Source organism: Oncorhynchus masou, chromosome 23 (assembly GCF_036934945.1).
Source record: "Oncorhynchus masou masou isolate Uvic2021 chromosome 23, UVic_Omas_1.1, whole genome shotgun sequence".
In the NCBI taxonomy this organism is placed as follows: Eukaryota; Metazoa; Chordata; class Actinopteri; order Salmoniformes; family Salmonidae; genus Oncorhynchus; species Oncorhynchus masou.
In genome coordinates this window covers 22,325,419-22,902,134 of record NC_088234.1, presented here as the reverse complement: position 1 = coordinate 22,902,134, position 576,716 = coordinate 22,325,419, and the positions used below count along the sequence as shown (strand labels likewise).

Below are 576,716 nucleotides of genomic sequence, written 5' to 3'. Positions count from 1 at the left end.
AGTGTTACGCGCTAGGCTAACAGAATAGGTCTCTGTTTATATCTAGTGTTCTCCAACTCTAGGCAACTAGCAGACTTCCTTTATTTCAGATGGTATAATTCCAATTGGGGACACATGTAGCCTAGCCAGGTGTTAGTTCTCCAGTGCTACTTTGAAATCTCAACCTACTGGATTGACCCGCAAACATCAGTCCCAGGTACGCCACATTTCAGGTTTAGCCCTACTCCTGCAGTGACGAGGTCTCCAGGTTAAATAGTTCCTCTTTAGTTCCTTTCTCTCCACCTACTCGCAGGAACAAGTGGTGACCTTGAAACTCCAACTTGAAAGCGGAGCTACGTCTCAGCCCAATCCCCACTTGGACCGTGTGTCACGTTTCCGTGCTAATTAAGACTGATTCTTTGTGATGTTTTCTATGAGAGAGAATAATTAATGTGCATGCCGTTTTTTCACACAGTTTATATAAAATGAGAAAGTCTTAATTAGCCAAAGTCGAGAGGTGACATTTTGTTCAGCGTTTTTTCTTTTTTTTACACAAATCAACTGTACTAGTTCGGGCTTGGACCATCTTGATTACTGTCCGGTAATATGGTCAAGTGCAGCAAAGAGAGACCTAGCAAAGCTGGAGCTGGCTCAAAACAGAGCAGCACGGCCTTAACTGCACATACACAACTAACCTACACAACCTACATGGTAGTCTTTCCTGGTTGAGGGCTGACGTGAGATGAACTGCTTCTCACGGGTATTACTGTACTAAAATTCCAGATTATCTGCGTAATCAAATAACATTCAGCTCAGACACCCATACATACCCCACAAGACATGCCACCAGGGTCTCTTCAGACACCCATACATACCCCACAAGACATGCCACCAGGAGTCTCTTCAAACACCCATACATACCCCACAAGACATGCCACCAGGGGTCTCTTCAGACACCCATACATACCCCACAAGACATGCCACCAGGGGTCTCTTCACAGACCCCAAGTCCAAAACAAATTTATGGCAACACAGAGTATCATACAGAGACATGGTCACATTTTTTATGTTTATTTAGTTTATTTGATTTAACCTTTAACCAGGCAAGGCAACTCCCGTCTTCAATTACTCAAGCAAACAGCAAAATGACCTTATTTGTTTTTGTTTGTAATATTATATTTATTTGTTGTGTTTGTTTGTTTATTGTTGTGCATTTAATGTGACTGTCCTCGTGCATCAGTGTTTTGTTACTTGTCGTGTTTTGTGGACCCCAGGAAGAAGAGCGGCTGCCTCTGAAAAAGCTCATGGGGACCCATATAAACAAATCAAATTATGTATTTATTTTCTCTCCATCCACACTGTAAACCATTCTAATGGAAGTTGTATGTGTCTACCTTTTGCTAACTGTAACATGTTTTGGTGGTTTGCAGCTGCAGAAAAGAGAGCGCTCATGTAGGATTTACGTGCAGGTATTTTGATTCTTGTCTTTCACCCAACATCCTCCTACCCAACCCATTGAAATGTTTCTGTTTTGGTGTAAGCATGATTGTGACTTGTTGTCGCACCCTAACGTCATGCTTTGTGCTTGTGATATTCCTGCCTGTGGAGGCATTTGTTGCTCAATGTTGGGTCTGCTTTGACCTCATGAAATTGTATTTAAAAAAATTGGAGCCACTTATAACACTTAGTTAGGCTATGTTTTGGTCGGGACGCAACTATTGCTATTTAACGTTTTTGATCCACAGGTCAAATTTTGGGGTCCTCACTTTCTTACCCACATCCTGATGCCCTAATTCTAACGACAACCCCCAGCCCTGCAACCAATTCAACACTCCTTCCCAGCATGCTTTGCCTCTTAATGCTGTTTTCATACCCCTGTGTTGGTGTTGTGATGGCTTTTGAAAGAAGAAACTATATACATATGTAATGCATATGATGTGATAATAACATTGATTGCTCGTGGATTTCACATGAACATTGGTTGGTCATGGATTTCACATGAACATTGGTTGGTCATGGATTTCACATGGACATTGGTTGCTCATGGATTTCACATTGACATTGGTTGGTCATGGATTTCACATGGACATTGGTTGCTCATGGATTTCACATGGACATTGGTTGGTCATGGATTTCACATGGACATTGGTTGGTCATGGATTTCACATAAACATTGGTTGGTCATGGATTTCACATGAACATTGGTTGCTCATGGATTTCACATGGACATTGGTTGGTCATGGATTTCACATGGACGTTGGTTGGTCATGGATTTCACATGGACATTGGTTGCACATGGATTTCACATGGACATTGGTTGCTCATGGATTTCACATGGACATTGGTTGCTCATGGATTTCACATGGACATTGGTTGGTCATGGATTTCACATAAACATTGGTTGGTCATGGATTTCACATGAACATTGGTTGCTCATGGATTTCACATGGACATTGGTTGGTCATGGATTTCACATGGATGTTGGTTGGTCATGGATTTCACATGGACATTGGTTGCGCATGGATTTCACATGGACATTGGTTGCTCATGGATTTCACATGGACATTGGTTGCTCATGGATTTCACATGGACATTGGTTGCTCATGGATTTCACATGGACATTGGTTGCTCATGGATTTCACATGGACATTGGTTGGTCATGGATTTCACATGGACATTGGTTGCTCATGGATTTCACATGGACATTGGTTGCTCATGGATTTCACATGGACATTGGTTGCTCATGGATTTCACATGGACATTGGTTGGTCATGGATTTCACATGGACATTGGTTGCTCATGGATTTCACATGGACATTGGTTGGTCATGGATTTCACATGGACATTGGTTGGTCATGGATTTCACATGGACATTGGTTGGTCATGGATTTCACATGGACATTGGTTGCTCATGGATTTCACATGGAAATTGGTTGGTCATGGTTGGGTAGGTTATGCTCTGGATATGCATGTTAAACAAGATATCATGTTTTTCCTTGATACCAACGACATCTACTCAACACATTTGAGTTTTTTCTTTATTTTGAAAAGGCTCCAAGAGGATATAAAATGAACCGTCTTTAATCATCTGTAGTCGTCTACAGCAATATTCTTGCTGATATCACCAGAGATGTGTGCCAACGATCACATGATGATGTAATGGTAGCATATATTCACAGCTGTGAAATGATTAGTACATTGTAATAACCTTCACTGGCTATGCAGTCGCTCAACACTACCATCAAGTAAGTTGACTCTTAAGATTTTCCATAGGACATCCAAGTATTTAAATCCCCCACCGACTTCCATGGTCAACAGCCGAAAGTGACCTCATTTAAACCTGTAGTCAAAACCCACCCTCCACCAGATCTTCCCTGACAGGCAATACTCATATAGGGGGGGGGGCTCTTCCTGATGCATTATGCATGTGTGTACCAATTTGTAGGGACTATTTCTTGAGCTCCAGTGTGGAGTTGATATCGAGGCTTGTCAGTAAAATGACATAAATATCGTCTCTACCTTGAAAAGAGCTGCTGAATGAGTTGGCATGCACGCACGCACGCTTCCCCCCCACAGATGGTTCCTATAGCTTCCAGATGTTCTACGTATCTGTGGTGGCGTCACATCTGTTAGGCGACATGCATTGGTTGTTTCAAATCCTCCGAGTTGTGTCTGAAGTCACTTCAATATGTAATGGCGGTTTTATTGTGCGTTTTCCACCAGATGAAGTGTGTGTGTGTGTGTGTGTGTGTGTGTGTGTGTGTGTGTGTGTGTGTGTGTGTGTGTGTGTGTGTGTGTGTGTGTGACACAGCGTATGGCTATGCATAAGTTATGTATAAGTTTGTGTGTACAGATTTGTATCAGTTGCCGTTTGCTTATTGTTTTACATGCACTGACTAGGAAATACATTCTTTATTGATGATACTGTGAGTGTGTGTGTGTGTGTGTGTGTGTGTGTGTGTGTGTGTGTGTGTGTGTATACACATGTTTATGTGCACACTCGTATCTACGTGTGTGTGTGTGTGTTTGAGCACACTGTTGAACCGTGTACATGGCGTCAACGTGCACCTGACCGTGTTGAACAAAAGGGGAAGGAATCTTGCTCGACGAACTGGAATAATGGAACATCTACCAGTCTTCCATATACACAGACTTTGATTGCGCGGCGCTATGGCTTTGAGGGATTTTCATTGATTGAGGAAATTGGGCGTTTTCTCCAACCAGAAGCCCTGGTTGTCATCATAAGGGGTATAGTGAAGGCATACAAAAGACACCAAGGTAGATGCCTCGCTCTGCAGCACCTGCCTGCACAGACAGAGATGTACTCATTCATAGACACACACACACACACTCCCTCTGTTTTGGAACCAGGCTGAGCACACCATGCGCAATGATCGTTTTCAATAAGGTAAAGACATAATGTTAAATGCTCAACCAGACTTCTCAGGGTGAGAAATAACTTTTTTTTAAATTAAACAAACAGATTATAGCAGTGCGAGGATGGGCTTGGGTGAATTGACTGCCAGTGCACGTCGCAGGGCGCGAATGTTATTGAGATTGGTGATCGGGTATGCACCCCCAACTGCTCGTTAGCCCCCACGCTAATGGGCGATTGGGAGAACGAAGCTGGTGTTTGCTCTCTAATGGAGATGAGACGAGCCCGGTTCACCATCTTGATTTAGGGAGTCCATCTTGTTTTATGTGGAGCGGATGACGGCACCATTCGCATGCCGCCGGGTCTATGCGGGACCATTACGGAATAACACCTTAGAAAGAGATTCAAGGGTGTCTGTCGTAGACCAATATTTATAGATACTGTAATTCAACATGTCACATTGTGGAGACGTCTTACTGGAAAGGGTTGAGGATATTGGATCCCAATTTAAGCAAAACGTATCTTTGAAAGCTTCATATTAATTTACTCTCTCGTTTAGTAGTTTGTGAGCAATTGCCTTTGCAGACTACGTCAATATAGTGTAGAGCACCATGGGTATTGTCAGTAGGTCTTCTTTGGTCCCTTTTTAAAATGATTTGTTAACTTGATTTACTACAAACATTCAGTGCAACCTCCCCCCATAAAGGACGATGTCCCTATCAGATACGTAAAAGGCTTCTACTCTTTTATTTCAAACAATCAAAATGGCTCCCAGCTTTATATCCTCTTTGGTGTATTAAATACTCTCTTGTTTAGTGGCTTAAACACCGTGGTTGTTACTGTGATGACATCCCCTTTGCTTCAAACTAAGGTAAAATGCCTTCTCTTTAAAATGGCCGCCGAGACATAACATTTCCAAAGGGAGACAAATTTCTGCTAAGTGTATGTGGAGCAAAGGGATTTATCACATGGTAGAACGTTCCTACGCCGTTAAAGAGGACAGTTGTATCTTGCGTGCGTGAGTGAAGATCATAGACCAAGAAATCCCGGGAATATTGTTCGGATATTGGGTACTGACCCCTTGTTCAACGTAACCCCTTCTCCCCTTCTTTCTCGTATATGTGGGGTAATCTAGTGAACGTGTCACTGCAGAAGATGACCTTAGAAAGGCCGGAAGTGAAGCGTTGCCTTGTCCATGAGATTCTACGATTTTTATTGCCGGACAATTTGTTAAAAGATGATGTTAGAATGACCACATAGTCATTAAGACCGTTTCCCCTCTACCCAACCCCCCAACCACCATTCTGTCCTGCAGTTTACTGTCTGCCGACTCGACCCTCGCTATGTTATATGGGCCGTGTCTGTTCACGGTCAGAGTCCGACAGGGATACGATGAGATCATGGCCATTGAGCGTAAAAGTACCTCTGTCTCAGAGTCGTAAATTCTTAGTTAATTTACCTATAGACCCTTGGACTGCTCATGAAGTGTCTTCCTGCTGTGTTCAGTTCATTTGCAGGGTGAATAGGCTTGACTTGGAGTCGTAGTTGACTTTGTGACGAGGTGCTGTTTGCACATTATTTGACAAGGGAGACAATGTTCATATTGACACTCACCTTTGGATGACCTTTCTTGAGTGTGTGCTTTCCTGTTAGTCTTTGTATTGTGATCTTAACTGTTATCTCATGTATTGTGCGTTTGAAAGCCCCACACATTCACTAGTATAACTGTCGATTGCGGATATAGTAGCAGTGACTTTCAACGTGGCACCGTCATATGATGCCACCTTTCCAACAAGTCAGTTCGTCAAATTTCTGCCTTGCTAGATCTGCCCCGGTCAACTGTAAGTGCTGTTATTGTGAAGTGGAAATGTCTAGGAGCAACAACGGCTCAGCTGCGAAGTGGTAGGCCACACAAGCTCACAGAATGGGGCCGCTGAGTGTTGTCCTCGTTGCAACCCTTACTACCGAGTTCCAAACTACTTCTGGAAACAACGTCAGCACAATAACTGTTCATCGGGAACTTCATGAAATGGGTTTCCATGGACGAGCAGTCGCACACAAGCCTAAGATCACCATGTGCAATGCCAAGCGTCGGCTGGGGTGGTGTAAAGCTCACTGCCATTGGACTCTGGAGCAGTGGAAACGTGTCCTCTGGAGTGTTGAATGACGCTTCACCATCTGGCAGTCAGACGGACGAATTTGGGTTTAGTGGATGCCAGGAAAACGCTACCTGCCCCAATGCATAGTGCCAACTGTAAAGTTTGGTGGAGGAGTAATAATTGTCTGGGGCTGTTTATCATGGTTTGTGCTCCTTAGTTCCAGTGAAGGGCAGTCTTAATGCTACAGCATACAATGACATTCTAGACGATTCTGTGCTTCCAACTTTGTGGCAACAGTTTGGGGAAAGCCCTTTCCTGTTTCAGGATGACAATGCTCCCATGCACAAAGCGAGGTCCATACAGAAATGGTTTGTCAGGATTGGTGTGGGACAACTTGACTGGCCTGCATAGAGCCCTGACCTCAACCCCATCAAACACCTTTGGGATGAATTGGAGCGCCGACTGCGAGCCATGCCTAATCGCCCAGCATCAATGCCTGACCTCACTAATGCTCTTGTGGCTGATTGGAAGCTTGTCCCTGCGGCAATGCTTCAACATCTAGTGGAAAGCCTTCCCAGAAGAGTGGAGCCCGTTATAGCAGCAAAGGGGTGACCAACTCCCTATTAATGCCCCTTATTTTGGAATGAGATGTTCATGCATTGTATGTTATGTTATTACCATACTATATTGTAGAGGGCGAGAAAGAGGGGTACATATGGAGAAGGACCAAATGAAAGACAGAACTCAGAAAGGAGGCAACCTCTCCTATATCTCAACTGAACATGTTGCAGAAAAAAGTCAACAAGATAGGGGGTGAGAGGAAAAGCGTGTGGAATAAGGAAGTGGAAAGTGAGAAAGTGAGGGCCACTAGTCTGACTCGCGCTCCATCCTTCTTCCATTCTGCTAAGCCGGTGACGGGAGTTTGAGCTCAGCCAGAATCAATTTCCCCGACCTCGAGTTCATTTCATCAATCAGCACACACACCACACGGGCTGAGTTGGACCAGTTCCAGGTCCCATACTAATACCCACCCCTTCCTTCCCCCTTCATTGGTATAAATGGTCGCAGCACGATACATTGGCCCTGTTCAAATCTAGATTGCATCATTCCTTCATCCCTTATTTGGAATTATCACTGGTCTGATATTGATCTGGATTGGTGAAAGCTATGTATTGGAACCTGTGCTTTAACCTAGTAGAATTAGATCAGTAACTACTCAAGGAAGGGAGAGGGGGATTAAGGAAGGATGTAATTCACAAGTATTGGAATGGGGCCTTTTTCTTGCCCAGACAACAGCTTGTCACAACCATAGCATTTGATGGCGGAGGCTAGCTAGTTGATGATTAGCCTTTCCAGACCAGCCAAGAACGAGAAATTTTTGGTTTCCCTGGGTGGCTTGGATCTTTCAAGAGAGCAGAGGAAACTGGGGGGCGGGGGGGGGGGCAGAAACCTAACAGTGGTTGAAAGTTTGGAGCTCTGTGAGCCGAACCAGTGCTTTTGACAGATGGTGAAGCAGCATGGCTGCAGTAAGGCATCAACACTCCTCTACCCCACTACACTGAGTGTGTTGTGCTGCTTGGGTGCATATCCCTCTCTCTCCTCTCCTTCACTCCCCTCCACTCTCCCCTTTGGGAATTAGAGGCTCTCGTGAAAAGGGTGTGGGAGTTTGTGTGTGTCATCCCCAGGGATATACCGTCGATCTCATTTGTCTCTGAAGGCTCCCGGCTGGACGGGTAAACTCACTGCTAAACGTAATTGCTCCAACTTAGTGCCTTCAGAAAGTATTCAGACCCCTTTACTTTTCCCACATTTTGTTGTGTTACAGCTTGTAATAAATATTTATTGAATGAATATTTTGTGTCACTGATCTAGACACCGTACTCCATAATGTCAGTGGAATTTTGTTTGTAGAACATTTTTGAAATTAATAAAAAATGAAAAGATTAAATATTTTCAGTCTCGTATTCAACCCCTAAATAAATCCAGGAGTTAAAATGTGCTTAACAAATTGCGTATTAAGCTGCATGGACTCATTCCATGTTCTATAATAGTGGTTAACATGATTTATGAACTTTTGCATTTTTTGTTTTTGTATTTATTTTTTTAAGAATAATGGGAAAATATTGTACAATCCAGGTGTGAAAAGCTCTTAGACTTACCCAAAAAGACTGTAATCTGTAAACTGTAATCACCATCAAAGGTCCTTCTACAAAGTACTGACTCTGGGGTGTGAATATATGTAAATGAGATGTTTCTGTATGTCATTTTCAATACATTTGCAAGATTTCTAAGAACATGTGATCACTTTGTCATTATGGGCTGTTGTGGCTTTATGGGTGAGGGGGAAAAAAATAAATATCTAATCCATTTTGAATTCAGGGTGTAACACAACAAAATGCAACATAAGTCAAGGGTTATGAATACTTTCTGAAGGCACTGTATATATTTATTCCCCAACGTCATTAAACTTACTTGAAACACTCTTCATGAAGTGTTATACACTGTTGACGTTGAATAATTATGACTCGTGATAACCGTCCAAGTAATCCAGATTTATATTCGTAATTGATTGATTCTCTATTATGTCCACAGATAAGCATCATAACCCCATATTAAGCAGCTAAGCCCTGTCAAAATGTGACTTCCTGATTCAAAATTAGGGGCTTTATACTTGAATCCGCACTCCAATCAATGCCCTATCATTTCTGAGTATCCCTATCCAAAACACGACTTTATGTCGCATTGACTTGCAAATGCTACCCTATTATGTGCCATACCCAAAGACTGCAACTAATTCAGTGGCTTAACACAAAATGATGAGTGTATCATGTTGTTGATGGATCCAGCATGTAATCTCTGGAAGGACAAATTGCATACTAGATAGACTTCATAACATCCTATGTCCCTATACTCCAAGCTTTCTACAGTCTTTCTTCTACGTGATTTTCATTCATCACTTGGCTTTCGTCGACTGTATGTACTGTACCTGAAACTGTCCATGCGACATTTTGTGGATGGCCCAACACTTCATTCTGCGCATCCACCCATCTAACACACAGCCACTGATGATTCATTCTTTCAATATTTAAACCAGACCTGGCGAAGGGGAAAATATGTCAGTGCCGCAGAGAAAGAGCTCCTTAATTGAGAGCGAATCAACCTCGCCGTCTCCGTTGATGTCAAAAGGTGCGATTGGCTGGAGATAATGAATAATTACATCAAAGTTGGGTGCCTGCCTGCCTTTAAAAAAAGCCTTTAAAAAATGACAGCATCTGTGCGCTGAGGAGTGTGGAAAAGCCAGATGCTTCTATTTGATATTCCCTTCATCACAGCCCGCTACGGAGTTGAATACGATCACCACTCTTCCTATTGCTCTTGTCTGTTCCAGAGATACTCTAGTCTAGCTGCCATTCAGTCCAAAACTGAGACAGTTTGAGGCCGATAACTCTTGTGTGTGTGGATTGTAATGCCTATCATGTTTATAGAATTACTTCATTGTAATCAGTTGAATTCTGCAGGGCAGCTCCCATGTGCTGTTATCGAATTGCATTGCCTGAGGTTTCGTCCCCCAGGTGCTCTGACATCATCTTCGAAAACTCCTATTCTCTTTCATAGTCCATTGATCAAAAACGGAACCTGCTGTGGCCGTGGGGATCACACCAAGGTATTGCCATATGCGGCGTTGGAGGAGATTGTTCTCCCCCCTCTTAAAGGGCTTAATGTTTCTCCCTCAGACTCTCGTGCATTTACGATCAAGCGCGGCTTCCATCTTTGCAAACGAGGACGAGTAAATTGGCCTTTGAAGTTGTGGGATATCAGAAGAGGCTGTGATGATTTCTTTAAAATTCGTATTTTGTTCCCACTCTTTTCGGTGCTTTTGTGAAAACCACTGTTCAATAGTCCTTGTCAATGTTGGATTATTATGTTTTGAGATGAAAGAGCAACTGTGAATGCTGTGCATTCATGGATAAGCGTTTTATTTTCAGTTATGATTATGCATTTTCTTCTGTTGCATCAGAGGGATAGAATGGTTCAGCTTGACCAATTAATATTCTATTCAAATGTCTTGCCATCGGCATTTCTACATCTTTAATTGCTCTAAATTGTTCATCTTCTCCGGAGAATGCTCTCTTTTCTTTCTCCCTGGTTTATTGGTTTCTGACTGTTAATTTATTGTGGGATTAGGGAAAACATAATTGAGGTTAAACAATATTAATAGACAATAGTGTTCCTCAGAGAGTGGTCGTCCTGAGGAGCCGAAAACAAAACAACCTGTACGCTATTGGCTGCCTGTACTGAAAAATATATTAGGATTATTTCAAAGTATTCTGTTTCATTGTAATTGTATGCATGTGATACTGTAGCATGGCGCAATATGGGGATTATTGGGGCTGAATACATTCATGGGACATTCATGGAAATGCATCAGCCACTGCCTGGCTTTCACCTGTTCAATTATTTAGATAATGTCATTGTTTCTCTTGGAAACATAAGATTTACCATTGCCTGTTTGTCTACACGTATTCACCTTAGCGCAATGTTGCTATGCCCTATTTGAGATGACTTTCTCGAAAATCTCTGGTAATATCTAACACCTCCCAAGATCCTGCAAACATCTGTGACTAACCTTCCGTAATATTTCTTCCTGTGAAAAGTCCTGGCATAACTAAATTGACGTCCCTAATAACCTGTTAGCTACCACATTTTTTTTTAAATGGCCCATTGTTAATATCACTGGTGATAGTAGAGTCTGAAGTGTTTCCATAACCCATTCTGATCCCTTCCCTTGCTACCTCCATACTGATGCTCTGGTTGCTTAGTCCCCTCCACTATCTACATGTCGCTAACTCTCCATGTTGTCTGGTGCAGGCCATGGTGGAGACCGTGAACAACCTGCTTCAGCCCCAGGCCCAGTCGGCGTGGAGGGACCTGAGCACCGGGGAGCAGCTGAGAGCAGCCACCATGCTGCTGGATACGGTGGAGCAGGGGGCCTTCATCCTGGCCGACAACCTGCTCAAGACGGACATCGTGCAGGAGAACACAAACAACATCCGTGAGTACAGACTTAAAGCTTTACACACCCACTAGCATGACACCAACATGAAATTAGATCTTCACACACAGACACACACACACATACATGCACACATACGCATTGCGATAGAACTGATTGGTGTGGTAAAAAGATCTTCAGGCACTTGTAAAAATCTTCAGGCACTTATATGTACACTGGTGAAGACAAGATGGTCTGTCAACCTGCCACAACATGATTACTAGGATGTGTAAGAAATACAATTGACTGAATGTTTTGCAAACCTTTTCATAGACATCGTAGGACAGTGTAATCGCAAATGTTGTCTCATCTCTTGATACCTAATATACTTCTGGAGTATATACTTCTGGAATATATACTTCTGGAATATATACTTCTGGAATATATAACATTGGTCCCATATGACTTGATTTACTTATTTTCAGCACAACAAAAATATTGAACCTTTATTTAACTAGGCAACTCATTTAAAGAAGTCAGTCTTATTTACAGTGACGGCCTACCAGAAGGCAAAAGGTCCTCTGTGGGGACGGGGGCTGGGATTAAAAACACAAATATAAGACAAAACACACATCACGACATGAGAGACAACACAACACTACATAAAGAGAGACCTAAGACAGCAACATAGCATGTCAGAAACACATGACAACACAGCATGGTAGCAACACCACACGACAACAGCATGGTAGTAACACAACATGGTAGCAGCACAAAACATGGTACATGCATTATTGAGCACAGACAACAGCACAAAGGGCAAGAAGGTAGAGACAACAATACATCACGCGAAGCAGCCACAACTGTCAGAGTGTCCATTATTGAGTCTTTGAATTAATCGGGAATAGCAAAGCGTATTTCGCAAAGCAAGATGGAGCGTGGCCCTTGCAACGCAGTGATTGTAGGTTTGATTCCGCTGGGGCCACCCATACCCACACCCACACTTTAGATAAAAGTGTCTGCTTAATGTCATGTATTATATTATAATGTTACAAGATATGCAAAGAGCTTTTTGATTATTTTAAATGATAAAAGATTCGACAATTGTTCAAGGCAAAGCCAGCAGGAAAAGTGTCTCGTCTCACAGAACAGTGGCTGTTGTCTCATCACATCTGGTTAAACAGACTACATTTTCAGCCTCGCCTCCAATTGCCATTAATATTAGCATTAGCCATCCTAATGTGATTATTCTGGTCGTCCAAGGGGAACCAGTTGGGACAAACTAAATTCCTGTATGATCGTGCTGCATCTTGGTAAACAGAGGGTAAGCGAGAGGGCTTTGCTAGTCCCGATATAGTGCACTTCTTTTGAACAGAGCCCTATGAGCCCTCTTCAAAAGTAGTGCACTACACAATGAATGCCATTGGAGATACAGCCACAGTATTAGTGATCATTATTTGAGCTTAGTTTAATGAGGGGGCCAATTCTAAGTGACTGTATTCAAGTTCATTCAGATCCTGATGGGATAATAGGAAATACTGTAGAATGACTTATCCACTGGTTGTTCCATACGCCTAACGGAGGCAAGATGGATATTGATGTAGTACTATTTAACTACTCTATATTGCTGTTGTATAGCTATTTAGAGGACCAAATGGCATGATGCATCAATTTTAACTATGAAACAGAAAGCGTATGTGTTGGAACACAATAACAGTTTATTTTGATAACGTCAAAATAAACAACACCCTACCCCGACCACCAAGATGCACGGTCAAGACGCGAGTCAAATTATGAGTACATCAGTAGCCTCAGTAGCCTAAACATCATTATTAGCGCCAAGTGGCCTTGATAAATAGTGAAACTCTGCAAAAAAAAGCAATAATTGCATTATAATGAATGTAAGGGCTCCATTTCCGGCTGGCGTTAAGGCGGCACTAGTGTCAAACACGTGTTAGTTTGACATTTTCCAGCCCATAACGCCACGTTTGACAAAGGTTCAACAAACTATCTGTCTTATATCAACTCGCTAGTGCTCAGATGGGCAGGGTTTAAATATTTCTGTGTGTGTGTGTGTGTGTGTGTGTGTGTGTGTGCGTGTGTGTGCGTGTGTGTGCGTGTGTGTGTGTGTGTGTGTGTGTGTGTGTGTGTGTGTGTGTGTGTGTGTGTGAGAGTGTCCTTAAATACATGATCCAAAGTGGTGATTTCAGGCAGCACTGAAATTTAGACCAACCGAAACATGGTTTTAGCTGCAACGCAGTGGGTTATGGCATGAATTTTGACAGCAGAAATGCGCACTGCCCATTTCAAATCAAGTCAAATCAAATTGTATTTGTCACATACACATGGTTAGCAGATGCGAGTGTAGCGAAATGCCGTGGGCATGGAACAAGAGTAACCTACTGTGCTTTTGGTGCCTGTATACTTTGTATTTAGAAAAATAAAAATAAATGTTTTGTTGTATTTTATTCAAAACCAAGCATATCCTCCTCTCAATTAAGTTTTCTTTCCCCTTCTGTTTTAAAAATCTGCCCAATGCAATTGCGAAGTAGTCAAGACTGACGATAAAGGGTTTTGCTCCTGAGACAGTTTGGAAATACATCTTAATCGCCAAAGCTTTATTAGAAGATCAAGTTTGAGAGAAGTAAAACAGGGAGCTTTGTATCTATGCATTGTCGGCAGGCCCACATTATTTTAGCCATGCAGGCCCTGTTCTGGACGTGCGTACAGCCTCCATGATGTAGGCTAAGTGCCAATCATGAAATGAAGAGAGGAGAGAACCTCCTGAATACCAGTGCACCTCGTGTTTACCTGTAAAAAAAACTTGCTTGCTTTCCGTTTCATATGTTAAAAACTCAATCCCTCCCTTTGGCCTACTATAACAAAGGCAGGTTCAACAGCAGTGTGTCTTTTTTGTATTTTTTATGATATCATTACATTTGGCATTATTTTTATTATTTTTCTTGTTTTACTGATTGCTTGTTTTTCGTTACATTTTATTACAACCGAACTTATTAGAATTATACACCTTCCTGGTTTTATGGCGACAACGCGCTTGCAATGCAACTTCTTGGAGATGTGTGAATGCCACCTGTAAGATGCATCCGTGTATGTTCATTAAACACAGGCCTATTTGGGAGCAGTATAACAGTGAGTGGACATTCTTCCTTTCTATTTCTATTGGATATTTGTCCAGCTACTGTGAAACGTTTGGATGTGTGTTAAACCCTCCATAGTCTGCGTTGTTTCAATAGTAACTGCCCACAGGGAGAAATGGTGTCATAGTGTGACACAGCCTATTTAAAACATGTTCATTGTGCTTATTTCTTCTCTTTTTAGGCTTTATGCATAATTTATTTAATCTTGTTTATTGACCATTTTTGGCCTGTCCATGCTCAGCCATAATGCAATTTACAGTAGGCCTAGCCCCTATATCATTTTGAATGCTATTGAAGCCATGCAAGTATTTGTAGACTGCAAATGGTTTCAAGTGAAGGTATTTGGCAAAGATGGGTCTACACTTTGTTATATCATTTCTGGAAGCCATTTAACGAACTGTAACGGACGAACATTGGAATTGGAGTTGATTCCAAGGCAGTACTGTACATGAAAGAACGTAAATACACAAGTTGAAGCAACCACATATTTAGCCATGGAGAATGTTCTGATTGGCCAGTGAGGGGCCTCGACACACCCACAACATGTTTATTCATCAAACCCAGCCCTTTGGTGCCAACGCCAGCAAGTTCTCGTATAATTGTAATAGTGAAAATTGCTCAAATATTTCAGACACATCCCTGGAACAGTAGAGCTACGGCCTGCGCTTAGATTTACCTTTGCATTAGGTTTGTTAAAATAGAGCACGAGATGTCGATATGACAGAAGTAAAAAGAAAAGTCAGTTATTGTCAGCTCGTGTTTATGTGCTTCTTCACACAATGGCATCAGGTGGATTTCAGTTAGCTGCTATCCCTTGTCCTAACAGTTGACACAATTTCCGTAGCTTTCACTTGCTTGACACACTTTGACATACCTTTGTTTGGTTGTAGTGTGTAATATTCTCTCATTCTCCGGTTCGCTCTTCACTGGGTCCCCTTCCTCTTGTCATTCTTCAGCACTGTTGTGGAGTACAACCGCTGTTCAGGTGTCTTATTTTGCACAGAGGGAGGGAGCTCCAGTCTGACTTTGTTCATGCAGGCTCGAGTGTTGGAGAATGTGGTGGTGAGGCTTGTGGAACCTTACGTTGGCAAGACGAGCAATGTCTCCATGGACTACTTCTGCACTTCACTGCCATTGGCGAACAAGTTACTTGCAAAAAAACAAACAAGTCTGGCCAAGGAGGCAAATGGGCAAAACCATTCAAAAAAATGACATGCCCTCCTTAAACTGGTTATATCTCCAGTTCTGTTTGTGATAATACGATTCTAACACCGACAGTGTGTTATATAGACATTTTTAGGAAAAGTCAAGGATGAATGGGGTCATATCTTAAAAAAATGTCTGTAATAAATTAAGTGGTTCTAGTGTTGGTTTTTAAAAATACTTGATTTAATTGTGTTGTTCTCCACAATATTTGATTAAGTTTGTCTTTCAATTAAGTATAGCTATATCAAGTGTCTCATGTCTGGTTCTGCTCTTTAGTTTGCGTACCAAACTGTACCCTATTCCCAATATAGTGCACTAGTTATGACTAGAACCCTATGGGCCCTGTTCAAAAGAAGTGCACAAAATTCGGAATGGGATACCATTTGGGACGCAACCATAGTTCAGGTTACTTCTTGCTATTGATCCTGGGTGCTCTAATAACTACCAATGGGCTCTTGAGAATTCCAAAAGAGATCAAACGTCAACCACTAAACATTCCCAGACTCTTAGGGGGCAAGCTCATCTCAGTTTGGAGTAGTTGACCTCCATTGGTTGTCACCTGTAAATGTACCTAATTATCTTAAATTACCCTATTTATATCTGTACGAATTCCTTAACTTGAGTTAACCCTGGTTCTATGCATCCTGGTCAAGGCCTGAGGATATTTTGGGGATTGAAATATACTAATAGCAGTTGAGTGAAAGTGGAATGTTGACACTTTTCTCCCACGATAAGCCCTTCACTGTGTGTTTTTGTGAGAAATGTTCTTCCCCGTGCCCCTAGGAGATGAAACAGGAAGATCTGTTGGATGACACAAACATTTTGAACAACTGGCTTCATCAGTTGTTGAATTGTGGACTAAACAAATCAGCAGTTCACATTTAAAACGGTTGCTGAAAACAGTTGTAAGGAACGGGGGAAGGGGAAGGAGGCGAGTAAATTAAACATGTTTGCGAGCTGAAGAAACGGCCAGTGTATTGAGCATTAAGGAAAGATGATATATCTCCCTTAGCTTAAAGGGATTTGGGATTTTTTTTAGTCTCTTGCTACCATGGCAACCTCAAAAATATAGGTCTGCCAAGTCGAAAGAAGCAGCCGGCATTGGGGAATTAAAAAAAATGGAATTTATTGTCTCTGGCACTCAATTTATCAGGATATTAAGGGATCTTAGCCCCGTTTGAAAGGAAACAAAACAATCCCTCACGGCAAACTACCTCCCCACCCCCTCGGCAGATGTGTTTTTATATCCTTCATGGAGGTAGTCAGGTTAATCATGCACAGTGACATATTTACTAGGCCTTGCTATGCCTAGTTTGCCAGCCAATAAGGTTTGTTTGTTACCCGCGGTCCCAGGTGACCACCCCTCCAAGTACATTAGTATTGAGAGACCCACAACATAGCAGTGTGTCCACTGCTTTGATGTTTGCTCTTTCAAAGGCAATTAATGCAGAATGTATAGTGCCTTCAGAAGGTATTCACACCTCTTGACTTTTTCCATACTTTGTTGTGTTACAGCCTCAATTTAAAATAGAAATGAACAAAAATATAAACGCAACATGTGAAGTGTTGGTGCTGTGTTTCATGAGCTGAAATAAAAGATCCCAAAAATGTTCCATATGCACAAAAAGCTTATTTCTCTCAAATGTTGTGCACAAATTTGTTTACATCCCTGTTAGTGAGCATTTCTTCTTGCCAAGATAATCAATACACCTGACAGGTGTGGCATATCAAGAAGCTGATTAAATAGCATGATCATTACACAGGTGCACCTTGTGCTGGAGACAATAAAAGGCCACTCTAAAAGGTGCAGTTTTGTCACACAACACAATGCCTCACATTTTAACAGGAGAGTGCAATTGGCATGCTTGACTGTAAGAATGTCCACCAGAATGTAATTTTAATTTTTCTACCAAAAGCAACCTCAGTCATTTAAAGAAATTGGCAGTACGTCCAAACGGCCTCACAAGTTGAGTGAGCGAGCGGTTTGCTGATGCCAACGTTATGAACGGAATGCCCCATGGTGGCAGTGGGGTTATGGTATTGGCAGGCATAAACCAAGGACAACAAACACAATTGCACTTTATCGTTGGCAATTTGAATGCACAGAGATACCGTGATAATGAACAGCCTCATGTCAAAATGATCTGTACACAATTCCTGGAAGCTGTAAATGTCCCAGTTCTTCCATGGCCTGCATACTCACTAGACAATGTTACCCATTGAGCATGTTTGGGATGCTCTGGATTGAAGTGTACGAACACATGTTCCAGTTCCCGCCAATATCCAGCAACTTCGTACAGCCAATGAAGAGGAGTGGGACAACATTCCACAGGCCACAATCAACAGCCTGATCAACTCTGCAAAGGAGATGTGTCGCGCTGCATGAGGCAAATGGTAGCCACACCAGATACTGACTGGTTTTCACGCCCTCACTTTTTTTTAAAGATATCTGTAACCAACAGATGCATATCTGCATTCCCAGTCAAGTGAAATCCATAGATTAGGGCCCAAGGAATGTATTTCAATTGCCTGATTTCATTATATGAGCTGTAACTCAGTAAAGTCTTTGAAATTGTTGCATGTTACATTTATATTTTAGTTTAGTATAGATTAAATTGAGATTTGTGGCCTACACACAATAACCCATAATGTCAAGTGGAATTATGTTTTTAGACATTTTTATGAGGATGGATCAACAACATTGCAGTTACTCAACAATAGTAATCTAATTGACAAAGTGAATAGGAAGCCTGTACATAATAAAACATATTCCAAAACATGCATCCTGTTCGCAATAAGCCCTTTATGTAAAACTGCAAGAATGTGGCTACAACATGAACTTATTGTCCTGAATACAACGTTACGTTTGGGGCAAATCCAACAACAACACATCACTGAGTACGACTGTTCATATTTCCAAGCATGGTGGTGTCTGCATCATGTTATGGGTATGTTTGTTATGGGCAATGAATAGGGAGTTTTTTTAGGATAAAAAGAAACAGAAGGGAGTTAAGCACAGGAAAATCCTAAAGGGAAACCTGGTTGTCTGCTTTCCAAAAGACACTGGGAGACAAATTCAACTTTTAGCAGGACAACAACCTAAAACACAAGGCCAAATATAAACTGGAGTTGCTTACCAAGACAACATTAAATGTTCCTGAGTGGCCTAGTTACAGCTTTGACTTAAATCTATGGCTTGAAAATGGCTGTCTAGCAATGATCAACAACCAACTTGACAGAGCTTGAATTTAAAAAAAATGTTAATGTGCAAATATTGTACAATCCAGATTTGCAAAGCTCTTAGACTTACCCACAACGACTCACTGCTGCTTATGTAAATGAGATTTCTGTATTTCATTTAAAATAAATTTCCAAAAATGTACAAAAAACATGCTTTCACTTTGTCATTATGGGGTATTGTGTGTAGATGGGTGAGAACAAAAGTATATTTAATCAATTTTGATTTCAGGGTACAACACAACAACATGTGTGGAATAAGGGGTGTGAATAGCTTCTGAAGGCACTGAATGTGTTACTTTCTACGCCACTCCTTTGTGTGAAAAATAGCCATTTTAATGTACTCACAAGCAATACAAAATCCAGGAGATGTTTCCTGTTTTCATGCTCTGGTTACTGGTAGTATGTACACCTCACTAAACGAGCTCCCAGTAACACTGTTAGTGTGTGTGTCTGTGTGCGCGCGCCTATGGATGGGGGTTGGTGGTGTGTGTGCGTGCCTGCATGCCAATACAGTGTGTTAAGCTTCTGTACACCTTTTGTGTGTTTGCGTGTGTGCATCACTCCCTCTCATCGTTAATCTTATGAGCAGATTTCTGCCGATTAGCATATTATTTAAATCAGCTTTGAATGCTACCCCGTGCACAACAGAATCTATTGCGGCTGTGTCCCATGCCTAAAGCCAGTCTTAAACCTTTTTTGTCATCGCTCATCCACCAGGATGAAAAACATTCCAACTGACTCAGTTCGCCCTGGAGTTTTGGGATTGTTACAGTAGGTATCTCTGCCATTGTATCTTTCCAATTGAATAGGAATACATGTTGCCATCTCCAAAGGAATCGGAATGTTAATGTTCATGTTCTTTTTAAAAGTGAAAGCATGGCATGAGAACAACTTGGTTTTTTTTAGGGTAACGACAATAGGAGGATTATGCCTTTCCTCTGTAGTTGTTTGGTGCGTTTGAGGTAACCTTGGCCTTCAAGCCAGAAGTTAAAAGAAGTTTGAGACCTTTTGATGGCGTCTCTCCCATCTCTGTCCAGGCCTGTGTTCAAATAGTATTGGTTTTCCTTCAAATACTTATAGCCGTTCGATTGGACCTGCCTGAAGTGACAGGTGGGCAGGGTTTGCACTTTTGGGAATATTCCATTGGTACCATTGTGCCCGACAAATTCAAGTGTAGTATTTGCAGGCCCAATGCAGCCATTTTTATACCAATATCAAACCATTTCTGAGTATCAATTAAGCACCTTACTAAAAATATTTTTAAAAAGGACAAAAATAGCTTTTTAGCAAAACAATATTTCAAGCAAGAATGTGGGGAGGGGAAAACTAGCTGTTATTGGCAGAGAGGTTTGGAACTCTTTTTCTTTTTTATTGGGCTAGTAGCTCTATACACTCGTGCTCGTATCATCCAACCTATAGTGTATCTAACTGAAATATGCAGACTGATGGATTAAAAGTACATTTACATTGTAATACTTCTGACAGCCAACTTTCTAGCTCCACCCATCTGGACATTCCCAGAAGGCATTGATTGAGTCATTGTTAGTTTTACACTTAAGACATGACTCTTCCATTGTGCTGTAGAATTTGTGAGTTTTGTCTATGTAATACAGTGCATTCTATAGATTAGTTGATACTGGATTAAGCGTAAATACCTTTTTAAAGAATGTCTTAAGTGGGGTAATGGGCATTATAAATACAAGTTTGTTATTAAGGCACATTTAAGTTCACATGTTCCAGAAGGCATTTAGATATATATTTTTAACACAATCAAATGCCTCTCCTGTGAAGTAGTGATGTGCAACATATGCCTATCTTCCTGAACCGGGTCACATTTGTGTAAATAGGGACGCTACTTTGTCCCAAAATGTTAAATAGAATTCTATGGGAAAACGATCCATTCCTGTTGTTTTTCTCCACGCGAATGTTTTAAGTGTCTAATATTTCTTCTCGGGTGATCTGATTTTAGGGATTGATTTATTTATGTCTGCTGATAGTTGCTTCAGTGTTGTTGAGTCTAAGAAGGCTGTAGGATCACCTTTTAAAATGATCACCGCTTTGATGTCGCACAATCAAGCCAAACATGTGCTTCACATTTCCATATCATAAGACTATTGTAATATACAGTGTCAACGTTGATGTTCACTAGGCTTGATGTGCAGTTACACGATGACTTGAAAGGACGCACATAACTCTGCAATGTTGGGTTGTATTGGAGAGAGTCAGTCTTAAATAATTTTCCACACAGTCTGTGCCTGTATTTAGTTTTCATGCTAGTGAGGGCCAAGAATCCACGCTCGCATAGGTACGTTGTTGCAAAGGGCATGAGTGTCTTAACAGCACGATTTGCCAAGGCAGGAAACTCTGAGCGCAGCCCTATCCAGAAATCTGGCAGTGGCTTCTGATTATATTCCATTTTCACAGAACTGTTTGTTGCGATTTCGATGAGGCTCTCTTGTTCAGATAAGTGGACTGGAGGCAGGGCATGAAAGGGATAACGAATCCAGTTGTTTGTGTCGTTTGTTTTGGGAAAGTCCCTGCGTAATTGCGCACCCAGATCACTCAGGTGCTTCGCTATATCACGTTTGACATTGTCCGCAAGCTAGCGTTCATTTGCACACAAAAAATCATACAATGATTGAAAGACCCGTGTGTTGTCCTTGTTAATGCAGACAGAAAGGAGCTCCAACTTCTTATTAATCATAGCTTAAATTTTGTCTCGCACATTGAATATTGTTGCGGAGAGTCCCTGTAATCTTAGATTGAGATAATTTCTGCAAGAAAAATATCACCCCGATAGGCCAATCATGTGAGAAACTCGTCATCATGGAAGCGGTCAGACAACATTTAAAAAAATATATATATTTTTAAATGTCAGTACTTTGCCTCTTGATAACCATGTCTCCCTGTCATGGATTTTGCGCCATCAGTACAGATACCAGCACATCTTGATCACCAAAGTCCATTTGATGTCACAAAGCTGTCCAGTACCTAAAAAATATCCTCTCCTGTTGTCCTGGTTTCAAGTGGTTTGCAGAAGAGGATGACCCCCCATAAACGTAACGGAGCTGTGCCAGGCCCGCCACATCTGTTTACTCATCCAGCTGCAACGCCAGTTAAGAACAAATACTAATTTTACAATGACGCCCTACCCCGATCAAACCCTCACCTAACCCGGATGATGCTGGGTCAATTGTGCGCCGCCCTATGGGACTCCCGATCATGGCCGGTTTTTGATACAGCCCGGGATCGAACCAGGGTCTCTAGTGATGCCTCTTGCACTGAGATGCAGTGCCTTAGACCGCTGTTCCACTCAGGAGAATAATTATACCAAATCGCACCAACGTAAAGGGTTAATAATTCATTTATCGCCTGGTGATGTGCATTAGGCTCGGTGAAACTCGCGCCTATGCAAACAAGCTGATTAGATGGTCCTTTGTAGATTGAACTCTCGACCAGCAACTATCAGGAAATAACACTGATCAAATGAATTTAAAATGTTAGTTTCATCAGCTGTTGTACAATATGATACAAAACACAGGACAAACATAATTGTCACTGCACTGGGCCTTTAAAAGAATAGAGGTGAGGTACCGTTGTTTTGATCGGTTTCTGTCAGTGTATTCTCAAACTGAATTCAAGCACGTGAAAAGTACGATATTGCTTATAACTGGAAACACTTATCTCCCTCACTAGCTTTAAGCACCAACTGTCAGAGCAGCTCACAGATTACTGCACCTGTACATAGCCCACCTATAATTTATCCCAAACAACTACCTCTTTCCCTACTGCATTTATTTTATTTATGTATTTATTTTGCTCCTTCGCACCCCATTATTTCTATCTCTACTTTGCACATTCTTCTACTGCAAATCTACCATTCCAGTGTTTTACTTGCTATATTGTATTTACTTTGCCATGGCATTTTTTTGCCTTTACCTCGCTTATCTCACCTCATTTGCTCACATTGTATATAGACTTGTTTATACTGTATTATTGACTGTATATTTGTTTTACTCCATGTGTAACTCTGTGTCGTTGTATGTGTCGAACTTTATCTTGGCCAGGTCGCAATTGTAAAACGTGTTCTCAACTTGCCTACCTGGTTAAATAAAGGTGAAAGAAAAAAAATAAAAGGATTGTTTGTTAATCTCCTATAAATGCTTCCTGTTCCGCTGCTATACGATGCCGCAGTCTTTGAACCACAAATTATGATCTTGCCTCAGACACAACAGCTGTTGAGCCAGTGCGCCAAAACCTGGCTGTCTTCACCATCCATCTCTATCTTGTCTACCCATCGCTTTCCACTCAGCTCACCCTGAAAAATTATAGCTTCCTTGAAGTGTGGGCCAAAGCGTTCCACGGCTTCAACTAATTCTTCAACCGTACAAAGCGAGGAAGTGTGCAACATGGCTCCCTGGATTACACCTGAACTCCTCCTCACTCGATGAAGAAAGTTTTGTGAGACGTGTATAACTCAGCCTTGATCAGAGGCTTCAGCGAGACGCTAGTCTTCAAAGCTTTCCAAAATCAGACGATATACTTCATTCAACACACCCAAGGAGTGGGGGGGGTGTGTTTCTAATTACTTTGTTGCTGTTACCCGCTTGTCTGCTTTGTTTCTGAACTGAAACAGCAGTGTTATGATGCACACAGTCAGAGCAGAACTGAGTTTCATATTACAATATAAAGCTATTGTTCAATGCTAACATGTTTTAGTAGGTTGACAGACCATAGTGATGGGTGCATGGATTATGACTCATAATGCTCATGTTATCCCAGATGGCATTCTCTTGCATCAACTGTCAACATTTGCACCCCTCATAATAAGGTTATTTAAATGGTCCTTTTCTTCTCATTTCCCTCTGTCCAGAGCTGGAGGTGGCCAGGATGAGTACGGAAGGAAATCTGCCCGACCTGAAATTCCCACAGAGCGGCCAAGGCAACTCCATCACCCTGTCGGCGAGCACTTTGAAACAGCATGGGAGAAATGGTAAATGGCTTTGCCTTAAATAAATGTTTACTGTACATCTCCAACTCCAGTCCTGAACAGCTTTTAGGTGTGCAGTATTTTGTTCCGTCACTTGGTGCTGGGCTGAAACGAAAGCCTGCATACTCTGTAGCTTATATAATTGTACATATAGCCCTCCGCCCCCACAAAGCATGCAACATAAACTGTTAATGGAGTATTTTAATTGTTTAAGAATAACACATTCTATAGGCCTTGCCAATGCATGTATATTCAAATTAATATTATATTCTAAAATATGTGAGAATAATGTGGACTTGCCTGACCAAATAAATGTAGATTTTTCTGTGGCCTATGCTGCCGACACAGTCACAAAAACCTGGTTCCTTTTGTAACGGAAGGATTTGTTGAAGCCATCATTAGATGTTGTCATCCTCATATTAACCACACCTGGTTTTACCGCAACAGAGTAGTGCAACACCCTACAATTGAAGCGACAGGAAACAAACGAAAGTGGCCATATCTCTCACAAAGCCGATCGAAAATGTAATCACTAATAATTATAAGGGAACAAGATAACTTATAATTTGGCTACAATAATTACACCAAATTGAGGAAATGTCAGATTTTCAAGGTAGACCTATCCCAGTACCTCCATTTCTGAGCTCCAAATTCAAATTCAAGTAGGCTACTTCAAGCCTCTTGTATTGTTATAAAATTGCAGGTGTAACATGGAAAACACAATGCATTTATGATTTTATTTCATTACCAGATCATGTTGTGGAGAACCCACTAGGCTGTCATTATGTCCAGAATAAATAATAGGAATAGCATTGGATGTTGCGCAGTAGACAAGACAAAGATGAGACAAAATTATCGCTGTGACTAAAATCTGACTACTAATCTCTTTTTGAAAGAGATTGAGAGCGTTTCAGTGACAATCACAATTAATATGTAACCGACTGGCGCAAATCAGTCTTATGTAGCAACATTTTAAATGTTTTTTTTTACATTTTACAATTTTCTACAAAATTGTATACAGTTGAGGAACAATGGGAAAGTAATTTTGCTTTAAAAGTTGATAAAGCCACAGAAAAACCCAGACATTTTCCAGCCAAAGAGAGGAGTCACAAAAAGCACAAATAGAGATAAAATTAATCACTAACCTTTGATGATCTTCATCAGATGACACTCATAAGACTTCATGTTACAGAATACCTGTATGTTTTGTTCGATAAAGTGCATTTTATATCCAAAAATCTAATTTTACATTGGTGTGTTATGTTCAGTAGTTCAAAAACATGCTGCGATTTTGCAGAGAGCCACATGAATTCACAGAAAGACTCATTATAAATGTTGATGAAAATTCAAGTGTTATGCATGGGACTTTAGATACAATTCTCCTTAATGCAACCGCTGTGTCAGATTATTATTTTTTTTAATGGAAAAAGCATAATCTGAGTCCGGCGCTCAGAGCCCAAACCAGCCAAAATAAATATCCGCCATGTTGCGCAGTCAACATTAGTCAGAAATAGCATTATAAATATTCACCTACCTTTGATGATCTTCATCAGAATGCACTCCCAGGAATCGCAGTTCTGCAATAAATGTTTGTTTTGTTTCAATAATGTCCATCGTTTATGTCCAAACAGCTTCTTTTGTTAGGGCGTTTGGTAAATCCAAACGTGCGTTCAGGTCCAGTTGGATGAAAAGTTCGAAAAGTTATATTACAGGTCGAAGAGACTTGTCAAACTAAGTATAGAATCAATCTTTAGGATGTTTTTATCATAACTGTTCAATAATGTTCCAACCGGAGAATTCCATTGTCTGTAGAAAAGCAATGGAACGAGAGATACCTCTCATGTGAAAGCGCGTGACTGAGAACGAGGCTGCTGCCAGACCCCTTAGTCAAACAGCTCTCATTCACTCCCACTTCAAAATAGAAGCCCGAAACAACGTTCTAAAGACGGTTGACATCTAGTGGAAGCAAAATAACCCATATCCCACTGTGTATTCGATAGGGGCTGAGTTCAAAAACGACAAACCTCAGATTACCCACTTCCTGCTTGGATTTTTTCTCAGGTTTTTGCCTGCCATATGAGTTCTGTTATACTCACAGACATCATTCAAACAGTTTTAGAAACTTCAGAGTGTTTTCTATCCAATACTAATAATAAAATGCATATATTAGCATCTGGGACTGAGTAGGAGGCAGTTTACTCTGGGCACGCTATTCATCCAAAAGTGAAAATGCTGCTCCCTATCCCAAAGAAGTTAAACATTATTATTGCATACAGCGTGAGGCCTTGCAACTTATTTTATGACTTGTTAAACACATGTTGTATTTTTTTAAACGTATTTAGGCTTGCCATAAATGTGTTGAATACTTATTGACTCAGGACATTTCAGCTTTGAATTAGTAATAGTTTTGAAAAATATAATTTCACTTTGACAGTATGGGATATTGTGTGTGTAGGCCAGTGACAAGAACATCTACATTTGAATCAATTCAGACTGTAACACAACCACATTGGAAAGAGTGAAGGGGTGTAAATAATTTCTGAAGGAAGTGTACATGTTTGTCATATTTCTGCTGTTGGGAAGATAATAGAATGTTATGCATAAAAATATGTTGGTAGGACAAGGCTATGTATGTTTGTGCACATGGAAGTCAGTGATATATGTTTACTATAGACTGAGGCAATGCGAATGTCATGTGGCAAAAATTAGAGGGCATTTAGTGGCCCACTGTAATTTTGACAATAACTAGACTAAATCATTATTCAAAGACAAAAATATGACTAAGACATAATTATATTTGAGTTAAAACGACTAAGACTGGTATCAAAATAAGGTGACTCTTTCGGTTAGAAGCATTCGATTTTACAATCGCTTACATTTTGTGGATTTGTGTACCCATGAACTGTTTCCACCCATGTAACATAAGGTGACACAACATGTTACGTGGGTACACTGCATTTCTGAGATCTCGACGCAAAAAAACTGTCCAACAGCTAGATCCAGGACTCTTACAGGGCTCAAGTTCAATGATTCATTTAGATGATTTACGATTCATATATGATAGAAAAACAATTTACACTGCCATAAATGCAAGGACAGAAAAGTCATGTTTTACAGTATGTGAAAAATCTGTCAACACACCAACTATGAGAGAGGTTTTAAAACAACCCGTGAATTGTATTGAATATAGCTACAGTATTGATCCCCTCTTATATCTTAATGACATGAAAATGAAAATTGTCAGATTATTATCAATCACTTATAAACAGCGAAAACATGTCATCTGGTGTAGGAAATACTTCCTGGTACCCTAGTTTCTAGAAAAACCCATGTCCGTGGCACTCCCCCAATGCACTGCTCTTACTGAAAAAGATTGAGTTGTTGCGTTTCTTACGCATCAGTTTGTCTGGTTTGAATCCACCCTTAGAAGTGGTATAAGTACCAGTGTAACCACTTGAATTTACATACCCGTTACACCGTAAGTTCATAGTTCCCCTTGAATAACATCAATATAATGGAAAGAGTGCCAAAATAGTGTTGGTTTCAGGCAGAGTTGACCAACCCTCCTTGAGAGCTACTGGGTCTACATTTTGATCCCACCATGTTATAACACACCTGATTCTGCCTGCTATCAAGGTCATGGAAAGCAGCTAATTAGTATAATCAGGTGTGTGAGATAAGGGCTGGAGAGAGAGCCTCGCAGATGGGTAGCCCTCCATGAGGGGGGTTTGCCACCCCTAACACAAGGTCTGATAAAGTATAGCGCCTTTTTACTGACTTCAAATGGGCAAAGGAGGGTCCCCGGTTGCGGAATTAGTTGTGTTCAAGAGCTGCTTCTAAGCTGTAATGAGGCTATTATACACAATATGGGGCTATCTATGGGAGCGGCGCTGACAATTTTTGGACTTTATTACTTGTTCATGCAAACGAACTAATCTCTTTCCGCGTGCTCACCACTCTCCACTCGATGAATAAGCTTATGTCCAGCAGTGCTTCATTATATGTGGAGATGTGTTTCTATTTCCCGTTCATCGAGAGGTAGCGCACGCACACAAATTGTTTTCCTTTCATCTGGAGTAAGTGATCCAAGTCGAGGAGGGAGGGGAGTGTGCTTTCATATCGGAAGCCTAAAGAAAGACGCCAGGAGGGAGATAAAGGGAGTGTGGAAGGAAATAGTGAAGAGTAACTGTTCCCTTTGTCAGTGTAGGCAATAATGACATTTCGTTGAAGTTGAATTAAAATGACCTCTCGTACATTACTGAGGTATTTCTTTCAGCCTCGACACCTTTATTGCCGTTGATAACATGCTCGGAGGCATTTATACAATTTTCCATATTAGTTGGCCTAAATAGTTTCAACTCTCCCTAATCCTGTGGAATCAAACATCTAAAAGGAATGAGTTACCGTACCTCAAAACATATTGATTCTGTTGAACCGCAACATTTGACGCCTGTCAGTTAAACTGTAGTGCATCCATTGCCGTTTCGCCCTTGAGCAAGGCACTTCCAAAACGGTTCCAAAGGTTGACTGGGTTTCTCATAGGCATATAAACCTTAGCAACGTCTAGGCTAGGTTTACAAACTATCCTTTTATTCACAAAAAAATACAAAACATTTTGACAATTTTTCACCTTTGGATTTATTTTTGTTTTCTGGCACTACTTTCCCTGCTACTTAAACCTCAACATAAACCTTTAACCCCTTTTCAGTCACATACTGTATACAATAGCATTCTATTCTATGGTAAAATATGATCAATACATTTCAATAACACACATTCAGGCTATGTCAGTGGTGGCAGGGGCTGTCTCAATTGCCTTAAAGATCTTCCTCGCCTTAATCGCTCTGATCTGAAAGAACTGAACAGGTGAAAGCCAGCCTAATGATGATCTTCCGCCATTCACCTGTCACTGCAAACAAAGGGGGGGGAGATTAGGAGAGGATTTTCAGGCCGTGATGTCATATTTTATTTCCTAGGAGAGATCCGGATGGCCTTCGTCCTGTATAAGCACATCGGAGCCTACCTGTCTACAGAGAATGCCAGCACGAAGCTGGGCAGGGAAGCCATGGCCACCAACTACTCTGTCATTGTCAATTCTCCCGTCATCACAGCAGCCATCAACAAAGAAAGCAACAAAGTCTACCTGTCCGAACCGGTCATATTCACCTTGAAACACCTGCAGGTACGACACACACACACACAGACGTGTGCAAGCGCACACAAAACACACACACTTTGGGATTATCATTAAATTCACTACTAAACACCTTGGTGGACACACCTTTTTCTTCTAAAAGGAGCAGTTTGGGAATTGTACATCCATTTTCGACTTGTAAATTAATGAAGGAAGTTACCCCTTCAATTTTTACCTCAATTTCTTTGACAAGAAGAAAGCATGAAGAACAAAGAGTAATCTATCATAACATATTGATGATGCACAACTTTGTTTTCATTAGTTTTCTCCCTATTAGTTTAAGAGCAGAACTGTCTAACCTGGAAGGCTAGGGTGATAGCAGCGTTCTATTGGTCGTCCCTGGAGGCTGGTTAGTCATTGCCAAAGCATTAACTTCCTCCCCGACTGCATTATCTTCCCCTTGCACGACTCCCAACAGCGCCCAGAGCCATTATTAGGCAGGTTGAAAGACCTTGAGAGTAACTTGCAGATGACTGTGTGTGTGCAGTGTGTGGGAGGGACAGTTTGTGAGGAGAAGGAGTTTGAGGAAAAAAAATAAAGATCAGAGAGCGAACGAGAGCGGTAAAGAGAGGGAGAGGAACACTAAAATAAAATATAAGAGAGAGAGAGAGAGAGAGAGAGAGAGCTTATGTTTTTTTCAAAATGAAACTGGAAAATGTCACACTCGGGGTCAATGCAGTTATTACCAGGGACCACCCGCCTTTCGCTTAATTCCTAGTTTTGTCAGAAGACAGTGCTAGAACTGTCTGAGGATAATGTAGGCCACTGCCGCGTTCCTACCTTTTTCTCGGCCCACTGGTCTAATCTCAATAAAACAGTGCTCTTATATAAGTGTATGTGGTTCCCTAGACTTGCACTTGTGACAGAACATGTGGTCTTCTGAACTGCTCTGTGCTGTGTCTTCTACACAGTAGACTTTTGTAAAAGGTCTTCTCAGTCTTCTAAAATAGTCTTCTCAGTCTTCTAAAATAGTCTTCTCAGTCTTCTAAAAGAGTATTCTCAGTCTTATAAAAGAGTCTTCTAAGTCTTCTAAAAAAGATGGACCAAATATATGAGGATGGTTCGTTATACTGCAGGTATGCACAGACTAGAGTGGCGCAGTGCTTCTCAGTGCAAGAGGCGACACTACCGTACCTGGTTCGAATACAGGCAGCATCACATCCGGCTGCGATTGGGAGCCCCATAGGGTGGCGCTCAGTTGGCTCAGCGTCGTCCGGGTTTGGCCGGGGGAGGCCAGCTTGCCTAGTTAAATAAAGGTTAAAAGTTAAATAAGAATTTGTTCTTAAACTGACTTGCCTGGTTAAATAAAATAATTAATAAAAAATGATATATAGGAGTATTTCTCATAGCCCGGTCCCAGATCTATTTGTGCTGTCTTGCCGACTCGTATGTTAAGTATGGCCTGGTCCCAAATCTATTTGTGCCGTTTTGCCGATTACTGTGGTCATTGTCATACCAAACACCCCTATAGTATTTGGCTATACAACACCAACAGATCTGGGACCAGGCTATACTACTCTTCGCTCTAGTATTTAGTTCCATCACTATACAATTAATAGCCCTTAGATCAGAGGTTCTGGATCACTTGTCCCAGAGGACTGTGGCTGTCCTCTAGTTATTGTTTCGCTTTCTTGCCTCCGCACTTAATGGACTAATTAAAGTGGTTAATGGGACAGAAGGTCACCTCGTCTGGTTTTTCCAGTCCATGCTGCACTATATCCAACTAGCCATTGGTTGGCTGTGTGGAGGAGAACTCAATCAGAAGGGAAATGTATGTCTGGAGAGGATCTGCTGATTATGGATGCTTCTCAAAGGGTATCCTGTTCCCTATACAGTATAGTGCACTACATAGGGAATATGGTGCCATTTGGGACACAGACTATGTTCCACAGTCACAGCTTTAGCAACATTGTGAGAAGCATATTGAGGATTGGGGTTACACACTTCTGCTATGGACAATCCCTTCAAACGCACATAGCTTTAAGGTGCAATTTGAAGTGGTCAGGCAATATCTAGCTGCAAGAGATGGCAGCTTTCCACATGAGTTCAACTTAAAACCAGACCTATTTCCAGCATTCATATAGGGCATTCATATAGGGCATTCATATAGGGCATTTGTATGCATTGACACATTTCTCCTCTCACCCCTTTATCTGCATTGAGCTCGAAAGTGACTGTTTTAAAACGGGCCAGCGAGATAGCGGGAGAAGCTAGTCGTTAAGGCTGCCGCCTGACAGAGAGCGGCGGTGGCGGCCATTAAACAGCGGGGCAGTCTATTGTCGCACAGTGAAGGTTAAAGCGAAAGGTCGAAAAACACAATGAAAGGCTGCTCCATCGGCGCTCACCGCCGCCATTAAACTAAAACCAACCGCCACAGTGGGGGGAAACCTGCACCGCCACCGGAAAAGGGAATCAAGGAGCTATTTCCAAGATATTTAGTCTTGAAATGGAGCGCTGTAGAGTTATGCTGTTGTGGCACGTCAAGGTTATGGGAGGCTCACCTGAAATGAGCTCCATGCGTTTCTGTTTAACCCAGCCAACACCCAGAGTGTTGGCTTTTTAGAATGGATCACTCAACCTTCAATCAATGTGTTTGTGTTTTTCCTCCCACTAGCGTCATTGTGCTGCTGGGGACCGTATGCTAATTGTTATGTGGTTTGTCCCCCACAGCAATCCAAGGAAAGCTTTAACCCCAACTGTTCTTTCTGGAGTTATTCCAAGAGGACCATGACGGGGTACTGGTCGACGCAGGATTGCCGGTTGCTAGGCACCAACCGGACTCACACCACATGCTCTTGTACCCACCTGACCAACTTTGCCGTCCTTATGGCACACGTGGAGGTCAAGGTAAGGCCTTTTCCATCATCTCATCCCAATCCATGCTCAGCCACTTTTTGTTTCAGCACAGATCCAGTACAAGCAATACAAATCCCATGAAACCATACGTTATAGCGTGGCCTTACAGATGGATAGCTCTATTTTGTGACCTTCACAGCAGCACATTCTACAAGAAAGGAAAGAGACACTATTGAGTGGCACTGAGTTAAGATCCAAATCTAAGAGCTTTTTATTGTGCCAAAAGCAGCCTTAGTGTTGAGTGTGTATTCGTTGTGGGGACCATTCCCTACTTGGCCTTGTGTGAAGTAGTTGGAGAGTGTGGCCCTTGCAGGAGGAAAATGCATTTGAGGTTTTAAGAGATCTTTGAGGCTTTCATTGAGTCGTCCGCGTACCTACTTCGCTTAAAATAATTTTCTATACCTGAATGCATGGTTAGATGTTCCAAACACCCCGATATTCGCAGGTTGATGGATTGAAGGAGAATCCACATCTTAATTTTTTTAAATTTTAACTAGGTAAGTCAGTTAAGATCAAATTCTTATTTTCAATGATGGCCTAGGAACAGTGGGTTAACTGCCATGTTCAGGGGCAGAACCTCAGATTTCTTTCCTTGTCAGCTTGGGGGTTACTGGCCCAACACTCTAACCACTAGGCTACCTGCCGCTCCTTTTTAACACTTTACACTCGTGGGAATTGGCCTATGTGGATAGGGCTAAATATGAAAAGCATAAACATGATACAAAAGGAAGAATTTGAACATTATGGGAAGATTTTAATTCATTACCATCTCATTACCGTGAGAGGCCACCCAGGGGTCACGGCATATTTCAGCTGATCCTAATTTTCAAATGTCTTCTCATTCCCAAACCTCAACCCTTGCAGTTTCCGGGGGGAACAAAGACTCTTATGAAAGAGAGATTTAGCGAAAGGTTGCATTTATTTTGAAAGCGTTAATTTACTTATTGCGTCTTACTGCTCTCTTACATGGGAGATAATATCTGTAAGTTCTGTCATTGCTCTGTGGTTGAAAGAGAGAGAGCTAGAGAGTCAAAATATAATAAAATATGTGTGGGACTGTTTGACAGAAGAAAAGAGGTGGGTAGGGAGAAAGGGAAAGGCGGCGGGAGAGAGAGTGAGAGGATATATAATGTGAGATGTGTAGGATTGTCACATGAAAGATTGGCCTGTAGTTTGCGCTGTGCGGCGGTGTTAAAGTGGCACTGTTACCGGCGATTCTCAAGGGAGAGAGAGATGGAAGGGATTGTTGGCAAGAAAAGAGAAAGATAACTTCTGTCACTGCAAGTTTGAGGGCCATGCCGCTGAAGGCCCCAAGACCCCCAAGGCTAGCTTTCGTCAGCGAGGAAAGAGGACTCTATAATGCCTGTCCCAGTTGGCCAAAGGCCATATAACCACAGGCCCTTGGACCTCCCTTAGCGACAGTCTGCCCCCACTCCCAGCCAACCAGCCACTCTGGTCCAGAGAGGTTTACCCCTAGTGAGCAGGAGTCACTGTTTGTCACTCAGCCACTTGGCTTGGGGGAGCTAGTGTGCTCTAGCCTCGGTCTCTAGCCGGGCCATGAATACAGAGGGAAGCTGTGAAGAATAGGAGTGAAGGAAGCGCTTTGTCATGTGATTCACTGTGTGGAAACCGCTGGATGCTGGTGTTGCATTCAGGGGGAAAGTAGATGGTTCTTACATCCCAATTCCAAAATGTCTGCATTTATCTACTCTATGTTTCTGCTCGGTCGGAAAGGCAGTGTCATCGGAAGACATTTCAAGGAAATGCAGGCATCTTTTGACAAACTGCCAAGGCATTTCAATCCGGAAGCTCCAAATGAATGGGGGGGGGGGGAGAAAACCGTTAAATGTCAGTTAACAACAAAAATTCCATCAATTGGGATGTCCGTATTTTGTCTCCATGGTAACAAAACAATCCTGTAGTCTTGTTTAGCACCATCGCCAGAAGAGATAGTCACGCTGCAATTGCCATCCTCACTTTGAGAAGGAAGAGGCCCACTATCACCGTCATCTTTCATGTTGCTGTAATTTAGCCAGACAGACTGGGTGTTCCAGCAGAAAATAGCAATAAGAAATTCGAAGTGCTTTTACGATAATGCACTGTTTGATACGTTGATGTGCATTGCTGAAAGCGTTGCAGTGTTATCTTATGCACACATTGGTAATCATTTGTAATATGTCTTTATCTTGGACTATGTTGTGGTGGTGCTGAGGCAGTAGTAGTGTTCATGAAGTATTTACAGGACGGAATGGAGTGGTATCAAACACAAGGAAACCATGTGTTTGATGTGTCAATATATTCTGTCCATTCCAGCCATTTCTATGAGCCTGTCCTTCCCAATTAAGGTGCCACCAGCTTGCCTGTGATGTATAGTAAATGGCATATAGTACTCCGGAGTTAATACACACTATGCAGTGGTTTCCCAACAGACCGGTTTTCAATCAGAACTCAACCTGTTGGACGTTCTGAAGCTGACCAAGAGTAAATAACCCATATCAGAAGCATGAACTTAGTGATTTTTCTCTGTGCTGTTTCAAGCCATTAATACAACATGGAACAGCTAATGAGGTGCCTTTCAACGATAACTGACCCCACCTTCTCATGATCATGTTCGCTCAGTACTGTAAATGTATGGATTCAGAATCCACAGGCTTTGGCTCTCTGAGGAATTATGTTTCTAGTCAATGGTCATCTTTGTGGTCAATTATCACCTTTCTGAACTGCCAAAGAAGAAGAACAAATATGCATCTTTGCTATTCAAAAGGGTTATGGGACCCAGCCCTATGGGGTTCCAGAATACTGCAGTATACCGTGAAATGTCAGTAAACAAAGTTCCACGTAGCTTTTTTTTGTTCTTTCTCAAACACGTCTAGTTCATCGTTCCAAGGTTCTTGGCACATGGTTTGACTCGTTGATACTCTGTGGACTGGCACTTATTGAAGGGTTGTGATGACAAAGTAATCTGTGCTTTGTACATTTTGTCAAGCATGTTTAATTTGTACTTTTATTTATCCTGGCTGAAGCATTGTCCTCTTTCAAAAAAAGCCAACAGTCCTGAGGGGAGTTGACAGTGTGACTCACTATCAAATCCAGTAGACAAACACCATGTCTGTCAACGACAGGGGATGAGGTAGCTACCATCCAAACAGTAAGGAAGAGATCGTGAACTTTTGTGCACCAACATGATCTAGCTTGATGGCGAAAGCCATCCGATTTGTCAGCTGTTCCTGCCTCCGCACTGAAGTACATCAGTCGGCCTCGTACACCAAAATAAACCAAACGGGCTGTAACCAGCCGTGTGTCAGTCAGAGATTATGTCGCTTTTGTGTCTCCTGGAAGGGAAGTGATGGCGAGGGAGTTTCGCGTGAGGATGAGAGTGATTGCTTAAGTGCTCTGTCAAAGTACAGCGTGACGCTGTCTCCTCTTCATACAACTCCCAACTGCTCTCTCATCAAGCATAGAAATAATATGTTAAAAATGTACAATAATACTTCCAGCTGGAAGTTACTCAGAGAAGATTTGGTTGTGATTTCAATGGAAGGTTCCAATGGCTTTTGAGAATTGCTTCAACCTGTCCTAGCAGGTTGTCATTCCTATCAATATCCAACTTTGATATTTTTTAATATGCGGTTGTCTGATACAACAGAGACATGGTGTCATCTATTTTGATGTTACCTACATGAAATATTTTGGATTCAAAGGCCTTTTTGTTTTCTACACGGTGATGTCATGTGTATTCCAGTTGCCATAGAAAAGATTCATCAAACAAAACAAAGGGATTGGAGTTTAATTTTTTTTTTTTTTAAGTACACCAGTGTTACTAAAGGACCATTTGGAAAGACCTGCTTTAGACGTTCTTCTTAAATACCTTAACTATCATGGCCCAAAATTACACCAAACACCCACCCAGCCAGCTACCCAAGGCAGCAACAGTCTACTCTTTATCGAACCACCCTCCTTTGAATTTAAGCTTCCATTTCCAAGACAGCCCCAGGGTTGTGGGGGCACTGTTTAAATAGCATCTGAAGACCCAGCCGAGACTTAGAAAGATAGACCTGTTGTCCCTCCACCTACAAGCCATTACTTAGGTGCTGAGTGTGTATGCCGCGATTGGCTGGGGGTAATATTGAGCCACCTGTAAGTGGCACCATTCCCTAGGGACCACCAGTGTATAAATCAATGGCCTCATACATCCGTGTCCTGGTGGGGTGTCTTTATCTGAAATCATGATACGTTCAGCCTGATACGTTCAGGCTTTGAAATGTATAGAGGCCACAGTTATAGTGTGCACAGTTCCCACTATATTAACTTATAACTTATTATAAACTGGGTGGTTCGATTCCTGAATGCTGATTTTGCTGAAAGCCGTTGTATATCAGACCTTATACCACAGGTATGACAAAACGTTCCTTTTTACTGTTCTAATTACGTTGGTAACCAGTTTAGAAGAGCAATAAGGCACCTCAGGGGTTTGTGATACACGGCCAATATACCACGGCTCAGCTAAGAACATCCCTTAACTGTGATATATGGCCAATATACCACGGCTCAGCTAAGAACATCCCTTAACTGTGATATATGGCCAATATACCACGGCTCAGCTAAGAACATCCCTTAACTGTGATATATGGCCAATATACCACGGCTCAGCTAAGAACATCCCTTAACTGTGATATATGGCCAATATACCACGGCTCAGCTAAGAACATCCCTTAACTGTGATATATGGCCAATATACCACGGCTCAGCTAAGAACATCCCTTAACTGTGGTATATTGGCCATATACCACGGCTCAGCTAAGAACATCCCTTAACTGTGATATATGGCCAATATACCACGGCTCAGCTAAGAACATCCCTTAACTGTGATATATGGCCAATATACCATGGCACAGCTAAGAACATCCCTTAACTGTGGTATATTGGCCATATACCCCTCCTCCTCGGGCCTTATTGCTTAATTCTAACTTATTTCTTCCATCTATCCATCCATCCACATATGTAGCTTTCCATCCATCTATATCATGACGTGGCAAGTCATCCATGGGCTTTTATTGTACGTTTATGAACTAAAAGTAAAGATGACGTTCCGACTGTTATCTGGACGCATTCCGCTTTAGAAGGCTCCATCACTGGCAGTACGGTATATTACGGTTATCGTCACTGTGAATATTGTACGGCTCTATTAGGCACATGCACTGAATGTAAACTCCCTCCTCCTGCCTCTTTAAGATCGTAAATGCTTGCCCGTACGTGAATACAACGCTCGACACCCCTCGGTAGGGCCTCTGCTACCCTTACCACAACATGTGCCCTGCCCTGACGTATTTGATGACTCAAAGCTCTCTCCAGCTCTCTCTCCTTCTCTTTTTCTCCCTGGGCGTCGTCCAGGCAGATTTGTTCAATTTAATTGGATTGGCTTCATGCTGCAAGTGGTTCTTTGAGGTATATCAAGGAATGAAGCTCATCTCCTCTCTCTCCCATTGGCCCAGTGGATCTGAGCACGACCAGAGCACAGTCGAGGCACCCCTGCTAGGATGAAGGGTGCAATGGTGATTCATTTGGTATCGTGTGATATCTGATTGGATTGACTTGATTGGAGTGGTCAGGGCATAGGGTGACAGGGAATGCAGTTGACATGTATACACCTCTGCTTTTGACTTCCCATCAACCTGAGGTCCTATTCTGTGCCTTGTGGTAACAGATCAGGGGCAAACCCAATCTCCCAAAGGCATCCAACCAGAATGAAATATATGTGTGTTTAAAGGGTGGAGGGAAGACAAATCGAATCTGCGCAAGGCTCGTACCGCCCCAGTAAGTAACATGTCCTGTGGTATGACTCCTTGGCCTCCCATGACAGACTGAATTTTGGAGCGAAATACGGTCCGCTGCTTTCGGGACCCTCGTTCCCATTCCCGCTGCGGACGCTCGGACGAGCCCCCAGAAAATGGCCTTCATCATAGTGATAAAGTTGTGGCCGTTGGCACCTTAGCGATCATCCACCCTCCCAGAACAAAGAGATGTCACTGTAGTAGATCGATCACACACGTGTGGATGCACCCTACGCCTCCACCTCGTTTTGACTCAGCACCCCCACCCCCCACCCCCCCCCCCACCCCCATCAATGTAAAGATTGTGATGGATAGAGCCTGAAGCCATGGCACAGCTCGCTAGCTCAACTCACCCTAGGCCCCCTTTTCAAAACAGTCTGCATCTGCCACCACCCAGCGCATGAGATACCTTTGTCGTACGGAGGACCAGAGACAGCCACACACGCAAACACACACACACACTGCTCTACGGCACACTGCTCCACAGTCGTGTCATCCCCCTGTCCCCCTGATGTATACACAACGGCTCATCAGGCAAGAAAATGTAAAGAGCGCCTCTCCCCAGACTCAGGGTAGCGCGTCGACTGTTATTGTAGAGCAGCCCCTTAATGATCAGCGTCTGTTCTCCCATATCTCTCCGCTAGTGTTAGCCCATGCGCCGCGCACCTGTTCAACAAGCCTTTGTGTAAAGCATCCCCTACTACAATGGAGGCTGTAGAAAATCCCAGCTGGATGCTTTAGCCTCTTACCCTGCCCCCCAGTGGAGATTAATACTGCTAACTCGGGTCGAAGTTTGATTCAGAGGAAGTGCTCATTTGTGTGAAAAAAATGTACGCTGTGTATAGCTGGGTGATGTCGCAACAATCTGACCCTTTTCTCGTAGATTAGGTTTTCAGGAGGTGCTAGAGTCATATTGTGATAAATGTAACTATTTTGCTTGATAACAACAGATGTTTTTTATGTTTTAATGGACAGTGACTAACATTACCGGCAGGGCTCTAGACATTTTTTTGAGATGGTAGCCTAAAATAAATAAATAAATTGTTTTAAACAAACAGCTATTTCATCTAACATATCCAGGAAATGCATGATTGATTAATATTTTGAAGTACAACCTGTCCAAATCCAGAATTATCCCATTATTGGGGGAGCTCTTCAGAGAATTTGCTGACATCTTCGTGGGTAGGCCTATTGTCCTAATAGGCTGTATTATTCACCACCTGAGAAAGTGGGAGCTCAAAACACTTAGCTAGATTGCTAACTCCAAATATGATAGTGTGGCTCGATAGCCATGTAGGCTAAGTGATTAATCTATCGGTAAATGCAGACTTGTCTCAATATTAAGAGGTGAGAAATGCTGTCTTTTCCCCCACAATAGCATTTTGACCTACACTATGCTTGAGCTTCTCAATGCGTTTCTCCCTCCTCCGTGTGCACACTGGGGAGACGGAGTGAGAGTCCACAACCGACTGCGAAATGGGAACAGACAGGTACTTCCGTAGCAGGAATCAATCTAATGCAAAGGCTATTGCTGTTGGCCAAATAATGGGTTTACAGCATTCTACGGGAACGTTGAGCAGCAAAATCACCGAAATGTACAGACGGAAGCACAATGCTTTGGTAAGAGGAAGGAAATGTCGGTGTCTGTATTTTGGGTCTTTTTGTCCCAGCTTTAATACTGTGTACTTCCAGTAAAAAGCAAACAGTGAGGAGTGCATTCTCTAACTGTGACTCACTGATATTGTCCTTGAGGACTATTGTGTAAGCACAGGCCTTTGAGATTAGATTACACACACACACACACACACACACACACACACACACACACACACACACACACACACACACACACACACACACACACACACACACACATTTTGAGTGATTGAATATCTGCTCTACAAAACTGACATCCTCAGGATCACTCCATGTAAATACAATTTGCTGTCATGTTCATCACAGCTGAAGGCTGTTGAGAAGAAAAACAGTCAATTTTTTTGCCCTTATTTTACCAGGTAAGTTGACTGAGAACACATTCTCATTTGCAGCAACAACCTGGAGAATAGTTACAGGGGAGAGGAAGAGGGATGAATGAGCCTATTGGAAGCTGGGGATGAATAGGTGGCCATGATGATATGTCAGACAGGGAATTTAGCTGGGACACTGGGGTAACACCCCTAATCTTACGAAATGTGCCATGGGATCTTTGGTAACCAGAGATTCAGGACACCCGTTTAACGTCCCATCCGAAAGACGGCACCCTACACTGGGCAATGTCCCCAATCGCTGCCCTGGGACATGCTATTATATTATTGAGTTGCACTCTCCACTCTCCACCCTTTTTTGCCCTCAGAACAGCTTTACAAGGTGTCGAAAGCATTCCACAGGGAAGCTGGCCCATGTTGACTCCAATGCTTCCAACAGATGTGTCAAGTTGACAGGATGTCTTCTTGATACACACGATAAACTGTTGAGCGTGAAAAACATAGCAGCGTTGCAGTTCTTGACACAATCCGATGTGTCTACCAAACCCCATTCAAAGGCACTTAAATATTTTGTCTTGCCCATTCACCCTCTGAATGGCACACATACACAATCCATGTCTCAAGGCAAAAAATCCTTCTTTAACCTGTCTCCTCCCCTTCATTTACACTGATTGAAGTGGATTTAACAAGTGACATCAATAAGGGATCATAGCTTTCACCTGGATTCACCTGGTCAGTCTGTCAAGGAAAGAGCAGGTGTTCTTTTTTGTATACTCAGTGAATATGCTGTACACAAAACAGTAAAATCTAGTTTTTGACTGCACTGGGCCTTTAATAGATTACCCATAGTGCCTTTCACAGCCACCTGTGGCCATTTCCGTAGCTCAATTTGTTAACGAGCCAGAACACACTGGTGACACATTTTCATGCCATTTCCACCTTACCACATGTGGTCCTATCTGTGAGAGCGAGGTCATTGTGTGGAGAGGTCGATGGTGACCATCTTGTTTTGAGTTTATTAGTGAATATACATTTGAGTGTAATTTTAGTTATCAATAACAAGAAAATACCTTTATTCTCAGATGTTAATCAGATTGTCAACACTGTGACAGTCATTTTGGCCAGTTATTTATTTGATTGATTCAATACACAATTTAGTGTAGTAATAATGTTACAACACAGATACTCTCAATAATTACACTACCGGTCAAAAGTTTTAGAACACCATTCAAGGGTCATATTTATTTTTTACTATTTTCTACATTGTAGAATAATAGTGAAGACATCAAAACTATGAAATAACACACATAGAATCATGTAAACTAAGCAACAACAAAAAAAGTCCTCTCACTGTCAACTGTATTTATTTTCAGCAAAATTAAACATGTGTAAATATTTGTATGAACATAACAAGATTCAACAACTGAGACATGAACTGAACAAGTTCCACAGACATATGACTAACAGAAATGTAATAATGTGTCCCTGAACAAAGGCGGGAGGGGTCAAAATCAAAAGTAATAGTCAGTATCTGGTGTGGTCACCAGCTGCATTAAGTACTGCAGTGCATCTTCTCCTCATGGTCTGCACCAGATTTGCCAGTTCTGACTATGAGATGTTACCCTCTTCCACCAAGGCACCTGCAAGTGCCCAGACATTTCTGGGGGGAATGGCCCTAGCTCTCACCCGCCGATCCAACAGATCCCAGACATGCTCAATGGGAATGAGATCTTCACTGGCCATGGCAGAACCCTGACATTCCTGTCTTGCAGGAAATCACGCACAGAACGAGCAGTATGGCTGGTGGCATTGTCATGCTGGAGGGTCATGTCAGGATGAGCCTGCAGGATGGGTACCACATGATGGAGGAGGATGTCTTCCCTCTAACGCACAGCGTTGAGATTGCCTGCAATGACAACAAGCTCAGTCCGATGATGCTGTGACACATGGCCCCAGACCATGACGGACCCTCCACCTCCAAATGGATGGCGCCAGAGTACATGCCTCGGTGTAACGCTTATTCCTTTGACGATAAACGCGAATCTGACCTTCACCCCTGGTGAGACAAAACCGAGACTCATCAGTGAAGAGTCCTTTCTGGTCCAGCGATGGTGGGTTTGTGCCCATAGGCGACGATGTTGACGGTGATGTCTGGTGAGGACCTGCCTTTTCAACAGGCCTACAAGCCCTCAGTCCAGCCTCTCTCAGCCTATTGTGGACAGTCTGAGCACTGATGGAGGGATTGTGCCTTCCTGGTGTAACTCAGGCAGTTGTTGTTGCCATCCTGTATCTGTCCCGCAGGTGTGATGTTCGGATGTACCGATCCCGTGCAGGTGTTGTTGCACGTGGTCTGCCACTACGAGGACGATCAGCTGTCCGTTCTGTCTCCCTGTAGCGTAGTCTCAGGCAATTCACAGTATGGACGTTTCAATTTATTGCCCTGGCCACGTCTGCAGTTAAACAAATCAAAATATATTTTAAATGTGAGATTCTTCAAATAGCCACCCTTTGCCTTGACAGCTTTGCACACTTGGCATTCTCTCAACCAGCTTCACCTGGAATGCTTATCTAACAGTCTTGAAGGAGTTCCCACATATGCTGAGCACTTGTTGGCTGGTTTTCCTGAGGCTGGTAACTCTAATGAACTTATCCTCTGCATCTGAGGTAACTATGGGTCTTCCTTTCCTGGGGCAGTCCTCATGAGAGCCAGTTTCATCATTGTGCTTGATGGTTTTTGCGACTGCACTTGAAGAAACGTTCTAAGTTCCTGGAATTTTCCGTGTTGACTAATCTTCATGTCTTAAAGTAATGATGGACTGTCGTTTCTCTTTGCATATTTTAGCTATTCTTGCCATAATATGGACTTGGTATTTTACCAAATAGGGCAATCTTCTGTACACCACCCCAACCTTGTTTCAGCCAACCTATTGGCTGAAACGCATTAAAAAAGGGAAGAAATTAACTTTTAAGAAGGCACACCTGTTAATTGAAATGCACTCCAGGTGACTACCTCAAGCTGGTTGAGAGTATGCCAAAGCTGTCCAGGCAAAGGGTTGCTTTTTGAAGAAACTCAAATATAAAATAGATGTTGATTTGTATGACACCTTTTTTGGTTACTATATGATCCCATATGTGTTATTTCCTAGTTTTGATGTCTTCACTATTATTCTAGAACGTAGAAAAAATAAAAAAAAATAAAGAAAGAAAACCTTGGATGAGTAGGTGTTCTAAAACTGTTGACGGGTAGAATATATTAAATTATGTTAATCTCATCTGTGGTTTTTGGTTGTGAGCGACAGTTGCGCCTATTCCTTCCTAATGTTCATCCTGTTTTTTGCTTGCGCCTCGTCTCATGTTGGTAGAGCGTCTTCTACTCCTATCCAGTAATCTCATGTTATGCATTTCCTTATTTGTACCCTTTCCCAGAATACAGACCCAGTCCATGACATGCTGTTGGACGTCATCACATGGGTTGGCATCCTGCTCTCTCTGGTCTGCCTGCTCATCAGCTTGTTCACCTTTTGCTTCTTCCGGGGCCTCCAGAGCGACCGCAACACCATCCACAAGAACCTCTGCATTAGCCTCTTCATAGCAGAGTCCCTCTTCCTGGTGGGGATCAACCGAGCTGACCAACCGGTAAGAACATTCCCAAGCCGGAAGATTGATGTGCAAAAGACACAGCCCACTCAATGGTTTTCAATGAGAGCAGTATGTTAGTGGAGCGCCTAGGGTTGTGTCTCTTTGTCTCTCTGAAAAGTTGGGGAGGGGGTCTGGGGGACTTCATCTCAATAGTCTAAAGTTGCTCCCAATCCTTGTCTGGTCTTCCTTTCCTGCACTAATCTGAAAATATAGTGAAAGCAACGAGTCAGAAGTCTGTTTGGGATATAAGTCTGATGTTTTATCTATCACCTGTCTCCCAAATCAGTTCTCTGATAAAGGAAAGGAGGAGAGGGAGCCAAATTAAACTATTGAAATGCATCCAGGGTGTCAGATCTAGTCCTTTTTGGGCCAGTGCCCATGTGTTTTCATTTCAACCTGCCACTTATTAGATCCATTAGTGTTACTGATCAGCTTGAGAGACTACACACCTGGTTCATCCGGTCTGAATCAGACATGGACTGTTCTCTGTATATACGCTCACCAGGTTATCATACCATCATTATCACCAAGGCCCACCTGCAGTAACTAAGGATTTGATCGAGTGGGTCCACAGGTAACAGCTAGATACAGGTCCAATGCAGCTGTTTTGATCACATAATCAAATCCAAATTTACTTACCTTACTGTGATTTGTTTCAATTAAAATGGTTGACAAACAGACAAAAAATACACTATGTTTACAAAGTGTATGTGGACACCCCATCATATGAGTTGGTTCGGATATTTCATCCACACCAGTTGTTGACAGGTGTATACAATTGAGCACACAGCCATGTGAGCTCCATAGACAAACATTGTCAGTAGAATGGCCTTACCGAAGAGCTCAGTGACTTTCAATGTGGCACAGTCATAGGATGCCACCTTTTCAACAAGTCAGTCTGTCACATTTCTGCCCTGCTAGAGCTCCCCTGGTCAACTGTTGTATGTGCTGTTATTGTGAAGTGGAAACATCTAGGAGCAACAACGTCACAGCCGCGGAGTGGTAGGCCACACAAGCTCACAGAACGGGACCACTGAGTGCTGAAGCACACAATGCATAAAAATTGCCTGTCCTCGTGTGCAACACTCACTATCGAGGTCCAAACTGCCTCTGGAAGCAACGTCAACACAAGAACTGTTTGTCAGGAGCTTCATGAAATGGGTTTCTGTGGCCGAGCAGCCGTACGCAAGCCTAAGATCACCATGCGCAATGCCAAGCGTCGGCTGGAGAGGTGTAAAGCTCACTGCAGTGGAAACGCTTTCTCTGGACTGATGAAGCGCACTTCACCATCTGGCAGTCCGACGTTTGAATCTGAGTTTGGCAGATGCCTGCCCCAATGCATAGTGCCAACTGTAAAGTTTGGTGGAGGAGGAATAATGGTCTGGGGCTGTTTTTCATGTTTCAGTCTAGGCCCCTTAGTTCCAGTGATGGGACATCTTAATGCTACAGCATACAATGACATTCTAGACAATTATGTGCTTCCAACTTTGTGGCAACAGTTTGGGGAAGGCCCTTTCCTGTTTCAGCATGACAATGCCCCTGTGCACAAAGCAAGGTCCATATAGAAAGGAAATGGTTTGTCGAGATCTGCGAGGAAGAAATTAACTGGCCTGCACAAAACCCTGACCTCAACCCCATCGAACACCTTTGGGATGAATTGGAACGCCTAATCGCCCAACATCAGTGCCCGACCTCACTAATGCTCTGGTGACCGAATGGAAGCAAGCCCCTGCAGCAATGTCCCAACATCTAGTGGAAAGCCTTCCCAGAAGAAGGCTTTCAAAGGGGGGACCAACTCCATATTAATGCCCTTAATTTTGGAATGAGACATTCGACAAGCATGTGTCCGCATACATTTGGTCATGTAGTGTAGCTTATTAGCAAAGAGCAATTTCTCAAGCAAGAATGTCTTGGAGGGGGAAACTGAAACTCACTGTTATTGGCAGAGAGGTTTGGAATTGTTTCTTATTGGTCTATTAACTCATTTTCCGCATAGTAATGTCACCTGGCAGGCCAAAACTGAAAGCGCATTATCATAATTCTCACACTTATTCCAACCTCATAGTGTGGTAATATATAAAACACTGGAAAATCATATTTCTGACTACACTGGACCTTTAACCAGGTTTCATTTTTCATTCCTTATAGTGAAAATTTTGCTTCAAAGTTATTCGGTTCACACAAAAATCCTGGTCAAACACTAAAAGGTTAGTACTCAACAAACATGGGCTAAGACAAGAATTTAGTAAATGAGAAAATCCATCAGACTTGAACCTTAACCCTATTGAATCGTTATGCGCACATCTTCCTATTACAGTATAATCTTATCAGTTAAATTGTTTTTATTTCGCTGTCCTGACTTTACGCAGTACTTTATGCCTGGATCTTGTTAAAAAAAAGATGTCTGGTACTTAAGCATTCAGTGTGAGCTTCACTACAGCTCTCATCTCTTGACGACCAGTTACACTCGAAAAGGCAATTCAGCAGTCCACTGGAACATCAAGGTTTTAGTGTACACTTACTAGGGCATCTGGATTTTTTTAAGGGCGAAAAGATGAAGAACAAGACATGTTGTACAATGGATATAAATTCTGTCTGCTATCTTAATTGGAATAAGTGAACGTTGCAAGCGGTTGAGTGTTTCCTCTAGAACAAATATAATGGCCGTTCTTAGTCTGTTCTAATTTAGACACCTCAAGTGAACATGAGAACATAGCCAAGGCTATATATTTGAAATTATTCTGTTTTGAAGCTGTATGTAACCATGGTTATGAGTAGCACAGTACATCATGTTCCTCAACTTGTTTTTGGAATTTATACAACAGGTGGGTCGAATCTTGAATGCTTATTTGGTTAAAACCGCATTCCAGACGGTGTCTATTCCACAAGTTACCACCGGCTGTGACATTGAAATGTTTGACGTGCAATCCACTGCAATCCACTGTCATCAGCCCAACCAGACAATTTATAAACTTGAAATCCAAGCATCTAGACATTATTTCCCATTTCTTTTAGACAAGCAGTTGGTTTTCGATAGCGTAGATTTGCACAGACCTTGCCGACTGTCTCTTTGACATTTGCAACATTGTTTCAGTATTGGAATTCGATCTCCAGTTGTACCATAGCAATGAACGTGTTGGGGTCAGGAGTCGGGATGAGACAGACACGCACGCACCTTTTCTCAGCGAGTCAATCATGAATCAGCATCATTTTTATGGATCTATACAAAGAAATGTCAATAGAACAGTTAAAATGAAACAAAGTGAAGCTTGTTTGCGGTCTTTCCAGCTTCAGTTTGAAGTGATTGTTTTAGCTGTGTTGTCGGCTAGCTCCTCTGAACAACAGTGTCCTGATGCGACAGCACATTTTCCATGCCAGCCGAAATCGTGCATCATTAGCTGATTGTTATGAATATACCCAAATAAATGTCACTAGAAAACAGCTTAAACAAACACAAAAGCAAACTACTTGCTGCACTGTTATTCTTGCTGCACTGTTTGGCGTGACTGTTTTTTTGCCGTAGTTTGCTAACTAGCAAGCAAAGGATAAGAACGTTGCCAACTTGTATGGCAATGGAACATTTAGAACGAACGACTGGGTCGCGTCCATAGATAGAGAACAAAAAGACTGAACGACTTGGTCACGTCTCTGGCAACCAAACCGATAGAACAAACGACCAGCCGGCGTGGGTGGCAACCACAGATTTGTGTCGGGAAACTATATATTGTGGAAAGATAACATAAAATGAAGACATTTGTAAAAATGTTTTTTTGAATGAAAATATGTAAATCATTATTTGAATAGGTTGGTAACCTGTTGCATAAAAGTGATAATGCCTTCGAAGCCGGTGTTAGGAGGATATACAGTGCCGTCGGAAAGCATTCCGACCTCGACTTTTTTCTCATTTTGTTACTTTACAGCCTTATTCTGAAATGGAGTAAATAAAAAGTTCCTCAGCAATCTACACACAATACCTCATAATGGCAAATTCACACATACCTTATCTGCATAAGTGTTCAGACCCTTTGCTATGAGACTCAAATTTGAGCACAGATGCATCCTGTGTCCATTGATCATCCTTGAGATGTTTCTACAACTTAATTGGAGTCCACCGTTGGAAATGCAATTGTTTGGACATGATATATACACTACCAGTCAAAATATTTATTTTATTTTGACTATTTTCTACATTAGAATAATAATGAAGACCTCAAAGCTATGAAATAACACATATGGAGTCATGTAATAACCAAAAAAGTGTTATGGAAAGCAAAATATATTTTATATTTGACAGTCTTCAAAGTAGACACCCTTTGCCTTGATGATTGGGCAGCGGCAGGGTAGCCTAGTGGTTAGAGCGTTAGACTAGTAACCAAAAGGTTGCAAGTTCAAATCCCCGAGTTGACAAGGTAGAAATCTGTCGTTCTGCCCCTGAACAGGCAGTTAGCCGTCATTGAAAATAAGAATTTGTTCTTAACTGACTTGCCTCGTTAAATAAAGGTAAAAAAAAATACATTTTAAAAATGATGGCTTTGCACTCTCTTGGCATTCTTTATGAGGTAGTCACCTGTAATGCATTTCAATTAACAGATGTGCCTTTTTTAATTTGTGGAATTTATTTCCATCTTACTGCTTTTGAGCCATTCAGTTGTGATGTGACAAGGTAGGGGTGGTATACAGAAGATATCCCTATTTGGTAAAAGACCAAGTCCATATTACGGCAATAACAGCTCAATTGAGCAAAGAGAAGTGACAGTCCATCAATAATTTAAGACATGAAGGTCAGTCAATCCGGAAAATTTCAAGAACTTTGAAAGTTTCTTCAAGTGCAGTCGCAAAAACCATCAAGTGCTATGATGAAACTGGCTCTCATGAGGACCGCCACAGGAGACCCAGAGTTACCTCTGCTGCAGAGGATACATTCATTAGAGTTAACTGCACCTCAGATTGCAGCCCAAATAAATGCTTCAGAGAATTCAAGTAACAGACACATCTCAACATCAACTATTCAGAGGAGACTGCATGAGTCAGGCTTTTATGGTTGAATTGCTGCAAAGAAACCACTACTAAAGGACACCAATAAGAAGAAGAGACTTGCTTAGGCCAAGAAACAGGAGCAATGGACATTAGACCGGTGGAAATCTGTCCTTTGGTCAATGAGTCTGTGAGATGCAGAGTAGGTGAACGGATGATCTCCGCATGTGTGGTTCCCACGGTGAAGCATGGAGGAGGATGTGTGATGGTGTGAGGTGCTTTGATGGTGACACTGTCAATGATTTATTTAGAATTCAAGGCACACTTAACCAGTATGGCTACCACAGCATTCTGCAGCGATACATCATCCCATCTGGTTTGCACTTAGTGGGACTATCATTTTTTTCCCCAACAGGACAATGACCCCACACACCTCCAGGTTGTGTAAGGGCTATTTGACCAAGAAGCAGAGTGATGGTGCTGCATCAGATGACCTGGCCTCCACAATCACCCGACCTCAACCCAATTGAGATGGTTTGGGATGAGTTGGACCGCAGAGAGGCGGAAGGCAGTGAATAAGTACTCAGCATATTTAGGAACTCCTTCAATACTGTTGAAAGAACATTCCAGGTGAAGCTGATTGAGAGAATGCCAAGAGTGTGCAAAATGTCATCAAGGCAAAGGGTGGCTACTTTGAAGAATCTAAAATATTTCTTGATTTGTTTAACACTTTTTTTGAGTGTTATTTCATAGTTTTGATGTCTTCACTATTATTCTACAATGTAGAAAGTAGTAAAAATAAAGAAAAACCCTTTAATGAGTAGGTGTCCAAACTTTTGACTGGTACTGTGTGTGTGTGTGTGTGTGTGTGTGTGTGTGTGTGTGTGTGTGTGTGTGTGTGTGTGTGTGTGTGTGTGTGTGTGTGTATGTATATATATATGTGTGTTTGTGTGTGTATATATATATATATATATATATGTGTGTGTGTGTATGTTTTTTATATATATTTATATATACATATATATATATATATATATATACACACGCAATGATAATTAACACCATGGGATATCTATAGCCAACACTGACTCTGCCCTCATCTAGACCTTTCTAAGCATCTCTCCCAAATACTCCTTCAGCCAGTTCCTCCCAAGTCCCCCTGGTTCTCCCAGTTCCACCCTGTTACTTCACCTGACACAGCTCAAGCTCCTGTGTTTCTATCAAATGACCACACACACACACGCTCCCCCTCACCCTCTCCCTTTCCCCCCTTCCCACCACCCGCCATTGCACTAAACCTCCTGTCATGATGTAGAGCAGTAGACTGATCTCGAAATGCTGCTGATAATCTGGATGAGGCCATCACTGTTTTTAATGACTGTCACTGGCTGTCGTAGGTATCTGGTAGAGTTCTGCACTAAGGGCAAAGTCATTATCAACAGGGTGCAGTAGGGAGGGTGGTGAGAGGAGTTAGAGGAGAAGTGAAAGGGGGTGTGTATGTGTGAGGTACGCAATGTAAAGTCTGTTCCACAATTAGTGCATTGACAGGCACAGAAAGACACACACCTGCTCTCATAAACGTGGACCCTGCTGAACGATGGACGTTTGCAGACTGTGCTTTTGCCCTCTACTCTTCCCTTTCATAAGATGTGATGGTCTTGATTCACTGGGCAATTTAAAGATCACTCCTCCTCACTGCGGTGATGGCCACTGAACCTGAGAGTCATTTAATTGAAACCAATTTCAATGACCGTTGAACAAATTACCTCACGTATGACCAATTGCTCCAATAATCGGATCAATTACAGTCGTTGCAAGTACACTGTGTGTGTGTGTGCGTGTGAGCGTGCGCACGCGGGTGTGCATGCACTGTGTTGGCGCTCCTGTCCATTCCAGTTGGTGATATCATGCCCTTTTTCATTTGAAGCATGGAGCAACTCTCGCCCATTTGAAAAGTCATTAGTTCCTTGTTTATTTATGTCTACTACCTTGTCAAATGCATGAGACGTTTCACGCCCTAAAGGGCTTTTGAATAATAGTAAATAAATGTTTTAATAATATGAATAATATTTAATAATATGAATAAAATCATGAGAGAGTAAAACCTGTCGTCCGTATTGTTCTTGGAATTCTTAGCTGCACATCGACACGTTTTCTGTCCGATTTTAAGCCTTTGACCTTTGACCTGTACTGTCTCCTCTCCCCTCCTCAGATTGCCTGTGCTGTGTTCGCTGCCCTGCTCCACTTCTTCTTCCTGGCTGCCTTCACCTGGATGTTCCTGGAGGGTGTGCAGCTCTACATTATGCTGGTGGAGGTGTTTGAGAGTGAGCACTCGCGCAAACGCTACTTCTACCTGGTGGGCTACGGCGTACCCGCGCTCGTTGTGGCTGTGTCGGCCGCCGTCGACTACCGGAGCTATGGCACGGATCGAGTGTGAGTATTTACCGGAACTCGAACCACTGCGTTAGAACCCCATCGTTAGAACCTTGCGATCTAGATTCTAAAGCAGTGTTGCTTAAACCTCTCAGCAAGTACCATGTGTTCCTCTATTTGATATTTTCCAGTACACCTCATTCAAACTAATCAGCAAGTCCTTGATTAGTCAAATCTGGTGTGCTAGGGTTCGAATTGAACAAATGTGTGAAACGACAGGGGTTCTTGGGACCTGTTTGGGAAACACTTCTAGCCAAGCTCTTACTTGGAGGCAAGGCTGCTGGTGGCATAGCCAATATGGTCCTGTGTGGCTCAATTGGTAGAGCATGGCGCTTGCAATGCAAAGGATTGTGGGTTTGGTTCCTGCTGGCACCAACCATATGAAAAACGTACGTTTCTTTGGATAATAGTGTCTACTAAGTGGCATGTATTATACTATAATAACATATACTTTTTTAATTAAAAAATTAAATAATGGCTTCTTCAAAGAAGTCATCTGTACGACCAGCATGACTGGTACACAATGCCAGGCTGTTGGCCATATCTGAACTATTCAATATGGTTGTGATAGGTTCAGTAAGGTTATTCTGGGCGTTTGTTGGTTTAACGGCTGTCGAGATGTAGTTCCATTCTGCTGTGCCATTCTGTTTTTCGTTTTTTTTAGAGAAATTGTTATTCATTTTAAGATCAGGGCCTGTATTCATAATGTGTCTCAGAGTAGGAGTGCTGGTCTAGGATGCATTGCTTGCTCTTTGGTGTTTTAGGCTGAGTTTCTGTATAAACACTTTGTGACGTCTACTGATGTAAAAATGGCTACTCTGAGACTCTTTATGAATATGTTCCCAGATGAGGGGTTTCCTGAACGTGTGACCTGAAATAGAAACATCTTGTAGACTATAACAAGGGCACAGAGTTGTTCCTCGTCACGTCACCTAGACAAGAAAAACTCCTGTCCTGACACTACATTTGATTTGCACATTTAGTTAGTCTTCTACTTCTCACACATTCCCACAGCCATACTGATTCGGCTGACTCATTTTGAGTAAAAACAATGTGTGGTTGTCGTTAGCCTCCAACGATATATATTTGGCATTGCTGCAATAACTAATGCTCCTCATCACCCCTTAATAATGAGTAGCGTTTTCTGCTCATTATAACCTGAGCGGTTATTCTCAAACAGGACTTCTGCTGACTTGACAAAATGTTTTAACAGTGGAAAATGCAAGCTCAAACGCTAGCCGTAGCCGTGTGAATGTCAAGCCGTTGTGGTTAGCGTCTTTAGCGTTCACATGACTCCCAATTATCTAAGGGAGCAATAGATGGAGAGATTGGGGAGAAGGGGGGGGAGAGAGCTAGACGGAGACGAAGAGAGAAAAGTAGACGGCGAGACGGCAGTCTTCATCGGTTCTTCTGTTTCCCCGCAGAAGATGCTCGAGATGCTCATTTTATTTGCTCTCGCGCTTCTCTCTGGAACATGAACCGGCCGCCCTAACAATGACACGGAGACACCGTTCCTCTTTCACTAAATCTGTAGCCGATCGAAAAAATATAAATCAGCATCAGCAGTTTGCTCATGAGATGTTTCATCAAAAACGTCATACTGGACATGTTCAAGTGCGCTTGTACACACCACATACACACACACACACACACACACACACACACACACACACACACACACACACACACACACACACACACACACACACACACACACACACACACACACACACGCACATATACCATGTTATACCATAAAAAGATGAACTCACTTCATATTTACAAATCACAACATTCCAACCAAAAAAGGCACCTAGCTCACATTGCACCATAAATCCTTTACTTGGTCATTTGTCTGACATTAATAATGACAGTTTGTTAAAACTTTAATGGCCACTCTATCCATTTTGCAATAGACAAACTGCATTTCAACAACTTGGCATACCTGGAGCCCATCATGAGAGAGAAGTCCTCACCCGTGACTTAGTCTCTTTCAGTTGTCTTGTCTCGGTAGCGCTTTTCTCTCCCCCCTCTACAGAGTGTCTCTTTGAGCTCAACTAATGTGTCAAGTTGCTGTGAATCAGTGTCACCGACGTGAGTACCCAACACTAGACGTTGGGAGAGAAAACGCTACTCTGTCTTATCGGGGAACCTAGGTCCCAGGTTTCTATACCCTTAGCTTCTTTACCAAGGGGATTCTGAGGAGATGGCCACCAATACAGCTTCAGCCTGACACAAGCGGAAATAGATAGACTCAAAAGGCAACAGAGAATTCTGTCATGACTGGAGAGGACAGGAGGCAGGGAGGCTTGCTGGTTCACGTACTAAGGCAGAAATTACAGCCATTGCCTTTTAAATAAATCTGCTTGTCTGTGATCAGACAATTTAGCGTTCAGCAGAATTTATATTGACTACTTGTGTGTGTTTACATCATCTCTTAACCAGGGGGAGAAGTATCAAGTCCCAGTAATACAAAATGAACACGCACTGGCACCCTGTTCCCTATATAGTGCACTACCTTTGACCAGGGCCCATAGGGCTCATAGGGTGCCATTTGGAATGCATGCATTGTTTTCTGTCTCGGTATATTCTGGTTATATATATTTTGACTTTTATCAAGGCATCGGGTTGTGATCGAGCATGTTAGTGTGTGAAGTATTAGTAAAAACCCGTCCAAGGCTTTTTAGCTTTTCACTTCAAGTCTAATAACGCTACCGACACTTTATATCGTTGAAAAATTCCATTAGGGCCATGCCGTGTGAAAATGTCCATGAAATGAATGTAAGAAAAATGAATCTCTTTTCAGTGTTTCTTGAACATTCACTATCGTAGTCTGGGATATGAGGTGACAAGTTATAATTAAATCTTGAGTTGCATTGTCGGGTTTCCTCCCTGTGTTCGAGTATGGCCTGCGCTGTCCGAAGCTAAGTGCGCACTCCTCTTCACACTTCAATCTGCCGTAAAATGCTATTGAATTACGGCTAATTCGCTGCCACTTCCATTTTGCCTCTTTGTCATCCAAATGACAACAGAGTAGGAAACTGTAATTTCCGATGGCCAAAAATGGAGGTCTATCGCGCGGCGCCGGAGATTAAACTATTAATAATTTAGCCGGAAGGTCATGAATCAACTTCATTTTTGTCGGTCGCCTTCCCAGTATCACCTTCATCCCACATCTGCTCCCATGCACTCTCATATCTGGGCCCGTTCGCTTTCAATCAACCAACTAGAGTCTAGTAACTGCCACGGAGAAGTCAAGCAAGCGCACGGTGTTGCATTGTTAATATGGTAATGTGACCGTGAGAGTGGTTCATTGGTTTACACGACGAGGCTGGACAGTTCATCTAAGTCTCTATGGCGCTTTTCACACTGCCGAGCTGAGGCGAGTTGTTCTGAGCTGGCCTGGTAAGACATCCACTTTAGTTGCTGGAACTGTGCTCGAAAGGAAAATGTGATAAGAAAATGTATCTGAGTTAGCAAAGTATGGTTTGGGTCGGCACAATAGTGTAAAAATGGTATTAGTGTCTGTATGGTTGAAGTCCATTAAATTTAAAGTCAGTCAAATCAGGAGGTGTGTTGGGAATGGAATTAAATTAAGAGGATGGAATTCCATTAAGAAGTTCAGAATTTCCTATTATTTTCTGTGCAAACGTTTCGAAGCATCAATTCTGTGCTACTATTCTATTCCTTATATGGAATGAACCTCTAACCCAATGAACATACCAGCTGCACACAGGATCATTTTTAGAGAAGTAGGGAGAAGTTGACGTTGATCCTGATGTAGTTGAGCTTTTTCCTCCACTAACGGTTAAGGTTAGGATTGGGTACCTTAGCAGACGGTCTTATCCAGGGTGACTTACAGGAGTAATTAGGGTTGAGTGCCTTGCTCAAGGGCACATCGGCAGATTTTTCACCTTGTCGGCTCTGGGGTTCAAACCAGTGAACCGTTGTTTACTGGCCCGGCACTCTTAACCGCAAGGCTACTTCGGGGAAACTTCAGCCCGGAACCACATTAGAGTTTTGTCCTTTTGATAACACTGTTGTGACCATCACAGCCAATAAGAAGTTATGACACTGAAACCACCCAAATCCTCCCTCCAAACCCTCATGTAACCCTCATGTAACGGTCATAACTCTCCTACCCCCTTGCGGGCACTGTGTTTGAAGTGCTCATTTCTCTTTGTCACTCCAGCCTCCATGTTGATGTATGTCCTGTGCGTTTCTCTCATCTCGCTCTTTTCTCTCCTCTCTCTTCTCTCGCCCTTTCTCTCTCCCTTTCTCTCTCTCTTCTGTCTCGTTCCTCCCCTCCAGGTGCTGGCTTCGATTGGACACCTACTTCATTTGGAGCTTCATAGGACCGGCAACCTTGATAATTATGGTAAGCGTCCCTGCTTTCCCACTACCATACTATCTCATTAACCCTACTTAGCACCTCAGGGCACCACTTAAATGGTCCAGAGAGAGCTTAACATCCACTTTCCACTGTAATATAAGCCACTGCTGGTCAGGTGTCATGGCGGGAAATGGATGAGGATGTGAATTGTGAATTATTCCGGTTAGACGCTTTTTCCGCACAACTGACAGAGATGTCTTTGGCGAGGGAGAGAGGAGAGACGAACACTGCTCAGTATTCAGTCTCAGAGTGATCCCGTTCCACGATAATGATTGATTTTCGCCCAGAACGTCCGCCTGGAATCATACGCCATCTATGCTGCTACCTTGTACCTTGAGGCACAGAGGTAGGACACAGACTCAGTAACATGCACACACAAGCAGACACTCATAAACCGCATAAGCATATACTGGGGAAAAATACAAGGACACCGTCTGGAAGCGTTGTCCCTCTAGGAGGTCGGGGGGGGGGGTTCAAACTGCGGCTCAGTTAGCTGGATGTCACTTCCCTAGCACAGTGCACAGGTTTTGAGGGGCAATACCATCTTGAGATAGCTGTGCCTCTGGTCCACAATGACATCTGAGCTTTTAGCTGATTCATGTTTGAGGCATGGAAAATGATAACAGCAACAATTCTAATGCTCCATACTGCTATTTGGTTCCTCTATTGGGCTATACTTGTTGTATTTCTACCGAACCTATATGTTCAGTTCTGTTTGACATTATTTCACTCCTGATAAGAGCAGTTTGGAGAACTGCAAACAGTCATAAATCTATCAGTCTCAAATGTAGTTTGCTTCCTATGGTTAACTGCATGTTTAGTACATTCATTTTGGACAGACTCCAGCCATTGCATTGATCAGGAGCCAACTAGTTCAACTTCATTGTCAAGTACAACATGGCACTTCTATATGTGGCAGTTATACTGTAATACAATTTTCATAATATTTTGTGCTCTACTTGGCAAAGTGGGAAACCACGTCGTGTTTCGGCACAACATACTCAACTGTAACAATGTCTCCCCGATTTAAAAAATGTATGAAAGCATCAACAACAACAAACACACAAACTCCATTTCAGCTGTGCTCCCTCCTCTCTTTCGTCCATCTCTCCCAGCTCAACGTGATATTCCTAGGCATCGCGCTGTACAAGATGTTCCACCACACCGCCATCCTCAAACCCGACTCGGGTTGCCTCGACAACATCAAGTAAGTCCCCTGTCCTCTCAGGCATTGAGACCTTCCAGACATGACATTAGTACATGGGAGTTAGTACATTGGTATATGACAGAACAGTTTCTAGTGGCTCGGTGTGTTAGAGGAGGGTTCCCCAAACTATGTCCTGGGGCCCCCCCTTGGTGCACGTTTGTTTTTTCCCCTAGCACTACACCACTGATCCCAATCATCAAAAATGGATGATGAGTTGGTTATTTGAATCAGCTGTGTAGACCTAGGGCAAAAAACCAAAATGTGCACCCGACATATTGAGAGAGTTCCCTCTCCGCTTCGTGCCATTCGCTTCCGTTTTAAGAACCATTTTGCAACCAAATCAGTTGGACGAATACACCACTGGGTTGTGGGTTTGATCCCTGCACGGGCCACAAATACTGAACAAATGTTAACTGTAAGTCACCTTTGCATAAATGCAGCCGAAACAGCAAAATGATATTGAACAATCAATGTTATGTACGTCATACTAAACCTAGACTTTGAGACGGAAGCTGTGTCGTTATACCATGTGTCGCTGCTTAGAATAACTTCTTCCGTTTTTTTTTACCTGTGAACCTCTCAAAACACATCTGAAGGGTGAGAAGGGCCATGCAGAGATGCAGGAAGCAGAGCCCTCCAGGTTCATAACTCATTATCACCAAAGGTTGTGTCATGGTGGGGAGGCGAGGGTTAAAACGGGACAGGTATTCCAGCAGGCGTACTTCATTATCGGAAGAGCACACTGGTCGGCTGAGGGAAAAGGCCACGAGACAATCTGGTAGAATGAACCTGGCCCGTCGGCATCCGCTAACACATGGATGAATATTCATAAATGGGAGTGTGTGTGGGTGGGTGTGTGCATCTGGGTGTGCGCTTGTGCGTGCACTCCCTGCCACTCGGGATATGGAACTCTGAAGGACATTATAAATCCCACAGTTTACTGGCGTTGCAGTTTGAGTGACAATGAAGGAATTAGTATGAATGTATTTAATATGCTCACTGTTTGGTGAAAACAAATTAACCACCTATTGTGATATTACCACAAAACAATCGGTCTCAATGGTGGGATTAGATAAAATGTTGAAGGTTTGGTCATTGATTTAAATTTGAATCATTTTTGTATTTTATGTCTAGCTATGATTGTGTTACACTATATATAAAAAGTATGTGGACAACCCTTAAAATAAGTGGATTCGGTTATTTCAGCCACACGCATTGCTAACAGGTGTATACAATCGAGCACACAGCCATGCAATCTCCAAAGACAAACATTGGCAGCAGAGAATGGCGCTACTGAAGAGCTCAGTGACTTTCAACGTGGTACTGTCATAGGATGGCACCTTTGCAACAAGTCAGTTTGTCAAATTTCTGCCCTGCTAGAGCTGCCCTGGTCAACTGTACGTGCTGTTATTGTGAAGTGGAAATGTCTAGGAGAAACAACGGCTCGGCCATGAAGTGGTAAGCCACACAGAAGTAAGTCCCTTCAGCAATGTTCCAACATATTGTGGAAAGCCTTCCCAGAAAAGTGGTGGCTGTTGTAGCTGCAAAGGGCGGACCAACTCCATATCAATGCCCATGGTTTTGGAATGAGATGGTCAATGAGCAGGTGTCCACATACTTTTGGTTATGATGTGTATCTGTTTGTTAAGTGATTAAATAGTAATTCAAGGTCATTTGGAACAAAGTGGAGTCGGTGGTATCTTGGAACACTACATTAGTTCACAATGACACCGTGAGGCCCTTTGCGCCTCTAGGAGACGAAAGGAATCAGCCAAAACGATGACACAGCATTTTTCTGGTTCACTTAGGGGTGTTAGTCCAACCAGGTGTCAGGGTAGACTTATTTTGCGGCCGGGCTTAAGTAGTTTTTTTTTGCCTCTGTCTACCATTCCTATATCCTACTGATGGATAAAGAGCTTCTGTGTTTTCCCTGTCCGGCAGTTCGAAGACACTCTAGAAGCATCACTGTGTTTAATGGCTGTAATGCTAGGCATCATCTCCAGCTGCCTGTCAATGCTTTTGTCAAAGTGGAGTGAGACCCTGCTGGCCTAGTTCTGTCAGCGAGTACACACACACACACACACACACACACACACTATACACCCCGCCACACACACCCACACAGTCACACTCATTCTCACATACAGTAGACACTCTTTCTTACTCACGCACGCAGGCACACACTCACATTGCCTGCAGTGCCGAGGCTCGTTTTCCAGAGGATGCCTGCTCTGTGTATCCCGTTCTGAATAAACAACAGAACACCCTACTAGACAGAGCCGTCTGTATCAGTGTCATCAGCACTCTTTTGGATAGTATCGATAGCAGTCTGAGACATGTTGGCTGTTGTGACATTTGTCCGTGACTCAATAACAACCAATTTTAAAATGAGGTTTGTGAATATGATGATATGTTATAATGGGCCGTGCGTACTGTTGCGTCTCTGTGGACTCTGATTGGAGCTAGGATGACCATGAGTTTAGCTTGGTTTTGTTTATTTGTGATTAGGGCTGTGGCGGTCACCATCACAATAAATCCGTTATTTATTTTAGTCAGGTCTAAAGAAACATTATGATAGGAAAGAAAATGTATCTCAGAAGAACAGAATATGAGTTGGTCTACTGTAAGCCTATGTTATCTGGCTATGCTCCATGCCATAAGCTGTAGGCTTGTTCATTTAGCTGACAAGATATGCTTATAAGCCCCGTGCCATTATTTTATTTGATCTGATTTTATAGTAAGAAGAATATAATTGAACTTAGCTGAATAAAATAGGAAGGATATTTTTTTACCATTACAGAGCGAGTGCGCGTATAAAGTGGCTATGTTGAGCATAAAAGTGATCACTTGAAACAGGTCCTAAATGCTCGATTTTGAATTATTTGGCAACTGTAGTTGTGAATTATACAAACCTTAGAATGTCTTAGAAATTACAACATAAAGTACATTCGGAAAGTATTCAGACCCCTTGTCTTTTTCCACATTTTGTTACGTTACAGCCTTATTCTAAAACGGATTAAATAGTTTGTTTTCCCTCATCAATCTACACACAATACCCCATAATGACAAAGCAAAAACAGGCTTAAAAAACAACAACAGGTCAATGTGTCTGAATAGTTTCCAAATGCAGTGTTTGTTGTAATTAAGACTTTCTAACGTTTGTTTAGTTGCATGGTGTGACTATAGGCTATTGACCATTTGAGAGAGTAGCAAAGAAAAGCTTGCGCTCTTTTCCTTGCCTCAAATTGCACAGCTGTTCTCTTATCAAGTGATCATATTTTCACCTGTCAGGCTATTCTCAATGTAATCTTGTGTAATATCTAGAATTAGGTTCATTTTAAAAATGGCCCGTTATCAAATGGGCAGGAACAAGGGGCAGGGGGACAAAGACATGTCATCTGTACGCACTCGAATAGTGAATGGAGGCGGCTAGTGTAGCTATCCCACCGGTCTGTACTGTACTTCGGTTTTATAGTGGAGGAGCAGGAGTTTAATATGAACAGCTGGGAAATACATTTAACAACACTTATTTCACTCATCTATTGTTTGAGGAGCATGTTCTCGCTGCCCCCGACAGGTGGTATTCAGCCCAAACTCTGTATGCCATGGCCTCTCCAACCTTGTTCCTGTAGCTACCCAGGGCTTAGTCTGGGAAACCCAGTGAAATCTGTTCAAGAACATCCATAGTGACATGTTTTCACAATAAACATGTTTCACGAAACTTTTGACAGCCTGTCTGCGCGCTGGAGAAAAGAATAAACGAGAGACTGTAGGCGATGGGTAACGCATGGTGGTGAGATATTCTCTATAGCTAAAGGTAAAGTGTCACCCAATTAATTATGACAATAGCTAACTGTAATCAGCCCTGCACAATCAATGAACCAACAGCATCGCCTCGGGCTGTACATTATCTCCCAGACACATTGATATACATTTTGGAGTGGAGCATAAGGTAACCAGTCCATCCAGCATGCATGATAATACAGTCCACACTCAATGGTGATTACTCTAATTTGTTTAATTTTGGAGTATACACTCGACCAATTATGTACCAAAGACATCTTAAATCTGTTTTGTTTTATGTTTTTTTTTCCTGACATGCCTTATATGCGTTAGGCTATGTATTGTATAGCACAATCCTAATTATTATTATTTGGGGGTTTATAAAGCCTATGCATAAGCTCTATGTGTATGGCTGTTTTGAATGAATCATCACCTTAGAAAGCGCTATTACATTGACTCAACGGTCACATGGAATTTTACTGTGGTCATGACTCATGACTGCCGGTGTGGCGGTAACAGGGGTCACCACAACAGCCCAGGTTGTGAGTGTCATCCGTGTTAGTGCTAACACTGTTGACACAGCTTTTGATATTGCGACCCGACTTTGAACGGGTTATTGAGTTGATAGTCACCAACTGAGTGGCTTTAAATGTAACTATGGAGAAATGTAAGCACACCATTTTTTATACTTGGATGATTTGATCACTCATTAGTAACAAATTGTTTACCTCTCAAAATATAGTAAGTACAGTTTTTGAACTTCCCCTTGCTATTTATCAAGGGAGATGTAATCTAAAAATACTGTGAATGAGCCATAGAGATAATTTCTTTGAGAATCATTGCCTTGTTTGTCTGTGGAGAGGATATATTTCTCTGTGGAGAGTTCTCTCTATCATATGATTTGTCACACATGCCTCCCTCGGCCGAATCAGAAGCCTCATCTCCGGCCTCTCTGTCTCTCAGGCCACAACATAAGGGTCATCACCCCTTCTCTCCCAGCTCTGGCGTCTGATAGACCGACCTCTAGATGTATGTACAATATCTCATTCCACATGGCTATGTCCAAAATGGCACCTGTGACAATGAAAACAAATATGATACAAAACAAATAGGCCTACTGCTATTTTAACAACACTATTAGTTGCTTTGAATGGACTGTATCAGTTTCAAATCTTAAAGTTGTAAATGATTTAGGCTACTGCTAACAATTTGGCCTGCTACTAATAATCAAATTGTTTGATGATGAAAATAATGGATTGTTTTTAAGTCTGACACAGTGAGCATTTTGATTTTGAAGAAAACATTCTACTGGATTGTAAGAATGTCCAGACTCCTGCTAGGTCATAATTTAGTAGGACATTTCTTCACTCTTTTTCTTATATTTGGTGGTGTTCATCATTTGATGTCTCACTTTATTTTCAAATGTCATCACGTTGCTTTTTTTTTAATCAATGTTCCATGTTTTTTTCTCTCTCTGCACATTGACTTCATTTCACTCAGTTTCTCTTCTTTTGAATAACACAGCATGCTATGCTTTGTCTTATTGAGGTTTTTGTTTTTTAACTCTTATCTTTTGTCTTTTATATTTTCTTCCTCATGTTAGCTATCGTTATTATGATGGAATTCTTATTGTGGAATGGCACTGGTAAGATGCCACATTGTTTTGGTCCCCATTGCCTTTCCCGGTAGACAAAGACTCTTTCCTGTGTCAATTCCTCATCCGATATGTGTTGTGAGTGCTGCGTTGGCGTAACCTGTTGTATTTGACCCCATAATCATTTGTGCTCTGTAGGATTTAGCTTCGTTGTTCCTTTGGCACAAATTGGACGTTGTTTTCCTCTCTTACGCAAACATTTACCAAACTTTGTCGAACCCTATATTTGGGAACTTGCTGAGCGTTAATGACTGCAGTCCACAAGGTGCTGAGAAACGTAGGAATGCGTACTGAAGATTGTCCATGACACGTCTCTTTTAATAACTTAAAAATCACTGTGAGTAGACGTGTCCTGTATCTGCTTCATGGTGAATAAAGTATCTACTTATTGAGAATTCCCCTGCAATAGACCCTGAAGGAATATGCGAATTAAGATGGTATGATCGATTCGAGATGTCATCGACATTTCTTTGTACACAAAACTTTAGTTAAACCACTGGCATCCTGCTGAGTAGATAACAGCATTTCCTATTTCCTTTCAACTAGTCAATGAGACTCCTTTATGCTGAGGTGAAAGGCGACTCAATTGACCAATTGCAATGAGCTATAATGCGATCTCAAGCCATTTGAAATGCATATCACCTCTCAGAATTGACTTAATTTGTCTCTTTTCAAAAAGAAAATTGGTGCCAGTTTAATGTGGTTGTTTTGGATTGGAACACTTTGCTCCTCAATTTATTTTCATTTTTGATATTTCTACCCGACTATTAACACAATCAGCACTTTCCCCTGGTTTTTTCCGGTGAAAGCGCACAAGTGCTGTTTTTGCTGCGGTGGAACCATTCAGCATGAAGCTGGAGTGGCATCATTGCGAGGGTATTCACCGGCTCTACGGGAGCCACTTCAGCTTTGGGAAATGGGCCCAGGTCTGTAGGACTGAAAGTGGTAGGGGGTTAATTAGGAGAGTTTCTCAACTTAGTAAAAAATCTATATATATAATTCTGATGCAGGAATATGCACTGAACAAAAATAGAAATGTAAAGTGTTGGTCCCATGTTTCATGAGCTGAAATAAAAGATCCCAGAAATGTTCCATATGCACAAAAGCTTATAGCAAATTTGAATGAACAAAAATACTTACTTAAAAAAAAAGGTATCTGTGTCCAACAGACGCATATCTATATTCCCATACGTATGAAATCCATAGATTAGGGTCTAATGTATTTATTTCAATTGACTGATTTCTTCATATGACCTGTAACTCAGTAAAATCTGTTGCATGTTTATATATTTCTGGAGTATATTGTGCATCTTTGACAGGCATTTAGAAATGACACGTATCCCTGTCCAGATTCTTCTCATACAGTGTTTTGAACATTTCCGGAGTGAGTGAGTGAGAACAGGAGGAAATGATGGTTGCTGAGGATATCTGCTACCTTGAACCAGATTGTTCCAAGATAGCCCTCACGGCAAAATAACTATCATCCTCAATTCTTAGTGAAAAGCAAAGGCGACCAGATACAAACCAAGGAAGATATGAAAAATAACCTCTTCATATCCTGACCTCCCTGATACTTCTATTATGTCCGAAGGCATCTCCACTTAACACCCCCCCCCCCCACACACACACACACACACTGTTTGTCGCCCATCCCTCTGCAGTATTGCCCTAGTTCCAGGTCAATATTTCCCTCTTATTTTTTCCCACCCTTGTTGGATCTACCTGAGGGGGCAATCAGCTTGATGAAGTGCCTCTCCCAACAGGTCATTAAGATAGATCTGGGAATATTATGTTTCATGGTTGGCCCCAATAATTCCATAAATCATTTATTTTTTGCTATATCGCACCTGGCTCATTTATTACAGACGATTGAGGCGAAATGCTAGACCCTCCCGTTTTTATTGAGGAGTGGAGACGATTGTGAATACGATAATTACGTTTTAGCATCTGTAACTGACCGCAAAATTCGAGTGAGTGAGTGAGAGTAAGAGGATTCTGGCTTCAAGACTATTGGATGTAATCAATATAGCACTTTATTTGATGAGACATTTTTTGGGGCGTATTATTTAATGTCTGTCTTTATGTCTGTGTGTCTGTCCCCCTCTCCTATTACTATATTGTGTCATTCAAAATCACATTATTGGAATATTTGCTTTGGAGTTTTGTTTGGTTATTGATTTCATTTTGTTTCTTTCCTGTCAGCTATGAGGATTACGAACCCGAGATCAAGTAAGAGTAAAATGGACAGGTCATCCATTCATGACACACTATCTTCATTATCCATACATTTCATCATAACAAAGTAATGAGTCATGTTTTTACCACCACATGCCTTTAGTAAATGTTTAGTGAAGCTCTCCGTCAAGTCGTAGGGAAGGAATACTCACCTACACCTCACATTTGTTCAATATTAGCTCAAATGGGTACGCTTCTGGTGAAGTCATCTCAGAACGCTGAAACAAGTCTCCCAGTTTGTCACGGGAGAAGTAGTCATGCACTGTGCAATTTAAGCTTTGAAAAAAGGTAATTGTTTTCATCATTTAATTGATTTGAAGTGCACTGGTATTTCTGTTTATACTAGCATAATCATTCAGAGCTTCGTTATTTGTCGAGGCTTTTGGGACAACCCTCGGGCAGCACATTCAAAATACTGTGTTTACATGTGTTCATATTCATTTGTCTTCCAGTGATTATGCCACACCTGCTAGGTGTGCCGAGGTCATACAAACTGTATCGCCTATTGTCTATGTATTAATTATACACCAAGTACTATTTTAATATTGGGGAGTTACCTTGAGTTTTCCACTGTTCCTGGTCCAGTAATAGTCTCTCTCTCCCATTTTCAAATTTGAAAGAGTACACTATCTGATGGTCTGTCATGTAATTGATGAATAATGTGTGCAACTCTTGAAAGAAGGCGAGCGAGAGTAAAATGATAGGTGTCCCCAAGGAGCAGGCGAACACACGATTCAATTTAATTCCACTCCTCCTGTCGATTTTCCGCTTCGTTTCTCTCCTCCCTCCTTCCCTTCATCTAGATTTGTACTTTTGTCTGTCTGGTGGACATTTATTTTTTACCTGCGTTTCTCTTCTCTTTTTGGTTCATCTGTATGTTCACAGATCAAGATAGTGAAACGTTTGTTTTTAAATGCCGTTTTTTTTGTTTTCTCTTCAGTGAACAGGTAGTCGTGATGCTCCTTCTGAGTTGTGCACTGCCGACAGAATGCTAAGTGGGAAGTCTGAGAACAGTCACCACTTCGGACCACCTCAGAGGCTTGGTTGACTTTGAAGTCACCTCTCCTGCATCTGGTCTCGAAACCAAACCAAGACCTTGTTTGTGCATTTTCAACTGTAGCTTCCTGGGACAATTACATATTTACATAGTTCGATTTTTACCATCAGCTACAGTATACAGTGGGGCAAAAAAGTATTTAGTCAGCCACCAATTGTGCAAGTTCTCCCACTTAAAAATATGAGAGAGGCCTTTTCATCATGGGTACACTTCAACTATAACAGACAAAATGAGAGAAAAAAATCCAGAAAATCACATTGTAGGATTTTTAATGAATTTATTTGCAAATGATGGTGGAAAATAAGTATTTGGTCACCTACAAACAAGCAAGATTTCTGGCTCTCACAGACCTGTAACTTCATCTGAGGCTTCTCTGTCCTCCACTTGTTACCTGTATTAATGGCACCTGTTTGAACTTGTTATCAGTATAAAAGACACCTGTCTTTTTTCTCATTTTGTCTCTCATCTTTTTAAGTGGGAGGACTTGCAAAATTGGTGGCTTACTAAATACTTTTTTTGCCCCACTGTATGTATGCACAGGGATCTGTCAGACAGAATGCGAGCCCTAGTCCACAATCATCACTGGTGATAGTTTGTGATAATTCACATACATTTCTTTAGGAAATTACAGACTACAAAAATCATAGATCTTTTCGCAAGTATTCAAGTTTTGTTGTTACTTCTCTAGCAGTTCTGAGAACGTCCAGAATGTTGACGTTGTCTCTTTCTGCTTTCAGATCGTGGGTGATTGGGGCCATAGCGCTGCTCTGTCTGCTGGGGCTGACATGGGCCTTCGGCCTGATGTATGTCAACGAGAGCACGGTCATCATGGCCTACCTCTTCACCATCTTCAACTCCCTGCAGGGCATGTTCATCTTCATCTTCCACTGCGTCCTCCAGAAGAAGGTGTGTGTTTTACTCTAACCTTGTGGTTCAGGGACTGTATTCACAAAGCGTCTCAGAGAAGGAGTACTGATCTAGGATCAGGTCCCGTCCTGTCCATGTAATCTTATTCTTTGTGATCTAAAGGCAAAGCTGATCCTAATTCAGCACTCTGACTCTGAGTAGCTTGATAAATATGCCCCTGTATTAGCTTGCTGTATGAGCTTTAGTCAGCTTCTCAAACCACACATGAAATGCAAGGTGGTTAGCTCAGAATTATACATGACATGGCTTATTACCATGTAGCAAGCTAGAAAGTAATGTAGTTATTAACTACAGTATTCATGTTCTTACTGTATCACCAACAAGTTGTTTGGTTTTCTGCGTCTGAATGGGAATGTGTGTGTGTGTGTGTGTGGTTCACAGGTGCGTAAAGAGTACGGAAAGTGTCTGCGTACCCACTGTTGCAGTGGCAAGAGTGTGGAGAGTTCCATTGGCTCTGGGAAGAGCTCAGCATCCCGCCCACCAGGGAGATATTCCACCGGTTCACAGGTAGGTAGCGCCTCTCCTCTCACCTCACCTCACATGGCAATGTATATGGTTGACTACGAGCATATCTGATATAGATTTTTACTTCATTCTATCTGCTGATGTTGACCGGAAAGTTCATTGTAGCCCATTTACTGTATTTACTTGGTCAATGTTCATTAATAGGTTGTTAACCATACATTTATGAATCATGCAAATAGTCTACGGCACACCATCAGCCTGTCACGACGGAAGCTGGTCTCAGCGTACATAATTAACCCTTTAATTACATATAGCAGCACATTGACACAACGGCTAACCGCTACGCCGAGTTTTCGCCATCAACCGCATGTGAACGGAAGCGGTCGTAAACACCCTGTAATTTATCGGCAACTCGGAGGCTTTTAAATGAACGTGTAATTAGCAAAGTACATCGTAAACCGGTGGGCTCTGGGTGGTTAGGGAGGTAGGGTTCTCTCTCTAAATGAAAGTTGGAAGTGAGACTTGGACAGAGAAAGAGACCTTTGAAATATGAACACTGATCAACCCAACTCCCACACAGCGCTGGGTTGAAATAGAATTATCATTTTTTTCTCTCAAAGACTTAAGCTGTGCTTGATTGAGCCTGCACCTCTCAATGGAACCAATGGAATAGTCCCAAAAGTGCAAAACCTGCCCATGCTTTTACTGCAGGCAGGCTCGATCAAACGATTAAAGCATCTGAATACTGTAAATACTATTGGAAGGCAAGTCTGCTCCCACAAGCACTTGTACACTTGAACATGGCCTTGACTTTTACAGCAGTGTAGAGTTATGCGAGGTAGCAATAACACCAGTGAAAATTAGCAATAACAGCAACAAGAGGTAGCAATAACAGCGACGATAGGTAGCAATAACAGTTGCAATGACTCAATTGTGATAACACTATTGTGAGATGTGGAAGTCAAACCTTTACAAAGCCTTACAGAAAAACACAGTAACAAAGAATACAGTAATGTACTGTGTACATCTTCTGCAACAAGAGGTCTGAATGAATATATCAGCACAGAGTTGAGGTGTGTTTTTATGGTGAATGTTGCTGCACACACCCAAGACAGACTGTATACATCCTAACTGGAAGCCACCTTTAAGCACTGATTCCATTACCGTTACAAAACCCCACTGATGTGTTAGTTGTAATGTTCCCCCTCTGCAGAGTCGGATCCGTCGGATGTGGAACGACACAGTCAGGAAACAGTCAGAGTCGTCTTTCATAACCGGCGACATCAACAGCTCGGCGTCGTTGAACAGAGGTAATATTCAGTCAATTTGCACCGCACATGCTTGAACGCGCCGCAACCCACTAGCCTCTCCTTTAGGTTTTCAACATTGTGTGATGTGGAGGAAGAAGGGAAAAAAATTGCCTTTGTGACAAAAGCGGAAGGATTTCGTGTTGGGTCCTGAAGAGCATTTGTTCCACTTCCGCACAAAGACACCTGTTTGGAATGATTGCCGAATAATGGTCGTCTGTCTGGACCGTGATTGTTTGAAGCAGGTGTGTTAGTGCTGGGCTGGACCAAAATCACAAACACAGTAGCTCGCTTGGACTGGAGTTGGAGATTCCTGCGTTATGCTCATCCAGTGTCCTGACTGTGAAATATGCGATCCTTCAAGTCAGGGTTGTTCTCACACTTGACAAAAGATGGTCCACTTTGTGACTTGTGACAGAACTAGAATAGGGGAAGAGTTGGATGAACCTGTTTTAGTTTCGTGTTTAAAGAGGAGTCATTCCTCTCCCCCTCACCTGCTCGTATAGAAAGTTGCCCTGTTGTTAATAAAAAAGTATTCATCCCTTTTACTTTATTCAAATAGCAACTCATCACAAATGACCTTGACTTTTGTAGAATAATGAAGCTTTTCAATGTGATAATGCAGTTAGTGTATGTGCTAATTTATGAAATTAAGAAACTTTTAATTTGTTTCAAAAGGGTGGATTTTGCACCTGATTGGACCAAGAACCAAAGTAAATGCCAATATGAATTGCACAAAGCATGAATACATTTGCCTAACCAAATGGCAGTTGGACAAGAGCAAAATATTTATTTGAGGCAGGACTATTTGTAAATGCTATACCCGTCTTCGTGACAGCTGTCAACCAACAAAGTGCGAAACCAAGAAAGTAATGGTAATTGCTTTGTTCTTTAAAAATACGTTGAACCATCCACAAATGCTTATATCCCAATTTCATTATATGATGACAATTATCTCCCAATTTCGTGATATGATGACAATTATCTCCCAAAACAATCATGGAAATACGCAGTAGCGCATTGGATAGCGGTCCAAATAAATACACAGTAGTGCATTGGATAGCGGTCCAAATAAATACACAGTAGCGCGTTGGATAGCGGTCCAAATAAATACACAGTAGCGCGTTGGATAGCGGTCCAAAAAAATACACAGTAGCGCATTGGATAGCGGTCCAAATAAATACACAGTAGCGCGTTGGATAGCGGTCCAAATAAATACACAGTAGCGCGTTGGATAGCGGTCCAAATAAATACACAGTAGCGTGTTGGATAGCGGTCCAAATAAATACACAGTAGCGCGTTGGATAGCGGTCCAAATAAATACACAGTAGCGCGTTGGATAGCGGTCCAAATAAATACACAGTAGCGTTGGATAGCGGTCCAAATAAATACACAGTAGCGTTGGATAGCGGTCCAAATAAATACACAGTAGCACGTTGGATAGCGGTCCAAATAAATACACAGTAGCGCGTTGGATAGCGGTCCAAATAAATACACAGTAGCGCGTTGGATAGCGGTCCAAATAAATACACAGTAGCGCGTTGGATAGCGGTCCAAATAAATACACAGTAGCGCGTTGGATAGCGGTCCAAATAAATACACAGTAGCACGTTGGATAGCGGTCCAAATAAATACACAGTAGCGCGTTGGATAGCGGTCCAAATAAATACACAGTAGCGCGTTGGATAGCGGTCCAAATAAATACACAGTAGCGCGTTGGATAGCGGTCCAAATAAATACACAGTAGCGCGTTGGATAGCGGTCCAAATGAATACACAGTAGCGCGTTGGATAGCGGTCCAAATAAATACACAGTAGCGCGTTGGATAGCGGTCCAAATAAATACACAGTAGCGCGTTGGATAGCGGTCCAAATAAATACACATGTCTAGTGCAGACTCTGAGGTCTGAGTGTCAGAGGCATTATATAATCCTCCTAGACCATATCTGCACTAGATGACGATGCCACCCCCCTGACATTTCTCAGGGACGACTCCTCTCCAGACATTGGGTCCCTTGACGGAGGGGTTGAGTCCCTGCCACTACCTCACTCTCTAAATCCGCTCGCCCTCTCCCTCTCAACCCGGACACTAATACGCAGTTTAGATGATGGATTGATGTTCGACGGTGAGAGGAAGTGTCGAGATCTCAATAATTAGGCACTCAGCGACGAGCGTCATCCCAAGATGTTGGCTCTTAGCTGGGGGAGGGATAGAGAGAAAGGAGTGGAGCTCAGTGGGGTGGGCAGGCCTAGAAGACACTGCCGTAGATATATCACTAAGGCCTGAAAGAGGGGAGTGAATTAATGAACACGTTTTCAGCTCAAGGCGTTGAAACGAGTCAGGTCTGATGTGTAAAGCGTGAGAATAAACACTACGTCTGCACAGATGCATTTTCAGTCTGGCGCAGGATAACACATCATGTTCCGAAGCGTCATAAACATCACAAACCTTCTCCTTGCTCTTCTCTGCAATGTTGTTATGGAATTACAGTATGTGTGGAAGAGAATACATCTCTCCCTGCTAGTCCTTCTTCAACTCAATATTCAGTACCTTGCCTCAGTCTCTGCATAACTGTTGCTGACTCCATACAATCATCTTGATAACCTCGACTTGTTTAATTTATCCCCGCATTCATGATTTGGAAAAGGTCCAATATATCAAACACAGACCCCATAAGTGGGGGAACCAACAGAGGGTGGGGAGGAGCTGTTTATAATTTAAAATTAGGCTGGTATTTTTGGAAGGCTTCAGAATAAGAGAAGCAACGGCAACAAGAAATGAGCACATAGTGATTATATCAAATGGAAATTATAACCTAATGTATACATACATCCATATTAATAGCCACATCAAACAATGTATGCAAATGAAGTCTAAAATAGGAGTTTAGTTGAGTAAATTGTGATATTGTGATTCTGTTCCGATGCATCGACGTGCAATGATATATTCATAAAATGATTTGCCTCTTAAAACACACTTGGTGAAGTTACTCAACTGGATAACTGATTGGAATTAAATATTTTTTGTTGTTGTCCTTTGGGCAATCATAATGTCGGCCATTTTGTTCATGCTTTGCTGTGTGGTCAGAGGAGTAGACAACCCAACAGGAAACTGTTTTTGGTTCAAATTCTAGTCAATAATACATGTTCTAAGACAATAGCACAGCTACAGAATATCGCCTGTAGTCACACACAACAGACGTTTCCCCTCTGTACCATTCCCATTATGCCCTTGCTGGCCAAATTACACATACTTTAACTGTTAGCCCATTCCCAACATGTTATCATTAGGTCAGTGCGTTATGCCCTTAGTACAGTATGCGTAACGGAGCTGTACACAATCTTCAAAGTTAGCTATCATAATTAGTCATACATCTTCCAACTCTTGCCATTTCCTTGAGTCCTCTACCTCTCCTTTCAGAATTGGTTCAGGCGTAGAATTGAGACACACAGACATTCCCTGGCACTGTATGTACAAGACCAGAGTTATCGGTCATTAGAGAACCGGTTTGTCTCCATTTCTTTCTTTCTTTCTTTCTCTCTCTCTCTCTCGCTCTCTCTCTCTCTCTCTCTCTCTCTCTCTCTCTCTCTCTCTCTCTCTCTCTCTCTCTCTCTCTCTCTCTCTCTCTCTCTCTCTCTCTCTCTCTCTCTCTCTCTCTCTCTCTCTCTCTCTCTTCCTGGCTCTCTCTTCCTGGCTCTGACAGATTCAGAGCACTGCGAGAGAACGGGGTCCCTCGTCGGCAGAACTAATTGGCATGCATTTCCGCCTCTGCTGAATTTTATTTTGGGGGGGGGAGATATTTATGCAGTCATTGGTACACACTGCACACTTGAATGGGTGTCATAGAGCGCATGTTAGGATCTCAATAATATCATATTATGTGCTCTGAATCTGGAGAGAAAACATACTCTTGGATGTTTCAGCAATTTGAACATAACATATAAACAGGAGCTTATTGCAGATACGTTCAACTGAATACCGTAACTCACAATATTTCAATATTTCGCAAAATGTTTCAATTTCCCCAAAAAGTCTGTCTGTTTTTTCTTCACTAACTGCTGTGCGGCATTCAACCCACATCCAAACTACCTGCTGTGCGGCATTCAACCCACATCCAAACTACCTGCTGTGCTGCATTCAACCCACATCCAAACTACCTGCTGTGCGGCATTCCACCCACATCCAAACTACCTGCTGTGCGGCATTCAACTCACATTCAAACTACCTGCTGTGCGGCATTCACCCCACATCCAAACTACCTGCTGTGCGGCATTCAACCCACATCCAAACTACCTGCTGTGCGGCATTCAACCCACATCCAAACTACCTGCTGTGCGGCATTCAACCCACATCCAAACTACCTGCTGTGCGGCATTCAACCCACATCCAAACTACCTGCTGTGCGGCATTCAACCCACATCCAAACTACCTGCTGTGCGGCATTCAACCCACATCCAAACTACCTTGTGTTATCTTCTAGTCTAGATACATTTAGTCACATTGCTCAAAGTTAAACGTTTATTTAGAACTGATCTGGGAACAGATGAGTCCCACAGGCAAAGGCATCTGTCACTGTCGCATAGTCCGGAGTGACGATTAGACAAGTAGAATCGGAGCCTCTATTTTCACAAACCTCCACTTTTGTTCAAACGAAGTCAAGTAGAAAGACGTGGTACAGGGAAAAGGGACTGCGAAGGGACAACAATTTAGCACTGTAATGGCACTTACCATCCATGAGGATGTTTTATTTGAGGGTGTTTCTGCCAGGGAATTGTCTATGGGAAAGATGAATGCCAAGAAGTGAAGGCAATATTTTACTGGACAAATTATATGGGAGATGTATACCATTTACACAACGTAATACAGTAACCCGGAAATGTTACCTGCCAAAAGCTTTCATAACATCCTTCTTCAAATCAAATGGAGTTAACATGTTCTATACTGTAGAGTGATAATTTGTCCATGTTATGTTCAGGTATGTTATTGAAGTGTTATGTCTTCGTTTTGTGTATGTCTATGCTTCAAAACAATGTCTATGTATGTACTGTTGCACACTGTCAGCGAGCATCTGTACCTTGTACATGGGGTGGAATTGGGAGGGGGGGGAACGACATTCAGCTCAAAAGCATTTGTAAAATGACATGGTCAATTTGGGACCCCCCCCCTACAATTCTACCTCTTGAATGTGAGCACACCAATCCCAACAATGCTAAATGGACGTTTATCCCATTGAACAAGCAGAGTCATCATTGACCCACCTCACTGCTGCCGTCGTGATAAACCATGATCATGTCTGTTTCAAGCTTTGCTACGACTGTAGCCCGACTGTTTAACAACTCGCCCTTAATGATCATGTGAATGTGTATTGCTGTCATTGCCTCGGCTGCGTCTGCCTGACTGATACATATGTTCTCTCTCTTTTTCTCTCCCTCTACTTCCCTCTCTCTCTCCCTCTGTCTCTGTCTGGCTGCTCCAGGGGCAATGGCTAACCATCTTATAACTAACGCTCTCCTCCGTCCCCATGGCACTAACAATCCCTATAACACATTGCTCGGGGAATCGGCCGTCTATAACAACCCGTCAGTGGGCATGTACAACATGCAAGGTGTGCCAGCCTTCTTTTCATTCCTTCATGAATGGCGCTGGAATGGCGCTAGACATGACTTATTTTGCTACACAAATCTGCGTTTGTCCCCAAAAGACCTGCTGGAGGCTTTTGGCGGGAGGGGGGTATATGGTGGCTTCCCATTGGGGCATGCCATTCCGTCACTAATCACTTTGTCACACTCCAAACTCATTCATGTGCCTCACTTGCCTGGCATGCATAATTCAGTGTGCGGAAATGGTGCAGCAAACCCAAACTATTGGGAAGGGACGTCAGCACGCCAATTGGGAGCTGAAAACACCACCAGTCGTTTGATGTTTTGCTGCACTGTTGACCGTGAAGCTTGCTGTGGTTGTCCGTGAAGCTTGCTGTGGTTGTACATGAAGCTTGCTGTTTGCACTGCGACTTCAAAGTGTTGCTGGTAGATTGTTGAAGGAACATCCTTGTTCTGTTAGTGCTCCCAATCAATGATTCTAATATAAAAAATAATGAAGTAGCCTAAACAAAACTTTTCTACTTCCGGGCTCCTTTCCAATAAGACAACATGATGTTGGCAATTTCTATGACACTAAGCCGCCTGAACCTTCCTAATTATGTAAAAGGCCAGTATCCCATTGGTAATTATGAACCTCAAAGTCTGTAAAGCAGTATGTTTGCCCAACCAGCAAAAAACAACATCAATGCACTACAATACTGTTGTTTTGCAGTTCATTAAAAATAATGCACAAAACGAGAGATTTTTCTACCAAAGCTGTTCAATATATTAAAAGTACATGTCAGGCAAATTGTGTCTGAAAATGTGACTGAAATGTATTTAGTCAGATGAATACTTCTGAAATGGTTGTTCGTCTTTCAAGACTAAACTGTCAAATAGGAGTTTTATGGAGTAACACCAGCAGAGCCAATGACTGTATCAATGATGAACAATGATGAAATCCATGATTTGGTTTTCTCTAAAAAGCCACTTCAAATGTCAGCTAACTTTAGCCACCGCTTACCAAAAACCGACGGGAGAGTGATAGGGGCATGTGCACAAGTGTTTGTTGGCAATGGAGATTACTAGCATGTAATGTAATAACAATATTTATAGTGCACGTCATATATGTAAACTCATCTTCCCCCCCTTGAATATACTCTGGTTATAGTTTCTAAGAAAGTGTTATCAAATACGCATGGTGACATCACAAACGGGAGGCCATTTCTGGAAACGCATCATCAAGCCTGTGTGAACGTCTCTTCTACCTGTTACTGTTATGCTTACTTGTGGTTTTTTCTTTTGTCTTTCCTTTTCCTCATGCTGTCAATAAGACCCCTACAGAGAGACAAGTATGGGAGTCAAACTAAACATTGCTTACCAAATGTAATTGACCTTAGCTTTACTTTCTTTTCACTCTATGCTGACAAAGGGGGAATGAGTAAACAGTCATCTTATTTGGAAGTAGAACTGAACTATTCAAAATGTCAGACCTCTCCTCTGAAATAATCACCCACTTCTGGAGAATGTCCATCAAATATATTCACAAAGGAGATGCCTTGAAAGAACTTGATGTCTTCTGCAAATTCGATCAGCCCCAAGGAGCATCCATTTGATATAATAGGATCCAGAGGGGGCTGGTGGGAGTAGCCATGAGAGGACAGGCTCATTGTAATGGCTGGAATGGAATTAATGGAACAAAGTCGAATGTGGTTTCCATATGTTTGATGTTTTTAATACAGTTCCATTTATTCCAGTCATTACAATGAGCCTTTCCTCCTATACCTCCCACCAGCCTCCTCTGATAAGATATTATCATCCTGTATAGCTGACATTGTAATCCATAATATAAGATTTAATTGGCCAAAGTAGCCAGCATGCTCCTGGTCCTAAGAGATTGAATTCATCTCAAATGTTGGCCAATCAAAATCCAATGCCAATCTTGGAACTTGGTCACCACCGGCATATGTTTCTGTGTTACATTAGAATTCAGCCGCACTCTGCAGAAAACAAAGGTCAAACTTACATACAGTTTTTGCAACAACAACAAAAAAAGAGGTGGAGAGGCTTTAACTTTAGACATTCCTCTTTCAAACACGTTTTAAATATCCTGATAACCTTGTGTGAGGCTAAATGCTGACATTTCCTACATTTGCATTGACACATCCCTATAAGACACCGTGGACATTTTAATATAAAACATCCATACTTTCTCTGCATGAGAGAACAGAAAGTATTTTCCTAATGTGTAACTGTAAAGTTGACCCCTTATCACCATGTCCTCTATGGCCTATATGTGTCATTGCGGAGTCATTAAGTTTACCATTAACTTTCTTTCAGCATTAGTCTATGGACAAATCCATTTAAAGATGACGCTTTCTTAAAGGTAGACTCAGCAGTATGACATCACCATGCTAACAGGCATAAAAAAACAACACAATTCAAATCTGCCAAGACTGCTACTTTTTGCTCATCCCTATTTATCCTCCCCCAATCCCCATTGCCCACATTGCGGCAGGTTTCAATGTTGTTTTTGTTGATGGCTGTAGGCAGGAAATTGCCCCCAGTGTATGAATATGGCGTATTGCTGAATGTACCTTTAAGTCGGGGATAATAGACCTGGTGGTCGAAATGTATAAACAGAGCTGTAGGTAGTATATCTCACTCTTAAAGGGAAATGCATGGCTGTGGTTTGTTGTTGTTGAGTGTATGTGCCTAAAGCTTACATGTTGTCAATTGTCACACGTATAAATGTTCTCATGTTTGGACAAAGTTATTCGCAACAACATCACAACACAAGCCAAACAGAGAGGATCACGATAGAAATGTAGATTGCATTACAAGTACTTGAGTACTTGTGTGTTGCTTGAGTAAAGGTAAGTGTATCTAGTATTGACTGACTACGTTGAATCATTGAGACAATCTTGCAGTTTGTGAACATACCATATGTACACAACACAAAAACCAAGTGAAAGAGTGTTGACCTATAGGCCAACATATCACAATCGGTGAGCCACCCTGAAGGTTGCACAACACATGGAAAGAAAGCAGATAGCTTTGGCGGGCCGAATATGTGCATGACCACGTCCAAGCGGCTGACATTTAGCCGTTCTAATGAGCGACCGCTACTTCCGTCCCTCTTATATGAGCTTCTCTCCTCTTTTCCTCTTTGTTCCCCAGAGGGAATCCTGAACAATGCCCGGGATACAAGTGTCATGGATACTCTACCACTGAATGGTAACCACGGCAACAGCTACAGCATCGCCAGTGCCGAGTACATCAGCGACTGTGTCCAGATCATCGACCGGGGCTACAACCACAAGGAGACCACGCTGGAGAAGAAGATCCTGAAAGAGCTGACCTCCAATTACATCCCTTCCTACCTGAACAACCACGAGCAAAACCGCAACCTCATGAACAAGCTGGTGAACAACGTGAGCAACGGAGGCAAGGATGTTAGTCTGGGGGGTATGGGGATGGGTGTAGGGATGGGGGGGATGGGGATGAATGTGGCGCTGGGTTTGGATGATCAGTCTTCCTTCCCTCCGCACCTCCACGATGAGGGTCTGGGCCTGGAGCTGATTCGGGAGGAGTCCAACGCCCCTCTTCTGCCCCAGAGACCACCGTTGCTGCCGCCTGTGGACAACCTCCACCACAACCACCTCCACAACCAGGGCCTGCCGCATCAGCCTCCGCTCCCCCACCACCACCACCCAGCATTCTCCTCGGCCACCACCACCTCGTCCTCGTCCCGCCGGCGGATCCCGCAGGAAAACAGTGAGAGCTTCTTCCCCCTGCTCACCAACGAGAACACCCAAGACGTGGAGCCCACTTTGCCCAGCTCCCAACCCCACCACCTGCACCACCACAGGGACTCCCTCTACACCAGCATGCCCGTGCTGGCAGGCCTACCAGATACCACAGCTAACGGCACCACCACTGCCCCCCTTGCTGATAAAGATGCAGGAGAGGGACTACCGGCAGGGGGCAGGAGCCCCGAGGCCAGCCAGGACGATGTCTACTACAAGAGCATGCCCAACCTGGGCTCACGTAACCACCTGCACCAGCTGCACTCCTACTACCAGCTAGGGAGGGGCAGCAGTGACGGGTTCATCGTGCCCCCCAACAAGGAGGATCTGCCCCCGAAGAGGCCCCCCAGGAGCCCTCGCACCTGGTCACCAGCCTATAGGCCCACAGACCCAACCCCCCCTGACCCATTTGCCCCAATTCCTTATTGCCGTGGTTCCCGCTTTTTTTCTGCCTCCCCTACGCGTTCCCCTGTTTGTTTTTTACTCCGTGTCCCGAATTTGAAAAGCGAAACTGATGCCTGTCTCAATACTGACAGCAAACAGAATATTGAAAGTGTTATGTTTTGTGGATAATACGACTCGACTTGGTTCGATGTTGGAGAAATCTATTGATGTGCATTTCACTTTTTTTGCGAGATGCCGAACCTTGTATGGATTGATGTGTTTTCTCTCAGTGGGAGGGGAGATGAACACACGGGACAGCTGGATCTCGAGCTCTGAAATGTATTTTGACAGTCCAAAGGAACTACAAACGGACCCAAAATACATTCTGCTACTAGTTGATGTGTAGAGTTAAAATCGGAACAAATCAAGAATAAGACTATTTTATTATACTTCTGTATCCATACTGGCTTTTTAAGGGGGGTTCTTCCTCTATGGTGATTTTGCAGTACATTTTGTGCTGACGTGTTCCTGCAAGTTCGACATTAACAGATTTTGAACAATGAAGGAATTGAAATCACGTGTGCTTTACAGCATATTTTAGTTTTTCTTGTTTTTTTTCCCTTTTACCGTAACATTAATAATCGTTGAAGAAGATGGAGGGAAAAAAACTAATAACAGAGAATTCTGAGGTATTTCTATGTAAATGTACAGATACTAGCATTGCACATAATAGTATAATTTTTGTTCCACTCAAACCTTTGTCTCTGTAAATGTAGTTGGTTCGGAGCATTTCCTTTTTGTTGTGCTGGTCTTGAGTATTATTTTGCCAAATTTTTTCCAAGAAACAATAAACAAAGCAACAAAACTAAATAACACCAAAAAAAAAAATCACAAAACACTTATTAGCGTACATATCGGTGTAACCACCAATGTTTTGCAAACCATTTTATTTTACAGTTTGGTTATTTCTTCACTGTGTGGATAGAAAGAGAATTCTGGTTCACCCACCATAGAAGGGGACGAAATCCCAAGTGTCAGAAAAGTTAGCCAAGAGTTGGCCTGCAGAGAGAGAGCTATTTTCTTTCCTCATCAGTTAAGAGACAGGTGCTTCTCGGAGAGAAAGTGAACAAATTGAATATCAATAAGTAACTGGGCACTGCAAAACCTTTCGAGTGAGGAAAAACAACTGGAAATATATTTATTTATTTGTTCAAATGACAAAGTACAGTGATAAATGGAGGTAAAGAATTCAGCAGCACAGAGTAGTTTTTATTATGAGTATGATTATGGCTTTTTATTTATTCATTTTTGTATGGGTTTCCAAGTTGAATGACCTCATAACTAATATTTGTTGTAACAGTGAAACTTGTTTGCCAACAAATAAATGACTGATTAAGATTTACCACGTAGTTATCGCAAAGCTCCTGTGTTTTTTTGTGGGGTTTTCATTGCTATTTCTCCAAAAGGCGAAGCAAAGGCCTTCCTTGTGAAGATAGTGTTGTTTGAGCTCTGTTTCGAAGAAATCTCAATACATTCAGCTATTTCATGAACACAATAAAGGAGAATGTGTCACTGCTGGTTTAATGTACTCTGTATATGTGCGAAAGCAACTGAGTGAACGTCAATCAATTTACCCCACGAAGAACGGTGGGTAAGTAATCGTTCATTTTCATATGAATTTTGGCCTTTATAACAATGGATGGGTCTAACCCTGGGGCGCTGATTGGTTACAATATTGACGTTGATTTTTACTTACAGATCTTTCATTACGGTGTTTTATCAGATTATTGACTTTCTCAACTGAGTGGGTATGGAGACCGTTAGGGGCCAGAGAATAGATTTCGGTCTTACCTTATCCGTAGATGTCTTATATGGTAAGGAAACCAATATGTCAAAATGTGGGTGAATTGTCCTTTGAACATTTAGCATTTTCCAAGTGGTTCCACTGTTCCAATACTTTGTGGCAGGATCATGGTCAGCTATGTGATAGTGGTAATGACCCAATATGACATGGCATCACGTTGTTCAACCGGTAGCTATGTCAAGATTCCTTTCGTGAGGTGAAATTTGATAGGACAATTATTGTTAAGCCAGCATTGTACTGAACATAAAATATTGTCTTTGTTGCATTTGACATATTTCAAACGAAAGCATCAACATTTCCCCCAATCAAATGTACAGTTTCTGAAAATCAGCACCTAATGGCTTTGCATACAAAGCAGTAGGAAAACTAGAATGTCCGCTTCCAATCCCATATTCATGTGGTCGCAGTTGTGATTGATGGCTGAGTCATAGCGAAAAATTACAAGGAGATGTGAGGCTCGTGTAAAGGGTGACCGGGCCCGATGCATCCTTCCTCTCTCATGGATATGCATGAGGCTGGATCTCCTCTTGGTTCTCTCGCCGGTAGCAGTGAAGAGCTATGGCCCTCGAGGCGTGTCAGTTTGACTGGCATTTGCAAAGCGGGTGAGTTAATAAAATGTCTTGAAAAAGTGACTCTGGCCTCCTTCCTCCTTATTAATGAGTCATTACGCTAAATCCTAAACGGCCCCGCAGGCCCTCGCCTCCGGCGTTTCCATGTACATGCTGACTCAACACAAAACTGCCCCGTCAGGAGTAAACACAGGTCTGGAATTGACACAACTGCACAACCTGTGTGTGTGTGTGTGTGTGTGTGTGTGTGTGTGTGTGTGCGCGCTACATGATCAATTGCTCGTGTGAAGGATGGTTTCACTAACTTTTTTTGGCCAGCAGATCATTCACTTGAAATGTGATAAAATGTCAAATTAGTCTTCATCTGTAGATTTGTGTTAGTTCTGTCAGGGGAAGGCTTTGATATATGTTTAGACTGTGGCATCTCAGTAAGGGCCTCATGTGTCAAAACAACTTCCCTTTTTATCCATGGGCGTTGAGATGAGGAGTTCCGTTTCTCTTTGGTTCACGTATTATTTATGAACACAATAACTTTCATACATTATCCATCAATTTGTTTTGAATGGTTTCCTAGGCTTTAAACAACTGTGTACAGGTGTTATAGTAGTAGGCTTAGATCTAGACTGCAGGGTTGACAAACCAAACTGCTATAGGCTTTCTCTTCAAGTCTTCACAAGTTGTAATTGATGGCGTGGGCCTAATGTGCTATGTATGGAACAGGTCACATGACGTTTGAAAGAAATAATCATCTGTTGTCTTTTGTAGCACACACTGTACATGGAAACTTGATCTGTACAAGCAAAAGTATACCAGGCATCCACCACCAAATGACATATTCAACTTAATTCTCATAAAAAGTCAATAAAATCTGAGGAAAGGGCAGTTCATCACAACTATCCTTTGGTATAAAAGCGTATTTTCCCCACATGGGTACACAGGGCACACATACACAATTATTCATTTCAACTTTCAAATTCCCCAAGAAAATCCTGTCTGACAACACATCCCCCAGTCATTCCGTGCAACCGGAGTTATCCTTGGTTCTGACAGGGAAGGACATTGTCTATCCCCTCGGCCCTCCTTCCTCTCCACCACCTGTCCATGCCATCCATCCTGTCGGCCATGAGAAAATAAACTCTCAACTTTAAAATCAAGAACAAGAATTTGAATGTTCACAAAGCATTCTGCGACAAAATTAACATACAGTTGTGTTTTTTCATCATTGCTTGGTCTGACAGCTCTGTCAGCAATTGAGACACATTCTTTAGGGAGTGGGACCCCTCTTTGTTATTGTGCATGCAGTTGCAATTTGTGGCTTGAAAGAAAGATGTCCTCTGTTGGTTTGAGAGAGAACATATAGAAGGCACTTCTACAGACAACAACATTTATCGACATTTGGAACTTTGTTGTATGTTTTTCAATATACCATTTGATCTTTCTGGTGGGTCCACCCAATGGGCAAAAACGGGTTGAATCAACGTTGTTTTCACCTCATTTCAACAACAACATTCAGTGTGATGACATTGAGTCAGCGCGGACAACCGATTGGATTTGCAAAAAAGTCATCAAAGTAAGGGCCTTTCCTCTTATTTTTAATACCTAACTTTTCACCTAAATCCACTGACATGGTGAATCTTTCTGTTGAAAACTCAAACAAATGTAAATCAAACCTAGATGTTTAAATGGCATCTGTGCCCAGTGGGTTGTTGTTAATATGGCTGTGAAGTTATTTATACTGAATGATGAGAAACAGAATTTTTTTTATTGGAAAACCGCCATGTGCGCGTGTGTGTGTGTGTGTGTTCAGGAACATTTGTATTGCATGTATGAATACCAGTGGAAGAGTAGGTCAGATAGGACCTCTATAAAATGGCTCATTTCATATCTGGCTCTCCCTGTAAAATCAATGGTTGAATGCCCCGCAGAATTCCACATGAAAGGTGAATCAATGTCATCTCATGGCTTTGTGTACTGGGACGACCTGACAGTCCTTGCAAATAAAAGAAACTGCCTCCCTATCCTTTTCTGTTGAGATAACATTGATTTAAGATAGAGGGGATTGTGTCAATGTTTGCTACCCTGGGGTCCATTGTGTAAAAGGCCATGGCCAAAGCTGTGGTTTATCGTGGAGAGCTTTCAAAAGTTGGGGATTTTGAGGAGTGCTGCTGATTGATTAATGTTCAAAATGTATTGGTCACATACACATGGTTAGCAGATGTTATTGCGAGGGTAGTGAAATAATTGTACTTCTAGTTCCGACAGTGCAGCAATGTCTAACATGTAATCTAACAAATCCACAACAACTACAACTACCTAATACTTACTTCCGAGTGGTGCAGTGGTCTAACACACTGCATCTCAGTACAAGAGGTGTCACTGCGGGACCTGATTTGATTCCAGGCTGCATCACATCTGGCCGTGATTTGGGATTCCCATAGGATGGCGCACAATTGGCCCAGCATCGTCCAGGTTTGGCCGGGGTAGGTCTTAAATAAGAATTTGTTCTTAACTGACTTGACTAGTTAATAAATAATATTTTTGGCCTTCCTGTGACATCGGGTGCTGTAGGTGTCCTGGAGGGCAGGTAGTTTGCCCCTGGTGATGCGTTGTGTAGACTGCACCACCCTCTGGAGAGCCTTGCGGTTGTGGGGGGTCAGTTGCCGTACCAGGCGGTGATGCAGTCCAACAGGATGCTCTCAATTGTGCATCTGTAAAAGTTTAAGGGTTTTAGGTGACGAGTCAAATTTCTTCAGCCACCTTCACTGCTGCCCCGGCGATTTCCATGGTTAAATGTGGTGGTTCACACGTTCAGTTTTGCGCGAATGCCGCCAACTAGCCACGGTTACTGGCTAGGGTAGGTTTTAGTAGTCACAGTGGGTAAAACATCTCCTATGCACTTCCTTATAAACTCAATCACCGAATTAGCGTATACGTCAATATTGTTCTCTGATGCTACCCGGAACATGTCCCAGTCCGTGTGATCAAAACAATCTTGAAGCGTGGATTTCGATTGGTCAGACCAGCGTTGAATAGTTCTTAACAAGGGTACATCCTGTTTGAGTTTCTTTGTTGGGGGCTCTACAAGCTTCAGTACGAGGTCCTAAACCTAGCATCTTTGTAGCTGTGTGGTATCATAACGTCAAAATGTTTGCCTTTGGGTAAGTTGAGCCAATGGCAAATTTAAGAGTTTTCTTCCCTGGCGTAATGCAAGGAACTATCGCTGGGCTATAAGCTAACAACAGAGCCTGGCCTACGTTAAAAGTGTTTTAAAAAGTACAAATTGTTTGTTAGCTGTTAAGTCTGTGTTAAAATATGACTAAAAGACAAAAAAGCTATTGTGTTTTGTAAATAAAGATAGACATTGTTTTAAAAAGGGAATGGTAATATGAGACTGACCGGCTCAAATCGGTCTTATGTAGCAAAATTTGAAATTGTGTTTTTTTTTTCATTTGATAAAAGTAGAGACTCAGAGCTACAAAATGGTACATCATACACTGCATTTTTGAGGAACAATGGGAAATTGATTCTGCTTGGAGTTGATAAACTTGTAACCTCACTTTTCAGAAAATGGCCTTTTGAATGTTTTGGTACCTAATGAAGAGCTCTTATTTGTCTGCACCCATTAAGCATTGTTCACACCCACTTAAGCTTTACAATTTTATTCATATTTAGAGATGGCATAGATGTTTGTTCCAGAAGATATTTAGATTATTTTTTTTAAAGTTAACGTTCAAATGCAGTGTAGTACTTTAAAGTACTACTTCAGTAGTTTGTTGGGGTATCTGTACTTTACGATTTATCTTTTTAAAACTTTTACATCACTACATTCCTAAAGAAATGATGTACTTTTTACTCCATACATTTTTTCTGACACCCAAAGATACTCATTACATTTTGAATGCTAAGCAGGACAGGAAAATGGTCCAATTCACTCACTTATCAAGAGAACATCCCTGGTCATCCCTACTGCCTCTGATCTGGCGGACTCACTAAACACATAATGTAAGCTTCGTTTGCAAATTATGTTTAAGTGTTGGAGTGTGCCCCTGGCTATACGTAAATTAACAAAAACAAACCATTTGTGCTTTTATGTTAATATAAGCAATTTTAAATAATTTAACATTTTACTTTGAAAACTTAAGTATATTTTCGCAATTGCATTTAAGAACGCGAAGCGAGGCGGCCATCTTTATCGGCGCCGGATGTTCATTTACTTTTGATACTTGAGTATATTTAGAAGCAAATACTTTTAGACTTTTACTCAAGTAGTATTTTACCGGATTACTCACTTTTACTTGAGTCATTTTCTGTTAATCTATCTTTACTTTTACTCAAGAATGACAATTGAGTACTTTTTCCACCACTGTTCAAATGGCTCTCCTTTGAAGTAGTGACCCGCGAGATACGCCTAGTTTCCTGAAACTAGTCACATATTTCATTCAGTATAGGAATTTGTAGGCAGGCTAACTTAACCTGTCCCGTGGCTCAACTTACCCCATACCCGGGTAAGTTGTTCCAAAGGACCACTTTTTTCAAAACTGTAGTCTTTACATGAATTCTGATTATTTCCAGCGATACACAACATCCTGAAATATATGTAGATATCTTTGTTAGAAAGAATACTATATTTCCCTTGACAGAGAAATGCTGAAAGTAAAATATTGCTCAGCTTACCTCACTCTCCCCTACTGTAGTCAGCTATTTTACACTAAACTGCTTTGAATTCTGAAAGTCTATCAAACACCTACTATATACCTCTGCATGTTTATATCGAACATTCAGAAAATCATCCATACATATCGTCAATTTCCGTTGCGAGTCCCTCTGTGTCTCATGCATCATCCTGTATCTTTGACTATTCCCCAAGCCACCCCAAAACATATCTCACTCATAAATATGCCTTAGAATATCAAATATGCCTTATCATGACAGACCTTTAAAAATATGCCGGTGTCGAGACACTAAGTCACTTGGGAGTTGGATTGCTCCGGATGCCACAAGCAAACAGGTCGTCTGACATTCGCATGAAGCCACAGCCAGTTTATTTGGATGTGGCTGCCTTATAGTAAACTGTTACCCATTCATGTTATTTTGTCTAGTCCAGTGCGATGATCAGAAGAATAGAGTGACATGGCGAGTCATGTTTCGCCTGATGGTATACAGCCTGTGTCTGGCCTTAAGTCAAGGTAATAGAAAACAAGATGTCCCTGAACACCTGAGCTTTGACAAGCAGATATACTCTTCACATTACAGCACTGGTTTAGGTTCCACCTCACTCTGTTTAAAGTGCCAATCAACACCGATAATCTTTGAATTAAAGTAAAAAGGGAGCGCTGACAAATGATAAGTAGGCTTTGTTGGGGCTTGCACCGGGCAATGGTATTTTAATTAAATATATGAGCACACATGGCCCTGCCCTAGATGTTGAAGTCTAAACAAAGATAGCATCATCTCATCAAAAGACGGCCCGGAGTGTTTCAAGGGCAGAATTATTTTCTATTAGAACCTTTCCCCTCAGGGATTTAGCCAATTTTCTTTATTATGATCGAATCAGCATATTGTAGATTGAATCGGTAGATAGTGTCACAGTGGGCGAGGTGCGATGGGTCCAGACACCACGCTAGCATTCTAAAACCTTGAAACATGGACCGTCTGTCTCTCATCCATGTCCTTTAAGTCCTCTAATGGACAGCGTGCAGACTGGCCACATTTTGTAGATGATCTGACGGATGTTTGGAAAAGGTTGTTCTCTCTGTGTTCTTTTTCAGACATCAATCGATCGCCTAGGCAATGGAAGTGCACACAGTTTAATAAGAACGTTGTAATTAAGACAAAACATTTAACTGATAAATTGATCTGCTGACCTTTTTTGATTATGATCAGCTTCCTGTAAATTAAATATAAAGGAATATTGAGAATATAGATCAGAACTGTAGCCAGGTGGCATTTGATGCGTCACTCCTGCACAGCACACATTTCTCAAAATATGCTTTTAAGTTTAGGGTTAAGTTGTGTGCACACAGTTTGCATCAAACTATGTGTTTTCGGTGGAAGTCCATTCTTTTCAATGGGATACAATCCGCACCGCTGCGACTCATATGATGAACATCTGCCTGTACGAAGGCTGTGGTGTGTGAAGGGAGTCACATGCATTGTATTTTTTGAACTTGTACTATGCTTTGCCACGCAGTCTCAGAAACTGATGTAGATCAAACACAGGAGAAAGTGCCAATGTGTAGCTTCCGTCTGTGTTTATGGGATAGAAACAAGATAGAAAAAAAGGGAAACATTGGACATCTGCATATGAAACCTGTCCAGTTTTAGGGTGTATTTCGGAGGAAAGTGTTTGTGCTATACAGTACAGTTGAAGTCCGAAGTTTACATAAACCTTAGCCAAATACATTTAAACTCAGTTTTTCACAATTCCTGACATTTTATCCAGTAACAATTCCCTGTGCTGGGTTAGTTAGGATCACCACTTTATTTTAAGAATGTGAAATGTCAGAATAATCGTAGAGAGAATGATTTAATTTCAGCTTTTATTTCTTTCATCACATTCTCAGTGGGTCAGAAGTTTACATACACTCAATTAATATGTAGTAGCATTGCCTTTAAATTATTTAACTTGGGTCAAAGGTTTCAGGTAGCCTTCCACAACCTTCCCACAATAAGTTGGGTGAATTTTGGTCCATTCCTCCTGACAGAGTCATGTTTGTAGGACTCCTTGCCCACACAAGCTTTTTCAGTTCTGCCCACACATTTTCTATAGGATTGAGGTCAGGGCTTTGTGATGGCCACTCCAAAACTTTGACTTTGTTGTCGTTAAGCCATTTAGCCACAACTTTGGAAATATGGATGGGGTCATTGTCCATTTGGAAGACCCATTTGCGACCAAGCTTTAACTTCCTGACTGATGTCTTGAGATGTTGCTTTAATATATCCACATAATTTTACTTACTCATGACGCCATCTATTTTGTGAAGAGCATCTACCCCTCCGCAGCAAAGCACCCCACAACATGATGCAGCCACCCCCGTGCTTCATGGTTGGGATTGTGTTCTTTGGCTTGTAAACCACCCCCTTTTTCCTCCAAACATAACGATGGTCATTATGGCCAAACAGTTCTATTTTTGTTTCATCAGACCAGAGGACATTTCTCCAAAAAAGTACGATCTTTGTCCTCATGTGCAGTTGCAAACCGTAGTCTGGCTTTTTTATGGAGGTTTTGGAGCAGTGGATTCTTCCATGCTGAGCGGTCTTTCAGGTTATGTAGATATAGGACTTGTTTTACTGTGGATATAGATACGTTTGAACCGGTTTCCTCCGGCATCTTCACAAGGTCCTTTGCTGTTGTTCTGGGATTGATTTGCACTTTTCGCACCAAAGTATGTTCATCTTGCTCACTTGTATGTTGGCTGTGTGGTCCCATCGTGTTTATACTTGCGTACTTTTGTTTGTACAGATGAACGTGGTACCTTCAGGTGTTTGAAAATTGCTCACAATGATGAACCAGAGTTGTGGAGGTCTACAATTATTTTTCTGAGGTCTTGGCTGATTTCTTTTGATTTTCTCATGATGTCATGCAAAGACGCACTGAGTTTGAAGGTAGGCCTTGAAATACATCCACAGGTACACCTCCAATTGACTCAAATGATGTCAATTAGCCTATCAGAAGCTTCAAAAGCCATGACATCATTTTCTGGAAATTTCCAAACTGTCTAAAGGCACAGTTAACTTAGTGTATGTAAACTTCTGACCCACTGGAATTGTGAAACAGTGAATTATAAGTGCAATAATCTGTCTGTAAACAATTGTTGTAAAAATGACTGTCATGCACAAAGTAGATGTCCTAACCGTCTTGCCAAAACTATAGTTTGTTAACAAGACATTTGTGGAGTGGTTGACAAACAAGTTTTAATGACTCCAACCTAAGTTTATGTAAACTTCCGACTTCAACTGTATATAGGCTAGTTCACTGAAAATGTTTCATGAATCTACTATAGTGAGACCGAAGTTGAGAAAGCTCTTGCTCTTTGCATTAATAGAGGACAGTGGTGCTCCAGGTTTTTCTGGGTCAACCCAGTGCAGCCCAGAAAGCAACACGGGGAGTACCATGTATACATAAAAAATGTAATTGGTAGCACATTATTTAAAGGTACAGAAATTAACAATGGACAAAATGGTAATCACAGAGTAATAATGCCTACAGTATATATACAGTACCATTCAAAAGTTTTGGGCACACCTACTCATTCCAGGGTTTTTCTTTATTTTTACTGTTTTCTACAATGTAGAAAATAGTGTAGACATCAAAACTATGAAATAAAACATGGGATCATATAGAAACCAAAAAAGTGTTATATTTATGTGTTAAAATGTTATATTTGAGATTCTTCAAAGTAGCCACCCTTTGCCTTGACAGCTTTGCACACTCTTGGCATTCCCTGAACCAGCTTCATGAGGTAGTCACCTGGAATGCATTTCAATTAGCAGGTGTGCCTTGTTAAAAGTTAATTTGTGGAATTTCTTTCCTTCTTATGTTTGAGACAATCAGTTGTGTTGTAGCAAGGTAGGGGTGGTATACAGAATTGTCATGACGTTGCCCTGTTGGTGAGGTATATGACCCCCATAAATACCTTTCCCAATTTTCTCTCTAATCTACAGAATGGACTCTTGGAAAGCCCTTTGTTAACATAGAGGATGGTAACATTAAAAGGTTGGGAACGGAACAATATTTCGGTATTCCAACCAGGTGAAAGCATCCGTTGGTACTTACAGAATATGATGTCAGATGAGTTGTCATCTGAGACATTATTGCTGATGATAGGACGATATAAATTGTATTTTGGAAAGTCTACACATTCTAGTTATCAGATTCACATGGAATTGTTGTGCAATTTAAATGTTTAAATATGAAACTATTTGTGAAAATATTAAATATAATTTTAACTTCTAAATGAGAGAATTGTTTTCATAAGTTAACTATGCTCACTCAGTGGCCCCGCCCAAGTGAACAGACATTGGTTGAGAACTATGAAACACGCCCTTCTCTCACCCACTACAAAAGCCCATTGACGAAAGTCAACCATGATGTCCATATGTTTAAAAGGGCTAATGTTAACTACAACCTAACGGAATTAACTTGTGTTCCTGACGACGTGAGGGCTGGCGTTCATATTTTTAAAAGGTCTAATTTCAACGTGGAGGAGATGATCGCCTCGCTGGAAGGATGAATTTTGACTACACCAGCCAGAATACAGCATGACCTTAGTAAGGCAGCTTGGTATGAACTTTGAACTCTTATTCACTAAAGAAGTGAAACATCCTAGACGTCAAGTTACCAGCAGCAGCTGTAAACGTACGTGCTCTTGGAAAGGACAGACAATCTCTTCAGAATGACAAGGTACTACAACGTATCCGTTCTACCACACGATGACAGACTACAACGTATCCACCCTATGACCAGAGCATTTTTCCAAGGACAAGGGCCATCTCTGCTGGGCAACCAGCCTTCCATCTTCGACCAATCTATCAAATCGCAGCTCAGAGTAAATATATTTCTTGCATTGTCCTTTTCCGAATGGGCGGTTATTTAGAATGTATCAGATTCTGTGTTTACGATAGCATAGCTTCTCAAGGTCAGATACAGACCCAATCCTTTTGTTCCTCAGTCTTCCTCCTCTTTCATTCAAACTCAACCCCCTTTCTTTGTGTAACCAGTCATTGTATCGGTTTTGTCCCCTAGGGACGTTTACTTTTGTGACATGATGAGTAATCAAAGGAATGATCCATCCTGTGTGTATGTAATTCTGTGTGATTATTTAGTAAATAAATAATTAAACCAAATGTTGTATTGCTGATTCAACTTGTTAGCCCGGGTTCGTGAAGATAACCAAGAATTTTACGACGTTCAGATGAGACTGAATAAGGTGACAATTAATAATTGACTGCTATTGATATAAAGGATTACCAGATCTTTAAGACTTTATTCGGAAGACAACAGCTCTATGAACATTCTTCCGTGGAGCCCCGATTTCCTAGGTAATTACATGTACGTTATTAGTTTAATCAGGTAATATTAATTACAGAGAATTGATTTGATAAAATAACATGTCACATATCATTTAATCCATAGCAAAGACACGACAGATGATAGCCCTATTTGGTAAAAGACCAAATACATATTATGTCAAGAACAGCTCAAATATGCAAAGAGAAATTACAGTCCATTACTTTAAGACATTAAACTGTCTAGCATGAGGACCGCCACAGGAAAGGAAGACCCATAGTTACCTCTGCTGCAGAGGATAAGTTCATTGGAGTTAATTGCACCTCAGATTGCAGTCCAAATAAATGCTTCACAGAGTTCAAGTAACAGACAAATCTCAACATCAACTATTCAGAAGAGTCTGTGTGAATCAGGCCTTTGTCATTCTGATGGCCTTGAGATAGAAGCTATTTTTCAGCCTCTCAGTCCCAGCTTTGATGCGCCTGTACTGACCACGCCTTCTGGATGGTAGCTGGGTGAACAGGCAGTGGCTCAGGTGGTTGTTGTCCTTGATGATCATTTTGGCATTCCTGTGACATCGGGTGCTCTAGGTGTCCGGGAGGGCAGGTAGTTTGTGGAAAGCCTTGCAGTTTTAGGTGACAAACCAAATTTATTCAGCCTCCTGAGGTTGAAAAGCCGCTGTTACGCCACCTTCACCACACTGTGTGTGTGGATGGACCATTTCAGTGTGTCTGTGATGTGTACGTAAAAATACACAAGATGCCATTTCACAATTTGCTTGTGCATCAACAGTTTTTCTCTTGTTTTTGTCAGTCACTGACAGTCATTCAATTAGCAATTTCTGCTAACAATATTTAGATTGGTAATCATTGCCGAATACTTACTGGGCACTCAGGGAACGTGCCCAGGGGCAAACACCTCAAGCGGACCCCATTGATTGTGTAAGTCACTTTCATTCAGACATCTTTAACATGGCATAAATCATAGTAAAATATGTAGAACTACAGAAAACTTGCTTTAAAGCTGCAATGGCAAAATATACTTTATAACTTACATTATTCTCTCCCCCAAAAGTTTAGAGCCAGCCCTGATGTCGAGGTCTGTGTTAAGGCTACCTGTATCCTCCACAACGTCCTCAGAACATCCCAGGGGTCCCTGCGGTTGACACATACAGAGGTGGGAGTTCCAAAAGGCGGATTGCTGGAACCAACAATGGCACCAGGGACGCTGATCAAGTGAGGGATACCCTGACCACCTACCTCTTCTCTCCAGCTGGTGCAGTACCATGACAGCACACGGTGGTGTGATCCATCCATGACCATCCTCTTCCTCCTCCACAGTGCCACCCAAATGGCTCTTTAAAGAGCCACCCACAGGTATCACAAAATGAGCAAAAATATTCCATTAAAGTTATACCTGTGATTGTCACTTATTCATCCTTTGCATGAATAGTGCACTTAATTCTAAAACATAAATTGGTTTAGCTAGTATTTGCTGTACCTACAATGCACTATACCATACGCTATGTGTATGCATTGATTTATTTACAAAGTAAAAATTATTCACCACATAAACTAATGACTTACAAAAACAGTGCAATGAAAGGAAATAGATATTACAATGTAGGGCAGTGCCTCCCAACCCTCTCCTGGGGGACCACCAGACATTAAACATATTTGCTGTAGCCCTGAACTGGCACACCTGATTCAATTAGTCAAGGGCTTGGCGATAGTTGACTAATTGAATCAGGCGTGCCACTTTAGGACTGCAACAAATATGTGAAAAGCCTGGTGATGCCCAAGAGGGTTTGGAAGCACTGCTAGAGGCTATATTTCCTGTCATTGAAGTGCTACTACACTGACAAAGGTATATAAGAGAGGCAGGGTATGAAATCCTACACCTATGATATGTGTTATGCAATTTCCATATAAGCACTTCATTACACAATTTGTTTATCACCTGTAATGGCTGAACCTTAATTATGTTGTAGCCCCATTTATACAGTGTTTTAATTTGAGAATACACAGAGTGACAATTTCACTGCAAATACCTGAGTGCTGACCTTGTTAATAATAACCATTCAAACAAAAACCAACAACGGTTAGTGATGACTTAGTGAGAGGACATTTATCTAGATCATACAAAACAAATGAGATAAAGTCATCAGTTTAATAGAGTAGAGAATTGAAGAAACAGTACACAATAGAGCCCCAGTGGAGGTGTCATAATATTTATATAAGCTAGCGGTCAAACAGGGAAATGGTTCCAATCTTTTTTCCATCATAAATTTTTCTCATATGGGATTTTAGAATCTCTTTAAGGGCTATGTTTTGTGTAGGCTTACCCTGAGGTGACGTTTTGATTACCATGTCAATCTCTCTCCGACAAAGAACTTTAATCAATATTTACGTTTAGATTTGAAAATGCTAATTAGCAAACATATTCCATTAAATCTATACCTGTGAGTGTCACTTATTCATCCTTTGCATGAATAGTGCACTTAACATCATGCAAGACTCAACCCAATATCACAGATTATTGTGAAATAGACACATTGTTTATTAGAAACTTGTGAAAGGCACATGAACATTTTTATTTTCTTAGTGTGCAGTACAAGATTTTGTATACAGTGTATTTCAATCCTGATAAAGACAGTAGGTTACTTAAGACAGAAACAATAGTCGAGTTGTGTGTTGAAGGCTCATCATGCATTGTTATTATATTTTTTATTTTACTGGGCCTGTGTAACTTTAGCATTTTCACTAATTAGCTACTTTGCAACTCCTTACTACTTTTGAGCTACTTTGCAACTAAATCAAATCAAATCAAATTTTATTTGTCACATACACATGGTTAGCAGATGTTAATGCGTGTGTAGCGAAATGCTTGTGCTTCTAGTTCCGACAATGCAGTAATAAACAACGAGTAATCTAGCTAACAATTCCAAAACTACTACCTTATACACACAAGTGTAAAGGGATAAAGAATATGTACATAAAGATATATGAATGAGTGATGGTACAGAGCGGCATAGGCAAGATGCAGTAGATGGTATCGAGTACAGTATATACATATGAGATGAGTATGTAAACAAAGTGGCATAGTTCAAAGTGGCTAGTGATACATGTATTACATAAAGATGCAGTAGATGATATAGAGTACAGTATATACGTATACATATGAGATAAATAATGTAGGGTATGTAAACATTATATTAAGTAGCATTGTTTAAAGTGGCTAGTGATATTTTACATCAATTCCCATCAATTCCCATTATTAAAGTAGCTGGAGTTGAGTCAGTGTGTTGGCAGCAGCCACTCAATGTTAGTGGTGGCTGTTTAACAGTCTGATGGCCTTGAGATAGAAGCTGTTTTTCAGTCTCTCGGTCCCAGCTTTGATGCACCTGTACTGACCTCGCCTTCTGGATGATAGCGGGGTGAACAGGCAGTGGCTCGGGTGGTTGTTGTCCTTGATGATCTTTATGGCCTTCCTGTGACATCGGGTGGTGTAGGTGTCCTGGAGGGCAGGTAGTTTGCCCCCGGTGATGCGTTGTGTAGACCTCACTACCCTTACAGTTGTGGGCGGAGCAGTTGCCGTACCAGGCGGTGATACAGCCCGCCAGGATGCTCTCGATTGTGCATCTGTAGAAGTTTGTGAGTGCTTTTGGTGACAAGCCGAATTTCTTCAGCCTCCTGAGGTTGAAGAGGCGCTGCTGTGCCTTCTTCACGATGCTGTCTGTGTGGGTGGACCAATTCAGTTTGTCTGTGATGTGTACGCCGAGGAACTTAAAACTTACTACCCTCTCCACTACTGTTCAATCGATGTGGATAGGGGGGTGTTCCCTCTGCAGTTTCCTGAAGTCCACAATGATCTCCTTAGTTTTGTTGACGTTGAGTGTGAGGTTATTTTCCTGACACCACACTCCGAGGGCCCTAACCTCCTCCCTGTAGGCCGTCTCGTCATTGTTGGTAATCAAGCCCACCACTGTTGTGTCGTCCGCAAACTTGATGATTGAGTTGGAGGCGTGCATGGCCACGCAGTCGTGGGTGAACAGGGAGTACAGGAGAGGGCTCAGAACGCACCCTTGTGGGTGCATTTGGAAAGTATTCAGACTCCTTCTCTTTTTTCACATTTTGTAACATTACTGCCTTATTCTAGAATGGATTAAATGTTTTTTACTCATCAATCTACTCACAATACCCCACAATGACAAAGGAAAATCAGGTTTGTAGAAATACCTTAAATACATAAGTATTCAGACCCTTTGCTCTGAGACTCGAAACTGAGCTCAGGTGCATCCTGTGTCCATTGATCATCCTTGATGTTTCAACAACTTGATTGGTGTCCCCTGTGGAAATGCAATTGTTTGGACATGATTTGGAAAGACAGACACCTGTCGATATAAAGTCCCACAGTTGGCAGTGCATGTCAGAGCAAAAACCAAGCCATGAGGTCAAAGGAAATGTCTGTACAGCTCAGACAGGATTGTGTTGAGGCACAGATCTGGGGAAGAGTACCAAAAAATTCTGCGCTCAGGACCTCAGACTGGGCCAAAGGTTCACCTTCCAACAGGACAACAACTCTAAGCACACAGCCAAGACAACGCAGGAGTGTCTTCGGGACAAGTCTCTGAATGTCCTTGAGTGACCAATTCAGAGCCTGGACTTGAACCCGATGGGACATCTCTGGAGAGACCTGAAAAAAGCGGTGCAGCGATGCTCCCCATCCAACCTAACAGAGCTTGAGAGGATCTGTAGAGAAGAATAGGAGAAAACTCCCCAAAAACATACAGTACCAGTCAAAAGTTTGGACACACCTACTTATTAAAGGGTTGTTCTTTATATTTACTGTAGTCTACATTGTAGAATGGTAGTTAAGGCATCAAAACTATGAAATAACACACATGGAATCAGGTAGTAACCAAAAAAGTGTACAACTAATCTAAATATATTTCAGATGATAGATTCTTCAACGTAGCCACTCTTTGCCTTGATGACAGCTTTGCACACTCTTGGCATTCTCTCAACCAGCTTCAACTGGAATGCTTTTCCAACAGTCTTGAAGGAGTTCCCACATATGCTGAGCACTTGTTGGTTGCTTTTCCTTCACTCTGCCGTCTAACTCATCCCATTCTCAATTGGGTTGAGGTCGGGTGATTGTGGAGGCCAGGTCATCACCACTCATCACTGAGTCAAATAGCCCTTGGTCAAATAGCCCTTACACAGCCTGGAGGTGTGTTGGGTCATTGTCCTGTTGAAAAACAAAACATAGTCCCACTAAGCGCAAACGAGATGGGATGCCGTACCGCTGCAGACTGCTGTGGTAGCCATACTGGTTAAGTGTGCCTTGAATTCGAAACAAATCACTGACAGTCTCACCAGCAAAGCACCATCACACCTCCTCCTCCATGTTTCACAGTGGGAACCACACATGAGGAGGTCATCTGTTCACCTACTCTGCGTCTCACAAAGACACGGCGGTTGGAACCAAATATCTCTAATTTGGACTCATCAGACCAAATTACAGATTTCCACCGGTCTAATGTCCAATGCTCGTGTTTCTTGGTCCAAGCAAGTCTCTTCTTATTATTTGTGTCTTTAGGTAGTGGTTTCTTTGCAGCAATTTGACCATGAAGGCCTGATTCACGCAGTCTCCTCTGAACAGTTGATGTTGAGATGTCTGTTACTTGAACTCTGTGAAGCATTTATTTGGGCTGCAATTTCTGAGGCTGGTAACTGTCATGAACTTATCTTCTGCAGCAGCGGTAACTCTGGGTCTTCCTTTCCTGTGCCGGTCCTCATGAGAGCCAGTTTCATCATAGCGCTTGATGGTTTTTGCAACTGCGTTTGAAGAAACTTCCAAAGTTTCCGGCAATGACTGGCCTTCATGTCTTAAAGTAATGATGGACTGTCATATCTCTTTGCTTATTTGAGCTGTTCTTGCCATAATATGGACTTGGTATTTTACCAAATAGAGCTACTTTCTGTATACCCCCCCCCGCTTGTAGCGTCATACCCAAGAAGATTCGAGGCTGTAATCACTGCCAGAGGTGCTTCAACAAAATACAGAGTAAAGGGTCAGAATAATTATGTAAATGATACTGCTGTTGTTGTTTTTTACTAATTAACTTGTTTTTGAATAAGGCTGTAACGTAACAAAATGTGGAACAAGTCGAGCGGCCTGAATACGTTCTGAATGCACTGTACATCAGAAGTTGAATCGAATATTGCAGGGTACCCAAACACGAACAAAATGTGGCCCTCCTCCATGTTTTTGCGTGATGTCGACTGTGAAAATGTGGAGCATGGATTTCGACAATAGCTTAACTTTCCTGCACGGCAACATAATGACACAAGCTGTGTGTAGGCATCATTGGTATTGTCTTTGACACTTCAAAGAGTTGCTTTTCACCCTTATTGGTACAATCTTACCTCAAGATCTATTGCCTCTACCAGTACAATCAAAGTGCCTAACACCCTCACCAAATGGTGAGTCATTCTTAAATCAAGAGAGCTACCCCCTACACTCGTAGTAAAAGGATTCCAAAAAGGTTCTGTGACTGTCCCCATAGGATAACCCTTTCTAGTTACAGGTAGAACTCTCTGCGGAAGGGGTTCTACATGGAACCCAAAAGGGTTTTAACTTGAACCAAAATTAGTTCTTCAAAAAGTTATCCTATGGGGACAGCCAGATACCCTATTTGGTTTTAGGGCGCACATTTTTTTCTAGGAGCGTACCCCAACAGCAAAGATATCCCTCTGTCATAATATAAATGGATACCACCCATGTGCCACTAAACATATCAACAAATGTTAATATTTACTCCAAACACACACAGACTGATAACAAAGATTATACATTTCATGTAACTCTCCACGGAGCACTGTTGATTGTCGACACCTGCGATCCCGGGACTTAATGAGATCTCCTGAAGAAATCATAATCGCTAAAAGGTTGCTGGTTTGATTTCCCGAGCCAAATAGGTGATAAATCTGTTGATGTGTCCTTGAGCCAGGCACTTTACCCTACTTGCTCCTGTAAATCGCTCTGGATAAGAGCGTCTGCTAAATGACTAAATGAAAATGTAAAATGTCTAACGCTACATCTGGTTTCGTGACAGGGGCTTGAGATGCCTGGATGCCAATGCTAGCATGCTGCAGTCTATTACAGAGGATGAAGTCATGCCGTGCCATGTCTTGTAATTGGATCACTCAGCAGCCTGCTTAAATCTGGATTTAATTTTCCTCTCGGAAAAGAGGAGAGTTGCACTCTGGGAAATCTGAGGCTCAAGTTGCATAATATCCCCCCGGGACCGCAAACTCGCATTTCCTCCTGTCAAAATATTTGACGTCTAAATCGGATATTGTACCGAAATGAACGGTGCCCCCTCAAAATGTTTGATAATCTCCTTTAATAGCCAGGGCAGAATGCATAGTTTAGCATAATGTTAAATAAAATGAGATCGTATGATATTGATTTGTCATACTGTGAGTATTTTTCATTTTCATCTAATCATCGCTAAGGCACTGGGGGATTTTCATCTTAATCCACGATGGATTGTGGAATTTTGTCAAACTTTCATTGCCATTCAACGTTCAATGAAGGGCATTCAAATATGATGTGTCCGGCGTGTAGGATATTAACTGTGCCATATTTTTCAGTTCAGGGTTTTGCGGAATGAGTAATCTGCAAGGAGGCGAAATATCAACGTTTGAACAGTGCAGTTCAATTATTCATTTATAGCGTGTCCTTGTCATTTTCACCTTAATTGTATTCATTTCAATTGGAAATCCTTTGGAGTGTGGTAGGAAATGTTGAAAATGTATCAATGAGTAGACTTATATCAGGCTGTGGTGTGAAATATTCATTATTAATGAATGTGGAAAGGATCTTGGATTGTGTCAGATATGCGACCGTAGGCTTGCATGTAGAGGAAGGAAGAAAGAAAGAAAATGGGAAAGCCTACTCTTTCTGTCATTTTGACCAACTACCTTGCTCTCCACTGCACATTAGGTATAGGTGAATATGTTTTCTGTAAGGTTATGTAGCCTGGTCAATTTGAGACAGGTTGTGCTATTCGGACCCTTGACATATAGAAAAAAAAGTATAATTATTTCTCTTTCCATCTCTCTAGTTTCCTCAAATCATTACTGCAGCTATGTGGTAATGCAAATGAAAAAACATGCAGCACGCCAAAAATGTGAAAAGGCTACACAAAGCTCTGTTACTTGACATAATACCAATCATCACACATATCAATATCAAGGTGTTCTTCAAGCCAACAGAGAGTAGTCAAAGATACGAGTGGGTCCTTGAAGTTATATGCATGTTAAACATGTAGATATTCTGTTTTTTAAGGAGCAGCACCATTTCATTAGGTAGAAACTGTGTTTATACAAAGAGGTGTATATTTAAGCAATAAGGCCCGAGGCGGTGTGGTATATGGCCAATATACCACGGAGTTGCCTTATTGCTGTTATAAACTGGTTATCAACGTAATTCGATCAGTAAAAATAAATGTTTTGTCAAACCAGTGGTATAAGGTCTGATATACAGAGGCTGTCAGACAATCATCATTCAGGGTTCGAACCTCCTAGTTTCTAATTACTTTTAAAATAGTATCCAGTTATTGAAGGATTCCCACTCAGTAGCTTATTATTTATTTATTTATTTATTTATTTATAAATGTACATTTTTTTATTATTATGCAATTACTTATGCTTGGCCTCTGTGCCTAGATGTGATAATGTGGTGAAATGAAATGTGTATAACCTCAAATATAAACCAAAAACAGAGGCAAACACAGCTGTAACTAGACAGCTTTGTCCACTGTCTGATTCCTACACATGCATTATGCAACCTGTCAACATGATATGCTTAATTGCCAAATGGACACACACTTTTTAGGAATAAGGTCAGGAAAGTGCCACTCGTTGGTAGTTGAAAAGCGATTCTTAAGGATACACTCATAGTGACTGTCTGAAAAGCATACTTTGTAGCATTTTCCTATTGATCTAAAAGCTAGGCTTTACTGTGACAGTCTTGCTCCTTGCACACTGAAAAGAAAGGGGGAATTTTGACACATAATGGCATAGGCTAGAAAAGCAAGCGATTTCTTTTGAATTCTGTTCGACTGAAAAGCCACTGGGTTTGTACCCGACTACCCGTTGAAGCACCACACATCCAGGCACAAAGGGACACACTTCCTGCACCTCATCAGTAATCACCTCACAGTGTCAGTTAGCTGGTGCACAGGAGAGGGTTTTGGCCCTCCCTGACAACCAGGATCTGTTCAATAACAGCTCTCTGTGAAGGAGATGCAGGCCATGTCTCCAATAAATATGAAGCCAGTATTGTCTCTTCGACTTGGGAGAAAGTAGAACTAAGGCTGAAACACACAAACAGTGAAATGAACTGATGCTCCTCATGCTTGTGTGCTGCCACTGACACACTTTTCTGTGTGGTGGTATTGCACCTTGAGGTAATGCAAATGTGTCAAATGTAAGCGTATGCAACACTATGAACACTTAGTTGCTAATTGTTTATGGCACATTCTGGCTTGAATTGTTGCTGCATTGTTCACACGTACTTTATATGATATATGAATCAACATTTTTTTAAATGAATGACTGGTACATTTTGTAAATGATCCGATTAATTATGCATACATCATTTTATCCAACAACAAATTGTCATTTTTTGCATTGACTTTTGCACACATAAAGAGCTTTACCTGTCGTTAAGTGTCAATCAAGTGTAAAATATGAATATTTGATGCTTGACAGTGTAATCAACAACCATTACAATATCTATTTTAGATCGATACGAAGTGCATATTGATGAATTGAGTATATACATTTATTTGACACTCCCTGAAATAATTACATTTCTAGATTCAGGGCAAGTTGTTCTCTCAAATATCTCTCTCTGGGGGTTCAACTTCAATCAATGTATTTATTTCAAATGAATGTATATACTCAATCAGCAATATGCACTTTGTATCAATCTATAATAGATATTGGATTGGTTGCTGATTTTGTCTTGGAAAACAACAACAGATTGATCATCTGTTTGTCTGTCACTTCCCTGGTTCTCCTACTTGGGCATCAAAATATAATCTGGGAGTCATTCATTCAAGCTGAATAACTCAGAAAGCAGTCAAAGTGTACTTCAGAAGCAAAGACCTGTCATAATTGAAAGAAATGTTGATAATATCTCACACCTCAAAATAGGACTACATATAGTTAGGTCCCTTACTTCCAAGGCAGTCATTGTCAATGATCATAACCTTGATGTAGTTGGCCTGACTGAAAAATGGCTCAAGCCTGATTAATTTACTGTGTTAAATGAGGCCTCTCCTCCTGGTTAGGCGGAGATGTTGCGAACATTCACGACAGAAAACAATTATTATGAAAAAATGCCAGCATTTTTTTTATTTTGAGTTTATAGTCATGCAGTTTTTATAGCTACTGTTTACAAACCTCTTGGGCCATATAAAGCGTTCCTCACTGAGTCCCCTGAATTCCTATTGGACCTTGTAGTCATGGCAGATAATATTCAAAATGTTGGTGACTTCAATATTGACATGGAAATGTCCACAGACCCACTCCAAAAGGTATTTTGAGCCATCATCAACTCAGTGGGTTTTGTCCAACATGTTTCGGGACGTATGCATTGCCACGGTCATACACTGGACCTAGTTTTGTCCAGTGGATTAAATATTGTGGAGGTAATAGTTTTCCTCATAATCCTGGACTATCAGACCACGATCTTATTACATTTGCAATCGCAACAAATAATCTTCTCAGACCCCAACCAAGGATTGGTATAAATTCTCTAACAACCCAAAGATTCCTCAATGCCCTTCCAGACTCCCTCCACCTACCCAAAGATGTTGGAGTAAAAAAATCAGTTCACCACCTGAGGATCTAAATGTAACGTTGCGTAATACCCTAAATGTAGTTGCACCCCTTAAAACTAAAAACATTTGTCACAAGAAATTAGCTCCCTGGTATACAGAAAATACCCAAGCCCTGAAGCAAGCTTCCAGAAAATTGGAATGGAAATGGTGCTCCACCAAACTGGAAGTCTTCCGACTAGCTTGGAAACACAGTTTCGTGCAATTTCGAAGATCCCTCACTGCTGCTCGATCAGCCTACTTTTCCAACCTAATTGATGAGAATAAGAACAATCCAACGTTTATTTTTTAATCTGTTGCTGTCTAAACAGCAGCATTCTCCAAGAGGATGGCCTTTACTTCAGCAGTGATGAATTGTCCGAACTTCTTCGACGAAAAGATCATGATTAGTAGAAAGCAAATTACAGACTCCTCTTTAAATCTGCGTATTTCTCCAAATCTCAGTTGTCCTGAGTCTGCTCAGAACTGCCAGGACCTAGGATCAATTGAGACACTCAAGTGTTTTAGTACTAGATCTCTTGACACAATGATAAAAATAATCATGGCCTCTAAACCTTCCAGCTGCCTACTGTACCCTATTCCAACTGAAAGAACTTCCTGAAGACAAATAATGTATACGAAACACTTCAGTCTGGTTTTAGACCCCATAGTACTGAGACTGCACTCGTGAAGGTGGTCAATTGCCTTTTAATGGTGTCAGACCAGGGCTCTGCATCTGTCCTCGTACTCCTTGACCTTAGTGCTGCTTTTGACACCATCAATCACCACATACTTTTGGAGAGATTGTAAACCCTAATTGGTCTACACGGACAAGTTCTTTTCTGGGTAAGATCTTATCTGTCGGAAATATATCAGTTCATCTATGTGGATGGTTTGACCTCTGCCAAATCAATTGTCAGTGTTGGTCTTCCTCAAGTTTCCGTTTTTAGACCACTATTGTTTTCATTATATATTCTACCTCTTGGTGATGTCATTCGGAAACCCAATATCAATTTTCAATGCAATGTGGACGACACACAGCTGTACATTCTGATGAAACATGGTGAAGCCCCAAAATTGCCTATCCTGGAAGCCTGTGTTTCAGATATAAGGAATAGATGGCGGCAAATGTTTCACTTTTAAACTCAGAGATGCTAAACAGAGACAAAACAGAGATGCTAGTTCTAGGTCCCAAGAAACAAAGAGATCTTCTGTTAGATCTGACAATTCATCTTGATGGTTGTACAGTCATCTCAAATATAACCAAGGCGTTACTCTGGACCCTGATCTCTCTTTTGACAAACATATCAAGAATATTTCAAATAATCATTTTCCCATCTGCATAGCATTGCAAAAATCAGAAACATTTTGTCCATAAATGATGCAGAAAAGCTCATCCATGCTTTTGTCACTTCTAGATTATACTAACGCAATGCTCTACTATCTGGCTTCCTGGATAAAACACTAAATAAACTTCAGTTAGTGCTAAATGTTGCTCCTAGAATCTTGACTAGAACCAGCTAATTTGATAATATTACTCCAGTGCTAGCCTCTACACTGGGTTCCTGTTAAAGATAGGGGTGATTTCAAGGTTTTAATTGCTAACCTAAAAAGCATTACATGGGCTTGTTCCTACCTATCTCTCTGATTTGGTCCTGCCGTACATAACTTCACGTACGCTACGTTCACAAGAACCAGGCCTCCTTATTGTCCCTAGAATTTCTAAGCAAACAGCTAGAGGCAGGGCTTTCTCCTATCGAGCTCAATTTTTATGGAATGGTGTGCCCATCCATGTGCGAGACACAGACTCGGTCTCGACCTTTAAGTCTTTATTGAAGACTCATCTCTTCAGTAGGTCCTATGATTGAGTGTAGTCTGGCCCAGGAGTGCGAAGGTGAACGCCAAGGCACTGGAATGAGGATCCGCTCTAGCTGTCTCTGCCTGGACGGTCCCCTCTCTCCAATGGGATTCTCTGCCTCTGACCCTGTTGCGGGGGCTGAGTCCCTGGCTTACTAGAGCTCTTCCATGCCATCCCAAGGAGGGGTGTGTCACATCATGGCAGGCTTTTTTTGTGCTATACTCGATTTGAGTGGGTTGAGTCACTAACGTGATCTTTCTGTCCGGTCTTGCGCCCCCTCGGCTCGTGCGGGAGAGGAGATATTTGTGGGCTATACTCGTCTATGAACGTTTGAACATCTTGAAGGACAATCTTTAAGGACAATCTGGTCTTAATGGCCATGGGCCATGGGCCACCCAGCATAGCCAGAAGAGGACTGGCCACCCCACATACCCTGGTTCCTCTCTAGGTTTCTTCCTCGGTTCCTGCCTTTCTAGGGAGTTTTTCCTAACCACCGTGCTTCTACATCTGCATTGCTTGCTGTTTGGGGTTTTAGGCTGAGTTTCTGTATAAGCACTTTGTGACATCTGCTGATGTAGAAAGGGCTTTATAAATACATTTCATAGAATTTGAACCACAACGGTTTATTTAGGAAGATGAACTGCCCTCTGCATTTATGATCATGATCATGATTAGTCTCCGTATTGCTACACACCTGTTTTGCTTTTGATATTGAATAAAAAGGGATATTTGAAGAGTCAATTTTCAAAATGCTATTTTCAAAATGCTATATCCACCAATTATTCATGTGTTTTTTTCGTCATAAATGATTGCTTATGGATACCTTCATGTGTGTGTAAAATATTACTGCTCTCAGATTTTTTTATTAATAGAATTTTGATGGGTGTGAAAATGTGTTTTACAAAACACCATATGTCCATTGTTTGGCAGGAATGGAATGTTTGTATCCTATATATTTTACTGCGATATGTGGTTGTCTCACCTAGCTATATTAAGATGAATGTACTTAATGCAAGTCCCTCTTGATGAGAGCATCTGATATGACTAAAATGTCAAATGTAAATGTACATGTATATATCATGTATATATCATATTGATGTTACAAATGTATAATTTATGCATTTCTTTATAAAATATGCAGTTATTTAAATTTTGACTGTACAACCTAGCAGTACTACATATTTCTCTGAGTGAGGTGGATAGATCGCTTTTACTCTGATATTAAACCATCAATTAATATATTTTAAACAAATACATCTCTGTCATTGAACAACTCCATCCAATGGTTAGATAGTGAAAAAACACATCAATCTCTTTCATAATTTCAATAAAAGCTAATTTACCAACATTTCTGAAGTGGATATATAGCATTTTGGAAGGAAACTCTTCATTTGTTCACCTTTTATATAACACTCTACAATCAATGTCTGTAGGAGGCATTGTTGGGAATTCAACACTATTTGATAACTAGGCATCTGAACAATGACAATAAGCTTTATTATAACATCACAGAGTAACAATTCTGAAAATCACCCTGTAATAGTCCTCTTATGTTCCATGTCCTCTACACAGAGCCATCCAGTGGCAGCAGCTGTCAACAGAATAGCAATTTAAATCAGTTTATACAACAAGACTGCTATTAGCAGGGTGGCAAGCTGGCTTCAGCATTGACTGCTTCAGTGAAATAGGTGTAGTGTAGATGGTTTTTGTAATGTATACGGTTAAGTGTTTGTGTACCTGCTCTCCTCTCCAGGCAAGCAGTCAATACAAGCTGCTCACTGGTCCCCCCCCCCTAACTTTTTGCCATAGAATGGAGGCAAAATGTTGGCCGTTTTTAATATGATAACTGATGATCAATGGACCCCACCCCAGTCAGTAATTTGACCATGCTTACTACAAGTTCAGATAGCTGGCCGCTAGACTAAATTACCAATCAAAAAACATTTTCTGACATAGACTAATTAAGTGACTGCTACCAAATTTCAAAATTGCACTTTGTGAATTCTATTATTGTAACTCTCAACAGGAAGTTGAGACCCTGACTGAGTTCCCAAAATCGAAATATCTATATATTTTTTTATTGCTCCACGGGCCTACAAAAGGGCCACCAGTTGCCCATCCCTGCTCTTGTGCCTAGTACAAGGACTGCAGGGGTATATATCATATAAGAATTACATTGCAGAATAATATCTACGTAGCAGGATGGCCCTTTCGTCCATGCACCGTTGGTGACTTTGCAAGATCTAAATGCTACATAGATAGAGTATGGTCCAAGTGAAAGCCTTGTTCAGGACATTTAACTGTCATGGAAAAGGGCGAGGGGGGGAGGAAAGACCCGTTTGTAATATAGTTGATTTTATTCACGACGTATCAACTTGAGCAAATGTCAATTGTAACAGCAGTTATACCAGTGCATTCATGGATGCAAAGGGAATCCAGACTTCCTGAATAAATAAAAAAATACATACTAATAATAATCATAATAATAATAAAATAGTTGATATTTCACCTCTGTGTTTCATAATGATCCTTCAATTCGCCAGTGGCTGAATGTACTCTATCTCATCAGTGAAAGCATCACAGAGAGCGAAACAGCACCAGTCTGTTTCAGTAGGTGTAGCCCATCCATATGATGCTGTCTGGTCAAAAAGAATATGACATTGTTGCCGCCCGTAAGATTGAATTCAATAGCAAGGGAAGCCAGCGAGCATTTGGCCTCCCTTAATGCAGCTCGTTGTGTCGTTGTCCTCCAGTGACTAGCTATTGCCACTGGTGGATAATTCCCTTGCTATTGAATTCAATCCTATGGGCGGCAACCATGTCTTTTTGATCACCTACTGAGACAGAGAGGCACTGTTTCGCTCACATATGTTTTTTTCCAGTGAGATACATTCAGCCACTTGCGAATTGAAGGACAATTATGAAATACAGAGTGGGAAAGTCTTTTTTATTGATACAATTTTTGGGAAAGCCTGGCTTCCCTTAGCAGTCATGAATGCACGCCAGTGACGCATACGTTGAAAAATATCTTTTTCCCCCTGGCTTGACATCCCCATTGATTTTACCCATGCTGCGCTACTGAATTATACTGAATATGTGAATTATACTGAATACTAGAACCTTTAGTATTATTAGTCTTAAGTGGTTCAAATAATAGTTGCAATCATCCGACTTTTGAACGTTGCTTTGCCTTACCTGGTTCAAAGGCACTTCATATTTTGTCTGAATGGCACACATGCACAATCCATGTCTCGAGGCTAAACAAGGATTCTTTTGAACCTGTTTCCTCCCCTTCCACTACACTGATTGAAGTGGATAGAACCGGTGGCATCAATAAGGGGATCATAGTTTTCACCTGGTCAGTCTACTGTATGTCATGGAAAGAGCAGGTGTTCCTAATGTTTATGTACTCGGTGCATGTCATACAAGTGCGAGAAAAAAATTCTGTAACCCTAATATAATAGATAAAAAGCCTTTACATAACACAAGTCAGATCAAAGCGTTTTATCTATCGCTGTACTTTATTTATCTTAAAGACACAGAACCACCCGACGCATAGAACACCAAAGTGCTTCATTTGAAGAATTTAGTGTGTTCACGCACAGAGTACGGGCCTTCAAACAATGATTTTACAATTGTTACTCTCTTGTGGCTGGGTTGTCAAGAGAAATAAAGTACCAATTTAGCTACGAGGCTTTCAGGAAACATAACCTGTTTAGTTTGTTTCACAATATGCACGTCTTGTTGAGTACAGTATGTGGATCCCAACATGCATTTGTGCAGTGCATGAGAATAGATGTTTTGGTTTATCATTGAAAGCCTGTTTCTGAGTTTGATTTAATAGGGATCCATGGGGCATTGGTTCACCTTACCTAGGCTATGAAAACTCCATAGACTCTCCATCATTGCAGTGCAATTCCTTTTGCTCTTCTCAACATTATTGGTGTCATCCCTCCGCCGGCGTTGTCTGAAAGTGTACACATGAGGTATGGTTCCCAGTCAGAGGTCTTTCGCCTCTTTAAACTCAATAGATCGCACTGAAGTTCACAGGGAGCCATTTTTTCAATTCAACATGCCTTGTATTCATTTAGAAACGATTTCCAGGATGGACGTGCTCTTCTCATTCCAGACTATACTAACCAAGACAAGTTTTTGAGCCTTTGACAACGTCCTATTCCTGTGACTTCATACATGGCTGAACCAAAATGGTCTGTCACGGTACTAATTCAATGCAACAAATCGACAATGGACGGGGGGGATCAACATCTCTCGGAAAGGTAACCTCGCAAAACATAGACATCAGAGGACAAAGTAGACCCGATGACTTCTAGTTCAGGATCCTCATTTACAAAATAACATCCTATCTTCACATCAAGAACATTACGTGGGCCCTCCATCCATTTAGAAGGAAATTGAATCTGATGTTTTCAACCTTTTGAAGCAAATCCACAGTCAGATTCTATGGCTCAGGGCCTTTTATCTGTCTGATGGCAGAACTCTGTCTCCATTAACCTGTATTAAGATGTACAGTACATGTACTGTACAAACCCCAGTGGGATGATCTGTGACTGTATTAAATCAAGTCCTCTGCTGCTATCGTATCATCTCGTCTATTAGTCTATCTAGTCTATTATCTGGCTAGTCTATAATTTTTTATATAGTTATGCCATGTCCCACTAAGTTTGTTTTAAAGAAAGAGTTTGCTGAAATTGCAAAATGACATATTGGTTTCCTTACACTGTACTCAATCTATGGACAAAGTATGACAGAGATCCATGATTTAGTTTAGTTTCCCTGGCACTGTCTCCAAATGCTAATATTTTAGCATTTGTGGATCAAATCCCATTCAAGTCATGGGACCGATATAATATATTTTTTTGCGTATCATGTCCAAATCATCTGAAAGTATTTCAAATATATTGTGAAGTTCACCAAAGTCACTTATTAAGGATTTGAACATGCTGCGCAAACAAATGCTAATATCAATCCCATGACTTGAATTTGTTTCACAAATGCTAAAATGTTAGCATAGAGAAACAGTGCCAGACTGCCAGAGAAATAAACCAAAGCTTGAATTTCTTTCATACCTTGCACATAAACTGCTTACAGGGTAAGAAAACCAATGTGTCATTTGGGTGAGCTATCCCTTTAATGGCAATTTATGCCACCTTTTTTAGTATTTGTACTCTATCATTTTCAATTAAATGGCCCTCCCCATAGACCACCTTAAAGGTAATTAAATTATTGTGGATTTGCTTTGTGGAATTTCTTTCATGAACTGCCAACAAAACTATATAACCTAGTTTTCTGCTTTGGCATCCAGCTATGTCGCATATCAGTGTAGTCTGGATGCATCCTGAGGAAGCTAGAAAATATAACTCCTTAATATTGGTTTGTTTACTTAATCATTTGGACTATCGAATGCTCTGGAGAGAGGATGTTGTCAATATTGTGCTAATGATAGTCTGTTTATTAGGTTATAGTGCTTTTCGTGGGGAATGATATTCTACCTAAAATATTTTTCTCAAGTCATTCAAGGGCTGCACATTTTTGTTTTAGCCAAGCACTAACATATCTGGATCAACTACTGTTATCAAGGCTAGAACACACATGAGTCCCCCGGGGGTCTTCCACCGGTTGACATGTAGCATAACAAAATGTGAATTGCATGGAATTAGCTTTAAAATTGCTCCGTTTTCTCTCAGCCTCATGGCAAAATTTGAACAAAAGCACGAGTTGAGCTATAAAACATTACCTGCCCCATGGCAAAAACATTGAATCAAATCAAATTCTTGGGTCACATACACATACAGTATTTAGGAAATGTTATTGCGGGTGTAACGAAATACTTGTGTTCCTAGTTCCAACAGTGCAGTGGTATCTAACAATACACACACATTTAAAAGTAAAATAATGGAGTTAAGAAATGTATAACTGTTAGGATGAGCAATGTCTGAGTGGCATTGACTAAAATACAGTAGAATACAGTATTAGTGTATGAAATGAGTAAAACATTATGTAAACATTATTAAAGTGACTAGTGTTCCATTTAAAGTGACCAGTGAGTCCATGTATATGGGGCAGCAGCCTCTAAGGTGCAGGGTTGAGTAACCAGGTGGTAGCCGGCTAGTGATGGCTATTTAACAGTCTGATGGCCTTGAGATTTCAGTCTCTTGGTCCGAGCTTTGATGCACCTGTACTGACCTCGCCTTCTGGATGATAGAGGGCTGAACAGGCTGTGGCTCGGGTGGTTGATGTACTTGATGATCTTTATGGCCTTCCTGTGACGTCAGGTGCTGTAGATGTCCTGGAGGGCAGGCAGTGTGCTCCTGGCGATGTGTTGGGCAGACCGCTCTACCCTCTAGAGAGCCCTGCGATTGCGGGTGGTGCAGTTGCTGTACCAGGCAGTGATACAGCTTGACAGGATGCTCTCAATTGTACATCTGTAAAAGTTTGTGATGGTCTTCGGGGCCAAGATTAATTTACTCAGCCTCCTGAGGTTGAAGAGGCGCTGCTGTGACGCCTTCACCACACTGTCTGTGTGGTTGGACTATTTTAGATTGTCAGTGATGTGTACGCTGAGGAACTAGAAGCTTTTCACCTTCTCCACTGCAGTCCCATCGATGTGTATAGGAGCGTGCTCTCTCTGTTGACTCCTGAAGTTATTTTCCTGGCACCACTCCGCCAGGGCCCTCACCTCCTCCCTGTAGGCTGTCTCATCATTGTTGGTAATCAGGCCTACTAGTAGTGTCATCTGCAAACTTGATGATTGAGTTGGAGGTGTGTGTGGCCACGCAGTCATGGGTGAACAGGGAGTAAGGGAGGGGGCTGAGCATGCACCCTTGTGGGGCCCCTATGTTGAGGATCAGCATAGTGGAGGTGTTGTTTCCTACCTTAACCACCTGGGCGCGGCCAGTCAGGTAGTCCAGGACCAAGTTGCACAGGGCTGAGTTCAGACCCCGAGCTTAATGAGGAGCTTGGAGGGTACTATGCTGTTGAAGGCTGAGCTGTAGTCAATGAACAGCATTCTTACGTAGGCATTCCTCTTGTCCAGATAGGATAGGGCACTGTGTAATGCAATGGTGCATCATCTGTGGATCTATTGGGACGGTATGCAAATTGAAGTGGGTCTAGGGTGTCCGATAAGCTGGAGGTGTAATGGGGTAAAAAAGTGTTGACTTACTAGAAATTAGCTTTAAAACAGCAACATTTTCTCTTAGCACCATGGCAAAATGTGTTGAAATGCAGGAAGATAGCTGATTGCATTAGAGTAATCTGTCTGATGACTTCAAATTGCAGTGAGTCATTGGTTTGTATATGAATGTATAGTGACAGAGGCATGAGGCATCATGCCCAGTGAGACTGAAATGGCACTCAATGTGGTCCATTTGGAGGCTACAAAATAATGTACTTGGCCATTAGCACTCAATCAAAAAATGTTGGGTGCATGCTCCATTAGCCATTACAGGATAGGTACTGTTTGGTGTAGCACGGACATTTTTAGACCAACCTTAACTAGGCGAAAAATGTATCTTCTAAAAAATTTCTAACAATACCTATCCTGTAATGGCTAATGGAGTGTCACATTAGCATGTTACAATCTAATAGTTAGTTTAGGTTTTATTCTTTCACTCGTCATGCTCTTCAGAGGTGGAGGCTTATCTGAGTCAGATTCCCAATGAATCGGTGTCAACAGGATGAATTAATTCGAACCCAACCTCTAAATCCTGCCTCATATCACACTACTGCGAAACAGAGAAGAAGCCTGATGATTTTTTTTTCTGGGATGTTTAGACGGCAGAGCCAGCTAGTCCACCTCTCAGGTATGGTTTGAGAAAGATGAAGCTCCTTTCTCTTCGATTTGATGTCCTTGAACTGGGTCCAGTCTGCCGGATACACATATAAAATCAAAGCTGTTTAATGCCAAGCTGAGCCAATAGAAGAAGAATGAATCCTTTTGGGCATTAGCAGGAAGTCATTTCTACTTCTTTTCCTTTGGTGAGCAGCTTAAAGTGGTATGATATAGCAATATGTGTACTTATACTGTATGAGTAACATATAAGTATTTAGAAATGTATATAAACATCCACATACTTGTTTTGTCATTAGTAGTGGATCTCAAGCTCATAGTGATGTTATGCTAATAGGCTAACACTGAATTAATGGTTAAGGCAGACATACTAAACATTCATTAGTCACTGCTGCCCTACCAAGCAAACAGGCAGTAACTGCTCATTTGGTCAAAAATGTGTTAATGTCATTTTTGCCCAATTAAAGACATGCTTAATAATGTGGACAAGGACCCTCCCTCTATTGTGTTTTGGAGAAAATGTTAGCAGTAACTGCATAAAGTCGCTGTGAAACCAAGGGAAATAAAAGCACTTTTTCTCAGTTCCACGCTATGATCAGCGCTGCCTTTTTGCTTGGTAGGGCAGACTGGTGATCAAGTGCCAAGGTAGCCTTCCACACCAGCATATTCCATTGTTATTTCAACTGTTTTCATGTGTGGCGCTCCCATTTTCTTGGACATTGGCGAAAACGCTACTCCTTTCCTTGCTTATGTAATTCAACAGGGTCTCATTTACTCATTTACATTTATTTCACTTTCCATTGAAACGCAATTAGACACAGGGAATCACATTAGGGAAGAATACTTAGTTTACAGCTGTCTAATTTAGATGCTGTCCGGTCACTTACTGTCCTTGGATCAGTTGAGACAAGGACCATAACAAACTCTGACATTAGGCTGAGCAATACATGTTTATTAGGCACCAAATGGAAGAAAAGGGATTTAAAAAAGGGAGGGACTACCTGGACTTGTCTAATGAGAAACTTTCATGTTCTGTTGCAAAATGTGTTCGAATGAACACGACCCAGTATAAGTCGCTCCATTTGCAGAGACTCATTTCTATGACGATTTCTATAATGAAGATAGCAGAACCGTCATTTGGAATGATGTGAGAGCTAGGATGAGGATGAGCACTGATTTAAATCTACGAGATTATTTTCTCTCCTTAAAGCTCTGGGATATTTTCAGGCAACAGAATTATGTAATGGTATGCCCGGCCAAGAAATCACAGTACACAACCCAACCATAGGACAGAATAGTTAGCCTTTTTTAAGCAGATGAGTCGAATCCCTTTCCTCTCAATTGCCAGGCAGTATCTATCCAAGTGGTTCCTTACCATATCAACAGTATTGGTGTTTGTCCAGCCATCTACAGTGTAAGGGTGTAGGTCTGCACCGATGATAGGTAGACTAATACAGGGGTGTGGTTGTGTGTGGTTGTGTGTGGTTGTGTGTGTGTGTGTGTGTGTGTGCGCGTGTGACTGTAATGTGTGTCAGGGTGCAGAAAATACAAATCTGTGTCTCAATAACATCCTAATATAAAACTAATAATGAAATGAAATGTCTTATTTTTCATTTGCTTTACATTACCACCTACAGTTTCAATCTTGACATGCAGATTATATAATTATTAGATTAGATTATGTATGTCCAGATTAGAAATAGAGTTCAAATAACATTGCTGTTGTGCAAAACAAAAAGCTGTGGCCAGCACAGTAAGTGACAGCCACTTTGGCAAAACAACAGTCACCATTCCCGCCTCAATATGACATTTCAAGGGGAGGAGCCAAACATTGACAGTGACAGGTCTGCCGTTGAGGTGATTCATTACTGACTCAGATAATGGTCACATACTGGGCCTTCCTTCCTGAGGCATTGCCCTCTGAATTCCCTGGGAAGACTGAGTGATAGGGAAAGATGATCGGCTAGTAGTCTGGCCAAGCCTCAGCGACTCATACTGTATGTTCAAATCTCACACCTACCTGACTCTTGGTGATGTTATCCACTAATGTGCAAAGAAAGTACAGTATTATTGGAGAACCCTTGAAGCCAGACTCCACTCCGCTTATTACTATGTTGTGCATGAGTAAATGTTGTATGATTAACCAATTAGATTAGATTTATAATTATTTAATCTTTATTTAACTAGGCAAGGCAGTTCAGAACAAATTCTTATTTACAATGATGGCCTACACCGGCCAATCCCGGACGACGCTGGGCCAATTGTGCGCCGCCCTACGAGACTCCCAATCACGGCCGGTTGTGGTACAGCCTGGATTCGAACCAGGGTGTCTGTAGTGACGCTGCTAGCACTGAGATGCAGTGCCTTAGACCGCTGCGCCACTCGGGTGCCCCCCAATGGTATGTGAAGGGAAGTCTGGATTAAAAACGAAAACAACTCCACTAAGATAGCTACCTCATACTGCATATCAATAAAAAATACTCAAATATCATAACTGAAACTTAAAGTAAAATCGAAACAATTCGATCCATTCAGACAGTCTTGATATGCCTGCCATCAAGCTACTGTATATGCTCACTTCCACAGCCTGCCTTGGTATTGATTTTACTGGATGACCAAAGGTGGAAATGTGCCAGATAGGTATGGATTGGGAGTCCAACTTCCTTGAACACTAGCAGAGTGCTACATTCAGACACTTGAGGTTATCACTGACAGATAAAAGAATTGTTTGTTTTGCTGAGAATAATGTTGCCAACAATGTTACAGCTCAAGGGTGGTCATTCACATGTTTCAGCATAGCCATGTTTCAGGATAAGGAAAGCATTCATCTCACTGGAAATTTAAGCTGGCTAGTTAACGATTCAACCCTGTATGGCTTTGTATGTTACAGCATTCAAGAAAGGCAAAATTGAAGACCCCGAGCAGTCATATCACAATGGAGAACTTAGTATTCATTCTCCTTTGAATTTCTTCAAGGGCCACTTGGTGAAACCTCCATGATTCCTTGCCCTCCAGGATCTGAAGTTGAGGAACATTGTTATACATAATGGGGGTGGGGGGGATTCCCCTCAGTAAACAGGTTTCCATCCAACCTTTTTATGCGAATAAAGTACATGTTGGATAAAACATGTAATTACAGGCCTGATGGAAACTTTCCATATGTCAACAAAATACAAGAGACAAAGTGTCTTCTTTTTTTGTCTGTAAAATTAATTAGAGAAATGTCCATGGAAACGGTTTTATGCACAAATATTGATTTAATAAACATCAATCCGAAGTAAATTTGAATTCACGCAATGACATGTGGTGTGGTCCTCCCTCTATATCTCGGTCGGGACAGCATGCAGTTTATTAGGCTACAGATGAAATCATTTATAATGAACTTCACAGGGTGGTGAAAGTGCAAGGTGATGAGCTTGATGCTTCATTCCAATAAATATTGAGGGTCTTATTCTGGTGACATGCTTGGCTGCCGTTTGACAAATAAAAACAATCTGGCTCTCTTGGTCCAGGATAATCTCCTCAAGGCTATACCCACACTGCATCTGTGAGCTGTTAGCTGGAGCGCATTTGCCAACACCAGAGTGGTCACACTCAAATCAAATCAAATATTATTTGTCACATGGTTCGTAAACAACAGACTAACAGTAAAATGCCTACTTACGGGCCCTTTCCAACAATGCAGAGAGAAGAAAATTGAAATAATAGAAACATAAAAAAAATAAAAAATAAGACGAGGAATAAATACGCAATGAGTAACGATAACTTGGCTATATTCACAGGGTCCCAGTATCGAGTTGATGTGCAGGGGTACGAGGTAATTTAGGGAGATACAGTATCTGGTGGAACCAGCTACAATTTAGCTTTCTGTGACATGCAAATCAACGCTTTTCATTGGCTGATACGCATTTTGTACGTGAGAACCTTTAAAACTTTAAATGCTGGCTGTTAGCAAGTATCGCCCCAAGTGCGTTTTATTTCAATGTTTCGAATTAAAATAAATGTACACAAACAATGTACAGCCTCAAAACATGGTTAAAATTATACATTTGATATCATGGATGGTCAGTACTTGCATCCATTGCTCTGTCTATGAATGTAACATTTACATTTCTCCTGCCTCATCCCTTAGCTTTTTATCAAAACAGGGGAGGGGAGGACACTTTGTTATTATTTCAATCTATATTTAAGTGGCAATAATACATGGGTTACTCCCAGCTAGAAACATTGTGAACAAAATAATCAGACATAGGGCTCAAAGTGCTACTTGAAACTGCTTGCATAATATTGTTTGCAAGTGGAACAATTGTGTGGTCAAATTGTAGGATGTAGTTTGTATCTTCTGGGATTCCAACTCTGAAATGTAGGATCAGGGTGTTAAAAACAAACTAAACTCAGCAACAACAACAAAAACGTCCCTTTTTCAGGACCCTGTCTTTCAAAGATAATTCGTAAAAATCTGTAACTTCGTAACTTCTCAGATCTTCATTGTTAAAGGGTTTAGACACTGTTTCCCATGCTTGTTAAATGAACCATAAATAATTAATGAACACGCACCTGTGGAACGGTCGTTAAGACACTAACAGCTTACAGACGTTAGGCAATTAAGGTCAAAGTAATGAAAACTTAGGACACTAAAGAGGCCTTTCTACTGACTCTAAAAAAACATCAAAAGAAAGATGCCCAGGGTCCCTGCTGCACAGTATGCGACCTCGCTGTGGCAGACCACGTGTAACAACACCTGCACAGGATCGGTACATCCAAATATCACACCTGCGGGACAGGTACAGGATGGCAACAACAACTGCCCGAGTTATACCAGGAACACAAAATCCCTCCATCAGTGCTCAGACTGTCCACAATAGGCTGAGAGAGGCTGGACTGAGGGCCTGTAGGCCTGTTGTAAGGCAGGTCCTCACCAGACATCACCAGCAACAACGTTGCCTATGGGCACAAACCCACCGTCGCTGGACCAGACAGGACTGGCAAAAAGTGCTCTTCATGACGAGTTGCGGTTTTGTCTCACCAGCGGTGTTAGTCAGTTTCCGCGTTTATCGTCGAAGGAATGAGCGTTGCACCGAGGCCTCTACTCTGGAGCGGGATCGATTTGGAGGTGCAGGGTCCGTCATGGTCCTAGGCGGTGTGTCACAGCATCAGTGGACTGAGCTTGTTGTCATTGCAGGCAATCTCAACGCTGTGCGTTACAGGGAGGATATCCTCCTCCCTCATGTGGTACCCTTCCTGCAAGCTCATCCTGACATGACCCTCCAGTAAGACAATGCCACCAGCCATACTGTTTGTTCTGTGCGTGATTTCCTGCAAGACAGGATTGTTAGTGTTCTGCCATGGCCAGCGAAGAGCCCGGATCTCAATCCCATTGAGCACGTATGGGACCTATTGGATCGGAGGGTGAGGAGTAGAGCCATTCCACCCCAGAAATGTCTGGGGACCTTCAGGTGCCTTGGTGGAAGAGTGGGATAACATCTCACAGCAAGAACTGGGAAATCTGGTGCAGCCCATGAGGAGTAGATGCACTGCAGAACTTAATGCAGCTGGTGGCCACACCAGATACTGACTGTTACTTTTGATTTTGACCCCCCCTTTGTTCAGGGACACATTATTCCATTTCTGTTATACGCGTGTCTGTTGAACTTGTTCAGTTTATGTCTGTTGTTGAATCTTATGTCCATACAAATATTTACACATATTAAGTTTGCTGAAAATAAACACTGTTGACAGTGAGGATGTTTCATTATGTACATTTCATTAAAGTTACACATTCCATCATGAAACGTTCAATATCGAACATTCAGAAGATCTAAATCAAAGACAGAATTTGGTGGTATTTTTTTGTTATTGACCTACAATATCCTAATGATGTATTTTTAATGAATATTTTTTTATTGGCATAGATTAAAAATACATTGGACAGATTTTATTTCCACTGGTTTTACTCATCTTTTTTTTGTATTTTCCTGAGGCCAAGTGAAGTCCTGAGGCCAAGTGAAGTCAACTTGTGTTTCTTACTGATGCTTTGGTGCAAAACAGTCAAAGAAGGTAGTTTTAAAGTTCATGTTTTGTTTTCCTGATAAACCATCAGACAGATTATGCAGATTACTCATCGCTGGACAACATTATGCAATGAACCATGCTGTCAAAGTACAAGACTAAAACCCTGAAAGAAATGAACATCCTGTCAGAAGGAATAACTTTATTTATTCAGCCTTTTTTTAACATAGTATTTTTTGTAGACACTCTTATCCAGAGCAATTAGGGTTAAGTGCCTTGCTCAAGAGCGCATCGACAGATTTTTTTCACCTATTTGGCTCGGGGATTCGAACCAGCGATATTTTGGTTACTGGCCCAACAGTCTTAACTGCTAGTCTACCTGCTGCCCCTATTCACTTGACTATTCACTTAGTTCCCTTGACAACAGGTATAACAAAATGAGTAGGGTGAATAATATCTCTACTAATGAAATCCACAGGTAACTGGTGCAGCACTATACAACTAAGATTTCACAAAGTAAAGCAATTGATAAAGGTGAGAATGAACATTTAATGAATTCTAGGGGAATGACTACAGCAGGAGTAGTCAACATCAAGAAAACCTGATTGAAGTCTATATTGAGGAAAACTAATGATATTGTTGATTAGCTGTAAGCAAACCGCCTGACGTCCTGCACCTCAGGCAACTGAAAAACAACAGTGTGATTGAACAACAAGCAGTGATCTGCCAGCCAAATCACAACTTAGGAATATCTCCTCTTCGTCACTGAGGTGCTAATTGTACACATCTGGCGATGATAATCACAACAATAATTGTTGTCATGGGTAACCATAGATCACAGGGGAGGACGGTGCTGCCCTTCGGCAGAGCTTAGGAAGCGGGAGACGCGTTCAAATCACTCCCTGGAGGTGCCTAGGGCTGCACCATGACTTGTGAAGAGACTGGAGTTCAAGTCCTTTGTGTAACTAATTGCTCATGAGAAAAGGGCGTTGATGTCTGCCTTATGGAGCTAGCCGTAGCCTGGCTGCACTTCAAAGTGGATCGAGCCACACACGGCACACCGTGGGGAGTGGAGGGTATGGTACCCAGGCTGCTGCACACTTACGCGCATACACACGTCACTCAGCGCAAGACGTCCAGAGGCCTTTTCTTTTTAAGAGTTACATCCACTTTGTGAATAATGTCCCGGAAAGCTGGGGAAGTCTAGAGCCACTGGGCTGGAGGAACAGCGACTGACAATTACCCCGTCGAGTGAGAGAGGCTCGCTGCAGTAGCCCCCATATCATCACCATTCAGGGTCACTCCCAGATATTCATTTATTTATTTCATTCCTTCTCTCACTTACATTCGCTAGGGCTGAGCTTCTCATATCTATCCGTGTGATGGAATGCGCCATTGTTCCCTAGAAGATGAAAGTCTATGAAACTTGAAATATAGATGAAGGATCTTAATTTGATCATCCTGTTGCAGAAATGTTAAACTTGTATTTGAGGTTTAAAAAGTCTTCTGAAGTTTGTAATTTCCACCTCGAAATTGCAGACTTAATTTTCCCTTACGAAAAATGTAGCAACCCCTACAAAAATCTCCATTCATTATAATCCACATTATAATTCACATTTCCTGTTGTTGCAGGATAATATTCCCGCTGTAGCAAACTGGCTCAAATTAACATCCTACGTCTGTAAACTGTGAAAAAAGGATTATATCCAATTACAGGCTATGGGAACTAAAAGGACTCACAGTCACACTCCAGAATTAGACGTTCATCCATGTTTCTCAAACATCAAATTTCAAAGTGTTTAAGGTTAAGTTTAGGCATTAACTCTGAATTTGTAAGGTTAGGGTTCAGTTTAGGCTTTCACTTAAAAATCTAAAGCTTAGGCATGAACTCAGAATGGTTAAGGTAAGGTGTTACATCTTTCTATCGCTGGATTTGAACTTGCAACCTTTGTTGCAATCGAAGCCTACTTAAAGCACTGTTGCCCCTAGTGGCCAGTTCCCAAATAATCTCCCAACATCCTCAGACATGGGTGGACATTGATTGCTGACTTATATCATGTGTGACCTGGCTGTTAGGAAATAGTGGCGTTGAGTTGTTTTATAAAAGGGGAGGGCATAGGTTTGGGGGGAGGAGAGGAAAAAGAGGGTGTTCACACGTCTCCAGATGTGCTCATTGGGCAGCCTGGGCAGGGGTAGTAGCAGAGAAGGAGAATCCAAGATCCCATTTATTTTTGTTGTTGTCTGTGCCTATCCCTCTGGTGAAGCAGTCATCCCAAAGGAAACTGTTTCATTCTGCCACATATTCTGCTTACGGTGGTTGAGGGGCCAACTACCATTACATTGTTAAGTGCCCTGAAAGCCTGGGCTAGAGGGTTAATGAACCTACCTATTCCATCAAGCCGGCGAACATTTTTATGGTACAGAAATTAATTACTTGTGACAAATACAACAGCGCTTGGACAGGTAGCAATTTATGTGGTGCGGCCTATGAACAAAAACATTTTTCCAATGTGGGTATATTACCCATGACCTCACCTGATCAACTCTCTAGACACACACACACACACACACACACACACACACACACACACACACACACACACACACACACACACACACACACACACACACACACACACACACCTTGAACTCCCCAAAAACTCCCCAAAAATATGCATAGTTAACAGGCCTTGACCCAACTCTGTGTTGGATATACAATTTAACATAATACTACTCTTGCCATTTCCCCTCCAATCTCTCCTGAAAACACCTCTGAGATGACAGATATTATTTTATTAATTTGCTCTCTCTCTCTCTCTCTCTCTCTCTCTCTCTCTCTCTCTCTCTCTCATCTGTGGCATCCATGCATTGGGAGGTCTGTCTGCAGCATAGCTGCAGGGCTTGAGGCGTTTTACGCAGTGCGGCTAGATTGTTCGAATGGTAATGAAATAATTTCCACCATCTCTCCCACAAGCGGTTGCCATGATTAACATGACATGTTTTAGTACCCCCCGTTAGCGCCATATCGACCCCATTAATCAAGCCACTATTTCCTTGTCTAGATCGGGCCACATGATGAACTGCTCATTGGTTCAATGTGTTGGAGAGAGAACCACCCTGCGAGGCTGTATGGTAGCGAGAATTATTATGGCTAATAAAGAATATGTGCTTTTTAATAATTAAGAGCATGCTGGTTTGTCATGATTGCATTCGTAGCTTCACAAAGACATGAGTAATACCTGGTAGAACATTCAAATGAGGTATTATATTCAATATATTTGCTCAAAAGCAAAGTGATGCATAAGAGTGCATGTTTAACAGACCTGGCCTGAAACTCATTACCTGAAAAAACTTGAAATTAATATAGAAATCACTCAATACATGTTTTTTCTATATATTTTTTTTTTTTACTTCAAATGAATGTAGAAATCACTCAATCGATTTGTCTCCAGTTTTTCAAATACTGACACAATAATCCAATATCCTTATAGTTTTGTTCTTGTAATGCCACACGAGACTTGTTATTCTATGCGTTTGCCATTTACTCCGTTTTTGTTTTATTCATGTGACTTACTTATTTGAACACAGTGCAAATGATCAAACATGCCAATTTACACATCAACACAAATGTAAGGTGTGATATTTACATCTGTGGTCCCTGGGTGGGTTAAAACGGGCGGTTTTATATAATACAATATGATGTTATATAACATCATCAATAATGCACCCTTTAAATAATACATGATTATACATTATGTTCTTCCCTGCTGTTTCCATCTGAATATTATATTATCTGAATATTTGATTGGCAAGTGGAGTCATTAGAAAAATAGGGACCTCCAAAAATGTCCACAAAACAGAAAACAAACATGCTAACAAACTGCTTCAACCGGTGTCCTTAGACAGGCTATTATGCTACTCACATTATTTATAGTTTCCTAAATATAATCCGAAGAGTTAGATAGAGAGAGAGAGCTTGACAAACCTGACGAATTCAATTTTTATGTCAAACTGAAATAACCTGGAGAGGAGGAAATCCAACAAGGCTTCAGCTAATACTGGCACTCCTGTCAGCTGGCTCAGTGAAGGATAGCCACAGCCAGACAATTAAATAGCTATCCATTTCTTCTAATGGTCACATTTGGTGGAGAAATGACAAATTAGGGTTCAATACGGCTTCACTTTAATGGCTGCATGCTTTCTTTTCTCTCTTTCGTCGGAACTCCCGGCCGAACTTAACAACAAATTACAGCCGCGGTGAATTAATTATTGTTATATACCGGATGACAGGGACCTGTGATTAGAACTTCTACCTTGAAGAGAAATAAAAGTATAAATATAGGAAGTGGACTGGTTGTTCTCTAGATGGGGGTTCACTGTATAAGGAAGGTTTCTCAATTAATTCCTAAAAGACCACAAAGGGTTGCACGTTTTTGTACTAACCCAGCACTAAAACACCTGAGTCCTCTCATCAGGGGATTTGTGATACATGTATTTATTGTTGAATTAGGGGATGTTGGTACTGGGCTAGGGTAAAACTGTGCCCACCTTGTGTGTGCCTCAGGAATGAATTGAGAAACCCTGGTAAAATGCTGTGATAATGGTCAGTAAAGCACAGTTGTTGAATGTGTATTATTGACTGCAGAAGCTTTATGAAACATCCACATTAGGGCCGCTGAGGTTATCCTGACCATGTGACACCCATGTGGTGCCAAGACTAATTCCTGGTTGGATCATTATATACAGTGCCTTCAGAATTAACAAAATAATAATTTTACAGCCTGAATTTAAAATTGATTCAATTGAGTTTTTGTTTTCACTGGCATCCACACAATACGGCATAATGTCAAAGTGGAATAATGTTTTTAGAAATGTTTACAAATGAATGAAAAATGAAAAGCTGAAATGTCTTCAGTCAGTAAGTATTCAACCCCTTTGCAAAAGCCTAAATGAGTTCAGGAGTAAAAATGTGCTTAACAAGTTACATACTAAGTTCCATGGACTCTGAGCAGTGAACACAGATTCAACCACAAAGACCAGGGAGGTTTTCAAATGCCTCGTGAAGAAGGGCACCTATTGGTAGATGGGTAAAAAAAGAAGACATTGAATATCCCTTTGAGCCTGGTAAAGTTATTAATTACATTTTGGATGGTGTATCAATACACCCAGTCACTACAAAGATACAGCCGTCCTTTCTAACTCAGTTTCTGGAGAGGAAGGAAACCGCTCAGGGATTTCACCATGAGGCCAATGGTGACTTTATAACATTTAGAGTTTAATGGCTGTGATAGGAGAAAACTGAGGATGGATCAACAACATTGACCTTACTCCACAATACTAACCTAAGTGACAGGGTAAAAAGAAGGAAGCCTGTATATAATATACTACCTGGTTAAATAAAGATATTCCAAAACATGCATCCTGTTTGCAATAAGGCACTACAGTAAAACTGCAAAAATGTGAGAAGGAAATTAACTTCATGTCCTGAATACAAAGCGTTATGTTTGGGTTAAATCCAACACAACACATCACTGAGTACCACTCTTCATATTTTCAAGAATGGTGGAGGCTGCATCATGTTATGGGTATGCTTGTCATTAGCAAGGACTAGGGAGTTTTTTTTAGGAATAAAATACATTGAATAGATCTATGCACAGGCAAAATCCTAGAAGAAAACCTGGTTCCGTCTGCTTTCCAAAAGACACTGGGAGACAAATTCACCATTCAGCTGGGCAATAACCTAAAACAGGCCAAATGTACATTGGAGTTGCTTACCACGACAACATTACATTGTCCTGAGTGGCCTAGGCACAGTTTTGACTTAATATCACTTGAAAATCTAAGGCAGACATAAAATGTCTGTCTAACAATGATCAACAACCAATATGACAGAGTTGAAGCATTATAAAAAGAATAATGTGCAAATATTGTAGATTCCGGGTATGCAAAGTTCTTAACGTACCCAGCAAGACTCACAGCTGTAATTATAGTGGTGTGAATACTTCTGTAAATGACATATTTCTGTATTTCATTTTCAATAAATTGGCTAACAATTTTCAAATTACATTTTCACTTTGTTATTATTGGGTATTGTGTGTAGATGACTAAGAAAAAATATATATTTAATCCATTTTGAATTCAGGCTGTAATAACAAAAGGTTGAATAAGTCAAATGTTATGAATACTTTTGTAGGCTCTGTATATGTGAGAATAGAACAAATATATTCTAGGTTGGAAATGTATTGTTTTGATAGCAATCAAAACGGAAGAGAAAAACACATTTACAGGCATGGCATGAATAAATACTTAAGTGCACAGAGAAGGGCACGCAATTAACCTTATGCATTCAAACAAATACATTTCAATATGTATCTTGTCCTTGGGAGAAAAGAATGGAAAATGGAATGGAGAAACAAGGACTTACCTGGGCCTTTGTTATGTTCAAAATGGATGCCAAACCTTGGGGTACATCCTTGGTAGTCTTTTGAAATGCAATCATTTTGTTAAATTCTCAATACAACGTTACACAGCAATAGTAACCACTTGTTTTAATCATGTCTTGGCCTAGTTGAATCTATCAGGTATTGTGCCGCGTACATGTGCTCCTGGATTTATCAGAAACCAAATACTGAGAATCAAATGGGTTTCGAACGTCAAAAAACATTCAGCTTTAGAAGAACTTTTCCAGATACACAGATTCTGCACAGATTGTCAGATCCCTACAATACCTGGAGTCAAATGATAGTGTACTATGAAAACTAAGAATAGTTCCAACTCAAATGGCACAAGAAAGAGGATTTTGACACCCCCACCATCTCAGCTTTTTCTGAAACGGTTTCTGTATTTAGAAACAGCTAAGATTAGCATTCCTGGAGCATTATTTTGTTGAAAGATCATTTGAACTCCGAGAAAATAACGATTGCACCCAATTTGGCAATATACAGGATTCATGTAATATTCAATAAATATCCAATTTGGACAAAACCTCTTCTTAACAATGATCCAAATAAATGGTCAGAAGCCACCCACAGACCCTCCAAATCCCACCCCAAGCCCACCCCAACGGCCCGTGTACTGTATCAGTTCTCTATGTTTGACAAGTAGCATGAAGCTTGGAGTATTGTTTATACCAGGGCTTCCCAAACTCAGTCCCCGGGAACCCAAGGGGGGCACGTTTTGGTATTTGATTCAAATAATCAACTTATCATCAAGCTTTGATGAACTTGAATCGTCTGTGGAGTGTTAGAGCCAAAACCAAAACGGTCCTCGAGGACCGAGTTTGGGAAATACTGGTTTAAACGTATTATGTAATCTCAGTGAATTGGGCTGGTGTTTTTTCCCCACATTCAGATAAATTAGCCATTGAAGTATTATTCATTTCACCACATAAATTAGTGTGACAGTTTTCCCAACAATTTTATACATTTTGTTGGTCTCTTGTGTTTCTTAAATGGACCACAACATTTTCTTTGCAACTTTAGTTAGAAAACAAAACACTTTTGCTCATGATGATACTGTGTTATCAAGCCAGTCCTCCATAAAAGCAAGTCAGTTTGTCATCTCTTAGCCACCTAATGTGTCATTCCAACTTTGTTTGAATAGCCCCACAAATGCCACCTCTCTGAGAGGGCTATCCCTATGGTGCAATTCTTCAGTGTCAGTTTGTTCACAATGTATGTAACGTACTGTATTCTTAATGTCATAAAGAAATTAAATTACATTCAAACAATTGTGTTTATCCTTTTGGGGCAAGTAGCAGTGCTTCAGCCATCCAACAAACAGACACAAAGATAATACATAGACAAGACCATAAGAGACAGTGTGCAATAAATAGGATAGTGAAAACGTGCAAAAAGGCAGGCAGGATAAGTTCATGTTGGACAGCAAAATTGCTTACACACAATTACTTATCTGTCACAGAATGTCCTTCACAGAAGATGGACATAGTGGCTCTTATTCCCGGGAGCCAAGATTGTCTTTTCTTAATCTGAAACACAGCCTTTCGAGCCACCGTATATTTACCCCTCTCAGTATTCCTCTCATGAACTGCTTCATCCATCGCAAAGCCATTGTGTGGTTCGTTGAACTGAAAATAACCATGGGCAAAATGAGTATGACAGTGGTCCATGGCACAAGCAATAGTGGGTGACATATCCAATATCGGAAGAGTGGCAGGGCTAAATATTTTTGTCAGGCCAGCGGCTTTACTGTGAAGCGAGGTAGATGAAGGGTTCATTTGAGGCAGGATTTGAACACAGCAATTTTTGGAGCCAGACTTATAGGTAATATGGTAGTTTTTTTGGCGGGGGGGGGGGGGGTCATTCCCTCTGTATTGTAAGTACATATAGAAGAGCATCTTAGAGATGAAGGACCATTGTTTTTGATTTAGTTAACATTTAATTAGGGATGTCAATTTATAGAACATTCATACTTACAATGACGGCCTACCAGAGCTCCATTTCCAGCTTTCGTTAAGGCGGCGATAGTGTCAAATACACGTTAGTTTGCAATTGCTTCATGCAAAGACTAAACAAATCACCTGTCTTATATCAGCTTGCTAGCACACAGATGGGCGGGGTGGAAATATTTGTGTTGTTAAAAATACGATCCCAAACTGCAATTTTCAGGAAGCACTGAAGGGCTATTTAAGAACAACCAAAAGCTGGTTTTAGTGGTAACGCAGCATGGATTTTGGGTGGAAACGGAGCCTATCCAACCATGACGCACACTGCCCATCTGCACATGGAACAAGATATGCTTTTAGTGCCTGTATACTTCCTATTTAGAAACATAAAACACCAATGTTTTTTCCACCATTTTGGTTTTATTTGATTAATAACCAAACATCCATTTGTCTCAATGAAGGCTGTTTTCTTTTTGTCCTGCTCCAATGTAATCAAGTAGGCTAGTCAAGACTCTTGATAAAGTAGTTGGCTTGTTAGACCGCTTGGAAATAAATCTTGATCCCCAAAGCTTCATTAAAAGATCAAGTTTGATAGGAACAAAACAGTGAGCTGACATTCCCTTTTTATCTATGTATTGTAGGCAGGCCTACATTATTTTAGCCATGCTTTGGACGTGCATAAAACCCCCTCCATGATGTAGGCTACAATTATCCATGGCCGTCATGAAAGAGATGAGAACCTTGGTATTTAGAAGTTATTTTGCTGTAACAAATGTTTGTTTTCTGTTTCATCCTTTTAAAACCGAAGACGTCCCTAGGCTACCCTTACCTACGCTAGGACGGCGACAACAAAGGCCCCAGCTAGCAATGAGGAATCGGCCCAGAAGCGGCCCTCTCCCGTTGGCCGGAACTGATTTAATCGGACCCGGAATCGGGTGCCGGGCTTAGCCCAGAATCAAAATGAATGACTGCCCAGTGTCAGCCCAAGTACATCAGGCCATTTCCATCTACCGTAATTCAGGCGACTTTTCCGGCATCTTACCAGAATCCCCCCAGAAGCGGCCCAAATGCAAATTTAAATAAACATCTACAACATTACCAGATTTAGTTGTTTTAAATATTACTATTATACATTTTATACATACAAAATGTACCCATCCACAAAAATTCATTTAATTTTTCATTCATTTGTTTTGCGTCAGAGGAAACACCCTACATCTGGTGACCGTGTCAGCGCCTGGCCTGCCACAGGAGTCGCTACAGTGCGATGGGAGGACATCCCGGCCGGCCTAACCCTCCCCTAACTTGGACGACGCTGGGCCAATTGTGCGTCTGTGGTAAATTCAACTGATGGGACATGATTTGAAAAAGCATATACCTGTCTATATAAGGTCACACAGTTGACAGTGCATGTCAGAGCAAAAAACAAGCCATGAGGTTGAAGGAATTGTCCATAGAGCTCCGAGACAGGATTGTGTTGAGGCACAGATCTGGGGAAGGGTACCATTGTAGATTCCCAAGACAGTGCCCTTCATAATTTTAAATGGAAGAAGTTTGTAACCACCAAGACTCTACCTAGAGCTGGCCGCCACGCCAAACTGAGCAATTAGGGGAGAAGGACCTTGGTCAGGGAGGTGACCAAGAAGCGATGGTCACTCTGACAGAGCTCTAGAGTTCCTCTGTTGAGATGGGAGAACCTTGCAGAAGGACTCCACCAATCAGGCCTTAATGATAGAGTGGCAGACGAAAGCCACTCTAAAGTAAGAGAGAGCACGCTTGGAGAATGCCAAAAGGCACTTAATGATTCTCTGGTCTGAATGCCAGGGGTCACGTCTGGAGGAAACCAGCCACCACTCATCACCTGCCAATACCATCCCTACAGTGAAGCATGGTAGTAGTAGCATCATGCTGTGGGGATGTTTTTCAGCGTCAGGGATTGGGATTCAGGATCGAGGGAAATATTAACGGAGCAAAGTACAGAGACCTAAGGACCTCTCACTGGGGAAAAGGTTCACCTTCCAACAGTATATCGACCCTAAGCACACATCCAAGACAATGCAGGAGTGGCTTCGCGACAAATCTCTGATTGTCCTTGAGTAGCCCAGCCAGAGCACAGACTTAAACCCGATCGAAAATCTCTGGAGAGACCTGAAAATTGCTGTGCTGTGACACTTCCCATCCAACCTGACAGAGCTTGAGAGGATCTGTGGTGAAGAATGGGAGAAACTCGCCAAATATAGGTGTGCCAAGCTTGTAGTGTCATACCCAAGAAGACTCAAGGCTGTAATCACTGCTAAAGGTACTTCAACAAAGTACTGAGTAAAGGGTTTGAATACTTATATAAATGTAATATTACATTTTTTTATAAATTTGCAAAAATATCTAAAACCTGTTTTTGCGTTGTCATTCTGGAATTTTGTGTGTAGATTGATGAGGGAAAAAAAAACAATTTAATACATATTAGAATAAGGCTGTAACGAAAAACAAAATGTGGATAAAATCAAGTGGTCTGAGTACTTTCCGAATGCACTGTATATAAATCCACAGGTACACCTTCAATTGACTCAAATGATGTCAAGAAGCTTCTAAAGCCATGACATAATTTTCTGGAATTTTCCAAGCTGTTTAAAAGCACAGTCAACTTAGTGTATGTAAACTTCTGACCCACTGGAATTGTGATACAGTGAATTATAAGTGAAATAATCTGTCTCTAAACAATTGTTGGAAAAATGACTTGTGTCATGCACAAAGTAGATGTCGTAACCGACTTGCCAAAACTATAGTGTTTTAACCAGAAATTTGTGGAGTGGTTGAGAAACAAATGTTAATGACTCCAACCTAAGTGTATGTAAACTTCAGACTTCAACTGTAGGTAACACAGTTGATGTTTTATGCTCGACCCACTCAATTGTCCATGAAAAAAAACAACAGAAAATGGCCAAAAAGATTAGAACCAGTCCCTTGCTTTACACTATGATTTGACTATTAAATGTTCAATGTTTCTATTGGAGAAACAATTATGGAAAAAAGTATGGTTTCACCATAATAAAGTGAGAGTTCAGCTCACATAAGATTGTTGACATTAAAACGAGGGACAGACATGCACACATCACATGAAACCAATAATAATCTTCGGAAATAACTAGGGCTTTACAATGATGGTAAACCTTGGATACATGTTTGGATGAAGTGGGTTGAAATGTTTCTGGAAGTGATACAGGGTTGACAGAGGTGCTGAATTGCAGAATCTTGGCACTTTAGAAAGCCTTTGTTCATAAAAAAACAACATCCGATTTACTGAATTATCCATGTGGTCTATATTGAAGGGCACTTATTTTAACATAACAGGCTTTTAAAAAGTAATATTGATGCACAATATCTACTTAAAATATGAAAGGGATGCAAAATGCCCTCTTTTCATGGAGCAACCCAATACAAAATATCATAAAATGTGTAATTCATGCACAAGACCTTGCCAGTGGCAGGGAGTCCACCCTGATACTTGACCGATTTTTAGCTTGTAAGTCAATTTGATATACCGATGTGACACATTCTAACAAAAGTCTGGTCGGCCTGAAAGCATATCCCACCACTTTATTCGTGGGGCTTCTTCATGCATACCTAACCTTTTCTACATCTCTCTGTCTGATCGAGACAGTGTACCGATACTGCTCAGACTGCAGACCTGAGGCTTTTTTGTAGCTAAAGCAGAGCTCGGATTCTCTGCTATGGGAAGATATCGCACTGTCATTACTCACTGCGAGATCCTCCTGTGTGTGATACAGCGCAAACAGAGACACTATGAATCAAGGATTCTATTTCACCTCCTTTAAGACAAAAGAACTAGACAGGAGACAGACAGCTTGGCTCAAATAGTACTGTTGTTAATGTGGTTGACATGTTAGCCAACTTGGTACTTTATTGTTAGACATTCATGCTAATCAATTATTTCAATGTATGAGATAATGTGCTTTAGAGTACGTTTTTTTTGTCCTTGATCTTGTGGTGTTCAGAATAGTCGTTGTAAACATCCCCAGGACACAAGGCAAACAGATACTGGCCAACAACCCAATACTTACAACCTATTCACTGTGTATTCACAATGTTTTGGTGTTATTCATATTTTATGTAACTCTCAGATGTGCAGTGTGTGTGTGTCTATCTCTGTGAGTGTGTGTTGGTATGCTTTGAACATGGTTCTACTGGGTCCTGGCTTTCAGCCATTACACAGTAGCATAGGTCGACTACCCGCTGGGAAAACGGGTCAGAGAGTGTGTCATGCTAGAGGAAAAAGCCTGGGCAAATCTGGACTGTTTTTGAAATGTCAATCACACTTTAAATCTGGAGCAATTTGGATCAGGCTGTGACGTCTCTACAGAGATGTCTGAGTGAAAAGCTCAACTTTTGAAAAGGGCCTGTCTTCATCCCTCACAAAAGTACTGATGTTAACTCAGTTGTGTGTTTGTGTCTTCTCTCTGGCTGAAGAAAGACAGTGCTGGATCTCCGGGGTGACGATCTCCATGGCTTGTGGCTTGACGTCATCATGTTGATGGGAATGATAATGAGCAGCCCAGTCCAGCGTCCCCACAATGTCACGCTCGGGAAGTAACATGGACCAGGACTTAAGACAAGTCCCCCTGGAGAGAGACCGAGAGAGTGAATACTCAGAGTTGGTCGACTGCCCTTTTTGGTGTGTAGTCCCTAATCCTTGTGACACTGAAGCTGTCCTACTATGGACACCGTACTCTCAGAGTACTCTGATTTGGATTGAATTCAGATTGCAAGACTTGAGTATTGGACTGTGCTATTGAGCGAGCTTAGAGCCTTAAGAAGTGTTCAAGACACTGACTTTATTCACCGTAATATTTTTGCCTTATTACTGTGGTTGTCTTTTTTCTTATTTTTACTGATAACTACCTCGACATAAATATTGTCGTTAGCGGCTTCGAACGTGCATCCATTTACCGACATCCGAAAGCAACTTGTGTGTGTTTGGTATTACACAGCAACACTGAGTGAATGTGTGACCTTTCAACTATCTTAATGAAGTGTCTAAAGATGTTCTTACTGTAAGGCCTGCACATTCCTCAACTCAGCAGACAAGTAGTTTAGAATATTCTGTAGTAATAGGAGTTAGAAAATTGACATCCAAACATACAATACATACGTTTCATTCAACAATGAATCACCCTGAGCAGTACTGGTACTGTTGAAATAATAAAAATGGAGGAGAAAAAAATGAATGTGTGCCCACTTCAGACATAGCTTGCGGGGGGGGCCCGCTGATATTAAGATGGAGTAGAGTTCATTCACTGTCTGTCACTTTCAGTCCTCAGTTCAATGGCAAAGAGCAAAGAAGAATGCAGCTCCCAGATCACATCCAGATATGTCAGCTCAATGAATCCAGCAGCCACAGGTGAAGAACAGTTCAGCTCGGTGACGCGGGCAGCAGCACGATATTACGCTCTGGGAGGGCGGCAATGTGCAAGGAACAAGGATGCAACTCTATGTTTCAGCAGCATGCCCAAAACACGTGCACAGCTCATTTGTATAACCTAGGACCTAGGTACATAACTATCAGTGGTCAGAGAGTGGGCGGAAGGATACGGACTGTACCTCTCAAAGCACCATGTTAACAAGGGTTACACATGTACAACAGTAAAGCAAGGCATGGATTTATCAGTGTTGCGTGGCTGATTGATGTAATATTAGCCCGCATTCATACTCACCTGAGAGAGCCAGGTAACTGCTGGAGCTCTCTTGGCAAGATATGTAAGAGTGGGCTTGGTTAGTGCTTTGATGGGAGGCCACCTGTTGAAATCAAAGTGCTTCCCAGGGTGGTATCGAAACGACTGCAGGGAGAACATACTAGTACATCTGGTTCTTACGGGTCCTTCCTTACACCTCACCGGTGAATCAATAGCATGCTATTATTCCATACAATCACTCACTGAGTGATAATAGCTCTATACCAGCCCACTGCCAAAGCAGTGGGCTCTATCGTATACTGTTGCTATTGTTCATTATAAGGGGAAGAGTGACTTCTGTCCAATACTTTTCCCATACAGACCAATGTGAAGAGAGAGTGAACTGTAACAGGGGATGGATTTATGGAACCTGCAGTGCAAAGGCGAGATCACTAATACCTGCACCACAAAAGCCCGGGACTTGTGCAGAGACAGTAGTCGTCTTGCATTATCATCAAGCCCCAAATTCCAAAAGGTACAAAGCCTACTCCTCCCCCCATAGAGATTTCAGCCATTATAATTAGCCAATAGCTCCTCACACCAGCCTCCTTTGGTGCGTGTGTGCCTACACACATTTCTGCATGTGTGTGTGCGTTGCCTTGAAAGACTATTGCAGATGACAGTAGATCTAATTGCCATGCTGTCACTGAGACATGTATCAAACTGACACACATTTCTCTTTTTGAAGGACCCCTATCACATGCAGTAGTCTCTTGGGGCCCCTGTAACATTAGTCTGATGGTGTGACAATCCTCAGTCGTCTCAACTCACTGTTCTTCTATAACGAAATGTAGTGCTATTTGCAGAGGTGGTGTGGGTTGATTCAGTCTAGGTCAGGGGTGTTCAACTGGGGGAATGCGGGCCAAATCCGGTCCACAAATTAATTTTATGTGCCGTGCAAAATATTTGTATAGTATATCTGTGGATACGTCATTGCATTCACTCAACCTTTGTTCTTAAGAAGCAAACAGTTGTCAGGAGACACCTCAGCAAAGAAACTATTCCTTAACCACTAATACACCTTTGGTTGAGTTGCCCTCGTTTCACCCAGCGAACGAGTCATAGCAGGTCAGGTGGTCAGACATAGCACTTGTGGTTACGTTGGATTGTTTGACAATGGGTGGGGATGTTCTATTAGAATTCTCATAGCGTTGAACATGCATCATTCTTCTGTTGTTTTACAGAAGAGAGAAGAGCCTTTTAGGTAACGACGTAATAGCTGTACTTTGTGTAGCCTGTTTATCCAGCGATTTGCTTAAGATGATTCAAAATGAAACCACAGGATATCCTTGTTGTCACCTTTCCTTTGCCTCTGTGTGTCCTGTTCAGCCTCAAAATGCCCGCTGCACCAGTAACACTTCTTATGGATACTCTCTTCATAGAGTATAATGCATTATAACACTTTGCTTCATAAGGCCTTATGGCGCCTGCTCATAATGTTTCATGCATATAGTTATAGCTATTTCTGAGCTGCTGGTATGTTATATGTTGTGCTTTATAGTACTTTATGTATAGCTCAAAAGGCCTTAAGATTGTGCTTATAATGCATTGCTAAGAGGGTATTCATGGGAAGGGATACGGTGCACCCTATAGATTTAATTTGGTTTAACTGGCCTTTAACCTTTCCAAGGAACTTATCATAACAAGTCAGGGGTTAGAGTGGTTGTTTTGGAAAAATACATGGTGTTCCATTGGAATAATTGTCATGTTCTTTGACAATCGTCATGTTCCTACGCTTTGAACATGCATTGTGGTTTTAGGTTTCACAGAGGAAATGACACGCAACGCATCTGCTTTGATCTTTGCCTCAAGTTCTCAATTTCTGCAGTTCACTCTGGATGATGTTCAACAATTTCTCTGAAACATGAACAGTTCTCCTTTAAATAAAGCAAAACAATTTAATGAATCAAGGGCCCCATCTAATCACCGTCCAATAAGCACTCGCCTTGGAAACGTGTGAGGACGTGGGCTAACAATTGATTAAGCAATTATTCTAATTGACATTAATCCGCTTCCATTTGTGTCTGAGTTCGCCAAGTGCCGACGTTGAGAACACAGACCCTCCATTAACACGCTGCCATTTCCTTTGATGTGTACCATAAACAAAGGGCACAGTACTGTACTCACCAAATTAAATCACCAACTCAGCCTGATAGCTTTACTGTACGATAAATCCATGTGTAGTACTGTATATTGGGAGAATACATATAGCACATGAAGCCACTTGACGTCAATGTAGCGTTTGCAAGGAACATTGCTGGATGAACCACATTTTGTTGCTTGTTTAATTTTGGGGTGGAATCCATTTGAAGATTCCCTTGTACAATAATTTGCATTAATTCTGAAAGGGTATAGAGATGTGGAAATACAATTCCTTAAATATTTGATATGATATGGGATGAGAAAGTACAATTATTTTGTTTCGAAACGTCAATCATGACAATCATACCTTTTTTTTTCTCTCAAGTCTTCAATGCCAAGTTCACTCCCCTCTTTTATCAGTGTAGGTAGCATAATTAGATATTGAGCCATGGCACTCACAACAAAATAGAAGGGTGTAAATAAGATAAAGAATTGAAAGAGAGAAAACACCTGAACGACTCGATTTGTGGCGTGTCCTTCACCAACAGAAGAGTGAGATTCCATTATCTGATTCCGTCTCCTAATGTGAACACTAGATATAGATTTGTAATTTCGAAGGTGACATTTTGCTCCTTTAGTCAGCATCCATCTCTCCCAACTCACCTTTGACCCATGATGATGTGTTTCCCATTGGCCAGTTTCCTCTTGATGGTCCATGGGATTTATTTGGGAGATGTGCTCGTTGATCAGAGTGAGACACCTGGTCTGGTTATTACTCAAGGCTTTCTTTCAGTGAGGCTCAAATATATGGGTCTATTAGTGACAAATTATTACTCCCCTCCCCGGGTGCAGTTTTGTGGCCAGGAGTTGTTGCAAATGTTAGCCATAGTCTACCCCTTTTAGGTTCATAATATCAATGTGTTGGATTGCGTCCATAATCATACAAATAAGCGCCAGCTCAGTATGATGGTTCTAATGTTTTGAGTTGTATTTCCAAAATATATTTCTATCATTTATCTATTAAACACGCGCACAGGCACACACACACACACACACACACACACACACACACACACACACACACACACACACACACACACACACACACACACACACACACACACACACACACACACGGGCACACACACACACACACACGGGCACACACACACACACACACACACACACACACACACACGGGCACACACACACACACACACACACACAGCTTCCAAGAGGATGAAGATGTGACAGCAAAAGCACTCACTGATAAAAACATAAACATGTATTATACTTGTAAACACATTATAAATTAATCAATCTCAACTTAAAGTCTGTTGGGTTCCGTCAAGTGTTGATCACAGTTTGATGGGCACCAATTGGAAAACAAGCAGCGGGGTAGTGAATTTGAGGTAATTAGGGAACTCAATTTAAGTGAGTTAGGTTGCATGACAACCGGGGGGTTGTTAAATTATATCTTTAAAACTGCATGGACAATGTGTCATCATGATTCTTTTAAGCAGATCCAGATATGTCTGCACCATCTCCCTTTGTCATCTACTATGGGACTATTAGATTTTACCTGCTGTGAGTAGACAGCTCACTAGGGGAAGACTGGATATGATTTGCCAAGAAAATTCAGAACCTTGGACAGCGCCTCCAAGACATTGTGTTAAGAGCATGAACAGAAAGTACATTGACCTGCTGTGTAGGCCAGTTGGTGTACAGTATTTGCACAAGGGCATATGATGTACTGGTCATTTGTTAAACATATGGTGTCCATATAAGGACATACTGTGTCTCTGCAGGGAAGGTGGCTGTCCTAATATGGACACCATAAACACAGGGTCGACGTTTGCATTCAAATGGTACTAAGGTTGATGGACAGGTAGACAATCTGCTTTTCAAATATAATGATAAGGACCTGTTGGTTTTGTGTCATGACAGTTCTTGTCATTGTATTGTAACCCTCACAAGCATAGTCAATTGCATAAATATTACGATGTATAATTACAATGACATGTAGTCTGGCAGGTTAGTTTATGTTCCTCTGTTAGATGAATGGCTTGTGTAATCTCTGAGTTCACAAATACAAGGTGTCGTATGTATCAATCATCTCAGAGTAGGGGTGCTGGTCAAGGATGAGGTCCTCATGGAATCCTATTCATTGTGATCGAAAAGCTCAAATGAATCCTCAGCCCTTGTACTCAGAGACAATTGATACATACGGCCTCTGATCTGTCTGTTCTGTAGTCGTACCGTATGTTGTATACAGTATCTCTGGGTATGTCAGTCATGCTGACATTAGACTATCCTAATTGAATGCTGATGTTTTTTTAGTTTTTTTTCTTCAAATAATCTAGATGTAGCGAAATGGCTAATTTACCATTGCGCAGTGATGGTCGCATTTGTGAGTCCTGCAGTCCGTTGGTTTTGTTGGGCTATTGGTTATGCCAATAGCTTCAAGAATGCATTGTGTTGTTGAGTTCGCAGGTTTGAATCTCAGCTCCACCAAGACAGTGATATTCCTTGTTATATACAGTGTCTTTGGAAAGTATTCACACCGATTAACTTTATTACTTTACAGCCGTATAATAAAATGGATTTAAAAAATAATCGTCAGCAATCTACACAAAATACTCCATAACAAAAAAATCAAAAACAGGTTTTTAGAAATGTTTGCAAATGTATTAAAATTACAGTATAGTCAACAGTTTGAATACACCTACTCATTCAAGGGATTTTAATAGTGAAGATGTCACAACTAAGAAATAACACACATTGAATCATGTTGTAACCAAAAAAGTGTTAAACAAATAAAAATATATTTGAGATTTGAGATTTTTTAAAGTAGCCACCCTTTGCCTTGACGAAAGCTTTGCACGCTTGGTATTCTCTCAACCAACGTCACCTTGAATGCTTTTCCAATAGTCTTGATGGAGTTCCCACATATGCTGGGCACTTGTTGGCTTCTTTTCCTTCACTCTGCGTTCCAAACCATTTCAATTGGGTTGAGGTCGGGTGATTGTGGAGGCCAGGTCATCTGATGCAGCACTCCATCACTCTACTTCTTGGTCAAATAGCCCTTACACAGCCTGGATGTGTGTTGGATCATTGTCCTATTTAAAAAGAAATCAAAGTCCCACTTAAGTGCAAATCAAATCAAATTTTATTAGTCCCATGCGCTGAATACAACAGGTTTAAAGTGTAAAGCTTTCTTACGAGACCCTAATCAACACTGCACTTTCAAATAATACAGATAAGAATAAGAGAAAAGTAACAAATAATTAAAGAGCAGCAGTAAAGAATAATATATACAGTTGAACTCTGAAGTTTACATACACCTTAGCCAAACACATTTAAACTCCGTTTTTCCTGACATTTAAACTCCGTTTTTCCTGACATTTAATCCAAATAAAAATTCCAAGTCTTACGTCAGTTAGAATCACCACTTGATTTTAAGAATGTGAAATGTCAGAATAATAGTAGAGAGTGATTTATTTCAGCTTTCATTTCTTTCATCACATTCCCAGTGGGTCAGAAGTTTATATACACTCAATTAGTGTTTGGTAGCGCTGCCTTTAAATTGTTAAACTTGGGTCAAATGTTTTGGGTAGAATTTAACAAGCTTCCCACAATAAGTTGGGTGAATATCGGCCCATTCCTCTTGACAGAGCTGGTGTAACTGAGTCAGGTTTGAAGGCCTACTTGCTCGCACATTCTTTTTCAGTTCTGTCCACAAATTTTCTATATGATTGAGGTCAGGGCTTTTTGATGGCCACTCCAATGCCTTGACTTTGTTTCCCTTTTAAGCCATTTTGCCACAACTTTGGAAGTGTGCTTGGGGTCATTGTCCATTTGGAAGACCCGTTTGCGACCAAGCTTTAACTTCCTGACTGATGTCTTGAGATGTTGCTTCAGTATATCCACATAATTTTCCATCCTCATGATGCCATCTATTTTGTGAAGAGCACCAGTCCCTCCTGCAGCAAAGCACCCCACAACATGATGCTGCGACTCCCGTGCTTCATGGTTGGGATGGTGTTCTTCGGCTTGCAAGCCTCCCCTTTTTTCCTCCAAACATGAAGATGGTCATTATGGCTAAACAGTTCTATTTTTGTTTCATCAGACCAGAGGACAAAAAGTACTATCTTTGTCCCCATGTGCAGTTGCAAACCGTAGTCTGGCTTTTTTATGGTGGTTTTGGAGCACTGGCTTCTTCTTTGCTGAGCGCCTTTCAGGTTATGTCAATATAGGACTAGTTTTACTGTGGATTTAGAAACTTTTGTACCTGTTTCCTCCAGCATCTTCACAAGGTCCTTTGCTGTTGTTCTGGGACTGATTTCCACTTTTCGCACCAAAGTTTGTTATTCTCTAGGAGACAGAACGTGTCTCCTTCCTGAGCGATATGACGGCTGTGTGGTCCCATGGTGTTTATCATGGCATACTATTGTTTGTACAGATGAACGTGGTACCTTCAGGTGTTTGGAAATGGCTCCCAAGGATGAACCAGACTGTAGTATGTACATGTAGGTAGAGTTAATTAAAGTGACTATGCATAGATAACAGAGAGGCAGTGATGTGGGGGGGGATTGTATATAGAAAATGTACTCAATGTTGAGGAGTCTTATGGCTTGGGGGTAGAAGCTGTTTAGGAGCCTTTTCTGATCTAGACTTGGAGCTCAACTACCGCTTGCCTTGTGGTAGAGGAGAGAACAGTCTGTGACCTTCTTCTGACACCACCTGGTATAGAGGTCCATGGCAGGAAGCTTGGCCCCAGTGATGGACAAGAGTGTGCAGAGCTGTCATCAAGGCAAAGGGTGGCTACTTTGATGAATCTCAAATATAAAATACATGTTTAACACTTTTTTAGGTTACTACATGATGTGTTATTTCATAGTTGTAATTTCTTCAATATTATTCTACAATGTAGAAAATAGTAAAAACAAAGAAAAACCTTGGAATGAGTATGTGTGTCCAAATTTTTGACTGACACACCTGTCTATATAAGGTCTCACAGTTGAAAGTGCATGTCAGAACAAAAACCAAGCCATGAGGTCGAAGGAATTGTACGTAGAGCTCTGAGACAGGATTGTGTTGAGGCACAGATCTGGGGAAGGATACCAAATATTTCTGCAGCATTGAAGATCCCCAAGAGCACAGTGTCCTCCGTTATTCTTAAATGGAAGAAGTTAGGAACCACCAAGACTCTTCCTAGAGCTGACTGCCCAGCCAAACTGAGCAATCGGGGGAGAAGGTTCTTGGTAAGGGAGGTGACGAGAACCCAATGTTTACTCTGACAGAGCTCTAGAGTTCTTCTGTGGAGATGGGATAACCTTCTAGAAGGACAACCATCTCTGCAGCACTCCACCAATCAGGCCTTTATGGTAGAGTGACCCGACGGAAGCCATTCCTCAGTAAAAGGCACATGACAGCCCGCTTGGAGTTTGCCAAAAGGCACCTAAAGACTCAAACCACAAGATTCTCTGGTCTGATTAAACAAAGATCAACTCTTTGGCCTGAATTCCAAGTGTCACGTCTGGAGGAATCCGAGAGATCGTTAATGAAAACCTGCTCCAGAGTGCTCAAGACATCAGACGGGAGTGAAGGTTCACCTTCCAACAGGAGAGCAACTCGAAGCACACAGCTAAGACAATGCAGGAGTGGCTTCGGGACAAGTCTCTGAATCTCATTGAGTAGCCCAGATAGAGACTGGACTTAATCTCGATCTAACATCTCTGGAGAGTCCTGAAAATAGCTGTGCAGCAATGCTCCCAATCCAACCTGAGAAAGCTTGAGAAGATCTGCAGAGAAGAATGAGAGAAACTCCCCAAACACAGGTGTACCAAGCTTGAAGCGTCATACCCAATAAGACTCCAGGTTTTAATCGCCCTCAAAGGTGTTTCAACAAAGTACTGAGTAAAGGGTCCGAATACTTTTGTAAATAAATTTGCAAAAAATTGTTTTTGCTTTGTATTTATCGGGTATTGTGTGTAGACTGATGGGGGGGGGGCATGATTTAATCCATTTTAGAATAAGGATGGAACCTAATAAAATGTGGAAAAAGTCAAGGGGTCTGAATTCTTTCCGAAGGCACTGTATACCACTTAGCGCCGTAATCACACAGCTCATCAAGGGTTTCTTTTTCTCTTGATTAAGCAAGGCTGTTTAAATATCATGCCACTGTATCGTACAGTGGCTAGGCTCTTGTAGTCACGCAACTACATTTCAGTAAATTGGTTAGCTATTTACATGAAAGTGAAGGCATCTCAAGTTTTCATCTTTGGGCCTGTTATCAAGGAAACAGATTGCGGACGACATTGTGCTTTGAAAGGGAGCTGCGTGATACCGCACTTTGGAGTAGATACTTTGAATCTGCGTCTTGGACTGATTGTATAGGTTAGTCTATTGTCTTTAATGTAGTCTTTCTGTTATCAGGAGCATGCATATGCCTCTGCCCTAGTAGTCAACCACTGGCTATGCCCCACAGCTTTTATTCTCAGTAGGAGTAAAAAATATATATAAGAAAATATATCCCGACTTCACGGAGTAGCTGTGTGTAGAACTAAAAACAAAATACATTGCTCTTGTTAAAGATTTTAGAATTTCTTTTTTTATTACTATAATGTTTTGGGACAATAGCATGTTTCTTTGTGGAAGTAAAGTTTTTCCACAGTTTGACAGGCTTCACGGAGCAGCTGTATTTTGTAGAAATTAAACAAAATACACTGCTCACGTTCAAGCTTTTGATATACATTTTTCCCCTCCATTTCTTTTAGGACAAAAGCATGTCTCTTCGTGGGAAGTAAATTTCTTTGCACTGTTTTCTGACTATCTTCACGGAGCCGCTGTGTTTTGTAGAAATAGCTATGTATTTACAGTATGTTGACCTTGTTTTAGCTATAGACCAAGTCAAAATGATCTGGAGAAAATGCACCCATTAAATAATGAATAGACCTATCTCATTGAACTTCATAGAGGTCCTCACTACAGAGTAGGGGTTTGAATAAAGACAGCATATGAATAAGTTCTGCCTGGCATTTTATTTCTGATTTATCTTCAACCAATACTGCTCTCAATAATTCTCCCAGATTTTCACACTCTATAGCATTTAATATCCTAGGAGACTTGTTAACCCCCCCCCCACACACACACACACACCTTTCAAACATGGACCCTCTCATATCAAAGAGGTTATTTTCGGATCAGCCAGGCTCCTGGAGCTGCTCCACCCGCTACAGATGGTGCAAGTGCCACAGTGATGTTGGCCCTGTCAATATCCTGGACAATGGCTGGATTTGGTTTTCATGTTCTGGGTGTTGCCCCCTGCCAGTCCATCAACAGCTGTCACTCCTGGCTCATGCCCTTGTGTACAGTTATCCACCTGGACAATATGGCGTGTGCGTGGGTCTGTGCAAATGCGTTTCAGAGTGTGATCATAATTGTTGGTTTGTTGAATGGACTTGCATGTATATTTCTGGTAGAGGTATAGTTTGTTTCTACAGACTATCTACAGACATTCATAATAATGTATAGATCACTCCTTGGTGATTCAATGGGATAACTCTTGGAGACTTCAGTGGCTTTTGTTTTTTAGCTTTCTTACCTTTTATTATGAATACGATACCCATCTACTCCCATAGTGTGCAACCGTGCTGCAGAGAAACGTATCACAATATGATCCAATAAGAAAAAGGCTGCTCTCTCCCCACACATATCAGGTTCACCACTGCTGTGGCAGAGAACATCTTCCAAAGGTCAGACAAATAACATTGTACCGCTGTTCAGCAGTCAAGAAAAGCACTGCAACCATTGGCAAGCTTTTGTAAGTTGTCTTCAACTTTTGTGTTCTGTCTTTGTTTCCCATCCCGGGAGAAAGACAGAACAGATACTGAAAGGTGAGGCGTAACCCAAAGCCTACTGCAGTCTCAATTTATGTCCTGCAGAGTGTCCATCAACTGTCCTCACTCCTCTTGTGGTTGAGTGCGGCTAACAAGCACCTGTGTGAAAGGCTCCTCACTCCATCAACACAGGAAGGAAGGAAACGGACAGCCTTGCTTTGACTCTCAAGGTCAGGCCCCTCAGGCATTCCATCCTAGCTCTCCTTATCCTGATTGGCGGCTATGGCTTCTGACATTTTGACACTCCTCACTCTTCACTCCTGCGTGTTGGTTAATTCCAGGCTTCTCTCTCACATCGCATATACTGCAGGTGGACCTGCCTGGAGGAAGGAGTTGTTCCCTACTGGTTATTAGACATGAGTTTTGCTAGGTGTGGGCACTGACAGTTGGACCTTTGAGGGTGAGGGGGAATGCGCTCTTGGAACATACAGAGAATATCATGTATAATTTGTATGTTTCTAGAATCGAGTTTGTCCTAATCTCGATTGAAGCAGAAGGTATAACTCAGGCCTTAGACTGCACTGTTTTACCACTGTAGTGTTATTAGTGTAATGGTGGCCCCCTGGCAGATTTTGAGGATGAATTCTAACCAGCGATTCCAATCTATTAAATAAGATTAAACAATATTAGACGGTACATTACCAATTCTGGCGCAAAATTCCACTTTTCATGACTCATTTAGTATACCTTTCTGTGATTGAGGGAGAGTGAACCAAACGTATAGGCGCTGTCTTGATCTCTGGTTAATTGGGTGTCCTACAGGTATAGCGGCAGGTGGGACTTCATTACCTCGTTAGCCGGTTGGTTTCGAGGACTCTGTTGAGAATCTATTGTGCACTCTCCTATTCCATAAAGGACGAGAGAACAAGTGTCAATCATCCTGTGCCAGTATCCTGAGAAAAGTTAATAATGGTAGTGCTAATGACTAGAACTAACCAACTGGGTGACGAGAGCGTTCATACTTGATGCTTGACTTCTTGATTGCTGCTTGCTCATTAATAGGAAAGTAAATCCTGAGGCATCTTAGCTATATTTTGATGCTGCATCAGTTTCATCCAGCACTGCTCTCCCCACCCACCTCCCATCTCCATTAAGGAGGTATGGGGAGGTCATTTACAAGGTCAAAGTGCAGACCTTTTTTTTTCAATTTTCAACTAAAATGACATACCCAAATCTGCCTGTAGCTCAGGACCTGAAGCAAGGATATGCATATTATTGATACCATTTGAAAGAAAACACTTTGAAGTTTGTGGAAATGTGAAGTTAATGTTGGAGAATATAACACATTAGATCTGGGAAAAGATGATAGAAACAAAAAAACATGCGTTTTCATTTATTTATTTTGTTGATCATTGTTTAAATGCAAGAGAAAGGCCACAATATAATATTGCAGTTGATGCGCAATTAACATTTTGGCCATATAGATGGTAGCACTGTGTGTGCAAAGTTTCAGATTGATCCAGTGCAGTGTTGCAATATTGGACAATATTTTGTATCAAGTCTGCCCAAATGTGCCAAATTGGTCAATTGATACATTTTCAAGTATATAACTACAGAAAACATACAAAAATGACATGGTAATACAACATTTTAGTTTACAATCTCCCAGGAATGTCACACATGATGGATCATTAACTTGTACACTAACTTTCACTCATCTAGATGGCCGGACGGGGTGGGTGTGGAGCCAGATACAGCAGGGGTTCAAACTGTTGAACCCAGTACCAACATTTGAATATAAAAATGATATTCAATGAATATAAAAACAAAACTATGCTACATTTTATCTCTGGGATCCACAGGATGACAAATCAGAGCAAGATTACTGAATGTAAGTACATTATTTACCTTCAGAGGTGAATGTATCAAACCAGTTGCCGTGCTATTTTTTTAATGTTGTGCACTCTCCTCAAACAATAGCATGGTATTTTTCCTAATAAACTGCAACTGTCCAGTAGGACATATAAGGTGAGTCAAAAGGAACACGCATCAATAATTCACAAGGGGGAACATGGTGAACATAACAAATACAATTGTTTATTATGGATTCTCATGACAACTAAGTTGTCACGTGCTCCGCTGTGTCTGAATTGACACTCTCTACTCTCGCACACACATGTTGCTGCCATTGACGGCGGCATCTCTCTGTGTGGTTTCAGCTTTGGTCTATTCATATTAGGTGCATGACTTTGAGCATGTGTTCGTTAGGCCTATGGATTTTTTTGTGGGAATCAGCATGAATTATATTGAGCAATAATTCACTTGTGGTCTTTTTAAATTACAATTGTTTTTGACAGTATGGAGCACAAATACCACGGAGGAGCATAGAAGGGAGGAATTCACGTTAATGCGCTATGTAGAAATCAATAATTTAAGTGGATTTTTTTTTTTAAGTACACTGATGTCCGTATCGCCAGTAGGCTACATCACTGATGTGGTGCTTACCTCCAAGCGTTTATTCAAGTTGGATAATCTTTGGATGCCGACAGCAGTCGCACCATTGGAAGACATAGCTTGGACTGTAGCCAACAAAAGCCTATTCCTGCTCTTGTCTAGCAATCCATCAAACACATTTAGTGTGTCATCATAGTGGTCTCTGACTTGTGGTCAGACTCGCTCAGGTGGAACAAACTTAAACTTGCACCTTTTATCAATGCTGATTTGAATGTCATTGAGAAAGCAGAAAGGTGTCAAAAACCGTTAGCAAACATTATTTCTGAATTTACAAGTAATCCTAGAAGAAGTAATCATCTAGTTTTTCCAAATTATCTGTATTCTGGCCAATGTGAATTTGATGCATTAGAATTGTACCTATTACCCAGGTTGTGTCCCAAATGGCCCCCTTTCCCTTCTTTTTTCTCTACTTTTGGCCCAATAGTTGTGCACTATAAAGAAAATAGGGTTTCATTTGGGACGCATGTCCAGTTTACGGCTGGGTTAACTGGCTTGGGATCGGCTGGGCCACAGTGTCTGCTGGTTGCCTGTGAGCCCCAACACTTAATTAAATGAAGCAATTACTTTGGGCAGCGGAGGTCTCACCTGGGTGGTATAGGTGTGAATATTTTTTTGATTGAGACTGCGCTCAAACACCACTAGGACGAGCCTCTGCAACCCCCTGAGCTAGCATATGGAATAGAAACATTTTGAAGTGCGCTCAAGAGATCGCAGAGTTGATAAACTTACCAGACCGAGGTCACTTTCCCTCATTTAGAGTTTAGTAATGGAGTTGGTCTTCTGTCATGAATATCCCCCTTTTATATGTTATCCATTAAATATTTAAAAAGTATTAAATGATGGATATCCAACATATGGGTGCTCTTGAAATTCTATGACATACTGTATGATTAGATGAACATTTGGGAATGTATTGAGATTGGTGTGAGGAGCGGAACTGAAGCACCTGATACATTATGAATACAAATATACATTTTAAAATCTACTTAATATAGATACGATTACGTAGAATCAACATAAATGTTAATGCAGGGTCTGAAATAAGCACCAGACTACCTGCCAAACACTGGTAAAAAAGTGTTAGTGGCTGGTGGGCCATTAGGCCATGCTTATCGAATACTAAACATTCTCATATGGCTGCAATGATGCGTTTCCTGTTTGTTTCCTGGCTGCTCCCATAGTAAACATCCTCCTAATATACATAATTATGTCCCCTCAATGCACCGTTGGTATTATAGTTTATCACTGAAAGCAGTAAACCCTTATCCTGTTGTTACCAAATTATATAGTTCCCATAAAACTCGACAGAAAATGCACTTAACCGGCTCTCTGTGATGCATCCACAAGTTGGTCATCAACAGCATCATCAATATCAACAACTTGGCTGTTTCTAAATATGCTCTGCTCGTTCCCATCTGTTCCCTTATAAAATCATATTTGAATAATAAATATAAAGTCAAATTTTGGGTTTGAATTTCTAATGCTTTGTTGAAGATCTGGTGACCGCGGGATGTAATTCAGTATGCAGCTAGTCTTGTAAGAGAATACTTTCGAAGTCCAGGGGCCGTCTGTATCGAGCGTCTCAGAGAAGGAATGCTGATACAGGATCAGTTCAGGCTTTTACATCCTGAATGAATCAGATTACAGACAGGGGAGACCAGGACCATTCTATAGTGACACATCATTTAACTTTATTTTCACACCTAGCCAACAATCCTCAGAAACGTAGTCAAATGATTTGTTTCTCTGTTTAGCTTAGACAATAAAAGATCTTCGGTAACGCTTGACCTAAAGCCTACAGGTATAATGTATTACGATGCGGTTACAAGACATTTTAAGACTTGAGTTATGAGAACGTATGATCTTCTCAAGGCCATGACATCCCTCCCCCTTGATTTTTTACCTCAGCCAATTAAGATAAGACTAGAGTCATCACGTGCTCCTGAGTCGAGCTAAAGGGAGTACGTTGTGTAAGGTATATCTGCACACTATGTACCTCATCACCTATTACCTGAGTACTGTTGCCATGGCAGTCCCTGTAGAGGTCATTTGCATACTGTATAGTGCTAGATAAAAGGGGATAGAGACAGGGAAGTAGAGAAGAGAGAGAGAGAGCAGCCTCAGAGGGAAGAGGGTGAGTACGTTTGGAGTTTACACAGGGTCAATTTCATCTGCGGACTCCAAAATATGTGCTGAGAATAATTATAGTCCAAAGAGCTAGGAGGTAAGTTGCTCATAAATAGATTTGTGGTAACACTTTACGATACAGACATGAACAGGTAGCCTGTTTACATAGAAAGTACATTATAACTATATAGTTGCACTGTAATATACTATAACATGCTTGTCTTTGGGATTCATGAAAACAAGTAACTCTAAGCGTCATTTGGTACCAGTTACCAAGTGTGTTTTTGTGTGTTTTTATGTACATTTTACACCTGAAGTAAGGTGTCATGCGATGCTGCGGGTTGTTAATGTCGCCTAGTGGTTAGAGCACTGGGCCAGTAACCGAAAGGTTGCTGGATCGAATCCCACAGCTGACAAGGTACACATCTGTGGTTCTGCCACTGAGCAAGGCAGTTAAGCCAATGTTCCAAGGACGTGGATGTCAATTATGGCAGCCCCCTGCACCTCTCTGATTCAGAGGTTTTGGGTTAAAAGCGGAAGACACATTTCAGTTGAACGCATTCAGTTGTACAACTGACTAGGTATCCCCCTTTCCCTTTGTTATAGGTGCTAGCTAGTTTCCTCATGGGGCTATGGCTGGGTCAGTATTTTGGCTGAGTCACTGTATTGTCATGTTTTCCATGGCTACATAATGTAATGATCATCATTAGTGGCTTCAATACCAGCGGCTTCGTGTGACTTTAAATGAGGTATCGGTCATTTCTTACAATTTTCTTCAGTAATTTCCTTGTCATGAGATCTATTGTTCACACTTTTTGAATGGCATGCACAAATTATGGATTGTGGCTTTAACAGGTGGGGAGGTAGATGGGTAAAAAAAAAGAAAGACCAAAGCGATCAGATTGGACTTCAGCCTTTTACGTAGTAGTGTCATAACGCTGAACGAAATGATTTAACAAAACCCTGTTGTATTGCTGGTGCGGAGATAAAGGCAATAGGATCCCTTGATAAGGATGTAATAAAATGACAGTCTCATGTCATGTGTTTACCCGAGCACGTGACGAGACAGGAAGAGTTCGAGTGAGTATTCTGTTGGGGTAAAGGTCAGGACAATATATAAGCACCTACTTTTGGCGATACCACATGCTTTGCTATGATCTATTTCCTTCGGACAAGCCGGTTGTCTACTTAATACTTAATGCTCACCTTCAGCAAAAGTGGTACTAAGTGAAGAACACAAACATTTAGATGCCAACGTCAGCTTGATTGACATGTATTAGCTTAAGGTCTTCTCTAATTTAGGTAAACATGCAAGAAGTTGCTTCTAATGTGGATAATTAGCAGCAAACGACTGCGTAATATGCACCAGATTAATATGACTCTACTGTCGTTGATTGATGCTAATAACATGCCGCTTTGAACATCTAAATAGCCTTAGTTCTTGAAGAGTTGCTCTCTTTGCAGTGGCCCATTTTCAACATTTCACAAACAGTTTTGTTACCATGTTTTCAAAACTTAACAGGGGCAGTCTGGGTGGTAGGGTGTGTAAGTAAGGTTTTTTTTTTTTAAGGGGGAAAAGTGGAATGTCATTGTTTATGATTTTATTGCCCTTGCAACCCAATGAAAAACAATTGTTCAGAAATGGGGCAATCTGGAACAACGAAGCAGCCATGTAACCATACTCCAAATCATACAGATCTGGATGGATATGGATGCAATAACTGCCCGTCCATGACATTCAAACGTTAGTTTTATCTATGTTTTCAAGCTATACAGAGTTTAGCATAGATATGTTTTTTTTTACAAAGAAGTAGGTAAAATAAGCTTATATTTAGGTTGTGATGGGGTGCACGTTATATTGTTCAAAAATCAATGACTTCTATATCATTCAATTCAAAGTCCAGACATGGATGTGCCACTTCCAGATTGCGTCTTTAACACACACATAACATGGAACCCAAACCGGCTGCGCGCTTGCACCATCGTGCGCTATCGTGCATACATTTATTTTGTCCCCATATACCAAACGTGATCACGACACGGAGGTTAAAATATCAAAACAAACTCTGAACCAATGACATTAATTTGGAGACAGGTCTAAAAGCATTAAACATGTATGGCAATTTAGCTAGTTAGCTTGCACTTGCTAGCTAATTTGTACTATTTAGTTAGCTTGCTGTTGCTAGCTAATTTGTCTTGAGATATAAACATTGAGTTGTTATTTTACCTGAAATGCACAAGGTCCTTTACTCCGGCAATTAATCAACACATAAAATGGACAACCAAATAGTTTCTAGTCATCTCTCCTCCTTCCGGGCTTTTTCATCTATGAACTTATATGGTGATTGGCATCTACACTTTCATAGTATTACCACGACAACCGGCAAAACATTTCATCTTTCAATCACCCACGTGGGTATAAACAATGGCACGTGGGTACCTGCTTCTATAAACCAATGAGGAGATGAGAGGCAGGATTTGCAGCGCGATCTGCGTCAGAAATAGGAATGACTTCTATTTTGGCCCTATGACAACGCAGACGCTTGTTGGAGAGCGCAAGCAGTCTGGGCGCAATAATGGAATAACATGGAGTTCTAAATTTATTTTGCGATGCTGGCGCACGTGACGTGTCCGGTCTGGTCAGCATGTAACACAATGGCTTTAATGCAGTTGGTTCAATTTTTCTGAATTCAATAACATGTTGAGTTAAAGCCATTGTACAGAATCAGTGGAGGAAGTATGAAACTAGTTGCAATAACGTCGTCATGACACTATTTACGACTTCAATATTACTTCAAGGTCATACTGGTTGTATAAAACAGTTGTGTTAACGTTAACTCATTCAAAACCAAAAAGTGACACACTAAATCTGTCCCCACTTGGTCAGAGAAGGAAGGCCAAGGTAGGCCAGGTAGTGTATGGCTGAAGTGTACACAAAGTTGATTGAACTAAAGGGATAGTTCATCCAAATTACAAAATGCCATATTGATTTCCCTACCCTGAAATCAGTCTATGTACAAGGTTAGACATCAATCCATATTTTATTTAGTTTACCTGGCCACTGTCTCCAAATGGAAGGAAACCAATGTAAATGTTGCAATTTGTGTGAACTATCCTTTTGTAATGGTTTTCTTGTGGGGAAAGAGAGGCGGACCAAAATGCAGCGTGGTTAGTTTTGTGCATCTTTAATAAAGATGAAAGTACTACAGTTTACAAAACAAAAAACGTGAAAAAAACAAAACAGTCCTATCTGGTGCCACAAACACAAAGACAGGAACAATTACCCACAAAACCCAACACAAAAACAGGCTACCTAAATATGGTTCCCAATCAGAGACAATGACTAACACCTGCCTCTGATTGAGAACCATATCAGGCCTAACATAGAAATGGACAAACCAGGCACACAACATAGAATGCCCACCCAGCTCACGTCCTGACCAACACTAAAACAAGAAAACACACACAAGGTGCGGACTCCGAACGCACAACCTAAACCTATAGGGGAGGGTTTGGGTGGGCATCTGTCCGCGGTGGCGGCTCTGGCACTGGACGTGGACCCCACTCCATAATTGTCTTAGTCCCCCTCCTTAGCGTCCCTTGAGTGGCGACCCTCGCCACTAACCTTGGCCTAGGAACCCTAACAACGGGCCACACTGGACTGAGGGGCAGCTCCGGACTGAGGGGAAGCTCAGGACTGAGAAGAAGCTCAGGACTGAGAAGAAGCTCAGGACTGAGAAGAAGCTCAGGACTGAGAAGAAGCTCAGGCAGGTTTATAAATCGAGCAGATCCTGGCTGGCTGGCGGTTCTGGCAGATCCTGGCTGGCTGGTGGTTCCGGCAGATCCTGGCTGAATGGTGGATCCTGGCTAAATGGCGGATCCTGGCTGACTGGCGGATCTGGAAGATCCTGGCTGACTGGCGGATCCTGGCTGACTGGCGGATCCTGGCAGTTCTGGCGGATCCTGGCTGAATGGTGGATCCTGGCTGAATATCAGTTCTGGCAGATCCTGGCTGAATGGCGGATCTGGAAGATCCTGGCTGACTAGTGGATCCTGGCTGACTGGCGGATCCTGGCTGACTGGCAGTTCTAGCAGATCCTGGCTGAATGGTGGATCCTGCCTGAATGGCGGATCCTGGGGGATCCTGGCTGACTGGCGGATCCGGCAGATCCTGGCTGAATGGCGGATTCTGGCTGAATGGCGGATCCTGGCTGACTGGCGGTTCCAGCAGATCCTGGCTGAATGGCGGATCCTGGCTGACTGGTGGATCCTGGCTGACTGGCGGATCCTGGCTGACTGGCGGATCCTGGCTGACTGGCAGTTCTGGCAGATCCTGTCTGAATGGCGGATCCTGGCTGAATGGCAGATCCTGGCTGAATGGCAGATCCCGGCTGAATGGCAGATCTGGTGGCGCTGGGCAGACTGGCGGTACTGACGGCGCTGGGCAGACTGGCGGCACTGACGGTGCTGGGCAGACTGGCGGTGCTGGGCAGACTGGCGGCACTGGGCAGACTGGCGGCGCTGGCGGTGCTGGGCAGACAGGTGGCTCAGGCGGCGCTGGGCAGACTGGCGGCACTGGCGGCGCTGGGCAGACTGGCAGTTCTGGCAGATCCTGGCTGAATGGCGGATCCTGGTTGAATGGCAGATCCTGGCTGAATGGCAGATCCTGGCTGACTGGCGGATCCTGGCTGACTGGCAGTTCTGGCAGATCCTGTCTGAATGGCGGATCTTGTGGCGCTGGGCAGACTGGCGGCACTGGCGGCGCTGGGCAGACTGGCGGCGCTGGTCAGACTGGCGGCACTGGCGGCGCTGGGCAGACTGGTGGCGCTGGGCAGACTGGCGGCACTGACGGTGCTGGGCAGACTGGCGGCGCTGGCGGTGCTGGGCAGACAGGTGGCTCAGGCGGCGCTGGGCAGACTGGCGGCGCTGGGCAGACTGGCAGTTCTGGCAGATCCTGGCTGAATGGCGGATCTTGTGGCGCTGGGCAGACTGGCGGCACTGGCGGCGCTGGGCAGACTGGCGGCGCTGGTCAGACTGGTGGCACTGGCGGCGCTGGGCAGACTGGTGGCGCTGGGCAGACTGGCGGCACTGACGGTGCTGGGCAGACTGGCGGCGCTGGGCAGACTGGCGGCGCTGGGCAGACAGGTGGCTCAGGCGGCGCTGGGCAGACTGGCAGTTCTGGCAGATCCTGGCTGAATGGCGGATCCTGGTTGAATGGCGGATCCTGGCTGACTGGCGGATCCTGGCTGACTTGCGGATCCTGGTTGACTGGCGGATCCTGGCTGACTGGCAGATCCTGGCTGACTGGCAGATCCTGGCTGACTGGCAGATCCTGGCTGACTGGCAGTTCTCGCAGATCCTGTCTGAATGGCGGATCTTGTGGCGCTGGGCAGACTGGCGGCACTGACGGTGCTGGGCAGACTGGCGGCGCTGGCGGTGCTGGGCAGACAGGTGGCTCAGGCGGCGCTGGGCAGACTGGCGGCGCTGGGCAGACTGGCAGTTCTGGCAGATCCTGGCTGAATGGCGGATCTTGTGGCGCTGGGCAGACTGGCGGCACTGGCGGCGCTGGGCAGACTGGCGGCGCTGGTCAGACTGGTGGCACTGGCGGCGCTGGGCAGCCTGGTGGCGCTGGGCAGACTGGCGGCACTGACGGTGCTGGGCAGACTGGCGGCGCTGGGCAGACTGGCGGCGCTGGGCAGACTGGCGGCGCTGTGCAGACAGGTGGCTCAGGCGGCGCTGGGCAGACTGGCAGTTCTGGCAGATCCTGGCTGAATGGCGGATCCTGGTTGAATGGCGGATCCTGGCTGACTGGCGGATCCTGGCTGACTGGCGGATCCTGGCTGACTGGCAGATCCTGGCTGACTGGCAGATCCTGGCTGACTGGCAGTTCTCGCAGATCCTGTCTGAATGGCGGATCTTGTGGCGCTGGGCAGACTGGCGGCACTGGCGGAGCTGGGCAGACTGGCGGCGCTGGTCAGACTGGCGGCACTGGCGGCGCTGGGCAGACTGGCGGCGTTGGGCAGACTGGCGGCGCTGGGCAGACTGGCGGCGCTGGGCAGACTGGCGGCGCTGGGCAGACGGGTGGCTCAGGCGGCGCTGGACAGAGAAGCTCTGGCGCCTCTGGACTGAGAGGCTCTGGCGCCTCTGGACTGAGAGGCTCTGGCGCCTCTGGACTGAGGGGCGGACACTCTGGTAGCGCCGGACAGGCGGGAGCACCTGTGTTGATGGAACGGAGAGACAGCCTGGTGCAGGGTGCCGGCACTGGTGGTACCGGGCTGGGGACACACACCTGAGGGCGAATGCCTTGCATACTACGCCAAATCAACTCCTCTCTCTCTTCACACTCCCCCAATTCTATTAACACCTCCTCGAGTGTCTCCTCATCTCCCATCCGTTCACTCTCCTCCATTCTGTCCAATAACTCCCCAATAACCCTCTCAGACTCAGCCCTCAGCTTCGCCGATAGCTCCGATAACATCCATGGCTCCTTACGGTTAACAGGGTAAGTTGGCTCAGGTCTGGCTCCTGCCTCTGCCACACTCTCCCTGTGTCCCCCCCCAAGAAATTTTTGGGGGTGCCTCTCGGGCTTCCAGCCGCTTTGCCGTGCTAGCTCCTCATAATGCCGCCTCTCTGCTTTCGCTGCCACCAGCTCGGCTTTGGGGCGCCAATATTCCCCTGGCTCTGCCCAGGGTCCTTTCCCGTCAAGGATCTCCTCCCAAGTCCATTCTTCCAAATAGTGCAGCCTCTCCCACTGCTGCTGCTGCTGTTGCTCCTGCTTCTGCTGCCTCTGTTTACCATGCCGCTTGGTCCTTGGTTGGCGGGTAATTCTGTAATGGTTTTCTTGTGGGGAAAGAGAGGCGGACCAAAATGCAGCGTGGTTAGTTTTGTGCATCTTTAATAAAGATGCAAGTACTACAATTTACAAAACAAGAAACATGAAAAAAACAAAACAGTCCTATCTGGTGCCACAAAGACAGGAACAATTACCCACAAAACCCAACACAAAACAGGCTACCTAAATATGGTTCCCAATCAGAGACAATGACTAACACCTGCCTCTGATTGAGAACCATATCAGGCCTAACATAGAAATGGACAAACCAGACACACAACATAGAATGCCCACCCAGCTCACGTCCTGACCAACACTAAAACAAGGAAAACACACACGAACGATGGTCAGAACGTGACACCTTTTAATATTAATGAGTGTCGAGATTCATTTTCTCCTATAAAATTCTCATTAGCTGAATACGTGAAAATGTAACACTGCATGCTTCAGAATACTTACTGTAAGACACTACCATTTACAGGGTCATGCCTCTTCAGAAGCGAGCAAATAACATTCCATTAAGCCAAATTGCATGTAATTGTTTCTACATGGAGAAATCAAACAGGCCGCACAGCATAACTGCTCCGGTGCAGAGGCAAACCTTTCAAGACGACCATTTGAGGCCCCATCTTGAGCGTGCATTTTATAAATAGGAAATTACCTTCTGCATTTTTTATAACAAAGGTTTCTGGTTATGTCAGAGCTTTTTTTTTTTACCCAATGATGTTGTCTGTGTAGAGCGTAATGAAATATTCAAGTAAAGCAGAGACAAATACATTACCTATTGCACACTGAGTTTCTGAAGGCTGTGGATGTCAGGAGCCTGAGCGAAATGTATTTATACAAAGTAAACACGTTGTACTTTGTGAGGGCCACACAATATGCAGCCTTTGTTATACAGTAGCTACAGCCTTTAATAACGTGAATGTAGATATTGAACGGCATTTAAGTTGCTGTTAATAAGAATGTTCTCAGTCAACTCACCAGTGGTGGAAAAAGAACCCAATTGTCATACTTGAGTAAATGAAAAGATAACTTAATAGAAAATGACTCAAGTAAAAGTGAAAGTCACCCAGTAAAAGTCAAAGTATTTGGTTTTAAATATACTTAAGTGTCAAAAGTAAAAGTGTAAATAATTTCAAAATCCTTATATTAACTAAACCAGATGCCACCATTTTCTTGATTTTTTAAAATATTTATTTACAGATAGCCAAGAGCCTACTCCAACACTCAGGAATCATTTACAAACAAAGGATGTGTGTTTAGTGAGTCCGCCAGATTTGAGGCAATAATTCATGTTGCAAAATTTAGTAATTGTTTCAACCTGGTCCTGAATAACCCTTGCCAGCTGTTCAGGAATAGCTTGGCCGAAATAGGGACGACAATACCTTGAAGGGACCATTCCATGGCCATGTTTTAAAGCACAGATGTTCTGGGGAATTAGTTTGGGTGTTTAAGAGTTATTCTGGAGGGAAGTAGCATCAAGGAGTGAACAGAAGGCCCTTGGCCCTCCGTCAATGCACTGTTGGTGGTATACTCTACTCTGGCTTTGTAAAGCTTTAGTTACCAAAATGTCTGTGACATTGCAGGTTTAAGTCCACTTTTAGGTTTTTACTATACAGTGCCTAGGCTTTTTTGGTTAGTGGTCTGGTGATTCTGGAATGTGCTGTATTATTATGCAGAGTTTACCTCCTGCAATGGCACATAAAATATGTTAAATGTGGTGGTTGTCTACAGTAACCCAGGCAACACTTATTTTTGTTACTATACACTACAGGTCAAAAGTTTTAGAACACTTACTCATTCAAGGATTTTTCTTTATTTTTACTATTTTCTATATTGTGGAATAATAGTGAAGACATTAAAACTATGAAATAACACATATGGAATCAAATAGCCATCCTTTGCCTTGATGACAGCTTTCCACACACTTGGCATTCTCTCAACCAGCTTCACCAGGAATGCTTTTTCAACAGTCCTGAAGGAGTTCCCACAAATGCTTAGCACTTGTTGGCTGCTTTTTCTTCACTCTGCGGTCCGACTCATCCCAAACCATTTCAATTTGGTTGAGGTCGGGGGGATTGTGGAGGCCAGGTCATCTGATGCAGCAGTCGATCACTCTCCTCCTTGGTCAAATAGCCCTTTCACAGACTGGAGGTGTGATGGGTAATTGTCCTGTTGAAAAACAAATGATAGTCCCACTAAGTGCTTACCAGATGGGATGGTATATCACTGCAGAATGTTGTGGTAGCCATGCAGGCGAAGTATGTCTCAAAAAGACACAGCGTTTGGAACCAAAAATCTCTAATTTGGACTCCAGACCAAGGGACAAATTTCCTCCAGTCTAATGTCCATTGCTCCTGTTTCTTGGCCCAAGCAAGGCTCTTCTTATTGATGTCCTTTATTAGTGGTTTCTTTGCAGCAATTCGACCTTGAAGGCCTGATTCACGCAGTCTCATCTGAACAGTTGATGTTGAGATGTGTCTGTTACTTGAACTCTGTGAAGCATTTATTTGGGCTGCAATTTCTGAGGCTGGTAACTCTTATGAACTTATCCTCTGCAGTAGAGGTAACTCTGGGTCTTCCATTCCTGTGGTGGTCCTCAAGGGAGACGGTTTCATCATAGCGCTTGATGGTTTTTGTGACAGTACTTGAAGAAACTTTAAAAGTTCTTGACATTTTCCGTATTGACTGACCTTCATGTCTTAAAGTAATGATGGGCTGTCGTTTCTCTTTGCTTATTTCAGCTGTTCTTGTCATAATATGGACTTGGTATTTTACCAAATAGGGCTATCTTCTGTATACCCCCTACCTTGTCACAACACTGATTGGCTCAAACGCATTTAGAAGGAAAGAAATTCCACATATCAAGACACACCTATTAATTGAAATGCGTTCAAGGTGACTACCTCGTGAAGCTGGTTGTGAGAATGCCAAGAGTGTGCAAAGCCGTCATCAAGGCAAAGGGTGGCTATTTGAAAAAAATAAAATACATTTGGATCTATTTAACACTTTTATGGTTACTACATGATTCTACATGTGTTATTTAATACTTCTGATGTCTTCACTATTATTCTACAATGTAGAAAATAGTCCAAATAAAGAAAAAGACCTTGAATGAAGTGTTCTTGTCACGCCTTGGTCTTAGTATTTTGTGTTTTAGTTAATTAGTTGGTTAGGCCAGGGTGTGACATGGGTTCATTGTTTGTTGTAATTCTTAGTGGGGTTTTTTAGTTATTGGGATTGTAGCTGATTAGGGGTGTGTGTTACATAGATTTGGCTGCCTGAGGCGGTTCTCAATCAGAGTCAGGTGATTCTCGTTGTCTCTGATTGGAAACCGTATTTAGGTAGCCTGGGTTTCACTTTGTATTTCGTGGGTGATTGTTCCTGTCTCTGTGTTAGTGTTCACCAGACAGGCTGTATAGGTTTTTCACGTTCCGTTTGTTGTTTTTTCATGTATCGTCGTTTGTTCAATTAATAAACATGAGTAACCAACACGCTGCATTTCGGTCCGACTCCCTTTCGACAAACGAAGAACGTTGTTACAGAATCACCCAACACACACGGACCGAGCAGCGTGTCAACAGGCAGGAGCAGCCCAAAAAGGAGCTGCGTATTAAGGATCCTTGACGGGAGAGGACCCTGGGCTAAACCAGGGGAGTGTAGCCGCCCAAAGGTGCAGCAGGCGAAGAGGAAACAGGAGCAGCCCAAAGAGGAGTACAGTATGGATTATACGACGTGGGAAGAAATAGACAGGTGGGCGGCCGACCCAGAGAGAGTGCCGGAGCCCGCCTGGGATTCGCTGGAGCAGTGCAAAGAGGGCTATAGGAGAATGGAGTCGGAAAAAAAGACACGGCGGCGCAGAGCGAAGCCCCAAAAATTTCTTGGGGCAGCTCAGAGGGGGAGTGGCTGAGTCAGGAGACAGACCTGAGCCAACTCTCCCTGTTTATCGTGAAGAGGCAAGGAGGAGACCAGAACCGGTGTTGGAGGTGAGCGAAGCAGAGACTGTGAAGGAGTTAATGGGGAAATTGGAGGAGAAAGTAATGAGGGAGTTGCTAGTTTGGTGCTTTAGGTACAATATTCGTCCGACGGAGCGTGTCAGGGATTTAATGGCACCTGGGTCAGCGCTCCATACTAGTCCTGAGGTGCGTGTTAGTCGGCTGGTGAAAAATGTGCCAGCCTCACGCACTAGGCCTCCTGTGTACCTACCTAGACTTGCACGTCCTGTGCCAGTCCTGCTCTCAGGCTCTCCAGTACATCTTCACGGTCCAGTCCATCCTGTGCCACCTTCACACACCAGTCCTCCGATGGTAGCTCCCCGCACCAGGCTTCCTGTGCGTGTCCTCTATCCAGTACCACCTCCACACCCCAGCCCTCCGGTAGCAGCTCCCCGCACTAGGCTTCCTGTGCGCGTCCTCGGCCCAATACCACCAGTGCCAGCACCACGCATCAGGCCTACAGTGCGCCTCGCCTGTTCAGCGCAGCCAGCGCTTTCTCCCTCTCCTGCGCTGTCGGAGTCTCCCGCCTGTTCAGCGTTTCTAGAGCCTTCCTCCTCTACAGCGCTGCCGGAGCCTCCTGCCTGTATGGAGCAGCTAGAGCTGCCAGTCTGCATGGAGCAGCCAGAGCTGCCAGTCTGCATAGAGCAGCTAGAGCTGCCAGTCTGCATGGGGCAGCCAGAGCTGTCAGTCTGCTTGGAGCAGCCAGAGCTGCCGGTCTGCTTGGAGCAGCCAGAGCTGCCGGTCTGCATGGAGCAGCCAGAGCTGCCAGTCTGCATGTAGCAGCTAGAGCTGCCAGTCTGCATGGGGCAGCCAGAGCTGTCAGTCTGCTTGGAGCTGCCAGAGCTGCCAGCCTGGATGGAGCAGCTAGAGCTGCCAGTCTGCATGGGGCAGCCAGAGCTGTCAGTCTGCTTGGAGCAGCCAGAGTTGCCAGTCTGCATGGAGTTGCCAGTCTGCATGGAGTTGCCAGTCTGCATGGAGCTGCCAGTCTGCAAGGAGCTGCCAAAGCTGTTAGTCTGCATGGAACAGTCAGAGCTGTCAGTCTGCAAGAAGCCGCCAGAGCTGTCAATCTGTAAGGAGCAGCCAGAGCCGCCAGTCAGCATGGAGCAGCCAGAGCCGCCAGTCAGCATGGAGCAGCCAGAGCCGCCAGTCAGCATGGAGCAGCCAGAGCCGCCAGTCAGCATGGAGCAGCCAGAGCCGCCAGTCAGCATGGAGCAGCCAGAGCCGCCAGTCAGCATGGAGCAGCCAGAGCCGCCAGTCAGCATGGAGCAGCCAGAGCCGCCAGTCAGCATGGAGCAGTCAGAGCCGCCAGTCAGCATGGAGCAGCCAGAGCCGTCAGTCAGCCAGACTCTTCCAGATCTGCCAGTCAGCCAGACTCTTCCAGATCTGCCAGTCAGCCAGGCACCGCCAGTCAGCCAGGATCTGTCAGATCTGCTAGTCAGCCAGGATCCGCCAGTCGGCCAGGATCTGCCAGTCAGCCAGGATCCGCCAGTCAGCCAGGATCTGCCAGATCCGCCAGTCGGCCAGGATCCGCCAGTCGGCCAGGATCCGCCAGTCGGCCAGGATCCGCCAGTCGGCCAGGATCCGCCAGTCAGCCAGGATCCGCCAGGATCCGCTAGTCAGCCAGGATCTGCCAGATCTGATAGTCAGCCAGGATCTGCCGGATTCAACTGCCTGGCTGGGCTTCATCTCAGTACTGGGCTTCATCTCAGTACTGGGCTTCTTCTCAGTACTGGGCTTCTTCTCAGTCCCGAGCTGCCCCTCAGTCCCGAGCTGCCCCTCAGTCCCGAGCTGCCCCTCAGTCCCGAGCTGCCCCTCAGTCACTAGCTGCTCCTCTGTTCAGTGGGGTTCTGGGTGAGGACTATTCGGCCATGGTCGGCGGCGAGGGTAGATTATCCCAGGACGCGAAGGGGAGGAACTATGACATTTATGGAGTGGGGTCCACGTCCCGAGCCGGAACCGCCACCATGGACAGACGTCCACCCGGACCCTCCCTATGGTTTTGAGGTGCGTTCGGGAGTCCGCACTTTAGGGGTGGGGTTCTGTCACGCCTTGGTCTTAGTATTTTGTGTTTTAGTTAATTAGTTGGTCAGGCCAGGGTGTGACATGGGTTTATTGTTTGTTGTAATTCTTAGTGGGGTTTTTTAGTTATTGGGATTGTGGCTGATTAGGGGTGTGTGTTACATAGGTTTGGCTGCCTGAGGCGGTTCTCAATCAGAGTCAGGTGATTCTCGTTGTCTCTGATTGGGAACCGTATTTAGGTAGCCTGGGTTTCACTTTGTATTTCGTGGGTGATTGTTCCTGTCTCTGTGTTAGTGTTCACCAGACAGGCTGTTTGTTCCATTTGTTGTTTTTGTTTTTTCATGTATCGTCGTTTGTTCAATTAATAAACATGAGTAACCAACACGCTGCATTTCGGTCCGACTCTCTTTCGACAAACGAAGAACGTCGTTACAGTTCTAAAACTTTTGACCGGTAGTGAATGTGTTTTTGTCTGCGTAGTTAATGTCATATGACTTTTTTCATGATGCAAACATTAAACAAATGCTGCAGTCATAGGCAGGCCTTGATGTTCAAGCTACATTCTCTGGACTCATTTCAAAAAAACATTTGGTTAGATGATTAATCAGAAGCACCTGCCAAATACTGCTGTGCTGATGTAATTTGTTTTATTGTTTTAATCTGATATACACTGAGTGTACAAAACATTAAGGACACCTCTTTCCATGGAATAGACTGACCAGGTGAATCTAGGTGAAAGCTACAGTATAATCCCTTATTGATGTCACTTGTTAAATCCACTTCAATCAGTGTAGAAGAATGGGGGAGACAGGTTAAAGAAGGGCTCGTGGTAATGGTAATGGTATCGAATAACGGAGCGGAATGAGTGGAATGGTATCAAATACATGGTTTCCACGTGTTTGATGTCATTCCTTTTGCTCTGTTCTGTTCTGCCATTTTGATGAGCCGTCCTGCCCTCAGCAGCCTCCACTGATCTATACCCATGTAAATCTACAGGGATATTACCTTGAGTGCGGACAATGTGTACATGTCAGCCTTCATCTTCCTGACGGATCGTGTTGAGTAGGATGTCCCGCTTCTATCACAATAATGATCACTTGTAAAATCAGTACTTCTGCCACTGACGAGATATGTAGGTTAATGAAGCTGACCTGAAAATACCTTTTACCAAGTTTAATTCACATTTGAATGCCGAGCTGTAGTTTCCCGTATTAATATAACTTAGTGACTGAAGACCTCATCAATGTCAACTCAAATACCACAATATTTAGAGAGGAATGTGTTGGATACTGATGTGTCTTACCAGGGAGTGATTTATTGGGAAAAGCTGGTAATGATACCAGTATACTTGCGTGACCCAGCAATTCACCTCTCCCCTTAGGCACTAATTGAAATTAACTTAGCCATAAGCCGTCCCCTTGAACCTGCCTCAGCGACTTTTACGATTCCCACTTATAAATAGAGCGTGTAATAGAGAGGGGGATAAAGAACAACAGGGATAGATGGAGGGCCAAGGAGAAGAGGAGAGGGAGTAGCAAGAAAGATGGAGAAGGGGGGAGGCATTTGCTCTTTGGAAGGGGTGGAACATTCTCTGCCCTCCGATCGGATGACAAAATATCTGTTTACACGTTCCATCATTGCGGGAGTTGAAATAATGCACTCTGATTTAGTAAGTCCCCAAATGCCAGGCATGCATCAGCACTTTATCTCATACTACATGCCTGTTATTTTCTTTTTCTCTCTCCTCTGCCTCGCTCTGTGCTCTGTTCTTGGCTCTTTGGAACTAATGACACCATTGAGACGTCTTGTGGCACAGCAACATATTTCAATTATTCAGAAGTGTTCCCTCTGTCACTAGGAGGAAATGTTTTTATGGAAAACCCGTAGTGAAGTGTGCGGCTGACTTTTTGTTTGGTCTGTATTGACATTTTTCTTTGGGTACAAAATCAAACATGTTATGGTAATATTTCAAAAGATTTATTAACCTCTGTGATCCACTTCCAGGTAGCTGTTGATGCCCCTCCTATTCCTATATTGCAACCATCTCTCCTACGTCTGTATATAGTATGGTATAAGATGTATGTATGCATTTCCTCATTTCTGCATAAACGGTAAGAGTTGTTAAAAAGTAGAACATAGTTCATAGTACCTTTGCAGATCAAATCCATAGAACTAACAAGACTCTTAAGAAGTTGGAGTTTACAGGTTTGGTTTTGTCTGTTACTTAGAGGAAACAGTAGTTTAACGCTAATGGATTTGGAAACATGGATATACAGTAACCTCAACTTCCCCATGACAGTAAATAAAAGATTTACGAAGTAGGCCTAGCGGTAAATAATGTAAACATACAGGGTGAAAATGGAAGGAAGAGGAAATGGATAGTTAAAAGCAAAATATTTGTCCTGGGCTCTGCCTCAGGCTAAAACGCAAATCCTCTATCCTAACCTTTTGCTCCTAAAGTCCTACAAGTCTTTATGTAGGACATGTTACAGTATCTCAAAGCAGCTTAAAACAGAATACTATACACATACTGTAGCTATCCTAGCTTAAGGTCAATCTATTTGGCCTATGATTTACATATACAGTGTCTGATGTCTGGTGAATTGTTAGCTCTGGTCCAGGGCATTAGTCTTTGTTCCTTTACGTTCACCAATGCCCTGGACCAGATCTTGTCTACCGTAGTGGTAGTACTACCAAAATGAAGTGAGAGTTGATTAGGTACATTATTGAGATGGTAAATCACCAGGTTATTATTTGGATTGGAAAAAGCAGTGGTGATGTCTAGTGTAACCGTAATAGAATGCAGAAAAAGGTAAGAGTGTCAATGATGGACCCAAAACCTAGTAAGGGTCTTCCTGTTGTGCAATTATTCAGTTTTTAATAAAGGTCACGATGAGTGTAAAATGCCATCGTATATCAATGTATGGTTATTATCTGTTTAATCAATGTGCCATGGCCACTAAAATGTTTCGTAAATCTTTTCAGTAATGCCTGAAATCGGGAAAAGAAAACAAACAGAAAAAAATGGTATCTATGTTGATTTGTTGGCAATCAATTATCATACAACTGGTTTGAGTGAGGTTGGAACCAGGTGCAGAGAACAGACCAGATGAGGAATCGGTGGTTAAGGATAAACATAATACTTTACTGAGAAATGGTAGCCGCCGCATCACCGTACACTTGAAAAACAACAGGCGATACGTCTCAAACTCAATCATGAAACGAACGCACACGGGGAACAGATTCAAGCTCCTGCAAAGGACAACAGAAAACACACCTCTTCAGGGAAATCATAATGAGTAAATATGACACACCTGAGTGTCTGTAATGTCTCTAGGGCGGTCTCTGCCGCCCTCTGGTGACAGGTAGAACCATGACAGTTTGTGCCTAGAATTCACATATTGTAACGGTACATTTTACATATGAGCAACCATCTGGGATTGCTCCGTTCTTTTTAGGCATTTTAAATAAATGCTATTATAATACAGGGATATTATAATATAATCCTCATGAGTTTAGTTCAACTGTCTTACCCCATCAGAACCCAAATTATAAGCAAGTTGCATCCCACTCTTTATACCAGTGCAATTCTAAACAAACACTCTATAGCTTCAAAACATGGCGAAAACGATCATTTTGACATGATGCACAGTATGGACTGTTCGTGCATCCGTAGCTCTGTCTATTAATTTGAGAGTGGTGTATCAAGCCCAGTCCCTCAGCTCTTTACCAATCCCAGATTGCCCCTTACAACAATGAATAAAACATACTCAGTAAATAATGACTATACTGTAAATACTACATATGAAATAAATAGCTGCCTCTTATCTTTAGACTGAATTATTTGGAATGTAATGCACATTTCATTCTTCATAATGACTTCCCTGTGGATGCATGTACAAGGAATATACCCTATAAGCAATGCATTTCTATCCTTTATTAAGTTGCTGGAGTGTTGCGATTGATTCTATGTTAGATCAGCTTTTATATTGCAGTTAGATTGTAAGGTTCTATAAGTCCACTAACCCCACTACCCCTTCCCTAATTGGAGTAAACTAATTGACAACAATATCTAGGCTTCTACTTTCTGTTTACACACACTATATACATTTTATGGACACCGTATATTTTATATTAGCTATCTTTTTTTGGTTTGTTTTTAGTCCCACCCTTCAGCTACCCTCAACCCCTCCCATCTATCACTGAAAACCATCCAGTTTCTATTTGCCATATATTTTTTACCTGGGTCCTGAACCTTTCTATTCTCATAGTATCTACAGATTGTAAATGAAAGATGAACATTTTTACTAGGAGTATTATTGTATTATTGATCAGTTGACCATGGCTTTTAAAGTCTCCCAGCAGTGCTATTTGCAGAGTTAGCTCCAGGTAAATGTTGCAATTCTTCTGCCTTTCCTGAACCTGCGACCAGAAACGAGCTACATATGGGTAGTACCAAAACAAGTGATTTAATGATCATAAACCATGTGCCATGGTATCAGCACATCGAAAGTCTCTTCCCAACTATTTTGCAACCTGTATGGTGCATCTGTCGATTTTTGGGTCCTTATTAAATTAAACTGGAATACTTTTTAATTTATCACAATTGTCTTTACTTAAACCATTTTGGTCTTTATGTAGGGCCGACAGACAAGTTCCTTACCTTCTTCCACTTGCCTCCATTTTTCCAGTAATGCTGCAATGAGTTGGTTGTCATTTTTGATTGAGCAGACATTTCCATAGATATTTGTTGTCTTTTCTGGTGGATTGAACTGAAATTGCAACCAGCTTTCTATGGCTTGTTTTAAAAATAGTTATTTAATTTTCAAATAACCAAAAGTGAGAGGTTGTCATCTCAATAAATGGAAAAAGGCTATTTTTGAACAAAGGGTGAGCCATTCTTACTAATCTGCTGGGAAACCTGTTTGGATTTATAGATAAACTGGGATTTGACTAAAGAATTAAATCAGGGAGATTTTTCCACACAAATAGACAGGTATTTACCTTTCAATGGTAGCAAGATCTTATCTATTTTTGCTAACTTTCAATTAGAATGTATCGTAGTGAGATCATCTCTTTCTTTCAGGATTTGAATACAGATTATGTCCACTTCACAGTCAGACCACTTTATTGGTAAACTACATGGTAATGTAAAAGTAGTATTTTTTAGCGATCCAATACATAATATGATACACTTATCATAGTTCATTGTAATCCTGAGAGGTTCGACTAATTATCTAGATCCTCTATGAGGTGTTGCTGGGATACAAATTGTGGATTAGTCAGTGTACAATGATACCTTTTGTTTTTAAGCCCTGTGATTTCTAGCCCTTGATATTATTGTTGGATCTAATTGTTGGATCTAATTTTAATAGCTACCATTTAGATAGCCATAATAAATAGATGTGCCAATAGTTTCACTCCTCTTGACAGTTGAATACTTTCTGAGAAGTAGCCATTATTTACTAGTTTACACCTCAGGCATAACTCTGACCCATTGTAGGCCCATGAGAGATTCTATAGTCCTGGTGTTTACATACAAATTCTAGTTGTATTTTATCAAAGGCTTTCTCAAAATGAGTTATTAATACCTGGCCTGATTTCCTAGATTTTTCATCATGTTTTATTGTTTCCAGTACTTGTCTTATATGATCTCCAATGTGTCGTCCATGTAGAATGCCTGTCTGATTTAGGATGAATAACATCAGACAGTACCTTTTTAATTCAATGTTCTATGCATTTTTGCTGTAATTTTTGCATCACAACACTGAATTGTAAGGGGCTTCCAGTTTTTAAGCTGGACTGGATATTTATATTTACCACCTGGGTCCCATTTCAGTAATAGTGCTGAGTATATGATAGTCTACCATTTTTATTGGTGTGGTTAAAACACGCTAATAACGGATCTCTGAGTACATCGAAAAAAGGTTTGATATACAGTACCTCAACTGGTATGCCATCCAGCCCTTGGACTTAAAGGCTTTACTTGCATCAATTAGTTCCTCCTCTGTAATTTGGCCTTCACATTAGTCTTTCTGTACAGCTGTTAGTTTTACACAGTTTTTTACACTATTAATAGAAAAAAATCCTTACAACAAACTTCAGTTGGTGGAGATGGAGACTAAAATTAAAACATTTGCTTAAGTACTTTGCTTCCATTTTCAAAATATGGTTTGGTGAATCTTGGGATGGCTCCAATTGTAACAAGTTTCTGTAAATTATTTTTGGTAGCATTTCTACGGTGAAGATTTAAAAAGAAGTGGGTGATTAGTGGCGTTCCCTTATGATACGCTTGTTCTCTGTATTAAAACAAAAACCTTGCTTTTATTCCATTTAGGGTCTATTAAGTGGGGGTTGCCATAACGACGCTTTGGCAGGATATTGCCTGGATAAGGCATAATGGGTCTCCTGACACAACTCGGTCTGCTCCTGTGGAAGAACTTCACTCTTCGGAAGAGACAAAAGGTAACTGCACACCCTCTGTATAAAATCAATCTATGTCTGCTAAGATCGGCCACATACGGGATATAGAAGGATATATGACCGTGTGCTCGTGTTACAATGGACAAAGACATCTAAGGTATTGTGATAGTGAAGAGTAGAGGGAATTGTCCTAAAACTGGTCCATATTAATGTGAGATGCTGCCTTAATTCCCTCGCTGGAGAACGAGTCATTCCCAGACACACAGTTGGAAGTGTCACCTTCCAAATGTTATGTCACTTGCAGCCTGTGTTTTAGCTTTTACAAAGTCAGCCTGATGGGAACAGAGGAGGCATTGGGAGTGAGTGGTATAAGGTTTGTATGAAAGCTAGACTATACCTTTACCCACCAAAACAACCCTCTATATAACGTGATACCTTAGGGTTAATGTGTATATGACACAATTTCAATTGTCTCGGTCCTACTGTAGCAAAATGGGCTCGTCATGCGCTTTGCTGATTTCCTGGTCAAAGTGAACTTTCTCCAAAGACTTTTATAAAATTAGCTAAATAAGCAAAAAACATCCAGTCATCATCCAGGTCTCTGTTGATGGTTGTTGACTCCTCATCTTAGGGCGGAGTGTGACATACCGAGTTTGATACCAACTGCCCTCCAATTTCACGAGAAAGCTTTGACTTTTCCTGGAATGTTGAAAACTATGTAACATTGATGATCCATCGTCGTCATCTCATCCAATACAGAAGGACATACATTAGAAGCAACATATGAGTCAGTGACATTCCAGTAAACAGTACATTCAGAAAGATTTCAGACCTCTTCTCCACATTTTGTTATGTCATAGGCTTATTATGAAATTGATTAAATTAATTGTTTTCCTCATCAATCTACACACACTACTCCATAATTACATAGCCAAAACAGGTTTTTAGAAATGTTTGCAAATTTATAAAAAAAAATATAAGTATTCAGACCCTTTGCTATGAGACTCAAAATTGAGCTCAGGTGCATACTGTTTCCATTGATCATCCTTGAGATGTTACTGCAACTTGATTGGAGTCCACCTTTGATAAATTCAATTGATTGGACATGATTTGGTAAGTCACACACATGTCTATATAAGGTCCCACTGCTGACACTGCATGTCAGAGCAAAAACCAAGCCATATAGGTAGAAGGAATTGTCTGTCGAGCTCTGAGACAGGGTTGTGTCGAGACCAACTTCAGTTTGCATACCGCCCCAACAGGTCCACAGATGATACAATCGCCATCGCACTGCACACTGTCCTATCCCATCTAGACAAGAGGAATACTTATGTAAGAATTATGTTCATTGACTACAGTTTAGCATGCAAATCTGTATAATAATCTCTCCCTTTCTCTTTCCTAAAGCACTGTAGTTCCTGAATTTCAGGACTTAGTCTCTTATTCAGGTTATTAAATGTTCAACTCCCAATATCACTTTGCTCCGGCCAATGTCCCCGATCGTAGACATTAGCTCCTCACCTCACTCTCTTTACACACACACCTCTCTCTCACACAAACCTAATGTAGCAGCTAATGAAGGTTGGGGAGTAACTGATTGCATGTAATCTGATTACAAAAAAATGTAAACACGTCAACAGCTACAATATTGTAATCAGATTACAGATACTTTAGAAAAACTAGATGATTACTTCTTGGATTACATTTAAATTCAGAAAGGATATTTGCGAAAAAAATATGTTATGACACCATTCTGTTTTCTCAATGACATTCAATTCTGAATTGAAAAAAGGCACAGGTTTAAGTTTGTTCCACCTGAGCAAGTCTGACCACAAGTCAGAGACCACTATGATGATGCATTTGATGGATCCTTTCTGTCTTCTTCTAATGCCTCTCAAGGGAATAGTTATCCAAAAGTAACTGAAAGTAATCAGATCACGTTCTGAGTTTGGGTAATCCAAGAGTTACGTTACCGATTAAAATTTTGGACGGGTAACTAGTAAGTGTAAAGGATTACATTTAAAAAGTAACATACAAAACCCTGCAGTTAATGGCATATGGGCCATATCATATTCTGTGATGTCACCAACCAGCGATACGGTCACAGACATTACTGACTTAAAGGAGATGTTGCCACAACAGCAACGCTTAGGTCAGAGCTTGTTGTCAGTGAAACTATACTGCCTCCAGGGATGCCATTGTTTGTTACACAGTAGATACAATAATGCCCTCCATTTTTTTCAGTCAATGTCAATCACATAGATTTTAAAAACTTTCTCATAGTTACAGTGATGAGAAAAACACCCACCAGTACACCTGGTTCCCTATGGATAAAGCACAGTAGGCTGCACCTCATTCCAGCATAAAACAGCAGATGTTGGAAAGTTGTCATGTCAGCTTTTTAATAAAGTTTTGACTTGATACTCTATACAGATGACCAGTGGCAATTTTAGCATGTAGATCTTAGGGGGAAAACTAAAACATTTTTGGGGAGATACATGCCAGCAAAGCCACTACACAATACAACACTAAACAATACATTAATGGTCCTACAATGGTGACTAACGGTGCCCACAAACTGCTAGGGCCTACATAAAGCTGTCCCAACAGCAGAGTTTACTGCCTTTAAAGCAATAGCTGATATGGCTGACTTGCTTAAACAAATGTGTTTTTTTTTACTGATAATTGAGATGTATAAACTATGGCATAAGGGGACGACAAGCGAATACAAGGCAATCTGCAAATTCGATTAAGAAATGAATGAGCGAGCTAGGACGGCCGTAGTCAGTTTAACTATTTGTTCAGCACCTTTGAAATGTACAGCGATGGAATTCAGATCATGGGCCGTTCTTACAGTGTTCTTTCTGTACACCAAGTCAGAACCGTAGGATAAATGAAGGGGGCGTAAAAGCAAACAATGAAAGCTCTTACAATATTAAATGATTGCATTTCTCTAAAACAGGTTACAGGCTACATGTGCACCACCAAGTCAGAACAGTACGTGAAATTCAGAGGGGTAAATAGACCAAATTATTAGGTGAGGCACATGGGCTACTAATAGTTTACTACACAAAATACAGTTAGTATTACTTTCTTAGCCACAGTATACATATCTCTCTGGCCGATTACATAATTTATGCAGCAGCATACAAGACATTTTTGGACTCAACTTGTTGTGCTGTGCTCACTTGAACATGAAGGTGGCACAGTGGTCCTTCGTGGGCAAATGTTGTCATCAAAGTCTAACATTCTTTGGATTTATGGTGCTTTCAAATCAACTGGGAACTCTGGAAAAAGAACAGGGTTGAATCATGATGACGTCAGTGATCTTCAGGTTGTAGCTTTAGAAAGAGGCCTGAGTTCCCGACTTACAAGAGCTATTTTTTCCCCCGAGTTCCCAGTTGTCTTGAACTCACTTAAGTCAGATTTCCCAGCTCTGCATTAACAGTTGTTTTGAGCATGGCAGAAATTAAGCTGGATTTACAGCAAGGCCAATGTTGAATGTTTATCATTTTAAGCTTGGAAAAGAGACTGATATGTGACACGTATTACTGGCAAAATATTTAAAAAACATTTAGTAAAAAATGTGGGGCTCAAAACAAGTGGGGCTCTGTTTTGAATTAGAACATGTCAGGGGAAAGAAACACGGGATATTGGCTTATGGAAACTGGATGGGAGTTAACAAGGAGAAAGGGTCTTTTAGAGGTTAATGACCAATTCAATTAATCACTGACCAAGCATTTTTGGGGATTTTATAAAAGGCATGAAACTGATTTTATGGTTCAACATTTCACATAATTTCATAGGGAGAGATTATCCATTCACAAAGACCACCGTGTCCAATGGCTAATGCCTAGAGAGCCCTGTATTGAGAGAGCCCCCATGATCCTTCTCTCCTCGCTCTTTCCTCTGGTACTCTGGAATACATTATAATAAATCCCATTCTCAGTGGTACCACAATTTCCCGGACACATGTAAGGCTGATGAAAATGGAAGATATGTGAAATGACCCAAGACATCCCTCAAAAACTGGGAGTTTCGTATTGATAATGTGCTTTGACTTTCGGATACATCCAGTATAACATTGTGGAGCAAGAAATAGCTGAGTGATTATGTACTGTATCAACCAAATCCACATCGTGTTGCTCATTTAAGTTATTTTATGATGGATTGTGGATCACTGGAGAAGCTACAACACTGAGTAACAACAGACAAAACACCTATATACAGTAGCATGTGGTTTGTCAACTTGTACAACTACTGTATTGGCAGATGAAGCATGCAAGTTTAGTGAGTCCACCAGATCAGAGGCAATATGGATGACTAGAGATGTTCTGTTTATAAGTGTGTGAATTTGGCTTACATTTTGCAGAGCAGGACGGAAAAGTCTAACGAGTACTTTTGGACGTCAAGGAAAATGTATGGAGTAAAAAATACATTATTTCCTTTATGAATTTAGTGAAGTAGAAGTAAAAGTTGTCAAATATATAAATAGTAAAGTACAGATAACCCACAAAACAAGTTAAGTGGTACTTAAGCATTTTACAAAGTTTTTTACAAAGTATTTTACACCACCGCAGACGACCATCTCACAATGCCGTCTCATTATGCCATTATGTATGGCATAATAATGGCATGACACATACCATAGAGACTCCATAAGTTGTTCACCTTTGAGAGGATTGACAACAATAGACCTGTCAGTAGAAGAGCAGCAGTGTTTTTTAAGGCTATGGACTGTTGCGAGAGCCGCATTGTGATCCAGGCTAGTGCTGCCTCTGATTTCTCTAAGCAGCTAGGTCACTCCACTAGAGATGATGGGGGGGATGAACACGCCCCTAGACAAGGTCGGCGGAGGGAGAGAGAGAAGGCGCCGAGGGACGCGTAAAAGCCTAAATGAGGGAGGGAGGTGAAGAGTTGAGGCGAGATGTAGCATTGTAATATCTTTCTCCCTAGTTGGCTCCCTGCAAAGCCTGTAGACAGCTCCCGCTGTTCGAGCACTTTGACTGTTGTTCTGAATTTCCCTCTCAAAGTGAACTCTAGTCAAGAGGGGAACGCAGGTACTCCTGCCTTGCCCCTTAGCTACACAAGTTGCCATGGCAGAAGTATTTCCAGGCTGCATATAGGAGTTGGTTCAACATTAGCAAGTTCACCGACTACACTCTTAGGGGGAAAAAAAGGAGTTATCTAGAATCTGAAAACCCCTTTTTGATTCCAGTTAGAACCCTTTTGGTTCAAAGTAGAACCCTTTTGGGTTCCATGAGGACCATTTCCACAGAATATCTACATGGAACCCAAAAGGGTTCTACATGGAACCAAAAAGGGTTATCCTATGGGGACAGCCGAAGAACCCTTTTGGAACCCTTTATTTAAGTGTGTGGCTAGTTGATGCATTTAAGTGAGATAGCATAGGGCAAGAGTCCCATTGAAATTCTGATTAGCTAGGAGGGGTGAAAAGCCTCCCATCTCCCATGCCACGGTGAAATTGTATTCACAGTGTTCCGAGCCATCTCTGCAAAGGGCAAATGAAGAGATAGACTAAGAGAAAAACTAAAAGAGAACACATCAAGCCTCCATTTGGTCCATCGTTTTTTCTCTCCATTCTTCATTCCCCGGGGTTATTTGGAATAAAAGGCTGAGATCTTTGATGTGGTAAGAAGGGATACGGGCGGGTGGTGAAGTGGACATATTAACGAAGGGAAGGGACCCATGGGTCCAGACACTCAGGTTTAGGTTCCATTTATAGCAGGATGGACAGTGCCTGTGTCCCAAATGATCGCCTATTCCCTATATAGTGCACTACTTTTGATCAGAGCCTTAATGGGCAGCCCAAAATAGGGAATATGGTGCCATTTGGGATGCAGAAAGCGTATGAGGAGACGAGGTGAGTTAGCTTTGGCCGGGCAGAGGAGTGGAGGATTCAGTGAAGCTTGCAGTCTCATCCTCTGTAAAAGCTCAAAGGTATAGGGATGTAGAAGCCGACCGACCTGACTGCAATGACTATGCCTTGACACACACACACACACACACACACACACACACACACACACACACACACACACACACACACACACACACACACACACACACACACACACACACACACACACACACACACACACACACACACACACAGGCGCCGATGTGCATACACACACATGCTCCAGTGAACTCTCATTCACGTCACTGAACCATACCCAATGATTTGAAAAAAGCACATTTGTACATAACAGGTGATTTTGCAGAGGTGATGCAATTTACTGAAACATCTGACGGCTCTGTGAGAGAGCTGCATTTTTGGTAATCATAGATGGGTTGCTATAGTTTTTGTTTCAAATTCCCTGGAATCATCAGGACCTTTACAGTTTTTCTCAATTGCGTGTTCTCAAGACAAGTAACTCTGTGGCCTTCTGCAAAACAGGAAATGCATTTTCAAAATGAAGTTGCCTTCTCAAAACGTAAATACATTCAACAAAATGATAGTATACCGTCACAATTGCTAATACATTCCTCAAAAGAACACGACTTCCTGCATAAAGGTTAACGCAAACAGGCAAAACGTCAGTACAGAGACAAAGTGGAATCGCAGTTCAGTGGTTCAGACACAAGATGTATGTTGCAGGGTCTACAGACAAAGGGAAAACTAGCCACGTCGTGAACACCGGCGTCTTGCTCCTGAACACCGGCGTCTTGCTCCTGAACACCAGCGTCTTGCTCCCGAACACCGGTGTCTTGCTCCCGAACACCGGCGTCTTGCTCCCGAACACCGGCGTCTTGCTCCCGAACACCGGCGTCCTGCTCCCGAACACCGGCGTCTTGCTCCCGAACACCGGCGTCTTGCTCCCGAACACCGGCGTCTTGCTCCCGAACACAGGCGTCTTGCTCCCAGACCAGCTAAACACCTTCGCCCGCTTTAAGAATAACACAGTACCACCGATGCGGTCCGCTCCCAAGGACTGTGGGCTCTTGTTCTCCATGGCCAACGTGAGTAAGACATTTAACTGTGTTAACCCTCACAAGGCTACGAGAACAGACGGCATCCCTAGCCGCCCCCTCAGCATGCGCTGACCAGCTGGCTGGGATGTTTTTATGGACATATTCAATCTCTCCCTATCCCAGTCTGCTGTCCCCACTTGCTTCAAGATGTCTACCATTGTTCCTGTACCCAAGAAAGCAAAGATAACTGAAATAAATGACTATCGCCCCGTAGCACTCACTTCTGTCATCATGCTTTGAGATACTAGTTCAGGATCATATCACCTCCACTTTACTTGACACCCTAGACCAACTTCAATACCTAAATAAGAATGCTGTTCATTGACTATAACTCAGCCTTCAACACCCTAGTACCCTCCAAACTCATCATTAAGCTTGGGTGGTGAAGGCAGGAAACAACACCTCCACTTCGCTGAAGCTCAACACAGGGGATCCACAAGGGTGCGGGCTCAGCCCCCTCCTGTACTCCCTGTTCACCTATGACTGAATGAGCTGATCATGGGCATCAGGAAACAGCAGAGGGAGTACGCCCCTATCCACATTGACGGGCGGAGTAGAGAAGGTGGAACGCTTCAAGTTCCTCGGCGGACACATCTCTGACAACCTGAAATGGTCCACCCACACAGACCGGCTACCACCCGGTTACTCAACCCTGCACCTTAGTGGCTGCTGCACTATATACATACACATGGAATCTCTGGTCTCTTTAATAATGGAACTCTAGTCACTGTAATAATGTTTACATACTGGTTTACTCATCTCATATGTATATACTGTATTCTATTCTACAGTATTTTAGTCAATGCCACTCCGACATTGCTCGTCCTAATATTTATGTGTTTCTAAATTCCATTCCTTTACTTTTAGATGTTTGTATATTGTTGTGAATTGTTAGATACTACTGGCCTGTTGGCACTAGGAACACAAGCATTTCGCTACACCCACAATAATGTCTGCTAAATATGTGTATGTGACCAATAAAATATGATTTGAATTGATTTGATCTTGAGTCAAATCTGACAAAACAAAGTTATTCTGTCATTTTAAAAATCCTAGTCATCAAATTGTTTTCTTTGAAGTCCCTAAATCATGATGATCAAAATTTGTAATACAACTATCAAAAGGTGCAGAATTATGCAAAATTACTATTTTTTATGTACAGTACCAGTCAAAAGTTTGGACACACCTACTCATATTTGAGTTTCTTCAAAGTAGCCACCCTTTGCTACGATGACGGCTTTGCACACTCTTGGCATTCTCTCAACCAGCTTCATGAGGTAGTCATCTGGAATGCATTTCAATTATCCGGTGTGCCTTGTTAAAAGTTAATTTGTGGAATTCCTTTCCACTGTCATTCATTAGTGTCATCACAATCCAAGTCCATGCATTCAAAACTGTACATAGGCTTGGACGTTCCGACGGCAAGCAGAAACACACTCCCCAGTAGAAACAAGGAAAGGTGAATACAGTGGAGGAACCACAACTGATATGAATGTATAGGACACAGTCAACACCAAAGCAAAGCTCTACAATGGAAAGTCACAGTGTTGGAGATGATAACTTAGGAGTAACTCCACTTTATTATCTTACCATCACTTCAGATCTTTCCCGATATTGTACCTGGTGTTCTACTGTTAAAGCCATATACAATGTTGTGTAGTAGTACTTACTGATAGCTGGAAATAGAGAACACATTTGCAAACCTTTTTTTCTCTTCTGATGAAAACTACCTGTTGATATTCTGTGAACAGAACACTTTACAGTGAATGTTGTACTCATTGATGACAATTGCATTTATGGTTTTGCAAAAGTGGGTCTAAAATATGCAATTGATGAACAAAGGCAAGGAAAATGATCAGCCATTCTGCGAATGTATTTAAGCATTTGATCATTAATGGTTTGTTATAGTCGTGTTTAAACACCGTTTCAAAACAATGCTGGTACGCATTTTTTAATTTATTGTGGACAGTAAATGTTATAACCTAACATGCATGGCATGTAATTCATATTAGATTATATGGCATTTGTTGCAGAAGTCTATGAGTTTGGCATGCCGATTTGAATAGACAAGGTATTTTATTGTGACGACAAACAATGTGACCCCATCTCCACTTCAGCAACACAGCAACAAGTGTCGACCCCTATCATTTAGGGCTAGAACACTGGCATTAGCAACACAAACACAGAGACTAGTATGGGATTCATGAGGTAATATACTGTACTATAATATAATATGATTTAACATGAGGTAATCTGTCTACTTAATCTTCAATTCAGGTGCGTCTGGTGGTGGAGCTGTTGTGGCCTCTCTTTCTGTTCTTCATCCTGGTCTGGGTGAGATCAACCACCCAACCCATTTACCAGGGCGAATGTAAGTAGAATGGTCCCAGTTTAAGCAAACTGCATAAAGTATTTACAATTTAAATAGATGCTTCACAGTATTTACAATTTAAATAGATGCTTCACAAATAAACTGTAGGCTCACAAATCGTATGCCAAATGTGACACAATATCAATTCCCCCAAAATGAAATCTATTGCACTACAATTACAATGTTTCTAATCGTGAAATGCAAGCGTGTCCCTTCCTTTCTCCAATTTCTGCTGTAACTTTGTCACCTGAAAAAAGTAGCAATGTCACCGTGGCCCAGCAAATGTCATACCTACGACTATGACACACTGTTCAGTATCACTCTTCCTACAAACTCTCATTAGTATAATGTACATTTTCGGACACCCCTACTCCCTACATAAAGTATGAGTAGGAAGTAGGGACGTTTGGTCAGGTGGAGAATGGGTGTCCTAAAATGTACACCATACTTGTTGTGAGTTCACCTGACATGTCAAATCCAAGGGTAATGGCTAGATGGGCTTATGTCAAAGTGCAGCTTATGTCAAAGTGACATCAAAATATACATATTTGAGTTGCGTCTGGGATAATTTTTGCATTTTAGATAAGCCTTAACCCTTCTCCTAACATGTTACGTTAATTATCCTAACTTTAAAGTTCTCCTAACCGGCTACAAAAAGTAACTTCTGACCATAGCTGTATACCATCTAGTCAAAACCCTATTAAAGTGGATAAGGGAATACGCAAGATGGCCGCCGAGTCAGCTGACACTGACACACAAGTCAGCTGACACAGAACATGAACACACACACTTGGCAATTCCCTAATTGAAGCCATCATCTGAGGACACTGCAGAAAGCTGCAGAAAGATGGTGGAGGATGAGGACCTTTAAGTGCTCATGTATGGATGGAAATCATAGCTTATTTTTTTGGGTTCAAGGTCATTATCCAAATAAAGCCATGCCTTCCGCCGGGGTGCTGCCTTGGCTTCAAGGCATGATGTGTAACATAGACAACCCATGTGTAAACCATTCCACACCGGGAGAAGCACCGGGACAAGTCAACAACTTCAACAATTCCATGTATGTAGAGGGGCAACCGTTTTCAAGCCATTTACCTACAGTGACAATTTCCAAATTTACTGTAAATGATCCTAGTTTGAGTTACATTATTTCACCTTGATAATGGCAGGTTTTGGTAGTCAGTTAGCCGTTGATGTTCCTTTAGAAAGTGATTTGCATCACATTTGAAGTAGGCCTATTAGCTATCTTTGATTTAGCCATGCAAAAGTCCAAGACTTTTTATATTCTTCCTCCGTCCAACTAGAATTGCTGGGATGTTGATCGAGTTACAGTCACTTCTGGCGAACAGATCCATCATAACCAAGATCCAGATGCTTTCCGATGATGTGGACCAGTGGGTTTTGATTCTACGGACATCTAACCGTGAAAAAGGTACCGAGTTTTAACCGTTTTCAAATTGTTCATACAGTTTTTTTTAGGGCCCTAGAAAATCATGAGCCCATTGCATTGATGATCTACTTTAGCACACCAACCTAACTGATCCTGTACTCACTGTTCAATACACTGAGGACCATATTAATGAACTAAGTTCTAAGCCAAACCTTGAATATCTCATGAATAATAAAGCTTTTACAGCCACTGACTAATGGCTCAGCAGTAATTGGAACAGTATAATACTTTACCAGACTGACAATCACTTTGCCATAGATTTGACCACGGTCCTTTATCAACTAGAGTAGCCCATTCACGAGGGTGACAGTTTGGAGGATTTGTTATTCTCTGAGATCACTCGAAAAAACAATGACAACTGATTATTTATGATCTAATTTGCCGTGTGGAGTGGCAGATCGTTTATCTTCATAAGTTGCTACTTTGCATTAGGCTCATTTAGCCTGATGATATTCAGATTTTCACAAGGCACCTAATTTGCAAATAGGGAAAAGTGGGCCCAGCCATTGTTGAGGCTCACACAAACATCGCACCCAAAACCGTATTTGCATTTTGGGGTCACAGGCTCATAATATACAAGATTAAATCCATCAGAGATCTAAGGCACGGCTTAATTAATGGGATACGCTGTCTGAAGCGACATGGCGAAAGGTCATACAGCACAAGGGAGAGGCAGAGGGATATCAAAGGGATATAAATGGCAAAGGTGATTGTGTTGTGCTTCTCACCGGAGATGTTGAAAAGTGTTGGGGTGGGGACTCCAATCTCGCCCGGTAACCAAGTTCAGACAGAGTCCAGAGCATGTTTTTCTTTCGACCTGTACAAGTGTCATGTTGTCCTACCTTATTGATGGTGTTGAAAATGATAATGACAGAGGTAGTAGTAGTTTTAGTAAGAGTATAAGGACAGGATGAGTATTCCTATAAGCATGAATTAAACGTACATACTATCATTTATTTTCTACCATATTACAATGCCATGCATGTGGCTCAAGTCAAAATGTTCTCTGCATATTCTCCGATATCGCTACTCATGAGTTTGTTTCAAAAGGAGATTTCTTGAGAATACTCAACGAACCATGTAGCCTAAGAGATAAACATTGTGGAGTGAAGTAGTAATGGGCTGTATTTGGCTTGTGATCTGCACCCAGACATTCTCACCAGCCTAAGCGGGGAGGATTACATTAAACAGTCGATTGGTTTTGATGTTGTCATTTCGACCAAGACTATCAGCGGGCATCTAATCAGTACAAAATGACTGCTTAACTGACTGATGCATGTTTAGCAACGATATGCCAGCTCCCACTAAAACAATTCCTCTGGTGACCCTCCCTCGCTCTTATCCACATTTTATTGCAAAATTCACCTGTGGAATACAATACAATTTCAACTCTGATTACGAGCAAATGCCTCTCAAAGTGATGTTAAACAAAAAAAACAAAGCAAATCAGTTTGGGAAATGCTACACTTAAATATATCAGTAGGATGCTGTCAATATCAACTGAGTAAGGAACATCACATTTTCCAAACCCATCTTTGATGTTCGCCACACCTATGGAGTATACTGTTTTACATGCATGTCTATTAAAAACAAACTGATACAACTCCCTCAAAAATAGTTTTCTTCCCAGATCCATTCGAATTCTGCCCGAGTGAAAGCACACTACTTGTTCTCGCTCTTCATGTTTAAGGTCAGCCCATTCCTCTGAGAAGTATCCTGAATGACAATGAAATGTTCACCACATATCTGAGGGAAAACTTGTCCATGCCATCGACGGTAGCCGACGGTCTGATTACCTCAAATATTCGCCTGAATGAGGTGAGTCAGCATAACTTTTTTCACAGCATAGTACTGCAGAGTGGTCTGGAAACAACAAGATATAACGTTTTGGGTGACCTGAACAAATGCACATTATAGATCTGTCATTCTCATTGAAAGCAAGTCTAAGAAACTGTAGATATCTTCTATGTGCACTATTTCTATGCTTCCTGTTCTTGAGGTTTGTTTTTGTGTCTTTTGCTTTCGGTTTTGTACACCATCTTCAAACAACAGAAAATACAATATTTGTTATGGAAAATATATTTCACAACTGTTTAGATGGTACAATAAACTGAAATTAGGTCAACTATTAGAATTTTAGCAACCAGGAAATGCCGGAGGGGATTTCTGTGTAGTGCATCTTTAACAAACACAACGCAAATCTTCAATCCAAAATGAATCTTCTGCTCTTCTGTCAACCCCCTCTCCCACATAAGACACAACCTTCTGGCTTCAGGTCTGCCTCTCCAACCTCTAGGCTACCTACCTACCCATATGATTGAAAATAATGCATTGCAAGGACATCATTTCTTGGCTGTTCCAATCGATTCAGGAGAGACATACTGTATGACTTTGCAGAGAATTTACAGTTTAAGAAGTCAATGTTTCTCAATCAATTCTTAGGGGTGCACATCTTTGTTATAGCCCAGCATTAACACACTTGGTTCAACTAATCAACCAATCCCCAAGCACTTGAATAATGAAATCGGATGTGTTAGCGCTGAGCTAAACCACAAATGTCACACATTGGGGGTACCCCAGGAGTTGATTGAGAAACACTGCTCTAGCTGGCACGTTTGTGTTCGGGTGAAATGCAGCTGTTGTAGCGATAAGTGTGATCTGTGAGTGGCCCCTTCAGATGTTCCACATCGATACCTTGCCATGTTCTAACTGATGTCAGACGAGGAGGAGGAAGACTATTATTTGTGCCAGGCTATACGCTCCTCTCTGACAAGGCTGCTTGGTGTGTGTGTGCTTGTGTGTGTGTGTGCAAAGTACACAAATAAAAGTCCAGGTAAGAAAGCTGAATCAGATGGGTTTCTATTTCACGGCTAACACTTCTGACGCTCATCCTGTCCTTTCACCAGATGATGGGCATTTCAAGGCAAGACGATCTGAGGATCACCCTTTGCAGTGGAACAGCTCTTGATAGATACGTGGAATTCAACCGCGCCTTTGACAAGGAGGCCTTTCAGAACGTCAGCTGCTCCCTCACAGCGCAGCAGTTGAGACAAACCAGAGAAGTGTTCCTACAAAACCTGGATCCAAGGAAAATGCTCACCAATGTAAGTTAAATCGAATTAGGTCGACCACTCAATTATGTAAATGTAACTTGATTGTGCTGTTTACTTCATTGTGTATTTTACTTGCTTCTTAATTGACCTTTTCTCTTTGTGGCTCTTAATCGTTTGAAATCTATGTTAGCTACTGCCAAATAGCTCTTTTTTTATGTCATCCAACAAATGTAAACGCTTAGAGTTTGCTAAACGGTATTGGCGATTAGTACCGTATGGTCAGATGACATGAACACCAGTGGTGGGTTTGGCATCGAAAATAGGAATCAAATGCAGAAAAGAACCCCATACCTACTGTAAAATATGGTGGTGGATCTTTAATGTTATTTGGTTATTTTGATGCTGTATTTTGCCCAGTACCAGGACCTTTGAACCTAAATCCTGGTTGCCTCTGCCAGGAGGCTGAAACTTGGCCACAAGTGGATATTGTAGCAAGACAATAACCCCAAGCACATCAAAATCCACAAAGAACAACATTTTGCAAAGGCCATATTGGTCTCTGGACTTGAACCTAATGGTTTTCAATGGAAGAGGGCATCCCATAAGTGCAGACGAAGGGTATCAAGGATCTGGAAAGATTATATATGTAGGAATGGTCTAAGAATGGTCTAAGATCCCAACGTGCTCTTCAATCTCATGAAACATTTTAGAAAAATGCTTAGTGCCATTATCCTCGTAAGGTGAGATATTGACAGGTATTGAAAAGAGTGTTGCCTATAATTTTGACCCCCTATCTTTTTGAGAGAAAAAAATATTACTTGTGTAACAAAATCTATTTGGTTTTAACTGTATTCGTTTCAAATAATATAGTAGTAAAACAAATCATGTGCATACTTTATAACTCAGTGTGTGTGTTATTTATTTCACTCTTTTTTTCCAATGGTGCCAATAATGATGGACCTGACAGCACTATACTGACAGCACTATATCTATAGATTTTGCCATGAGTGTGTGAAGTTGGCAACCATTTGGGTTTATGTTCTAGATTGCACTCTCTGGAGTACTTTCCTTACTGAATCTTGTGTCTTGTACCTCATTGACTCCAATGCATGAGTTCACTTTTTCAATCTTGCACCAAACAGAGCCTAATGAGGTCAAAACTGTCAAAGGCACTCACCATTTTAACCTGCTTGGTTTATTGCACCTTTGAAATATGTTAGTCTCAAGAATATTAGCTAATGAGCCAGCCAGCTAACATTAGATAGCGAACAGTACGCTGGAACTTGGAGTCTTTTGTTTAGACATGCAGCTAGCTAAACAATGAACCATAATCCCAATCCATAGAGTACTAGCAATACAAACAGATTGTCATAGCTAGCTAAAGCTAGCCAACTAGTTTCCAGTGTTAGTTAACTAGCTAACATTAGGCTATAACTAGCAATGCAAATTACTTTCTGTGATATTACTACACAGATCATACACCTAATGTTCTAGCGAGCCAGCCAGCTAACGTTAGCTATCTATCTAACGTTACGCTTTAACTTGCAATGACAACGACTTTCTGACAAAATTAGAAATGTATATATTACGTTGGCATGATGATATAACGGTCTGGATGGCTGTGGGGGCAAAGTAGGTTTGATTAAAACCCAAGGTGAGGGAGATTTGTCCTAAGCCTGAGAAGCTGAGTTTTGCGCTTCATTAAAGATGCTTTTGTGATGTTCAGTCACTTAACGCAAGAAACCACACAATCCTTTGTTTTTGGCTAACAATATGCTTTTGCTCATGGGCGTGGGTAGTTATATACCTTTTAGTCAAATTAGGTCATCTCTGGCCAATATCTGTCCATTTACAGGACCCCTTTTGGCTCAAGAGCACCAGAGGCCAGATGTCTGTACAACCTCTTTAATTCAATTTTGTTCTCTATGCTCCTCCTCTCTTGGTCTCCACTAACCGTTGTAAAGTAGAAACAATTAGATTTATTTAGCATTGATATTTGCTGGATTTCATTGAAACCTTACTTCCTGTAGAGGCGACAAAAGTGTCCACTTCCCTTCCCAGTTTATCTTTGAGAGAAAATTTGTGAGACAGCAAAAGCAATGAATAAGTGATGAGGCAAGAAGTTCATGGAGGGGAAAAAAAGCCATTTGAACAACTTAAGCTTGGAGGCATTTTCAGTCATCGAAGAAAATGCCAGACAAGATATGGCAAAAAAAATTCATCTGGCCCCCCTGAGCAAAATGGAGGGGGGAAAAAATACCCTTTCACACACTGAGAGCTTGGGGTTGAAGAAAAGTGGTGATAACAAATACATAAAGAAAGGGACTTTAGAAATAAAAAAAATGTAGTCTGGGTTTATCGAGACAGCATTGAGTGGTAGTGGGTGATTTAGTTGTGTTGAGACATAATATATATTTTTAAGGGAACACAGAGCACAATATCGTGAGGTTATAGGGATCATTGTACAGAAAGTAACCAGTGCTATCTTCTTGTCTTACAAGGGTCCAGGTGCACATTACAGTAGTTTAGAAATATTACTTTTGCAACGTGTATATTTTCTGGAAAACAAAGTGGTTGGTAGTGTGTTTTAAACATAGAATCATTTAATTGAATAAAAGTAATTTATCCCCAGAGCGGAAATTGGATTTGTCACCAGCATTGGGCACATAGCTACAGGGACAATAAAGACACACAGGAATACATAAGAACACAACGTCCTGATAATACTGATGGCTGGTGGAACTAGTGCAATATAAAGTGCATTTGGAAAGTATTCAGACCCCGTGACCTTTCACATATTTTGTTACGTTAAAACCTTATTCTAAAATTGATTAAATTGTTTATTTTCCTCATCAATCTACACATAATATCCCATAAAGACAAAGCAAAAGTGTTGCAATTACGGCCTCGAGTCTTCCTGGGTATGAAGACTCTCCATGATGATGGTGGCAGCATCATGCTGTTGGGAGGTTTTACAATGACAGGGACTGGGAGACTAGTCAGGATCGAGGGAAAGATGAACGGAGCAATGCACAGAAAGACCCTTGATAAAACCTGCTCCAGAGTGTTCAGACTGAGGCGAAGGTTCCCCTTCCAACAGGACAACAACCCTAAGCACACAGCCAGGACAACGCAGGAGTGGCTTCAGGACAAGTTTCTGAATGTCCTTGAGTGGCCAGCCAGAGCCCAGACTTGAACCCAATTGATCTCTGGAGAGACCTGAAAATAGCTGTGCAGCGACACTCCCCATCCAACCTCACAGAGCTTGAGAGGATCTGCAGAGAAGAATGGGAGAAACTCCCCAGATACAGGTGTGCCAAGCTTGTGGCATCTTACCTAAGAAGACTCGAGGCTGTAATCACTGCCAAAGGTGCTTCAACAAAGTACTGAGTAAAGGGTCTAAATTTATACACATTTCAAAAAACCAGTTTTTGCTTTGTCATTATGTGGTACTGTGTGTAGATTATTGAGGATTGTTTTTATTTAATCCATTTTCGAATAAGGCTGTCCACTTATCAAAATGTAAGACGTCAAGGGGTCTAAATGCTTTCCGAATAAACTGTGTGACGTCAATAGCATCAACAGAATCAACTACACATTCTGAAACAACATTAAGATATAGCCCCCATCACATTGTAAATGTATTGTAGTAACCAGTCATACTGTGTTGTGAAAGTACAGTAAATTACAGAGCTATTACATAAGGTCAAAGTAACATAAGTTTTTGTCCCAGACTCATTTTCAGTGACAAAGTAGGGTGCTTGGATGTTATGAACTCTGAAACAACAAAAATCTGAGGAGGTTCTTTTGGGGACATTCCTTCTGAAGTTACAGTATCCATTAAAGTTCCCATTACATCTAGTAAGGTCACTGTCTTGGTAACCTTTGTGGTTTCGGAGTCCACAATGAAATGAATGTTCTATTTTTGTAACACCATTCCATGCTCTAGCCTCCCTTGGAAACACAGCTAAGAAATGACAGATCATGCGGAGAATAAAGAGCGAAACATCATAGAGTTCACCCAATGGCTCTGAGAGATTGCCTTGTGCCATGGGTCTACTTATCAAGCCATTAATACGATACAGCCTAAGACCTCTCTTTCTGCCCATTGACTACTTAGCTGTGATTTCAAGCTGTTTCATCCCAAATTTCCTAAGTGAGATGCCCATGCTTTTCTAATCAGCACGTCTCGGCTTCCTTGTGTATTGCTGCCGACGGTAAAATTGAACCAAAATGAATATACTGAGAACTCAATGAGGGCTGCAGGATAAACGGGGATTCGAGTGACACCTCCTTGAATTTGTAAATGCTCTGTGGCTTAAACTTTTCATAAATACAACTGGGGGATTTAGGATTCATTTTCTCTCTTTAGCACTCTCCCTCTATGGATTTGAGCTATATTGTTTTTCTCAGTGAAGGTTCAATGGGGGACTCATGTTAGCATATTCCTGACACATGGAAATGATAGCGTTTCAAAGGACACGTGCAGTGGCTGGGCTGCCTTGGGCCATTGTGTTCTAAACATCAGATATGTGGTATGGCTATGAGTCATATTCCTGCCATTTTATAAAAATACATCCACAATAAACATTGTTGGGGAAGATATTGGTTTTGACATCGCTTAGACTAAAACTTACCACAGGCCTCATGCACCCAATGCTTTTGAAGGAGGGCACTGTTGGAAAAATGCTGCATCTTGGCTGTTTTCCCATTGTTACAGTAACAGCACTTTATAGAGTGCTGTATATCCTCAAGCAACCATTATTTTAAACTGAAGACATGCACCTGAAAAGGGAAATGCAGAACTACTCTCTGTCGGCCAGTTTTGTTGCAAACACTTGAGGTGTTTGAGGTAACATCTGAGGTGTTAGCTTGAAGGGGAAGTACAGTATTTTACAACATCATCTTAGAAGGTTTCTCACTGTGAAAGTAGTCTATGGGCTAGAATAAACTGTAATCCATCGTTGTTTTGTTTTTTATTAATAGCCACTACGAACATGAGCGAACTTTAACCAACGCTAGCTAAAAATCAGTGGGAGTGATAAGGGCAACTCATAAGTGCAATTCAGATTGAGGAACCATCTAACATTAAGTTGTAAAATACATAATTTAAAACACTGAGCCTGTTACAAACAAATACACATTGTATATTGAATAGAAATCAACAATGTTTGCTAAATCAACTTCTTATTCCCTCATTTAGCTACCTTCAGCTTTGGATTTGGCTCCGTCCGAGACCTTTGGATTAGTGAGAAAAACTACAGAGGATGCCTTAACCGTGATTGATGAGGTGGGTGTGGTAGTTATTTACCATCTGAAGGACAGTGGGCCTACATGGAAATCCAATAACATTCAGTATTAGTTTCTGTTGAGAACACCTGTGTCGCCTAGTGACCTGGGCTTGTATGACTCATTGTAATCAATAACAATAACGGAAATTTAAAGACAAGTCTATTGAGAAATTGCAAGATATTGGGTTGTAATCATATCAATTTGTTGTCTTGAAGTCAATAGATTAAGTACTATACTGTGATGTTCTGAAATGTAGTTGTGCATCTTCCTCCAATGACACCCCCACCAATACAGATAAACAAGTTGCAGAACTCAATGTTGTTCAAGGCCGCTGATAGGCTGGATTTCAGAGCAGATGCATTTGGCAGTCTGAACATCCTACTTTGCGGTAAAGTGTCAAACTCCAAGACCACCATGAATTTCCCTGCTTTTGGAGCGATGAGGAATGACACAGAAAACATGGCCAGGAGCAGCAATTCCAGTAAGTATTGTTAATAGTGCACTCTGCCTTGACCTATCCAAATACTGATTTCAATTGTTGAAGCTTTATTGTCATATTTACCACCTTGTCAGTCCAACATTGCATTTGAAAGAAATATGTGAATGGTTCAATTCGAGCCCCCTGAAACATTGACTTTTGTTGCATTTAAGGGAGCTCATATCTCAACCGTAATTCACACTGCATACAATATTTGTATTAGGGTGAACAGATAATTCCCTCAATGTTCTTACTTTGTTTGTGTAATTAGTTTGAGTTCACACAACAACAGCAAAAAATAATTTCTGCAAAAATGAAATTGCATTGACAAAAAAGAACAGACATAACACACGTGTGATCCCAAACACACAATGTTTTTTTTTACTCCTTTTCTCCCCAATTTGGGGATATTCAATTGGTAGTTACAGTCTTGTCCCTTCACTGCAACTCCCATCCGGACGCGGGAGAAGCGAAGGTCGAGTGCCATGCATCCTCTGAAACACGACCCTGTCAAGCCGTAATGCTTCTTGACACACTGCTCGCTTAACCAGGAAGCCAGCCGCACCAATGTGTCAGAGGAAACACTGTACAACTGGCGACATGAATCAGCACGCCCGGCCCGCCACAAGGAGTCGTTAGAGCGTGATGGGATAAGGACATGCCGGCCGACCAAACCCTCCCCTAACCCGAACGACGCTGGGCCATGGTCACGGGCTGGCTACGACACAGCCTGGGACTGAACCCGGGTCTGTAGTGATATCTCTTGCACTACGATACAGTGCCTTAGAATGCTGTGCCATTGTGTGGGAGGCCCAAACAATGTTATACATGGAGTACCTATCACCGTGGGGTAGGAAGAGAGACTGTGGAGAGAAAAGAAACCCCTACGTGAGCATTAAAACCAGACACTAAATAGAAGCATTCCAAAACATCTGGGACTAGTCTGCTGACAGCATCTAGTAATGCATGATCTTTTCCCCACCTCAAAGAATAAACACTAAGCCAATTCAAGGATAACAAACGAATACAATTCTCCTACCTTGGCCTTGATAAAAAAATATTTGGAGTTATACTGTACATGCAGCTCCAGCCCATGAAAAATCACAGAAGTAAAATACAATTGAATGTACAAGTTTGGCCAAGCCTCCCACCCATCTCCCACCAACAGCCCGTCGCAAACTTCTCAAATAGTAGAGATAGTCAAAAAGGAACAAAAAAAGGGGAAGAAAAGAGAGGTAAGTCATCCAACCAGTCGGTCTCTTAGGGCGGAGGATATCCCTGCCCATGCTGCACTGTGGACGGCATCGCCCTATTGTTTTGCTGTTGTGCATTCCAAATGGGCAATATTTTGGAAAACATATAGTCAATTTCCAGAGCCAACCCCCGAATTCCACCGTAACTGCACAATAGTTTTCTTTGCTGCTGTAAATCCAGCTAGTAGAATTCGATGTGGAATAAGTGTCAAAGATAAAGATGAATCATCATTCAGCAGGCACAGGTAAGGATCTGAGATAAGACTTACCATCATCAATCTTGACAGCACTGAGCATATGTCACTCCAAAATGTGTGTGTGACTAGACAATCCCAGGAACAGTACCAACAACATTGTTTGTACAGTGTGTGCAGTTTGGATTTATTATTTTATCAGAAAACATTTATATGGAATTGCATATTTTCTGTAAATCAATTTGAAGTGAATGAGCTGGCTAAGATTCATAGACCCCTCACTCAGATTTGACCATATCCTATCCCAATCAGGTTTTAATCCCATCCTCTCCAACTCTGTCTCCCATACCACCTCCATGGGTAATATTTTATAAGTCTTCCCTGCAAGTGTGTCATATATCTCTGCTACTAGTCCTCTAAAACTCCTATCTGGACCTATCCAGCCTGCCATTGGGTGGCAAGGGCAAATTCCAGGGTACACTATAAGCACTCATAGCTGACCTTAACTGCAGATGCAGGTAGTATGAGGATTCTGGCAGGGAATAGTTGTCTTTAATATCCTGAAATCTGTGCAAAGCCAATCTCAATATAAATATATCTGTTTCTACATCTGCATTGCTTGCTGTTTGGGGTTTTAGGCTGGGTTTCTGTATAAGCTCTTTGTGACATCTGCTGATACTACAAGGGCTTTATAAATACTTTGATTTGAAATGAATGTGATCCTTCAAAACATAAACACCCTTTGAAGACCAAGAGGCCTGTGTGAAAGGATGTCCAACTGCAATTATTTGAAATGGTTCCATATTGGAGATGACCTGACGAACTATTAACTTTTACACCCTCTTCCATATATTCACGGAGTTCAGAACTGTGCTACAACCCCAGCAAATACAAACTGTTTTAGTCGATGTGGTTTAACCAGATTCAACAGCTCTCCAAGGTACAAGTGATTGACGGTCCATTCACACTTGTAATGCTCTTATTTAAAAAGCCCAACGATATAAGTTGAGAACCTCCTGTGTATTTAGCATGCTGCAAAGTAGGGAGTTTGATCCTAGCCCCTTTTCCACTTCGTATAAAGTTAGAGATAAACGTTGGAGGTGGCGATAAAGGGATCATAAAGAATTAAAAGTTAACCCGGGGCAAGATATTCATTTTCACTGGGGTAACTCTGCCCTGTAACAATAGTTAGATTAGACCACCTCTGCAAATCCTAGTTAATGTTTTGCAACAGGCCATAGAAGTTGTCTCTAACAATTTTCTGCAAAGTAGGATGTATTTTAACCTCCAAATAAGTAAAGCTGGTGCTTATTGGTTCAAAAGAGGGTAACTGAGCATAGCTGCTTCATTTAGAGGAACACAGATTTGGTCCAGTTTATCTTGTATCCAGCCAACTCATCAAACAACTCCAGTACATGAGAGAGAGAGAGGACCCAACATTGAAGAGGAACAGAATGATGTCATCTGTATGACGTGAGATAAAGTTTGTAGACCCATGAATTGCAATTGGAGACATAGTCATACTTTCTCTGACAGCCTGTGCAAAGGGCTCTAGTGACAGAGCAAAGAGCAGTGGGGACATAGGACAATCTTTTCGAGATCGCTGTTGTACTAGAAATGGAGACGGTTGACAGGTACCAGTTGTCACTGACGCTGTTGAATAATGTTTTTATCATAGAGATGAAATTATGATTGAACGCAAACTGCTCCAAAACAATCCATAGATGTCCCCATTCTGCCTTTTCAACATCAAGTGACAAAGCAGAGTAGTCGTGACGTAAATTGTCAGCAATGTCAATAACATGCGTACATTATCTGCAGCCAATCTCCCTTTTAACAAAGCCAGTTTGGTCATGGTGTATTAACTTACACACCAAGAGATCAATACACATGGCCAATACTTTTGCATTTAACTTTGCATCCCACAAATCAGGGAGACTGTTCGGTAACAAGAACATTCAAGCGAGTCTTTTCCCTTCTTCAGTAGCAGAGTAATTCATGCAATGTCCTGGTCCCTATGGAGTGACCCAGTCTCAAGAGCATAATTAATGGAGTCCAAAATCAGGGGATCTACTTTATCCCATAGAACCAGATATAGTTCCATCAAGCGGCAGGGTAGCCTAGTGGTTAGAGTGTTGGACTAGTAACCGGAAAGTTGCAAGTTCAAACCCCCGAGCTGACAAGGTACGAATCTGTCGTTCTGCCCCTGAACAGGCAGTTAACCCACTGTTCCTAGGCCGTCATTGAAAATAAGAATTTGTTCTTAACTGACTTGCCTAGTTAAATAAAGGTAAAATAAAAAAAAGCAAGGGAGATTTCCCTTTTTGTAAAGCCCTGACCGCGTCCCCAGCTCTTCTAAGGTTACGGGTTGTTCCAGCAGCTCTGTCTAATCAATCCCATTTAGTTAAAGCCAAATTCTGCATAAATAACTTGCTCCTTTGCAAATCAAGTGTAGCTTCTGATGAGTAAAAGGCACTATAACAAATATTTAAAAATGTAATTTATTTATTCAGGATCTGTGACTACTTGGCCATAACTTAAGCGTATAGCATTAATTGATGTCTTAAATTCATTCTGCTTCTGCCACAGAGCAAGCAATCTACTAGGTCTGTCCCCATGAAAATATTTCTGTTTAGTTCAGTGCATAAAAAAATCAGCTTTGTGCAATGAGAGTGCGTTGAATTCCCCTCTCAATGCTAAGAGTTTATTTGACCTCTCCTCTGAGAATGCATCCGTCAGCTCTCTCTCCAAAGAGTCAACCTCAGCCTCAATCTCTGTGTAGCGCTTATTTCTGGCAGAGTTTAATGTCGAGGAAAATACTATGCAATTGCTTCTGATAAAACATTAAGCTGCCATCTCGTCGTTGTTGGTAATCAAGCCTACCACTGTTGTGTCGTCCGCAAACTTGATGTTTGAGTTGGAGGCGTGCGTTGCCGCGCAGTCGTGGGTGAACAGGGAGTACAGGAGAGGGCTCAGAACGCACCCTTGTGGGGCCCCAGTGTTGAGGATCAGCGTGGTGGAGATGTTGTTGCCTACCCTCACCACCTGGAGGCGGCCCGTCAGGAAGTCCAGTACCCAGTTGCACAGGGAGGCGGTCGAGACCCAGGGTCTCGAGCTTGATGACGAGCTTGGAGGGTACTATGGTGTAAAATGCCGAGCTGTAGTCGATGAACAGCATTCTCACATAGGTATTCCTCTTGTCCAGATGGGTTAGGGCAGTGTGAAGTGTGGTTGAGATTGCGTCGTCTGTGGACCTATTTGGGCGGTAAGCAAATTGGAGTGGGTCTAGGGTGTCAGGTAGGGTGGAGGTGATATTGTCCTTGACTAGTCTCTCAAAGCACTTCATGATGACGGAAGTGAGTGCTACGGGGCGGTAGTCGTTTAGCTCAGTTACCTTAGCTTTCTTGGGAACATGAACAATGGTGGCCCTCTTGAAGCATGTGGGAACAGCAGACTGGTAGAGGGATTGATTGAATATGTCCGTAAACACACCAGCCAGCTGGTCTGAGCATGCTCTGAGGGCGCGGCTGGGGATGCCGTCTGGGCCTGCAGCCTTGCGAGGGTTAACACGTTTAAATGTACTCACCTCGGCTGCAGTGAAGGAGAGACCGCATGTTTCCGTTGCAGGTCATGTCAGTGGCACTGTATTGTCCTCAAAGCAGGCAAAAAAGTTATTTAGTCTGCCTGGGAGCTAGACATCCTGGTCCGTGACTGAGCTGGATTTCTTCTTGTCGTCTGTGATTGACCCTGCCACATACCTCTTGTGTCTGAGCCGTTGAATTGAGATTCTACTTTGTCTCTATACTGACGCTTAGCTTTTTTGATAGCCTTATGGAGGGAATAGCTGCACTGTTTGTATTCGGTCATATTACCAGTGACCTTGCCCTGATTAAAAGCAGTGTTTGCGCTTTCAGTTTCACGCGAATGCTGCCATCAATCCATGGTTTCTGGTTAGGGAATGTTTTAATCGTTGCTATTGGAACGACATCTTCAACACACGTTCTAATGAACTCGCACACCGAATCAGCGTATTCGTCAATGTTGTTGCCTGACGCAATACGAAACATGTCCCAGTCCACGTGATGGAAGCAGTCTTGGAGTGTGGAATCAGCTTGGTCGGACCAGCATTGGACAGACCTCAGCGTGGGAGCTTCTTGTTTTAGTTTCTGTCTGTAGGCAGGGATCAGCAAAATGGAGTCGTGGTCAGCTTTTCCGAAAGGGGGGCGGGGCAGGGCCTTATATGCGTCGCGGAAGTTAGAATAACAGTGATCCAAGGTTTTGCCTGCCCTGGTGGCGCAATCGATATGCTGATACATTTTAGGGAGTCTTGTTTTCAGATTAGCCTTGTTAAAATCCCCAGCTACAATGAATGCAGCCTCAGGATGTATGGATTCCAGTTTGCAAAGAGTCAAATAAAGTTCGTTCAGAGCCATCGATGTGTCTGCTTGGGGGGGAATATATATGGCTGTGATTATAATCTAAGAGAATTCTCTTGGTAGATAATGCGGTCTACATTTGATTGTGAGGAATTCTAAATCAGGTGAACAGAAGGATTTGAGTTCCTGTATGTTTCTGTGATCACACCACGTCTCGTTAGCCATAAGGCATACGCCCCCGCCCCTCTTCTTACCAGAAAGGTGTTTGTTTCTGTCGGCGCGATGCGTGGAGAAACCCGCTGGCTGCACCGCCTCCGAAAGCGTCTCTCCAGTGAGCCATGTTTCCGTGAAGCAAAGAACGTTACAGTCTCTGATGTCCCTTCAATGTGTTCTTTCAGTTCGGAAGAAACGGTTCAGTAAAGTCCTCACAACAAAACTACTCGCCACGCCAGTTAATTCGTAAACTCGGTTCTGTGAAGCACAGAGCTGTAGCTAAGGTTAGTTTATGTCTACTAAAAATAGATAAACAATTCAAGGACCTAGCTAGATAGCAAGCTAGTCAGCCGCAACACAGTGGCTACCGCTTGATCCCGGGGTGAAGAGATGTCCATCTCCTGTGCCAATTTGTCTTCTCCGCGATCCAAGTCTGGATTGTCACTGCGGCCTGGGTTTGAAGTACCTTTTGCCTCGAAAGTTGATCAGAGGAAATCCTCTGCCTCCCTGAGTGAGTTGAAGATAATCCTGTTGCTCAGACCCGGTGCCTTTGGTGAATACGCGGTGCACCCTCTCGATGTGGATGTCCTGGCCTACCAATGAAGGGCTCCAAATTGACTGATTTATTTTTAGAAACCAATGGAGTCCGACCCTTCCTCTGAGTTGTCAAGTCCCACCATTTCAAATTTGACGTACGATTTATGTCCTCAATTTCTTTCACTTTTAACCTCTTGAAACTCTAGGGGCGCAATTTCATTTTTGGATGAAAAACGTTCCCGTTTTAAACAAGATATTTTGTCACAAAAAGATGCTCGACTATGCATATAATTGATAGCTTTGGAAAGAAAACACTCTGAATTTTCCAGAACTGCAAAGATATTGTCTGTGGGTGCCCTAGAACGGGAGCTACAGGCAAAACCAAGATGAAACGGCAACCAGGAAACCAACAGGATTTTTGAGGCTCCGTTTTCCATTGTCTCCTTATATGGCTGTGAATGCGAGAGGAATGAGCCTGCCCTTTCTGTCGTTTCCCCAAGGTGTCTGCAGCATTGTGACGTATTTGTAGGCATATCATTGGAAGATTGACCATAAGAGACTACATTTTCCAGGTGTCCGCCCGGTGTCCTCCGTCGAAATTGGTGCGTCTTTTTCAGCTGCTGGTATTTTTCCATGCGATTCTGAGTGGAAAGCAGGCTTCCACGAACTGCATATCAATGAAGAGATATGTGAAAAAACACCTTGAGGATTGATTCCAAACAACGTTTGCCATGTTTCGGTCGATATTATGGAGTTAATTCGGAAAAAGTTTGACGTTTTGGTGACTGAATTTTCGGTTCGTTTCGGTAGCCAAATGTGATGTACAAAACGGAGCGATTTCTCCTACACAAAGATTCTTTCAGGAAAAACTGCACATTTGGTATGTAACTGAGAGTCTCCTCATTGAAAACATCCGAAGCTCTTCAAAGGTAAATGATTTTATTTATTTGGTTATCTGGTTTTTGTGAAAATGTTGCGTGCTAAATGCTACTCAAAATGCTAAGCTAGCTTAGCATACTCTTACACAAATTAGTGATTTGCTATGGTTCAAAAGCATATTTTGAAAATCTGAGATGACAGTGTTGTTAAGAAAAGGCTAAGCTTGAGAGCAGGCGCATTATTTTCAATTTATTTGCGATTTTCAGAAATCGTTAACGTTGTGTTATGCTAATAAGCCTGAGGCTTTATTCACGATCCCGGATCCGGGATGGGGAGTATCAAGAGGTTTTAAGGCCATGTCCTTTTTTTCGTAGTCTGCATCTTTCATTTGTTCTCACGCACCTTGGAGTGAAGCTGGTCGTATTTCCTCTCGGTCGGTTTAAGAGACTTGCTCAAGCCTTCCACGGCCAAAGCATTTACTGAATTGTTGGCTTTAGTCACCAGGACCTGCAATCAATCAAATGTATTTATAAACCCCTTCTTACATCAGCTGATGTCACAAAGTACTGTACAGTAACCCAGCCTAAAACCCCAAACAGCAAGCAATGCAGGTGTAGAAGCACAGTGGCTAGGAAATACTCCCTAGAAATGCCAGAACCTAGAAAGCAACCTAGAGAAGAACCAGGCTATGAGGGGTGGCCAGTCCTCTTCTGGCTGTGCCGGGTGGAGATTATAACAGAACGTGACCAAGATGTTCAAATGTTCATAGATGACCAGCAAGGTCAAATAATAATAATCACAGTGGTTGTCGAGGGTGCAACAGGTCAGCACCTCAGGAGTAAATGTCAGTTGGCTTTTCATAGCCGATCATTCAGAGTATCTAAACCACTCCTGCTGTCTCTAGAGAGTTGAAGACAGCAGGTCTGGGACAAGTAGCACGCCCGGTGAACAGGTCAGGGCTCCATAGCCGCAGGCAGAACAGTTGAAACTGGAGCAGCAGCACAACCAGGTGGACTGGGGACAGCAAGGAGTCATCAGGCAAGGTAGTCCTGAGGCATGGTCCTAGGGCTCAGGTCCTCAGAGAGAGAGAGAGAGAGAGAGAGAGAAAGAAAGAAAGAAAGAAAGAAAGACGGAAAGACGGAAAGACGGAAAGAAAGAAAGAGAAAAAGACAGAAAGACGGAAAGAAATAGAAAAAGACAGAAAGACGGAAAGAAAGAGAAAAAGACAGAAAGACAGAAAGAGAGAATTAGAGAGAGCATACTTAAATTCAATTCACGCAGGACACTGGATAAGACGGGAGAAATACTCCAGATATAACAGACTGACCCTAGCCCCCCAAGACAAACTATTGCAGCATAAATACTCGACGCTGAGACAGGAGGCGTCGGGAGACACTGTGGCCCCGTCCGACGAAAAGCTGCAATCTTTGGTGTCAGAATGTTGTCCACAGCCTTTTCCACGGCTGAGGTAACAATAGCATCCAGGCTGCAATGTTGTTCCACCATAGCCTGTCTCGAGGCCTGCAAATGGTGTCGTGGAGCTCTTTACAGAGGTCCTCCGTTTCCCTAAATTTCTTCTTCACCATCTTTTCTTTTGACCCCACCTTTGTACATGTTACAAGGTTGTTAGTAATACTTCAATCTCAACACAACATAACACATTTCGAAGGAATTGGAGGTTAGCTGAGATATCAAGTTTGCCATCGCTCCCACTTTTTCTCCACAATTTCATGGTATCCATTTGGTAGTTACAGTTTTGTCTCATCGCTGCAACTCCCATAGACTCGGGAGAGGCGAAGGTCGAGAGCCATAAGTCCTCCGAAACACAACCCAACCAAGCCGCACTACTTCTTGACACAATGCCCACTTAATCCGGAAGCCAACCGCACCAATGTGTTGGAGGAAACATTGTACACCTGCCGACCATTTCAGTGTGCACTGCACCCGGCCCACCACAGGAGTCGCTAGTGCACGATGGGACAAGGACATCCCTGCCGGCCAAACCCTCCCGTTGCCCGGACGACGCTGTGCCAATTGTGCACCTCCCCATGGGTCTCCCGGTCGCAGCCGGCTGCGACAGAGCCTGGACTCGAACCCAGAATCTCTAGTGGCAAGCTAGCACTGTGCCACTTGGGAGGCCCCCCTCAATGTTCTTACAGTGTTAGTACTATGTTCCAAGAATGATAACATCAGTTTTGAACAGTCCAAGGAGGTTTCTTTAATGGGTCAATTTTGTCTTACTTTGTGTTTTTTGTTGTGTTGTACAACAGTTTCTGAAAATGTTAAATTATGATTGGAATAGCATATATATTATTATTATTATTGTGCAAAGGGCTTATTATATCTTGGATCCATTTAGCTGTCAAACAGCAATGTTGGGTAATGTATACACAGCTCAGACATGGCACTCTACCATGTTTAGAAATGACATTCATGAATGCTTCAAAGGTCACACTTGTCATGTGGGACCTGTATGATTCCCTGATCACTGAAGTATTGTTCTGGGAAATGGGCTTCAATATGCTTCCTCCAATGACAATACATCCATTTAGTATAACAGTAACCAGCTAGGCATACACATACCGTTGCTATTCCCAATGACATTTAATAAATATGTAGCCCGTTTTTTCTGCCTCTGTTTTCCAACAAATTGTCATGTTTTAAAATGCACCCGAGCCCTTGTCTGTTCAGCCTGACAAATAGTCGGCTGCTAAGATATTCATAGATTATTTACAGAGAGGAAAAGTTTTCTGAGGCCAGGAGACGCCAAAGTACAAAATGAGAGAATCTTAAAACTTACCAGGGATGTGACCTGTCAAGTCAACCTATTTATTTACAGTGCTGAGTTCCTCATTACACAAATGTGTTTTTCCCTCCGCTTACCACTGAGCACAATTTCTCAAGTGTAATGTCTTTCGGATTGTACTAATTAGGGGCTGCTCTATCCTGTTCCATTAATTGCCTGTTAGTTTGCGGATCCACAGGATGTTTATTTGAATCTGTTTGGTTTTTCCATGGAATAAAGTGTACACCCTAAAGTGGATTTGTGTTCTGGTGCCACTACAAATGAGTAAAACAATGCAGCAGCCATTTGAAATGAGTGCCAACACCTCTGTCTGCATGCTAATAGCTTAACTTGCTTCTTTTTAGTGCTCTGTACAGTACATGACTATGGGAATGCACGTCTATTTTACAATAACCAATATACAGTACGTCTCTTTTGCAAGACTCAAAGTGGACTCTGAGGAAAACTAAAATAGAAACAATAAACGGCTATCAAAGTTTCTTGGTAAAAAAATGTACCCCTCCCAAATGTATTTATGTTGGGATTAGGCAACATCCTATAGTGTCATTAAAGAAAAAACATGGTAGTAAACTGCTGTCTGTGGCAGTAAACACTTGCAAAACATTTTTTAAGATGTCCTCCCACAAAGGAGAAATGAGCCCTTTGGATCGATTGTTTACACTCCCAACTGTGCTGGGGAATCACATATAATAGAAAAAAATGGTGTGTATAGGGCATTGACATGTATGATGGATAGAGCCTATGGCAGTTCTTTCCAACCCTTTTCCGGTAGAACTACTGTACCTTCCTGTAGGTCTTCAATCCAACCCCAGTCGTAATTAACCTATTAGTAGAATCAGATGCACTAGATTAGGCTTAGAGTTAAATACAGTGCCTTGCGAAAGTATTCATCCCCCTTGAACTTTGCGACCTTTTGCGACATTTCAGGCTTCAAACATAAAGATATAAAACTGTATTTTTTGTGAAGAATCAACAACAAGTGGGACACAATCATGAAGTGGAACGACATTTATTGTATATTTCAAACTTTTTTAACAATTCAAAAACTGAAAAATTATTCAGCTCCTTTACTTTCAGTGCAGCAAACTCTCTCCAGAAGTTCAGTGAGGATCTCTGAATGATCTAATGTTGACCTAAATGACTAATGATGATGAATACAATCCACCTGTGTGTAATCAAGTCTCCGTATAAATGCACCTGCACTGTGATAGTCTCAGAGGTCCGTTAAAAGCGCAGAAAGCATCATGAAGAACAAGGAACACACCAGGCAGGTCCGAGATACTGTTGTGAAGAAGTTTAAAGCCGGATTTGGATACAACAAGATTTCCCAAGCTTTAAACATCCCAAGGAGCACTGTGCAAGCGTTAATATTGAAATGGAAGGAGTATCAGACCACTGCAAATCTACCAAGACCTGGCCGTCCCTCTAAACTTTCAGCTCATACAAGGAGAAGACTGATCAGAGATGCAGCCAAGAGGCCCAAGATCACTCTGGATGAACTGCAGAGATCTATAGCTGAGGTAGGAGACTCTGTCCATAGGACAACAATCAGTCGTATATTGCACAAATCTGGCCTTTATGGAAGAGTGGCAAGAAGAAAGCCATTTCTTAAAGATATCCATAAAAAGTGTTGTTTAAAGTTTGCCACAAGCCACCTGGGAGACACACCAAACATGTGGAAGAAGGTGCTCTGGTCAGATGAAACCAAAATTGAACTTTTTGGCAACAATGCAAACGTTATGTTTGGCGTAAAAGCAACACAGCTCATAACCCTGAACCTACCATCCCCACTGTCAAACACGGTGGTGGCAGCATCATGGTTTGGGCCTGCTTTTCTTCAGCAGGAACAGGGAAGATGGTTAAAATTGATGGGAAGATGGATGGAGCCAAATACAGGACCATTCTGGAAGAAAACCTGATGGAGTCTGCAAAAGACCTGAGACTGGGACGGAGATTTGTCTTCCAACAAGACAATGATCCAAAACATAAAGCAAAATCTACAATGGAATGGTTCAAAAATAAACATATCCAGGTGTTAGAATGGCCAAGTCAAAGTCCAGACCTGAATCCAATCGAGAATCTGTGGAAAGAACTGAAAACTGCTGTTCACAAATCCTCTCCATCCAACCTCACTGAGCTAGAGCTGTTTTGCAAGGAGGAATGGGAAAAAATGTCAGTCTCTCGATGTGCAAAACTGATAGAGACATACCCCAAGCGACTTACAGCTGTAATCGCAGCAAAAGGTGGCGCTACAAAGTATTAACTTAAGGGGGCTGAATAATTTTGCACGCCCAATTTTTCAGTTTTTGATTTGTTAAAAAAGTTTGAAATATCCAATAAATGTCGTTCCACTTCATGATTGTGTCCCACTTGTTGTTGATTCTTCACAAAAAATACAGTTGTATATCTTTATGTTTGAAGCCTGAAATGTGGCAAAAGGTCGCAAAGTTCAAGGGGGCCGAATACTTTCGCAAGGCGCTGTATCTTCAGGATTGTAGCTCTCCAGGAACAGGGTTTTAGAGTCCTGGGCCCGGTTTCCCAACATTTTCTTTAGGATAAGTTCATTGTTAGAACTATATGATACTATAGTTATTTACAGCATTAACAATTAACACTGTATTTCTGATCAATTTGATGTTATTTTAATGGACAAAAAAAGTGTTTTTCTTTCAAAAACAAGGACATTTCTAAGTGACGCCCGACTTTTTGAACGGTAGTGTATATATACAGTACCAGTCAAAAGTTTGGACACACCTACTCATTCCAAGTTTTTTTGTTGTATTTGTACTATTTTCTACATTGTATAATAATAGTGAAGACATCAACACTATTAAATAACACACATGGAATAGTCTAGTAACCAAAACAAATTGAAAAGAATTTGAGATACTTCAAAGTAGCCACCCTTTGCCTTAATGACAGCTTTGAACACTCTTGGCATTCTCTCAACCAGCTTCATGAGGTAGTCACCTGGAATGCATTTCAATTAACAGTTGTGCCTTGTTAGAAGTTCATTAGTTGAATTTCTTTCCTTCTTAATGTGCTTGAGGCAATCAGTTGTGTTATGACAAGATAGGGGTGAATTACAGAAAATAAAAGTAAAATACCAAGTCCATATTATGGCAAGAACAGCTCAAAAAAGCAACGAGAAATGACAATCCATCATATTTTTAAGACATGAATGTCAGTCAATCCAGAAAATGTCACGTTTTTTTCAACTGCAGTCGCAAAAACCATCAAGCGCTATGATGAAACTGTCTCTCATGAGGACCGCCACAGGAAAGGAAGACCCAGAGTTACCTCTGCTGCAGAGGACACGTTCATTAGACTTAACTGCACCTCAGATTGCAGCCCAAATGAATGCTTCACGGAGTTCAACAGACACATCTCAACATCAACTGTTCAGAAGAGACTGAGTGAAACAGGCCTTCATGGTCGAATTGCTGCAAAGAAACCACTACTAAAGGACACCAATAAGAAGAACAGACTGGCTTGGGCCAAGAAGCACGAGCAATGTACATTAGACCAGTGGAAATCTGTCCTTTGGTCTGATGAGTCCAAATTGGAGCTGTTTGGTTCCAACCTCCGTGTCTTTGTGAGGCGCAGAGTAAGTGAACGGATGATCTCCACATGTGTTGTTCCCACCGTGAAGCATGGAGGATGAGGTGTGGGGGTGCTTTTCTGGTAACACTGTCAGTGATTTATTTAGAAGTCAAGGCAACTTAACCAGCGTGGCTACCACAGCATTCTGCAGTGTTACGCCATCCTATCTGGTTTGTACTTAGTGGGACTATGTTTTGTTTTTCAACAGGACAACACCTCCAGGTTGTGTAAGGGCTATTTGACCAAGAAGGAGAGTAAAGGAGTGCTGCATCAGATGACCTGGCCTCCTCAATCCCCCAACCTCAACCCAATTGAGATGATTTGGGATGAGTTGGAACGCAGAGTGACGGAATAGCAGCCAACAAGTGCTCAGCATATGTGGGAACTCCTTCAAGACTGTTGGAAAAATATTCTTCATGGATTTGGTTGAGAGAATGCCAAGAGTTTGCAAAGCTGTCATCAAGGCAAAGGTTGGCTACTTTGAAGAATATAAAATATATTTTGATTTGTTTAACACTTTTTTGGTTACTACATGATTCCATATGTGTTATTTCATAGTTTTGATCTCTTCACTATTCTACGATGTAGAAAATAGTAAAAATAAATAAAAACCCTTGAATGAGTAGGTGTGTCCAAACTTTTGACTGGTACTGTATATATATATATATATTTATTTTTCTACAGGGAGGCTCCTACAGGGAGGCTCCTGTGAACTGACATGATTCTAAAGCACTCAAATCAAAGTTTATTTGTCACGTGCGCTGAATACAACAGGTGTAGACCTTACAGTGTATTGCTTACTTACAGGCTCTAACCAATAGTGCAAAAAAGGTATTAGGTGAACAATAGGTAGGAAAAGAAATAAAAACAACATTAAAAAGACAGGCTATATACAGTAGCGTGGCTATAAAAGTAGCGAGTCTACATACAGACACAGGTTAGTCAGGCTGATTGAGGTAGTATGTACATGTAGATATGCTTAAATTGACTATGCATCTATGATAAACAGAGAGTGGCAGTAGCATAAAAGAGGGGTTGGCAGGTGGTGGGTGAGACGCAATGCAAATAGCCCGGTTAGCCAATGTGCGGGAGCACTGGTTGGTCGGCCCAATTGACCATTGATTGCCCTTAGTTGGATGTAGAAGTTGCAGTAGTGCATTGTTTGTAGATGTTCATGTGAATTTGTGTGTGTATGTGTGTGTCTGCACAAATAGTATGTGTGTATCTGTGTGTGAGTGATGAAAGGAATATTGTATGCCGTTCACTTAAGAGAAAGTCCTGTTTGAATGACATTCTGGAGAGTTCTATTTGAATGTTGGAAGCGGTGCAGTCTAAGTGAGTGATGTGTGTGTTATCCACGATAGGTTGGCGTGTGACTGTGTGTGTGTACGTGTGCAGAGTAAAATGTATGCGTGTGTGTGAGAGAGTCTTATTTCTGCACTGTGCGGAACGCTAATGTATTAAATTTGCCAGGTATGATGAGGGGCTGACTAGAGGCTCCGAGCAATTACTTGGCTGCAGCTCCCTGTGTAAAATATGAATTCAGTTCCTCACTGCCACCATTGTGTGATAAATCAGACACCTTTGGTAAGAATATGTCACAGTTTTGGGGGAGATAAATATTCATACGAATAAGAATAGGTGGAAGAGATTCCTCCTGATATCAATATTTATTGAATGGAGAGCTCTAAGCCATGTGATGCTGTGTACTGCCTGTCGAAGCGATATGATTATAGGAAATGACGTGTGGTCAGTGGAAACAGCTGGCCGGAGTGAGGGCGGCCATTAGCACTCGACAGAGTTTCCCCGGAGCACCTTAGAAGGGATGGCCGCAAGGCAAAAGGCTAACATTTATCACACCTCCTGCACTCAAAATTTCCACAAATCTTTTACCGGGGATAGGTAGCCAGTGGTTAAGGGAGCACTGTGATAGAAGAGGTGGAAGAGGCTTCTGAGTCGAGATGAAGAGCTAAGTATAGACCTACGCACCTGAGCCCCGACAGACGGACCAAAAGACACGCACAAAAGTACAGACAGTTAGACAAAGACATAGCGACACATAGAGGCAGACAGAAACGGAGACACAGATATAGAGACATGTACAGTAGGCAGGCAGGCAGACAGAGAAGTATATGCAGGCAAGCAAGCAGACAGACATACCGATCAACTGAGACGCTTTGCAGGACAGTCAGACACATCCTCCCACCCAATAGAACACAAACAAGTGGTGGTTGCAGCATCTTTCACCCTGCTATTCCCTCAGATCTATCGTCCTGTGTAACCTATACAGCGCTCCAACCGACCTGGCAATATTCACATTGGCAGATTGGATAAATTAATAATGATCCCACTGCAGCTGAGCATATTGACTTGTTTTCTCCCTCAGTGTTGAGCACTCCTGGCTCCCAACTCCTACTGTGTGTATTCAGCTGTGCTGGACTGCTATATAAATATCTTGCTCCCTTCCGTCCTCTCTCCCCAGCCTTTGTGTTATTAGCTACACATTAATGGAGTCGTTCGACACAAAATAATTGAGTCTTTGAAGTGTCGGAATTGCAATAAATCCTCCACATAGTGAAAAGTGTCAACTTGACCGGTTGTCATATCGCCTGCTACTTCCATTATTAAGCATGTGAAGACTACCGTTTATTTTCTCAGCAGTGGCGTGAGGGTTTGATGTGATTTCAGGGAATCTATGGTCTCTATTTGTACTCATAGGGCTCTGGTCAAAAGTATTCCACTATAGGGAATAGGGTGCCATTTAGGATGTAGCCTAAATCTTCTGTTTCTAACCCTGAAACACAACAGATTAACAAACTTTTATTTTGATGGTAACTTTGATTGTAACATATGGATTAAATGTGGTCCAAAAATGTGATGCCAACATAACATGTTTTTCATTTTTTTAACGTCTATTATCATCAAGACATTATTCATTTATCTTATGTTATATTTTGGCGGTTCGCTCCATGTACTCATTCAGACAGATGTCTGTACAATTTTTATCTGTTGCTTTTCTCAATTTCTAAGTCGCTAACAGGTGTATTTACACAAGCTTTTGAAGGAACAATAGATGTTTCTCTCTCACCAGGTGCCTTCTGCAAAGTACTGATTGACACTCTTGAGGGAACCCCTGGCCTACGTATTGTTTGGAGAACATTTCGGCCCCTAATCCAAGGGAAGATCCTCTACACCCCTGACACACCTGCAACTAGACTAATGGTGAACGAGGTAAAACATAGGATAAACTCATATTGTATGCACATCACATGTCTGCCAGGGTTGGTGTCAATTTGAATTGAAGTCAGTCAAGTAGACTGAAAGAAAATGGATGTCTGCAAGAATGTGGACTCTGTGATCCCAACACTCATAACAGTGTTGGGGACATTGACTTTGGGTGCCGATGTAAATGGCTTGAATAATTCAAATGTTTGCGATTGTGTCTAATTGCATATTTTCACTTCACGAATCATACCAAGACGAGGCATTTAGATGAGCTGGTAAATCAAAACGTGATGATACACGCTATGAACCACTCTCCAGAAACCGCAAAGAAAGAGCCAGGGAGAGGAAATGGGGAACAGACTCAGGGGATATAATCTATTTTTCATGACGTTTCTCCCGTAATTAACATAATGTTGAAACTGCATAAACAAAACAAACCAATGGTGAGAAGCTGTAGGGAATTGGATGTGAAGAATATCTAGTAAGATAATGTCTTAGTAGATCCACCGACTTCACAGCAAGTGGCTCGGTTTTGCCATAGGGGCCCGTCTTCACACCCTTAGCAGCCCAATTGTTTACATCTCAGTGCTTGGGTGTAAATAACCCTGTTTACATTAGTTACAACGGGGGTAGAAATCAAATCAGTCTCCCCGGGGGATAGGTGAAAATACGAAGACGCAGTGTGTTCTCAAGGTCAGATTGGCTGCGAAATAAATTTGATAGCACAGTGTGAATGCCTTCAAATGGAGTAGGGTTAGAGATGGAATTTTCCATATTTTAATCACCACACTATCTCTCTTTCTTGTTTCAGGCAAATAGGACTTTAAACGCATTGGCCATGTTGAAAGAGTTGTTGGAAGCTTGGGAGAATTTTGGTTGGAACTACTTTCAAAATGGCCCCCAAGTCAGTGCACTGCGGGTAAGATTTATGACTCCTTCAACAGAAACATGGAAATCTGATGTACTACACCGTAGAGCTGATTTACATGTGACAGATGTTAGACAAGGATGAATGACTTGTCATACACGAGTATCACTGTCTTATCTATGGTGATTTATCTAATGTTAATATAGGTGAGAAAATGAAAATAACAGATGTTTTTATGTGTTAAATCTAGTTGAAAAGAGCTTTAATGTTAATAACCATCTGTGGAGGCTCCTCAGAGGAAGAAGGGGAAGACCATCCTCCTCAGTGAATTTCATATTTTTTTTAAAGTAGTGAAACATAAAAAAACTATACTACATATATTAAAGTCACCAAATAATTGGTTTAACCACTGTTTTGCAATGGTCTACAGTAGCCTCAACAGCACTCTGTAAGGTAGCACCATGGTGTAGCCGTAGCACAGCTAGTTTCTATCCTCCTCTGAGTAAATTGACTTACAAAATACAGTACAAAACCAAGGACGCTCGTAGTTCTCACCCCCTTCCATAGACTTACACAGTAATTATGAGGACATCCTCCACCCTACCAGAGCTCTTGCAGCATGAACTGACATGTTGTCCACCCAATCAAAGGATCAGAGAATTAATCTAATACTGAGAGCATAAGCTACAGCTTGCTAGTTTTACAGTGCATAACATGTGAGTACTTAACTAGCGGATGTTTAGCCTACTCAAATACCCGGCTCAAACAGAGAGTGATGCTATGTTAGCTAGCTGGCTATGGCTATCAAACACTGGAACTCTTCCAAGTCAAGGTAAACTTTTGGTTTCATTAATTTATTGCAACCGGTGCCTGCCGGTGTAACTGCTAAACTGCCTGCTGACTGTACTACATGATTGTAGCGGATTTACTAACACGTTAGTAATAGTAGCTACGTTGACTATGACGTTAGTTAATATGGTTACAACAATGTAGGCTGTGTTTAGCGGTTATGATATGAAGGATTGGCTTGGAAAGGTTTTTTTCACCTGGTCACAGGCAGCTGACGTGTTGTGCACTGAAGTCCACAAGTGAAGGGAAAAGGTGAGAGGAGGAGAGTGGGTAGATGCGAAAAATAATTATTCAATGATCAAAGGGATTTGTAAGTGGCTGCTATGAAATTTAACTGTGTTTACGTGTGATCAGGGGGGTATTCATTCCGCCAATTCTGTTGAAAACTGTTTCTTAAACGGAGGCAAATGGACCAAAATGGGAATAACATACCTGAATTTAACCAATGAAATCTTGTTTTCAACTGTTGGACTAATGATTACACTCTAGATCAGCTAGATGCAGGCATGTGTGTGCAAGGCAGTTTTGCATGTGTCAATGTCTGTTGTCTTGATTACTCAAATTTATCTCGACCTGTGCACCTACGTTGTAAACTTTCATTCAAAAGCTAGGTTCTAGCAACTTCATGATTGGGTATAGGGAAAATGTGAATATCATGTTGTAGCCTAGACCTATCGATGTTACATTGAGCTGCCTGAATGGAATATGAATGGCAGTCATCCAATATGCTGTAGTAAAAATAAGGGCATGCTCATTAAAAAAATGACCGTCCTCCCTCATCTTAAAACTTCTTCAGGATCGGTGGGTCCCCTGCGGGATGTTGAGCTAACGTAGGCTAATGCGATTAGCATGAGGTTGTAAGTGACAAGAACATTTCCCAGAACATAGACATATCTGATATTGGCAGAAAGCTTAAATTCTTATTAATCTTACTGCACTGTCCAATTTACAGTAGCTATTATAGTGAAATAATACCATGCTATTGTTTGAGGAGAGTGCACAGTTTTGAACATGAAACGTTATTAATAAACAAATTAGGCACATTTGGGTAGTCTTGATACAACATTTTGAGCAGAAATGCAATGGTTCAGTCTAAAACTTTGCACTATGCATATCCTTGCTTCAGGGACTGAGCTGCAAGCAGTTAGATTTGGGTATGTCATTTTAGGTGAAAATTTAAAAAAAGTAGTGGATCCTTGATTAAGAGGTTTTTAAACTGCACCAACCGCCACTGATATACAGTGTGTTCATAATGTATTCAGACCCCTTGACCTTTTCCACATTTTGTTATGTTACAGCCTTATTGTAAAATTTATTAAATTGTATTTGTACCCCATAATGACAAGCAAACACAGGTTTTTAGAAATGTTAGCAAATGTATAAAAAATACAAAACTGAATTATCACGTTTACATAAGTATTCAAACCCTTTGCTCAGTACTTTGTTAAAGCACCTTTGGCAGCGAGCTTGGCACCCCTGTTTTTGGGGGGTTTCTCCCATTCTTCTCGGCAGATCCTCTCAAGCTCTGTCAGGTTGGATGGGCAGCGTCGCTGCACAGCTATTTTCAGGTCTCTCCAGAGATTCTTGATCGGGTTCAAGTCTGGGCTCTGGCTGGGCCACTCAAGGACATTCAGAGACTTGTCCCGAAGCCACTCCTGTGTTGTCTTGGCTGTGTGCTTAGGGTCATTGTCCTGTTGGAAGGTGAACCTTCACTCCAGTCTGAGGTGCTGAGTGTTCTGGACCGTGTTATCATCAAAGATCTCCCTGTACTTTGCTCCATTTATCTTTCCCTCGATCCCGACTAGTCTCTGAGTCCCTCCAGCTGTAAAACATCCCCACAGCATGATGCGGCCACCACTGTGCTTCACCGTAGGGATGGTGCCATGTTTCTTCTAGAAGTGATGCTTGGCATTCAGGCTAAAGAGTTCAATCTTGGTTTCATCAGACCAGAGAATATTTTTTCTCATGGTCTGAGAGTCCTTTAGGTGCCTTTTAGCAAACTCCATGCAGGCTGTTATGTGCCTTTTATTGAAGAGTGGCTTCTGTCTGGCCACTGTACCATAAAGGCCTGATTGGTGCAGTGCTGCAGAGATGGTTGTCCTTCTGGAAGGTTCTCCAATCTCCACAGATGAACTCTGGACCTCGCTAACCAAGGCCCTTCTCCCCAGATTGTTCATTTCGGCTGGGAGGCCAGCTCTTGGAAGAGTCTTGGTGGTTCCGAACCTCTTCCACTGAGGCCACTGTGTTCTTGGGGACCTTCAATGCTGCAGAATTTTTTTTGTACACTTCCCCAAATCTGTTGCCTCAACACAATCCTGTCTCGGAGCTCTACGGACAATTCATTTGGTTTTAGCTCTGACATGCGCTGTTAACTGTGGAAAATTATATAAAGAGGTGTTTGCCTTTCCAAATCATGTCCAATCAATTGAATTTGCCACAGGTGGACACCAAACAAGTTGTAGAAACATCTTAAGGATATTCAATATAAACAGGGTGCACATTAACTCAATTTCGAGTCTTATGGAAAAGGGTCTGAATACTTTCACACCCTTAGATATTTCCTATGTATTTATTTTTTGCAAAACAATCAATATTTGCAAAACAAACGTGTTTTCTCTTTGTCAATTTATCGGGTATTGTGTGCAGATTGATGAAGATTATATATATATATATATATATATATATATATATATATATATATATATATATATATATATATATATATATATATATATATATTAATCATTTTTAGAATAAGGCTGTAATGTAACAAAATATGGAAAAAGGGAAGGGGTCTGAATACTTTAAACATGCACTGTACATCGGTCGGAATTATCCTTGTCCATTAGAATTTTGAATGACATACACAAGCCATTCCACTAGGCATATTTACCAACCTTTAGCTCTCAAAAGTAGAGTCCTACACTTCCTCCCACCAGAATATATCTAACATTTCTAACACAAATTCAGCTGAAAAATATAGCTACATATCAGGTTTATCGATATGGAAAAAAATAAAGTCATTATGGGTAAGTGCTGGATAATTTTCACCCCGGCAGTCAGGAAAGGGGATTAGCTTGGAATGGAGAGATGGAGAGCTCACACACCTTTCCCTTCCCAGAAACCCCCTCTCTCTCCTTCCCCTTCCCTAGAAGCAGACATTACTCCCGTGTCACCTGAAATGAGCTTATGGGCAGCTAGGGAAGAGCGTAGCCAAGCACTCCATGTAGCCAGGTTATTCATTACCCCAGCCCTAACCTTTACACAAATGGACCCTGCAATTCTCCTTTGTCTTCATTTTCTCCCTCTGAGCAGCAGGCCTCAGAACTGGTAGTTCCGTGGTGTCATCTTCTCCAGAGGTCTCTCAAGGTTTTAGCAACTTTCTACATTGATGGCGGCAATTACAGGACAGTTGAGTTATCAGCCGAGCTGAAGAGAGAAATCTCTTAAATCCCAAATAAACCCCTAGCCCCTACTGATTGGATCTAGGAGGATTGGATAGGCATAAGCAACATGGTGACAATTCCACCTCATAGACATAGATAGACAACTGCGGTGCCCAAAAGCCATTTTAGCATGGGCAGTGCTATTGAGGACTTGCCTCATTTTGAAGGCAGGTTTACGTTTATAGTCATGAATCTTGTCCTGGAGGCAGAACTGAGTGATTTCCGCTAATGGGCCAGCTGCAAGGTGAAAATTGGCTACATTGTAAAAAGTAATTTAATTTCAGGTTAGGCATTAGGGTTAGCAGTGTGGGTAAGTTTAATGTTAGGGTTAAGTTTAAAATCAGATTGTACGACTTTGTGGCTGTGCCATCTAGTGCTCACTCTGCAGAGCTGCCTCCAGGGTAAGATTAATGACAATAAATGACAATCTGCATGTTGAAATTGTCAACTAGGTGTGACTCCCTATGGGTTAAGGAAGGATCACTTGATTCCATCCAGGTTATCAGGATGGATCAGCCAATGAATTATACTCGTGAGCAAACATTCCACAACTGCAAGTGGTCTTTATACAGTGGGGCAAAAAAGTATTTAGTCAGCCACCAATTGTGCAAGTTCTCCCACTTAAAAAGATGATAGAGGCCTGTAATTTTCATCATTGGTACACTTCAACTATGACAGACAAAATTAGATTTATTTTTCTCCAGAAAATCACATTGTAGGATTTTTAATGAATTTATTTGCAAATGATGGTGGGAAATAAGTATTTGGTCACCTACAAACAAGCCAGATTTCTGGCTCTCACAGACCTGTAACTTCTTCTTTAAGAGGCTCATCTGTCCTCCACTCGTTACCTGTAGTAATGGCACCTGTTTGAACTTGTTATCATTAAAAAAGACACCTGTCCACAACCTCAAACAGTCACACACCAAACTCCACTATGGCCAAGACCAAAGAGCTGTCAAAGGACACCAGAAACAAAATTGTAGACCTGCACCAGGCTGGGAAAACTGAATCTGCAATAGGTAAGCAGCTTGGTTTGAAGAAATCAACTGTGGGAGCAATTATTAGGAAATGGAAGACATACAAGACCACTGATAATCTCCCTCGATCTGGGGCTCCACGCAAGATCTCACCCCGTGGTGTCAAAATGATCACAAGAACTGTGAGCAAAAATCCCAGAACCACACGGGGGGACCTAGTGAATGACCTGCAGAGAGCTGGGACCAAAGTAACAAAGCCTACCATCAGTAACACACTACGCCGCCAGGGACTCAAATCCTGCAGTGCCAGACGTGCCCCCCTCCTTAAGCCAGTACATGTCCAGGCCCGTCTGAAGTTTGCTAGAGAGCATTTGGATGATCCAGAAGAAGATTGGGAGAATGTAATATGGTCAGCTGAAACCAAAATATAACTTTTTGGTAAAAACTCAACTCGTCGTGTTTGGAGGACAAAGAATGCTGAGTTGCATCCAAATAACACCATACCTACTGTGAAGGGGGCTGTTTTTCTACAAAGGGACCAGGACGACTGATCCGTGTAAAGGAAAGAATGAATGGGGCCATGTATCGTGAGATTTTGAGTGAAAACCTCCTTCCATCAGCAAGGGCATTGAAGATGAAACGTGACTGGGTCTTTCAGCATGACAATGATCCCAAACACACCGCCCAGGCAATGAAGGAGTGGCTTCGTAAGAAGCATTTCAAGGACCTGGAGTGGCCTAGCCAGAGATCTGGAGATCTGCATGGAGGAATGGGCCAAAATACCAGCAACAGTGTGTGAAAACCTTGTGAAGACTTACCGAAAACGTTTGACCTCTTTCATTACCAACAAAGGGTATATAACAGTATTGAGATAAACTTTTGTTATTGACCAAATACTTATTTTCCACCATAATTTGCAAATAAATTCATAAAAAATCCTACAATGTGATTTTCTGGATTTTTTTTTTCATTTTGTCTGTCATAGTTGAAGTGTACCTATGATGAAAATTACAGGCCTCTCTCATCTTTTTAAGTGGGAGAACTTGCACAATTGGTGGCTGACTAAGTGCTTTTTTGCCCCACTGTACCTGTTCAAACAACACAGTATGCACCCTTTCAGCTTGTTAACCGACTCATAGAAGTTGTACAATAAGAAAATGGACTACTTAAAAATGGAGATTGTCTTATTGGTGCTACCCATGCACTCACAAAATGCCTTAGTGGAACAGATACAAAGACGAGTCCTCTCACGAGCTCTATATTCCACCTTGACTATCAGAGGGCAAGATGGATTTACTATCATTCTCCCTATACCCATTCAATCCTCTCAGATCTATGCTAGTGCATAGGGGAGAGAGGACAGCTCTGATTTTATGGAATGGCTCGAAGGACCCTGGAAGCAGTATTCTCAAGCACTACTCTGTGTAAAAATAATTACTAGTGTTGCCAACAGGTAATCGTATGGGTTTACATCTGTTTATATAACATTCTATTACAGTAAAAGAGTGACTGATAATTAATGGTTGGTTGCCATTTACTTGATGCTAAACCAGTGACCATCTAGGAAAATGTCGAGCAGGAATTATTATTAGAATGACCCTATGTTGGAAAATGGTAAGAGGGCTGGTTTGAGTTTTCATTGGCCGTCTGCCGCCGGGAGCCAACCATTTCCATCCTTTTGAAAGGCCAGGGAAAATATGGGAACGTCTTTTTTTTGCTCGAAGACCTCATGTCGGATAATGTCATTTGACACTTGGACGCCGGGGTTAAACGGCATATCTGCAACAATCCGCCCCAAATGCCACTGAACGTTAGGAGTAGTACAACATATATACCATGTTTAGCCACAGACACATTGGCATTCTGTATAATCAATTGAATTTCAGTGACCCTTTACAAATATTCTTAACTCTAAAGTAAAAACAGCATATTGTTTACAATATATTTCTGTATGTACATCTTGAAACTAAATGAATTATTCCACTCTTACTATCACAGATGTATGGTTAAACCTGATGCTTCTTAATGGTCAGGAGCAGCATAGACATCTGACACTTTGACCTCATGTTAAACATTCCAAAGTGTTTACTTACACTGAACACATTGGTCAGAATATGTTTGAGGCAGAGAGAGCGAGGCAGAGAGAATTTCAGCCTGTTTTGCCACACACTACATTATCAGCAGACCATGTTCAGTTATGCAATACAACACCACTATTATCGTGTTATTACAACGGTTGCAATTTCATGGTTGCGAGCATACTGTATGCACCCTACAGATCACACTGAGGGGAGCAGTCCCAGACAGATGGAAAGACTGCATCCCAAATGGCACCCTTTATAGTGCACTACTTTTGATCTGGGCCCATAGGGATCAGGTCAAAAGTAGTGCACTATATAAGGAATAGGGTGCAAGTAATGTATTTTCACCAAACCTGTACCAGGGAACGTACAGAACCTGAGTAGGAAGCTATTATGTAAGGCTCCCATTGTTCTACACTACAGGGATGGGTGGCCATTCATTTTTGAAACTGCACACATACTGTAGGGAGGCTGTAACAGCAACACCATTTGCATTTAGATTAGCATATCTCTTCCTTAACTCTTTGAGTGCCGAGTGAAATCATGGAATGAGGCTTAAGCCGAGCTGACAGTTAAGACACCTGGTGCTTATCACACTGGGGTGAGGGCTGGGGGAAGGAGGAAGGAGACAGTCATTGGAAGCACACCGTGTGTGTATGTGTGTGCGGGAATGTACACTTGTTTGTGCACATGCCTGAGTGTGTCTGTGTATGTGCCTGCGACTCTACATGTGTGAATGTGCATGGTCATGAAAAAGGTGGGTGTAAATTCCCAAGCCTGCAGTACAACAGTGCCATCTAGCTTAATGTTTCTAATTAATTCTCTCACAGGGGAAAACTAGGTCCTAAGGACCTGCAGTGCTGCAGGTCTCCAATTAGCTTCCACTGCATTCATTTCTCAGTGCATTGATTGTTTTATAATCTGATGAGTGTAAATTACCCTCACAACCCCTTTTCTCTGGTTTTCAAATCAGGCCTTTCTGGATAACCCGGTGTTTGCAGCCGCACTCAACCACAGACTCGAAGGCACAAGATGGACGGAAGAACTGCTCGCCAACTTCCTGTACAACGGGCCCCCTGAGGACCGCCCCGCGGGCATGCCGCCGAATGACTGGCGCGACGTGTTCAACGCCACCAGCCAAATCCTGGACCTCCTGAAGAAGTTCATTGGGGTTTGTTAATTCTCTCTCTTCACATTGTCAAATGTTATTTGATCAAATTTTTCCCCCTTTACAAAATACACTGACATTTTGGAGTGTGTTTATATATCCTCCCACTGGGCACAGACAGTCAATTCAACATTTATTCCACATTGGGTCAATGTAATTCCATTGAAATGAGGTGAAAACAACGTTGATTCTACCATTGTGTGCCCAAATGTCTAGCTCTAATATATGAGGAAAAACGTTCAACACCGTGTGTGCGTTCACAACTATAATAGTTAAATTCTTCACCCCCAACAGCACAAGCTGTCTTTTGATTGGGTGAATACAAAGCTAGAATGCCAATTGTTACGGTGAATACAAAGGTCCATATCAATTGACAACCTTGACAACATTCCGAAAAATGCCTAACTGTACTGCTGTGGTAATAACAAGGATTGTTATAAGCATCCATGGACAAACATTTCAGCTAACATAACACAAGACACAGCGCTGTCTTTACATATACTGTTGTGACATGCAGACAGTTGGGTGAACATTGACGTATTGATCCGTTTGGTGGTTTGCAGCGATACACTACTTTCCCTTGCGCTATGTGTCCACACGTGTAGACTACAGGCATCTTATCATCCCCCTCATTGCTAATACCTGGGAGATGACATCTAAGCCTCCTGGGGTTTAACCACATGGGGCAAAAAACATCCAAAAGTAATGCAATCCATTTTCGTTCCTGATGTAATTCCATATCTCAAAATGGACGCCGGGATGATGTTTACTCGTCAATCATTTACCTTTTTCTTGTCGCATAGGCTCAACGCATGCTGAGCGTGGACAGGGGGGAGAAAATGTGAAATGTGCTCTCTGTCTCGCTCTCTCTCTCTCTCTCTCTCTCTCCCCTTGCTCTCTCACATTCGCTCTCTTTCTCTCTCCCTCACTCTTTTCCTCTCTCGCTTCCTCTCTCTCTACCCCTTCCCCCTCTCTCCCCACTCTTTTATTTTTGCTCTCTCTCTCTTCCATTTGAATTTCTCTCAAGGTATAAAAAATGTAATCAGTATATTAATCAAAGGCTCATGTCGTCAATACATGTCAAGTTGAGGAAACATGGCCAAATGTAACTATAAATCAACATTTCTGGTCTTTCAGGTCCTTCAAATTCAAGAAGACATATGACTAGTAATACAACATTGATTCTTTAAACTTTTTGAAAATGAAATGTCAAATTGGTTGGACTCATTACATCCACAGAATTTACTAATCCAATATGAATTTGATGAATACACAAATTGCTAATCATTGACCAGAGGATATGTTTGGTTGTGAAAGATGTTGACTGGGTGCCTACATAAGCTACTTCCTGAAGTGGTCCATAGATAGATTAACTTAAGTGAGTAGATACACTTGATTTGTATTCTGTTATCATCTATAATGCAGATGGCTAGTCCTCCCCAGCAAATATGCTGGCACATGGCTAAAAACATATTATCATATACACTATATAAATGTACACTGAGTGTACAAAACATTGTGAACACCTGCTCTTTCCATGAAATACCGTGCCGTCTAAAAGTATTCACACCCCTTAACTTAGTCGACATTTGGTTGTGTTACAGTATGAATTCAAAATGGATTAAATCAATTGTTTTATCACCCATTTACAATGGGAAGACAATCCATAATGACGAAATGAAAAAAAAACATGTTTTTAGAAAATGTTGCAAGTTTATTGAAAATGAAATACAGAGATATCTAATTCACACCCCTGAGTCAATATGTGTTAAAATCACCTTTGGCAGCGATTACAGCTGTGAGTCTTTCTGGCTAGGTCTCTAAGAACATTACACACCTGGATTATACAATATTTGCACATGATTCTTTTTTAAATTCTTCGAGCTCTGTCAAGTTGATTGTTGATCATTGTGAGACAGACATAAATTGCCATAGATTTTCAAGACAATTTAAGTTAAAACTCTAACTAGGCCATTCAGGAACATTCAATGTCATCTTGGTAATTGTAACTGTTTTCTTCTGCTGAAGGAGAGGAGGACCAAAATGCAGCCTGGTTAGAGTTCAACATCTTTAATCAAGACCATACATGAGAACACTACAAAATACAAAACATCAAAAGTGAAAACCGAAACAGTCCTATCTGGTGCAATGACACAAAGACAGAAGACAATCACCCACAAAATACCCACAGAATATGGCTGCCTAAATATGGTTCCCAATCAGAGACAATGATAGACAGCTGCCTCTAATTGAGAACCAATCTAGGCAACCACAGACCTACAAACTACCTAGAAAGGAAACAGCCCCATAAACATACAAAAATACCTAGACCAGACAAAACACATAAATCGCCCATGTCACACCCTGACGTAACCAAAATAATAAAGAAATCAACGATAACTAAGGCCAGGGCATGACAGGTAAGCTACTCTCCCAGTGTTTGTTGGAAAGCAGACTAAACCAGTTTTCCTCTAGGATTTTGCCTGTGGTTATAGCTGTATTCCGTAAATGTTTTCCCTAAAAAGCTCCCTAGTCCTTGACAATGACAAGAATACCCATAACATGATGCAGCCACCACCATGCTTGAAAATATGAAGTGGTACTCAGTGATGTTTAATTTGTCCCAAACATAACGCTTTGTATTCAGGACAAAAAGTACATTTCTTTGACACATTATTTTGAGTATTACTTAAGAGCATTGTTGCAAACAGGATGCATGTTTTGGAATATCTTTATTCTGTACAGGCTTCCTTCTTTTCACTCTTGTCATTTAGGTTAGTATTGTGGAGTAACTGCAATGTAATTGATCCATCCTCAGTTTTCTCCTATCACAGCCATTAAACTCTGAATTAAACTGTTTTAGTCACCATTGACTCTGTAACTGTTTTAGTCACCATTGGCCTCGTGGTGAAATCCCTGAGCAGTTTCCTTCCTCTCCGGTAACTCAGTTAGGAAGGACACCTGTATCTTTGTAGTGATTATATCCAAAGTATAATGAATAACTTCACCATTCTCAAAGAGATGTAATTTTTTAAATTACCCATATACCAATAGGTGCCGTTCTTTGCGAGGCATCTTTGCGAGGCATTGGAAAACCTCCCTGGTCTTTGAGGTTGGATCTCTTTTAGAAATTCTCAGCTCGACTGAGGGACCCGACAGATAATTGTATGTGTGGGGTACAGATTTGGGGTAGTCATTCAAAAATCATGTTAACCACTATTATTGAACACGGAATGAGTTAGTGAAACCTATTATGCGATTTGTTAAGCACATGTTTACTCATGAACTTATATAGGCTTGCCTTATAAAAGGGGTTGAATAGTTATTGATTAGTTATAATTATTAAATAGTTATTGATACAAGACAGCTCGGCTTTACATACTTTTTTACATATTTACATTTTTTATTTTTTATTGACAAAATAATTCCACTTTGACATTATAGGGTATTGTGTTGAGATCAGTGACACAAAATCTAAATGTAATCATTTTTAGATTCAGGCTGAGAAAGCAAAGGGGTGTGAATAGTTTCTGATAGCACTGTAGAATTGACCAGGTGAATCCAGGTGAAAGTTATGATTTCTTATTGATGTCACTTGTTAAATCCACTTCAAATCAGTGTAGATGAATTAGAGGAGACCGGTTAAATACATTGTTTTTAAGCCTTGAGACATGGATTGTGTATGTGTGTCATTCAGTGGGTGACTGGACAAGACAAAATATTTAAGTGCCTTTGAACTGGGTATGGCAGTGTGTGCCAGGAGCACCGGTTTGTGTCAAGAACTGCAATGCTTAACAGTTTCCCGTGTGTATCAAGACTGTTCCACCACCCAAAGGACATCCAGACAACTTAACACAACTGTGGGAAGCATTGGAGTCAACATGGGCCAGCATCCCTGTGGAACGCTTTTAACACCTTGTAGAGTCCTTGTCCCGGTGAATTGAGGCTGTTCTGAGGGCAAAAGTGGGGAGGGGGGCATGCAACTCAATATTAGGAAGGTGTCCTTAATGTTTTGCACAGTCAGTCCATGCTAATGTCCTCCCGCAGCTATCATCTATCAGCGTACCCTCTACAACCATGACATCACTGTGTCTGCTACTACAGTGTTGCCTCGTGCCCAAATAGCAAACTGATACATTTATGGTGCAGTTCTTTTGACCAGGGCCCATAGGGCTCTTATCCAAAGTAGTACACTATTTAGGGAATAAGGTGCCATTTGTGAGTCTAATAAAGGGCAGCGAGAGATTGGAGGTGGCAGCCTGTCACATTGTCAGTAGGTTAGTTCCTCAACCGTGATCGAAGTCCAATCGTTGCTATCCAACTGCATAGACTTAGAACCACCATGTCCAGTGGTTGGGGAAAAGCATGACATGTTTGACATAGGGTGAATTTGCTCTAGATGCTGATTTTGGATCAGATTCACATTTTCCCAACTAATGGTTCAAGCTAGGATTGTGGGAGGAAGATCCTAGATCTAGACCTAGCGTCAACTTCACCCCGGAGCTAGTAGGGTTGGGGTTTAATGAGGACAAAATGTACCTACTATGACTGTGATAGTGTATGTGGTTGTCTCACCGTGCAATCTTAAGATAAATGCAATAGCTGTAAGTTGCTCTGAATAAGCGTGTCTGCCAAATTACTTAAATGTAATAGGATTTTGATGGGTTGACTTACAGCAGTGGGCTTGTGCTGAGTGGCTGCTTAGCCTGCTTCCTCAATGGATCACTACAGATTACAAGCGTAGATCCAAACTCTTCAAGAGGACAAACTTTTTAATGAAGTTGACGTTTGACTCTGCAGTGTTCTTGTCATAAGTCGTCATGGAGATTATAAACTAAGTTGGACATGGAAGAGTCTGTCAGGTCTCAATTGAAACATCAGCTTGATAAGCACACATACACAATCCATGTCACAATTGTCTCTAAGCTTAGAAGTCTTTCTTTAACCTGCCTCCTCCCCTTCATCTGCACTGATATGAAGTGGATTTAACAAGTGACATCAATAAGGGATCACAGCTTTCACCTGGTCAGTCTGTGTCATGGGAAGAGCAGATGTTCCTAATGTTTGTAAACTCAGTGTATATGACAATGAAACATATGTATTTGTTAAAGAGATGCTGCCACATGGTTGGTCGTACAGTATGTAAACAGTCTCATAGTTAATACATTGCAGGTAAGATGACACAATATATAATTCTATCTAATGCATTGCGAGTAAACCAATACATTAAAACCCCTTTCCTGCAGTCAAATGACCTAGTGGCCTCATGGGTGGAATAAACATTTATATTTTTTAAATGCTGGAAATCCGGTGTTTCTATGTAAAATGGTTTTGTTATATTACAGTCTTCTGTGATGTATAACAAGTGTAATATTGGGATGCAAACTCATAATGTAATACATTTCAACTCTCTATCTGACATGGTACAGGTGTCTTCTTCTTTGTAAAGCCAATAACCATGTGTGTGAGATGTATACTTTTGCTTCAAAGTACATTTGTTTAAGACTTCCAAGAAACTCTCTGTGTAACCCTGATTTAGCCCACTGCAGCAAAAGTCGAAACAAACCTGACATTTCCCCACATACAGGGCAGGCACAAACTGCCCAATAATCATATAATCTCATGTACTGCATAACGTACAGTCAAAAATGTGACATGCTGAATTTGGACACTCAATAACAACATATGCAATGATATGCTGTCTGTGAAAATAGCAAAGGACCTTCTTCACTGAGAGAAAGTACCATAACAAACCCGTGTGGTAGAGGTATGTGTGGACAGCTGTCAAGCCAGACTCACTCCCCAGATGGCTAGCTCATTACAGTCCATTGGAAACAAGGATATAAAGCGAGTGCCAGCCAGCTACCAAATCTATATCTCAGTATGCCTCAGCTATACTCCATAACATATCCCTTGGCAGCTCTGCATCATTTGTGACTCCGCTGTTGTCCAGTCTATTGTTTTCAGTGTCAGTACCAAAGCATATTGGTTCTACTGCACCATTCCTCAGGCATGTCTTATGTTGTGGTTTCTGTTCATCACTTCTTTTTGGATCGTGGTATTGCAGAAAGGCTATTTTCACTTTTTATTTTATTATTGTCTTTTAGTGAGGAGCATTAATGCAAATATGGTATATGGTATGTTTAAGCAATAAGGCCCGAGGGGGTGGGGTATATGGCCAATATACCACAGCTACGGGCTGATCATAAGCATGACTCAACGCTGAGTGCCTGGATACAGCTCTTTGCCATGGTATATTGGCCATATACTCTACCACAAACCCCAAAGGTGCCTTATTGCTATTATAAAACTGGTTACCAATGTAGAGCAGTAAAAATACATGTTTTGTCATACTCGTAGCATACGGTCTGATATACCACTGCTGTCAGCCAATAAGCATTCAGTGCTCGACCATCCAGTTTCTAATCATGTGTACATGTCTAAAATCTTACTGTCGGTACAGGAGAAAAAGGTTGTGTATGATATTGCGGAAGACCTAACATGAGTTTGTATGCCCTATGCACTGAGCCACAAACTTGATTTGCATGCTCAACTCAGGTTTAAATCGAGTTACAAATCATGTCATTTCAAACATTGTGCACAACAATCTACCTAAGGTACTCTGATGTTTACTATTGTCGCTATGATACATAATGGGGAGTTGAAATGAGTTGAGTGTTGATTGAAGGACATTTTAGATTAGATAGATACGATTTGTTTATTAGTCACAGGCACAGGGTCACAGATGTAGTCGCAGGGCACTGTGAAGTACATATGCTTCTAGCTCCAACAGTGCAGGTCAAATGTGGCCGGTGACACTTTGCTTCTTCAAAGCCCAATATCTTGGAAACTTGACTGCTGACATGAGTGGAGTTTTCCTTTTAAGATTAGTTTCTCTAGGTAATGGGAACTCTATTGAGTTCAGTAGTGCAACTACATATTACTAAAAGTATATGATTCTACTCTTTCAACCATGCAAACAACTTTAATCGTGTCTTTCATGGGCGGTACAGTGGGCCTTGAGGTGTCCATCTTTCAGAGTTGTTGGAAAGATGGGAGATGCGGCGAGTGGGTGTAATGGTTTTGGACATTTTCTTTCTGTGTAATATCTATGAAACACCCAGGGCTGGAATTGGTTGGCAACAGGTGGGAACGTTTAAAGGAATGGGGTTCCCAAAGTGACATTTTCAGTAAGATCTGTATCCTGAGATGAATGCATACCCAAAGCTCTCTCCAGCGCTCTCTTTTCTCATCCCATATTAAAGTAACGGTCTTGCTTAAGACCCCTAGCAGTTTGTAAAGAATTAAGTAAACTTATTTTCTCTCTTTCTTTGCGTAAACTTGTCTTTCCATGTTACAGTGCCTGGACCTGGATAAGTTTGAGGCTGTTGACAGTGAGGGACATCTCGTGGCTAGAGCCTTGGAGCTTCTAGAAAACGATACGTACTGGGCTGGTATAGTTTTCGAAGACCTTGACCCTGCCGCCAGCCACCCCCCTCCTTACGTCAAGTACAAGATCCGCTTGGACATCGATGAGGGGGAGAGTACCAATAAGATTAAAGAAAGGTAGGCACAGTGCACAGACTCTCCGCTGTCAGCCTGTTCTGTTTTAGTGCCAAAGAGAGAACTTTGGGCGACAGGGCCCGTATTCATAGTGTCTCAGAGGAGTGCTGATCCAGGATCAGGTCTCCCCGTCCATGTAATGTTATTCAAGATGACCTAAAAGTTGAAACATATCCTAGATCAGCACTCCCACTGAGACACTTTATGGATACAAGCCGTGATGTTGCTTAGCCTTTTTTTTTTTTTTTTTGCCAGACAATTGAAGTATCTAAAGCAAATAGAGATTTTCTTGCATATTTCTCTGCTATATCTCAGATGATTAATAGTAAGCATTCGGTGCCAATAAATTGATGATTCCATGTCACTCATGGGACAAATGTCATTACAAAAAAATGTAGATATTTTGGTGTAACATATAGCGGTTTCATCCATGATGTTTTGAGCCGCGGCTGTCTCTTAAACACTGACAGTCATGTGATGTGTGTCCTTTCAACGTAAAGGGGATGGTCTCCCGGGGCCCGTGACTCCTTCAACAACCTGCGCTATATATGGGGAGGCTTCGCCTATCTGCAGGACATGATGGACCACGGCATTATACGGGTGCACACGAACAAATCACAGCCGCTCGGCGTGTTTGCCCAGCAAATGCCGTATCCCTGCTACGTGGACGACGTGTGAGTGCAAAAGCTTTTATCTGTCTGCCCATGATTAGAGAGGGAAGAAGGCATTAACACAATAAAAATCTACTCACTCTGGGACTTCCCACTCACCGCCATCACAGGTTTGAGTAATGGTAGTTACTAAGCCCTCACAAATGTCACTGTGGAAATGTTATTTTCCCCAAAGCTACAGAGTATCTCTTCTTTTGTCTTTCGTCTTTGGCTTCTGCTGTCTGTTACAGCCACAACTTAGGAAAACATAGAGGAGAGAATTGTTAGTATTGCAATTCTAACATGAGCGTTTGAGGTCCATCAAGAGTTTTCAATTATGAATTTTGGCTAAGCTGAGGAAAAACAAACTCGTGGCAAGACGGAGAGACAACAAGACAGAGAAGAAGATGTCTGAGCTATTGATTTACTCAAACCACAGCCTACCCAGGTCTTGAACATTATATACCCGAGCCAGTTTTCCCAAAAGCATCTTAAGGCTTAGTTCCTCGTTAGACTCTTCATAAGAGCATCATTGAATCGAAGAGCTGTTTCCCAAAACCATTGTTACTAAAGTTGCAGTTGAAAAGGTTTGTTATTTAACGATTGCATCAGACCACTCGTAGAACAGGTTCTGTAATTGTGTCTAATTAGACGCTTCACAAGTCCTCAACTGGCTTCTTCATTAAATAGTACCCGCAAAACACCAGTCTCAACGTCAACAGTGAAGAGGCGACACCGGGATGCTGGCCTTCTATGTAGAGTTCCTCTGTCCAGAGTCTGTGTTCTTTTGTGGGTACTATTTAATGAAGCTGCCAGTTGAGGACTTGTGAGGTGTCTGTTTCTCAAACTAGACACACTAATGTTCTTGTCCTCTTGCTCAGTTGTGCACCAGGGACACCCACTCATCTTTCTATTCTGGTTAGAGCCAGTTTTCGCTGTTCTGTGAAGGGAGTAGTTCACAGCGTTGTACGAGAACTTCAATTTCTTGGCAATTTCTCGCATTCTGGCCATTTTGAGCCAGTAATCGAACCCACAAATGCTGATTTATTTTACCTTTATTTAACCAGGCAGGTCAGTTAAAGAACTAATTCTTATTTTCAATGACGGCCTCAGTGGGGTTAACTGCCTGTTCAGGGGCAGAACGACAGATTTGTACCTTGTCAGCTCTCCGTGTTTGAACTTGCAACCTTCCGGTTACTAGTCCAACGCTCTTGCCACTAGGCTACCCTGCTGTCCTGTTGCTCCAAATACTCAACTAGTCTAAAGAAAGCCAGTTTTATTGCTTCTTTAATCAGAACAACAGTTTTCAGCTGTGTTAACATAATTGCAAAAGGGTTTTCTAATGATCAATTAGCCTTTTCAAATGATAAACTTGGATTAGCTAACACAACGTGCCATTGGAACACAGGGGGTGATAGTTGCTGATAATGGGCCTCTGTACGCCTATGTGGATATTCCATAAAAAATCAGCCGTTTCCAGCTACAATAGTCATTTACAACATTAACAATGTCTACACTGTATTTCTGATCAAATTGTTGTTATTTTAATGGACAAAATCATTGCTTTTCTTTCAAGAACAAGGACACTTCTAAGTGACCCCAAACTTTTGAACGGTAGTGTACCTACGGTATAAATTTCAATGTTATTGACATACTTTTCTTGTTCAGTCAATTGAGGAAAGATGTATGGTTAAAACTCTCGTAAGCTTAAGTTCCATCGCTATCGGGCAACAGGGCCCTGAATGCTTGATGCACCTTTTAATTATTCAGGCTCCATTCTTATAGTCCCTCCATTTCATTCAATGTCATTTTTCGTCCTGGAGAAAGTACCCAATTCCCTTATGAAGCCACTGACGAAGTCCATGATATAGAGATTGATAGGGACCATTCTATTCTGTGTAAATCAGGCATTCATTAGTGTTACTGTTTTATGTCACAATACATACAGTGTCTGTATTTCGAGACAGAAAATGCACTACAGCGCTCAGTCAAGGGCAGCTACGGTTTCCTTAGAGGAAATTATTCCCATATAAATGGATTGATCATGTATCTCAACGACATCATCGGGGGACAGATAATTGCAAAGGAGATCTAAGTCCACTTGTAAAACAAAGTACACTGAGTGTACAAAACATTAAGAACACCTACTTAATATTGAGTTGCACCCCGCCCTTTTGCCTTCAGAACAGCCACAGTTCGTCGGGTCTTGGACTCTACAAGGTGTCTTAAGCGTTCCACAGGGATGCTGGCCCATGTTCGCTCCAATGCTTCCCACAGTTGTGTCAAGTTGGCTGGATGTCCTTTGGATGTTGGACCATTCTTGACACACACGGGAAACTGTTGAACGTGAAAAACCCAGCAGCGTTGCAGTTCTTGACACAAACCCGTGCTCCTGGCACCTACTACCATACCGTCAAAGGCACTTCAATCTTTTGTCTTGCCCATTCACCCACTGAATCACACACATACACAATCCATGCCTCAACTGTCTCAAGGCTTAAAAAATCCTTCTTCACATACACTGATTGAAGAGGATTTAACAATTGACATCAATAAGGGATCATAGCTTTCACTTGGTCAGTCTATGTCATGAAAGGAGTTCCTAACATTTTGGACATTTAGTCCCAAGTGACACCCTATTCCCTATAGTGCACTAAACAGTGACTTTGGTGCAAAGCAGACGCAATGTTTCAGGACACAGATATTTCCTGTATTAGAAATCACTCTACCTAAGGCCAATGATTTAATGAACACATTGTTTACAGCACCAGAGCATATAGCCTAACAACCATCATAGGAACATACCCTTCTTATGATACAGTAGTATGACCAGGGCTAGAGGGAGTGGATTCTAGAGTCATGTTACGAGGATGTTACGATTGTAGATCAGACCTGGGTTCAAATGGTATTTGCTTTCTGTCAGATACTTCCGCTGCAATTGATTGTGCGTGCTTGGAGCAATGGAACCAATATAATAGTCCCGTAAGTGCAAACTCTGTCCACGTGGTGTCCTTAGAACTAAAGAGAATTAATGTTGAACCTATGTATATTTTTAGATGCAGTAGGCCTAGTGTTGCTGGTGGCATTGATTAGAGCACATATATTTCTCATACTTTATCTGTGCTTTATCAAGCTTGCCTGATTCAATATAACCCCTGGAATAGTCCAAAGTGTGAATCCCACCCATCTGGCACTCCAGGTAGGCCCAATCAAGCTCAAAATGTTCATGCCAAATACTATTTGAACCCAGGTCTGGTTAGAAATGTGTTATTTTTTATGATGGTAAGTTACTCCGTATGGTTGCCTTGGAAACATATGGTTAAAGACAAAATCAGTGCGAGTCAGACAGAGAGCACATTGGCAGAGTCAGTAATGTCTTTATTGATTTGTCATCAACATCTGGACTAGCAATTGAATCTCCATGAAAAAAGGTCTCTCTTTAGCCGGATAATCAGCTTGGTTGGTCGCACAAACCACATAACATTCTGTTGCATCTTGAAAAAGGACCTTGATTGGATAAAGGGTCTACTAGGTTTATACAATGAACAAGGTATTACAACAACCGACATAGAAACATGATTAGCTGTTTGCAGAAATCGAATCTATCTGAATACTTGGAAATGAAGTAAAAAAAAAAAGGCGTAACAGCGTTGTTACCTGTGGTGCCTTTATGACCATCGTTACTTGCTGAATATCAAACTGATTGCGGTCCACTTTTACGGTTTCTGAGTATTAGCTCGTTTCAACAAACGCATATATCACAGAGGTGGTTTGGTGAGCCACACTTGTGTGAGGAGTAATCTTGACCCAGATCTGACGATCTAATACCGTTTTTTTTTTTTTTTTTAAAGCTCAGAGGGCTAACACAATCTCATAGCGAAGACCTGGGTTCAAATCCCAGTTGGTCACAGAGACACTATGGTGACACACAACAGTAAAATCAGTTGGCTTTATCCCGTGATGACCTGTTGGTGAGCGGGTGAAAGATCATCTTGCATATCCATTGTGGTTTGCTGTAGGCCTGTATTTTTAAGAATGGTCCCCTCACCCTCTCTCATGGCACAATGGAAACAATACATTTTATGTTCATTATTTGCCAGCGAATGTTGCAAACGAGCTCAAATGAGACTATCAAAGTGCTTATTTCCTAATGCTGCCCTCCTGCCTGGGTTCCCTCTCTGTGAAACAAAGGAATAATAACCATTGAAGATGAATGGGGGCTATAAAGCACCACAAAACCCTTGGTCCCTCTGCCATTTATTCTTTCTCCTGCCTAGACATTTGGGGGTTTCCCCTAAATTATTAACACTTGAAAACCGTTATTTAGTTCATAAATAATTGAGAGTGGGACTGCAAAGAAAAGGAAGATGCAGGGAAGCGTGAGAGAAAAGACCTTTTGAGGTGATTATTGTGAACTCAAAATGTGTCACTGCTGCTGCAGCCAAAAGTGGGAGGAAGAGCATTGTGCATTCAGATGTTCCCGTTTTTAACCTGCTGGAGCCATTTTTCAGTTTAGAAAACACCAAAATGCCTAATCTGACTTTAAAATGCAATTTCAAAACCAGAGAATTCTCAGTACTTTTACACAACTTATTATCAATTGAAAGGATGTGCACTTTAACTGTGCAAAGCAAATCAAATTTATGGATTAAGGTCCTAAATTACATACACTTGACACAGTAATGTAGAGTGCTTTATTCAAGCTTTAGTCCATGTAATGCCCTTGTTTGAGTTGATAATAACACACTTTCACTTTACCTGCATATTTTATATGCAGATAGCATCCCAAAGGTGATTTTATGAACAGTTCTTGCAATATTGATTTGATTTATCATGCTTTGTTCCATTTTTCATATTATAGAGGGTGAGCCTTGCACTTTCCTTTAAACATTGAGCTATGCATTTCAATCATTGCAGCTCTTTCTCAGGGATACTCTTAATCAGAAGAGTACATTCCGATTGGACACACATGGACACCTTTCAACGTGGACAATTGAGTGATAGTTGATTGACAGATTATTTAACCACTCAAAAACGTGAGATAGGTATCACTACACTAAAAGCACAACCAACATGATGAAATAATCCTGTGGTTAAAGTTTCACCCTCCAAAACAACCGTTTACGTTAATGAATTTTTGCAAATCCAATGCATTTTACATTTACATTCCACGTCACAGAGCTGCACATTGACGAATTACACTGAAACGGTGTTGATTCAACTATTTTTTCCCCAGTGGGTTTTCTTTTCCTCCATTGCACCTCTAATATATTATTAGACAATATATTATTAGGTTGACCTACAGTATTGACCCAGTGGCTCTCATGAAACAAAGACCCATAGAGATACCATTGTGTTTCCAGCAGGTGTACCCTCTCTCCTTCCTCAGTGTATTTCTCTCCCACTCCAGTACCTATTTACGGTACAAAGTCAACTGCTGCAGATCTGTTGGTTCTTCAACGAAAGAGCCGCCCCTTTTTTTTTTTTTGCATTTTCAAACTGTATTTGTCACATTCCCACAACGACCGTGCGATGAAGGCTGAGGATAAGAGTTCAGACTCCTCGGCATTTAAGGGGGGAAATAAAACACGGCAAATGAGTCTCTGCTGCGCTCGAATCAGAGAATCCATTTTTTGTCACTCAATGCTGTTCCATATCAATAGTCGTTTAACAATGCCATCTTGATATTGTATCAGAACTTAATTACAATAACATGTACATAGCACTTGGATATTGCACGGGACAGGTTCCTATGAGGCTTTTCAAATTGTTTACGGCATAGGCATATGAGTATTGTGACTCCACTAACCAGCAGGTATTACTTTGCAAAAAAAGGATGTGTTATCAGCAAATACGAGAGACAAATACATCAACGATACAGCCCTTTTGTGCCTTTTTTTGCACAACAATAAAGACACCAAATGGACTTTCAAACAGTAGATACTTTTGAGAATCACCACGTCTGCAAACATAAATGTTTGTAGCGGCAGTTAAAATTATCTCTGAAACATACCAACCAACTAACCCTTGGATGACCCCCCCCCCCCCCCCTTTCAGTGGCAAGAACATATTTAACATAATTACACTTTTCTCTGCCCATATCACTTGATCTACTAAGAACCCCGAGTCTCCCAACTCTCCTAAATGTAAGTCACGGCGGCGATGTAACTCGGGCCCTGTAACATGCACCCGGTAGAGGACTTATATTATTTAAGCATCCTCAAATCGATCAGCAATGTATTATTCAGGAGCATCTGGTGGCAAGGTTGTCAGTGTCAAACGTGGTGTGCATGACTGATCTACTCTATGGTGACAAGGAGTTAACGGTCGCAGGTTGGCAACCATTAAAGGGGCAATCTGGAATTTGGTACGTCAATTTTTGAATCCCAGATTGCCCCTTTTTAAAGAGATATTACAATATAATAAGGACTCTGTAATAATGGGATTACTATTCAATCTGATGCAACTGTTAGCTGAGGCACGATCTTGTTGGTTTGTTTGTAAAAAAAGAAACAATTCAAATAGGCACATTTTACATACAGAAAATGCCATGATCTAATAAACAAACCGAGCAAGTAGAAAAAGCGTAAATAAATAACAGAATAAAATTAAACAAAAATAAACAAAACTAAGACACAATGTGGTCTAATCAGGGATCAGATTACAAAAGTCATTATGAAAACAGGGCTTCTTTAGATTTAACTCCTTTAAAAGATGTCTTGTACAACGTAACCTCATTCACAAAGATTACACACAGAGGGGTCGTTTTAAAGAAAGAACATTTGTGTATGAAATATTTTTCCATAATAATTCAACATTTCTGTCCTCCATTAGGAAACAAAATCTGACATTATTGTATTAAAGTGGCTATAATAAGATCATTTTATGTAATCTAGTATTGAAATGCCTCCCAAAAGGGTTTAGAGAGTTGCCATGTAAAGAAAAGATGTGATTAAAGTCAAAAATAGATAGAAAGCACAACCACTGTTTTCTTTTTCCCCCTTCATTTATTCACTTTAAGCGCTTAAGCAGACCTGAGTTGACATTAGACATGTTATTTGAATTCCACACACACACATTCCAAGTTCAACTTTTTTGACACTCCGATTCTGTTTCAGTTGCTCCTAGAAACTTGGTGGTGTTAACTTGAACCCTTCTTGTGGCTTACACTGCTTCCTGTGAAAGTGATACATCCCACGAGAGAACAGGAAGTGACCTCGAAGCCAGGTCACTCCCATTCAAGCACTCGCATTACTGAATTTTCTCTGTCACAAGGGCTGTCTCTACATTGCGAAGTAGAGGACAAGGTACACCGTTATTCCCCTCTGACTCCCTAATTGGTACTACTGAGAGACAGCGTTTGGTTGATGTCTTTCAAAGCTAGGCAAAACTCCAAGTTCTCTCCACAAATGGTTAGAAAAGTCTATTTTGTGGTGCTTGCCTTCTGGCATATGGTAGTGAAGGGGGCAGGTGAGGCATTTATAAAAGGCACTCTTATAAATGGACAATCCTAGCGGATCACGCCGTAATTTGCAATTAATATGATACATTGGCCCGTGATAATCATATAAACTTTTATAGTGTTTTTAACATCTCTGGGTAGCCACTACCCATGTTTCTGTGCTCACATATGCCTCTACTAACTCAGCTAGGTTTGGAGAAAATCTTTAGGTGCTGGAAAGAGGGGAAAAGAACCTGTCTGCTCCTGCTTTCCTCGTGAAAATGGTCCTCATTGTCAGGGGCGAATGAACAATTAAGGGAAGTAGGCTTTTGTGCCGGCCCATTTTCAATTGGCCGAGTCTCAGAAGTCCCGTAACAAATCACTCGCCCAAAAGTTACCCGAGAAATTAGCCCAGTGTAAATGCACCGGGAATGTACTTTTATTAAATCTTAATGTTTATTAGCTTGAAAGTGGGACACCGTTCTACCTATTACGGTATATAGAGTTCCTTTATCCTGCTTGCCACACCGTGATAAACTGGTGCTTCGTTGGCATTTTAAGGATTGTATTTATGGTCGGTAAGCACAATTGATATGTGAAATCTTTACTTTGTCAAAGGCTCAATCCATTTGATATATCTTCTTCACTGTCTAATAGAGCAATTGCAGCACTTTATTATATTGGGGCCGTACAATATATTGACATGGCACTTTGAAACGCGTTTGAAGTTTATTGAGATTAATCTTATCCTGGGGGCAGAGCTGAGCGATTTCCACTAGATCGCAAAGTCAAAATTGATTCAAAGTCAAAATTGGCTATATATCGTAACAATCCAATGAAAACAAGAAATTTGCTTTTTGGTCATTTAAGGTTAGGGTTAGGAGTGTGGTTAAGGTTAGGTTTAAGGTAAGGGTTAGGTTTAAAATCAGATTTTGAGACTTTGTGGCTGTGTCAGCTCGTGACTATCCTGCAGAGCTGCCTCCAGTACATGAGTCATCCCAATAAATACTACCAACATGCTTTAATACTGTCTTATTCTATTGTAACATCATCAAATGATCCATCATGCTGAGTATGGCTGGTGGTTCTAGATGGTTAGATAAAGCTGATGCACAAGGTTTATGAAGGCTAGTGCAATGTAAAATCCCTTTATAATAGAGCTGAATCTATAAACGTATTGGACCCTTGATTAAAAACTCCCAGAGTGTGTCTATCTTAATGGATCATCCGTTGGGACGATGACATTTACTGCATCAACAGAACTTATTTTCTCTCTCGGTCTTCTAAGGGGCAAGGGTCCGTTCACTGGATGAAAAATGAGGTGTTCAGACAAAGTGTTATCCTAAACTGTGTTGAATTTCTCAAAATGACTACAGGCCATTTTAACAATAGGACAATGGTTGCCAAGGCTCCCTGTTCAGTACATTATTATGCTTAGCTATGATAGCACGACAAGATTAAAACAACGTGCGAAAGACTATATTAGTCCATTAATTTTAAACTAAGTGCTGATTCTGAACTCAAGATACACATTGATTTGAAGACGAGATTGATTTTGTTTTTGTTAGTTGTTCAACATGCCTCATTCAGCCCATCTCTGAAAACCTGGTTGCGAGAGCTCTGTCTTTACATAAGGAGTGGGATTTATACAACAGATGATCAATAAATAATGCATTAACTCACATCTTGCTGCATTGCCTTCCTTTATCGAAACCTGGGCTTGTCGATATCAGAGGCTTAGCTGTTTCGTGACCTCTGTGATTGCCTCCCTTGCCTTCCCTTTGCACCCACCAGCTTCCTCGCGAGTATCGGAACCATGCTTCCCATGTACCTGGTGCTGGCCTTCATGTACACCGTCTGCATGACCATCAAGGGCCTCGTCCTGGAGAAGGAGCTCAGGCTCAAGGAGGTTCAGCGGGCCGTTGGAGTTCAGAACGGTGCCATTTGGTTTGCGTGGTTCACCGAGAACTTTGTCCTGCTCATGGTCCCATGTGCATTCATAAGTGTCATGGTTAAGGTCAGTACTGAGAATGATGACTACTTTCAAATAACAAAGCACAATATCACTTGGTTACTAAAATAAACTGATGTGGAGTAACAGATTCCATCAGTTGTTAGCGCTCATTGACTGTCCTTGAGCTTGTACAGCATATTGTTTCCTGATAGTCCTACTTAGTGTGCAAAGAAATACAGAAGAAGATTACCATGCAAGTTATATAAACTTTACCTAATGAGTCAATTAAACACGTCCGCGTTGGTGTAAATGCACTATAGGCACAGTGCCGTTTGAAGTGCTATATTGTTTAAAGAGAAGTGAGGAGAAAACATTTTAATTTAAGAGAAGTATGTACATTAATCAGATTAAGTGTCCATATTAGGACAGCGTGCAGGTGCACAACATTTTGTTATACAGGATCTAAAAGATATTTGATTTGTAAAGTGGTTGTGCCTTGTTCTTTGTTACTCTTGCTCCCGTTAATTCTGGGATAACTAATGCCAATAATAATAAAAAATGTAAACAAATCAGGCATGACCTCTCTCAAATTCCTCTGTGTCATGCTAATTGATTGAGCTTGGTACTAAAATCGTCATTTCCCTACTTTAAAATCAGCCTTGTTGTAAATCACATGCCTGTATTTCCTGCGATTGCAACGCCTTCTTTGCACACTGTTCAAGCATGTACAAAATGATGTGTATCATCGATGTGACACAACTTCCCTAGTGACACTCCGGAGAGTCATACTGGTGCGACTAGATGAAAGACAGTATTCCACCCATCGAGACAGTCTTTGGATAAAACGTCTGTCATTGAGAATGGATCCATTAGGAGAAGCTATATACTAAAAAAAAAAATCCATCCGTTATGCTGTGCACTTACAGAATCCAAGCAATTTTGGATGCGTACCGGAATATCACATTAGACAATATGGCCGACTCGATATGGCTTCTGAGTGACTCTATATAATCATGTATGACAGAGGGAACACTGTGTTCAATGTTGTACAATGGTCCTGTATGCTGCCAAATACATACAGTATGTCCTCTTGATAACTTTCAAATGCTGCATCAAATCGGCTTGTGTTACATACAGCTTTCACCTAGTCATTACTGAACGGCGTCACTCTTAAAGCTGTTGATGGGAGACACATGAACTGCTGCTCTGTAGCTTAAAATGTACATCACTCTTCTGTGTCATTGATCCTGCCGTGTGTAATTAAGTGGCCTATCTGTTAAATTGATCCCCTGTCCATGGACTAATGTGCGTCTAAGCTAAATTATAGAACCATTATCACAATGAGGTGGCCATTTTGTTTGCTCATCACCACACAAACATGTTTGCATTGTTTGTATCTGCCTCTAAAAGGTACTGTGCTATTTTCAGCCTCCTAATTCATATGCATGGTTAAATTAAAAAGAAAAGGATAGTATATAATGTTGATCAGCTAATACATTTTTTTGCAGTTTAATTGGAAAATACTCCTGGTAAATAAAATTGATATTTGAACAGCTGGGCAATATGTAATTTCCCCATCACCCTAATGTGTTTGCCAGCCAGCAGCAATTTGTAAACATGAATAACAATAAATTGAGTTAGTTGGGTGCCTTGGAGGAATCACTGGGCATGATGTGTATTCAAATCATAGCGATCAGTTATTATTATTATTATGATATTTTCATGGCCATTTTGTATATCAGGGAATCCGAAGGAAATGATTTGACTGCTGTGTCTGGACTAGGCATGACTGCCACAAGTTTGGTCATCAACACCTGAATTTCCCCTCTTCTTTTCCAATTGCCATTCCACTCCAGGGGATGTCAAAATGCTAATTCCCCTCCTGTCTAGAGTTATTCATCTGAGTTTATTAATATTGTTGGCCCAAACACTGTGGCCTTTCTTTGCTTCCCACTCAAAGAAAAAAAAACAAGATGAAAGCATTCGTTAGATAAATCAACAGATTGATTTGGTTCTTCACAGACCATGTTCCCTAATGGAAATATGACTTTAGTGGTGATCAACATACCCCCTATATTCTACCTCTATATGACCTCATAATGTACTTACTGCCCAATGGGCGAAAACTGGTTGAATTAACATTGTTTCCACTTAATTTCAACCTAAAATTGTAAGGTGATGACGTTGAATCATGGTGGAAAACTGATTGAAATTGAAAAAAGTCATCATCGTAAGGGAATTTAGTATTTTTTCCCCCAACTTTTAACCTAAATACAATGACATTGTGAAGTGTTTTGTTGAATATACATTGAATTCAAGTTAGTTGACAACTCAACCGAAAGTAAATCAAAAAGAGATGTTGTACTGATGTCTGTGTCCAGTGGGTGAAGGTTGTTTCAGCGTCTGTGGGTAACATTTATACTTTCTTTGAGAGTCTGCCACATGCGCTTGTACACCTCAAAACTACTGTATGTTGACACAGATCTTTGCAGAAAATGAATGAGGTCAAAACATTGGAAATCCATATCTCAGGCCACTTGACTGCGATCACCACCAGTGAAGTCTATTTGCTCTAACATCTATCAAGTTTATTGCTGGAAATCAAGTTGTAGTTACATAATACACACTGGGATTTTGCCGCGACAATAGCACAGTAGAGAATCTCAATCAGCATCCAGATGTGACTGGGCCGTGTACACCCTACCCGCTGTCCGACCCCCCCCCCCTTAGGTTCCTCCGCTCGCTGGCACGCTCTCTGCCCCTATACTTGACCCTGGCCTGGATCTACTCGGTGGCCATGATCGTGAAGGGCATCGTTATGGAGAAGGAGGCGCGTCTGAAGGAGACGGTGAGGATGATGGGGCTGAGGAGCTCTACCTACTGGCTGAGCTGGGCCGTGTCCAGCGTGCTGCCGCTGGCTGTCAGTGCGTTCCTCCTCACCCTCATCCTCAAGGTGATTCAACACTGATTCCACTCTGATTCAGGGAGAACTTTGACCACTTCTTGAAGGTCTGTGGGCAATGGGCACCAACTCATTCTCATTTCAAGGCTAAGATTACCAATGGCTGGACAAGAAGGAACTGATAAGGCATATTGTAATATTAGCATGAAGTAAACAATTAATAAACAATCATTAGAAGTGCTGTAATACCAAACAGCAGAATCAGGCAATGTTTCTTATCAATTTAGATGAGGCTGTTAGCTTGGCTACCACTGCTTGTAACAAACCAGTGGTTTATCAATACTCCTAATGACAGTATTCAGTGGGTTTGGGTTTGTTCAATGGACATTGTAATCAAGTGTAATCAAAGAGTTAAGTTGCTCTAGTGGACAGACCTCCAAGACTGGGAAAGGGTCTCCTTTTAATGCAGCTAAGCAGAGTGACTCCACTATAGGGGTTATATTACAACTAACAATGGACTAACAATTAAAGGCTCACTCCTTTATTAGAAAAACAATAAAATGGCAGCAAGTGGATTGCTGTTGGGATGGAGCTGGGGAACCACTTTCAAATCCATAGAGGGAGTTATGGATGCAAGTGACCGTCCATTAAGTCAACGTGATATTAAATCATATTTTGATACTACGGTATGTTAGAAGTACAACAGGTGATACATTAGTGGTCTTCATAAGACACTATCAACACCTGGTGAGTCGCTCTGCTTACTTCTTATGGAATCCTCAGCAATGAGTCATTTTAATCAAAAGCTTCATTTTTCTTCTGCTTCGTGCTCTCTTCACGAATAATAACTTCATCGCCACAATCAGTGATGGTCACTCAGTTTTTTTTTGTAAGATGCCTGCTAGACACAAGAAATGGTTAAGGCTCAAACATCCATTGGCAATCAATACTCCCAAAGTGCTAACTAGGGTAGTTTCATGGCTACCAATGGCCCTGTTCGAAATATAGCCTTCCTTTATACTTCCTCGAAGTAAACACCGATCAAAAATGTTTCGATTGATGAAAGTAAAACCCTGATAATGTTGGATTATTTTTTTACATGAGATATTATTATTTTTTTCTAAATCACAGTTCTGTAGCTCTAAAATATGGTGAATTAGTTGTTTGGAATTGTAATGGTAATTGATCATCTACCTACAATAGCCTTGCTTTCACCTGTCACTCATCACTTACAGATCTCTGATTATCTCATGAAAATGAGGAAGGAAGCATTTCGAACAGGGCCACAGTGTTGTTTTCCCCCTTTTGTCCCTTTTCTTATCCCTTCCTTTCCGACCCTCTCCCGGTGCAGTATGGGAAGGTGCTGCAGTACAGCGACCCCTCAGTGATCTTCGTCTTCCTGCTGGTCTTCTGCGTGGCCACCATTATGGAGTGTTTCTTCATCAGCGTCTTCTTCTCCAAGGCCAACCTGGCGGCGGCGTGCGGAGGCCTCATCTACTTCGTCCTCTACCTGCCGCACCTCCTCTGCTATGCCTGGAGGGACGTCATGGGGTTCCAGGTCAAAATCGCTGTGGTGAGTGGACCTATGGAGCTACTGTACCTTCCACCACAGGTCCGTAATGGACAGCAGAGACCGAATGGGTGTTTTATTAGGGTCTGGATTTGGAACTGTATTGAAAACTCAGTCAGTGATTCTGTTATGGTATTGAAGAGAGATGAAGTTTGTACTTTGACCTAGAGAGTTGTGGGGTTCAGGCTTGGAAACATACTGTCAATACCAGGCATAATCCCAGCTTTAATAGCAGACCTGATTAAATAAATGAACTGATCATCAAACCTGTGGTGAGTTGATCAATTCAGTTGTGTTGGAACAAAAGCCTGCACCCCCTGTGGTTCTCCAAGACCAATGTGAATCTAAACAAGTATGAGAAGTGGGTTACTGAAATTAACACACACACACACACCATCTCACTCACACACACACACACACACACATGCATGCATGCACACGCCTAGTACGGATGCTGGGATAATGTCCATACACTGTGCAATCCCCATGACCTGAACAATAGAACCTTGCTCTGACACACAAGAATAATTTGAATTATAAACGAGTCACTTATGACATCCCTATGTGCCCTGTAACCATTATTCTCTCAACCTTTTAACTCTACTAGTGTATCATCAGATCTATATGGCTACTTCAATAACCTTAACCTTAATAATAATGTTGTTGTATTTGTGGTTCCATTTGATCCAAATATTTATTGATCTCTCTCACCTTTTCACATTAGGTTCATGTGTTTTGAAATGTATCCCGTTGACCTTATCCCATAAACAAGATGCAAATTGCAATACTTCTGTCGGTTTTCTGTGATCTCTAAGTTGGAAACGTTGATTTCCTCTGACATCGTGAACTTCTGTTTTTCTAATATCGAGTTGTGTTTTTCATTTCCTATACGGGTGCAGTTATTGAGCTTTTAAGGTTTACTTCAAATGGGGATATTACTTTTCCGACTCTCGAAGTACAAGCACTCAGTCATTTAACTCCAGACTTTATGATACACATACTTGAGAAAGCGGATAAGTGCGACTGAATAAACCCATTGGGTAGTTTTTATGGGATTCTGTCCTTTGGAATAAAAAAAAGAAGAAAAACAGCTTATACAATGGGGCAAAAAAGTATTTAGTCAGCCACCAATTGTGCAAGTTCTCCCACTTCAAAAGATGAGAGAGGCCTGTAATTTTCATCATAGGTACATTTAAACTATGACAGACAAAAAGAAGGGGAAAAAATCCAGAAAATCACATTGTAGGATTTTTAATGAATTCATTTGCAAATTGTGGTGGAAAATAAGTATTTGGTCACCTACAAACAAGCCAGATTTCTGGCTCTCACAGACCTGTAACTTCTTCTTTAAGAGGCTCCTCTGTCCTCCACTCGTTACCTGTATTAATGGCACCTGTTTGAACTTGTTATCAGTATAAAAGACACCAGTCCACAACCTCAAACAGTCACACTCCAAACTCCACTATGGCCAAGACCAAAGAGCTGTCAAGGGACACCAGAAACAAAATTGTAGACCTGCACCAGGCTGGGAAGACTGAATCTGCAATAGGTAAGCAGCTTGGTTTGAAGAAATCAACTGTGGGAGCAATTATTAGGAAATGGAAGACATACAAGACCACTGATAATCTCCCTCGATCTGGGGCTCCACGCAAGATCTCACACCGTGGGGTCAAAATGATCACAAGAACGGTGAGCAAAAATCCCAGGACCACACGGGGGGGACCTAGTGAATGACCTGCAGAGAGCTGTGACCAAAGTAACAAAGCCTACCATCAGTAACACACTACGCCGCCAGGGACTCAAATCCTGTAGTGCCAGACGTGTCCCCCTGCTTTGCAAATAAATTCATAAAAAATCCTACAATGTGATTTTCTGGATTTTCTTTTCTCATTTTGTCTGTCATAGTTGAAGTGTACCTTTGATGAAAATTACAGGCCTCTATCATCTTTTTAAGTGGGAGAACTTGCACAATTGATGGCTGACTAAATACTTTTTTGCCCCACTGTACATGCTCAACTTTGATTGTAGCGTTTCTGACTGACCTTTATGTTCTGTGTATTATCATTTGTCCTGGAGCCGTCCGTTCCGCAGACACACACACACACACACACACAGCAATTCTTAATCTTCATTGCAGTGAGGCCTAGACACATCTTTCGAGTAGAACCATGTTTCCTTGTTTATCAAAATTGAAATATTAAGCCGCGACCTGAAAATATATCTTACTTTGGCACCTGACAATGCTTTGTGTGTTTTCTACACTACATGACCAAAAGTACGTGGACACCTGCTTGTCAAACATCCTCATTCCAAAATTATGTGCATTAATATGGAGTTGGTTCCCCCTTTGCTGTTATAACAGTCTCCACTCTTCTGGGAAGGCGTTCCACTAGATGTTGGAACATTTCTGCAGGGGTTTGCTTCCATTCGGCCGCAAGAGCGTTAGTGAGGTCGGGAACTGATGTTGGGCGATTAGGCCTGGCTCGCAGTCGGCATTCCAATTCATCCCAAACGCGTTTGATGGGTTTGAGGTCACGGCTCTGTGCACGCTTGTCAAGTTCTTCCACACCGGTCTCCACAAACCATTTCTGTATGGACCTCGCTTTGTGCATGGGGCATTGTCATGCTTAAACAGGAAAGAGCCTTCCCCAAACTGTTGCACAGAATCTTAGGGCAGGTAGCATTTTCCTGGCATCTGCCAAACCCAGATTAGTCTGTCAGACTGCCAGGTAGTGAAGTGGGATTCATCACTCCAGAGAACGCGTTTCAGCTGCTCCAGTGACCAATGGCGGCGAGCTTTACACCACTCCAGCCAACGCTTGGCATTGCGCATGGTGATCTTAGGCTTGTGTGCGGCTGCTTGGCCATGGAAACCCGTTTCATGAAGCTCCCGATGAACAGTTCTTGTACTTCCAGAAAACACAAAGTGTCACAGAAATGTGGTACTTGGTAGTGAGTGTTGAAACCGAGGACAGACTATTTTTATGTGCTATGAGCTTTAGCCCTTGGCAGTCCCATTCTGCGAGCTTGTGTGGCCTAACACTTTGCGGCTGAGCCGTTGTTGCTCCTAGACCTTTCCCCTTCACAATAACAGCACGTACAGTTGACTGGTGCAGTTCTAACAGGAAAGACATTTGACGAACTGACTTGTTGGCAAGGTGGCATCCTATGACAGTGCCACTTTGAAAGTCACTGAGCACTTCAGTAAGGACATTGTACTGCCAATGTTTGTCTATGGAGATTGAATGGCTGTATGCTCGATTTTTATACACCTGTCAGCAACATGTTTGGCTGAATTATGCGAGTCCACTAATTTGAAGGGGTGTCCACATACTTTGGTATATATAGTGTATATTTTAATGCCGGTATGCACTACTTCCTTTAAACTCAGCATTCAAACAAGTAATGCCAACACAATGGAACAAATTGATCTCATCTGAGAGTAGTTTGTGTGCTAAGTAGTCAGGGTTTTTATTGTGTTCTTGTGAGGAAAAGTTGCCAGTTCTCCTTATGGCATCTCCACTTTTCTGCCTAAGTGTGTTTCATATATATTGTATCATGAGGGGAGAAAGATCACTGCTTTACAGAACTATTTAATTCCGTGCACTCTTCCTCAGCCAAAGTGCTTTTGTGGAGTTGTGCCCTTGGCATTGAGATGTCCTTCCTCTGCTCCCCCTGCTTAGACAGGAGGCTACTCCTTTCATTTGCATGAACAGTGTTCCTCTGACCACGTTGACTTACAGTCCATCCCTATAGTTTATTTATTACAGTGTATGGATGTTTTTTCCCTTCCCAACATAGAGGAAGGTACATTGTTCCCAGGCGCGCGCACACACACACACACACACACACACACACACACACACACACACAACACCCGCTCAGTATTGTGCGTGCGTATTGTCTTTGATATCATATCCATACCACTGCATTTGAATAATGAAAAAGATTGTGTATTTTAATGTGAGTGTTGTGACTCAAGGATTTTTCCTAAGCAAAGGTATTGTCTGTGTGTGTGATGTCACAGGGACAAGCAATAAGATTGCACAAATACAAAATCCAATTATCTCTCCAGCATCCAGTTTTTTTTCTTCTTCTTCTTCCATTGATTCACCTTCTCCACAAACAAATTAAGGATCCTCCTCCTCTCAGATGTAAATGCGTTGTTTGTCATCTGTGAGAGCTCTCTTACAGAGCTGGTAGCTTTTTCCTTCTTTCCGCTGGCTGGGTGCTTGTTGTGGCCTCCGTATTGTCATGTTGACGTGTTTTCATAGCGGGTGGTCTGTTTGTGTTTGATTCTGCTGCGTCTGCCCTTCTCAAAGTCAGACTGGCCGCACCGTCGCTCTGTCAGCCTGTCACTCAAAGGTCATGGAGGGGTCATTCACTGCCCTGCCATCACCCATTGTCCGGTGGTTGGCTGCCCATTGTTTGGCAGGCGAACGTGTCCGACCTTGGGCTTAGGGGGACAGTTGAATTGATGCCAGGGTCTGTGCATGGAGAGACTGCGGATAGAGGTCAGATCAGACCTCGGGTGTCTGTGGTGCTGTAACTGCCCCTATAGTCAATGTCAGAATTTCATTCACTTGGAGACTTTGGCAGTTGACGATTTTAGACGGTTAAGATGCGACATAAGAGGGCGAATATTGATGCTTTTTTTGCGCTGTTGTACATAATGTGTTGGTCTACAAGGCTTTATTAAAGACAAATACCATTCAAAAACTATCTTTTGGTATTTGTGACCAACCGCCTCGATTCAACAGTTGAAATGTTGTTATTTTTACATTGGAGAAAAGTAGAGATATGTGACGTATGCCAAACTTCTTTAAACAGGTCACATTTGTTTCAGTAGTCCAAAATGGACTGTGACACTTTGTGTTTTGAAAGTTCTATATCTTGAAAACTTGATTGCTGACATGCTAAATATTATATCAACAGTGGACTAATGGAGCAAATACCAAAATACAGTTTTTGAGTGATATTTTGTTGGTGTCATCTGGCTGGGCTTAAATGCTTGGGGTAAATTAAGCATGCCCAAACAGCTGGCAGGCAACATGGAGAAGAGAGTGATCGGCTGTACCAGAGGATGTGTCATGGGCAAAGCATCATTTGCCATTTCCCTAGCTTTCCTACGGTATGAAAGATGTAACATGTTTTTTTGTTGGACACACATGACTTGCCATCCACATTTGTTTCTTTGACCAGCTGGAACTTCTTGGGCTGCACGAAACCAGTCCCCAAACACCGCTCTCCTGTCTGCTGATGTTCTTTTCTTCTTTGTACTTCAAGGAAATTATTTATCAATCATTTACATTGATTAGCTAGACTAGCGTGTCTACATACCAGGAGGGAGAAAGTGGTAGAAAGCCTTTTGAAACATTTAAAAATTTGGTGGAATTTGCCCAATTAGAACATAGAATGGTGTTGTCTGTTGCAAAAAAAAAATAATCTCAATTTTGCCCGATTGAACACGACTACAATTTCCCAAAGCTAGATCACGTACTGATCATAGACAAAGGCTAGAATGAAAATCAGCAAACACAATAGAATTCAATGACAGTGTTACATATCCTGGACAAGTTTATTGTTTTGCCTTGAACTTCCTGACGTGCTCTGCCACACTGATGTTGAAGATGATATTGATGATCTGACGTCCAGTCTGAAATAACCAAACACATCTTAACTGCATCCATTTCCAGAGTTTGCTGTCGTGCGTGGCCTTCGGGTATGGCTGTGAGAACTTTGCCAAGTATGAGGAGCAGGGCATCGGTATTCAGTGGAGTAACATCGCCCAAAATCCTGAAGACGGAGACCGGTATAGCTTCATCGTGTCCATCATCATGATGCTAGTCGACTCCCTCATCTACTGGCTGCTCACGTGGTACATCGAGAACGTCTTCCCAGGTAACTCATTCATGAGAACGCCATCAGTAATGCACTCATCCGGAGTGAAGTGTCCCCTAGGTACAGATCTAGAATCCCCTCCCATAATCCTAACCCTTAGTGGAGAGAAAGCTAAACTGACCCAAGATCGGTGTCTAGGGGCAACTTCTCCCTAGTGTACACCATAATGCTCACTGTACGGTATCCATATTAGGATTCTCCAACTCCAGGTGAATCTGACACAACGTCCTTAAAGGTGTGACTGTCCTAATATGGACAGTGAGCATTATGGTGAAGCTGCCCCAATCTGTGACCCTGGGTCAGTTTAGTGTTCTCCTGAATTGTCCAAGTATGGACTGTGAGTGCTGTAGATAATGACATCTATTAGTGGATAAAGTGTTGTTGATTAGTAACGTACAGTACCAGCCAAATGTTTGGACACACCTACTCATTCAAGGCTTTTGCTTTATTTTCACTATTTTGTACATTGTAGAATAATAGTGAAGAACTAACACATATCTAATAACCAAAATAGCGTTAAACAAATCAAAACATGTTATATTTTCTTTGCCTTGATGACAGCTTTGCACACTCTTTGCATTCTCTCAACCAGCTTCATGAGGTAAGGGTAAGGGTGACAAGGTAAGGGTGGTATACAGAAGATATCCCTATTTGGTAAAAGACCAAGTCCATATTATGGCAAGAACAGCTCAAATAAGCAAAGAGAACCAACAGTCCATGATTACTTTAGGATATGAAGGTCAGTCAATTCAGAAAATGTCAATAATTTGAAAAGACCTTCAGGTACAGTCGCAAAAGCCATCAAGTGCTATGATGAAACAAGCTCCCATTAGGACCGCCACTGGAAAGGAAGACCCAGAGTTACCTCTGCTGGATAAGTTCATTAGAGTTAACTGCACCTCAGATTGCAGCCCAAATAAATGCTTCATAGAGTTCAAGAAACAGACACATCTCAACATCAACTGTTCAGAGGAGGCTGCGTGAATCAGGCCTTCATGGTCAAATTGCTGCAAAGAAACCACTACTAAAGGACACCAGTAAGAAGAACAGACTTGCTTGGGCCAAGAAACATGAGCAATGTACATTAGACCGGTGGAAATCTGTCCTTTGGTCTGATGAGTCCAAATTAGAGATGTTTGGTTATATCCTCTGTGTCTTTGTGAGACGCAGAGTAGGTGAATGGATGATCTCTACAGGTGTGGTTCCCACCGTGAAGCATGGAGGAGGAGGTGCGATGGTGTGGTGGTGCTTTGCTGTTGACACTGTTGGTAATTTATTTAGAATTCAGGGCACACTTAACCAGCATGGCTACCACTACTCCATCCCATCTGGTTTGCGCTTAGTGGGACTATCATTTGTATTTAAAAGGATGATGGCGCAACACACCTCCAGGCTGTCTAAGGGCTATTTGACCAAGAGGAAGAGTGATGGAGTGGCCTCCACAATCCCCCGACCTCAACCCAATTGAGATGGTTTGGGATAAGTTGGATCGCAGAGTGAAGGAAAAGCAGCCAACAAATGATCAGCATATGTGGGAACTCCTTCAAGACTGTTGGAAAAGCATTCAAGGTGAAGCTGGTTGAATGAATGAGAGTGCAAATCTATCATCAAGGCAAAGGGTGGATACTTTGAAGAATCTCAAATATAAAATATATTTTGGTTTGTTTGAAACATTTTTGGTCACTATATGAATCCATGTGCTATTTCCTTGTTTTGACTTCTTCACTGTTATTCTACAATGTAAAAAATTAGCAAAACCCTTGATTGGGCAGGTGTGTCCAAACTTTTGACTGGAAATATATATATATATTATCCCACCAATATGAACATAATGTACATAAAGGGAACAGTTTTGACCATTCCCCCCGGGCAAGAATTGGTTGAATCAATGTTTCCACTTCATTTCAACAAAATACTTCTATGTAATGACATTGAATCAACATGGAAAACTGATTGGCTTTGAAAAAGTCATCAACGTTAGGGAATTCACATGTCCAATGACATGGTGACATGTTTCTTTGATTTTACGTAGAATTTATATTAGTTGTCAAGTCAACCAATTGTATATCAAACATAGACGTTGAACTGACGTCTGTGCCCACTGGATTGTGATGAATATAGTACTCTGATCTTGGGGGGAAAGTGTGTAAAGTATGATTAACTACACTGAACAAAAATAAAATTGCAAAATGGAAAGTGTTGGTTCCATGTTTAATGAGCTGAAGAAAAACAAATCCAACATTTTCCATACGCACAAAAACTTTGCAAAAATGTATGGCACATATTTGATTATATCCATGTTAATGAGCATTTCTCCTTTGCCAAGTTAATCCATCCACCTGACAGGTGTGGCATATCAAGAAGATGATTAAACAGGATGATCATTACACAGGTGCACCTTGTGCTGGGGACAATAAAAAGCCACTTTAAAATGTGCTGTTTCCAGAGAATGTTATGTTAATTTCTCTACTATAAGCTGCCTCCATTGCTCTTTTAAAAAATCTGGCAGTACGTCCAGTCCCTTCTGAGGAGTATTTCTGTCTGTAATAAAGCCCTTTTGTCTGGAAAAACTCATTCTGATTGGCTGGACATGGCTCTCCAGTGGGTGCACCCCTGCCCTGTCATGTGAAATTCATAGATTAGGGCCTACAAAATGTACTTCAATTGACTGATTTCCTTACATGAACTGTAGCTTAGTAAAATCTTTGAAAATGTTGCGTTTATATTTTTGTTCAATATATTTTGTAGACAAAATGTCCAGGTACCTGCCAAAATAATGGAAACACTTGAGTAAATGGGGGATACAAAGTATATTGAAAGTAGGTGCCATCACACAGGTGTGGTTTCTGAATTAATTCAACAATTAACATCTCATCATGTATAAAAATGCTGGGTAGGCCATTATTGTGGCTACCGTGGCAATACCCCCATATAATGACAATAACCCCCATCCACAGGGTACGAGTGGTCACTGAATGGTTAAGAGCATGAAACCGATGTAAACCATATGCCATGGCTGTTTCAGTCACTAGATCTCAACCCAATTGAACACTTACGGGAGGTTCTGGAGCAGCGCCTGAGACAGCGTTTCCCACCACCCCCAACAAAACACCAAATGATGGAAATTCTTGTAGGAATGCTGTCGCATCCCTTCAATAGAGTTCCAGACACTTGTAGAATTGATGCGGTGGTCCAACGCCCTATTAAGACAGTTGGTGTTTCCTTTATTTTGGCAGTTATACTGTAATTATGAAATCCACAGAGTACACAGAACTGATACGCTCCTCTCTTGCCAAAACAACTTTGGTCAATAATCAGAAAATATATATAATATCCCAGCAGATTGCCATAATGTATTCATCTCATCTTCTCTAATTAAAAAAAGAGGGGGATTTGTGCCAGTCTTGCTGGATGGAAATATGCACTGCAAAGCGCCATCCCTCAAGCCAAGCTGTTATTAAAATGTGAATGATGTTTCTCCATGCTTGATCACAGGCCAATACGGAATAGCAAAGCCATGGTACTTCCCATTCACCGCCTCCTATTGGTGTGGGACTTCAACGGCGCCCAGTGCTGACCCCAGTCAGTTCAAGGACCCCATTGAATACACCGGTATAGTAGGCAGTTTTTCACACACACACACACACCTTTGCGCAAACACACACTCAATCCCATAGTGGATCTATTGAATCAGGCATTACGCAAAATGTATTCATTTGTCTGGGTTAACACAGGTCATTACAATCACAGACTGTTTGCAGTCTAAATAAGTCTAGTTAATTAGAACTAGACTCCTGATTGTTACCACCTTGGTTGTGTGTTGGATAATAATGGAGAAAGAGAATGGTTGGGGAAAAACAAGGCTGAGCTTGGAAAGTCAAAGCCTCATTAGTAAATGTTAAAGGCCCAGTGCATTCAAAAACATGATTTTTCCTGTGTTAAGTGAGCATGGAAGGTGCTAAGTGAGCCTCACACCTGCTCCTGGGAACAGCAGAAAGGGGGTAGCCAACAGGAAATGTGACACAGAGTGTCACTAATGAAGTTAAAACTGATTGTATTATTCTGAGGGGGGAGAGCAGAGAATTGTTTTTATTTGTACCACACAACACCCGTAACATGAAAATGTATATAAATGACCTTTTGTTATAATAGCAGACACCTTTTTTTATGTAATTAAGGGAATATAATTATTGAGCTGTGGGTAGATTGTGTGGAATACTATTTATTATGTAGCTTTTCTGAGGACATAAATCAAAAGTCGAATTTCATCTTATCAATGTAATAGTAAAATAATATTATACAACAGATGGGTCTAATCCTGAATGCTGATTGGTTATAACCCCATTCCAGCCGGTGTCTATTCCACAAATTACCACCGGCTAAATCTATGACATTAAAATGCCTATTTGCTCTGTTTCATCTGACTGCACAATCCACTGTCTCATCAGTACAGACAGGCAATTTATAAACTTGATCACTATAAAAAGCTTAGAGACATAATCTCACATTTCGTTTAGACTAACATTTTAGTTTTCAACAGCGGAGATTTGTATAAACCTTGCTGTCTGTCTCTCCAACATTTGCAACACTGTTTCAATATTGAAATTTGATCTCCAGCTGCCCCAAAGTAATGAAGGTGTTGGAAGTCAGGATGAGACAGACACGCAAGCAGCTTTTCATAGCCAGTCAAATAGTATGAATAAATTAATACAAATATAGTTCATGAAAATATATCAATAATTATTTGAATATGTTGGTAACCTGTTGTATAAAAGTGATAATGCCCCCGAAGCCGGTGTTTGTCTCGGGCCTAACAATACCGTGCCAATTATATCGGCTTCTTGGACATTATCACTTAAATAATATATGCCAGACACTACTATCCTAAGCGACTATATTCTATCCTAAGTGCATATATTTTACTTATGGGTGGCCTCAAAAGTTGAATCCACAATCCTGGCGTTGCAAGTACCATGCTCTACCTACTGAGCTGTACAGGCACATGTGTTTGTTATTTACCATTTATATATGCATTAATGACCTATTGTCACATTCCTTATTTTGAATGAGGTACGTCTTCTTCTTTTTTTAAAGGTTATTTGGAAAAGCCACCACTCAATATGAAGGCAGGGGTCTCAATCAGGAACCTTGTCAAGATCTATAAAACTGGGAAAAAGCTTGCAGTGGATGGACTAACTGTGGACTTCTTTGAGAATCACATCACCTCTTTCCTTGGTCACAATGGGGCAGGAAAAACAACCACCATGTAAGTAACTCATTAATACAAATGAACTGAATTTATGTAGTGCTCTTCTAGGTTTTTAAAGCTTAAAGGGAAAATTGCCTCAAAAACTGAAAAAAATACCTAAAGAGAGTTTTGGAGTGGATTTCCCCTTTTAAGAGCTTTACATCATTGTATGGATGCAACTCACCTCATCCACTGCCAATGTGTAACACCCACCTGGGTGATGCCACAGCAGCTATTTTCCCCCAGAAAGCTCAACACACAGCTATCACAGTGGAGAGGTGAGGAAAGGACTTACAAACTGGTAGTTCTCCATGGTAGCACATTACATAGTACTTCAAATGTATTGTGCAACAAACATAAATGCAATGATTTGCACATTTGTTTCATCTAGTTCATTTAACTCTGATTTCTTCTTGAAATAAGGAAGTACACATCAAATAAAATATTGCTCTTACTTTGTGATGAGTTTGAACGACGACTAAACTGTGAGTGGAAAGTGAGTGGGAATTTTACTTGACGGGTTACATTGTTTTCACAAGCTGTTTACAGTTAATTCACTTTTTAAAGATGCTACTTCACTGCAGCTGTAATGAGATTACTCTATCATGTCTATCCTCACAATTAAATATGTGAATTTTGTTGATTGATTAGCCAACCACGATACATTTTGTTGATTGATTAGCCAGCCACGATACCTTTTGTTGATTGATTAGCCAACCACGATACCTTTTGTTGATTGATTAGCCAACCACGATACATTTTGTTGATTGATTAGCCAGCCACGATACCTTTTGTTGATTGATTAGCCAACCACGATACCTTTTGTTGATTGATTAGCCAAACACGATACATTTTGTTGATTGATTAGCCAACCACGATACATTTTGCTGATTGATTAGCCAACCACGATACATTTTGCTGATTGATTAGCCAACCACGATACATTTTGCTGATTGATTAGCCAACCACGATACATTTTGCTGATTGATTAGCCAACCACGATACATTTTGCTGATTGATTAGCCAACCACGATACATTTTGTTGATTGATTAGCCAACCACGATACATTTTGTTGATTGATTAGCCAACCACGATACATTTTGCTGATTGATTAGCCAACCACGATACATTTTGTTGATTGATTAGCCAACCACGATACATTTTGTTGATTGATTAGCCAACCACGATACATTTTGTTGATGTCTATTTCCGCCACCACTTTCATATTAACTTTTTCTGTTTTTGACTGGACTTCCAGATTATATAACCAAATTCCAGAAAATGTGGTTATTTAAGTGTATATAAAATCATATTCATAAATGTGGATTCACAATCCGTTTTATGAAGGTTTTCGATTCTGTTTCTATAGCTACGGAAGTGAAAGTGACGTCACACTTTCCCAGCACATTTCCTTGTTCTCCTTTTGTCTTGTAGGTCGATCCTGACGGGACTCTTCGCTCCGACGTCGGGGACCGCTCTAATAAACGGTTATGATATCCGCACAGACATGGACACCATTAGGAAGCATCTGGGAATGTGCCCTCAGCACAATGTCTTATTCAATGAGTAAGTTGCATTCAACAAGTGGATCGACATCGCTCAATCACCTCTTCAATAACCTCTCAATATCCCAGCAGACAAAACTTGTTGCAATGACATCACTATGTCATGGGAAGATTGTGCACAGGTTGTATAAGGACGTTTTGCAAATATGACTGACCCCCATGATCACTACATTTTTGATATAAAAAGACGTCTCGGTTTCTTGGTGTAATAGAGACCAGCTGGTTGTAATCTGGTTATATGGCCTCTTCTCAACAGGAAAAAAACATGTTTACAATTCGACAATTTTCATGAAAATGTTAGGTCACAGTGAATGGACGTATTCCAAGTGAAACATCTACAGTAACTTGCATCTCAAATCATTGCGATATTCTCACCCATCCTCGTGCCTACTTCAAACTAAGCTTTTTTCATTCCCATCCACTCTTCCCTCTAATAGTGTCATTATCAACCACAATGCAGACTCACAGGCTGACATTGTTCGCTATGCCCTTTCATAATCTGGTTCTCTTCCATTTTCCCCTTTGCTGAGTGATCACCTGCGACCTCCGACACCTCATGTCTCTTACATCATGATTATGACTGAGTACCGGGCAAATTATGGCCATTAATATTTATCCCAACAGAACTGAAGTGTCTATAATTAAACCGGGGCTCTCAATATTCATGTGTACGGGAAGTAGGCTAGACGCTAAAACGTACGCACAGATATGCCCGTCGGCTTGGCAGTCAAGATGATTCCGCAAAAGTTTGTGACATGTGAATGGAGTCGGCTGGCTGGAGTGGAAACAGTGCTGTCAGAGTTGTGTGGAGTGTGTTGTTATGAGAGGTTGAGAGTTGATGATGGGGGGTACTCATGGGCGCTAATAAGTCATCTTTGAGTCATGAAGGACCATATGATCTTGTTATAGCAGTTAAAGTTCATCTGAAGTTTAGTTCAAGAGTGACTGTCCCGTGTAACTTTAAGTACAATGAAACAATATATATTTCAAATGATACGTAATCAAACATTTTATTATTATTATTATTGTCACTTGTCTGGAAATGCAGAAAATATTGGATCCACTTTTTGTACATTTTGATAAATCAAATCACTTTTTCTGCTTCTTAGCCTCACAGTGGAGGAACACATCTACTTCTACTCCAGATTAAAGGGACGAAGCCGAGATGAAGTGAAAACGGAGATTGACCAAATGATTGAGGATGTCGGGCTGCCACACAAACGCAAGGAATTTGCCAAGAACCTGTCAGGTGTGTGTGTGTGTCCAGGGAATGCAATCATGCACAAATGTAACTTTATATAACATTTTCATTAGGTAACTCTGTCCCCGAGCCACCACTTGTCAAACTGTGTGTGCACGCATGCGTGTGGAAATGCAGGTGTATAATCCATTGTCTGGGGGGAAAACAATATGCTTGATAAATTGGCTCCAGTCATGGGTTGCATGTGAACAAAATCACTGAAATATGACATTCAAGGTTAATCTAGTCTGACATTTCCACAACATTAGCACAACACAAGACACATTCACAATAGCTCACAGTGTCAGCCTGTGCTGTTCTGTGTCAGGTTTCCATCCAACCTTTTTAATGTGAGGAAAGATTTGACGACAGACCTAATGGCCTGATGGGAATGCAATCATTGTACTTTCATCATCCCGATACACAATCGGGTTTCTTCACCATTTGTGTATCTGCTTGTTAACAAATCGAATTGTATGTGCAACGCGTGTAGATTTGACCGTGAAATGCTTGCTTACAAGTCCTTCCCAGCGATGCAGAGTTAGAAAAGAAAAATAGAAAATACTCAAGAATGGAGCTGCATACAGGAAGTACCAGTACCAGATCAATGTGCAGTGGTATGAGGTATTTGAGGTAGATATATACATCAAGGCAGGTTAAAGTGACTATGCGTCAGGAAAGGTGCATAGTCACGTGTGGCTCAGTTGGTTGAGGCGGGACCAGTACGAAGACGTGGGCACTCTCTACTCTAAGTCGCTCTTCATAAGAGTGACGACTCAAATGTAAGAGGTAGATATGTACATGAAGGCAGGGTAAAATGACTAGGCATCAGGATAATTAATATAAGGTAAATGAGTTAGATATGTACATGAAGGCAGGGTAAAGTGACTAGGCATCAGGATAGATAATAATATGAGTAAAAGAGTACAGAGTAGCAGCAGGCAGCATAGGATTTGTGTATGTGATGTGCAATCTTCTTGGAAGGTGTGATATTCACACTGGCAATAACACTGTCAATCAATAGTATAATTGTTTCATGTGCTTGTACTATCTGTAACAAAATGTCAAGCTGACCATTAGCTACAGTACATACCTTGCCATTCTATGACATTGTTTTCCTATCCTTATTGAGAAAGACACCTGCTGGTTTTGATTTCAACCAAAAATGTAACCTTTATGAAAGGAAAAAGCTGACAAACTGTAAGTGATATCAGGACCAAACCGCAAAGAAATGGATCAGAATGAACACAGATATGCTTTTTAAATGTCAAAATTGATCAGGCCTAGTCTTTGAGGGCCACTGTAAATGCTAGTTTTCATTTCAGTCTCTTGGTTTTCGTTTCTTCCCTGTATCGATCAATAAGGTCATTGATTAGCTAGGAAGTCCACACACCTGGTTATCAGGTCTAACTCTGACACATTTTAAAGGAAATAAATAAAACCTAAAGACAATGTGGCCCCAATGCATGGATCTGAAATAATTGGATCATATTACACAATATGGTTCAAATTCCACCTACCCTATCAGAGGGGAAGATGGAGAAACAGAGTCCAGAAGCTAGGGGCCAGAAGTTGATTTGGAATTGGGCCTGTATGTTCTCTCAAGGGCACAAAAAGTCCTCTTCTAATCGTACCTGTTTCCCTATACCTATTCAATTCATTAAGATCCACCACACAAGTGTCTAGGGTGTAGGGGCTAGGGGTCGATTTGGAATTGGGGATATGTGTCATTTGAAGGGAGCAGAAAGTGACCAAATGTGAACTGTGTCCTCTCTCAGGGGGAATGCAGAGGAAATTGTCGGTGGCAATCGCATTCGTGGGAGGGTCCAACATCGTCATCCTGGATGAACCCACAGCGGGGGTGGACCCATACGCCCGGAGGGGGATATGGGAACTACTGTTGAAGTACAAACAAGGTATGGGATCTGTCGGTTGAATACCACACCACACTGTATGATGTTGTTTGGAGTGTTGACTTAAGTATTTATTATGGGTCTTCTCTATGGACAACTTTCTCAGATATGGACCAAGGTACTTCAGCTTCAGTTTTCTCTCCGTCTTTTTTTATGTTGTTTTGATTTCTTTACTCATCTATTGTTCACCTAATACCTATTTTTTACATAAATATTGCACTGTTGGTTAGGGCCTGCGAGTAAGCATTTCACTGTAAGGTCTACAGCTGTTGTATCTGAAGTTAAATGCATTGTAAAAACATCCAGAATTACATGTTTTTTTATTTTTTTTAAATGACAAAATGAAGGTAGATCATTTGGCTTTAGGAGAGCTGACGCAAGTTAACTCTTTTTTTTAAATGAACATTTCATTGATTTAATTTTAATGACTATTTTTCTGGTATGCTTTTGCTTGGGTCGGCAATGACACAGCTGTCTTCCCAGTCTACAGTATCGTCACGGAGACCGATAATGTTGACTAGATGACAGCAATAATAAGGCATCGGAGACTCATCCAATTTGATGGGACAGTTAAAAGGCTCTTTAATTGTTGGCATATTCAATTGCTTGTCATTTTCTGGGATGCACTTTTGCCTGTTTGACTGAAAGGCAAGACATGGACATTATAATAACACATTTCCAAGATGTCTAAATGTTTGAGCAGCATTTCATCTTAGCTATTTCATTAGCAGTGTTCTTTACCTAATCAAGTCTCATCCAGAGCTTGAGAACTCTTGTTTAATGAGAACATTCACATCCATACTAGTTAAGTGTCATACCGTAGCATGTCTTATTGTTGCTAAGGTTTATCATTATCACTGGAATGAATTTGCACTAAGAGTATATTTGTTTGAAACCAAATCCAAGCTAATATATTGCATATTTTACTTCCTTGATGAAGTGCTTTGGTCTTAAACTTAAGAGTAACTCAGACGTTTGCGTAAGTTACGGATTTCGGGCTGTTTTTGGCTAATTGTTTTTCCAGGAAATGGCATCATAGGAACATTTGAGAATCAGATTAGTCAGTCTAAGTGTTATTGATAGCAAGTAAATGACACCTTTCACATAGTTGAAGCTCTGAAGTAACCAAACTTGGAACATGTTTGCACTGTAGCTTGTTAATTAGAACATTCAATAGACACTAATGAGGTCCCTATAGGAATACATCACATTTCCACCTCCATTTATTCCTCTGAAGATCTCTTACACTCTGTAGATGTTTGAAGACATGACCTGCATGGATCATTTGGATGCTGATCTATGATCTTCCTAGTTTACTTCTAAAACATAGGTATGGGGATCTAATAAGTTCCAATTAAACTCATGTACTGAAAGCACTTGCCATTCCCCAATTTGAACTGTTGATGTGTGAACATGTATCAAATAGTTGGGTAGGAGAGAGAAGGGAGAGAGTGTAATCACAGCGTGGAGGAGTTCTTAAAGAGCTACAAAACACACCAATTAAGAAAAACAAGATTTCAGTCTTGGGGGGGGGTGTAGTTTGATGTGGCAGTTACTGATGTTCGTCCCCCATGAGACACCATAGGAACAAAGTGAGTATTCCTGGCTTTGAATCAAAGATACACTACATGACCAAAAGTATGTGGACACCTGCTCGTCGAACATCTCATTACAAAATCATGGACATTAATATAGAGTTGGTCCCCCCTTTGCTGCTATAACAGTCTCTACTCTTCTGGGAAGACTTTCCACTAGATGTTGGAACATTGCTCTGGGAACTTGCTTCCATTCAGCATTAGTGAGGTCAGGCACAGATGTTGGGCAATTAGGACTGGCTCGCAGTCGGCAGTCCAATTCAACCCAAAGGTGTTTGATGGGGTTGAGGTTAGGTTTCTGTGCAGGCCAGTCAAGTCCACACCGATCTCGACAAGCAATTTCTGTATGGACCTTACTTTGTGCATTGGGGCATTGTCATGATGAAACAGGAAAGGGCCTTCCTCAAACTGTTGCAACAAAGTTGGAAGCACAGAATCGTATAGAATATAATTGTATGCTGTAGCGTTAAGATTTCCCTTCACTGGAACTAAGGAGCCAAGCCCAAACTATGAAAAACAGCCTCGACCATTATTCCTCCACCACCAAACTTTATAGTTGGCACTATGCGTTCTGACGGGTAGTGTTCTCCTGGCAACTTCCAAACCCAGATTCGGGCTGCCTGATGGTGAAGCATGATTCATCACTCCAGAGATAGCATTTCCACTGCTCCAAAGTCCAATGGTGGTAAGTTTTACACCACTCCAGCCGTCACTTGACATTGCGCTTGTGTGCGACTGCTCAGCCACGGAAACCCATTTCATGGAGCTTCCAACGAACAGTTATTGTGCTGAGGTTGCATCCAGAAGACGTTTGGAACTACGTTCTATGAGCTTATGTGGCCTACCACCTAGGGCTGTGGCGGTCCTGAAATGTCGTCAGCCGGTGATTGTCAAGCTAATAACTGTAGTTCTCACGGTAACTGGCGTCCACACACAGCCTACAAGCCACTGATGCAGACCTTTGGAACATATACATTCTAATAAATCCATGTAAAATAGCCTACACCTTCATAACAAATCCATGATTTACTTTAGACAGGTCTAAAGAAGCATGATAGGAAGAAAATGTAGTCTATTTCAGAAGAACAGAATAGCATACTCTGGCTATGCCAAATGGCTTTGGGCTACACAAGTTAATTTAGGAGACAAGATCTGCTTGAAATTCCATGGCATTATTTGATATGTTTTCATAGAATAAAAGACTACAATTGAACAAAGCTGAATAAAATGGAAATAATATTTTCTCCAAATGATTTGTCAGTGTGCGCACATACGGCTATTCTGTGTTGAGCAATTAAAAAAGAAGTCGTACTCCTATATGCTTAATTTAGAGCTATTCATTTAACATTAGTTGTTCTACAAACGTCGGGCTATATGTTTTGATATTTATTTATTTAATACATTGCAAGTTGCGACTCTAATGATGACTTGAAAAAAGTTGCTTGAAAGGCATGAACTCTGCTTTGTTTTTTGAGCAGGCTGTACACACTTCATCAGTCTCTCATTCACAATTTGACAAGCAATTGATAATGCCTCAAATTTCACGGCAGCATTCCCTTTGTGTGGCCGTAATGCACCCTCAAAAATATCCATGCCTTTTGTGGCCAGTGGCCGTTGTGCCGTTGGCTCCTTTCTCACAGACTACAAGTGAAGAAGGACACATCAGGGACTCAACTCCAAGGTGCATATTGAAGATATTGGAAGAACTGTCCACATTTACTTTTCGTCAGTCAACAAGATGAGTAGACCTAACGAACAGCAAAGCACTAGCCTATGTCAATCTATCCCCTATAATAATAAAGTCAACCTATTCTATTCTGTTCGAGAAATAAATATTCCAAACATAGCCTGAGACAGATGTGGGATGCGATAGATCCCAAATTAATACAGCCACGAGCATCAAAAAAACTGTTATACGCAATGTGGCCGACGAAACAGATCAGAACATTTACCTTAATATTTGATTAAATATTAGGCTATTTCTTCACATTATAAGCTCAGGAATGTGCAGGAATGCGCATATTGCAGTGGGCTATATGTGCAAATTGTCTGACCTTTATTTCCTTTGTTTTGTCATTATTTAGTATGGTCAGGGCGTGAGTTGGGGTGGGCAGTCTATGTTTGTTTTTCTATGATTTGTTTTTGGTTTCCCACGTTTATTGTTTTGTAGTGTTCGTGTTTATCTTTTTTTATTAAACATGAATCAATATAACCACGCTGCATTTTGGTCCGCCTCTCCTTCACCACAAGAAAACCGTTACAGAATCACCCACCACAACAGGACCAAGCGGCGTGGTAACGGGCAGCAGCAGGAGCAGCGCGATAAAAACTTCTGGACTTGGGAAGAATTCCTCGACGGCAGAGGACCCTGGGCAAAACCAGGGGAGTGTCGCCGTCCCAAGGTGCAGCAGGAGAAGCGTCAGCAGAAGCAGCGCGAGGAGGAATGGACATGGGAGGACGAATTGGACAGAAAGGGATCCTGGGCACAGCCAGGAGAATATTGCCACCCCAAAGAAGAGCTGGTATGAGGAGGCAGCACGGCGGCGTGGATGGAAGCCCAAAATTTATTGGGGGGGGCACACAGGAAGTGTGACGAAGCCAGGTAGGAGACCTGCGCCAACTTCCTGTGCTTACCAGGGGGCGAGAGAGACCGGGCAGGCACCGTGTTATGCGGTGGAGCGCACGGTGTCCCCAGTGCGGGTGCATAGCCCGGTGCGGTACATACCAGCTCCGCGTATCGGCCGGGCTAGAGTGAGCATCGAGCCAAGTGCCATGAAGCCGGCTCTACGCATCTGGTCCCCAGTGCGTCTCCTTGGGCCGGCTTACATGGCACCAGCCTTGCGCACGGTGTCCCCAGTTCCCCTGCATAGCCCAGTGCGGGCTATTCCACCTCGCCGCACTGGCAGGGCGACCGGGAGCATTCAACCGGGTAAGGTTGGGCAGGCTCGGTGCTCAAGAGCTCCAGTGCGCCTGCACGGTCCGGTCTATCCAGTACCACCTCCACGCACCAGCACTCCGGTGGCAGCTCCCCGCACCAGGCTGTCTCTCCGTCTCATCCCTACAGGTGCTCCCGCCTGTCCAGTGCTGCTGGAGCCTTCCTCCTCTCCAGCGCTGCCGGAGTCTCCCGCCTGTTCAGCACTGCCGGAGCATTCCTCCTCTCCAGCGCTGCCGGAGTCTCCCGCCTGTTCGGCGCTGCCAGAGCTCCCGCCCCTCAGTCCAGAGCCGCTAGAGCCCCTCATTCCAGAGGCACCAGAGCTACTCAGTCCAGCGCTGCCAGAGCCTTCCTCTCCAGCGTTGCCGGAGCTTCCCGTCTGCCCAGCGCCATCTGAGCTACCCGTCTGCCCAGCGCTATCTGAGCTACTCGTCTGCCCAGCGCCATCTGAGTTACCCGTCTGCCCAGCGCCATCAGAGCCACCCGTCTGCCCAGCGCCGCCTGAGCCACCCGTCTGCCCAGTGCCGCCAGTCTGCCCAGCGCCGCCAGTGCCGCCAGTCTGCCCAGCGCCGCCAGTGCCGCCAGTCTGCCCAGCGCCGCCAGTGCCGCCAGTCTGCGCAGCGCCGCCAGTGCCGCCAGTCTGCAAGGAGCCGCCAGTGCCGCCAGTCTGCAAGGTGCCGCCAGTCAGCCAAGGGCCGCCAGTGCCGCCAGTCAGCCAGGGGCCGCCAGTGCCGCCAGTCAGCCAGGGGCCGCCAGTGCTGCCAGTCAGCCCAGAGGCGCCAGAGCCCCTCAGCCCAGAGGCGCCAGAGCCCCTCAGCCCAGAGGCGCCAGAGCCCAGAGGCGCCAGAGCCCTTCAGCCCAGAGGCGCCAGAGCCCCTCTGTCCAGGGCTTCCGCCCCTCTGTCCCGAGCTGCCCCTCTGTCCTGAGCTGCCCCTCTGTCCCGAGCTGCTCCTCTGTCCCGAGCTGCCCCTCAGTCCAGTGGGGTCATTTAGTAGAGTCACCGTGGTTCGGAGGCCACGGAAGCGGACAAGAAGGCGGACTAAGACGATGGTGAAGTGTGGTCCGCGTCCTGCGCAAGAGCCGCCACCGCGGACAGATGCCCACCCAGGCCCTCCCCTATAGGTTAAGGTTTTGCGGCCGGAGTCCACACCTTTGGGGGGGGGGGGGGGGTACTGTCACGTTCTGACCTTTACTTCCTTTGTTTTGTCATTATTTAGTATGGTCAGGGCGTGAGTTGGGGGGGGCAGTCTATGTTTGTTTTTCTATGATTTGGGTATTTCTATGTTTCGGACTAGTATGGTTCTCAATCAGAGGCAGGTGTCATGAGTTGTCTCTGATTGAGAATCATACTTCGGTAGCCTGGGTTTCACTGTGTGTTTGTGGGTGATTGTTCCTGTCTCTGTCTTTGCACCAGATAGGGCTGTTTTTGGTTTTCCACGTTTATTGTTTTGTAGTGTTCGTGTTTATCTTTTTTTTATTAAACATGAATCAATATAACCACGCTGCGTTTTGGTCCGCCTCTCCTTCACCACAAGAAAACCGTTACACAAATGTTCCATTAGCGGGAAAACAAAAGTGACCTCAAATGCGGTTGTGCATGTAATGGTTTTATTATAGAGGTGCATTTCAATGGTGAAAATTATCTTCCCCAAACTTGAAACTCACACACTGCTTATGTATGCCAGTTAGGCTCTATACTCCTTGTAAAGCAGATTATTGTGGTTAATTTTAAGAAGTTATTTTGCCACTTGTGATACAAATCATATATGCCTCAGGCATTGTTTCTTATGCTGGGTATCATTCACAAGTGATATATATATATATATATAATTCACAAGTGATAATATATAATTATTTACATATACTAAATAATATACAGAACCAGTCATAAGTTTAGACATACCTACTCATTCAAGAGTTTTTCTTGATTTTACTATTTTCTACATTGTAGAATAATAGTGAAGACATCAAAACTATGAAGTAACAGATATGGAATCATGTAGTAACCAAAAACATTTTGAACAAATATATTTTTTGTTTCCTTCACTCTGCGATCCAACTCATCCCAAACCATCTCAATTGGGTTGAGGTTGGGTGATTATGGAGCCCTGGTCATCTGATGCAGCGCTCCATCACTCCTTGGTCAAATATCCCTTACACCGCCTGGAGGTGTGTTTTGGGTCATTGTCCTGATGAAAAATAAATGGTAGTCCCACTAAATGCAATCCAGCAATCCATTGCTGCAGAATGCTGTGGTAGCCAAGTGTGCCGTGAATTCCAAATAAATCACTGACAGTGTCACCAGAAAAGCACCATCACACCTCCTCCTCCGTGCCTCACGGTGGGAACCACACATCATCTGTTCACCTACTCTGCATCTCACAAAGACACGGCAGTTGGACCAAAAATCTAAAATAATTGATAGATTTCATAGGATAGGATAGGATAGATTTCCACTGGTCTAATATATATTGTTCATGTTTCTTGGCCCAACAAGTCTCTTCTTATTATTGGTGTCCTTTACTAGTGGTTACTAGTGGTTTCTTTGCACCAATTCGACCATGAAATTCATTTCAATTGACTATCTCATGAAGCTGGTTGATAGAATGCCAAGAGTGTGGAAAGCTGTCATGAAGGCAAAGGGTGGCTTGATGACGAATGTAAAATATATTTTTGTATGTTTAACACTTTTTTGGTTACTACAGGATTCCATATGTGTTATTTCATAGTTGTTATGTCACTATTATTTTACAATGTAGAAAAAAAGTTAAAATAAAGAAAAACCCTTGAATGAGTAGGTGTGTCCAAACTTTTGAATGGTACTGTATGTGTGAAATTTGTTTTGATTTAGAATGGAACATTGTCATGCACCTGTCACAAAACAGGGGCAGCGGGGAAAAAATAAATCTCATCTATGCACTTTAATAGCAAATGGAGGACGCTTTTTCCGTGGTTCATTTTCCAGCCAGGTAGCCTGTTATAAAGATAAGTAATGTGTTTAATATTGGTAAAGTTGAGAAATATATGTATATATATATTGGGGCGGCAGGGTAGCCTAGTGGTTAAAGCGTTGGACTAGTAACCGCAAGGTTGCGAGTTCAAACCCCCGAGCTGACAAGGTACAAATCTGTCGTTCTGCCCCTGAACTGGCAGTTAACCCACTGTTCCCAGGCCGTCATTGAAAATAAGAATTTGTTCTTAACTGACTTGCCTGGTAAAATAAAAAAAATAAAAAACCTAGCCTAAATAAAGCTGATGGGATCCTCTTTTTAGTAGAGGCCATCACTCTGTTTTCTCATGCAATTGCTTAGCCTACGGAAATGTTGCACAACATGAGCTCATGGGCTCTCATGAAGTGTTTGATTCGATTTTTGATTACATTTGCATTGAAATCAGAGTGATTAGAGGGACAATAGAGTGCTGAGTACCAGTCAGTGAGTAAGTTTGGTAGGCTACTAATGGCCATCGGCATCATCAGAGCTTGGAGAAGCCTAATTACTGTGATTAAATGGTCACGTGGAATTTGACTGTCTTCAATGACTCCTCGTAATACGGTCACAGCAACAGCCCTACTACCACCTCGTGGCTGAGCCGTTGTTGCTCCTAGACATTTCCACATCACAGTAATAGCACTTACAGGTTACCTGGGCAGCACTAGCAGGGCAGAAATTCAACAACTGACTTGGTGGAAATGTGGAGTCTTATGACGGTGCAACTTTGAAATTCACTGAGCTCTTCAATGATGCCATTTTACTGCTAATGTTTAGCTATGGAGATTGCATGGCTGTGTGCTCGATTTTATACACCTGTCAGCAACGGGTGTGGCTGAAATAGCTGAATCCACTAATTTGAAGGGGTATCCATATACTTTTGTAAATATATATGTAGTGTAACTTAAGAAATCAGTTATGTGTTCCGTGGTGGGATTTGATAGAGCGCAATCCCTGCAGCTGTGTATCCCGTGTTAGTGGGCAACTGAGCATTGTCGAAATCGAAATCGAAAAACTCATCCTCAGAGACTGACTTTATGAACAAAATGGTCCTATTTACACTTTGTTGTCAATTTTGACACTAGAATACATTTTCTAGACTAATATCGATGCCACATAAACTACTTCTCTGATAGAAGGCAGCCTATTGCCTAACTTCAAAGTTTATCTCGGGAGTACATTAAATAGCATGTACTGATATTACAAATTACAACGTTATATATTTGGTTAAAGCTTAATGTCTTAGCAGTGAAATATATTTTCATATTTAGGCGAGGATGTAGTTGACAAAAGATTTGGTAATGATAGTGGATTATGTTTAAGTTGCGTTTGATCACTTGGGGAAACAATTGCATTTATGCCATTTAGAGAATGCTAGAAAATGATCCGTGCGTATCTAATGCTACAGCCTGCAGTGTGTTTTTAATTAAGGTGATGAATCATTGAGATAAGACAAATGTTCTAAGCATAAATCAAAAAGCATAAAGAAAAGGTATTTTATGGAATTTATGCATTTATGAATGAAATTAGGCTGAATTAAATGCCTCGTCTCCCACACATTTTTTATAATCAAGTCAATAAATGAAATAATCACTGTGATGCCACATTGCCTTGCAAGTTAATCCTACTATCACCGATATCACAGCTGCAAACCAATTCATAGGTTATTCCATGAACAATTTGTTTCATAGCTGCTCAATCTATTATGTATACAGATTGTAATTTCATACAGCATCTCCCCGGTTGACAAATGACGAAATATAGTATCAGAGCAAATGTATCCCCGGTTGACAAAAGACATAATATAGTATCAGAACAAATGTATCCCCTGTTGACAAAGAACATAATATAGTATCAGAGCAAATGTATCCCCTGTTGACAAATTACCTAATACAGTATCAGAACAAATGTATCCCCGGTTGACAAATGACATAATATAGTATCAGAACAAATGTATCCCCTGTTGACAAAGTACATAATATAGTATCAGAGCAAATGTATCCCCTGTTGACAAATGACGAAATATAGTATCAGAGCAAATGTATCCCCGGTTGACAAATGACATAATATAGTATCAGAACAAATGTTTCCCCTGTTGACAAAGGACATAATATAGTATCAGAGCAAATGTATCCCCTGTTGACAAATTACCTAATACAGTATCAGAACAAATGTATCCCCTGTTGACAAAGGACATAATATAGTATCAGAGCAAATGAATCCCCTGTTGACAAATTACCTAATACAGTATCAGAGCAAATGTATCCCTGGTTGACAAATGACATAATATAGTATCAGAACAAATGTATCCCCTGTTGACAAATGACATAATATAGTATCAGAGCAAATGAATCCCCTGTTGACAAATTACCTAATACAGCATCAGAGCAAATGTATCCCCGGTTGACAAAGGACATAATATAGTATCAGAACAAATGTATCCCCGGTTGACAAATGACATAATATAGTATCAGAACAAATATATCAGCTGTTGAAAAATTACCTAATACAGTATCAGAACAAATGTATCCCCTGTTGACAAATGACATAATATAGTATCAGAACAAATGTATCCCCTGTTGACAAAGGACATAATATAGTTTCAGAACAAATGTATCCCCGGTTGACAAATGACATAATATAGTATCAGAACAAATATATCCCCTGTTGAAAAATTACCTAATACAGTATCAGAACAAATGTATCCCCTGTTGACAAAGGACATAATATAGTATCAGAACAAATGTATCCCCTGTTGACAAATGACATAATATAGTATCAGAGCAAATGTATCCCCGGTTGACAAAGGACGTAATATAGTATCAGAACAAATGTATCCCCTGTTGACAAAGGACATAATATAGTATCAGAACAAATGTATCCCCTGTTGACAAAGAACATAATATAGTATCAGAGCAAATGTATCCCCTGTTGACAAATTACCTAATACAGTATCAGAACAAATGTATCCCCGGTTGACAAATGACATAATATAGTATCAGAACAAATGTATCCCCTGTTGACAAAGGACATAATATAGTATCAGAGCAAATGTATCCCCTGTTGACAAATGACGAAATATAGTATCAGAGCAAATGTATCCCCGGTTGACAAATGACATAATATAGTATCAGAACAAATGTTTCCCCTGTTGACAAAGGACATAATATAGTATCAGAGCAAATGTATCCCCTGTTGACAAATTACCTAATACAGTATCAGAACAAATGTATCCCCTGTTGACAAAGGACATAATATAGTATCAGAGCAAATGAATCCCTTGTTGACAAATTACCTAATACAGTATCAGAGCAAATGTATCCCTGGTTGACAAATGACATAATATAGTTTCAGAACAAATGTATCCCCTTTTGACAAATGGCATAATATAGTATCAGAACAAATGTATCCCCTGTTGACAAATGACATAATATAGTATCAGAGCAAATGAATCCCCTGTTGACAAATTACCTAATACAGTATCAGAGCAAATGTATCCCCGGTTGACAAAGGACATAATATAGTATCAGAACAAATGTATCCCCGGTTGACAAATGACATAATATAGTATCAGAACAAATATATCCCCTGTTGAAAAATTACCTAATACAGTATCAGAACAAATGTATCCCCTGTTGACAAATGACGTAATATAGTATCAGAACAAATGTATCCCCTGTTGACAAAGGACATAATATAGTATCAGAACAAATGTATCCCCGGTTGACAAATGACATAATATAGTATCAGAACAAATATATCCCCTGTTGAAAAATTACCTAATACAGTATCAGAACAAATGTATCCCCTGTTGACAAAGGACATAATATAGTATCAGAACAAATGTATCCCCTGTTGACAAATGACATAATATAGTATCAGAGCAAATGTATCCCCGGTTGACAAAGGACATAATATAGTATCAGAACAAATGTATCCCCTGTTGACAAATGACATAATATAGTATCAGAGCAAATGTATCCCCTGTTGACAAATGACATAATATAGTATCAGAGCAAATGTATCCCCGGTTGACAAAGGACATAATATAGTATCAGAACAAATGTATCCCCTGTTGACAAATGATATAATATAGTATCAGAACAAATGTATCCCCTGTTGAAAAATTACCTAATACAGTATCAGAACAAATGTATCCCCTGTTGACAAATGACATAATATAGTATCAGAGCAAATGTATCCCCTGTTGACAAATGACCTAATACAGTATCAGAACAAATGAATCCCCTGTTGACAAATGACCTAATATAGTATCAGAGCAAATGTATCCCCTGTTGACAAATGACATAATATAGTATCAGAGCAAATGTATCCCCTGTTGACAAATGACCTAATATAGTATCAGAGCAAATGTATCCCCTGTTGACAAATGACCTAATATAGTATCAGAGCAAATGTATCCCCTGTTGACAAATTACCTAATACAGTATCAGAGCAAATGTATCCCCTGTTGACAAATGACATAATATAGTATCAGAGCAAATGTATCCCCTGTTGACAAATGACCTAATACAGTATCAGGACAAATGACCTAATACAATATCAGAACAAATGAGTCCCCTATTGAAAAATGATGTAATACAGTATCAGAACAAATTCATTCCAACCGTTGGAGCAGTAGTGTAAACAAGCTTTGCTTGTACAGTAAGGGATCTGTCGGTGTTGACATACAGTTCCTTCAAAAAGTATTCATACCCCTTGACTTTTTCCAGTATTTGTTGGGATACAGGCACTCAGAAACCCTGTCCTTCCGATTCATAAGTAACTACCCACTTTTCTCAATTGAAATGTTTTATGTACTGTTGATAGGATAAACAGAACACTCTCTTTAGATACAGCCTGTTTGAAGTTAAAGATGTAGACAACCACAAAACTAAGTGCAAGTCATGTTTCTGAACGTAGTCCCTTAAAAGCAAAAGTTCACATTTTGTCATCTTCATGTTCGTCATGTTCATCTCCTGCACCACCCCAAAATCAACAGACTGTATGTGAAAATGTTGCATTTCTGTGTTTTGTAGTAAAAAAAAAGATAGAGAAAGATGAGTGTTTCCAGTGACATCGTCAACCAATAAGTAGGAAATGCCTATTCACATTTGGTCAAAATCACGTGATGCACACCAATGATGTCATTGGAAACACTTATCTGTCTATGCTATGGAGTGTGGTGAATGTCAGACTTATTTAGTGGTTTAGTAATACGATAACTGCAACACTTCAGACAGATTTTCTGTTTCTCATTGAGTGAAACAGGTAAAGCCCAGGTACTGTTCAGGTGTAAATAGTTTCCACATTGATCTAGTTATTATGGAATCCATATTAGGAATATTATCATTCCTCAGACCTCACCTAGTCAAGTTTGATGCTTGACTAGTGCAGAGTTTGGACTTGACTAGATGAAGGCTTGATGGGGAGAATTGACTAGTTTAGAGTTAAGTAGACTAGGTGATGTCTGATGAGGAGGGATGAGGATGGACTAGTTTAGAGTTAAGTAGACTAGGTGATGGAGGAGGATTGACTAGTTTAGAGTTAAGTAGACTGGGTGATGTCTGATGAGGAGGGATGAGGATGGACTAGTTTAGAGTTAAGTAGACTAGGTGATGGAGGAGGATTGACTAGTTTAGAGTTAAGTAGACTGGGTGATGTCTGATGAGGAGGGATGAGGATGACTAGTTTAGAGTTAAGTAGACTAGGTGATGGAGGAGGATTGACTAGTTTAGAGTTAAGTAGACTGGGTGATGTCTGATGAGGAGGGATGAGGATGACTAGTTTAGAGATAAGTAGACTGGGTGATGTCTGATGAGGAGGGAGGAGGATGACTAGTTTAGAGTTAAGTAGACTAGGTGATGGAGGAGGATGACTAGTTTAGAGTTAAGTAGACTGGGTGATGGAGGAGGATTGACTAGTTTAGAGTTAAGTAGACTGGGTGATGTCTGATGAGGAGGGATGAGGATGGACTAGTTTAGAGTTAAGTAGACTAGGTGATGGAGGAGGATGACTAGTTTAGAGTTAAGTAGACTAGGTGATGTCTGAGGAGGAGGGATGAGGATGACTAGTTTAGAATTAAATAGACTGGGTGATGGAGGAGGATTGACTAGTTTAGAGTTAAGTAGACTGGGTGATGTCTGAGGAGAAGGGATGAGGATGGACTAGTTTAGAGTTAAGTAGACTGGGTGATGGAGGAGGATTGACTAGTTTAGAGTTAAGTAGACTGGGTGATGTCTGAGGAGAAGGGATGAGGATGGACTAGTTTAGAGTTAAGTAGACTGGGTGATGTCTGAGGAGAAGGGATGAGGATGGACTAGTTTAGAGTTAAGTAGACTAGGTGATGTCTGAGGAGGAGGGATGAGGATTGACTAGTTTAGAGTTAAGTAGACTGGGTGATGGAGGAGGATTGACTAGTTTAGAGTTAAGTAGACTGGGTGATGTCTGAGGAGAAGGGATGAGGATGAACTAGTTTAGAGTTAAGTAGACTGGGTGATGGAGGAGGATTGACTAGTTTAGAGTTAAGTAGACTGGGTGATGTCTGAGGAGAAGGGATGAGGATGGACTAGTTTAGAGTTAAGTAGACTAGGTGATGTCTGAGGAGGAGGGATGAGGATTGACTAGTTTAGAGTTAAGTAGACTGGGTGATGGAGGAGGATTGACTAGTTTAGAGTTAAGTAGACTGGGTGATGTCTGAGGAGAAGGGATGAGGATGACTAGTTTAGAGTTAAGTAGACTGGGTGATGGAGGAGGAGAAGGGATGAGGATGACTAGTTTAGAGTTAAGTAGACTGGGTGATGGAGGAGGATTGACTAGTTTAGAGTTAAGTAGACTAGGTGATGTCTGAGGAGGAGGGATGAGGATGGACTAGTTTAGAGTTAAGTAGACTGGGTGATGGAGGAGGATTGACTAGTTTAGAGTTAAGTAGACTGGGTGATGGAGGAGGATTGACTAGTTTAGAGTTAAGTAGACTGGGTGATGGAGGAGGATTGACTAGTTTAGAGTTAAGTAGACTGGGTGATGGAGGAGGATTGACTAGTTTAGAGTTAAGTAGACTGGGTGATGGAGGAGGATTGACTAGTTTAGAGTTAAGTAGACTGGGTGATGGAGGAGGATGGACTAGTTTAGAGTTAAGTAGACTGGGTGATGGAGGAGGATTGACTAGTTTAGAGTTAAGTAGACTGGGTGATGGATGAGGAGGAGGGATGAGGATAGACTAGTTTAGAGTTAAGTAGACTAGGTGATGGGGGAGGATTGACTAGTTTAGAGTTAAGTAGACTAGGTGATGTCTGAGGAGAAGGGATGAGGATGACTAGTTTAGATTAAAGTAGACTAGGTGATGGAGGAGGATTGACTAGTTTAGAGTTAAGTAGACTAGGTGATGTCTGAGGAGGAGGGATGAGGATGGACTAGTTTAGAGTTAAGTAGACTGGGTGATGGAGGAGGATTGACTAGTTTAGAGTTAAGTAGACTAGGTGATGTCTGAGGAGGAGGGATGAGGATGGACTAGTTTAGAGTTAAGTAGACTGGGTGATGGAGGAGGATTGACTAGTTTAGAGTTAAGTAGACTAGGTGATGTCTGAGGAGGAGGGATGAGGATGACTAGTTTAGAATTAAGTAGACTAGGTGATGGAGGAGGATGACTAGTTTAGAATTAAGTAGACTAGGTGATGGAGGAGGATGACTAGTTTAGAATTAAGTAGACTAGGTGATGGAGGAGGATGACTAGTTTAGAATTAAGTAGACTAGGTGATGGAGGAGGATGACTAGTTTAGAATTAAGTAGACTAGGTGATGGAGGAGGATAACTAGTTTAGAATTAAGTAGACTAGGTGATGGAGGAGGATGACTAGTTTAGAATTAAGTAGACTAGGTGATGGAGGAGGATTGACTAGTTAAACTGGTTAGCTGTTAAACTGCATGAATATCTGCATCCCTCCATTTGATGTACTCTTAAAGGAATACAGGACTTTAGAACTCCGGTTTTCACCAGTATTATGTTGCATGTATTCACAGCACAGGAGATGTACCTGTGTTTCCCACTACTTTGATTTATCACTTTGTTCTGTAATGCACCACAACACACCATAAATCAGTATACCTTAGTGGGCTGCACACCGACCAAACACATTTATTTTTCTCCCCGCTCCCATCATCCAGTGTGTTTTTATTATTTCTCCCTGTAAACCAAGGTAATTTCTTGAAAAATCAACAGCGAGCACAAACGGCCATGCAAAATGAGCCATGTCAGTAGTGCCGAATCACATGGGACTACCTGCTGCAAGCCTCCCAATTTCCCCCTTCAAAGAACCGCTCTTTTCCATACATTTTATACACATGGAAAGTGCATTCTGTCACATTTGGTAAAATATGAACACAACTGTAGCCACCTCCCATCATCATTCTGGAGGCTTTCTTTTATGACAGCGTTGCTAGTTAACTATCTTGCTACTTTGGGGAGAAACAATCTGATTGGAAAGTGTAGACATGGTAAACAGTACCGGAGACACCTTTTAGTTTTTGATACAGCATCTTGTTTGCTAGCAACGAGATTTGCATTTGCTAACTAATGTTAAATAAGTGTATTGTTTTTCCCCGCAGTTTGTCAAGGTAATTAGTTAGCCAGAAAAATGTGTTTGCAGTTAGTTAGCAATTGTTTCTACACTATTTTGCGAGCTACAGTAGTGCTGCTGTGTCAAGTTTACATTTGACCATTGTGATTGACAAATTAACAGTTAGTTAAGTACTGCATCCCTCTTTGCTAGCAAACGTAATGCTACCTAAAACTAAATAAGGTGGCTCCTCTAATGTTTACATTTTGATGTTTGTGACATGCTTGTTTTAATGCTTTCAGAGTCATGGGATTTCAGTGAGGCACTCAATGGGCGTCTGGGCCATGGTAGTAACGAGCTATAGCATAGCACAGAGATCAAATTCAGAAGCTCAGATGGTGACAGGGGACAAGGGGTGGGAGGAAAAAATGGTTGGGTTCTCAGGTTCTCCAAACAAAATAGCATATTGCTGCGTGAAGGTATGGCTAACGACCTCCGAGTGTGTCCTTATAATGCGTCCTGTGGGGATACAAATTTAACTAGCACGGAGGGGGGGAAAACGACACGCTCAGCAGATATCCCTGACCTTTTGTAATAATGACCCCAAATCTGACAAAAAATGGGGTGGGGGTCCAGCTGGACTGCATTAATAATACCATCACCAATATTATGCCGGTCCAATTGTCAATTCCACAAAACAGCACAGTGTACTTCACTTACATATTACTTTGACTCTAGTCAGTATCTTGTAATGTAGGGGTTCCTAGTTTTCCCATTGTTGTTTTACACAATGGTTGCATGTAGTGTTTAGGCGTAATTTCACATCCGATTAGCAGTCTTGCAGTATGTGGCCTGTTACATCCTTATTTCCTCTTAAAATGTAAATATCCTGTTACACTTCAATAAAGCCATTGTATTGCTAACCTTTAAAATCCTACATTTCCTTGCAGATCAGAGTATATATATTGGAGACAAAGGGTGTTTATGCTGTTTTGAAATGTGGCACAATCAACAATAACAGAGACACATTTCACTGCTGCCACTACGCACGCTGTGAGCTAACGACATCCGCTAGATGACCATGCTGTGACTTCATCACAAATGTCATGCCTGCTTCCTGATTGACTAGGAATGTGCTAATTAGTATATGTTAGCTCAGGCGGCATGATATAACCCACCCCTCCCTCTGTGAACAAGCAGGCTCCGGGGTCGTGTATGGATTCTCTGTGGTTGCCATTTGGTTTCACTCAAATATAACTTCCACTGACAAGCAAGGAAAGTGTGTTCAGAAACAAAACAAAGGGTCTGCTAGGAGATTGATTTAACCAGGCCTATGCATAGTTGTATGTTGGTTAAATAGTATTCTGTTGCGGTGGAAGTGTATGTAGTTGTTGTTTTCTATCTTGATTTGGAAGGAAGACTGTTATTGCACAATTTGTCATTTGTTCCAGATTCCCACCCACACACACAGTCTTGTTGCTTTGCAGCACAGTGTGAGTGTTGACACAGAGGGCTGGACAATGAGGAAATAAGCACAGAAACACAATGTGGAAACTTGGCTCAGTTCAATGACTTTACATTTGTTGTTTATTTGGTGCAACTTTCTTTATTTCTCACGATGGTTGACGAAACAAACAAACCACTCCCAGAGTACTGACTCACACACATACACACACCAGCCCCCTACCACCTCAAATTGGACCCATTGAGTGAAATCAATAGATTGGTTTTCTCCATCTCTCCCCCGCAGGTCGCACAATCATCCTCTCCACTCATCACATGGATGAGGCGGACATCTTGGGAGACCGCATTGCCATTATCTCTCACGGCAAGATGTGTTGCTATGGCTCCTCCTTGTTCTTGAAGAAATACTTTGGCAGTGGCTACTACCTCACTCTGGTCAAGGCCGGAGACGGGCAAATGACCAACCAGTGCACTGGAGTCGAGCAGCGCCAGGTGAAAGAGGTAAATGGAGGAGAGTGAAGTTGCCCCTAGACACTGAGCTCGGGTCAGTTTTTCATTTTACCAAACAATGGTTAAGGTTTGGAAGATCCCAGATCTGTACCTACGGGAAATATCACCAAGGAGCAAAGTTAATCATTTAACGTGTGTGCTGCATTTTGCATTGATGTCTGTTTTGGGCTTAGGAAATGTTCTGTTGATAATTTATCAATATGATTTTTGAAAGTTGTGCTAACAGTTGAAATGGTTGAAGAGCCAAAACATGCCCCCAGATTGATAAATAGTTCTCTATTTAGGAAATGATGGAGCTGGGTGAACTCCGCACTTGACACTTCATGTGCTACCTAGTTAAAAATCCCAACTTTTGTTTTATTTTTATTGGCTGTGCGTTTTCAGCTTAGTTTCATTTGATCATTGTGAGCTAAACCTGTATTTCCAAAGGAAATTTGCAATTGCCCATTTATGATGTCTGATCCCACATTGAACAACATCACTCCACCAACCAATAATTCACCTAAAACGGGGCATGATAATTTGTTAGACTTTTTGCATCTGGGGGAATCACTCCAATAGTAACCTCTAAGACACATCAGCAACACTTGCCATGCAGTCCATTATTGACAAGGTTCCTCTGACTTGCCAAAGTGATCTGACGTGTTGCCCACCCCTGTAATGATCTGTTTAGTCTCCCCCAGCATGAGAATTGGCAAATACCTCAGTACTGGATGATACAAATTGTCTTGAGGGAGGGGGGAATGGGATTCTTGATCTAGTTCCTTGCAGTGCCTTGCACACTTAGTTTTAATCAATAGCAGCAAATGAACAAGATTCACTGATGCCTGCAGGGCTACAACAATTACCATTCGTCTATAGGCTCTTTGTGGGGAGTGGAGTAATTTGTTCAAAAATGAATAAATAAATTAAGAACAAAGAGACAAACGAGAGATGTAATGATCCCGCAAAATGACTTGCATATTCAGCCCGTTGGTGCCGAGGACTTGGCCTGTGGTTCTCATAAAAACAATAGTTCATGCTTCCCATTCTGTCCATTGACTGTAAATGGGGTGAAATTACATCCATTTTGAGGTTGGGGTTTTTTGGGGTATTTTGGTCCTTTAATATCATTATTTGCTAAAAGTAAACACAAAAATGGTCAAAAACTTGGTTAGCACACTACCGTCATCAGAATTTTAACTACTTTTGCATGGATATACAGCACAGTGGGGTCCAAAATTATTGACACCCTTGATAAAGAAGCGCAATAATGACTGTTTAAAACAAATACGGACCAATATTCTTTGCTCCAAGAAATTGGGAAACTATTTTCTTTAATACTAATACAATTGCTCATAGAAATATATTTTGTACAACAAGTCATATGATTTTCCCTCAAAGGTAGAGGTAAAAATGATTGACAAAGATTCTTATCAAGTAGTCAAAAGTTTAGTATTTGGTACCATATTCTTAGCACGGAATGACGGCATCAAGCTTGTGACCCTACAAACTTGTCGGATGCATTTGCAGTAAAAAAATAATAAAAAATGTGTGTTTCAACTTTTTTGAGCCCAGTGGAAATGAATGGTAAATAATATGTGTCATGTTGGAGTAACCAGCATTGTAAATAACAATAGAATATGTTTCTAACACTTATACATTAATGTGGATGCTACCATGATTATGGATAATCAAGAATAAATAATGAATAATGATGAGTGAGAAAGTTAATGGGTCAAAGATCATACCCACAAGACATGCTTACCTCTCACCATCACCAATAACTCATGACACGATGGTTGAGCGAATAACATGAAATATATACAGTGTCCATATTAGGATAGTCTCAGTAGGACTTTCAATCTCAGCAGTCCTGCTTAGACTACAGTGGTGATTCGATAGATATGAGAAGAGAATTATGTAGGCAACAATCAGCCTTAGACCTCCACTGTGATGCAACCTTTTTCATTTCTCTCTAATAGGAGACTGGTGAGTCAATGAGGAGAACCAGTCTGGTTGAAGGGATCGCACAACAGAACTGGAGTAACTCTGAACCCACAGGTAGGACTAACACCACCTAAATAGAATTCATCAACAGGATCCCCCTTAATAACCTAACCGAACTTTGTCATGTTTGTCCCTTATACATATACAGTATGTTTTACCTTAACTGTCATGGGAAATAGTTCAATTGAAGGACGATTTCATGTAATGTCTTTCCAAGTACTCAAATCACCTAACATTGTATGGGTGGAACTCACCACCATACAGCTAGAACAGAACAGAAAGACGAAGAGTGGCCTGAGAGGTCTGACAGGCTTTAGAATGTCATGTCAGCAGTTGATTGTCCACTCCATTTCTTGTCACAGTGACATCTCTAAGTATTCTAGTCCACGCTCTCTCTCTCTCTCTCTCTCTGAGATCTGTGACACTGGCTAGTGAGTCTTATTGACCGACCAGTGTCAGTCCCAACCAGAGTAGGTGCCGACCGTAGTCCCAATCAGTAATAAGGCAGCCTTGGTCTTCTAAATATAACGATTTTTTTACTTGGAGTGACGATCAAGAATCAAGGAGCTGGGATTGGGGGCCTGGATTGTACCTATCATGAAGGGAGAAAGACTGGATTTTGATTGATTGATTGTGTGTGTGCTTGCGTGGGGGGGGGGGGTGGCTTGAATACAATGTTATGGCTTCATTTTGATCAATATCCAAACCATCTAAAAAATAAACAACAAATATGACAGAGGGACCCAAGGATATATTCAATCATATCCTCTCTGTATAACTGTCTGGGTATGCCAATGTTCTACTTAAAATCCACATAGATGTACCAGTCAAAAGTTGACACATTTACAGTACTCATTTCAGGCATTTTCTTTATTTTTATTATTTTCTACCTATATGAAATCATGTACAGTAGTAACCACAAAAGTGTTACACTAATCAAAATATATTTTAGATTCTTCAAAGTAGCCACTTTTTGCCTTGATGACAGCTTTGCACACTCTTCGCATTCTCTCAACCAGCTTCATGACGAATGTCTTTCCAACAGAATTGAAGGAGTTCCCACAATGTGACCAACCACCTTATGTAGCAAATGTTGAAATTGTGTTTTTTTTACATTGAATAAAAGCAGAGACACAAGCTACAAAACGGTTTATCATACACTGCATTTGAGGAACAATGAGAAAGTAATTCTGCCTTGAAAGTTGATTAACTTGTCACTTTTGAGAAAATGGCCTTTGAATAATTTGGTACCTACTAGAGAGTTCTCCTTTGTCTACACCCATTCAGCATTGTTCACACCCTCTTCAGCTTTAGCACCCACCCGAACTCTGACCATATTACTCGCCCGAGCAGAGCTGGTTACGTTGTTTTCATGTTATCCAGAGCGTTGATGACTAACTGTGCTGCTGGCAACAATTTAATTACGCTTTTTTGCCAACGTTTACTGACACCGGCCATATTCAACAGGTGTTGAGCATTCCTAAATTCATCAGTTATTCTGCGCTATGGCACACACAGACGAGAGTGCTCTGAATTAGGAGCATATGGCCAGACTGAATATGCGAACGCACCTGAATAGTTACTTGCATAGTGGATTCTTTTGGTAACCTCACTAGCGTCCCACCTGGCCAACATCCAGTGATATTGCAGCGTGCCAAATTCAAAAACAGAAATACTCATTATAAAAATGTATAAAACATACAAGTGTTCTACATGGGTTTAAAGATTAACTTATTGTTAATCCAACCACGGTGTCAGATTTCAAAAAGGCTTTATGGCGAAAGCATACCGTGTGATTATCTGAGAACAGCGCCCAGCAGACAAATCCTTACAAACAGTAACCAGCCAAGTAGAAGAGTTACACAAGTCAGAAATAGTGATAAAATTAATCACTTACCTTTGATGATCTTGCACTCACAAGACTCCCATTTACTCAATAAATGTTAATTTTGTTCGATAAAGTCCATGTTTATAAAACCTCTGTTTTGTTTGCGCGTTTTGTTCAGTAATCCACAGGCACAAATCCAGTCACAACATGAAGACGTATCCAAATAGTATCCGTAAAGTTCGTAGAAACATGTCAAACGATGTATATAATCAATCCTCAGGTTGTTTTTAGTCATAATATTTGAACCAGACAATAACGTTGTCAATATAAAAGGTAAACAAGAAAGGCGCGCTCTCAGTCGTGCATATGGAAAAATCTCTGGGCCACTGTGGTGTCCACTCATTCAGAGAGGTCTTACTCACTCATTTTTCAGAATACAAGCCTGAAACAATTTCTAAAGACTGTTGACATCTAGTGGAAGTCATAGGAAGTGCAATTTGAGTCCTAAGTCTATGGATACTGTAATGGCATTCAATAGAAAACTACAAACATAAAAAATCCCACTTCCTGGATGGATTTTTATCAGGTTTTTGCCAGCCAAATCAGTTCTGTTATAATCACAGACATTATTTTAGTGTGTTCTATCCAAATCTACCAACTACATGCATATCCTAGCTTCTGGGCCTTAGTAACAGGCAGTTTACTTTGGGCTAACTAACCAGGTTCAATGTTAGCTAGCTTACATTAGAATATAAATAGCCAAGCATATGGCTCTGAGATACGAATAATAAGGACATACATGTAATGTTAGCTAGCAAGCCAGCCAGCTAACATTAGCTAGCAAGCTAACAGTACACTTAAAATGAATAGACTTTGTCAAAATTAGAAATGTGTAATATCTGAAAATTTTGCCTGCTGGGCTATCTTACCTGTGGTCTGAAATGGGAGGAGATAGCCACAGTGAATTTACCAGCTAATGTTACGTCTATCAACTTTTGGTAAGACATTTTGCTAGCTAGCTAGCTAAACAATGAACCATAATCCCAACTCCTGATGAATCTGCAGGTAGCTAACCAACCAGATTCAATGTTAGCTAGCTAACGTTAGTCTATAACAAGCCAAGCAAATGGCTCTGAGATACGAATAATAAGATCATACACGTAATGTTAGCTTGGAAGGCAGCCAGCTAGCGTTAACTAGCTAACTGTACACTTTAACTTGAAATGAAACAACTTTCTGTCAAAATTAGAAATGTATAATATCTGAAAATGTAGCTAGCTAGACTATCTTACCCATACACATTATAGATAGATGTGTCCTGTCACAGATGCCATGGTTGCCCTTAGTTTGAAGATGTAATCCAGAGACAGGTGTTTTCTCCATCTCCTTAGCTATGAATTCCACTGATTTCAAAACTTGTCCTCCAGAAAGTGGAGAGCAACACATATGCAGTTTTATTACGTAATGCATTTTTTAAATGCCGCGTTAGACAGGATTACCTACACATACTGACAAGCTCAAATAGACAGAAGTGTGCTATATGGCCAATCCAAACTCAACTCTTGGCATGTTCAGCCCACTCATTATGTCAGCCAATCATGGCTAGCGGGAAGGTTGCTGCATTTTTCTGTGGCTAAACCAACTAGGCTCGTAATCAATTGTATTCTTATTTACAGAAGGCATACAAGTTTGTTATTTAGGCACATGAAAGTTTACATGTTCGAGATGGCATTTCTGCCAAAAAAAATGCATTTTGATAAAGAAAAAAGTTTGTTCAAGCGGCTCTACTGTAAAGCAGTGATCCGCGACATACGCCTTGTTTCCTTAAATGGGTCACACATGCTGACACTCTTGGAATTTTCTCAACCAGCTTCCCCTGGAATGCTTTTCCAACAGTCTTGAATGAGTTCCCACATCTGTTAAGTACTTGTTGGCTGCTTTTCCTTCACTCTGCAGTCCAACTCATCCCAAACCATCTCATTTGGGTTGAGTTTGGGTGATTGTGGAGGCCAGGTCATCTGATGCAGCACTCCATCACTCTTCTTCTTGGTCAAATAGCCCTTACACAGCCTGGAGGTGTGTTTTCGGTCATTGTTCTGTTAAAAAAAAAAAACATTCCCACTAAGCGAAAAAGAGATGGAGTATCGCTGCAGAATGCTGTGGTAGCCATGCTGGTTAAGTGTGCCTTGAATTCTAAATAAATCACTGACAGTGTCACCAGCAAAGCATCTCCACACCATCACACCTCCTCCTCAATGCTTTACGATGGGAACCACACATGCGGAGATGATCCGTTCACCTACTCTGTGTCTCACAAAGACACGGCGGTAGGAACCCTAAATCTCAAATTTTGGACTCATCAGACCAAAGGACAGATTTCCACCGGTCTAATGTCCATTGCTTGTGTTTCTTGGCCCAAGAAAGTCTCTTCTTATTATTGGTGTCCTTTAGTAGTGGTTTCTTTGCAGCAATTAAATCATGAAGGACTGATTCACATCTTCATCTCTGAACACTTGATGTTGAGATGTGTCTGTTACTTGAACTCTATGAAGCATTTATTTGGACTGCAGTTTCTGCAGAGTCTGGTAACTCTACTGAACTTATCCTCTGCAGCAGAGGTAACTTCCTTTCCTGTGGTAGTCTTCATGAGAGCCAGCTTCATCATAGCGCTTGATGGTTTTTGCGACTGCAATTGAAACTTTCAAAGTTCTTGACATTTTCTGGATTGTCTGACCTTCATGCCTTAAAATACTGTATTACCTCATCCCAGGTGTAGATGATTAGATTTCACTTTCACCATCGCTTGTGCATGTCGTGATAGTCTTTGAAGCAGTCCCTCTCTGCCAGGAAACAAAAAGTGAAAAGGCATTTCGGCCTGAAGATCTGTCATTTCTCACTTTTTCTCCCCCTGTGTTGTGCAATGTGTGCAGTTATTCTTTTGTCTTTTGTCATGTGTGTTGGATGTTAGATAGTGGCTCTCACCTTGAGTGGGGGGTCTTGTGATGGTTGTGAGGTTGCTTTGGAGCACCAATTCAGACATTTCCAACACCAGCAGCTTTCGGAAGGCCAACTGTGAGAGAGGGGTTTGACCTTTTGCTTTGGCCATCTACTTGTGAAGAATTAAATCCTTTACTGTAGCAATGTCCATAAAAAAGCTTTATACCACTTCCTGGTCTTGTAGAGGACCTGGTAGTAGAGCATCAGATATGTCGACACCCCCTATGCTGGCACTGTAGTCCTTCACAGGAATGGGGACGTTCTTCCTCACCCATGCCCCATTGGCATTTTTCACCCTCCTTGAGACATGGTCGTTATTAAATGTCTTATGCTGTGTGGTGAGAATGGTTATTTCCCTAGTGTCCTTACATTTCACAAAAAGCAGCTTGTCAGTCCTGATCCAACGTATGGTCCCCCTCTCCGATGTCTTTGTCATGTTGTTTACCTTGGTCTTGGGGAATCCAATCCTGTCCGGACAAATGGTGCCACCAGCCCCTATTTTCTGTTTCAAGACGCCTATGAAAAGCATGGGACTAGTAAAAAATGTTTACACAAAGAGCTTGTACCCACTGCCAAGTAAGGGGAAGTCCATCAGCTGCATGACAGAGTCATAACTAAGGCCCTACCCGACGGGTGTGATCGTCTTGTCTTCATAGATTAAGAAGTTCCATGTGTAGGCAGAGGCTGAATCCGCTAGCACAAAGAGCTTGTAGCCCCATTTGGTCAGCTTAGTTTTCATATATTGCTTCAAGCCAATTCTAGTCTTTGAGGCAACCATGCGGTCATCTATATATAGATTTTGAGCAGGCTGGAAGTAAGTTTTGCATGCACCATGTCATGATAAAGGGGCTTGACTCTTGCAAGGTGATCAGACCCTACAGTCCCCTTATTCTGATCAATCTCCTGATCCTTTTGTGTGTCACTCATGTGAAGAGTACGTTTGATGGGCAAAAATCGGTTTTCACTGATGATGGAGGTGGGGAGCTAGAACCGATAGAGTGGGGACTTACCTGGGGACTTAAACTGCAGTGCGGATGGTTGAAGAGGAGTGGGGTCTTTGTCGAGTGGTGGATGTAGAACCATCAGACAGAGTGATTGTCATAGCAGTGGGGGGGGGTGAAGAAGACCTTGACCGGCAGGGTCGCTTGCTGGGGAAGGGTGGCTCACAAACGTCATCATCCAAATCCTCTGCATCCTCCACTCTGTGGTGAATAAAATAAAGGGATATATTGAATTACAATTGACTAAATTTACAAAATAGCATTGCTGTAAAGAAAAAACACCAATCATACACTATCTTTACAGTGACTCACACAGAATGTGTGAAGGACACACACAATGAAAACAGTAATACCTTGGAGACAAAGGCAGAGGTGAGAACCACAAATAAACAATGGCCATGAGAGTTTAGTGGCCTCTCCAAAGTTACAAGGATGAAACTTAGAACAGCAAACAGTGAACTAATATGAAACATAGACAATAACTACTTATAATTCTAACATTGACATTGAAATTAGTTACATAGGCCTATGTTAACTAAATCCAAGACATAAAAAGCAGACAACTCATAAAAAATGAAATGCATAATTGTAAATTAGCTATTTAAAGTCATGAAAATAATTTACTTACAGATCTAAAAGTGGATCCTTCCAGAAAGCAATCTTCGTCTGCTGAGTCGAAATCCTCGTTGTCCTCGTTGTTCCCCTGATCCGAGTCCGACTCCAGTATTTTATTCAAAGCTTCTATGTCGTTATACATCAGCCATCTTTTATGCTAAAGCGATGGAATTAAAGTGATGAAATCTGTTTACAATGCAATGTAATGTAGCGTGCTCAGTGAGTCTCATCTCTGAACAAGGTAGCAATAGTTAGCATTACGCATAAAAGGTTCTAGGCCTTGGTTTGTCCCACCCAGGTCAACTGCATATCCCTGGAAAACTTCTCATTGGCTACAAGACTGTGAAGGTGCCATAGTGGCCAATCCCCTGCGTAATGGATGCCTACAGCACGTAAGCAGGCAACATCATATTTTTGATGCGCAAAGTTAGTCACTCGGTGGACATTCGACATTCGTTGCCATTATGTCATACATCATCAGATAACATTGGCAAAAAAAACATTGTTCCTTCCAACCTAAGGATTCATTTAGAACCCCCTATGTAGCTATATCTCAAATCAAAGCTTACATTGTAAGATGTTGGCTGTTTGAAAACATTGTGTAAAATAAAAATGTTGACTCTCGGGGCTGTTGATCAATAACGGTAGGTCACAGGCAGACAAATGAGATGTCCTAATGATCTGTGAAGTCCCGGCTTTCGGTGTGTATCAACGTACTATGTTTATTTAGTTTCTGCGTCACAATGCTAACCAGAATGTCGGTAGCAGCCATCTTGAAATGAGGTCATCGGCTCCTCCTGCCCGTATAAATCTGTATGCCCATATATGGTAGTAAGTCACACCAAATAAAACAAATCAAATAGGGTCCCTTACGGTTAAGAGGTTGTTAAGGAAAAAGTGTAAAGCATGTGAAGCCCGGTCCACTTTCCGACGTCATAAAGCCAAAGCCTCGCTTGGTTGAGCAGCTGTAATTATCTATGTGATCAATGGAGTAGGTGGTGTTTTCTTGGGCTGTGCATACCAAATGGCACCCTATTCCCTATAAAGGGCAATACGTTCGATTTTGAGATTTGCTCTTTAGATATCATAATTATGAGGAACTAACAAGATATGGCAATTCCAGTATCTATTTGGAATTTAGAATTTCAAATCCACTTGTGTTTCTCGAATATCTTCCATACTTGCCATGGTGCTGGTTTTTACAAAACTCACAAACCAACTGTATCTCAACTCTGAATATGACCCTTGAGGAGACACCGATTCACCTCACTTTTGAAAAAGTAAAAGAGTTGTAGAATGTTTTTGTGTTGGCCTCAATGATTTCAAATGACGTGTATTGACTTGTACGGTTGAAATTTTTATTTTTTATTATTGTCATTTGTCATTATAAAGGACAACAATTATACTGTAAGTTCTTTTCAATATATTCATGTCATCCTTCCTGTTATTCCTTTTCAATATATCCATGTCATCCTTCCTGTTATTCCTTTTCAATATATTAATGTCATCCTTCCTTTTATTCCTTTTCAATATATTCATGTCATCCTTCCTGTTATTCCTTTTCAATATATTCATGTCATCCTTCCTGTTATTCCTTTTCAATATATTCATGTCATCCTTCCTGTTATTCCTTTTCAATATATCCATGTCATCCTTCCTGTTATTCCTTTTCAATATATCCACGTCATCCTTCCTGTTATTCCTTTTCAATATGTCCACGTCATCCTTTCTGTTATTCCTTTTCAATATATCCATGTCATCCTTCCTGTTATTCCTTTTCAATATATCCATGTCATCCTTCCTGTTATTCCTTTTCAATATATCCATGTCATCCTTCCTGCAATTCCTTTTCAATGCATCCAAATCATCCTTCCTGTTTCTCTTCACCATGTTGCGCTCATAGATGTCAGTAAGGTGGTGTGCCGGCATGTTCCCGAGGCGGTGTTCCTCGAGAGCATCGGCCAGGAGATCACCTACATCCTTCCCTATGGCGGGGCCAAGGATGGCACCTTTGCACTCCTCTTCAAAGAGCTGGACCTCAAGATGGCCGACATTGGTGTCACCAACTATGGCATCTCAGATACCACACTAGAGGAGGTATGAGGCGGACGAGACACACACATACACTGCGCTCTCCTGAACTAACCAAACGCTTACTATGCCAAGGGTAGTGTTGGATTATGTAGGCAGGTACATACCGCCAAGTGAGTGTTGTTGAACACAACTAATATGTCTCAGATATTTTTGGCAGATGAAGAGGCTTGGCAGGCAGTGTGAATATTTCCTTCTCAACAGACATAAGGTTATTCATGTGGTACCTACTGCACATATTTACTTAAGGAAGGGAAACGAGATGTTAGTCTGTGGTATTTTCAATATTGTGTGTGTGTGTGTGTGTGTGTGTGTGTGTGTGTGTGTGTGTGTGTGTGTGTGTGTGTGTGTGTGTGTGTGTGTAATACAGGAGGAGGGAAGGAGGACTATTTATCAGTGTAATGAAGATAGTCCTTGTTTTTGTAATTACAGGAGTGTTGTCGATCATTTGTTTAAGACACACATAGAGGTCACTTCAATGATGAAAAATTATGAGAAAAAAAAGCCATTTCATATCATGGTAATTATGCCGTGTTCCATCTCACAGATTTTCCTCAAAGTGGCAGAGGACACAGGTGTTGATGTGGAAATACCAGGTAAAATGGCGGTTGACTGTAATTTGGGGGGTTAAAATGTAACAATTTAGTAATATAGTTTAATCGTGGACTGATTATATGAAGTATCGACACAACCACTAGAACACACACATTATTGAGTCTTCTGTATTGCTTTGATTTTGAATGATTCTCTGTACTACATTGATTTAACTAGTGTTGATTTATTATGCACTCATTTAGTATAACTCAACAGCATTTTCCTTGTTGGATCAATTACCAAAGGACTTGCTTTTCAACCTACAGCCAACCTTTGCATTTTATCTCAAATCTGACAATTACTTAAAAACCCTAGTCTTTTAGGGTTTTCTGTTTTACATACAGTAGTGTGTAGTGATGGGCACTGATATGGAATATCGATACGATATCAATTTGTATTGGTTTTATTAAAAAAGCATTGCAACTGTGTGAATGTTCACTTTTTCTCTCGAGAGTCCAGACAACTACTTGCTGATCGCTCCCCATTGGGCCATGTGTGAATCTTCTGGGAGCCTAAACCTACCCAACTAATTTGAATGCAACGGGAAGCCCATCCACCGTGATGTCCCAAGAAAAATAAACGGATATGACGATATACCTTGATCATATCGATATCAATATCATATCAAATTATTAATATTAGTGCCCACAGCTAATAATAATACAACATATAGTTCACAATACAGGTTGCTGTACTTTCTGTATGGTGTTCGTAACTGTAAACGGATTAAGCCAAAACAACTAATCTTCAGTATATTCTTTCAGATATCAACACAGCTTTGGTAAGAGACAAGACAAGAAGTTCAAGGGAATCCAAGAGGCAACGGCAAAGCCTCACCAAAGTCAGAGACACTTCAGACGAAATGCCTGGGAAAAGTGGTATGCCATTAACCTTCGAGTGTTATCGTCAAAAACTAAAAAGTAAATAAGCCTATTCTGAACTAGAGAAGGGATGTTTAAGTGTAATGTATGGTCATGATCCATTTTCTTTATGTCCTCCCTGTCTATTGTTACTATCCAGTTGATGACGAGATGAAAGTGAAGTTCACTAGCAGAGTGGAGGGTATGTATACCGGGTCAATGCCTTGTCGTCTTGCAGCAGCTCACACATTCATGTAAAAAAAAAGCCTCATTATTTGCTGCTCTCTGACAATTAACTCTGGAGAAGATGCAAAAGGTCAGTCATTGTGACAATTCGTGCTCCTTTCTCTCCTTGGTTGCCAAGACAGCTGATTTGTCATACAGGTGGCTTTTCCACACTAGCGGCCATTTTGGAAAGCCAAATGAATATTACATGAATTCATATTCCTCACAGGAAGTTTTCATTTTCCACAATACAATAGTATCAGAACATTTCTCCCGTCTTGCAATTTCTCCCTGAGCAAGACCATTTATGAAACAAATTCAATATCACATGCCGGTTTACCATTTGAATATGCTTTGTGTCAAAAATATTTTGGTTGGACTTTTGAGACTGATAAGAGGTTGCTTTTTTTTTGTGGGGATTGTTTTACTCTTTTGGGTGGAGACTGATAACTGTGTTTTTTGTTCCTTTTTACACCATGGGAAAAGCTAAATCATTTGTATTCACTTCCTACAAACCCAAGAGCCTAACAGATTGTTATCAATTCACTTCATACAATCCTATTCTACAGAAAGCGCACTGTAGTAATGCAGACATTTTGTATGCCTTCCATTTTAGATGTGGAGAGAGTGGCCAATGTGAATGGGAAGGGCTCCAGTGTGATCACGGGATGGGAACTGATCCGGAGACAGTTCCTGGCCCTCTTCATCAAACGCTTTCACCACGCACGCAGGAGCCGCAAAGGCCTCATTGCTCAGGTAATGACCACACATAACCCCCATAGTTCTCTATGCCCTGTTATAAACTGGGTGGTTCGACCCCTGAATGCTGATTGGCTGACAGCCGTGGTACCCGTATACCACGGGTATGACAAAACATTTATTTTTACTGATGTTTTTACTTTGGAACCAGTTAATAACAGCAATAAGGCATCTCTGGGGATTGTAGTATATGGCCAATATACCATGGCTAAGGGCTGTGTCCAGGCACTCCACGATGCATTGTGCCTAAGAACAGTCCTTGGCTGTGGTATATTGGCCATATACCCCCCCTCCCCCCCCATGCCTTATTGCTTAATTATACCATTTAGTGTTGTACTGTCATGAAAAAAATAATTTACATTGTGAAAAATTGGTTGCACTGTGGGAGGGAAGTAGTTTTATAAATGGATGTGATAATACTTCCAACCAATTAATCTGTGGAGGAGAAATTAAATGAGTTAATGAGAGAACTTGTTTTAGGGGACAACGCACATTTGAATGCTCAGTACATATATATATATATATATATATATATATATATATATATATATATATATATATATATATATATATATGTATATGTGTATGCAACACACCTAGAATGCATGAGCAGTTTCTTAAGGGTAGTGGAGATTTGATCTCATCTGAAGAATTTTGTCAGTCTCTAGCTGTTGCCAAGGAGACGGAGGTCGTCACAACTTTGAGAGATGCTCTGTAATGTAAACACGCGCACGCGCACACACACACACACACACACACACACACACACACACACACACACACACACACACACACACACACACACACACACACACACACACACACACACACACACACACACACACACACACACACACCAGCCCTGTGAACTTTGTCTCCCCACCACAACGGTTTCCACTTTAAATTCATAGGATCCTGAAAGTCAGAGAACTGTCTGATTTGTTTTGAGTTTTTTTTCCTAATTTGCGAGTATGCTAATAATGTGGTTTAATGAGTTATGTATCAGATAAGATTATCATAACAATTAGCTCACTGACAGGTTGCTATTAGTCTATTAAGTGTGTGTCTCTATCGTTTTGTGGGTCATTTTAATTTCCAGTCAGAACCAATACACAGTTATCTATTTACATGACACCTTCAATTTCTCTTTCATCAGAGATGATACACAATTGTTGACTTACAACCTGAGAATGAGTTGTTCTTCTTCTCATTTATTTTGAGCTCTGCTCCCTTATTAATCACAAAGATGAAAATCTTTATTCGTAACACGTGTATAGACGTGGTGCAACCCCATCAGCGATGAATGATACCATGACATTGAATTAATTACACTCCAAAGGCATCGTATTCATAAAGTGCACCACTCCGCTCCTTCCATTTGCCCGTGTGTAAACCTACCACCTGCCGCGTTCTAGAACACACTTCCTCCTGTAACTCTGTAATACTGATCCCACCATTAGTCACTGTCATTCCCGGACGTCGCTCTGTTGCGTTAGCGAGGGGAGGTGTGTGGAAGTGTGTGTGTGTGGAGTGTTAGAGATTCCCAAAATGCACCCTATTCCCGATATATTGCCATATGTTTCATTTTGGGCTCTAGTGGAAAAAGTTATTCCCTACGAAATATTGGGATGCAGACTGTTTCAGGGTTTCCTCCCTCCTTCCTCCTCTCTTCTTCCCCATTCATGTCACTTGCAGGCCTGACCATCATGTAAACACCTCCCATTGTCAGCTGATTGTGAAGAGCATCTCTTCAAGCAGAGCCGGTGGGGAATTCAAAAGAGATGATGGTGTGAGACTCAAAGGGAAGTGATTTATGGGGACGAAAGTCAGGGGATGGACGCTCGTGGAGGTGGTGGGGAGGCGAGCTCATTGGTTGTGTCGTGTGAGCGAAGTTGACTGAATCGAAGCTCGGCGTGTGTACATGGGATTGAATGCGATGCCTTGTGGCAGGAAGTATCGTGCTTGATTCAAAATGGAAGTCCTCTGCCTCCACAGCAGATGACCCTCCTGCCAATGGAAGCACGGGGGGGGGGGGGGTTGGCCATTTCCAAGAGTGAATGTGTAATTTGAACAAAGCCGATAGTTTGCGGCAAAGTGAAGTGATATCTATTGACACTTTTGTGTGTTATGCCAGACAATTGGTATTAACGTTGCACTTGAGGAACAATCGTCATAAAAAAAACAAGAAACATTGAATGCGGGAAACCAGACCCATGACTCAGCATATGTTGTAATTTTTAGCTCATATTACTTGGACAGTTTCATTGAAATGTGAATTATGTCATGTCAATGTCGGGGCATCATACTCACAGGGAAATGAAAGGACAGTCTTGTTTTTGTAGACTCCTACGACATTGCCTTCCAGTCTCTTTGTTCTACCGTTTCGCTATTATCCTGTGGTTTACTCGGATAATTAAAGTTAATTGATGGTCTGAGCTGCTCTTTGACTTCTCAGATATGTAACCAATGGCAACAAAGTTACACCCTTAAACTTGGCCCCTGAAGTAGCTTTCTGTGGTGTTCTGAAATGTTCCATCAATTTATTCTTCTTAGTCATCAAATTAGCCTGTGTATTGCAGTGAGTCTCTGTTATTAGCACTTGTGAATTAGGCTAATTTATTATTGTGAGTCATTGTTATTTCCTGTCAATTAGCCTTTAATGGCCGACATCGTACAGTATATACTGCAGCATCACCTTGACAACCCAGGTCAGATACATAATATGGAGAGTGCAATACATATTACTTACGTTGTTCTACATTGATTCCACACCGGTCTGGATTGAGACCGAGGTGTCATGATTATGATGATTATCAAAATCCCTGTTGATGGAATAGAATTAAATAGAACACTATAGGAATATCATATACTGTACAGTACCAGTCAAAAGTTTGGACACCTACTCATTAATTTCTATATTTTTACCATTTTCTACATTGTATGATGATAGTTTAAACATCAGAACTATGAAATAACACATATAGAATCATGTAGTTACCAAAAATGTGTTAAGAATATCTAAATATATTTGATATTTGATATTCTTCAAAGTAGTCATCCTTTGCCTTGATGACAGCTTTGCACTAGTTGATTCACAAAAACAAATGTATTATGCCAACAAGCCAGTCTGCCCTCAAATGAAATGCCATTTTACAGTGAATCACAAAACACAATATTTGTGTTTTGGTGTTTGTATTGTACCCATTTAGAAAGATCAGACTCGTTGTTTCACCAAACTTGAGGTGTGCTGCTAAACTCAGTCTATAGAGTGCATTGACATTGTGAACGTAATTACTTTTCTCCATTGTTTGCGGGGTGTTTGCAGAAGAACTACTACAAGCTGCCACACACAATTACAGTCAGAGTGTGTGTTCTGTTGTCCTCCATCTTACGGTTTGTCTCATTAAGCCGCTTTTCAGTAAACGCGGACTATTACTTCTCCGGTGCCTGCATTTACATAGAACTCATTTACATAGCATTTTTCCAATATATTGTACTGTTTGAATGGGTTCCGGCAATTGCAGCATGCAATTAATCAAGTTGAGCAAACATCTCTCTTCAGTGGAGTACCTAGTGGTACAAGTGATGAAAGAGATATTGTACATTCTGTCTTTGACTTTTAGTCAGCTCCGAGAACGGAAATGAAAAGGGAACATTTCCACGAGGGAGAGAAAGGGAGGAAATTGTGGCAGTGAGCTTCGATGGTGGAAAAGAGAATAAAGCGAAGTGGGTGACGATTGATGATGTTTGAAAGTGTTTAATAAAACTCCTTACACATGCATGGCAGCCATAACAAGTTCACGGTGAGCATAATAAAAGGGTTTGGTCTCATGTCTTATTACTTGCATCCCTATCATTGTGGAGTGTAACAGAGATTGGGTGGGGGTTGGGGCTGATGATGGGGGTAGGATGTTGTAACTACTGTAGCGGTAGACATTTTGAATTACTCTCCCCACCCATCTCTTCCACAACTACGCAAGCCGGCACACACAGGCACTGGCACGGACGCACACGCCACACGCACACACACACACACACACACACACACACATGCAACCACGGTTAATAGATTTGTGGCAATGATACAGTGCATTCGGAAAGTATTCAGACCCCTTTTTTCACATTTTGTTACGTTACAGCTTTATTCTAAAAATGTTTTTTTTTTTCTAAACAAACAATGTAACGTAACAAAATGTGGAAAAAGTCAAGGGGTCTGAAAACTTTCTGAATGCACTGTACTTAATTTGAATGATGCTTATTCAGTGCAGTGCAGTACACATTTCCAATCTGAGTGAAAGCACATGACAAGTGAAAAGACAAATTGTCACTCCCAGCATTTACTAATTGGATTGTGCAATAACACTGATTCAGCCTGAGGGAGCCTCGGTCATACACATGAAACATCCCTCTTCTAGTTCTATGGAGAATATGCTCTGTTCATTTGGTTGGCTGGTGAAAGTGGTGCCGTAACACACACTATTAGTTTAGATATCCCCCTATTAGATGAGATTAACTTAATAACAGAGCATACTGTACTATAACAGTACACTGTATGCAAGACTTGCATGTAGCGTCTGTCACATGATGACATGAATGACAGACCAGCCATGACACTGTCCTAACATGGAAAATATCCAACTTTTGTTAGTATCATTACAGAGTTATGTGGACAGTCCGTTATTGTCATGAACTCATACGACAAGCATTGTGTCAGCCTCGTGTTGAGACAGTGTCACAACAGTGTATTGACAGGATAGGATACCTAAAATAGGCAATGCGCAAAGAAGCGCCATTTTGCAGCTGATTCTGATATCATATCTATGTCACACAGGTGATTCTGCCTGCTGTCTTCGTCTGCCTGTCTCTCATCTTCTCCGTCATCGTCCCACCTTTTGCGGAGTACCCCAACCTGGAGTTGCAGCCTTGGATGTATGGACTGCCCCAAACGACATTCTACAGGTGAGCCACTGAAGCGTCATGCTCTCAGACTATAAAATGACACCTCTCAGTGCAGGTGAACATGTTGATATTTGTATTGAATAAGTGGAAATGTAACGAACGCAGCGGGGTAACCTGACCGGGACAGGTATAAAATCATTCTTAAAATATGTAAAGTAGTTCTACTGTTATGAACAAAGAGCATACTGTTAATGTGAATGCAGAAACCACATATTGTAGCTGATACTGCAGATCGCTTCTAGTTCCAATGTTTGGAGGGAATAATTGTTTTGATTACTTTCCCCTAAATCAGGCACTCCATTAATTCCAGGTCTGGTCTCTAAGTGTGTATGTTTCAGCCAACTCTTCTGACTATCGCCGTCATATCAATCCCATACTGTATGTCATCATGACATTGATTGTCAGAGAAGTTGTCTGAAGCAAATCAAGGTCTAGTACCTGGCTAGTCCTTTCCTTCCATGGTTGAGTCTGCAATGGCATACTAAATAATTAATCTTACTGTGTGCCCCAAATAGCACCCTATTCACAATATAAGGCACTACTTTTTTTTTTTTTTACCAGAAAAGGTCCTGGTCTAAAGTAGTGCACTCCATAGGGAATAGGGTGTCATACGGGACATACACACTTTCTTTTCTAACATCAAATCACAATTTATTTGTCACATGCTTCGTAAACTAACAGTGAAATGCTCACTTACTGGTCATTTCCAACAATGCAGAGAGAAAAATCTAGAAAAATAATAACATGAGGAATAAATACATAATGAGGAACGATAACTTGACTATATACACGGGGTACCAGTACTGAGTCAATGTGCAGGGGTACGAGGTAATTGAGGTAGTACAGTTCATAGAGTACCAGTCAAAAGTTTGGTCACTTCTACTCATTCAAGGGTTTGTCTTTATTTGTACTATTTTCTACATTGTAGAATAATAGAGAAGACATCAAAACTATGAAATAGCACATATGGAATCATGTAGTAACCAAAAAAGTGTGAAACAAATATATTTGAGATTTGAGATTCTTCAAAGTAGCCACCCTTTGTCTTGATGACAGCTTTGCACACTCTTGGCATTCTCTCAACCAGCTTTATGAGGTTGTCACCTGGAATGCATTTCAATTAACAAGTGTGCCTTGATAATTTCTGTAATTTCTTCCGTTTGAGCCAATCAGTTGTGTTCTGACAAGGTAGAGGTGGTATACAGAAGATAGCCCTATTTGGTAAAATAACTAAGTCCATATCATGGCAAGAACAGTTCAATAAGCAAATAAGCAAAGAGAAAAACAGTCCATCATTACTTGAAGACATGAAGGTCAGTCAATACGGGACATTTCAAGAACTTGTTTCTTCAAGTGCAATCGCAAAAACCATCATGCGCTATGATGAAACTGGCTATCATGAGGACCAACACAGGAAAGGAAGACCCAGAATTACCTCTGCTGCAGAGAATAAGTTTATTAGAGATACCAGCCTCAGAAATTGCAGACCAAATAAATGCTTCACTGAGTTCAAGTAACAGACACATCTCAACATCAACTGTTCCTAGGAGACTCCGTGAAACAGACCTTCATGGTTGAATTGCTGGTTTCCAACTGCCGTGTCATTGTGTGATGCAGAGTAGGTGAACGGATGAGCTCTGCATGTGTTGTTCCCACCATGAAGCACTGACCTTAACATAATTGAGATGGTTAGGGATGAGTTTGACCGCAGAATGAAAAAAAGCAGCCAATAAGTGCTCAGCATACAGTAGGGCAAAAAAGTATTTAGTCAGTCACCAATTGTGCAAGTTCTCCCACTTAAAAATATGAGAGAGGCCTGTAATTTTCATCATACACTTCAACTATGACAGACAAAATCAGGAAAATAAAATCCAGAAAATCACATTGTAGGATTTCTTCTGAATTTATTTGCAAATTATGGTGGAAAATAAGTATTTGGTCAATAACAAAAGTTTGTCTCAATACTTTGTTTAATACCCTTTGTTGGCAATGACAGAGGTCAAACGTTTTCTGTATGTCTTCACAAGGTTTTCACACACTGTTGCTGGTATTTTGGCCAATTCCTCCATGCAGATCTCCTCTAGAGCAGTGATATTTTGGGGCTGTTGCTGGGCAACACAGACTTTCAACTCCCTCCAAAGATTTTCTATGGGGTTGAGATCAGGACCTTGAAATGCTTCTTATGAATCCACTCCTTTGTTGCCCGGGTGGTGTGTTTGGGATCTTTGTCATGCTGAAAGACCCAACCACGTTTCATCTTCAATGCCCTTGCTGATGGAGGTTTTCACTCAAAATCTCACGATACATGGCCCCATTCATTCTTTCCTTTACACGGATCAGTCGTCCTGGTCCCTTTGCAGAAAAACAGCCCCAAAGCATGATGTTTCCATCCCCATGCTGCACAGTAGGTATGGTGTTCTTTGGATGCAACTCAGCATTCTTTGTCTTCCAAACACGACGAGTTGAGTTTTTACCAAAAAGTTATATTTTGGTTTCATCTGACCATATGACATTCTCCCAATCTTCTTCTGGATCATCCAAATGCTCTCGAGCAAACTTCAGACGGGCCTGGACATGTACTGGCTTAAGCAGGGGGACACATCTGGCACTGCAGGATTTGAGTCCCTGGCGGCATAGTGTGTTACTGATGGTAGGCTTTGTTACTTTGGTCCCAGCTCTCTGCAGGTCATTCACTAGGTCCCCCCGTGTGGTTCTGGGATTTTTGCTCACCGTTCTTGTGATCATTTTGACCCCATGGGGTGAGATCTTGCATGGAGCCCCAGATCGAGGGAGATTATCAGTGGTCTTGTATGTCTTCCATTTCCTAATAATTGCTCCCACAGTTGATTTCTTCAAACCAAGCTGCTTACCTATTGCAGATTCAGTCTTCCCAGCCAGGTGCAGGTCTACAATTTTGTTTCTGGTGTCCTTTGACAGCTCTTTGGTCTTGGCCATAGTGGAGTTTGGAGTGTGACTGTTTGAGGTCGTGGACTGGTGTCTTTTATACTGATAACAAGTTCAAACAGGTGCCATTAATACAGGTAGCGAGTGGAGGACAGAGGAGCCTCTTAAAGAAGAGGTTACAGGTCTGTGAGAGTCAGAAATCTTGCTTGTTTGTAGGTGACCAAATACTTATTTTCCACCATAATTTGCAAATAAATTCATTAAAAATCCTACAATGTAAATTTCTGAATTTTGTTTTCTCATTTTGTCTGTCATAGGTGAAGTGTACCTATGACGAAAATTACAGGCGTCTCTCATCTTTTTAAGTGGGAGAACTTGCACAATTGGTGGCTGACTAAATACTTTTTTGCCCCACTGTATGTGGAAACTCCTTCGAGACTGTTGGAAAAGCATTCCAGGTGAAGCTGGTTGAGAGAATGCCAAGAGTGTGCAAAGCTGTCATCAAGGCAAAGAGTGGCTACTTTAAAGAATCTGACATATGTAATCTATTTTGAAATGTTCAACACTTTTTTGTGTTGATTCCATTTGTGTCCTATTATGGACAGCATATACATTCTATACATAGCATATCGACAAGCCTGTTTTAAAACTTACAGTAACACAGATGTCTTCTGTGAAAGTTCACCATCTGTACATTTTCTTTGAGAACTTCTTGTTCTGCATTTCGGGGCTTGCTTCCGAAATACATCCCGAAAAACGTTGAAATAATGTGAAAAACATGTTGAATATTTCATGGAGTTGCCGATACTCTGCTAATGTATCCAACCGCTGCAGTGACGATGAATCTTATTGGATTCCCTGCTCCCACTCATTGATATTCTATTGAGGTTTGCTTATTTTATCCAGGGGAGATCATTGCATTGTAATAGATTGATCCCATTGGACAGTTTAAAGGCCAAATGCATCCGTTTTTATAGCAATATCAAATCATTTCTGGGTAACAATTAAGTACGTTGCTGTAATAGCGTTCCATTAAAATGGGCAAAAAATAGCTTTTTATCTTAAAGGAATAATTTTTCTAGGAGTGTCTGGGAGTGGTCTGAGTGGGAGGGGGAAAACTGAAAACTAGCTGTTATTAGCATCTATAAACCAATTAACCACATGGTGATGTCAACATGGACAGCCGAAACACGCCCCCATGTAAACCTGCTGATCAGATTGTACTTTCAACCAACAAATATCAGGAATAACACTGATCAAACTTGTTCACACTTTTACAATATTAGTTTCATCGGCTGTTTTACAATATACAAATATACAAGATACAAAAAATATGGGAAAAACAGATTTTTGACTGCACTGGGCTTTTAAACAGACAAAATCAGGCTCTAGCATGTTGTTATGGAAGTCACAGATAGAGCTTCACCTTCTTCGTCAAAGTTAGACTAAAGGCAGTGAGTTTTAACTGCAAGTGTTACGCCACATTAAATATGCAGAACTCATCAGAACGACTAGAATCTAGCCTGGTTATGTGTCACATCATTAGCAAGCTGAAGTTCTTTCTCTTCTCTGACATTCTCTGTGGTCAATTACTGCATATTGTCTTCTCCCCTGAATCATTTTAAGACACTTCCCTTTGTGAAGTCTTAAGCTGGAAAGCCATACCAGGCTGAGATGGAGAAGGTATGCATAATTCATACAAGCTCAATTAGTCAATGTCAACCAAACGTGCCTGGGAAATGTGACAAAAAAAATACAGATTCAAATGCAGGCTAAAAAGATTGGTTTGAAAAAGAAGCTGTCCTGATACTAAATATCATATGAATAGTTATGGTCATACATTGATGACACTATTAGATTCAAACACAATTGTCCCATTGTCAAAATTGTCTTAGGACTTCATTCCTATAACATGTAATAGCCATACAATGCTGTCTCAGACATTAGGGGAGTTGAAAGGAGGGGGTTGCATGTTTAATCAGACTACTCTCTACTCTGTTACTATGTGATGTTTCACAAAGTTCCTCCACCTGACTGATTTTCCTTTACCGGGAGATTGGAGGCTATGCTGATCAAAACCATCCTTTCCACCAAAGCATTCTGAGGAAGTAACCATTTTTATTTTACACTCAAGGAAACGCATCACATTTCCTTCCGGGAACATTAAGCCTATTTTATTTCCCAAATTAGTATTTCAACACTCAGATCTGCATTGTATCTAAATAGACTATTACCTCTAGGATTTTCCCTTTTTGTAGATATATCTAAGATTCAACCTAAGATTAGTTCCAGTGTGTCTCTGCTCGTTTTGATCCCCCAATAGTCTTGTTACTTTGAATAAGAGTGCTTCCCAAATGGCATCCTATTCCCTTTATAGTGCACTGCTTTTTACCGGTGCCCTACAGGCCCTGGTCAAAACTAGTACAATATATCGGGAATAGGGTGCCATTTGGGAAGCTGACCCAGCTATTGTTAATGTTAAAACAGATGGCTGAGCAAAATCCATTTTTACAATCAGCCACTTCGATTGGACTCCTCGCTTATGGTGGCGGAAATTATAGGTTGACCTTCATGAGAGATAAATGAGCCTATGAACATTGTATTAATCCCATTGGCCAGCAGTGACTACAGCTGGACCCTAGCCATGATCTTTATAAAACGCTGTTTTCACAGCGCCAAGGTACACTCGAGACAAAGAGCAGAGATTGTGTATACATTCATTGTAGCGGTCTGTTTTTCTTCAAGGCACATATATACAATAGCGTGCTCTGATGCACACACACACAAACTCTCACACACAAGCATGCAGGCATGTGCACACTCTCTTGCTCTCTCACACACACACACACGCACATACACGCACACACACATACACACACACACACACACACACACACACACACACACACACACACACACACACACACACACACACACACACACACACATAAACACACACACATAAACACACTCACACACACACACACACACACACATAAACACACAGAGTTTATGTTATGTTGACATGTGCTCTATTCAGTCAGAATGCCAAGAGCTTTTCTCACCCATGCGTGCTCAGTGGTGTGTATTCATTTGGAAATGTAATGTTTTCAACAAAATTCCAGGGCCATACAACGATTCTTCATTCATCCTTTATTAAACTAAATCTGGTTCCGTGTTAGCTGGGCATCATGCACTACTTTAAATCCAAAAGCACAAAAAAACACTCCTGTTGGTCTCATTTCCTTTTGGCCAATTTCTCTATCTAGAGATGGATACATTATACCCATTCTCTTCATCTTTGTTGATTCCGTGGGCCATGCCCTCAGTGAACTAATCAATGCTATAGCGTGCTTGATCACCCCCGGTTACAGTATCTGGTCCAGTAATTGAAACTCCCAAAGTTCCACCAGGATAAACAGTTGGTCAGGTCATGATCCAAATGCTTTGAGCCTGAACTTCTGCCTAAAATTCAGCTCTTAAAGCCACAATGTTAAATTTGTTTTTCAGTCAATGGCAGCCCCACCACTTGGTTTCCTATTCATCTAAGGGATGTGGTTGGAGGAATGTAGAAATTGCAGTTTGCACCTTTCAAAATGTTCTGTTTCCACATTCTCTGAATATGTGCACAGTCTGTTTGTTATTGTGAGGACTGGGGATGTTTTGTAAATCCAAGATGGTGGGCAATTAAATGATTAGACGATCACCTTGGATTATGTCGATAACTAGCCTGCCTGTAAGGGATAGTGTTGGAGTCTAGCTAACAAGATCCAATTTCATTACAGCAATGATGGACCGCCAAATAACACCGAGGTTGCTCGGGTGGCGGACTCTTTGGTGAATAATCCTGGGTTTGGGACTCGCTGCATGGCCAACAACCCGATACCGTAAGTATGACCAGCGGCCATTTTAACACACCTGTCCCTCAATCCACAGATTATTACTACATTTGTCTTGTTTGCAATGTTTCTCCTGTTTCAAATGTTCTTGCACAGCATGACAATAGCTACATTGTCCAGGAAGTACAAGAGGCTTCTAAACAGCTTCTATACCTAAGCCATAAGACTCCTGAACATTCGAAAGGATTGGATACCTTCTGATATGCTTGGTGTAAATGTTCCCACATTGTTTTCTTGTCTGTCATTCCTTCAGATCTCCTCAAGTGCATTTTGGGTGGGGGCCAAGGGTCGATTTGAAATTGGGCAAACATCTCCCCCATTGCTACATTGTTCACCTCAATAAGTCAATAAACATGTTGTTTTGACCAAATCTAGAGCTGAGGCTGGTTGCTGTGGAATTCGGTCGACATATGGCCCATTGGCAGGTTTTTATCAAAAGGGTGTTTTGACTGAATCTGAAGTTGAATATCTCATGGAGGATAATTCTTTGAGAGACAAAGTTCAGTTTTAATCGTACGTGTTCTAACACAAACTCCATGCGGTAAAGTAAATCGTTGATTTAATCCAACCATGGAATAAGATTCTTCAAATATTAATTGCATACGACTGAAGGCATTTACAATGTATCGTATAAGACATGAATAAACGTAATACATTATTCACGGCTTCATTCTAACTTATATACCACCATTTATTTTATATTAATTTGTTCTGGGGTTCCCAGAGGTGAATGATGTTTGTATTGTGTAGATTTGCCTTGTTTTATCTCCTCTCTGTCAAGCCTGATCAGGTTCAACATGCTTTATCAAGCTGTTCTGCTTCCCTCATTCTTCAGCTGCTTATTGAAACATGCTACATTACCTCCATGTTTTAGATAAGGAGACTTGTATGCTGTAGCTGTGTTGATAACATGATTTATTATCTATGTTTTGCTTGACCTAAACAGGTATTGTATGAGAATGGCATGTCTTTCTGAGGATAACTGCTGAGAATTCCTCTGCCGAAGTACCCTTTTTCCTATTTGGGTGTGTTCTTTATTGAATTATGCTGGTTTCCTATGAAGCTTAGCAAATGGATTCTCATGTTTCATCATCATTATCATCGTTGTTTTTCCCCCTTTTCACCAGAAATCTCCCATGTGTCCCGAATGATTCTAAGTGGTTCACTCCCACAGTGGATCCCTCTATCAGCAACATCTTCGTCAACGGAAACTGGAGCATGGCCAACCCTTCCCCTAACTGCCAGTGCAGCACTCCTCAAAAGACCACCATGTTGCCAGATTGCCCACCTGGAGCTGGTGGGCTGCCTCCCCCTCAGGTTAGTCCACAATCTGGCAACCCCAGGTCTCCCTGTAACATAACGATTTACAATTGTGTGCTGATCTGGCAACCTGCGTTGGACCTGAAGTCTTGTGTTAGCTCCCCGAACAAATGCCTAAGCTTTAGCTCTACCAGCTCGAGAGGGCAGGCTTCCAACCCCAGACAAAATTGGTGCAGTGAGGAGGAGCTCAAAGGGGTGTGAGGTGTAACATAGTTGGTTCAGTGTATTATGTCTCTAGTGTCCTGCAATGGCAATGCAGGGGTTTGAAATTGAAGTTATCCTGCCCTCAGATGTTTCTGTTGTGAACACGTTTCCCAAGGTAACCCTCTTTCTCGGGGTAATACTGATTGAATGCTCTGTCTCCCCATTGTAATATATACACCTTACCAATCAATCAATTTTATCCAACATTATGATCATTAACCATAGTTACTACGTATATTACAAGGGTCAACAAGAGTATTCATATCCAACACAATATATGCCCGTATGGGAACATGTATCCAGTGAGTTTGGACATTGCTTTATCACATCAATGTTGCTGTTGTCTCATGTCTTCCACAATAGCATTATGGCTGGTCTTAAGACAAAGATGTATGTTGAGATAATGCGTCTCATCACTCTTCTTTTGGCAACCCGTGAACTCTGACCTCTCTTAGACCAACCCTTGGAGAGCAGGTACAGGTTAGCACTGAGCTTGCTGATGTCTACCCCCCCCCCTCACCCCTATAATGTCCAAGACCTGAGCTTTGTCTGTCACCTGGAACTCAATGGCAATGTTTTACAAGCTATTACCCTATCAACATACATGGCTATTGTTCCTGAGCTGACCCCTGGATTCTTAATCCTGGCTGGGATCGATGGGAGGTCCTCATGGTCACCGGGCTTGGGGCTCTTTCCCCCTAGGACCATTACATGGCCTAAATGGATTGCTCCAAACATACACTGTAAAACCAGATACGTTCTGGGGAAACTGATTACCTCAAAAAGATTCAGTTAGGGAACTTAAATAACTGAAGTTAGCAGTACTTCCTTTGTATGAGTAATACAAATGCTGTTTTTTTTGAGTAAGGTATACTTACATTTTTTTATGTAAATCAATTTAGTTATTTAAAATTTCTCTCTTCATAAAAAACACTAATTCAATGAAATCAACATGGTGAAGTGAACTCAACAATCTTCTTAAGTCATAGTCACTTAAGTATATAGCTGCAGTCAGTGTCGGTCAGTGAGGGATGACTGTCATTCATATTCCATTCACACAGCTCAATGTAACATCAACAGGCTTAGGCTACTACATGATACTCACATGTTTCCTATACCCATCATGAGGTTACTACAACCTAGCCTATGAATTAAAGTTTTCAACACAGGTCGAGAGAAAAAAAATTGTAATCAAGGTGACAGACAGTGACACATTCAATACTGCCTTGCACACTTTTGCCTGCATCTAGCTGATCTAGAGTGTAATCATTAGTCCAACAGTTGCAAACGAGAGTTTCAATGATCAAAAGCAGGTTTGTATATCCCTGCTTTGTTCCGTTTTTCAATAGAATCGGTACAATGAATACACACCTGATCACACGCAAACACAGTTCACTTTCATAGCAGCCCCATACAAACAGCATGATCATTTTGCTCATCGAATATTTCCTTCTCGCATCTCGCACTGTCCTCCTCTCCCCTTTTCCTACACTTATGTGCTTCAGTGCACAACACATCAGCTGTCTGTGACCATGGGAAAAACCTTCCCAAGACAAACCTTCATAGCATAACCGCTAAACACAGCCTACATGGTTGTCACCATATTAACTAACGTCATAGTCAACATAGCTACTATAACTAACGCATTAGTAAACTCGCTACAATCATGCAGTCAGCAAGCAGTTTAGCAGTTACACCTACAGGCAATTAATTAATAAAACCAAAAGCTTACCTTGACTTGGAAGAGTTCCAGACTTGGATAGCCATAGCCAGCTAGCTAACATAGCATCCCTCTCTGTTTGGGCTGGGTGTTTGAGTAGGCTAAACTAGCTTGCTGCATTCCCTAGCTACTGTAAGTGAAAGTGGAAAAAAATACAACAAAATATAGCTAGCTCTCTTTCTCTCTCACTCGCTTTTGCATCTCTTTTAAATTTAAAGAAATTAATTTGTTCAAAACTGTTCAACTATTGTCTTTTACATTGAATTAACTACTCACCACATGTTGTGCACTGCAGTGTAGAAATATAATCACTAGAATGGACAAAGCTCCTCAGACCATTTCAATTTGACTGGATAGACGGAAGCAGTCATCGTGTGGGTTATCGGTCCACTCAATATGGCCGGCCGTTCCACTCAATCACAGAACATTGACTTGAAGGGGAAACGCCTTTCCATGGCTCGAATATCTTGAATGGTAATGAAAAAGCTAGACATTGATGGACAGGTGCATTCTAACTTTTATTGGAAATGGCTTTTGGTGTTTACACAAGGTTTGTTCTCTGCCAGTGCATTATGGGTTATTATTTGAGGTATGTGAGATGAGAGTCTGAGTGTGCCAAGTGATCTTGAAAACAAATCTATCATAAAGATGGTAGATTATAGTCCATTACAGGACCAGAGGGAAATGTCTATGTATACATAATGCTTTTTGTTACATTCTAGGGTGGTTCATGCTTGGCTCATTGACAGTCATTCATGTCTTGACATGAGCTGTTTCTGTTCTGCCGGGTTTCAGGAAACCAACAATTTTTCTAAGAAAATATGTTCCGCTCCGGCAAAAGGTTTAATTGTGATGACAAAAAGTTCAATGGAATGAATGTACCCCTGAATAATGAACTCATGATCTAAATCAATCCCGGTTATAGGGCATGCAAAAAGTTATAATAATGTATAAAGTTTTGGCACAAATGATCAAAAGCACTGAAAGTCAGTATACAGTACCCAGTGGTTTGATTGACTGATTATTTTCCTTTTTTTTCTTGGTGTCTTGGCAACATGTAAATAGAAAGTCAATATCCCACATTTACACACAAAAACTAAAACCAGTCCTTTGAGTCGTGCTTTTCAAGACACAAACATATACGAATCGAATTCTCTAGATGGGGAAGTCATGACATTCACTGTTTTGATTCTGGAGGCTTTGTATTGACAGCCACATCGTTTTCTTCCCTCAGACAGAAATACCACCTGTCTATTTTGTCAATCAACTCCTGGTTTGATGTGCTTGTCCAAATCCCTGCTGGGAGATATCTGTGGACACTCCTTGAGACTGAGGACAAACACACTACTGGTGAGGAGGCGTGAGGTTGATTTGATAGGTGATCGACAGAGTTAGTCACCCGCCTGAATGGTACATTCGACAGTTGATCAAAGATCAAAATAGAGTGATAAATCAAATACAGTGGATGTATAAATTAACATTATTGTCAGAGAAGATGTAAGGAGTGACACGTTATGCCTGCAGTGCTATGCAAAGGTGTGATGCCTTTTGACATGTATCTGCAGACATAGTTTTTAAATCTTGCACAGACAGTTTGTGAAAAGTTCCTCTGTTTTCCACCCTTCTTTCCCCCCACTTTTACCCCTCCTGTTCTTAGAGGAACTTCAATGTCTAAGAGGCGGATATAGTACTGACACAGTTTCCAAACAAATATCCAAAAGCACAGTCTGACAAATTTGAAATCATTTGGTTCTGTGCCGCTTGTGAAGGAGATGACAGTTTTTTTCTGTTTGGCGTCATGTTCTAAAGTACAGATGTAGGATCTTAATGTGATCACCATGTGGCACGAGATTTAAGATTTAAAAAGGCTTCTGATGTTTGTAATTTCCACCTTTACATTTCAGACTTGATTTTCCCTTGTATCAAATGTATCAACTCCTACAAAAATATCCATTAATTATCATCCACATAATAATTCACATTTTGTCATGCTGCAGGATTATTTTCCTGCTGTAGCAAACTGGCTCAAATTAAAACCCTACATCTGTATCGCATAAACTTGGAATGAATATTTAGATGTTTGACTGTAAAGCCTTTGAATATTTTTCTGAGATTACTAATTGGGATGTTCGACAAAATCTTGGCAAAGAGGAACTCTTATATACACACACACACACACACACACACACACACACACACACACACACACACACACACACACACATAGAGACAGAGACAGACAGTCGGACGGAGACAGACAGTCGGGCGGAGACAGACAGTCGGGCGGAGACAGACTGTCGGCCGGAGACAGACTGTCGGCCGGAGACAGACTGTCGGCCGGAGACAGACTGTCGGGCGGAGACAGACTGTCGGGCGGAGACAGACTGTCGGGCGGAGACAGACTGTCGGGCGGAGACAGACAGTCGGACGGAGACAGACAGTCGGACAGACAGTCGGACGGAGACAGGGAGACAGTCGGACGGAGATGGTGCGGAGACGGACAGTCGGACGGAGACGGATGGAGACGGACAGACACAGACAGACAGACAGTCGGACAGAGACAGACAGTCGGACAGAGATAGACAGTCGGACGGAGACAGACAGACAGTCGGACGGAGACAGGGAGACAGTCGGACGGAGACGGGCGGAGACGGTCAGTCGGACGGAGACGGACAGTTGGACGGAGATGGACAGTCGGACGGAGACGGACGGAGACAGACAGACAGACAGACAGTCGGACGGAGACAGACAGACAGACAGACAGACAGACAGACAGACAGTCGGACGGAGACAGACAGACAGACAGACAGACGGAGACAGACAGACAGTCGGACGGAGACAGACAGACAGTCGGACGGAGACAGACAGACAGTCGGACGGAGACAGACAGACAGTCGGACGGAGACAGACAGACAGTCGGACGGAGACAGACAGACAGTCGGACGGAAACAGACAGACAGTCGGACGGAGACAGACGGACGGAGACAGACAGACGGAGACAGACAGACGGAGACAGACGGACGGAGACAGACAGACGGACGGAGACAGACGGACGGAGACAGACGGACGGAGACAGACGGACGGAGACAGACGGACGGAGACAGACGGACGGAGACAGACAGTCGGACGGAGACAGACAGACAGACAATCGGACGGAGACAGACAGACAGACGGAGACAGACAGACAGACGGACGGAGACAGACAGACAGTCGGTCGGACGGAGACAGACAGACAGACAGTCGGACGGAGACAGACAGACAGACAGTTGGACGAAGACGGACAGTCGGACGGAGACGGACAGTCGGACGGAGACGGACAGACGGACAGTCGGACGGAGACGGACAGACGGACAGTCGGACGGAGACGGACAGACGGACAGTCGGACGGAGACGGACAGACGGACAGTCGGACGGAGACGGACAGACGGACAGTCGGACGGAGACGGACAGTCGGACGGAGACAGACAGACGGACAGTCGGACGGAGACAGACAGACAGACAGTCGGACGGAGACAGACATACAGACAGTCGGGCGGAGACAGACAGACAGTCGGACGGAGACAGACAGACAGACAGACAGACAGTCGGACGGAGACAGACAGACAGACAGACAGTCGGACGGAGACAGACAGACAGACAGACAGACAGACAGACAGACAGACAGACAGACAGACAATCGGACGGAGACAGACAGACAGACAGACGGAGACAGACAGACAGACAGTCGGACGGAGACAGACAGACAGACAGTCGGACGGAGACAGACAGACAGTCGGACGGAGACAGACAGACAGTCGGACGGAGACGGACAGACGGACAGTCGGACGGAGACGGACAGACGGACAGTCGGACGGAGACAGACAGACGGACAGTCGGACGGAGACAGACAGACGGACAGTCGGACAGAGACTCACAGACAGACAGACAGTCGGACAGAGACAGACAGACAGACAGTCGGACAGAGACAGACAGACAGACAGTCGGACGGAGACAGACAGACAGTCGGACGGAGACAGACAGACAGACAGTCGGACGGAGACAGACAGACAGTCGGACGGTGACGGACAGTCGGACGGAGACAGACAGACAGACAGTCGGACGGAGACAGACAGACGGACAGACAGACAGACAGACAGACAGACAGACAGTCGGACGGAGACAGACAGACGGACAGTCGGACGGAGACAGACAGACGGACAGACAGACAGACAGACAGACGGAGACAGACAGACAGTCGGACGGAGACAGACAGACAGTCGGACGGAGACAGACAGACAGTCGGACAGACAGACAGACAGTCGGACGGAGACAGACAGACGGACAGTCGGACGGAGACAGACAGACGGACAGACAGACAGACAGACAGTTGGACGGAGACAGACAGACAGACAGACAGACAGACAGACAGACAGACAGACAGACAGTCGGATGGAGACAGACAGACAGACAGACAGACAGACAGTCGGACGGAGACAGACAGACAGACAGACAGACAGACAGTCGGACGGAGACAGACAGACAGACAGACAGACAGACAGTCGGACAGAGACGGACGAAGACAGTCGGACGGAGACGGACGAAGACAGTCGGACGGAGACGGACGAAGACAGTCGGACGGAGACGGACGAAGACAGTCGGACGGAGACGGACGAAGACAGTCGGACGGAGACGCACGAAGACAGTCGGACGGAGACGGACGAAGACAGTCAGACGGATGGAGACAGTCAGACGGACGGAGACAGACAGACAGACACATGAGAGAGGCTGGAAGTAGCACATAGTAGGTCACAGAGCAGGGCCCCTGAAGCAGGTTAGAGGTTAAATGCCAGTAGGTGGCACCTAAGATTCAGAAATTAGCAACCCAACCTGCCCAACCTGTGTGTGCGTGCGTGCGTGTGTGTGAATGCCAATGCGTATGCATGCACGTGTGTTAGTGTGTACACATTTGTGTGTGCTCAGTCCTCTCTGACAGACAGTAAGAGGCCTTTGAAAGCCAATGACTTCCCATAACCGGAGCCCATGCTGTTTGGTGAAAATACCCTTTTTAAAGACGCACGGCTCATCCCCAGTCCTCATCTCTTCCCCCATCCTTCCGTCCTACCAAGAGCTCATTTATAGCTATCACAAGACGATCACAAAACGTCCGCCCTTGACGGATATATAATGCCTCGTTGTGCTTGTGCGAGCCTCACAGCGTACCCCCCACATCCTGTGACAAAGCAGGGCCTATTTGATGTGGTGGTTGGAAAACGGTATTATGGGATATGGATTGTTGTCGGACAAAAGGAATACCCTTTGTGTGGCTTTTCACATGGATGTTCCGGATCTCAACGAGGTTGTCAAGGTGTCTCAGTAAAACGTGCTGTTGGATGCATTACATGAGTCTCTCTCTCCTTCTCCATTGTTTTCCGTCCCTTCTTTAAGATCATTGTATTTTCATTGTATCTCTTTCTGCCACTCTTCCCTTCACATGGTGTTGTTCAAACACAAGCATTCAATGGCATTTGGGGAATTTGTGGAATACATTGGATGATGTTGGACCATATAATCCATGCCTTTAATGAGCATGGAACATTAATACCACTGATGAACAAGTCAGAAGGATGAATGTTACATTTCCTACCGGCAAGACATGAGAACGTCTACTTCATACAGTATTTTACCCTCATATCTTGTACATCATTCTGAAGGAAGATAACATTCAGAGTTCAGAGGAATAAGCTATACTACTCTTCAGATTTGGGAGACGGAGGTACAGACATGAAACATATAAAGATAGATGCACTTGTCGCGGGATGAATCCCACCACTGCGCACACACACACACACACACACACACACACACACACACACACACACACACACACACACACACACACTACACACACTCAGGCACTGCACATATACAGTCGTGGCCAAAAGTTTTGAGAATGACACAAATATTAGTTTTCACAAAGTCTGCTGCCTCAGTTTGTATGATGGCAATTTGCATATACTCCAGAATGTTATGAAGAGTGATCAATTAATTGCAAAGTCCCTCGTTGCCATGCAAATTAACTGAATCCCCCCAAAACATATTCCACTGTATTCCAGCCCTGACACAAAAGGACCAGCTGACATGTCAGTGATTCTCTCGTTAACACAGGTGTGAGTGTTGACAAGGACAAGGTTGCAGATCACTCTGTCATGCTGATTGAGTTCGAATAACAGACTGGAAGCTTCAAAAGGGGGGGTGGTGCTTGGAATCATTGTTCTTCCTCTGTCAAACATGGTTACCTGCAAGGAAACACATGCTGTCATCATGGCTTTGCACAAGAAGGGCTTCACAGGCAAGGATATTGCTGCCAGTAAGATTGCACCTAAATCAACCATTTATCAAATCATCAAGAACTTCAAGGAGAGCGGTTCATTTGTTGTGAAGAAGGCTTCAGGGCACCCAAGAAAGCCCAGCAAGCGCCAGGACCGCCCCCTAAAGTTGATTCAGCTGTGGGATCGGGGCACCACCAGTACAGAGCTTGCTGAGGAATGGCAGCAGGCAGGTGTGAATGCATCTGCACGCACAGTGAGGCGAAGACCTTTGGAGGATGGCCTGGTGTCAAGAGGGGCAGCAAAGAAACCACTTCTCTTTTCAGGAAAAACATCAGGGATAGACTGATATTCTGCAAAAGGTACAGGGATTGGACTGCTGAGTACGGGGGTAAAGTCATTTTCTCTGATGAATCCCCTTTCCGATTGTTTGGGGCATCTGGAAAAAAGCTTGTCCAAAGAAGACAAGGTGAGCGCTACCATCAGTCCTGTGTCATGGCAACAGTAAAGCATCCTGAGGCCATTCATGTGTGGGGTTGTTTCTCAGCCAAGGGAGTGGGCTCACTCACCATTTTGCCTAAGAACACAGCCATGAATAAAGAATCGTACCAACACATCCAGCAACTTCTCCCAACCATCCAGGAACAGTTTGGCTGACAATGCCTTTTCCAGCATGATGGAGCACCTTGCCATAAGGCAAAAGATTCATCACTAAGTGGCTCGGGGAACAAAATATCAATATTTTGGGTCCATGGCCAGGAAACTCCCCAAACCTTAATCCCATTGAGAACTTGTGGTCAATCCTCAAGGCGGGTGGACAAACAAAACCCCACAAATTCTGATAAACTCCAAGCATTGATTATGCAAGAATGGGCTGCCATCAGACAGGATGTGTCCGAGAAATTAATCAAATCAAATCAAATTTTATTTATCACATACACATGGTTAGCAGATGTTAATGCGAGTGTAGCGAAATGCTTGGGCTTCTAGTTCCGACAATGCAGTAATGACCAACGAGTAATCTAACCTAACAATTCCACACTACTACCAAGTGTAAGGGAATGAAGGTTATGTACATAAAAATATATGAATGAGTAATGGTACAGAACGGCATAGGCAAGATGCAGTAGATGGTATCAGGTACAGTATATACATATGAGATGAGTAATGTAGGGTATGTAAACATTATATAAAGTGGCATAGTTTAATGTGACTAGTGATACATTTATTACATCCAATGTTTTATTATTAAAGTGGTTAGAGATTGAGTCAGTATGTTGGCAGCAGCCACTCAATGTTAGTGATGACTGTTTAACAATCTGCTGGCCTTGAGATAGAAGCTGTTTTTCAGTCTCTCGGTCCCTGCTTTGATGCACCTGTATTGACCTCGCCTTCTGGTTGATAGTGGGGTGAACAGGCAGTGGCTCAGGTTGTTGTTGTCCTTGATGATCTTTATGACCTTCCTGTGACATCGGGTGGTGTAGGAGTCCTGGAGGGCAGGTAGTTTGCCCCCGGTGATGCGTTGTGCAGACCTCACTACCCTCTGGAGAGCCTTACAGTTGTGGGCGGAGCACTTGCCGTACCAGGCGGTGATACAGCCCGACAGGATGCTCTCGATTGTGCATCTGTAAAGGTTTGTGAGTGCTTTTGGTGACAAGCCGGATTTCAGCCTCTTGAGGTCAAACAGGCGCTGCTGCGCCTTCTTCACCATGCTGTCTTGTGTGGGTTTTTCAGTTTTTCTATGATGTGTACGCTGAGGAACTTAAAACCTACTACCCTCTCCACTACTGTCCCGTCGATGTGGATAGGGGGGTGCTCCTTCTGCTGTTTCCTAAAGTCCACGATCATCTGCTTTGTTTTGTTGACGTTGAGTGTGAGGTTATTTTCCTGACGCCCTCACCTCCTCCCTGTAGGCGGAGGTGAGGTGGTAATCAAGCCTACCACTGTAGTGTCGTCTGCAAACTTGATGATTGAGTTGGAGGGGTGCATGGTCACGCAGTCGTGGGTGAACAAGGAGTATAGGAGAGGGCTGAGAACGCACCCTTGTGAGGCCCCAGTGTTGAGGATCAGCGGGGTGGAGATGTTGCTACCTACTCTCACCACCTGGGGGCGGCCCATCAGGAAGTCCAGTACCCAGTTGCACAGGACGGGGTTGAGACCCAGGTTCTCGAGCTTGATGACGAGTTTGGAGGTTACTATGGTGTTATATGCTGAGCTGTAGTTCATGAACAGCATTCTCACATAGGTATTCCTCTTGTCCAGATGGGTTAGGGCAGTGTGGTTGTGATTGCGTCGTCTGTGGACCTATTGGGGTGGTAAGCAAATTGGAGTGGGTCTTGGGTGTCAGGTAGGGTGGAATGATCCTTTAATAGTCTCTCAAAGCACTTCATGATGACGGAAGTGAGTGCTACGGGGCGGTAGTTGTTTAGCTCAGTTACCTTGGCTTTCTTGGGAACAGGAACCATGGTGGCCCTCTTGAAGCATGTGGGAACAGCAGACTGGGATAAGGATTGATTGAATATGTCCATAAACACACCAGCCAGCTGGTCTGCGCATGCTCTGAGGCTGTGGCTGGGGATGCCGTCTGGGCCTGCAGCCTTGCGAGGGTTAACACGTTTAAATGTTTTACTCACATCGGCTGCAGTGAAGGAGAGTCCGCAGGTTTTGGTAGCGGGCCGTGTCAGTGGCACTGTATTGTCCTCAAAGAGAGTTGTTTAGTCTGTCTGGGAGCAAGACATCCTGGTCCGCGACGGGGCTGGTTTTCTTTTTGTAATCCGTGATTGACTGTAGACCCTGCCACATACCTCTTGAATTGCGACTCTACTTGGTCTCTATACTGACACTTAGCTTGTTTGATTGCCTTGTGGAGGGAATAGCTACACTGTTTGTATTTGGTCATGTTTCTGGTCACCTTGCCCTGATGAAAAGCAGTGGTTCACGCTTTCAGTTTCGCGCTGCCATCAATCCACAGTTTCTGGTTTGGGAATGTTTTAATAGTTGCTGTGGGTACGACATCGCCGATGCACTTGCTAATAAATTCGCTCACCGAATCAGCGTATTCGTCAATGTTGTTTGACGCAATGCGGAACATATCCCAGTCCAGCTGATTGAAGCAATCTTGAAGCGTGGAATCAGATTGGTCGGACCAGCGTTGAACAGACCTGAGCGCGGGAGCTTCCTGTTTTAGTTTCTGTCTATAGGTTGGAAGCAACAAAATGGAGTCATGGTCAGCTTTTCCGAAGGAGGGCGGGGGAGGGCCTTATATGTATCGCGGAAGTTACAATAACAATAGAATAACAATGAGTAACAATGAAAACAATGATTATCAGCACCTGGTTGCACAATCGATATACTGATAGAATTGTTTTCAGATTAGCCTTGTTAAAATCCTCAGCTACAATGAATGCAGCCTCAGGATATGTGGTTTCCAGTTTACATAGAGTCAGGGCAGGGTAGCCTATTGGTTAGAGCGGTGGACTAGTAACGGAAGGTTGCAAGTTCAAACCCCCGAGCTGACAAGGTACAAATCTGTCGTTCTGCCCCTGAACAGGCAGTTAACCCACTGTTCCTAGGCCGTCATAGAAAATATGAATTTGTTCTTAACTGACTTGCCTAGTTAAATAAAGGTAAAAAATTAAATTAAATAAAAATTTAAAAATGAAGTTCGTTCAGGGCCATCGATGTGTCTGCTTGGGGGGGATATATGCGGCTGTGATTATAATTGAAGAGAATTCTCTTGGTAGATAATGTGGTTGACATTTGATTGTGAGGAATTCTAAGTCCGGGGAACAGAAGGACTTGAGATCCTGTATGTTGTTATGATCACACCACTTCTCATTAATCATAAGGCATACCCCCGTCCTTCTTACCAGAAAGATGCTTGTTTCTGTCGGTGCGATGCGTGAAGAAACCAGCTGGCTGTACCGACTCCGATAGCGTGTCTCGAGTGAGCCATGTTTCCGTGAAGCAAAGAACGTTAGTCTCTTGTGTCTCTCTGGAATGCTACCCTTGCTCGGATTTCATCTATCTTGTTGTCAAGAGACTGGGCATTGGCGAGTAGTATGCTCGGGAGTGGTGTGCGACGTGCCCGTCTCCTGAGCCTGACCAGAAGGGTGCTTCATCCGCCCCTTTTATGGCGTCGTTGTTTTGGTTCGCCGGCTGGGATCCGATCCATTGTCCTGGGTTGTGGGCAAAACAGAGGATCCGCTTCGGGGGAAAGTCGTATTCCTGATCGTAATGATGGTGAGTTGACGTTGCTCTTATATCCAATAGTTCCTTCCGACTGTATGTAATTAAACCTAAGATTACCTTGGGTACCAATGTAAGAAATAACACGTAAAAAAAAATAAAAATACTGCATAGTTTCCTAGGAACGCGAAGCGAGGTGGCCATCTCTGTCGGCACAGGAGATTGACAGCATGCCAGGGCGGATTGCAGTCAACACTGCAAATATTGACTCTTTGCATCAACTTTATGTAATTGTGAATAAAAGCCTTTGAAACTTATGAAATGCTTGTAATTATACTTCAGCATTCCATAGTAACATCTGACAAAAATATCTAAAGACACTGAAGCAGCAAACTTTGTGAAAATTAATATTGGTGTCATTCTCAAAACTTTTGGCCACGACTGTATACGCACGCATGCATACACACACACACACACACACACACACACACACACACACACACACACACACACACACACACACACACACACACACACACACACACACACACACACACACACACACACACACACGCACACACACACCAAATCAGTGTTCATTTATCAAACAATGAATGCTATAGATCTTACCTGTGTGCCGTAGTCTTGAATTGTGGGGGGGGGGGGCTTGAATTGATTTGTATCTCAGGCTGACCCACCTACAGAAACCCAGAACATACAGAGAATATATTCCCTTTAAAGTGGATTTATTTTCTTTTATCCCTGCTATCCTCCCAATATGCCCTTGAAAAACTGCAGAAATGAAAGGAAGCGAGAATAAAACAGGCCCTCACAGACACAGTAGCGAGTGTGAAATTGTTGTTTCCATGGAAATGGCATGCGACGTTAAGTCTTATCACCAAATCTCAGGTATTGACTCTCATTGGCGATATTTAACCTTCACAGATGAAAAGGCCTCCATTCATGCAAAGGAATTGATAAAGCTGCCGTGCTCTGGGTATTACAATTGATGTCTTTATCATCAGGAGACCACTCTAACTACAGCCTGTTTGCAAATGATTCTCCTCAGCTACCGCTGCATAGCCTTGCCGCCATTATCTTTCAAATAAATCATTGAAGTTGTGCATATTTTCTTCATTCACCACCTTTGTGAGTAGAGGTGGGTGTTCCTGAAAATGCTTACATCCCAATTCAATGAAATATGCTTTAGGAAACCTTCAAAAACAACCCTTAACATAGTAACAATAATATATGCCATACAGTTATGTGTGCACACATTTTACATATGGGTGGTCCTTGGAATCAAAACCACTAGACAATCCCTTGCAAACACTATTTTGAATGAATGAAGCACAGTTAGTGCACAAAACATTAGGACAACCAGAGACATTGAAAACTAGGCATTAAAACTTCCATTGCTACTGATGTACTCCTGTTTCTAATTGGCCAGGGTTTAAGGACAACTCTCTCTGTTTCAAATTACTTTTTTGTATTTTTTTCTTCCGGGAGATGTCCTGGCATGGTAATGCATTGTCATTATATTGTGCATCAACATGACCAATTCCTATTGTATTACCTGAACAATATTGGGAACAGAACCCTTCATTGACCAGCCGAAGCCACTCTATGACGTAAAAACATCTGAAAATAAGCAACACAATGTATTTGCAAGTCTTGCAACCTGGATTCAAGCAGAGAGAACAAACAATTTGGGTTGGCCACATCTTTGCTTCAAGAGATTACTGTTGATGTTTTATTTTGGCTTTTACCCCCAAGATCCATTTTAGTGTTAAATGACCTGTCCGTACTGGTTCGTTCAACAAGGAAAGACGTCTTGGAAAACAAAAGTGAAAAGGTTGTGAGGTCACGAGATGAGGCAGATGGTGGAATGAGGCCCAGTAATTGTTTTCGTTTTTTTGGGAGTAAAACCAGGCTCTGCCGCTGATAGTATATCTACAGTGTTGACTTGTAAAGATGGAAATGTCTCTCGCAAACACAGGGAAAAGACCCCAGCAGCTTATGTTTGTGTTATCTTGAACATAGCCTTATGTCGGATGTTGATCCACCCAGCAAGGTGAGGTGTTGTCAATAGATTTTCTTCAAACCAATATCTGTTGTGCGGTGTGCGAGCGAAGGTACTCAAAACATGCAAGTATGCACACACACATATTCACTTGCTGCTGCAAGTATACCAACATTCCTTGCCATTTCCAGCCAACATTTGAGTTGCAATCCATCACTTTAGTTCCCTGTATTTACAAATAGCCAGTGGTGATTTTAGCATGTAAATCTTGGTGGTGCAAAAAAATGTTTATGTGGGATGCATGCCAGCAAAGCCACTACACTAAACAATACATGAATTGCACTATAACGGTGACTACTGGTGCCCACAAACTGTTAGGGCCTGCATAAAGCTGTACGAACGCAGAGTCCCAGCAGCAGTCCCAACACCTGACCACTGCTACACCTGGCTATCAGCGGAGCCTTGTCTGGCAGCGAAACAGTTCATTCAGCCTCATTTACTACCTTTAAAAAAAACATAGCTGACATGGCTGAATTGCTTCAACAAATGTAGTTTATACTGACAATTGAGATGTACAAACCATGGAATAAGGGGATACAAGGCCATCTGTAATTTCCAATAAGACATTAATGAGGAAGCTAGGACAGGTGTAGTCAAAAGTTCAGCACTTTTGAAATTTACATCAACAAAATTCAGAACATGGGCCACTCTTAGTGTTCTTGATGTACACGAAGTCAGAACGTGGAATAAATAAAGGGGGCATATTAGCAGACAACGAAAGCTCTTAATGTTACAATATTCAATGATTACATTTCTCAAAAACAGGTTATAGGCTACATGTGCACCACCAAGTCAGAAGAATATACCAAATTATTAGGGTGAGGCACATGGGCTACTAACAGCTTTCTACACAACATACACTTAGTATTACTTTATTAACTACAGTATACATATCTCCTTGGCATATTACATAATGTATGCAGCAGCAAACAAGACATTTTTGGACTCACCTTGTTGTGCTGTGCTCACTTGAACAGGAAGTTGGTGCGGTGGTCCTTTGTGGGCAAATTTTGTCATCAAAGTCTGGCATTCTGGCATTCTTTGGATTTATGGTGCTTTCAAGACAATTGGGAACATGATTCAAAAGGTTGAATCATGTTGACATCAGTGATCTTCAGGTCGTAGCTCTGGAAAGAGGCCCAAGTTCCCATTTCCGAGTTGGATGAAAGTTCAAAACGTATTCGTTTTCCCTGAGGTCCCAGTTGTGTTGAACTCACATAACTCAGATGTTTCAGTTTCGAGTTAAGTTGTTTTAAGGGTGGCACAAATCATGCTTCATTGACAGCATGGCCAATGTTGAATGTTTATAATTGTTTAACTAGGAAAAGAGACCCTTAATCTTAGACTTGGGATCACACAGCCACTCCACTCCGAATAGCAGGCTAATGATTGCTTTGCAATGATTGCAGTTAGCCACTGATTCCTTCCAAACCACTCATTGTTGAATTTGCGATTTCCAATTTGTTGTGTAATATTTATGTCCAATGGCCAATGAGCAACGATACGTTTTAGCTATAATTTATCTTCATATGACAAGGATTAAAAAGGATTTACCAATAGATTGTCGACTTGATTCATGATAATGACTGCTAGCTAAGATTTTGAAAGTATGATGTTTACATGAACAGTCCAATCGAAGCTACTGGGGATATAATGTGTTTTGATGTCATTTTATCTGTGGCCAATGACGTTGAGCCTTCTTGGATGGGCACTAATGTAACTCTATGGCAGCACCCAAGGGGCTTGAATTTTCTAGATCTACCCTTAGACTTGGCGGTGACATAGTGTCCCCATGAGTGACAGAACACTGAGCCAATCATGGTGCAACGCTCTGTATTTTCTACTGGCTTGCCCCACCACAGAACGCCCTGAGCTTGGCTGAAACACCTGCATTTTGGAGCTGCCTTACTCAAGAAAACAAAAAAGAGACCATGTTTTTATGCAGCTTTATTAACTTAACTTTATTGATTTTTTTATATTTTTTACATTGTTTACAAACTGATATGTGACACATACTAATTAATATGCAAAAGCCCTCCATCCAAAACAGGAAACCCCCCTATAAATGTGGGGCTCAAAACAGATGGGGCTCTGCAAATAACTTACCGGCAGTTACTTTTCCAAGACTCAGCTCCACAAACAAGACAGGTGGCACACTTTTGACGGGACATTATAATTATAAGTCGTGCCTTTCTGGAAATGGGAATTATATGTTGTGTCTTTAAAAACATAAGAAAACACAATTGACTTGATCATAATTGAGCATTTCTGAGGGAATCAACAAACTATATGAGACTTACTCTGCCTAGGCCTCCAAAGCCACATACAGCAGATGGCACACATAGTTTAAAGCAGAAACTCTATGTCCCGACGATTGCATTCCGTTGCTGTCTGGTGAAAACCTCTTATCTCCAAAACGAAAACCTTACAGGAAATTACCATATTTTCCCATTAACGAACATACAATTATGAAACTTCAGAAGCTATTTTGAATACATGTTCTTGTTCTTAGAGTCATGAAATGTTCCAAGTACATCGAGGGGAGTTAATGCTTTCAGTAATTAAAATAAAAAATGCAAATTGGCAAAAATGGAGTTTAAAGGTTTTCATCAGACAGCGACAATGTGTTTGTGCCAGGTAAAATTGGACATTGGCCTTTGAGGTTTGCAACACGAGGCTCACGTGGTTTTTAGCAGAACTCTACATCACGAAGAGTGCATTTGTTTGTGCCAGGTAGAATTGACAGTTGGTCTTTTGAGGTTTCCCAAGATACAGAGACTATATGCAGAGATTAGTAAGAACACTGCCTACCCTCTTAAGGTCTTTCTAACACGGCAGCATGTCAGCTCAGATTTGATTACTCTGAGTTTACATATGCCTCTCCTGTTTGCCTCTCCTGTGTGTCATCAACCTGCAGTCGAGAGGGACAGACGCGTGCGGAATAAGAGGCGTCATGTATAGAAAGTGCGGGTAAATAGTTGGGATATATAAGACGTAGATGGCCAATATGCCTTAAAATGACTTGTGTGGTCGAGAGCGGCATACGCTCGTGGAATGATTGATGTGAGGTATAGATTGACAAGTGTGGAGAGAGCATTCTATGTACAGTAAATCATCTGGATCAGAAATGGCTGGTGGGAGGAGATACCTGAGGACGTGCTCATTGTAAAGGCTGAAATTGAATAATTGGAAAGGTTTCAAATACATCAAACACATGGTTGCTATTTCATTCATTCCATTTCAGCCATTACAATGACGTCCTCCGATATCTATCTATGGAGTTACATAAATAGCTGACATGTACGGTGTCCATATTAGGACACACGTCCATGGCGTGTTGGAGGAGACCTCACGTTATCTGTCGTTTCGATTGGAGGATGTGGAAATCGGCCAATGCAATTAGATTCATGCTGGCTGTGAGCTGTACGGTTAAGTCAACTCTCTATCTGTTTGTTTATGCCTGAGTTCCTGCTGCTCGGAAAGGAGACTCAGATTTTTCAGTGGTAAACAGAGTATTGTGCTGTGACTCATCTGCTTCTTCCTGTTACACAACTTCCTTCTTGATTGACTAGTAGAGAAACTACATTTCCCAATAGTGTGGAGTTAGTTGAATTACGTTTCCCAGTAGTGTGGAGTTAGTTGAACTAAGTTTCCCAGTCGTGTGGAGTTAGTTGAACTACATTTCCCAGTAGTGTGGAGTTAGTTGAACTAAGTTTCCCAGTCGTGTGGAGTTAGTTGAACTACATTTCCCGGTAGTGTGGAGTTAGTTGAACTACGTTTCCCAGTAGTGTGGAGTTAGTTGAACTACGTTTCCCAGTAGTGTAGGGTTAGTTGAACTACGTTTCCCAGTAGTGTGGAGTTAGTTGAACTAAGTTTTCCAGTCGTGTGGAGTTAGTTGAACTACATTTCCCGGTAGTGTGGAGTTAGTTGAACTACATTTCCCGGTAGTGTAGGGTTAGTTGAACTACGTTTCCCAGTAGTGTGGAGTTAGTTGACCTACATTTGCCTGTAGTGTAGGGTTAGTTGACCTACATTTGCCTGTAGTGTGGAGTTAGTTGAACTACGTTTCCCGGTTAGTGTAGGGTTAGTTGACCTACATTTGACTGTAGTGTGGAGTTAGTTGAACTACATTTCCCGGTAGTGTAGGGTTAGTTGACCTACATTTGCCTGTAGTGTGGATTTAGTTGAACTACGTTTCCCGGTAGTGTGGAGTTAGTTGAACTACGTTTCCCAGTAGTGTGGAGTTAGTTGAACTACATTTCCCGGTAGTGTGGAGTTAGTTGAACTATGTTTCCCAGTAGTGTGGAGTTAGTTGAAGTACTTTCAAAATAACATGGTTCGTTTGTAGATAACTCATTTTCTCAACATGTAGTGGGTTCGAGTGTAAAAAGCTCATCACTACACATTCATCTCATTTGAAGTAGAGTCTTGCTATTACATAATGCAGACTTCATTTTCTGCAGTTGGCCTGTATCTTCAGATTGACCAGGGATGGATTTGGAAAGTCCATCTAACTATCTGACCAAATCAATTCTGGTCAGATAAATACAGATTACTGGGCAAGAAGCTGAAAAAGTATGAAAATAAGAAGGACATGGAACTATCCAAATATCTATCTGAGGGACAGGTATCTGAGAGACAGATAGGCACACAAACAAGCTTTTGGAAAAGAATCACCAGCCTTGCACTTCCCCTCTCCCCTCCTAATCCGCCCCCTGGCCCCAACCGAACTAGGAATGAATTAGCAAGCAGACCCTCGTTTGCATACATATCCATGTCATTACTAAACGACATAGAAAATAGGCATACAAACACAACTTATCAGCACGGGGGAGGCTATTTCAACTCATTATGTGGGCAGTGTTGTTTACCATCGGTTAGCACGATAAGCTAGAAACCCAGTGAAGGGTGGAGAGAACACAACTGGCCAAAAGGGAGTCAGGGTGGGGAGGGGGATGAAGGCGCTTGAGGCTCGGCTTGGGGCGCTCTGGACCCTTATAAGCAGTCTCCATTAGCGTTGCCAAGAAATCCTTCTAATCAGCATAGTATCCCGACACCATGAAATAAACTGGGCCAGACAGGAGGGGCTTGCTACTTGCTAGCATGCGTTGGATGTGGCTATGGAGGGTATGTGGAGTGGATGCGCACCACAGTGTCGCATCCTCCCTAATTGTGTCTTTGAACGTGCCAATTTATGGAGAGTACGGGCTAATTAGGTCCCTTTGACATTAGCCACATTGGCTGTATCATAGTGATGGGGAAGGCTCCAACAGGCTCACTATTATGATCAGGTTCAGTGTTCTTAGTTGGGTTCCACAGCGCCACGCGTATCTGACTTGATTATGGTTAGAAATGTGGCTGGTGCCACCATCGTGCAGTAATGATTGGAGTGCTTCCCCCCTGTTTGTATTAGAAGGGTGTGGCCATTGTTTTGGCTGAACTTTTTCGATCATGATCATAGTGCCTGGCTTTCAAAGGTAGACCGGTAGTTGGGATCCTGTCTTTTGTTGTTGTCTCTGATCTCGTTGATATTGTGTTAAAACAAACACCATATTGATCGTCAACATCTGATTGTAAATGTAGATAGGTACAGGTAGATTTCAGTGCCCAATCAGTGAATCAGATAGAGGGTTGAAGTGCATAGCCTGCCAGACATATTTTTGTTTTTATTTTACACAATGCAATATCTGGAACTTGTATGTATTACCGCTGCTGTGTGGCTCAGTTCGTATGGAAAAGCGCTTGAAACGTCAGGGTTTGTGGGTTTAAATCCCACCGGGGCGACCAAAATGTACAGACGTGGGGTTGTATGTCCCTATGGGTAAATGTGTCTGCTAAGATGGCATGTCGTTGCTATTATATCCATTGCTTGGAATGTGCCATTTTTTCCCCATATTTTCCTACCTTAGTAGTCTGTACACTTTAGCGAAACGCACATCACATGTCAATGAGTGTCGGGATGAAGAGGACCTATGTATCTTAGCAATAATACCATGTCATTATCACATATTTCCAGAGGACCCAGAATACCACAGACACACTGCAGGACATGACGGGGCGGAACATGACAGACTTCCTTTTAAAGACCTACAAGGAAGCAGGCAGAAAAAGGTAATTTTACTTATTTGTCATTTTAGTCATTTACCAGACACTATTATCCAGAGTGGTCATTTTTCATTCACCTATGTGCTTGGTAAAACTTGTGTAACATTCAGATATAATGCCAACAATGCAGCCGGAGTTATCTAAGATAATGTGTATAATGTTCAACTCAAGGTCCTATTCATTATAAGTAATCTAAGAGTCAAATGAAATGTTACTGTTTAGTGTGTGTGTGTGTGTGTGTGTGTGTGTGTGTGTGTGTGTGTGTGTGTGTGTGTGTGTGTGTGTGTGTGTGTGTGTGTGTGTGTGTGTGTGTGTGTGTGTGTGTGTGTGTGTGTGTGTGTGTGTGTGTGTGCGTGCATGTCTGTGCGTTTATTCCTGTGTTTGTGTGTCCATGCGTTTTCATATCTTATTAAATTGCACTGTGATCTCTGCCCCCACAACTACCACCACCCACCACTCAAGGTATGGAGGGATTTCTGTCGGAGGGGTCAACTCCCAAGTCAGGATGACTGAACCGGAAATAGAAGCTGTGATCAGGGATTTGAGGAGCCTATTAAATTCCTCCCAGGTATGCTATGGATATTGGAATCGTGGTAGCCTTACTGTCGGCCGTGGTACAGCTTGACTACTGAGGGAAAGCGCATTCATTTAATATGTGCCTGTGTGGGTGGAGGATAGACAAGGTACGTTTGCTGCGGTTGAAAGCCAGAAGGGGTCTTTGGAGACCTCAATTCACTGAGGTCCTTGGATGTTGTTTATCTATGTTCAATTATGCATAGACGTAGAAACCAAGGACAAACCCAGCTTATAAAACCGGCCTGATAGCTAATGCTAAGCTTGTGCTCTTTGTGAAACATGGACTTGAATCTGCTTGAGTGACTCTTGAATTTCAATACATTACCTTCAAATCGAACTCAGAGGAAAGTTAAATCTCAGATAGACTTTTTGGTGTCCATGGAAACTGGGTATGATGTATTTAATATTTAGTTCTTCCTCTCTTTCTCCTCAACACACTCAAACAAGCGTACACACTCCCACTCTATCTATCTACTCTCTCTCTCTCTCTCCCTTTCACTTACACTTGCACACATACCCTCCCCCACACACACATACCGTACCCCCCCCCCCCCCCGCACACACACCCTCCCACACACACACATACCCTCCCACACACACATACCCTCCCACACACACATACCCTCCCACACACACACACATACATACCCTCCACAAACACACACACATGCATACCCTCCACAAACACACACACATACATAGCCTCCACAAACACACACACATACATACCCTCCCACACACACACACATACATACCCTCCACAAACACACACACATGCATACCCTCCACAAACACACACACATACCCTCCCACACACACACACACACACATACATACCCTCCACAAACACACACACATGCATACCCTCCACAAACACACACACATGCATACCCTCCACAAACACACACACATACATACCCTCCCACACACACACACATACATACCCTCCACAAACACACACACATACCCTCCCACACACACACACACACACACATACATACCCTCCCACACACACACACATACATACCCTCCACAAACACACTCACACACACATACCCTCCCACACACATTAAATGTTCAAACCTGTTGGAAACCCGGACCTCAAACTTCTGTGAGATCAGCAGAATGTTGCCCGCCCTCGGGGCATCTTCCCCATCCTTACCCAGGGCACTTCTCCATGCTCCAGATTCTCTACGCTAACACAACTTTAATTAGTCGCCACAGTGATGATGTAACTCTAATGGCCGAGCATGAGCCGTTCCCAGCTCTGTGCCTTTCCCTTATTAAAGTGGAAAATTGTCCTTGAGATATGGCTAACTCGCTGACTGTGACTGGGTCCCAAATGGTACCCTATATAGTGCAGTATTTTGGGCCGGGCCAAAATAGGGTGTCATTTAGAATGCAATCTGTGTCTGCTTGGGTTGCAGAAGGAGAGAGAACAGTAGTACTCTGCTGTACCACCTGACTGGGCTGGAAGTTAGCTTTTAAATTCACGTTCATTTTTTGGGGGTGTGCCATGGGTGAAATTGAAATGAGACTCAAAGGATTCTGGGATGGATTAGGATGACGGATATAATAACATGGCAGAAACAAAACACACCGTGCTTGAAGACGATTAAGACAGACTAGTAAATAAAGTAGTCAAATACAGTGTCTTGAGAGCCATACCAAAACATCTTTTAACATAGGTTGCAACTTGTCACGCACTCGACAAAACACGTCGTGCCATAGTCGTATCACTGGCCATGGCTGTGGCGGCCGGCCGGCTCATTTGCCATACAATCATCGCTTTTTTCTAATTTGCCATCACCCTTGAGGAGGAAGTTGTTTCGTAAGGGATTAGCAGCAGTAAACGCTCGCTGGGGTTCCATAATCCCCCTCTGTCTCGCCCGCGGTGAGTCTTCCCGTCTGGCTAAGAAACCAGTGGAACAAGCAGCTAATTCTCAGGAAGACCCAATTCCCATGTTGTGCCTGCTACGTTGCCAACCTGCGCCAGACTCTTTCTCCCCACACCTCAACCCCCTCGGGTTTCCTCCTTCCTCTAATCCCATTCCTCAAAAGGGAGAAGTAAAAGCAAAATATACATACAAGCTAAATGTGAGTCCCAGCTTTGAGGAAAGGAGAATTACAAACAGAAAAAAAGTGTTGTAGTTCCTGGGCTCATGAATTGTAAATGAGCTTGAACAGGGAAGTAATTTAGCACAGATGTTTATGTCGGTGTTCTGTGTGTTTCTGTGAAATTTCTGAAATTCACAATTCAGAGAGATAGGAATGAACCAGAGTCAATGTTATCAGTATAATCACAGTCTCTTGACCAATGTTTCCAGCTGATACGTCTGTACGTATACAACGTCAGTTTTGGCATAGAGGAAAGGGCGGAGTTGGGACATCCGGCTATCTTATGTCACTGCCTTATCCTCTTGTTGCCCTAGCGTAAATACTGTATCCCTCACAAAAAAAGTTTCAAATCGCGCTGTTCTGGCATGTCTGCCTCGTGAATCGCACGCGGCGGCCCAGTCATCTGCAGCAGGCCCATTTCACATGAAACATGACCAGAGTGTATTTTTTAACCTGTTGCGTCGCGCAATCCCGGATCCGGGATTCTATTTATAGCCTCAAGCTCATTAGCATAACGCAACGTTAACTATTCATGAAAATCGCAAATGAAATTAAATAAATATATTTGCTCTCAAGCTTAGACTTTTGTTAACAACACTGTCATCTCAGATTTTCAAAATATGCTTTTCAACCATAGCTAAACAAGCATTTGTTTAAGAGTATTGATTGCTAACATAGCTATAAGCCTAGAATTCAGCCAGCAACATTTTCACAAAAACAAGAAAATAATTCAAATAAAATCATTTACCTTTGAAGAACTTCAGATGTTTTCAATGAGGAGACTCTCAGTTAGATAGCAAATGTTCAGTTTTTCAAAAAAACATTATTTGTGTAGGACAAATCGCTCCGTTTTGTTCACGTTTGGCTATGAAAAAAACCTGTATACAGTTATAGCCTCAAGCTCATTAGCATAATGTAACGTTAACGCAAATAAAATGAAAATAATGCACCTGCTCTAAAGCTTAGCCTTTTCTTAACAACACTGTCATCTCAGATTTTCAAAATATGCTTTTGAACCATCTCTATTCACTAATTTGTGTAAGAGTATGCTAAGCTAGCTTAGCATTTTGAGTAGCATTTAGCTAAAGTAGCATTTGCCAAAATAACAAGAAAATGAACGTTACTTCCCAAGCCTATATAAAATAAGTGGGCCTCAGTAACCTACAGGTATTGCTGAGATACCTATCCCCCTCTCCTGTTCTGTGTTGTTTTGCATTTCAAAGAGGATATGTATCTTCCAAGTGTGTCCAATTAAGCCTTTTTCTGTTTTTTTTTTAAAATTCTCTCCTTCATTAGGATAACACAACCAATCAGATGCTCCTGAATACCGAGATGCTCCTGAAAGAGCTCGGGACCCGGGATAATGTCAAGGTATTATATCATCATTCATCTTGAGGCTTCGAGACTCAGAGGTTCCTTGGTGGCCGTTACCATTTTTGTTTGGTCATCATCATGAGTGCTTTGTGAGCCGACACTGTAGCAGGTATAGCCCAACGCTGGTGCAGTACATAGATAGATCTCTGCCTGTGTAGTATGATGCTAATTTGATAGTTGCTTTTTTTGTTCTAGTTGCTGTTATGTAATGAAAATATAATTGTGTTCGTGTATTAAGCATGGCGAGGGCCATGCTTTACATTGGCATTTAACTGGACGAACTACCAGGAGCACTCTGCATCATTTCCATAAAATAAGTAAATCATCACTCTTCCACTCAGAATTAGCTAAACTAACAGTGGTACTAACAGCCTCCTGCATATCTGATGATACAATATAGTTCCATGACAGATGTACTTATACCATGGAGTAGTGGTTATGTTATGCTAAGTGTTTCCACATCTTGATAATTGTTGTCACTTGCTTTGGCGCTACATAGGTATGGAGTAAGGTACTCTCCATGGGCTGGTTTTCAAGACCAAGATTAAGACAAGTCACGGATCAAATAAAATAAACTTTAAATGGAGAATCTCCATTGAACATTCTTTTTAACCTGGGACTAGCTTTAATCTTTGTCGGGGAAAGTGTATATATGCTTTATATTGTCTGTGAACTGTAGCAGCAATAAACCATCTGTCATGTCTCCAGGTGTGGTTCTACAACCAGGCGTGGCATGGTATTGTATCGTTCCTCAATGTGGCCAACAACGCCATCCTGAGGGGCAACCTGCCGCCGGGTCATGACCCCAGGGAGTATGGAATCTCCTCCTCCAGCCACCCCCTCAACCTCACCAAGGCTCAGCTTTCCTACCAGGCAATGTAAGTTGGGTTGTATCAGCTCTGGGGTTCCCCTAGGTACTGACCTAGGATCAGTTACTCTTCCCCAATCCAAACTGTAACCATACATGGGGAAAATGCAAGGCTGACCCAAGATCAGCATCTAGGGGTAACTTTACCCTATACCTGTTCTATCACCTGTACGACAGGCCATGTGGAGCCAGAGGGAGGGAGGGAGGGGTTGAGACAGAGGGCGAGGTAGTGAGGGAAGCTGGAGCGGCAGAACGAGTGGCAGAAGTCTGAGATGGAGAGGGAAAAGTGGAGAGATGGAGAGGGATAGTATTAGGCTGGCGTATAGATGAATTGGGAGATTGAGAGGATGAGGCCCTCTGAGAAATAAAGAGAAATATAGATGGGAGAGAAAGGCAGAAAAATAAAGAGTGACGGAGAGAAAGAGAGAAATAAAGACAGAAAGACAAGAGATATAGATTTGTGTTTGTAATAGCACACTAGAGGCGATCCCATGGGGACCGCCCGCTTTCACATACTGTTGCTTTATAACCCAAGTGATCAGTCAGGAGCCCTGAAGCTTCCCCATGAGATCTCTAGTGTCAATGAGGGCATTATAGAAGTACAGAACCACAAGCCTTCACTGTCTAATGCAGTCTGAGTCTATCATCGATCTAATTTCCATCATCGACAAAACCCCTCTCTGAAATGAGATAATGTAACATATAGTAACATATGGTTAGCGTAATACAGAGTAATTTAGCATAACATAATGAATTACTTAACGTGTGAAAACATACAGTAGCATATAATAGCACTAGCATGACATAACACAGCATAATAAAATAACATGCCGTAACATATCACATCGTAGAATAACATAACATTGCATAGCAAAGCATGTCCTAATAGGGCGTTGGGCCACCACCATCCAGAACAGATTATACAAGTGTCTGGAACACTATTGGAGGGAGGTGACACCCTTCTTCCATGAGAATTCCATCATCTGGTGTTTTGTTGATGGTGGTGGAAAACACTGTCTCAGGAGCTGCTCTAGAATCTCCCATAGGTGTTCAATTTGGTTGAGATCTAGTGAATGAGTCGGCCATGGCATATGGTTTACATCATTTTCATGCTCATTAAACCATCCAGTGACCACTTGTGCCCTGTGGATTGGGGCATTGGCATTCTATGGGGGCATAGCCATGGCAGCCAAAATAATGGCCTACCCAGCATTTTTTATACACCCTAAGCATGATGGGATGTTAATTGTTTAATCATCTCAAGAACCACACCTGTGTGGAAGCACCTGCTTTCAATTTACTTTGTATCCCTCATTTACTCATGTTTCCATTATTTTGGTAGTTACCTGTAGCATAGCATAACATTTACATAGCAAAACATTAAGCTCTATTTCTGTTGTCTTGTAAATCTTTCTCTGTAGATGCTTAGTTTTCACACTTTGTTTGCTGAAATGTCAGTTTCGATGTTGAAACCTGATGAGATCCTGTGGACGCGATCAATCATGCCACAGATACCATTTAATTCCTTGTTCCTTTGTTGTGGTACCAAGTAAGGTATTTATGTAGTGGCCGGGCATTAGCAACAGTGGTGAATTAGAGAGAAAAGCTGGCTTGGCTAGAAGATAATTACGACAGCTTCCAACCCATAAATTCAGCCCAAGACAAATCTCTCTTGCTTTCTCTGTTTGTGTCTCTTTGTCTCTCTCTCTCTCTTGCTCTCTCAATCTCCATGTGGGCCCTGCCTGTAATTTATTATCCATGATCTAGAGATTAACTTGGGATTCTCCTTCCATGTAAAATGAATTACTAGAGGAAGAAAGCTAGGGTGTCCGTGTCCTATGTGATCGTGCTCGTATCCCTGCATCATTGCCTTCATTCAAGAGTTGTTTCCCAGTAAAAGTATGGTTTTCAATGTATCAGATGGGGAAACATGGAGGGGTGGTTGTGTTCGGGGATAGCTTCTGTCCAGGCATTTTTTTTGACTGACCGCAGTGCTCTGCAAGCGTAAGAAGACACAGTAAATCATCATGGTGGTTCTATGTGACCTGGTGCTTGCCTTCAGTGAATCAGAGAGAGAGAGACCTGTTCAGTCACTAAATCTCCAATGTCCGTTAATAAAAGAGAGCTTGACATTTAGGGCTTTGCATACGGTCTTCACAGAAGGTATTCGTTTTTCCGGGTAGTTAGAAAGAAACACATCCTTTGTCATGAGTTTCCTTTTTTTTCTTACTTTTTTTTCTTTTTTGTCTTACTTTTTTGTCTTTTTTACATTGGTAGCACCAAACAGATGTTGACAAACTAGTAATTATTTGGACAACTAGTCCCTCAGTATTCAATAGAATGAACAGATTTGCGTTATGGCTACATATAATGGAATGGAAAATTGTTTACCTATACAATTGAAAAACAGATGATTATTTGGCTACTTCATTATAGTTTTCTAACCCCCCCCCCCCCCCCCCACACACACACACACACACACACACACACACACACACACTCTAGACCTTGGTCAGAAACAACTGGAAAGACCATGCACACATTAAAAGCTTCTCCCCAACTATACAGTTTGTTACTTTACTAGCAGGGTGCATGTTCCCTCACAGTGATAAGCCGCTAGTCCTTGTTCAGGGTTACCTCATTAGCCAATCACTTGCCTCAACTAATCTTTGGCCCTGTTGAGTGCGGTCTAGATAAGCCTGTTGAAAACTGTTAAAAGTGGGGTAGCACCCACTGCGTAAATTATTTCATGTTTACGCATCCCAATTACGTCCAGGCCATGGCGGGGCTGCACCTGATGACTAATGTAATATGTTAATTATCTGGCATGTAGTCTGGTGAGAGATTGTGGCATGGTGGGGAGGGAGGAGGGACGTTTGTGTGTGTGCCTGCCTGCTTGTCAGTCTGTCTGTGTGTGTGTGTGTGAGGAGGTGGTAGAATATACTGTAGTCTGGTTCACAGCGAAATAAGCGGACACAGCAAGGACGTTTTGACAGCAACACATTGGAAATTAATATTTATTCTTATGAAGGAGAGGTCAGCAGCTTCTGAGGAGAGAGAAACGGTTGCGCCTTGCCCCTCGCAAGTGAGTTGGTAAAGAGATGAACTCTTTGAGTCTCTCGGGTTGATCTTAAGCTAAAGATGTGGTCGCCCACTGCCTGCAATCTGCAATTAGCTAATAAACTACACAGGGGGGTAACTAAGACCGTAACATCTATAATCACCAACTCCTCTAGTGTTTTGTCTTCAATGTGGATAAAATAGCAAAGAGGAAATCCAGTTGGAGGAAGATTTTTATTTTGGCCCACTCCATACCAGCTAACATGAATAATTGAAGTGCTGTTGAATGACCTTTGACCTCAAATGTCCAGCACCTCTCTGGTGCAGTATCCATCTCTTGTTTGTGAACTTCCAAAACCTCCTCATAACCGAAACTCTGTTAGATGTGACAGCAGAGAGCAGAAAGAGGGGGATCTATTCATCAAAAGAGACCAGCAGGAGCTCTGAATTGACAGAATGTGAAAGTATGGAAGGCAAGAAAGCACAACATGCCTTTAGCGGGGTGAATGATATTCAAACAGCATGGAGGATCAAGAGTTTCCATGAAGAATCGTCATTGGTTCTCGGAAATGTTTTCAGTAGTTTGGCCTGATTGCTAGTCAAAAAGAGAATTCAGTCAAACTGAGTCATCTATTGGTAACAAGCTAATACATAAACTAACAGTATATTATAGAACGTAGATAGAATTGGTCCAACCAGCCATATTTTACATATAAATAAACCATATAAGACTTGTATACTAATTCTCGAAATTTGATTTAATTTGAGTCATTAAGCACAGTCCTTACACAGTGATGTACAGAATGTAACCGTTTTATTTTGGATGCAATGTTCAGACATTCACAGAAGTAGCGACAGCGCAGCACAATCATCCAAACTGGAAAAATGTAGGCTACATTAGTCCTCGTGCTAACTGAGGAAAGACTTGAGGAAAGTGGTCAACTCTCAGCTGACAGCAACCACAATATCAATTAACTAATAGCAATTACTATTTACAATTGATCACATCATGGGTGAGCTCACCATTGATCGAAATAATTTAGTAAAACACTTTCTTAAAATCGAAAGTAATCTGACGATGGGTAGTTTGCGCTCCAACATGTTTGTTTTTTCCCGCGTCAAACAAAGATGAGAAGAGAGGACCATTTGAAACAATGAGCGCATTCTGACATCACGCGCATAAAATAACTGGCACTGCGGCGACCGTAAAATATTCACGCGTGAAAAGTTTAATATGGAGAAATGAAAAATAATCCCCCCTTTGTGTACTAGTGGTGTGTCTAAACAGTTTGACTCAATAGTTTACTTTGAGATAAAAGCACCACATTTGTCACAGAGGTAAATAGATGTAAGTACCATGAAAATATATAGATATGGAGCCACCCCTAATTTGGCACCTTGGGGCCGTGGCAGCTACTAACTACAAAACGTGAATACATTTTTAGCTTTCAGTCAATGTCTCTGTACCAAGTTGAGAGTCTCACATTTCAGATGCAATAGCGGACATGCATAAAGTTGCCGGCCCATCTGTACTTAACCACGGATGCTTTATTTGCTAAGTTTGCCATATCAGACAGTGCTCTCAGAGTTTCCATTACTTTTTTTTTTTGCTTGTTTTAGCAGTAGCACAGTATACTTGATCCCAATACTATTGACATATTGAACCCTGTCGCGCGCTGTAGTTACGTCTATCTTTATCCACCTCCGCCCATTGGACGTGAGTTGATAGCCCATAGCGTTACAAAGTTAGAGTCTGATGGCACCACTGCCCATATCACTCATATCAGCAGTCATCTTAGGTTGTACCGGTGTGTCAGGTTAGCTTAATCACCAATTTATCAGCCTCTGAGTATCACAGAAACACAGCACTTTGAATGTTGCTTTTAAGGAAATTGATCAAAATAACTGTTAAAAACATGAAAAACATACAAAAGCGTATACTTTTTTTACGCCAAATGTGACTGTAAATGTGTGTATCTTTTTTAAATGTTTATTTAGGGGACTTTAAACTATTTACTTGTGTCACAAAAGGTTAATATAAGAAAAAGTGTTACAGCTTGACATACAATCATCACCATAAAAAATCACTCCTGTTGGTGCTTTCAGGGTTATAAATATGTTGGTGCTTTTAGGATTAAGTAGAAACTCTTCTCCAGAGCAACTAAAGTATAGGTACAACATTTCAGTAGCATCTGTGTTCATTCCAGGTCAAAGGCAAGATTAATGACAAGACTGGGGCAGAAAGTGTGAGATTTCACTTAGAATGAAACTCAACACCTGGAAAGGTTATGAGGCTTACTTCCACCGAAAGGCCTCTTGACCATTCCTCTATCTACAGCCCCTGAGGGCTAAGCAGATATTGGCCTCAGATCCCTGGACTACTTTTGACAAGGGCCTATAGGGGTCCGGTCAAAAGTAGTGCACTATATAGGGAATAGGGTGCCATTTGGAATGCATCCAATGTCAAGTTCGTAACATATTTCTCAGACAGGATTTTCTTCCCTCTTTACCACTGTGACCCTATCTGCTCCCTTGAGTCCTCGATTGATAGGACTAATTGTCAGGTGAAATGTCTGAGTGGCCTCTGGCTCTTGTTTGTTAGTAAAGGAAGTATATGGGTTTCAAATGTGTCCTCGGTTTTCCTCTGGCTACTTCTACTGTTTCCTAGTGAGTCATTAATCCATTATGGGAAAGAAGCAAAACAAGGGAAACACTATTTTGTAAGTGGTGACTGCATCATGGGAAACGCACGAAAACAAAACACTTATAGAATTATAAACACACGCTGTTCACACACCAGACTAAATATTGTATGGTCCTTTAGGACTGACCGGTACGGGTTTAGGCCAGGTTACTGTAGAGCACATGACAGAAGATGTGAAAGAGTAATGAATACATTTCATGATTGATGGATCGATACTAGAAAAATCAATCACCCTTGATGGTGGATTTCAATATTTTACAACTTCATTCTAGATGGTTCTGCACACTGAAAGTAGTCTGTGGGCCGGGAGAAACTGTAATCCATTGTTCGGTTTTCTTTAAGAGGTCCCTTCACCTTACTTTATCTACCGATAGCTTGTTAAAAATTCATGGCAGTGATTGAGTCATGTGGAACATGGGAAAAATAGGCTGAAATAAACTCAATTATTTGGTTTGACCTTCTAGGTGATTTGGCAATTGTTTTGCTCCCATCACAATGTATTTTCAGCTAACAGTTGCTAGAGTTAGCTGACGTTTGTTAAAGAAAAGCAAATCATAGATTAGGGTTTATCATCTAACATTGAATTGTAAAATACTAAACTTCCCCTTTAAAACAATTGACCCTTTTCCAGTTCTAGAAATATCAACCAGACCTATTGATCATGCTAGAAGATCACACAGGATCAAACCTGTACTCAACTTCCTGTTTTCTCTCCTTCAGGGCCGCCACCTCCACCGATGTGGTGGTGTCCATCTGTGTCATCTTTGCCATGTCCTTCATCCCAGCAAGCTTCGTCCTCTTCCTCATCCAGGAGCGTGTCAGCAAGGCCAAGCACTTGCAGTTTGTCAGTGGCGTCAACCCGACCGTCTACTGGGTCGCCAACTTCGCCTGGGATATTGTAGGCTATCTTCATTAGAGAATTTAATAGTTCAGAATTCAACATTATTGTCCAATGTGAATCGTAAATGTGTCTTTTTGCTGTCTTATGTCATTCCCAACCCCCCGGACATCACACATGCACACATGCAAGGCACAGGGTCAGCCACAGAGAAGGGCCCCTGGAACACATTAGGTGTTAATTAAGATCTTGCTCAAGGACAAAACAGCAGTTATCTGACACTGCTCTATGTTCACTACATACTTCAGTCTGAGAATGCCATCATTGAAGTCGTTTGGGGTGTTGTCAAAATGAGGGGTGTTGTACAAAACAAAGTCATCAGCGATTGGATCATTTCTAACCAATCAGAGTATCAAAGCCAATGAAAGATTATCAAAACGCTGTGTTACCCACGTGTCCTGGCTCTGGCACAACCCATCAGTTTCTGAGACCAATCAGAACAGTTAGAATATGTTTGCATTCTAGAAATTGTCAAGGAGGTACTCAGATCTTGACTCATTGCAGAGAAGAAACAAACATCCGTGGGCGTGGGATGACGTTTTGCCGGAACAGAGAGTTTGGTTAGTCAGGCAACAATGGCAGTTGGTGGCACCTGAGATTCTGATGCCAGCAAAACTTCGGTTTCTCCGCCATCTTACCCCTAATTGGTGAGCACACAAGGGGGTACGCAATTGCATTCTACCGTCCAGTGTGAGGAAGCAAACCTCAACTAAAAGTTTGAAAAATGGCAAATGTACCTGTGATCGCAATAGCTGCTCGGAAGTCCATGCCTGAGTAACTGTCATTGGCTGGCGTTGAATTATTGACACCGGCTGTTCCGATTTGTTGTGCTCAACAAGCTTAGCAGTGGCAAAAAGTGATGTGAAGCGGTAGAACATGTGCACTTTCCGTCAGGCTTAATGGCGTTAAACCGTCTATCAGTAAACTCAGGTAACTATTAGCTATTATGCTGGATGAATGCTAACAAAATGAAAGATAATTTGTAATTATGCAGAGAGTCACATTTTTTTAGGAATGCGGTTGAGAAACTGTCAGATGGTGAGCTTAAGCATTTCTGCTCTCCCTGAATGCTTCCCAATGGGACAGTGAAGCATTTCTTCTTCTTTTGGCTGTATACTTAAAAGGTATTGAATGTAGATGCTGCCATGATTACAAATATTATACCCCCCAAAAATTGCTTACCTCCATGTCATTGTAAAGGTGAGCGGTTTGCATGTCTTCGGGGCATGATATTTGTGCGTCTGTAGCTTTCTCACTTACCATTATTCACGATTCATTCAGGATTATCTAGCGAAAATGATTAAACTCACCATCTGACAGAGCTTTTCGACCGCATTCAATACCATTCCTGATATGAGGCACAGGGGAGGGAACTGTGGAGTAGAAGTTTGCAAATCACAGACAGGTATGTTCTTTTTATTTGTATATGTAGTTTTTTCCCACATCGATCCTTCATGCCTATTGCAGTATTTAGCGATTCATTAGCCAATATCATGATTGTAAAACGTGTTTCAGATAGAAAATTGATATTCTTATATAAAGTTGAAGTTGGAAGTTTACATACACTTAGGTTGGAGTCATTAAAACTCGCTTTTCAACCACTCCACAAATTTCTTGTTAACAAACAATAGTTTTGTCAAGTCGGTTAGGACATCTACTTTGTGCATGACACAAGTAATTTTTCCAACAATTGTTTACAGAAAGATTATTTCACTTATAATTCACTGTATCACAATTCCAGAGGGCCTTTAAACAGCTTGGAAAATTCCAGAAAATGTCATGACTTTAGAAGCTTCTGACATCATCTGAGTCAATTGGAGGTGTACCTGTGGATGTATTTCAAGGCCTACCTTCAAACTCAGTGCCTTTTTGCTTGACATCATGGGAAAATCAAAAGAAATCAGTCAAGAACAGGTTGACCTCCACAAGTCTGTTTCATCCTTGGAGGCAATTTCCAAACGCCTGAAGGTACCACATTCATCTGTACAAACAATAGTACGCAACTATAAACACCATAGGACCAAGCAGCCATTATACCACTCAGGAAGGAGACGTGTTCTGTCTCCTAGAGTTGAACGTATTTTGGTTCAAAAAGTGCAAGTAAATCCCAGAACAACAGCAAAATGGCTTAAGGACAACAAAGTCAAGGTACTGGAGTGGCCATCACAAAGCACTGGCCTCAATCCTATAGAAAATGTGTGTGCATAAATGAAAAAGCGTGTGCAGGCAAGGAGGCCTACAAACTCAGTTACACCAGCTCTGTCAGGAGGAATGGGCCAAAATTCACCCAACTTATTATGGGAAGCTTGTGGACGGCTACCTGAAACATTTGACCCAAGTTAATACATTTAAAGGCAATGCTACCAAATACTATTTGAGTGTATGTAAACTTCTGACCCACTAGGATTATGGTGAAATAAATAAAAGCTGAAATAAATCATTATCTCTATTACTATTCTGACAATTCACATTCTTAAAATAAAGTGGTGATCCTAACTGATCCTAAGACAAGGAATTTGTACTTGGATTAAATGTCAGGAATTGTGAAAAACTGAGTTTAAATGTAGTTGGCTAAGGTGTATATAAACTTCCGACTTCAACTGTACTACAGTTAGGTACATTGCGAGATGGTTTTCATTAGATTTGTCCAGTCAGGCCAGCCTCAGACTCGTCTCCTCATATGAAGGGGAATAGATTGCTTTCTTGTTAATGAGCAAATGAAAGAGGGCAGCTGGAAAAGCGAATTAAAACCTAATCTATAGAATTCACATTTACTAGAGTTCAACATATTTTCTTTCAGAGAGAGTAACTGCATAGTCTAATTAGGTGTTATGTGTGATTTATTACTGCGTAACTACATAGTTCAATGAGGGGTTGTGCTTTATTACAGTGTAACTACATAGTCTAATAAGGGGTTATACATGCTTTATTACAGTGTAACTATATAGTCTAATAAGGGGTTATACATGCTTTATTACAGTAACTAAGTCTAATAAGGGATTATACATGCTTTATTACAGTGTAACTATATAGTCTAATAAGGGGTTATACATGCTTTATTACAGTGTAACTACATAGTCTAATAAGGGGTTATACATGCTTTATTACAGTAACTAAGTCTAATAAGGGATTATACATGTTTTATTACAGTGTAACTGCATAGTCCAATGAGGGGTTGTGTGCTTTATTACAGTGTAACTACATAGTCCAATAAGGGGCTAAACATGCTTTATTACAGTGTAACTACATAGTCCAATAAGGGGCTAAACATGCTTTATTACAGTGTAACTACATAGTCCAATAAGGGGCTAAACATGCTTTATTACAGTGTAACTGCATAGTCCAATAAGGGGCTAAACATGCTTTATTACAGTGTAACTACAGTTAATGGGTTTTGTGTGCTTTATTACAGTGCAACTACATAGTCCCGTGTCTAATAGTCATCGTCATCTTCCTGTGTTTCCAACAAAAAGCCTACGTGTCCCTTCCTAACTTACCAGCTTTGATTCTGCTACTGATGATGTATGGGTAAGTAGAACCAAAATGATATCCATATTTTTATGTGCTGACTTACTCAGTTCAAAGAAGTTTCATGAAAAATAAGAACATTGTGATTGGACTATAGATGTAATGTTCATATGGAGCAAGAAGTTTGAAATGTTTGTATTGCAGTACGAAAAGCTCAAATTGACTTATTAGATCCTTTTGTGCCCACATAGTGCTTAGTCAGTAAACATCTCATACACGCTACAAATAATATTTGAGTGTTGTTTAACTTCAAATTCACAGTTTTCCACATGGTGTGCCACAGTCAATACAATCCAGTGAGCTCTAAACATATTGGGACAGTGACACATTTGTCATTGTTTTGGCGCTATACTCCAGCACTTTGGATTTGAAATGATAGAATGACTATGAGGTTAAAGTGCAAACTGTTCCTTCAAGTCTGTATACCCCTCTTCATGTATCATGAAGAACATTCATGTTCTCCCCCTGTCTCATTTCACACGGTGCTGTTTAAATAGTAAGATATGAAAACTTCTATGCAGTTAACCATCTGTGTTTTCAGGTGGTCTATCACACCCATGATGTACCCAGCCTCGTTTATCTTCAACGTTCCCAGCACGGCCTACGTGGTGCTGACCTGCATCAACCTCTTCATCGGCATCAATGGGAGCGTGGCCACCTTCGTCATGGAGTTGTTCGCTGATGATGTAGGTGATGCGGGTTGCCTCTTTCCTGAGTCTTCATTGTTACAGTGTCCATATTAGGACAGCTTCGGGGTGACAAGGGCTCGGTGTCTGTGTCCTTTTGGCTGTCCTAATGTTGATACCGTACATACTGGGAGGGAAATACACACATTTATCAAAGAAACGATTGCTCACTCGACTATTATATCAGGGTGATTACATTTTTGTCGAGCTAATTGATCCCTTTCCTCAATATACCACTGTGTATTTGTGTGCAGGCTTTCAACTAGTTCGAGGGAGATTTTCCTCCTGGAATTGCTTTTTTTTGTTGATTTTAACCCACTGGATGAGTTTCAAAGGTGGTATTTTAAATTCACTTTAATGTTTAATTGTGAGGTGAGAATTGTGTCTTTGTAGAATGTGCTTCATCCATCTTTCTTTCATACCAAAAGCTTCCCTTTCTCCCTGGAGAATCAAAAGACAAAGATGGAGAAAAGAGAAATAAAGAAAGTGACTAAGAGAAAAAGACAACTGGAGAGATTGTTAAGAAGATGGATAGGAACAATGAGAGCGGTGGAGTGTGAGATGCCATTTTTCAGTGTCATGGTTGCTTTTGTTTAGACTGAATTGTCAGTTAGCAAAAGCATGGCTGGTTCAATACTTACCGAGATAACAATGAGTTAACTTCATGGAAAATGCTCATACACTGAACAAAAATATAAATGCAACATGTAAAATGTTGGTCCCATGTTTCATGAGCTGAAATAAAAAATCCCATACATTTTCCTAAAAGCTTATTTCTCTCAAATGTTGTGCTCAAATTAGTTAACATCCCTCTTACTGAGCATTTCTCCTGTGCCAAGATAATCCAACCTCCTGACAGGTGTGGCATATCAAGAAGCTGATTAATACCACCATTACACAGGTGCACCTTGTGCTGGGGACAATAAAAGGCCACTTTAAAATTAGCAGTTTTGTCACACAACACAATGCCACCGATGTCTCACGTTTTGAGGGAGTGTGCAATTGTCATGCAGAGTGCAGGAATGACTACCAGAGCTGTTGCCAGAGAACTGAGTGTCATTTTAGAGAATTTGGCAGTACGTCCAACCGACCTCACAAGCATAGACCACATATAACTACGCCAGCCCAGGACCTTCACATACGGCTTCTTCACCTGTGGGATTGTCTGATGTGGGGTGTTGTGGTGCTGAGGAGTATTTCTGTCTGTAATTAAGCTCTTTTTGTGGTGAAAAACTAATTCTGCTTAGCTGGGCCTGTCTCCCCAATGGGTGGGTCTGGCTGCCAAGGGATGGGCCTATGCCCTCCATGGCCCACCCATGGCTCCACCCCTGCCCAGTCATGCGAAATCCATAGAATAGAGCCTAATTTATTTATTTAAATTGACTGATTTCCTTATATGAACTTTAACTCAGTAAAATCTTTGAAATTGTTGCATGTTGCGTGTATATTTTTGTTCAATATATTTATGCTAAGGACAACATTTTCTTAGTTTAACCATTCTTTATAAGTTGGAACCAGGCCCCCAGTGTCTACTCTGCTGGGCAGGTAATGCGTGGAAACCTAGCAGTGCCAAAATCCCTGGTCCAAACATTGTTTTTATGCTCTGAAATGCTCTGAAATATGTTTATTATGATGAAGTTCAATCCCCAATGTGAATTATTTTAACATTCGCTACAAATCGAGATAGTTAATTAAATTAGTGAACGCTCACTTCACTTTCTACACATTGAGCCTCGTTGCCGCTTTGATTGGCCAAATTAACAGAACACATCCCGTGTGTGTGTGAGAGAGAGAGAGAGAGAGAGAGACCATTTGTGCTTATCCGTGTGTGCACATCTCTAGTGAGTGTGTGCATGCTTATCAGTGGAGGCTCCTCAGAGGAGGAAGGGGAGGACCAACGTCCCCAGTGATTTTCAGAAAAAGAAAACAATTTATCCTTTTATGATAAAAGTATAATCACATCGCCAAATAATCGATTTAAACATACTATTTTGCAAAGGCGGTCTACAGTAGCCTCAACAGCAGTAGGGTAGCACCATGGTGTAGCCTAAGGACAGCTAGTTTCCATCCTTTTCTGGGTACATTGACATCTATACAAAACCTAGGAGACTCATGGTTATCACCCCCTTTCATAGACTTACACAGTAATTATGACAACTTCCGGAGGACATCCTCCAACCTATCAGAGCTCTTGCAGCATGAACTGACATGTTGTCCACATTTTGTCCACCCAATCAAAGGGTCGGAGAAACAATCTTGTGCTGAAAGCATAAGATAAAGCTAGCGTGCAGTGCATAAAATGTTGAGAGTAGTTGACTCAAAGAGAGAGAAATACAATAGTTGAACAGTTTTGAACAAATTAATGTCTTCCAAAATGAAGGTGAAGCAAGAGAGAGATTTTATCATTTTTTTAGATAGCAAATGCAGCTAGCTAGTTTAGCCTACTAAACCACCCTGCTCAAACAGAGGGATGCTATGTTAGCTAGCTGGCTATGACTATCCAACACAACACTGTAACTCTTCCAAGTCAAGGTAAGCATTTGGTTTTACTCATTTATTGCCACCGGGGCCTGCCGGTGTAAGTGCTATACTGCTTATTGACTGCACACGGTAGCAGGTTTACTAACCTACTTTAGTTCTATTAGCTATGTTGACTATGACATTACTTTAGCTAATATGCTGACAACAATGTAGGCTGTGTGTAGCGGTTATGATATGGTTTGGTTTGGAAAGGTTTTTTCACCTGGTCACATACAGCTGATGTGTTGTGCATTGACGTCCACAAGCGACGAAGGGAAAAGGTGAGAGGGGGAGAGCGCATAGATGCGAGAAGGAATATAACGTGGATGTAATGAAACTGTGTTTACACATGATCGGGGTGTATTCATTCCGACGATTCTGTTGAAAACATTTTCTTAAACGGAACAAAGCGAGGATAAACATACAGTACCTGAATTTGTCCAATAGAAACTCTCCTTTGCACCTGTTGAACTAATGATCACACCCTATATCAGCTAGAGGCAAGCGGAAGTGTGCAAGGTGGTATTGAATGTGTCACTGTCTGTCCATGTGTCACCTCAAATGTTTCTCTCAACCTGTGTGCACCTAGCTTGTAAACTTTCATTCATAGACTATGTTGTAGCAACCTCATGAATGGTATAGGGAAAATTTGAATATCATGTAGTAGCCTAAATCTATTGATGTTACATTGAACTGGGTGAATGGAATATGAATGACAGTCAACCAATATGGTAATAGAAATAAGGCCATGCTCATGGAAAAAACTAAATTGCAGTCCCTCATCTTAAACAGCACTGACCGCCACTGGTGGTTATCATGTATTTGTGTGGGTGTGTTGTAAGCACTTCACTCCGACAAGTTGCAACATCAGGTTCCCCCATCTGAGCTTCCACTTCAAAAGTCAGCTAACTCTAATCTCCACTCCAACCTGAGCAATATCTTGGCTTCACTGACTTCGTCATATGCTCCTGTCCTTTGAACATTCATCTTCTCTCCACCCTCTCTGGTTTCTCAGACACAGCTTAATGTCTGCGGTCTCCTTTTTACATAACCAGACAACCTCGTTTGCATAGAGATTTCATTATTGTCATTGCCGTCGTTCATCATTGATTTGTTTTTGGTTTGTCTTTTCGCTGACAACCTCCCCATCAAACAAAATCATATTTTTGTTGTCACTTGTTTTCCCATATATTTATCAGTATTGTTTTGGCGAATCTCATTCATAAGGGGCTCTGGCAATAATAATGGAGCCCATGCCGGTCACTGCCAATTTGTGAGAGTGACTTACCAGACTCCTCCTTGTCAAGGGCATTTGCCTAGTGTATTGGAAAGCCTGCTGTGTAGTGTAGCTCTGAGGGTCAATTGAGACATGCCAGACAGGGGACAATAACAGCCCAGCTCTCACTCCTGGGGATGTCAATGCAGATACGAGCCCTGTAGTTGGCCACGGTCCCGGACTGATGCATCACTTATCCTACCAATCGACTGTCAGAGTTGAACTGTCACTGTTGGACCACCTGGAAAAATAGGCTGCGACATGCCAGGATGTTTCCACATTTCCTCTGTTCTGTTCTGATAGACCCGATGAACAGAGAGGAGCCAAAATGGCCGACGTAGATAAGGATGCACCCCCCCCCCCTCCCCACACACACACACACACACAGTTAAGCGCGACAGGTTGTATCGAGATATCTGGCTCGATCTTTCTCCGTCGTCTCTATTTCCACGCTTTCATGCTTTTATTCCTTTGCTTCCACTCTGTGCTGTGACGATAGCTAAAATGGGAACAGCATAGTTGAAGTTCTCTTCATTCATTTATTTCTCCACTGAAGGTCAAAGTGAATAGCTCCTCCTATGGGACGATGACTGGTAGTCCAGAGGGAATGATATTAAAATAAAAAAGCCAATTCCTGAGACAAAAGCAAAGGACACTGCAGCATCACATTTAGTACTTTATGTCCCAGTTGTATCTGGAGACCGAGCGAGGAGCATGGAAGATCCCCCCCCCCCCCCCCCATGCTACCTGAGCATCGCATCAATCGCAGCCTGCCTTGCATGCATGAGACAGCACCTGAGTCAATAGACCAGCCGCTAGCCACTCAGACAAGCTTGTAGGGCATGGATCTGGCCAGGTTAGGGGCAGAGTGAGTCGGTAGGGAGGAAGTCGATGGGGCTGCATTAGTCAGGGACATAATGTAGTTTAATTGTAGTGTGCTATATGCGTTGGCGTGGTGATGGGTGTGGGTGGTGAGGGGAGGGATATGTGTTTCAATACAGCTGTCTACATTTATCAGCTGTCTACATCTTTCAGTGTATAATATAGTGTTTTTGTATATACAGTACATAGTACACAACATTCCATTTGGGATGTATTGTACATTACTGATTATGAAGTTTGAATTGAATTCCATTTACACATCTAGTTTGAGAAATCAGCTAAACGGTCACAATCCCCACAACGCTTCCAGCCATATATTTTCCTTTTCGGAAGTCCCTCCGGTGAAGATGGAGGCGATGCTTGGGGAATATGAACACTAAAGCAATATGGGTCAGACGAGAGCCTTGGAGATTTTTCCCCTTCAGAACCCATTCAGAGATGATTTATGGGCATATAGCGCAAACTTTGAAGAAAATTGTCAAGCGTTTCGTCATTGCCTAAAAACCTCTTTGATCCCCTTGATAAACACCCAGTTGAGAGAAGATCTGCTATTTCACATATTGATCTTAAATTAGGTCTCTATTTCTTCAAATCCTTTTCGATGACAAATGGGCCCTCGGCTGCACAAGGTCATTGGTTTGCTTTTATTATTATTATTTTTTCCAATTCACTTATGTTTCTAAGTTCAGGCTCTTTTAGCCTTTTGCCAGCTTCTTGAAGTTTGACCATGATGAATAGCACATAAAGTTGGGGCGGCAGGTTAGCCTAGTGGTTAGAGCGTTGGACTAGTAACCGGAAGGTTGCAAGTTCAAACCCCCGAGCTGACAAGGTACAAATCTGTCATTCTGCCCCTGCACAAGCAGTTAACCCACTGTTCCTGGGCCGTCATTGTAAATAAGAATTTGTTCTTAACTGACTTGCCTAGTAAAATAAAAAATAAATAAAATAAATAGTTCAGTAGGAATGGGCCCAGAATGTGTTGTAAATAAGAATTTGTTCTTAACTGACTTGCCTAGTAAAATAAAAAATAAATAAAATAAATAGTTCAGTAGGAATGGGCCCAGAATGTGTTGATATGACCAGATATATTCAAATTGGACTAGTAAAATAAAAAATAAATAAAATAAATAGTTCAGTAGGAATGGGCCCAGAATGTGTTGATATGACCAGATATATTAGCATTGAAAATAAAAGGTAACTATGTAATACATTATATGGATGGCAAGATTATTAGCCAAGATATCACGCTTGACATTTTAGTTGGCTGGCGTGTCCTTAAGTCTTTGAGGAAACAGGTTAGAAGTTCAATAAGAACGAGATGAATTGGCAGACATATTGCTTGACATTTGAGAGTTAGCTGTGACACCATAATCAATGAGGTATTTTTGTTTTGCATTCATACTTGCCTGTAGGGAAATTAGGCTCGGACTGCCCAGTTACTCCCTGGCAGAAATGCTCAGATTACTGCTGCATGTCAACTAGCTGCGACCTTCCAACTCTAACCTTTGATCTGTAGCTTAAGTTCGACCATTAGGAGAAGATAACAAATTTACTTGAAGTTGAGCTACATTATCACTGCTGTATACCCAGACACCTATACCAAATTTGTTTTAATGATGACGGTAGTGAGTTACCATCCATGACCAAAGATCCCAATTCCATCCATAACAGATGAAGGAAAACTGTACTGCTAAATTCATCCTGAACGTTTGCTCTACTATCTTAGAAAAAAAGGTGCTATCTAGAACCTAAAACGGTTGTTCGGCTGTCCCCATTGAAGAACCCTTTTTGGTTCTCCAAATGGGTTCTTACATGGAACCAAAAAGGGTTCTCCTATGGGGACAGCTGAAGAACCCCTTTGGAACCCTTTTTCTAAGAGTGTATGACAGGTGTTCACTGCTTCACATCCAACATGCTGCAAAAGCTCTCTGTGGACATTGCCATTGGATGGTGCCTCTAAACCACACCTGTGCTTAAAAATATAGCAGAAACAGTGTGTGTGAACCGCAATTGATTGAATCTGCAAGTTATTGAGTTGCAGACCAAGTAAATCCTTTCATTCATGCCATTCCTCAAACTAGAGGAAAACATTGCAAAGCAACAACTCTCCATGAAAAAATCTGACAACGATAAGGTGCCATCTGTCATTCTCATCTGCCACCCCACATTGCACCATGTTAAGAAATGCATCGTACTTTTCGCCTACCAGAAGAGGAAACGGAGAATTTATGTTTTTTTCTCAATATACGCTAGCGTCTTTGAAGACTATCCTGAGACCAAACGTATGCATTATGCATAACCTTGCTTTAGAACAGGCAGAAGTGGCAATATCTTTCCTCCATCTCTCTCATTCTCTCTCTATTCATCTATCCCTCTGATTCACTCTCCCCCTTCTCTTTAGTCCCTCAATCCTCTGTAATGAAAGCAATGTGGAGAGCTGAGACTGGCATTGTAGTAGTCAGTGCAGTCTGGCTGTCTTTCATTCCTTCTTCATTTAATTAATTAGGGCTTGTGTGCTTTAAAGGGCACCATCGTTCCGCAGTATAGCCACAGGGAGGAGAAGGGATTTCAGGAGGGGTGGCTTAATCAGGAAGGACCAGATATGAACGGGCCTAACCTAAGTAATTAAACAGCCAATAAGATGGCTGTGAATTTGTGCGATAGTGTGACTGTGTGCCTGTAGGTTTGTATTTTATTGCAAGTGGGAAAGTGAGAAGTGGGTGTGTATATCACTCTGAATGTGTTCATCTTTCAAAGTCTCAGGGCTTGAGATGAGAAAGTTTCCATCTGTATGTGTGAGCAGCTGTTCCTGCCCTCACATTACGCGGGTGAGAGAGACATCACTGAGCGAGAAAGCGTGCCCCTTAATAACGAGTCAAGAAGCCGAGGCTCATTTCCATGTCATTTGGCGCCCCACTCAAGCACGCAGTGTGCCTCCGCTGATGAGCAAGCATGGATGATGTGCTTTAATTATCTGGCTGAAAACTCGAAACTCCACGAACACTCTTTTACCGCCGCCGGGGGTTCCAAACCCGCTGGTTCCCTCAGGTCACTAGGAACGAGTCTGTCAGCACAGACGCATCCAGCGGGTTCTCTGTCATGTGTCACCCCTAATAACAATCTGCCCTTATGTCTTGCAGTCTTTCTAGTCTTTTATGCGTCACCAATGCATTGTTGTTGTTTTTCTGTTTGTGTTTTTTCTCTCACAGAACATCTCGAAAATCAATGGTATTGTGAAGCAGGTGCTGCTGATTTTTCCACACTTCTGTCTGGGTCGAGGGCTCATCGACATGGGCAAGAACCAGGCTATGGCCACCTTGTACGATAGCTTTGGTGAGCATCCCCCAACCACCATAGGAGTAAATCGAAGAATGGTGAAACTATTCAAATCAAACTTTTTTAACATATATCTATATCTTCAACACACATATTAAAATTGTACTTTAAATGAAGAAGAAAAAATCTGTCTTTTAGTATACTATACATACAGTATACTATCATTACACTCCAACTGAATAGCGTTGTACTTTTAATGACACATTACCATTTTCAATTTGAATTCATAACTGTAACAACTAAACTACGAAATGACACTGACAGTTATCAAACATTTTATTTGTAAATTGTCATCCAGCCATAACTGTTTTTTCCTTCAGAACAGTCTCTACTAGATGTTGAAAGTGTTCCACATGGATGCTGTCCCATGTTGACTCCAATGCTTCCCATAGTTGTGTCAAGTTGCCTGGATGTTCTTTGGGTGGTGGATCATTCTTGATACACACAGGAAACTGTTGAGCGTGAGAAACCCAGTAGCAATGCAGTTCTCGACACAAACTGGTGCGCCTGGCACTTACTACCATACCCCGTTCAAAGGCACTTAAATCTTTTGTCTTGCCCATTCACCCACTGAATGGCACGCATACGCAATCCATGTCACAATTGTCTCAAGGGTTAAAACTCCTTCTTTAACCTGTCTCCTCCACTTCATCTACACTGATTTGAAGTGGATTTAACAGGTGACATCAATAAGGGATCATAGCTTTCAGCCTTTTTAAAAATGTTTTGTGTACTCAGTGTGTATGTTTGCACTCACTGTACTGTACATTGCTTTGGATAAAAGTGGCATATATGATTATTATCATTATTATTAGTAGTAGTATTTTATTACTATGGGTAACAGCAAAGAACAAAGGTTCATCAGTGCAAAGCGTTCCCCTCCTAGCTAGATGGTATTAAACGTAAGTGGTAGGATGAAAGGTCAAATGAAGCTGAGTGGTAACGAGGAAAAGAAGGTACGCTGTAAAGAAAGACGATGCTATGGCTTCAGCTGTGGTGTTGTCTTTCAATATTCCATTCAGAATAACAGGTGCGAACTTTCCACTTGCTACATACTAATGCAAATTTGGTAGTGAACATTTTGGGTTTAAGATTAGCCAAACACCCAATAGCTTAGCTACTTTAAAAGAAGTCCTCTACTTATACAATGCTTTCACACCATCTTCTTCATACCGTCACATACCGCCTTTTGCAGTACACTTCTTATGTGTTGCTACATCATTACCAAATAGCAGCTTCTTTGTCCCTCAAGGGGGACTTACATTTGACCAATAACGCAACCGTAGCCCTTCGTTCTCGACACAAAATGTAGAAAACAAAAAGGGAATATGTACACAGGGGAGATTTAGAGGCAGAGAGGCACATGAATGGCGGGAGCAAAGACTTTATCTGGGGAATAGATGTGGCAGGAAATAGCCATTAGAGAATCATTTGCAGCGACAAACGTAATGAGGAAAGCAATCACAAGTTAAAAGTCTGGAGAGGGCCTATTTGCTGGAGAATGAGACTGAACACTTCGGTTTCTGTCCATCATCCCTCCAGCACAGAGAGGGAGAAATATGGAGGAGGGAGAGATAGTCAGTTGCTGTCAGCTTTAAACAAACATCTATATTAGTGAAAGGGCTCCCATTTAGAATAAAGTGCATTTGTTCAGATGTCTCCCACTGATTACGGTGGAAGGCAGTTCTGTGAGTGTCAGTCAGTGGTTCTGAGCCGCTGAGATTTAGACCATTACCATTGAGTTCCAGTGACACCCATCCGAGGTGATTATGATACATAGCAGTTACAAACATTATGTTTCTCTTGATGAAGAAGTGTGTTTTTTGTCTCTCCCAGGGGAAGACCGTTACCAGGACCCCCTCAGCTGGGACATGGTAGGGAAGAACCTCTGTGCCATGGCCATCCAGGGGGCAGTCATGTTCACCATCACTCTCCTTATCCAGTATAAGTTCTGCTGCAAACCCAGGCAAGAGTAGAATAATATTAACTTTGGTTCGTAATTATGTATCTCCATTAATACAATTGCATTTTATTGTGAAAATGTAAACAAATTCTCCCATTAGTGGAAAACATTTAGGATATACACTATAAATACAAAAGTATGTGGACAGCCCTTCAAGTAAATGGATTTGGCTATTTCATCCACACCCATTGTTGACAGGTGCATAAAATTGAGCACACAGTCATGCAATCTCCACAGACAAACATTGCCAGTAGAATGGCCTCACTGAAGAGTTGAGTGAATTTCAAAGTGGCACTGTCATAGGATGCCACCTTTTTAACAAGTCAGTTCGTCAAATGTCTGCCTTAACAGAGCTGTCCCAGTCAACTGTAAGTGATGTTATTGTGAAGTGGAAACATCTAGGAGCAACAGCGGCTCGGCCGCGAAGTGGTAGGCCACACAAGCTCACAAAACGGGACCGCCGAGTGCTGAAGCGTGGAGGGTGTAAAAATTGTCTGTCCTCGGTTGCAACACTCACTACCGAGTTCCAACCTGCCTCTGGCACAAGAACTGTTAGTCAGGAGCTTCATGAAATAGGTTTCCATGGCCGAGCAGCTGGACACAAGCCAAAGATCACCATGCGCAATGCCAGGAGTCGGCTGAAGCGTTGTAAAGCTCCCCGTCATTGGACTGGAGCAGTGGAAACGTATTCTGATGAAGTGTGATGAATCATGCTTCAACATCTGGCAGTCAGACGGACGAATCTGGGTTTGGTGGATGCCAGGAGAACGCTACCTGCCCCAATGCATAGTGCCAACTGTAAAGTTTGATGGAGGAGGAATAATGATCTGGGGCTGTTTTTCATGGTTCGGGCTAGGCCCCTTCTCCTGTGCACAAAACTAAGTCCATACAGATATAGTTTGTAGAGATTGGTGTGGAAGAACTAGACTGGCCTGCTCAGAGCCCTGACCTCAACCCCATCAAACACCTTTGAGCTGAATTGAAATGCCGACTACGAGCCAGGCCTAATTGCCCAACATAACTGCCTGACCTCACTAATGCTCTTGTGGCTGAATGGAAGCAATTCCTGGCAGCAATGTTCTAACATCTAGTGGAAAGCCTTCCCAGAAGAGTGGAGGCTGTTATAGTAGCAAAGGGGGGACCAACTCCATATTAATGCCCATGATTTTGAAATGAGATGACGTGTATTAACAGGTGGTCGTCATTTGGGATTTGTATTGTTGGCATTATGGGAATGTGGTGAGAATGTGTGGGTTAAGTGTTTTTGAATCCTTCTTTTTCACCAGACTGATTTCTGGAGAGTCATTCTCCAAGGAGGATGAAGATGTGGACGTGGCACGGGAACGTGCACGCATCCATAAAGGTGGCTCAGAGAAAGACCTGTTGAGAATCTGCGATCTTTCTAAGGTACAGTACCACCGCAACGACACGGTTATATTCATTAGTGCATACTGTAGCGAAACATTTCCCAATGGAAAACAGAAAGCGTTTTCTTATTGGACAAGATCAGGTAGTCCCTCTCAGTTTCAGCTTTTGTGCTTCTGTTTTATTCCTAGTGAATATGATCCAGGGGTCTCAATGCTCAAGGCTTAGGGTCTGTTCAGGACATAACATTACAAAAGAATCTAACAAATATGATTTTAAGTTTCAATGTCACATGAACAGTGAAAATGACTTTCATGCCAGCTGTAACCCCAACAATGCAGTAATCTATAACAATGTAATACTAAAAATAACATAAGGTAGAACAAAAAGACACAAGAAATAAAAATAAGAAATCAGAAGAACACAAGAAAGTAAGTATACTATATTTCCTGTTATGTAGTATATGACAGGTTTCTATGCTACATTTCTATCTGCAATATTCTGAAGTTCTGAACGTTTACCCCAGCTGTGTCTGTTGGTATCCTCCTCCCTTTCCTTTGATACTTGGGTGTCGTTAATCTGTCACAGTATGCTGCAGGCTGGCGAGGTGCAGCTGTAGTCACTCCACACTCCACGGACACATTGGGAGTGTGGGGAGAAGTGTGTGAAGGAAGGGGTATGGATTTTCTGTGAGGCAACACTGATGAGATCTCTCGCTCTCTCTCTCTCGCCGCTAAACCCAACAACTCTCGTCCCCCCTCCCTCAAAGGTTTTTCAGCAAGTGAGCATGCGAGTGCTGCACGGCATGCCGGGTAACGGAGGCCACTTAATCACGCCCAGATTAACACCCTGGCCGAGGCCAGATGTTCTTCTCTCGAGCTCGTGGCAGCAGGAAGCATCGCCGCGGCAAACAGCCCTTTTTCGACATCTGTCCAGACTTGACGTCTCTTCAAACCCTCCCTTGTCATCTCGCACCATCTCACCCACTCCATCTTTCCCCCTCTCAATCTCTCACGGACACACTCACTCTCACTCCGAGGTAATTAACGATCTAGCTTTGAAAAAAACAGGACTGGACTGGATGATGTATTGCCGCCCACAGCAGACAAAGTAACTTCATAAGGTCTCGTCTTGTTTCACATTCTGTAACCTGTGATAAGTTAGCTTAGAGCTACAGTTGAAGTCGGAAGTTTACATACACTTAGGTGGGAGTCATTAAAACTCATTTTTCAACCACTCCACAAATTTCTTGTTAACAAACTATAGTTTTGGTAAGTCAGGTAGGACATCTGCTTTCTGCATGACACAAGTCATTTTTCCAACAATTGTTTACAGACAGATTATTTCACTTATATCACTGTATCACAATTCTGGTGGGTCAGAAGTTATGTACAGTAAGTTGACTGTGCCTTTTTAAACAGCTTGGAAAATTCCAGAAAATAATGTCATGGCTTTAGAAGCTTCCGAATTAACATCATTTGAGTCAATTGGAGGTCTACCTGTGGATGTATTTCAAGGTCTACCTTCAAACGTAGTGCTTCTTTGCTTGACATCATGGGGAAATCAAAATAAATCAGCCAAGCCCAAAAGAATTGTAGACCTCCACAAGTCTGGTTCATCCTTGGGAGCAATTTGCAAACGCCTGAAGATACCACATTCATCTGTACAAATAATAGTACACAAGTATAAACACCATAGGACCACGCAGCCGTCATACTGCTCAGGAAGGAGAGATGAGCTTACTTTGGTGCGAAAAGTGCAAATTAATCCCAGAACAACAGCAAAGGACCTTTTGAAGAAGCTGGAGGAAACAGGTACAAAAGTATTTATATCCCCAGTAAATGAGTCCGAGATCGACATAACCTGAAAGGCCACTCAGCAAGGAAGAAGCCACTGCTCCAAACCCGCCATAAAAAATCCAGACAACTATTTGCAAATGCACATGGGGACAAAGATCATACTTTTTGGAGAAATGTCCTCTGGTCTGATGAAACAAAAATAGAACTGTTTGGCCATAATGACCATTGTTATGTTTGGAGGAAAAAGGGGGAGGCTTGCAAGCCGAAGAACTCCATCCCAACCGTGAAGCACGGGGGTGGCAGCATCATGTTGTGGGGGTGCTTTGCTGCAGGAGGGACTGGTGCACCTCACAAAATAAATGGCATCATGAGGCAAGAAAATTATGTGGATATATTGAAGCAACATCTCAAGACATGAGTCATGAAGTTAAAGCTTGATCACAAATGGGTCTTCCAAATGGATAATGACCCCATGCACACTTCCAAAGTTGTGGCAAAATGGCTTAAGGACAACAAAGTCAAGGTATTGGAGTGGCCATCACAAAGCCCTGACCTCAATCCTATAGATCATCTGTGGGCAGAACTGAAAAAGCGTGTGCGAACAAGGAGGCCTACAAACCTGACTCAGTTACACCAGCTGTGTCAGGAGGAATGGGCCAAAATTCACCCAACTTATTATGAGAAGCTTGTGTAAGGCTACCCGAAATGTTTCACTCTACTATTATTCTGACATTTCACATATTTAAAATAAAGTGGTGATCCTAACTGACCTTCTGACAGGGAATTTTTACTAGGATTAAATGTCAGGAATTGTGAAAAAAATTGAGGTTTTATGTATTTGGCTAAGGTGTATGTAAACTTTTGACTTCAACTGTATGTACAGAACGGTTCACCTTTATGACGTCCATTGTCAAACGGGAAGTGGTGAGCGTCACAACAGCAGAGTACCGCTGTACCTTCCTATCAAGTTTCAATTATAGACCCATCCGTTTTGTTGTCATGCATCTGTTTTTGGGTTCGCTATTGTAGTACTGACAGTGAGACTGAAACATGCGGAGAACAACACCAAACCACAAAGTTCTGCAAGGTGCCTCAACATATGTTTTGATTTATATTGGTTGGAAGATACAGAGAGTGCTCCCATCGCCTCCCACCACAACTGGTGCAATCCAGCCATAGAGGGCAGATAACGAATTGATCAATGAGTGCCCAACCTCAACCGCCGCACCGCCTTGGTCTCGCCATAAATCTGAGCATGTCTCTCAAGCGATTGACAGCCCATCAATCATCTGTCAGATGCCTCCTCCTCCTTCTCTTCCTTCTCTCAGGAAGAACCATTTACCTCCCAACAACAGCTGCGGCTGCCTCATGGGTTAGTTTAACCTCTGGGTTAGCTGTTACCGCGGCGGCGTAATCGATGGGGTCCGTTATGACAGCACGTCCGCCAGTTAGCACTAACACGCCCGTGCTGTTAACGTGACCTTCCAGTCACTCAGAAACTAGGAGAGAAACTTTCTTATGTGGCACTGCCTGTGACAGCTGTTTGATGTTATAGGAGTCATGTGAATACGGTATCCATATTAGGACCTGAGCTCAGTGCTTGGCAGATACATACTGTAAGACTAGCAGCGTTTGGATTTGACCTTTGATAGAATTACTTTTATTATTATTTCTGATGATTTATAAAGTATTTATGTGATCTGGCAGTGTTGTTTGTGTGCGAGAGGTGACCATTGTTCACACTGTTTACTGTGAAATTTCAATTACTGAAGGGTAACAGGATGTTAATACAACAACATTTCACAAATACATTCAAGTTGGTCAGATGGTTTCAGACCTCAAAAGTAGACTAATGTCGATGTTGTGGGACGTGATTTCATCTTGACATTAGAATAATTTAGAGGTCTGAAAGGGTCTGACATACTTTCATTTGAAAGTGTAATGACCCTTTAATATCATGTGTTTCACAAAAAAAGGTTAAGCACTAGTTTAGCCCTTTGTGTTGTGTCTCCCAGCCAGGCTTGTGACCCCAGCTGTTGGGAGTCAGAAAATACAGAAAATCCTTGCCCTCTCTAAACCGTGTGTGTGTGGTCCGTCGAGCAGCATCAGATTTTCTCAGCCATCTCATCTGATTAACTGGCCCCCCCTCGCTACCACCACGGCAGCTATTATGGATAGGAACATAGAATAGGAACTTTTACTACTTCCGCCCGTGTCTACTAGTGTTGTACCAGTGCTGTGGCACAGCACGCTAACCCCAAAGTAGCATGCAATCCAGGGGAGTAGCACTTCCAAGACCCCAGCAATAGTGCATGCCCCCAGGGCTTTTAAGCAAGCATGGTGCACAATTGACACGCTATCACAGCAATGAATAAGACATTGTTGTTTGTCAGCCTTGAACTTGCTCTGGGGGGGGGACTCTTGCTGTCGAGGTTGCATTGTCTGCATCTCAAATGGCACCCTATTCCACTATATAGTGCACTGCTTTTTTACCAGAGCCCTTGTCAAGTAGTGCACTATAAAGGGAATATGGTACCACTTGGAACACCTCCGTTGAAAGAGTGGTGAAGGGTTGGCTCCTAGAGTGCAGTTAAAGTTGATTCTTCATCATTTAGTTACAAACCAAGTGTTTCACTGCACCAAAAGGTTGTAACTTAATTTTTGCCCCATTGGCACTGCTCTGAATACACACGCAGACCAGGAAGAGAAAGACTTGCTGTAAGTAGGTGTTTCATGGCCCGATATTCACTCGATATTCAAGTACCTTCTTCCAAAGATGAATGGAATTGTAAAGATGTCTCGTAAATCCAGAGAGTCGGCTCACTTTTAACATACCCTGGCCTGCCCACAGTCATATACTCATTTTAACATAGCATTGACCCGGAAGTGAACATAAAACATGCATTTACTCCTCATGTCCATTGTACTACTAACTCATAGCACCTGCATTACATAGATAGGAAAGGTCTGGTCAGAGGAAAATCCAGAGACACATAGAGCTATAAATACTATAGATAGATCCTGTAGATATAAATACTGTAGATGGATAGACATAGATGGATGGGCAGACAGACAGGCTGGCTGGCAGACAGATAGACCAGCAGAGCATTTGACGTGCGTATGGTCCCCGACTTCTTTACAACCAGAGCAGACATCAATTATCGACCATAATGATGTCATTACAGTATGCCATTATGCCCCCGTGGGTCTCTTACCTAGGGTTGTATGATTCAGACCTGAGAAGAGGTAGACAGAAATACAAATGACACAGTTATCCTGGAATTCATCCCCCAAGGAGAGTAGAGCTGCGTCCGTCCTTCCTGTCGAGTGCTGAATGAGATCTCAATTGCCAGACCTGCCAAGAACCTTGTCAAGCTTCTGTTTTTTTTTTTCTAACATCGAAAAATACATCTAACTTCCCTTTGAAACCACTTCAAACTCGCTCTTCGTGGTCGGCCCGAGGTGGAAATGTTGCATGACATGCTAAGTGCTTCATTTTGTTGACAATTGCTCCGTTATTTGCACACTCCCGAACCCAATTTACTAGTCTAAGTGTCGGTTTGTTTACCACTACTCGCAACAGCAGCGTCGGTGATGCCGGACTCGAGAATTTTGACTTGGAGGAAGGTGAGTGAGTAGCCTGCTTGGGCTGCACCTCTGCGGCTGAGATTTGATATTTGCTCGGGAAGCAGAAGAAAAAACTGTTCAATTCAAACACAAAATGGAGAGTTAGTTTGCAGGATCGAAGCGGTGAAACCCAGACACATTCTAATCTGCAGTTTTTCTACAAGATCTAGGCGGGAGTCGGAATCCTACGGAGAATACCAAACTGTTGTACTCTCCGTGTAAACTGTCAATGGGTTACGGAGCCCAGTGGTAGGCTTACAGTACCATCAGGCCTCAGACTGGCCTCTGCTTCCCAAACACTAAGTCCACCCCTGACTGAGCCTCAGATGGCCCCATAGGCCCAAGTATGCAGTCTAATGTTCTTATTCCACGCCTTTATCCACTGTCTTATGTTATGTGCATTAAAGAGAAATTCCCCTTTTTTCAACATCAAATTCAGCATCTCCAGCACCACGTGAAAACCACGGCTTTCTATGTCTTGTAGCACAAACGATAGAAGATAAGTGTTTCCGATGACATCACCCGGAGACACTGATGACCTCATCTGGCGTGTGTCATGTGATTTTAACCAGCTATAAGCAGCCCCATGTCTCTTTGTTTTTGAAAGCGGTAATAGGCTACGATTGGGCTTTTTGTGGGGAGGGGCAGGGGTAATTATATTGTTCTGAATGGCAAACCAGCTTATTGCATTTGGGGCAGGCAAGAAAAAGTCAGATGGGCTGAAAGACATGATAGGTGGTGTACACGAAATACTAGTTGATGAAGGTTATTTTTATCTGAGGTATAATGAATATTAACAGTGTGTAGTGAGTAGCAGACTCCACCTGAGGCTAGGACTGCTTCCCTAATAACACCCTACTTATTCGTCCACTACTTGGGCTCTGGCCAAATGTACTGCACTGTATAGGGAATAGAATGCCATTGGGATCCGTGTCCCTCGCCTCGCCTCTTACCTCCCTCTGATTAATTATGCCGTCTGTTCCTTGCAGGTGTACTCGGGGAAGAAGATTCCTGCTGTGGACAGGGTGTGTGTGGGCGTTCCAGCCGCAGAGGTGAGCCAAACACACACTCGCACACACACACACACACACACACACAAATAAGTTGATACCAAGGGAAAAAAATCCCTGATCCATCTCATGCTCAATACTTTCTCTCCCGCTTTCTTTCACTTTCTCTCTCATTCTCTCGCTCTCATACACAAACACTCACATGCCAGAACGCTTTGATTTCAACAGGATCTCCGATGCTGACACGTACACGCGCGGAGGGGTGTGTTCTCCTCGCCCTGTTTACCCCAAACTGAATGTAAATGCCAGCGGAATATGACTGAATCTCATAGTTTGTTTCATGCATTATTTACACCCCAGCTTCCTCTTGCCACCACACTTTCACAGGACAGGGTTGGGAAACAAGAATGGATCTATAAACTCAATGGTTCATTGGGTAGGTTAGGTTGGGCAGGGTGGTTAGTGTGTGAGGTATGTTGGGTAGGTACTGTAGGTTAGGATGGGTAGGTGGGGTGGGTAGGTACTGTAGTTTAGGTTGGGTAAGTAGGGTATGCTAGGTTAGGTAGGATGGGTAGGTAGGTTCTGTAGGTTACTGTCAGTTGGGTAAGTAGGGTTTGCTAGGTTAGGTAGGGTAGACTGGGCAGGTGCTGTAGGTTGGGTAAGTAGGGTATGCTAGGTTAGGTTGGGTAGGGAAGGTAGGCATTGTAGGTTAATGTAGGTCGGCTAAGTTGGGTATTCTAGGTTAGGCAGGATAGGTTTGGTCGGTTAGGTTTGGTTCTATAAGTAGGGTAGGTTTGGTAGGGTGTGTAGGTAGGTACTGTAGGTTAATGTAGGTTGGGTAAGTAGGGTATGCTAGCTTGGGTGGGGTGGGTAGGTTAATGTAGGTTTGGTAAGTAGGGGATGCTAGGTCACGTAGTTAGTATGGGTAGGTACTCTAGGTTAATGTTGTGTAGGTAAGTAGACTATGGTAGGGTGGGTAGGTAGGTTCTGTAGGTTAATATAGGTTGGGGTAAGTAGGTTATGCTAGGTTTGGTAGGGTAGGGTGGGTAGATATTGTAGGTTAATGTAGGTTGGGTAAGTAGGGTATGGTAGGGTAGGATGAGTAGGTACTGTAGGTTAGGTTGGGTAAGTGGGGTATGCTAGGTTAGGTAGGGTAGGGTGGGTTAGGTAGGGTAGGGTGCATAGGTACTGTAGGTTAGGTTGGGTAAGTGGGGTATGCTAGGTTAGGCAGGGTAGGGTGGGTTAGGTAGAGTAGGGTGGGTAGATACTGTAGGTTAATGTAGGTTGGGTAAGTAGGGTGTGGTAGGGTAGGATGGGTAGGTACTGTAGGTTAGGTTGGGTAAGTGGGGTATGCTAGGTTAGGTAGGTACTGTTTGTTAGGTTGGGTATGTGGGGTATGGTAGGGTGGGTAGGTACTGTCGGTTAGGTTGGGTAAGTAGGGTATGCTAGGTTAGGTAGGGTAGGGTGGTGGGTAGGTACTGTGGTTTGGGAGGGTAGGTTAGGTTGGGTAGGTATGGTCGGTAGGGTGACTTGACCAGGAGATAGAAGAAGAGCTCTGTCAGAGAGAGAAGATAGCTCTGTCAGTGAAAAAAGAAGAAGAGAGCTCTGTCAGAGAGAGAAGAAGGAGGGGGCTCTGTCAGAGAGAGAAGAAGGGGGCTCTGTCAGAGAGAGAAGAAGAAGGGGCCTTTGTCAGAGAGAGAAGAAGAAGGGGCCTTTGTCAGAGAGAGAAGAAGAAGGAGGCTCTGTCAGAGAGAGAAGAAGGGGGCTCTGTCAGAGAGAGGAGAAGAAGAAGAGGGCTCTGTCAGAGAGAGAAGAAGGGGGCTCTGTCAGACAGAAGAAGAAAAGGGCTCTGTCCGAGAGAGAAGAAGGGGGCTCTGTCAGAGACAGAAGAAGAAAAGGGCTCTGTCCGAGAGAGAAGAAGGGGGCTCTGTCAGAGACAGAAGAAGAAAAGGGCTCTGTCCGAGAGAGAAGAAGGGGGCTCTGTCAGAGACAGAAGAAAAAAAAGGGCTCTGTCCGAGAGAGGAGAAGAAGAAGAGGGCTCTGTCAGAGAGAGAAAAAGAAGGGGGCTCTGTCAGAGAGAGAAAAAGAAGGGGGCTCTGTCAGAGAAGGAAAAGAAGAGGGCTCTGTCAGAGAAGGAAAAGAAGAGGGCTCTGTCAGAGAAGGAAAAGAAGGGGGCTCTGTCAGAGAGAGAAGAAGAGGGCTCTGTCAGAGAAGGAAAAGAAGAGGGCTCTGTCAGAGAGAGAAGAAGAGGGCTCTGTCAGAGAAGGAAAAGAAGGGGGCTCTGTCAGAGAAGGAAAAGAAGGGGGCTCTGTCAGAGAAGGAAAAGAAGAGGGCTCTGTCAGAGAGAGAAGAGGGCTCTGTCAGAGAAGGAAAAGAAGAGGGCTCTGTCAGAGAAGGAAAAGAAGAGGGCTCTGTCAGAGAGAGAAGAAGAGGGCTCTGTCAGAGAAGGAAAAGAAGGGGGCTCTGTCAGAGAGGAGAAGAAGAAGAGGGCTCTGTCAGAGAAGGAAAAGAAGAGGGCTCTGTCAGAGAAGGAAAAGAAGAGGGCTCTGTCAGAGAAGGAAAAGAAGAGGGCTCTGTCAGAGAAGGAAAAGAAGAGGGCTCTGTCAGAGAGAGAAGAAGAGGGCTCTGTCAGAGAAGGAAAAGAAGAGGGCTCTGTCAGAGAGAGAAGAAGAGGGCTCTGTCAGAGAAGGAAAAGAAGAGGGCTCTGTCAGAGAAGGAAAAGAAGAGGGCTCTGTCAGAGAAGGAAAAGAAGAGGGCTCTGTCAGAGAGAGAAGAAGAAGAGGGCTCTGTCAGAGAGAGAAGAGGGCTCTGTCAGAGAGAGAAGAGGGCTCTGTCAGAGAGAGAAGAGGGCTCTGTCAGAGAGAGAAGAGGGCTCTGTCAGAGAGAGATGGCGGATCTGTCAGAGAGAGAAGAGGGCTCTGTCAGAGAGAGAAGAGGGCTCTGTCAGAGAGAGAAGAGGGCTCTGTCAGAGAGAGAAGAGGGCTCTGTCAGAGAGAGAAGAGGGCTCTGTCAGAGAGAGAAGAGGGCTCTGTCAGTGAGAGAAGAGGGCTCTGTCAGAGAGAGAAGAGGGCTCTGTCAGAGAGAGATGGCGGCTCTGTCAGAGAGAGATGGCGGCTCTGTCAGAGAGAGAAGAGGGCTCTGTCAGAGAGAGAAGAGGGCTCTGTCAGAGAGAGATGGCGGCTCTGTCAGAGAGAGAAGAGGGCTCTGTCAGAGAGAGAAGAGGGCTCTGTCAGAGAGAGAAGAGGGCTCTGTCAGAGAGAGAAGAGGGCTCTGTCAGAGAGAGAAGAGGGCTCTGTCAGAGAGAGAAGAGGGCTCTGTCAGAGAGAGATGGCGGCTCTTTCAGAGAGAGAAGAGGGCTCTGTCAGAGAGAGAAGAGGGCTCTGTCAGAGAGAGAAGAGGGCTCTGTCAGAGAGAGAAGAGGGCTCTGTCAGAGAGAGAAGAGGGCTCTGTCAGAGAGAGAAGAGGGCTCTGTCAGAGAAGGAAAATAAGAAGAAGTCTATGTCAGAGAGAGAAGAAGAGGAAGAAGTGTTATGAGAAGTGGTTAGGGAAAGAAGGGGGAATGGTGTTCAGAATGCTCTGGTGTGTTTGTATGTGGGGGGGGGCTGTAGTGGGGGATTGAGGTGAGTGGTGTGTTTTGCATCTTAATGTGTTTGTGTGTGTGTGTCACGTGTGGACAGTTGAATGTATGAGTGGTATTTCTAATGTAAGACACTCAATGTTGACACTGAACGCCCATATGTAATTGTGTACATAAATTCCTGTCAATTTGTTTTGTTTCAATGTGTGGATAACTCAGATAATATTGACACAGTGATGCAAGCACTGCCTCTTACGACACACAGTTCCTACAGCACAAACAATACGATTATATTAAGTAAGTCAACAGGCTAGTACCAAAAGTGCTATTCCAATCATGTATGTTGAATGACTGAATCCATTTATTGGATCTGTCAGGAAATGATTCATACTACATTATCAACAACCAATACCTTTACCTCAATAAAGGGTTACGGTAGAGTAGAGCATCTTATTCTTTGAATCATCTTCGTCCAATGTTTTTTGTTACATAATGAGATGCTCCATTGGAAGTCTGGGATCTCTTCCTCCAATGTTCGTTGTTAATGAGAGCTCCACTCTCTGTGTGTGTGTGTGTGTGTGTGTGTGTGTGTGTGTGTGTGTGTGTGTGTGTGTGTGTGTGTGTGTGTGTGTGTGTGTGTGTGTGTGTGTGTGTGTGTGTGTGTGTGTGTGTGTGTGTGTGTGTGTGTGTGTTAATAGTGCTTTGGACTTCTGGGGATTAACGGGGCAGGAAAAACCACCACCTTCAAGATGCTGACGGGGGACATCTCCATCTCCGGAGGGGAGGCCTTCCTAAACGGATACAGGTGAGGAGGAGCCACTGGCTGATAGCTCACACACACACACACACACAAATTGAGCTCCGTACCACATCGTCGAGCGCCTTTTACATTTTTAACAATGCAGAGAGCTCCATATAGCTCCACATTGACATGATTGGTTGACGGGAGGTGGGGGCAGGAGGTCCTGTATAGACATGACTTCCTTCACATCAGCTCTGTGCTGTTCTGCCAAGTGCAATTAGCATGAAGGCCCGGACTTCTGCAGGGGCCGTATCACCGTAAATGCTCTACGGCCACTGCAGATGTCGGAATGACCATGCAGCGCATTTATGGGATAGAGCTACGGGAGTTTTGTTAACTTTCCTAGTTTCCATTGGCTGGCTCATTCCAAATGGCACCCTATTCCAATATAGTGCACTACTTTTGAACAGGACCCATAGGGCTCTCATCAAAATGAGTGCACTATGCAGTAAATAGGCTGCACTTTGGGACACAGTCCTACTCTTTCTCAGCAACTTTTGCTCTCACTCACTTTGGGTTTTGCTCTCTCCCTCTTCCTCTCGCTCCCTCTGGACGTCTCGACCTCTCTTGTACATTCTGTTTTCTCGTCCGTTTCAACTCCAGTCCTCTCATGTCCTTGTTCATTTTTTCAACGTGCTGTCTCGCACATTCCCCATTCTCTCTCTTCCACTCTCCATCTCCCACATATTTCATTCTGTTGCACACCCTCTCTCTTTCCCTCTCCCTCACTCCCACTCTTGTTTTCTGTCCCTCCTGCCACACACAAAGGCTCAGGGGCACACATACACTGTATACACACACAAACACACACACACACACCCAAATAAACAAAACAAATGCCTTGTACACTCAAAAAGGGGCGTGTTCTTTCATATTTAGAGAGAAAGAACATCTCCCTCTTCTCCGTATGAAGTAATCATCTCTATGGAAACGATGTAAGGCAATCGGTGGATGGATACTAGTTCACTGCGGTCTCCACTGGTTTGCGTCACCAGTTGTGTTGCCATAGTTATTTATTTATAAAAACGGATCATTTCCTTTGTGTTCAACAAAGAGATGGCGCAAAACACGCCAACGTTAATGTTGATTAATGTTGCCAGTGGTGATCTCTTGGACCTTCAGGGAAAGAAAAACAGAAGTACGACCACCCTCTGTTTTCGCCTCATTACGTTCCTGGTAGGATGAAAGAGTGACTCTTTAAGCAGTGTGGAACAACAAATAGAGGGAAAACCTCATTTTCTCTCCAAATAAAAGAGTTTGCGTTGAATCCCCAAATCTTACATTTGTTGATTGTCTGTTTCCACTCATAAAGCCCGCAGCAAATAACCTCCACCCCGTGAGCGATTACTTCCTACCGGCCCACTACAGAGCTTGGTACAGCATTTTTTCAGTCCCTCCCTCCTCCAACCGATATCCAAATTGTCATGCTCCTTCTATAGTTTTACATATTGTGTAAAGGCACATTAACGAAAACTCTTTTTAGACAGGATGCATTCTTTTGCAATATGCAAGTTTAGCTGCCCTTTTTCTTCTTCTTTGAGACTACAGATGACAAGCAACGATATGCCCCAAAGCGCTGTTCATTTTCCATTACATATATTGTTTGTCGAAAAAAGTCACCTGGGCCCAAGCATACATAATGCAAATTAAACTTCTGTGTTGTTCCTCATGTTTGGCTCCAGACAACGTGTGGAAAGTGGAGAGTTTTCTTAACCAAGTGGTGATATTTATTCTGGTAATGAATCGAAGTGTTCCGTGAGGGCCTTTTCTTTTCACGCAGCCTCTGTGAGATACACTATACAGAGCACTTGTCCTACACACTGTACGTCTTTGACCTCCAGAAAACCAAATTGATTTCCAAAATGTAAATGTAGTATAATGGTAATATTTTCTCTCTGAAAACGACAGTATTACCCAAGTGGTGACTTTTTGAAAAGGGGAATTATTTGAATCGGTGGATGTAAGACAGTACCTATTGTATAGGGATGATGGTGACGACACAGTTGGATCACTCATCTTCATTATCACGATCTTCATCATGAAAATGGTGTTATTGTTGATAATATCCATGATGTTGTCCAGTTATCCGAATCATTACCGTATGTGTCTGAGTATATGTTCCATGATGCTCCTCTCAGCATACGGACAGAGATGAGGGACGTTCACCAGAACATGGGCTACTGCCCGCAGTTTGACGCCCTCAACGACCTTCTCACCGGACGAGAGCACCTGGAGTTCTACGCCAGACTACGAGGCGTACCGGAGAAAGAAGTCCCCATGGTAACATTTCCCCTTGTCTGACCTGAATGATGTCATTTCCTGTCCTTGTACGACGTAACACAATTTGATTCCTAAGGTATACAGTTGTCATGATGACGGACGAGAACAAAGAACTTCATATACTTTCAGACATTTCTTCCCCCCCCCCCATACAATACCTGCACTTCCAACTGTAAAAGAAAGTGCAGACATAGACAGCACACTGCGCCTGGTCAAAGTGATGAATAACTTCTGAAGTCGAAGACCTATTATAATACATAAGGTTCTGGTTAGAGGAGCCGGCCACGGGTAATTCCTTTACATTATTCACCAGCGTGCCTAGCAGTGTGGCCGCCCCACCATGGGCCCCCAGTTTCTCCACAGCCCCCTCAGCAACAATAAGATCAAAAGAAAGTTGGCTGGTCAACTTGCCAGTGGCCTCAGCCTCAGGCCCAGACGCCCAGGCCTTTGATCTCACACTACTAGGCCAAGGGACTCAGTTTCTCTGGTCTCTGTTCCATTGGGTCTGCTGAGTTTTGCTTTGTGGTGGCCATTTTGGCTCCAGGGAGAGCCCTGGGGAGCTGGTGTCATTTCCACATCATTAGTCCACCAACATGTCAATATAGGGAGTAAATGAATGTCTGGATGGTTGGAATGAAAACATGCCCGCATACAATACATTTGGTTGGGGGTACCTGAGGATAGGGATTGGAGAATCGCTAGGGGGATGAATACTGGATAGGTTCCTGCTGGCTAGTACTATTTCTTAGCTTGTGATGTGGCCCAGAAACCCACAGTGCAGCATATCAGCCTTGAAAAAGGTCCTGTGGCGATGCCAACCATCATGCATGTATATGTCTCATGCCAGGGGAAAGGAAGAGAGGGATGGTGTGAGAGCAGAATGCCAGCACTAGCCAGCCCAAACCAAAGTGGATTGTTGTGCTACTGTCACAGAAATACAATTTTGTAATTATATATTTAAATGTTTTCTCGTGTTGTGTTTTCGTTATTAGGTGGCAGAGTGGGGCATCCAGAAGCTAGGCCTGGTCAAATACTCCAACAAGTCAGCCGGTACCTACAGTGGAGGGAACAAACGCAAGCTCTCCACCGCCATGGCTCTGATTGGCTGTCCTCCTGTGGTCTTCCTGGTATGATGACAGCCTTATTATTGCCTTATGACAATGTTATGAACACCTTTTTGAGATCATTGATGTAACACTATTGATATGGGTCTATGATAAACGCCAACTCGCTGTATTCACACTTTATTAAGATATTTTACAGATCACATCCGATATTATGGTTCAATTTATGTTGCTGAAGTTCTGTCCTGAGCAGTGATTACGCTTTCAGTGAGGGCAGAGAAATGTATTCAACATTTTCTTCATCTTTTTTTCGGGGTGCAAGAATATCACTTTTGATATAACTCCAAAATGCTTTAGCCAACTAACACTAGATTGGATTCCACTTTGGTTCCTTGTACAGTGAAGAGGAGAGAGAACCAATTAGAGGATGTATGCCTGCTTGACAACATAACAAATCCTGGATTCAACTTAGAAATTGTTAATGAATTTCCTTGGGGATTATAAGTCAATTACTAGTAGAGGGAAAAAAAGGGGTTGTATTTCAGTCGCATCGCCATCTGGTCACGTTTTAATTAATTTTTCAGAGTCCACCCAATCTCGTTTGGAAATTTAAAGCGTACGTAACGCTGTTTGCAGGAATTAAAGCCTTATACTGGGATTGGTTTGAACAGGGAGAGTCGGTGGCTATATGCTAGCTAAGCGTTTCTCACAGAAAGAAAATGGCATCTTAATCAAAGTGTGTTCCTTAATTAACTGACTTTGTAAAGCAGGCTGGCCATGGAGAGGGTTGAAAAAGTATTATAATGGCACAGCCTCATTAGGAGGGACCAACTTTGGGACCTGCCAAGTCACTTCAAAATCTTACTGATTCCATGAAAATACGATCACTAAAATATTGCACCCACACGCCTGATTAGGCAAATGTAATGTTTACTATTATACCACTAAAGTATTAAGTAATTCATCCATCCATCCATCCATCCTACCCACCCATTAATTAATTCATGAATTCAGCAAGACAGTCAGTCATGACATAGGAAATCTTTCAGATCCCTTGTAATGCTGTTTAATGTTATATGTGCAGTACCAGTCAAAAGTTTGGAAACACCTACTCATTCAAGGGTTTTTCTTTATTTGTATGATTTTCTACATTGTAGAATAATAGTGAAGACATCAAAACTATGAAAAATCAAATTTATTTATATAGCCCTTCTTACAACAGCTGATATCTCAAAGTGCTGTACAGAAACCCAGCCTAAAACCCCAAACAGCAAGCAATGCAGGTGTAGAAGCACGGTGGCTAGGAAAAACTCCCTAGAAAGGCCAAAACCTAGGAAGAAACCTAGAGAGGAACCAGGCTATGAGGGGTGGCCAGTCCTCTTCTGGCTGTGCCGGGTGGAGATTATAACAGAACATGGCCAAGATGTTCAAATGTTCATAAATGACCAGCATGGACAAATAATAATAGTCACAGTAGTTGTCGAGGGTGCAGCAAGTTAGCACCTCAGGAATAAATGTCAGTTGGCTTTTCATAGCCGATCATTAAGAGTGTCTCTACCACTCCTGCTGTCTCTAGAGAGTTGAAAACAGCATGTCTGGGACAGATAGCACGTCCGGTGAACAGGTCAGGGTTCCATAGCCGCAGGCAGAACAGTTGAAACTGGAGCAGCAGCACGGCCAGGTGGACTGGGGACAGCAAGGAGTCATCATGCTAGGTAGTCCTGAGGCATGGTCCTAGGGCTCTGGTCCTCCGAGAGAGAGAAAGAAAGAGAGAATTAGAGAGAGCATACTTAAATTCACACAGGACACCAGATAAGACAGAAGTACTCCAGATATAACAGACTGACCCTAGCCCCCCGACACATAAACTACTGCAGCATAAATACTGGAGGCTGAGACAGGAGGGGTCAGGAGACACTGTGGCCCCATCCGATGATACCCCCGGACAGGGCCAAACAGGCATGATATAACCCCACCCACTTTGCCAAAGTACAGCCCCCACACCACTGGAGGGATATCTTCAACCACCAACATACCATCCTGAGACAAGGCCGAGTATAGCCCACAAAGATCTCTGCCACGGCACAACCCAAGGGGGAGCGCCAACCCAGACAGGAAGATCACGTCAGTGACTCAACCCACTCAAGTGACGCACCCCTCCTAGGGACGGCATGGAAGAGCACCAGTAAGCCAGTGACTCAGCCCCTGTAATAGGGTTAGAGGCAGAGAATCCCAGTGGAGAGAGGGGAACCGGCCTGGCAGAGACAGCAAGGGCGGTTCGTTGCTCCAGAGCCTTTCCGTTCACCTTCACACTCCTGGGCCAGACAACACTCAAATATATGACCCATTGAAGAGACGAGTCTTCAGTAAAGACTTAAAGGTTGAGACCGAGTCTGCGTCTCTCACATGGGTAGGCAGACCATTCCATAAAAATGGAGCTCTATAGGAGCTGTTTGCTTAGAAATTCTAGGGACAATTAGGAGGCCTGCGTCTTGTGACCATAGCGTACGTGTAGGTATGTACGGCAGGACCAAATCGGAAAGCTAGGTAGGAGCAAGCCCATGTAATGCTTTGTTGATTAGCAGTAAAACCTTGAAATCAGCCCTTGCCTTAACATGAAGCCAGTGTAGGGAACCTAGCACTGGAGTAGTATGATCACATTTTTTGGTTCTAGTCAGGATTTAGCAAATAACACATATGGAATCATGTAGTAAACCAAAAAAGTGTTAAATAAATCAAATATATTTTATATTTTATATTCTTTGAGGTAGCCACCCTTTGCCTGGATGACAGCTTTGCACACTCTTGCCATTCTTTCAACCAGCTTCATGAGGAATGCTTTTCCAACAGTCTTGAAGGAGTTCCCACATATGCTGAGCTCTTGTTGGCTGCTCTTCCTTCACTCTGCATTCCAACTCATCCCAAATCATCTCAATTGGGTTGAGGTCAGGGGATTGTGGAGGCCAGGTCATCTGATGCAGCACTCCTTTACTCTCCTTCTTAGTCAAATAGCCCTTACACAACCTGGAGGTGTGTTTTGGGTCATTGTCCTGTTGAAAAACAAATGAGCGCAAACCTGATCGGATGGCGTATCTCTGCAGAATGCTGTAGTAACCATGCTGTTTAAGTGTGCCTTGAATTCTAAATAAATCCCAGACAGTGTCACCAGCAAGCACCTCACACCATTACACCTCCTCCTCCATGCTTCACGGTGGGAACTACACTTGTGGAGATCATCCGTTCACCTACTCTGCGTCTCACAAGATACAGCGGTTGGAATAAACATCTCAAATTTGGACCAAAGGACAGATTCCCGCCAGTCTAATGATCACTGCTTGTGTTTCTTGGCCTAAGCAAATCTCTTATTATTATTCTGTCCTTTATTAGTGGTTTCTTTGCAGTAATTCGACCATGAAGGCCTGATTCATACAGTCTCCTCTGAACAGTTGATGTTGAGATGTCTGTTATTTGAACTCTGAGAAGCATTTATTTGAGCTGCAATCTGAGGCTGGTAATGCTAATGAACTCCTCTGCAGCAGAGGTAACTCTGCATCTTACTTTCCTGTGGCTGTCTTCAAGAGAGCCAGTTTCATCATAGCGCTTAATGGTTTTTGAGACTGCACTTAAAACCCTATTAAAGTTCTTGAAATGTTCAGTATTGACTGACCTTCATGTCTTAAAGTAATGATGCACTGTTGTTTCTCTTTGCTTATTTGAGCTGTTCTTGCCATAATATGGACTTTGCCCTATTTGGTAAAAGACCATCTTCTATATACCACCCCTACCTTGTCACAACACAACTGATTGGCTCAAACGCATTAAGAGGAAAGAAATTCCACAAATTAACTTTTAACAAGGCACACCTCTTAATTGAAATGCATTCCAGGTGACTACCTCATGAAGCTGGTTGAGAGAATGCCAAGAGTGTGCAAAGCTGTCAAGGCGAAGAATAAAAAAAAATGTTGATTTGTTTAACACTTTTTTGGTTACTACATGATTCCATATGTGTTATTTCATAGTTTGGATCTCTTCACTATTATTCTACAATGTCGAAAATAGTAGAAATAAAGACAAACCCTTGAATGCGTAGGTGCGTCCACACTTTTGACTGGTACTGTATGTACATCATGTAGCTTACCTACCTACACAAGATCCTCTATTTCATATTCCAACACAGTGCAGAAGCTAGTGTTCATTCAGACAGATAGTTCACTTGCAGTTATTTGGTAACCCTGGCTCGTAACTTTGAGACAGACGGATAATGTAGTGTTAGCGTGAGTTTCCATTTGTGTGGCAGGTAGAACACTGAGTCTTGCTTGGTTGCCTTAAGGCACCGCCATGTCGGCTTTGCACAGGGACACCGTCAGCATGGTGATGGAGATCCCTGGTGGGATTTGGGGGATTCTGGCAGTGTAGGAGCGAGGCTGGAGCACAGGCAATGGACTGAGTCCTGTCTCTCTCTAATCGTCCATGGACAGACTAGCCCGGGGAGAGAGAAAGGGAATGGGGAATGAGAAAGTGTGTGCGCCCGCGCATATTGCATTCACAATGTCTGTAAGAGAGAAGTCCCCTGGGAATTTGTTTGGCTGGGTCTGAAAGTGCCTGATGCCCTCGGCTCTCCCCATGTAGCCTCCCCAATTCCAAAGCTCCTCTACACTGCTTTGATTCCACTGGTTAGTGTTGGTAGCAGAAGCCTTTGAAACATTAAGTGTGCTTTCATGTCTAAATGTAGTCCTCTTCTAACTGGAAGGGGCATATCAGTCTAGTGTCAGCAGCATAATGCTGTGAGATGTCAAAGTTTGGGGCTACAGGGATATGAGACCTTAGGAACACATTCTGAGGGTTAAAGGCCCAATCTGTAATTTCAACAGCCTACCATGCCATCAAGAATCAATTTTGTATTATTAATCACTATTGACTAAAATAAAATTTTACAGATTTAGCATTTAAAGGGATAATTCACTCAAAATAAACATTTTAATATTTTTGGGGATAGTACTAATGGACTAATGAACAAAATACCCAAATACATTTTTTTTTTAATGGACAATCCTTTTAAGATTAGATCATCTGTCTATGGATCTGGAACATTTAAGTAAGACTGAGATCATTTGAATGGAGAATAAGAGTAGAGATGTGATAACATTGGGATAACATAAAACATCATGGAGGTCAAACGTTGAGGGAACGCCTTTTGTCCCGTTACTGTAGGATGAGCCAACAACAGGGATGGACCCCAAAGCCAGACGCTTCCTGTGGGACTGCATCCTGAGTGTCATCAAAGAGGGACGCTCAGTCATCCTAACATCACACAGGTATGTTCTCTTACTGTTTTAAGGCAACTCTCAAGTTAGATTTGGGAGTGTGACTCTAATTTGCGACTTCTTGTAAGTTGGTCCTTTAAGCTCTTGGATCTGAGTTCAGAGTTAATATGTGCAAATGTATGTATACACAATTATAGTGAATGGGCCAGGTGGAGTGGATAATGGTGCAATTACCAATATGACACACTGTAACTCAAACTAAGAAATCCAGGAACTAAAAACAAACAACGAGATGGATAGTACTTCACTCCACTCATGTTTATTCATGACTCCATTGTGTTCTCTCTCCAAACTGCAATATTGTTTTTAAATCTTTAACTTCTTATGGAAGCGGGTGATACGAAAAACGTTGTACAGTTTAGTTTGTGAATCCATTATCACCATTCAATATTGTGTTATTTTTCTGAGAACAAAGCACATTTGTTGTATTAGTGATAGCTGGTACACAGCTCAGTTGCGTCCAATCATCCATATTGCAACCAGGTGCTTTTGTTGGTCAAGCGGCGCATTTGCCAGGTTTTACATGATCATAATGCTAATTGCTCCATCCCTCAGCAAAGGTATGCAAAGCCTCCACCTCAGCAAGAAATGAACCGGGCTGCATCCAGAATGGCAGCTGAAACACAAAACAAAAATGTACAGATGTTCGACTCCACTCCCCCTAATAAAGCTAGTGCTGTCAAAGGAGATGTCCTAAAATGATCACCAGAGCCCGGGAGCCAACCATCCGGCTCTCTGGACCTGAACCAGGCATGAAAAATTAGACCCTCATCTCATGCCCCCCCCCCCCCCCCGCCTCCGAACGAACAGCGTGAAGCGAAGCCCAGCTAAAATAATTTTTCAGCTGAAAGTTGTCCATTTGCTGCAGTATTTACCACAAAGCTGGAATGTGGATGCGGCATGCATATTTCAAAGACAGGCCAGATGTGTCTTGTTTTTTTCTTCAAAGAAGGAAAAAGACAGTACTTGAACATTGGTCATGAATTTTACGGGCAGTCTATTCCAATAAGATCCTTCTTACTATGTGGAATAGAGTCAACTTTATTCTGATAACTCTCATGGAAATATATACAATATATAAACAAGTAAGCCTGGATTTGGCAGTTAGCATTCTCAAACACACTTTCCCACAGATGACTCAGTTGTTTGGAATGTTCTTAGGCATTGCTATGGGCCTACAGGAACAGTATGTGTGACCCACCACCTGGATTCGGTCCTACGTAGCAACATTATACCGGTGTTTTTTATTTTGGATAAAAGTAGAGACTCAGAGATGGTATGTCATACACTGCATTTGAGGACCAATAAGACATTGAAGCTGATAAACTCATAACCCCACTTTTGAGGAAATGGCCCTTGAATGTTTTGGTACCTACTGGAGAGCTCTTCTTTGTCTACACCCATTCAGCATCGTTCACACCCTCTTAAGCCTTAGCCCCACCCATCTCTTTAAGGATTCACATGAGGCCATGTGCTGAACAGAGTGAGTAGTGTAGTAAACAAACAAAGATTTCAAGTCTAAAAGTGGTAAAACTAGTAGCCTACAATTAGGAAAAACTTCAGGTAAAAATACACTTTATCTATATCTTAATCTGACTTTTGTACAGGTCATGTTGTTCTTCATATTGCCGCTTCTGGTAAACACACACTAATATCAAATACATTCTAAGTTGATTTGTCACATGCACAGGATACAGAAGGTTTTGACGGTATAATGAAATGATTACTTGCATATTATAGTAGCAATATCAACAACTGTGTCCAGATGTAAACATGTTATAATTATTAGACGACGCTTACCCAGACACACTTGTCTAAATTGCTGAGTTATGTGAAAAAAATATTATAAACACCCCCCAGCCACATCTCTCTAAGTGGATGGGTCACTATTGTCTAGACATACACACATACTACTTTAGATGGCCGTAATCACCCCCAGACACACCTGGCTAATTTGATAGTTCATGTAATCAGCTGGAGAAGTGGAGTCTTTTCTTTAGACATGTAGCTAGGTAGCAAAAACATTGAACTGGCATGATCCCAACTCATACTACTACCAATACAATACTACCAATACAAATGGATTGTCATAGCTATAGTATGAATCTGTAGGTAGCTAGAGCTAACCAATTAGGTTTAATGGTAGCTAGCTAGCTAACATTAGGCTATAAATAGCAATGCAAATAGTTTTCTGATTTGAATAAAATTGCTACACAGATCATACACATAATGTTAGCTAGTGAGCCAGCAACAGTACACTTTAACTTGCAATGAAAACAACGTTCTGACAAAACTAGAAACCTATAGTATCTGAATATGTAGCAAGACTCTTACCTAGACTCTTACCCGTATACATGGATGAACGCTTCACGGCAGTCTGGGAACTATTTAACTCCATTTTGGTTTGTAGCTGCATATTGTTTGGCCAACCAAAATAGAAAAAAAATCTTACTGACTTGTTTTGTTTCTGCAAGTCTTTTGACTAACGTTTGTGTAGAGTAGAAAAATTGTGCCCTATAGTACACAATTGAACCTTTCTCTCTCTCTCTCTCTCTCTCTCTCTCTCTCTCTCTCTACCTCTCTCCCTTTTTCTCTTACAGCATGGAGGAGTGTGAGGCCCTATGCACGCGCATGGCCATCATGGTGAATGGACAGTTCAAGTGTCTGGGCAGCATCCAGCATCTTAAGAGCAGGTGAGACCTTGACAGCGGCACTAACAGCTTGTCCACAGCCTTAATGCTCTTAATGGGAAAAATCCAATGCAATGTACATCGAGTGAACAACCTCAATTTGTCAGGGCATGGACTCTACAAGGTGTCGAAAGCGTTCCACAGGAATGCTGGCCCATGTTGACTCCAATGCTTATCAGAGTTGTGTCTAGTTACCATGCCCCGTTCAAAAGGTACTTAAATATTTTGTCTTGACCATTCACCCTCCGAATGGCATATCGCAATTATCTCAAGGCTTCAAAATCCTTTTGAAAGTGACATCAACAAGGGAACGTAGCTTTCACCTGGATTCACCTGGTCATTATGTCATGGAAAGAGCAGGTTTTCTTAATGTTTTTCCACACTCAGTGTTTAACAACCTATACTGAAGCCCTGCGAAATGAGTGACATACAGAAACGCTATTGAGCTTTAGCCTTAGGTGCACTCACATGTACAGTACAAAGGCATGATGCTATTTAAGGTTTGTCTGTATTTTATGAAGGCCAGTACTAGGGGATTCCAGTGTTAAGCAACAATGCCCTAGGGGGTGTGGTATATACCACGGCTAAGAGCTGTTCTTAAGCATGACACAACACAGAGTGCCTGGACACAGCCTTTAGCCGTGGAATATTGGCCATATATCACAAACACCTGAGGTGCCATATTGCTATAATTATAATATTTTTTATTTATTTAACCTTTATTTAACTAGGCAAGTCAGTTAAGAACATTTTTGTATTTACAATGATGGCCTACCCGGGCAACGCTGGGCTATTTGTGCGCCGCCCTATGGGACTCCCAATCACAGCCGGATGTGATACAGCCTGGAATCGAACAAAGGACTGTAGTGACGCCTCTTGCACTGAGGTGCAGTGCCTTAGACCGCTGCGTCACTCGGGAGCCCATTATATTATCAACTGGTTACCAACGTAATTAGAGCAGTAAAAATATTTTATTTATTCAATGCAACACGTGTGATATATATGGTCTGATATTTTATTTTACCTTTATTTAACTAGGCAAGTCAGTTCAGAACAATTTCTTATTTTCAATGACAGCCTAGGAACAGTGAGTTAACTGCCTGTTCAGGGGCAGAACAACAGATTTGTACCTTGTCAGCTCGGGGATTTGAACTTGCAACCTTCCGGTTACTAGTCCAACGCTCTAACCACTAAGCTACCCTATACCACAGCAGTCAGCCAATCAGCAATCAAGGCTTGAACCACCCAGTTTATAATGACTCATACATCATCAGTGTTTCTCCAAATCAGAGGTGATTATTTCTTGGTAGTTCTCAATAACGTTATGGACACTTGGTCTAGCCTTAACGGAGCAACCCACCCTTTCCGTCTCTTAGCTGTGACATGAGTGTGTCCTCATTTCGGAGTCTTTGGGAAATCTGAGATTGATATGTCCATTCTTTTTCCTCCACTGTATGCGTTCAGATGCCATGAACACTGTGATAAGCAACATTTTGAAATGTATTTTAAATTGAATAAACTTTATTCAATGCAACATGGTGAAGTAAACAAATATTAGCCTACAAATCCATAGAGTGCATTAGCATTAGTCTTGATGTATTATGTTAATACCGCATGTTGTTTTTTCCCCCTTTAATGATGTTGTAGTAAACAAGTATTGCTATTATAGTATTTTACATTACAGGGTTAGAGTTAGGGTTCCATCTATGTAAATAACACACCTTGATTCTTCCCCTCATTCACATATTGAATTGAATGAATAAGCGTCGTCCGGGTTAGGGAACGGTTTGGCCCGGGGTAGGCCGTCATTGTAAAATAAGAATTTGTTCTTTACTGACTTGCCTAGTTAAAGGTTAAATAAACATGAATAAATCATGTTTATGAACACGCATCCTTCTCATCCATATTACTGTAAACCAGGGTTCCCAAACTAAGTTTCCTGGGACATTTTATGTTTTTACCCCTTTATCTCCTCAAAGTTGTGATTTCCAATTGGTAGTTACAGTCTTGTCCCATCACTGCAACTCCCGTACGGACTCGGGAGAGGCGAAAGTCGAGAGCCATTTGTCCTCCAAAGCACGACCCTGTCAAGCCGCACTGCTTCTTGACACACTGCTCGCTTAACCCGGATGCCAGCCGCACCAATGTGTCGGAGGAAACACCGTACACCTGGCGACCGTGTCAGCGTGCATGCGCCCGGCCCGCAACAGGAGAACGATAGGAGAAGGACATCCCGGCCGGTCAAACTCTCCCCTAACCCAGATGATGCTGGGCCAATTGTGCACCGGCTCATGCTTCTCCCGGTTGTGGCCTGCTGCAACACAGCCCGGGATCGAACCCGGGTCTGTAGTGATGCGTCAAGCTCTGCAATGCAGGCCAAGCATTTTTTTTTTACAAATTCACAATTGTTTAAACAAATCTATAACGGCACATTAGGTCGTGATGCTTTTTCCTAGAAACAATCTGTAAAATGCCTGATGATATCTTTATCTCTCTGACATTCAGAAGCCGAGCTACACATTCTAAAGTCAGGACTTAGCTTGGGAAGGAATGTTTTGCAATGTGTGTCTCTGTCGCTATCATTTATCTATTCACTTTCTTTAAAAAAGAATATGTATAATTAAATTAAGGTTTCATATAAATTCTAATAATTATTTAAAAAATAGCGGATTAACATTTGGGGAAATCGTGTCGAGACTATTGTCCCTATTCATTATTATTACTTAAAAAGCCAATCTAAAAGATGTCAATAGTCTTGGTAAGCTACGTAGACTTGCAGGAAATTAGTTTCAAAACAACAAAATGTTGGTACGTCGCTCAAATGGAGATTGTTGGTGGTGTATTTAATAAACAATAACACAAAAAGTTGGGGAACCCCTGCTCTAAACCACAAGATTTTTGGGGGGGTGAAAATAAATCCTCCTTTCACTCTTCCATCTTTACCGTCCTGTAATGGCCTTTATACATGCCTCTTAACACATTTAGTCAGGCTCCATCTCCAATCTCCCCCTGACCTTAAACCTGGCACTTAAGTATGCTCTCTGATATTCACCTGACATTTTCACAAGGCCAACCCCCTTTTGGGCCATCTCACATATGGTGATGAGGGTGGCAGTGGTGGGGGTGGGGCCATCCATTATGTTGGGCTGGGGGGGTTGACATTATTACAGCAGTATCGTGTGATCTTCTAGGAGGACATTACAGACTAAAGGGACGTGGGGTGGTGGCGGAGCGATCCATTTTACAAGTCAGAGAGTGGGGAGAGGACGAGTATGGATGGAGGGGATGGGCAAATGTATGCCTATGTTAGGTCTGATGCTGAAATGAGCAAAGGGTGTCAAGGATATTTCCCATCAAGAGGGTTGATGTCATATCATCTCTGTAGCCGTTAAATCAGAGAAAAGAGAGCGTAGGGGGACTGAAGAAGAGGGAGAGAGAGGGAAGGAGAGAGGAAGAAAGCGATGGTCTTACCTGTCCCTCCAAGCTGTTGGTGTAATTGACAGATCCTCCGTGTCAACGACTTCCTGTCCTCGGGGACAACGAGGCCGGCCTAAACCATTTGAGAGACACTGTATAGTTACGGGATGTGGAAAGAGGGAGGCGCTGAATGGGTTAACCCGTGCTCAAGTCTACTGTATAGTCTATGCTGTCAGCCACAGCCAATCAGTCACTCATTTCTTTCACTTCATAGACCAAAGCCGGGGGGGGGGGGGTAGATAAACATTACATGTGCATTGACTGTTTTTTTTGTTAGTCATTTTAGGTCACGTGAGTTTTTTTTGGGGTGTGGCTGTTGAAATGCTATCGCTCAGTTCTTGCGACACAGTGAATAATTTCTAATTAAGCGTCGCTATCTCTTTCTCGGCTCATGTAACTCATGTTTCATGAGGTGTGGGCCCCGTTAATGACTCTCCGCTGTTTTCCTTTCCACTCTTCCCCCTGCCACGCGCACCCATGAAATGTGTCCCCAGTGTGTGTGTGTGTGTGTGAGTCAGGGACAGGGGGAGGGTGGTAGCAGAGCGTTTGATCGACCATCTTTAATGTCAAGCTGCGCAAACCACTCGGCAATGTAATCTATCCACATTTACCTGTGGAAGCATGGCATCGCTTTTCTTCTGCTTGTTTATGTAAATGGCCCGGCCATGCTGTGAGGGAGGGGTATGTTTACGCATCATCTCACGATTACCCAAGTTGTTGCAGATTAGGAGACGGGGAGATTTCCATCTGCGTGTGACTGGAGGGGGTCGAGGCAGGTGGCGAGCCGCTGTCACGCAGTGGTATTAAAGACTGACCTGCATGATGGGCAGGGCTACTTTTTCTTCCCCCCCCCATCCACCTCATCACGGGTGAGAAAGAGTGTGGAATATCTCCACAGGGTGCCTCTCACATTTTGACTCCGCATTGTGTGTGTAATACATACTAGTCCACCTTCTTCCTCTCCATCTTCTCGTCACCCCACCCCCACTCCTCCTCCTCCTCAAACTTCTCGTTACATTACCTTTATGTATTCATCCTCCTGCTGCCTCTCTCTTTTTTTTATCTCTCTCTCGCTCTACTTCCCTCCGCCCTCTCGCTCAGTTGGTGATGGAGCATCAACCCACCCTTGTTTGTGCTGCCCCCTTCAGGCCACACGATGACCTGTCTTCCCACCTTCTCATTGGAGCTGCCTGGCTGGCAGCCTCATTGTTTTAGCAACTCGCCCCTGTATATCAATCAGGTCCAAAAATAAGCAAAAATCGCACCATTCAAATCGGAGAGAGACCTCTTAACACAGGGGACAGATAATGTTTTCAGAGGATGTCCTCCATTATCTGGGTTGATGATTGTTTGGGTTGATGATTGTTTTGTCCCTCTCGACCCACCTGCCCCACGACCGGGTCGGCTCTGTTGCATTTCCAATCATTCGTCTGAGGAGAGAATTTCTGAAAGCCAAAAAGAGAACCGGGGAGATAAATAAGTGGCTGTAAATATACTTTGTACAACCCAGGAGCGTCGCATCCAGTCGAGTCCCAGGTGTTTCGTAAAGTGAAATGAAGTGCACCGCAGTTATATCCCTTCCATCGCCCCCATATAAGCTGGTCAGGGGAAGGGAGAGAAGGATGCGGGAAGCTGGTGTTCTTTCCCTGTGACTGACATCCTTCATATTTATTGTTTGGCATTTTATTAGGATCCCCAATTAGCCTGCTGCCGAAGCAGCAGTGACACTTCCTGGGTTCCCAACAGGAAATGAAAACTTAACATTCATATGTCTGGAGGATAAGGGTTTATGTGGCTAGCAGGAGCTATATTTCGCTGCATCTCAATGTTTTTTCCTCCGTCCTTACTTTGAGACCCAGTGCCGTCACAAACATGAGTTTCATGTGTTTAATATAACCGGAGTATACGAAACATTAAGAACACCTGCTCTTTCCATGGCAAAGACTGACCAGGGGAATCCAGGTGAAAGCTATGATCCCTTATTGATGTTACCTGTTAAATCCACTTCAATCAGAGTAGATGAAGGGGAGGAAACAGGTTAAAGAAGGACTTTGAGGCCTTGAGACAGTTGAGACATGGATTATGTATGGTGCCATTCAGAGGGTGAACGGGGTATGGTAGTAGGTGCCAGGCGCACCGGTTTGTGTCAAGAACTGCAATGCTGCTGGAATTTCACAGTTTCCAGTGTGTATCAAGAATGGTCCACCACCCAAAGGGACATCCAACCAACTTGACACAACTGTGGGAAGCATTAGAGTCAACATGGGCCAGCATCCCTGTGGAACGCTTTCGACACCTTGTAGAGTCCATTCCCCGAAGAATTAAGGCTGTTCTGATGGCAAAAGGGATGCAACTCAATATTAGGACTGTGTTCTTAAAAGTTTGGTTTGCTCCGTGTATATTTCCACACTGAGTTTGGAATAATATTGTGAAAATGAGGATAATGCTCTTTTAGTGTAAGAGTTGTTTGAAAAGACCGCCTGAAATTTCAGCCTGTTTTGGTGGGATGGAGTTTTGGTCTGCCCAGTTAATAGACCATTATGAAAAAGTTCCAAACCTCTCTGCCAATAACAACACATTTTCCGTTTAACTTTCCACTCAGACCACTCCCAGACAGTGCACAATTCTTGCTTGAGAAATGGCTCTTATCTAAGAAGCTATTTGTTTTTGTACCATTTGAATTGAAAACAATCCGTCAGGTACTTAATTGCTACTCCGCCAAAACGGATTAGATATTGAGATATAAACAGCTGCGTTGGACCTTTAAGGGGAAAGAGTGAAATAAAATATAAACGAAAGCTGCGAAGTGCATTTAATGCATTAAGGTAATGTTGCGCACAGCGCCGGAGAGTTTTATAAGGGCACCTCAAAGTTGTGATCAATCTAAGGAAGTTGCCTTTGAGATGTCTAGTAAATTTGTGGATTGACTATGTGGATTGACTGCATTGCACCGTGGCTAAGTGATACATTATCTAACTGACTGTTAGTGTCTGAGATGGATGGGAAAACAGCAGCCCTTAGGGTTTACAATGCATCAGCTGTTATTAATACCCATTGCACACGGACAGATGCAGTGTGTGAAATCCTCTATGGCCATCGAAAGCATGTGTGTGTGTGTATGCATGTATCATGTGTGCGTGTACGCTTTGAAGTGTGTGTGTGCGTGTACACGTGTCCGTGTGGATTCATGTCTGTCTCTCTGAGTGGAAGCGCGTGTGTGTCCATTTCAGACCTCATCTGAGCAGTACCATATGTATTTTCAACTCCAGCCTTGAATAAAACATGCCTTTGCACCACATATATCCTTCGCCAGTGGCTTCTCCCTGCTAGGGAGCTTCAGTGATGACCCTTACAGGCGACCTCTGTGTGTGACCCATCGAGGACTTCCTGCCTGATCAAAGCACGGCCATCCAAGCCTGGGGTGTGACCCCTTTCCCCACTCCCTTCAACCCCCCCCGGACACCAATATGGGGGGTGTTTGTTGACCTTTTCCCTCTCTTCCTCAATCTTTTCAAGAGGGGAGAGGGGAGAGATGGGAGAGGAGAGTGTAGAGGATAGATGAGAGATGGGATAGAGGAGAGATGGGATAGAGGAGAGATGGGAGAGGAGAGTGTAGAGAATGGATGAGAGATGGGATAGAGGAGAGATGGGATAGACGAGAGCAAAGAGGAGAGATGGGAAAGGATAAATGGGAACGGAGAGGAGAGATGGAAGAGGAGAGAGATGGAAGAGGAGGAGAGGAGAGATGGAAGAGAGGAGAGATGGAAGAGGAGAGAGATGGAAGAGGAGAGAGATGGAAGAGGAGGAGAGGAGAGATGGAAGAGGAGAGATGGAAGAGGAGAGAGATGGAGGAGAGGAGAGATGGAAGAGGAGATATGGGGAATTTTGAGGAGAGACGAGAGATGGGATGGGAGAGATGCACAGCAATCCAGCAACAGCTTTCTGAAGCTGGAGGTTATGTGCTTGAAATGACACGGGAGGGACTCCAACTGAGTCGGGAGATAAAAGAGGAGAGATGGGAGACAAAATAGATGGGAGGAGAAATGGGAGAGGAGAGGAGAAATGGGAGGGGTGATGAAATGGGAGAGGAGGAGAGTGTAGAGGATAGATGGGAGAGGAGAGTGTAGAGGAGAGATGATAGAGGAGGAGAGGTGGGAGGAGTTATGGGAGAGGAGAGATCGGAAAAGAAGAGAGCTGGAGAGGAGAGATGAGATGGGAGAGGATGAGAGATGGGACGGGAGATATGAGAGAGATGGGAAAGGAGAGATGGGAGAGGAGAGATGAGAAGGGGGAGAGGAGAGATGAGAAAGGGGAGATGGGAAAGGAGGCAGAGGAGAGATGGGAGAGAGGAGAGATGGTAGAGGGGAGATGATAGAGTGGAGGAGCGCATGGAGAGGAGATAAGATGAGAAAGGAGAGATGGGAGAAGAGAGGATACGAGATGAGATATGGGAGAGGAGATATGGGAGTGGAGATATGGGAGTGGAGAGATGGGAAAGGGGAGACGGGAGGAGAGATGGGAGAGGAGAGATGATGAGATAGGAAGAGAGAGGAGAGATGGGAGAGGAGAGATGATGAGAAAGGAGGAATGAAGAGAGATGGGAGAAGAGAGGTTACGAGATGAGATATGGGAGAGGAGATATGGGAGTGGAGAGATGGGAAAGGGGAGACGGGAGGAGAGATGGGAGAGGAGAGATGATGAGATGGGAAAGGAGGAAGGAAGAGAGATGGGAGAGGAGAATGGAGATGAGAGAGTGGAGAGGAGAGAGGATGAGAGATGGAAGAGGCATAAAGAGAGATGAGAGATGGAGAGGAGACATGGGAGAGAGGAAAGGTGGGAGGAGAGATGGGAAAAGAGGGCTGGAGAGCAGAGAGGAGAGATGGTAAAACAGGAGAGGAGACGTGGGAGAGGAAAGATGGGAGAAGAGAGATGGGAGAGGAAATAGACAAGAGGAGAGAGGAGATGGGGAGAGGACAGATGATACAGAAGAGAGAGAAGAGGAGAGATGGGAGAGGATAGATGAGAGAGGGGAGGAGAGGAAGAGAGCAGAGAGATGAGAAAGGAGGGAGAGGAGGAGATGAGAGATGGTAGAGGAGAGATATGAGAGAGGACAGAGGATGAGAGATGGGAAAGGAGAGATATGAGAGGAGAGATGAGCGAGAGGAGAGATGAGGGAGATGGGAGAGGAGATGGGAGAGACTGGAGATGGGAGGGTAGAATAGCATTTGCCAAACCAAGTCCTTTGAAGAATGTCTCTGGTGGTAAATTGGATACGTTGTAGTAACGTCGTTGTGTGGTAGACGTTACTACAACGTTACTGTCTGTTCCTTCCTAACCTGCGTTTGCAACTGCGGTTGCTGACTCAACGGTTAGGAGGTATCACTTCTGTAGTGAATAAGAGTTCAAAGTTCATACCATTCGCTCAACCAAAGCTCATGCTGATGTTGGCTTCATTCTGTAGTTATTATCTGAACCATTCTGACATAGGACCGTCACCCTCATATCCTCGGAACAGCAAGTTCTATTGTCGTCAAGGCTGTATATAGGAAGAGAGAAGAGGGCGTGTTTGATAAGTTTTCTAGCCCATTTTCTAGCCCTTCACAGAGGCGGGCCACTGAGTGAGCAGCCCTAACTTATGAAAACCCACATCTCACATTTTATCCCGTCACAAATAATTTCATATTCAAACATTTGAATTGAACAACAATTCCATGTGAATCCGATAATCCGATGTGTAGACTTTCCACTGTAGAGTTTGTCATCTTATCATTGATGAGAATGTCTCAGATGACAACCGAACTGACATCATATTCATTAAGTACCACCGCATATGTTCAATTGTTCGGATTGCCAGAATGTAGTTCATTTCCCCCCACCTACTGATGTTTCCAGAATCTCTATGTTAACCAAGGTTTTTTATTAAATGTAACCTCAGTAGGTTAGAGAGAGGGAAAAGGGGGGAAGAGGTATTTATGACTGTCATAAACCCTATCCCCCAGGCCAACGTCATGACACATGGGAGAGGACATTTTGGAGAGAAGAGAGGGTAGGAGATATGGGAGAGTAAATAGAAGGGAGAGAGGAGAAATGGGGAGAAGAGAGTTGGGAGAGGAAAGATTGGAGAGGAGAGATGGGAGAGAAGAGATTATATAGAAGAGGAGAGATGAGAGATGGGATAGAGGAGAGGAGACAGGAGAAAAGAGACAGGAGAGGAGAGACGGGAGAGGAGCAGAGATATGGGAAAAGAGGAGAGATGGGAGAGGAGAGATGGGAAAAGAGGAGAGATGGGAAAAGAGGAGAGATGGGAGAGGAGAGATGGGAAAAGAGGGGAGATGGGAAAAGAGGGGAGATGGGGAGATGGGAGAGGAGAGATGGGAAAAGAGGGGAGATGGGAGATGGGAGAGGAGAGATGGGAAAAGAGGAGAGATGGGAAAAGAGGGGAGATGGGAGAGGAGAGATGGGAAAAGAGGGGAGATGGGGAGATGGGAGAGGAGAGATGGGAAAAGAGGGGAGATGGGAGAGGAGAGATGGGAAAAGAGGAGAGATGGGAGAGGAGAGATGGGAAAAGAGGGGAGATGGGAGAGGAGATGGGAAAAGAGGGGAGATGGGAGAGGAGAGATGGGAAAAGAGGAGAGATGGGAAAAGAGGGGAGATGGGAGAGGAGAGATGGGAAAAGAGGGGAGATGGGAGAGGAGAGATGGGAAAAGAGGGGAGATGGGGAGATGGGAGAGGAGAGATGGGAAAAGAGGAGAGATGGGAAAAGAGGGGAGATGGGAAAAGAGGGGAGATGGGAAAAGAGGGGAGATGGGAGAGGAGAGATGGGAAAAGAGGAGAGATGGGAGAGGAGAGATGGGAGAGGAGAGATGGGGAGATGGGAGAGGAGAGATGGGAAAAGAGGGGAGATTGGGGAGAGGAGAGAGAGAGAGGAGAGATGGAGAAAATGGAGATATGGAGAGCAGATACGAGAGATCGGAGAGGTAGGAGAACAGAGATGGGAGAGGAGAGCGGAGAGGAAGGATATGAGATAGAGGAGAGATGGTAGAGATGAGATGGTTAGAGGAGATGTGAGAGATGGTTGAGATGAGAGAGGGGAGGAGAGGAGAGATGGGAGAAGAGAAGAGATGGTAAAAGAGGAGAGGAGACGTGGGAGAGGAAAGATGGGAGAAGAGAGATGGGAGAGGAAATAGACAAGAGGAGAGAGGAGATGGGGAGAGAGAGAAGAGGAGAGGATAGATGAGAGAGGAGATGAGAGTTTGGCTAGAGGAGAAGAGAGTAGAGAAAAGATGGCAGCAGAGGAGAGGAGAGAGCAGAGATGAGAGGATGGATGAGAGAGGAGATGGGATAGAAGAGAGCAGAGAGGATGGAGGAGAGGAGAGATGGGAAAGGAGAGAGGGGAGACAAGACTAGAGGATAGATGGAAGAGGAGAAAGGAGAGATTGGAGAGATCTCTCCCTCCCTCGTTCCACACTGCAGATATGCGCAGCACACCAGCAGCTCTCGTTCCCTTTCTGAAGCTGGAGGTTATGTGTTTTAAATGACACGGGAGGGAGAAGATGAGAGATTGGAGAGGGGAGAGATGGGAGAGGCAAGATGAGAGAGGCGAGCCAGGAGAGGAGAGATCGTGGAGGAGAGTGACTAACAAAATCAATGAGAGTCCCCGGGCAGTAATTCAACCATGATTGCTACAAGTTTAGATAGCTGGCCATTGGACTAATTTACCAATCTAAAAAAATCTTAGCTGACGAGCTCATTAAGTGACTGTCAGTAACCAGGTTTCCATCCAACCTTTTTATGCGTGTAAAGTACATGGATAAAAAAAAGTCATGACTGTCCTGACAGAAAAAACAAATAAAATTCTGTATACTTTCCAAATGTAGACAGAAAAAGACACGCTAAACAAGGTGGGATCTTTTAATGTCGGTAAAATGAATGATACAAGTAATGTTGTTGGAAACGCTTTTATGTGCAAATATTGATATAACAACCATCATATCGAAGTAAACTTTGGAGTCATGCGATGTTCTGTGGTCCTCCCACTATGACTCGTCTGGAAAGCAAGCGGTTTATTAGGGCCAAAAGTATGTGGATACCCCTTCAAATGAATGGATTTGGCTATTTCAGCCACATCCATTGCTGACAGGTGTATAAAATCGAGCACACAGCCATGCCATCTCCATAGACAAACATTGGCAGTAGAATGGCCTTACTGAAGAGCTCAGTGACTTTCAACATGGCACTGTCATAGGATGCCACCTTTCCAACAAGTCAGTTTGTCAAATTTCTGCCCTGCTAGAGCTGCCCTCGTCAACTGTAAGTGCTGTTATTAAGTGGAAACGTCTAGGAGCAACAACGGCTCAGCCGCGAAGTGGTAGGCCATATAAGCTCACAGAACAGGACTGTCGAGTGCTGAAGCACACAGCGCGTAAAAATCGTCTGTCCTCGGTTGCAACACTAACTACAAAGCTCCAAAGTGCCTCTGTAAACAACATCAGCACAAGAACTGTTAGTCGGGAGCTTCATGAAATGGGTTTCCGTAGCCGCACACAAGCCAAAGATCACCATGCGCAATGCCAAGCTTTGGCTGCAGTGGTGTAAAGCTCGCTGCCATTGGACTCTGGAGCAGTGAAAACACATTCTCTGGAGTGATGAATCACGCTTCACCATCTGGCAGTCGGACGAATCTATATGTGCGCTCTCGGCAACAGAGCACAGCTACTATCTACTATGTCAATACCAGAATGGGTACACTCACTATATAACGCAACATTGTTTGTGAGAAAAACATGAATGGAGTTGAAAATGTTATAGAAACCCATTGAACTTCTTTTTTTTATTCAGTGCATGGATTCCAAGAACACAGGATGAGATGTTACTATCCGTTGTGCAAGCACTTCCAAGAGTTAATAAACAGTGAACGTGGTGAAATTTGGGGAGCGCATCGTCAGTAGTGTACCTTTGGTTCCTAGGGTGTTTCGGCCTTTCACACTATACACCCTCCCCAAAGGCGGCCAGGGACAGGGTGATCAATCCTACGCTTGCGTCCCATTCCCAATTAGTCATAGGAGTTGCCTTGTTGTTGATAGCCAACATCCCATGGGACTATGCATGGCAGGGGCGTCCTCCTCCCTGAGTCAAGCATTGTTGACCGCATTCCTCCTGGCCCTCTCACTTCGGGGCCCAGCTGGGGTCTTTCCTCTTCATCCAGAGCCACTGACTGCTGCCTTCTGCCGCCTCTGATACAGCTTTGATTGCCGAACGCTGGCTCTGGCCCTTAATTCCCAGGTCTCTAAGCAGTCTGGTTGTAGATGTTGCCACAAAACCTCTGCAGCCCACCTCCACTGGTCGGACTTCTGTGTTCCAGCCATGATGCCGTGCTTCGGCAGCTAGATCAGCATAGCGCAGATGTTTTCGCTCATAAGCCTCATCTACTGAGTTTTCCCAGGGTACTGTGAGCTCAATGATGAAGACCTTATTGAGTGAACGGGACCAGAGCACCATGTCAGGTCTTAGGGTGGTGGTTGCGATCTCCGGAGGAAACACAAGTTGCCGGCCAATGTCAGCTAGCATTTTCCAGTCGCGGGCCAAGCGCAGCTGGTCTCGCTCTAATGGTGTAGAGCCGCTCTTCGGTGGTTTAACCCCTTCGCGGACAAAGTTTGTCCGTAAGGAGTGTGATGCTGCTGTGGGTGGTAGGGAGTTGGTGGCAGCTCGCTTGTCCTCCAGGGCGGACGCAAGGTTTTTAAGGACTTGGTTGTGACGCCAAGTGTAGCGTCCTTGGGTGAGGCTTGTTTTACACCCTGTGAGAATGTGCCTGAGGTTGGCTGGCATGGAACAGAGGGCACAGTCCGGATCTTCACCATACCATTGGTGAAGATTAACTGGTGTTGGAAGGACGTCATATGTTGCTCTGATTGAAAAGCTCAACCGCCTCGCTTCCATGGCCCACAGATCTTTCCAGCTGATCTTCCTCTTCTCCACACTGTCCCATCGAGTCCACTGTCCCTGTTTGGCAAGAGAGACTGCCTTGGCCCTCCTTGCAGCCTCCTCCTGATGGCGTACTTCCTGCACTACCATCTTCCGCCGCTCTGGTGCAGTGGCCTTACTCCAAGCAGCACGGCTAGTTAGCCCAAGGCCTCCTCTTCCTTGCTGAACATGACCCACAATGTCAGCATGTCTGAGGGCTGCTGTTGCCTCCTGGACTGCTTTTCCTGGCCTCCATTTGCGCCCAGTTGCCAAGGTCGGCGCGTTGTTGCTCACCACTGGTTCTCGAGATTCATTCAGTGTCATCTGGAGCCTGGTTTTTGCACACTTGAATTCCTCTGTTAGACTGGTGAGGGGCAGCTTGAGGACACCATCTCCATAGAGGCCTATGGTGGTAAGGCATCGTGGAACTCCGAGCCACTTCTTTAAGTAGCCTGTGACTCCTCTTTCCATCTTCTCCACTGTTGAGATTGGAACCTCATACAGTGCTAAGGGCCACAACACCCGGGGTAGGAGACCAAACTGCAGACACCAGGCCTTTAACTTTCCAGGTAGCTGGGTGTTGTCGATGGACTGTAGGCTACTACTGATGTCTTTGCGCAGCTGTTGCACCTGGTCTTTGTCCTTCAGGCTTGCATCATACCACCTTCCAAGGCTTTTTACCGGCTGCTCAGACACTGTTGGGATTTGGTCATCTCCGATGAAGAATTTCAGGTCAGAGAGTACTCCCTTCACAATCGAGATGCTGCGTGACTTGGATGGTTTAATCTTCATACGGGCCCAGCTGATGTTCTCCTCGAGTTTTCTGAGCAGTCTCCTGGTGCATGGGACAGTGGTGGTCAATGTTGTAATGTCGTCCATGTAGGCTCTGAGTGGATTTAACCGCAAAGGGTATTTTAACGTGCACTATGTCATCACTCCCAGCCTTTTTTCTGCAACAAGTCAATTTGATGGAAACACATCTCTAGCGGAAAAATGCACATGTTGTTTTTATGACGATTTTGAAAGAATGCCAAGAGTGTGCAAAGCTGTCATCAAGACAAAGGGTGGCTACTTTGAAGAATCTCAAATATAAAATATATTTTGATTTATTTAACACCTTTTTGGTTACTACATGATTCCATATGTGTTATTTCATAGTTTTGATGTCTTCTTTATTATCCTACAATGTAGAAAATAGTAAGAAAAACCCTTGAATGAGTAGGTGTGTCCATACGTTTGATTGGTACTGTAGGAACAAGTGGTCAATCTGGGATTGGGCAAACGATTGATGAGGGAAGACGATAACATTTTACATTGTGGTCGAGATTATTTTCTATTCAAATCAAATTGTGTTCGTCACATGCTTCTCAAACAACAGGTGTAGACTAACAGGGAAATGCTGACTTACGGGCCTTTCCCAACAATGTAGGAGAAAGAAAATAGAGAGATAATAGAAGAGCGATAGCAGAAGTAGTAAATCCACAACGAGTGATGATCACTTATATTATTGTGAGAGGACCGAAGGGCAGAAATTGGAAAATGAATAATACATACCGCCACTCTCCTGTTGGAGTGAAGCAGAGAAAATGGAGCACAGAGAGAAAACAGAGAGAGAGCAAAAATGAGAGAGCGAGAGCTCATTGATCAGCCTCTTCTTTCTGCTGCTGGGGAGCGCCGTTTGATTACACATGTACGCCTGAAACCTCTTCTAGCGACGCCCCCGAGCATTATTGGATAAAAAAAAAAAATATCTTGTCTTCGCTGAGCTCAGCACCTCTGAAAGCTCAGCTGCGCCCTCGCCATTCTGAGCGCCGGCCGATCACCTCGCTAAATGGAGGGGCGTTTGTCAGACTCATGATGATTGGATGATGAATCAGACTGGATAAGAGCTAAATCTCAAAAAGGGTGGGATCTCAGACGACTTCTACTCCGACTGGCTTCTGTTGACTTGGCTCTTTGTTCATTCAAACTTTGTACTGAAGGCTTATTTCAATATGCTATGAGAAGAAGTCCACGGGACTGTGTGATCACAGAGAATTGGACAGATAAGTCACGGATGATAAAGAATAGTAGATCTTCTCTCTCATTTGTGATTTCCTACTTAAATGTTGATGTTCCATTCTAGCAATCAGAGGAATGAAGATTATGCATTTTAATCTAGGATTTCAAATAAAGTATTCAATCAGCACAGAGATATGGCTTGTTATTAGGTATAATGATGTATTCCCATTGAAAGGCTCTGGGAGTTGTATTTGGCCTTGGATTCTACATTGTATGCTAGTATGGACATTGAAACAATGCCTTAGTACGGCTGAGGCTAACACACCACTTCTCTCATTACTTTTAAGAGGTTGCTGCTTCTCCTTGCATGGAGCACTTAACAGCCTCCAATGGACATTTCCCACGACTAAATATAACATTAGGGGATTCATTAAGCAGAAAACAATGGTAATAAGAGTACTAACATCAAAATAACACTAGTCTCTCGCATAAAAGCCAAGGAATGTTAAAAGCTGGTTGCCCAATCCAGCTTTGAGGGAGCATTTAATGTCAAAGTTAGAATCATATTTTGGTGGTTTTTATTTGATGTGCCGGTGGATTGATTGGGATTTGTTTGAATTATTAATGTCAGAATACACAGTGTAACTAAATAGAAAGTGAATGAATGCACACCGCTTTATACAAATAGATGTGATGAGTGAATCTCATCATATGCTGATGTGCCTTACGTAATTCATTGAGGTGTTTGGAACAATGCTTTTGTTTGCACATTCTTAAGAGACCTGGAAATAATTTGATAAGTCAGATTTATTTGATTTTAGATTCACAATAACAAGTCATTACAAGGCCTCATTGCCTCAAAAGAATTAGGTAGGAGTATGGCAATCAGTTTTTCTGAATTTCTTTTCTGAATATATAAATAAATAATGGGATTGAGACTGTCATTTGCAGAGGTCTACAGGGCCTTCGGAAAGTATTCAGACCACTTGACATGTTCCACATTTTGTTACGTTACAGCCTTATTCTAAAATTGATTCAAATGTATTTTTTCCTCATCAATCTACACGCATTTTTTTTAACCTAAAATATAAAATTTACATAAGTATTCAGACCCTTTACTCAGTACTTTGTTGAAGCACCTTTGGCAGCGATTACAGCATTGAGCCTTCTTGGGTATGACGCTACAAGCTTGGCACACCTATATTTGGGGAATCTCTCCCATTCTACTCTGTAGATCCTCTCAAGCTCTATCAGGTTGAGATGTTTGATCGTGTTCAAGTCCAAGCTCTGGCTGGGCCACTCAAGGAGATCAGACTTGTCCCGAAGCCACTCCTGCGTTGTCTTGGCTGTGTGCTTAGTGTCGTTGTCCTGTTGGAAGGTGAACCTTTGCCCCAGTCTGAGGTCCTGAGCGCTCTGGAACAGGTTTTCATCAAGGATCTCTCTGTACTTTGCTCTGTTCATCTTTGCCTCGATCCTGACTAGTATCCCAGTCCCTGCCACTGAAAGCATCCCCACAGCATGATGCTGCCACCACTATGCTTCACCTTGGGGATGGTGCCAGGTTTCCTCCAGACGTGACGCTTGGCATTCAAGCAATCTTGGTTTCATCAGACCAGAGAATGTTGTTTCTCATGGTCTGAAAGTCTTCAGGTGCCTTTTGGCAAACTCCAAGTGGGCTGTCATGTGCCTTTTACTGAGGAGTGGCTTCCATCTGGCCGCTCTAAAGGCCTGATTGGTGGAGTGCTGCAGAGATGGTTGTCCTTCTGGAATGTTCTCCCATCTCCACAGAGGAACTCTGGAGCTCTGTCAGAGTGACCATCTTATTCTTGGTCATCGCCCTGACCAAGGCCCGTCTCCCTCGATTGCTCAGTTTGGCTGGGTGGCCAGCTCTCGGAAGATTCTCGGCTGTGTTCTTGTGGACCTTCAATGCTGCAGAAATGTGTTGGTACTCGTTCCCCAGATCTGTGCCTTGACATAATCCTGTCTCGGAGCTCTATGCACAATTCCTTCGATCTCATGGCTTGGTTTTTGCTCTGACAAGAACTGTCAACTGTGAGACCTTATATAGACAGGTGTGTGCTTTTCCAAATCATGTCCAATTAATTGAATGTACCATAGGTGGACTCCAATCAAGTTGTAGAGACATCTCAAGGATGATCAATAGAAACAGGATGCACCTGAGCTCAATTTCAAGTCTCATAGAAAATAATAATACTCATGTAAATAAGGTATTTCTGTGTTTTATATTTTATAGATTTGTCAAAATTGTAAATAAAACTGTTTTTGCTTTGTCTTCTTGGGACATTGTGTGCATATTGCTGTAATTTAAAAAAGTATTTAACCCATTTTAGAATAAGGCTGTAACGTAACAAAATGTGGAAAATGTCCAGGGCTCTGAATACTTTCCGAAAGCAGTGTTCATACACTAAAAGAGATTTTGAGGTATTCTGAAAATATACTGTATGTCCTTAGATTAGGATTGGCTTTAAGACGGCCTAAACGGCACGTATCAAGACATTTTAAGTCTGAATAATAGAAAATATACCATACACCCAAACCTTGTCCTAGCAAATTCTTATTGACAATGACAACCTACCAGGGACTGTAGTGACACCTCTTGAGATGCAGTGCCTTAGACAGATGTGGTTGCTGAGACATTAGCCACTTAAACAGTCCAGATAATAAACACTATGGTTGTGTCCCAAATGGCGGCCTATTCACCATAGGGGGCCATTTGGGACACAGTCTCCATTAAACAACCCCAGGTATTTTAAAGATCGGATCATATGTGCAGACCTGTGTTGAAACCGTGTTTCTGGAATGCAGCCAACGTGTCACACGGTGATCCACTGCTTACATATACAGTAGGTTCACCCAAAGCACCATGGGTAATTCTACATGCCAACTCATGGATTTGTCCAAACTCAGGATGTTGCGACAGCACCTAGCATTAGCACCTTCTGAAGCAGCGCTAGCAGCAGAGGGAGGGGGAAGAGAGGGATGGGGGAAAAGCAGTAGGAGGAGTGAACATTCCTTCAGACGGAAAAAACTCACGAGTTTCTCGGGTGTGCGGAGTTGGCCGACTCCCGGTGTTAGTGACGCACCTATTCCCCGAAACGCTGCACAGGGAGCTTTCAACGAGCCGAGCCGGGAAATGAAGATCAATTATACCCCCCCTCCCCCGCTCCCCATCTCCTTCGTTCCATCCCTCTATCCCCCCTTCTCCTCCTCCTTCATCACATTATGTTAGCGCAAGGGTACCACCAAATTCAGCACAGTGAGGAAATAGAAGCATATTATTTAAGTGCTGCTGTTAAATTCAGGAGTGTGCACTTTAGCTTGGGTGGTGCATAGACAGAAGGCAAGGTGAATATGGAATCAAGGGAATTCGCTGGAGCACACAAAATTGTTCCAAAGGGGCATTTAATGGTGTGTAATTTACCAAACTGCACTAACCTTGGATAACCTCACTTTTTTTGTGTGTGCGTACTTGTGTGTCAACGGTCAAGTAGCGCTTGCTTATATTTGTCCTGTTTCACACATGTACAAGTGTGTAGTGTGAAATGGGAATATTTTTTTTGTTGCATATCCCACCCTTGGAAAGTGAGGTCATGGCCAGGGATCAGCCATTATTCACAGCAACCCTGGAGCAAATAGGGTTAAGTACCTTGCTCAAGGGCAGACCGACAGAATTCACCTAGTCGGCTTGGGAATTCAAACTAACAACCTTTCAGCAGACAAATCTCTACCTACTAGGCTACCTGCTGCCCACATTAGGCAAGGCGAATATGGAAGCAGGTGATATGCTGGAGCATACAAATGATTCCAAAAAGGCACTAATCTTGGATAACCACGTTTTTGTGTGCGTGTTTGTATGTATATATGTGCATTTTTGTCAGTCCATATGCTTTAATTGATGTGTAGTGTATGTGTTTATCCATGTGTTTGTTCTTTCTAGGTTCGGAGAAGGCTACACTGTGATCGTGAGGGTGGGCGGCTCGCCCCCCGCCCTGGGCCCCGTGGAGGAGTTTGTCCACGAGACCTTCCCTGGTAGCGTACTGAAGGAGAAGCACCACAACACGCTGCAGTACCAGCTCCCCCACAGCGAGGGCGCTCTGGCCAGCATCTTCAGCCATTTCACCACTCATCAGCAGAGGCTGGGTGTGGAGGACTACTCTGTCTCCCAGACCACTCTGGATCAGGTAACCAGATTAAACCCTTCATTCAATTGCTGTTCTGGTTGAGGACCATAGAGATGGTGACTGATCCTGGAGGGCAGGAGAGTGTACAGGTTTATTTTCTTGGCAGGTGTGTTAAGGCTGGAGTAAATGTCTGCAGACACTGTGGCCCTCCAGGGGTGAGATGCCCATCTCTTTTAGGCAAACATTATCTATAGAACACATTTCCTTTAAGACTTGTACACTGAATGCTGTTAGACTTGATGTCGAATGTCGCTGCCTCACCCCACGTTTCTGATGTGATGTATGAAGCTTGAGATCTGTTGCAATCAAGCCTCAGTGAGAAAGCGAGTGAAAGAAAGAGAGCGAGTGAGTGAAAGAATAAAAGAGTGAGTGAAAGAATAAAAGAGTGAGTGAAAGAATAAAAGAGTGAGTGAAAGAAAGAGGTGAGTGAGTGAGGGAGTGAGTGAGTGAGTGAGTGAGTGAGTGAGTGAAGGACGGAGTGAGTGAGTGAGTGAGTGAGTGAGTGAGTGAGTGAGTGAGTGAGTGAGTAAAAAAGAGAGTGAGTGAAAAAGAGAGTGAGTGAAAGAGGTGAAGGAGTGAGTGAAAGAGAGGTGAAGGAGTGAGTGAAAGAGAGGTGAAGGAGTGAGTGAAAGAGAGGTGAAGGAGTGGGTGAAAGAGTGAATGAGTGGGTGAAAGAGTGAGTGAGTGGGTGAGTGGGTGAAAGAGTGAGTGGGTGAAAGAGTGAGTGAGTGAGTGAGTGAGTGAGTGAGTGAGTGAGTGAGTGAGTGAGTGAGTGAGTGAGTGAGTGAGTGAGTGAGTGAGTGAGTGAAGGAAAGAAAGAAAGAGTGAGTGAGTGAAGGAAAGAGTGAGTGAAAGAAAGAGTGAGTGAAAGAAAGAAAGAGTGAGTGAAAGAAAGAGTGAGTGAAAGAAAGAGTGAGTGAAAGAAAGAGTGAGTGAAAGAAAGAGTGAGTGAAAGAATAAAAGAGTGAGTGAGAGAATAAAAGAGTGAGTTAGAGAATAAAAGAGTGAGTGAGAGAATAAAAGAGTGAGTGAGAGAATAAGAGTGAGTGAGAGAATAAGAGTGAGTGAGAGAATAAGAGTGAGTGAGAGAATAAAAGTGTGAGTGAGAGAATAAAAGAGTGAGTGAGAGAATAAAAGAGTGAGTGAGAGAAAGAAAGAGTGAAGGAAGGAAAGAGTGAGTGAAAGAGGGTGAGTGAGAGAGTAAGTGAGAGAGAGAGTGAGTGAGAAAGAGTGAGAGAAAGAGTAAGTGAAAGAAAGAGTGAGTGAAAGTGAGTGAATGAAAGAATGAGAGAAAAGGAATGAGTGGGAGAGAGTGAGTGAAAGAAAGAGAGTGAGTGAAAGAACGAGTGAAAAAAAGAAAGAGAGTGAGTGAGTGAAAGTGTGAGTGAGAGGGTGAGTGAGTGAAAGAGGGTGAATGAGTGAGAGTGTGAGTGAAAGAAAGAGTGAGTGAAAGAAAGAGTGAGTGAAAGAATGAGTGAGCGAAAGAACAAGTGAGCGAAAGAACGAGTGAGTGAAAGAACAAGTGAGCGAAAGAACAAGTGAGCGAAAGAACGAGTGAGCGAAAGTGAGTGAAAGAACGAGTGAGAGAAAGTGATTGAAAGAAAGTGAGAAAAATAATGAATGTGAGAAAGAGTGTGTGAAAGAAAGAGTGAAGGAAAGAAATGGTATGTGAAAGAAAGAGTGAGTGAAAAATGTGAGAAAGAGTGAGTGAAAGAAAGAGAGTGCGTGAAAGAGAGTGAGAGAAAAAGAATGTGTGAGAGAGTGAGTGAAAGAGAGTGAGAGACAGTGATAAGGAGTGTGTGAAAGAAAGTGGGTGAGTGAAAGAGAGTGAAGGAGAGTGAGTGAGTGAGAAAGAGAGTGAAAGAAAGAGTGAGTGAAATAAAGAAAGAGAGTGAGTGAGTAAGTGAGTGAAAGAAAGAGTGGGTGAAATAAAGAAAGGGTGGGTGAAAGAAAGAAAGGGTGAGTGAAAGAAAGAGTGGAGGAAAGAAAGAGTGAGTGGGAGAAAGTCAGTGAGTGAAATAAAGAGTGAGTGAAATAAAGAGTGAGTGAGAGAGAGAAAGAAAGAAAGAGTGAGTGAAAGAAAGAGTAAAGGAAAGAAAGAGTGTGAGTGAGAGAGTGAAGGAATCAGAGTGAAAGAAAGAATGAAAGAGTGAGTGAGTGAGTGAGTGAGTGAGTGAGTGAGTGAGTGAGTGAGTGAGTGAGTGAGTGAGTGAAAGAGTAAAGGAAAGAAAGAGTATGAGTGTGAGAGAATGAAAGAGTGAGAAATAAGGAGTGAGTGAAAGTGAGTGAGTGAAAAAGAGTGAAGGAGAGTGGGTGAGTGAGAAAGAGAGAGTAAGTGAAAGAAAGAAAGAGTAAGTGATAGAAACAAAGAGTGAGTGAAGTAAAGAAAGAGTGAGTGAGTGAAAGAGAGGTGAGTGAGAGAGTGAGTGACTGAGAAAAATGAAAGAGTGAGAGAAAGAATAGTGAGAGAAAGAATAGAGTGAGAGAAAGAATAGAGTGAGAGAAAGAATATAAGAGTGAGAGAAAGAATATAAGAGTGAGAGAAAGAATAAAAGAGTGAGTGAAAGAGAGTGAAGGAGTGGGTGAAAGAGAGTGAAGGAGTGGGTGAAAGAATAAAAGTGAGAGAAAGAATATAAGAGTGCGAGAGAGTGAAGGAGTGGGTGAGTGAAAGGATGAAAGAGTGAAAGAATGAGTGAGTGAGTGAGTGAGTGAGTGAAAGAATGAGTGAGTGAGTGAAAGAATAAGAGTGAGTGAAAGAATAAAAGAGTGAGAAAGAATAAAAGAGTGAGATAAAGAATAAAAGAGTGAGATAAAGAATAAAAGAGTGAGAGAAAGAATAAAAGAGTGAGAGAAAGAATAAGAGTGAGAGAAAGAATAAGAGTGAGAGAAAGAATAAGAGTGAGAGAAAGAATAAAAGAGTGAGAGAGAGTGAAGGAGTGGGTGAAAGAGAGTGAAGGACTGGGTGAAGGAGTGAGTGAGTGAGTGAGTGAAAGAATGAAAGAGTGAGAGAAAGAAAGAATAAAAGAGTGAGAGAAAGAAAGAATAAAAGGGTGAGAGAAAGAATAAAAGAGTGAGAGAGAGTGAAGGAGTGGGTGAAAGAGAGTGAAGGAGTGAGTGAGTGAAAGAGTGAGTGAGTGAAAGAGTGAGTGAGTGAAAGAATGAGTGAGTGAAAGAGTGAGTGAGTGAAAGAATGGGAGTGAGTGAGAGAAAGAATAAAAGAGTGAGAGAAAGAAGAGTGAGCGAAAGAATAAAAGAGTGAGCGAAAGAAAGAGTGAGTGAAAGAATGAGAGTGAGTGAAAAAAAGGAAGGAAAGAGAGTGAGTGAGTGAGTGAGTGAAGAGAGTGAATGAGTGAAAGAGAGTGAGTGAAAGAGAGTGAAAAAGAGTGAGAGAGAGAGAGTGAAAGAAAGAGTGAGTGAGTGAGTGAGAGTGAGTGAAAGAGAGTGAGTGAGTGAAAGAGAGTGAGTGAGTGAAAGAGAGTGAGTGAGTGAAAGAGAGTGAGTGAAAGAAAGAGAGTGAAAGAGAGAGAGTGAAATAAAGAGTCAGAGAAGAGAGTGAGTGAGGGAAAGAAAACAAGAGAAAGGGAAAAAAAGAGAGGGAAAGAGAGAACCAACAATGCAGCCATTCTGTAATAGACCACACTGTATTTACCAGATCACAGAGAGTAAATACATCACATGCGGGGTATAAGGTCACTGCACTAAAACACAAAGGGGATAGAAACCAACACCTATGGGGGACTGAGACCAGACAGTCACCTTTCAGCTGGTGATTTATTGATGACAGTCCTGACCTATTGTTCTGTAAGACCTGGCTCGCACTACAATTAATATTGATCCGGCCCCAAGGCTGTGGCGTTAATGCCTATATTGAAAGACATTGGCCGTGTCCGAAAACTGCCTTGCCTACTACTTACTAAAACAACATACTGTGAACTAATCATTCTGTATACTATTTAGATTGTACTGTTGTGTAGTAAGCAACAAATATCAATATACCAGGCTCACCAATACTCAGTATGTGTCATCTAATATGCAATGGCGTTGTTTCCTGACATTTGTCCATTTTGGTATCAAGTATGTATCAGCTGATTATCAAGTAAGTAGCCGGAATGAGTCATAGGAGCAGGAGCCTAGCTCCTTCCAAAGCAGGGTAACCAGATACTGCGTTGTCCAAAAGCCACTGAACTTATGAAGTACATGATTCACTGTACCGCTCGACTGTACTCTACAGTCGAGCGGTACAGTGAATCATGTACTTCATAAGTTCAGTGGCTTTTGGACAACACAGTAACTGTACTTTGTTGTGAATATTGTTCTCTGAAACGTGAGTTTTTTCACAAATTGAAAACACAATATTTAACTTTAGCACGAGGGTGCTATTCCTCAACTGTATGTGTTAGACATTATCTTTACTTTCATAGAAAACAAAGGGTTACCTTTTGTCTGACTATAGGGACAAGCACTGATGCAGTGATAACATTACCATCTTCTATGTTCCCGGACTGACACCTAAAATGAAGTGGCACGGTCCATTTTTACTGTACCTTACATCCCTGGGAAATAAAGGGATTTTCCACCACAGAGATCATTTCAAAGACAACGGAACAAGCTAGCACATAGCTGGGCACGGACTGGGACGGCCTGTATTTAAAAAGTTCACTGAGGCATGTGGCGTGCAGGGACTCCACCTCCAGAGCGGCAAAGGTTAATTGAGCGCCTCTGCATCCTACTTCTCCTTGCCACGCGTCGGCAGCCATGTAATAAACACCCAAATGACCCCTCGCCATAATTAATACCCACACCCATCTTTTTATGAACAACATGTCAGTGTGGTCTAAGTTATAATAAACAAATGGTTAGAAGGTGAGAGGTGATTAGAGAAACATGTTTGTAGCGAGTATAGTGAGGAAAGAGATGTGTTGTTACTGTGTGTGCCGTATGAAATGCTAGTATTTGAACATGTCACATGCACAGTTCCACAAATATAAAGTCAGAGCAGATGCAGGATATTAAATATCTGCACCACATGATAAAACTATGCAGGATATGTATGCTCCCATGTGGGTTATTGGTGACAACATTTTGACCACTTACGTAGCTCTACGTCAGGTCTGTCTTTTATTTAGAATGCGTTCATAAACGCAACATTGTCTCCTGCCTTAACAAATATACAGTAGACAACTTAAGAAGTGTAGCACTATGTGGTCTGGATATTGTATTGTCTGTCAAACTCTGATATTGAAGGTCAAAGGCATCAATGTCTTAAGCCTCTTAGCATACTGTATCCAACCAATGGCATCTGGGGTCAAGGGTGAAATAATCTCCCTGATAGGCGGAGTTGAAGTAGGCATTGTTGTTTTTCAACTTCCTAATTTTCTCCCTGACAAGATGTCACAACCGTCAAGTTATTGAATGGAAACTGAAAAATAAAACGTTTTGTCAGACATCTTTTGTAAGGAAGCCTTCTGCTAAACTTTCTGTCAGTTTCAAAAGCCCGAAGAGCCGAGCACTACAGTTCTTCACTGCGCAAGTCCTCCCCAATTTAACAGGACGTTTCTTGAAACAGGATCTAACACTCAAGGTCCTCCTCCATCAAAGGTATCACATACTTACCGTCCCGTCTGACTTTTCTCTGGAGTCTCGACCGAAGATTTTCTAGTTCCAATTAAGATGGCAGACATTATCTGACACTAGAACGGATCGGGGAAATCAGTGGAACCTTCTCCTTTCTTTTCAAATGAAACATGCCAGGCTGATAACAGCCAGTTATATCACAACTATTGCATCAAATGCGTTGTACTGGGCTTTCACTTTGACGCTGAAGCTAGAAGAGTGAAGTTGATTCCACCAGGGATTCAGAAGATGAGGAAGAGCTGAGGAGGGGTAGTGGAAGGGAGTTTTTTTAAACATTTTTTATCATTTTGTCTTTGCTGCCAAAACGAAATGGAAGAGCACTTGTTCTATGCCTCGAAGGGGACCATATACATAGTGTGGCATTATTTTATTGGCTGTAACTGTTGAGGAATATATACTTCATAGGCAGTGCCTAATGGACTTGGTGGAGATAAAAAAAAAAAAATATACATAAAATCACTTCCCCTGTAAACGGTTGTTTCACTGCAGAAACAGTCCCCGTGTAAGTGGCTCAGATAGCATGGTATAATATTAGTCAGGTTGATGATGGTCTTTTTGTTTTATGTCATGGCCTTCTTTGTTAATACTTTACCTGATGAAGACAAGTTTTTACTGTTGTTTCCCCACCCCATACAGCATGTTACTGTTGTTTCCCCACCCCATACAGCATGTTACTGTTGTTTCCCCACCCCACACAGCATGTTACTGTTGATTCCCCACCCCATACAGCATGTTACTGTTGTTTCCCCACCCCATACAGCATGTTACTGTTGTTTCCCCACCCCATACAGCATGTTACTGTTGTTTCCCCACCCCATAAAGCATGTTACTGTTGTTTCCCCACCCCATACAGCATGTTACTGTTGTTTCCCCACCCCATACAGCATGTTACTGTTGTTTCCCCACCCCATACAGCACGTTACTGTTGTTTCCCCACCCCATACAGCACGTTACTGTTGTTTCCCCACCCCATACAGCACGTTACTGTTGTTTCCCCACCCCATACAGCACGTTACTGTTGTTTCCCCACCCCATACAGCACGTTACTGTTGTTTCCCCACCCCATACAGCACGTTACTGTTGTTTCCCCACCCCATAAAGCACGTTACTGTTGTTTCCCCACCCCATACAGCACGTTACTGTTGTTTCCCCACCCCATAAAGCACGTTACTGTTGTTTCCCCACCCCATACAGCATGTTACTGTTGTTTCCCCACCCCATACAGCATGTTACTGTTGTTTCCCCACCCCATACAGCATGTTACTGTTGTTTCCCCACCCCATACAGCATGTTACTGTTGTTTCCCCACCCCATACAGCATGTTACTGTTGTTTCCCCACCCCATAAAGCATGTTACTGTTGTTTCCCCACCCCATAAAGCATACTAATGTTGTCCGGCTCCTTTTCACCGTGAATAAGGGGGGGGGGGGGGGTAATAATTAACAGGATACGTTCTGTCTTGTTTCACAGTGAAGTGTAAGATATTTAAGGATGCATCATAGAAACTTGTTTTGGTTAAATGTCATTCGAAGAAGCAGATCGAATATGCTGATTGACTTTCGGTTTAAATGTTGAAATATTTCTGAAGACAAAACAATCTTTAAACACATTTGAAGCCCATTCATATGAACTGATGTGTGTGTGTGTTTTACATGCAAGGACGTTCTCTCTACAGCTACTCTTACCACCATGTCTTCATCCTCAGGTCTTTGTCAACTTTGCGAGGTACCAACAGGAGGAGGACAATCAAGCCCTGCAAGCTTATGACAACAAAGTGGACGTGTCCGACGAAATGCCAATGGAAACTCGGATCTCAACCGACTCAACTATACCAGAGAGCGTCTGAGTCACTTCCGATTCCATCCCTCAATCACAAGCACGGTTTATCTCCGGTCAAAGCTTGTAGATAGCTTTTGTATGTTTTACTTGTGCCATCTGCCATGGCATTTTTGCTATGTTATTATTCAAATGTTAAACGTGAACAACACATCTAATGGAATTCAACACCTAGCATAAAAATGTGATTGGTCTACCTGCATCAGAGGAGTGCGAGGTCATCAATGTTTAGATTAGATACTGTTATTTTCGGGAATTGCTTGATTATGAAACAGATTTTCGTCAGACCCTGTCCTGTTTGCCAAATGATATGGCGAGGAAACATCTCTTCCTCAAAGGTCAACACATTGATTCTATTATGTTGCCCCTCGACATTCTCTTACGATTGTTGTTGCAATTGTTTCACTACTGATAAAACAGTGAATGCTACCCAAATGGTACCCTATTCCTTGTACAGTGCACTACGTAGGTACAGATCCCTATGGATCTTCCAGGAGCAGATATTTACATGTTATCCTCTCCTTCATTCCAAAATTAGTATGGCGGCCCTACTTTATGAAGAATAAATATTTGTTTCCATTTGACAACCCAGGTAGATATGCGTATAATATAACTATATTTGGAGAAAATGCCGGTAGTTTTTAACAATGGTGAAACCACCAAACACTTTGCCAGTAACATAATGGTTTATTTTTGACAATACACACATAGACGCGCATATATTACAGCTATATTGAGAGTGTGAGTAGTCCTTTTTTAACAATGATGAAACCACACCAAGCACTTCGTCAATTTGCCTACATTACCTTGCAAGTGGAATTAGCACTTTCTAATGCAAATAAATTCTCTGTATGTTCAAAGTAAACTAGGGTTTACTTTGAGAGCCCAATGTCATTTGTATGCTGTTCAATGTCTCCTGTATTACTATCTTGTTCATTGCAAAGAATAAGGAATCCCATTTGTACTGAATATTGCTTTATTCCAGGACAGATGATTAAACATTTGCACAAATTGGCAAGTGACTAGAAGTTGAATTTGTAGATCCCCAGCTTTATTTCCTCCGGGATTCATTGGGCCCTGTTTGGGAGTCACTTTTAGCCACTTGAGAGATATGTGGCAGCCACTTTTAACTTCTGACTCAGCTGCTTGAATAAGTGCATCGTTATTTTATTCTTTAACTCTTTTTAAATCTATCTTTGTTGTGTAACTCACAAGTGCAGCATTTCAGCTTTGACAAAGAACTGTGCAAATGGTTTGATGGTGAGTTACTTGTTTACAGCCAAGTGGAAAGTAGTTTACTATAATAAACAGACATGCTTTTTTATCTTCCCCCTGCTACCTTTTTAAAATATTTTTTATTCAAACACCAAGTTCCCTCAAAATACGTTTTATTCCGTTTTATTAACAGCATTTAGATGTGTCAAAAGAGCATCAAAACACTACATTTTTCTTTCTCAATGTGCACGTAAACTATGAAAACCATGAATAAACAATTTTGACAGTTATGAGATATCAGCACTCTTCTCCCCTGAAACCCTGCCATCCTACCCATAGGCCTTTGCTCTCTTTGCTACCATCCCCATGAATCCTCCAGATGCACAGCACCTCTTACCTCCACTTTAAAAAGACCTCTCCTCCACTACATATGCATTTCTGGTTCATTTCCCCCCCCCACTACCTATCTTTATCAATGTAGCCTCACTCAGTGTTCATGTGTTGCCCATGAACTCATCTATGATTCCCTGCTCCCCGCCTTTACCTTTTTGCACAGCCTGGACTCGGGTCGACATAACATAGTAAAAGTACTGGAACACTCCAATTAGTATGATAGTGTGATATGTATTAATTTGTGGATATCCATGTCATATGATACGTTATTAGTTACAATTCATACAATGTTACGAATTTGCAAATGTATGTTATGAATTCCAATGGCTAACTTTAGCTAGGTTAGGGGAAGGGTTTGCTAACATGCTAAGTGGTTACAAAGTAGCTACATTTCTAAAGTTGTCCGTAATGAGATTCCAACACGCAAACTTTGACTTTCACATTATGCGCCCGACCAACCACCCTACTTTAGATTTTGCCTTAAGTAACCTTTTGCCTTATGTAACATATCATATCGTCATTTGAGTGTTGCGGATTTACGTTTACTATGTTAGTCTACGAGACCAGGCTGGTTTGCATGGTCTCCCTGGTTTTGTCTGTGTGTCTGTCACCCTTTGACCTTTAGTCCTGGGGCTCAGATAAGGAAGTGGATGACTGCAGTCCTCCAGAAGCTTCTACCTTTCTTCACCTGCAGTAGGTATCTGCCATGCCATCTCCTAGCCCACAACAACATCCGGGTAGATACCAATGCAGAAAAGACTGCACCTAGGAAGGAAGAAGCACATGCTTGGTAGTATCAGGGTGTACGTTGTCAGTAGATAAACTCTGTGGAGGTTTGCTTATTAAATGCCAAATCTGTGATAATTACAGCTGTCTTTGATCATTTAAATGAATGATACATACCTATGGGTTCTTGAAGAATAACACTAATAAATATCTCACTAGTTTAGTTCAACTGTCTAATCCCATCAAAACCCACATGGTTGGTTTAATCCATTGTTTGCATGCTACATTTTGTGCAATTCACTTACCTGGAACAGTTTGTGTCATGATCGATAAACTAAGCCAAGCACCAATCTGAATGAAATAACGGTCAGGGACATATTCAGAGTCGTCATTCATATATAAAGAGGACATTTGTCCTCACAATGTAATGTTAGCTGTGTACCATGTATGAAATGTGGTATTTACAAACTACTGAATGCAATCATGTTATCAGTATATAATACTACATACGATTGATGTCGGAAGTTTACATACACCTTAGCCAAATACATTTAAACTCCGTTTTTCACAACTCCTGACATTTAATCCTAGTAAAAATGCCCTGTTTTAGGTCAGGTTGGATCACCACTTTATTTTAATAATGTGAAATGTCAGAATAATAGTAGAGTGATTTATTTCAGCTTTTATTTCTTTCATCACATTCCCCGTAGTATCTGGTAGCATTGCCTCTTGGGTAAAACATTTCGGGTAGCCTTCCACAAGCTTCCCACACTAAGAATTTTGGCCCATTCCTCCTGACAGAGCTGGTGTAATTGAGTCAGGTTTGTAGGCCTCCTTGCTCACACACACTTTTCAATTCTGCCCACACATTTTCTATAGGATTGAGGCAAGAGCTTTGTGATGGCCACTCCAAAACTTTGACTTTGTTTTCCTTAACTTCTTGAAACTCCCCATACCGGATCCGGGTTTGTGACTAAAGCCTCAGGCTCATTAGCATAACGCAACGTTAACGATTTCTGAAAATCGCAAATAAAATGAAAATAATGTGTCTGCTCTCAAACTTAGCCTTTTCTTAATAACACTGTCATCTCAGATTTTCTAAATATGCTTTTGAACCATAGAAATTGACTAATTTGTGTAAGAGTATGCAAAGCTAGCATAGTATTTTGAGTAGCATTTAGCACGCAACATTTTCACAAAAACCAGATAACCAAATAAATAAAATCATTTACCTTTGAAGAGCTTCTGATGTTTTCAATGAGGAGACTCTCAGTTACATACCAAATGCGCAGTTTTTCCTGAAAGCGTCTGTGTGTAGGAGAAATCGTTCCGTTTTCTACATTGCGTCTGGCTACCGAAACGAACCGAAAATTCAGTCACCTACAACGTAAAACTTTTCCGGATTAACTACATAATATCGACCGAAACATGGCAAACATTGTTTGGAATCAATCCTCAAGGTGTTTTTTCACATATCTCTTCATTGATATGCAGTTCGTGGAAGCTTGCTTTCCTCTCTGTATCCCATGGAAAAATACTGGCAGGTGACTTTTGCGCACCAATTTCGGCGCTGGACACCGGGCGGACACCTGGTAAATGTGGTCTCTTATGGTCATTCTTCCAATGATCTGCCTACAAATACGTCACAATGCTGCAGACACCTTGGGGAAACGACAGAAAGGGCAGGCTCATTCCTCTCGCATTCACAGCCATATAAGGAGACAATGGAAAACAGAGCCTCAAAAATCCTGCTCATTTCCTGGATGCCATCTCATCTTGGTTTTGCCTGAAGCTCACGTTCTAGGGCACGCACAGAGAATATCTTGGTAATTCTGGACACGTCAGAGTGTTTTCTTTCGAAAGCTATCAATTATATGCATAGTCGAGCATCTTTTTGTGACAAAATATCTTGTTTAAAACGGGAACGTTTTTCATCCAAAAATGAAATAGCGCCCCCATAGATGTAAGAGGTTAAGCTATTTTGCCACAACATTAGAAGTATGCTTGGAGTCATTGTCCATTTGCAAGACCCATTTGCGACCAAGCATTAACTTCCTGATGGATGTCTTGAGATGTTGCTTCAATATATCCACATCATTTTCATCCCTCATGATGCCATCTATTTTGTAAAGTGCACCAGTCCCTCCTGCAGCAAAGCACCCCCACAACATGATGCTGCCAGCCCCTGTGCTTCACGGTTGGAATGGTGTTCTTCGGCTCGCAAGCCTCCCCCTTTTTCCTCTACACATAATGATGGCCATTATGTCCAAACAATTCTATATTTGTTTCATCAGACCAGAGGACATTTCTCCAAAAATAACAATATTTGTCCCCATGTGCAGTTGCAAACCGTAGTCTGGCTTTTTTATGGTCGTTTTGGAGCAGAGGCTTCTTCCTTGCTGAGCGGCATTTCAGGTTATATCGATATAGGACTCGTTTTACTGTGAATATAGATAATTTTGTACCCATTTCCTCCAGCATTTTCACAAGGTCCTTTGCTGTTGTTCTGGGATTGATTTGCACTTTTCACACCAAAGTATGTTCATCTCTAGGAGACAGGACGCATCCCCTTCCTGAGCGGTATGACGGCTGCGTGGTCCCATGGTGTTTATACTTGCATACTATTGTTTGTACAGATGAACGTGGTACCTTCAGGCGTTTGGAAATTGCTCCCAAGGATGAACCAGATTTATGGAGGTCTACAATTTTTTTCTGCAGTCTTGGCTGATTTCTTTTGATTTTCCCATGATGTCAAGCAAAAAGGCACGGAGTTTGAAGGTAGGCCTTGAAATTCATCCAAACCTCCAATTGACTCAAGTCAATTAGCCTATCAGAAGCTTCTAAAGCCATGACACCATTTCCTGGAATTCTCCAAGCTTTTTAAAGGCACAGTCAACTTAGTGTATGTAAACTTTTGACCCACTGGAATTGTGTTACAGTAAATTATAAGTGAAATAATCTGTCTGTAAACAATTGTTGGAGAAAATACTTGTGTCATGCACAAAGGAGATGTCCTAACCAACTTGCCAAAACTATAGTTTGTTAAAACCTCTTACGGCTAGGTGTCCCCCTAGCGTTCCACTTTGACAGCATCTGGTGAAATTGCAGAGCGCAAAATTCAAAAATTGTAATATTAAACATTAGTGAAAATACAAGTGTCACACATCATTCTTTAGGTTAGAATTATGATAATCAAACCACTTTGTCCGATTTACGATAGGCTTTACGGCAAACGCATAGCATTTGATTGTCTGAGGACAGCGCTCCGCATACACATTTTTCAAACCAGCACAGGCTTCATAAAAATCACAAATTGCGACTTACCTTTGAAGATCTTCCTCTGTTTGCAATCCCAAGGGTCCCAGCTACACAACAAATGGTTGTTTTATTCGATAAAGTCCTTTATATCCCAAAAAAGTCTGTTTAGTTGCCGCGTTTGATTCAGTAATCCACCCGTTCAAATAATTCAACGTGCAGACAAAGGAATCCAAAAAGTTAACAGTAAACTTCATCCAAACAAGTCAAACAACGTTTCTAATCAATCCTCAGCTAGCCTAATCCGTAAATAAATTAACAAATTTAAGACGGAATGTAGTATGTTCAATACCGGAGATAAATAAAGAGCGCGGCGTCATTCTCGCGCGCCACAAGACTTCAGTCCTAATGAGGAACACCTTGGATAAACTACAACTACTTGTTCATTTTTCAAAAAACAAGCTTAAAACCTTGTTTAAAGACTGTTGACAACCAGTGGAAGCCATACGTACTGCAGTCCGGGCGCTATTTGGTTTGAAATTCAATAGGCCAACATAGGAATGGCCTGGGAGCTCAAAAAAAAAAAAGAATTCCGGATGGATTTTCCACAGGTTTTCGTCTGCCATGTCAGTTCTGTTATACTCAGACATTATTTTAACAGTTTTAGAAACTTCAAAGTGTTTTCTATCAAATACAACCATGCATGTCCTAGCTTCTGGGCCTGAGTAACAGGCAGTTTACTTTGGGCATGTCCGACTATCCAAACTTCCGAACACTGGCCCCTAGCCCTAAGATAATTATTAACAAGAAATGTGTGTAGTGGTTGAAAAACGAGTTTTATGACTCCAACCTAAGTGTTTGTTAACTTCAACTGTTGGTGTATTCTGGACAATGGACCACTTTATAGAGCCAGGTGAAGGGATTATAGGTGGGTCCAGGATATGTACCTCCATTACCTGTGGACAGAGGTAGAAAATGATTGCTTTAGCAAATAGAAATGTGTCTTCTGGTTTATCTCAACCCTTAATCCATCTCTGTTTCTATGATTCCAGGTCGACCTCTCTAACCACTGGGCTTTCTTCTGCTACATTAGTATGCAATTGGGGTGGCAGGTAGCCTAGTGGTTAGAGCGTTGGACAAGTTACCGAAAGTTTGCAAGAGCGAATCCTCGAGCTGACAAGGTAAAAATCTGTCGTTCTGCCCCTGAACAAGGCAGTTAACCCACTGTTCCTAGACTGTCATTGAAAATATTTTTTTTTTCTTAACTGACTTGCCAAATAAAATAAAATGAATTTTAAAAAATTCACTTCAATAATCCAACAGACAATATGCCGTTTAAAATTGAAATATTTTTCACTGACAAATGTTTTCTGCCTTTGTTGTTGTGTTTGCCGACCTTCGCTCGTTCTGTGCTCATTAGAATGGTGTGCCTTTGGCAACCTGCCTGGGAGCAGAACTTCTGAAGTGCGTCTTAAGTACAGTATGATATGTTCTCTCTTAAGCCTGCTCCTCCTTTTTTCTTGATTAATAGTTAGGATGTTGTTGCAGCTGAGGGTATAACTCAGTTCTGAGGACATGTTCAAACACATGCAGGCAATGGAAATGTCAAGTTTGTTAGTTAGCCAACAATATATCTCCACACTTTTACATTACATTACATCTTTTACACACTGAGGCCCCATATACACAGAAGTATACAGACAATACAACTGTTTTTCACCACAAAAATAAATTACACTATGGTTGTGGAGACACCACATAACGGCTACATAAAATATTATGTGCAGACAACATATTTGATACAACTGAGTTTATATCACAACTATTATGTCAAATACGTTTTACATCAGTTTTGCAACCTGAGTGTGTACAGGGCCTCAGCACAACATCTGCGACTCATTCCTAATACTTTATCCCATCAAGGTAAAATAATGTCTTTACAGTTCCTGTATTAGTCCACATAATCTGATTTGTTCCCTGGCTGGAGCACTGTCATTTCTTCATCTTTAACACCTTGCACATACCACATTCACTGTTAATGAGAAATTGTATGTATGTATCTTAGCCATGTGGTTTATGACCCCTGGGAAGCTAATGCTGAGCTCCAGCAGTGAGATCGGATGTTCTTTCCTCTCTTCAATCTGCTTAGACGTGAGCCCATCTTAATCATAACCCCCTGGTGTCTCTGTCACAGTGGAGAGATGGAGAACGATATACCTATGATGACAAGGTAAAGCTGATTTTTTTTTTTGGGGGGGGGGGGGGGGGGGACTGTTCCAAGTTCTGCCGAATCCCTTTCAGGCTTTAGTAAAAAACCTGCGTCCCTGATTAAGTCAGGTGGGGAAACAGCTAACTGTGGCCTGATAAGGGCTTCGACTCGCCAAGCGGGCGTGTTTTTCCGCTTGATTCGATTCATGTAGAATCTCCAGCAGGGAGGACATGTTTCAGCGTCGGGCAGCTTCTGGCGAAGTAACCACACTGCTTTATTGAAGGATGTCTGTGTCCTCTACGGGTCCACGTTCATGGTGTGACGTGGCCGGGCACCGAGTATGTACATTTTAATCCTTTTGCACACTTTGTGACCTTAGCAGTCACTCTCCGATATTCATTACTTCACCTCTCCTTTGCACTTTCCCAACTCATATAAAAGATAATTGTCTTTTCTGAACATTTCATAAATGATTATCATAACTTTAATGAGAACGGTGAAGAGGGAATTATTTGAATATTGATAGAAAGGGAATGTAATCAACGTACGTCTGCCAGAGGAGAGGCTTACTTACACCTAATTTATCTTGTACGACTATCTGCAATGTATATTTACACTTCATTGTTGATTTCCTAGGCTTTTCTTTGAATTGGTTCTCTCTTTAATGATCCCGCGTTCAATTAAACATGAATTATCTGAGTGCTTGTCTGTCTCATTAGACTCGCACTCAGGAGTAGGAGGTTGTTTGTCTGATTGAAAAGCGTTTTTGACCAAGGTCATAACTTCATTATTCACACAACTTGATCTCAGCGAATAAGAGAATGTATTAGTGTCTAAATGGCCTTTTTAATACAAATATAAGCAAAAGATAGATAGTATACAGCCACTGCTATTTCAATTATTTATGGATTTGTTTTTATTACTGTCCTCCAATTTTCACTTCTTGCTGAGGATAGATACCCTATAGAGAAAAGGTATATGCTAAAGGGGCAATTCAATTAAGTGTGGCAGATATTCAATTCAGGTTCAATGTGTACAATAATACTTTGCTTCATGTATCTTTTTTCATCAAAGATGCAATTTACCAAAAAGCAAACCAGAGACAGAATCACCTGTTTATTATTGGTCATCTGTAAGAAAAAAGATACAAACCAAATCAAATAAACACATCCATTTACATTCTAATGGAGACATAATGACACTTCTTTAAAGTAAATGTGACTCGTTCCTACCAATTACTTGTATTTTCCTGACAATATTTTCAATTCCTTCTTAGTGGTGTGCGTGAGCTCCAATATTTAATATTTATTCAAATATTTCTCTGATGAGAAACGACACCCAACAATAGAGACGCAGATGATTAGATAGTTAATTTATTCATACTTTTGAAGCTAGTCACTTAATTAGCTTGAGGCTCATTTGAAGTGTGAAAGGTACGGATCTGGGACATGATGATATCCAATATGTATTTCCTGTGAATTTATTTGTATGGAAATTACATCTTGCAGTTCAAAGTTTAAACTATGTGCAAAACAATCTATAAACTCAACTAAAAATACACTCAGATTCTACGATGTGTGAGTCAGAGGAGTGTTAGTACCGTGTGAGATCTGAAAGGATTAACGGGGATGGAGACTGCCACAGTTGGGTTACTATTTATAATATACAGCCTTTCTTTCTGTACATATATCTTGAATCATCTTATCTTCCCAAGAATCTTTTATTTTATACATTCCGTTTGTCTCATTTCTGGCGTTTCACCCATTAAAGTGATCCTTGAAGTCTCAACAGTGCTTGTGACCTTGCATGTAATTTTGTCTAAAAAGCTACTTCTCTCGAAAGAGCACCAACATATCTCGCTGACAATAGAAGCAAAATAACGAGCGGTTGACGCCGACGCCGCTTCCCACTTCAAAAACCACAACCACATCTAATGGGGAATGTGGAGTAAAAGAGGAGCGTGGAGTTTGCCAACAAGGTTGATAGGGAGAAATGAGAGAATGAATGGGGAGGGGAAAGAGAAATTGAAGGAGAGTTCAAGGCTCTCTCTTGTCTGACTGCGTCTCTTTTCTCCCACCTCCCGGCGCTTTCCAATCTGTTTGGTGGCCAGGTGTGCCACTCCTCTCTCTGTATTGATTTGACACCATGAAGGGGTCTCGCCAAACCTGTCAGAGGGCGCATGCCAACACGGCAGATGAGAAAGCCGCTGAGTCTTTTGGGGCTTTGCCTTGCCCTCGGGCACGTCACCTCCTCGGCCCGACGGAGGCAACGCCACGGAGACAACACTCTCATGATTCACTTTGACGGGGCTGCATTGTTCCAGCAATAGGGCCCGGGCTTGTTTCCCATAGCAGATGTTTGAAACTGAACCCATTGGAACGTGTTGTGATAACCCTAGCTGAGGAGAAGAAAGAGGCTACTGCTGCTGGCTGCTGTTGAAAAACAAAGGCGTTTGCCTCTGGTATATTCACGTAGAGGGTTGCACAATGAGTGGTTGACATAATACCCAAGCCAGGTCGTGAAGCCCCTGTATACTCTGTTGCCCCCCCCCCCCCTCCCCCTCCCGAGCCAGTATATACAGAGTGGGAAAGGGACCTATTAATGCACATCACACATCAGCCTGCGTTAGTATACTGATCTGCAAAGCTTGATGATTCACCCATGTTTCCTTTTTGGTTGAGTGATTTGGGACCCGTACATGAAGGACTACTGTGCTCTCCCTTTGGTCCTTGGGCTCCTCGTGAAGAGCTCATAATGAGGCCGGTTGCTAAGCCCCAGGGGCAATGAGCTCCCTAAAATTCTCCACATGTATATTTTTCATCCTCTACTCAAATGAGGTTTGGCCGTCCTCTCTGCAGAACACAAAGCAGGCACTCTTTAAGCCCGATTTGAGTCCTTCCTGACAATCTGTGAGTGGGGTTGAGGAAAGCACCAGTATCAGCACACTTGCAGATATGTGCAGTCTGCAAAACAAATGGCAGGAAATGCATGTTTACCAGCAATATTCAATGCACCAGGGAAAAAACATAAGGAAACAAATGGCTGACCTTCAGGCTTGTACTTCTGCTACTGTAGAGTATAGTAATTATATTTTGCATCAGACCAAAATAGCATCAACCTCAAGCAACAATGATGAAGACAATAGTGACAGGACAACAGTTGTTCCTAGACTACTGCAGTGTTCCAAGACAGACATTATATTATTGAACATTACTTCTATTGCTCAAGAAAAGTAACGGAGTCCTTTGTCCTATGCAGAGCTCATTAAAGCAGGAATCCGCAGCTTGTGGGTGACCCTATGTGTAGGGTATTCGAAAACAAGGGAATTGAAAACAAGGGAATTGAGCCCTGAGCTGGCCTTCTGGGATAGGTGTATCTTTGCGCTAATCCCACCTACTTGAATGATCATGCTGCCCCAGAGCTGGAGAGGAGGTGAAAGTCACTTGCAACCTTATGTTACAGCTGCCTGAAACAAACAGAGAAGACGAAGCCAACAAGCACCATTCTCGGCTCTTGAATCAACTTGACCCAAAAAGAGAAAAAGGAGAGAACATTAAAAATTCATTTTGAAAAGGTAGAAGAGGGAAGCCGGAAATGGCCACCCTTTTCATGGACAAGAAACATTAGGTAAGTGTTGGGTTGCATATTTAGCCTGCTAACTACGTTAGCTGCTCACCTTAGTGTTCGTAAGACAGCTGAACAATTTATCAAAATGGCCACCCGGACTATTTACATTGACATGCAGCAAGTAGCCCAAACAATGTGTTACTTCAATAGTACACGGTACAATGCAATGTAATATTCCCGTATACACCACACTGTATTCTGTATAAACAAAATCAAATCAACTTTAATAACAGAATATGCATGGACTATGAGTAAATTAAAGTGAGAACATATGCACTGTTTATGAATTCAACCATCAATCTTCTGTTGACAACAGCTAAATGGGGGGGGGTGTGTAAGACATTACCACCAAATAAGTCAGTGTCACAACAGTCCTTTACATACATAGGATGTGGTGTTGTGCTGTAACCAGTGTCCAGTAACATGTCATTCTAATGTACCATCCTATGACTTGATGGCCCACAGTCCAACAATACATAAAAAAAATATATATTGGTTTTTGCCAAAAAAGTGCCTAAAAAGATGACTGTTCTGTCAGTAGACAACATGTTCATATTGGAGAAAGCAACACATTTAAGTTGATCATGTCGTGAGATGATTTGAAAAACAAATTTACAGGATATATTTGTTGTCTTAAGGGGGGAAGGTGTTACAGGCTTTGTTTTTTTTTCATTTATATTTTGAGGTTAGACATAAGCACATTAGCACGTGAAGCGCATCGATTGGTGTCACCTTGTTAGTCATTATGTATTACACCTGTGCTGGTTTGTGACAAGGTAGGTGGGGTATACAGAAGATAGCCCTATTTGGTAAAAGACCAAGTCCACATTATGGCGAGAACAGCTCCAATAAGAAAAGAGAAAAGACAGTCCATCATTACTTTAAGACATGATCAGTCAATACAGAAAAGTGCAGTCGCAGAAACCATCAAGCGCTATGATGAAACTGCCTCTCAAGAGGACCACCACAGGAAAGGAAGACCCAGAGTTACCTCTGCGGCAGAGGATAAGTTCATTGGAGTTACCAGCCTCAGACATTGCAGCCCAAATAAATGCTTCAGAGCTCAAGTAACACTTCTCAACATCAACTGTTCAGAGGAGACTGTGTGAATCAGGCCTTCATGTTCGAATTGCTGTAAAGAAACCACTACTAAAAGGACACCAATAGTAAGAAGAGACTTGCTTGGGTCAAGAAACACAAGCAATGGACATTAGACCGGTGGAAATTTGGAGAACCAAATTGGAGATTTTTGTTTCCAACCGCAGTGTCATTCTGAGAACGGATGATCTCTGCATGTTTATTTCCCACCGCAAAGCATGGAGGTGGTGTTATGTTGTGGGTGTGCTTTGCTGGTGACACTGTGTGATTTATTTGGAATTCAAGGCACACTTAACCAGCATGGCTAACATAGCATTCTGCAGTGATACACCATCCCATCTGGTTTGGGCTTAGTGGGACTATCATTTGTTTTTCAACAGGACAATGACCCAATAGCCCAGGCTCTGTAAGGGCTATTTGACCAAGAAGGAGAGTGATGGAGTGTTGCATCAGATGACCTGGCCTCCACAATCCCCCGACATTAACCAAATTGAAATGGTTTGGGATGAGTCAGACCGCAGAGTGAACGAAAAGCAGCCAGCAAGTGCTTAACATATGTGGGAACTCATTCAAGACTGTTGGAAAAGCATTCCAGGTGAAGCTGGTTGAGAGAATTCCAAGAGTGTGCAAAGAGCGGCTATTTAAAGAATCTTAAATATAAAATATATTTTGATTTGTTTAACACTTTTTTGTTTACATTATTTCATAGTTTTGATGTATTTCTACAATAGTAAAAATAAATTAAAACCCTTCACTGAGTAGGTGTTCTAAAACTTTGACCGGTAGTGTAACTATACTGAACAAAAATATGAATGCAACATGCAACAATTTTACTGAGTTACAGTTCCTATAATGAAATCAGTCATTTGAAATAAATTCATTAAACCCTAATCTATGGATTTCACATGACTGGGAAGGCATATGCCCACCCACGCCTGGAGGCAGGCCCTGCCAATCAGAATCAGTTTTCCCCACAAACGGGCTTTATTACAGACAGAAATACTCCTCAGTTTCATCAGCTTGTTTGGTGGCTGGTCTCAGACAATCCCTCAGGTGAAGAAGCCAGATGCAGAGGTCCTGGGCTGGCTTACACGTGGTCTGCAGTTGTGAGGCTGGGTGGACGTACTACCAAATGCTCTAAAATGACATTGGAGGTGGCTTATGGTAGAGAAATTAACATTCATGTATCTGGCAACGGGTCTTGTGTACATTCCTGCAGTCAGCATGCCAATTGCACGTGTGACAAAACTGTACATTTTAGAGTGGCCTTTTATTGTCCACAGAACAAGCTGCACCTGTGATAATTACCTTCTTGATATGCCACACCTGTCAAGTGGATGGGTTATCTTTACAAAGTAGAAATGCTCACTAAAAGGGACGTAAACAAATTTATGCAAAACATTTGTGCGTATGGAAAATTTGGGGGATATTTTATTTCTGCTCATGAAACATGGGACCAACACTTTCCATGTTGCGTTTGTTTTGTTCAGTATATTTTGGCCAATTACCAACAAAATAATTTAAACACAAAGCATAACAAAAAATGCATTCTCTCTCTTTCAGTGTTGGGGTTTGTGCAACCACAATGTGTACAGCCTCAGGTTCCCTCTAAAATCAGTGTCCACCAGTATCTCCCTGAGAAATACATGTTTGTGTGATGTTAATGTACTGAATTGCATAGTTACATTATTTCTTGAGGTGGTCCTGGGCCAAAATTTGTCAACCACCTAGCTAGCTACCATTGGGGCGGCAGGGTAGCCTAGTGGTTAGAGTGTTGGACTAGTAACAGGTAGGTTGCAAGTTGAAACCCCTGAGCTGACAAGGTTCAAATCTGTCTTTCTGCCCTACTGTTCCTAGGCCGTCATTGAAAATAAGAATATTATCTTTAACTGACTTGCCTAGTTAAATAAAGGTCACATAAATTGTCATCTACAAATGAAGCAAACTATTTGAACAACAATCTGCATATCAAGCTTTAGTTAGCTAGTTGAAATAAAGGCACTGGGCATTTTGTGGGATTTATGCAGTGTAGCTACATGATGCTATCCTTAGATTCCTTTGAGTACACAATAGTCTGAATACAGAAAATGTTAGCTAGCTAAGTAGCCATGTTCTCTAGAATTGAACACACTATTAGCAGTTAATGTAGCTATTAGGCTAAAAACACTACCAAACACTTACCGAACGTTACCAGTCCATGAGAACGGCGTTCATTTCAGCTTCACTCTTCCAAAATGTATTCTGATATTTATCCGGATTCTGGATTGGTCATGAGCAGTCTTTTTGGTTGCTTCTTTTTCTCTTTTGGGGATGAGTTGATTTAGATCCAAGAACTGAGAATGATGCTTGTTGGCTTCGTCTGCCCTGTGACTTTCACTTCCTTGCCAGCTCCAGGGCAGCAGGGTCATTCGAGTGGGCGGGATTAATGCCAAGACACACCTATCCCAGAAGGCCAGCCCAAGGCAACTCGGGGCTTGTTTTAGTTCAAAGTGAAAACATTACACAAGAAGTGGGGCGGCATGGGGTCGCCCACCATGTATATTTGTTAGCTTGATTTTAACATTTCAATTCACTTATGTAAAAAAAGGCTTCTCTGCAACAATGGCGCTCATTTCCATAAAGTTAAATCTCCCCCTTGTTACGACCGTGTCATTTTTTATTTTGTGCTTTATTGTTTTGTATGAAACACTGTTCCAGATAAATTATCCATTATCAGTGGCTACTCAGTGAGGGGAAAGTCATGTTTTTTTATGTCGCTTTTTAAAATGCTAATGTGGCCTTTTGGCATTTAGCAGAACTCTGGAGGATACTTTGGAGGCTTGCAGACACGGCTGTCGTTAGCGCCGCTCGCACCTCTCGGCACGCCTCGTGGTCTTGGCAACCAAGAATCAAATTACAGCCCATGCAAATGGACCTCCTGGTGAGTGTGTCGGTCTCCCACAGTAACAGACCATTCTCTCTTTCTTTCTCTCTTTCTCTCTCTCTCTCTAATAACTTTTGGTGGAACTCTAACTGTGAAGTAGGGGAAACAAACCATATGCTATGAGACTAACTATATATATATAAATATATATATATATATATATATATATATATATATATATATATATATATATATATAAAATGCAAAGCATGTTCAGCCCTAGACAAATAAAGCATACAATTCATTCTACTTGGCAGACCTGGGTTCAAATAGTAATTTTATTTAAAATACTGTCAGCGTTCCATTGAGCCTGTCTGGAGTGCCAGAGGGGTGGTGTTTTAACTTTTGGGGCTATTCCATTGGTTTTATTGTGTCCGACAAGCTCAATCAAGTGGAGCTGAAGTATTGAAATAAACAAATACTATTTGAACCTCAGACTCATGTACTGTCCTTCTGTAGTACTCATTGGGACATTAGTTATGAATCTGTATGTCTGTGCATATACATGTATTGGTGGATGGTGAAAAGCTGCTGCAGAGGGATCCTTGTGTGTGTATGCGTAAATTTGGTGTGTGTATTTGTTGATGGGGTAAGCACTTCCGAGTGCCCCTGTGTGCCCACTGCCAGTGGAAGGCCACTCGAATCGATTGGCAGGGCTTAAGGGCCTCAGGGAAAGGGCACATTTGGGGTCCCTCTGAGCTCCGCGGGCACACTGTGCTATGGTGCTGCCCCACTGTCGTTTGCTCTCTATACCCCTTCCAGCAGGCTCATCCAAGCGCACCGTGATGCCAATACTCAATGCCAAAGGGCAGCGAACGGATGAAGTGCATGGGGAGAGCAGCTCGTCTCTAAAAAGAGGCAATTTTAATCTATGGTCTATTTTGGTCACCGGAAAAAAGGATTCACTTATGTTCTTTGTGCATAGTGACTCTGTTTGAATGGCTCATACATTGCAATTAGCATTTAGCCACCAATGCAAAACTATTAGAGACTCTTGCAATTAACAAAAACAACGTGTGTTGGCATTTGTTAGAGTTGGAGTCACTAATGACAGGATGTTAATAGATCAAGACATATGTCTTTCTGACTAGCCTCAACTACTTTTCCTATCATCTGAAGCTGACTAGACCCCATCACTCTCCGTCTTTTCCATCTAACTATTTTCCATCTATCCCCTTTTTCATTTAATTGTCAGTCTACTGCAATTCAGCTTTTCATTGTGACTGTGTGCAAGATTAAACAAGTCAAACTATATATCATATTTTTTTCACTTCAGAAAGTTTATGAACAAACAGGGTCTCCAGCAGGTGTTTAATGTAGTGCAGGGAGTGGCAAAAACAGGCCAAGCAGAGCAAAGAAAAGATAAACAAACATGGGGGTCATTTGTCAGAGGGTACGGGCATCACCTGCTCCTGTCCTGCTCTAGTTTAAATGCAGTAGTTTAGATGTGTATAGGAACCGTGTGTGTGTGTGTGTGTGTGTGTGTGTGTGTGTGTGTGTGTGTGTGTGTGTGTGTGTGTGTGTGTGTGTGTGTGTGTGTGTGTGTGTGTGTGTGTGTGTGTGTGTGTGTGAGATAGCATTGTACCTATTTTTTGTGCAATCTTATTCCATTCTTATTGATTTGCTTACAACTAGTCTTTATTTTATTGGCACTGGTATTATTATAACAATTTATATATGTAATGACGTGTGTGTGTATATACATATTTTTTTTCAATGTACTTTACTCAAACCAGTGAATATAATTTATTATAGACTTGTAAGGTTCTGCTTATATTTTCTTAGTCAACCCTGTGTTCTTTTTCTTTGTGTTCTGGAACGTAGCCCTGTTTCTTTGTGTTTATTGATTTCACCTGTGTTCATTCCTCACCTGGTCTCATCAGCACCCTATTTAGTTCAGTTCTTTCTGTTTTTATGGTTGTGAGGTATTGTTTGTTTTTGACTGCCTGTGTTTGACCATTACCTGCCTGTGTTTGACCATTGCCTGCCAGTGTTTGACCATTGCCTGCCAGTGTTTGACCATTGCCTGCCAGTGTTTGACCATTGCCTGCCAGTGTTTGACCATTGCCTGCCAGTGTTTGACCATTGCCTGCCAGTGTTTGACCATTGCCTGCCAGTGTTTGACCATTGCCTGCCAGTGTTTGACCATTGCCTGCCAGTGTTTGACCATTGCCTGCCTGTGTTTGACCATTACCTGCCAGTGTTTGACCATTGCCTGCCAGTGTTTGACCATTGCCTGCCAGTGTTTGACCATTGCCTGCCAGTGTTTGACCATTGCCTGCCAGTGTTTGACCATTGCCTGCCAGTGTTTGACCATTGCCTGCCTGTGTTTGACCATTGCCTGCCTGTGTTTGACCATTGCCTGCCTGTGTTTGACCATTGCTTGCCTGTGAACACGATATCTCCCACGCTCTGCGTGTGAATCTACACCTTTTTCTCCCTGAGTATTAATTACAAAACTATCAGCTCTTGGTCTATACAGTTCACATTTTGGTTCTAAAACAACAAAACCAGAATTTCTTTTAAACATCAAGAGACAGGACAATATAATCCTACTGGAAACATGGTGTTGTGGAGACATTGATACTCAGTGTCCCTCAGGCTATAGAGAAAGTTTACCATCATCAACCAAACATAAAGATGTTAAACAGGGCCAAGACTCATGGGGGAATCATCATTTGGCATAAGCAGGATTTAGCACTGAATGAAATGAAAAAATATACTAACCGCATTTGGCTAAAACTTAACAAAGGTACAATCTATTGAGACAATGATGTATACCTATGTGCAGCTTATGTTCCTCCAGATTCATCATATTAAGATAATCAGATTTTTGACAATATCCATAAAAATGCTTCTTTGTGGAGATTTCAATGTGAGAACAGGTTCTGAGCCTGACTGCACTGATGCGGAAGGTAACCACCACATATTTGGACACCCCTCCTTGTACAGTAGCCCTATTATAAATAATAGAAACAGTCTTGACCAAATACTAAACAAAAACGGGAAGGAGTTAGTGCATCTCTATCGAGCCTTAGGCCTGTACATGCTTAATGGTAGAATCAGAGGGACTCTTTAGGTCAGTTTACTTACTGCTCAGCTCTTAAGACAAGTGTTGTCTATTATGCCATCAAGGACATTGACCCCTCCATTAGTGCATTCACTGTCAGACCACAGACACCATTGTCAAATCACAGTCAGATCAACATGTTTCTGAAGAAATTAACCGGCAATACTCATTTAAATAACAGCCCAATAAACTCTACAACATGAACCAATCATACAGATGGGCTCCAAACAGTGCAGAGAAATTCATTGAAAAATTGAACTCAAATGAAATGATGAACTCTATGCAGGTCTTCAATAATTCACAATACCAAAACAATAAAGAAGGTGTCGATTTGGCTACTCAAAATATCAATTGCATATTCGAAAAAGCAGCATCAAAAGTAAATTTGAGAAAACCGAAGAAATGCAACATCAGAAACAAAAAACAAAATGTTTCTGAAAACTTTTTGATAATGAATTTAAAAGAATTAGAAAACACCAAAGACAAATGTCAAATGAAAAACATAAGCAGCAAAACAACCTAGAGCTACGCTATGAATAGTTTGAAATTCTGAAACAGTATAAACATACACTGAAATGTAATTATACCAATAAGACACTTGATGAAATTGAAAACTCAATTGACCAATAACCCAACAAGATCTAAATGAAAAGCTAAGATCTATTAAACCAAAGAAGGCTTGTGGTCTAGATAACATCAGAAATGAAATGCTTAACTTAAAATTGTTCAACATGGTACTTAACTTCTGTCTGCTTTCCTGAGGTCTGGAACTAGGGGAACATCGCTCCTATCCACAAAAGTGGAGACAAATCAGACCCCAATAATTACAGCGGAATTTACGTAAACAGCAACTTGTGAAAAGTTTTCAGTAGCATTTTGAATTCAAGAATTCAAACCTTTCTTCAAGAAAAAAATGTAATAAGTAAATGTCAAATTGGCTTTCTCCCCAAACATCGCACTACTGACCATATACAGTTGAAGTTGGAAGTTTACATACACAAACTATAGGTTTGGCAAGTCAGTTAGGACATCTACTGTGTGCATGACACAAGTCATTTTTCCAACAATTGTTTACAGCCTGAAACAATGGTACGCAAATATTAACACCATGAGACCACGCAGCCGTCATAACGCTCAGAAAGGAGAAGCATTCTGTCTCCTAGAGATGAACATACTTGTTATGACTTCTATGAATGGTGGGTGGAGGAGTCAAGCGCAGAGAGCAGGTAGTTCCGTAAGTGGATCTTTTATTCCAATGACAGCGGAAAAAGGGACATGCAAAACACAAGGAGGCATGAAATAACCTGTCCAAATAAACAGGACTAAAACTGTCCGGAAAAATAGAGATCACAATAATCAACCAACACCATAAAACAGAGAACAAGCCCGCACAATAACCAGCGGGCCTAGTGCCCTTTAAATAGCCTACAAACAAAACTAAACTCAAAACAGGTGTAACCAATTAGAACCAACCAACAGAAGGAAAGGGAATCGATGGCGGCTAGTAGGACGACGACCGCCGAGCGCAGCCCGAACAGGAAGAGGCACCATCTTCGGCGGGATTCGTGACAGTACTTTGGTGCGAAAAAGTGCATATCAATCCCAGAACAACAGCAAAGGACCTTGTGAAGATGCTGGAGGAAACAGGTACAAAAGTATCTATATCCACAGTAAAAACGAGTCCTATATCAACATAAACTGAAAGGCCGCTCAGCGAGGAAAAAGCTACTGCTCCAAAACCACCACAAAAAAGCCAGACTACGGTTTGCAACTGCACATGGGGACAAAGATCGTACGTTTTGGAGAAATGTCCTCTGGTCAGATGAAACAAAAATAGAACTGTTTGGCCATAATGACCATCGTTATGTTTGGAGGAAAAAGGGGAGGCTTGCAAGCTGAAGAACACCATCCCAACCGTGAAGCACGGGATGGCAGCATCATGTTGTGGGGGTGCTTTGCTACAGGAGGGACTGGTGCACTTCACAAAATAGATGGCATCACGAACAAGGAAGATGTGGATATATTGAAGCAACATCTCAAGACATCAGTCAGGAAGTTAAAGCTTGGTCGCAAATGGGTCTTCCGAATGGACAATGACCCCAAGCATACTTCCAAAGTTGTGGAAAAATGGCTTAAGGACAACACAGTCAAGTTATTGGAGTGACCATCACAAAGTCCTGACCTCAATCCTATAGAAAATGTGTGGGCAGAACTGAAAAAGTGTGTCCGAGCAAGGAGGCCTACAAACCTAACTCAGTTACACCAGCTCTGTCAGGAGGAATGGGCCAAAATTCCCCCAACTCATTGTGGGAAGCTTGTGGAAGGCTACCCGAAACATTTGACCAAGTTAAACCATTTTAAAGGCAATGCTACCAAATACTAATTGAGTGTATATAAACATCTGACCCACTGGGAATGTGATGAAATAAATAAAAGCTGAAATAAATCATTCTCTCTATTATTATTTGGACATTTCACATTCTTAAAATAAATTGGTGATCCTAATTGACCTAAGACAGGGACTTTTTACTAGGATTAAATGTCAGGAATTGTGAAAAACTGGGTTTGGATGTATTTGGCTAAGGTACAGTGCCTTGCGAAAGTATTCGGCCCCCTTGAACTTTGCGACCTTTTGCCACATTTCAGGCTTCCAATATAAAGATATAAAACTGTATTTGTTTGTGAAGAATCAACAAGTGGGACACAATCATGAAGTGGAACGACATTTATTGGATATTTCAAACTTTTTTAACAAATCAAAAACTGAAAGATTGTGCGTGCAAAATTATTCAGCCCCCTTAAGTTAATACTTTGTAGCGCCACCTTTTGCTTCAATTACAGCTGTAAGTCGCTTGGGGTATGTCTCTATCAGTTTTGCACATCGAGAGACTGAATTTTTTTCCCATTCCTCCTTGCAAAACAGCTCGAGCTCAGTGAGGTTGGATGGAGAGCATTGTTGAACAGCAGTTTTCAGTTCTTTCCACAGATTCTCGATTGGATTCAGGTCTGGACTTTGACTTGGCCATTCTAACACCTGGATATGTTTATTTTTGAACCATTCCATTGTAGATTTTGCTTTATGTTTTGGATCATTGTCTTGTTGAAAGACAAATCTCCGTCCCAGTCTCAGGTCTTTTGCAGACTCCATCAGGTTTTCTTCCAGAATGGTCCTGTATTTGGCTCCATCCATCTTCCCATCAATTTTAACCATCTTCCCTGTCCCTGCTGAAGAAAAGCAGGCCCAAACCATGATGCTGCCACCACCATGTTTGACAGTGGGGATGGTGTGTTCATTGTGATGAGCTGTGTTGCTTTTACGCCAAACATAACGTTTTGTATTGTTGCCAAAAAGCTCAATTTTGGTTTCATCTGACCAGAGCACCTTCTTCCACATGTTTGGTGTGTCTCCCAGGTGGCTTGTGGCAAACTTTAAACAACACTTTTTATGGATATCTTTAAGAAATGGCTTTCTTCTTGCCACTCTTCCATAAAGGCCAGATTTGTGCAATATACGACTGATTGTTGTCCTATGGACAGTCTCCCACCTCAGCTGTAGATCTCTGCAGTTCATCCAGAGTGATCATGGGCCTCTTGGCTGCATCTCTGATCAGTCTTCTCCTTGTATGAGCTGAAAGTTTAGAGGGACGGCCAGGTCTTGGTAGATTTGCAGTGGTCTGATACTCCTTCCATTTCAATATTATCGCTTGCACAGTGCTCCTTGGGATGTTTAAAGCTTGGGAAATATTTTTGTATCCAAATCCGGCGTTAAACTTCTTCACAACAGTATCTCGGACCTGCCTGGTGTGTTCCTTGTTCTTCATGATGCTCTCTGCGCTTTTAACGTACCTCTGAGACTATCACATTGCAGGTGCATTTATACGGAGACTTGATTACACACAGGTGGATTGTATTTATCATCATTAGTCATTTAGGTCAACATTGGATCATTCAGAGATCCTCACTGAACTTCTGGAGAGAGTTTGCTGCACTGAAAGTGAAGGGGCTGAATAATTTTGCACGCCCAATTTTTCAGTTTTTGATTTGTTAAAAAAGTTTGAAATATCCAATAAATGTTGTTCCACTTCATGATTGTGTCCCACTTGTTGTTGATTCTTCACAACCGAAACCTCCGCGCAATGCTGCAAAGGTCCCGCGAGAGAGGAGTCCGGCTCAACCCCGAGAAGAGCACAGTCGGCGCTAGATCTCAACCATAAAAGAAATGGAGCCACCAAAGAACCGTGCAGAGGTCAACTACTTAGCCAAGTTCACACCCAGCCTCTCCAATGCTAATGCACCCCTGCGTCAACTGCTAAAGCAGGCCAGTGAGTTTCTCTGGGACAAGCAACACGACATTGCTTTCCAGAATGTGAAAGACTTGATCACGAGAGAACCAGGACCAATCGTTGCCTACTACGACCCCAACAAAGAGCTCAGACCCCAACAAAGAGCTCAGACGTCAAAATATGGACTAGGTGCAGTCTTCCGGTTCCGGGTTGGAGCGAGCGGTCGCATCTACACTTCGGTCCGCAGGTAGTATAACTTTTCATTACATTTCATTATAGTACAACGGTTTGATTTGTCTAATCTTAGCAATTTCTTCTTAGCTAGCTACATAGCCGTCCTTGTATCAAAGATAATTGCATAATTATCGTATTTCGTCGTCCTAACGTATCTGCCCAGCAGCTAGCTAAGCAGCTAGCTAACATCCACTGTCCACCAGCACTGTAGAAACTATTACACTCAACTGAACGACTCGATTAGCGTAGTGTCAGCTAGCTACATAGTTGTCTTCGCTGTCTTCGTATCCAAGATAATTGTGTAGTTTAGAGTGTGTAGACTTAGAGTGATTATCTTAATTTACCGAGGTTAGCTAGCCAGCTATTTGTCGTCCTTAACGTAGGAGATGCTGCTAGCTAGCTAGCCAACAGCTAGCCAACCTCTACCAAATTGAACTTCAACTACCCGGTCAACATTCCGCGTCGCTCCACAGGTAGTATCACATTTTCATTTCACTTCATTACAGTACAACGGTTTGATTTGTTTGATCGTAGCTAGCCAGCTACATAGCCGTCTTTGTATCTAAGACAATTGTGTAGTCTAGCGCGATTTTCTAGGTTAGCTGGCCAGCTATTGTCGTTCTTTTAACGTAGCTAGCCAGCTAGCCCCCGAATAGCAGCACTGTAGATACTAGTACAGTACAACGGTTTGATTTGTTTGATCGTAGCTAGCTAGCTACATAGCCGTCTTTGTATCTAAGACAATTGTGCAGCCTAGAGCGATTTTCTAGGTTAGCTAGCCAGCTATTGTCGTTCTTTTAAGGTAACGTAACGCAATCAACCTGCTAGCTAGCCAGCTAGCCCCCGAATAGCAGCACTGTAGAAACTATTACACTCGACGGAACGACTTGATTAGTGTAGTGTCAACAACGTAGCCACTGCCAGCTAGCCTACTCCAGCAGTACTGTATCATTTCAATCATTTTAGTCAATAAGATTCTTGCTACGTAAGCTTAACGTTCTGAACATTCGATAAGTGTAGTCCACTTGTCATTCCAATCTCCTTTGCATTAGCGTAGCCTCTTCTGTAGCCTGTCAACTATGTGTCTATCTATCCCTGTTCTCTCCTCTCTGCACAGACCATACAAACGCTCCACACCGCGTGGCCGCGGCCACCCTAATCTGGTGGTCCCAGCGCGCACGACCCACGTGGAGTTCCAGGTCTCCGGTAGCCTCTGGAACTGCCGATCTGCGGCCAACAAGGCAGAGTTCATCTCAGCCTATGCCTCCCTCCAGTCCCTCGACTTCTTGGCACTGACGGAAACATGGATCACCACAGATAACACTGCTACTCCTACTGCTCTCTCTTCGTCCGCCCACGTGTTCTCGCACACCCCGAGAGCTTCTGGTCAGCGGGGTGGTGGCACCGGGATCCTCATCTCTCCCAAGTGGTCATTCTCTCTCTCTCCCCTTACCCATCTGTCTATCGCCTCCTTTGAATTCCATGCTGTCACAGTTACCAGCCCTTTCAAGCTTAACATCCTTATCATTTATCGCCCTCCAGGTTCCCTCGGAGAGTTCGTCCAATGAGCTTGATGCCTTGATAAGCTCCTTTCCTGAGGACGGCTCACCTCTCACAGTCCTGGGCGACTTTAACCTCCCCACGTCTACCTTTGACTCATTCCTCTCTGCCTCCTTCTTTCCACTCCTCTCCTCTTTTGACCTCACCCTCTCACCTTCCCCCTACTCACAAGGCAGGCAATACGCTCGACCTCATCTTTACTAGATGCTGTTCTTCCACTAACCTCATTGCAACTCCCCTCTAAGTCTCCGACCACTACCTTGTATCCTTTTCCCTCTCGCTCTCATCCAACACTTCCCACACTGCCCCTACTCGGATGGTATCGCGCCGTCCCAACCTTCGCTCTCTCTCCCCCGCTACTCTCTCCTCTTCCATCCTGTCATCTCTTCCCTCTGCTCATACCTTCTCCAACCTATCTCCTGATTCTGCCTCCTCAACCCTCCTCTCTTCCCTTTCTGCATCCTTTGACTCTCTATGTCCCCTATCCTCCAGGCCGGCTCGGTCCTCCCCTCCCGCTCCGTGGCTCGACGACTCATTGCGAGCTCACAGAACAGAGCTCCGGGCAGCCGAGCGGAAATGGAGGAGAACTCGCCTCCCTGCGGACCTGGCATCCTTTCACTCCCTCCTCTCTACATTTTCCTCCTCTGTCTCTGCTGCTAAAGCCACATTCTACCACTCTAAATTCCAAGCATCTGCCTCTAACCCTAGGAAGCTCTTTGCCACCTTCTCCTCCCTCCTGAATCCTCCTCCCCCTCCCCCCTCCTCCCTCTCTGCAGAAGACTTCGTCAACCATTTTGAAAAGAAGGTCGACGACATCCGATCCTCGTTTGCTAAGTCAAACGACACCGCTGGTTCTGCTCACACTGCCCTACCCTGTGCTCTGACCTCTTTCTCCCCTCTCTCTCCAGATGAAATCTCGCTTCTTGTGACGGCCGGCCGCCCAACGACCTGCCCGCTTGACCCTATCCCCTCCTCTCTTCTCCAGACCATTTCCGGAGACCTTCTCCCTTACCTCACCTCGCTCATCAACTCATCCCTGACCGCTGGCTACGTCCCTTCCGTCTTCAAGAGAGCGAGAGTTGCACCCCTTCTGAAAAAACCTACACTCGATCCCTCCGATGTCAACAACTACAGACCAGTATCCCTTCTAGGAGAGGGCCTAGAACGAGAATCTGTCTCCTCGCCACGCGCCCTCACCACTGGTGTCCCCCAGGGCTCTGTTCTAGGCCCTCTCCTATTCTCGCTATACACCAAGTCACTTGGCTCTGTCATAACCTTACATGGTCTCTCCTATCATTGCTATGCAGACGACACACAATTAATCTTCTCCTTTCCCCCTTCTGATGACCAGGTGGCGAATCGCATCTCTGCAGACATATCAGTGTGGATGACGGATCACCACCTCAAGCTGAACCTCGGCAAGACGGAGCTGCTCTTCCTCCCGGGGAAGGACTGCCCGTTCCATGATCTCGCCATCACGGTTGACAACTCCATTGTGTCCTCCTCCCAGAGCGCTAAGAACCTTGGCGTGATCCTGGACAACACCCTGTCGTTCTCAACCAACATCATGGCGGTGGCCCGTTCCTGTAGGTTCATGCTCTACAACATCCGCAGAGTACGACCCTGCCTCACACAGGAAGCGGCGCAGGTCCTAATCCAGGCACTTGTCATCTCCCGTCTGGATTACTGCAACTCGCTGTTGGCTGGGCTCCCTGCCTGTGCCATTAAACCCCTACAACTCATCCAGAACGCCGCAGCCCGTCTGGTGTTCAACCTTCCCAAGTTCTCTCACGTCACCCCGCTCCTCCGCTCTCTCCACTGGCTTCCAGTTGAAGCTCGCATCCGCTACAAGACCATGGTGCTTGCCTACGGAGCTGTGAGGGGAACGGCACCGCAGTACCTCCAGGCTCTGATCAGGCCCTACACCCAAGCAAGGGCACTGCGTTCATCCACCTCTGGCCTGCTCGCCTCCCTACCACTGAGGAAGTACAGTTCCCGCTCAGCCCAGTCAAAACTGTTCGCTGCTCTGGCCCCCCAATGGTGGAACAAACTCCCTCACGAAGCCAGGACAGCGGAGTCAATCACCACCTTCCGGAGACACCTGAAACCCCACCTCTAGGATAGGATAAGTAATCCTTCTCACCCCCCCCCCCCCTTAATGATTTAGATGCACTATTGTAAAGTGGCTGTTCCACTGGATGTCAGAAGGTGAATTCACCAATTTGTAAGTCGCTCTGGATAAGAGCGTCTGCTAAATGACTTAAATGTAAATGTAATGCTACTGCAAGAAGGAAAGCCCATCGGCTACGCTTCCAAATCTCTCACAGACTGTGAAATCAACTATGTTCAAATCGAAAAGGAGCTCCACGCCATTCTGTTCGGATGTAAACGTTTCCATCAGTACATATATGGACGACAAGTCATTGTGGAATCCGACCACAAGCCCCTTGAGTCAATTATGAGGAAACCACTAGCCGCAGGTCGGCAAAGGCTACAGAGAATGATTCTTCAACTACAAAAATACAGCTTCACAATCACTCACTGTCCAGGCAAAGACATCCCTGTCACAGACACTCTTCCCAGGAAGTTTCTTACCTATAAGGACAGCAGCCTCAGTGACGCCATGGACATGCAAGTGCACACGGTGTACAGCAACTTACCAATTAGTGACACAAAACTGAAGGAGATCCAAGCAGAAACAGAAAAGGACTCACAACTCGCACAGCTGAGGAAAGTCATACAGGATGGATGGCCTGAGGAGAGGAGAGCCCTGGAACCATCGTGATGAACTATCACAGATCAACGGAATAATTTTCAAAGCAGAGAAAATCATTATTCCTACAAGTCTCAGAGAATAGATTTTGACAAAGATCCATGCTGGACACATGAGCATGGAAAAGTGCAAACCGAGAGCACGGGACAGAGGGCATTGTTGGTAAATGCGCCATATGTCTTGAACGACGCCCCTCAAACACCAAAAAGCCAATGTTACCTCACTATATCCCAGACCGACTCTGGCAGGTCGTGGCAACCAATCTGTTCACCTGGAACAACGAGGACTACATCGTAACAGTGGACTACTACAGCAGATACTTCGAACTCGACAAGCTTCACAGCACCACATCTGCAGCTGTAATACACAACCTGAAAACAGCCTTTGCCAGGCATGGCATTATAGAGACTTTAATATCTGACAATTGGCCCTGTTACAAATCAAATGAGTTTGAATCCTTCACAAAAGCATGGGAGTTCACACATGTCACCACAAGCCCACATTACCCTCAAAGTAATGGCCTTGTTGAAAAATCGGTGCAGATTGCTAAGTCACTCATGGACAAAGCTAAAGCAGACAAGAGAGACCCCTACCTCAGTCTCCTTGAATACCGCAACACTCCAGTTGACAACTTTAAATCAAATTCCAATCACCAGCCCAGCTGTTGATGAGCCGCAGACTTCGCTCAATCCTTCCCAGCACCAACCAGCAGCTGCAACCTGAGGTAGTCAGCTACAAGGAAATGCATGGAAAACGTGCACAGAGACAACAACAAAAGCGATACTACGACAGGTCAGCTAGACCACTGCCACCACTGATCGATGGAGAGTCAGTTAGAATCCAGGAGCATGGCCACTGGAAGCCAGCAGTCGTCATCCAGCCAGCTGACACTGATCGTTCATATCACGTCTGCATCGCAGAAGGAGCGGTGTACCGAGGCAATCGTCGTCACCTACAGAACACAAAAGAACAACACACTGATGAGATGAACTGTTCCCCTGAATGAGAACGTGATGGACTAAACACACACACAGCACAACATACACCATACTTACCTGCAACACCACAAGAACTGTTGACTGACACAGAAGCATGCTCAGCATCATCGCACAAGGTCAGGAAGAGAGGTCAAACCCAGAGCTGTCCTAGACCTGTGAAATGTCAAAGGGTGTAGGCGGATCGTTGCCCTAAAAGAGTTCCAGACTATAAACTTGTTATTGAAAGTTCACTTGAAATGCTTTGGTATTCTATTTGTTTGAAATATTAAGATGTTATTTCTACAGTGAAAGCCCAGTTGCTGAGAATCCCTTGTTAGAAAAGTAACAGACTCTGAAACAATAATCCAACATACTATGTTGATTCAGTTGGGGTAGTATGCAATATAAATGGTTACTTACCTTGAGTTCAAACTTCAGAGCATGTATTCAAAAGAAACCCTGAGAATATGCAAACATTTTTCTTTTGTTTTAAAAGAAGGGGGATGTGGCAACTAGTAGGCCGGCGACGACGACCGCCGAGCACCGCCCGAACAGGGAGAGGAGCCACCATCTGTGGAAGTCGTGACTCACACACTATTTAATAAACATGTCCACCAAAAAAAGGAGAGCAAAATCTTTTCTTGCTTTATTGACTTAAAAAAAAACATTTGATTATATTTGGCACAAAGTACTATTCTAAAAAATTATCTGTCTGACTTAATAAAATGAAGCATCGCTCCAAAACAAAGAATTCAAATAAACAAAATCATGAACCAATCAAAGGACTCATATTTACAACATTGGGAAAACGAAACAAAATCCCAAAGCCGACTAAAATGCTGTCTGGCTCTGAACAGAGAATATGAATTGGCTGATTATCTCTTCTCTGTCAGAGATACAAAGCAGGGACAGATCCTTACCAAGTACAGGCTGTGTGACCACCAATTGGCAATAGAAACCGGCAGACATAAAAAGACATGGCTACCCAAAGAGGAGCATGTATGTGGTCACTGCATGACAGGGGAGGTAGAAACAGAGATGCACTTTTTCCTTTACTTTGATAAATATTCCTCACCAAGAGATTCATTATTCACAGAAATTACAAAATATATTCAAAATTGTAACTTATTAAACCCAGAGGAAAAACAAAAAATACTCATGGGCGAAGGAGCAATTGCTCCTCTTGCTGCCAAATATGTATCTGCCTGCCATAGCCTGAGGGACACTGAATAAAAACATCTGCATAGTAAATAGTAACTTACATTATTATTAGTATTATTGTTATTACTATTATTATTATTAATAGTGGTATTATTGTTATTACTATTATTATTATTATTATTGTTGTGATTATTATTCCAAATAGTAGTGGTATGGGTAGTAGGGGTGATGGTAATGATGGTGGTGGTAGTAGTAGTAATGATGATGGAAGTTGTAGTACTGATGTAATGGTGAGAATGACAGTTAGTAATAAGTTATTTATAGTTTCATTTTCCATGTTTAGCCTTTTATATTTATTATATTTTTATTGAGTCTATTGAGTGTTACTTTTTTCTTTATTTGTATTCTTTGCTACCATTTTATGTTAATGAGAAAGATAGACGGAGGAGGCCTGATCTCACAACGGGGCTAACGGGGGCTCAGCCCCCTCAGTTCAAACTTTTGCCCCCTCAGTTTTTTTGTTTTATGTCCCTATACAAAAACAGAAACAGTTTAAATGATTGAGTGACGAGTTGGTGCAGAAAAAATCTGTATCTCCCCTGCGTTGTGTCAGCTCAATGGACAGGGCACGCAGCGGTGTGTGTAGGGGGGATATGGAAAGCCATTGGGTGGTTAGGTATGACTTCTTTGGGTTTCCTGTAAAAAGCGTTAGTATTATTAACCTTAGCCTATTTAGCCAGCTCGAACCAGCTCGTCTGCCACAATGGATATCAGAAATGGACTTTGTCAAAATACACAAACAAAGGAGAAGGAGAGCAATGGGGAGCAGCAGCAGCAACAACAAACCACCGATGCCACTGACAAGCCCAGCAGTGATGATCCTGCCGAGCTCCAGCTAGCTCCATGTGCAGAGCCTACCCACCCTTCCACAAGTGCCGCCAGGATAATGGCTCCACAGCCGCCTCCACCTCTGACTGTTTCTGATGATCTTGGAATAGAGGAGCCAGCCCAGGTTAGCCTAGAATCCTACACCAGCCGCAAGTTTCATGTCCAAAAACTTTAATTTAGTAGCGGCTGGTTCATAGGAAGAGAATGGCTGGATTTGGAATACTCGTTTACTGCAAGATGCGGCATTTTGGTTCTCATGTCGAAAGTTCTGTGTTGGGTCCAATGCTAACGCAGACAAGGCCTTCACCCAAGCTGGGTATTCTAACTGGAAGAATGCTATTGATGGTACCTAAGGATTTGACGCACCAGCCCCAAGAAAACAATGTTATGTCAGTACAAAACTCCAGCAATACGTGGTGGACAGTACAGTAGGCCAGCAGGACAGAGGAGAAGAAACTGAGTGTAAAAGACTGTTCTTCAGCACGTTGGATGTTGTCATTGGGGAAATGCCAGAATGATTCAGCGAACACAACAGTCAACAAGTGGAGGCAAGGCCCTGTGTGCCTTTGACCGAGAGAGCCATGACTTTCAATATGTAAAAAAGGTGAAACCACTGGATCCTAAACAATATAATAATAATATATCCCATTTAGCAGACGCTTTTGTCCAAAGCGACTTACAAGTCGGCTGGGGCCACTACTTTTACATATGGGTGGCCTCAGCGGGAATCGAACCCAAGACGCTTGGCGTTGCAAGCGCCATGCTCTACCGACTGAGCCACACAGCAGATTTGGTGGAAGCTGAGGTTAGTGTCTCATGCCAGTTTTTGCAGACTGAAATTGCCCACTGGCTCCAATGAGAACAAATGGACCCCACTTGATATCTTGCAATGATTCTTGGGGCCTCTCTCCACTATACCGACCGTGCTTACTGCACTGAAACATTTACTGACTTTTGGGAGAACTACTTTTCCACTTTGACAAAAGTATTCAGTCAGGACAGAAAAAGCATGCCATGAGGCCTCCTGAGTGGCGCAGTGGTCTAAGGCACTGCATCGCAGTGCTGACTGTGCCACTAGAGATCATGGTTTGAGTCTAGGGTCTGTCACGACTGGGAGACCAATGGGGTGACACACAATTGGCCCAGCATTGTCCGGGTTAGGGAAGGGTTTGGCCGGCTGGGATGTCCTTGTCCCATCGCGCTCTTGTGACTACTGTAGCGGGCTGGGCTCATGCACACTGACACGGTCGCCAGGTGTACGGTGTTTCCTCCGACACATTGGTGCCGCTGGCTCCCAGGTTAAGTGGGCATTGTGTCAAGAAGCAGTGCGGCTTGGCTGGGTCGTGTTTCGGGGGACGCACGGCTCTTGACATTTGCCTCTTCCGAATCGGTACGGGAGTTCCAGGGATGGGACAAGACTAACTACCAATTGAATACCACAAAATTGAGGAGATAAAGGGATACAAATAAATACATTTTTAAAAAGCATGCGACACCCAAGGCAAGCTCAACTAATCCAACTGGCATTTGAGGGGAATCTTACAAGATTTCGGGAGAATGGAATGATCGATTCAGGAAGTTCCACAGAACATCAAGGAGGCTGCACTTGTTTGAAAAGGTAAGATTGAAACAATCTAGCTGGTTGGATTTGATCAAAATCTTGCTTCAGTGTGTAGGGTGCTGTCCATGGTGCTGATAGAGTGCAGAGGTGATTTCGTGCCATTGAACCTGGCACTTCTTGGTCAAAAGCATTTCACTTTTGTTTATTGTGGTATAGAATGATATAAGCCAAATTCTATATAATTCCAATGCAAGAACCTAAATGATGCTACATAGAGGTATTTCATCATAGAAATGGATACATTCTATTATGGTTATCTTGGTAGCCAATTGGTATTCATTGCTGTAAATGGAACTGTACGCATTGGAAACATGTATTTGGTAGGTTGGCATTGCTTAATTGATTATGTGGGTCAAATTTGAATCACAGAAGTGTATTGTGCCATATCACAACGTGCTGCTGAACTCATGATTCTCCATGTTTGAAGGGGGCCTGTAAAGGCTTATTTATTTAAAGACAGCTGTGCGTGGCTGCATCTCACTGTAGTAGGCTATGTTTTGGTTGTTTGGATTTCCATGAGCCTTTTGTTTACTGCGTTGTTTACTGTTAATGTAACTAGCCTAAATAAAGATTGTGTCATGCCTTTATCGATCTGATATTTAGTTTACTAGGACTACTACTTGGTAACTCTGTTTTGTTTTGTTCTGTTTGCATTCACTCATTCGTATTCGCAGTTGTTGGTATTCTAAGCCAAACTGCTTTTCAGTATTTTTTTGTTTGTTACATGCATGAATAAATTAGCTGCTACTTTCAGCATTTAGTTTGCATTATTCTGGTAAGACAGCTGTGTGTACGGCTGCATTCAAATTTCCCTATGTTCATTACCAAAACAGCCTTGTTGTAGGGCTCTGTCCATTGTACTGATACAGCGCAGTAGAGAGAGGCTACAGAATTCAAAAGCATCTCAATGTTCTCGGAGTCTCTGCGATTGGACTTTGTTTATTGTGGCATAGTGTGATTATATAAAGAAAATTCAATATAATTCCAAAAGCACGATTTCAATTGCGCCCTTGTCACTTTGTTCTGGCGCCGGGTCTGGTGTGTGTGCCAGGTGTGGATTTGCGTGATTTTCATCTCACAAGTGATTAAGAAACAATCATCTTCTCATAATCTAAATCAACTATAAAGAGTATTTATCAGGGAAACTATGATGTTTAATCCTCTCAATAAATTAGAAACATAATTATATTGGTCTCTTTGTAGCATGCAGAGATGTTTAATACTCACTGTACCACCTGGTGGTTACACCTTTTGACCGAGTCGTGATATACAGTTGTCGGTCAGAAATAAAACACAAGGTATATTAGGAGTGGTCCAACATACTGAGTCAGAAATACCCGAGATGTAAAAGGAAGCACAGACATTTCTTATGATGTAAACATGTACATTTGTAGATATCTGATGAGAAATATGGAAAAGACCTACTAGGTCCAAGTTCAGAAGGCAAATATTGTGGAACTTTGTAGATAGAAATATCATTAATTGTCACACCCTGATCTGTTTCACCTGTCTTGTGAGAGACTCGTAATATCTGCCTCCTGTGTCTGCATCTGGGTCTTAGCCTTAGCCTTGACAGTACAAACTGGCCTAGACTGACCCAGGAGACTCGGACCAGCTCCGCAACACAGCCTCCTCCCAAGGAGCCACCATTGGAAGACACGAGGTGTTATTGCAAAGCCTTATGGATTGACTCCATACCCTTGCAGAACCCCATAACCATGCATTCAATACATTGCTGAAGCAATTCTGCGGATTCCTAACTACGCAGCAAGCCACACCAGTAATCCCCCAGACTATCAGGGAACCTGGAGGGCGATAAATGATAAGGATGTTAAGCTTGAAAGGGCTGGTAACTGTGACAGCATGGAATTCAAAGGAGGCGATAGACAGATAGGTAAGGGGAGAAAGAGAGAATGACCACTTGGGAGAGATGAGGATCCCGGTGCCACCACCCCGCTGACCAGAAGCTCTCGGGGTGTGCGAGAACACGTGGGCGGACGGAGAGAGAGCAGTAGGAGTAGCAGTGTTATCTGTGGTGATCCATGTTTCCGTCAGTGCCAAGAAGTCGAGGGACTGGAGGGAGGCATAGGCTGAGATGAACTCTGCCTTGTTGGCCGCAGATCGGCAGTTCCAGAGTCTACCGGAGACCTGGAAATGTAAATGTAATGTAATGTAAATGTAAATGTAAATGTACTATCAGAAACCCTGCCACCAGCGGTGCTTCTTCACAGCCCACCCAGGTGTTCCGAGAACCTCGCTTAACTCCTCGGGGGCGCTATGCTGGAGATTCTGGAACCTGCCTGCTTTTCTCTCCCAGTGCTCCCTCATCTTCGAGCTGCAATCATCTTCGTTCCCCTCGGACCGCTCGAAGTACCTCATAATGCTAATGTCCGGGAGGGCACTCGCCTGGGCTACGGGAGTGTGGGAGCAGTCCACCGTTTGCCAAAGTCTGGAGGAGTTTGTGACGGAGGTGTAAAAAGTGTTTTATTCTGCATTGTCCGGGCAAGAGGCTGCTTGTAAGCTGCTCCAACTACGTCGACTCCCGTAGTTTGGCAGACTAAGCAGTAGCATTTCGCATGTTGGCAGCTGAGAGTGCCTGGAACCCAGAAGCCCTTTTTCGACACGTTCCTTCACGGATTATCGGAGGAGGTTAACTTTGCACTATTTTCACGCCCGGTTGAAAAGTGTGCCAAAAGTAAACTGCCTGCTACTCAGGCCCAGAAGCTAGGATATGCATATAATTAGTAGATTTGTATAGAAAACACTCTGAAGTTTCTAAAACTGTTTGAATGATGTCTGTGAGTATAACAACTCACATGGCAGGCGAAAACCTGAGAAAAATCCAACCAGGAAGTGGGAAATCTGAGGTTTGTAGTTTTTCAAGTGAATGACTATCCAATATACAGTGTAAATTTGGTCCGATTGCACTTCCTAATGCTTCCACTAGATGTCAACAGTCTTTAGAATGTTGTTTCAGGCTTCTACTGTGAGGGGGAGCGAATAAGAGCTGTTTGAATCAGGGGTCTGGCAGAAAGCCTTCAGTTTGGTCACGCGCCCGGCCATGAGCGTGAGCTCCGTTCCTTTTATTTTCTAAAGACAAAGGAATTGTCCGGTTGGAATATTATTGAAAATTTATGATTAAAACATTGATTTTATACATCGTTTGACATGTTTCTACGAACTATAATATAACTTTTTTGACTTTTCGTCTGGACTTTGCTCGCGCCTTGTGCATTGGGATTACTGGACTAAACGCAAACAAAAAGGAGGTATTTGGACATAAATGATGGAATTTGTCGAACAAAACACATTTATTGTGGAACTGGGATTCCTGGGAGTGCATTCCGATGAAGATCATCAAAGGTACGTGAATATTTATAATGCTATTTCTGACTTTTGTTGACTCCACAACATGGCGGTTATCTGTATGGTGGCTGAGCGCTATATTCAGATTATTTCATGGTGTGCTTTTGCCATAAAGCTTTTTTTAAATCTGACACAGCGGTTGCATCTTGGCTCACAAGGTTCCATTCACGTGATCTCCAGCAGCTGGGTGTTCTCTTACCTCAAACATCGATCCACTACAGCCATCAAGATGGTGTTGGAGCAGTGGAAGCACTGGTTTTAAAGGGGCGGAACACCCATTCTTAGTGTAGATTGACCATAAGAACCTGGAATATCTTTTCACCGCCAAATGCCTCAAGTCTAGGCAGGCTCGTTGGGCTCTGTTATTCACCAAGTTCAATTTCACTCTCTCCTACTGCCCTGGTTCCAAGAATGTGATGCCTGATGCACTCTCACGTTTGTATAGCCCCGCTGCTACTCAGTCTGACACCAATACATCCTTCCTACCTCCTGTCTAGTGGCTGCACTCGTCTGGGGTATAGAGAGCCTGGTTCGGTGTAGATCCGGCTCACCGGATGTTTATCTCTGCCAATTCCCCAATCCTGAAATGGGCACATTCCTCGAGACTGACCTGCCATCCAGGCTCCCGTTGGACCCTGGCTTTCATCCGACAACTCTTTTGGTTGCCTTCCATGATTCCTGATGTCTCCACATTTGTTGCCGCCTGCACCGTATGTGAACAAAATAAGACTCTGCGGCAAGCTCTGGCTGGCCTTCTTCAAACACTCCCTGTTCCTCACTGCCCTGGTCCCATATATCACTGGACTTTGTTACGGATCTTCCTCTGTCAGATGGCAACACCACAACATGATGGTGGTGTATTGGTTTTCTAAAGCTGCCCATTTTATTCCCCTTACCAAGTTACCCTCAGCCAAGAAGACACTCGTGGTGCAGAGGGTATTGCTTTTCACTCGGGACCTGCCCCTCCGGATGGAGTCCCATAAACTGTCCCCCCGTTTCATCCGCCCTTTCCCCATCTCTAAAATCATTAGCCCATTTGCAGTTCATCTTCATCTCCGTATACATCCCACTTTTCATGTGTCTAGAATTAAACCCCTGTCTCACAGCCCTTTGTCTCCTGTTTCCTAATATAGATGATGTTACCTTATTCTACATGTCAGAGAGGCCAATTTTGTTTTAATTCCATCTGAATGCTTTACAACATTGTGGCCTTCTGGTGTTATGGTACTTTGTGAGAGCAGCAATCACACTAACTTCCTGCTGTTATGGTACTTTGTGAGTGCCACAATAACTTGTTCCTGGTGTGTGCTGGTACTTACTGTGCTCCAGCCAACCTGCCAGCACTGGTCAGCTGAAAACATGGAAAGTAGAGAGAAGGAGGCAATGGTCCTCAGAACACAGTCATCTCTAAGAAAATGGCCGTCTGGAGAAAGGGAGAGAGTAAAAAATAATGAGAGCGGGGGAGGGAAAGACCAACAGACAATGAAACCACAATGTCTGTAGCCTTGAAAACCCATCATACATTCTGCTCGACATGTTTAAGGGACATGTACAATCGCAGGCATTTTGGCCTGTTTTCCTTCATAACACAACAGTTAGCACCACCTGAAGAACTACTCGAGCCAGTTTGGACATACAGTAGTACCGCAAGCTACGTGTCCCTCTGGGCCCACCATGGGGCGAGATGTTGATAAATGGGATTTCAACCTCTGAAAAAGAGAGCCAATTGTTAGTTGAATTTCCAATGTGTTATCACTATGCTTTCAACCATCCTATAAGCACAAACAAATTCCAAAGAAAGAACTATCTCTGATTTTTGGTTTAGTTGTCACCCAAATGTCTATCAATGCGCTTTCAAACATTTAAAAGCACGGGAAAGTAAAAATAGGAATACAATGTCAAATATTTAGTTTATAGAACATACAACAGCTAAAGGGTAGAGCTACCGCTTTCAAGGAGCGGGACTCAAACCCGGAAGCTTATAAGAAATCTCGCTATGCCATCAGAGAAACAATCAAACAGGCAAAGCATCAATACAGGACTAAGATCGAATCGTACTACACCGGCTCCGACGCTCAGCGGATTTGGCAGGGCTTGCAACCTATTACAGACTACAAATGAAAGTACAGCCGAGAGCTGCCCAGTGACACAACCCTACCAGACGAGCTAAATTACCTCTATGCTCGCTTCGTGGCAAATAACACTGAAACATGCATGAGAGCATCAGCTGTTCTGGACCACTGTGTGATAACGCTCTCCACAGCCGATGTGAGTAAGACCTTTAAATAGGTTAACATTCACAAGGCCACAGGGCCAGATGGATTACCAGGACGTGTACTCCGAGCATGCACTGACCAACTGGCAAGTGTCTTCACTGACATTTTCAACCTCTCCCTGTCTGAGTCTGTAATACCAACATGTTTCAAGCAGACCACCATAGTCCCTGTGCCCAAAAACATTAAGGTAACCTGCCTAAACGACTACCAACCCGTAGCACTCACGTCTGTAGCCATGAAGTGCTTTGAAATGCTGGTCATGGCTCACATTAACACCATTATCCCAGAAACCCTAGACCCACTCAAATTGGAATACCACCGTAACAGATCCACAGATGATGCAATCTCTTTTGCACTTCACACTGCCCTTTCCCACCTGGACAAAAGGAACACCTATGTGAGAATACTATCCATTGACTACAGCTCAGCGTTCAACACCATAGTGTCCTTAGCTCATCACTAAGCTAAGGACCCCGGGACTAAATACGTCCCTCTGCAACTGGATCCTGGACTTCCTGACGGGCCATCCCCCAGGTGGTAAGGGTAGGTAACAACATATCCGCCACGCTGATCCTCAACACGGGGGCCCCTCGGGTGCGTGCTCAGTCCCCTCCTCTACTCCCTGTTCACCCATGACTGCACGGCCAGGCACGACTCCAACACCATCATTACGTTTGCCGATGACACAACAGTGGTAGGCCTGATCACCGACAAAGATGAGACAGACTATAGGGAGGAGATCAGAGACCTGGCCGTGTGGTGCCAGGACAACAACCTGTCCCTCAATGTGATCAAAACAAAGAGGATGATTGTAGACTGCAGGAAAATATAGACCAAGCACGCCCCCATTCTCATCGATGGAGCTGCAGTGGAGCAGGTTAAGAGCTTCAAGTTCCTTGGTGTCCACATCACCAACAAACTGACATGGTCCAACCACACCAATTGTGAAGAGGGCACAACAAAACCTATTCCCCCTCAGGAGACTGAAAAGATTTGGCATGGGTCACCAGATCCTCAAAAGGTTCTACAGCTGCACCATCGAGAGCATCCCAATGGGTTGCATCACAGCCTGGTATGGTAACTGCTCGGCCTCCGACCGCAAGGCATTACAGAAGCTAGTGCGTACGGCCCAGTACTTCAACTGGGGCCAAGCTTCCTGCCATCCAGGACCTCTATACCAGGCGGTGTCAGAGGAAGGCCCTAAAAATGAGTCCTTTTAAGGTTGAATGTTACATTTGTTTATAGGACAGCCTTAACTTTAGGCTACTTACTGTAAAAGTAATTGAATTATGTTTGGTTGACAAAGCAACAAAATCTTAACATTTATAGGAGATAGTTCCATCTGAGCCACTGGCTTAATCACATTTTTCAACTTGTGTTTTCGGTTGATTTGGAGACGTGAATCCAACATATCATTTGTTAACTTGTCGACACGTTAATAGGCCATTTATTGTATTTCAAAAGTGGTATGGAATTGTGCTTGGTTGTTAACGCAACCAAATATCAAGAGGATATTTATCCTCTGCTTGGATAGTTCCATCTTTGGAACTAAGATGTGAATCCAACATACAGTATGAAAGATTCATTTGTAGACCAAATTAAATTAAAAGCAGACTAAGTCCCTGGCACAGGTGGAACTATCCAAGCAGAAGATACATTTCCTTCCTATGTTGAAATGTGGCTGCGCTGACAACCAAAAACAATTCAATATCATAAAATTTTAAATCAACCAGAGCTTGAAACCCCAGGCCTTGAATTCTGTGTTGAATTGAATCCATAGCTGATTGATCACTTTGCAAATGCTACACAGGCCTAAATAGCATAATTGATGATGTATGAGAGATAAAGTTTGGTCTCATTTTATTTGCTCTGTTAAACCTACCCTTTGGATTGACTTCGATAGCAACAGTGAATATATTTTGTTTTTTAAGTAGAGATCAATCAACTATCATTCTCATGATACAATACCACATTGGTAATAGTCAGTGACAAATGTGATCGATAAGCTGGGCTTGGTTAAAACCCTGGATGGGAGACCAAAAGGGTAGCTTAACTCTCCCGTAGGAGGTGCTGCCCAACCTATTGTTTATTTTTCTGATACTGGATATAACGTTGACGATCTGACATTGTTTTAAAGGTTACAAATTCAACAGATTTTGTACAAGGGTTGTCTATGTTGAAATTTCGTTATCATGACACAATCCTGTGGTTGATGTTTCACCTTCAAAACAATAGATTTGATCACTTTCTTTTCAAATCCATGTATTTTCCACGTGGATTCCATGTTACAATATGTTAACATTTATAGCCACTGCCTGTTCACCCCGCTATCATCCAGAAGGCGAGGTCAGTACAGGTGCATCAAAGCTGGGACCGAGAGACTGAAAAACAGCTTCTATCTCAAGGCCCTCAGACTGTTAAACAGCCACCACTAACATTGAGTGGCTGCTGCCAACACACTGACACTGACTCAACTCCAGCCACTTTAATAATGGGAATTGATGGGAAATGATGTAAATATATCACTAGCCACTTTAAACAATGCTACCTTATATAATGTTACTTACCCTACATTATTCATCTCATATGCATACGTATATACTGTACTCTATATCATCGACTGCATCCTTATGTAATACATGTATCACTAGCCACTTTAACTATGCCACTTTGTTTACATACTCATCTCATATGTATATACTGTACTCGATACCATCTACTGTATCTTGCCTATGCTGCTCTGTACCATCACTCATTCATATATCCTTATGTACATATTCTTTATCCCCTTACACTGTGTATAAGACAGTAGTTTAGGAATTGTTAGTTAGATTACTTGTTGGTTATTACTGCATTGTCGGAACTAGAAGCACAAGCATTTCGCTACACTCGCATTAACATCTGCTAACCATGTGTATGTGACAAATAAATTTGATTTGATTTTGATTTAACAGATTATGTTGAAACAACGTTGATTTAACCATTTTGTGCCCAGTGGGATACTTCTAGCAACACTACGATGCATGTGGTTGCCTTCATGAGTGGAAGTTGGGATTGTGTTACATAATTGTGAACTCTTGCTGATTGAAGAGAAAGTGTACAGTATGTAGGATCAGTTTGATCTCAATCACAGCTCTGAGAGATTTTGATAAGATCCTGAGCATTAATGCCTCTATTTCCAATGCACAAATTTGATCCACAATTTTGTTTGTGGACACTTAATGTACTACTCCAATCATGTCTTAAAGGCGATAAAGAGGTCTAATTTGCTGAAGAGTGTATCAGCATCTCAAAATTGATTGTGTATCCTACTCAAAAAGGCAATTCAGTCGAGGTTTCATTTATTTATAGCATATTTTAGTGTAAATCTCCAAGCCGTGAAGTGATAGCAGATGTAATATTGATGTCCCAAATCGATATAATTTATTAAATCTGTAATCGAGGGTAAAGTGCTTGGCAAATGCTGTAGAGTCTGCTAAGTGATTTCAGTTCTCATGAGTGTCTTCTTATGTGGTAACATAAGTAAGTTGCTTTGCACAAGCCTTGGTTTGTGTGAGCCAGAAAGGCTCCTGCTCCTATGAGCCAATCTCCTGTTTCTGTAGCTGAGGCATCTTGATGTACATATACAGAACCGTGAGTCTATCACAGGGCCCTACCCCCAATCTCTCTCCTTATGTGGTAAAATATGATATAAGTCTAATATAAGTCTAATCAAAAGCATGAGCTGGCGCACCCCCAGGGAGAAGTATTTAGTGTAGAGGTGCTGACAAAACGGAGAATAAACGGTAAGCTATAAAAAGCAAAGCGAGTCGCACACTCCACATGTTTAACCTCCAAGTAAATGATTGAGTAAAAAAAACACCAACGTTTCGGCATCACTGTGCTTCTTCAAGGATTTTTTGACCCAATAAATTACTGGGAGGTTAAACATACGGAGTGTGCGACTCTCTTTGTTTCTATAGCTTATTTTAAATATGATATAACAAACCTTATATTCCAAATAACAGTGCAAGTATTGTACATTGTTGTATATTATGTACTGTATGTTATATATACTATATATTATGCAAGTATTTTTTTATTTTTTTCATAGAATTGAATGAGCTAGCAATATTTCCCAAATTAAAATAAAATAAATATGAAAAAAAACATGTTTTCAGTTTATTCAAGTGTATTTAATTAATTGCCCATGTGCAATAAACCAACTTCCATCCCAACTGATAACCACTGAAGCCTTTAAGACCAAGAGAAGCCTGATTTAATAAAATGTCTACAAGGATCATTGCTCATCAGATATCCTATAGAAAACAAAAAAGACCTTAAATGATCTCTTCTTTTTTAAAGATTAGATGACCTGTAAGCTGTAAACCCAATATTATTTGGAGGGTATGCTTAATAGCGATCCACTCCAATGCCACCCAGACTGCATTAATCTACTCCATTCTTGATCTCCCTGGTCTCATTGAAATATTATTCTGTGTGGCCTCCCTCTGCTATTGTTGGATTTAGGGACATCTGGGATGGCATTTGGAAGCAGCTGTGAGGGTGCCATTACGGTTGCCTGCGCCTCGTCAGACATATTTCTTCCATCAGCGTAACCGCAGCAATGAGGTTTTCGGGGAGGAATCCGACCCGGAGGTTGGCCTCGTCTTCCAGACCAATCTGTTTCCGGGCGAACACACTTATACACACACACCTAATGCACACAAACACACAACTAGTGTACACTCACTCACTCACACACACACACACACACACACACATTGTACTCCAAGCCATATAGGCGCATATTGCTTAATGAGGGTTACTCCAGTGCCAGAGTGGTGAGTGATTGACAGGACACAGGTGCATTGAGTGGCGGGTCGTCCACAGCACAAACGGACAGAGATGGAAGTCTCCAAAGCAAGCCTAGACATGCAAGGCAGGAAGGTTTCTGGGCCTGAGGTGGAGAGCTACAAAACGCTTAACCCAAGGTGACTTCCCTACACTCTTTTCTCAGTCTGTCTCCTTCTGAAATTGCTATGATAGAGCATGTTGAGGTTGCTGCAGAAAGTTTACAAAGCAAAATGATTGTTTTGTAGTGTTACGGCCACCATATTGTCTTGTTTTCTGATCTGGTTTGAAAACCCAGTCATGAATACTCAAGACTTTTTCGTACCGTGTTAGGAGAATTAACGTAACAGGTTTAGGAGAATTAACGTAACAGGTTAGGAGAAATAACGTAACAGGTTCGGAGAAATAACGTAACAGGTTAGGAGAAATAACGTAACAGGTTAGGAGAAATAACGTAACAGGTTAGGAGAAATAACGTAACAGGTTCGGAGAAATAACGTAACAGGTTAGGAGAAATAACGTAACAGGTTCGGAGGAATAACGTAGCAGGTTCGGAGAAATAACGTAACAGGTTAGAAAAATTAACGTAGCATGTTAGGAGAATTAACGTAGCAGGTTAGGAGAATTACTGTGGCAGGTTAGGAGAACTAGGCTAAGGTTAGGAAAAGGGTTAGGCTTAGCGAAAATGCTCTCCTAACATGCCACAAAAAAGCACTTCCGGGTCATAGGTGTATCGAAGTGGCGTGAAAAGAGTGTGTCCCATGAATACACAATGTGATTGTGGAATGTGTTATGTAGCCTTCCTATCTGGTTGACATTCTGATTGATAGGCTTCTCTAGTATATGAAGATATCAGGTTATCTGTCCCTCTGGTTGTGTAGACTTGTCCTTGTTATCTGTTCATGTAGACTTGTCCTTGTTGCTCAGCACTCTCCTGTTGAGCTATCTGCCTCATGGCTGTGTTGCTATCATTAAGTCTGAGAAAGACAAAATCCTACTTCAAACTAACAACATCTTAAACAGGCTTTAAAGAGATACTTTGAGATTTTGGCAATAAATGCCTTTATCTTCTTCCCCAGAGTCAGATGAACTGGTGGACACCATTTTCATGCCTCTGTGTCCAGTATGAAGGAAGTTAAGAGGTCATTTTGCGAGCCAATGATAACTGAGTTCATCTGACTCTGGGGAAGTAGATATTGGGAAAATCACAAAGTATCACTTGTCCATATGTTAAAGTATTTTAATTAGCTGTTCACAAGTTATATTTTGTAGTGGAACCAGCCATTGATGATATGTATTTGTACAGTATATTTATATAATGTAAATGGAAGAATAACAATGGCATATTTCCCCAGTCTTTTACACGAAACCAGTGTCTATGTGGTTCATGTAATTACTATGTGTTGTGTGGTCTTTTACAAAAGCTATGTTTTTACTTCAGTTATCGTTCTCTGACAAATTATAAGGGCGGTAATGATATGCCATTCATGTTTCTCCCAGCAATTATCTCATTTTAATGGATATGTGCCTGCTTCATTGTTTCCCTTGGAGCTTTTATTATTACATTCTTTATGGAATGTGTGTTTTGATTTGATTTATTAGGATCTACAGCTAGTCTTACTGGGGTCCAACACATAACAAAAAATACATTACAGACGAAAGGTGTGGGTGGGTGGGTGTTGTGTGTGTGGGTGTTTGGGTGGATGTTGGGTGGATGTTGGGTGGATGTTGGGTGGGTGGGTGGGTGGGTGGGTGGGTGTGTGTGTGTGTGTGTGTGTGTGTGTGTGTGTGTGTGTGTGTGTGTGTGTGTGTGTGTGTGTGTGTATTTGGGTGTTGTGTGTGTCTGTGTGCATGCAAGAAAAACAAAAGTGCTCAGTAGTTCATGGCTTGGCTGAAACATACATCTCCCAGATAAATGGGGGTTTACCCGCCGACTACAGTTTGGAAAAATGGCTGTTGATGTAGGAAGCAATGCAGGCATCTGTTGGGGCACCATCTGGGCCCACCTTGCTAATGAGCATGATGGACCCTTTTAATAACTTTCCTAATGTCTGCTACATCACAACAGTGAGAGGTGTGAATGCACCAAGACAAGACCCTGGATGGCAGTAATTAGCTATTTTTGTTTGTGTAAAGCCAACTTAATTCACAATGTGAGGAGATTGTAGGGACTAGGGTTTGATGTTCATTAGTTAGTGCCTGTGAGTTGGTTGTGTGGGTCTTTGATCCTGAAGGGCCACCACACTTTGGCTCAACATTGTTGTTATGCTAGCTGAGGAACTTGAGTATGTTACAGTGATAGCTAACAAGCCAGAGACATTTATAAAGAACAAAGTCTCGTTCTTCCAACACAACATTGGTGAGGAGCATGGTTGATTCTGCACCCGTCATCCCCACCATCTCTGCCTCCTCCTGACCCCGTTTCTGAGTCACCCAGGCGATCCTGGGAGCAATGGAAAGGCTTGTTTGAAACGTACCTAATAGCCATAGGACTGGATACTGTTGCCGGCCCCAGGAAACATGCCGTTCTCCTACACTGCCTCGGAGAGGATGGGCGCTGCATTTTCATCACTTTGGTACTTGCGGCCTCATAAGAAGAAACAATAGCAGCTCTCAACTAACATTTTTTTTTAATCTCCAAACTTTCTACTGAGATTGCAAGCTAGTGACTCCGCTAGCCAGTTTGTATCTGATTTGAAAGCTCTAGCACAGTCATCTAATTTTGGAACAATACAAGACGAACTGAAAACACATCCAAAACACAGCCAACACCCTGGGTGCAGGACTTTTATTTGAAGATGCTAATTTAACCCCTGCTAATTCATTCACACTTGCTCTACACATTGAATCAGCCACTGAATGTACTGCTAAAATAGCTGAGACACAAGCTTACCCCACAATAAGTGCTAGCATTAGGGAGCAGTCGGGCAGCAGCTACATACTAGGTATGACCTGTGTGTGACTTAGACTCAACCTCCAGCAATACAGCTCGCACGGCCCTACCAAGGGCGCCAGCAGAGGCGCTGTGGAAATTGTGGATCTACCCATCACTTACTTAGATTTGTTTAACACTTTTTTGGTTACTACATGATTCCATATGTGTTATTTCATAGTTTATGTCTTCACTATTATTCTACAATGTAGAAAATAGTAAAAATAAAGAAAAACCTTTGAAGGTGTGTCCAATCTTTTGACTGGTATTGTACATAGACCGTCATATACCCCCAATCTTTTTTATTGTGCCCCACCCTGTATTAACAGCTCACGACAGAAAACAATTCACCCCAGGTGAAGTGAGTTAGCGTTGATTGCATTCGTTTTGGAACTGGGCTGCATCCCGGGCATAAGCCAGGTGCTCAGTTTTGGCCGATGGTGAAATTGGCACAAAACAAAAGTGACGTAGGTTAAGCATGTGGAGTGATGAGTAGGAGTCTGTTTTCACATGTAAAGTGATTGCTTTTGACAAAAATGATTTATCTGCCTTCCCAATGAAACTAGTTGTACTTTCAAACATATTTTATGGGAAAGAGATGTATGTTTCTAAAAGATGCATCATGGTGCCTTGTTGGCAACATGACCGAGCGGCGCACATTTCTGCTCCTCTATCATCGCTTTTTCCCGTTCAAGTCACCGCTGATAGCCCGGTGCACTTTATCGATCTCCTTCATTGGCCTAGAATGACGGCTCCCTTCCAATCAGGCAATGCAACGTTGATTGATAAATGTGTCGACCCAGACAGCCGGGCGGAGTGAAAGACAGACAATTAGAACGCTTGCTAGAGGAGAGCCCCCCCCCCCCCCACCCCATACAGGGGTTTCCATAGAAACGTCAGATGTAAGAGTTTGGCTTTCTAGTCTGTCGGGGAGGAGAATGAAGAGAGGGAGGAGATGGCTGTGTCGAATGTGGAACTAGGGAGGCATCAGAAGTGATGTCGTCTACAACAACAACACAAGTGTTAGGACTTGTTACTATACCTTCCCAAATCTCCATGCAATGCCCAGTTCAACCCTGAATAATGCATTACTCAGCTGCTGACGGCTAAGGATGAAACCAGATCTACCAGGAAAATATGTGTGTGCCAATGTCGATCATCCTGGTCGTGGTGACATGCTGCCATTGTGTCATTCATTTCGATGACATCAGTACATCAATTATTATGGATGATTATTAATGTTAAAGCCATTATACCTCTCGCATACAAATGCTCAGCTCCAGTGTAGCTTTGGGTTGTAACCATACAGCTTGGATATTAGCATACCTCTGTACCGTTAAGGTAATCAATTTAAGATTGACATTTATCTATATTCCGGAGGGAGAGCGATCGCGAGCTGTGAGAAAAAGATTGACTGAAGGTGCATTTAAAAGGATACTGTTGTTCTGCCACCTAGTGGGCATTAAGATCATTTCAGTTGCTCTGAAAGGGGACATGGAGACTATTTCATGACTAGTAAATAGAATAATTTGAATATTGTGCCATCTTATACAGATATGTTTTTTTTCGAGCTTGGCGCTTCCAACGCCACCGTTACAAACAGGTATGCATGCATGACTAAGTAGCTTTACATAAAAGTGTCTGCTAAATGGCATATATACACTGAGTGTACAAAACCTTAAGAACACCTTCCTAATATTGAGTTGCACCTCTTTTGACCTCAGAACAGCCTCAATTTCGTCAGGGCATGGACTCTACAATGTGTTAAAAGTGCTCCACAGGGATGCTGGCCCATGTTGACTCTAATGCTTCCCACAGTTGTGTTAAGTTGTCTGGATGTCCTTTGGGTGGTGTACCTTTCTTGATACACACGGGAAACTGTTGAGTGTGAAAATCCCTGCAACGTTGCAGTTCTTGACACAAACCTGTGCGCCTGGCACCGACTAGCATACCGCGTTCAATGAATGAATGAAATTTTATTTTAGTGTCAAATCGCCAATTGTCAACCCATCCCTTATGGGATTAATTGACACATAAACAAACATTACAATAATTCACTGTGGTAATTCAATTATAGTTCTTCTTCTGGTGTTCTCTGCATTGTGCATCACATAAAGAGTGAATCAAATGTAAGGTAAAAATCAATACATAATAGTAAATAAGGTGATACAAACAATGATTATATCCCTAGAGCAGTAAAATAATATACATACATAGTGTACAGTACCAGTCAAAAGTTTGGACAAACCTACTCATTCTAGGGGTTTTCTTTATTTCTACTATTTTCTACATTGTAGAATAGTAGTGAAGACATCAAAACTTTTAAGTAACACATGGAATTATGTAGTCACCAAAAAATCAGCTATTTATATAACATTCTGTTAGTTGCAAGAATTATGCTCTCTAACTCTTAGCAAGTGGCTCCTGAGACCTTAACCTCAGTTAAATGTTAATTATCTCGAGCTGGTCTCCTCTGTTGCTGGTATTTTGGCCCATTCCTCCATGCAGATCTCCTCTAGAGCAGTGATGTTTTGGGGCTGTTGCTGGGCAACACGGACTATCAACTCCCTCCAAAGATTTTCTATGGGGTTGAGATCTGGAGACTGGCTAGGCCACTCCAGGACCTTGAAATGCTTCTTACGAAGCCACTCCTTTGTTGCCCGGGCGATGTGTTTGGGATCATTGTCATGCTGAAAAACCCAGTCACGTTTCATCTTCAATGCCCTTGCTGATGGAAGGAGGTTTTCACTCAAAATCTCATGATACATGGCCCCATTCATTCTTTCCTTTACACAGATCAGTTGTCCTGGTCCCTTTGCAGAAAAACACGCACCAAAGCATGATGTTTCCATCCCCATGCTTCACAGTAGGTATGGTGTTCTTTGGATGCAACTCAGCATTCTTTGTCCTCCAAACACGACGAGTTGAGTTTTTACCAAAAAGTTCTATTTTGGTTTTATCTGACCATATGACATTCTCCCAATCTTCTTCTGGATCATCCAAATGCTCTCTAGCAAACTTCAGACGGGCCTGGACATGTACTGGCTTAAGCAGGGGGACACGTCTGGCACTGCAGGATTTGAGTCCCTGGCGGCGTAGTGTGTTACTGATGGTAGGCTTTGTTACTTTGGTTCCAGCTCTCTGCAGGTCATTCACTAGGTCCCCTCGTGTGGTTCTGGGATTTTTGCTCACCGTTCTTGTGATCATTTTGACCCCACGGGGTGAGATCTTGCGTGGAGCCCCAGATCGGGGGAGATTATCAGTGGTCTTGTATGTCTTCCATTTCCTAATAATTGCTCCCACAGTTGATTTCTTCAAACCAAGCTGCTTACATATTGCAGATTCAGTCTTCCCAGCCTGGCGCAGGTCTACAATTTTGTTGCTGGTGTCCTTTGACAGCTCTTTGGTCTTGGCCATAGTGGCATTTGGAGTGTGACTGTTTGAGGTTGTGGACTGGTGTCTTTTATACTGATAACAAGTTCAAACAGGTGCCATTAATACAGGTAACGAGTGGAGGACAGAGGAGCCCCTTAAAGAAGAAGTTACAGGTCTGTGAGAGCCAGAAATCTTGCTTGTTTGTAGGTGACCAAATACTTATTTTCCACCATAATTTGCAAATAAATTCATAAACAATTCTACAATGTGATTTTCTGGATTTTTTTTCTCATTTTGTCTGTCATAGTTGAAGTGTACCTATGATGAAAATTGCAGGCCTCTCTCATCTTTTTAAGTGGGAGAACTTGCACAATTGGTGGCTGACTAAATACTTTTTGCCCCACTGTATCTACCTACCACGCCAACCTATCTGAGTGAAAATGTCTTTGATAATACTCGGGGAAATGGCTAAGAAAAAAAATTAACTGTTCCCTTTTAAAGAATATACTTACACTCTTTATGAAGTGTATTTTTCACGTCAAGATCAGTTGTGGAGAGACGCACCTGTGGAATAGAAGGAGGTGAAATGTGATTAAGTTGCGACCTTCATTTATTGTTTGCAAAAACCAGAAGCTTCCGCAGTGATTTATGGCTGTCAGAGCTTGTCCTAATTTCCGTCTGGGTGACACACCGACGCTAGCGTGAATCATACTTCAGGCGCTGACAGGAGAGTTGCAGAGCTATCTCCCCCTCCTCCCGCCTCTCCTCCTCTTCCCTCCCACTCTACCTCTCAGCGACTGTCAGAAGCGCCGTGATTGAAGATTGTCATGCAGGGGTAGGCTCGCACATCTCCATTGAGTATCAATGCCCTCTACAAAAAGTGTTCAAAGGAAATCGAGAAAGAAAATACATATCACTTTAGATTTTTTTGATTCATGACTCCAATGTGTCCCCCACCTGCATGCGCACAGCTTGGGTAGGTACATGCCTACTCACCCACACAGACACATGTGCATGCATTCACTTACCATGAGCGCATACACATACGCACACAAATAAGCACGCACACACACTTATATACACTCTTTTATGTAGTACACACGTGTGTAATACACACACACTCAATCTATCCTTCCACTCTCTTTATTCTCAGTCCCTGTTGGCACTGCAACGTCTACCTGGATCCGGGCCTCATTAATATCCGTGCATGCAGCCTGGTTTGGAGTTGAGGTAGGAAATGTAAGTTTTAAATGTCACCTTTTGGTTCCTTGGCTTCTGGGAAAGGGCTACATAGAAGGGAATGGGACTGGTTTGGGGTCTGCTGATCCCTAGCCTTCGTGACAGACGGCACTTTCGGACCCTTGGACGAGGAAGCGGGTGGGCCATGCCAAACGGCGTAGGGGGCGTGGACAAGGGTCGCATCGCTCAATCAAGGTCACGAACCGCAGTGTCAAGAGGGTGGGCGAGGCCCCAGCTGCCGAGTTGGCCGTCGTGACTCTAACGATGGGTCAGCGGCCAAGAATAGGTCTGGACTGGCCATGACGAGATACCTCTCTTCTTCTCAATCAAAGATTAGCAGTAATGGAAATAGTGTGGAAGCAGTGTCTTCACTATGGTTTAAGCCAGACTTGGAGTTAATTGGGGTTAAATTGGAAATAGAATTTGAAGTGGAAAACCTAATAAATGAATATGGTTGCTTGCTTTCCAATTCAGATTTAATTACCAAATCAGTTATGGATTGACTGTAATTGAAAATACATTGACCCTTCCTTGCAAGCCTATGTTCCCTTTCATACAATGCTGATACTATCTGTCACAAAACAATTACTCATATTTTTATCCTCTTTCAATTGTGCTTCTCATGTCTACTATCTTTGACTAATGACGCAGGTTGTTTGTCAACACGTCCCCGCAAGTGGCGTATTTGGCAGTGACATTGAGCGACTGCATCTTATTGAAAATAATAAAATTGGATGTTTTCCAATTAAAAGGGAAATGTCAGGAATGAAAGAAGAAGCTTACTTGTGCCTAGCCTGTTTTCCAAGAGCTAAAAGAGAGTTGCTCTGCTTAACCAAACTGAGCAATCAAATTCTAGTTAACCTTGAAATCCCAATTGTCCCAGCAAAGTAAAGTTCAGCCATCTGTACAGCATTCATCCCAACGCTGTAAGAGTGTGTCGCAGTGCAATCTAGTTGTTAATGTCTTCTATTTACTCTTACCCGCCTGGTTCTACCAATCACCTAACGTGCTAGAAATTGAAATACTGTGTGGTCTTACACTTCAATAAGCTTGTAATTGCACATTTTCAGTATTAGCTACAGCTTTCTATTGTCTAAGGACGTTACAGAATCATTGGGATAGGCTTGCACCCATGTTCTTGTTTCTGTTCAACTAACAAAATAGTGATTGTGTAATGAAATATACATTGCTGTCAAAAACATCTGCTATCTACCATGAATGCATGTCAATCTCCAAGATTTTTCACAATGACTTTCCATAGGGCCGTGGTCCAAACAGACTCGTATATCTCCATTATCCCTTAGACCTGTTTGGTAGGTGAAGACTTATTATTCCCATGGTTTTAAAGTGGAATTGACAAACTTTCAAAACCTTTTCAAGCCTTGAATACACTACAGTTTTGCATTTCTTGCAACAACAGGTTAAGATCCGTCCAACCCGAGACTCTGCCTCCTGGTGTATGCAAACACTTGCCCAGTCTGTGGACAGGAATCTTGAAATCGTAGATAGTGGTTTGAGCTCGTATTCTCATAACTCTTATGTCTTTCTACCTTCATTTCTACCTGGAAGGTATAACATGACTGGCAGTTCTGGAAAAGTTCAGTTTCTCAATCTGTTGCATTAAAGCGCCGTTTGGGACAGAAACAAGGTCAAAGTGAAATATGAGGCTTTTGAACATAAATATTATCATTCATAGTCAGTCATTGGCTCACTCAGTGGAGGCTTTTGTTTCCTCCAATCAAAGACCTTGAGGTGGGTTGATTGACAGAGCCTGGCAATCCCTTGTCACACTCTTACAGTCAAACTACACCCCTCTTCTTCTGAGTAGATGGATCCTTACAATGCCTATAAGCCACAGTTTATCCATTTGATGATGCCCTTCGCTCTACCAAGCAAAGACGGTCTTTCTCTCTCTCTGTTCGTGTGTGTGTGAGATTGAGTGTGGTCTGTGTCTTGAATAAAACATGTGCCACTGTGTATCTCCACCGCCAGTGTGTGTACAGTCTGTGTTGGTATGAATATGATGCCATCACTATGCTCAGACTATGCATGACACTATTACCAAGCATTGAATATGTGTCTGACTGAAGCTACAGTAGCTTCAACTTTGTTATCACTGTGTGCTTAGTCTGCAACCATCATGTCCTTAGGCTGTATGTCAACCCATTGCAATTCCAGGAAGTGTGTGTGTATGGTATGACGCTATCTCTATTCCCAGAGTCTGACTGTACAGCATCACCACTGGGTAGAATCACACCTCTTCTCTGGTACGCAGTGAAACAGTGCCATCTATGGATAGGATGTAGACTACATTTTTATTTTTTATTTCACTAGGTAAGTCAGTTAAGAACAAATTCTTATTTACAATGACGCCCTAGGAACAGTGGATTAATTGCTTTGTTCAGGGGCAGAACGACAGATTTTTTTTTACCTTGTCAGCTCTGGGATTTGATCTAGCATCCTTTCGGTTACTGGCCCAATGCTCTAACCACTAGGCTACCTGCCTAAGTTGAGACAAAATAATTACATTCTTAGCAGGTAGGAAAGGGGGATGTACAATTAAATGCGTTCAACCGAAATGTGTCTTCTGCATTTAATCCAACCCCTCTGAATCAGAGAGATGCAGGGGGCTGGCTTAATCGATATCCACGTCTTGGGGCCCAGGGAACAGTGGGTTAACTGCCTTTCTCAGGGGCAGAAAGACTTATTTTTACCTTGTCAGCTCGGGGATTCCATCCAGCAACCTTTCGGTTACAGGCCAAACGCTCCTACCCGCCAGGCTACCTGTACACCGCCTGCATCATATATATGCAACAAATAATATGAATTCCCTCTGTTTCTCTTAAAGAAATACAATTATAGATATGTCATATTTTCTATGAAAAAATGCCTTTCATTCATTTGCTTTGGATTTGTATTTTTTTATATATATATATATATATATATATATATATATATATATATATATATATATATATATATATATATATATAAATAATTATACAGTGTCAGTGATGGGAATGTACCCACTGCTCACTAGCAGCAGACCTGGGTTCAAATACGATATATGTGATTGATTGAGCTTGCCTGATGTAATGGACTAATAGAATGCTCCTAAAACTACAAACCCCACCCATCTGGCACTCCAGGCAGGCTAGAGCAAACGCTCCAAGTATTTAATTTATTTCAAATAGTGTTGGAAACCAGGTCTGACTAGAAGAGCCAGTGCCCTGGCTTCATGATTGTAAATATTCAGCTGACTGGAGAAAATAAGTCTCATATGTCAGGTTCCGGTGCTCTCAATCATGCTTATTGTTGTTATGAAAGCCTGTCAGCTCAGAGCAATATTCTATCCACTGCAGGATTCTTCCATTTTTTCCCTCACTATTAACAGCCTAATAGCATTTCCAGTTTACAGATGCCTTGGGACCCACAGGAGATTCATTCTGATCTGTCAAATCATGTGTGCTCATTTGAAATATGCTTTCGAGGGTAAAAGTCTCTATTTTTGGAGATGCTCCACCCTCCCCTAACATACTCTCATAAACAAATTGCGTAGCTCCCAAATGACTGTCCTGTGATGAAATGAATAGATGTTTACTGTGTGGTACAGTATGTGGGTTCCACTGCTCTAACCATTATCTCTATTTCAAAAGTTTAGCCTATGAAGTGATCTAAGGTCTGAGAGAGAGAGATGATATATATAGAGAGAGATGATATATATATATATATATATGAGAGAGAGAGAGAGAGGTGCTAAGCTTAGTCTGTGAGATGATTCCCCTAGCCACCAGGTAGAGATAACCCCCTCCTGTTACTTCACCATCCCTCCTGTTCCTTCACCATCCCTCCTGTCTTCTTTCTATCAAATAGGAAGTGCAGGACTGAAAACAGTACAATGTGTTCTGGCAAATACCCAGAGCCCAACGAGTCTGGAAGCCTGGGGTCCTCCAGGGCCAAGAGTCTGTCAGTTCTGTCTTCACTCTCAGCCCTCAATTACTGAATCAAGGGAGAGGAGAGGCCCAATCCTATGTTACACCAGGTCTTCATCTCCTCACCCCAAACCTGACAGGCACACACACACGGTGTATCTGAACCCTTGGGAACCTTGCAAGTGAGCTGGTGGTTGTGCTCCAAGGAAGCTTCTTTGTCTCTTGGGCAAAGACACACATCTCTCGTACCCCCATCCCCCACCATCTTACAAACAATGGTTGTATATACTGGTTATGCAGTTTCCCCCAGCAACCACTGCATTTAAAAACTGCTTGTAGTCCTACAAAGGGAAACATACTTTTTATCTGGTGCTTGTTGACTGATCATTTCCATGCACAGAGAAAGGTTGAGGCTCAGCCCGGGAGAGAGGATGAGATGACAGCTGAAATATTAATGTGACTGCTACCACTCGAATAGTTTATTATGACAGACAGGCTACAAAAATAACTTCATTTTCTCTTCTGCATCGCGTACACCGAGGATATATATTCTCCAGACAATTTCTGCTGGGTTGTGCTCCAAAGCCCTGGAGAAAAGACTTCATAAAATCCTTGCTCCAGTAAGGTTTTTCAGTGCAGCACGTGGCAAACTGATTTTTCAGTGGCAAGGGAGCTTGAAAGGTTTGCCAGGATCCGTGTTACATGACAAGTCAAGCTCCCTTTTTTATTAGGGGCTTAGTTTTTATGTGAGGGTTTTGTCGACAAGGCGCAAACTTGTGGCTAAGGATCTTAGCCTTGTGGATTTGTTGTGAGAACTTTCTATTTACACTAAACCTCCTGCCTTGTTGGAAATCTGTCTTTTGATGAAACAGTACATCTAACTTGAGACTATTTAGTGATATTGAACTGAATACTATTACACATGCAGTTATATTGAAACGTGGTCTGAAAGAGACATCGATCATAGGTCAAAGCATTTGTTTTTGCCTTTCAATATCAACCTGTGCTGCTACATGTGCTAGATGTACCTATGTGCTGGTTACACATGTTCAAAACAGACTATTGTTTGTTTTGAAATATGATTCCTAGTTCTTGTGAGAGTTACAGAAATGATAAAAGGTTACAGTCCTTGTACACTATACATAATGGTTATAGATAAGGCGTGTCACTAACACAAACTAAAATGGCCGCTTAAAAGAATAGCTCCTAGTCCTGAAGCTTAAAAGGATTTGGGAACCAATGACAGCAAAGGCCCCACTGAGAGGATCACAATAAATGCAGGTTGTATTTTTTGTTGTTGATTTTTACCATTTACATGTTTCATTATTAAGAAATGCCCCAAGAGAAGAGTTGAATCTGGGTAATCTGGAAAGGCTTGGTTGGTTAAAAAAACGAACAACTGTGAAAACGTTTGTGACGGACATCTCAGGTAGACCTAGTACAACATTAAAATGTCCAACTGGTTGTCCACAATGGCTCTTTGGTTCATTCTTACTCCAACCAAATCTTTAACTTCTCGTTCATCTCACCACATAGTCCATCCTATTTTAAACCATGCTTCACATAGACCATGTAGTATACTATACGGTTCTGTCATGGCGTGATCTTATACATCTCAAACACCCACTGATATATGTATCAGTAGACATCCATTAATACTTTGTTATTAAAGTTTTTTTTGAGAATTTGTATTTTCCTGTCAAATTGCCAGTTGGCAGCCAATCCCTTATGGGATTAATTGACACATAAACAAACATTACAATAATTCACTGTGGTAATTCAGTGATAATTCTTCTTTCGGTGTTCTGCAGTGCGCATCGCATAAAGAGTGAAACATTTAAAGGTACAAGTCAATACATAACAGTAAATAAAGTTATCCAAACAATAATTGTATCCCTAGAGCAGTAAAAAATACATACATACATACATGCACGCACGCACGCACGCACGCACGCACGCACGCACGCACGCACGCACGCACGCACGCACGCACGCACACACACACACACACACACACACACACACACACACACACACACACACACACACACACACACACACACACACACACACACACACACACACACACACACACACACACACACATACACACATACATACATACATACATACATACATACATACATACATACATGCATAGCATATACAGACAAATGAAACAGACATTTGAACTCATTCTGGCACAAAGAAAAGATGCATGTAGCTTTCTTTATCTACTTCACTTGTGCAAATGACTATGTTTTAGCTTTAACAACAGGAATCACATGAGAATTACACAAGTCTTACAAGGGTCCATGTGGAGATTCCTTCTCCACCAAATGGCATCTGTATAATTCATAATTGCCCAGTTGGACTAACTGTGAGATAACAGTGCAGTGCCATGTGCTGCCTACCCTTTCCTTCTCCCTTTCTCTGTAGAGAACCTGTGTCACCTCAGCTTCTCTGCAGCATACACTACTGGGGCGTTGCGCTTGATAAATCACAATGTTCCCAAGAGTCAGCCACCGGGAGGAGACAAACATTAATTATCCGAATGTCTCTGACATCCATTCCCTTCTGCTGCAGGTTGCTCCCATCCCTGCTTTCCTCACCCTGCCGTAGCACTTCTCTAACGAGCTGCTCCCACATTACAGGGGAAGTCTTTGGTTGAGAGGAGGATGATCAATGTTCCAGTTAAGCAGATGCTGAAAGAGGCTGGAGTGAGTTTACTGTACTGTACTGTAGGTTCCTGAATCAAAGCCAAGAGTAGAGGAATTGGTAGTGCTTTTTGATTAGCACTGAACTGTTCTGGCAATTCATCCCTTTTCTACTTACCCAGAGATGAACCCTTGGATACCATTTTTAGGTTTCTGCATGCAGTTTGAAGAAAATATTTATTTCAACTTTATTTAACCAGGTCGGCTAGTTGAGAACAAGTTCTCATTTACAACTGCGACTTGGCCAAGATAAAGCAAAGCAGTGCAACACTAACAACAACACGGAGTTACACATGGAATAAACAAACACACAGTCAATAACACAATAGAAAAAAAAGTATTTAAACAGTGTGTGCAAATGAGGTAAGATAAGGCAGGTAAGGAAATAAATAGGCCATAGTAGCAAAATAATTACAATTGAGCAATGAAACACTGGAGTGATAGATTTGCAGAAGATGAATTTGCAAGTGGAGATACGGGGGTGCAAAGGAGTAAAAAAAAATAACAGTATGGGGATGAGGTAGTTGGATGGGCTATTTACAGATGGGCTATGTACAGGTGCAGTGATCTGTGAGCTGCTCTAACAGCTGGTGCTTAAAGTTAGTGAGGGAGATATGAGGCTCCAGCTTCAGTGATTTTTTTCAATTCGTTCCAGTCATTGGCATCAGAGAACTGGAAGGAAAGGCGGTCAAATAAGGCTTTGGGGGTACCTGGTTAAATATACCTGATGGGGTGCGTGCTACAGTTGGGTGCTGCTATGGTGACCAGTGAGCTGAGATAGGGCTGGGTTTTACCTAGCAAAGACTTATAGAGGACCTGGAGCCAGTGGGTTTGGCGACGAATTTGAAGCGAGGGCCAGCCAACGAGCGCATACAGGTCGCAGTGGTGGGTAGTATATGGGGCTTTGGTGACAAAACGGATGGCACTGTGATAGACTGCATCCAATTTGCTGAGTAGAGTGTTGGAGGCTATTTTGTAAATGACATCGCCAAAGCAAGGATCAGTAGGATAGTCAGTTTTACGAGGGTATGTTTGGCAGCATGAGTGAAGGATGCTTTGTTGCGAAATAGGAAGCCGATTCTAGATTTAATTTTGGATTGGAGATGCTCAATGTGAGTCTGGAAGGAGAGTTTACAGTCTAACCAGACACCTAGATATTTGTAGATGTCTACATATTCTAAGTCAGAACCATCTAGAGTAGTGCTTTTAATTTTAGAAAGAGAGAGTCCAGATTGTCTAGCCCTGCTGATTTGGAGTGGTCCAGATTTTGCAGCTCTTTCAGAACATCAGTTGTCTGGGTTTGGTTGAAGGAGAAATGGGGTAGGTATTGGCAAGTTGCTATGGGGGGTGCAGGGCCGTTGACCAGTGTAGGGGTGGCCAGGTTGAAAGCCTGGCCAGACGTAGAAAATGCTTATTGAAATTCTCAATTATCATAGATTTATAGTGTTTCCTAGCCTCAGTGCAGTGGGCAGCTGGGAGGAGATGCTCTTATTCTCCATGGAGAATAAGTGTCCCAGAACCTTTTGGAGTTTGTGTTGCAGGATGCAAATATCTGTTTTAAAAAGCTAGCCGTTGCTTTCCTAACTGCCTGTGTATATTGGTTCCTAACTTCCCTGAAAAGTTGCATATCGCGGGGGCTATTTGATGCTAATGCAGTTCGCCGCATGATGTTTTTGTGCTGGTCAAGGTCAGTCAGGTCTGGAGTGAAACACGGGCTATATCTGTTCCTGGTCCTACATTTTTTGAATGGGGCATGCTTATTTAAGATTATGAGGAAAGCACTTTTAAAGAATAACCAGGCATCCTCTACTGACGGAATGAGGTCAATATCCTTCCAGGATACCCAGGCCAGGTCGATTAGAAAGGCCTGCTCACTGAAGTGTTTTAGGGAGCGTTTGACAGTGATGAGGGGTGGTCGTTTGACCGCAGACCCATTATGGATGCAAGCAATGAGGCAGTGATCACTGAGATCCTGGTTGAAGACAGTAGAGGTGTATTTGGGGGGCAGGTTGGTCAGGATGATATCTATGAGGGTGGCTGTGTTTACGGATTTGGGGTTGTACCTGGTCGGTTCATTGATAATTTGTGTGAGATTGAGGGCATCAAGCTTAGATTGTAGGATGGCCGGGGTGTTAAGCATGTCCCAGTTTAGGTCACCTAACAGCACGAGCTCGGAAGATAGATGGGGGGCAATTAATTCACATATGGTGTCCAGGGCATAGCTGGTGGCAGAAGGTGGTCTATAGAAAGCGGCAACGGTGAGATACTTGTTTCTGGAAAGGTGGATTTTTAAAAGTAGAAGCTCGAATTGTTTGGGCACAGACCTGGATAGTAAGACAGAACTCTGCAGGCTCTCTCTGCAGAGGATTTCAACTCCGCCCACTTTTGCAGTTCTATCTTGTCGGAAAATGTTATAGTTAGGGATGGAACTTTCAGGGTTTTTTGCTGGTTTTCCTAAGCCAGGATTCAGACACTGCTAGAACATCCGGGCTGGCAGAGTGTGCTAAAGCAGTGAATAAAACAAACTTAGGGAGGAGGCTTCTAATGTTAACAAGCATGAAACCAAGGCTTTTACGGTTACAGAAGTCAACTAATGAGAGCACCTAGGGAATGGGAGTGGAGCTAGGCACAAGGCACTGCAGGGCCTGGATTAACCTCTACATCACCAGAGGAGGAGTAGGATAAGGGTATGGCAAAAGGTTATAAGAACTGGTCATCTAGTACGTTCGGAACAGAGAGTAAAAGGTGCAGGTTTCTGGGCACAGTAGAATATATTCAAGGCATAATGTACAGACAAAGGTATGGTAGGATGTGAATACAGTGGAGGTAAACCTAGGCATTGAGTGACGATGAGTGAGGTATAGTCTCGAGAAACATCAATTACGCAACTAGCATTAGCGCGATACGCAACTAGCGTTAGCGCAATACCTGTAGTCTTCCAGTCATTGCGGTAATGCTAGTTAGCAATGACTCGCAAAACTACATTCAACTCCCTTCAAACTGCACGCAGAGACATATATAAATTGTATCATGAGTTTACCTGAAAAAGTAGAAATAGGGCTTACAGTTGAAGTCAGAAGTTTACATACACTTAAGCTGGATTCATTAAAACTCGTCTTTCAACCACTCCACAAATGTATTGTTAACAAGCTATAGTTTTGGCATGTCGGTTAGGACATTTACTTTGTGCATGATACAAGTCATTTTTCCAACAATTGTTTACAGACAGATTATTTCACTTATAATTCACTGTATCAGAATTCCAGTGGGTCAGAAGTTTACATACACTAAGTTGACTGTGCCTTTAAACAGCTGGGAAGATTCCAGAAAATGATGTCATGGCTTTAGAAGATTCTGATAGGCTAATTAACATAATTTGAGTCAATTGGAGGTGTAACTATGGATGTATTTCAAGGCCTACCTTCAAACTCAGTGCCGCTTTGCTTCACATCATGGGAAAATCTAAAGAATTCAGCCAAGACGTCAGAAAGATAATTGTAGACCTCCACACGTCTGCTTCATCCTTAGGAGCAATTTTCAAATGCCTGAAGGTACGACGTTCATCTGTTCAAACAATAGTACACAAGCATAAACACCATGGGACCACGCAGCCATCATACCGCTCAGGAAGGAGACACATACTGTCTCCTGGAGATGAATTTACTTTGGTGTGAAAAGTGCAAATCAATCCCAGAACAACAGCAAAGGACCTTGTGAAGATGCTGGAGGAAACAGGTACAAAAGTATCTATATTCACATAACCTGAAAGGTCACTCAGCAAGGAAGAAGCCATTGCTCCAAATCTGCCATAATAAAAACCGGACTATGGTTTGCAACTGCACATGGGGACAAAGATCGTACTTGTTGGAGAAATATCCTCTCGTCTGATGAAACAAAAATAGAACTGTTTGGCCATAATGACCATCGTTATGTTTGGAGGAAAAAGGGGAAGGCTTGCAAGCCAAAGAATACCATCCCAACCGTGAAGCACAGGGGTGGCTGCATCATTTTGTGGGGGTGCTTTGCTGGAGGAGAGACTGGTGCACTTCACAAAATAGATGGCATCATGAGGGAGGAAAATTATGTGGATATATTGAAGCAACATCTCAAGACATCAGTCAGGAAGTTAAAGCTTGGTCGCAAATGGGTCTTCCAAATGGACAATGACCCCAAGCATACTTCCAAAGTTGTGGCAAAATGACTTAAGGACAACAAAGTCAAGGTATTGGAGGGGCCATCACAGCGCCTTGACCTCAATCCTATAGAAAATGTATGGGTAGAACTGAAAAAGCGTGTGCGAGCAAGGAGGCCTACAAACCTGACTCAGTTACACCAGCTCAGTCAGGAGGAATGGGACAAAATTCACCCAACTTATTGTGGGAAGCTTGTGGAAGGCTAGCCAAAATGTTTGACCCAAGTTAAACAATTTAAAGGCAATGCTACTGTCATAGTCTAGGTTATGTTGGTAAGGCGGAGTCAGGCACAGGACACAGAGATGAGTAATAATAGTAACTTTACTCACAAATAATCTTTTAGTTTCAAAAACATCATCCGCTCTGTCGGACTGAGCTTCTTCGGGGGGAAAAAGCACAGGTGCGGAGCTTTGGTGGCATACCCGAGTGCTGAGACCGCCAAGCTCCTATCCCAGCCATGACGCGTCCACCTCTACTATAAATGCCAAAGAAGAATCAGGATGAGCCAGCACGGGAGCCGAGGTAAACAGAACCTTCAGGTGACCAAAAGCCCTGTTTGCCCCAGCTGACCACTGAAGCGCACCGCTCCCCCCTTTAGCAAAGAGGTAATGGGAGCCGCTACCTGACCAAAGCCACGGATAAACCTCCGGTAGTAGTTGGTAAACCCCATAAACCGCTGCGCCTCCTTTACCGTGGTTGGAGTCTGCCAATTACGCACGGCTTAAATGCGGTCCTTCTCCATCTCCACCCCTGTCGCAGACAGGCGGTACCCTAGGAAGGAGACGGACTGTTGGAAGAACAGACATTTCTCAGCCTTGACGTACAGGTCGACCAAGCACCTTGCGCACCAGGGACACATGCTCGGCGCATGTAGCGGAGTATATTAGAATGTCATCAATATACAACACTACACCCTGCCCGTGCAGGTCCCTGAAAATCTTGTCTACAAAAGATTGAAAGACTGATGGAGCATTCATCAACCCGTACGGCATGACAAGGTACTCATAGTACCCAGAGATGGTACTAAATGCCGTCTTCCACTCATCCCCCTCCTGGATACGCACCAGGTTGTAAGCGCTCCTTAGATCCAATTTTGTGAAGATGTGCGCCCCGTGCAATGACTCTGTCACACTGGCTATGAGAGGCAGCGGGTAACTGTACTTCACTGTGATCTGATTTATACCTCGATAGTCAATACACGGGCGTAAACCTCCATCCTTCTTCTTCACAAAAAAATAAACTCGAGGAGACAGGTGAAGTGGAAGGCCGACTGTATCCAGCCATTCCATAGTATACCCTCGGGAGCGCGAGCCGAATCCCACTGGATCCAGGTGAAGGAGGGGTGGACAGCGGTGTGGGTTGTTGTGGTAGCTGGGGTGGTGATGATGATGGGGTTGCTGGAAAAACCCCTCTCTCCCATCACTCCATGGTTTGCAGCATGCGATCCATGGCTGTGTCTACACTTTGCAACATATTCGCGTGCTGCTGGACACGCTCCTCCATAGGTAGAGGAGGGCTGTGTGCACCTGCTGACTCCATTGAAGGTGCGTGTTTCTGTCAGAGTCTAGGTGATGTGGGTAAGGTGAGTCAGGCACGGGACACAGAGATGAGTAATAATAGTAACTTTACTCAAGAATAATCTTCCAACAAGGAGAACGAAAATCCAGATTCACATAAACGAGACAACTGACAACAATAAACACGCACAAAACCATGATGGCTCCAGAGGGTTAAATAGGGAAATCATTCAAACGTAATGGGAACCAGGTGTGTAAAATACAGACAAAACAAATGGGAAAAGACATGTAGATCGGTGGAAGCTAGAAATTCGGTGACGTCAACCGCCAAACGCCGCCCGAACAAGGAGAGGCACCGAACAAGGAGAGGCACCAACTACTGCGGAAGTCGTGACAGCTACCAAATACTAATTGAGTGTATGTAAACTTCTGACCCACTGGGAATGTGATGAAAGAAATTAAAGCTGAAATAAATCATTCTCTCTACTATTATTCTGACATTTCACATTCTTAAAATAAAGTGGTGATCCTAACTGACATAAGAGAGGGAATTGTCAATAAATTGCTTTTGACTAAGAAATCGGTTTGAAGAAAATCTGTCCCGCCATTTGCTGCCTTTTGAAATTCCAATGCCCACCCCTGTATTAGGCCATGGGTTTAGCGTTAGCTCATGTCGACAAATGCATTTAAGAGAGTTAAGATTGATAGGGAAATAATTCCTGATTCAAACTCATTTTAGATTTGGTTCATTAAGAAATGCTAGTGGTCATGACTGAATTCAAACGTGAGTTTGGTTCGGAGTGTGGTTTGATGTGGGTGTTGCTTTTGTGTGTTCATAAGTGGAAAGAGTTAGACAAATTATTTTCCAATTAGCCACAAGTTTGCCAGGTGTGCGACCTAGCAAACTTGGTTTGACTTTGGATAGCCTAGCTCTGGGGATAGTTAGGGACAGTCAATAAATGACAAATTGTAAATGGAACAATATTTTCATGTTGCGTATCTTTTAGTTGTCTCATTCAATTCTTTCAATGTTTGTATGTGAATTTCTACAGTTTACAGTTTGAGGTTTTTAAGTAATTTTAAGTCAAAATTTTGTTAAATTGTCCCATGTACATTGTGTAATTTACTAATGGTCCCTAATTATCCTCATAGGGATATCGAATATCAAACCAAATTGACCATGGGCATTACAATCGGGTCACGTGTACCTGCGCTCCGAATTGATGATTACTGAGGTGCTGCCAGCTGTGGGCACGTGGGCTGGATTAAATCAACCAAACACATAGAAAGCTCTTATGGTACCCTTCATTCCATTACATACCATTTTTTCCTATCATCTCGCAAATCTCCAATTTAGATCATTTATGACCAAATTTAAATGATCTTATTTACACTTTGTAGTCAATTTCGACATGAATAAATGTTTCTGTATCATCTCGATCCCACATAGGCTATTTTCAAAAGGAGAAGTTGCCTCTCAGGGGCAGTCACTCTTAACTACAGGTCACACTTAATGTAGCTGAGCCCGGTCGATAAGACACAGCGACAACCCCTAAAACCTGTGTAATCCAGTCACTAAAGCTGCTAAACGCAGTTAATACTAACAACATTACATGGGCAAATCCCTCTCCAAAAGAGAGAACTGGGCTGTGCTATATTGCACAGTGAGTAGAGATTGCAGATGCTCGATAAAGGTGGGGCACAGGTTCTGTTATCGAGTCAGCCTCGATGAGAAATGACAGTCTGCACAGGACACTCAGGGTGCATTGGCACCGGGTCATAATATCTCTGTCTCTCCATCTCTCACTCTCTATCCTTGGCACTGAGACTGGTGTTCTACTGACAACAGGAAAGGCGGTGGGGAACGGTATATCCCATTCCATTAGCCGACACCCTTTATTGCAAAGAGGAGAAATATACAGCCAGCACTAGCTACAGTGGATGGTGAACAAAGAGACCCTGCTGCAATTGAAATGCTGGAGAAAATGCATGCACGCACACTCACACACACGTATTAATCTGTAAACACACAACCACACACATGTATCTGTACCTAATCAATGACATACATGAGCCTTCCTGTTTTGAGGGTTCAGGATGTCCACCTCCATGCATCCCATCTTGTTTCCCGGTCGAGATCCAGCCCTTGGGGGGCCTCCACCGTTAGCCACAAACTGTGGGATTCCACGAAAGGTCCTGTTTGAATCCTGTGGTGCGGGGGCCTTCTGACTAGGATATTGGCCCCTTTTATACACAGAAATAATAAAAAGGGTATTACCCCTTTAGCCGTCTTGCCCACTTATTGTGGATGTGTCTATACGGACACTGTATGGGCTTGAAAAATAAAAGTAATCCTCATAACTAGCTTTGTGGCCCAAACTGTCACAGGGGACACAAAGTGACATGTAGAGGCCTACACAGAGAACAATGTCTGTCTAATCAGTGGCTATATTTAATCCTGTCTGGTGGAACTTCTGTTTTTTTTTATTTTCCAAGCCTCAGTGCTTCATCTTGCTACAAGAGAAACATGCCTGTCTGGTTATCTTGTTTGGCTGTTGAGGGCTTGGAATGTTGGCAGCAAGGGCTACATGTTGGTGAGGGAGAGTTTCAAAATGCCTAACCCCTGTCATGACGTTGACCTGTGGGATAGGTTTATGACAGTCATAAATACCTTTCCCTCCTTTTTCCTCTCTCTACCCTACTGAGGTTACATTTGCAAAACCCTTGGTTAACATAGAGATTCTGGGAACATCAGTAGGTGGGGGGAAATTAACTACATTCTGGAAATCCGAACAATTGAACATATGCGGTGGTACTTAATGAATATGATGTCAGTTCAGTTGTCATCTGAGACATTCTCATCAATGATAAGATGACATAAACTCTACAGTGTAAAGTCTACATATCAGAGTTATCGGATTCAAATGGAATTGTTGTTCAATTTAAATGTTTGAATATGAAATGATTTGTAATGGGATGAAATGTGATTTTAGCTTCTAAAATGAGGGATTTAGATTTTCATAAGATAGGGCTGCTCAATCAGTGGCCCGCCCGGTGAAGGGACATAGGCTATAAAACTTTTCAAACACGCCCTCCTCTCCCTTCCTATATAAGCCCTTGACGACAATAGAACTTCCTGTTCCGGGGCTGTAGGACGATGGTCCTATGTCAGAATGGTTCAGATAATAACTACAGAACGAAGCCAACATCAGCGTGAGCTTTGGTTGCAAATGGTATGAACTTTGAACTCTTATTCACTACAGAAGTGATACCTCCTAGCCGTTGAGTTATTAACCACAGCTGCAAACGCAGGTTAGGAAGGAACAGACAGAGTATCCCGTCTACCACATAACGACGTTACTACAACGTATCCAATTGACCACCAGACACATTCTTCAAAGGACTCGGTTTGGCAACACGGCCTTCCATCTACCACCAACCTACTGAAGCGCAGCTCAGAGTAAATATTTATTGCATTTTACTTTTCCAAATGGGCGGTAATCTAGAATGCATAAGATCTGTATTTACGATAGCCCAGCTTCTTCCCGTTGTTCCTCAGTCTTCCCGCTCCTTCACTCAACCCAGCCCCTTTTCTTTTGTGTAACAATCTGTCATATCTGTTCCGCCCGCTAGGGACGTTTTCCTTTATGACGTAATTTGTAATCAAGTTATGATTTAAATATGTGCATTTGTAATTCTGTGTGATTAGTTAGGTATTTAGTAAATAAATAATTAATCCCAATTTTGTATTGCTGATTCGAATTGTTAGCCAGGGTTCGTGCAGATAACTAAGAATTTACAACTTTCAGATGAGACTGAATTAGGATGAAGATTAATATTGACTGCTATTGATGTAAAATATTACTAGGTCTTTAAGAGTTTATTCGGAAGATAACAGCTCTATGAATATTATTTTGTGGTGCCCGACTCTCTAGTTAATTACATTTACATGATTATCTCAATCAGGTGATATTAATTACGGAGAAATTATTTTAGAGAATAGCATGTCATATCATTTAATCCGGCATAGCCAAAGACACGACAACCCTCAAATAATTATTTTTGTTGAGGTAGCAAATAGATGGGTGGATGGAGAAACGGATGGAGCGATGGATGGATGGACAACTTGACTTAGAAACTGTGGTGCTACAGAGGGAAAGCTAAGTATTATATCAACATGGGGCACATCATTGTTCAGCGTGAGACATCAATAGCCGCAGGCGTTATGTATTTAGCAGAGAGCCCAGTCCAATCTTAGGAATTACTTAGCAAAGTATGTTACAGTAGGTCCCCTGCCAGATGACGAGGTCTCCCAAACCATATGGGTATTTTGAATACATAGGAAGGTAGGAATGTCAAGCTTTAAAACAACTTGCCTAATTGGTTTAGTAACAGTATTTCTGTTTGGACATCTAGTTTTGGCTTGACTCTGTAATGTTCTATCTAGATGGAAATAACTTTTAGGAAGGGGGAACTGCTTTGGATTTTTAGATTGTACGTCAATACGACAACAAGTATGAAACTGTCTTAAATAATTACAATATTTAAAAGGTAATGCAACGCAAAGATATATATTTCTTCACCATGAAAACATCCTTTTATCCTCTCCCCACTGATGCATCGAAGCGGTCTCAGTTCAAGATGACTTTGCCTCAACTTTCAGAGAAGACAGGTCTAAGAGACCAGGCTGACCTCCTCCACGCCTCTCAGAATAGACCTAATTAGTTGAGCCCACTTTTTTCCATTGGATGTTCTTTTTTTATTTAAGGCAGAGGCAGGAGTGACGAGTGGCCGCCTGGTGCCGAGGATGATAGAACTATGCTGACATCAAATTAGAGACAGAGCGAGCAGTACAGAAGAGAAGAGGGAGAGTCCTCAGTGTCTCTGTGAGGGCCGGGGGGCATTCCAGCAAATTCCAAGCCCTGAGATTAAGATTGAAATTATTTTTTTTAAACTAGGGCTTGTTAGTGCCTTTACATGATGTAATGAGCCTGAGGTGGCCATGCTATCTTGATTGGGTTTATTTTCACCCCAGATGAGTTCTGGTGCTACATCACCAGTACACTTACTTCAGATTTAATACTTGAGACTAAATTAAAGTCAAGTTAATAGCACATAAGCACCCAAGGTTTCTTTTCAAGCTATCTACAGTATGTGCCTACTTTGGTGAGTGGGAATCCCACTGTAGGCTCCATTTCCCCCGCAATAATAAAAGTCATCAAGTCAAGAAGTATTAAATGTTTTTAATAGTGATGTCATCTCTCATGGCATTTCTCCACTGCAGATCTTACTTTTATTTATTTAACCTTTATTTAACTGGGCATGTTAGTTTTTTACAATGACGGCCTACCTGGCCAAACCCTAACCCTTACATTCAGAGCATGAACTGACTTGACAGAACTAGCATGTGGTTGAGAACGGTCCAGGACTCTCCACCCTGGTAACTGATCTGATGATTGTTTTTTCCACACTGCACGGATTCTAAATGTGTTGGCCCTTCCTCAGCGCTCGCTCCACACAGCCTTATGGAGTTGTTATTCACACACGGGAGCAGATGTTGCGAAGAGAAAACAGCGTGACAAGATTGTGATCGATGCATACTGCCCCATCAAAATCGCTGCATAATTTGGCGGATGGCATCAGGATAACAACCTGCATTAGCTGGAGACATCTGTCGCCATGGCGCCAGGGTAACTGGGCTGCTACATTCTCTGCTCCTTATTTCAGATAGAAGCAGGACAGCCAATTAGAGTGATTTACAGCTGTGGTCGAGACCACCTTAAAGCCCATTCCCAGCCAAGCAAAAACAAAGGCAAGGCTACCTAGGGCATAAATGGAGAGGCTCACAGAAGACACTGTGAGAGATGTGTAGTGTTTGAGATTAACAAAGCTGTTGGTGGTGGCTCCAAGGTTGTCCTTTAACCAGCTAATTTAGCCTCTAACAACGGTTATTCTGCCACGCAGTTGTCCTCTTTATTTCTTTTTGGAGATAGAAGTTCTAGATCAAATAATATAATCTATGATAGATCTATAATCAACAATAGTAAACATAATGAATTGATAATTGTTCTCTGATTTGCCGTCCATTTCTTCACCATTTCAACGTGGGAAGGATCTGCACATTCTCTGGTTTTGTCCTTTGGTAGAGTTGTAGTTTAAACCACTTCACACACCAGCATCACCCGGCATGTTTTGGTCTTAGAAATTCAACCATTTGCATCCTTAGCTTACACCGTGGTTTGCATGGTCTATAGAATTGTAGCCATTCCATCGTGGGGACTCCATCCCGGCATTCTTTGACTTAATGTACATTTTGGAGTAAGTGGGTTTTATACTCTGTGGAAGAAGAGGCAGTTCTATGACGCCTAATGTGATGTCTGGGCACACGGGGGTGTGGCCACTGACTAGTTAAACTTTATATGAAATCCATACTCTCATTTTGAAGGTTACATCACATTACATCTTCTCACAAATAGTTTCATGTTTAATCAGATACATTTCACAATATCTAGATGTAAACCTGACAGCTGGGAAATGTACACTTTAAGATATACAGTTGTGTGTTTCCTGTCCTTCATGAGATCACCACATGAAACACACCCAAGAACACAGTGGTCACCATCATTCTTCGATGGAAGAAGTTTGGAACCACCAAGCCCTTAAGTGACAAGGACCATTACCACATTCTCAAAACTAGAAACATTGTTTAATTATTCAAAGTTTGATTGTCCAAGGGTCTCTCTGTGTTCCACAGTTTACATTCCAATCTCGAACACGACAGAGCATAGGGACAGCGTATTTTATGACCGACCATAACACAGTCGACTTCCCGCTCTCCCCCTCTGAGAGAGAGCACGCTGTAGCGTGGACCCGCCTGTAACCTGATCCTTCAGGAGCGTTATGAGAACGACAAAGATAAGAGACCTCACCACTGCCCTCATTGTGAATAGAGTTTCTTATATCAATCAAATCTCACAAGACACATCTCACCAGAGAATACATAATGGGGAGAAACCTTACTCCTGCTCTGACAGTGAAAAGTGCTTTACTGCATCAAGTAAATGGAAAGTCCATCAGGCACATTTGAGAAAAAAACGTATCACTAACCAGGTTTCCATCCTACCTTTTTGCGTGAATAAAATACATTTTGGATTAAACATTTCACGACAAGCCTGCTGGAAGCAACAAATTTGTTAGTAAAGTTTCCAAATGTCGACAAAGTAAAATACACTAGACAGGGATGTGATCTTTTTGTGTCTTTAAAATGTATTATGCAAGAACTGGCAGTGAACACGCTTTTATGCGCAAATATTGATATTATAACCATCATATCTTAGTAAACTTGGAGTCACACAATGATTTGTTTTGCGGTCCTCCCACTACGACTCGGGAAAGCATGCAGTTTATTAGGCTAGAGATGAAATAAGGTATGATAAGTGGTGTAGTGGTGCCTGGAGAATTGGATATGCTCTAATTTTGCCCGCCGGCAAAGGAAAGGCACCCTGTGAGAAATTATATAAGAAAGATTCCAAGAACACAGGATGAGATGTTACTATCTGTTGTGCAAGCACTTCCGAGAGTTAATAAACAGTGAACGTGGTGAAATTTGGGGAGCGCATCGTCAGTAGTGTACCTTTGGTTCCTAGGGTGTTTCGGCCTTTCACACTATACACCCTCCCCAAAGGCGGCCAGCGACAGGGTGATCAATCCTACGCTTGCGTCCCATTCCCAATTAGTCATAGGAGTTGCCTTGTTGTTGATAGCCAACATCCCATGGGACTATGCATGGCAGGGGCGTCCTCCTCCCTGAGTCAAGCATTGTTGACCGCATACCTCCTGGCCCTCTCACTTCGGGGCCCAGCTGGGGTCTTTCCTCTTCATCCAGAGCCACTGACTGCTGCCTTCTGCCGCCTCTGATACAGCTTTGATTGCCGAACGCTGGCTCTGGCCCTTAATTCCCAGGTCTCTAAGCAGTCTGGTTGTAGATGTTGCCACAAAACCTCTGCAGCCCACCTCCACTGGTCGGACTTCTGTGTTCCAGCCATGATGCCGTGCTTCGGCAGCTAGATCAGCATAGCGCAGATGTTTTCGCTCATAAGCCTCATCTACTGAGTTTTCCCAGGGTACTGTGAGCTCAATGATGAAGACCTTATTGAGTGAACGGGACCAGAGCACCATGTCAGGTCTTAGGGTGGTGGTTGCGATCTCCGGAGGAAACACAAGTTGCCGGCCAATGTCAGCTAGCATTTTCCAGTCGCGGGCCAAGCGCAGCTGGTCTCGCTCTAATGGTGTAGAGCCGCTCTTCGGTGGTTTAACCCCTTCGCGGACAAAGTTTGTCCGTAAGGAGTGTGATGCTGCTGTGGGTGGTAGGGAGTTGGTGGCAGCTCGCTTGTCCTCCAGGGCGGACGCAAGGTTTTTAAGGACTTGGTTGTGACGCCAAGTGTAGCGTCCTTGGGTGAGGCTTGTTTTACACCCTGTGAGAATGTGCCTGAGGTTGGCTGGCATGGAACAGAGGGCACAGTCCGGATCTTCACCATACCATTGGTGAAGATTAACTGGTGTTGGAAGGACGTCATATGTTGCTCTGATTGAAAAGCTCAACCGCCTCGCTTCCATTATATGAGAAACAGTTACATACACTCTGAATGACATCAAATTATGAATCCCATATTGGTATTTAAAAGTCAGGTCAACCCAAGTTGTACTGTGCAGTAGGCTAATAGTAGGCCTACTATTGAAACTGATAAACTGAGTCAGAAATTCCCAGGTTTCAGATTTTCCCAAAAAATATATTTTTTGGGGGGGGGGTTTGTTCTCAAAGTCACACTTCTTTTAACGCACAAAATGTTATTTTCTAAGTCAATAACAATGCTTAAACTACATCAGGAGACCACTTTTGAGGTCTGGGAAAAATCTAAGAAAGTACCCTTTATTTCAAGTGTGCAGGCACCTAGCACTACCTTTTGATTTGGGTGTTTCCAGCACATGAGATGGAGTTTGCAAAGGAAATGGCCACTGGAATAACGCAAATAATCATGATATGTTTCTAAAAAATAGGCTACATTGTAGCTAGTTAACATTTAATGGAGAAGGTTTTTGGGAAAGCCTTTCCATCTAACAGAAGACAGTTTTCCCTATCATTAGCGTCGCTATATTTTTCCTGTTCCTTAATTGTTTGAAACTTAGATATTTTACTTCATATTATGAGGTATGTCTTACCTCAGCTGCATATAGCCAAAATCCCACCATAGAAATGTAGAGGCAATTATTTGTATAAAGACTTCGTCATATGCGGTCACCTGTTCCTATGGGTTTTCTTTCAACTTTGTTTCATTGTCTACCAGCCAAATGCATTATCTTATGCAACTCATGTTGCATCTTTAACCCCCTCTTTCTAATGCATAATTCCATCTCTGTCCATGAAACCGATTGTATGTGCAGTGCGCATTTTTAGAACGTGTTTTCCCGCAAAATGCATTTTGGAACATTCATTTGTAGGCCTACTGCCGTGTGTAGATAGCTGGGCCTAAAATGGGAAGAAATACTAGTTTATCAACATTTTAAACTAAACATTCTGATCTGTTCCATCAGCCCTATTAGTTAATATGGCGTACACAGTTGAAGTCGAAAGTTTACATACACCTTAGCCACCTTAAATTGTTTAACTTGGGTCAAACTTTTCAGCTGGCCTTCCACAAGCTTCCCACAAGAAGTTGGGTGAATTTTGGCCCATTCCTCCTGACAGAGCTGGTGTAACTGAGTCAGTTTGTTGGCCTCCTTGCTCACACATGCTATTTCAGTTCTGCCCACTAATTTTCTATAGGCTTGAGTTTAGGGCTTTGTGATGGCCCCTCCAATAACTTGACTTTGTTGTCCTTCAGCCATTGTGCCACAACTTTGGAAGTATGCTTGAGGTCATTGTCCATTTGCAAGACCCATTTTCAACCAAGCTTTAACTTCCTGACTGATGTCTTGAGATGTTGCTTCAATTTATCCACATAATCTTCCTGCCTCATGATGCCACCTATTTTGTGAAGTGCACCAGTCCCTTCTGCAGCAAAACACCCCCACAACATGATGCTGTCACCCCTGTGCTTCACGGTTGGGATGGTGTTCTTCGGCTTGCAAGCCTCCCCCTTTTTCCTCCAAACATAACGATGGTCATTATGGCCAAACAATTCTATTTTTGTTTCATCAGACCAGAGGATATTTCTCCAAAAAGTATGATCTTCGTCCCCATGTGCAGTTGCAAAACGTAGTCTGGCTTTTTTATGGCAGTTTTGGAGCAGTGGCTTCTTCCTTGCTGAGCAACCTTTCAGGTTATGTCGATGTTGGACTCGTTTTACTGTGGCTATAGTTACTTTTGTACCTGTTTCCTCCACATCTTCACAAGGTCCTTTGCTGTTGTTCTGGGATTGATTTGCACTTTTCGCCCCAAAGTACATTTCCCCCTCTATGAGACAGAATGTGTCTCCTTCCTGAGTGGTATGACAGCTGCGTGGTCCCATGGTGTTTATACTTGCATACTATTGTTTGTACAGATGTACGTGGTACCTTCAGGCATTTGGAAATTGACCTAAGGATGAACCAGACTTGTGGTCTACACATTTTCTTCTGGGGTCTTGGCTGATTTCTTTTGATTTTCCCATGATGTCAAGCAAAGAGGCACTGAGTTTGAAGATAGGCCTTGAAATACATCCACAGGTATTAGCCAGAAGCTTCTAACGCCATGGCATCATTTTCTGGAATTTTCCAAGCTGTTTAAAGGCACAGTCAACTTAGTGTATGTAAACTTCTGACCCACTGGAATTGTGATACAGTGAATGATAAGTGAAATAATCTGTCTGTAAACAATTGTTGCAAAAATGTATTGTGTCATGCACAAAGTAGATGTCCTTAACCAAACTATAGTTTGTTGACAAGAAAGTTTGTGGAGTGGTTGAAAAACGAGTTTGAATGATTCCAACTTCAATTGTACCTCCACTACACTACTTTGATACCTATCAGGGGGGATTAAGAAATGAGTATACCCAATGCCCACTGAAACATACGTGCGTATACAGAGTATATGAGTTGTTGGCTAGAGCGCACGTGCCAATACCAGAGTGGGCACATACAGTGGCTTGCAAAAGTATTCATCCCCCTTGGCATTATTCCTATTTTGTTACAACCTGGAATTAAAATAGATTTTTTGTTTGTATCATTTGATTTACACAACATGCCTACCACTTTGAAGATGCAACATATTTTTTATTGTGTAACAAGCAAGATATAAGACACAAAAAGACAGAACTTGAGCATCATATCTATTCATCCACCGCAAAGTCAATACTTTGTAGAACCACCTTTTGCAGCAATTACAGCTGCAAGTCTCTTGGGGTATGTCTCTATAAGCTTGGCACATCTAGCTACTGGGAATTTTGTACATTCTTCAAGGAAAAACTGCTCCAGCTCCTTCAAGTTGGATGGGTTCCGCTGGTGTACAGCAATCTTTAAGTCATACCACAGATTCTCAATTGAATTGAAGTCTGGGTTTCGACTAGGCCAGTCCAAGACATTTACATGTTTCCCTTTAAACCACTTACTTTAACAGTATGCTTAGGGTCATTGTCCTGCTGGAAGGTGAACCTCCGTCCCAGTCTCAAATCTCTGGAAGACTGAAGCATATATATGCACCACTTTTCCGTTTTAGAATTTTTTTTGAAACAAGTTATTTTGTTCATTTCACTTCACCAATTTGGAATATTTTGTGTATGTCCATTACATGAAATCCAAATAAAAATCTATTTAAATTACAGGCTGTAATGCAACAAAATAGTAAAATCGCCAAGGGGGATGAATACTTTTGCAAGGCACTGTACACAATATAATGTAAAACATTTTTTATGACAAACCATCAGTAGACTTGAAAATGTCATGAAACCCATTTAACATGTATTTTTTATTCGGGACATGGGAATTTAACCCCAAAAGTTATTTTGATGTGCACTGTGTCATCAAGCACAGCCTTTTATCTGCAACAAGTCAATTTGATGAAAACACATCTCTGGTGGGGAAATGAAAACACATCTCTGTGGGGCTACGTTGTTATCAATTCACCAGCGGAAGCCCTATTCTTCCTCTCAATGTGGGAAGGGCTTCACAACATCAAGAAAATGAACAGTCCATCAGAGACTGCACACTGGAGAATGGCCAAATGTCGCGTTCACGTGCTAGTCAGGACTAGGAAACGGCACGTGTAGAACTACAGCCAATTAGCAAGTCGGAAATGTAATATTTTTTTAGTTGAGACTAGCACATGAACTCGGCATTACTCCTGCTCTGACTATGGTAAGTGTTGAATTTCAGTGTGTATAGAATAGAAACAATTTGTGCGTTCCTTTGCCCAGGTGTTGTGGGTAGGTGGATAGGTATTTTAAGTATCAGCTAACCACGTCATATATTATAGCAATCTGTCAGTCATTCACACAATCGTTGACATGGCATGCAACCATTAGTTGATGCATGCAACTTCTGAGCAGGGGAGCGTGACTGGAATCACTGCTCCGACTGTGGAAGGGGCTTCTCAACAAAGGGAAACATGAAGGCCCACCAGCACAAACAATATTAACCTTTTTTTCTGTTGCTATTAAGATGTTTTATTTTCCTTTTCTGCATTTACACAATAACAATGTCGAGTGAAAAAAAATGAAGCGCTGCTAGGGTACACAATGGTAAGTCTCTGTAGATAGGTGCTATTTGGTAAAAGGGTTTGTTGGTTATCTTTGGTAAAGAGGTTAATTGGTCATCAAGGTGGACCAAGGCACTCTTCATATAGTTAACATTGCTTCATTGTTACGCCATCCTCAATGGGAAAAAAAAAACATTTTGGTTGTTTCCTTAACTCTGACGGGTTTCGGCAGTATGGCCTTCATCGTTGAGTATAATGCAATTATACAATGTCTTCTTTTGAACAAATCATGTTCCAGTCAACCCTGATTGGTGAGGGAATGGTCACAGAATGGTCATTGGTGGACAGTACATAGTAAGCAACGATAGTCCAGCTTGACTCGGGTAGCAGACCTCTATAGCTTCTACACCCCTCCAACCCCCTCATGCTCTAACATAAGGCCGCTATAAAATATATAATGTCAGAGATAACAGTAAGAGTCGTTGTTCCAAAGGTGGTAATGCAGGTGACAAGCTTAGGTACAAAATAAGTGGCAGGTAGCCTAGTGGTTAGAGCGTTGGACTAGTAACCGGAAGGTTGCAAGATTGAATCCCCGGAAGGATGCAAGATTGAATCCCCGAGCTGACGAAGTAAAAATGTGTTGTTCTGCCCCAGAACAAGGCTGTCATTGAAAATAACTATTTGTTCTTAACTGACTTGCCTAGTAAAATAAAAATTTAAAAACACATTGGGCATATTGGTGAAACCTCTCACTTTGACCCTTCCTCTCTGATAATACTATAATATTACAGCACACACTATGTGAAACTTTGCTTCCCTGCCAGCAGTTTCCTGTAGGTAGGTGGGTTCAACCACTTAGCTGTTAAGAAGTTTAACACATATAAGCTTGGGAACTAATAAGATAGAAGTGACATAGTCTAGTGTTATTTTTAACTCTTCATGACAGTAGTCTTGTTTAGCTCAGTGGAGCCCCATTTAGAGACCGATATGATACCTGCAATGATCCTGTTCTGGAGCGCAGGTAGGATGTTGTTACATTGACATACACTGTTAGTGACATATGTTTTGATATTGTATGTTTTTTCTTAGTAAAAGAACATGCAACTGGAAGAGGACTGTAAACATTTGGCTCAAAGTAGGACAATTATGTGATCACCTGAAAATGTACTTCACTTCCCCACTCTGTTTTCCTCTCTGTTGTTTACAGCTGAATTATCCATCAGACTGGTGAATGGGACCAGTTCCTGCTCTGGGTCAGCGGAAGTATTTTATGAAGGAGAGTGGTTAGGTCTATGTCCTTCTTGGTCGTGGAGAGTGAGAGAGGCTAAGGTTTTGTGTAGAGAACTGGGCTTTGTGAATGTTGTAGCTACATCAAGAAGACCTCCATTTGAAAAGGGTCGAGGAGGAGTCAAGGCATTTGATTGCAGGGGAGAGGTGTCGTCTCTTAGAGATTGTAATTCCAGAGGAGGACCAGGTTTCTGTGATGGTGTCAATTATATTAATGTGACCTGTTCAGGTAAGACATTACTATTATTGTGAGATTTATTTGTACATTTGATATATATCTAACCTGCAAAGAGAGGTTAAAATGTTAATTGAAGGGGAATGTGTACCAAACCAATGATAAGGCTATCTTCACATCATGAAAGGTCATGTTAATGTTCATTTCTCCTTTCTCCTCTCTTCTCCACTCTCTTTCTTCATCCCCCGTGTCTCTCTTTACTCCTCTCTCTCTGTTTCTCTCTCTCTCCACTGTCTCTGTCTTTCTTTCCTCTCTCTCTTTCTCCTCAGATCTCCAGGCTCAAAGTGTCAGCCCACCAGGTTGGTAGAGTATAAATCTACATCTATATCAAAGCAAATCAAATATTATTTGTCACATGCTTCAAATACAACAGGTGTAGACTTTACCGTGAAATGCTTACTTACAAGCCCTTAACCAACAATGCAGTTAAGAAAAATAAGAGTTAAGAAAATATTTACTAAACAAACTAAAGTTAAAAAAAATAGAAGACCAACAATAAAATAACAATAACGAGGCTATATACAGGGGGTACTGGTATCGAGTCAATAAACAGAGTAGCAGCACCGTAAAAAAAAAAAAAGTGGAGGGGTCAATGTAAATAGTAAAGCCATTTGATTAGCTATTCAGCAGTTTTATGGCTTGGGGGTAGAAGCTGTTAAGAAGCCTTTTGGACCTAGACTTTTGGACCTAGACTGCTCCGGTACCGTGCAGTAGCAGAGAGAACTGTCTATGATTAGGGTGTCTGGAGTCTTTGGCAATTTTTTGGGCCTTCATCTGACACCGCCTGGTATAGAGGTACTGGATGGCAGGAAGCTTGGCCCCAGTGACGTACTGGGCCATATGCACTACCCTCTGTAGTGTCTTGCCGTCGGAGGCTGAGCAGTTGCCATAGCAGGCGGTGATGCTACCAGTCCGAATGCTCTCGAATGCTCTCGACTTTTTGAGGATCTGAGGACCCATGCCAAATCTTCAAGTCTCCTGAGGGGGAATAGGCATCGCCATGCCCTCTTCACGACTGTCTTGGGGTGTTTGGACCATGATAGTTTGTGGATACCAAAGAACATGAGGCTCTCAACCTGCTCCACTACAGCCCCATCGGTGAGAATGGGGTTGTGCACAGCCCTCCTTTTCCTGTAGTCCACGATCATCTCCTTTGACTCATGTTGAGGGAGAGGTTGTTGTCCTGGCACCACACTGCCAGGTCACTGACCTCCTCCCTATAGGCTGTCTCATCGTTGTCGGTGATCAGGCCTACCACCGTTGTGTTTGTCGGCAAACCTAATGATGGTGTTGGAGTTGTGCATGGCTACACAGTCATGGCTGGAAAAAAAATAATGAGTACTGTTTTATGGAACTACTAATACATCTCAACCACAAAGCATTACTGTTGTTGAAATAACAGAAGCACTGCCAGAATCTGTCCTCACCACTTTGTTTTCCTCTCTGCTGTTTACATTTGAATTATCCATCAGACTGGTGAATGGGACCAGTTCCTGCTCTGGGATAGTGGAGGCCTTTTATGAAGCAGCGTGGTTAGGTCTATGTTCTAGATGGTGAAACCTGACCAAAGCTAAAGTTGTGTGTAGAGAACTGGGCTGTGTGAATACTATAGCTGCATCTAGAGGACCTCCGGTTGAAGAGAGAAGAGGAGGAGTCAAACTTTTGGGTTGCAGGGGAGAGGAGTCTTCTCTTAGAGCATGTGACATCAGAGGAGGACCTGGTGTCTGTGATGGTAGATATTATGGTCATGTGATCTGTTCAGGTAAGAAACTTGTAGTGTTGTTAGATTTTCTCGTACATTACATTTGCATTCATCATATTGTTAAGGAAATGAGAACATTTCATTTAAAGGGATGGATAAATGTGAGACTAATTTTGACATGATATTTGTATTTGTCATATTGGTTTATGGGAGATGTGCATATCATTGTAGTTAAGATGTTATTAAAGTGAAGCTGCCTGATGGATGTCCTGCTGTACACGCCGTACTAAACAACAATAACAAGTACTGTTTCACGGAAGTACTAATACTTCTCAGCCACAGAGCATCAATGTTGTTAGAATATCAGAAGCACTGCCAGAATCTGTCCTCACGGCTGTGTTTTCCCCTCTGCTGTTTACAGCTGAGTAATCCTTCAAGATGGGTGAATGGGATCAGTTCCTGCTCTGGGACAGTGGAAGACTTTTATGAAAGAGAGTGGTAAAGGTCTATGTTTTTGGTGGTTTTGGGGCATGAGGCTAGCTAAGATTGTGTGTAGAGAGGTGGGCTGTGGGAATGAAGTAGCTACATCTATAGGACATCTGTTTTAGAAGGATAAAGTAGTTGTCGGACGGAGTTGTAGGGGAGATGAGTCTTCTCTGGAACAGTGTCGCATTTTTGAAGGAGGACCTGGTGCCTGTGAGATTTTATGAACGTCATGTGATCTGTTCAGGTAAGAAACTGCTAGTATTGTGAGATGTATTTTTACAATATATTTAATTTTATCGTATTTTTGTTATTTATTTCATTAAAAGAGAGGGAGATATGTGAGCTGCATTATTCCCAACCTTATCCTGAGTGACAAAAAAACAACAACATTTAACCTCAAACAGCATTAACCATAGCAAACTACAATATTTTATCCAACATATTTGTGTTAAGTCCTTGACAGTTTCATCAACAAAACTAATTGAATGTTCAACCAACTCTTTTTCTCCAGAATCTGTGCGGCTTGTGGATGGAGCTGGGTTCTGCTCCGGAAGAGTGGAGGTGAAGTCAAGTCAGTCCGGGGCCTCAGTGTGCGAAGCTGACTTTGACCGGCAGGATGCAGAGGCAATCTGCGGGGAGCTTGGCAGTGGGGCTCCTGCAGCTCTACAGGAGGGGCTCTATGGAGAAGGGCAGGGTCAGACCTGGGATAAAGAGTTCCAGTGTAAAAGCAATGAGTCCCTTCTCCTGGACCGTGACACCTCAGACAGAAAAAAATAACAACTGCCTATCTGGTAATGCTGTTGGACTCACCAGCTCAGGTAAGAAACCGTTGGTCACTCAATAAACATTGTTTCTCACCTACAGTATAATAGAATATGAGAGGCAAACATTCGGAAAGTTTTCAGACCCCTTGTTACGTTAAAGGCTTATTCTAAAATTGATTAAATTGTTTTTTCCCGCTCCTCAATCTACACACAATATCCCATAATGACTACAAATACAAAACTGAAATATCACATTTACATAAGTATTCAGACACTTTACTCAGTACATTGTTGAAACACCTTTGGCAGCGATTACAGCATTGAGTCTTCTTGGGTATGATGCTACAAGCTTGTAGCACTTCTATTTGGGGAGTTTCTCCCACTCTTCACTGCAGATCATCTCAAGCTCTGCCAGGTTGGATGGGGAGCGTCGCTTCACAGCTATTTGCAGGTCTCTCCAGAGATGGTCGGTCAGGTTCAAGTTCGGGCTCTGGTTGGGCCACTCAAGGACATTCAGAGAATTGTCTCGAAGCCATTCCTGCCTTGTCTTGGCTGTGTGCTTAGGGTTGTTGTTCTGTAAGAAGGTGAACCCAGTCTGAGGTCAAGAGCACTCTGGAGCAGGTTGCAGGTTTTCATTAAAGATCTCTCTGTACTTTGCTCCGTACATCTTTGCCTCGATCCTCACTAGTCTCCCAGTCCCTGCCGCTGAAAAACATCCCCACAGCATGATGCTGCCAACACCATGCTTCACTGTAGGGATGGTGCCAGGTTTCCTCCAGACGTGACACTGGACATTAAGGCCAAAGAGTTCAATCTTGGTTTCATCAGACCAGAGAATCTTGTTTCTCATGGTCTGAGAGTCTTTAGGTGCCTTTTGGCAAACTCCAAGCGGGCTGTCATGTGCCTTTTACTGAGGAGTGGCTTCCGTCTGGCCACTCCACCATAAAGGCCTCATTGGTAGAGTGCTGCAGAGATGGTTGTCCTTTGGAAAGCTTCTCCCATCTCCAGATAGGAACTATGGAGCTCTGTCAGAGTGATCATCGGGTCTTGGCCACCTTCCTGACCAATACCCTTCTCCCACAATTGGCCAATTTTGCCAGGCGACCAGCTCTAGGAAGACTCTCCATTTAAGAATGATGGAGGCCACTATGTTCTTGGGGACATTCAATGCTGCAGACATTTTTTGGTACCCTTACCCAGATCTGCGTCTCGACACAATACTGTCTTGGGGCTCTATGGACAATTCCTTCAACCTCATGGATTGGTGTTTGCTCTGACATACTGTCAACAGTGGGAACTTATATAGACAGGTGTGTGCCTTTCCAAATCATGTCCAATCAATTGATTTGATCACTGGTGGACTCCAATCATTTGAACACAATCAATGGAAACAGGATGCATTCTGAGCTTAATTTCAAGTCTCATAGCAAAGGGTCTGAATAGTTATGTAAATAAGTTATGTCATGGAAATAAGCACTAAGGACCCCAGAGTCAAGCTAAATGAATTTGTTCACGCCAGTGGAGAGATTACAGACAAACACCACTTCGTGTGGAAGTTTGTCAGAAGTTCTGACGAGGTATTTCCCCCTCGGCATATTTATACTATCGCTATACTACGGGTTACACACAGATAGTCAAGTGCATCCTTTGTCTGCTGCAGAGGAGGAGAACACCTGGCAACCACAGTCTAGGCGTTCAGCCAATATTTCCACTCCCGCTGAGCCGACCTTGTGAGAGCAAACCTCAGACACCCTGTCCATCTACAACAGGTGCATTTTTAAGTATGCAACAGGTCAAACATGTATGATAAGTGTAAGACACTGAATAAGCAGAAAGAGACTTCCACTACAGGTAGAATTCCACTACAGGTATTTCTGTTTAGAATTTTTTTGACATTTGCAAAAATTAAATAAATAAAAAACGTTTTTGCTTTGTCATTATGTGGTATTGTGTGTAGATTGCTATAGATTTTTTTTATTGAATCCATTTTAGAATAAGGCTGTAACGTAACAAAATGTGTAAAACGTCAAGGGGTCTGAATACTTTCCGAAGGCACTATAGGTGTGCTTTTGTGAGAAAATAAGTATGATTACCATCTCTCTCTTCTTTTTCTATTATTTCCTTTTCTCAGAGGTTGATTATGTGAGGCTGGTGGAAGGAGGCAGTCGCTGTGCTGGTGTTGTGGAGGACTGTGGGAACTGATGACTGGGAGGATGTGGCTACAGTCGTGTGTAGACAGCTGGGTTGTGGCTCCACTGTTTCAGTACTACCTGGTGGTAACACCATTAAAGGGATTGGAATTGGCTGTGCCTGCACTGAGGGAGTGTAAAAGACCATAATGTCTTGACTATTCATTCATAGTGATCTGCTCAGTTAATAACAAGTTAAATTACATTATACAACGGGTAAGTCCAATCCTGAATGCTGATTGGTTAAAACTGCATTCCAGCCGGTGTCTATTCCGCAAGTTTCCACGGCTAAATCTATGATATTAAAATGCCTATTTATTCTGTTCCATTGCGCAATCCACTGTCTCAGCAGCCCAGCCAAGCAACGTATAAACTTCATCTCCACTATAAAAAGCATCTAGACATTATCTCACATTTCTTTCAGACTAACATTTAGTTTTCAAAGAGATTTGTATAAAACTTGCTGTCTGTCTCTCCGACATTTGCAACATTGTTTCAATATTCAAATTTGATCTCCTGCTGTCCCATGGTAAAGAACGTGTCGCCTGTCGGGACGAGACAGAAAGGCTGGCAGCGTTTCTCAGCCTGTCGAAATCATGAATCAGTTGGCATCATTTTTATGGATATATACAAAAAAAAAACTGAAAAACGTTAAAACGAAACGCAGCTAATTTTCAGTCTTTCCAGCATCAGTTAGAAGTGATTGTGTTATCTTTGTTGTTGGCCAGCTCCTCTGAACAACAGTGTCCTGACGAGTGAGCACATTTTCTATGCCAGACGAAATCGCGCGTCATTACCTTATTGTTATGGATGTATGCAAATCAATGTCACTAAAAAACAGCTTAAACAAATACAAATGAAGCTACTTTGCTGTTCTGGCTGCACTTTTTGATGTGACTGAGTTAGACATCTAGCAAGCAAAGGATAAGAACGTTGCTCGTCAGAACGGCAATGTAAGATTTAGAACGAACGACTGGGTCGCGACCATACATACAGAACCAAAAGACTCAACGCGTCTCTAGCAACCCTAGATTTGTGTCGGGACTAAAGCTTGTGGAAGGATGAAGTAGCATGAATAAATTCATCAAAATAAGTTTTTAATTAAAATATGTAAATCATTTTATGAATATGTTGGTAAGAAGATCCGAGGCTGTAAACCAAAGTTGCTTCAACAAACTACTGAGTAAAGGGTTTGAATACTTATGTAAATGTGATATTTCAGTATTTTTTATATTTACTACATTTGCAAAAATGTCTAAAAAAGTTTTTTTATGGGGTATTGTGTGTAGATTGATGAGGGGGGAAAACGATTTAATCCATTTTAGAGTCAAGGGGTCTGAATACTTTCTGAATGCACTCTGTTGTCTTAGTGACTGTAGGCCCACTACTTATGTTGGCCTGTGAGGAGGGGCGGCTAGCACTGTTACATGCTGCTGTTATTGTCATATCACAACGAAACCAGTTGAATAGGTTCTTCCTGTTCTCTTTTATTGTTACAGATCTCCTGGTCCAGCCTGATATCTCTCTGACTGACTCAATGGGAGGGGTCTTCAGGGGCCACCAGGGGCCCGCCATGTTCAGGGGCTACAACTTCACCATCACCTGCTCCACTCAGCCATAGTACCCAGAAGGCTCCTTCCTCCTCACGTTCACCAGCTCAAACAGAACCCAGACAGCTGTCAATGACTGCTGCCTTCCTCTTCCCTGCTGCAGACGACTCCCACCAAGGGGACGACAGCTGTGTTTTTGAGAATTATGTTTTCTCCCATAACTTCTCCCTCACTGTCACAGGTAACAGAGCATGAACCAGAATTATAACTTTGTCATTGACAGATTTCCCACAGAGCTATCTGATGATGATCAGTCCCTTCATGAAACGTGTTTCTGTTTGCAGCCAAACTTCATCATCAGACACCTTGTAGTGCTGCTGATCCTACTGACAGCCAACACCACCTCCTACCTGTACTTCAAGGTAAAGACATTAATTCAGACGTGACAAGTCAAATGTTTGTATTTGAGCAGATTGATATTTCAATTGTTGTGAGGGGCTGATTTGTTATGGGGGTGTCCCCCATTTTTTTGTTTAATGACTGATTGAATATATTTGTAGTCTGGTACAGTAGATAACAGTCACAGATACAGTCTAGTTATGTCATTAACAGTTATGTATCCATTGGGGGAGGGAGAGATGGACATATATAGTGTATATACACTGAGTATACCAAACATTAGGAACACCTTACTAATATTGAGATGCATGAATTTAATGCTAAGAGTGTGCAAAGTTGTCAAGGCAAAGGGTGGCTACTTTGAAGAATCTCAAATATAAAATATATTTTGGTTTAACACTTTTGGTTGCTACATGATTCCATATGTGTTATTTCATAGTTTTGATGTCTTCACTATTATTCTACAATGTAGAAAATAGTCAAAATAAAGAAAAGGCCTGTAATGAGTAGGTGTCATATATATACACTGCTCAAAAAAATAAAGGGAACACTTAAACAACACAATGTAACTCCAAGTCAATCACACTTCTGTGAAATCAAACTGTCCACTTAGGAAGCAAAACTGATTGACAATAAATTTCACATGCTGTTGTGCAAATGGAATAGACAACAGGTGGAAATTATAGGCAATTAGCAAGACACCCCCAATAAAGTAGTGGTTCTGCAGGTGGTGACCACAGACCACTTCTCAGTTCCTATTGCATCCTGGCTGATGTTTTGGTCACTTTTGAATGCTGGCGGTGCTTTCACTCTAGTGGTAGCATGAGACAGAGTCTACAACCCAACCAAGTGGCTCAGGTAGTGCAGCTCATCCAGGATGGCACATCAATGCGAGCTGTGGCAAGAAGGTTTGCTGTGTCTGTCAGCGTAGTATCCAGAGCATGGAGGCGCTACCAGGAGACAGGCCAGTACATCAGGAGACGTAGAGGAGGCCAACAACCCAGCAGCAGGACCGCTACCTCCGCCAGGTTCACACTGAGCACATGTGACAGACGTGACAGAGTCTGGAGACGCCGTGGAGAACATTCTGCTGCCTGCAACATTCTCCAGCATGACCGGTTTGGCGGTGGGTCAGTCATGGTGTGGGGTGGCATTTCTTTGGGTGGCCGCACAGCCCTCCATGTGCTCGTCAGACCCCTTGTGAGACCATATGCTGGTGCGGTTGGCCCTGGGTTCCTCCTAATGCAAGACAATGCTAGACCTCATGTGGCTGGAGTGTGTCAGCAGTTCCTGCAAGAGGAAGGCATTGATGCTATGGACTGGCCCGCCCGTTCCCCAGGCCTGAATCCAATTGAGCACATCTGGGACATCATGTCTCGCTCCATCCACCAACGCCACGTTGCACCACAGACTGTCCAGGAGTTGGCGGATGCTTTAGTCCAGGTCTGGGAGGAGATCCCTCAGGAGACCATCCGTCACCTCATCAGGAGCATGCCCAGGCATTGTAGGGAGGTCATACAGGCACGTGGAGGCCACACACACTACTGAGCCTCATTTTGACTTGTTTTAAGGACATTACATCAAAGTTGAATCAGCCTGTAGTGTGGTTTTCCACTTTAATTTTGAGTGTGACTCCAGACCTCCATGGGTTGATAAATTTGATTTCCATTGATAATTTTTGTGTGATTTTGTTGTCAGCACATTCAACTGTGTAAAGAAAAAAGTATTTAATAAGAATATTTCATTCATTCAGATCTAGGATGTGTTATTTTAGTGTTCCCTTTATTTTTTTGAGCAGTGTATATACACACACAACTGAACAAAAATGTAAACGCAAGGTGTTGGTTTCATGAGCTGAAATGTAAAAAAAAAAAAATCACTGAAATCTTCCATACGCACAAAAAACATTTTTTTCCCAAATGTTGTGCACAAATTTGTTTTATCCATTTGTGAGCGTTTCTCCTTTGCCAAGATAATCCATCCACCTGACAGGTGTGACATATCAAGAATCTGATGAAACAGCATGATCATTACACAAGGTGCACCTTGTGCTGGGGACAATAAAAGGCCACTTTATAATGTGCAGTTCTGTCACACAACACAATGCCACAGATGTCTCAAGTTTTGAGAGCGTGACTGCGGGAATGTCTACCAGAGCGGTTGCCAGATAATTGAATGTTCATTTCTCTACCATAAACGGCCTCCAATGTGGTTTTACAGAATTTGGCAGTACGTCCAAACGGCCTCACAACCGCAGACCAAATGTAACCACGCCAGCCCAGGACCTCAACATCCGGCTTCTTCACCCGTGGCATCGTCTGAGATGGCGGGTGACGGGCATGGATCTTTATGTCAATGCCATGGAGATCGCCTCTCTGCGCTCCAGAGCTGAAGCCGGAGGATAGTAGCCCAGGGGACGGAGTAGGACAACAATGATCCCACACGCTGATCTGATGTAAGTCCTGCATTTTAAAATCCATCGTCAGCCGCGCAATTGTGTATAAAATGTGGTTCAAACTTCAACAACAAAAGTTCAGAATGTGTTTATACATTTATAGCCTTGGAAGAAATCTTAAAGGAGTGACTGCAAAAACCCTTACTCTTTTTTGTATTATTATTGTTTTGACATGTATAACTTTTAAGAGACTAACTCATTTATACATTGTATTGCTTTTTGCCTTTGTTTATGTTGCATATCCTATCCTGTATACTCTAAGATTCTTTATCTGGAAGTGTTACCATATATTATTATGACCATCCGCCGGCATTCAATCCGATTGCACATCGTAGCACGCTTGTCATCTAAAGCTATAATCCTTAATTAGGGAAACTGACACGACCATTTGGGATGTTACAACAACAAAGAAGTTACTACAAACAACAAACACTAGTTGACATCATTACAGGCTTGATAGAACAACAGAATATGTACTGCAATTAGTTTGCACCACGCTGTCGGAGGCTCCTCTCCTCCGTTTCTCTTCCCTTTCAACAACAAGACAAAAACAATAACAAAGGCCCTGGGGCGAACAATAGGCTGTTTCCCCTAACCTGGATCTGTAAAGGTCATTTCCGATTGAGCCGACATCTGCTGTCTTTACCGTGAATGTGATCTCCACGAATGCAGAAACATTGCCTTTAAAATCAGCATGGTCGACAGCACTCTACAATCGGATTAAATCCTGGCCTTTTGTATTTTTAAAAGGGGGACATTTTTTTCACAAGTTATTTTGGTTGGTTGTTTTGTTTTTGTTTATCTCATGTTATTCATGATAAATGTTATGATTTTAATTATGATGTATATTATTGTTATGATGCTAGTAGTACAGTGCATTCATAAAGTATTCAGACCGGGCCTCCCGGGTGGCGCAGTGGTTAAGGGCGCTGTACTGCAGCGCCAGCTGTGCCACCAGAGACTCTGGGTTCGCGCCTCTGGGTTCTGTCGCAACCGGGAGGTCCGTGGGGCGACGCACAATTGGCCTAGCGTTGTCCGGGTTAGTCGGTAGGGATATCCTTGTCTCATCATGCACCAGCGACTCCTGTGGCGGGCCGGGCGCAGTGCGCGCTAACCAAGGTTGCCAGGTGCACGGTGTGTCCTCCGACACATTGGTGCGGCTGGCTTCCGGGTTGGATGGCGCTGTGTTAAGAAGCAGTGCAGCTTGGTTGGGTTGTGTATTGGAGGACACATGACTTTCAACCTTCGTCTCTCCTGAGCCTGTACAGGGGTTGTAGCGATGAGACAAGATAGTAGCTACTAAAACAATTGGATACCACAAAATTGGGGAGTAAAATATATTAAATAATCAAAAAAAGAGAGTATTCACACCCCTGGACTTTTTTCCACATTTTCCACATTCTAAAATTAAACATTTTTCTCAAATCTACACACAATAACCCAGAAAAACAGAGCGAAAACAGGTTTTTAGAATTCTTTGGAAGCCATTCCTCAGTAAAAGGCACATGACAGCCCGCTTGGAGTTTGCTAAAAAGCACCTAAAGGACTCTCAGAACATGAGAAACATGATTCTCAGTTCTGATGAAACCAAGATTGAACTCTTTGAACTGAATGTCAAGCATCACGTCTGGAGGAAACCTGGTGGTGGCAGCATCAGGCTGTGGGGATGTTTTTCAGCGGCAGGGACTGGGAGACTATTCAGGATTGAGGGAAAGATGAACGGAGCAAAGTACAGAGAGATCCTTGATGAAACCTGCTCCAGAGCGCTCAGGACCTCAGACTGGGGCAAAGGTTCACCTTCCAACAAGACAACAATCCTAAGCACACAGCCAGGACAACGTAGGAATCTTTGAATGTCCTTGAGTAGCCCAGCCAGAGCCCAAACTTGAACCTGATCGAACATCTGACGGAGCTTGAGAGGATCTGCAGAGAAGAATGGGAGAAGCTCCCCAAACATAGGTGTGCCAAGCTTGTAGTGTCATACCCAAGAAGTCTGGCGACTGTAATTGCAGCCAAAGGTGCTTCAACAAAGTACTGAGTAAAGGGTCTGACCACTTATTGTAAATGTGAGATTTTTTATACATTTGCAACAATTTATAAAAACCTGTTTTTGCTTTGTCATTATTGGGTGTTGTGTGTAGATTGATGAGGAAAATGATGTAATTAATTTTAGAATAATGCTGTAACGTAACAAAATGTGGAATAAATCAAGGGATCTGGATACTTTCAGAATGCACTGTATATGATGTTATTATCTTATGATCTTTGGGTTAGAAGGAAAGTATTGTTGGCCTACTTAGTATGATATACAATCGATTGATTTGCATGCAACAATCAAATGAATGAATCAATAGATAAGTAAGTAAATATAGTGCTATATTAATGACCCCAAAGGTATTGTTGACAAGATTATCACATCCACCGTATGTGTGATGTGAGTTCAGATCATGTTGCTGTTGTTATTTACTTTCCAGATGAAGACCTGTTGCTCTCTAAACTGCCATTTAATATACACAAAAATGATGAGCAGGAGAGCCATACAGTAAACAGTACACTAGATGGCAGCAAATCGACCACTAAGACCCGACAGGAATGAGGAGAAATGAATATCTACACTGTAGGCTACTGCACTGTACTATCAGAAATAGTGGAGTCCTACAGCCCCAATATAGGCAAATACAATTGTATATCTTAATTGTTATTCCTATGTCAAAAAGTCATGGGCTATTTGTAGAGACATGATAGTCGTGGTATAATGGCCATATACCACACCCCCTTGGGCCATATTGCTTAATTATAACCTGATTATTAACACTTTAAACCAAAGCCTAGGCGACTCCAAAACAACTCTTCAGGTCTCAGGCAAGGTTACTCATCACACAAGTGTGGTCAGTCACACCAACACCTATAGAAGGCGTCTCCACGGACCTGTTCAGGTGGATGTAATAACATAGAATGTTCAGATAGAAATGTATTGTGTAGAGCAGACATTAGAAACAGAATGAATAGAGCAGAGACTAACGTTCAGAATGTTTCACATCACTGAATACACACCAGTTCTCCAAAGAAGACAGGTAGGTTGTGATGAGGACTGGAGGTGGTGTGGTGGCAGTACTGTAAGGACCCCACACGGGCTGTATTAATGTGCCCAGTGGGATGCCTGTGGCCATGACATCCCCCATCTCCTTTGGAAATGTTAATGAGGGCCAGAGGTGACATGAAGAAATGAGTAATCAGAACAAACAGTGCATCTCCCATGGTGCCAAGGGGCAACGCCGTCAGGAAAGGTTAGACTTCCTTCGTTCAGTGAGGTATCTGTCTTTGCTACCAGCTATTGCTACAGTGGGGTTTTATGAAATTTAATTTCCCATTCATCCTCAAAGAAGTCAACAAAATCAATTCTGACGTACCACTCCAACCAGGCCAACTGTTGACAGTCTGGTTATCATTTGAAATCATGAATAACATTGCCCGGTCAACAAGTAGAGTAGAATAGTGTAAAGTCTGGGACATTTAAGTTGTCAAACCAGTAGTTCACAGCAGCTCACACTTTAACTACAAACAAAAACAAATATAGAAATAAATAATGTCCCACATTTAGGGCTCAATTCAGTCTTTAAAGCTGAAGCGTTACAGATTCCGCTGTAATTTACGATTGAGCCGACGTGCAGCATTCTCTGTGAGGCCAGTCTCTGCTTCAAGAGGGAACATTGCCTTTAAACTTGAATCCCGCTGTAATGCTAAACTTCCGCGATGCGGATTGAACAGAGCCGCCAGGCTGCGTTTACACAAGCAGCCCAATTCTGATCTTTTTTCCGTTAATTGCTCTGTTGTCCAATCAGATCTGAAAAACACCTGATGTGAAAAAATTACGTGATTGGTCAAAATACAAATTAGTGGAAAACATATCAGAATTAGTCTGTCTGTGTAAACGCAGCCTCAATACGCACTTACATCTTTGCCCTTTGGCTGATAAATTAATGCTTACTTCTTCTGGGTACATGATGGGGGTGGGGAGAAGAAGATGGAGATTAGGGGGTGGGGGCAGTGGGCAAACCTTCCGATTAACATTTGAGTCACTCCATATCATTAGCAGCTCTGTGTGGCGCATTAGGACCACACATCGTGCCGGAGACGCACCAGGGCTGGTGGGGCTAATCTCAACTGACGCAACACCCCTGGGCCTGGCTGAGACAGACGTCACCCTCCGTCAACACTAGACTGTGAATGAGTCCCAAATGGCACCCTATTCTACTCCCAAAAGAGTGCTATTTCAGACGGGTCCTGGTCAAAAGTAGTACACTATACAGGGAGTATGATGCCATTTCAGGACACACTATCAACATCACTGGGCTCGGGGTTTGTTTAGATCTGAAATGCCGCTTGTAATGCTGTGTTGTTTGCCATGCCCACTTCACACTTGTCAATTCCATGTCACAACTTTGCAGATATTGGATGTTGGACAGATGTATAATATTGTTTTGTTCTTGTGACTGTGTCAAACCTCTGTGACCTTCTTTACTTCTTCCCTACAGCTAGTGACCCCCATGACACGCGCACACACACGTTCTCATCAACCAATCACATCCCTGTATTGGTACGAGGAAGAGCCAAGGATGAAGAAACCTATATATTGGTGGCGCCACGCCACTATTACGTGACACTTCGACAGGGCTGTGTTTTGTGTGTGGACCAACGGCCATCTTCCTTCTCCGACATCCAGACGTTGTTTTGTTTTCCAATAGGATAGTTGTTGAACATCTGGTCAACATCCAGATTATCGCTGCTGAATACAGCATTGAAGGATACATTCGGTATACAGTTTAACCAATAGGAAAGGTACAGACAGGGGAGATGCTGTGTTCCCAGCTGCAGGTGTTACTGGTGGCTCTATCTGCCTCAGTGTTCCTGGCGAGGGTCAGCGCCGCTCCACACAGAGACATGCTCGCTGAACTACTGAGAGCAGATACAACCAAGGGCAACGAGGTGAGTGGTTGACTCACTGTTGTGTGTGTCAATTGCCTCATTTATAACCTTTGTCTTCCACTTATCCACATTCTGATTGTGCCCACGTTGCATCTATATGGTAGTGAAAAGTTGCTTATCTGCCCCCATTGGGAACAGATATCCTGGTCCCTCTCTGTGTGCAAATTATTTAACATATTCTGTCAATGATTTTACAGGGCGCGGTGGTGATTTGAAATGCTGTCAATGTCCAGATCACAGGTGGTTAGTGGCATCTTAATTGGGCAGGACAGGCTTGTGGTAATGGCTGGAGCGGAATCAACATTAAACACATGGTTTCTATGCGTTTGATGCCGTTCCAGCCATTATTATGAGCAGTCCTTCCCTCAGCAGACTCCATTGGATCCTTTCTACACTTGTAAGATATTCAGACACACCTCAGGAGGTAGATCGGATCACAATGCGTCTTTTAGTCTACACTCGTCTAAAAATGTGGACACAATCAGAATGTGGACAAGAGGATGCACGCTCGGACCATGTATAAATGGAGCTAATGTTTTTATTCTGTAATATTCAACTCAATGGTCATACAATTTCAAGAGGACTAGTCATATTAAATGACCATAACTTCTACTTATTATTTATAAATTATTTGATTAGGCTTCTGATGATGTTGTGTTCCATGACAACCATAGTGTTAATGTCCGTGGTGTCAGTTATTCCCTTTCTTGGATGGACAATGAAGTTGTATTTTATGCTATTATATTCTTTTCCTAATAGGATCTCTCCCGCACCCTCCTACTGAAGATAATGTCGGACCTGATGAGCACAGCCGTGGGGGAGAACGAGGTCCTACCGGACCTGGAGGAGGCACTCGGGGTGAGAGAGGAGGTGGTGCGCCAGCTACCCCTCTCCCATCGGGAACGCAAGGCTGGATGCCGGAACTTCTTTTGGAAGACATTCACATCGTGTTAACTTGCCAAGCAGCCTCTTCTTTGTGCTGGATCATTTGAAGACTTATTTCTTGCAATGTCACAAATGTAAAATGACAGCTACTTTTCCTTTTGCACTGTTCATGTTCAATTAAAAGGTCTAGAATGATGTTGTTGGCAAGTACCGGATATGTATTTTTCAAGGGTTGGTTGTCTAGCAACTATAGCAACCCGTGCACAACTATGGGGCAAGCTTAGATTGTTGACATGTAAGCTATATTTCGCCTTTACTGAAAACAAATACATTTGTATTTAAGAGACAAGTACTCATTATGCAATCAGTACAGTTGTTGGTTAGCTAGCTAGCAAATTTTATCAATATTGGCATGAAATCATTCAAGACATGGTATCAAACAAGCCACTTCCCACATGGCAGGTTCTTTACATTCTTCCTAGCAGCCATCCATATTCACAACAACGCGCTGGCTTCTGCTGCACGGAAGCATGCATATCGTTTTTGTAACGTTGTCAGCTAACCCATCTATAACACCGAATAGGTTTTAGGTTAGGGTCTAGTACAGGGGTATATGAAAAGATGACAAGGTGTAGTTTGCTGAAAAATAGGGATGGTTTATTGTATTGATTATGTACTACAATCAGCATTAGGGGGGAGGGGGGGGGCAAATGCACACACACCCACTCACACTTCAAACTTGAGCCAAATTGTACAAACCACCTGCTCAGTACAAAAGCATTCTCCGCTTGTATTCCTCACATGGACAGATCGATTATTCTGCAATACAGCAATGGCTTTAAACCACCGATTCCACTTGTCAACAAAACATGTTGGCCATCAAGGCCACACGTTTGAACGATTGTACCACGAGACTGAAGGGAAAGCATGAGATGGTAAAACAGAAAGAACATGTCATCATAGTTAATATTTCTATAGCCTTTCATTGCCGTTCTCTTGTACTAATCAATATGACACTGGAACATAAAACATTTACACGCAGCGATGACCATAAAACACGGACTTAGAAACAATGAGTATATAACAGGAGTTGAAATAAATACGCAAAAGTGGAAAATGCAACTCACAGGGCTCACACAGAGATCTTCATATCTTTGTGCTCAGAGACAAACACTGAGGGAAAAGGATCAAGTACTGTGATTCCAGACAAACACAGATTTGGGTTTTGAAGGCGTGTGAAATTAAAAAGGTGTTCAAGCCTTCAAAATCATACGAGCCGTTTTTACATTGCAAAACAAATTAAGACAGCGGGACGGCGAAACACAAAGACAAATGACATAACAAAACAATGTGAGAAGGACTCCAATGTATCAGAGGTGCTTCAACATGGCCGATAGTGCCATGAGGATATGGATTAGCGACGCAAATCTAACTCTTAAGCTAAAACAAAAACCCATAAAGAACACAAGAGGATGAGATCCCTGTTTCTCAGTAAGACAATTGCATTAGACTTCATTGCACCTTCTTCACCATTGTAACAGTCAAGTATAAATCAACACAAATGTTAAAGAGAAATTATATTATAATAATAAAAAGCGCATTCAAATTATGAAGATGGGGTTTGGAGTTTTGGCTGGCTTTACAAGTAACATTCTCGGAAATGCAGTACCAATTATCATGATGCAAATCGCTGTTCTGTTTTGACAAGGCAAACTTGTCAGCTGCCAAGTTATCATCTTGACACAAACGGACTGTTTCAACATTAAATAGGGTCACAGCATTGACTTTAACGATCTGCTCTTTATGACTACCTAATCTTTCTTTGTCCTCTATTCTATTCACAAATCAATCCAACTACAGCTACTTCCTCTCCTATGAAACGTATGCAAACCCATTCACTCCATAACCAAATCAACCCGCAACATATGCTCCGTCACAGATATCATTTGCATATGTGCGTTTTTTCATGCGAGGCAGTTCAGCGTTTTTTATTGACTTTAGTGGCATACAAAAAATATATATGTTCCATTATCTGGACTGGTCAGATGGCAGGAAGATATAGTCTTCCTCAATCCTCATCATCACCACCTAATTTTCCTACTTATCGTCAATATCCATCAATCATTATTTGCCATTATAGAGCTCCTTCCATGTCCCCTCTATGTCTGGCAGGATAGAGCATAAGACATAGTGTAGGACATGAAGGATTAGTGTGACATAAGCAGTGGGTGGAGAAGGGGGAGGGGGGTTAGTGCAGCCCCTGCTGCCTGCAGGTCAGAGGCTCTATACAATACTGGTATGTGCTGAAGGGTAGGGGATAGGGAGTATTGGTACAGGATACAATATAGAGGATAGGTGATAGCTAGTATAAACCAAAGGACAAGGATTAGGGAATTGTGGTGGAACTTGTTGTCAATCCATGTTACACTACCCTGTCTTTAACCTGTAATTATGTATCAATAAACCTAGTCAAGTGAAATTAAATAATGGCATCATATTGAAGACTGTCATAGGCAGTTTGAGGTGACGGTACTACTGATTCCACAGCTTTGGGCATCTGAAGAACGAAGATTGACTAGAAGAGTATGAAAAAGTAGAGAAGGACAAAGTTGCCCTTAGTTTAACATTTCCCCCCTTGTGGTTAAGGTTATGATTTGGAGAGGGGTGAAACTGGTCTCAGATATATTCGTTAGGGCAACTTCTACCTCAGAGCAGGTGAAAGTAATGGAAGGATTGCGGGGTCAGAGGTGACGTCCCTTAGTTGGTTAGCAGTCAGTGGAGATTTTGGCGGAAAGGTCCTGGATGCGGCGGGCGCTGCAGCCCTTACACAGGATGTGACCATCCAGGGGGTAACAGCCTCGCCCCTCACCCTCGGAGGACAGGAGCAGACCACACTCCTGGACAGAGAAAACACAGGGTAAATACAGGAACACTGATTGGGTTTAACTGAATGGCCTTTGTATATCTGATGTGACATCCTGCCAAACTGTAAACGTCATTCAACTTGAGCGAGGTATTTCACTAACAAGGACACACACACTCACACTACTACTCACCTCACACACGTAGCAGTTGACGTGGAAGCTGCGGTCCAGCGCCACTATCCTGACGGTCTCCTCCTGTCCCGGTTCGGGCATGATGGCCTGGCCACACACTGAGCAGCGGGGGGCAAACTTCCTGTTTAGGACAGAAAACGTCAACACTAACATTACAACTCAGAGGGTGGAACACTAGAATCACGTTTTAAAAAAGAACCAATGGCTGAACGTTATCTCAAGAAATTAAAGTGTACATCTAAGTTTCATTGTTCAATGGGAGACTTGTGCTAGTGTCCCAGTTCATTGTTCGTCTAAAAAAAAAGTACAGGTAATATCTGGCCCGGAGATATTCCATTTGTTGAGCTGCTGACCTGTGGAAGTCATCTATGCAGTGAATCTGGGAGGTGGCGTCCACAGTGAAGGGAACCCCGTCCAGGCAGCAGCCACACACCACACAGTTGAAGCAGCGCGGGTGGTAGGCCTTTCCCATGGCCCGCAGGATACGGTCCAAGATGGGTTTGGAGCACTTAGAGCAGCGCTCTAGGGTACTCTGAGAGAGGCAGTACAGGTTCAGACAAAATAGTTTGTGTGTGCATGTGTGAGATATTGGTGCCGAGCAATTAACCAAAATGTTGGTTCTTTTTTGTTTTTCAAACAACTAACTGAGCGACGTCGGTTCAATTATTGGAAATGTTTTTTGTTCTGTGAGCTCAATGCGTATATTGAGCAGTTTCTCTAGAGATAAATAGGTCTTAATTGAAAGGAAAAAATGTAAACCTGCAAACACTTGGCCCTCCATGGAATGATTTTGACACCCCTGTTTTACATAGTTTAGCGCAGAAAACATGGTAGAGAGCAGTTGCTTCGAGAGGTATTATATAAAAGCGATTGATAGTTGGTATTCAGCAGGCAATAAAAGTATGCCTTATTTACTTTGAAGAACTTCTAAAATAGTGATTTTGTCAGGCAGCAGCTCTACAGAGCTGAACTGCTCATTTCAAATCCAGCCACATCTCAATTGGGATTAGGTCTGGACTTTGACTAGGCCATTCCAAAACTTCAAATTTGTCGCTATTTAGCCATTTTCATGTAGACTTGATTGTGTGTTTTGGATCATTATCTTGCTGCATGACCCATCTGCGCTTCAGCTCACAACAACTGAAATATTTTATTCAAGTAAAGTCATGTGAATAAATTATGCTTAATAGGTGATGGGTAGTCACTACCATCATGGAACTTTTATAAATTGTTTTATTCTGTTTTGCAGCATTCAACCCCTAGTGCATTATTATTATTTTTTAATTATAATCAAAATCCGCAATTATATTCTAAATAATCGAACCGAAAAGACCTCAAAAAGCACTAATGGCTCAGCACTAGTGAGAGAAGCCAATATATATGGAGAAAGACGGCAAGAACGGGACAAAGATGGATGGAGAGATCAACTGATAAATTCAGGGAATACTACTAAAGAATTTAGAACAAAGAGAGAAGGAGAAGCGATTCTCAATACAAAAAGTGATAGCAACTCACAATGTAACAGCTTTCGCAGTAGCTCTTCTTGTCCAGGGCGTAGAAGGGTTGCCCCCGGAGACGGGCGTGGCAGGTGATGCAGGTGAAACACTCCACGTGGAACACCTGCTCCATGGCGATACAGCCACTGCCGTCGCCAAGCACATTGTCACCGCAACGCGCACAGCGACCTGATAGTATGGAGGGAAAAGAGAAAAGATGAGACTAGGAGGATAAGAGATTTTTACTCAGATGGAACATCTTGTGTTCAATTTAAATTAACTTTGTAGCCCAAGGGGAAATTAAGAGTCCAGTCAACACAAAGGACATAGGGAAGTACCAAAGTATTCCTCTGTAGGTGGGTGATTCATGTCATACACCAACTTCTTAGTGAGCCGGTCCAATTCCTCCTCTTGCCTCGGAGCTGCTGACCCCTAATGGACAAATATGATTAATTATTCATTATTTCCCATTCAGATTAGTGAAACCAAGAGACTGAGGATACAAGTACTCAAAAAGGACCATACTTTAGAAGCAGCAGAGCATGCTGTAGAGTAGATGACCTCTGAACTCTAGACAGACACTCACCTTGCTGGGCTGATAGGCGGGACTTGGGGCCTCTCTTGACCCTGGTTGGTGATTCTCCAGGCCTCTCTTGGGCGTGGGGCCCTGGTTCCCTCGCCCTCTAGACCCCCCGGGGATCTCCTTGTAGCCCCCATCAGAGTGCAGCTCCTGGGCTTGGGATGCGGGATGGGGAGGGTACCAGCCCTGGGGGCCCGTCTGGTTCTGGGGTGGGGGGCGCGAGGAGTGCTGGTGGGGCGGAGGAGGGGTGTAAGCCTGCTCGGCTTGTCTACCAGTTTGGGAGTAGGTGACAGGCTGGGCTGTTTTGACCTGGACGCTGAACCTCGGGCCAGTAGGGGTCGAAGAGGTGGTATAGGAGGCAGGGACGGGCTGAGGGTAGGGTTTGGACACCTGGGCGTAGGTGTAGTCTGGCTGGGGGAGTACTGGGGAACCTGGTGGGGATCACTGGGGTATGGGGGTGCTGGATGGTACTGGGACTGGGGGGGGTAACCCATGGACGGCCTGCCCTGAGAGAGTGCTCCTGGCTGGCTTGAGGTTTTGTAGCGGTCCCCTGAGATGTGTTTGTTGTAAGGCACGTTATCATACAGCTGCAAAGGAATGGAACATCAATATTTTTTGGGGCCTTTTTTATTTCAAATGAATTACTAACAAAAACTCAGGCGTAAACATCCAGAAGAACCAGTGATACACTTTCAGCCAGATATGTTTTCTTTTTAATGTTTTAATCGGTCAGTTATATGTTTGTGTATTACGTTTCTGGGGAATCATTTATTCCTCATTTGTAGTCAGTCAGGTAACCTACCTGTGTGCTGTTCTGTGGATGGCTGTCCAGATCGGCCAGCATGCAGGTGAGAGAGTCAATCTCTGCATCGAGGTTGGAGTGTTGTCCACTTGGCTTCTCAGGTCCACGATGCTGAAATCACAGAGCAGGATCACACACACACACAAAGTTGCATGCCTTTATAACATTTCACAACAGGAGAAAGATAGAGCAAATGTCGTCTCATTACTTGTTTATTTGAATATTGGATTTGAGCAAATGTCATGCTCCATGACATTACAACAATCGTAACTAGCCTATCTACATGCAATCAGGTTGAAAACCTCACTAATCTTAGTCTGAAAACCACACTGAACATCGTGGCGAAATGGAGCAATAATCAGTGTGGATTCCAGGCTACAAAAACAATTATGTCCCACCTACCATTAGCTCATAGCTGTCCATGTGAGGGTTCCAGGACCGGTCTTCTTTGAGCCCGTGGGGAGGTGGTTGGTAGTAGTGGTCGTTAGATTTAGGGTGAAACCCTGTGTCCTCTTGGTGCTGCATGGGTCCACCTTTACAACAAATATGACACGGTACACTTTACATTTACAAACAAGACCATAATAACCATAATGTACACACTTTACATTGACACATAATCAAATAGTCTATCAATATTGCGCCAGTTCTAATCACCAAAGCATTGGTGTACTCAATCTTTTATCAGTTCTAACTCTCTTCTACGTCAAGGCTTGAGCTAAGTTTTCACTGACATTTAAACTGTTATCAATCACGAAAGTTATCACAGGATTTCATTTTACCAATGTTTAGCACAAAACTCAAGCCCAGTGTAACGTAAGGCCCACCACCACCATGTTCCTACCTGTGGGTCCAGTAGCCATGTACCTAGTGGCCAGTCCTCCTCCACCTCCTTTCTGGTCATAGACCCCATACTTGGGCCGGGGGTCCGAGGAGACCTTCATGGGCGGCTGTCTGTACATGGCTGGCCCAGAGTGGGACATTTGAGGAACAGTTCTCTCTGGGCTACCCAGAGTCCTTGGCGGCAGCCAGGTGGGACCAGACATGTCAGGGTTCTGAAAAGAAGGTTGTTGTGATTAAACTGCTATATTGTAAAACTATAGCAGAACAATTATATTCCTGTATTTAGGACAACGGCAGAACAATTATGTTCTTATTTCTATTACACCATATTGGATGACTGTCTTTCATATAACAGCGATAGGTTTAGGCTACAACATGATACTCAAATGTTCCCTATACCCATCATGAGGTTGCTACAACCTAGCCTATCAATTCAAGATTACAAGGTATGTGCACACAGGTCGAGAGAAAAATTTGCTGACATAGGGTGTGATCAATAGTTGCAAACGAGAGTCTCCATTGGACAAATTCAGGTATGTTTATCCTCATTTTGTTCCATTTAAGAAATGTTTTTCCACAGAATCGGCGGAATGAATACACCCCTGATCACACGTAAACACTTGTGGACGTCAATCCACAACACATCAGCTATGTAACCAGGCAACAAAAAAAAAAACTTTCCAAGCCAAACGATATCATAACTGCTACACACAGCCTACATCTCTGGCACAATATTAGTTCAAGTAACGTCATAGTCAACATAGCTAATATAACTAAAGTGTTAGTAAACCTGCAACAGTGTGCAGTCAATAAGCAGTTTAGCACTTACACCGGCAGACCCCGGGGGCAATAAATTAGTCAAACCAAAAGCTTACCTTGACTTGGAAGAGTTCCAGTGTTGTGTTAGCTAGCTGGCTATGACTATCCAACATAGCATCCCTCTGTTTGAGCAGAGTGTTTGACTAGGCTAAACTAGCTAGCTGCATTTGCCAGCTAAGTGAAACTGAAAAAAAAATTGAAATCTCTATCTGGCTCCTCCATTTTTGGAAGAAATTAATTTGTTCAAAACTGTTCAACCATTGTCTTTCTCTTCGAGTCAACTACTCACCACATTGTATGCACTGCAGTGCTAGCTAGCTGTTTCTTATGCCTTCAGTACTAAATTCATTCTCTGATTGGGTGGACAACATGTCAGTTCATGCTGCAAGAGATCGGTTGGAAGACATCCTCCGGGAGTTGTCAGTTACTGTGTAAGTATATAGAAGGGTCTGAGAACCATGAGCCTCCTAGGTTTTGTATTGAAGTCAATGTACCCTGAGGAAGACTGAAACCATCTGTCCTCTGGATACACCATGGTGCTACCTTACAGTGTGCGGTTGAGGCTACTGAAGACCTCATTTGAAGTACAGTATGTTTTAATCAATTATTTGGTGTCTTGATTATATTTAGTATAGTTTTATCTTTAAAATGATAACTTTTTGTTCTGTTTTACAGATTTGTTTTTCCTCCTGAAAATCACTGAGGAGGATGGTCCTCCCCTTCCTCCTCTGAGAAGCCTACACTGGTATGTATATTTACGTCAGAGGTAACCACTGGTCTGTATATTTGTGTCACAGGTAACCACTGGAGTGGAAACCAAGAGATGCTTCAATCTGGGTTTACTATGGCAACTGACACACAGCAGTTTAATAATAGGCTCATAGTTGAGAAGCAGGAAGATAGCGCCATTCCCAACCATAAGGGGAATTCCAACGGACAGACACACCAGTTCCACAGTGTGAGCCAACACACACACATACACACACGGGCACATACAAAATTTAAAAAAAAACACACAGAAATCTCACAGGTGCAAGACCCTTGGCTTGTTCCACCATTACCCCTGGGTCTTTATCCACTACAATAGTTATTGTCTCTGATGTTTACACTCAACTCTAAATTATCCCAAATGAAGTTGCAGTGACAAAAACAAGAGAGGAAACGTCTGTAATGATATGTGTCTCTGCTTCGGCACCTGGACCTGGTTTACAACAACACATTACACAAGGCAGTGGAAAAAAAAACGGAAAGGCTACAGCTGTAAGGGTGGGACTGTGATTAGGCCTACAGTCTGATTGTTAGGCAACAACATTCTCCACAAAACTTTGACCATGACAGCCCTTTATGATGATCATCATTAGCATCTATACATTTTATCTTACTAAACAAACACATGTATTTAAAGTGCATTGCATTATTATGTTCACTATAAGTGAATGACCAGTCAGAGCCAACTCTACTGCAATTGAGCTGCTGTCCCTCCTTCCACAGGCCTGATTTAAACCTAAATCCGGCTGAGCGGACACTCAAATCCGAGGATTGGTGGGCCGGAAAATTAAATCACAGCGGCTTTATAATTCTGTGATTAAAAACATTTTTTTAAAGTCTTACGGTGGATTGTAAGACCACTATTCACATAAACTATAACACCTAGCCAACTTGATATCAGTTGCCTAATCATGATAGCACACTTATATGAGCGAACTGTCAAACGGGAATTGAGAGCTGGAGCGCGATAGAGATACATTGTTGTAGCAATGGCAATGCTACATTGTTGCAATTCTAGCCTACTAAACTTCCGCAATCAAAACAATAACACTTCTGCGATTGGGAAGTGTTGTATGCTATGAAGAATAGGCTAGAATGGGGATATCCTACCTCTTAAAATCCAGAATCCTTATGTCTTCTCGTCTTCATACTCATCTACAAACGAAAAACATGTCACAGTGTAGCGACAATTAGGCTATTTGGGTCAATAGCCAGATCACATGCAATGCTAAATCGTATAGGCCTATGGCATTGCACCTTTCGAAACGATAAAAACATTGCTTTGTCAAGTTTTGCAGCGGCAAAGAAAATGTGTAGGGTAGTTAGTAGTAGACAAAAGTATTTATGTTCAGAAAATTACAATATTTTTCGGATTTAAACAACAAAAATTATGCAGCGTCAGTCTAGGAATATCAAACCGGCAGTTACACTGAAGTTAACATGCGAGATTAATAGAGAGAAAATTACAACATTAGCCTAACTTGATTTGTTTGTTTGAAGAGATAGCTGATCTACAGCGTCTAGGCTACACGATTAGCCTACTTCCAAGAGAACGCTACACTTGTTGCACACAAACACGCGCAATTAAACAATTGAACTTATTTCATGTGTTTTTTAGATAGGGTAGAATAAAACTCGCTCATAAAAATTAGGCCTACTTTCTATTGGGGTGTATTCATTACGCCAATTCTTTTGCAAAACGTTTTGATGGAAAAACCGTTGTCGGCCCCTCCCTGTTTCGTTCCTTTTGTTTCTTAAACGGAAAACGGTTTCCGTTGCAAGACGTACTGAACACACCCTTGGTCTAGATTCGGTAACTTACTTTCTCATGGATCCCGTGTTTGTCACAGGCCGAGCTTAGTGATCTGCGTGGAGGATCATTTTCTCCAGACTTACTTATGCAGCCCAGTCCCTACATCTTGACAACAAAATAGGTAAAGCGGTTGATCTGATGCTTATCAACTTAATCTGGAAAAATTGTACACATTATATTAGGAAATCTGTCATTATGAACACATATGAATATGGTGGTCTCAAATTTGTAGATTGTCCTACTTTGAATAATACTTTTAAGATAAATTGGGCTAAACATATATTAAAGAATCCAACTTCAATTTTATGATCCTTTATTTTATTTTTTTATTTTTTCCATCTTTATTTAACCAGGTAGGCCAGTAGGTAGGCCAGTTGAGAACAAGTTCTCATTTACAACTGCGACCTGGCCAAGATAAAGCAAACAGGTGCTACACAAACAACAACACATAGAAGTTACACATGGAATATATTTTTTATTTATTTTACCTTTATTTTACTAGGCAAGTCAGTTAAGAACAAAATCTTATTTTCAATGACAGCTTAGGAACAGTGGGTTAACTGCCTGTTCAGGGGCAGAATGACGGATTTGTAACTTGTCAGCTCCGGGATTTGAACTTGGAACCTTTCGGTTACTAGTACAACACTCTAACCACTAGGCTGCCCTGCCGCCCCATAAACAAACATACAGTCAATAACACAATATAAAACAATCTATATACAGTATGTGCAAATGATGTAAAATAAGGCAGGTAGGATATTGTATCCATTCATTATGTCACAAGTTGCTGGACTACATTTGTCAATAATATCTGTTGGAAAAAAGTCTGGTTATTACCACACAAATATCTGCTTGTTAACAAGGTCAAAGATGTCTCTTTCAGAATGAACCATAAGTATTACCCTGCGAATCATTCCCTGAAGAAACTTTAAAAAAAGATATTAACATTAACTGTACTTTTTGTGTTGAGCATCCAGAAACAGTTTAGCCTTTATTTTGATGTTGTCTACATGTAAAAAAGTTCTGGAAAGATATTCATAGTTTTATAATTGTTAATATTCTTGATGACTTTTGCTTATGGGAGAATGTGCTTCTCGGTTTCCTTAACCATAATAAGGAAAAAGAAAAACAATTTGACCTCATCAAACTAATTGTGCTAATGGAAAAATGTCACATTCATAAATGTAAATTCACGAATAAAAAAAAACACTCTTCCGTGTTTTCTATAAGGAATTCGAGCAGTACATTACGACCATTCAACATTGTTCTAATAAGAAAGCTGTTAAAACAATGTGTTTCTTTTAATGTTTTTGTATAATCTGAAATGTGTTGTGCCCCCTAGCATATGTTATCATTGTTTGTTTGTATACTTCTTGCATGTATACTGGTTTTTCTGGGGGGGAAAGGGGGGGGGGGAGCATGGAGGATCATGAGCACATCATGCATTACAAGTGTGTTTGTCAGACAAAAGTTCAATAGGCCTATATGTATTTTGTAAATGTAGGATAGGCTAATTAAATGTTTTCTACGCATGGTCACCTCACATTTCACAAATAAAAATAAACCAATTAACACATTCATTTTAATTTGATATTCAATTAAAATGGAAAGGACAATAGGGCCTAACATTTATTTTTGGTCAAAATGTATCTCTCTATTCAGTGAAGTCACCAACTCTGTAATCTCACAAGCACAGTCTGTGATCACCTGTAGCCCAATTTGTCAAAACAGATTTGGGAATGCTCCTTTAGAACATCCACAATGGAACGTCCCTCTCTTGGAACGTCAGACTCAGAAAATATGTCTTGCTTCAGATTCTTAGAATCGGAATTAAAATCAAATAAAAATGTATTGATCGGGTACACATACTGTATTGTGCAGATGCTATCGTAGGTGCAGCAAAATGCTTATGTTTCTAGCTCCAACACTGCAGTCAGTCATTAAAACTCGTTTTTCAACCACTACACAACTTTCTTGTTAACAAACTATAGTTTTGGCAAGTCGGTTAGGGCATCGAAGTCATTTTCCCAACAATTGTTTACAGACAGATTATTTCACTTAAACTTCACTGTATCACAATTCCAGTGAGTCAAGAAGTTTACATACACTAATTTGACTGTGACTTTAAACAGCTTGGAAAATTCCAGAAAACGATGTCATGGCTTTAGAAGCTTCTGATAGGCTTATTGACATAACTTGAGTCAATTGGAGGTGTACCTGTGGATGTATTTCAAGGCCAACCTTCAAACTCGGTGCATCTTTGCTTGACATCATGGGAATATCAAAAGAAATCAGCCAAGACCTCAAAAAATGTGTACACCTCCACAAATCTGGTTCATCCTTGGGAGCAATTTCCAAATGCCTGAAGGTACCACATTCATCTGTACAAACAATAGTATGCAAGTATAAACGCCATGGGACCACACAGCTGTCATAAAGATCAGGAAAGAGACACGTTCTGTCTCCTAGAGATGAACATACTTTGGTGTGAAAAGTGCAAATCAATCCCAGAACAACAGCAATGGACCTTGTGAAGATGCTGGAGGAAACAGTTACAAAAGTATCCATATCCACAGTAAAATGAGTCCTATAATTGACATAACCTGAAAGGCCGCTCAGCAAGGAAGACGTCACTGCTCCAAAACCGCCATAAAAAAGCCAAACTACGTTTTGCTACTACACATGGGGACAAAGATCGTACTATTTGGAAAAATGTCCTCTGGTCGGATGAAACAAAAATGGAACTGTTTGGCCATAATGACCATCGTTATGTTTGGAGGAAAAAAGTGGAGGCTTGCAAGCTGAAGCACACTATCCCAACTGTGAAGCACGGGGGTGGCAGCTTGGCACACCTGTATTTGGGGAGCTTCTCCCAGTCTTCTCTGCAGATCTTCTCAAGCTCTGTCAGGTTGGATGGGAAACTTAGTGGCACAGCTATTTTCAGGTCTCTCCAGAGATTTTCGATCAGGTTCAAGTCTGGGCTCTGGCTGGTGCACTCATTTAGAGACTTGTCCCGAAGCCACTCCTGCTTTGTCTTGGCTGTGTACTTAGTGCCGTTGTCCTGTTAGAAGGTGAACCTTCGCCCCAGTCTAAGGTCCTGAGCGCTCTGGAGCAGGTTTCATCAAGGATCTCTCTGTACTTTGCTCCGTTCATCTTTCCCTCGATCCTCACTAGTCTCCCAGTCCATGCCACTGAAAAACATCCCCACAGCATGATGCTGCCACCAACATGCTTCAGCGTAGGGATGGTGCCAGATTTCCTCCAGACGTGACGCTTGGCATTCAGGCAAAAGAGTTCAATCTTGGTTTCATCAGACCAAAGAATCTTTTTTCTCATGGTTTGAGAGTCTTTTACTTGCCTTTTGGCAAACTCAAAGCAGGCTGTCATGTGCCTTTTAATGAGAAGTGGCTTCTGTCTGGTCACTCTACCATAAAGGCCTGATTGGTGGAGTGCTGCAGAGATGGTTGTCCTTCTGGAAGGTTCTTCCATTCCACAGAGGAACTATGGAGCTCTGTCAGAGTGAACATCAGATTCTTGGTCACCTCCCTGACCAAGCCCTTCTCCCCCGATTGCTTAGTTTGGCCAGGTGGCCAGCTCTAGGAAGAGTCTTGGTTGTTCCAAACTTCTTCCATTTAATAATGAAGGCGACTGTGTTCTTGGGGACCTTCAATGCTGCGGAAATGTTTTGGTACCCTTCCCCAAGTCTGAGCCTCAACACAATCCTGTCTCGGAGCTCTATAGACAATTCCTTCAACCTCATGGATTGGTTTTTGCTCTGACATGCACTGTCAACTGTGGGATCTAATATAGAAGGGTGTGTGCCTTTCCAAATCATGTCCAATCAATTTAATTTACCACAGGTGGACTCCAATCAAGTTGTTGAAACATCTCAAAGATGATCAATGGAAACAGGATGCACCTGAACTCAATTTCAAGTCTGAATACTTACATAAATAAGGTATTTCTGTTTTTTAAATTTTTAATACATTTCTAAAAACCTGTTTTCGCTTTGTCATTATGGGGTATTGTGTGTAAAATGATGAGGAACATTTGTTATTTAATATTTTTTTAGAATAAGGCTATAACGCAAGAAAATGTGAAAGTCAAGGGTACATTTGAAGTGGGTAAAACATTATGAAAACATTATGACATTGACGAGTATTCAATGACTATGCACATAGGGCAGCCGTCTCTCAGGTGCAGGGTAGAGTATTGGATGGTAGCCATCTAGTAACAGTGACTAAATTCAGGTCAGGTTGCTACTGTAGGTGGAGACCAGCTAGTGGTGACTATTTAACAGTCTAATCCAAAGATTCTGTTTTTCATTATCTCTGTCCCAGCTTTGATGCACCTGTACTGTCTCCTCCTTCTAGATGGCAGTGGGGTGAACAGGCCGTGGTTGAGGTCGTTGTTGATTTTCTTGGCCTTCCTGTGGCACCGGGTGCTGTAGATGTCCTGGAGGGCAGGCAGTATGCCCCAAGTCATTCGTTGGGCTGATGCACCACCCTCTGGAAAGCCCTGCGGTTGCGGTCGGTGCAATTGCTGTACCAGGTGGTGATACAGCTCAACAGGATGCTCTCAATGGTGCATCTGTAGAAGTCTGAGAGGGTCTTAGGGGCCAAGACAAATTTCTCCAGCCTCCTGAGGTTGAAGAGACACTTTTGCGCCTTCTTCACCACACTGTCTGTGTGGATGGACCAATTCAGATTGTAAGTGCACACCGAGGAACTTTTCACCCTCTCCACTGCAGCACCGTCGATGCATGATCAGCTCTTTCATTTTGTTGACGTTTAGGGACAGGTTATTTTCCTGCCACCAATCCACCAGGGCCCTCACCTCCTCCCTATAGGCTGTCTCGTCATTGCTGGTAAACAGGCCTACCACTGTTGTGTCATCAGAAAACTTAATGATTGAGTTGGAGACATCTGTGGCCATGCAGTCATGGGTGAACAGGGAGTACATGAGGGGGCTGAGCATGCACCCTTGTGGGGCCCCCGTGTTGAAGATCAGCGTGGCAGAGATGTTGTTGCCTACCTTCACCACCTGAGGTCGTCCTGACAGGAAGTAGTTGCACAATAATCCCCTAATCATGATCATCAGTTTAGAATGCAATTTGATTAATCAGCTGTGTTTGCTAGGGATGGAGAAAAAGTGACACCAACCAGGCCCTCGAGGACTGGAGTTGCCCACCCCTGTTCTAGGGTGTCGGGTAAGGTGGAGCCGATATGATCCTTAACTAGCCTCCCAAAGCACTTCATGATGACAGAAGTGAGTGCCAGGGGCGATAGTCATTTAGTTCAGTTACCTTCATTTTCTTGGGTACAGGAACACATTTTTTGTACCACAGCTTCACCTATGGACATAGGCTGCTGGGAACTTCTTTTAAACAACATTTAAGAGGGTCTTTAATGTTGGTAGAACCCTATGAAAATGCAAAAAAGTAATATTGACCATATTTGTTGACAATTTTGACCATTCGACCAAAAGCATAATCCATTGGATTATCATCATTCTAACCTGATTTGGACTGAGAGCTCTAGAGTTGCTCGACTGAAATGCCTTGAGTCTAGAATATACTCCACCCTGGAGGTCCCCCTGGGGTTCTTGGCCCTCTCTAATGTTTCTTGGAGGACTTCTACCAAGAAGAACACTGAGACATCACTCATTCATTTACCTACCACCTACTAGGGATTCTACAATAAATGGCCTTGATATCAGCTATACCAGGTCAAGTAGGATAGTTACAGTAGACAGACAGACATGATGCAGTCTAGATGGAAATGTATGAATGGATTTCGAGCTACATTTTACATTTACATTTTAGTCGTTTAGCACCTAGCCAGACTGAGTTACAGGAGCAATTAGGGTAATGCCATGCTCAAGGGCACATCGACAGATTCTTCACCTAGTCGGCTCAGAGAGTCGAACCAGCAATGTTTTGGTTACTGGTCCAACGCTCTGAACCAGAGTTGTGGACTGGAGTCACATGACTTGGATTTAAGTCTGACTCAAATCACACATTTGATGACTTGAGACTGGACTTGGACATGGAGCATCAAGACTCCAGACTCAATTTTGGCTTGAGACTGATGACTTGAAATGATCTGGCCAGGTTTTGTAATTTTGTGGCACAGTCTACACGGATTAATCTCCACGCAGCCAGAAACAGTAGCCGCATCACCGCCCTTGTAAAAAAAAAATGCAACAGATTGGCACTCCGATTGGACCAGAAAACTGTCAATCAACATATGTCTTGTGAGCTCGCGAACAAGATTGTTGATTTGCCGGATGGACAGGATTCGGTGCAGCGCAAACGTTAAATTGTAGTGAGAGAGGTTTACCATAAAAATAAATATGCAGCTCCAAAAATAGTTTGCTGATCAAGAATATAAACTGTTTACATTGCAAGCTAACCAGTAATGGGGCAACTATTACTAGCCTAGAACTACTGGTCTTTTGGTATGTAACGATTGCATTTGGAATGTATTGTTCAAATCTAATGTGGCAAGGAAGCACCATAAACGCTGTTCTCAACTTGCACTCTCCAAATTCCCGCCATTGGAGAGTGCTTTTTTTCTCTTGTTAAACTATTTGCTTTCACATGTTTAAATGCATAGGCACTATGTGGTAAATCTATTCCCCATCTAATACTGCAATAATTGCTAGCGTTTCATCGTTCCATTACTTTACAGTTTATTGAAACACGTAGACATGTCTGTTTTATGTTTGATAGACCTGCAATACATTTTAATTTCATAGCCAACCGTTTCTTACCGTGCTCAGAGTGGGCGCGATGTGTAGTGCACATGATCATTCGCACAACTCATCAGGTAGAAGTTATGCTAATTTAATTCAATGTATAGTTCCCTTTGTTCATATTTCCCGGGTGTCATATGTCTCTGTCATTTTTGCTGTGTGTAATAGGCTCCACGCTTTGGAGTCATAAAGTTGAATAGGATACAATTATTGTTCCGTGTGTGCATGGTGTTGGAATATCCTTAATAATCATTCAATCTGATTAAGACGAATGTAACAATGGATGTGGAAATTGCGTTTTACATTGTAGAACAAGTTTATTGGTTGTAATTGCCAATTGGGTAAATGTATGCTCCTGCGGGATGGGGGCCAAGTGCTTATTATGTACTGTATTGTACAGTACTGTATCGATTTGGTTTATCAGATAGCCTCTGTATCAGGCTTGACCTGTCCTATTTCTTTTGGGCTAATACCCGTGTATATTTGGTAAATCGACTTATATATTTTGTATGATATGACGCTTTCACCATAAATCTACACTCTGAGCACGTCAACCTGCCTCGCCTTGTGTTGTTTTCATGCCCTTACCACTGCTAGAAAGGTCCATATTTTACAATTACATAGGCTAATAAATTATGTTGAAGACAAAATAATGAAAAGGGCTGTCCTGTAGCCTCGGTAAATAGACAAAGATGTGTAGTTGCCAGGGAAGTGTTTGGCAGTTGGGTTTTTATCTCAGTTATTGCCATATTCAATTTATTTCTTGGTCATTTTGGTTATTGACTTGTGACATCTTTTTTTTTGTTGCTTTGCCAAAGGCTACTTGCACCAGTAAAAACAGCATTTTCAAGTACTTAATGGTTATAAATGTTAAATGTGTTATTCTGCTATGAAACATCTAGAAAACATGTATTTTACTTGGAGGCCTACCTATATAAATAAACCATCAAGAGGGTTCATCCTGAAACCCAGACATTATACAGAGCCCTGTCACTCACATTCTGAACTTGTGTTTCTCCTCTGAAAAGAGGACTTTAACCTCTTACCTCCCTACATTTCTGCCACGACACCCTCTTTTAGCAACAGATTATTCCAAAACCTTTGAACCTGATTAGCATTTCTTCATTGCCATTCAATTCGTTGGTGGGTGGGCCTGTAAAAATTTGGGTCGGGCCGAAATTGAAGCACTCAAATCATTGAATTATTATTAAAAGCACTTAAGCTGCCTTACTGTGTTATGTACTTGATCGCACACACACACACACACCATTTAACACCTGCTTTCGCAGACCAAATAGTAATTTATTGACAATGTAAATTCATGGCTCTTGCATTTCACAACCTGTAATATGACAGTATTTTCTAATATGAACCAATGAATGTTGATTTATTCATGTTTTCCACTTTTCCCAAATGAGTGTCAAGTCTACTGCTCCCATGCCGGCAAAACGTTTCCCACCCTTGCAGACTTTCCGACCGCTCTGGATAGGACCCCCCCCACCCCCCCTCACTCAATTCAATTCTATTTCAATTTAAGGGGCCTTATTGGCATGGGAAACATATGTTTACATTGCCAAAGCAAGTGAAATAGATAATAAAAAGTGAAATAAAAACAATATAAATGAACAGTAAACATTATACTCACAAAAGTTCCAAAGGAATAGAGACCTTTCAAATATCATATTATGTCTCTGTATACAGAGTTGTCAGGACCCAGTTACGAACCTGGGTCTCCGGAGTGAGAAACAGTCACTTAACCAACTGAGCCACGAATAGTCAGCAGAACCCAGAAGATGAGGCAGACACAGCAGTACTTAAGACGGTGTATTTAATAAAGTAAAAAGGAGAAGTCCTTCATTACAAAAATGGCAAATCCAAAAGGTGGTAGGAATAGCATAAAAAAGCCTCAAGAGATACTCAAAAACCAAAAACAGAATTCCACAAGAGCATCCACCGGAATCGACAAGAAAACACAGAACACTAGGGCTGGGTGCTAACATACAAACACAGAGCACAGAACTGAGGGAAACTAAGGGTTTAAATACAATCAGGGGAAAACGAGGCACAGGTGCAAATAATAATGGGGAACAAGGGAAAAAACATAAGGTCAAAAAGCACAATGGGGGCATCTAGTGACCAAAACCCGGAACAACCCTGGCCAAATCCTGACAGAATCCCCCTAGGAACGGCTCCTGACGTTCCTACCAGCTCTCTCAGGGTGGAGGGCCCTGAACTGACGAATGAGGTCAGGATCCAGGATGTCTTTGGCAGGAACCCAGGAGCGCTCCTCGGGACCGTAGCCTTCCCAGTCCAACAGATACTGCCAGGACCGCTGCACCCGGCGGGAATCCAGTATCCGATGGACGGTATAAGCCGGCTGGCCTCCAATGACACGAGGCGGAGGGGGAGGTCTGTCTGCCGGGACAAGGGGAGAAAAAACAACAGGTTTTAACAATGAAATGTGAAATGTGGGATTAATCTTAAGGGATCTGGGTAAGTGTAGGCGATAAGAAACTGGGTTAACTCTCCTGGCAACCTTGAAGGGACCGATGTATTTTTGGGACAGCTTGCGAGACTCCACCCGTAGAGGTAAGTCTCTTGTGGAGAGCCAGACTCTCTGGCCGGGGCGCAGGGTAGGCCCGGGACGGCGACGTCTGTTGGCTTGTTGTTGGTACCTCTGTGAGGAACGCATAAGATTAAGATGGGTCTTCCTCCACATAAGCCGACAGCGTCTGACGAACTTCAAGGCTGAAGGCACTCTGACTTCTGCCTCCTGGTCCGGGAACAATGGAGGAGCATAGCCAAACTGACACTCGTGCGGGGACATACCAGTGGAGGAGGAGCGCAAGGTGTTGTGCGCGTATTCGGCCCAAACAATAAAGGATGACCATGTGGACGGGTTGTCACGAGTCATACATCGGAGGGTGGTTTCCAGCTCTTGATTCATCCTCTCTGTTTGGCCGTTGGACTCCGGATGGTACCCTGAAGATAGACTGGCAGAAGCCCCCATGAGTTGGCAGAAGGCCTTCCAAAACCTTGAGGCGAACTGGGGACCTCTGTCAGAAACCACATCTTGAGGAATGCCGAAGACTCGGAACACATGATTAATTACCAACTCAGCCGTTTCCTTGGCAGAAGGTAACTTAGTCAGAGGGACGAACCTGGCCGCCTTTGAAAACCTGTCGATTATGACTAGGATAGTAGTATTGCCATGGGATGGAGGAAGTCCAGTAATAAAGTCCAATGAGATATGGGACCAGGGTCTGTGGGGAACAGGTAAAGGGTGAAGGAGTCCTTGAGGGCGGAGGTGAGAAGATTTGCCCTGGCAGCACACGGGACAGGCATTGACGAAAGTGGCAACGTCTTCTCTTATGGTAGGCCACCAGAACTTACGCTGGATGAACTCCAAGGTGCGACCTACGCCCGGATGACAGGTGAGGCGAGAGGAGTGCCCCCACAGAAGGACCTGAGTCCTCACTGCCTTGGGGACAAACAACCGATTGGCAGGACCTCCTTTCGGGTCCGGTTCGCTAGCTTGAGCACGTCTCACGGTATCCTCAACTTGCCACGAGATCGGAGCCACAATCTTAGCAGCAGGAAGGACAGGCATGTCCGTGTCATCTCGAATGGCAGGAGCGTAGACTCGGGACAGGGCATCCGGTTTGAGATTCTTCGACCCGGGCCGATAGGTGAGGATAAACTGGAATCGATTGAAGAAAAGAGACCATCTAGCTTGTCTAGAGTTCAACCGCTTCGCCTGCTGGATATACTCCAGATTTTTGTGGTCCGTAAGCACTTGAAACGGGTGAGAAGCCCCCTCGAGCCAGTGTCTCCATTCCTTCAATGCCATCTTAACCGCTAGGAGTTCACGATCACCCACATCGTAGTTCCTCTCAGTCGGGGTAAGCCGGTGTGAGAAGAAAGCGCACGGATGAAGCTTCTTGTCTTCACCCCTCTGAGACAGGACAGCTCCAACACCAACCTCTGATGCGTCTACCTCCACCACAAATGGTTCATCCGTAGTCGGTAGTATCAGGATGGGAGCAGAGAGAACGCGCTGCTTGAGTCCTTGGAAGGCCATCTCAGCTTCTCTTCCCCACAAAAACCTTGCATTGCCACCCTTGGTTAAAGCTGAGAGAGGAGCTGCCACCAAGCTGAAGTTCTTGATGAACTTGCGGTAAAAGTTTGTGAAGCCCAGGAAACGCTGAACTTCCTTAACGGATTTGGGGGTGGGCCAATCCGCTACCGCCCCTACCTTCCTGGGGTCCATTTGGACTCGACCGGGTTCCACTACAAATCCCAGGAATTGTACTCGGGATGAATGGAATTCACATTTTTCTGGCTTAACGTACAGATGGCTGTCCAGGAGGCGTTTGAGTACTTTTCTGACATGCTTAGTGTGTTCTTGAAGGGAGCTCGAAAAGATGAGGATGTCATCCAAGTAAACAAACACAAATATGTTAAGCATATCCCTAAGCACATCGTTTATGAGCGCTTGGAACACCGCTGGGGCGTTGGTCAGGCCGAAGGGCATCACCAAGTATTCATAGTGACCAGTAGGCGTGTTGAAAGCGGTCTTCCACTCGTCACCAGGTCTGATCCGCACAAGATGGTATGCGTTCCGCAGGTCAAGCTTAGTGAAAACAACTGCTTCCTGGAGCAGCTCGAAGGCGGTGGCCATAAGGGGTAGCGGGTAACTGTTACGGACGGTTATGGCATTGAGTCCCCGGTAGTCGATGCAAGGACGTAATCCACCGTCTTTCTTGGCCACAAAGAAAAACCCTGCTCCCGCCGGGGAGGTGGATGGACGCATGAGGCCTGCTTCCAGACCGTCCTTGATGTAGGTATCCATAGCAGCTCGTTCGGGTGGAGATAGGGAAAAGATCCGACCCCTGGGGGGGCAAGTGCCCGGAAACAGGTCGATGGGGCAATCGTAAGGTCTATGGGGTGGTAGCATGGTGGCCCTCTGTTTGCTAAACACCAGTTTGAGGTCATGGTAACACTCGGGAACTCGGGTCAGGTCGATGGATTCTAAAGACTCGGGAGTAGAACTCGGGGAATTCTGGAAAATACAAGTAGCTTGGCACGTAGGACCCCACTGCTTGATAGTGCCCACAGACCAGTCGATGTGAGGGTTATGGCTGTGAAGCCAGGGGTATCCAAGGACGAGAGGGAACTCGGAACAGGAGATCAAATGAAAGTTCATCAATTCCTGGTGTTGTGAAACTGAAAGTCGCAAGGAGGTAGTGACATGAGTGACAAGTCCAGATCCCAAAGGGCTTCCATCCAATGTAGTGACCCTCATGGGTTCACTTAGACGTTCAGAGGGAACGCCATTCTCCTTCGCCCAGACACCATCCATGAAGTTACCTGCGGCTCCAGAGTCTACCAAGGCTTGAAGGTGAAGCTTGTGGTTGTCCCAGGAGAGGGTGACTGGAATGAGCAGACGGGAGTTGGACGGATGGGAGGAGGTTATGTTTCCCGTTACAGTTCCCCCCGGTCTGTATGGGACAGAGCGTTTCCCTGGAGCCCGGGACACGTGGAACGGAAATGGCCCGGTTTGCCGCAATATAGACAGCGTCGCTCCCTCATCCGGCGGTCTCTCTCAGCCTGGGAGATGCGTCCAATCTGCATGGGTTCCGATGGAGCCAGCGAGGATAAAGGTGGGGACTCGGAGCTGGGACTGATAGGGGCTAGAGGTCTACGGTTGAGTTCTCTCTCTCTCAGACGCTGGTCAATGCGTGAGGCCAACTTGATCAGGGACTCGAGATTGTCCGGTGGTTCCCGAGTGGCCAGTTCATCTTGGATAGTGTCGGAAAGGCCTTTCAGAAAGCACACCGTGAGCGCCTCGTTGTTCCAGCCACTTGCTGCTGCCACCGTGCGGAACTGGATGGCATAGTCCGTCACGCTGCGCCAACCTTGGTGGAGAGTCAGGAGCTGTTTGGCTGAGTCAGAACCACTGCTTGGGCCTTGAAACACTCGTTTGAATTCCTCAGCAAAGGCAGAGTAGCTGGCACAGCAGGAACTATGGGCATCCCACACAGCAGTAGCCCAGGCCAGGGCTTTTTCCGACAGCAGGGTGATGATATAAGCGATCTTAGACCGGTCGGTGGGAAACGACGAGGGTTGTAGCTCAAAGGAGAGAGAACATTGGGTGAGAAACCCTTTACAAGCACTTGGATCACCTGAGAACCGTTGGGGAGGTGGAAGACGAGGTTCGGCCAGGGGGTTAACTGCCATGGGTACGTGAATCTGAGGTACTGGGACGGGAACTGTTGCCGGGGTAAGACGATCAGATATTTGCTTAATGGAAGTCAGCATCTCCGACAGAAGATGAGAATGTCTAGCCATTAAGGCCTCTTGCTGAACCAGGGCGGCTTCGTGGCGTTGGACAGTCTCCTGGTGGTGGGACAGTATGGCAAGAAGGTCCTGGGAACTGGCTGCCTCTGGGTTCATTTTTGGCTCTGTGCTTCTGTCAGGACCCAGTTACGAACCTGGGTCTCCGGAGTGAGAAACAGTCACTTAACCAACTGAGCCACGAATAGTCAGCAGAACCCAGAAGATGAGGCAGACACAGCAGTACTTAAGACGGTGTATTTAATAAAGTAAAAAGGAGAAGTCCTTCATTACAAAAATGGCAAATCCAAAAGGTGGTAGGAATAGCATAAAAAAGCCTCAAGAGATACTCAAAAACCAAAAACAGAATTCCACAAGAGCATTCACCGGAATCGACAAGAAAACACAGAACACTAGGGCTGGGTGCTAACATACAAACACAGAGCACAGAACTGAGGGAAACTAAGGGTTTAAATACAATCAGGGGAAAACGAGGCACAGGTGCAAATAATAATGGGGAACAAGGGAAAAAACATAAGGTCAAAAAGCACAATGGGGGCATCTAGTGACCAAAACCCGGAACAACCCCTGGCCAAATCCTGACAAGAGTTGTAAGGATGTGCAAATAGTTCAAGTACAAAGGGGAAAATAAATCAACATAAATATGGGTTGTATTTACAATGGTGTTTGTTCTTCACTGGTTGCCCTTTTCTTGTGGCAACAGGTCACAAATCATGCTGCTGTGATGACACACTGGTATTTCACCCAATAGATACACGAGTTTATCAAAAATTGGGTTATGTTTTCAAATTCTTTGTGGATCTGTGTAATCTGAGGGAAATATGTGTCTCTAATATGGTCATACATTTGGCAAGAGGTTATGAAGTGCAGCTAATTTTCCACCTCATTTTGTGGGCAGTGTGCACATATCGGCCTAATTCTGCTCCTCATGCATTATTTGATGTTTTACATTGTACACAGAGGATTTTTTGCAGAATTCTGCTTGCAGAGTCTCAATTTGGTGTTTGTCCCACTTTGTGAAATCTCGGTTGGTGAAAAGACTCCAGACCTAACAACCGTAAAGGACAATGGGTTCTATAACTGATTCAAGTATTTTTAGCCAGATCCTAATTGGTATGTCGAATTTTATGTTCCTTTTGATGGCGTAGAAGACCCTTCTTTCTTGCCTTGTCTCTCAGATCGTTCACAGCTTTGTGGAAGTTACCTGTGGCACTGATGTTTAGGCCAAAGTATATATAGTTTTTTGTGTGCTTTAGGGCAACGGTGTCTAGATGGAATTTGTATTTGTGGTCCTGGCAACTGAACCTTTTTTGGAACACCATTATTTTTAGTCTTACTAAGATTTACGTTCAGGGCCCAGGTCTGACAGAATCTGTGCAGAAGATGTAGGTGCTGCTATAGGCCCTCCTTGGTTGGGGACAGAAGCACTAGATCCTCAACAAACCATAGACATTCTCTCTCAGGTCCCACCAATAAGCATGCTAGAGGACTCATTTATCTCCCCAGACACCGCTTCAAAGGAAGCTCTTTTGAAATGTTTTGCTTTATTGTTTTTCATTGCAACGCTTCTCTGTTCTTTTCCCCCCTCATTCCTGCCCCCCTACCATCGTCCAAAGGGGACAAACAAGTAGACCCACACACCTCCCTCCCTCCCCATCCTCTATTCTCCTCTGTCCGGAAAGTGCTTCCAGCATGCCCTTATATGTCCAGAATTCTCTGCAAGAACAGGAAGACACAGTTTATGTGAATCTGTGTTATTGTGTCAACCCTTTTGCACCAGCTATTGAATTAGACTGTCGGAGATTTAGTATCAGCACTTGCCTTTTAAGGTATGCAGTAAATAAGGTACTTCCCCAAGCAACACAGCGACAGCCCAATCAAGAGTGTCCCCTGAATTGCATGATTTGTGCTTATGAATCAGAAGCCAAATAGGAAATATAGTAAAACTTGGAAGAATGAATTGTCAAATGCATTATGAAAAATGTGCATAAGCAAAGTATTGTAGTGCTCTTTAACTTTACATTGCGCTATGTCTTGTTTTCTTTTATTTTCAAAGTTTCTTGACCTTTGTCCTCGATTATATAACCACAATGCTACTGTACAGATGTGATGTTTCACCCAACCGGTGTTTAGTCCTGTACAGTATCAAAATGATAACCACAGCACACTACAGTAACTACAACACTGTAAACAAATGTTTTGATAATCATTCACATGGACATGGTATTGGCCTTTGACAGACTAGGTGAAACAGGGAAGTCTATTAGCTTAGCACAGCCTTGCCAACTGGACAGACTGAATGGCTTCCGCCCATTGGCGAACCTGATTAGTAATGTTCTCACTTTTCCTCAACCGCCCCCCTCTTCCGTTCCTCTCACAATGCCTGGAAGTATCCTAGACTTAAGCTACATCTAATTCTCTGTTTTCTTAAATGTTGTTTTTCTTTTTTCATTACTTTTTTTTTATAAGACACAATTGATCCGTCCTCCATCAAAACAAATAAAAGCACAAGGACACACACAACACCCCCCGTAAAACACTTTGCTTCCGACTCACATTTAAACACAGGGTTTATACCCAAACATGGCCATATTGGTTGATTTGCCATTGTATGCAGCTTGTACACATACGGTATATTTCAATTCCTACAACATTCTTCTGCGATATTCACTGACAGAACATTTGCATGAATAGTTTTTCACCTATTTGATTTGGGTTGGCTTCAACAGTCCTTGAAGTAAGTGGGATTTGTTGTTTCGCGATAATAGCTTTAACGCCCTAATTCAATTTGACAGTGCGGTGAGTATTATCCACATCGACATGATAGATTCAGAGCTCTGATATGGTGGGAAACCTCAGGTTTGCAGCTTGCATCATCCCTGTGAAATATGTGCTGTTTCTGCAAGGGCGCGGCCTCTCTCTCTACACACTTATCTACTTCTGGCCTTGACTGACCGGCAGACGCCTTGAAGCTCGCTCAAGGTCCTCCGGTTCGGTCAGAATTCTTTGATCTGAAGTCCATGGTCTGCTGAAGCAGCCCCTCTGTTAAGCCTGTGTATTGTAATGTGATGCAACTCTTTGTGAACCTAGGATGTGCTTAAGATTAGCTAACTTTTCCGCTTGTTTTTTAATTTTTTTATTGGTGACCTTTGATAGCTACCCCCCCCAAAAAAAATAATCTTCTTATTGACGGATGTCCTGCGCGGGCGTTTTCATCCTCATCTCGGTGCGCCTTGCAGGATGTATTCAGAGATGGTGTGTGTGTGTGTGTGTGTGTGGCAGTATGTGTGTGTAGTGCTTTGTTTCTGTAGTGCTTTGTGTGTGTGTGTGTGTGTGTGTGTGTGTGTGTGTGTGTGTGTGTGTGTGTGTGTTCGGCAGTTCCTGCACATCTGTCCTCTACATTTCTATCAATCTTGGGGGTTGTTGTTTTGCAAGCCAGGGAGAGGGTATCTCCCATCTCCCCCACCACCCTCCTCACCCCACTCTCCCGTTTCCTTCCTCCCCTCTGGCAGCAGGCCAGAAACTTCCGGAAGCCTTTATGGAGCCCTCACAACTCCATGTTCACCTGGATCTGTCACCTCAGAAATATACTCAACATTTAGATAACATTTGATGTTATTTAGAGCGTCTGTAAAATAGCTCTGATTTTGCCGCTTGCTAACCCTAAGTTGCAGTAAGTTGAGGAAGGATACTATATGCGTCTGGTGAAACAGACAACGCAACATGTTCCAATTGTCCAGCCTGATGTATGTGGAAGTGCAAGGTTAAGTCATTCAAGTCACTGGTTTCTGCTTGTTCTATACCGTGTTACATTTGAAGAGTTAGCCCTTATCTAATATCTGAAGAGCCTCTCTCCCATGGGGCAGGCTTTGAGGTTGGAACGAGGTTTGTTTATCTAACATGTAGGTGTTCTTCAAACTTCCTCCCCGACAGTTTCCTCAGAGGGAGGAAGGCATTGCTAGTCCATGGTGGAGGATGGTCTTCTCTAACCTTGAGGGTAAACTCCTGGATAGCCTCACCCTCATCATCCCTTTTCCCTTAGGATCCTCATATACATTTGTTTTCCTACTCGGCGCAAAAACACACGCCACTTTCCTGCCATCACTTTGTTTGTAGAGGCGTTAGAAAACTAATATTCCACTAAAAATACCCCGCCTGCCGAGTTGGAGCACTGGGTTTGGGCTTGAGCCTTTTCCTGCTGTAGGCAGCACAGCTTCCAGGGTAGGCGTGGGCTGTTGAGGAAAGAGGACATGAGCGGCCCTGATCAGGAATCAGGCTTCCTGCGCAACATTATAAAAACTCCCCTCCCTCTGGCTACCCTGGACAGTCTTGCTCAGACAACTGTGGAGGGAGTAGGTTATTGCCCAGCCTAGCCTGAAGACAGTTAGTTACTGATTGAGGAACCTGAGAGTTGAACTGAGGGTTGTGAGGACAGCATCGTGCGCATTGGTTCTCGTCCCTGCTGGTCGGGGTAAGTGGTAACCTAGACGTTTTATATATATATATATATATAATTGTTCATAATATTTACGTGTTGCCTGGATTGGATGTTCATGTATCATCTTGTAACTTTTCTGTCTAAGTGTACATTTCTTCAACATGGTGGCACCTGGAGGGTGAATTATGTGTGAATAAGAATCTCTTTCTGTGGCTATATTACATTTCTTACAACATGACAGATATGTAATTATATAAAATGGGGAGGTGTCAGTACATCAGGTACATTAATTACACAGTGTTTCGTAAAGATGCACTATGTTTCAGTGTCGTCTTGTTTTGCTTCGTGCAGGTACGAGTAGGGAGCTGGTCTCACCTAACAGAGGCGTCCAGGAGACTGCCCTCCATGTTTTCTCTAGCTGGTGTCTTCTGCAACAGGGTAGGTCAATGTGAGGCAGCTGCACTTTGACTGGGACAGTATATGATATATTTCAGAGACTTCCATAATATACATAGTGCCATTGTAATTCTACTATAATTAAATTATATTCTGTGAAAACAAGTCTGTCTTTTCCTTTATCTCCCAAACAAAAGATGAGCAAGATCCAGGTGGTGGAGGGATATAGGGTTGGAGGGAGGCATGAGGCGGCGGGGTCTGAAGCAGCTGCTGCGCAGGGATACGTAAAGGAGTTTACGCGCCACTCCAATGACGTCCTGCTGAATCTGAACGAGCTGAGGCACCAGAACATTCTGACCGATGCCACCCTGGTGGTGGGCACTGCCCGACTGCAGGCACACTGTGCTGTGCTCATTGCATGCAGGTTAGCTCAGATAATAATATTCATTGTCATTTTCCTGGTCTTTTTGTTATTGTTCTTCTTGTTTTTGTTCTACTTTGCGAGGGGGGGGGGTGTGCTGTGGGATTATTTTACTCTTAAAATACTCACTCATTCCTTTCTCTCCGTCTCTCTTAGTGGGTTCTTCTACTCCCTGTACTCCCGTCGTGTGTCCTCTCCTGGATGGAGTGGTGCTGGAGGCCAGGCCCTGACCCTGTCACTCCCTGACTCCCTGGACCCCTCCAGCGTCTCCCTGGTCCTGGACTTCATGTACACCTCCCAGCTGCCACTCACGCCACGCACAGTCCCCGGAGTGCTCTCCGTCGCCACCTACCTGCAGATGGACCACGTGGCTGACGCCTGCAGAGCTTTCATGTTACACAGGTGAACCCCTATCTATAGAAGTCAATGGGTGAGTGTTGAGAGGCTGGAGGGGTGGGAGTGATAATGGTAGTTTACAGGATTAGAGTAAAAAGTGCATTCACTCAAAGAACGGTGACAGAGAGACTTTAAATTAGGGTAAACGTAGATAATAATTTCAGTTAGTTGCATGCTTTTTAAGCTCTAAATTGTGTTTTCAAATGTGTGAGGCATTAAATTTCTCTACTATGGGCGCCCTGGCTGATATGATAAAATATGATTGACAGGCGTTACCTGACAGTTCCTTTTGTTTACAGTGAGAGGATGAGAGGGACGCCCCCTCAAATGAAGCTGGACTCCACGGTGTCTGTAATGTCTGCAGCACTCTCAGGGGGAGCTCCTCTTAATCCCCCTGTCAATGGAAGACCCCGCCCATCTGTCCTCGTTGTCTCCACCCCCTCCCAGTCCGCAGCGGAGGCCGAGGGTCGTATGTGTCATGACTCGGCCAGGTGTGTGTGTGTGTGTCTCTGTAAAGTGTGGGCCAATGTCCCATTGTCTGAGTTCAGCTAGATCATTACATGAGTTCCTTTGTTTGTCCAGCAGGGTCCCTGGAAACTTCCGGGCCTGTCTGCAGCCAGGGACTTTCCTGACCCGCGAGCCCAGGTCAAAGGAACTAAAGCAGGAGCCTGAATCACCCATCCTGGCTTCCACCCCATCTCCAGACAGCCCGTCTCGCTCCAGCTGTCAGCCCAACTCTCCTGCGGAGTCCAACACCTGTAATCTAGGTGAACCCAAGCGCAACCCTGACCCCAAAGCCTGCAACTGGAAGAAATACAAGTACATTGTCCTCAACCCCCTATGTGCTAAAAACACAATGAAGGAGGAGGAGCCTGAGGAGGGCCGGCAGCAGCTTGACCACATCCCCACCTCTGATAGGATGGAAGTGACATTGAAGCCACCTATGGAGGCGTGGCCAAGGGAAGGATCCGGACAAAATGAAAGGTGTGTTGTCAGTATTATGCATATGATGAAACAAAGCCCTTAAGATAGCACTATCTCAACCTCTAAGTCATGTTGACAGTAAACGTTCTAAGGGACCTTGTCTGTCCAAGGAGATAGTTTAAGTTGTCACTGACAATATTCTTTCCTCCTGCTATGATGTCCCTGGCTGCAGCCCTCCCTGGTTCCCCACCCAGGGCTGCCAGCCCACCCTGTGGAACCCCCCATGGAGCCCCCCACCCACAAGGAAGGAACAGGTACTGCAACCTTACTACCTCACTCAGCAGCAGCAGAGATAATGTTATGAACTTGAGTGAAGACCCAAAAGCGGCTTTAACAGAAAACAGAGTTCTTTAATGAAAAAACAGGAATGGCATAAATCCTCTTCCAACGTTGTCAGCGGAACAAAAAGAACGTTAGTATAGTGCAGGATGCACCTGCCAGGCAGACTCCGACAGGACAGGACAAGGTGGAAGCAAACGAGACGACAGCTTGCTTCTGGCATCAAAAAACACAAACAAGAATCAGACACTGAAAGTAGCAGGAACAGAGAGAGAAATAGAGACCTAATCAGAGGGGGAAGAGAGAACAGGTGGGGAAAGAGAGAATGAGCTAGTTAGGGGAAATGTAGAACAGCTGAAGAATGAGAGACAGAGAAGGTAACCTAAAAAGACCAGCAGAGAGAGAGAGTGAAGAAAAAGGACAGGAACAGACATAACAAGACATGACAGATAACATGTAGAAAACATATTTTCTTCAGCTAAGGAGTGACAGATTATAAACGTGTATATATATGTATGTATGTATATATATATATATATATATATATATATATATATATATATATATATATATATATATATATATATGTATGTATGTGTGTGTTTATAATATACATACAGTCATATGTTAATATATGAGATATGTATTGATGTATAATATTTCTCTGCACCTCCCTCTCAGTCTTGCCTTGCTGTCTGGCACCACACCCATTGGAGCCAGAGGCCGCCCACCACTGCCAACACCCAATTAAGCGTGAGAATTACGGCTTGCCATTCTGTTACTCCGGCAACCTGAGCGTGATAAAGACTACCTGCACAGGTGAGGCATATAACCCATCACATCTGATGATGTTATTTAACACACACACACACACCTCCAATACATGATGTTTGGGTGCCATTTATCATCATAGTATCAAACGGATGGTTTGCAGCAGTTTGGACAGTTAAGTATTATGATAATGGCTCCTTATTACAGTTGATTATCGCCACAGGTAGTTGGTGTGTGTATGTTTCATTTGCTGACCTTCCCTTTCCCTTCTTTTCCAGCCCCCATTGTAGGAGACAAGCCTTATCGCTGCAACGTGTGCGGTGCCCAGTTCAACCGGCCCGCCAACCTGAAGACGCACTCCCGCATCCACTCCGGAGAGAAGCCCTACCGCTGTGATACCTGCGGGGCCCGATTCGTTCAGGTGAGGACCCAACACTCACGAGGGACAGGGGTTGGAGAGAGGATATGTGTGTGTGTGGCAGGAAAGGAGTGTGTGTGTGGAGGACCAAAGTGTAAGATCAAACTAAACTCGTCGGTTGATGTTATACGTTATTTAGCAACGTTCATCTGGTTGACTTGTGTGTCTGTGGTCTTACAGGTGGCCCACTTGCGAGCCCATGTTCTGATTCACACGGGGGAGAAGCCTTATCCCTGTCACACCTGCGGCACTCGCTTCCGTCACCTGCAGACCCTGAAGAGTCACCTGCGCATTCACACTGGAGAGAAGCCTTACACTGTGAGTATACTACCCATACATGACAAACACACACATACGTGTGCAGACACAGACACACACATAATGCACGCCCGCATGCAGGTAGGCAAGCCTCTTGTGTTTGACCTCTTGCTAGTGTACACGCCGTTATTCAATGATGAAAAAATTCCTCTCTCTCTCTCATATATGTTAACATTGCCAAAGCAAGTGAAGTATATAATAAACAATAAAAATGAACAGTAAACATTACACTCACAGAAGTTCCAAAAGAATAAAGACATTTCATGTTATATTATGGCTATGTACAGTGTTGTAACGATGTGCAAATAGTTGGAAGTACAAAAGGGAAAATAAATAAACATAAATATTGTATTTACAATGGTGATTGTTCTTCATTGGTTGCCCTTTTCTTGTGGCAACAGGTCACAGATCTTGCTGCTATGATGGCACACTGGTATTTTACCCAGTAGAAATGAGAGTTTATAAAAATTGGCTGTGTTTTCAAATTCTTTGTGGATCTGTGTAATCTGAGGGAAATATGTGTCTCTAATATGGTCATAGATCTGGCAGGAGGATAGGAAGTGCAGCTCAGTTTCCACCTCATTTTGTGGGCAGTGAGCACATCGCCTGTCTTCTCTTGAGAGCCAGGTCTTCCTACGGTGGCCTTTCTCAATAACAAGGCTATGCTCACTGAGTCTGTACATAGTTAAACCTTTCCTTAAGTTTGGGTCACTCTCTGTTTAGGGGTCAAATAGAATTCTATTTAGCTGTTTTTTGTAATTTTTTTCCAATTATCTTTTAGTTTTCTCATTATTTGGTTGGGTCTAATTGTGTTGCTCTGTGGGGTCTGTTTGTGTACAGAGCCCCAAGTCCAGCTTAGGGAAATCTTCCCTTCTCATCTCTCTGTAGGTGATGGCTTTGTTATGGAAATTCTGTCCCGCAGGTCTGCGAGAGTGTCTCGCTGGTCTGGGTGGGGTGTCTATTGATCTGTTTCTCCTGTGTGAGGTGTTGGGGCTGCGGTTGAGGGCGATGTCCTTTAGGGTCCAGACAAAGGTGGGCACTACTGCCTTGTATAGGTGGACCTGGTCGTAAAGGCTGTTCAAGTCCAGGGTAAAGCTTTTTCAATCACTCCCTTGAGTGCTGTGGCCACACTTTACTGCTGTGGTCTCAGGTCATTTGTGACTGTGTGTATTATTATATAGCTGGGTGACCCTAGTTGGTCCTCAGAAAGAAGCTCTAGGGCATCCTGGGTGTTTGAACACCAGAGTTTAGACACTGTGTGTTTTGGGAAAAGTTTATTTTCTTGTGTCTATTTCCCATTTGAGCCCATAAGGAGTACATTCTGTGGCGTGGGTATGTCCTCAGTGGGTGTGTGGGGGGGGGGGGGGGGGGTTATCAGGAGGGCTATCAGGGTGGCTGATGGGGGGTGGGATCCCCTGGGTTTGGGGTTCTTAATTTGCCTGTCTTGCTGTGATATCGAGGCCATGCTCAGGGGCTGAGGTGGGCTGTTCTGCTAGCTTCTCTGCAGGGGTGGCCAACTCTCTAATGGGTTGTTATCTGTCACACGCCATCCCCCTCACCTCCAGAACTCTGATCCTTTCCTCTCGTGCTCTAGTGCACTCTGATCATCTCCTGTTGATGTTGTCTCACCTCAGTCCAGAGTACAGATATGTCTCTCTCCACCTCCAGCTCTCTGGGTCTGGTTGAGGGGGTGTTGTTGAGCTGGACTATTTTTTGTGCTGACTGGAGTGTGTTCACCTGCTGTTCCAGCTCCACCTGTCTTACCTCCAGCTCTGTGAATGTATTCTTCATTTCAACAAGGGAGTAGTGCTGGGAGATTGACTTTCCGTATGGGGTTGCTCATCTGTGGTGTTGTATAATGAAGAGGTTTGGTCTGACACGCTCGGGGTAGAGCTTAACCTGCTGAGCTCTCTCTTTGATTATGTAAAAGTCCAGCCGAAACTGTTTGGGGTTTCCCTGTACCATTACTGTTTTAGACTTGTACAGGTTAACATCCTGAGTCTCCATCCATCACCAACCCCCCCCCCCCACACACACACACACACACTTTAACAGTGGTAGTGTGTTTATATAGCACTGTGCCATGCCAGGGGATGGTCTGTGTGGAAGAACAAGTTGCTTATTATCACATTTTTATAATAGTCAGCAAAAAGTGTCTCTTGGTTTTCCATAAGGAGCTTCTTTTTAATACTCTTTTCGTGCCTTATCATTTTTTACATCCACGGGGTACTGTATTGTAATGACCTCTGAACAGCAGGAGGGGGCTTCAAAGGCCTTGGCATTTGGGAAGGGTAGGCTGACTCTCCTGCCATTGCTGGGCTCAAGGGCTTTGACACCTCTCACTTCACATCTCAGTGCTAATTCAAGTTTCAGTCAGATCTGTTCTGTCCTATCAAGCTTGGTTGCCTTAACTTAGCATTCAGTCCTTATAAAGTAAAATATATCATTGTAATGTATTTTTCTTCTTGACTTTAAAAGGTAGCTTCAGACTAAACATTACTCACTCAGTTCAAGGTTAGATGGTGTTTTCAGGTTTCTGTTTGCCAGAGCATTTGCTGTATAGCTTGGAAATAACAATCTATGGTAGTAGGAATCCTTCCAGGTAATTTTGTCCAATAATCAGATTGTAGGTTTGGAGTTTTGATTTCTCTCTGTCTCTCTCTCTCTCTCTCCCAGTGTGAGAAGTGTGACCTGCACTTCCGCCACAAGAGCCAGCTGCGTCTCCACCTGAGGCAGAAGCATGGCGCCGTCACCAACACCAAGATCCGCTACAAGGTCCTGACCGACCCCTACCAGCCCATCCTGCAGGCCTGTTGACGGTCCTCCCTTTGACCCATAACCTTTAACCCCTTACCATAACCCCACAGATACCAAGAACAACCCCAACATTTATGTCAATCAAATCATGATTGTTTATCAGTTTCCACCCTGGTTTCTCCTGTGTTGTTATTGTCCATGGCTCTGTCCCAAATGGCAGCCTGGGCCTGGTTGCATAAAACACCTTAAGTTCCTTTTCCCCTTATCTGTTCACTTACAGTTTTCTTAACTTTAAATCAGTTGAACAAAACATTTTAAAAAGTGAATTTCTCCCTTAAATTAAGTGAAAAAGTTAATGGTGCCCATGAGGTCCGTTAACTGCTTCATTCAGTTTGGATATCAATGTAAACAGATTTTGTGGATGTGAATGTTACTTTCATCTGCTCTGGTTACAAAAGGAAAACGTCAACCAGCTAGCTACTTAGCTAAACAATGGAAGGTGCACGATCCATGGCTACAAAAGGAAAACGTCAACCAGCTAGCTACTTAGCTAAACAATGGAAGGTGCACGATCCATGGCTACAAAAGGTAGCTGGCTAGTTAGCTATAGCTACTCTGTTAACTAGCTTGAAATACTAGGAAGTAATATAAACAAGTTGAGAAAAAAGTAACAAGAAACTAGGTTTATTATCTTCTGAAGCAATTAAGTTCCATTTTGATATCTCACAAAATGAAAATGACCTCTTTGACGAGAGGTTAAGTCAGTGAATCAGACTAAGCCCATGGTAACCAGATACTCTGCCTGCCATACATGCCTTTAAATTACAGTAAAAAGAAAATATTTGAGGGGCTCTATGCAACACCTTTAAACAATTCCCTTAGGCAAGGGACAATTATTTCTTAATGTAAAGCCTTAAGGGAAACACTTAATGTTTTATGCAAACGAACCCTGTACATTATATAGTGCACTACTTTTGACAAGGGCTCATGGAGCCTACAGGAATAGGATGCCATTCAAAACTGCCTGGCCCCATCAAAACTGCCTGATTGAGAGCTCAGCCTCGCCCCTCAAAAACATGAGCTCAAGTATGTTTCACTCAAGTATGTTTCACTCACTGGCTAGAGGGGCCATTATAAACACATATACATGACTAGTTGTAAGCCAATCAAACCATGATGTTGTAAAGGATTTGTGGAAAGGCGGCCGGCGCCAGAGATCGGAGCTGGTATGTAGATAGAGGAGAGGCATTGTCATCCTAAGGTATTGAGCTGGAGGCGGTCTCAGGCCGCTTTAAGCGTTAGGTGGATAACATGTCAAGAGAGCTGTCGAAAGTTACTGGGAGAGTATGATATGTTTTTGTATCCAAGGAGGTGCTTTGAAAAGTTGAGAGTTTGGAGGTTATGAGTAGAGAGTGATTGAGACACAGACAGAGCTAGACGAGAAGGGAGAAAATGAGGATGAAGGACTAAGGAGTGTGGCTAGAAGAGAAAATACATTTGACATGGTTGGTTGGAATCATGAGATGAGGAATGGACTTTATTAGAGTGACGGAAAGAATGTTATAGTAAGTTGTAGAGTTGAATAGAGCAAGTGAAAGAAAGTTCTGCGACAATGCTTTGTTTATTTTCAAGTGCTACAGCTCATTTTTAGGGACCGGGACACATTGTTGAGTATTTGAGATGGCAATGCCACAAAGATGTCATTGCATAACAATACAGAGATAGGTAATAATGCCCTAAGAACAAAGGTAATAATGCCCTACGAACAAAGGTAATAATGCCCTACGAACAAAGGTAATAATGCCCCAAGCACTAACGTGTGAATAGACTACCCCGACTGTGTCAGCTTTAAATAGCTTTTTAACTAATGTTTATTTTTTACACACTAAAACCAAAGGCCTGGGGCCTTTGTCTAATGTATATGACAGGTGTCATATAAGATAAGATGTTTTGCCCATTACATCCGTTCTGTATTTTTCTAAAGGTTTTTATTTAAAATGGCAGACTATAACTTGTCATCAGTGCAGAGTCCGAGCAGGCAAAGGACTTCCGTCTCTTGTGTATGAAGGAATATCTTCTCTCAGAGCATAAAAGCTAGATAATGAGACTGTAAAAATGGATGAGAGATGATATTGATATTTGAAAATGTATGGTGTTCTTTTGCTGGACAAAGACAAGGACTGTTTTATACTAATTAAATTAAATTGATTGACCTTAACTACAAATGAGTTGTGAATATTTTCTGTTGTATGTGTTAAAGTCCTAAATAATATGCCCCCTGGAGATGGCTTGTGTAAGTCTAAGTACCTGTACCATAGTTAGGAAAATAATATTTAATTGAAAAGAATCAGATATTATTCAATAGAATTCTGAAATCAGTATTCTACCTATCATACTGATATTAACACTAACACACACACACACACAAAACACACCTCCTCCCTCGACTTCCTTCCTCATTAACTCACCCTTCAGACCTGCAAGACTCAGAGGAGCCAACAGCTCCTCAAACAGTTCTCTGAATCTGGGTGTTGGTGAAGGAAGGAACAATGGAGTCCCGGGCACCTGTTTCCGGCACGGCTCTAATGCGGAGCGCACACTGCCGTCCACTATGTGTGTCAGCATACTACTTCCTGTGGCAAAGGGGCAGCGGCCCCTGCTAAACTCTCCCACCCTCTGTCATCCCCATTTCCTGCTCTGTGATGGGCTTGTGGCAGGCAGAAGGACTTGATCAGCTCATCGTCTGTGGCACTCGAACTATCCCCTATAGCAGTGGTGATCGACTGGTTGATCTTCAAGGCCTTCCTATTCGATCACCAAACATTTCTGTAGAAAAGCCAACGACAAAGGCTTGAGCTTCTTTTTTGATTTATTTGTATTGCGCTGTTGGCGGTAGAAGCCCTGCGCAGGGGGTAAGCAAAGTGTTCCCATGTTTAACCACTTGGTTTGTCTGAAAGACAAACTGCCTACACAGAAGATCGGGAGATCTGTGGCTAAATCCAGTGCGCCTACTGTGCTGGCAGTCAGATAGCTCAAATCACCGTCCCTACAGAGATTCCACGAGGCAGGCCACAGCAAAGTTAGATACTAGCCTGCTTAAGATTGAAAAACTTAAAACCATGACCACAGAGAGACTGTCAGGTAATACAGCATAGAGCTGCTGTTTTATAATTGAGTTCATGTTTCCGACATGAAGATCACTGACGTCATGATTTGACTTCATTTTTCCCCCAGAGTTCCCAGTGGTCTTGAAAGCACCATGACAGTCAGATGCAGGTACCATCAGTCCAGTAAAATAAAAAAATTATGTTCAGCTGTGCCTCACAAGTGCTACACCAACTAATCTATATATTTATCAAAGCTTGAGTTTTGAAATATAATATGGTCTGAGAGGAACAATGTTGGCAGGCCAGCCATTGAGCCAATATGTTGTGATAATGTATTAGGCTCACTGCACAAACCTCATTCCTACAGAACTGTTTGTATTAGGCTAATGTTATACAAAATGTAAGTCATGGTTTAAAAAAAATCTGAGAGATCTTGTCTTGCTTTCTGACTGCGAAAGTGCTTCCTCAATTCCTATCAAAGCGCATTGGAGGATGTGGTCCAAGGGAGAGACCTTGGATCCACTCCTCCAATGCTCTCCTTTGAGGAAGGAGGATGCATTACGTTTGCAGACTGCCATTGTCTGCGAGGGAATGGCAGAGAGGACAAGTGGCAGTTACTTAGACAAGCGTTGGAAATGAGAGAGGACTTTCCAACCACTCCCCCCAGCCTTTCCACCAATGAGAGCATCACCATTGAATTAGGAATTAGTCATTTCATAGGATCTCTATGATAAATCACTGACATGACATGGCCTACTATCTGTAAATCAACAGGCATTTCATCTGCTGGACCCTATTAGTTCTTGACACTGGCAGCATCCTCACACCTCAATGCTTGTATCATAAGTTACAGGCTATCAGGGGAGAAACTTTGGTTTTAGAAGTGGGAGGGACATAATTGTTTTGATATTTTTTTTATCCAGTCGAATAAACACTCTAAACAGCCTACCCGACTGCTCGGAGGCGTCTGCGTGGTCCCAAAGCACACCGTTGCCTTGTTTTGCATCACATTCCAATGATAAAACGGGACAAAAATGCGATTTCAAATGTGTCCCCTCCGTCCCCAGTGAAAGTTGTGCCCCAGCAGGCGATGTATGAATTCATCATTCATTCTATGCTCCATAACCAGGGCTGATTGTCATCTCTGTTCTGTTAATTGCATTGCTCATTGTATTGGCAGAGTTGAAGCGTAATTGGCACTGGTGAAAATGTTAATTATATTTCTGGGAGGTAAATCAACATGTTGATTGTGATGCTGGGAGAAGTGTGTGTGTGCATGCTTTTCCCAATAGCACAGGACATAATTGGCCGAGTTAACCGCGGTTCTGACTAGAGGGAGTACAGCAACAACCAGAAGTGACTTTTTCATAGCAGGTTAGGAGAATTTATGCAGCAGGTCAGGATAATTAACATGGCAGGTTATGAGACTTAGGTTAAGGTTAAGAAAAGGGTTAGGCTTAGCTAAAATGTTCTCCTCACCTACTACAAAAAGTCACTTCCGGTCATAGCTGTCTACTCCCTCTAAGCAAAACCGCCACAATTGGTTTGCGTTGGTTTGTTTGTTGGTTGGTTGATGAATCTTCAAGTTCCAACAAATGTTTATCATTACTATAGGAAACAATTTTCAATCATGAAAACATCTCAATACTTTGTACATTTCAGAATTCTATCACATAATCCATACATTTCAATAAGCTTTTTTACCCATGCCATTAATAACGCACTGTATAATTGTTGAACTAATGTGAGGTCCAAACACTTAAGACACACCCTTGTCCACTTACTCTCGCCTTATGCCCTTGGACTTAAGACACACCCTTGTCCACTTACTCTCGCCTTATGCCCTTGGGGGAATCCCCGTTGCCATCTTGGAGGGTGGTCCAAATGATTAAGCCCTCGTTTTTAGTCGGCTTTGCGAGTGTACAATTATGTTCACTCAGAGGCCTGAAACTCCCCATAATTCAATTTACGATGATTGTACATCCGCTAAGAAAAGTCAGAGAAAACGTAAAAACAACACCAAAGGAGAAGTCAACATACAAGTGTAAGTAAAAACGAATGCAAATAAGTTAGACATTTTGCTAATACTTAAACTGTAAATATGTTTTTGTTTGGTAATATTTTGTAAATTGTATAAATATAACATTTTCCTTATTCAGAAGTTACAGCTAGGCAGGCTAACGTTAGTTATCTAATTCATTTTCTAGCTATCAAGGCGTACATTAATAATTATATTTAATATGATGCACTCATAATTGACTATAGCGGATAAAAAGCACCCACAAGCAATGGCTGAAAACACAATCATCGCGTGATGAACGAGTGACGAATTTTCAGACAAGGGTGGTCCATTTAAAAATCATTCCTTCCTTGCCCTGCAAGTGTATATTCGTCAGACGCCATGATACCTCATCAGAAGTGTCCACTTAATTATAGGGCTGAGTGGATAGGGTGTGTCTTTTCAGTGTTTGGCACGTAAACGCTACATTAACGCAAGGCCCCCTACAAAGGCGCGCTCTTGAGAAACGCCGTTGCGCGTTTTTCGTTCCATTCATTAAAGACCGAACCATACGAGCCAACACAGTCGGTTAATTTATGGCATTGTTGCTCGTAATACGACACCCTGGCAATTTTAAATCACATATCCTATGATAAACGTGTTGAAGAGTTGGCTGGAATGTTGTATTCATCATTTATTTAACAAGGCAAGCCAGTTAAGAACGAATTCTTATTTGCAATGATATGACGGCCTGGGAGCAGTGGGTTAACTGCCTTGTTCAGGGGCAGAACGAAAGATTACCTTGTCATTTTGGGGATTCGATCTAACAAACTTTCGGTTACAGGCCGAACACTCTTACCACTACCTTCCACTCCATGAATCAACGAAATTAAAGAATCAACCAATACCGGGGTGAGTAGCAATAGTTGTGTCAAAGTGATATCAGGGACACAGAATCTTAAATAACAAATACAATAGTCATGAAAAAAAAGTTATTGATGAGAGAATTTAACTGGGATTATAAAATAATGCATTTTTTTATATATATATTTTTTTACATATTTTTAATTGTTGTTATTTAAGGCTTATATTTCTCGTGGAAGTTGATGACTAACACCCGGGAACAAACGGCTACATCAAAAAATGCATTAAGTTCCCTTTCCATATCCATATTTTTGTGTTTTTAAGGTAAAGGACACCTGCATTTATATGTAAAGCCTTTTGGAATCCACATTTTACACTAAATAAGTGTGATATCCTGGGGACAGAGAAGGCACTGCAATATAGGAATGGCCCAACTTGCTGGAGGCTATGCAGACGCCCTTTGCAAACATGTCAGCTGCTACTGCATAAATTGCATATTTGTAGTAGGCCTATATGGGAGGCCTATATGGGAAGCCTATATGGGTAGCCCATAGGTTAAGAGCACATTAGCGTATACACGATGTGCTTGCTGGCTACAGTTGCATTCGTGGTTATAGGCTACCAAGAGACGAATGTGTTAAGCTATAGCCGAACATGTTGCCGGAAAAGTAACTGAAAACAGGTGGAAAACTAGGATACAGGTAAAACTATTTTTTTAAGACAGTGCAAGTGTCTCGAACTCACTCAAGCTTAGCCTGCTGGCTTCATTGATTAAAAAAAACTGAAATGTAAGCTATTTCACCGCCTGTTCTGATCTGCTGCATGCACGAAAGGGTTTCTATTTATGCACGTTCCTTGTTTTCAATTGCATTGCCTATGTCTGTATTTTCATTAAACGCTTGAAAGTGAACAAGGATATACAGGATAAGGGTAGCGTATAGCCTATGATACAGAAGTGGAGAAGGAGGCAGTGAGCTTTGACCACATGCTAACCAACTAAAATATTCCTAACGATTCCCATGTGTAGGCTATATACACCGCCACCAGAGTGCATCACCAGAAAGTGTTTAAATAATTCCAAAATCATTTAAATTGAGATCACACCGTTTTATGATAGTTTGGACAGATGGGTTTACCTACCACAATCTTACCAATGTTCCAGCATACACATGCTGTTGCCCTAGGTATGGGATTTCTGAGACTTGTCTTATCACGGGCAATGTTGGACCGTAAAATAAGGTCTGGAATGAATAGTAGGCAATTAGATGTAGCATTTTGCACCGATAGCATTTGACATAATGTAGCCTAAGTGTGTTATGTGTAGCCTATGGTGTTTAGACGATTCATGTCAATCAGCTGAGCTGCTGCGCATGCGCGTGTGCTGTCTATTCAGTGAAACCCCTCTTAATATTTTCATTGTGAGCTGCCAAGTGGGAGTTGCGAGCTGCACAAACCGATTTAACAAAACCACAGAGGACACACGTCAACAATAAATAGTCTGTCACATAGTCCACGAGTTACCTTCACTGCGTAGCATGGATTCTGCCTTGCAGTGAAACTTTCCAGAGAGCCGAATACAACAAGCCTACATTTGGTATGTATTATTAATGTGATTATTTCTGAATCAGAGGATGTGGTACGGGTGATGTTAAGCACTTCTCCAATTTTTTTTAGATCAGATATTCAGAGCAGCGATAGACGACGCGAAACAATCACATTTGTACAATCCTTTCGGTCTAAATTCCAGCTGAACTTGGAGAGGTCCGTTAAAAAAGCATGCTTCTGACCAAGAGCTACAAACGTCAATAAATAGCCGTATTAAACTGAACATAAGTTGATTTTGTCAAACTTGTGTGTCTCTCTCCATGCTCTTGCTGACAAATGTTAATGTCGGCTATACTGTCCCTCAAAATCATCCCTTTGTTCCGCATTTGGGTATTTTAAATATTTAATACGACTAATAGACCTAACGGTATTTTTTGGCAGTTTTATTTCTGTCTATATGGATATTTTGACTATTTACATTCCAGTGCCCTTATTAGGTTTACTGTGTAATTATTGCTGTAACTACAGTAACAATTATTGTAATTGTTACTGTACACTGAGCAGTGGTTATTGTCCTAACCTTATCCAACCCTTAAAACGGTGTATGTACAGTGTAACAATGAGTTATTACAACACTTTACTAATGTTAAGTGTTACCGAGAGGTTTACTAGTCTAAAATAGACCTAACCACCCCTGTCTTCTGCAGCGTCTAGCTCACTGGAGTCTGGTGACCATCCTGCCCCTCTCACACCTCTCAGGTAGGACATCCGTACACAGACACAACTTCAGCTAACTTCTAATTCCCTCACTCACTCTCACCCCATCAGACCTGGGTCAGTATTAAAGGTAATGAGGTGCATTTGCCAATACTGTTTTCTGTTGAAAACTAGCCAAAATTTCAAACAAAGCTAGCAGTCATTTTATGCAGCACGTAATCTCATTATTTATCAATCCCATGATGTCACAAGTTATGCAGTCTTCCTACACCAAACAGTTTTTCCTATGCCACTTTATCAATCAAATGTATTTATAAAGCCCTTTTCACATCAGCAGCTGTCACAAAGTGCTTATACAAAAACCTAACCTAAAACCTTAAACAGCAAGCAATGCAGATGTAGAAGCACGGTGGCTAGGAACAAATCCCCAGAAAGGCAGGAACCTAGGAAGAAACCTAGAGAGGAACCAGGCTCTGGGGAATGGCCAGTCCTCTTCTGGCTGTGCTCGGGGGGAGATTATAAGGGTACATGGCCATTAAGGCTCGTTCTTCAAGATGTCCAAACGTTCATAGATGACCAGCAGGGTCAAATAATGACAGTGGTTAGAGGGTGTAACAGGTCAGCACCTCGGGAGTAAATGTCAGTTCCCTTTTCATAGCCAAGCATTTGGAAGTTGAGAGAGGGGGAGAGATAGATAGATAGGAGAGAGAGAGACGAAAACAGCAGGTCCGGGGGAACAGCTCAGTAGTCTGATCTTGGAGTGACAAAAACATGGATTCGTTTTTAGACAAAACGTTTCAGATTTGTTCAATGTTACAAAGATGGAAAAAAGTTGCTCTTTAATATATTTTATGTTAGTCAAAAGAGCGATCAGGGTCCAGAGTAACGCCGATGTCCTTCAGTTTTATTTTTGAAGACTGTGCAACCATCGAGATTAATTGTCAGATCAAACAGCAGATCTCTTTGTTTCTTGGGACGTAGAAATAGCATCTCTGTGAGTTTTTTTTTTTTTTTTTTAAGTTTGCCATTGCAACTCAGTAGTTTGCCAAATGACTTAATAGTAAAAGGTTGTTCACTTCACTCTTATTATGATCCAATCATTCAGTGAGTCAAAACACACACCCCAGGCTCTGACAGACCAACCTGTAAACCACTAACTAACAAGTCTCTTACCCATTCATCCATTTTAGTTGCAAAAAGATGAGACCCTTTAAAAAGGGGAACATTCCAACAAGTTCTCTGGTAAATGAAGTGAAACTTTAATGAAGTTGGAGCTGCCTTCGTGTCTTGGCAAATAGCCTTGATACACAACAGGAGGGCATTTAGCTGGTTACTGCATGGATATGTTTTGCTGTGTCGGCAAGAAACTGGTTTCCTTTTCGTACATCTGTACACTAAATTACACTGAACAAAAATTTTAAGATTTTACAGTCAATTGAAATAAATAAGACCCTAATCTAAGGCTGGGAATACAGATATGTAAAAGGTCTGACGCCGGAGATGAGAAGCAGGTACGGGGAGTCAAACATTTTAATAGGAACCGACAGGTAACATGACAGAAACAGCCTCAGCACACAGGTATTCAAGGACATATGAACATTAATACAGAAGCAGGTGTTGGATTCGGGGTAAACTTTGACCAGTGAGCTAAGGTGGGGTTTTACCTAGCAAAGACATAGATGACCTCGAGCCAGTGGGTTTGGCGACTCCTATGTAGTGAGGGCCAGTCAACAAGAGCATGCAGGTCGAAGTGGTGGGTAGTATATGGGGCTTTGGTAATAAAACGGATGGCACTATGATAGACTACATCCAGTTTGCTGAGAAGAGTGTTGGGGGCTGTTTTATAAATGACATCGCCAAAGTCAAGGATCAGTAGGATAGTCAGTTTTACGAGGGCAAGTTTGGCGGCATGAGTGAAGGAGGCTTTGTTGCGAAGTAGGAAGCCGATTCTAAATTTAATTTTGGATTGGAGATGCTTAAAACCTGTTATTGCTAGACATTCCAATAGCGGAACCCCTCGACAATATCCGGTGAAATGGCAGAGCGCCAAATTCAAATTAAATTACTATAAATATTAAACTTTCATGAAATCACACATGCAATACACCAAATTACCTTCTTGAGTGTAGGGGGCAGGATTTTTGTTTTTGGTTAAAAAAACGTACCCATTTGAAATTGCCTATTTCTCATGCCCAGAAACGAGAAGATGCATAATTGTCAGATTAGGATAGGAAACACTAAAGTTTCCAAAACTGTCAAAATATTGTCTGTGAGTATAACATAACTGATATTGTAGGTGAAAATCAAACCAGGAAGTGTTTTTCCTGAAAGCGCTCTGTTCCATTGGATGCCTTGCCTCCATTTAAAGGGATATCAACCAGATTCCTTTTCCTATGGCTTCTTCAAGGTGTCAACAGTCTTTAGACATAGCTGCAGGCTTTTATTTTGAAAAATGAGCAAGAAAGATAACATTGCGTCAGTGGATAGCTGGGTGTTTGCAGAGTTTTGCTTGCGCAACAGAGTGGGGCAGCCATGGTCTCTCCCTATTCTAATGAAAAAGCGGCAGTCCCGGTTGATATATTATCGATTTATATATTTTAAAAACAACTTGAGGATTGATTATAAAAAAACGTTTGACATGTTTCTGTGGACATTACGGACACTATTTGGAATTTGTCTGTGATGTCGTCACCGCTCGAGCCTGTGGATTTCTGAACATAACGCGCCAAACAAATGGAGGTATTTTGGATATAAAAAGCCTTTATGGAACAAAAGGAACATTTTATTGTGTAACTGGGAGTCTCGTGAGTGCAAACATCCAAAGATTATCAAAGGTAAGTGATTTAATCTATTTATTTTCTGACTTTCGTGACCAATCTACATGGCTGCTCTTGTTTAATATTTTGTCTACTGAGAGAGATGTTCTTACAAACGCTTGCTATGCTTTCACCGAAAAGCTGTATTGAAATCTGACACGCCAGGTGGATTAACAACAAGCTAAGCTGTGTTTTGCTATATTGCACTTGTGATTTCATGAAAATGCAATATTTTTAGTATTTTGATTTTGTCGCGCTGCAATTCAGTGGGTGTTGATGAAAATGATCCTGCTAAAGGGATGGGCGCGTCAAGAAGTTAGATACAATTGTTGTTAATCCAGCCAACGTGTCAGATTTCAAAAGGCTTTACGGCAAAAGCAAACCATGCGATTATCTGAGGACAGCACCCCATCAATCAAACAGACAATCATATTTCATCCCGCCAGGCGTGACACAAAACTCAGAAATAACGATATAATTCATGCCTTACCTTTGAAGAACTTCATTTGTTGGCACTCAAATGTCCTATAAACATCAGAAACGGTCCTTTTGTTCGATAAATTCCGTTATCTCAAATGTTGCGTTTGATCCAGAAAAACACCGGTTCCAACTTGCGCAACATGACGACAAAATATCTAATAAGTAACCTGTAAACTTGTTCCAAACATTTCAAACAACGTTCCTAATACAACTAGGTATTTTTTTACATAAATAATCAATAACATTTAAGACGGGATAAACTGTGTTCAATACCAGACGAAAACAAAGTGGAGCGAGCTTTCAGGTCGTGCGCCCCAACCACAACAGTAAACTACTCAACCCTCATTCTGAACAGTCCTACTTCTTCATTTCTCTAAGGAAAACCATCAACCAATTTATAGACTGACATCTAGTGGAAGCGATAGGAACTGCAAGCAAGTGCCATAAATCTAGATCCACATAAAAAAAACGTGAAAAAATTAAATAAAGTCCTGGGTGGATTTCTCAGGGTTTTGCCTGCCATATCAGTTCTGTTATACTCACAGACATTATTATATCTCAACCAAACAATTATATGCATATCCTAGCTTCTGGGCCTGAGAAGCAGGCAGTTTACTTTGGGAACGCTTTTCATCCGGACAAGAAAATACTGCCCTCTAGCCCGAAGAGGTTTTAATGTGAGACTGGAAGAAGAGTTTACAGTCCAACCAGACACCTAGGTATTTGTAGTTGTAGTCCACATATTCTAGGTGCGGGCAACAATCGGTTGAAGAGCATGCACTTAAACAGTTGGAGGCCATGGAAGGAGTGTTGTATGGCGTTGAAGCTCGTTTGGAGGTTTGTTAGCACAGTGTCCAAAGAAGGGCCAGGTGTATACAGAATGGTGTCGTCTGCGTAGAGGTGGATCAGAGAATCACCAGCAGCAAGAGCGACATTGATATATATAGAGAAAAGAGTCTGTCCGAGAATTGAACCCTGTGGCACCCCCAAAGAGACTGCCAGAGGTCCAGACAACAGGCCCTCCGATTTGACACACTGAACTCTGTTTGAGAAGTAGTTGTTGAACCAGGTGAGGCAGTCATTTGAGAAGCCAAGGCTATTGAGTCTGCCGATAAGAATGTGGTGATTGATAGTCGAAAGCCTTGGCCAGGTAGATGAAGACAGCTGCACAGTACTGTCTTATCGATGACAGTTATGATATCGTTTAGGACCTTGAGTGTGGCTGAGGTGCACCCTTGACCAGCTCTGAAACCAGATTGCATAGTGGAGAAGGTACGATGGGATTCGAAATGGTCGGTGATCTGTTTATTAACTTTGCTTTCGAAAATGTTAGGAAGGCAGGGCAGGATGGATATAGGTCTATAACAGTTTGGGTCTTGAGTGTCTCACCCTTTGAAGAGGGGGATGACCACTTCAGCTTTCCAATCTTTGTGGATCTCAGACGATACGAAAGAGGTTAAACAGGCTAGTAATAAGGGTTGCAACAATTTTGGCTGATAATTTGGCTGATTTATCGGTGAGTGTTTCCTATCCTCAGTGCAGTGGGCAGCTGGGACGAGGTGTTCTTATTCTCCATGGACTTTACAGTGTCCCAAAACCTTTTGGAATTAGTGCTACAGGAAGCAAATTTCTGGTTGAAAAAGCTAGCCTTAGCTGACTGAGTACATTGGTTCCTGACTTCCCTGAAAAGTTGCATATTGCGGGGGCTATTGATGCTAATGCAGAATGCCACAGGATGTTTTTGTGCTGGTCAAGGGCAGTCAAGTCTGGGGTGAACCAAGGGCTATGTCTGTTCGTAGTTATCCATTTTTTTGAATGGGGCATGCTTATTTAAGATGGAGAGGAAAGCACTTTTGAAGAGCAACCAGGCATCCTCTACTGTCAGGATAGGGTCAATATCCTTCCAGGATACCTGGGCCAGGTCGATTAGAAAGGCCTGCTCGCTGAAGTGTTTTAGGGAGCGTTTGACAGTGATGAGGGGTGGTCTTTGACCGCGGACCCAGTACGCATGCAGGCAATGAGGTAGTGATCACTGAGATCCTGGTTGAAGACAGCAGAGGTGTATTTAGAGGGTAGGGTGGTCAGGCTGATATCTAAGAGGGTGCCCATGGTTTCGGATTCAGGGTTGTAACTGGTAGGTTCCTTGATGATTTGTGTGAGATTGAGGGCATCTAGCTTAGGATGTAGGACGGCCGGGGTGTTAAGCATGTCCCAGTTCAGGTCACCTAACAGTACGAACTCTGAAGATAGATATGGGGGGGGGGGGGCGATCAATTCACATATGGTGTCAAGGGCACAACTGGGGGCCGAGGGTGGTCTATAACAAGCGGCAACTGAGATACTTGTTTCTGGAAAGGTGGATTTTTAAAAGTAGAAGCTTGAATTGTTTGGGCACAGACCTGGATAGCCTGCAGAGTTCTGTCATACTATCTCTGCAGTAGATTGCAACTCCGCCACCTTTGGCAGCTCTATCTTGTCGGAAAATGTTAGTTAGGGATGGAAATTTCAGGATTTTTGGTGGCCTTCCTAAGCCAGGATTCAGACATGGCTAAAACACTCAGGTTGACGGAGTGTGCTAAAGCAGTGAATAAAACAAACTTAGGGAGGAGGCTTCTAATGTTAACATGCATGAAACCAATGCTTTTAAAGTTACGGAAGTCAACAAATGCAAACACCTGGGGAATGGACACTTTGGGTGAGTGCAGGGAAAACAATTGCATGTGACTGGACTGATAAGGGGAGAAACCGTTGAAGGCTCATATCACTTAGTTCCCTGCTTAGCAAGAAGGATGCAATGTTTAGACATAAGGAGGAGACGTGGGGTATGAATACCACCACGGGGTAAGCCATGTTTTTGTCTGAATACAGCTGTGTCGACCCTTTGGGAAGAATTAAACTTGGTTAAGCTTCCCTAGTGCCTGTTAGGTTTTTATTTTTCAGAGTAAATAACTATCAGATGGCGCTGCGAGCAGGGTTCACCATGATTTGTAGTCATACCAAAGAGTCCAGATCAGTGGAGCAGAGCTGGCAACAATCACGGTAGGCAAGTTCCGATATCTGTTTCCACTCATTTTTATTTTTGTACCTTTTTTATTTAACTAGGCAAGTCAGTTAAAACCTCTCTGGGATATGTGGGACGGTAGTGTCACACCTGGCCAACATCCAGTGAAAATCAGAGCGCCAAATTAAAATAAATTACTATAAAAATGTTACTTTGATGAAATCACACATTCAATATACCAAATTAAAGCTACACTAAGTGAATCCAGCCAACGTGTCAGATTTAAAAAAAATGCTTTACGGCGAAAGCAAACAATGCTATTATCTGAGGATAGCATCCCAGTAAACAAAGAGAGAAAAGCATATTTCAACCCTGCAGGCATGACACAACGCAGAAATAAAAATATAATTCATGCCTTACCTTTGAAGAGCTTCTTCTGTTGGCACTCCAATATGTCCCATAAACATCATAAATGGTCTTTTTGTCTGATTAATTCCGTCAATAAATATCCAAGATGTCTATTTTATTTGGCGCTTTTGATCTAGAAAAACACTGGTTCCAACTTGCGCAACGTGACGTTTTTTGGATAAAAAAACGAAACCTGTAGCATGAATTATTGCGTAATCTCCAGCTGCGTGCATGTTTCCATTTTCTTCAGAGGAGAAACACAACTGCCACGAATGATTTATCATCAAATAGTTATGTGAAAAACATCTTGAGGATTGATTCTAAACAACGTTTGCCATGTTTCTGTCGATATTGTGGAGTTAATTTGGAAAAAAGTTTGGCGTTGTAATGACTGAATTTACAGGGTTTTTTTCTTAGCCAAACGTGAATTTCTCCTACACAAATAATATTTTTGGAAAAACTGAACATTTGCTATCTAACAGTCTCCTCATTGAAAACATCCGAAGTTCTTCAAAGGTAAATTATTTTATTTGAATGCTTTTCTTGTTTTTGTTTAAATGTTGCCTGCTGAATGCTAGGCTAATGCTATGCTAGCTATCAATACCTCTTACACAAATGCTTGTGTAGCGATGGTTGAAAAGCATATTTTGAAAATCTGAGATGAGTGTTGTTAACAAAAGGCTAAGCTTCTCAGTGAATATTTCTTTCATTTCATTTGCGATTTTCATGAATAGTTAACGTTGCGTTATGCTAATGAGCTTGAGGCTATGATTACGCTCCCGGATACGGGATTGCTCGACGCTAGAGGTTAAAGGAAAAACCTCAACTAATTTCTAAAGACTTGACATCCAGTGGAAGCGATAGGAACTGCAGGAAAGTTGATTAGAAATCTGGATTCCCAATGAAAACCCATTGAAAAGAGTGACTTAAAAAAAACAAAAAAAAATACAATCTGAACGGTTTGTCGCCTGTCAAATAAGTTCTGTTATAAACAGTTTTAGAAACTTCAGTGTTTTCTATCCAACTAATACTAATAATATGCATATCTTAGCTTCTGGGTTTGAGTAGCAGGCCGTTTACTTTGGACATGCTTTTCATCCGGATGTGAAAATACTGCCCCCTGCCCCAAGGAAGTTAAGATCAAATTCTTATTTTCAATGACAGCCTAGGAACAGTAACTACCTTGTTCAGGGGCAGAACAACAGATTTTTAACTTGTCAGCTCGGAATTTGATCTTGCAACCTTTCAGTTACTTGTCCAACACTCTAACCACTAGGCTACCTGCCTCCCCATCTTGGGGAGATGAGAATTGTAGGCTGAACAGTATAGGATACGGACCTGGAGAGCCTGAGTTTAATTCAGTAGGCCCATTGTATAACGACCGGCCGTAACTTTTATGGTAAGTCCCTGAAGGTACACTCGTACAGGCTAGTACCTGGGATATGAATACCACCACGGGGGATGCCATGTCTTTTATCTGAATGCAGCTGTGTCGACACTTTGGGAAGAATGCACAGGGAACAGAACGGGGAACCAGACATGTATAGGGAAGGTAATGACAGAGGTGATTGAGTCCAGGTGAGTCCAATAATCGTTGATGCACGTGTGCGCAATGCTGGGGAGCCTGGCGCGTGAGCAGGTGTGACAATATGCAATATGGTCACATATAATTTTTTGAAAAAGAAGGGGCGTGGATCAGAAAACCAGTCAGTATCTGGTATGACCACCATTTTCTTCCTGCAGCACGACATATCTCCTTCGTATAGAGTTGATCAGGCTATTGATTTTGGCCTGTGGAATGTTGTCCCACTCCTCTTCAATGGTGGTGCAAAGTTGCTGGATATTGGCGGGACTTGGAACGCGTTGTCGTACTTGCCGATATACAGCTTTTGTCCGATTTTACTTAGTGTTTAGGAGAACTTATACAGCAGGTTCGGAAAATTAACGTAGCCGGTTAGAAGAATCCGTTTACGGTTAGGAAAAGTGTTAGGGTTAGCTAAAATGCAAACATATTCAACTTTTTACTTCAGTTTGAAAAAGCTATATCCCTTCTAGCCATCACCCTTCTGACTACCAGAGTATTTCAGATTCCTCATTGAGTCACGTCTCTATGAACCACACCTGGGTTCAAATAGTATTTGTTTTCTTTTGAGCTGTGCTTGATTGCGCTCGACTGGCACAATGAAACGAATGGAGTAGTCCCAAAATTACAAACCCCGTCCATCTGGCACTTTAGGCCAGGCCCAATCAAACATTCAAAATATTTGAAGGAAAACAAACACTATTTGAACCCAGGTCTCCCATTTGCGCAGGGTAAGGGTCAGGGTCTCTGGCAGTGCTGCTCAGGGTCAGGTGATAAATGTGTTGGCCTGATACACCAGTTGCACGTGTAGCTCCAGTGACGTCAGTCCCATGAGAGATATGAGATATAATTTGTCCATTCATTGGCTTAAAATAGTAGAAAAACTAGTTGATGATAGAAATATAGAGACCATAAGGTATTGGCTTTGTCCTTTAAACTTTAAAACTCACCTGTCTGGGTAGGTAAACGGAAATACTAACGGGTTAAATTCTACCTGGTCATTTACAATGCAAAATTATTGGGGTATACTGGACTCTGATGTCATTTCAACATACAACTTGTTGGTAATCCACTATGACTGACTGAAATTATTGACAAAATGATGTTGAAATGACATGAAAACAATTTAGATGCAGTGTTGTTAGTGCCAACTTACATTACATTATATGGAATGTACAGAATGAATGTGATGCGGACCAGAAAGAAGCTCACCTCCATAGAAGACCTAAAATCATCTTTCAGTGAGTGCATCTCAGCGGATGATTCAATCACACCCATTCCAAGTGCTTCTGAATCCTGCGATTGTGGGCAACCTCCTTCTGTGTGTTTTACCAGCTGCACCAGTGCAGTGAAACTGTTCACGTCCTAACACGGTTTGACAACAGTCTACACAAAATATTCTGTCAAAGTGGGAGAAAAATGTATAATGAAAAAAAGATCCATAAAAATGTGAAATAAAATAGTTGTTTGATTTTATTTGTTCGTTTTTTTACGTTGATTAAAATGGGCAAGTCAGTTAAGAACAAATTAGTATTTACAATGAAGGCCTACATTCTCGTTGCATAAGTATTCAGCTCCCTGAGTCCATAATGTTGGAAACACCTTTAGCAGCAATTACAAAGGTGAGTCTAATTTGGTAAGTCTCTAAGAGCTTTGCAATAGAGGTCTGGCGGGACTGACTTATTTATCACACTCTCAGAGCTTTTCATACCACACCCACTGCATGGCTTTCTACCCAACTCGCACAGAACTCGTCTCAAACCCAACCACAGTCCTCAGACGTATGTGACGCAGCCCACTTGCCAGCCAAGGCCCCTGGAATTTTGCGTCCAATAGGCAATATCAAATGCGCAAAAATAACTTAGGAAATAGGTTAAATGACCAGATTCTCACGTGGCCCACTATATTAGGCTCTCTGTATTACTGGGCTATATCAGCCAATATGGTAGATGTAGTTCGAAGACAGCAGAGTTGGAGAAACTTGCCCTTTCTCTTGAGTTATTTTTTTACAGCCTACCTTTTTAGGAGTGGGAAGATTTTCTGACAGAAGTAGTGGTGGTCAATATTTATTTCTAGGCAATGTAGAAAACTATAGCCTAATCCTATTTAGGAAGAACATTTCATTGGAAAAAGAACTGCCCCGTGCTTCTCCGCCCATGCAGGCTATAGCCAACTATTTAATTGAGGCCACACGCGCACATGATCCTGCACGTAGGGCTACTGAACTGGAAGGAGCTTGAATGATGACCGTAACACTTGCCACTTTTTGCTCAGGCCTATAGGACATAGCCTAGCTTTTAGGAGGACGATTTTGCAGGCAGAGGCAAATAAATGGGTAATCAATACTCATTGGAAATTAAAAGGCGCAACGTTCGCTCACCATAGTAGCCTAACCTGTGCCTTTTCCTTTTCGATGATGATACAAATGTTTGATTGCAACTCGACTCACGTTGGTTAAGCGCCCTCCAATTCTTTCCGTTATCAATATTTATTTACCGACACTGGTAAACTACAGTCTACGAATATTTACGTTAATTTCATATTTAAAATGTACTGCCACGTGATTCTCCGCCTATGTAGGCAGCCCACTCTATTTCAATGAGATCACATACTAGGAGCACTTGAACTCGCACGCCCAACTAGGAGAGGAGAGGTAGTTAATTAACTGAAGTTGAAGCAGCGAATTCGGTGTGTGAATAATGCAAAAAATGTGTTTTTAATACAATAGGTAGGCCAACCCATGCAACGCAGAAAGATGACCGTTTGCAAATAATCTGCAGGACAACAAAAGTATTTTTTATCCCAAAGTCGTCTCTGATCCCCCTCAGAATGAAAAATGGCAACCAAGCCGCAAAGATCTGTTGGGACCCGCATACTGAATGCAGCCCTCTACTTTGCACACCTGATTGCGCAATTTTTGCCTATTCTTTTCTAAATTCTTCAAGCTATGTAAAGATGTTGGGGATCATGGCTAGACAGCACTTTTCAGGTCTTGCCATACCTAGTATTTCAATCAGATTTAAGTCAAAACTAACTTGGCCACTTAAGAACATTAACGTGTTCTTGGTAAGTAGCTCCAGTGTTGAGTTGACCTTGTTTGGTAGGTTATTGTCCTGCTGAAAGGTGAATTCCTCTCCCAGTGTAAAGCAGTCTGAAGCAGGGTTCTCTATAGGATTGTGCCTATGCTTAGCCCTATCCTGTTTCTTTTCACCCAGAAAAACTCCCCAGTATTAGCCAATGTCATGCATACACATACCAATGATGCAGCCACCACCTTGCTTGAAAATGAGGTAGTTACTCAATGAAGTGTTTTGTTGGATTTTCCCCAAACATAAGGCTTTGCATTTAGGCCCAAAAGTGTATTCCTTTGCAAGTTTTTTGTTTTCAGTATTACTTCAGTGCCTTGTTGCATACAATATGCATGTTTTTGGAATATTTGTGTTATTTTCACTCTGTCATTGAGGCCATTATTGTGGAGTCACTACAATGTTGTTGATCCATCCTCAGTTTTTCTCCCATCACAGCCATTGAACAATGTGGCGGTTTTAAAATCACCAATGGCCTCATGGTAACATCGCTGAGCAGTTTCAAAACCCTCTGGTCTTAGTAGCTGAATCTGTGCTTGATATTCGATACTTGACTGAGGGACCTTACAGATGTTTTATGTATGAAGGGTTAGTCGTTTACAAACCATGATAACCTCTGATATTGCACATAGTGAGTCCATGTCACTTTCTATTTTGTTAAGACAAATTGTACACCTGAACTAATGTTTAGGCAAGCCTAAAAAGGGTCTTAATACTTATACAATGACTATATTTTAGTTAATTATTTTTATCAATATTTTTTCTTCCACTTTGACAGAGTATTTTGTGTAGATATTTGACAAAAAATGATTAAAAAAAACATTTAAAAAAACAATACGAAGCATACACATACAAACGGCAACATTACACAAACATTAACTACATCGCGCCTGCCCAGACCCACTAGCATACACACACATCTCCAGCGCCCACATCGCTTTCCGCCACATGGTCAAAAACTGCACCATTTTGTTTCTCTGTAGCCCACACACTTTCAATATTTTAAATAATAGATAATTATATTTTTTCCATTGTGTTCATTTATGGCGGAGTGATTGATTTCCATGTTTTTAGTACATGCTTTTCAAGGTGAGTAATGAGAAGAAAGTCGTCTAGCTCTGCGGGTCTCTCACTACACCCCCATATGCCATGTCTTGAAATATTAAAAGACAGCCAACTTTCTAGCTCCACCCATAACTTTTGGACTTCATATCATTCCCAGAAAGCATGGATTATTGAATCATTACTAGTTTTACATTTAGAACATGACTCTGCCATTGTGCTGTAGAATTTTTGAATTTTGTATAATTCTTTACATTAATTTATACTGGATTAAGCATACACTTTCGTTAACTGTAATTTTGTTAGTTATGCTCCAACATTTTGTGCCAACATCAGTTCTTTTTAAGAGATTGTCAGTTGAATATGCTCTCTGCAAGAGTTTGTATGTCTTGTCAATGAAATCTATTTTAATCCCACTTTATAACACAATAATAATGTGAAGAAATCCAAGGGGTCTGAATACTTTTGCAAGTCACTGTAATCTTAACTGCACTTGAATTCCTTTTCTCTGTGACCACTGATCCGAACAGTGTTGATAAAGTGAAGCGAATGGCATTCGATCAAAACATGTTGAGTCTCTTGTGCCTTCCTTGTCTGCAGTCCTGGGTGAAATGAGGCATGGGTAGTAAAGCTATTTGGATCACAGCCAGTAAGACAGGCAGAGTGAAGTCTTCTCAAGTGGCAGAAGCATTTGACGGCTTTCAATAGATTGTTTTTCAGCACAGAACCATCACTTCTGACCGTTATAAACTCACCCTGGCACTAGGTTATCTGGTGGTAAATATTGGGGACAGGGAAAGAGTCTTACCCGCATGTTATTGGAGAGTAACCCCTTTTAAAGCTTTGAGAATCTCAAGGACAAGGTTTCTGTAACAACTTAAGGATTGCGTTAAACATGTACTACCTGTTTTTAGAGAATGCAACCGTGCAGCTAGACTAGAGAGACTGACGGTAATAAAAGACAAACAATGCAAACGACACCACTGGGCACAGACACCCAGTTTCACTGAACGAATAGTTTAGTGAAACTGATCTAAAATTGCCTCGATCTACACAGGTAGCTCTTGTTGGTAGCTTCTCTTTGCGGCTTCTTAGAGTTCCACCACAGAAAGTGCTCAGAGCGACTAATACAAAGATTAATTCTGGATTGTTTTGCGTCGTTGTTTGAAAAGCCAAAGTGCTTCATCCCGAAAAAAAAGTGCTTGATTACTACGAACTCGACCATCAGAGTTAAAGAAGCCTCTTCTTTGGGTCTTTAAACAGGAACTACCTGTCCTCTGAGAATGCACCTCTCTGGCTGTCTGTCTGGCTGTAGACTCTGCAGACGGCTTTCCTCATCGTGTTAGACAAGACGGAGCACACTGCCAGGGAAGGAGCACACTGCCAGGGAAGGAGCACACTGCCAGGGAAGGAGCACACTGCCAGGGAAGGAGCACACTGCCAGGGAAGGAGCACACTGCCAGGGAAGGAGCACACTGCCAGGGAAGGAGCACACTGCCAGGGAAGGAGCACACTGCCAGCGACGGAGCACACTGCCAGCGACGGATCCTTCCTGTAGCTCCTCTCTGAAGGGATGCATATACTGAGTATACAAAACATTAAGAACACCTGCTCTTTCCATGACAGGTGAATCCAGGTGAAATCTATGATCCCTTATTGATGTTACTTGTTAAATCTGATTCAATCGGTGTAGATGAACGGGAGGAAACATGTGAAAGAAGGATTTTTAAACAATTGAGGCATGGATTGTGCATGTGTTCCATTCAGAAGGTGAATGGGCAAGACAAAAGATTTAAGTGCCTTTGAACGGGGTATGGTAGTAGGTGCCAGGTGCACCGGTTGTATCAAGAACTGCAACGCTGCTGGGTTTTTCACACTCAACAGTTTCCCGTGTGTTTCAAGAATGGTCCACCACCCAAAAGACATACAGCCAACTTGACACAACTGTGGGAAGCATTGGAGTCAACATGGGCCAGCATCCCTGTGGAATGCTTTCGACACCTTGTAGAGTCTATGCCCCGACAAATAGAAGCTGTTCTTTGGGCAAAGGGTGGGTGGGGTGTTCCTACTGTATACTCAGTGTAGAGTGCTCCTTAGCGAATGATTAGATCACAATCATCCCACTAATTAGAGAGACAGTCCTGACCTGCACCTCCTCTTGCACCTTTACAGGGTGTTTGTTGATGCTACCAGCTGTTCTCCTCTGGCTAACTGTCATCACAGTGCAGTCAAACACACCTGAGATCCCCTCAGTCTATACAGGTGGCTCCCGTTGGCAGCTTTCCAAAGGTACCTGGCCGGACGCTTCAGCCGTCGTCGTTATCAAGCTTGTAGTCCTTTCACCTGTCTGCAGCCGTGAAGGAAATGAGATGGGATGAGACGGGAAGCTGGAGGCTCTCTCCATCTCCATCTCTCCACCCGCTATCCATTGTTCTCATTTCCCCTGTGCATAGAGCAGATGAAGAGGTGTATTGACACCGCCATAGCCCCCAGGGTCTTATTCGAAAAGCTTTGAGTGTTTGTGAAGCGATCACGTAGAGATGCATAGACTTGGATTCATAAAAAAGTTGTTCTCTAGTCTAGGAATGTGATTTCACAGATTACGTGGTTACATTTCCTTTGGTCTGCTCCATTTTGGATTCTTCATATTATAGTACACCTCATACAGCCAGGGGATAAATGGTGAAAACCCAACAGTCTATAGCTCATACACTTCCCATTAGACGTTGGCATGAGGCAGGCTGAACAAAGCCAGGCCATGCAATTCAATATCCATCTTCAAACAAAAGCAATACAGGTCAAAATAGTTAATATTACCAAAGGAAATAGAGGGACTAACTGTACAGATAACAATAAAAATGATATTTTGAAAGTACTTTGAGCATATGTTTTTGTTTCCGTCTCCTCTCCACTAACCCAAGTAAATTTTAAGGAGTTTTTTTTCTATTAATTATAAAATTAACAGCTGTACATAAAGACTCATGTGAAGGCCAAATTACAGAAGAGGAATTTCTTGACGTATTAGCCCTTATTGCACATTCCATGACTGAACGTTCTAAGCACACTTCCTACTGGTGTGGCAATATCTGGTGTGGCATACTATAGAACGAATGTCAGTCTAGTTGTTATCGATATAATATAACAGTGCTACCACTCGTAGTTTGTTTTACTCGCTGTCTTCAGGACTTTCCTCAAATGAATATTATTAATATACATCAAATTGTTACATCGGCCTCAGACTCCAGCTAGCAAGAACAAAAATGGCTTCAAGATATATAGGAAGCTACATAGACAATTATGAAGGTGAGTACCAAGTCTCAGTGACAGATAGCTACAATCATTAGCTAGCTAGCTAATTTAACTAGTAACTGTAGCTAGCTAGTTACTCCGTAAAATGATGTAACGTTGACAGAATCTACCTGAGAATGTGTGTATTTGTTAGTTTGCTTAACTTATGCTTGCTACCTATATTTGCTAAAACGAATTGTTATTCATGTCTTCTACACAGTATCTAACAAAGATACATTGACAGGGGAGATCACTGTGAGGACCGCCTGTCACAGGTCCATGAGGGAGAATGAAAAGCCACACAGCATGAGAGTAGGGAAAGGTTATAGATGGTGACTAGTGCCCTTGTTAAATATCTCCTGTGGGACACTGTCATTATGGTATGTTGGAGACAGTGTCAATATTTAATCTTATCAATAGATAGATATTAATGATTGGTACCAATCCCAATTGAGAATTGCCCACTAAACAGGTTATTTGGTAAAGATCTGTTGATGCAGTGTTTGGTCATTTTGTTACTGAGACACAAGGTATTGTTAAAGGAGCCCCTTGTTAAGAAGACTAGACACTACTATGTTTGCTGTTATTTATGGGCCGCATAATTCTTGTTTCTCACGTCAGTCTTTCATAATACTTATCTTTGCTTCACAGATGGTGTTAAAGCACTCCGTACCAGTGATAGTGGTTCAAAGCAGGAAGTGCTCTGTGCAATCATCTGGTGGCCCTTCTTTACCAGACAGCGCACTACTCTCAACTAAACACTCCTGCTGCACCACCAGTTCACAGCTGCACAGACACAGAACAGAGTTGGCTCAAGCCAAGAACACTTGAGTCTGTCAATATCCATAAAGAAATGTGCCTGAAAAGTATTCAGCCTATGCAACAGTAAATCCTTGTTAAGTAGGGTGTGAAGCCAGGTCCGGTTGATGGGATAGAGTTCTGTAAACCTACTAACTCGTGTGCTGATGGAATAAGGTAAGTTAGAGGTTCCTTGAATGGAAATATTTTAGAAAAAAATGTTTTTTTGTTTTTTTGTATCCAGATGATACAAGCCTAAACAGTAGTGTATTTACAATGTCATGACAAGTGTTTGGGACAAAGACTGGGGGGAATACAGTTGAAGTCGGAAGTTTACATACACTTAGGTTGGAGTCATTAACTCATTTTTCAAACACTCCACACATGTATTGTTAACAAACTATAATTTTGGAAAGTCGGTTAGGGCATCTACTTTGTGCACGACACAAGTCATTTTTCCAACAATTGTTTATAAACATATTATTTCACTTATAATTCACTATCACAATTCCAGTGGGTCAGAAGTTTACATACACTAAGTTGACTGTGCCTTTAAACAGCTTGGAAAATTCCAGAAAATGTCATGTCTTTAGAAGCTTCTGATTGGCTAATTGACATAATTTGAGTCAATTGGAGGTGTACCTGTGGATGTATTTCAAGGCCTACCTTCAAACTCAGTGCCTCTTTGCTTGACATCATGGGGAAATCAACATAAATCAGAAAAATAATTGTAGACCTCCAAGTCTGTTTCAGCCTTGGGAGCAATTTCCAAACGCCTGAAGGTACCACGTTCATCTGTACAAATAATAGTATGCAAGTATAAACACCATGGGACCACGCAGCAGTCATACCGCTCAGGAAGGGGACGCGTTCTGTCTCCTAGAGATGAACGAAAAGTGCAAATCAATCCCAGAACAACAGCAAGGACCTTGTGAAGATGCTGGAGGAAACGGGTACAAAAGTATCTATATCCACAGTAAAACGAGTCCTATATCGACATGACCTGAAAGGCCGCTCAGCGAGGAAGAAGCCACTGCTAAAACTGCCATAAAAAAGCCAGACTACTGCACGTGGGGACAAAGATCGTACTTTTTAGAGAAATAGCCTCTGGTCTGATGAAACAAAAATAGAACTGTTTGGCCATAATGACAATCGTTATGTTTGGAGGAGAAGGGGGAGGCTTGCAAACTGAAAGACACATTTACATTTACATTTAAGTCATTTAGCAGACGCTCTTATCCAGAGCGACTTACAAATTGACACCATCCCAACCGTGAAGTACGGGGATGGCAGCATCATGTTGTGGGGGTGCTTTGCTGCAAGAGGGACTGGTGCACTTCACAAAATAGATGGCATCATGAGGAATGAAAATTATGTGGATATATTGAAGCAATATCTCAAGACATCAGTCAGGAAGTTAAAGCTTGGTTGCAAATGGATCTTCCAGATGGACAAAGTTGTGGCGAAATGGCTTAAGAACAAAAAAGTCAAGTTATTGGAGTGGCCATCACAAAGCCCTGACCTCAAATCTATAGAACATTTGTGGGCAGAACTGAAAAAGCTTGTGCGAGCAAGGAGGCCTACAAACCTGACTCAGTTCCAATAGCTCTGTCAAGAGGAATGGGCCACAGTTCACCCAGCTTTTTGTGGGAAGCTTGTGGAAGGCTACCTGAAACGTTTGACCCAAGTTAAACAATTTAAAGACAATGTGATGAAATAAATAAAAGCTGAAATAGATTATTCTCTCTGCTATTATTCTGACATTTCACATTCTTAAAATAAAGTAGGGATCCTAACTGACCTAATATAGGGATTTCTTTACTCAGATTAAATTTCAGGAATTGTGGAAAACTGAGATTAAATGTATTTGGCTAAGGTGTATGTAACTTTTGACTTCAAAGCTATATAATAATCTGTATATTAATACATATGTATATTTAATACATTTTATTTGAATTTAGGGGTTTGTGCTGTTTCTGGTCTTTGTCATATTAATCTCTCCAATCTCATGTTAAGGTTTTAAAATGTTTTGCAGAAGTTCTCTCTACAAAGCACTCCATGGATATGTAACAGTGTAACTTTAGACCGTCCCCTCGCCCATACCCAGGCGCGAACCAGGGACCCTCTGCACACATCAACAACAGTCACCCCTCGAAGCATCGTTACCCATCGCTCCACAAAAGCAGCGGCCCTTGCAGAGCAAGGGGAACCACTACTTCAAGATCTCAGAGCAAGTGACGTCACCGATTGAAACGCTATTTAGCGCGCACCGCTAACTAAGCTAGCCGTTTCACATCCGTTACAGATACATGCCTGGTATGCAGACCATGGAGATGAAGAGGGGGCTAGCCATGGAGCCAGTGGCTGTACAGGGATCTGGTATGTAGACCATGGAGATGAAGAGGGGGCTGGTCATGGAGCCAGTGGCTGTACAGGAGTACTGCACACTGAAGATGTTAACTTCTTTCCGTGTGGCTTCGTAGAGCACCCAGATGCCCCGTGGTTAGGATCCTCTCCAGATGGCATATTTTATCCCAGTGTCAGACCAGACTTTGGACTCTTAGAGGTCAAGTGCTCAAATATACCAAGTTATGTTGACTGTCCTTACCTGAAGATACAGAATGGAGAGCTGATGTCCTTAACTGAAGATACAGAATGGAGAGCTGATGTCCTTAACTGAAGATACAGAATGGAGAGCTGATGTCCTTAACTGAAGATACAGAATGGAGAGCTGATGTCCTTAACTGAAGATACAGAATGGAGAGCTGATGTCCTTAACTGAAGATACAGAATGGAGAGCTGATGTCCTTAACTGAAGATACAGAATGGAGAGCTGAAGTTGAAGAGATCTTTTGCTTACTACTGGCAGGTGCAAGGTCAAATCCTTCTCACAGGTTGTAGCTGGTGTGACTTTGTCGTCTGCACAGTAGGACAACCTAGTTGAAAGGATATATACAGATCTACAGGTTTCAAAGACTATAAGAGAGAAGGTTGACCACTTATTTGTACCACTACTTGCAGAAGTGTCTTATCTCTCACCTGCATGGTTCCCCTGCATGGGTGCCAAGTTTAGTGGTTTCATGAAAAATAAGTATTGATGTTCTTGTGAAGAAAACTACAGTGGAATAGATTTGTTTAAAAATATATATATATATTTCAGCAAATGTTCAACAGTTTAGTTAATCAATTACACGTCTCTAACATTGTATTCAATCTTGCATTCTGGCAATTCTGTGTTTACTTGATTTCTTTCCCCCACCCCTAAACTCATTGCCTAATTAAAGCCAATACAAGTGCCACACAAACTGATATTCACGACAACACAAATTATTGATACATGTCATAGATAAACAAATTTATTATTTTGCTGCCAGCAAATAAACACGTGTATTTACACTGGCTTGGCCCATGTTCTTACCAAAGGTCCGTTTTGATAGTTGACCAACAGGCACGCCACTGGAAATAATTGGTTGATGCTGCCTGAGATGGTCAGGGAGATGACTGTGTCAAATAGCTTGTGCTCCTTTACTCTGGATAATTCTTTCAACATGCACTCTCAGCCTGGCAATGGATTGGGTCTCCCTAACCTCATGCGCTGGCATCTGTGTGCGTCTTGACAGAAAGGCTGGCTTGTAGACCTTGCACGGAACAATGTCATCTATGAGAAAGCCCCTATCCAGCATAATGGCCATGTCAGGTGTGAGAAAGGAAATGTTTCCAGACTGCTTGAAGATCTCCTTGTCACTCACAGATCCAGCATACAACGATGACACACAAGTGACAGCTCCATGTGACTTTCCCAACATGCCCTTAAAGGTACAATGTGACTTGTAGGAAGAAAACACCTCACTCTGCAGTAGTAGTGAAGATTGTGTCTGGCAGTGCAGTACATCACTACCTGGGTGTCTGGATAGTCCTTCATCTCAGGTGGGCTTTGATGGTTTCCTTGGGGATCCATATCCGTGCTGATCCATGCAGACAGTAGAGGAAGTTGGCCCAAGAGATAATAATCCGTCTCACTGTCGATTGGTGGATGCTGAACCGATGGGCCAAATCCTTCTGCTTCAGACCCAGCGACAGATGAGTGATAAATGAGAAGAACCCATAACACAAAAAGTAAATAATATTTAACAATTACAGTAAGATCTGTATTTAATGAAGTTGACCTTTACTGGATTTCTTCAAGTAACACTTGTTTCAGGTGGATTGGTGCTTGTGAGTCTTATGAACTTAGTCTCTGCTGCCCACTCAATCAAGTGCCAGAAGGCCATCAGGTAGGTGTAGCTTGCAAATCTAAAGATGGACCCAGAGTATTTGAATACCAAAAAAACTCATTACTATTATTGCCAATCTTCTCTAAGCATCAAGTAGCACTAGACATGACCTAGGTGCTATTGTAGCTGTTGTCACAATGTACCTTTTTTCTCTACATCGACCCCGGAAGCTACGGAAGCTCACAATACCATTACACTTTGTTCAGTGCCTCCGTGTTAATTTTCTTCAATGTTCATTAGCACCTCCTTCACAGGGCTGGAATTTAAACGCAGTCATTGCGAACAATTTCAGTCAAATGCATTGCCGACAATTAGCTAGCTAGTAAGATAATGATAAAAATAGCGGAAATCGCTCCGGAAGTCAGCACCCCGGTAGGAAGTAAAATAGAACGTGGGAGGCGGTACAATGCATAGAGCCTATTAAAGTCTTTTAGTCCGGGAAAACTCCAGGGCTTGATGGCATACCAGTTGAGGTATAGCAAACCTTTTTTGATGTACTCCAAAGACCATTATTAGCATGTTTTACCCACTCCTATAAACATGGTAGATTATCAGATACTTTCATTATTACTGAAACAGGAACCAAGTGGTAAATATAAAGATCCAGTCCATTAAATATTTTTGAGGCCTACACTTCAGTGTTGTGATGCAATGATTAAAGCAAAATGCATAGCGCATAGAATTAAAAGGTATTATTCATCCTAATCGGACATATGGACGATACAGTGGAGATATAATATAAGACAAGAACTGGAAACAGTAGAACACTATGACACATCTGGGAAACCAGGCCTGGTATTCATAGCTGACTTTGAAAAGGCTTTTGATAAAGTAGGACATGAATGTAATATTTTAATTTTGGAGAATCTCTTTTGCAGTGTGTTTAAAGTTATGTACAGTGCATTTGGAAAGTATTCAGACCCTTTGACTTTTTCCACATTTTGTTACATTACAGCCTTATTCTAAAATGGATTATTCGTTTTTTTCCCCTCAATCTACACACAATACCCCATAATGACAAAGCAAAAACAGGTTTTTAGAAATGTTTGCAAATGTATAAAAAAAACTATGGAAATATCACATTTACATGAGTATTCAGGCCTTTTACTCAGTACCTTTGGCAGCAATTACAGCCTCGAGTCTTCTAAGGTATGACGCTAAAAGCTTGGCACACCTGTATTTGGGGAGTTTCTCCCATCCTTCTCTCCTGATTCTCCTAAGATCTGTCAGGTTGGATGGGGAGCATCGCTGCACAGCTATTTTCAGTTATTTCCAGAGATGTTCGATCGGGTTCAAGTCCGGGCTCTGACTGGTCCACTCAAATACATTCAGAGACTTGTCCCGAAGCTACCCCTGCGTTGTCTTGGCTGTGTGCTTCGGGTCGTTGTCCTGTTGGAAGGTGAACCTTTGCCCCAGTCTGATAACCTGCTCCAGAGTGCTCAGGACTTCTTCTAGGATCTCTCTGTACTTTGCTCTGTTCATCTTTTCCTCTATCCTGACTAGTCTCCCAGTCCCTGCCGCTGAAAACATCCCCACAGCATGATATTGCCACCACCAGCATTCATCGTAGGGTTGGTGTCAGGTTTCCTCCAGATGTGACGCTTGGCATTCAGGCCAAAGAGTTTCATCTTGATTTCATCAGACCAGAGAATCTTGTATATCATGGTCTGAGAGTCTGTAGGTGGCCTTTGGCAAACTCCAATCAGGCTTGTGCCTTTTACTGAGCAGTGGCTCCCGCTACTCTAGCAAAAAGGCCTGATTGTTGGAGTGCTGCAGAGTTTTTGTACCATTCCCCTGATCTGTGCCTCTACACAGTCCTATCTCGGAGCTCTACAGACAATTCCTTTGAACTCATGGCTTGGTTTTTGCTCTGACTTGCACTTTTCACTGTGGGACCTAATATAGACAGGTGTGTGCCTTTCCAAATCATGTCCAATCAATTGAATTTACCACAGGTGGACTCCAGTCAAGTAGTAGAAATGGAAGAATGATCAATGGAAACAGGATGTACCTGAACTCAATTTCGAGTCTCCAAGCAAAGGGTCTCACATTTATATGAGCAAAAAATATTCAATTTTAGTTGGAATGGTAAGCCAGACAAAATTAAAAGGGCCTATTTATATAATGAATATGAATTAGGAAGGCAGAAATGATTGAAGATTGAAGTATTAGACCTCTCACTAAAGGCTTAGGTCATACAAAAGTTATCCTTAAATCCGAACTGGTTCTCTAGCAGATTAGTAAGAATGTCTCACTCTGTGTTCAAGAATGGCCTTTTCCCCTTTATTCAGATTACAACCTCTCACATTCGGTTATTTGAAAATGAAATATTATCCAAAATATTGCTATTTCTTAACAGTTTAATCCACCACAAAAGACCAGAAAAAATATTACAACAAATATTATGCCAACATAAATATGGAAGTGTCTGCTCTTCCCATATTTACAACCAACTAATTGCAGCATTATTGCAAAAATGGAAGAGCCAAGACCAAAATTTGTTAAAGAAAACTGATACTTTTTAAAAATGTATACCATTAATTTAAGGCCCAACAAATTGACAGCTGTGTCATATAGATTGCAAAGTTGTTGGGAAGAGATTGTTGATGTACCGATTCCATGGTATATGAACTGATACACAAAACAATGCTAGCTTCAAAACTTTTAGTTTACTTGCAACCTACAGATTGTGACTTAGATTATGTTTGATTATTTATCTGCAATATTAAAGCTGATCTACCACCCCCCCCCCCAATAAAAAACAAGGACTGTTTATCAAACCTCCCACTTCTGCTGCTGTGTTCCATCCATCCCTCTCATTCTGTCTACTCGAGTTCTGGGTCCTGGAATGGAAGGTGCTTATCTCTGACTTTTCATAATATACTCTTGTACACATCAGTTGCAGTCAATTCCATTTAGTTTCAGATTAGTGCCACTTTTTCTTCAGATTGTTCTTGCCCTTACGTCAAGTTTTTAATTCAAATGTTTTGAGTATCCTATTAATAGATTTTATTGTTTTGACCCACAATAAGTGTAATTCATTTCCATTGTAAATCAATGACTCAACCGTATAATACAATATTTTTGTGATGATCGATTTAATGTGACAGTGAGGGTGGAACATAGTGGTCTAAATATTAGTGATACAACGATTATGATATTTTTGGCTGTTAACGAAATCCGATATTTTCCTGGACAAAAAAAAACCAATACAGATAACCGATATTAAACATTTTAGCTGCCTTTTTAACCTCTGAGCCACCCATCCCGGATCCGGTATAATTGTCATCAGCAACGCTGAATAACATATCCCAACAGTCATAATGTTACTAGAAAATATTCATATTCATGAAATCACAAGTGCAATATTGCAAAACACAGCTTAGCCTTTTGTTAATCCACCTGTCGTCTCAGATTTTGAAATTATGCTTTACAGCGAAAGCAATACAAGCGTTTGTGTAAGTTTAGCAATCGCTCGACAAAACAATAAGAACACTTAGCATCAGGTAACTTGGTCACAAATCAGAAAAGCAATCAAATTAATTGTTTACCTTTGATCTTTGGATGTTTTCACTCACGAGACTCCCAGTTAGACGACAAATGTTCCTTTTGTTCATAAAGATATTGTTTGTATCTAAATACCTCCGTTAGTTTGGTGCGTTATGCCCAGGAATTCACCGGAAAGAGCAGTCACGACAACGCAGACAAAAATTCCAAATTTGTAAGTCGCTCTGGATAAGAGCGTCTGCTAAATGACTTAAATGTAAATGTAAATATCCATAATGTCCACAGAAACATGTCAGACATTTTTTTATAATCAACCCTCAGGGTGGTTTTCAAATATCTATTCGATAATATACAGTGCCTTGCGAAAGTATTCGGCCCCCTTGAACTTTCCGACCTTTTGCCACATTTCAGGCTTCAAACATAAAGATATAAAACTGTATTTTTTTTGTGAAGAATCAACAACAAGTGGGACACAATCATGAAGTGGAACGACATTTATTGGATATTTCAAACTTTTTTAACAAATCAAAAACTGAAACATAGGGCGGCACACAATTGGCCAAGCTTTGGCCGGTGTAGGCCGCCATTGTAAATAAGAAATTTTTCTTGACTGACTTGCCTAGTTAAATAAAGGTTTTACATACACACACACCACACTGACCAAAAAGTTATTTTGTTGTAAAACATCAAAACCAATTTCTTTCATATACTTGCTGTGCTGTTTCGTTGTTCAGTCGTTTTATTCTCAACCAGGATTTCATTATACATGTCAAGCAGTGAAGTTTCAGCTCTGTAGGTCCGTGGCCTCTCTTCCTCGGTGCCCACTGTCACTGTCCATTTCCATCTTCTCCAGCTGAGTCTACCATTTCACGTAAACCCTGTTTCTTGTCTGCATCAAAGTAGTTTTCCATGTACATGGCATCGAGCATGATGGCGACACAGTAAAGAGAGACTGCCACCGAATCGCTTGTTCACAGCCTGTGTCAGCAGTTTTGTGGAGCAGGCTTTTCAATGCCATGACCGAGGGTATCACATCTCCTGCAGGTGCAGTTGATGAGCTTATTTCTCAAGTCAGTTGTTCGAATGGAGCTCGCTCGTGTGTTCATGTTTTCAAATGCCATTTGAAATAGCAGCAGCGGTATGACAACCAGCACATTCCTGAGCATGAAATACGACTTTCCTCGTCGATCCACTGTGCTGTCAGACTCAGCATGCTCATGGGGCTGATATCGCTGGTCTAAATGTCAGTCTTGAAGCTAATAGCAGTGATGCTATTACTGTGAAACTCCGGTAGTGCAACACCTGAAAAATAGCGTACTTGGTAACTTCGTGTGTACCGATGCCCGACCAGTCGGCGAAAGCCAACATCACCCACGACCGAGAACGGTTGATTTGTCAAGGGCAATGAATTCCATTATCTTGGCGTTAATGCATTTTGCCTTTGAGTTGTCTCTCTGAAATTGTCTTACTCTTTCAAATGACTGTCTTGACTTGTTGACTGCTCGATCCACACAGCAGACATTGTGGGCTAGGTTAGGAATGCTGTGTTACACTTGTAGGGCAAAATTTTACATGGCGTCATTACGTCATGTACTTACGTTATATACAGTTGAAGTCGGAAGTTTACATACACTTAGGTTGGAGTCATCAACTTGTTTTTCAACCACTCCACAAATTTCTTGTTAACAAACTATAGTTTTGGCAAGTCGGTTAGGACATCTACTTTGTGCATGACACAAGTAATTTTCCCAACAATTGTTTAGACAGATTATTTGACTGTATCACAATTCCAGTGGGTCAGATGTTTACAAACACAAAGTTGACTGTGTCTTTAAACAGCTTGGAAAATTCCAGAAAAGCTCCTGATAGGCTAATTGACATCATTTGAGTCAATTAGAGGTGTACCTGTGGATGTATTTCAAGGCCTACCTTCAAACTCAGTGCCACTTTGCTTGACATCATGGGAAAATCAAAAGAAATCAGTAAAATAATTGTAGACCTCCAAGTCTGGTTCATCCTTGGGAGCAATTTCCAAATGCCTGATAGTACGCAAGTATAAACACCATGGGACCACGCAGCCATAATACCGCTCAGGAAGGAGACACGTTCCGTCTCCTAGAGATGAACATACTTTGGTGCGAAAAGTTCAAATCAATCCCAGAACAACAGCAAAGGAACTTATGAAGATGCTGGAGGAAACAGGTACAAAAGTATCTATATCCACAGTAAAACAATCCTATATCGACATAACCTGAAAGCTCAGCGAGGAAGAAGCCACTGCTCCAAATCCGCCATAAAGCCAGACTACGGTTTGCAACTGCACATGGGGACAGAGGTTGTACTTTTAGGAGAAATGTCCTCTGGTCGGATGAAACAAAAAGACTGTTTGGCCATAATGACCATTGTTATGTTTGGAGGAAAAAGGGGGAGGCTTGCATGCCGAAGAACACCATCCCAACCGTGAAGCACGGGGGTGGCAGCATCATGTTGTGGGGGTGCTTTGCTATAGGAGGGACTGGTGCACTTCACAAAATAGATGGCATCATGAGGGGGGAAAATTGTGAATATATTGAAGCAACATCTCAAGACATCAGTCAGGAAGTTAAAGCTTGGTCGCAAATGGGTCTTCCAAATGGACGATGACCGCAAGCATACTTCCAAAGTTGTGGCAAAATGACAAAGTCAAGGTATTGGAGTTGCCATCTCAAAGCCCTGACCTCAATCCTTTAGAAAATTTGTGGGCAGAACTGAAAAGGTGTGTGCGAGCAAGGAGGCCTACAAACCTGACTGTTACACCAGCTTTGTCAGGAGGAATGGGCCAAAATTCACCCATCTTATTGTGGGAAGCTTGTGGAAGGCTACCCAAAACGATTGACCCAAGTTAAACTATTTAAAGGCAATGCTACCAAATACTAATTGCATGTAAACTTCTGACCCGCTGGGAATGTGATGAAAGAAATAAAACCTGAAATAAATCATTTTCTCTACTATTATTCTGACATTTCACATTCTTAAAATAAAGTGGTGATCCTAACTGACCTAAGACGGGGAATTTATTTACTCAGTTTTAATGTCAGGAATTGTGGAAAACTGAGTTTAAATGTATTTGGCTACGGTATGTGTAAACTTCCTACTTCAACTGTAGGTATGCACGTCAGCTTTGACATTGGTTTTGCACATCGGCGTTAAACTAGACATTGGGCCCATGTCGATTTTGAAATTTTTAGCTAATATTGTCTGATTCTGATATCTTCACAGATATATTGTGCATCTGTAGTAAATATGAGGTGATCGCGGAATAGAAAAAATATATATCTGAAAATGTATATTTCCAAAATCTTAGGTCATTTCTGAAACTATAGTGCAATAGGCTTTGAAATAGGCTTTGCATGAACAATAGGGAATCAGTGTTAGGAATCTGAAATATGCTGATGTTATACCAGAGGCTGATGGGAGGAGCTATTGGAGGACTGGCTCATTGTAATGTCTGGAATGGAATTAATGGAACAGAGTAAAATGTGGTTTCGATATGTTTTATGTGTTTGGTACCTTGCTATTCAACAGTATTGCTCCACAACATCACAGAGCACCTGTTTCAGGTCGACTAACCACTTGCCTCACAGGCGATTTCCTCTAAATGTCATTCATTGTCTATTTAATTGAAGGCACATTTATGGAAACCCAGTGAAAACCCACAGCAGCAGGCAAATTCAAGCACGTTTGATACATTTTTGCATGATTGACATGTTGTTTCTTTGAAGCCTGCACCTGAAGGTAACGCAGGTGTTCGATGCAATGCAATACAGCAAAGGCTCAACAGCAAAGGCTGTAGTAGAATGTAGTGGTTTTAAACAGGGTATTTCTGAAGTATCGCAAATAACATCTCCTTTCCTCTCTCTCCATATCTCTCCCTCCCTCCCAGCCATGGCCATGCTGCAGGCCCCCCAGGCGCTCCAGAGCCAGCCAGCAGCCCCAGATGGTGGGTGGGGCTGGGTGGTGGTGGGGGCCCTGTTTGTGACCTCTGCCCTGGTGTTTGGGATAATCCGGAGCATGGGGGTCTTCTTTGTGGAGTTTGTGCAGTACTTTGGGGAGAGCGCCCAGGCTGTCTCCTGGATCACATCCATAGGGTTGGCCATGCAGCAGTGTGTCAGTGAGTGTGTGTGTGTGTGTGTGTGTGTGTGTGTATATATGTACATAGGAGCGGAGGGTAATGCCCCATGTGAATGCTCATACAAATGATCCTTGGTCCGTTGTACATAGTGTGATGACTGGTAGTTAAACCTGTGTGTGTGTGTGTGTGTGTGTGTGTTCCCCAGGTCCATTTGGCACAGCGTTGTGTAATGGATACGGTGCCAGACCTGTAGTGATTGCAGGAGGTTGTCTCTCTGCACTCGGCTTCATCCTGGCCTCACAGGCCACCTGCGTCACACACCTCTACCTCACCTTGGGCATCATCTCAGGTACACACACACACACTTGGACCTAAAAACACTCACATGCTATTTTCTGTCTCTCTTTTATGTCCAAAACTCTGAACATACAGTATATAACTCTTTCTCTCCTCCTTCACCCTCCGGCCTACCCTCCAGGTTCGGGCTGGGCATTAGTCTTCACTCCTATGGTGGCGTCAGTGATGCAGTACTTCACCCGGAAGCGCTCCTTGGCCATGGCGCTGGGCTTTACGGGCGTGGGCCTCTCGTCCTTCGCCTTCTCACCCCTCTTCCAGCTCTTGGTGGAGATGTACACCTGGCGGGGGGCCCTTCTCATCCTGGGGGGCCTCAGCCTCAACATGGTGGCCTGCGGGGCCCTCATCAGGCCCCTGGGGACTCACAAGGCTGTAGCTGCGGTAGGAACATCCATTTACATTTTTTGTAATTTTAGCAGATGTTCTTATCCAGAGCAATTTGGGTTAATTACCTTGATCAAAGGCACATCGACCTCCTGTAACGTCCTCTTCTCTCTCTCTGGCTGACTTGTCAAAACAAAGTTTTCAAACATTGGATATGTTATTTTGTAATAGGACTCATGTGGGTTCAACCTTTATACAACAGGAACAGTTACAAAACAAAGTATCTGTGTTGTGTAATCTTGCATGTGACGTCTTGTTTGGGTGCCAGCAGTGTTTGATGGATCTGCTTTCAAGGTTTTAAGTAATTTGTTTCAGCATCAGTCTCTTTCTCTCATGCTCTTCTTCACTCCTCTCCTCGCTCTTTCCAGCTGGCCCCAGGTGAGAGTGCCTGGTCCTGCGCCTCCCTCTTCCACCGGGCCTACTCCTATCTGGAGCTTTCCCTCCTCTTCCAGCGGCCCTTCCTCACTTACAGCCTGGCCATCACCTTCTTCAACTGTGGCTACTTTGTGCCTTACGTCCACCTGGTGGCCCACAGCCACCACGAAGGCTTCTCCCAGTATCAGGTTTGAATGAGCCTATTTCACAATTACATCACTATGTAAACAATGTGATTTTAGAGATTATCCAAAATGATTATCGATTACCAATTGTTTTTTTTTTCAGTTTTTGTTGCTCTGGTTGGTAGATGCATAGATTCATGTCAACTGTTTCAATCTTATCCAGGCTGCCTTCGTCATCTCAGCCACGGGTGTGACGGACATCGTGGGCCGTGTGGTGTCCGGCTGGGCCTCGGACCTGGGCCGTCTCCGTCTGCCCCACATGCTGGTCCTCTGGACGGGCCTGTTGGGCCTCTCCCTCCTCGTGCTGCCCCTGGGCTCCCTGGGGGGGTCCTACACGGGCCTGCTCATCATCAGCCTAGCCTATGGCTTCTGCGCCGGCGCCATGACTCCCCTGGTGTTCTCGGTGGTGCCGGAGATCGTGGGCATGGAGCGGATGCTGGGTGCCCTGGGGCTGCTACAGATGATCGAGAGTGTCGGGGGGCTGCTGGGGTCACCGCTGTCAGGTACGAGAGATACTGGAGAAGAGTGGAGCAGCTGTTGACTGCAGTTGGATGTTGAAGGAATTGGGGATCGATTGCAAAGTGCACTCCTGTTCTCCAAGTTTGGCCACCTTTGCCCTAAGTGTTGCTCTAAGGACATTTTTGTTCTGTTGACCCTGTAATGGTTGAGGTCAAGATTGGGAACTCTTCTGCCTTCTGTCCTCCCCTCACCTGCATGCTAGCTCATCGATCTCTCTACGTATATATTTTTACTCCCTCCCCAGGTTGGCCCCACGTGTTTCAATTCTTTATGGGTGACCTTGAGGTACCATGTAAGTGGAGAAGAGGCCATATGTAACCTAATAGAGGCAGCGTTATCCATCGCGCCACAAAAGCCGCGGCCCTTGCAGAGCAAGGGGAACAACTACTCCAAGTCTCAGAGCGAGTGACGTTTGAAACGCTATTAGCGCGCACCACACTAACTAACTAGCATCGGTTACACCAGCCTAATCTCGGGAGTTGATAAGCTTGAAGTCATAAACAGCTCAATGCTTGAAGCACAAAGAGCTGCTTGAATGAATGCTTACGAGCCTGCTGGTGCCTACCACCGCTCAGTCAGACTGCTCTATCAAATCATAGACTTAGTTATAACATGATAACACATAGAAATACTAGTTAGATAAAACCGTTCCATATTTTATCTAACAGGTGGCATCCCTAAGTCTAAATATTGCTGTTACATTGCACAACCTTCAATGTTATGTCATAATTACGTAAAATTCTGGCAAATTAGGCGGCCCAAACTGTTGCATATACACTGACTCTGCGTGCAATGAACGCAAGAGAAGTGACACAATTTCACCTGGTTAATTTTGCCTGCTAACCTGGATTTCTTTTAGCTAAATATGCAGGTTTAAAAATATATACTTCTGTGTATTGATTTTAAGAAAGGCATTGATGTTTATGGTTAGGTACACATTGGAGCAACGATACGCACCGCATCGATTATATGCAATACAGAACACGTTAGATAAACTAGTAATATCAACCATGTGTAGTTAACTAGTGATTATGATTGATTTTTTTTTTATAAGATAAGTTTAATGCTAGCTAGCAACTTAGCTTGGCTACTTACTGCATTCGCGTAACAGGCAGTCTACTTGTGGAGTGCAATGAGAGGCAGGTGGTTAGAGCGTTGGACTAGTTAACTGTTAGGTTGCAAGATTGAATCCCCGAGCTGACAAGGTAAAAATCTGTCATTCTGCCCCTGAACGAGGCAGTTAACCCACCGTTCCTAGGGCGTCATTGAAAATAAGCATGTGTTCTTTAACTGACTTGCCTAGTTCAATAAAGATGTAAAAAAATAATTAAATAACAATTCGGCCAAATCGGTGTCCAAAAATACCAATTTCCGATTGTTATGAAAACTTGAAATCAGTCCTAATTAATCGGCCATTCCGATTAATCTGTCGACCTCTACTCTTGACACTTAAAAATGTCAGCTAGTCAACACAGGGTCAAATCAGTTGATGATTAGCTAACCATGTTAAACCCTTTAACCTACCTATTGGATATTAATTCATTGTTTTATCACTAATAAAGGCTCCATATCTAAATCCACTGTTGACACATAAGAAATGTCATCTAGTCAACACTGGGTCAAATCAGTTGATGATTAGCTAACCATGTTTAAACCCTTTAACCTACCTATTGGATATTAATTCATTGTTTTATCACTAATAAAGGCTCCATATCTAAATCCACTGTTGACACATAAGCAATGTCATCTAGTCAACACTGGGTCAAATCAGTTGATGATTAGCTAACCATGGTAAACCTTTAGCCTACCTATTGGATATCCATACAGTCCAAGTGCTTTATTGCTCTCACTCTCTGGCCATTTGACCTCCCACACACTTTCTCCATCCCCCCACCTCCCCTCTAGGTTACGTTTGGTTATGTTCTTATGCTCTCTTCTGTCTTGGTCTCTCTCTCTCAATTCAATTTAAAGGGTTTTATTGGCATGAGAAACGTATGATTACGTTGCCAAAGCAAGTGAAATGGATAATAAACAAAAGTGATATAAACTAGTTCCAAAGGAGTAGACATTTCAAATGTCATATTTTCTATATACAGTGTTTTAACGATGTGTAAAATAGTTAAAGTACTAAAGGGAAAATAAATATAAATATTGGTTGTATTTATAATGGTGTTTGTTCTTCACTGGTTGCCATTTTCTTGTGGCAACAGGTCATAAATTGTGCTGCTGTGATGGCACACTGTGGTATTTCTCCCAATAGATATGGGAGTTTATCCAAATTGCTTTCGAATTCTTTGTGGGTCTGTGTAATCTGAGGGAAATATGCATCTATAATATGGTCATACATTTGGCAGGAGGTTAGGAAGCGCAGTTCAGTTTCCACCTCATTTTGTGGGCAGTGTGCACATATCGGCCTGTCTTCTCTTGAGTCAGTTCTGCCTACGGCGGCCTTTCTAAATAGCAAGGCTATGCTCACTGAGACTGTACATAGTAGAGGTCGACCGATTAATCGGAATGGCCGATTTAATTAGGGCCGATTTCAAGTTGTCATAACAATCGGTAATCTGTATTTTTGGGCGTCAATTTCCGATTTTTTTTTTTTATACCTTTTATTTAACTAGGCAAGTCGGTTAAGAACACATTCTTATTTTCAATGACTGCCTAGGAACTGTGGGTTAACTGCCTTGTTCAGGGGCAGAACGACAGATTTTCACCTTGTCAGCTCAGGGTTCCAATCTTGCAACCGCAGAGTTAACTAGTCCAACGCTCTAACCATTGCACTCCACGAGTAGCCTGCCTGTTACGTGAATGTAGTAGAAGCCAAGGTAAATTGCTAGCTAGCATTAAACTTATCTTATAAAAAACAATCAATCATAATCACTAGTTATAACTACTGATCCAGTTTAGCAGGCAATATTAACCAGATGAAATTGTCATTTCTCTTGCGTTCATTGCACGCAGAGTCAGGGTATATGCAACAGTTTGGGCTGCCTGGCTCATTGCGAACTAATTTGCCAGAATTTTACTTAATTATGATATACATTGACGGTTGTGCAATGGAACAAGAATATTTAGACTTAGGGATGCCACCCGTTAGATAAAATACTGAACGGTTCCGGATTTCACGGAAATAATAAACGTTTTGTTTTCAAAATGATAGTTTCCGGATTCGATCAGATTAATGACCAAAGGCTCGTATTTCTGTGTGTTATGTTATAATTAAGTCTGATTTGATAGAGCAGTCTGACTGATTACGGGCCTGCTGCTGCTCATTCATTCAAACAGCACTTTTGTGCGTTTTGCCAGCAGCTCTTCGCAAGCAACAGCGCTGTTTATGACTTCAAGCCTATCAGCCTAATGGCTGGTGTAACCAATGTGAAATGGCTAGCTAGTTAGCTGGGTGTGCGCTAATACTGTTTCAAACGTCACTCGCTTTTAGATTTGGAGTAGTTATTCCCCTTGCGCTGCAAGGGCCGTGGCTTTTGTGGAGCGATGGGTAACGATGCTTCGTGTGTGGCTGTTGTCTATGTGTTCCTGGTTCGAGCCCAGGTAGGGGCAAGGAGGGGGACGGAAGCTATACTGTTACACTGGCAATACTATAGTGCCTATAAGAACATCCAATAGTCAAGGTATATGAAATACAAAATGGTAGAGAGAGAAATAGTCCTATAAATACTATATTAACTACAACCTAAAACCTCTTACCTTGGAATATTGAAGTCTCATGTTAAAAGGAACCACCAACTTTCATATGTTCGCATGTTCTGAGCAAGGAACTTAAACGTTAGCTTTTTTACATGGCACATTGCTTTCTTCTCCAACACTTTGTTTTTGCATTATTTAAACCAAATTGAACATGTTTCATTATTTATTTGAGGCTAAATTGATTTTATTTATGTTTTATATTAAGTTAAAACAAGTGTTAATTCAGTATTGTTGTAATTGTCATTTGGCCGATTAATCGGTATTGGCTTTTTTGGTCCTCCAATAATCGGTATCGGCGTTGAAAATCATAACCCGTCGACCTCTAGTACATAGTCAAAGCTTTTTTACATTTTGGATCAGTCACAGTGGTCAGGTATTCTGCCACTGTGTACTCTCTGTTTAGGGCCAAATAGCATTCTAGTTTGCTCAGCAATTATCTTTTTGTTTTCTCATGATTTGGCTGGGTCTAATTGTGTTGCTGTCCTGGAGCTCTGTGTGGGGTTTGTGGACAGAGCCCCAGGACCGACTCTTCTCCAGGTTAATCTCTCTGTAGGTGATGGCTTTGTTATGGAAGGTTTGGGAATCACTTCCTTTTAGGTAGTTGTAGAATTTAACGTCTATTTTCTGGATTGTGATAATTAGCGGGTATCGGCCTAATTCTGCCCTGCATGCATTATTTTGTGTTTTACGTTGTACACAGATTATACACTGCTCAAAAAAATAAAGGGAACACTAAAATAACACATCCTCGATCTGAATGAATGAAATATTCTTATTAAATACTTTTTTCTTTACATAGTTGAATGTGCTGACAACACATGATCAATGGAAATCAAATTTATCAACCCATGGAGGGTCTAGATTTGGAGTGACACTCAAAATTGAAGTGGAAAACCACACTACAGGCTGATCCAACTTTGATGTAATGTCCTTAAAACAAGTCAAAATGAGGCTCAGTAGTGTGTGTGGCCTCCACGTTCCTGTGTGACCTCCCTACAACGCCTGGGCTTGCTCCTGATGACAGTCTGTGGTGCAACGTGGCGTTGGTGGATGGAGCGAGACATGATGTCCCAGATGTGCTCAATTGGATTCAGGTCTGGGGAACGGGCGGGCAAGTCCATAGCATCAATGCCTTCCTCTTGCAGGAACTGCTGACACACTCCAGCCACATGAGGTCTAGCATTGTCTTGCATTAGGAGGAACCCAGGGCCAACCGCACCAGCATATGGTCTCACAAGGGGTCTGGGGATCTCATCTCGGTACCTAATGGCAGTCAGGCTACCTCTGGCGAGCACATGGAGGGCTATGCGGCCTCCCAAAGAAATGCCACACCATGACTGACCCACCGCCAAACCGGTCATGCTGAAGGATGTTGCAAGCAGCAGAACGTTCTCCACGGCGTCTCCAGACTGTCACGTCTGTCACATGTGTTCAGTGTGAACCTGCTTTCATCTGTGAAGAGCGCCTCCATACTCTGGACACTACGCTGCCAGACACAGCAAAACTTCTTGCCACAGCTCGCATTGAAGTGCCATCCTGGATGAGCTGCACTACCTGGGACACTTGTGTGGGTTGTAGACTCCGTCTCATGCTACCACTAGAGTGAAAGCACTGCCAGCATTCAAAAGTGACCAAAACATCAGCCAGGAAGCATAGGAACTGAGAAGTGGTCTGTGGTCACCACCTGCAGAACCACTCCTTTATTGGGGTGTCTTGCTAATTGCCTATAATTTCCACCTGTTGTCTATTCCATTTGCACAACAGCATGTGAAATGTATTGTCAATCAGTGTTGCTTCCTAAGTGGACAGTTTGATTTCACAGAAATGTGTTTGACTTGGAGTTCCATTGTTGTTTAAGTGTTCCCTTTATTTTTTTGAGCAGTGTATTTTTGCAGAATTCTGCATGCAGAGTCTCAATTTGGTGTTTGTCCCATTTTGTGAAGTCTTGGTTGGTGAGCGGACCCCAGACCTCACAACCATAAAGGGCAATGGGCTCTATGACTGATTCAAGTATTTTTAGCCAAATCCTAATTGGTATGTTGCATTTTATGTTCCTTTTGATGGCATAGAATGCCCTTCTTGCCTTGTCTCTCAGATCGTTCACAGCTTTGTGGAAGTTACCTGTGGCGCTGATGTTTAGGCCAAGGTATGTACAGTTTTTTGTGTGCTCTAGGGCAACAGTGTCTAGATGGAATTTGTATTTGTGGTCCTGGTGACTGGACCTTTTTTGGAACACCATTATTTTGGTCTTACTGAGATTTTCTGTCAGGGCCCAGGTCTGACAGAATCTGTGCATAAGATCTAGGTGCTGCTGTATGCAGTGAACGCCTTTGTGAAGGCGTTGGCTCGGGTTTTCTAGGTCTCTATGTTGTTGGTTGGACAGGTTTCTCAATTTCATTCTAAGGTTTTTGCATTCTTCATCAAACTATTTGTCGTTGTTGTTAATTTTCTTAGGTTGTCTGCTTTAATTGTTTATACTTGATAGGGAAGCTGAGCGGTCAAATACACTGTTTAGGTTTTCTACTGCCAAGTTTACACATTCACTTTTACAGTGAAACATTTTTTCTAGCAAGTTGCCTAAAAGGGATTGAATTTGTTGTTGCCTAATTGTTTCTTGGTAGGTATCCACAATATTTTCATTCCATCTAATAGCATTTCTTAATATTATTCAGTTCTTTTGGCTTTGATGCCTCATGATTGAGTATTGTTCTGTTCAAGTAGACTGATTTTATTGTGATCTGATCGGGGTGTCAGTGGGCTGACTGAATGCTCTGAGAGACTTTAAGATTGAGGTCAGTGATAAAGTAGTCCGCAGTACTACTGCCAAGAGATGAGCTGTAGGTGTACCTACCGTAGGAGTCTCCTCAAAGCCTACCATTGACTCTATTTTCTCACACTTTTCACATTCCCTCTCTCCTTTTCCCTATCTGTGACCATCTGTAGTCTCCTAACAATCTCTCACCCCCTCTTTCCTTCCCTTTCCCGTATGCCGCTCCTTTTCTCTCTTCCAATGGTTGTCTAATGCCTGCCTCTCTCTCCCTCTCCACCCCCCCTCCTTTTTCTCACTCTTCTGGTTTTCTCTAATACATTTTCTCTCACTCTGCAGGTTTGTTGAAGGACCTGACAGGCAGTTACACAGCCTCCTTCCTGGTCGCTGGTGGTTTCCTTCTGCTGGGTACCATGGTAATGGCCACTTTGCCTCACTTCTTCTCCTGCACCGACCAGCGGCCTCTCCAGAGACACGCCCCTAACTACAACAACAAGCAGCAGAACCAGCAGAGCCCTGAGTCTGGCCTCATGACCAACTCCCTATCAGAGAAACTCAACCACATAGATACCATACCGTACTCTCAACCGCAACTGGACCGCGACAGCCTCCAGCCGGAACCAGAGGTGTACATGCCTTTAAACTGAAGCATAACCGATGATGCCACTACTATATGCTGATTGGTTGCGGTGCGTTAGCAGCCATACCTTACTTAGCCAATAGGGCGGCTGAATGCCTAGTTTCTCAGTGGAGTTTCCCCATTGGTCTGGGGAGTACATGGTTAAGGCGCACGAGTGCTACAGGTTTATATTCCGAAGTCGTGTACATTTGTGGAGGAGGAAGACACAGACAGCAAGGCAAAAATACACATGGGCAGTGTGGGATGTCTACCGTACACATCCAACCAGTATATCGTGTTACATATGACTTGGCAGTGTTATGACCAATGGCATTTCACACGCATAGCTTCTGACCAGAGGAGCCTGGTGGGAGGATCTATAGGAGGACGGGCTCATTGTAATGGCTGGAATTGAATCAATGGAACGGTATCAAACACAGCAACCATATGGAAACTCCGTTCCATTGATTCAATTCCAGTCATTACAATGAGCCCTTTCTCCGATAGCTCCTCCACCACTCCATATGTCACCATGACTTTCAGAATTGGCTCATGTGAAGTCTTATTTCGTTTTCAAGCTGTCGAGAAAAGGTCAACATGGTGGGTGGCATTCAGTATAAGACGTCCTCAGGCAACTCGGCTGGCTATAGATCACAGACCATATCATGTGACAGACTAGTTCATGGCATATGTCCAACATTTTTTACCCTTCTCTCTCTCTCCATCCAAACAGAGCCTTGGGGTAGCCCACAGTCGGCTACCATATCACTGCGGGATCAATGTAGGTGTACTCACAAGATCAACCACATCTGGATGGCAGAATGTTTATTTTGTAAGGAACTTCTAAAAGCTAAACAAGGAACCGTTCACACCAGGGCCACCATTAGCATTCAATATCTTCAATGAGAAAGGCTTCTGATTTGTTATTTTAAACACATCAGTCGGTCTCTATCTGTACCCATACTAAATAGGTAGAGGGGAATGTGGTTTGAGTTCTTTCCCCCACCCAACTCTCTGACTTGTCTAATCTAGTAGGCTATGCGTGAGTAAGATTTAAGGAGCACTAATCTGTTTTCTTTTAATCATTCTCTGGAATGATATATTCACATGAGTCATTTGGTGTTCTATGCCGAAAAATGGATGATTGTCTTGTACTTCTCTGACCCCTGGTATTATCAAACTAACTCGAGGCCACAGTCCCATAGTCGGGCTGCTATGAGGATATGACGAGTTTAATTCTAAAACGCTGTATGTCAATTTTCAGAAATGTTTGTAAATTAACTTTTGTAGTTTAAAGAACTTATTAAAGAGATCGGTGTGTTTTTTTTCACTATCTAATCATGGCACGGGGTTGTTCAATGACAGACATGTCATTGTTTGGATTCGATCACTTGGTGGTTTTATTTCGGAGAGATAAATAATCATGTTTTGTTGCGAAACGCTATATATCCACCTCATTCTCGGAGGAATAACTAGTACTGCTAGGTTTAACACAGTCAAATGTAATAAATAACAACATTGTTTTCAGAAAGAACTGCACAAATGACATTTGTTACATCAATATAAAAAAATGAAACTATAGTAATATGAGATCTGTAGGCTGTAAAATATTTCCATTTGACAATTCAGTAATTTATCAGACACTCTTATCCAGAGCGACTTAGAGTTCGTGCATTCATCTTCAGATAGTTAGGTGAGACAAACACAAAATTCGAGCTAAACAATGGGTATATAGAGTTTTGCAAATAAATAAACACCTAAAATCTATGAATTAAAAGTCTGAAAACATGTTTTACACCCATGAAAATACCCATAAATCATTTCTGATGAAAAAAATGTGGGAAAATGGGTGGATATAGCGTTTTTGGAACAAAACTCTTCATATAGACAGTATCTTCCTCATGTACAATAATGTAATACAATCATATCATATTTTGGACTAAACACCAAAGGAACTCCAAAAGATCGAGCTTAGTGTAGATTGAAGAACGGCCTCTATTCGTCGGGGCATGGACTCTACAAGGTGTCGAAAGCGTTCCACAGGGATGCTGGCCCATGTTGACTCCAATGCTTCAGTTGTGTACAGTTGTCAAGTTGGGCTGGATATCCTTTGGGTGGTGGACAAGGGATCATAGCTTTCACTCTACATCTTGAAAAGAGCACAAGGTGTTTTCCCAAAGCAAGTATGGAATAGGCTACCTACTGGCATGTAGTCACTCACTGGCAGTGTGCTCTCCTAGTTTCCAGAACTTTCTCAGTTCAGTCAATCAACGCAATTTTCTGTTTACTGAATATCAAGTGCTGTTGAAATTGTATGTAGTTACACTCATGTGAATATCTCTTGTTCATACTTTATTTCCATGTTTTTTTTGTGTTTTTTTTGCAAGGTGAGGGCTAGACAATTTTGCCCCCAACCCAAATCTGTTCATGCTGTCTTGCAACTCCTCTGGTCATTGTCCCGCCGAACAGTTTGACAGATCTGGGACCAGGCTAAGACTATCATGATCTGGATTTGGTTGGCAGAGCACTTCTAGGTAATCTAATTGGTCAGTTGATACTTTTGTCAGTGTTTACATGCACACCAGAGGAGGCTGGTGGGAAGAGCTATAGGAGTATGGGCTCGCTGTAATGGAATGGTATCAAACATGGAAACCATGTTTGACTCCATTCCATTTATACCATTCCAGCCATTACAATGAGCTGTTCTCCTATCGCTCCTTCCACCAGCCACCAATGATGCACACAGTATTCCAGATTATAGCTCATATCACATTTAAGGTCCTGTTTAGGATATGCTGTTTACATGCACTGTTGCTATCCCGATTATATGTATTTCTGTATCCATGAATAAACAAAATATTCCTCATTTGCCCAGGGACGGCAGGATCATTTTTTTGACGGAATTTCCGACATTTAAGTAGGCTATTTGTTAGTCAACTTGTCTATAACTAGATACATGCAGCTTCTCTTCTGTCATTACTTGGTGTTGGTGCTCTAGAATACTAAATTAAGCCTTGCTCACCAGAATGTCATAAATTGATAGAATGAATGCATCATCAACAATTTTGTTGACATCAGTAAAGTTTTGTCTTCCATTTCTGCTTCTCTTGAGGGACCGGGGAGATTACCCAGTGGTGGGCCGTCTGGGCCAGCGAGGCCTTCTCTGCTGGCCTAAACATCATCAGAATATATTTTTTTTTAAATATATTTTCCCACAAATATGTATTAAATTATTCCCCAGAGTAAGAGTTACACTCTTCATTTCATAGCGTTCCTCTTGGTTGCACTGCTTCCAGCCCCAGGTTGAGATTTGGAGGGCTGGTCTTTATGTTAGATATTTTATCCAATCATATTCAGCCATCATGTGTTGCCAGGGGTCTAAAATCTGCCCTCAGGCCTTCAGAATCAACAGTGCGGGCGCTTGTAGCTTAAAGTGATTGGTTGACAATAAATTTTAATTTCCAATCAGCTTTAGAGTTGTCTATTGTACGCCTGCTGGCTGGCTCCAGTGTTACACAGGAGCCAGCTAGCAGGCGTAGTGCCTGCACGTCTTTTGATTGGATTACCAACTAGGAAACTGAAATTGATCAACGATTGATCAACAAATTAATTTTTATTTATTTATTTCACCTTTATTTAACCAGGTAGGCAAGTTGAGAACAAGTTCTCATTTACAATTGCGACCTGGCCAAGATGATAAAGCAAAGCAGTTTGACACATACAACGACACAGAGTTACACATGGAGCAAAACAAACATACAGTCAATAATACAGTATAAACAAGTCTATATACGATGTGAGCGAATGAGGTGAGATAAGGGAGGTAAAGGCAAAAAAAGGCCATGGTGGCAAAGTAAATACAATATAGCAAGTAAAACACTGGAATGGTAGATTTGCAATGGAAGAATGTGCAAAGTAGAAATAAAAATAATGGGGTGCAAAGGAGCAAAATAAATAAATTAAATACAGTAGGGAAAGAGGTAGTTGTTTGGGCTAAAATATAGGTGGGCTATGTACAGGTGCAGTAATCTGTGAGCTGCTCTGACAGTTGGTGCTTAAAGCTAGTGAGGGAGATAAGTGTTTCCAGTTTCAGTGCTTTTTGTAGTTCGTTCCAGTCATTGGCAACAGAGAACTGGAAGGAGAGGCGGCCAAAGAAAGAATTGGTTTTGGGGGTGACTAGAGAGATATACCTGCTGGAGCGTGTGCTACAGGTGGGAGATGCTATGGTGACCAGCTAGCTGAGATAAGGGGGGCCAGGGGGTTTGGCGATGAGTATGAAGCGAGGGCCAGCCAACGAGCGTACAGGTCGCAATGGTGGGTAGTATATGGGGCTTTGGTGACAAAACGGATTGCACTGTGATAGACTGCATCCAATTTGTTGAGTAGGGTATTGAGGCTATTTTGTAAATGACATCGCCAAAGTCAAGGATTGGTAGGATGCTCAGTTCTACAAGGGTATGTTTGGCAGCATGAGTGAAGGATGCTTTGTTACGAAATAGGAAGCCAATTCTAGATTTAACTTTGGATTGGAGATATTTGATATGGGTCTGGAAGGAGAGTTTACAGTCTAACCAGACACCTAAGAATTTGTAGTTGTCCACGTATTCTAAATCAGAGCCGTCCAGAGTAGTGATGTTGGACAGGCGGGTAGGAGCGGGTAGCGATCGGTTGAAGAGCATACATTTAGCTTTACTTGTATTTAAGAGCAATTGGAGGCCACAGAAGGAGAGTTGTATGGCATTGAAGCTTGCCTGGAGGGTTGTTAACACAGTGTCCAAAGAAGGGCCAGAAGTATACAGAATGGTGTCGTCTGCGTAGAGGTGGATCAGAGACTCACCAGCAGCAAGAGCGACCTCATTGATGTATACAGAGAAGAGAGTCGGTCCAAGAATTGAACCCTGAGGCACCCCCATAGAGACTGCCAGAGGTCCGGACAGCAGACCCTCCGATTTGACACACTGAACTCTATCAGAGAAGTAGTTGGTGAACCAGGCGAGGCAATCATTTGAGAAACCAAGGCTGTTGAGTCTGCCGATGAGGATGTGGTGATTGACAGAGTCAAGCCTTGGCCAGATCAATGAACACGGCTGCACAGTAATGTTTCTTATCGATGGCGGTTAAGATATCGTTTAGGACCTTGAGTGTGGCTGAGGTGCACCCATGACCAGCTCTGAAACCAGATTGCATAGCAGAGAAGGTATGGTGAGATTCGAAATAGTTGGTAATCTGTTTGTTGACTTGGCTTTCGAAGACCTTAGAAAGGCATGGTAGGATAGATATAGGTCTGTAGCAGTTTGGGTCAAGAGTGTCCCCCCCTTTGAAGAGGGGGATGACCGCAGCTGCTTTCCAATCTTTGGGGATCTCAGACGACACGAAAGAGAGGTTGAACAGGCTAGTAATAGGGGTCGCAACAATTTCGGCAGATAATTTTAGAAAGAAAGGGTCCAGATTGTCTAGCCCGGCTGATTTGTAGGGGTCCAGATTTGCAGCTCTTTCAGAACATCAGCTGAACGGATTTGGGAGAAGGAGAAATGGGGAAGGCTTGGGCGAGTTGCTGTGGGGGGTGCAGTGCTGTTGACCGGGGTAGGAGTAGCCAGGTGGAAAGCATGGTCAGCCGTAGAAAAATGCTTATTGAAATTCTCAATTATGGTGGATTTATCAGTGGTGACAGTGTTTCCTATCTTCAGTGCAGTGGGCAGCTGGGAGGAGGTGTTCTTATTCTCCATGTCCCAGAACTTTTTCGAGTTAGTGTTGCAGGAAGCAAATTTCTGCTTGAAAAAGCTAGCCTTGGCTTTTCTAACTGCCGGTGTATAATGGTTTCTAGCTTCCCTGAACAGCTGCATATCACGGGGGCTGTTCGATGCTAATGCAGAACACCATAGGATGTTTTTGTGTTGGTTAAGGGCAGTCAGGTCTGGGGAGAACCAAGGGCTATATCTGTTCCTGGTTCTAAATTTCTTGAATGGGGCATGTTTATTTAAGATGGTTAGGAAGGCATTTAAAAAAAATATCCAGGCATCCTCTACTGACGGGATGAGATCAATATCCTTCCAGGATACCCCGGCCAGGTCGATTAGAAAGGCCTGCTCGCTGAAGTGTTTCAGGGAGCGTTTTACAGTGATGAGTGGGGGTCGTTTGACCGCTGACCCATTACGGATGCAGGCAATGAGGCAGTGATCGCTGAGATCTTGGTTGAAGACAGCAGTGGTGTATTTAGGGGGCAAGTAGGTTAGGATGATATCTATGAGGGTGCCCGTGTTTAAGGCTTTGGGGAGGTACCTGGTAGGTTCATTGATAATTTGTGTGAGATTGAGGGCATCAAGTTTAGATTGTAGGATGGCTGGGGTGTTAAGCATGTTCCAGTTTAGGTCGCCTAGCAGCACAAGCTCTGAAGATAGATGGGGGGGCAATCAGTTCACATATGGGGTGTCCAGAGCACAACTGGGGGCAGAGGGTGGTCTATAGCAGACTGCAACGGTGAGAGACTTGTTTTTAGAGAGGTGGATTTTTAAAAGTAGAAGTTCAAATTGTTTGGGTACAGACCTGGATAGTGGGACAGAACTCTGCAGGCTATCTTTGCAGTAGATTGCAACACCGCCCCCTTTAGCAGTTCTATCTTGTCTGAAAAGGTTGTAGTTTGGAATTAAAATTTCAGAATTTTTGGTAGTCTTCCTAAGCCAGGATTCAGACACAGCTAGACCATCCGGGTTGGCAGAGTGTGCTAAAGCAGTGAATAGAACAAACTTAGGGAGGAGGCTTCTAATGTTAACATGCATGAAACCAAGGCTATTACGGTTACAGAAGTCATCAAAAGAGAGCGCCTGGGGAATAGGAGTGGAGCAAGGCACTGTAGGGCCTGGATTCACCTCTACATCGCCAGAGGAACAGAGGAGGAGTAGAATAAGGGTGCGGCTGAAAGCAATAAGAATTGGTCGTCTAGAACGTCTGGAACAGAGAGTAAAAGAAGGTTTCTGCGGGGCGATAAAATAACATCAAGGTATAATGTACAGACAAAGGTATGGTAGGATGTGAATACAGTGGAGGTAAACCTAGGTATTGAGTGATGAAGAAAGAGAGATTGTCTCTAGAAACATCATTGAAACCAGGAGATGTCATTGCATGTGTGGGTGGTGGAACTAATAGGTTGGATAAGGTATGGTGAGCAGGACTAGAGGCTCTACAGTGAAATAAGCCAATAAACACTAACCAGAACAGCAATGGACAAGGCATATTGACATTAAGGAGAGGCATGCTTAGTCGAGTGTTCAAAAGGGTCCAGAGTGGAGAGGTTGGTTGCGGGTCACGGCAATCCAGACAGCCAGCCAGGCCATCGATAGCAAGCTAGCATAGGATGGACGTCTGTTATTAGCCACCTCTTGCGCTCCGTCAGTAGATTAGTGGGGTTCCGTGTGGTAGAGGGGACCAATCCAAATCACACAACAACAAAAATAAAAACAATAGATATAGCTAGAGGTCCAGAAGAAGAAAAAAATAACAATAAAAATAAATAAATAAATTGTCCGATTATCTATTCAGATAGCAGCCGATAAGACAGCTAATGGCTAGCAGGCCGCAGATGGGCGCCCAGGCAACGTCGCAACGGAGGAACCAGACGGATAACTCCCTCGGGTAGATAACGTCGGCAGTTCAGCCGTGAAGGCCCGGCGGGGCTCCGCGCAGGCAGCAAAACGGGTCCGTACAGGTGACCGCAGCCCAGGAGCGATTGATGGAACTCCTCAGCTGGCTAGCTCCGGAACAACCGATGCTCGCTCCGGCATCGACGAAAACTCCAACTAGCTTCCGATTAGCTTCTGGCTATCCCCTGGCTAGCTTCTGGCCAGTTTCCGGCCAGCTCCTGACCCAGCTTGTGATTAGCTTCTGGATTAGCTTCTGGCTGGCTCCTGGCTAGCTTCTGGCTAGTTTCTGGCTAGCTTCTTGGAGTTTGGAGTTTCTGGCTAGCTTCTTGGATGATTTCAGACTTGAGGTAAATAATACTTTTTTATACTTTTTAAAATATAAATTGGTGAGGCGGGTTGTAGGAGAGTGTTTTGAGGATGAGTTTATGGAAAATTTAAATAAAAAAATGTATGAAAAAAGTTGTAAATATATATATATATACGGGACAAGACGAGGACAAATGACGTCTGAACTGCTATGCCATCTTGGTAAGCAAATTTGCGTACTACTAAACTGTTTTTTCAACCCACAGTGGTGGAAGGAGAAGATATCGATTTGGTCGAGGATATAATTATCACGCCATTCTCAAGACAAAGTTTTCAAGAAAAGTTAGACTTTGTCAGGAGAGGTAGACGCCGACGCTACAAAGATAGGCTCCGAGAAGCACTGCAAACTGTACTGCTGGGAATGCCTATTATTTGCAAGTGATCGATTTGGTGTTTGGAGCCACACTGGCTTTGCAAACCTGAGTTGTCTAACCAAGGCAGCAACGAGACACCAAAGTACGGCTGGGCACTTACAAACAATGGTGCTTTTGAAAACTTTTGGGGACACCCGAAAAGTGGATCTACAGCTCAACGAACAAGCACGCAGGGCAACGAAGCTGCACGAAGCGGCAACGAAGCTGTATTGTACTCTTCCCCTGCAATTCTCTGAATAAAAATGTCAATTTCAACGTGACGCAACGCCTGGTTATACTGCGTTTCTCTCTAAATGTATAGTGTCTAGAGCCATGGCATCATAATGATGGTAATAAGAGGTGGATTAATTCGGTTGGGACTGTGTAGGACTTCACTGAAGGCCCAGGCCCCAGAACCACGGCACGCTACTGAGATTACCCACTCAGGAGTGTTCACTGTCTTCTTGGTAAGCAACTCCAGTGTAGATTTGGCCTTGTGTTTTATTGTCCGGTTGAAGGTAAATTCATCTCCCAGTGTCTGGCGGAAAGCAGACAATCAGCCTTCCTCTTGGATTTTGCCTGTACTTCGCTCCATTCTGTTTACTTTTTATCCTGACAAACTCCCCAGTTCTTAACGATTACAACCATACACATTACATGATGCAGCCTCCACTATGCTTGAAGATATGGAGATTGATACTCAGTAATGTGATGTTTGGGGCAAATCCAATACAAAACACTTTGCATTCAGGACAAAAAGTGAACTGCTTTGCCACATTATTTGCAGTATTAAAAACATGATGACGCACCCCTTACTCAGGATGCATGTATGTTTTGGAATATTTTCATTCTGTACAGGCTTCCTTCTTTTCACTCTGTCATTTAGGTTAGTATTGTGGAGTAACTACAATGGAGTTGATCCATCCTCAGTTTTCTCCTATTACAGCCATTAAACTCTAACTGTTATAAAGTCACCATTGGCCTCATGGTGAAATCCCTGAGCAGTTTCCTTCCTCTTTGGCAACTGAGTTAGGAACAACGCCTGAATATTTGCAGTGACTGTGTGTATTGATACATCATCCAAAGTGTAATTAATAACTTCACCAACCTCAAAGGGATATTCAATGTCTTGCTTTTTTATATATTTTTTTTACCCATCTGCCAATATGTGCCCTTCTTTGCAAGGCATTGGAAAACCTCCCTCGTCTTTGTGGTTGAATTTGTTTGAAATTCACTGCTCGACTGATGGACCTTACAGATAATTGTGAGGTACATAGACGAGGTAGTCATTAAAAAATAATGTTAAACAATATTCTTGCACACAGTGGGTCCATGCAACTTTAATTTAAAAAACATGTTTACTCCTAAACTTATTTAGACTTGCCATAAATAAATGTAATTCCACTTTGACGTTATGGGGTATTGTGTGTAGGCCAGTGACAAAATATTCTCAATTCAATCAATTTTAAATTCAAGCTGTAACACAACAAAATGTGGAAAATGTCCAGGGATGTGAATACTTTCTGAATGCCCTGTAAGTGTCTTAATAGGGCGTTGGGCCACCACGAGCCGCCAGAACAGATTCAATGCACCTTGGGATAGATTCTACAACATTTTGGGACTTTATTGGAGGGATGCGGCAACATTTTTCCATGAGAAATTCCATCATTTGGCGTTATGTTGGTGGCGGTGGAAAATTGGGTTGAGATTGGTGACACACCGTTTAAAAAACCCATGCTCCTTCAAGACCCCTCTTTCAAAGTCATTGCGACCTCTTCTAGCCATGGTAGCCAAAATAATGGTCAACTGGGCATTTGTATATATGACCCTAAGCATGATGGGATGTTATTTGCTTAATTAACTCAGGAACCAGACCTGTGTGGAAGCACCTGCTTTCAATATACCCTGTATCCCTCATTTACTGATGTGTTTCCTTTATTTTGGCAAACCAGGGGTCCACTGTCTCTGTCCCCATACTGGCCTCGAACCAGGGGTCCACTGTCTCTGTCCCCATACTGGGCTCGAACCAGGGGTCCACTGTCTCTGTCCCCATACTGGGCTCGAACCAGGGGTCCACTGATTGGTAAGGCTTCACGCGTGTTCACAATCGGAAAAAATCAGTTAAACCCAAACCACCTGGTAGGAACTTTCTAGAAACCAAAAACTTGCTGAGAACCTGGTCTAACAAAGTCAGAAAACAGAACATCCTGAACCTTCTTCACAAAGACTTTATGAGCTGCTATCACCAACATAAGGACATGGTGTAGACTCATAAAGAAACCTTGCCAGTTAGCCATTGAACTAAAGCTAAACTACCACAAGTGTCCTTCCCTTGACCTTTTAAAGGGGCAAAAGGGCAATGGTTCCCGGGGCTCGCATTAAGTTTCTATCTCGTTAGCATTGGAACAGGGCTGGAAGGCTAAACGGAATCACCCTGACAACAACCTCAGAACAGACTGTACAATTTGGCATGTGAGCCTAAATTGCTAAATATTTTATGGGAACTTGGTATTAAATGTAGTATGGTGGCTAGAAAACAGTATGAACGTGAACCTTTGCATGTGTGCCTTAATTCTCCACGTCTGAGAGGTTAAAACTGTGGCGCCAACAAGCCCTCTCCCCTAGAGACAGAGGCATATACTTCCAATGCATCTGTAAGGCTGGAACTAACAAAGCAAAACAAATTCAACATACATATGTCTTGTTCTATATACATTGTCCAAAGAGCAAGGACCCCAAATTACATAATAGGTTAAAAAGTATGCACAATATAGTGTGTATAATTCAGAGCTGTTGTATCAGAAATATTGTACACAAACTAAACCTACCGATACCTCTGGATAAATATAATATGTTTTTTTTTGGCTGTACAGTCTCAGAATTTGAGTTGAAATGTGTCATTTCATTTTCGGACACAGTTCGACAGGTATGTTTGGTAAATGGATAAGGAGCCCATTGTTAGTTTGTACTCTACGGTATCGCTCCACAGCTACTGTCTCAGTAATGCTTCACAGACAGTTGGGTACATCCCAGACAGTTGCATTGGTGACCTGCCAATAGGTCAAAGGTAGACCTGTTGACATTCTGCAAGTCATCTAATATATTCTGATTTTCACCATGTCAAATGAATTTCATAATGCTTGTATCTAAACCAAAGTAGATCATTTTAAGATTGTGCTATACATCAGTTGGTGTCTTATAAGCTTCAATATGAGGTCCTAAACCTAGCATCAAAGTGTATCCCTGTAGCTGTGTTGGCTAATATAGTCAAAATGTTTGCCTTGGGGTAAGTTGAGCCAATGGCCGTGGGGTTAGTTGAGACTAGGGTTGCAAAGGGTCGGAAACTTTCTGGTAAATTTCCCGAATTTTTCATGGAAATTTAAGCTCTGGAATTTTGCTTAAATTCATCCAAAAAGTTAGCTTATTACAGTGAACCTTTTTTGTGGGATACACAAGGCAATTCTAGGTTTTGTGGCATATTTTGGTTAAACTATCCCAATTCAATGGAATTGCAACCCTCTGCATGCACAGTGCACTCTTCTATCACATGTACAGCTGATTCTCAAGATCTTGCTCCTAATGAGATGCTATTGAGCCCACACTACTACACTGTCTGAGCCAAGGACTACATGCTTTCTGGTAAGTTTTGATTACTATACTGGGTGTGGTGAATATATTTTATGTCATACATTTTTTGTTAACTACCATGTGGGTAGTTAAATAACTAGCGCTCACAACAAGCAATAAAAGTCCCTCTACTTCTATTCGAGGTGAAAATGATAAAGCAGACACCTCATCTATCGCAACAGCTCATGGTCCTCCAGGAATCTGAAGTTTTTTTGACTCAATGGAGGAACGTAGTCAGAGAAATGCTGATGAATGTCTTGTTCGAGCTGCGTATGTACCTGGTTCACCTCTGATGCTCACAGGCAATGTGTATTGGAAGAGATTTCTAAATGTTCTTCACCCAGCATACACCCCTCCAACCAGACATGCTTCATCTACTCATTTGCTGGATGCAGAGTTCAACAGAGTTCAAGTGAAGGTCAAACAAATCCTAGAGAAAGCAGACTGTATTGCAATCATCTCTGATGGGTGGTTGAATGTTTGTGGGCAAGGAATAATTAACCACATCTTCACCCCTCAACCAGTATTCTACAAGAGCACAGACACAAGAGACAACATACACACTGGTCTGTACATTGCAGATGAGCTGAAGGCAGTCCGATGACCTTGGACCACAGAAGGTATTTGCACTGGTGACAGACAATGGTGACAGACAATGTTGCGAACATGAAGACTGGTCTAAAGTGGAGTCCTACCCTCACATCACACCCATTGGCTGTACTGCTCATGCATTGAATCTGCTCCTCAAGGACATCATGGCACTGAAAACAATGGATACACTCTACAAGAGAGCCAAGGAAATGGTTAGGTATGTGAAGGGTCATCAAGTTATAGTGGCAATCTACCTCACCAAGCAAAGTGAGAAGAATAAGAGCACCACATTGAAGCTGCCCAGAAACATCTGTTGGGGTGGTGTTATCATGATGTTTGACCATCTCCTGGAGGTTGAGTCTCCAAGAAATGGACACATCACAGTCTGCCGATATAGACAGCCCCATCAAGTGGATCTTCCTGGATGATGTATTTTGGGAGAGAGTGGTTAGCAGCCTGAAACTCCTGAAACCTATAGCAGTAGCCATTGCATGGATTGAAGGAGACCATGCCATCCTGTCTGATGTTCAGACTCTGCTTGCAGATGTAAGAGAAGAAATCCATACTGCCCTGCCCACTTCTCTGTTGTGCCAAGCAGAGGAAACTGCCATTCTGAAATACATCAAAAAGCATGAAAACTTCTGCCTGAAGCCCATTCACGCTGCAGCGTACATGTTGGACCCCAAGTATGCTGGCAAGAGCATCCTGTCGGTGCAGAGTTCAACCAGGTCTATGGTGTCATCACTACCGCATCTTGCCACCTTGGCCTGGATGAGGGCAAAGTTCTTAGGAGTCTGGCGAAGTACACTTCCAAGCAAGGGCTTTGGGATGGAGATGCAATATGGCAGTTGTGCCAACATATCTCATCAGCCATCTGGTGGAAGGGACTTTGTGGATCTGGGGCTCTTTCCCCTGTTGCCTCCATCATCCTCCAAATCCCACGAACATCAGCTGCCTCTGAGCGCAACTGGTCCTTGTTTGGGGACACACACACACACCAAAGCACGCAACAGGCTGTCCAATACAAGGGTTGATAAATTGGTGGTCATCCTTGCAAATTTGAGGCTTGTTGAGCCAGACAACGAGCCATCCTCAACAAGGTTGAATAGTGACAGCAAAGATGAGGCCTCAGTCTGATGTTCAAGAGATGGACATTGAGGAGGTCCAGGGAGAAGACATGGAAGCCTGAGAGGAAGACAACCAAAGCTTTAGTTTCTAGACTATAATTTTGCAGATGTATGTTGAAAATGTTTTTAGGAGATGCGATGGATCATTGGGGATCATTCAATATTCCCTTTTGTTGTTCAGTGAAATCATCCCATGTGAAGAGTCAACTCATTTAATTAAAATTAAATTCGTAACCACATTTTGTTTTCTCTATTGGAAGGATTTAATCATTTGAAATTGTCTACTTATGATAAAGTAAAATGTTTTTGTTCCCTTATATGGAAAATATATCCAATGCAAAAAACATCTACATTTAAATTGTATTAATATTAATTCCCATATTTTCCCATTAAGTCCCACAAAGTTTCCACCTCTGAATATTCCCCAAAATGTGCAACCCTAGTTGAAACTGGCAATGGGGTTAGTTGAGCAAAATGAAGTGTTTTCTTCCCAGGCGTAATCACTAAGATATGAGGTAACAAAAGGCATGTTTGGTAAATGGCTAAGGATCCCACCGTTCGTTTGTACTCTCTACAGTATTGCTCCGCAGCTGCTGTCTCAGTAATGTTTCACAGACAGTTGACATTGGTGACTTGCCAATAGGTCAAAGGTAGACCTGTTGACATTCTGCAAGTCACCTTATATAGTCTATTCAGGCATTTTAAAATAACTGTTTCAGGTAAGCTGTTTGGAAATATTTTTTTCATTCGAGACAAACAGGACTTTATGTGCCTACAGGTTCCCCTTCTTCAATCGACAGTACCCACCTAGCCAGTAGGCTTATGTGTATGGCAAAACTACATTGGTTATATTTTAGGAATATTCAATTCTGTTCTGTTTTTTTATGCTGGTTTAAAGTGTTTATTTTCTCTTCAATGTTGTTCAGAGGTTACTGCAATGACATGGTGTTGCCACCTAGTGGATATAGATGCTCAATAACCCTGTGATTAGGAACCGTATGGTCGAGAAGACCAATAATCCAACTATTGACGTACCTAGTGGAT

The 576,716-nt window shown here is 42.3% G+C and overlaps 6 protein-coding genes across 13 annotated transcripts in view; 5 read left to right on the top strand and 1 right to left on the bottom strand.

The window, feature by feature from the left end:
* LOC135510600 (adhesion G protein-coupled receptor L3-like) overlaps window positions 1-77,834 on the top strand; it is a 355,347-nt gene extending 277,513 nt beyond the window's left edge. Inside the window, 16 exon segments of the mRNA XM_064931641.1 lie at window positions 1,410-1,448; window positions 11,323-11,506; window positions 23,924-24,043; window positions 29,017-29,222; window positions 31,905-32,081; window positions 43,333-43,542; window positions 50,732-50,952; window positions 55,264-55,330; window positions 56,461-56,552; window positions 66,019-66,187; window positions 66,590-66,715; window positions 67,887-67,983; window positions 73,457-73,585; window positions 74,894-74,911; window positions 76,740-77,696; window positions 77,699-77,834. Coding sequence (XP_064787713.1) covers window positions 1,410-1,448; window positions 11,323-11,506; window positions 23,924-24,043; window positions 29,017-29,222; window positions 31,905-32,081; window positions 43,333-43,542; window positions 50,732-50,952; window positions 55,264-55,330; window positions 56,461-56,552; window positions 66,019-66,187; window positions 66,590-66,715; window positions 67,887-67,983; window positions 73,457-73,585; window positions 74,894-74,911; window positions 76,740-77,696; window positions 77,699-77,748 — 2,862 coding nt within the window. The 3' untranslated portion in view covers window positions 77,749-77,834.
* Window positions 77,835-145,389: 67,555 nt separating this feature from the next.
* Window positions 145,390-391,454, top strand: LOC135510599 (phospholipid-transporting ATPase ABCA1-like). Of its 3 annotated transcripts, none has more exons than XM_064931639.1 (50): window positions 145,390-145,490; window positions 164,670-164,797; window positions 174,029-174,122; window positions 175,041-175,182; window positions 175,427-175,554; window positions 177,263-177,390; window positions 178,479-178,676; window positions 183,829-183,915; window positions 184,212-184,398; window positions 201,348-201,487; window positions 202,293-202,400; window positions 210,679-210,876; window positions 218,234-218,439; window positions 218,937-219,110; window positions 231,212-231,434; window positions 232,735-232,956; window positions 238,650-238,854; window positions 242,350-242,466; window positions 243,949-244,120; window positions 245,538-245,669; window positions 246,778-246,917; window positions 248,687-248,824; window positions 266,643-266,857; window positions 268,831-268,909; window positions 277,200-277,393; window positions 277,935-277,983; window positions 278,746-278,859; window positions 279,002-279,043; window positions 279,683-279,822; window positions 284,657-284,784; window positions 291,474-291,575; window positions 292,715-292,904; window positions 313,424-313,518; window positions 313,975-314,080; window positions 317,503-317,577; window positions 318,289-318,458; window positions 324,933-325,110; window positions 328,523-328,638; window positions 329,180-329,324; window positions 337,212-337,335; window positions 339,175-339,304; window positions 340,588-340,708; window positions 347,082-347,144; window positions 351,378-351,484; window positions 353,620-353,761; window positions 354,754-354,888; window positions 360,037-360,140; window positions 362,750-362,842; window positions 382,236-382,479; window positions 389,819-391,454. In XM_064931639.1, exons 2-50 carry the CDS (start codon window positions 164,732-164,734, stop codon window positions 389,957-389,959), a joined length of 6,747 nt encoding a protein of 2,248 aa, XP_064787711.1. In that variant the 5' UTR covers window positions 145,390-145,490; window positions 164,670-164,731; the 3' UTR covers window positions 389,960-391,454. The 3 variants fall into 3 exon arrangements, with proteins under 3 accessions (XP_064787711.1, XP_064787709.1, XP_064787710.1); XM_064931637.1 differs by lacking the exon at window positions 231,212-231,434 and adding an exon at window positions 228,322-228,544; XM_064931638.1 differs by lacking the exons at window positions 145,390-145,490; window positions 231,212-231,434 and adding exons at window positions 145,561-145,580; window positions 228,322-228,544.
* A 76,970-nt stretch (window positions 391,455-468,424) lies between these two features.
* Window positions 468,425-482,146, top strand: sst5 (somatostatin 5). Of its 2 annotated transcripts, none has more exons than XR_010451137.1 (6): window positions 468,425-468,966; window positions 469,234-469,540; window positions 471,618-473,466; window positions 473,570-473,647; window positions 475,845-476,079; window positions 480,615-480,925. XR_010451137.1 is itself a non-coding variant. In XM_064931636.1 (6 exons), exons 5-6 carry the CDS (start codon window positions 480,934-480,936, stop codon window positions 482,017-482,019), a joined length of 327 nt encoding a protein of 108 aa, XP_064787708.1. In that variant the 5' UTR covers window positions 468,425-469,540; window positions 471,618-473,466; window positions 473,570-473,647; window positions 475,845-476,079; window positions 480,615-480,933; the 3' UTR covers window positions 482,020-482,146. The 2 variants fall into 2 exon arrangements, 1 of the variants encoding a protein (XP_064787708.1); XM_064931636.1 differs by adding an exon at window positions 481,825-482,146 and having other exon boundaries at window positions 468,425-469,540; window positions 480,615-481,065.
* A 414-nt stretch (window positions 482,147-482,560) lies between these two features.
* Window positions 482,561-491,965, bottom strand: trip6 (thyroid hormone receptor interactor 6). The gene is given in 11 exon segments (XM_064931635.1): window positions 482,561-484,847; window positions 485,007-485,127; window positions 485,360-485,538; window positions 486,522-486,691; window positions 486,841-486,934; window positions 487,089-487,498; window positions 487,501-487,669; window positions 487,885-487,995; window positions 488,287-488,417; window positions 488,729-488,939; window positions 491,425-491,965. Coding segments are annotated over 10 exon segments (1,719 nt in total). The 5' UTR covers window positions 488,931-488,939; window positions 491,425-491,965; the 3' UTR covers window positions 482,561-484,715.
* Window positions 491,966-509,578: 17,613 nt separating this feature from the next.
* On the top strand, window positions 509,579-518,643 carry LOC135510595 (B-cell CLL/lymphoma 6 member B protein-like). The gene is given in 12 exon segments (XM_064931634.1): window positions 509,579-509,711; window positions 510,030-510,116; window positions 510,272-510,498; window positions 510,652-510,897; window positions 511,191-511,382; window positions 511,477-511,877; window positions 511,999-512,040; window positions 512,043-512,129; window positions 512,836-512,973; window positions 513,204-513,346; window positions 513,524-513,661; window positions 516,338-518,643. Coding segments are annotated over 11 exon segments (1,788 nt in total). The 5' UTR covers window positions 509,579-509,711; window positions 510,030-510,083; the 3' UTR covers window positions 516,479-518,643.
* A 5,145-nt stretch (window positions 518,644-523,788) lies between these two features.
* Window positions 523,789-564,839, top strand: slc16a13 (solute carrier family 16 member 13). 5 transcript variants are annotated; one of them, XM_064931631.1, is made up of 10 exons: window positions 523,789-523,982; window positions 524,641-524,692; window positions 538,401-540,388; window positions 541,025-541,348; window positions 552,875-553,102; window positions 553,269-553,412; window positions 553,542-553,798; window positions 554,170-554,364; window positions 554,525-554,864; window positions 561,692-564,839. In XM_064931631.1, the coding sequence occupies exons 5-10, from the start codon at window positions 552,877-552,879 to the stop codon at window positions 561,997-561,999; spliced, it is 1,470 nt and encodes a 489-aa protein (XP_064787703.1). In that variant the 5' UTR covers window positions 523,789-523,982; window positions 524,641-524,692; window positions 538,401-540,388; window positions 541,025-541,348; window positions 552,875-552,876; the 3' UTR covers window positions 562,000-564,839. The 5 variants fall into 5 exon arrangements, with proteins under 5 accessions (XP_064787703.1, XP_064787702.1, XP_064787705.1 ...); XM_064931630.1 differs by having other exon boundaries at window positions 538,349-540,388; XM_064931633.1 differs by lacking the exons at window positions 538,401-540,388; window positions 541,025-541,348 and having other exon boundaries at window positions 561,692-562,041; window positions 562,705-564,839.
* The last annotated feature ends 11,877 nt before the right edge of the window (window positions 564,840-576,716 follow it).

What these genes read in the sequence shown, in the direction of transcription:
- LOC135510599 (XM_064931639.1), top strand. Translation starts at nt 164,732, where the DNA reads ATGGGTCTCCTGACACAACTCGGTCTGCTCCTGTGGAAGAACTTCACT. An exon ending in CAAGGAAAATGCTCACCAAT is followed by an intron (nt 178,677 to 183,828) that starts GTAAGTTAAATC and finishes TCCCTCATTTAG; the next exon opens with CTACCTTCAGCTTTGGATTT. An exon ending in ACCAATAAGATTAAAGAAAG is followed by an intron (nt 218,440 to 218,936) that starts GTAGGCACAGTG and finishes TTCAACGTAAAG; the next exon opens with GGGATGGTCTCCCGGGGCCC.
- sst5 (XM_064931636.1), top strand. Translation starts at nt 480,934, where the DNA reads ATGCTGTGTTCCCAGCTGCAGGTGTTACTGGTGGCTCTATCTGCCTCA. An exon ending in ATACAACCAAGGGCAACGAG is followed by an intron (nt 481,066 to 481,824) that starts GTGAGTGGTTGA and finishes TTTTCCTAATAG; the next exon opens with GATCTCTCCCGCACCCTCCT.
- slc16a13 (XM_064931633.1), top strand. Translation starts at nt 552,877, where the DNA reads ATGGCCATGCTGCAGGCCCCCCAGGCGCTCCAGAGCCAGCCAGCAGCC. An exon ending in CTCACAAGGCTGTAGCTGCG is followed by an intron (nt 553,799 to 554,169) that starts GTAGGAACATCC and finishes CGCTCTTTCCAG; the next exon opens with CTGGCCCCAGGTGAGAGTGC. An exon ending in GCTGGGGTCACCGCTGTCAG is followed by an intron (nt 554,865 to 561,691) that starts GTACGAGAGATA and finishes CTCACTCTGCAG; the next exon opens with GTTTGTTGAAGGACCTGACA.